At 29.5% G+C, this 561,047-nt stretch overlaps 79 protein-coding genes, 1 long non-coding RNA gene, 2 other non-coding genes and 1 pseudogene across 144 annotated transcripts; 41 read left to right on the forward strand and 42 right to left on the reverse strand.

Moving 5' to 3' along the window:
• Positions 1-1,598: 1,598 nt before the first annotated feature.
• LOC103576840 (ATP-dependent helicase brm) lies at positions 1,599-18,433 on the reverse strand. Of its 3 annotated transcripts, none has more exons than XM_014440230.2 (6): positions 18,282-18,433; positions 17,775-18,102; positions 7,287-7,458; positions 2,766-7,219; positions 2,098-2,263; positions 1,599-1,968 (listed from the first exon to the last, which is right to left on the reverse strand). In XM_014440230.2, the coding sequence occupies exons 2-6, from the start codon at positions 18,060-18,062 to the stop codon at positions 1,817-1,819; spliced, it is 5,232 nt and encodes a 1,743-aa protein (XP_014295716.2). In that variant the 5' UTR covers positions 18,063-18,102; positions 18,282-18,433; the 3' UTR covers positions 1,599-1,816. The 3 variants fall into 3 exon arrangements, with proteins under 3 accessions (XP_014295716.2, XP_053596399.1, XP_014295715.1); XM_053740424.1 differs by having other exon boundaries at positions 1,599-1,986; XM_014440229.2 differs by lacking the exons at positions 17,775-18,102; positions 18,282-18,433 and adding an exon at positions 8,021-8,397 and having other exon boundaries at positions 1,599-1,986.
• LOC103576839 (inositol monophosphatase 1) lies at positions 9,776-12,516 on the forward strand. Its single transcript, XM_008557233.2, has 4 exons — positions 9,776-9,974; positions 10,287-10,420; positions 11,340-11,602; positions 11,679-12,516. The coding sequence occupies exons 1-4, from the start codon at positions 9,906-9,908 to the stop codon at positions 12,092-12,094; spliced, it is 882 nt and encodes a 293-aa protein (XP_008555455.1). The 5' UTR covers positions 9,776-9,905; the 3' UTR covers positions 12,095-12,516.
• On the forward strand, positions 13,277-15,434 carry LOC103576838 (inositol monophosphatase 2). Its single transcript, XM_008557232.3, has 5 exons — positions 13,277-13,880; positions 13,966-14,099; positions 14,522-14,887; positions 14,965-15,116; positions 15,180-15,434. Exons 1-5 carry the CDS (start codon positions 13,812-13,814, stop codon positions 15,305-15,307), a joined length of 849 nt encoding a protein of 282 aa, XP_008555454.1. The 5' UTR covers positions 13,277-13,811; the 3' UTR covers positions 15,308-15,434.
• LOC103576837 (uncharacterized) lies at positions 15,635-17,655 on the forward strand. Its single transcript, XM_008557231.2, has 6 exons — positions 15,635-15,778; positions 16,359-16,492; positions 16,598-16,854; positions 16,931-17,036; positions 17,104-17,264; positions 17,515-17,655. Exons 1-6 carry the CDS (start codon positions 15,713-15,715, stop codon positions 17,628-17,630), a joined length of 840 nt encoding a protein of 279 aa, XP_008555453.1. The 5' UTR covers positions 15,635-15,712; the 3' UTR covers positions 17,631-17,655.
• Positions 18,434-20,327: 1,894 nt separating the features above from the next.
• On the forward strand, positions 20,328-21,385 carry LOC103576841 (uncharacterized). Its single transcript, XM_008557237.1, has 3 exons — positions 20,328-20,748; positions 20,829-21,060; positions 21,149-21,385. The coding sequence occupies exons 1-3, from the start codon at positions 20,489-20,491 to the stop codon at positions 21,263-21,265; spliced, it is 609 nt and encodes a 202-aa protein (XP_008555459.1). The 5' UTR covers positions 20,328-20,488; the 3' UTR covers positions 21,266-21,385.
• A 104-nt stretch (positions 21,386-21,489) lies between these two features.
• Positions 21,490-26,218, reverse strand: LOC103576919 (intraflagellar transport protein 81 homolog). Its single transcript, XM_053740450.1, has 10 exons — positions 26,114-26,218; positions 25,893-26,035; positions 25,722-25,833; positions 25,521-25,637; positions 24,927-25,139; positions 24,106-24,856; positions 22,081-22,229; positions 21,920-21,994; positions 21,666-21,829; positions 21,490-21,586 (listed from the first exon to the last, which is right to left on the reverse strand). The coding sequence occupies exons 1-10, from the start codon at positions 26,216-26,218 to the stop codon at positions 21,490-21,492; spliced, it is 1,926 nt and encodes a 641-aa protein (XP_053596425.1).
• A 746-nt stretch (positions 26,219-26,964) lies between these two features.
• On the reverse strand, positions 26,965-29,627 carry LOC103576843 (solute carrier family 66 member 2). Of its 4 annotated transcripts, none has more exons than XM_008557240.3 (5): positions 29,564-29,627; positions 28,796-28,979; positions 28,340-28,476; positions 27,498-27,714; positions 26,965-27,232 (listed from the first exon to the last, which is right to left on the reverse strand). In XM_008557240.3, exons 2-5 carry the CDS (start codon positions 28,960-28,962, stop codon positions 27,046-27,048), a joined length of 708 nt encoding a protein of 235 aa, XP_008555462.1. In that variant the 5' UTR covers positions 28,963-28,979; positions 29,564-29,627; the 3' UTR covers positions 26,965-27,045. The 4 variants fall into 4 exon arrangements, with proteins under 4 accessions (XP_008555462.1, XP_008555461.1, XP_008555465.1 ...); XM_008557239.2 differs by lacking the exon at positions 29,564-29,627 and adding an exon at positions 29,116-29,170; XM_008557243.2 differs by lacking the exon at positions 29,564-29,627 and having other exon boundaries at positions 27,498-27,681; positions 28,796-29,164.
• Positions 29,628-30,315: 688 nt separating this feature from the next.
• Positions 30,316-85,241, forward strand: LOC103576844 (nuclear receptor coactivator 2). 7 transcript variants are annotated; one of them, XM_008557244.2, is made up of 23 exons: positions 37,256-37,353; positions 38,003-38,331; positions 39,478-39,929; positions 40,100-40,477; positions 56,649-56,756; positions 56,847-56,985; positions 62,794-62,910; positions 63,584-63,761; positions 64,627-64,997; positions 65,762-65,994; positions 66,657-67,959; positions 68,280-68,402; positions 68,501-68,830; positions 70,492-70,686; positions 72,794-73,171; positions 73,247-73,627; positions 73,708-73,820; positions 73,902-74,025; positions 74,693-74,990; positions 75,539-75,895; positions 79,347-79,568; positions 80,647-80,723; positions 82,405-85,241. In XM_008557244.2, exons 5-23 carry the CDS (start codon positions 56,689-56,691, stop codon positions 82,468-82,470), a joined length of 5,073 nt encoding a protein of 1,690 aa, XP_008555466.1. In that variant the 5' UTR covers positions 37,256-37,353; positions 38,003-38,331; positions 39,478-39,929; positions 40,100-40,477; positions 56,649-56,688; the 3' UTR covers positions 82,471-85,241. The 7 variants fall into 7 exon arrangements, with proteins under 7 accessions (XP_008555469.1, XP_008555466.1, XP_008555472.1 ...); XM_008557250.3 differs by having other exon boundaries at positions 67,236-67,959; XM_008557245.3 differs by having other exon boundaries at positions 37,257-37,571.
• Positions 85,242-85,878: 637 nt separating this feature from the next.
• Positions 85,879-87,125, reverse strand: LOC103576846 (protein C19orf12 homolog). Its single transcript, XM_008557253.3, has 3 exons — positions 87,021-87,125; positions 86,630-86,865; positions 85,879-86,247 (listed from the first exon to the last, which is right to left on the reverse strand). Exons 2-3 carry the CDS (start codon positions 86,790-86,792, stop codon positions 86,003-86,005), a joined length of 408 nt encoding a protein of 135 aa, XP_008555475.1. The 5' UTR covers positions 86,793-86,865; positions 87,021-87,125; the 3' UTR covers positions 85,879-86,002.
• Positions 87,126-89,548: 2,423 nt separating this feature from the next.
• On the reverse strand, positions 89,549-91,052 carry LOC103576847 (protein C19orf12 homolog). The gene is made up of 3 exons (XM_008557254.2): positions 90,736-91,052; positions 90,337-90,569; positions 89,549-90,051 (listed from the first exon to the last, which is right to left on the reverse strand). Exons 2-3 carry the CDS (start codon positions 90,497-90,499, stop codon positions 89,807-89,809), a joined length of 408 nt encoding a protein of 135 aa, XP_008555476.1. The 5' UTR covers positions 90,500-90,569; positions 90,736-91,052; the 3' UTR covers positions 89,549-89,806.
• A 919-nt stretch (positions 91,053-91,971) lies between these two features.
• Positions 91,972-94,307, forward strand: LOC103576848 (ATP synthase mitochondrial F1 complex assembly factor 2). Its single transcript, XM_008557255.3, has 6 exons — positions 91,972-92,282; positions 92,611-92,804; positions 92,900-93,010; positions 93,081-93,261; positions 93,348-93,463; positions 94,074-94,307. Exons 1-6 carry the CDS (start codon positions 92,225-92,227, stop codon positions 94,209-94,211), a joined length of 798 nt encoding a protein of 265 aa, XP_008555477.1. The 5' UTR covers positions 91,972-92,224; the 3' UTR covers positions 94,212-94,307.
• Positions 94,308-94,400: 93 nt separating this feature from the next.
• LOC103576849 (protein eyes shut) lies at positions 94,401-100,991 on the reverse strand. The gene is made up of 14 exons (XM_014440253.2): positions 100,851-100,991; positions 99,779-99,913; positions 99,520-99,668; positions 99,341-99,451; positions 98,917-99,138; positions 97,629-98,818; positions 97,096-97,418; positions 96,361-96,571; positions 96,143-96,294; positions 95,797-95,933; positions 95,468-95,713; positions 94,902-95,078; positions 94,587-94,815; positions 94,401-94,518 (listed from the first exon to the last, which is right to left on the reverse strand). The coding sequence occupies exons 1-14, from the start codon at positions 100,859-100,861 to the stop codon at positions 94,419-94,421; spliced, it is 3,393 nt and encodes a 1,130-aa protein (XP_014295739.1). The 5' UTR covers positions 100,862-100,991; the 3' UTR covers positions 94,401-94,418.
• Positions 100,992-102,722: 1,731 nt separating this feature from the next.
• Positions 102,723-104,429, reverse strand: LOC103576850 (uncharacterized). Its single transcript, XM_008557257.2, has 5 exons — positions 104,063-104,429; positions 103,922-103,994; positions 103,508-103,827; positions 103,293-103,432; positions 102,723-103,194 (listed from the first exon to the last, which is right to left on the reverse strand). The coding sequence occupies exons 1-5, from the start codon at positions 104,250-104,252 to the stop codon at positions 102,988-102,990; spliced, it is 930 nt and encodes a 309-aa protein (XP_008555479.1). The 5' UTR covers positions 104,253-104,429; the 3' UTR covers positions 102,723-102,987.
• Positions 104,430-109,588: 5,159 nt separating this feature from the next.
• On the reverse strand, positions 109,589-112,496 carry LOC103576853 (uncharacterized). 2 transcript variants are annotated; one of them, XM_053740867.1, is made up of 5 exons: positions 112,438-112,496; positions 110,836-111,240; positions 110,348-110,481; positions 109,904-110,271; positions 109,589-109,841 (listed from the first exon to the last, which is right to left on the reverse strand). In XM_053740867.1, the coding sequence occupies exons 2-5, from the start codon at positions 111,117-111,119 to the stop codon at positions 109,662-109,664; spliced, it is 966 nt and encodes a 321-aa protein (XP_053596842.1). In that variant the 5' UTR covers positions 111,120-111,240; positions 112,438-112,496; the 3' UTR covers positions 109,589-109,661. The 2 variants fall into 2 exon arrangements, with proteins under 2 accessions (XP_053596842.1, XP_008555481.1); XM_008557259.2 differs by lacking the exon at positions 112,438-112,496 and adding an exon at positions 111,373-111,845.
• Positions 112,497-113,312: 816 nt separating this feature from the next.
• On the forward strand, positions 113,313-120,133 carry LOC103576854 (cyclic AMP-dependent transcription factor ATF-6 alpha). Of its 2 annotated transcripts, XM_008557262.2 has the most exons (4): positions 114,305-114,880; positions 114,970-115,341; positions 116,252-116,464; positions 117,003-120,133. In XM_008557262.2, exons 2-4 carry the CDS (start codon positions 115,272-115,274, stop codon positions 119,270-119,272), a joined length of 2,553 nt encoding a protein of 850 aa, XP_008555484.2. In that variant the 5' UTR covers positions 114,305-114,880; positions 114,970-115,271; the 3' UTR covers positions 119,273-120,133. The 2 variants fall into 2 exon arrangements, with proteins under 2 accessions (XP_008555482.1, XP_008555484.2); XM_008557260.2 differs by lacking the exons at positions 114,305-114,880; positions 114,970-115,341 and adding an exon at positions 113,313-113,491.
• A 176-nt stretch (positions 120,134-120,309) lies between these two features.
• On the reverse strand, positions 120,310-121,500 carry LOC103576855 (putative sulfiredoxin). 3 transcript variants are annotated; one of them, XM_053740868.1, is made up of 3 exons: positions 121,219-121,500; positions 120,942-121,143; positions 120,310-120,641 (listed from the first exon to the last, which is right to left on the reverse strand). In XM_053740868.1, the coding sequence occupies exons 1-3, from the start codon at positions 121,297-121,299 to the stop codon at positions 120,493-120,495; spliced, it is 432 nt and encodes a 143-aa protein (XP_053596843.1). In that variant the 5' UTR covers positions 121,300-121,500; the 3' UTR covers positions 120,310-120,492. The 3 variants fall into 3 exon arrangements, with proteins under 3 accessions (XP_053596843.1, XP_008555485.1, XP_008555486.1); XM_008557263.3 differs by having other exon boundaries at positions 121,240-121,476; XM_008557264.3 differs by having other exon boundaries at positions 121,236-121,339.
• Positions 121,501-121,613: 113 nt separating this feature from the next.
• LOC103576856 (tubulin gamma-2 chain) lies at positions 121,614-123,821 on the forward strand. The gene is made up of 5 exons (XM_008557265.3): positions 121,614-121,893; positions 122,170-122,372; positions 122,445-122,591; positions 122,652-122,788; positions 122,990-123,821. The coding sequence occupies exons 1-5, from the start codon at positions 121,845-121,847 to the stop codon at positions 123,810-123,812; spliced, it is 1,359 nt and encodes a 452-aa protein (XP_008555487.1). The 5' UTR covers positions 121,614-121,844; the 3' UTR covers positions 123,813-123,821.
• A 242-nt stretch (positions 123,822-124,063) lies between these two features.
• LOC103576857 (tRNA (adenine(58)-N(1))-methyltransferase catalytic subunit TRMT61A) lies at positions 124,064-125,383 on the reverse strand. The gene is made up of 3 exons (XM_008557266.2): positions 124,865-125,383; positions 124,306-124,748; positions 124,064-124,228 (listed from the first exon to the last, which is right to left on the reverse strand). The coding sequence occupies exons 1-3, from the start codon at positions 125,217-125,219 to the stop codon at positions 124,076-124,078; spliced, it is 951 nt and encodes a 316-aa protein (XP_008555488.1). The 5' UTR covers positions 125,220-125,383; the 3' UTR covers positions 124,064-124,075.
• A 3,473-nt stretch (positions 125,384-128,856) lies between these two features.
• LOC103576858 (mRNA (2'-O-methyladenosine-N(6)-)-methyltransferase) lies at positions 128,857-133,954 on the forward strand. The gene is made up of 4 exons (XM_008557267.2): positions 128,857-128,996; positions 129,381-129,682; positions 130,143-131,815; positions 131,918-133,954. The coding sequence occupies exons 2-4, from the start codon at positions 129,389-129,391 to the stop codon at positions 132,300-132,302; spliced, it is 2,352 nt and encodes a 783-aa protein (XP_008555489.1). The 5' UTR covers positions 128,857-128,996; positions 129,381-129,388; the 3' UTR covers positions 132,303-133,954.
• Positions 133,955-134,956: 1,002 nt separating this feature from the next.
• Positions 134,957-137,734, reverse strand: LOC103576920 (2-oxoglutarate and iron-dependent oxygenase JMJD4). 2 transcript variants are annotated; one of them, XM_053740506.1, is made up of 5 exons: positions 137,686-137,733; positions 137,295-137,588; positions 136,446-136,743; positions 135,977-136,229; positions 134,957-135,518 (listed from the first exon to the last, which is right to left on the reverse strand). In XM_053740506.1, exons 2-5 carry the CDS (start codon positions 137,533-137,535, stop codon positions 135,093-135,095), a joined length of 1,218 nt encoding a protein of 405 aa, XP_053596481.1. In that variant the 5' UTR covers positions 137,536-137,588; positions 137,686-137,733; the 3' UTR covers positions 134,957-135,092. The 2 variants fall into 2 exon arrangements, with proteins under 2 accessions (XP_053596481.1, XP_008555595.1); XM_008557373.2 differs by having other exon boundaries at positions 137,295-137,734.
• A 144-nt stretch (positions 137,735-137,878) lies between these two features.
• On the forward strand, positions 137,879-141,703 carry LOC103576859 (DNA helicase MCM8). The gene is made up of 5 exons (XM_008557268.2): positions 137,879-138,072; positions 138,611-138,745; positions 139,205-141,069; positions 141,211-141,360; positions 141,433-141,703. The coding sequence occupies exons 1-5, from the start codon at positions 137,994-137,996 to the stop codon at positions 141,625-141,627; spliced, it is 2,424 nt and encodes an 807-aa protein (XP_008555490.1). The 5' UTR covers positions 137,879-137,993; the 3' UTR covers positions 141,628-141,703.
• Positions 141,704-141,788: 85 nt separating this feature from the next.
• Positions 141,789-143,016, reverse strand: LOC106693283 (uncharacterized). Its single transcript, XM_014440176.1, has 3 exons — positions 142,928-143,016; positions 142,764-142,845; positions 141,789-142,598 (listed from the first exon to the last, which is right to left on the reverse strand). Exons 1-3 carry the CDS (start codon positions 143,014-143,016, stop codon positions 141,789-141,791), a joined length of 981 nt encoding a protein of 326 aa, XP_014295662.1.
• Positions 143,017-143,285: 269 nt separating this feature from the next.
• Positions 143,286-144,609, reverse strand: LOC103576921 (uncharacterized). Its single transcript, XM_053740452.1, has 3 exons — positions 143,742-144,609; positions 143,445-143,670; positions 143,286-143,378 (listed from the first exon to the last, which is right to left on the reverse strand). The coding sequence occupies exons 1-3, from the start codon at positions 143,897-143,899 to the stop codon at positions 143,286-143,288; spliced, it is 477 nt and encodes a 158-aa protein (XP_053596427.1). The 5' UTR covers positions 143,900-144,609.
• Positions 144,610-144,673: 64 nt separating this feature from the next.
• LOC103576861 (Golgi apparatus protein 1) lies at positions 144,674-151,014 on the reverse strand. Its single transcript, XM_008557269.2, has 6 exons — positions 150,769-151,014; positions 150,190-150,681; positions 147,219-149,339; positions 145,974-146,483; positions 145,663-145,891; positions 144,674-145,579 (listed from the first exon to the last, which is right to left on the reverse strand). The coding sequence occupies exons 2-6, from the start codon at positions 150,526-150,528 to the stop codon at positions 145,305-145,307; spliced, it is 3,474 nt and encodes a 1,157-aa protein (XP_008555491.1). The 5' UTR covers positions 150,529-150,681; positions 150,769-151,014; the 3' UTR covers positions 144,674-145,304.
• Positions 151,015-153,972: 2,958 nt separating this feature from the next.
• LOC103576862 (uncharacterized) lies at positions 153,973-154,740 on the forward strand. Its single transcript, XR_549386.1, has 3 exons — positions 153,973-154,034; positions 154,135-154,449; positions 154,533-154,740. It is a non-coding gene; the product is annotated as an uncharacterized LOC103576862 (long non-coding RNA).
• A 10,631-nt stretch (positions 154,741-165,371) lies between these two features.
• On the forward strand, positions 165,372-198,255 carry LOC103576863 (protein tramtrack, beta isoform). Of its 6 annotated transcripts, none has more exons than XM_008557273.1 (4): positions 165,372-165,686; positions 181,109-181,525; positions 181,609-182,341; positions 196,809-198,255. In XM_008557273.1, exons 2-4 carry the CDS (start codon positions 181,307-181,309, stop codon positions 197,573-197,575), a joined length of 1,719 nt encoding a protein of 572 aa, XP_008555495.1. In that variant the 5' UTR covers positions 165,372-165,686; positions 181,109-181,306; the 3' UTR covers positions 197,576-198,255. The 6 variants fall into 6 exon arrangements, with proteins under 6 accessions (XP_008555495.1, XP_008555498.1, XP_008555492.1 ...); XM_008557276.3 differs by lacking the exons at positions 165,372-165,686; positions 196,809-198,255 and adding exons at positions 167,620-167,857; positions 186,241-190,169; XM_008557270.3 differs by lacking the exon at positions 165,372-165,686 and adding an exon at positions 167,641-167,857.
• A 1,152-nt stretch (positions 198,256-199,407) lies between these two features.
• On the forward strand, positions 199,408-203,945 carry LOC103576864 (uncharacterized). The gene is made up of 4 exons (XM_014440178.2): positions 199,408-199,456; positions 201,113-201,534; positions 201,846-202,130; positions 202,374-203,945. Exons 1-4 carry the CDS (start codon positions 199,408-199,410, stop codon positions 202,524-202,526), a joined length of 909 nt encoding a protein of 302 aa, XP_014295664.1. The 3' UTR covers positions 202,527-203,945.
• Positions 203,946-205,235: 1,290 nt separating this feature from the next.
• On the forward strand, positions 205,236-206,537 carry LOC106693290 (frizzled-7-A). Its single transcript, XM_014440202.2, has 2 exons — positions 205,236-205,804; positions 205,907-206,537. The coding sequence occupies exons 1-2, from the start codon at positions 205,345-205,347 to the stop codon at positions 206,020-206,022; spliced, it is 576 nt and encodes a 191-aa protein (XP_014295688.1). The 5' UTR covers positions 205,236-205,344; the 3' UTR covers positions 206,023-206,537.
• Trnae-uuc (transfer RNA glutamic acid (anticodon UUC)) lies at positions 206,321-206,392 on the reverse strand. Its single transcript has one exon. It is a non-coding gene; the product is annotated as a tRNA-Glu (tRNA).
• A 1,048-nt stretch (positions 206,538-207,585) lies between the features above and the next one.
• Positions 207,586-210,910, forward strand: LOC103576922 (frizzled-2). Of its 2 annotated transcripts, none has more exons than XM_014440201.2 (3): positions 207,586-208,783; positions 208,916-209,298; positions 209,641-210,910. In XM_014440201.2, the coding sequence occupies exons 1-3, from the start codon at positions 207,948-207,950 to the stop codon at positions 210,174-210,176; spliced, it is 1,755 nt and encodes a 584-aa protein (XP_014295687.1). In that variant the 5' UTR covers positions 207,586-207,947; the 3' UTR covers positions 210,177-210,910. The 2 variants fall into 2 exon arrangements, with proteins under 2 accessions (XP_014295687.1, XP_014295686.1); XM_014440200.2 differs by having other exon boundaries at positions 208,913-209,298; positions 209,641-210,909.
• A 1,022-nt stretch (positions 210,911-211,932) lies between these two features.
• LOC103576866 (uncharacterized) lies at positions 211,933-214,558 on the reverse strand. 2 transcript variants are annotated; one of them, XM_008557279.3, is made up of 5 exons: positions 214,407-214,558; positions 214,182-214,336; positions 213,208-213,693; positions 212,741-213,032; positions 211,933-212,249 (listed from the first exon to the last, which is right to left on the reverse strand). In XM_008557279.3, the coding sequence occupies exons 2-5, from the start codon at positions 214,246-214,248 to the stop codon at positions 212,033-212,035; spliced, it is 1,062 nt and encodes a 353-aa protein (XP_008555501.1). In that variant the 5' UTR covers positions 214,249-214,336; positions 214,407-214,558; the 3' UTR covers positions 211,933-212,032. The 2 variants fall into 2 exon arrangements, with proteins under 2 accessions (XP_008555501.1, XP_008555503.1); XM_008557281.3 differs by having other exon boundaries at positions 212,741-212,990; positions 214,407-214,554.
• Positions 213,956-214,027, forward strand: Trnae-cuc (transfer RNA glutamic acid (anticodon CUC)). The gene has a single exon. It is a non-coding gene; the product is annotated as a tRNA-Glu (tRNA).
• Positions 214,559-214,721: 163 nt separating the features above from the next.
• LOC103576865 (aspartate aminotransferase, mitochondrial) lies at positions 214,722-218,221 on the forward strand. Its single transcript, XM_008557278.3, has 9 exons — positions 214,722-214,809; positions 214,911-215,134; positions 215,239-215,360; positions 215,523-215,679; positions 215,752-215,880; positions 216,351-216,572; positions 216,662-216,818; positions 216,918-217,333; positions 217,633-218,221. Exons 3-9 carry the CDS (start codon positions 215,260-215,262, stop codon positions 217,753-217,755), a joined length of 1,305 nt encoding a protein of 434 aa, XP_008555500.1. The 5' UTR covers positions 214,722-214,809; positions 214,911-215,134; positions 215,239-215,259; the 3' UTR covers positions 217,756-218,221.
• Positions 218,222-218,456: 235 nt separating this feature from the next.
• Positions 218,457-226,177, forward strand: LOC103576867 (carboxy-terminal domain RNA polymerase II polypeptide A small phosphatase 1). Its single transcript, XM_008557282.3, has 5 exons — positions 218,457-218,846; positions 218,968-220,200; positions 221,014-221,453; positions 222,519-222,704; positions 223,139-226,177. Exons 2-5 carry the CDS (start codon positions 220,131-220,133, stop codon positions 223,334-223,336), a joined length of 894 nt encoding a protein of 297 aa, XP_008555504.1. The 5' UTR covers positions 218,457-218,846; positions 218,968-220,130; the 3' UTR covers positions 223,337-226,177.
• Positions 226,178-228,784: 2,607 nt separating this feature from the next.
• On the forward strand, positions 228,785-231,421 carry LOC103576868 (ribonuclease H2 subunit B). The gene is made up of 4 exons (XM_008557283.3): positions 228,785-229,329; positions 229,493-230,017; positions 230,290-230,513; positions 230,780-231,421. Exons 1-4 carry the CDS (start codon positions 229,239-229,241, stop codon positions 230,867-230,869), a joined length of 930 nt encoding a protein of 309 aa, XP_008555505.1. The 5' UTR covers positions 228,785-229,238; the 3' UTR covers positions 230,870-231,421.
• Positions 231,422-231,535: 114 nt separating this feature from the next.
• Positions 231,536-234,101, reverse strand: LOC103576869 (bystin). Its single transcript, XM_008557284.3, has 3 exons — positions 233,852-234,101; positions 232,673-233,604; positions 231,536-231,828 (listed from the first exon to the last, which is right to left on the reverse strand). The coding sequence occupies exons 1-3, from the start codon at positions 233,990-233,992 to the stop codon at positions 231,612-231,614; spliced, it is 1,290 nt and encodes a 429-aa protein (XP_008555506.1). The 5' UTR covers positions 233,993-234,101; the 3' UTR covers positions 231,536-231,611.
• A 104-nt stretch (positions 234,102-234,205) lies between these two features.
• On the forward strand, positions 234,206-238,073 carry LOC103576870 (DNA replication licensing factor Mcm7). Its single transcript, XM_008557285.3, has 4 exons — positions 234,206-234,435; positions 234,502-234,710; positions 235,928-236,091; positions 236,183-238,073. Exons 1-4 carry the CDS (start codon positions 234,396-234,398, stop codon positions 237,945-237,947), a joined length of 2,178 nt encoding a protein of 725 aa, XP_008555507.1. The 5' UTR covers positions 234,206-234,395; the 3' UTR covers positions 237,948-238,073.
• Positions 238,074-238,313: 240 nt separating this feature from the next.
• Positions 238,314-282,529, forward strand: LOC103576871 (division abnormally delayed protein). Its single transcript, XM_008557286.2, has 8 exons — positions 238,314-239,127; positions 244,732-244,872; positions 253,985-254,549; positions 254,725-254,926; positions 266,876-267,204; positions 275,726-275,876; positions 276,358-276,550; positions 276,654-282,529. Exons 1-8 carry the CDS (start codon positions 238,932-238,934, stop codon positions 276,770-276,772), a joined length of 1,896 nt encoding a protein of 631 aa, XP_008555508.1. The 5' UTR covers positions 238,314-238,931; the 3' UTR covers positions 276,773-282,529.
• A 1,558-nt stretch (positions 282,530-284,087) lies between these two features.
• On the reverse strand, positions 284,088-286,636 carry LOC103576872 (inositol polyphosphate multikinase). Its single transcript, XM_008557287.3, has 5 exons — positions 286,153-286,636; positions 285,820-286,044; positions 285,320-285,493; positions 284,984-285,244; positions 284,088-284,901 (listed from the first exon to the last, which is right to left on the reverse strand). Exons 2-5 carry the CDS (start codon positions 285,992-285,994, stop codon positions 284,207-284,209), a joined length of 1,305 nt encoding a protein of 434 aa, XP_008555509.1. The 5' UTR covers positions 285,995-286,044; positions 286,153-286,636; the 3' UTR covers positions 284,088-284,206.
• A 184-nt stretch (positions 286,637-286,820) lies between these two features.
• On the forward strand, positions 286,821-289,254 carry LOC103576876 (meiotic nuclear division protein 1 homolog). Of its 3 annotated transcripts, none has more exons than XM_008557291.1 (5): positions 286,821-286,966; positions 288,121-288,460; positions 288,540-288,645; positions 288,706-288,852; positions 289,088-289,254. In XM_008557291.1, the coding sequence occupies exons 2-5, from the start codon at positions 288,237-288,239 to the stop codon at positions 289,223-289,225; spliced, it is 615 nt and encodes a 204-aa protein (XP_008555513.1). In that variant the 5' UTR covers positions 286,821-286,966; positions 288,121-288,236; the 3' UTR covers positions 289,226-289,254. The 3 variants fall into 3 exon arrangements, with proteins under 3 accessions (XP_008555513.1, XP_008555512.1, XP_008555515.1); XM_008557290.1 differs by having other exon boundaries at positions 286,821-286,940; XM_008557293.1 differs by having other exon boundaries at positions 286,961-287,024.
• On the reverse strand, positions 287,266-287,890 carry LOC103576875 (zinc finger HIT domain-containing protein 1). Its single transcript, XM_008557289.3, has 2 exons — positions 287,743-287,890; positions 287,266-287,674 (listed from the first exon to the last, which is right to left on the reverse strand). The coding sequence occupies exons 1-2, from the start codon at positions 287,888-287,890 to the stop codon at positions 287,349-287,351; spliced, it is 474 nt and encodes a 157-aa protein (XP_008555511.1). The 3' UTR covers positions 287,266-287,348.
• Positions 287,978-289,403, reverse strand: LOC103576874 (general transcription factor IIH subunit 5). Its single transcript, XM_008557288.3, has 2 exons — positions 289,266-289,403; positions 287,978-288,169 (listed from the first exon to the last, which is right to left on the reverse strand). The coding sequence occupies exons 1-2, from the start codon at positions 289,298-289,300 to the stop codon at positions 287,983-287,985; spliced, it is 222 nt and encodes a 73-aa protein (XP_008555510.1). The 5' UTR covers positions 289,301-289,403; the 3' UTR covers positions 287,978-287,982.
• Positions 289,404-292,007: 2,604 nt separating this feature from the next.
• On the forward strand, positions 292,008-293,303 carry LOC103576924 (uncharacterized). Its single transcript, XM_008557377.1, has one exon. The coding sequence runs from the start codon at positions 292,128-292,130 to the stop codon at positions 293,301-293,303; it is 1,176 nt and encodes a 391-aa protein (XP_008555599.1). The 5' UTR covers positions 292,008-292,127.
• On the reverse strand, positions 293,216-296,346 carry LOC103576878 (potassium/sodium hyperpolarization-activated cyclic nucleotide-gated channel 2). The gene is made up of 8 exons (XM_053740453.1): positions 296,262-296,346; positions 295,738-296,189; positions 295,620-295,668; positions 295,485-295,535; positions 294,457-294,781; positions 294,186-294,391; positions 293,364-293,900; positions 293,216-293,289 (listed from the first exon to the last, which is right to left on the reverse strand). The coding sequence occupies exons 1-7, from the start codon at positions 296,304-296,306 to the stop codon at positions 293,403-293,405; spliced, it is 1,626 nt and encodes a 541-aa protein (XP_053596428.1). The 5' UTR covers positions 296,307-296,346; the 3' UTR covers positions 293,216-293,289; positions 293,364-293,402.
• Positions 296,111-300,775, forward strand: LOC103576880 (F-box/LRR-repeat protein 20). Its single transcript, XM_008557297.3, has 6 exons — positions 296,111-296,318; positions 296,945-297,399; positions 297,484-297,756; positions 298,699-300,138; positions 300,232-300,375; positions 300,444-300,775. The coding sequence occupies exons 2-6, from the start codon at positions 297,334-297,336 to the stop codon at positions 300,645-300,647; spliced, it is 2,127 nt and encodes a 708-aa protein (XP_008555519.1). The 5' UTR covers positions 296,111-296,318; positions 296,945-297,333; the 3' UTR covers positions 300,648-300,775.
• A 242-nt stretch (positions 300,776-301,017) lies between these two features.
• Positions 301,018-312,121, reverse strand: LOC103576881 (heat shock factor protein). Of its 7 annotated transcripts, none has more exons than XM_014440221.2 (13): positions 311,770-312,121; positions 311,592-311,692; positions 311,240-311,354; positions 310,047-310,155; positions 309,837-309,961; positions 309,424-309,756; positions 309,246-309,343; positions 309,003-309,173; positions 307,685-307,747; positions 306,566-307,156; positions 306,063-306,168; positions 305,737-305,830; positions 303,797-305,160 (listed from the first exon to the last, which is right to left on the reverse strand). In XM_014440221.2, exons 3-13 carry the CDS (start codon positions 311,342-311,344, stop codon positions 304,934-304,936), a joined length of 2,022 nt encoding a protein of 673 aa, XP_014295707.1. In that variant the 5' UTR covers positions 311,345-311,354; positions 311,592-311,692; positions 311,770-312,121; the 3' UTR covers positions 303,797-304,933. The 7 variants fall into 7 exon arrangements, with proteins under 7 accessions (XP_053596853.1, XP_014295707.1, XP_014295706.1 ...); XM_014440220.2 differs by having other exon boundaries at positions 311,472-311,692; XM_053740878.1 differs by lacking the exons at positions 311,592-311,692; positions 311,770-312,121 and adding an exon at positions 301,018-303,789 and having other exon boundaries at positions 304,913-305,160; positions 311,240-311,356.
• A 284-nt stretch (positions 312,122-312,405) lies between these two features.
• Positions 312,406-316,927, forward strand: LOC103576883 (protein pigeon). Of its 2 annotated transcripts, XM_053740877.1 has the most exons (5): positions 312,406-312,450; positions 312,839-312,998; positions 313,491-313,627; positions 313,703-315,998; positions 316,199-316,927. In XM_053740877.1, exons 2-5 carry the CDS (start codon positions 312,941-312,943, stop codon positions 316,543-316,545), a joined length of 2,838 nt encoding a protein of 945 aa, XP_053596852.1. In that variant the 5' UTR covers positions 312,406-312,450; positions 312,839-312,940; the 3' UTR covers positions 316,546-316,927. The 2 variants fall into 2 exon arrangements, with proteins under 2 accessions (XP_053596852.1, XP_008555528.1); XM_008557306.3 differs by lacking the exon at positions 312,406-312,450 and having other exon boundaries at positions 312,713-312,998.
• Positions 316,928-317,441: 514 nt separating this feature from the next.
• LOC103576884 (interaptin) lies at positions 317,442-328,169 on the forward strand. Its single transcript, XM_008557307.2, has 17 exons — positions 317,442-318,169; positions 318,447-318,643; positions 319,111-319,126; positions 319,420-319,499; positions 319,572-319,722; positions 319,796-319,993; positions 320,269-320,442; positions 320,945-320,995; positions 321,069-321,125; positions 321,192-321,314; positions 321,383-321,430; positions 321,493-321,621; positions 322,213-322,839; positions 323,616-323,909; positions 323,988-324,083; positions 324,245-324,307; positions 324,391-328,169. Exons 1-17 carry the CDS (start codon positions 317,804-317,806, stop codon positions 324,562-324,564), a joined length of 2,844 nt encoding a protein of 947 aa, XP_008555529.1. The 5' UTR covers positions 317,442-317,803; the 3' UTR covers positions 324,565-328,169.
• Positions 328,170-328,263: 94 nt separating this feature from the next.
• On the reverse strand, positions 328,264-332,801 carry LOC103576885 (ras-related protein Rab-5B). Of its 5 annotated transcripts, XM_053740883.1 has the most exons (7): positions 332,019-332,200; positions 331,729-331,866; positions 329,742-329,910; positions 329,494-329,645; positions 329,176-329,392; positions 328,724-328,875; positions 328,264-328,522 (listed from the first exon to the last, which is right to left on the reverse strand). In XM_053740883.1, the coding sequence occupies exons 3-6, from the start codon at positions 329,902-329,904 to the stop codon at positions 328,763-328,765; spliced, it is 645 nt and encodes a 214-aa protein (XP_053596858.1). In that variant the 5' UTR covers positions 329,905-329,910; positions 331,729-331,866; positions 332,019-332,200; the 3' UTR covers positions 328,264-328,522; positions 328,724-328,762. The 5 variants fall into 5 exon arrangements, with proteins under 5 accessions (XP_053596858.1, XP_014295693.1, XP_014295694.1 ...); XM_014440207.2 differs by lacking the exons at positions 331,729-331,866; positions 332,019-332,200 and adding an exon at positions 332,511-332,801; XM_014440208.2 differs by lacking the exons at positions 331,729-331,866; positions 332,019-332,200 and adding an exon at positions 332,207-332,801.
• On the forward strand, positions 332,801-338,903 carry LOC103576887 (cyclin-Y-like protein 1). Of its 4 annotated transcripts, none has more exons than XM_053740881.1 (5): positions 332,801-332,892; positions 334,460-335,380; positions 335,483-335,703; positions 336,251-336,537; positions 336,797-338,048. In XM_053740881.1, exons 2-5 carry the CDS (start codon positions 335,149-335,151, stop codon positions 337,083-337,085), a joined length of 1,029 nt encoding a protein of 342 aa, XP_053596856.1. In that variant the 5' UTR covers positions 332,801-332,892; positions 334,460-335,148; the 3' UTR covers positions 337,086-338,048. The 4 variants fall into 4 exon arrangements, with proteins under 4 accessions (XP_053596856.1, XP_008555539.1, XP_053596857.1 ...); XM_008557317.3 differs by lacking the exon at positions 332,801-332,892 and adding an exon at positions 338,814-338,903 and having other exon boundaries at positions 334,115-335,380; positions 336,797-337,103; XM_053740882.1 differs by lacking the exon at positions 332,801-332,892 and adding an exon at positions 338,817-338,888 and having other exon boundaries at positions 334,115-335,380; positions 336,797-337,103.
• On the reverse strand, positions 338,724-342,438 carry LOC103576886 (conserved oligomeric Golgi complex subunit 4). The gene is made up of 4 exons (XM_008557313.2): positions 342,271-342,438; positions 342,008-342,205; positions 339,839-341,542; positions 338,724-339,000 (listed from the first exon to the last, which is right to left on the reverse strand). The coding sequence occupies exons 1-4, from the start codon at positions 342,358-342,360 to the stop codon at positions 338,743-338,745; spliced, it is 2,250 nt and encodes a 749-aa protein (XP_008555535.1). The 5' UTR covers positions 342,361-342,438; the 3' UTR covers positions 338,724-338,742.
• A 1,340-nt stretch (positions 342,439-343,778) lies between these two features.
• On the reverse strand, positions 343,779-348,240 carry LOC103576928 (zinc finger protein 415). Its single transcript, XM_008557380.1, has 4 exons — positions 347,903-348,240; positions 346,134-346,655; positions 344,663-345,199; positions 343,779-344,549 (listed from the first exon to the last, which is right to left on the reverse strand). Exons 1-4 carry the CDS (start codon positions 348,065-348,067, stop codon positions 343,779-343,781), a joined length of 1,995 nt encoding a protein of 664 aa, XP_008555602.1. The 5' UTR covers positions 348,068-348,240.
• Positions 348,241-351,387: 3,147 nt separating this feature from the next.
• Positions 351,388-370,490, reverse strand: LOC103576888 (protein crossbronx homolog). 4 transcript variants are annotated; one of them, XM_008557319.3, is made up of 10 exons: positions 370,474-370,490; positions 370,344-370,392; positions 353,772-353,935; positions 353,454-353,692; positions 353,202-353,383; positions 353,045-353,109; positions 352,234-352,334; positions 351,962-352,149; positions 351,717-351,885; positions 351,389-351,635 (listed from the first exon to the last, which is right to left on the reverse strand). In XM_008557319.3, exons 4-10 carry the CDS (start codon positions 353,484-353,486, stop codon positions 351,534-351,536), a joined length of 840 nt encoding a protein of 279 aa, XP_008555541.1. In that variant the 5' UTR covers positions 353,487-353,692; positions 353,772-353,935; positions 370,344-370,392; positions 370,474-370,490; the 3' UTR covers positions 351,389-351,533. The 4 variants fall into 4 exon arrangements, with proteins under 4 accessions (XP_008555543.1, XP_008555541.1, XP_008555542.1 ...); XM_008557320.3 differs by lacking the exons at positions 370,344-370,392; positions 370,474-370,490 and having other exon boundaries at positions 353,454-353,673; positions 353,772-353,858; XM_008557321.2 differs by lacking the exons at positions 353,772-353,935; positions 370,344-370,392; positions 370,474-370,490 and having other exon boundaries at positions 351,388-351,629; positions 353,454-353,765.
• LOC103576889 (WD repeat and FYVE domain-containing protein 2) lies at positions 353,890-357,083 on the forward strand. Of its 3 annotated transcripts, none has more exons than XM_008557323.3 (7): positions 353,890-353,980; positions 354,134-354,411; positions 354,602-354,743; positions 354,839-355,068; positions 355,332-355,710; positions 355,770-355,969; positions 356,045-357,083. In XM_008557323.3, the coding sequence occupies exons 2-7, from the start codon at positions 354,251-354,253 to the stop codon at positions 356,181-356,183; spliced, it is 1,251 nt and encodes a 416-aa protein (XP_008555545.1). In that variant the 5' UTR covers positions 353,890-353,980; positions 354,134-354,250; the 3' UTR covers positions 356,184-357,083. The 3 variants fall into 3 exon arrangements, with proteins under 3 accessions (XP_008555545.1, XP_008555544.1, XP_053596960.1); XM_008557322.3 differs by having other exon boundaries at positions 353,947-354,052; XM_053740985.1 differs by having other exon boundaries at positions 353,956-354,056.
• On the forward strand, positions 357,473-371,409 carry LOC103576890 (myosin-VIIa). 2 transcript variants are annotated; one of them, XM_053740984.1, is made up of 10 exons: positions 357,473-358,075; positions 358,192-358,267; positions 361,685-361,740; positions 362,515-362,628; positions 363,026-368,699; positions 368,775-368,903; positions 368,976-369,072; positions 369,629-369,726; positions 369,798-369,967; positions 370,956-371,409. In XM_053740984.1, exons 3-10 carry the CDS (start codon positions 361,723-361,725, stop codon positions 371,166-371,168), a joined length of 6,513 nt encoding a protein of 2,170 aa, XP_053596959.1. In that variant the 5' UTR covers positions 357,473-358,075; positions 358,192-358,267; positions 361,685-361,722; the 3' UTR covers positions 371,169-371,409. The 2 variants fall into 2 exon arrangements, with proteins under 2 accessions (XP_053596959.1, XP_008555547.1); XM_008557325.3 differs by having other exon boundaries at positions 357,473-358,267.
• A 2,086-nt stretch (positions 371,410-373,495) lies between these two features.
• LOC103576891 (suppressor of hairless protein) lies at positions 373,496-378,543 on the reverse strand. The gene is made up of 2 exons (XM_008557327.3): positions 377,363-378,543; positions 373,496-375,653 (listed from the first exon to the last, which is right to left on the reverse strand). Exon 2 carries the CDS (start codon positions 375,502-375,504, stop codon positions 373,975-373,977), a length of 1,530 nt encoding a protein of 509 aa, XP_008555549.1. The 5' UTR covers positions 375,505-375,653; positions 377,363-378,543; the 3' UTR covers positions 373,496-373,974.
• A 455-nt stretch (positions 378,544-378,998) lies between these two features.
• On the forward strand, positions 378,999-383,543 carry LOC103576892 (DNA excision repair protein ERCC-5). The gene is made up of 3 exons (XM_008557328.3): positions 378,999-379,613; positions 380,127-380,302; positions 380,388-383,543. Exons 1-3 carry the CDS (start codon positions 379,526-379,528, stop codon positions 383,538-383,540), a joined length of 3,417 nt encoding a protein of 1,138 aa, XP_008555550.1. The 5' UTR covers positions 378,999-379,525; the 3' UTR covers positions 383,541-383,543.
• A 132-nt stretch (positions 383,544-383,675) lies between these two features.
• On the reverse strand, positions 383,676-388,692 carry LOC103576893 (scoloptoxin SSD14). The gene is made up of 11 exons (XM_008557329.3): positions 388,536-388,692; positions 386,566-386,734; positions 386,134-386,258; positions 385,664-385,803; positions 385,349-385,581; positions 385,104-385,264; positions 384,808-385,031; positions 384,502-384,697; positions 384,267-384,432; positions 384,062-384,208; positions 383,676-383,986 (listed from the first exon to the last, which is right to left on the reverse strand). The coding sequence occupies exons 1-11, from the start codon at positions 388,541-388,543 to the stop codon at positions 383,795-383,797; spliced, it is 1,761 nt and encodes a 586-aa protein (XP_008555551.1). The 5' UTR covers positions 388,544-388,692; the 3' UTR covers positions 383,676-383,794.
• Positions 388,693-389,313: 621 nt separating this feature from the next.
• LOC103576894 (glutathione hydrolase 1 proenzyme) lies at positions 389,314-393,626 on the reverse strand. The gene is made up of 11 exons (XM_008557331.3): positions 393,542-393,626; positions 392,046-392,196; positions 391,726-391,850; positions 391,412-391,551; positions 391,109-391,341; positions 390,864-391,024; positions 390,568-390,791; positions 390,263-390,458; positions 390,018-390,183; positions 389,776-389,922; positions 389,314-389,634 (listed from the first exon to the last, which is right to left on the reverse strand). The coding sequence occupies exons 1-11, from the start codon at positions 393,547-393,549 to the stop codon at positions 389,446-389,448; spliced, it is 1,740 nt and encodes a 579-aa protein (XP_008555553.3). The 5' UTR covers positions 393,550-393,626; the 3' UTR covers positions 389,314-389,445.
• Positions 393,627-394,293: 667 nt separating this feature from the next.
• On the forward strand, positions 394,294-396,652 carry LOC103576895 (replication factor C subunit 4). The gene is made up of 5 exons (XM_008557333.2): positions 394,294-394,551; positions 394,636-394,911; positions 395,743-396,136; positions 396,225-396,422; positions 396,490-396,652. Exons 1-5 carry the CDS (start codon positions 394,439-394,441, stop codon positions 396,580-396,582), a joined length of 1,074 nt encoding a protein of 357 aa, XP_008555555.1. The 5' UTR covers positions 394,294-394,438; the 3' UTR covers positions 396,583-396,652.
• A 461-nt stretch (positions 396,653-397,113) lies between these two features.
• LOC103576896 (mediator of RNA polymerase II transcription subunit 12) lies at positions 397,114-405,056 on the reverse strand. 2 transcript variants are annotated; one of them, XM_008557334.3, is made up of 4 exons: positions 404,889-405,056; positions 403,970-404,589; positions 397,876-403,892; positions 397,114-397,622 (listed from the first exon to the last, which is right to left on the reverse strand). In XM_008557334.3, exons 2-4 carry the CDS (start codon positions 404,511-404,513, stop codon positions 397,422-397,424), a joined length of 6,762 nt encoding a protein of 2,253 aa, XP_008555556.1. In that variant the 5' UTR covers positions 404,514-404,589; positions 404,889-405,056; the 3' UTR covers positions 397,114-397,421. The 2 variants fall into 2 exon arrangements, with proteins under 2 accessions (XP_008555556.1, XP_053596848.1); XM_053740873.1 differs by having other exon boundaries at positions 403,970-404,781.
• Positions 405,057-405,159: 103 nt separating this feature from the next.
• Positions 405,160-407,364, forward strand: LOC103576897 (presenilins-associated rhomboid-like protein, mitochondrial). Its single transcript, XM_008557336.3, has 8 exons — positions 405,160-405,381; positions 405,470-405,638; positions 405,720-405,821; positions 405,932-406,097; positions 406,223-406,443; positions 406,530-406,631; positions 406,706-406,803; positions 407,107-407,364. The coding sequence occupies exons 1-8, from the start codon at positions 405,335-405,337 to the stop codon at positions 407,201-407,203; spliced, it is 1,002 nt and encodes a 333-aa protein (XP_008555558.1). The 5' UTR covers positions 405,160-405,334; the 3' UTR covers positions 407,204-407,364.
• A 160-nt stretch (positions 407,365-407,524) lies between these two features.
• Positions 407,525-410,504, reverse strand: LOC103576898 (S-formylglutathione hydrolase). Of its 3 annotated transcripts, none has more exons than XM_053740583.1 (5): positions 410,415-410,504; positions 409,402-409,522; positions 409,258-409,328; positions 408,120-408,494; positions 407,525-408,049 (listed from the first exon to the last, which is right to left on the reverse strand). In XM_053740583.1, the coding sequence occupies exons 2-5, from the start codon at positions 409,402-409,404 to the stop codon at positions 407,644-407,646; spliced, it is 855 nt and encodes a 284-aa protein (XP_053596558.1). In that variant the 5' UTR covers positions 409,405-409,522; positions 410,415-410,504; the 3' UTR covers positions 407,525-407,643. The 3 variants fall into 3 exon arrangements, with proteins under 3 accessions (XP_053596558.1, XP_053596557.1, XP_008555560.1); XM_053740582.1 differs by having other exon boundaries at positions 410,354-410,445; XM_008557338.3 differs by lacking the exon at positions 410,415-410,504 and adding an exon at positions 409,703-409,787.
• Positions 410,435-413,152, forward strand: LOC103576899 (eukaryotic translation initiation factor 4E-binding protein). The gene is made up of 4 exons (XM_008557339.2): positions 410,435-410,615; positions 410,861-411,057; positions 412,634-412,792; positions 412,864-413,152. Exons 2-4 carry the CDS (start codon positions 410,916-410,918, stop codon positions 412,911-412,913), a joined length of 351 nt encoding a protein of 116 aa, XP_008555561.1. The 5' UTR covers positions 410,435-410,615; positions 410,861-410,915; the 3' UTR covers positions 412,914-413,152.
• A 1,002-nt stretch (positions 413,153-414,154) lies between these two features.
• Positions 414,155-424,838, forward strand: LOC103576900 (macoilin-1). 3 transcript variants are annotated; one of them, XM_008557343.3, is made up of 12 exons: positions 414,155-414,384; positions 414,484-414,939; positions 415,067-415,185; positions 415,967-416,108; positions 416,372-416,498; positions 416,580-416,709; positions 416,773-416,839; positions 417,108-417,312; positions 417,404-417,787; positions 417,857-418,448; positions 418,540-418,733; positions 419,326-424,838. In XM_008557343.3, the coding sequence occupies exons 3-12, from the start codon at positions 415,106-415,108 to the stop codon at positions 419,586-419,588; spliced, it is 2,184 nt and encodes a 727-aa protein (XP_008555565.1). In that variant the 5' UTR covers positions 414,155-414,384; positions 414,484-414,939; positions 415,067-415,105; the 3' UTR covers positions 419,589-424,838. The 3 variants fall into 3 exon arrangements, with proteins under 3 accessions (XP_008555565.1, XP_008555563.1, XP_008555564.1); XM_008557341.3 differs by having other exon boundaries at positions 414,484-414,586; positions 414,665-414,939; positions 417,404-418,448; XM_008557342.3 differs by having other exon boundaries at positions 417,108-417,309; positions 417,404-418,448.
• Positions 424,839-424,929: 91 nt separating this feature from the next.
• Positions 424,930-428,691, reverse strand: LOC103576902 (stimulator of interferon genes protein homolog). Of its 2 annotated transcripts, XM_014440232.2 has the most exons (10): positions 428,495-428,691; positions 427,904-427,988; positions 427,081-427,267; positions 426,767-426,957; positions 426,524-426,634; positions 426,316-426,448; positions 426,098-426,255; positions 425,555-425,735; positions 425,336-425,449; positions 424,930-425,261 (listed from the first exon to the last, which is right to left on the reverse strand). In XM_014440232.2, exons 3-10 carry the CDS (start codon positions 427,184-427,186, stop codon positions 425,179-425,181), a joined length of 1,077 nt encoding a protein of 358 aa, XP_014295718.1. In that variant the 5' UTR covers positions 427,187-427,267; positions 427,904-427,988; positions 428,495-428,691; the 3' UTR covers positions 424,930-425,178. The 2 variants fall into 2 exon arrangements, with proteins under 2 accessions (XP_014295718.1, XP_014295717.1); XM_014440231.2 differs by lacking the exons at positions 427,904-427,988; positions 428,495-428,691 and adding an exon at positions 427,378-427,571.
• A 252-nt stretch (positions 428,692-428,943) lies between these two features.
• On the forward strand, positions 428,944-430,860 carry LOC103576903 (calcyclin-binding protein). Its single transcript, XM_008557347.2, has 2 exons — positions 428,944-429,136; positions 429,403-430,860. The coding sequence occupies exons 1-2, from the start codon at positions 429,116-429,118 to the stop codon at positions 430,066-430,068; spliced, it is 687 nt and encodes a 228-aa protein (XP_008555569.1). The 5' UTR covers positions 428,944-429,115; the 3' UTR covers positions 430,069-430,860.
• A 97-nt stretch (positions 430,861-430,957) lies between these two features.
• Positions 430,958-433,995, reverse strand: LOC103576904 (1-acyl-sn-glycerol-3-phosphate acyltransferase alpha). Its single transcript, XM_008557348.2, has 5 exons — positions 433,746-433,995; positions 433,450-433,671; positions 433,015-433,330; positions 432,453-432,618; positions 430,958-432,379 (listed from the first exon to the last, which is right to left on the reverse strand). Exons 2-5 carry the CDS (start codon positions 433,632-433,634, stop codon positions 432,213-432,215), a joined length of 834 nt encoding a protein of 277 aa, XP_008555570.1. The 5' UTR covers positions 433,635-433,671; positions 433,746-433,995; the 3' UTR covers positions 430,958-432,212.
• Positions 433,996-435,557: 1,562 nt separating this feature from the next.
• Positions 435,558-444,476, forward strand: LOC103576905 (uncharacterized). 2 transcript variants are annotated; one of them, XM_008557350.3, is made up of 6 exons: positions 435,558-435,735; positions 435,881-437,778; positions 437,861-438,002; positions 438,180-438,428; positions 438,537-438,638; positions 441,828-444,476. In XM_008557350.3, exons 2-6 carry the CDS (start codon positions 435,953-435,955, stop codon positions 443,595-443,597), a joined length of 4,089 nt encoding a protein of 1,362 aa, XP_008555572.1. In that variant the 5' UTR covers positions 435,558-435,735; positions 435,881-435,952; the 3' UTR covers positions 443,598-444,476. The 2 variants fall into 2 exon arrangements, with proteins under 2 accessions (XP_008555572.1, XP_008555571.1); XM_008557349.3 differs by lacking the exon at positions 441,828-444,476 and having other exon boundaries at positions 435,567-435,735; positions 438,537-441,676.
• A 506-nt stretch (positions 444,477-444,982) lies between these two features.
• On the forward strand, positions 444,983-445,517 carry LOC103576906 (ATP synthase membrane subunit K, mitochondrial). Its single transcript, XM_008557351.2, has 2 exons — positions 444,983-445,163; positions 445,261-445,517. Exons 1-2 carry the CDS (start codon positions 445,089-445,091, stop codon positions 445,348-445,350), a joined length of 165 nt encoding a protein of 54 aa, XP_008555573.1. The 5' UTR covers positions 444,983-445,088; the 3' UTR covers positions 445,351-445,517.
• Positions 445,518-449,130: 3,613 nt separating this feature from the next.
• LOC103576907 (FMRFamide receptor) lies at positions 449,131-464,412 on the reverse strand. The gene is made up of 5 exons (XM_008557352.1): positions 463,357-464,412; positions 455,987-456,761; positions 453,534-453,802; positions 452,807-452,996; positions 449,131-450,512 (listed from the first exon to the last, which is right to left on the reverse strand). Exons 2-5 carry the CDS (start codon positions 456,320-456,322, stop codon positions 449,904-449,906), a joined length of 1,404 nt encoding a protein of 467 aa, XP_008555574.1. The 5' UTR covers positions 456,323-456,761; positions 463,357-464,412; the 3' UTR covers positions 449,131-449,903.
• A 17,140-nt stretch (positions 464,413-481,552) lies between these two features.
• Positions 481,553-486,055, forward strand: LOC103576908 (uncharacterized). Its single transcript, XM_008557353.3, has 3 exons — positions 481,553-482,011; positions 482,559-483,326; positions 483,437-486,055. The coding sequence occupies exons 1-3, from the start codon at positions 481,949-481,951 to the stop codon at positions 485,270-485,272; spliced, it is 2,667 nt and encodes an 888-aa protein (XP_008555575.1). The 5' UTR covers positions 481,553-481,948; the 3' UTR covers positions 485,273-486,055.
• A 2,366-nt stretch (positions 486,056-488,421) lies between these two features.
• On the reverse strand, positions 488,422-496,547 carry LOC103576929 (uncharacterized; annotated as a pseudogene).
• Positions 495,742-500,735, forward strand: LOC106693285 (uncharacterized). Of its 4 annotated transcripts, none has more exons than XM_053740749.1 (3): positions 495,742-496,276; positions 497,551-497,700; positions 498,467-500,735. In XM_053740749.1, exons 2-3 carry the CDS (start codon positions 497,586-497,588, stop codon positions 500,596-500,598), a joined length of 2,247 nt encoding a protein of 748 aa, XP_053596724.1. In that variant the 5' UTR covers positions 495,742-496,276; positions 497,551-497,585; the 3' UTR covers positions 500,599-500,735. The 4 variants fall into 4 exon arrangements, with proteins under 4 accessions (XP_053596724.1, XP_053596725.1, XP_053596726.1 ...); XM_053740750.1 differs by lacking the exon at positions 495,742-496,276 and adding an exon at positions 496,333-496,357; XM_053740751.1 differs by lacking the exon at positions 495,742-496,276 and having other exon boundaries at positions 497,384-497,700; positions 498,467-499,636; positions 499,709-500,735.
• Positions 500,736-500,827: 92 nt separating this feature from the next.
• On the reverse strand, positions 500,828-502,196 carry LOC103576909 (thymidylate kinase). Its single transcript, XM_008557355.3, has 3 exons — positions 501,972-502,196; positions 501,724-501,883; positions 500,828-501,651 (listed from the first exon to the last, which is right to left on the reverse strand). The coding sequence occupies exons 1-3, from the start codon at positions 502,093-502,095 to the stop codon at positions 501,303-501,305; spliced, it is 633 nt and encodes a 210-aa protein (XP_008555577.1). The 5' UTR covers positions 502,096-502,196; the 3' UTR covers positions 500,828-501,302.
• A 1,184-nt stretch (positions 502,197-503,380) lies between these two features.
• LOC103576910 (uncharacterized) lies at positions 503,381-518,107 on the reverse strand. Of its 7 annotated transcripts, none has more exons than XM_008557357.3 (13): positions 518,012-518,107; positions 517,601-517,925; positions 517,180-517,224; positions 513,027-517,102; positions 512,130-512,233; positions 511,751-511,901; positions 511,535-511,673; positions 509,997-511,457; positions 507,615-507,860; positions 506,544-506,943; positions 506,384-506,463; positions 504,801-504,887; positions 503,381-504,558 (listed from the first exon to the last, which is right to left on the reverse strand). In XM_008557357.3, the coding sequence occupies exons 3-13, from the start codon at positions 517,183-517,185 to the stop codon at positions 504,478-504,480; spliced, it is 6,831 nt and encodes a 2,276-aa protein (XP_008555579.1). In that variant the 5' UTR covers positions 517,186-517,224; positions 517,601-517,925; positions 518,012-518,107; the 3' UTR covers positions 503,381-504,477. The 7 variants fall into 7 exon arrangements, with proteins under 7 accessions (XP_008555579.1, XP_008555580.1, XP_008555581.1 ...); XM_008557359.2 differs by lacking the exon at positions 504,801-504,887 and adding an exon at positions 505,843-505,887 and having other exon boundaries at positions 504,468-504,558; XM_008557360.2 differs by lacking the exon at positions 503,381-504,558 and adding an exon at positions 505,843-505,887 and having other exon boundaries at positions 504,800-504,887.
• Positions 518,108-519,402: 1,295 nt separating this feature from the next.
• LOC103576914 (vesicle-trafficking protein SEC22b-B) lies at positions 519,403-521,442 on the forward strand. Its single transcript, XM_008557366.3, has 4 exons — positions 519,403-519,731; positions 519,808-519,917; positions 520,004-520,311; positions 520,870-521,442. Exons 1-4 carry the CDS (start codon positions 519,657-519,659, stop codon positions 521,016-521,018), a joined length of 642 nt encoding a protein of 213 aa, XP_008555588.1. The 5' UTR covers positions 519,403-519,656; the 3' UTR covers positions 521,019-521,442.
• Positions 521,071-523,344, reverse strand: LOC106693055 (box C/D snoRNA protein 1). The gene is made up of 6 exons (XM_008557365.3): positions 523,244-523,344; positions 522,964-523,145; positions 522,789-522,880; positions 522,535-522,713; positions 521,751-522,073; positions 521,071-521,670 (listed from the first exon to the last, which is right to left on the reverse strand). Exons 1-6 carry the CDS (start codon positions 523,258-523,260, stop codon positions 521,456-521,458), a joined length of 1,008 nt encoding a protein of 335 aa, XP_008555587.1. The 5' UTR covers positions 523,261-523,344; the 3' UTR covers positions 521,071-521,455.
• Positions 523,345-523,388: 44 nt separating this feature from the next.
• LOC103576913 (zinc finger CCCH-type with G patch domain-containing protein) lies at positions 523,389-527,076 on the reverse strand. The gene is made up of 7 exons (XM_014440204.1): positions 526,924-527,076; positions 526,561-526,779; positions 526,413-526,493; positions 526,194-526,334; positions 525,375-525,517; positions 524,604-525,253; positions 523,389-523,793 (listed from the first exon to the last, which is right to left on the reverse strand). Exons 1-7 carry the CDS (start codon positions 526,972-526,974, stop codon positions 523,501-523,503), a joined length of 1,578 nt encoding a protein of 525 aa, XP_014295690.1. The 5' UTR covers positions 526,975-527,076; the 3' UTR covers positions 523,389-523,500.
• A 2,976-nt stretch (positions 527,077-530,052) lies between these two features.
• On the reverse strand, positions 530,053-533,606 carry LOC103576911 (homeobox protein slou). Of its 2 annotated transcripts, XR_549387.2 has the most exons (4): positions 533,521-533,606; positions 532,589-532,928; positions 531,481-531,810; positions 530,053-530,171 (listed from the first exon to the last, which is right to left on the reverse strand). XR_549387.2 is itself a non-coding variant. In XM_008557362.2 (3 exons), exons 1-3 carry the CDS (start codon positions 533,588-533,590, stop codon positions 531,543-531,545), a joined length of 678 nt encoding a protein of 225 aa, XP_008555584.1. In that variant the 5' UTR covers positions 533,591-533,606; the 3' UTR covers positions 531,289-531,542. The 2 variants fall into 2 exon arrangements, 1 of the variants encoding a protein (XP_008555584.1); XM_008557362.2 differs by lacking the exon at positions 530,053-530,171 and having other exon boundaries at positions 531,289-531,810.
• Positions 533,607-543,809: 10,203 nt separating this feature from the next.
• LOC103576915 (mitochondrial-processing peptidase subunit alpha) lies at positions 543,810-546,699 on the reverse strand. The gene is made up of 10 exons (XM_008557367.2): positions 546,550-546,699; positions 546,159-546,418; positions 546,002-546,081; positions 545,650-545,928; positions 545,400-545,572; positions 545,227-545,338; positions 544,935-545,143; positions 544,692-544,857; positions 544,470-544,602; positions 543,810-544,227 (listed from the first exon to the last, which is right to left on the reverse strand). Exons 1-10 carry the CDS (start codon positions 546,597-546,599, stop codon positions 544,049-544,051), a joined length of 1,641 nt encoding a protein of 546 aa, XP_008555589.1. The 5' UTR covers positions 546,600-546,699; the 3' UTR covers positions 543,810-544,048.
• A 168-nt stretch (positions 546,700-546,867) lies between these two features.
• On the forward strand, positions 546,868-550,666 carry LOC103576916 (integrator complex subunit 4). The gene is made up of 3 exons (XM_008557368.2): positions 546,868-547,111; positions 547,380-549,343; positions 549,841-550,666. The coding sequence occupies exons 1-3, from the start codon at positions 547,061-547,063 to the stop codon at positions 550,577-550,579; spliced, it is 2,754 nt and encodes a 917-aa protein (XP_008555590.1). The 5' UTR covers positions 546,868-547,060; the 3' UTR covers positions 550,580-550,666.
• A 5-nt stretch (positions 550,667-550,671) lies between these two features.
• LOC103576917 (nuclear pore complex protein Nup214) lies at positions 550,672-556,215 on the reverse strand. The gene is made up of 2 exons (XM_008557369.3): positions 556,070-556,215; positions 550,672-555,751 (listed from the first exon to the last, which is right to left on the reverse strand). The coding sequence occupies exons 1-2, from the start codon at positions 556,100-556,102 to the stop codon at positions 550,802-550,804; spliced, it is 4,983 nt and encodes a 1,660-aa protein (XP_008555591.3). The 5' UTR covers positions 556,103-556,215; the 3' UTR covers positions 550,672-550,801.
• Between the last annotated feature and the right edge of the window lie 4,832 nt (positions 556,216-561,047).

Raw genomic sequence — 561,047 nt, forward strand, 5'->3', positions numbered from 1 at the left:
ATTTATAAAAAAAAATTGTAATAAATTCGTCAGGAATTCTAATTAAATATTTTTAATTGTTTTCTTTTTAATCCGCATATTAACTCATTGAGCTAAAAATGAATTAAAAAAAAAAAAACCATCAAGTTGAGTCGGTAAAATGCTGTCATAAAATAATCGATAATCAATTCCATCTTTTTATTTAAATTTTAATTATTGAATTAAGGAAAAAAAAAATTTCTAAAAGATTTAATTTAAATTCAAAAATATAAAAAAAACGTGATTAATCAATAGATAAAAATTTATCGAACCCTACTCAATTAAATTGTACGAAACGGAAGAAAAAAAAGGATACGCGCACGGAACAATTGTTTAAAAATTCATTGATAGATTTCTAACCAGTACGTTCGTTAACGTGACATCGATGAATAAATTTCATCGTTAGGATTTTACTTTAGTTTCTTTTTCTTCTCAACACTCGAAAAATATGAATAACAAAAAAGGGTGTGAAAAAAAAATAAAAATTCAAATTTATGACGTCTGCCGTTTGACAAAAGAAATTAAAAGGAAAAAAAATTTCGCCATTAATTCGCATGCATAAAAACAAAGAGCAATTGATGTGTAAATTACATTAGTGGAGCTTTGAGTTTAATTTTATGAGCCGGATTAATCTTATGATTTATTGATGGTAGATTAAAAATTTACATCTAAACACAACACACACAATTTATTTATCACCATTGTCTGAATATTCATTACTATATTCTATTATTTATTTTATTATCCTTTGTCTTCATTTTTATTTTTTTTTTCAACATCATTTCATACATATATATATATATATAAACTACAATACAATACAGTATTTATAAATATATATTTATCATTACAATAATAGTATACGTTATCAATTAATTAAAGATCCATTAAAAATACTAATTAATGATATCTCAGGCTTTTAATTAACGCAGATCATTTAAATATTTGCCATCGTTTAATTTATTTTAAAAGTGTGCGAATAATTTTATAATCGAGTGTTAATATTCGATTCAAATTTTTAATCGTCGAATAATTTAAAAATTTATATTTATTTTCCAGTTTTTAAATTATTTTATTCAAATTCAAATTTTCAGTTCAAACTAGTATCAGAAGTTTAAACTTTATTTTACTACTAAATTTAAAACTCATATGTGATAAACTATAAGTAATTTTTTACAATAATTTAGTAATAATTCAGAGGCTTACGAATAATTTGAATAATTTTAAAATTATAATTTTGAATCAAAATTTAATATTCGATCTAATACGAATAGTTTGTAAGTACGAATTATTCTCACACTCCTAAAATATATATAAATATATATATGTAAACAGTAGTCAAAAAAAAAGTTATAAATATATATGATCATATATATATAATACAAATTAATATATGACATAAATTTTTGAAAAAGCCTTAAATGCAATTTTATGTATATATATTATAAATAAATTTATAATATCATTTATAGTCATACATTATTATTTTTTATAAGTATATATGATCATTTGTTATTTAATTACAGTGAAAGTTATATATATATATATATATATATATATATATATATATATATATATATCTGATATATTTCGATGTCGATGGGAAAAATAAAAATTTTTCAATATGAAAATTGAACTGCGTTATTTGCTTAGTTGATAATTAAGTTGAATAGTTTGGTACGTAAATTAAAAATAATAATGATAATTTAAATTAAATTTCTTAACAATAATTATGATAGTTTGTAATAATAATAATTAATTAATTAATTAATTAATTAAATAAAAAATGAAAAATTACTTAATTGTCATCAGCGTCATCGTCATCATCAGAAATATATTTTTTCGTTATTCTTTTACGCCTACTACCCGTTCTACTCTCACTTTTACGTCCTTTTAATTTAATCTTCATCCTTACACTCGAGTCGCCGTCCGATCCATCATCACGATCGTCTGGAGATGAATTATTTTCTGCATTATTATTGAAGCATCATATAAATTTATGTTGTCATTATCATCATAAATTATTTTATTATTTTATCATAGTAAAATATAATATAGTAGTCATAAATTTATACTAACCGTCATCAGACATTGAACCTTCGGCTTCGAGTCTTTGTCGTGCGTTTGTAAATACCGATTCTAGAACAATCGAATCCTCGTGAATTGGTGAGGCTTCTTCGTTATAAATTTGGGCATTTTTACACAACTGCATAAAATCTTTTTCCAATTCATCTACACTCGAATACTGAAAATATATATATATATATTTTTTAATATTTGAACATCAGGACATTCTCAGACAATACGATCATTAAAATTGAAAGTCACTGAATTTTTTCTAAAAAGTGGGAGTCACTGTATAAAAATCCCCTTAAAGAGACCGCTCCCTCATAATTTATTAATTTACTCATCAAAAATAAAATTAAATAAAACGTTAATTATAAAACATGGTAAGAATTCAATAACATTAAAAATAGAAAATATTGATCCAATGAAAATTCATTAAAAAAGTAAACAACTTGTTACTTTAATTTTAAAACTTTAGAAAGAAATAATTTATAGCAAAAATTAAAGTTTGTATCTATGGCGCAATGTCATGACTTGAGACAGTCTCTAGTTAACTTTAATTTACGGGGAAAGTTTACCGAAGCTAAGAAGCGCAGCCATCGAGTCAAGTCAATTAATTTGAATACTAATCTTTAAATTGCTATCTCAGCGGTCTCATTAATAAATAAATAAATACTTACTTTGCCTTCATCGACTTTCTTCAACAATTTATTAATAGTCAGAGGTTTTTTTATAACATCATAATAATCAGGTAATTCTCGTCTGGACGGCAGTCTCATGAATGGTTCGCTCAGTAACCTGCCGTCAGTACTGTCCGTATAATTAACAACAACCATAAGTAATTTTTTCATGGACTTGCGTAGTTTTATGTCAACAGACGGTCCAGCACCACTGCTCCCCGCGCCGCGACGTTTCTTCGGTATCGGCTCTTCATCTTCCTCTCCCTTCTTGCGCCGCTTTCGCGGTTTCTTCTTCTTCTTATCGTCTTCCTCCTCGTCATCAAACTCAACCCCGTCATCGTCAATAGCTTTGAGCCATTCCTTTTCCGTCAAACTATCAGTGTAATCAACTTCCTTCCGCTGGCGAGATCCGCGACCCAGATATCGCTCCTCGTCCTCTTCGTACGTCCACCGCTCGACCTCCTCGTCATCCTTGACCAACCAGTCTGGTAATTCATTCTCCTCCAGCAAACGCGACTTACGATTGGGACCTAGTTTAGCTTCTTCTCGTCGTCGCTCGAGATCTAGTTTCTGGAAAGTTTCAAACTCACCCTCCGACCTAGCAATCATCTGATTGACCGTTTCATCATCCGGTACTTCGTTTTCTTCCTCATCATCCGCGTCGTCTTGATGTAAAATACTCTGCAAAAATTGCTGTCTCTCACTTCCTGTTGACTTTTGATCAAACATTCCAGCCTGGATGACTTTCTCATCCATGTTCAACTTATATCGCGCAGCAGCCAGTATTCTTTCTTCGACAGAATTAACGGTCATCAATCGCAGCACTCGTACTTCATTCTTCTGTCCAATACGATGGGCACGATCCTGTGCCTGCAAGTCTTGATGCGGATTCCAGTCGGAATCAAAAATAACGACAGTATCAGCGGCTTGTAAATTGAGACCCAGACCACCAGCACGAGTTGACAGTAAGAATAAGAAATATTGTGACCCGGGGTCATTGAACTTCTTCAGTAAATCACCACGATCTTCGGCTTTGGTTGTACCATCCAACCGCAAGTACTTGAACCCTCGCCAGCTCAAGTAATCCTCCATTATCGTCATCAGTTGCGTCATCTGACAGAACAGTAACACGCGATGATTGGTCGCCTTTAGCTTAGGCAGTATGCGATCCAACAGCTCAAATTTACCTGACGCACGATATAAATCTGGTCCTGACACTGTGTGCGAACCCTGGACCCCAATGTGCTCGCAATATTTTTCCTCAATCGCTTGGAACATAAACGGATGATTACACAGTTTACGAAGCTGGACAATTGTATTCATCAGCGCTTTCGCGCCACCTTTTCCTTGCTTTCCTTTCTCAGAACCGTCAGTCAACAGCACACCCTTGCTCTGCATGTGTTTGTACAAAACTTTTTGTAACCCAGACATATCGCACTTGATAATATACTCAACTTTGTCAGGTAACTGAGACTCGACTTCTTTTTTCAGACGTCGCAGCAAAAACGGTCTCAGTACTTTGTGCAGACGGCGAATAATAAGAATCGTTTCTTCCTCATTCAGCTCGACCTTTTCCCCGGTGGTGGCAAAAGGCGCATTGAACCACTGCTCGAATGTACTGCAGGATTTGAAGATCGAGGGCAATAAGAAGTTCAACAGTGCCCACAACTCGGGTAATTTATTTTGTAGTGGAGTACCAGTTAAAAGTAAACGATGTGGCGCTAAGTAGTGAGTGTTCAACACCTGGGTTAATTTGCAGTGATGATTTTTCATCCTGTGACCCTCATCGATGATCATGTACTTCCATGGTAATTTAGCCAGGACACTTTTGTCTTTGATGACATACTCGTACGTAGTCAGCAGAACATTGAATTTAGTAGCACGCATTTGCGACTGTATCGCTCGTCGCCCGGCGGGTGAACCCTTGTAAGATACGACAACGACACTCGGCGCCCACTTTTCAAACTCTAGTACCCAATTAGATAGAGTTGACAATGGAACGATGATTAAGAATGGCCCATTGACCTTCTTTTTCTCCATAAGATGAGTAACGAGCGCGATCGTTTGAATTGTCTTACCGAGACCCATTTCGTCAGCTAAAATACCATTGAGGTTGTTGTTAAACAATGACACCAACCACTCGAGACCCTTTATCTGATACTCCTTGAGTATGCCATTAACCATAATAGAGGCTTGTTCAGTAACACACTCGTGCACTGTATGCGCGATGCTGTAATAAGTCTGCTCTTCAGTTTTGTACTCGTCGTCCTCAACTTTGGCTTTATTTAATTTCTTTTTAGTCTCACTGATAGACTCATTGTTGCTCTCAGCAGAAGCAGCTGAGGAATCTCCAGTCTTAGCTTTTTGTTCCGAGACATTTTCTTCTTCGTCTTCGTCGTCGTCCTCATCGCTGTCAGACTCGACGACTTCCCAACCGGGATGCGACTCCATGAAAGCATTCAGTTGGCTCATCAGCGGCGCATCCTCGCCAGTCAATGTCCGGCCAGTGCTCACTTCATAAACATGAACCCGCGCATCCTCAGCCGGTGTTCCGTCTTCATTGACGGGCATCCCGTCTTGCAGTTTCTTCTTCTTCTTCTTACGTTTCTGCTCTTCGACTTGTTTCCGTTTCTGTTCCATCTTGTGCTGCTTGACCATCTCAGTAAGATTGCAGATGTACTCGTCGGTTTGTGATAACAAAAATGCCAGACGTTTGTCTTTCTTCTGATCAATGAGTTTACGGTAACCTTCCTCGTCTTCAGCCATCAAACGACGCATTCGTTCCTTTTCAATTCGCTCTTGTTCCTTCTTCTGTTCGCGCTCAGCGTTTGCATGGTAGTTCAGTACAGCTTTGTTTAGACGCGACAACTTAGCAACATTATTACGATGGAATTCTTTCCAATCTTTGCCATGCTGTAGAACGGAGGTCAAAAATTCTTGATGTTTCTGTCGACGTTTCCGTTCCGCTTCAAGTTTCTGTTGTTTTTCCAGTTTTTCAGTAGCACGGGCTTCCCGCAATCCTTGACGTTTTGTACGTTTGTAGGCTTTGACATTGACCGCAGTCTCGAGCGTTGTGTCTTTACGTGTACAGGCGATTATTTCAGAACGTAATTGACGTTGGAAATTAAGTACACGGAGCATACGTAACTCTATTTGGGCTTGAATGCGAAGATCCTCGGGCATATTTGTAGGTAAGTTGCTTAATTGCTCCATGCGAAGAGCAATACGCGTGGCTACGCGATTTTCTCGCTCTTGGAGAATGACTAGAGGATCTAAACCGGAAGGTTTAACGACGCTTGTAACGCGATTTGTTTTGTTAGCAGCTTGTTGTTGCTGTTGCTGTAACTGTTGGGATGATTGAGAGCCAGGTCGTAGAGCTCCAACGGAACTCGGGACAACGGCGCCTGTGGTCGCGGAGAGAAGTTGAGAGCCAGCTGGTGTACTTGGAGTCTGTGATGGGTCGACTGGTCGCTGAGGCATACCTGGGGCTGAGACACTGCCTTGAACAGCTAGAGCTAATTGCTGAGAGAGTGGTTGGTTTCGGGCTAGCAGACGGTACGCCATTATTTGGACTCGGAGTTGTTGGAGTTGTTGGGAACTGAAATTCTGTTTGTCTCCCATTCCGGCATTTTGACTGCGAGCACGAAGAGCGAGTAATTGGGAGTAACGGGGATCCTCTTGAAGACCTTTTTCTTCCATGGAGTCGATGGCTTTCTGGAGAGCGTTGAGATTCTCTTGTCCAGACCCGGGAGGACCGGGTGGACCGCTGGGAATTGGAGTCATTTGATTGCCAGGTCCTCCGGGTGCTATTGGTCCCATGGGTTGATTTGCTCCTGGTGGCATCGGCCCTATACCTGGAGGTCCTGATGGACCACCAGGACCTACTGGGCTTCCGGAATTGTTAACGACTATTGCTGAAGGCCCTCCAGGTCCCATTTGACTTGCAGGTCCAACTGGGGGCATCTGATTAGATCCTGATACGGGCATCATTGGTCCACCAGGTCCCATTTGATTCCCTGGGCCGGCGTTGGGACCAATGGGAGCTGGAACTGGTCCGGGAGCATTAGGTCCGCCCATATTAATAGGAACACCCGGACCCCCGGGTCCGATGTTCATTTGATTTCCTGGGCCGCCGACAATCATCTGAGAATGTCCATTGGCACCATGTCCGTGACCAGGCATTTGTCCACCTGGACCTATAGGTGCTCCAGACATCGGAACCGGTGGACCAGCCATCGATGGATTCATGTGTCCTGGACCTGGCATCGACCCAGGCCCCGGTCCTATGTGACCTGGTCCTGCATTCATAAGTCCCGATGGTGGAGGCCCTTGCATATGTCCTGGTCCACTTGGCATTTGGTTTCCCGGGCCTTGCATATGTGGTGGTGCTGGAGGTCCACCTGGTCCCATATGACCTGGACCCATTTGTCCTCCAGGTCCCATTTGATTCGGGCCTAAAAAGTATTCACAATTAAACAATTGCATTTTTGATCACCTCATTAACTAAACACCAGTATTTACCTCCAGGTCCCATCTGATTAGGTCCACTAGGCCCCATTTGACCAGGTCCACCCGGTCCCATACTCGGTGGTCCACCAGAAAACATCTGAGGTCCCATAGGTGGCCCACTCATCTGCCCCGGTATCATCGGTCCTCCAGGTCCTTGTGATCCAGTCGGACCTCCCGTCTGACCCTTAAAAATTTTAATTTTACGTTACAACTTTCACCATTTAATTGTATACTTTTCCCTACAATTATCTCCATAAATTTAATATCCTTTGACGTTTCATATCTACGTTCTAATTAGCAAATGTCTAACTCCATTTTAGAAAATCCTTCATTTAGAATAGAAATCTAATGATAAAAATCAATTCCTCGTAGGGTAAGAGCTCCAGTACTCAGCTTCAAACCAATAACCAGCCACTTGATGTCAAATATCTATATATATTTTGATCCAGTACTAAAATATATAACCAGCTGGCTACTGGTTAGGAACTGGGTACTAGTGCTCTCACCCTATGTCTAATATTTATGTCTAGCTTACTAAAATAATATTTTTTCTATTACCCTGAAAATTCCACAGAATCACCAATTAAAAAATATTAAGACAATTTGCTAATTAGAACCTCGATTTATAAATTTTTCATATCACGATGGACATTTGGAAAATTTAATCAGTATTTATTTGAATGTAAATATGCAGAAATATATTTATTAATAATAATGAGCACGTGTAAATTAAATGAAAATAATACTTTCCACTGGAGTATGGTATACCGCAATCTAGTTCTACTCGGCAATAATATTTACTGCAATTTTGATGATATCAAATAAAACGATATATATTAATGATGACTGTCCGCATGATAATTTACGGTATCTATTTGACATTGAAACTAAGAACTGTTTACTAATATGTAATTATTATTATTATTTTATAACCAGTCGTACTATCTGTTGACTTTGTTTTCATAAATTTAATATATACTATATTAATCTATCCATCTATATATTTATTATGTCTAATACAATAATCATTAGTATACATGAGAGATAAGAACTGAATGCAATTTTTACAAGTTTTAATTTCCATGATTACGTCAAAATTTAATGAAATTTTCCGCTATTTCAAACAACTGTTATGTCATTTATATTTTATTTAAACTTGAACTTAAACTTTAAATTAAACAAATGATAAAATTAGCATTCTAATGTCACATAATTTATGCATTCATTAATGAACATTGCAAATTAGACAAAGACTATAAACAAATAGAATTGTCGGTAATTAACTTGATTAATTATTTTTTTTTTTTTATTTTCTATTATGCGTTTTCCTTTTAATTATTTTTCTGACGACAAAAATGAGGAAATAAATCATAGGAAGTTGATGATAGATACTAGCTTAAAACAAAGATTAGAAGCATGCTATTGGAACGTGATTACGGGTCGCTGGGAGCGTGAACGACGCATGAGTATGGAAGAATAAAGAGAGAGAGAGAGAGAGAGATAGATTAAAATATACTAGACGTAAAAAAGGAGTTTAGCCAACTACTACGCTTTAATATAAGTGACACATTGTTAACACGTGCTTGACTACACCTGTAACTTAAATTACATTCAACTTGCTGACTTGTATTGCTGACTTATCTGATACAGCCATAAGCGATTGTATGATCACTATAAAAAAATTTATTTGACTTTTTTTTTTACGTTAAAAAATTTTGAAATACAAATCAATGGAATTTTTTTTTTATTAAACAGGTGGACAAAAAATTTTTGAATGACTAGAAAATTTTAATTTCATTTTATAATTTTTCTTTACAAAAATTATTAACATTAGATCATTTTTTTTTATTCTTTACTGTGAAAAAATTACGAAATACAAATGAAAAATTTTTATTTCTTCTAACTGATGACTAAAAAAAATTAAAATGAATAGAAAATTTCAATTTATAATTTTTTTTTAAAAAAACTATTAACTTTTTAGTTTATTATTTTTTTAAAATCATTTACCGTGAAGAAATTTAAATTGCAAATCAATTAAAAATTTTTTCTAGATTTAATGACATTGAATTTATTTTTTTTTCTTATTTTACATTAAAAAATTTTTACATAAAAATTTTTAATTATTTTAAATTGTTTACTAAAAAAATTTTCCTCATTTTATTATTTTTCTAAAAGAAGTATTTAATTTTGTTTTTCATTTTTTTTTTAAATATTTATTTTGAAGAAATTTAAATTGCAATAAAAAAAATTTGTTTCCAAATTTAAAGACTGAATTTTTTGTTTTTTTTATATTCAAAATTATATTTATATATTTTGGTAAAATAGTTGGCTAGAAGTGTTAAGAAAATTATAAATATATAAGATAGATAAATATAAATATAAAAATAACGAATTGTATACATGTTGCAATGTAATATTAGAACGAATATTATCAATGCATGCATCGGAAAAATAACGTAGTGGGGTTGTGGAGCTTTTGCATAAGTACTGCGCTTCCGCAAATGTAACGTCACTTGAAAGTTAGAGCTAGTGGTTAACATTTTATTAACATAAAATTTATTTTTTATTTACTTATCATTTAATTTATTTAATTAAATTTTGACAACAGCCATTAAATTTTTTTAAATTACAATGGCTACACAAAAAGAATTAGATCATTGTTATGACTTTGTTATGAAACTAACGATCGAGTCAGCAAAGGTATTATTTTTTTTTTATTATTATTAAATTTAATTAAAAAATAATGAAAGAATTTGACTTTTTCTAAAAATCAAATGAGATTGAAAAAATATTTGATTGGTAGATAAATGAGGTGTTGCTTTGAATGGAAATTTGAATATTTAAATTACCGCGCTTATAAATATATCAGAATAATTTGATACTTGATATAGTAATGATAGAGCAATTTAATGGGGAGTTTAATAGGGGGAAAAAAGAGAAAGAGAGTGAGATGTTCAAGTGGTGAATTACATATATTTATACTAAAGAATCTTTATTAATGTGACATTACAGATAATCAGAGATGCGATACAAGGTGGAAAAAATATCGAAACGAAAGATGGTGACTGGGATTTAGTTACTGAGTATGATAAAAAAATCGAAGAAATTTTAATTGATGGACTTGTTAAAGAATTTCCTACTCACAAGTATGTCAAAAATTATTTTTTTTATTTTTATTATTAATTATAATTATAATTTTAATCAAATTTAATAAAGCCGTTTTTCAATTTGGCTTATGAACTAAAAAAAAAAAAAAAAAAAAATTACTTCTATTAAAAAAATTTTAATTCAAGTATTTAATTACTTAAATAAAACTGACGAATTATTTTTTTTTAATTGCAATAAAAATTGCCTGTAGAAATTAACGATTAGGTTAAAGTTTTTAAAAAAGGTATAAATTTTACAGTAGGACCTCGTTATAAGACTATTAGTTTCTCTCAAACTATCGCGATATCTGGTTTATAAAAAAGACAGAATGATAGTCTTATAACGAGGTCCGACTGTATTTAAATTTATTAAAATTTTTGTATATAAAAAATTTATCGAATTTAATTTTTCTTTTTCTGACAAATGGAAATTTTTAGCGAGTAATAAATATAAGAAATATTTAGAACAAATTTTCGCGTAATTTATAAAAATAGATGTTTGTTATTACGGAAGTAATGAAAATTTTACTAGGTATTGTGATGAAATAAAATAATGTAAATATATAAATATATATTTGAAAAACATTAAACTCAAGTAATGAATTTTACGATTTGGCTATTGAAAAGTAGTTTTTCGAAAATAGTTATAAATAGATTTTAAATGCCATTAGCATAAATTTTAAATATCATTATTTTATTATTTTTAAATCAATCGGTTATGGATTGGATGACTGGCTAATGAACTTGTATGATAACCGATTAATTATTTTTTATCTGAATTTATTTTGTTAATAATTGGCATTTATTTTAACTCCATTTTATTTAATTGTAAAATTGTTTTTTTGTTTACTAAAACCATTTTTAGAAAAAATTTATCATTTATATATCGAAAATTATTAATAAATAATTATAAATTTAGATTTATAGGAGAAGAAACAGTTTCAAAAACCCACGTCCTTCCAAAATTAACAGACGCGCCAACATGGATAATTGATCCAATTGACGGAACGACGAATTTCGTTCACTCATTTCCCCACGCGTGCATATCAATAGCACTTGCAGTTAATCGTGAGCTAGAAATTGGTATCGTTTACAACCCAGTTCTCGAGCAAATGTTTACAGCGCGTCGAGGACGAGGCGCTTATCTAAACGGGAAACCGATCAAAACTTCTGACGTCAAAGGTAATAAAATTATTTTATCTCAATGAAGGATCAATAGTTTATCTAAATAATAAATAATTATATTTATCTATTACAGAATTGCGACATTCTTTGATCTGTCTTGAAGCGTCATACGCTACCATAGAAGAAACCAGGGACATAATCCTTGGAAGATTAGAAGCATTTGTAACATTGGCGCATGGAATAAGAACACTTGGCTCAGCAGCTTTGACACTTTGTTATGTCGCGATGGGTGCCGCAGAAGTTTATCATACCGACAATTTATATCCTTGGGATGTTGCTGCGGGTGTCTTGTTAATTCGTGAAGCCGGCGGGCATGTTGTCGATACCTCTGGTGATGATTTTGATTTAATGAAACCCAGAGTTCTGGCAATGGGTAACAAGAAACTGGCACCCGAACTTGTAAAACTTATAAAATTAGCAGACATTAAAACACACCGTCGACGCGGCAGTGATAAGAATACTTTTAATAACTACAACGGAAGCACGTAGAGATAATTACTCAGCATAGATGTGATGTATTTATACGCAAATTTAAATATATCAGACTTATGTATCGTAATGAGATAACATTTAATTAATAGTGTCAATTAATGGCTGAATCACTCGACTAAACGTGCGGGATTTTTTTAGTTTCTTAGTTTGTTTTTATAGAGCTATCATACCAATATTGTTTACTATTAATTTTTTTTTTTTAAAGTTTAATTTGTTATATGTTGGGATTTTGTGTACAGAAAAATTTACTTTTTAATTATTAACTATTTTTTAAATGAAATATTGTTACACTGACGAGATTTTACATATCAAAGTTATTTGCAGTTTGTGATTTGAATGTTATATAAATATATATACGAAATTATTTTTTAAGATATTTTTAATATTATGAAACCATGTTGTATAAATGATAATAAACTGTTGATTTATTTTTAAAGTTATTGTTGCTTAATTTTATTAATTTATTTATTTATGGAATATTAATTATTTTAAAAATTTTTTCATGTTTTGTTTTTTAAAAATACAAATTTTCTAAAAATGCTTTGATTCTGGTATTTTTTTTTAAATTGTGGATTTTAATCTTTATACTAATATATATGTTATTTAATATTTCTTTTTACTAAATATTCTGTTCGACATCTTATTTCAAACAACGTTACATGTTAAGTCATAGTATATATTATTTACTTAAATAATATATACTATAGCTTAACATGTAACGTTGGGTTCAAAATATATGTTTACTTGAGAAAAAGAAAGTTAATACGGGTCAAATTTTATGACCTCAAATACTTGGGACGAAACGAGATTAAGGCCCATGTTCCAAGCAAATGGGCCTCAATCTTAAACATATTTGTTATCGACAAAGAGGAGAGGTGGTTAGACTTCAGTGTTAAATAATATTAACAGAATAAGTTAGTCTAAGCTAAATCTCTTAAGAGTGAAGACTACTCTAGAGTGCGTATTCTAATTAAAAGAAATAATTTTCATTTATTTAATAAATTAATTTGTTTTAATTCACAAAACCTAACAGTCCTAATAAATTTTTTGCATTATAAAATGAAAATTAAAATTTTTCTAGTTCTAAGAAAATTTTTGTCTTCAATGCATAATGCAAAATATTTCTTGCACTAAGAAATTCTCTTTTTTTTTTTTTTGCAAAATACTTGAATTACAATTTGAATTAATAGTTTAATAAAAGACTAAAAAAAATTTATCATCTTTTATAATTAAGAAAAATATTTAATACAATTTCTATTTACCCAAAAAAATTATTATTATTATAAAGATAAATTTAAATTAAGTGAAATGACGAACTTTGTTGTGGATAAAAAATGACTAAAAAAAAAGTTATCAAGTTTGAAATTAAAAATTTAATGTTTACCTTCATAAATTTATGCCATGTGACATAAGAGTGAAAAGATTGGTGTGAACAGAAGTAAAATTAGAATTACATAAGCCAGAAAACAAACAATTAAAGAAAAAAAAAAGATAAATTAAAACTTAATAAGATTTGATATCAGTGACACTCGAGAGAAGACAAGAGATTATTATCTTGAAATAGTGATAAACGTCAAGGTAATAATATTTATTTAGAATAAAATCTGACAGAAACTGCATTAATGTAAAACCAGTCAACGGTGACACACATCATTAAGTATATTAAAATATATACATTTATATATTTATAATAATTATTGTAACAATAATTAAAATGGGAACGAATCAAGATATTGAAGAATATTTTGTGTTTGCTAAACAACTTGCACTGCAAGCAGGCGAGGTATGATACTAGTCTTTCATTCAACGAAATAAATTTATCTTTTATTCAAATATTTGAAAAAAAATATAATTAATTTTTTTTTTAGATTTTGAAAAATTCTCTCGATCGTGAAAAAACTGTTCACATCAAAGGAAATTATCGAGATCTGGTTACCGAACAAGACAAAGCTATTGAAAATTTATTGATATCAAACTTATCGAAGAAATTTCCAGATCACAAGTAAGAAATTTTTATTTTCTATATAAATAATTTAATATTTTTATCGCGGCGCATAAGTACTAGTGTATTCAGCGTAAACTTTAAATGTTAATTCCTAAAAGTACTTTTATTTCAAATTTATTGTTATTATTATTTTTTTTTTTTTTTTAAAGAAAAAAGTGTGTTCAATAAATTCGGAATGATTACGGATTTAAATTCCCTCCGTTATTTTGAGTTCTGGAGTTTTGGAAAAAATCTCTCTGCATACGCAGTAAATAGGGTTTTTTTTTTCAGCGAAGTAATTTCGGAGTAATCTAGATTTTATTTAAATTCACATTCACTGATTCGGAGCTTTAATATTAAAATAAACTCTCTTTAGGAGTAAATTTCACTGTATCTTTTAAATAAAATTTGTAATAAAATTTGTAATTTTGGTTTTAAAGATTTATAGCTGAAGAATCACACAACAAAAATGAGCCATTAGAATTAACCGACGCACCTACATGGATTATCGATCCAATTGATGGCACAGTTAATTTTGTCCATGGATTTTCACAATGTTGTATATCAATTGGTCTAGCAATAAACAAAGAAATAGAACTTGGAATAATTAACAACCCACACCATAACGAATTATTCACAGCTAAAAAAGGTCAAGGCGCATTTTTGAATGATAAAAAAATCAGAGTATCTAATATTCAAAAATTAGAACTGGCTTTAATAAATATTGAACCCAGTCTACTTAAATGGGGGCCTAAACGTGACATAACACTAGGTCGAATTGAAGCGCTGTCACAAGTCGCTGATGGGTAAATAAATAATTTTAATTATTTTCAATTAATAATTAACTAACTACTTATATAATTAAATATTTTATTTTAAACAGAGTTAGAAATGTTGGGTCAGCAGTAATGGGACTATCATATGTAGCAAGAGGTATTATTGATGCATTTCACATGGATCATATACATCCATGGGATGTTGCAGCTGGATACCTATTAGTTAAAGAAGCTGGTGGTACTGTGATTGATAGTAAAGGTAATTAATTAATAATAATAATATTATTTAATGGTTTAATAAATAATTATTAATATTTAATAGGAGGAAATTTTAATATTATGAAGCCAATGACGTTAGCAACTGGAACAGAAGCACTCGCAATAGAAATATCCAAACTGATAAATGAAACTGATCTTCAAACACAACGCAGACGACTCAAGAGAACTTGAATGTATTTTAATTAATTAGTTATGTAGAAAATAATTTTAGTTTTTAGAAAAAATATAAAATTTCTGACTGATAAAAAAAAGTGTCAGTTGAATTAAATATAAATAAAAATTTGTAAATATTAAAAAATTTAATTATTTATTTTAATTGAGTTTGATAGTAAATTTAAATAAATAAATTGACAGTGAAGTTGAATAATAATTAAAATTGACATAACTTTCATAGTCCCTACTACGATTGATACTCTCGCGGTCAACAATGAAGACAAGATCTTGAAGGAGATTATTAAATCTTAGTCAGCTTCTACGAGTTGTTGGATAAACATCAATTCTAATAATAGTTCCTAGTGTTTTTAATAAAATAGATAAAAGGAAAAGAGTAATTGCAGTAACAAGTAGTTATTTAAAATGGCTAAACACGATGAAGATTTTTACTACGATATTGCTATGAAGCTGACTCTGGAAGCTGGACACGTAACTTATTTTTTTTTACTTTATTCTATGCTAATAAAAGTATCATTTACTTGTTTATTAATTAAGAGTATATTGAAGTATTTAATGAGATACTTTAGTTCTAATTTATTGATGAATAAATATTATTATTAAAAATTAATGCATAAAATTATTAAACTGCAAAAAATTTTCGGAGTGAACGCGGGTTAAATGAGTCATCCGCTCTGTATTTACTCCAGATTTAATTCGGGTCCACTTTATAAATTTTTTAATCATCTCGGAGTAAAATTCACTCCGAAGGAGAGTTTATTTTAATATTAAAATTCCAAATCAAAGTGAATGTGAATTTAAATAAAATTCAGATACTTCCGAAATCATTCCGCTGAAAAAATAAATTTCCTATTTACTCCTTATACGGAGTAATTTTCGTAAAAACTCCCAAACTCCGAGTAAATTTTGATTAAAATAAATAAATTAATAAAATATTCTATTACGTATTGATTTTTTTTTTGTATAAATAAAAAAATATAAAAATTGTTATGTGCATAATTAATAACTTAAGAATTTAAGTGAATGTAAATATGTAATGATTATTTTCAAGGTACTAAAAGGCGTGACATTTGCTAGAAAAACAGTGACAGAAAAACTAGGTGACTGGGATCTTGTAACTGAATATGATCGTAAAATCGAAGATATTATTGTAGGAAAATTGAAACAGCAATTTCCTGATCACAAGTAATTTATTAAGTTGTTTTTTATTTATCTTATTTGTTCAAGATTCAAATATTTGCAACACCGAGATGAACTACTGTTTACTTTTTTTGTTTTTTTTTTTTTAAGATTTATTGGCGAAGAATCAACAGGTAAAAATTTACCAGAGTTAACGGACGATCCTACATGGATAATTGATCCGATAGACGGAACAATGAATTTCATTCATAATTTCCCACAAATTTGTGTCGTCATTGGACTGTCGATTAATAAAGAAATGAGAATTGGTATTGTTTATAACCCGATTCTCGATCAATTATTTGCTGCGAGAAAAGGAAGAGGTTCCTTTCTCAATGGGCGTCCACTAAAAACGTCGACTGTTGATGGTTTGTATAACAAATAAATTTAATCTCCAATAATTCATTTTTTTAATCCCTGGTAATAATCAAAATAATATTTAAGATATTTCAAAATCACTTATTGCTATCGAACCAGCATTTATAAAAGTTGATGACTTGAGAGAGAAAATGATCGAGAGGATAAAATTACTTGGAAGTAAAACTCACGGGTAATTAATTAATGAAGAAATTTTTCTTGATGAACAAGGGTTAATTAAATAGAGAATTACATTTTAGAATAAGAACAATTGGTAGCGCAGCAATTACATTATGTCATATAGCACTAGGAGCTATCGAGGGTTATCAGATAGAAGGTCCGGGAATTTCAGCTTGGGATATTGCAGCAGCTTCTTTAATTATCACCGAAGCTGGGGGTGTTGTTATTGATCGCGTGACCGGTAATTGATTTTATATCACTCAATAAAATTATTATTCAGCTAGAGTAAAAGACCTAGTACTTGATCACTCTTGATCATGTAAAAACATGGAGTGATCGGGTACTGGGTCTCTTACTTTATAAAAACAAGTAAAGTATTAATTAAAAAAAAAGAGAAAAAATAATCAGTAATTATCTTGAGTTGCGTAATAACAAAGCCAACAGACATTGACATCAATTTATTGTTATTGTTCATTTTTTTTTTTTTAAAGGAAATGATGTCAATATAATGAACCCACGTGCTATTGGTGCTTGTAATATCAAAATAGCTAAAGATCTTAAGAAAATGATCAACGATGCTGACCGTCAAGTTGAACAACGAAATTAGTTATACTTGTAAATAATACTCTAATTAAAAAATATAAGTACTGTTTTAAATAACTAGACTATTAATTAATTAGTAAAATTTATGGGAAATTAAATTTATGGAATCAATGCAAGAGAATTTTAAAAAATAAAATTAATAAATTACCTGAGGTCCTAAATTAGGTGGTATTTGTTGTGGATGTGGTGGATAATTTTGTTGAGGTGGCGGTTGTTGCGGTGGTTGTGACATCGGAGGGCCTCCAGGTCCCGGACCTGGGCCAGGTAGTGGATGACCACCAGGATATGCCTGGGTCGGACTGTGTGGATGATGTTGAGGTGGACCCATTGGACTTCCTTGAGGATTCGAGGGCGAGGACGATTGTTGTGGCGGACCCATTGGACTCGGGGCTTGTGGTGGTGGCATTGGTGACGACTGAGGCGACGGACTCGCCATATTATTACGATCAGGCTCCAGTTTATTCAGCAGTCAACTCCTATTATTAATCATTTGCTATTAATTTATCATCCAAACAATATTTACTTGATATAAATATACATTTATAGTTTATATTTCGTACTGGATTTTTTTTGCGAAATAAATTTTCAGTATGATGACGACATGATAGCGATATTTATATGTTAGTTTATCTGATAATAATGTAAGTGTACTTACCGGTTTAATTGGTATGCTTATGTCAAAAATTATAAATGTAATTTTATTTTATCCATACGATTATCAATTTTCACACTTTTATTTTTGGTTGATAAATTAAATAACACTTTTCACAAACTACATCACTTACAACAAGCCATCGGCCATTTTGATTTCGGCGTTAGAACTTTGGGTGTTTCTACTTGAGGGCGTTACTAACTAGGCCTCCCATTAAAGCGGGAAATTTGAAAATCTGATATTTTTAAGAATGATGAGTGTAAATTTGACTGACAAATGAGAGTTTTTAAAACTTTTGAATTAATAAATAAGTGTAAATAGAGTAAAAATTCAAAAATGCGTATTTAGACAGATGGAAAATCATCAATGAATTATCAAAAATTTGAGACAAATTAGAATTTGTATGTTAAAATAAAATGGTGGCAGAATATGATAGAAAAGTATTTTAAATATTTTAAAAAAACACACAGGTGTTTGAACAAACCTTGACGGAGAAATAATATGCAGAAGGGTGTCCTAATACACTTGGAGATTTGAATTAAATTGCTTCAAGTGTATTGCAGCTAAAAAACGTCACTTAACTGCTATTTCCCCACCAAACGATGCCAGATGAGTTTGCTCAGGAACTTGGAAGATATCAGCATCAGCCATCAGCCCATCAGCAACACTTTGCACTAGCACTGGACACTTAACACTTTAGACTAGCACTGAACACTTCACTATACCACAAATACTTTGCACAATTTAAATTAATAAATGAATTTTACAATCACTGCACAATTTTACATGACGCCACGGCAATATCGTGTTACAATTTAAACGAAAAGAAGGATCTGGACTACTACTGCCATTGTCGATGATACTGACTGTCGCTATTAGACCGCCAGTTGATACACAGCAATCGACTTAGCTATTTATTCACCCTCCCCCTACTTTAGCAAAAATGGGAACGTTGATTACAGCGCCGCGCAACAGGGACGCGCAGAAACGCCAACTTGACGCCAAATTTCAAAATTTAAATTTAATAATTTTATTAAAATTCACTTGTGTGAATAATTATATTAATTTGACTAAAAAAAAAGCCCTAAGTTTTGTATTTTTCATTAACAATTTGTTAATTATTTATATTATTCGAGAGGTAAATTTATAGATATTCGAAAAATAAGTTATTAGAAATTTGAGAAAAATTAAAAATCATAAGTCAAAATAAAATGGTGGCAAAATATGTTAAAAAAAATTTTCAATATATAAAAAAAAACACTTGAGTGTTTGAACAAACCTTGGCGGAGAAATAATATGCAGAAGGGTTTCCTAATACACTTGGAGATTTGAATTAAATTGCTCCAAGTGTATTGCAGCTAAAAAAAACGTCACTTGACTGCTATTTCCCCACCAGACGATGCCAGATGAGTTTGATCAGGAACTTGAAAGATATCAGCATCAGCCATCAGCAACACTTTTCACTAACACCGAACACTCAACACTCAACTACACCATAGACACTTTGCACAGTTTAAATTTTACAAATACTGCACAATTTAATTAAACAATAACTGAGCAACAAATTTTATGGATAATTACACGACGCCACTGCGATACTGTTTCAATTCAAACTTAGAGAAGGATCTGGACTACAAGTGAAGTTGTCGATGATACTGACTGTCGCTATCGAACCGTCAGTTGATTACAAAGTAATCGATTTTGCGATTCATTCGATTGTGTCCCCCCACTTTAGCAAAAATTTGAACGTTGAACACAGCGCTGCGCAGTGACACTAATTTAGCGCGAAATTTCAAAATTGAAATTTAATAATTTTATTAAAATTTGTTTGTGGGTGCATTCTCATGAATTAATTTTTAATTTCTTTCCTGCTCAGAGTTGAGTTGAAATTATTTAAAATAATTTTTGATTATTCAAATAACTAATTAATTACTTATCTTATTCAGATCAGTATAAAAAAATAAAATGTTCAAAATAGTAGATTTAAATTTACCGCCGAATTGTGTTTATTTAAACCAGCTGATTTCTCCTTCCAACCTATACCACGTGCATATATTCCTGCATCATCATGAGCTCCTGATATATTTTCTTGTGTTTCATCAAATGTTTTGTGAATAATTATATTTTAAAAAACAGCAACATTAACTAAACAAATAAAAAGTTACAGAAGTAAAATAAAACTTCAAATAAAAGCAGTAAGAAAAAAAAAAATGAATTTACCAAGCGACGATGTTTTTGGCTTTACTCAGCAAACGGCGATGATACTTGAGGGTTTTAATGCCGGTCACTTGATACCAGAGTTCAAAAAACGTAATATATCAACATCCGTATTGTCTGAATTAACAAAAGATGATTTTATCACTCTGGGAGCTAGTGAAGAACTTGCTGATAATATTGTTGAAGAAATAGGTCCTAAATTACGTAAATCTAAGGCTCCACTTACTGATTTGTTTGACGATCCATCAAACCAGTAAGTAAAATAATTAACAACACCAACAATTAATTCTGTTATGAATAATAATAATTTATTTAAATTTAAAAAATTTACAGATTAGAAAAAATAACTGAAATAATTAAAAATTCCCATCAACAACTAGGATTTTTACAAGCATTCATGAATTACAACCGCGTCAAATTGTCTAAAGAATCTGATGATTTTGTTATTGACCTGAACAAAAACACACGAGCTAGCCAGGCACTTTGTTTGGTAACTAAATGTGCTATTGACCAAATTAATAATCTTCAATTAGATCTACATCAATTATTAACATCAATGAAAGGAGTAATTATTTTTTATTTACTTATTTAATGCAAATATAAATTATATGTTCATGGTAATAATTAATCAATGTATTAATTTCGTTTTATAGGCCGATACAACTAAAACCCAATCACGTAAATACAAATTTATCAGTGGAATTGGTTTATCCATCTGTTTAATTGGGTCTTCAATATTTGTGATTAATATTCTTAAGAAATCTACGTAAATATTTAATAATGTCTTATTTATCTTATATATATTTATATTTATAGCCACAAATGTTATTTGTCAAGTATTTTCCAAAGTTTGTATTTTTATAAAGAGACAAATTAATAAATAAAATAGTTTATTTACGAGTCATAATTATTCGATACTTTTATAATAATTTTCTGTCTACCCTTGGCAGTAGTTTTTAATTAAATTTTATTTTTTATCAATATTATTAGTTATTTATTCCAAAATTAATGTTTCAGTTCCATCTTTACGCAGGACAATGCCGTCACGTCGTTTATTTTCAGCATAATTATCAATTTTAGATTTAAAAATTCTAAAAGAAAAATTTATTTTATTTTTTTTGTAGTAAAAAAAAAAAAAAAAAACATTTGTCAAAAAAAAAAGTTACTTACGCAATAAGATTTGTCCATTGATGAGTTTGACTTACGCTCTGCTTAACTAACTCTTTTAAAGTATTTTCTTTCTCTTTTAACAATTTATATTTTTTTTCTTCGGCAATTATCGACTCGCTCAGTTTCTCTTGAAGTGATTTTTCATTGCCAGGGTTTGAATAAAACTACAATAAAAATAATAAAATATAATCAAACCTAAAATATTCGTAAATTTTTTTTTCATCTAAGAAGTAATAATTAAAATTTACTCGAACTTCATTTTGAATATTTTTTTGTATTTTTTTCATTTTCAATATTTTTCCTTCCAGCTCCTTAATTTCTTGAGTATTCTATAAAATAAATAACAATTACAATAAATATTTAAACAAATTACAGCAAAATATTTTTTTACTACAATATAAAAGAGCATACGAACATTTTCAATAAGTTTTCTTGTAATTTCAACGTCGTTCATCAAATTAGATATCGCATTCTGTGTACTCGATGCAATTGAATCATAGCTGCGTTTCGCGCGTTCATATTTATCCTCAACGTCATAATTTTTTTGTCGCAATGGCTTTAAATCTTCAAACAAAATTATTAATGTCAATTAGCTAATATTTTTTTCATACATTAACTATGTAATTAAATTTCTTTACGATCACTTTACAATAAAATTTTTAATGCGCAGTATTAAAAATTTTAATTGAAATTAAAAATTAATTACTTGAAGTCATTAACAAGTTCAAGTCAGTAAAAATATATAATTTTTGCACCCTAATGAATATAAATATTGACACAAATTATTTTAATAAAATTATTAAATTTCAATTTTGAAATTTCGCGCTAAATTAGTGCCACTGCGCAGCGCTGTGTTCAACGTTCAAATTTTTGCTAAAGTGGGGGGAGACAGTCGAATGAATCGCAAAATCGATTACTTTGTAATCAACTGACGGATCGATAGCGACAGTCAGTATCATCGACAACTTCACTTGTAGTTCAGATCCTTCTCTAAGTTTGAATTGAAACAGTATCGCAGTGGCGTCGTGTAATTATCCATAAAATTTGTTGCTCAGTTATTGTTTAATTAAATTGTGCAGTATTTGTAAAATTTAAACTGTGCAAAGTGTCTATGGTGTAGTTGAGTGTTGAGTGTTCGGTGTTAGTGAAAAGTGTTGCTGATGGCTGATGCTGATATCTTTCAAGTTCCTGATCAAACTCATCTGGCATCGTCTGGTGGGGAAATAGCAGTTAAGTGACGTTTTTTTTAGCTGAAATACATTTGGAGCAATTTAATTCAAATCTCAAAGTGTATTAGGAAACCCTTCTGCACATTATTTCTCCGCCAAGGTTTGTTCAAACACTTAAGTGTTTTTTTTTAATATTGAAAATTTTTTTTAACATATTTTGCCACCATTTTATTTTGACTTATGATTTTCTAAATTTACCGCACGAGCAATAAAAATAATTAACGAATCGTTAACGAAAAATACAAAATTTAGGGCATATTTTTTAGTCAAATTAATATAATTATTCACACGAATGAATTTTAATAAAATTATCAAATTTCAATTTTGAAATTTCGCGCCGTTGGCGTTACCGCGCGTCCCTGTTGCGCGGCGCTGTAGTCAACGTTTCCATTTTTGCTAAAGTAGGGGGAGAGAGAATGAATCGCAAAGTCGATTGTTGTGTATCAACTGGCGGTCTTATAGCGACAGTCAGTATCATCAACAATGGCAGTAATAGTCTAGACCTCTTTCTACGTTTAAATTAATATAAGATTGTAGTGGCGTCGTGTAATTATCCATAAAATTTTTTGTTCAGTTATTGTTTAATTAAATTGCGCAGTGTTTTTACAATTTTAATTGTGCAAAGTGTCTGTGATTCAGTTGAGTGTTCAGTGCTTGTGTAAAGTGTTGCTGCTGGGCTGATAGCTGATGCTGTTAAGTTCCATGTTCCTGAGCAAACTCATCTGGCATCGTCTGGTGGGGAAATAGCAGTTAAGTGACGTTTTTTTAGCTGAAATACACTTGGAGCAATTTAATTCAAATCTCCAAGTGTATTAGGAAACCCTTCTGCATATTATTTCTCCGCCAAGGTTTGTTTAAACACTCAAGTGTTTTTTTTTAATATTTAAAATTTTATTCTCACATATTCTGCCACCATTTTATTTTCACTTACAATTTAAAATTTTTCTCCAGATTCTAATAATTTAATTTTCAAATATTTGAATAATTAATTAAAATAAAAAATTTCAAGTATATTTTTTAGTCCGGGTGCATTCGGAAGTGCTTTAGCCCTAGCTTTAGCCAGGTGTTGCCATATAGCGAGAGCTAGAACTAGAGCATTTCCGTATGCTCACTGTGGGAACTTTTTGAAGGTCATTAAAAAAATTAAAAATTTGAAATCCAATTAATGGTGATCGAAAATTTAACTTCAGTCATTGCATAAGAATACTTACCATTTAATAGCGATGACAATTTAGATTTCAATGTTAATAAATTACGAGTCAATTGCAAATTAATATCTCTAGCATTACTTTCATTAAAATTATCTGGTATATTGTACTCATAGTTCATCATATTAATTGTATCAATTGTTTTACTGTCAGTTAATTTTGATTCTAGGATAATATTTGTCCTGCTCAAAATACCACCTTCTGCTCTTAATTCAGCCAGTTCAGCTCTACATCGTTTATAAATTCCGCTTTTAGTTTTCAAACGCGCGACATAACGTTTCAAATCTTCACCTTTTGGTATCGAATCTTCAGTTAAATGTTTCGTTTTTGCGCGTTTATTTTCTAATTTAATACTTAATTCAGCCAAATCATTTTCATTTTTTTCCAATTTATCAAGAGTATTTCGCTTAATACCAGCAATTGCTGCCGCTTGTTGTCTGAACGGAGTTATTTTGTCACTTCCATTTTCAGTTACTTTATTTTCCGCAAGTGTTTTAATTTCCCGTATCAATACATCAAGCTGTTGACGTAATTTTATTATGTCATCCGGTCCAATGTATGGTGTCTTTGTTACATTATTCAATGCATTGACATGCAACTTCAATGCTGACAATTCTTTAGCCATTTTCTCATTATAAATCGCCGTTAGTATCATGACTTCTTCTTGTAATCTCTGTTGTAGTGATTGTGGAGTTAATTCCACATCGATTTTTTTTAAAGTTTCTAGCTTTTGTTCAGCTTTTTGTAATGATAACTAAAGGTAATGATAATTAATAATTAATAAATGATAAAATAAAGAGGAAGTTTATATCTAATTTGAATACCTGCAGTGATTCGATAGCTTTATTTTCTTGCATTCGTTGCAGTATTAATTCATGATCTCTGTCTTTTTCAATCCGTAATTCTTGAGCGATTTTTAATAAATGAGCTTGTGATGTTGTTTTAGATTTTATTTTTTCAATTCTATCGACGAGTACTTGACGTTCTTTTTCCATGGCGCGTAAATCTGATTTGAGTTCAGCTGCAGCTTCATTGCCCTTTTATTGTAATTTTTTTTTTTTTAAATAAATTTATTATTTTGTTTAATAAAAATGACAAGGAATTACTACTAGATAATTTTAATTGATTACTAATTAATTATGAACAATAATGAACTAGATTATTATAGAGATTGCAGTAAATTTTTTAATTATTTCGGGAATAAATAATTTGAATAATTCATTTTCAAAAATTTAATTATAATGAATTTTTGGAAAAATTGAAATTTCGACGATTTTTTTTACTTTCAATATAAAAAAAAGATACTAAATTTTTTTTTTATTTTTAAAATAATAATTCCAGTAAAAGAATTTGCTAAATAATTAAAAAAAATGGAATGCGTTAATAAAATTTATAATAAATTATTTAAAAATAAAAACCTTTATTCCGGCTTCGCGTTCTTTATGTACTATTTTAAATTCTTCAACAAGTTCTAAATATCTTTCATATAACGCAGATGTTTCGGATTCTTGTAAATATTCTGCTGGTACTTCAATCTATTAATTAAAAAAAAAAATAAATATAAATATACATATTTGCTAATTACTGTGTTATAAATAATAATAATAATTAAATTTTACTTTTATCAAAAATCGTGATAAATATGCGCGTTTACATGCGATATCGATATTGGTAATAAGCCATTGCAAAATAGAGTAAATTGTATCTTGATCTCCTTTCATTAATCTTTGTCTAAATAAATCATTCACATGATTAATAAATTCATTTTTACTAAAAATAAAATTGAATACCTAAATAATGAAAAGTCTTTATTTGTTTGATACTTGAGTATTTTAAGTATCGACAGAATACGGATCGTTGACTGCTCGACATTTTCTTCGATTATATTTATTTTCGGTGTCTCTGTTATTTTTGACAACAAATCACTCAGTAACTGTAGCCAATAAATCAATTAATTAATTAATCAAATAATTAAACACAAGACGTAGTAAAAATAAAAAATATTATTTACCTGCAATAAATCTACAGAACTAAGCGCCTTGAAAGATATCAAAGAGAAATTTTTATTCAATAATTTATTTAATTCAGTGATGATTTGTTTTAAATCTTCCCCCATTCTTACGATTTAATTTAAATTAAATTAAATTTTTTTTTTTTAATGTATTTTTTCAAGTGGTAATTATTAGTAATTACAAAACAATGTGATTATAAAAATAAACTGATACTTGCTATACAAATGTTGATACAAACGTTGCCATGGCAACTTACTACTCATAAATATAAAGTATACAGACGTACATATATTTCATATATGTAGAAAATTGATTTGAATTTAATTAAATACTGAATGTACTTAAATTTAATTTTTTGATTTCATTACTCAATATAAAATTATACATATCATATACTTTCCCTTGGGAAGTCAAATATATGCAATATATATTATTTAAAAATATATGTAATTTTTATAATTAAATTTATATGATTTATTCAAAAACATTTTCTACGGAAGTAAAAAAAAATGAAATTTTATTCAAATCAACACAATAATAAAATTTTTTATATATATTTATTAATATTAAATTTTCATACATTAAAAGTTAAAAGATAAATTTAATTTACAGTGTAAATTAATTTAAAAAATTTGTATAATTTTTATTTTTTAAATATCAACATCAAAATACATGGAAAAGTTTTTAGTTTTTGATATTATGTCGGAAGAATTGGAAATACAATATAATAAAAAGATGATAAAGTTTTCAAACTTACAATTAGAAAGATTGACATAAATTATATATATATATATATATATATATATATATATATATATATATATATATATATATATATATTTTTTTTTGGTTTTGTTTTTTAGTGAAAAAATTATTAATTAGTATTCAGTTAATTATTTAATTAATCAATTAAATAAAATCAGACTTATCGTCAGTCTGTTCGTAGCACTGGTCTTATAGGTGGGTTATTTCTGTAGATGTATACTTGTAAAAGTATTCCTAGATCAACAATTACTTGAAGTGCTCCGCATATACTAAATTGTACTGGAGCTTCGCGATGAAGGAAGTAACATGTTTTGAATGTATCACCCACAGTCCACATGGTCACCATTACTATGCTGCAATTTAAATTATATATTAATAGATATTAACATTATTGAACAGTTAGGATTAATTCAATTATTATTATACAGAATAAAGGATTTTTAGGCGCAATAAAATTTTCGTTTTCAATTCATAATGAAAAAAATTTTATATGCAAAGAAATTATTTTTTTTGTGTGTAGTTAAAGTAGTTGGTAAATTAAAAGATAGTAAGATAAAAGGAAATTATAATAATTATTGAATGTAAAGAATAAGATAATTAATTGAAGAAAGATTTTACCTCATTCCCTCGGTTGATTTGTTATCAAGATTGCGTAAAAACTGCGGCACCCCAAGCATTGCTTCAGTTAAAACTGCTAATAGGCCGACTGTCTCAACGAATATCGGGTAATCGACAAATATATACATTATAACTCCTCCGACAGCGGCGAATAGCAATACAAAGTCCAAATAAGACTGGAAGTCTGTCCATTTCCAAAAGTATTTAATGTCCAAATCTATTTGAATTAGTTTTAAATGGAAACTACATGAATACAAACAAGGATGTTATGGCAATACACAATGCAACTAAAAGGTCTAGTTAAATAATACATAATAGAGTGATAGTTTCTAGTGTAATGATTATGCAGAAATGTTAGTAACAAATTTTTATTTATTTATTCACTGAGATCCGAGATTTTTTTAACTTTTCAAGCACCACTTTGGTGGTAGATTTATTTATTCTTGAGGTTGACTAGTCTCTGATTAAAAAGTCCGATTGAAAACTTTTTAATCGGATCCGGTTAAAAGTAAAAAGTTTTCTAATTGCCTCGATAGAAAAATTTAAATTTAATTCAATCGAAAAATAATTTTTAGAAATATATACTATTTATTTCCAGTAGGATCTGATATAAATATTTCTACGACTGATATTTTTTCCAATTGGAATCCTATCGGTTTATAAGAGCGCTTCTTTGAGCTCCAATAGACTAATTGATAATTCAAATTTAAATAAAGTGTACAGTAAATTTGAATTATATATAATTTATTTGAAAAATTTTTTGTATCAGAATAATGAAGTATGTGGTACTTGTTCGTTTAAAAAATATCAGACCTCAATTAATAAATTTTTATTTAACATACCTGTGAATACTCGATCTTTTAATTTTATTATTTGATTTTTGGTATTAATGCTGACGCATAATTTAATCATAAATAACATTGTTATGTTCATTAGAATACTTTGAAACAAAAGAGGTAACTCAAAGTGTTTTCCAAACCTTGAAAAAAAAAAAATATATATATATATATGTATAATATGACATACTTTTACTAATTACTTAATTAATGTTTGATAAATATTATAAATTCAACGAAGCCTTGTATTATAATTATCTACTATTTTTTTTTAATTGTTATTTAAAAATATTCAATTTTTTTTGCACAAAATAAAAGATAAAAAATTTAAATTTAAAAGAAAAATTAGTTTTAAATTCCCAGAATTGAAAATTTTTTTTCATTTAAAATTTCAAATAGTTGATAAAATTTAGCCTACGTAGTGTTGTAAATAAATAAATACAAATAATAAAATAAATTTACCAAAATAATATCCTCAATGTATTAGCAATTAAAAGAGCTAGACAAACGTACAATGAAAATCCTTCAGCATCTTCATTTTTTTTAATTTCCCTGTATTGTGGAATGTAAGGAATTATTCCGCCAAATATTATAGCACCAGATGCAATCCAACTCGCAATGTCACTCATTCCAATATCTACTGAATCTGACATATTTACAATATTATTTAAATATAAATAAATTAATCAGTCGATAAAATAATATATTTTTTAATTATTATTTATAAACATAAATATATATTTATATTAAATGTAAAATCATTTTTTATCTCTGCAATTAACCTCTTTTTTTGACATTACTAATTACTGACTAGTTGACAATTGACACTAATTTTTTGTGGTTATGTTTACATTTGCATCTAACTATATGTTTTATACATTCAAAATATATATGTGAATCATTCTTTCTAAATTATTTAAAATAATTATTTGAACTTTATAATTATTTAAATTCCATAAAATGATATTTTTTATGTGTAATTAGAGTAGAATTTTTAAAATTTTTCATCATTAATTTAAATCGATATTTTGGGAATTTGAAATTTCGCGCGGTTTTTAAATGTTGAAATGACAGCAACCACGTGACTGACATTTATCGGTCGGTATTTTTTATTGAAAAGAAGATAATAATTAATTATTTTTTATAAATAAGTTATATAAGTAGAGATAATTATTAATACTAAGTGGATTTTATATAAAAAATTGTTTTTTATTTATACTGTGGTTATACCGTATTTACGCTTTCGCTATACCGTATTTGTACGATGATTATACTCCATTCATGATTCAGAATCGTGATTTCAGGCACTTAATATCTCATGAAATGTTCAATTATTGATCTATTGAACTAAAAATTGATTGGCGATTAGCGATCGATCCCCCAAGTCGAAATACAAACCCGCAGGAAATTTAACTTCACGAAACAGCCATTATATGGCCACTGAAGTGTTCTGAAAATGGGTCGATTTCGGGATTCCGGCCACTTATTTTCTTATGAAATGTTCAATTACTGATCTATTGGGCTAAAAATTGGTTTGCAAGTAGCAATTGATCCTAAAAGTCGAAATAAAATCGAAAAACCAGCAGGGGATTCAAAAAATTTTTCGTATGGTACCACAAAAAATAAAATACTGATTTATTTGACACAGTCTAATATATAGGGGCGGGAGGGGCATATTAACAAAGTATAAATTTCGAAAAACTTTCAATAGCATTAATCATTAATTAACTAATCTTTATTACGTTTATTTAAAAAATAAAATGAGATATTTATTAAACTTGTAGTAACCAAATGGTATCGAGTGTATTTTTGACTGATCGATTAAATTTATTAAAAAATTAATTTTGTATTGAATTGCTGGTTATTACACCAATTGCTGAAAAAAATTTTTATGACAGCAAATCACGTGCTAGTGATTTGATGTCATTAACGTTAGTAATTATCGAAGCTATTAAGTATTTCATTGATAATAGTCTGCCTGAGCAAGTCTTCGTACAAAATGGCTTCGTTTGAGTTTTTTAAATTTTGAGTATATATGCACTTTAATTTCTATATAAAACGTCTAAGGACGTAGTTTTCTTGCCTGAGTCTTTATCATTAGTTTATATGAATTCTTAATTTATAATCCTGTAACAGTGAAATCGGGTAAAAAGTATTCCATTTTACAATCCAACATGTTTATATTACCCCTGATTGCGCACTCTAAACCCAAGTGCGTATTACAAGTGTATCATTTTAGCGCACATTAAATACGTTCCGTGTTTAAGATCATTAGCAAAACTACAATTTTCTGTAGGAACATAAAATACGTTTTACAGTGTGTTGAATATATATGAAGTGCTTACCGGATTTTAATGTTATTTGAAAAGTGTGTTAATTTTCCCTATCCAAAAGTTTCTTCACCCATTTTTTAGTGAATTATATGAAAAATTTTGAATTGGGTTGACTACAAATTTGGTTTTATGGTGTGATATATTATGTTAGAATAGACAATAATTTAAAATTTGAGCTTGGTCTGAATGCCTGTAAAAATGCAACCCACTTTTCATATCTTTATACCTATATCAAAAAATCTGTGTGAGTATAATTTTGAAAAATAAAATTTAATTTACATATGACCAAAAGTTGTGAGTAGAGATGAACACTTTTTTTATTTCAAAGTGTGATTATCTAGTCTGAGCTTTTTATGATGAAATTTTATTTATATTTTAAATTTTCTCTTAAATTTTTTAAAAACTTATTTAAATGGTACGAAAAGAGTAAAATAAAATATTAAAAAAAATTTTTTTTTTAAATGTGTATGTACTAAAAATTGAATTTTACTTACAAGCAAGTTTATAAAATTTAAAAAATTGTCTAATGCTTGCTACATTCAATATCATTATAAATTTTCTTATTTTGAAAAACTAAATGTTATTAATATTCAAAAATCAAATACTAGTTTAATCAAAGCATTAAAATAATATTTAATGTTTTACATTTTTTTGTTCCTGAACAATAAGTAAGACTTCATTTTTTGTTTAAAAAAAAAAAAATACCAACACGAAATAATCATTTTCGGTCAGATCTTGATGTAGCGGGAAATATTTTCAAAATCTACACGAAAAAAAAACAAATAATAATAATTATAAATACTACCAATCATATTTTATTAAGAAAATAATTAATGTTACTGTAAATAATAATTATTTATTCTCAAATTTTTTATCGAAAAAATAATAAACATATTAGCGGTAGTTTTCAATTAACATCCATTGTTGATTCTGCCGGTATAACCTAACAGCTGATTCGTCACTCAGAAATTTAATTCCCAAACGTGTAAAACGTCAGTGATTTAATAATTTATATGTTTTGGTTATTTTATTCGTAAAATATTATTTCAAATAAAATTTGAATTTCGCGCAGGTAAGCAAAATTTTTATTCCATTTTCAAAATCCAATATTTTTTCTTTTAAAGCATCTAACTGCAATTATATCATAATTGCGTCTTATTTTAATCTTTGTGTAAATATTATTGAACATATATATATATATATATATTGATATTTGATAAGTATAAAAAATATAATATTATATTTATGATCAACATAAAAGTTTTACACAATTACTTTTTGAATTTAATTGGAAATTGAATATAAATTCAGCCAAATATTATTATTTTATATCACAGATTGCAACGAACTGCAGTATTATTATTCGAATAAGATACAAAATATCTTAAAATGAAACCAAAGTATCGATTCGTTACGATAACGGGCTTAGTCGATCAAAATAGCTGTTCTGTCAAAGGATTAACTGACGAAGAACGTTATCATGAGCTATCGCACTTGGATTTTTCTTCCTTTGACGATCACTACCATCGTAACTATCAAATTTTTATAGTTTTCCAATTCTTTATTTGAATATTTTGATAATAAGATGTAATTAGTAATAAAGTTATGGAGGATTTATTTTGATTTTGATTTTCTAGATAATATGATCGAGGTTATGAACCATCTAGGAAGCCTCGGGTATAAAATAGTTTCTCAAAATTCAAATAAAGATTATACACAAACTATTTGGTTACAGAAAGAATTTTAAAGTTCCAATAGACCTGAAGACTTGAACACTAAATGACAAAAATTATTTTATAAGATAATATTCATATCTTTTTTAAAATGACGAAAAGTATTTTTTAACATTTTGAATTGATTTTTATAAAACGGTTGTATATAATGTTCCAAATAATTTTTTATAATATTTTTCATGATACTAGCATCAAAACTCTTAAGTTAAGTGCCTCTAGAGTCGAAAGAAGCGAATTTCAGTCTAATGTCACGAATGAATATTAGCAGGCGCGTAAATTGTAAATGTCTTCAATCAGCGGCAGAAACAAACTTGTTTCGATTCTCGGGGAAAAAAAACGAATAATTTTTCTGCCCACTGACCGAAGGTTTTCGCAATTTAAACTTTGATACTTGTCATTTGTTTAATACACAGAAAAAAAGAATTTCTTGGCGTAAGATATATTTGGCATTATAAATTCAAGACTCAAACTTTCTTAGGGCTAAGTTTTATAAAAATTAGTGTCAATAATAAATACTATTTATAGTTTCTGCTTAATTATAAATTGCAAATGACAGTTTACACTTTCGCTAATAGTTGGTTTTAAATTAACTTGTTTCTGACTGGCTGCGACACTGAAACTAAGTTCCAATGCAGGTAATCATGAAAAATCTAGTGTGTAACTCAGAATGAAACACAATGTCAGACTGCGGATGATGTCAGACAATTTCCTCCTGGTCTGAAATAGTTTTGTTTCATTTCTTGTCACACAATATACTATTGCATCAAAAATCGTGGTTATCATTATACTAATTACGAAAAATTATTCTAATATACCTTGGCTGTCTAAATATTATAAAAAATATTTATTTTTTTAAAAAAAGAACGGTTGAGTAATTTCGGAGTTCAGTATGAAAAACGTTTTTGAAATATTGTTTTCTTTTCTACACAAAGTAGAAAAATGCTTACATATATATAAAAAAAAATATATATGCCGATTAAAATTTACTTTTACAAAATTTTAAAATTGAGCAATCTACCAATCAAAATCACTGTTTATTTTAATTTTCGTAACAATAATTTATAGAAATACTTAGAGAGATGAATCTTGTAATAAATAGGCAATAGCAATAATACATCTACAAGTATTTTAATTTGATAAATAAATGTAACTATTGTTTTTTAATATGTTATGAATAATTTTTTGCGTTATGTAGATTTACTTAAATCCATAATAAATGTAGATTAAATATTAATTATAAAAAATTTATTCAAATTAGAAGATGTATAGTTATTTTATTTTTCCTGTTAATTCAACTACAAATTTTAATCAGTTTAAGTTATCGTCTTAATTTATTACACGAGGAATAATATTTAAATTCCGGATTATTGAAGCCTCAGATTGAAGAACTGGCCTTTAAATACACTTTTTATAATCAGCAGATTATTTGAATTTTTCTATAACAAGGCAAGTATACAAGATGCGCATTTCATAAAAATAAACTTCACATTAAAAGCATCTAAAGCCTTTTCAAAAATACTATAGGCATACTAGTATTCGTTACTATTTCACATTTCCACTTTTATTTCGTTTATCGATCCATTTTTACGATTCACTCCCTGACAATACTTACGTCAAACTTTCTATTTATAAAAAATTTTCTAGTCATCGGGCGTTGACGTTCTTCAGCCTCTGAAACCTAATAGTTCATATACTTATTCAAATATTTTATAGAATTACTTTATTGATGAAAACTTGATTTTCAAAAGATTTAAAAAACTGACAGTAAAAGAAAATAAATTTTGAACTACGATGCCCATTAAATATCTTATTCTCCATGGGAGCCGTAGCTATGATGAGTGCTCTGTCTATGGACATGATGATAATCTCAGTGCGCTTTTGAAAAAACAATACAAAACGACTACAGCATTCTTTGGTCAAAACGAGCATCGTTTAGGTCTCAAAGGTATAGTGTCACTATTATTATTTTACTTTATGTAAATATACTTAATTTATGCATTATTAATTATTTATTATACTTCAGCGCATTCTTCAGTAGTTTTGAATTTTTTGGGCAGTCTCAACTATAAAGTTGTAAGCCAGTCTGGCTATCATAAGGGGAACACTACCGAATACATAACTTGGACTCTAGAAAAAATTAATTAGTATAATTATTGTACACATTAATCATTTAACTTATGTGTGGATTACAATTTACAAAAGTACAAAAAAAGATTTCTATAATATATCAAAAAAGAATTTAATATACAAATCAATTTATATCACGTAATGACAATTAAAAGACAAAAATAATGTTATCAGTTTGAAAAAAAAATGTATCTTTCTTAAAATTTGAGTTTTCCTTTTCCTAAAGTTTTCAAATCAATTAATCGTAGGTTGAAATCTCTGATTCAGAAAAGCGATTTGGAAAATTTGAAAAAAAATATTTTTTAATTCTTCCATAGGCTTTGAATCTTCCGAATTTACAAAAGTACTCAATTTTTTTGAATACTTTCAAAGAGTTTTAAATCACTAAAAGTTTTTCAATGTCTTCGTATACTTTGTTATTTTTATTGAGAATTCATCAGAAAGATTACAAAACATTAAAATTTTTTCTACTCACTTTTTTTAATCAGAGATATAAAAATTTATCTAATGAATGCATTTTAAATTTTATCTATGACAAGGCAAGTATACAACATGCGTCCTACATACGTAGACGTCACATTGAAAGTATCTAAAGTCCAATGAAAAATTCTCTTTACTCGCGTTAACAATTATTTCATATTTTCATTATTACTATGTTAATCGATTTACTCTAGAATTAACTTCCATGGAAATACTAGCGCTACTTTTTACTATTGTCAAAACAATATTCTAGTTACCGTCAGGTATTGTTGTTATTCAGCCGCTAAAACGTAATTATAAAATATATCTTTTTCAAAAATTATTCAATAGCTTTATGATTTTACTCTTATCATCTAAAATTTTCATTTCAGAAGTTTCAACCTACCAGTAAAAAAAAAAATAACTTTTTAGCACGATGTCTGATAAAAGGCAATACATTGTTCTCCATGGAAGCCTTTGCTTTAATGACAGCTACTTATATGGATATGATGACAATCTCAGTGCGATTTTGCAGCAGAATTATAGAAAAACTTCGTCAATTTTTAAAAACAAACATTGTTTAGGTCTCAAAGGTAATTTCTCTATATAATTATTAAAATTTTCACACAAATAAATAAATTATTTAAATTATTATTATTATTATATTTAATTCAGAGCATCCAGCATTGGTTTTAAATTTCCTGGCTACTCTCAATTATACAATCGTAAGCCAGTCTAGCCCGGGAGCCGAACAAGTAATTTGGACGCTAACAAAAATCTAATTAGCGCAATTGTTGTAGAAAATAATTACTTTACTCACTGACGAATGATGGCTTTACAATTTACGCACACAAAAGAACTTGATAATTTACGGTACTGAAGTTACCCGACGTCTAATATTTTTTTGATTCTTTTAAAATGACAAATTATGAAAAAAACAAATTTCAAAAATTTCACCTATAGCTTTTTCAATTTTCTACATGTGCATATTTTTAGTTTTTTTTTTTTTTTTTTAATTGATATTAAAAAAAAACAATTTAAAAGTTGGTAATAATTTATAATCTTGAAGTGAACAGTCAATCAAAAATTTTCGGATTTAAAAAAAAAACCAATTACAAAAAAATAAAAACTTAAAATATGCACATGTAGAAAAATAAAAAAACTATCGGCGCAATTTTTTTAAATATTTTTTTTTTTTTATAATTCATCGTTTAAAAAAAGTCAAAAAATTATTAGACGTCAGTTAACTTCAGTAACATGATAATTTATGAAAAAAAAAAAAATTTTAATATATATTTTTATATTTATGTTAATTTACATAAAATTAATTAATGTTAAAAATAAAGTTTATATTTTATAAAAAAATAATTATTTATATATCATCACGATTGTGAATGTAGCAAATATGAGACAATTTATAAATTTAAAAAAAGCGCGTACTGATTTCTCATTTAATCAAATACGCATTTATAAATTTGTACTTTACTCACATTTTAGATATGTATTCTAAAATTAAAAAATTGACAATTGTCATCTATATTGACATCCAATTATCCAGAAGTTAACACACATTAGAAAATTTATGAGTGTGAATGTAACAGATATGAGACAAATTTTAAATTACAAATAAACGGATTAAACAATTCAAAATACAAAAATAAAAAAATGCACATATTAATTTTCAAATTCTACAAATGCGCATTTTTATAATTTTGTTCGATTTACATTTAATTCGCTTATTTCGAAATTTTTTAAATTGACAATCGTCAGCTACATTCACACTCATGAAAATTTCCGTTTTCTTTTTCGTGCCAAATAAATTAAAAAAAAAAAAAAAAAAAATGCACATGTAGAAAATTGACAAAACTATATGCGCAATTATTTAAAATATTTATTTTTTATAATTTAAATTTAAAAAACTATCAGACCTCGGCTAACTTGAGTATCATCACCCATTAAATAATTTGAATTACCCGGTCATGCCAGTATACAACATCCCAATCTTTATTAAAAAAAATATCGCCAATAACCGTCGGATTTCGTTGAAATTCGACATCAGTCGTTAATATTCGTCGAGTTACGTAAAATTTCGACAGTAATCGGTTTTATCCTAAAAGGATACAGCGACGAGTTCGTAAATTGGAAGAGCTCTCATCCATCTCTGTTTTGTGTCCATGATAAACCATTTGCGCCACCTTTCGGGTTATTACATTTACCGTACACGTAATGGTTAAACCCTCGCGGACTCGCGGTTGGTTGCGTTAGTCAGTTTGTTTCGTGTATGCTCACGAGAGTTGTTGGCACTTGTTTAATGTCGCCGGGCCTATCGCCACTACAAAGTTCATCATAATTGTCCATAGTCCCCACCGTAAATATCCTTAAGAATTTATTTATTACTAAATAATATACAAATAAAGTGGTTTTAATAATAATACTATACAACAGCATTATTTAAATAATAAAACCAATCGTTATTCCATGGCCATCTCTTCCACATACAAGTGACAATCCAAGAAATGTAACCGTGTCGTGACGTCACACAGCTAATCAAGTGCACACACGTACACCAATACATTTTAAATCAAAGTGAGAGACAGTGTGCGCGCGCGCGCATACGCATGTATATTTTATGTACATATATGTATATATACATATTTAATTTTTAAAATACGAAATAACTAATAAAATAATAAATTGGCTGTGAAATAGGCTGTTGTACACGTGTAATTATTAAAGTACTTGTTTTATTTTATTTCACGGGCATTCAAACGATATTGACGTTTTTTTTTTTTTTTTTTTATCATTTTTTTTTTTTTTTACTTATTACTCTTTTTTTTATTTTCTACGTCTTAAATATATTAAAAGTAATAATAAAAGTACACAATAGAACGTTTATTATTGCTGACGTTTAAATAATAAATTAAAAAAAAAAATAAATAATAAATTTGTTTTTTTTTGCTGATGAAAAAAAAATTGAATTAAATTCATGGCCATAATGAGTTATTTTTTATTTTTAGCGGACATATTGTGTAAACGAAAAAATAATAAGTGTTAACTTGATACTTGTGTTAAGGGTAACTACTCTTACTACGTCTTTTATTGCTACCGTTTCTGTTGCTGGTTGCTGCTGATGCTGATATTAAAGAGTGAGTGAACATCTCGTGGCGCCCCGCGGTGTTTTTCGATGAGAAACTGTCCATAACCTACGCGAACCGGCAAAAAGGAGAGACTTCTGTTTAGTTGATCGCGAAATGCCATTGCAAATTTTAATCATCGAGTGACTAATTGTTTATCTGATGACAATAACTACACTCACTTTATGCGGTTTCCTGTACAAATAACAAAGGTATAATAACATGGATGTTTGTTGTGTTACATTTTTTTAAAATTTATTTATTTTATTTGCGCGTACATTTGTTTGTTTTTTCGGGGTATATATAAATGAAGGATTAATGGAGATGTAAATGGACGCATTGAAATAAATTTTCTTTTGTGCGATCGGTTTTATTCTTTGTGTCGATGGGACAATTAATTTTTTATTTAAAATAACGTCAGTTTAAATCTTTTGTATTTTCCCGCTACAACAATTTTATGATCCTAGTTAACAGACAATTTTCGAATTTTTTACGGCAGATCTGCTACAAAAAAAAAAAAAAAAAAAAAAATTGCACATGTAGAAAATTTAAAAAACTATAAGTGCAATTTCTTAAAATATTTTTTTTTCTATAATTTATCGTTTTAAAAAAAATTAAAAAATTAGGCGGCTAATAAATTTTTGGAGTATGAATGTAGCAGACATTAGACAAATTTAAAATTATTAACAACTGGAGTAAATGTTAAAAAAATAAAATTAAAAAAAAATGGGCATTTGAAATTTTTGAAATTAATAAGTGCATTTTTTATAAATACTATTTTTTAAATTATTTACTCAATTTATTTGAAATTTTGAATCTAGATAAATTGATAAAAACACAAATTTTAGTTTCAATCATTGAAACTATCGACGTATAGGTAATAAAATCTAATGTCTATATGTATGCATGTGAATGTATAAAACAGTGAAGTGTAAAAGTATAAACTGTAGTATTATATATTATACATATTGATTATTTAACTGTAAATAATTAATGCGGTCATTAAAAGTTGCATGGCCATGTAAATTATCGTATAGTTTAATATCAATAAAAAAAAAATTATAAGTAAATTAGAGGACAGGGGACATTTATTATTATTTGATAAATGATACTCATATTTTTTTGCTGGCAAAAAAACTTGTGTTTGTATCAGCGAAATTTAAAATTTACAGTTATTTCATTTTTGCACAATTGGATTATCAAAGATTAGATAAAATTACGTATATATTTATTTCATTAATTTAATCATAATTTTTGATTAGATATTAAATGATATTTAATTAAATCTTTTATTTTTGCATAATTTTTTTTATTCTTTTTTTCTTCATTATTAATATTTATAAAAAAATTTATTTCAGATAATCTTGGAAGACGGATTACTTATGAAGAATTAAAATTAATAAATAATTTATTGGAAGTGTAAAAAAAAAACGTAAATAAAATAATTAAAGATATTTTACACAAATGGATCAACGAGATACAATTCCAAACGGATGGAAATATAAACCAAGTTGTCATTGGCACCCTGATGTTGGTCTTAATAAATAAATAAATCACAATTAATAAATTTGTTGATTAATAATAATTTTAACAAACAAATTATAAAAGATAAAGGACATAAATTTAAAAAGATAAAGATAAGAGACATAGAAAAAGAGAATACGAATTTCTGTGCTAGCTAGTCGTTGAAAGTGACAGGTCTTTTTAATAATTTGTACCTGTCCATCGACGTCAATGCCACCGCCACTGCTGTCTTTGTTCCCGCATATTTGAAGATTTATAGATTTGCTTTGCGAATTTAGTCAATAAAGTAGTAAATTTTTTTAATTTTTTTTTTTTTTTTTTACTCACTGGTAATCAGTACTACCAGATATTTTTTATTATTTTAAATTTGAAGAGGTAGCAGTGCTGGTTTACATTGATGTAAAATCCGCACGCAGTCTTCATATTTTTTTTTTTTATTTTTGTAAACAAAAGTAGTCTTCCACTGTGTGGACTAACTTCCAGGAATTAACGTGATTGTTAATGATCTCTTACTTCCTCCGTACTTGTGATAGTGGTAATAATTTATATGGATTATTACATTAAAGACATTTATTGGATAACTGTGAAAATTCGTGTAAGTGTTTAAACAAAGTGACTCGTGAGTGTTTAAAAAATTTTATCGTTTAAAAAAAAATTGAGTGAAATTTAAAGCTAAAAAAGTATAATTGTCAAAGTTTTTAAATTATTGAACGATAATTGTTTTTAAAACTTGTTCAAAACGGAGGGAAATTCAAGAAAAGGATCTCATGTAGCGCTCATTCCTACTCATGAAAGGAAGAGACATACATCTGTTTTTACTACTGAAAATGCTGGGTAAATATTATTTATTTTTTTTACTACTTATTATTATTATTATTTAATTATTTACTTATGGTAATGTACGAAATTTAAAAACTTGTGGATGTCTGGCTTCTGAAAATAATTTAGACCCTCAATAATTTTTAAGTATTAAAGCTTAGCAAGCGAAAAGTAATAGATATCAGGATAAAAAAAATTACTTGATTTTGGTGTAATTCAAAGTTTAAAATAAAACAAGTTTAGAAAGACGGAACCAAATCAAGTTTAAGTTCTTTTTTTAATAAATGAAAATATTTTAAGATATGAAAACACAGTTGACTTGTTTTTGACTAAGTTGTCCTACTTAGTACCCATTTGCACCAAATAAGTCAAATTCAAGTCAACGTGACTTTTATTTGACTTAAATTTTTAAGTCCAATTTTTAAGTCCGTATTGAAGTTAAAAAAAGTAAGTGTAGTCAAAATCAAGTTAACTAAGGAAGTCCAAAAAAATCTCTGTCAAAATCAAGTTATTTTTTTGACCTGAGTAGTAACTGTCTACAGTGTTCCCTCTATAAAATTTTAAACTCGGGGCTAAAATTCTTAGAATTATATATTGTAGAGGGAGAAACTCAGTCATCTAAAAACCGGCTGATTTTCTTATTCCTAAACCATTATGATTACACCATCGCCAGGTAAATGCGGTACGGGGTGTAGTAAATTGGTCTCAGCTGCAAGGTCTAGGTGGCAAAGGTAGGACCGGAATAACAGGAATGAGTTTGATAAAATACTGATGGCTATACCTGGGGGAAACAGTTTTATAATAAGCAATTTAACTATTAAAATAAAATATTTATCAGTATGATTATCGGATTTTTTTTTATTGATTTTTATATCGAAATATCATAATTATGTTTATGGACAATTATAATTAATTTTAGATTAAAAAAAACCATAAAAAATTTTTATTAGCATTATTAGTTAATATACAATCGTAATATCACATTAAAATTGTCGCACATTAATGATTCAGTTTAATTAGTAATTAAAATCAATAAGCAATTAATAAGATAAGTATATAATGAATAAAATTTTTCATTGTTTAAGGAAGTAAAAAAATTTAATTGCTATAATATTCAAGTTTCCTAATTAAGTAAAATTATGTTTTTTATTTTACCTAATTATAATTATATTGAGTAATTAAATTAAATTACGAAATCCTTTATTTTCTATATTAAATGAATTTACAATAACGTTATTATGTAAATTTGAAAAAAATTTAAAAAGTTTTTCAATAATATTTTTATTAATAAAATTTTATTTTTAAAAATTATCACAACCAGAATGAAAATAAAAATTACATGAATTTATATATAGAGCGCAAGTTATCTTTATCATTTAATTTTAAATTCAACAAGAAAAAAAGAAAATGTAAATATTATCATCATTAGATTAGTTTATTTTCTGACAATCTTATTTGTTTTAAATTACGCGAATTAACAATAGCAAGCTTTAGGTAAAGAACGTAATAATTATGAAACAAAAAAAAATTTACCAGCTGATTTCTACCCATGTAAATCTCAATGCCCTAGAGATCACAAGGTGTGCTGGAGGTAAAGAGAACCTTGGCCTGGATCTGGATTTTTCAATTTATACGTTACAGTGTCATTGCTAATCACTAGTTTATTTTATGAAATATTTTCTACACAGAAAAAAAGATTTCTTGGTGCAAGAAAATTTTAGTTTCAATTTATGATGAAAAAAATTATGATACTGAAGTTAACCGATGTCTAATAATTTTTGGATTTTTTTAAGAGCGGCAAATTTAAAAAAAAAAAAATATTTGAAAAAATTGCACCTATAGTTTTTTTAATTTTCTACATGTGCATATTTTCAGTTCTTTTTTTTTTTTTTTTATTGATTTGTTGAAAAAAAAAATCCGAAAATTTTTAATTGTCTGTTGAGTTCAGGATTGTTTTCAAAAATTTTTGTGTTCGAAATTTTACTCAAGAAATTCTTTTTTTCAGTATAGTGTTTTATAAAATATGAAATTTGTATCAAAAAGTTACAAATTATATTTACATACTTATTAAAAATATTAAACTGCATCCAATAACATTTGCCAGAAAAATATTTTTGAACAATGACAAGTTAAACTTGTTGCGAAAAAAAAAATATATAAAAATTTTGATCGTCGTCATTTTTCGTTTAAGCTCATTATGTATATTCCTGGCTGATGATTTGTTTGTTTTCATCTTTGTAAAGCTACATATATGTTTTTTCCTTTATTTTAGAGTTTTGTTTTTCTCAAAAAGTGCATATACAAATATACCAAAGCAATAATAATATAAAATAAAACACAGATATGTTGATGAACGTATAGTGAAAGAAAGTTGAATAAGTAATGGCCAATGACTGACGGATGACCGACCGACTAACAGCCAAATCGGTAAAGATATGTGCGTATATTTTTGTGCATGCATATATATATAGATATATACATAAATATATAGATGTACACATAATACAAGAGATATTCGTCAGTAAAAGGCGACGTTGCCGTTTTATGCATTTGGTATCCTCGTAGTTTGCGAATGATGTGTAGTATAACGTAGCATGGGTAGAGTGATGTGACGACGAGTTGAGTTGTTGCGATCGAACGAGTTGCGAGTTGTGAGTTAAGTGTGAAAGAGAGAATCCACAAGAACAAACTCTTAACTTCCATTCGTCGATCTCTGCCGGCGGAAAAATAGCATAGCCATAGTATATATTATATATATATATATATATATATATATATATATATAGCATATAGTAACTCACTCTTTGCCTTGGCTTTCTTTCCATTCGGTTCTGTTCGCTTTACCGCGAGTGTTTGACCGCGTTCCATCCCCAATACATATATACATTTACACAGACACATTCTTTCAATGAAAAACTCAATGTTCACGGAGGAAAAATTTTATTGTCAATTTATTTTATTGTAAGAAAATTTTATTTACTACAAAAAATATGTATTTTTTAAATTATTTATTAGAGGTGCAAAAATTCAAATTTAGATTTACTTCTATTTTTTATATACAGAAAAAAATTTTTTCTTGCCTGAAGATACAGGCAGATAATTTTTGAGTAAAGATTACCCATAAAATTTGTTACTGTAGACATCTTGGCTGCCCAATTTCAAAACACAGTAAGTGACAAATTTTTAAAAATCAATTTATTAGAATTTTTAGTTCCAGTCTTGAGAACATGATTCAATTCATATATCAAAAATTTTATTTTTATCAGTTAGTGTATTTTGAAATTGAGCAGACGATCTAACCAGTAACTAAATTTTTACGGTTAGTAGAAATTGCGGTTTATTTACATGCTATCGAGTAGTATACTTTACAATGTGCATGAAAAAAATTTAAATACTACATGTCTTCAGTATCAAAACTTTTGGATAATTTTTACTAAAAATTTATCTGCGTGTACTGTTTTTCGCTCCAATAAAATTTCTGTTTTCAATTCATAATAGAAAAAATTCTCTTGGCGCGAGTCAAAATTTTTTGCCTTAAATTTTTTTTTTTTCTGTATATTTTTTGTCATTGAAAAATTTATTCCAAAAAAATGAACTATTTATAAAAAAAATGTTACTGCAACAAGTAAAGATTTTTATTGTAATTCTAATATATATATATATATATATATATAAATATATAATTCCAAGTTAGTCAACTGAGTAAATAGTTTCAAAGTAATGCGATAAACTATAACTATAAGAAACTATCAAAAGCTCTTCGAAGTATATATATATATATATATATATATATATATATAAAGTTAGTAAGGTTAAAAAGTTATAATTTTTTTTTAAAGTTAATTTATATCAATAGTTAAAATCATCAAGTACATTACAGGATTAATTGTAAAAATTATATACAAGTATAGTAATGTAATAGCTATTGCTACGTAACCTTATTACACATGCTCATTATTATACGCACCTGTATCTCAATGGTAAAAGACGTAACCATGATAATGTTACATCGGTTTATAGACAACCTGTTACATACAATTTGTTTCTTCTATATTAAATAGTTTTTTTTTTTACTTTTTTCTGTGATTAAAATTTAACTTCATAATTTCGTTATCTAAAAAATTAACTCGATGGTTTAATTGTTCCATTAAATGCGCAGTTAAAAAATGCTTGTGTTGTGGATTTAAAAATAATATAAATATATGTTGGTTGATAATTTTATTGAATTAGTAAATATGTTGAAGAATTTAAAATTAAAATGTTAATAATGAAAAAAATTCGTCGGTATGTGAATGAAAATATTCATACTGACGTTATATTATGAAATAATTGTTGATTTATCATTTTATATATTAAAGAATAAGTAAATAAGAAAAACTGGGTTAAATAAAAAATAATTATAATATTTTTTAAAAAATGTTATCTTTTTTATTATCGCTTATCAATTTTGATTTTAATTATTTTACGTTTATATTAATTTATTCGTATTTTTTATAATTATAAATTTAAAAACAAAAACAAAAAACTCATATTTTCAAACAATTCAAAAAATATCAAACCAATTTGTATAAATATAATTTTTTAAATAATTTGTTTAGAAAAAAAATAAATTTTTTAATTTTAAATTTAAATGAAATAAAATATTGTAATGACAAAAAATAAAAAACTCGTTATTAAATTAATAATTTGTTAAGCTATTGGAAAATAGTCGACGAAATTTCTAAAAAAAAATATTTCGTTGCGTTAGAAAAAAAAAATGAAAATGATTACAAAATAAAATTTGTCTTTAAACCGCGGTATCAGTTACCAATATCTCAATTCATTTGAAATATGTTAAGACAGTAACCTCGTTATGACGCAATTGATAATCACGTATATTGGAATTTAAAAAAAAAAAAAAATAAATTAACTACCGCATACTCATTAAAGAGTAAAAAAAAAATTAAATAAACGTGAATTGGTATACACGTCAAAAAAAAGTGCTGAAGTAAGAGTTCCAGTAGCAGATGTTCCGCTTGGTCAATTGTGAATCATGATTGTGGAATACAGATATGACTAAAGGACCACAACGTCAACTATTGTGTTATATTACATTATATGGAAGTTTAAAAGAAAATAATGGGGAAAAAAACAATAAATGAATAAATAAAAAAAGTTTAAGAGAGGGAGAGACTGATGGTGTCAGATGAAAAGTAAAGGCTGAGCGTAAGCAGGCGTGGTACCTTTGTCGACCTTGACCTCCGTCCTCGGCTGACGCTTGTTCTTCGCAGACTGGTCGATAATGTGCTGCTTTACTCTCTTCATCCCTTGCACCCCTGATAAGCCACCCCCGATACAACCCCCGTTGATCAGTGCGCCGCCGTCGCGACCCCCTTACCCTTTCCCTAGAATCCGCTGGCTGACGCGTGTGTTGTATCGATTTCGCAGCGAGTTACTCTCGTCATCCATCTAGCATCCAATCTCTTGCCTACCGCACCACCACCAGCCAACCTCACCTTTGCTCGTATCAGCTACTACTCTTCCATTTTTTTACTTACTTTTAATTTGCGTTTTAAATAAAAATATATTTTTTTACCTTATCGCTGAGTAAACAAAAATTTTAAAAAATATATAAAATTAAATTAAAGGTATTTGTGAAAATTGAATTGATATATTTTATAAATTATTTTCGTTTTTTTTTTCTGGGATGTAATTCACTACAGCTGACAATCAATTAGTATCACTTGATTAAATATATATAATATCAATTGATATTAATTAATATTGGTATACTGTTGGTATATTATTGGATAATAAAGTAAACACAAAAATATAAAATATACATATGATAAAAACGGGAAACGCCATTGTAATAAAATCGATATCTTATTTAGTGACGTTAGTTTGGACTAGTATTTGATACTTAAATTACATTTTATTGTTTAAGCTATCTGAATTAAATGTTATGTGATATTGTAACAGGTGAATTTTATTTTTACCATACCCAACATTATTTCTATATGTCTATTATTTATTTTTTAAAATAATAATGTTATCATAACAGTAGTTACCGTGTTTATTTTTTTATTATTTAATGATAGGAATTATGGGTTTCTAAGTCCGTATTGTTTTGTGTATAATTTTCTTATCAAATAATACCAAAACATATTTTTTTTCTCTAAAAATAAATGCCTGATACAAATATGTATATATTTGGATTTATAAAATATTCATTTTCATTTTTTTATTTTTTATCACAAAAGTTTACGGTAAAATAAATTTATTTTTTATGAAAACCGAGTACTTTATTGATTGATTATTTTAAAATTTCGAGCAGAAATGTAATAAGTTTTTCCAAACTCTGTGGGAATCCCAACTTATAGAGGAAAATTTTATTTTTATTTTTTACTAAAATTAGATATGGAAGTTTGTATCCAATAGATTCTTGAAATATATTTTTAATTACAAGTTATAAAACTTTTTTAAAATTCCAGATTTTTCTATATTTTTAGTAAAAATTTTTTAATTCATTTTAGTTTTTTTTTTTTTAAATAATTTGTCAGCTCAATACAGAACGAACATTTAAATTTTTATGATATTGAAATTAGCCGACGTCTAATAATTTTTGGATTTTTTTAAAAACCATGAAGTATAAAAAAAAAATATTTGAAAAAATTGCACCTATAGTTTTTTTAATTTTCTACAAGTGCATATTTTTACTTTTTTTTTTTTTTTTAAATTAAGTGATAGAAAAAAAATCCTAAAATTGCTAATTGTCTGCTAGCTTAATTACCGTAAAATTTTTGAATTTTTAATTAGAAGATAAAATACTTGATGACTCTTATTAATGATTAACTCAACGATAATTAATACAGGCGCATTTGAAAATTGACTTTTTTTTTTTATAAACAATTAATTATAAACAAAAAAAATTCTCCCAAATTTCGGAAAGTAACAAAAAACAATTTCAATAATTAAAAGTTTAATATGTGGATAAAATTATAAATGTACCGTAGCCGTTGTTATACAAGCGATAAATAAAATAAATATCAGTATAAAAAAAAATAACAAGTGTAACTAAAAAAGGACCAACAGCCACGATATTTATCCCGGCTGAGAAAATATACCGACGACCATACCCACGTAACTTTATTTTTTCCACGTCGATACTTTGGTTGTTCCTAATGGTTTGTTGGGGCAATGGAGGGTCCGAGGGTGTGGAGTCTGGGAATAAAAAAACGTCTTTTGTATATAACTAAGCAGCAGTCATATTTTCACATCTATCGTCTTCCACATTCTTTAATTTCCAGTATAACAATATAAATATAAATATATATAAGTGCTGGCCGTGGGTTGGTTTTCGTTAGCTCTACCATATACTCAACCAACAGCCCAAGTTCCGAACAAATTTGTTGGCATGGGCGGTGGTGGATCGTTGCTACGTTGGTGCGTCACGAACGCGCTTCACGCGACGGATGCCCGGCGAAGCGGGAACACAAAACTACACTTTGGTGGGGAGAATTGTAAGGACGCGTCGTGTTCGACGTGTATACTTTATTCGTTCTCATGCTTTTTTTACTTTTATTTAAAAACCGAACCTAAATTTCGTATTTCTCCACAATTTCGTGCTCTTCTCACCCAATATCACATCCCGCGGCTCTACTTTTTAAATTTTACTCAAATTGTTAAATTCGCGCGTGTGCTCCATTCGACTATTTTGCGCATATCTATATATATATATATATATATATATATATATGTATATTACATATGACATCAGTCAGTTCCCGTTCTATTTTTCTCCACAACTCTCGACTTTGCCCTTTCAAAAGTTATTTCATGGCATGCGAGCACACTAGCCGATATGGAGATACGTATACACGATTTTAGGGCAGGTCGGCTCTATACTTTGAGTCTCTCCTCGTATCTTTGGGTCAACCATTGCCTGCATTAAATTCCAACCATTTTTTTTATTCTATTCCTTAATTTATCTTACGTAATAAATAAGCGTTCATGTAAACATATATATGTATATATTTTTTTTTAACGAAAGTAAATTTTTAGGCGGCTATATTTTGGGTCATATATTTCTACCTTTGTCCTTGAAAATAACACCGATTTTTTTATTTAAAATTACTTGTTTTTTTTTTTTTATCTATATGGACTAATGTGAATTTTATCTGATTGGATTTTTTTTTTTTTTGAGGTAATAATTATTGGAAAGAGTTGCTTAGATGTAAGTGTGTGTAGGAAAAAATAATTGAGTTACTAAATAAACTAATCTTGGTAGAAAATTCTCGTTTTAGTTAATCGATAGTCTCTTCTCTTCGCGGCACATTGCAGCTATTCGAAAGCAACGTCGGGCTAAACATCTGTTCGAACACATCCGGTGCGCATGGGTACGCATGCGGCTCGTCTTTTTGGACGACTTGTGTAACCCATACATTGTTATGTGTGTTGTGTGGTACAGGTGCGCGCAGGAGCTAGTACAGGACCTTGAAATATATATTTTACAGTAAAGATAAGATAAACTCAAATTTAATAGCCGATGAAATTTTAAAAATTTTTTTAGTTTTTAAAAATACTCTTAAGGTATAAAAAAAAAAAAAAAACGATTTTATAGATGTCAATTATTTGATCAATTAATAGTATTTTTATGATACTAAAGCTTATCAAGGTCTAATAATTTTTGAATTTTTTTTACAAATCACAAATTTGAAAAAAAAAAATATTTTTAAAAATTGCACTTATAGTTTTTTAAATTTTCTATATGTGCATATTTTTATTTTTTATTGTTTAGTAATTGATATGCTAAAAAAAAATCCGAAAATTTTTACTTGTCTGCTAACTTCAGAATCACAAGTCTGCCGACGTCTAATAACTTTTGGATTTTTTTAAAAACGATAAATTAAAAAAAACAAAATATTCAAAAAATTGCACCTATAGCTTTTGTAATTTTCTACATGCGCATATTTTTAGTTTATATTTATTTGCAATTAATTTGTTGTAAAAAAATGTGAAAATTGTCAATTGTCTGCTAACTTGGGGATCACATATTTTTAAAAATATAAATTGATAAAATTTTCATTGCGCTTTTGTTGAATAGTATGCAAATTATTCTGATGTTAACACTTGGCTGCAGAGGTAATAACTTTGCATATATTGATACAATTGGAGTAAAACAGTTGCACGAATGGTTACTTAGTACCACATATAAATGTACTGTATATATTTACGCACAATGTTCAATTACACTCAAAACTTTCCTTTACTTGTTTTTCGTTATCTTGATTGAATTATGTCGACAAAATTGCCGTCAAATAATTCTTTATATTCATTTCGCCATTAATATATTACACTAATATACATTATATAGATACATATATCCTTTCAAATATATCATCAATCTAGACAAGGTGTTTTCTTGTATTAAAAAGTCATTTTTTTACTTAATTTAAATTCAATTGACGTTTTCATTACGAAATTTTTAAAACCTTAAATATTATTTTATTATATTCTTAAAACAATAGACAAGTATAGAGAAACAACGATACGATTAGATGAGAACCGTTTGCGTGCCTAGATTTTCAAGGTCATTACTGTCCCTTTTACCTCTTACTACACTCGATGAGCAAAGAAATGGAGGCAATCACTAAGGCCTCTCTCTTTCGTAAATTATTATGTCTTCAGAAATATAGGAAACATTGAATAAAACCCAGAAATCACACTTTCAAATTTAAATTTGAAATTTCCCGCTCTTTTAATTTAAAATTTTTTTTCTATTTCATTCTCCAATTTTCATCAAAAAAATTATATATATCCATTCTTATACACATATACTTTTGTTTTTACTATTATTATTATAAATAATACCTGGATTTGAAATGTTACAAAAGGTATTTAAGTAACAGGCATTAAAATACGTCATAATTATAAATTATTTTAAATTAATCATTGTCATAAAGTACAAAGGGTAAATAATCCCTTTTAATTCGATCTGTCTCGCGCATGTGACATAGCTATTGGCTCAGTGGCACGTTGTCACACTTGTGCTGACGCAAAGAGACGTGTGTTACGTCACCATGCAGCCGTACCAAGAGAACGTGTTATGCGTTAGACATAACATACACTCTAGTTTTATTAAATAATTCTTTAATAAATGCAGATAAATAAATAAATAATAATAATTATTATTATTTTTATGTGAAATAAAAATTTATTTTACTTAAATAAAATAAGTAACAATCGTCACTGCGGTTATATTGTTTGATTGTAATACGAGCTTTATTTTATATTACGTAAAAAAAAAAAAAAAAAAGAAAAAAAAAAACCACCAGGTATATAATGAAGAGGTAAAACGGAGGTATACAGAAGAGATTGAGAGTCGACATGGCAACGTTGGTTTATTCCCACTTATTCTTCTCTCATTTTTTTTTTTATTCCACTCCACTCTCGCGTTCGACGCGTATTACGTCTGGCCCTTGTTTGCCGTCATCGTTCCGCGTTGTAGTTGGCATCCTCCTCATCTCATTCGTCGTCTTCTGTACACGTTTATGTTACTTCACTTGTCATTCAAATTGACGCAATACAACAATATTATTTTTAATTTAAATAATTACTATTGTAGTGGAGTAATAGTAATAAAAAAAATCTATTTATCAATGTATAGATTTTTATATATAAAATGAAAGTAAAACAAGCATCGACAATCGTGAGACACCTTCCGGTCAGCTGTCGAACATCATTCTTTCATAATAGTAGGCATACAATCTTGCTTGACAACGAAAAATTACTACGGTTGTTTAAAAGTTCTAAATACACACCAGAGGGCCCAATACCTAGACATATATAAATATATACTGTCAAAAATTTTTCGAGTGAACGTGGAGTAAATCCGGCGAGGATGTCTTTATTTATTTAACCCCCTTGAAGTGGAGTTCATTTTAATATTAAAACTCCGAATCGGAGTAAATGCGGATTGAAATTAATTCCTGATCACTCCAAAATCAATTTACTGAAAAAAAACTCCTTATTTATTCCGTATGCAATGACTTTTTAAAACTCCGGAACTTCAAATTCACTGTAAAAAATCAGGGGTGAATTCGAAATGATTACGGATATTATTTAAATCCGACTTCACTCCCTCACTTTTTTAAAAAGTCCGGAGTCTTAATATCAAAATTAACTCCCCTTCGGAGTAAATTTCACTCCAAGGGATTAAATAAATAAAGTCATCCACTCTGAATTTAATCACATTCACGCTGCAAATTTTTACAGTGTAAGGAAGTAAAAAATCCGCAATCACTCTAAATTGACTTCCGATTGTTGACAGTACAATTGTTGATATTCATACATCCCACAAAAAGATGGTCTATAAAAAATTGACTATTTTTAATAACTTTCCACTTGACCACAAAATGATGTTACAAGAAAAAGGATTATTTCGTAATTAACGTTAATTGGCTGGAAGATACGTGCGGTTAATTTGCAAGTATACAACAAACGGGGGTGACTCCCTCAAACGCTCGTATATCTTTGCATAATAATAGATCCCGCATCGATCGACCTATTACGCCAGATAGTCTATAAAAAAAAAATCTTATCCTGTATTTTTTAACCATTTTCAACTCACTAATTATACAGAGAAAAAAATACTTATAGCTTTTTAAAAACAATTTATCAATTTATTTTTCTAAGCTAACGCACGTGTTATTTACTGCTAAAATGTTTGGATAGTAACGAGCACGAGATCACTCTGATTGAGGTCTAGGTTAAGCGAGACATCGCGTATGATTACAGCAGCACTTAATAATTGTTTGATACAAAGTAACAATGCAACAACTCGTTGCTGGAGAATTTTTAAAAAATCGAAAGAAAAGATAAAAAATAATAAATAAATAGCAACGATTAAATTCAAATGATTATATTACATGTATGTTGTAAGAGTATTACATATGTACATATATATATATATATATATATATATATATATATATATATACATACATATATATAAATATATGTAGTTACAGATTTAGAGATTGAAATCGCCATAATCGGTTTTTTTCAAAAGTGAGAATAAAACGATTGATGATTTTTATATTTATATATATATATACATATGATATGAAGAGAACGCGGGCGTTGGACGTCGTTGGCTCGCGCGCAAGTCCGCGTTGCCACGATCGCCCTGGCCCACTGACCTATATTGCAACGGCGGGTACAGGTCCCGCATACGAGTCGTTCTGCTGCTCGACCAATACTCGCGGGTAACATAAGCGAGTTAAGTCATATTATCAAAGCTACTTTACTATACATTGATAAACTAGTGTGTGAGTAAGTGAGTAAGTGAATGTACGAGTGTATTATAGACTTGCAGCCATGCTTAACAGATATATGTCTACATACACTGTATATATTATGCACATCTATACTTATATATTTGTATATATGTTGTTATTACGCGCGAAGACATCTAATCACATTATGTTTCCAAGTTCCTCGTTTACTATACTACTGTAGTATTGTAGTGCGCTATGTGTATTTGAATTTATTCAGTCTCCGTTTTTTTTTTTTTTAAATTTTTTTTTTACTACTATTTAATTATACGAGGAACAATAGAATTTTGTGATAAAAATTAATGTGATAATATCAATATACTCGACGTAGAGCACGAGGTATTTAGAATAATTAAAATGATGTTTCAATGGATGTCAAATTATTTTTACTACTGGCAGTGGTGTAAAATATAAGTAAAAAATATATGATATTTATATTTATTGTTGTGCGGGTGGATGATAAAATAAAATGATAATGAAGAAACATCGATACGACTATCAACATATATGTACTTATTATGCTGCGCGGAAAAAAATGAAATATATAAATTGAGAATTGACAAGTAATATAATGATAAAGTGATCAGTAATTACTGTAATTAAAACGTAAATAATTGTTAGATATATTAAAATATATTGTATGTAGGAAAAAATATATGAAGAAATTATTGTTTGAAATTCTACGGTGTCATTTTTTTTTTTTAAGGTGTATATACATATACATTATTAGGCCTCGAATAATCCCATACCTGGCCGAGACGAATTCAAATCCAAATCGAATTCCCGGGACGAAATGGGAAGAATTTCAAAGCCGACTATGGTGGCCGTTTGACAGACATTGAAATAAATATGAAAAAATTATTATGGCCATAGTAATTTTTCTATGTGTTTATTTAATTCTCTCAGATGGCCAGGGTTCGGCTTTACTATGACACCATAGTAATTCAAACGAGAATAATTTCGTGTAAAATTTGAATTTAAAAATTAACGACACGTATTATAAAATTTATAGTTTGAAATTTAAAAATTTTCCGTATTGACACCCAGGTTTCGAGTTAAAATTTCAAACCCTAATTTAAATTTATTTTTTTCTGTGTACTTTTGTCGCTCGTTTGCTTCCTCACATCTAAATACGTCAAGATGCAGATGCTTTATTTCTTTTAAAAATCACAAGTAGGCGGTGAAAAAAAAAAAAATTATTAAAAATAGCTCATTTCAAAAGTGAGCTACAGTATCTGTGGCTTTTTTTTATTGTCATTATTATTATTATTTTAAAGAAGATCGACTTTCTTGTTTAAAGTTTCTAATGCTGTTGCAACTCGGGTGTTGATATTCAAAAAAATATTTTAGTCAGTCGAAAAGAAAGTGTTTAATGTTTATTTAAAAAGAAATGACGAGGAAAAAATTTTTTAAGCTGAATAATGCAATTGATTATCAGAATTAGTGAATGTATTCAGTCGTGAAGAAAAGAATGAATAAAAAAAATTTTATTATAAAAAGAAATAGAAGAAGAAAGTTGAGAAAGCACCAGTAAAAGTGATGAAGCGTAGGGAATGCGTGCTTGCTTGCCTGCCTACTTTACTTGATCCAAATGACGTATGACGTATAATCTCATTGCGTCGAGTTGAGCTGGTCCCAGTGTTTCTCATCCATTTATTATTATATTCCTTGCTATATACTACTAGTAGTTTTGGCTTTACTTATATTTCATCTATCCCCTTCCTCTTCCTCTTTATTTCTCAACTCCCTTCACTTCTTCACTCTTCTTTACTCCACACTACTTTTATTCTATTCTTGTCTACTGTATTTCATAACGTTTCTTTAAACCATACCATACCATAAAGCAAAGTACTAACTCTTCCTCTTGATTTAACTTCCATTATCTTCACTTTATACTCAACTTTACTTGTTGTCTCTTTAATTCTCTTTTACTCTGTACTATATAACGAATAGTTTTCACTAACAAGCACGAGGCGGGCTTCGGCATCGATTAAAGTTCCTTGAAACGTCATAAGTCACATTACACGTTGTACCTAAAAAAAATATATATATTTTAAAACTCAATACTTAAAATTTTAAATGACGTTTTTGTAATGGAGTAAAAATTTTGATAATGATTTTCTGATTTTTTTTTTAAATCAATTACAAGAAAAAAAAAAAAAAAAAAAAATGGACATGTAGAAAATTAAAAAATCTATAGGTGCAATTTTTAAAAATATTTTTTTTTTAATAATTTATTGTTTTGACAAAAATCCAAAAATTATGAGACGGTATAATAAAAATTTTCAGACAATTTTAACATAAATATTTTTTTTTTTAGTGAGTATGAAAATTTTTATTTATGGTCATGATTAAAATACATTTTTTTTGACGGTCGATTTTATTTTTATCCGTTTATTTATTCGTAATAGATAATAATAAATATTATGCATGAAAAGAGTATTTTTTTTTGAATGTGTAATAATGTATGGAAGTAAACGCGTGACAAGTCAGTATACATCAGTTCGTTAGGTCTGAATTATCTAGGACAATTCGGTTTTCGTTGCTAAGGGGTGAAGGATATGTGTGTAAGATTACACTCGAATTGGTGTGTGATAGTGTGTGAGATATAAATAAATCAATAGTCCCTTTAATTTTGATTCATTTTAATATTTATAAATATTCATAGTTTCAAAATATATATTCATAGAAATGAAGTTTTTTAAATTCTGAAAGTTTACACTTCAAACACTCACGTCAAACAAAAATAATAAATTTAAATTTACTAACTATCAAATTGAGAATTTTCATTTTTAACTTTCATATTTTTTTTTTATATAAATGACACGTGACATTTAGACAATGACTTATTAGGAGTTCTTACTTCATGAACAGAAAAGTTTAATTTTAAATAATATTTTCAAGTCTTACTTAATCAGAAAGTTTTTTAATATTCAATTTCAATAGATTTATAAAATTAATTACTGATTGACTTGAATTTGAAATTTCACTAAGAAAATTTTTGTTTTCAATTCATAATTCAAAATTTTTCTCGCGCCAAAAAATTATTTTTCTCTGTGTATTAAAATGATTCCGAAGTTAGCAATTAACAATTTTTTGATTTTTTTTTCAAGACAACCACAAAAAAACTAAAAATATGCGCATGTAGAAAATTTATAAAACTATATGTGTAATTTTTTGAAAATTTTTTTTTTTTATAATTTATCATTTTTAAAAAAATTCAAAAGTTAGTAGACGTCGGCTAACTTCAAGAACATGTATTAAATTGATTTAAATCAACCGCCTTTTTGTATGAAGCCGCCATTTTTTATTTTACCATTACCTCATTGTCGCAAAAAAAAAAATATTTTGATTTAAATTTTAATAAAACTTCTCGGGTTTAGATTAAATATGAATACTAATTTAATAATAAGAATTACAGTAGTGTTTTTGAAAAGGTTTTTTTTTTCCCAAAAAAATCTTAAGCTCGGTAAAAAAAAAACAGATAAATTCATTAAGTCTTTTAGAAGACATCGCGTCTAGTCACACGAATCGATTTTCCGAAACCCATAAAAGTAAAAATAAAATTTGATTCGACTCAAAATTATCTCAGGCTTGTTCATGGCAACGCTTATTTGAAAAAGTGTCTTTTTTATGTTCAATTAGTGCAGTACATAAATCATAAATGAGATTTATTGTGAGTGAATCAGAGAAAAATTTTAAAATGACAATAAAGCGCGATTCAAATCGCGGTTTTTAAAATATATTTTCTGTTAATTCTGAAGAGTAAGGGGAAATTTTTAAAAATAAATATAATTTGTTATTTTTTTTTTTTAAATTTAATGGATGATTTTGTTAGATAAATTTATGAATTATGTATTTGTGTTTAGACCGAATATTGGAGAATTACAAAACCCATCGGGGTTTAAAATGAATGCAACTACCGGCGGCATCACGAAAAAAAGAAAGAAATCAGATGCCAAGCCTCAGTCACAAATGTAAGTTTAAGTAAACTTTTATTTATAATTATATCATTAATATATATTTTATTTATTCAAATTACGGCTCTTACTTCTTCTCTACTTTAGTAATAAGTGCCTTAATGAAAAGCGACGACGCTTTCAAGAGAACGAGTTCATCGAGGAGCTTGCCGTACTGATTTCCTCTACGGACATGAGCTCTGGCAAGACGGATAAGTGTCAAATTCTACAAAGAACAGTTGATCAGGTACATTAATATCTTATATTAATTTAAATAAATTATTTATTTAATAATTGTTCAATATGTCGGATAAGTCTAGGAAAAAAAAAATTTGTCTTTAATATTTTTATAGAGAATTTAATTAAGTGAGGATGTATATTTGTGTGCTTGTAAATCTACAATTGTGTACTTGATTTAATTTAATAACTTGAATTTAAAGTGTTTGGATGATACGGGCGAGTGAAGGTTGTCCGTAAATTCTTATTAAACTGTTTAGAGCAGGAAGAAAAAATATTTATGAATTAATCACCATATTATTTTTTTTCGTGCCCATAATAGAACACTTACAAGATCACTTTGGTATCCGTTTTTTTTATTTCTAAGGAAGTTTAATATTTTTGGAAGCATTTAACTTGTCATTAAATGCATTTTGATTTCTTAAAGAATTCTGAAGGTATGTTCCCGCTCATTTTTGAATATAAAATTCAAAAAATTCAACATGTTGCGTTATTGCCTATATTATTTTGAAGAAACTTGTTTTTTTAAACTTGAATTTGAGTGAAAATTAAGCCAACTAAATTGAAACGAAGAAAATTTGACTTTTTTGACTTAAAGGGATGCTAACTTGACATCCTCAGTATCCTTTTAAGTCAAAAAAATTAAATTTTTCTTGGTTTCGTTTCAGCTGACTTAAATTTAAATCAGAAAAGTCTTATTTAGTGGTACTGAAGTTAGCCGACGTCTTATAATTTTTTGATTTTTTTTTTAACAAATTAATTAGAAAAAAAAAAAAATTGAAAAAATGCATGTATAGAAAATTAAAAAAACTATAACTGCAATTTTTTAGAATATTTTTTTTTTATAATTCATCGTTTGAAAGAATTCCAAAAATTATTAGACGTTGGCTAACTTCAGTATCTTCATATTTAAGAAATTTTTAACCTGAAATACATTTTTTATTTTCTTAAAAAAATTATTAATAAAATATATACTTAAATTTGCAATAAAAAATATAACGAGAATAATAAATTTTATTGATTGCAATAAATTTTTCTATTTGATAGTGATGTTAAAATTTAAGCTTGGATTCATCAAGTTGATCTACTGAATACTTGGACCGTGAGCTCTTCACTTTTACGACTTTTTCATTAAATTAATTATTCAACTAAATTTAAATTTATATCGTGACAAAATTAAATTTATATATAAATATCTTATTATTAATTTTTAAAAAATTTTCTAATAACAGAAATCTATTGCCGCCGACACTTGATTATAAAAAAAATACCTATGATAAAATAGTTTTTTTGATTTATATCAAAGGGCATTACATTAAGAACTTAATTGATTTTACAACTTATAATTACTTATAGTTGTATTCTACAAAAAAAATTTTTAAATTTTTACTCAGATTGAAAGATTAGTCATACTTATATTTCATTTTAATTTGACTTGTTTTTTTGTAGTTATGATAGAATATATAAAAATATATTTATTATTATCAGCTCGACCATTTTGTTTTGAGTTATAGCCAATAATATATTGACAAGTTGAATTTTTTGTTTTTCATAGAACTTGGAATTTACTTAACGACTTTTATTTTTTTGCCCCAAAGTAACAACAGTCTTTAAATTAATAGAACTATCGGTTTTCGACTAATGAATTTTTAAAAATCAAAATTATTGGCTTCCCCTTTTCGTAAGAACTCTTAAGTTTTTTTATCTATGAAACAAAATGTAATACATATGATTGGTGATCAAACATAACAATTAAGATAACAACTGTTTAATTAACGACAATTTTTTTTATTCGCTCATGTAATTGGACGATTTATTAAATTTAAAAATACAAGTGTACCAATTAGAAGTCATAGATATAAGCAGAAATAAATAAAAGTCTTATTTAATTGAAACTTTATTAATTTTTCATACATTTCAGAGTATATATTTTACTGTGATTATGAAATCAATCAGTAAAAAAAATTTTTTTTTAATTAAACCAAAGTAATTTTGAAATTTTGAATGCATGAGTGGCTGACAAGTTTTCAAAACTGACGTACGTATCTTTTTTTTTTTTTTTATTTTTAGAACAAATATTTCATAATAAAAAAAATTGTGCTAAAAAACAATAACGGACTTTATTAAGAATATTTTGAAGTTTACGAAATTGTCAATAATTTTTTTTAAAACTAAGATGTGATTTTTTTGAATACTTAATAGCGCAATAAAAAATCATAGCAAAAAACTTATAAACAAACAGAATCGTTGATGAATATTGAACTCATCTGACACAAAAATTTATAAAAAAAAAAAAATGTTTAATGCGTATACTAGTTTTTGAAATTGTTTGAATTTTGAAAAATTTTTTTTCTTTTATTTTTATTATTACTGAGCCAATAATTAGGAACAAAAAAATTTGATTCGAAAATGGATGCTAGACTTCAAACTTTTTTTATTAATTTTTATACACAAATTCAGAATTTGATATTCAAGTCAATCAGTAATAAAGTTTAGATTTCTTGTATCAGCTAATTATACTTTTCAATTAAGTAACAGCATTATATTGTTTTGAATAAATTTATAATGTGAATAAAATAAGAATCCCTAATAAGGAATTATGTCAGAGTTGTCATGTATTAATTAAGTGACTAAAAAAATAGAGATAAAAAGTAAATAAATAAAAATTCTGATTATGATAATTTTTAAATTTCAATCGTTTGTTTTTATTATATAAGCGTTTGAGATGTGAACTTTTAGGTCTTTTTAATTAGTTCGTTTGAGTTTTTGAATTACCCGCACAATTTTAAAATAAAGAAAAAAAGGAATTCTAGTTTTTGAACAGATTGGACTATCGTATGTCAAAAAATTAATTTGAATTGGTGACAGTTCGAGCATAGCATTGGTAAAGAATAAAAATTTTTATAAATTCCTTCAAATAATTGACGATATATTGGCAGATCCATAGTCAACTATTTTTCCAATTTTTATTTTCCATTTTAGTTGCAAAATTTATTGATTTTGACTTTTCTGCAAGTCTAGTTGTTGCCTTACACTACAAATTAAGACTTTAATTTGAATTAAATGAATATCTGGAAAAATTAACGAGTAATAAAATGTGAGGCCATTATAGAGAGTTGAGAAGCCAAACAAAATACGCCCGTAATTTGGTCGATGATGTCGGAAGGTATTAAACTACAAGACATTAAGAGTTCGAGAGAAATGATTAAGCACTTTTCAAACTCCATTTGTGCCATTTTTTTTTCATCTTTCTCAGATTTACTTTCAATTTACGATCCTTGTCATAACATAAATACACAAGATTCGTAATGTATGTAAGTAAAATTGAGTATGATGTAAGTAAAATTGTACATAATAAATTATTAGTCATCAAGTTAGATACTGAATTGATGATAAAATTAGGATATGAATTAGCGGTAAATTTGATGTTGTGGCCATCAGGTAATTCATGATTAAATTGATGCAGAGTTTCAGTTTGTAAATTTATATTTTGTGTGCTAGTGTGCTATGCGTGTTACGTGTGCTTGTGTGCATTGCTCTGCACTATGTTTTAAAAGCGGCAACGTCGCCAGGCCCGTTTGTCGGACTCTGTGGGAGTCACCGACTTCTCGAGGCCACGCGTTAATTCACATTGAGATTACGACGCGATCTATCGGCGCCGGGAAATATAAACTCAAGGACGTTTTTCTCAGCGACCGTGAACTCAGCCGATAATAGAAAACTTCCATTTTAATATATATCATACTCATTTTATTTCATGTACACTTTACTCAGTACTTACTGCATTCCGCTAGTTTTCGTCTCATTCGATACAATAATTAACGATACTGTAATTAACTGATGTCTAATTTTTTAATTTTTCTAAAACCGATAAATTACAAAAAAAAAAAAATAAATTTCAAAAAAATGCACTTATAGTTTTCATAATTTTCTACATACGCATTTTTTTTTTTTTTAATGCTAAAAAGAAATTCAAAAATTCTCAATTGTCTACTAACTTCAGAATCATATTTTATCGTCTGATAATTTTTGGACTTTTTTTCAGTGATAAATTTCAAAAAAAATTATTTTTAAAAATTGCACCTGCAGGTTTTTCAATTTTCTACGTGTGCATATTTTTAATTTTTTTTTTTTTGGACAGTTGAATTATTGAAAAAAAAATCTTAAAGTAGTTAATTGTCTATTGTCAGGATTATAATAATAATTTTTTTTTATTTCATTAGATACGAAAAGTTATTTAGAGACATTTTTTTATTGGCCAATGATTAAGATTAATTAGAACTCAATAAACGTGTAACCTAACACGAGATCTTGATAAAGATGCTGAGAGGCTCGTCCTGTTTACCCACGGAAAATATTTATTTATGGCTTGCTATAATTATTTTTTGAAATTAATACTTAGACAGCAGGTTTATGAAGACAGAAAAGTAACAGAATCTTAATTTTTGAATCTCAGGGATTTCAAATTTGAAAAACGTTAGGGTCCGTGTGCTAAGCTGACTGTTACTTTCAGTGGGATTGCGGCTAGTTTTTTTTTCAATTTTTTTTTCTTCGCAAACCCTAATAACTTACTCGAAAATTTAGGTTTCGCTATAAATATATATTTTTTTTCACCAACCCGCCAACAAATCTATAAATAAATAAAAAGTCAACCCTCTAAAGCCAGCAAAAATATTTCCTAAAAAAGGGTAAATCCATTGATACCAATATTGGAATTTATTTCGTACAATTTCTAATTATTTAACTCTAAAACTTATTGATAGACATATATATTTATTACACTGTAAAAAATTCGGAGTAATTGCGGATTTTATTTAAATTCGAACTTACCGCCAGAGTTCCGGAGTTTCAAAAAAAATCATTCAGCATACGAAGTAAACAAGGAGTTTGTTTTTCTAGCAGAGTGATTTCGAATTTAATTCACGTTTACTCCGAAAATTTTTTACACTGTACGTAATATTAAATAATGATTTTGAAGTTAACAGATGATTATCAACTTCCGGATTTTTTTTTCAACAAACTAATAAAAAAAAAATAAATAAATAAAAATATGCACCTGCAGAAAATTGGATGAACTTTCGGTGCAATTTTTTCAAATATTTTTTTTTCATATTTTATCGTTTTAAAAAAAATCCAAAAGTTAGTAGACGTCGGCTAACTTCAGTATCATTATTAAATAATGAAAAATTTACTTAAATTTTTTTTTTTACTAGTTATTTTTTTAAAATAAATTTTTGACACTTCAACAATTACCCTATTGATATTTTAAAATAAATTATTATAATAAATCATTTATAGTACAAAGTAAAAAAAAAAGTATGTTATAAATCCGACTGATTACAGTCTTTATCAGATACTCTTTATATTTGTCATTAATTATATATAATTTAGGTGAAAAGAAAACAATAAAAAAAAGAGAGATCAGCTGAATAATTAATGAAATATTTATTACAAACTAATATGATAAAAATCTTAAATAAGTTGAACTTTGTGTTTAAACTGTTTTAAATAACCAACGAACAAAGATATATAGATAATAAATGCAAGTATTGAGTACATTGTCATCAAAAGCTATCCCGATAACTCACTGCTCACATTATACGCTTTTATCACGAGTATATTGTTGAATAGATAACTAAACGGTGTCGTCATTAATTAGTTGTATTGTATGAGTAAATAAATTAATAAGTAAATACAAAAATAAAATAAAAAAATGACTTTCTCAGAAAAATATAAAATATGTTAAAACTTTTACTTTTACTTAATTTATTTTTATCTATTACTCACTGCCATTAAATCTGATAAATATTTTTTTTAGATTCAGCATTTACAGAGACAAGAAGGCAATAATAGTCATGCAGTTCAACAGGGCGAAGTCTCCTCCTCGAATCCTAATATATTATCTAATGATCAAGTTGGACCCATTTTACTCGAGGTAAGTTGCTAAGAAACGCATCCAGGTAATAAATAAATGATTCTGCAGTTAACAGACAATTTAAAATTTTCGGATTTCATTTTCAACGAACCAATAAAAAAATAAAAAAAAAATTAAAATATGCACATGTAGAAAATTAAAAAAAACTATGGGTGCAATTTTTTCAAATATTTTTTTTTTTTATAATTTATGGTTTTTAAAAAAATCAAAAAATTATTAGATGTCAGCTGACTCCAGTATCATATAAATAAAAATTTATTTTTTTTTAATTCCTACTGATAGTCGACATGGGACAAAAATTAAGACAGTTTAAGAGTTAAGTTATTTTTGAATTATTAATTAATTTTAAAAGAAATAAATATATAAATATAGACCCAGTTTTTATTTTGTATGTCCATTTGGTTTCAAAATCGATTAACTTATCATATCACGATTTCTATTAGCCCCACATTAGTGACACTAATGATGAAACGATATCTCATAGTCAAAGTATTTAATTTGACGTTACATACTTTTATTATTATTATAATAATATCTTAAAAAATATTTTTTTTTTGATATTGTTATAATTACTTTAGATAAACAGAAAAAAAAAATACGTGGAACGACTTAGTAGACATTTAGTATACTTTCGTTCGTTGCAGCCAATGCAACATATTTTAATGTTTCACAGGCTTTGGACGGTTTTCTATTCGTCGTGAACACGGAGGGTCGCGTGGAATTTGTAACAGACAATATACAACAGTATATAAATTACACCAAGGAAGATGTGCTCGGGAAGGATATTTATAATATTATTCATCACGGTGATCATCAAGCCTTTATGCCCAGCTTAATGCCCATGTCAATAGGTCAGAACTATTTCTTACTTCTTACTTTCTTTAATTACTCTTACACAGTAACAAAATATTCTGGTAAAATCAACGTAATCTGTGTTAGAAAATCTCCACACTTGAGTTATTTTTTAACACAGACTAGTTGTGGTGAATTCAAACACAAAATTTTTGTTTACATTTAAACACAGTCGAGTAATACAGGAAGTAAATTCAAAATTTTATAAATGTCCGTGGCGATACAAAAAAAAATGTTAACTTTTATAATTTATTTTTTGTACCGTAAGAAAAATTGTCATGTTGAAATAAAGATAAAAATTTTCTTATCACTAAATAGTATATTTTACACCTCGGGCAGGAAAGTAAGAAATGTCTCAGATCTCATGTAATGAGTTGGCCGAGGCGAAGCCGAGGTCAACAAACATGTGATCTGAGGCTTTCTTATTTACTGCCCAAGGTGTCAATACTATTTTTCTCCTCGACGGAAGCGGAAAGCGTCAACTCCGTTTCACACAGCGGGAAAAAAGTTGACGCTTTTCGCCCGGAGGGAAGAAAAATATTTTTTACTGTGTAGATATTCTCTATTTTTTTTCTTTTTCAAAATTATAAAATAATTATCTAGGGTAGAGGTACCATTTATGGCCACTGCTCCATTTTTGGACATTCAATCTTTTATTTTAATTAATGAAAAAGTGTAAAATAAAATTTCCATTTTAATAGTGAGATAAAAAGACTTTTTAAACATATTTTAAAAATGACTTATGTTATCGCGCCTTTTACAAAGATGTATTTAAATTTTTCAATGTCTAAAACTGGGCAAAAAAGGTACTGCTACCCTAGCTTTTATATTTTTTAATTAACAAATTTATTTTGTTAATTATAGGATGGACGAGCGAGCCTCAAGTACAGTCAAGAAACCGAACATTTAACTGTCGTTTTTTAGTTAAGCCACCAGATGATCAAGAAGAATCTATTGAAGAAAAACAGCAGCGTATATCTAAATATGAATCGATGCAAATATGCTCTGCTATACTTCCAAACACAAATGATCATTTAGATAATAATGATGTTACATCAGAATCATCTGATATTGGTCCATGCGTAATGTGCGTTGCACGTAGAATTTCATACGTCGAAAAACCCTCAAACGCTGCTTCAATACAGCAGTTTACACTTAAATTGGATACTACTGGACGTATTATTAATGTTGATACCAGTTGGCTTTCATCCTCTTATACTCAGTACATAAAAAAGGTATTTTTATTTGAACTCCTATTTTTAAAATATATATTCTACCCTTTAGTGGTTCGTAGGTCATGATTTTAATGTCGCGAAAAATACTTGGTGACATTTAGAAATAAATTACTGACAGTAAAAACTTCTATTACTAATTTAATACAACCATTGACAATAAATATTTTTACTTTCTGATTACGTGATTAATTTTTACTTTAGTTGTTTACGTCCATAGTATAACTCTAATCAATTAACAGGAAGTAAGGACACTTATATACATGTAATTATTTTTTTATTTTTTGCCAACGTTTTTTTAAAAAAAAATTCTCACTAAAAATACATACTTAATTTGTTGACAAATGTTTAAATTTTAATACTTGGTAACTAGACAAGTTTTATAAATTTTTATGTTTAAAATAATTTTTTAAAAAATTTGTGTCTTATTGTCAAGCGTGAGGAAGTCACAAAGTGACGAAACGTTGGCAAAAAAATAATATATTACACACCTAGGGTGGAAAGTAAGACATTCCAAGTTGCGTCTAAAATGGCCCGAGTCAGCGGAAATTTTTCACTAGATCTGTACCTGAAAGTTTAAATTTCTGCCTCTTTTGAGGGAAGAATTTCTCTCAAGTAAAAAAAACGACTTTTCTCCCTTTAAATAGGGCAGGAATTTAAACTTTCGGTGCAGATATCGGTGTCGTTATTCTCGTTAATTAATTAGAGTGATTAGTTATCATTAACCTCCGTAAAAAATAGTCGTTATTTAAATAATAAAATTGCAGGAGGAGCTCATTGGAACTAATGTACAAGATTTGTGTCACCCGAACGATCTTAGCAAATTTACTGTACATTTAAAGAACACACTTCAACGTGGTGAAGGTGAAACTTCTATGTACCAGCTGCGTGTCGGCCCGGAAACGTTCGTCAACGTTCAAACAAAATCGAAAATATTTGGAGCAAACCCTTCGAATATAAACGAAACTGATTTCATTATGTCTACTTATTCTATTATTGGGTAAGTTATATTACAATAATTATTTCTATAATCTAAACTCTTTCCCGATAATCCTGACCCTGATTTTCAAAAACCATCCAATCATTTTATTATTTAAATTAACATCACAACTAACCATTATCCTAATACTCAAAAAATGGGACAAATATTAAATACGTTATTAATACTGCTTACATTCATTTAAAATCGTACGCAAACTCCTCATTTTGAATCCCCGTAGTAATTATATATGCACTGTCTTGTTTATTTATATTTTTTTTCGGTGTTGGAGATCTGGCCACTCTTAAGTAATATAATTAAATAATAAACAATTTCACTCAGGGATTATTTATTTATTTGTTACTTTTTTTTTTAATTATACATATAAACAATAACACATTCACGTTTTAAAAAATTTAATTAATCATTAATCGTTCCTATGTTCAATTAATCCCATTCATAATCATGCTTGAACTTTGAGTTTTATCGGCAATCACAAATAATAATGAGATCCTCACAATTAACCCAGATTTAATTAATAAATTAATCTAAGTCACTATTAAGTTGTGAATATTTAAAAATAGAATTTAAAAGTTTGAGATTTTACCGTAGCAATAGTTAGTGTTGTTTTATTTAAAAAAGTGAAATCTCATGTTTATATATGTTTATGTTGTCCACGATAGAGACAATGACTTAACGCCTAACGAGGGTGGTCAGCTTTCCAATAGCAAAGTGTGCTCAGGACACTCTAGTAATCATTGTGCAAATAATAGTAGTAATAATAACGGTAATAATAACAATAATGTGGGTGGTCCATTAATGTCCGTGGCTCATGTGAACGGTCAAGTGAGTGGTATGAGCGCTCGTACGACAAATAATCAAAGTGTTCCCTTTGGTACAACGACGACAACAACAGCAACAACAACTACGACAACAACAAGTGATTCTTGTAATCCACTCGGGCCTGCAACAGCAAGTAATCCATTTAATCATTTTTCAAATGTGGATTTGGAACTTGAATTTTTTCCAAATTCCTCATGGGAATTGGATAGCAGCAGTGGTTGTGCTGATAATATTAGGCCCGAGTCAAGAAATACTGGCCCGTCAAACTCACGACCACCTTCCCAGCCAGCCCCATCATCAAGTCCTCAAGCAGCGTTCACCTCAAACTCCACGGTGACGTCGCACTGCAGTCCTTTAAGAGCTTACAGCCCAACAACAATGATTGGCGTACACTCCTTCAGTAATTCCTTTCCCTTCAGTCCTCTTCAGGATTCTCCAACGTCTTTGCTCAGCGTACCAGGTGTCACTGCCAACGGCGGCAATGCCAGTACCAGCGCCAGTACTAGCGCAGGTCCTGTTTCCGGAGCATCTATCGGCAAAGATGTCAGAGGATGTTCAACGCCAAGTAGTCATGGTATTGAATCTATCGGATCAACAGCAACTACATCATCGTCTATTGGCGGTGCGTCAACGTCCTCAACACTCTCACCAACAGGATCAACGACAATTACCTCAATGACGTCTGTAACTGGTACCTCACCTGGTTCATCAGCGTCGACGACTATCATGTCGTCTCTTACGGGTACGATGAGTGTTACTCAATCAATCCCATCAACTACGACAGCCAGTAGTTCAAATGCTGCTACACCTATATCAATGTCTGCTTCAAATATTTCCGTCAATACACCCACTAATTTAATGGCATCTGCCGAGTCTCAAAGTAGTTTAAGTTCATCTGGTGACTCCGGTAGACTTAGGAATTTATTAACGAGAAATCATGTCAGCAATGATGATACTCAGGACAGTAGTAACAATGACTCGGAAAACCAAAATGAACATAGGATATTGAAAATATTATTAAATCAACAAGACGAGGATGATTATCATTCGGAGCACAGTGCTAAGGTCAGATCAAACACTGGCATTGCACCGAAACCCGCTGCTGAGCATTCTAAATCACTTGGAAACAATATGCTGCTCCAGGTAATTTTTATTCTTATTTTTATATTTTAATTTTACTTTTATTTTATACTACAATTCATATGAGTAACGATATAGATCCATAGTGTCGTGTTTTATGACTCAAGTTATTTGCTGACGTTTATTTTATAATGCGCGGTAAAAACGCTTCCGTCAGTTACACATACACGTGCAACTCGACGTTAATTAAATCTATTGTCATATTACGCGGTCGCACAATTAAATTTAAACCAACAGTTTAACTACGAAATATTTTATTTAAATATTGCGACGAATTTTATTAATATTTTTTTTCTTTTTTTTTTATTTCCATTTACTTGAAGCTGCTGAATGAAAAAAATGATGAAGATGATGAAACACGAGCAGGTTCAAAGAAACAAAATGAACTTCTTCAACAACTACTAAAGGAATCAGATGACGAAAGAAAAATGCAGCAAGAGCAGAAGGTAATAAATATATTTATTATTGATGACTAATATAAAATATTTATTTATTTATTAATTAATTAATTAATTAATTATTAATAATTGCGTTTATTTAATAGAGTCGTGATGATGATTCATTGCTGAGAAGTCTTGGGTTTAAATCATCCGCTCCATCATCATCTCAATCAAATGACCACGGCCACGGCAGTACATCGCAAGCTGGTGGCCAAAAGAGACCTTGTGAAGACGGGGATTTAAATATGTCTGTTAAAAGATCAATGGATAATTCCCATCAAGTATCTTCATCGGGTAGCAGTCGCTCTACGAATCACGCGACAAGTAAGCTATGGGAGAAAAACAAAATGTTGGCGTCTCTCCTGGCAAAAGAGCCTTCTCAGCCAACTACTATCCCACCAATCCCTGCATCTGTGATATCGGCAACTCCACAGGTATGACACTAATTTATAAGTATATGTACATATATATAAATATTACTGAGCCAAATAAAATGAGATTTCCCATTTAAAAAATATGGGAAACATTTTTTTTTAATTTAAATTTTATAACTCGTTAACTGATCAATAAATTGAAATGACCATATCAGATTGTAGAGAATTAAATACTCAACAAAAAAGGTCTCTTATAATTTTTTGATAAATTCAACGGCTCAAAAGTTATTTAAGTGTATACTCAAACTTATTATAAATTTCTTGTTTTTTTTTTTACTTTTCCAGCAAAACTTATCGCAAAATGTCATGGACTTTCTTGTAGATTATTTTTTTGGCAATCAAAATATGTAATTTTAAATTTTTTAATCTCACTATTCAAAAGTTAGAGGTTTTACAAATTAATCATGTAGGAAAAAACTGAAATTTTTGTAAAAAAGTAATTTTTGAATGGTTAGATTTATCAAAAAAAGTATAAGAGACTTTTTTGTAGTGCGTTCAATTCTCTACAATATGTTATGGTCGTTTCAATTTATTGATCCACTGACGAGCTATAAAATTTCAGTTAAAAAAAAAAAACTTTCCCATGCTTCTTAAATATCAAATTTCATTTATGCGAGCGCGCGTTTTGTAATTGAGTTGGAGCCCAACTTGGTACCTAATTTTTTTATATTACATTCAGTAATTTTCCTATGAGACCAAAAATGAATATTGATTTTATTTGACACAGTCTAATATATATATATATATATATATATATATATATATATATATATATATATATATATATATATACATAAGACCATAACAATGAGTTCTTTGTGTTACATAAATCTTTATAAATGCGCATGAGTATTGTTTATTATTTTTTGTGACAGACACTTGAAATGTACGACATTTAGCGCGTATAACCGGCAGCTCAAAAACCCTGATAGCACGAGCTGCTTGTCCAAAAGTTGATATTCATTAGTTTCCGACCAACTTGACGACAAGTTGTCGACAACTCTAACTTTCTCAACTTTTGGCTACAAGTTACTGCCAACTTTCTGAGAAAGTTGACGCCAGGGAAGAGCCGCAACTGGAATGCAGGTTTCTGAGAAAATTGAAGGCAACTTTCCGTCAACTTATGAATGCTAACTTTTGCCACCAACTTTCTAAGAAAGTGACCGTCAACTTATTGGATTTCCAACTTTTGCAGGCAACTTGGTGTCTAGTTGCGGCTGTTGGTTGGACGCCAGTTTCTCGCCAACTTGGCTATCAGGGTATATTAGATAAGATACAACTGGTAAAAACGATACCTAATCATTCTAATAGTGACGTCATTAACGGATCAAAAAATATTTTTTGGTTACATGTGCAATAGCAAACGACCAAAAAATATCGAAGTAACTTAACGAGCCATCTTGTGACCAAATTTATCATCATTTTAAATCCTAGACTTACCGACCTCTCTCATTTTCTGACTTAAAACCTGCCATTTATAGGCACTAACTGTAGTAAATTTCAAATATCTGTCACAAAAACTAATACTAGATATATTTATCTAGTACAATCGAGTCTAAGACGTTCGTATGTTGGTAGCCTCGCCTTCGGCTTGGGCACCAATCTCCACACCTCGTCTTAAACACGATCACGCTCGATAGATAATCTATTTTATTGCGTAGGATAAATTGCCACGCGTCGCCGACCGACTAAAGCAACAACAGCAGCAACAACCATGGACGGGAAGTGGAATGCAATCTGTTGGAAGTACTGCAACCACTACTGTTGCTACCTCGGCTCGTACACCCCTTCAAAATCAATCGAGACAACTACCTCGCCAAGCAGCCAATATCTACCTCAATCACATGCTAAGTCACGTTAGTAATTTATTTTCTTTAATTACCGCTTATATTTATTATTACTATTATTATTTATTTTTCTTACTTGTATCATGCTCATAGAATACTAGACCGAGTGTATACTAGTTTACTGATGTTCAAAAATAACTCGGAACTAGTGACGTGTAATTCTACATTACAATTTATTTTTTCCAATATTTATCATTTACTGTATTGCTTTTATTATCATTGAAATCTCTTTGTAAATAAAAGTAATTTAGTGTTACTATCCGATTACCATCACAGGCATTTTATTTAAAATGTACAAAGCGAAATAATTGCTCAGTCAATGAGTCATAATAATTTTATACTTTAATTTGTTCACTGTTCATAAATTTTTCAACTGTCATTTCGTATTCGAAATTCCAAGTCATCACACCCTTTGCAGGAAATCGGTTAAATTATTTCCATTTCACAGTGTTAGCACGTTGTTAATTTAGTTTTTTTTTCAAATAAGGTAAGAATTCAATACTCGATTACTCATATATTTTTGTATATTTATTATTACTTAATTTCAATAAATATATATTTACAAATAAATGAAGTGATGGGGTACTAGTTCCATAAGTGAGTACTTATCTTTAACATTAGTACTGTTTATTTTAAACTAAGTTAATTTAAATTTATAAATTGTATAGGTTTTACTTTTTTACTAAATTTTATGAAAAGCTAGACTTGATATCAAATAAAAAAAATATAATAACTATCCTGATAAGTTTCTCTTCCAAAACTTGCTGTTCAGTATTTTCAGCCAAGTTTTATTCCAAGTTCTGATTGTAGTATGAATACAACATGAACTACAGGTTGACGTAAATTTACAGCCGCCATATTAATGGATAGACTCAGAAAGTTGCCTTCGTTGCGGAAAAAAAAACTTGAGAATCAAAAATTCATCTAAATCTAACAGAAAATTGTGAGAGAAAATTTGAATGAACAAAATTGACTCCGTTACCGGAAATAACTATTTGTACGATCAAGTTCTTTCAGTCTTGATATATTATTTCGGTTGTAGATTTCCGTCATCGCAATAAAAATGGCTGTCAGGTGGTCAGTAGAAGAATATGTCAATCAACATAAAATCATTTTACCGACAGAACAGACGGTCGAGGAAAAAAGTTAAATTATTTCGAGACATAATATCAGTTGTATTATTTTAAAAGCAATCTTTGATAAACTTTTTTGTCGTTATATTTTTAATTTAAGATTAAATGTGAATTAACTTGTTGACTTATGCTAATATCATTCAGTAGTTCTTTCAGTTATATATATATATGTATATATAATATTTATCAAGAAATTTTGAGTGAGAATAATTACTCGTAGTACTTCGTATTATATATATTTCAATGGAAATTTATAATGTAAGGTTTGAAACTTGTGTATATTTTTTTATGTGCGAATCAAATAATAAGGATTTGATCATGTTCTTGAACTTGGATTTATTTTGTTTAAAACTTAACTTGATTACTAAAAAGTTTTAATTGCATAATGACATTATCAGTAATGGCTTTATTAAATTTTTATTGTTAATAAAAAAATAAATATATAGTGATATATATGTATATAATTTAATGTAGTATTATTATTGAGATTAATTTCAATTAAATACGTGGGTCAATGATTTGTTTTTATGAAATTAACAAAATATTAATTAATTAAAAATATAATGAGTGTAAATGTAACTGGCAATTAGTAATTTTTCAAATTTTTGAATAAATAAATACAATTCGAGTAGAAACAAAATGAAAAAATGCGTAGTTAGATAATTGAAAAATTACCGCGCGCTTTTTTTTCAATTTCATTATTTTAATTAATTTATTTATTTCAAATTAATAAATTGCCTCATGTCTGCTACATTCACATAAAAATATATGATCCTGTTAGCAGACGCATAAAAATTTTCGGGTATTTTTTCAATAATTTAATTTAAAAAAAAAAAAAAAAAAAATATATATATATATATATGGACATGTAGGAAATAAAAAAAACCATAGGCGTAATTTTCTAAAATATATTTTTTTAAATTTTATCGGTAAAAAAAAAATTATTAGACGTCGGTATCATAAAAAAATATTTTTTTTTTTAGGAGAGACCTCAAATGAGTCCAATGGATACAGAATTTACTGGCGGAGGAGGAGGTGGTGGTAGTGGTGGAGGTGGTGGAAATGGGGGAGATTTTCGTACACCAATTTCCGAATCAAATCCGTGGGATAATCAATCATCAGATCCAGCTCTATCAGAGATATTAGATCAAGTGATGGAATTTGTACCAGACGAAGTAATGGTAGACCCATCGACAATGGCTAATTTATTATTGGATAGTGTTGAGCCACCAAATGATCCAATGAAAGAAAAAATGGCTATCAATGCTATACAAAAATCATTGATGCTCTGCGAATCTGCTGTTAATCCCACGTCTTCCACAATAACAATGCCTTCAACTCCACCAGCTTATTCTTCCGCAGTAAGTTATTTTATTTTGTACAATCAACTAAATAAAATTTATTTAATTATAAATTACTATAAATATTTATTGCAGTTGGGTAGTGGAACATCCGTTACAACAGCTCACAATTATCAACCCCCGCCTATGTATCAGCAGCAACAGCAAACAAGAGCGAGGTTTACTGGCCAGGCTGGAATACGACAACCAGCAACACAATTTACTCCCCAACAACAGCAACAGCAGCAATTGCAGTTACAACACCGGCAGAAGTTGATACAGCAACATCAGCATCAGCATCAACAACGTCAAGAGCAACAACGACACGAACAGCAATTGAAAAATCGTTTGTTGCAACAGCAACAGCAGCAACAAGTTGTTATACCCTCAAATGCTACGGCACCTGATCAAATACCAGGCATTCAGAACATTGATAATCTCTTGAATAATGCTGTTGCTCCAAATGTTTCGCTACAGGTATGTATATATATGATAATATGATAAATATCAGTCAGTTACATAATTTTTATTTAATTATAATTATTTTCTATTTATAGCGAACTGGTGTATCCGATTCACAAATGTCGCCAGGCTATGGAGGCTCCGTCCAATTATCTAATACACATAGAATTTCACATTCTTATTCCCATCCATCAACAATAAATCAACAGTAACTATTTGTTTATTTTTTTCAAAATATTTTATCTTTATTTTTTTTAAATATTTAAATAATTTTTTAAACTTTTTCTAGTGCGGTAAATAATAATTTCAACAGTGGTCAACCGATTTCAGCAGCATCTAGGCTATCTCCACATTCTCCGGCTACAATGATGACGTTTGCTCATCATCAGTCTTTATCCCCGCGGGTATCGCAGGTAATTTATAGTATATTGTGTGACAAGGGATGAAACAACGATTTCAGACAGGGTGAAGTTGGTTGACATTGTGTTTCATCCTGAGTTACACACTAGAGTTTTCATGATTACCTGCATTGAAACTTAAAGTTTCAGTGTCAGCAGCTAGTCAAAATGAAGTTAATTTAAGACCAACTATTATCGTAAGCGTCTGCTGATATTAATCTGCAGCATTAGACCGAAATTATCTTCTTTTGATTGACTAGAGACACTGAAACTTCAAGTTTTGATGCTGGTATATTTTAGCAATATTTTTAATTAAAAATTATGTTTTCATTATTTACTACAATAGAGTAATAAAAATTACTTATTAGTCTTTAATATTTAAAAATTATTTGTAAATTACCACTGACAGTTTTTTTTTTAATCAGTAGTTGCATATGTTTTTATCACAATATAATTTAATATCTTTATTATAAAAAAAATTCTTATTAATTTCTAAGTATAATTAAATTTAAAAATTTTATAAATTAATTAATAATATTAATGACACAATTAGTACCGGACAATGATATTTAATTAAAAATAAGATGATTTAAAGTCTTATAAACATTTATACGAACTAAGTAAAACAATGAATTATATTTTTTCTAATTAATAATAACAAGAATGATTTATTGCGATACAGGGAAATTACGGTAATAATCAAAGAATGTTCAATGTAAATTCCGTAAGACCACAACAACAGCAGCAACAACAGCAACCGAATGCAACACAACAGCTTCAGCAGCAACGATCCATGCCATCGCCTGGCACCGCAGTTCCGGCACGGCAATCTCCATTTCCTGCCGAAGTATTTCCTCCTCCCGCATCTCCAACCGCTAGCCAATTCCCGCCAGCTCAAAATCCTGGTAATACAAATCCTACCACCCAATACCGACTACAGCGTGCATCATCAACACCTACCACTACAACACAATTACCAGGTGATTTATAAACTCCTTCTATTGCTTTTTCAATAAATATTTCATCTAAAATTAAATAAAATAACTTTTTTTTTAATCATCAAAAGTAGTCTAACATTTTTTTTTTCCATAAACAATTAACTTCTGTGCGCGTATTTTTTTAAAAATTGTAAATTTGTCTCGTGATTTTTTTATTTTTAAATTTAATTCAAAAATAGTGATAGATTACCCGCGTATTATTAGACTTCGAATAACTATAAAAATGTGTTAAAAAAAAATTAATAATAATAATAATAATTGTAGGTAAGTACATTTACTAATTATTTAATAAAACGTTTAATTAAAAAATGTTTCTTGATGAAAAAAAAAATAATAATTTGTAATTTAAATTATTAATAAAAATATAATTAAACAAAAGTACAATTTTATTACAAAAATAATAATTACTTGCATTGAATAAATTAAAAAAATAAAAATAAATTTATGTGAGTACCCAGAGAATGTATGTGCTTCCAAAACCCTAGATAATAAAAAAAAAAGTATCGAGGTAGATAACGTAACTGTTGCAGGTGGAGTAGTATCACCTCGGCACTACGGTAGTGTAAATAAAGATCAGCAGAGTTTAATGTCACCTGGTCATCAACGTGCTGGTTGTCCTCCACCGCCAACGCCGACGCATAATCACCAGCACAGTATGACGAATAACCAACAGCAGCATTATACAAACCAACAACAACAACAGCAGCAACAACAACAGCAACACAATGCCATGTTATATCGCAATACCGGCAATAGTATTGTTAATAACCCGGATGTACAGAATAATCAATTCTGTTACGATCAGGGTACAGTACCTGGGTATCCAACGAGACCTGAGGACACCAGGTCAATGTCTTCTAGTAATCCAGGCGGTCATCAAATGGGTGGTAAGTCATGTGACCTGTTAATGTCATGTGACAATCACGACGACTAGTCCATCTGTACAGAAAATAATTAATATTAATAATTATTAAATACACCCACCCTGTTATTTTGAGTATGGGTTCACACTGGTTCCAGTGCACGGGATCCAGTACATCGAGCATAAGCACACACAGCCAATTATATTATTTACTTTTTTTTTTATTTATTTATCCAACTATCAATATCAATTTCACTTATACTTTTACTGTCAATAATATAATTAAAAAAAAAAAAAAACAATTTCTTATCGTTTAATTATTGCTTTTATTGTCAATTAAAATTTTTATGTCATTTAATTATTATTTTATGAGCGCAATGAATTTTCGTTTAAATTGATAAATCGATTATTAATTATTTTTGTTATTAAGGTCATAGAACTGGAGAAAAATATATATTACGTTTTTTTTTTGATTAATTTACTGGTACTGTGAAATGATAATTCAAATTAATTAACGTGGTTAGAATAAAAGAATGAAGTAGTGAAATAATATTGATAAACGGATTGTGTAAATAACTTTAATATATAATTGCATATTCCATTAATTATTAAAGATCATTTACATTGTTTTTTATTTCACGGTAAATGCATGGTGCTTTGAATTGTATATTTTTGTTAACTTATTTACTTGTTTATTCATTCATTCATTTATTTATTTATATATATATATATAATATATATAATTATTTGTTTTCGTTGTTTTCATTCCATACCACACATATATATTTTAGGGGTTTGCGAATCTATTTGATGGGAATTTATTTAAAAGAGAGCTTAGTTTTTTTAAAGTAACCAAAAATAATTTGTAGATTCATGTCTAAGCTCTACCTGAGTAACACAGAGACAACTTTAAGATGTCTCTTAAAAGAACAAGACAAATTTTTTTGTTGTCTCTAAGTCAAGTTTTTTTTTATTTAAACAAGACATAAAAATGTTGGTCGTAGTCATAGGAAATTTGTGTTCTTGTTTCCATCCTAAAAAAGTCATTTCAATTTAAAAATCTTTTAGATGATAACAATTAACTTTTTGCCGTCACTTATGTCTTTTAAAAATAAATTTTTTTGATGACAAATTTCGGATTCTTTTGTCAATATTTTGGTGCCTTATCAATAGGTCAAAACTTCTATCTTATAGCTGTCATAAAGTCAAGTTTGTTACCTGGGTATTTACATCTGACAAAAATTTTAATTATTGCAAAAAATATAATTCCAATTCGTTCAAAAAAAATTTTGAATTACTTTTAAACTTTCAAATTATTCAAAGCTCTACAAATCAATCATAGTTTCGAATAATTCAAAAATTTAAACTTAAAAAAATTTGAATTATTCGAATCCAATTCGTAAGTTCAAACTATTCGCACACCTCTAATATGTATATATAAATATATTACTTGTATCACACACCTTGTGCTCAATGAATGCTCATCCTTGTCATCTACTAATCTGCTATTATCACCGAATACATTGATCCTTATGTGAATAACGATGTACATCATCTGTCTGCTGCACACTTAAAATTATAAATTTAATCAACGATTATTAAATTCAATTTCAAGTGATATTTAATACATTTGTTGTAAAGATTTTGAATGATAATTTAATCATTTGTACAGAAATTAAAAATATTATTTTTCTACAGTCACATGCAAATAGTGACTTTTGCTGTTATCTTATTTTAAATATATACTTAATAACTACTTTTATTCGTTAATTATTAGAGTAATGGACATAAGTATTTAATCCTTACTCTTCACAATAAAGTCAATAAATTTTTGTCAAGTAAATATTTAAATTTTACAATCATTTAGATTTTCTTAATTACTGGAAAAATTTTAATTTAAATAATCGAGTGATTTGTAAGGATTAATTGATAATAATAATAATAATAAATATTATTATAATTATGATAAATTTCTTCAAAGCTTTACTCTGTGCACTGATATCTCGCAATCTTTTTAATCTTCACTTATTGCTTATGTTCATGCCTCTAAATAATTATAATTGTTCAATATAAGAGGAGATTATCACTTGATATTTGTTGTTGTTTACATTGTAATCCTACTAAATTAATTAATTAATTAATTACAATAATTGCACTTTAGATAAATTGCATACCATCTAGTGCCCCGCACATGCACAAAAAAAAAAGACATATCCTTTTTTTTAAAATTTATTATTTAGTCTGCAAAAAAAAATTTACTTCCTTCAAGTAAATTTTCTCCTCTTATCCCTTGTAAAAATAAATAAATACTGTAATTATTTTTGATATAAAATACTAGTTTAGGCTAAATCACATTAAATGTAATTATTTATTTTAAATATACATTTATTAATTGTGCTATTTGTCGTCATCATCACCTCTGTGTATCACCAACACGAAAAAAAAAAAAAAAAAAAATTAATAACAATAATATTAATAACATTAATCACTTTATGTATGTAAAAAATATAAAAATGTCAAGTGGTGGTTTTACATTCAAGTGATTTGCAACTATCAGATTTAAAAGAAAAAAAAAAAAAAAAAAAAAAAAAAAAACTACAAATTGTTATTTGTGGCATGGGGAATTGCTTCTCTCATCTAATGACGTCAATGAAATGGCATTAAAAAAAATATATAAATATAAAAAAAAAAAAGAAAAATCTATATGATTTATTAAAAGAAAAAAAAATCAGCCTTAGCTTTGTACGTCACCAACGCAAACTAACTTTTTTTTCTACAGGGTAAAAGTACCATTTGTCGCCAGTGCTCCATTTTTGGACAGTTAATACTTAATGTTAATTAGTGAAAAAGTAGGATAAAAGTATCTTTGAACACAATTTAAAAATAAATTATGTCATTGCGTTTTTTACAAATTATTTTATTTAAATTTTTCAAGTGTGCAAAATTGACCCTAAACTGGCTAAAAGTGGTACCTCTACTCTAAATCTTTTTTTTTTTTTTTTTTTTTTTTTTTTTTGTATGGAAAATTCGGAGGATTCTACAGTTTCCGTGCTGCCGCTAGAAGACCGCGAATTTTTGAAAAACTCAACGAAATAATTTTTTTAAAGAATAAAATTTTTTGATATCTCGAATAGTTTTCGAAAAAAATGAAAAATTTCATGGATTTGGATATCTTATATTTTTGAAGTCATTTGAAAAAAAGTCATTTTTTTGAATTCTACAAGAATTCGCGGACATTTGGCAGCCCCACGAAAACCGTAGACCCTAAAATTCGTTTAGTCATAAAAAAATACCATTACCTCATTTCCCGTTGTATTTTATTCCCTTTTCAAATGTTCAATTTTTTTTTTTTTTTTTTTTTTTTTTTAACAATTTTTTTGTATTTAATAATTATCTTTCATTGAATATAATATCGAAAAACAAAAAATATATTATTAATTGTTATTAAATAAATGATGTTTTTGTTTATTAATTAGGTAACACCGCAGGTCTCGGTAGCACAAGGTCAGAGTTTGTGAGACAAGAATTGAGAGCGGTAGTGGGCGCCAGAACACAACAGAGAGTACCAAACAACATTCAAAGTAATGTTATTGAACACAGTAATGTAATGGAACATGCTCATAATAATGTAATAGGACAAGTATCGCAGGATGATCTTGACGTACTAGGATTATCTGCTTATGAAACATCAACATGTGGTGAGTTTTATTTGTTTATTAATTCAAAATAACATTTATTATTTATTATATATAACTCCTTTTTTTATTTCATTTTATTTATCATAAAATACGACAGATATTATTAATTATAAGTTAATAAATTAGCTTTAATAAGCACTAAAATGCTAATTTTATAATAAACTAAAATAGTATTTATATAAATTTCGCACAATTGACATCTTATTAATTTATATTTTTATACAGATGCACACTCACTGCAATTAAATTATTATTATTTTTTTTTTTTTTAAATTAAAGACACGTTATAAAAACACTTTTTTTCGTTTTTAATTTAAATAACACATCATCGTTGAATATTATGCTGTGAAAAAGTATTACACATTAATTACTAAAAAAAAATTAATAAATCACGTATTTTTTATTAACAACTGACATAAAATTATAGTGATAAATTAATATAACTCCGTTTACACAGACATTAAACACACGAATTCAAATTTATTTAATTTATTTATAATAGGGGTGTGCGAATCGGGTTGAAACCGATTTAAATTTATAATCCCAAAAATTCGAAACTTTTTTAATTATTTGTAACTACAAATTACTCGATTCGAAAAAAAAAATTTTACTCAACTTTCAAATATTCAATTTTTATTTAATGAAAAGCTTAATTTTTAAAGTAATTCAAAATTATCTTTTTGTAAATTCGTGTCTAAGCTCTACTTACCTCTGACAAAAATTTGAATTATTTGAAGAATCATTAATTCAAAAATTTACGAGTAATTTTAAAAATTACAAATAATCCGGAAACTTACAAATAATTTGAAAAATACGAATTATTTTAAATTTCAAATTATTCGATTCAAAGTTCGAATCAAATAGTTCGTAAGTTAGAATTATTCGCACACCCCTACTTCATAACATTTTATTAATTAGTAATGTGTACAAGTAATAGTTACATATGTATATATATAGATATATGTCAATGAAAAAAATATTTAAAAAAAAAAATTAAGTGAAATTAAATTGAATTGAAAATTATAAATAAATCATGTTAAGATTGTGGTAACATGTATTGTTACAATGTCCTGAATAGGTGAGGCTGTGGTTAACGATGGCCCTGCTAAGAACTGGGCCACTGGAAATACCGGAAATACGCCCTTCTCCTCCAGGGTAAGATCCCTCCGACAATTATTTTACGTACATCATTTTTAAAAAAATAATTTAACCTTTTTTTTTTTTTATTTTTTTTTTTTTTATTTGATTTTGTATGCTCTGTCTTCCCTCTACGCTTCGCTTAATACAAATCTTATCGTGCACATTTAATTATTTTAACTAGTTTCTTATTTTAAATAATAATAGTACATAATAATTAAACAATCATATTTATAATTATATATTTTTATTATTAGAAATAAATATTAAATAATTTATTTAATTATTGACCTATTGCTTATGCATGAAAATTTTTAAAAATATAATTGAATGAATCGTAGAATAGATATAATAAAATATAGTACCTCTGACAGGAATTTCTTCTAATAATTTTAATTATAAAGAATTTTTATTTTATTATTAATTAATAGTAATAATAACAATTATTTAGTATATTTATATTAAAAAGTCTCACGGTTGTGGGTTAGTTTTATATTATTGAATATTTATCATAAGTATGTTAAGTTCTGGCATTCTGAGCGATGTGTTAGTTAAAATTTTTTATTAGTAATGCTTTTTCACAGTGCAATTTTAATTAAATATATATATATATATATTTTTTTTATTTAAGCATATTTATTAGGGGTGTACGAATTGTGTTCAAATCGAATTTTCAAATAATTCGTTCTTTTTGAATTAGTCGTCGATTTTCAAGTTATTTGAAAGTTTTAAAATCCCGAGTAGCACGGAGACAACTTTGATGTCTTTTAAAAGGACAAAAAAATTTTTTTTATCTCAAAGCTAATTTTTTTTTTTAAAAACAAGAGATGCAGATGTCGGTCCTTTGAGTAATGAGAAATTTTTGTTTTTTCCGTTTTTAAAACGTCATTTAAATTTAAAAACCATTTAGATAATTAGTTGTAATTTACTTTTTGTCATCACTTGTGTCAAGTCTTTTAACCAGTCTAAAAACTACTATTTTATAAATGTAACAATGAAAATTGTGCTACTCGGGACTATATGTAACAAATTAGTAGATTCGAATAGAGAAAATTCTGATCAGCTTTAAAATATTAATTTTTATCTAATAAAGAGCTTAGATTTTTAAGTAACCATAAAATAATTTTTGTATAAATTCATGTCTTAGCTCTATTTACCTCCGACAACAATTCGAATTATTCGAACATTCGATCCAAAAAATTCGTAAGTTCAAACTATTCGCATACCCCTAATATTTATCTTTCATTTCGTTATTTTATAAATTACAATTTAAATAATAAGGCGTGCTATGGTTGAGTTTCAAAAAATTATGATTAATTTATTAAATAATTTTTAAAATTAAAAAAAAAAATTATTTTTAAATTGTATGAATTGCATTGAATATTGGCTTTAGAAAAAATTTCATTATACTTTATTATTTTCGCATTAATTATTTACAGTTGCTCTGTTTAAAAAAAATTCAAATTTAATAAAATTTACTTGAAAACTTTTTAAAATTAAAATTTCCGTTTTTCAAAATTACGTTTTATATTTCCATACTAGAACGTGATTTAAAATTCTAAAAAATTGATTAGAACTTTTTTAAAATTTAATCTAAAAAAATTTGATTCAATTAATACAATAAATATGTAATTAAAAGTTGTATATATATATACACATATATAAAAATGATATATGTATTTATTTATTGTGATTACAGACTACTATTGAAGAAGTCCGAGTTGATCCAAAGTCGTCACTACTGCAGAAATTATTATCTGAGTGACTGCCACGTAACAAAATATATGTAATATATATTAAAATAAGAGTAATATAATATACGCCAATCACTCCTGCGCCTGTACACATTCTTTATGTAAAGATATATTATTATTATTATTATTATGATATTGTATTATATGTAAAACATTGTAACTCTTGAAAACAAAAAAAAACAACAGTATGAAAACGCGTTTTTACCAAATGCACTATCAATCGGTACTTTGTCTCGAGTTTTATCATAACTATAATTCAGTCATCGCTCATAAATATATACATACATATATATATATATTTTCTCTTGACTAACTGGCGACAATTAATAATTATTTATAATTAAATGTTACTTGTTTTGTTTAAATATATTTTTATAAATATCGTTTTTGTCTTCGTAATTTAAAAATAAAATATTTGTTTTAAACAAAAAAATAAATAATTAAATTTTTGTTTACTCTTAATATTTTGACTACAATAATTTAAAAAATTATTTATTATTTTAAAAATTACTGTTAATAATTAATTATAATAACAATACTAATAATTAATAGTAATTAAAAAATAGCTCAATGATAAATAAATACCGATTGATATGGCGTTTAGTTTATTTATAAATGAAAATAAAACTACGTAGGTACCTCACCGGTATAAACTATACCACTGGCTGTTAAAAAAAATAATAAATAATAATAAAATAAAATTATTTATAAGTTTTATTAATTATTATTAATTATATTAGTGAGACCATTTTATTATTGTATACAACTACAAACAAACTAAGAAAATTTAATTTTAAAATTTATTGTATACAAGAATAAAAAAAAATCGCGTTTTTTTTTTTCTTAATTTAACATCTACTTATTCTATTATTATTATTAATATATTTGTGATTATAAGAATCTGCAACCAAAATGTGACAAAGAATTCTTGTTGTTGTTAATAATGATTATTATTATTATTATTATTATTATTATTATTATAACTATTTTATTATTTTATTACTATTGACATCATTATTATCAATATTTCTTGTTGCAATTATTATATAATTAATCTAATTACTATCAGTTTATTATTAATTATTAATTAATTATAATTACATTTATTATTAATTATTATTATTATTATGATTGAGTATATTATATTATTACCATTATATAGATATTAATAGTATTGAGTACAGTGTCTACGCGTATTTTAAATCCAATTTTAAGGGTACCTTCAAATTAAATATTTAAAAAAAAAAAAAAAAAACAAAAAAAAACAAATAATTGCATTAAAATAAACGTACGTATGTTATCACATATGTATTAATGTGTGCACTCAATGTAATATATATATAAAAATATATATGTGTATATGCATGTGTGCGTGTGCGCGCGTGTGTGGGTACGAAAGAACACAATTATAATATAACATAATATAATATATTAAATAAATAAACGATCATCTATTTTGCATAGTCTCAAAAAATTTCTCTTTAAAATCTCTTATGGCACTCAATTATTGCTAATTAAGGGGTCACTTGTTAATATTAATTAATTAAATAATAAAACAAAACAAAATTAAGTAAATTTATTTAATTAAAATACATAAGAAGAACAAATATAAATTTCATCGTACATACGATATATATTTATGTAATTTATATAAATATATATGTATCTAAAATCTAAATTTAAATAAAAATATATATATATATATATTATTATATAAAAAATAAAAATGAAAAATAAAGTCTGTATGCGCGTACAAATATGCATGCATATTTAAAAAAAAAAAATAATTTAATAAAGAAATCTCACGCAAGTGTCCTATTTTTCCATAGAGTCGACATTTGTCATAAAAAAATAAAACTACGTCGCGAGATTAAACATTTACAGTAAAAAAACAAAAATAATAATAATAATAAATTACTAGGAGAGATTAATAAGAAAAAAATGAATGAATGAATGAACAATAATTGAAATTATATTGTATTTTATTTATCATTAATTATTGTGGCAATTTTATAATCATATATTATATACATTATGTACAATAATTACTATTGTAGACAACCTATTGATTCTTGTTATCGTTATCTTTTTTTAATTATAACAATATGAGGTTTTATTAAATGATATTAATTATACGGTTGTCTTTTAAAAAAAAGTTTTATAAAAATAAAAACTAAATTTCATTGTTCTATTTTGAAATTTCAAAATTATAAAAATTGCAATGTATTTTAAATATTTAAAAATAAATAAGGAAAAAAAATCTTTGAAATTTAAATATTGTTCTGTTGTAAAAAATACATTGATTGGAATTTAAAAAGATAAATAAAAAAAAATATCATTATTGTCTACAAAATCAAATTTGGAACAAAAAAATAAAATATGATGAGGTAGAGAGTAATAGGAAAATTAAAGAGTAAGAATGTAAGGGAGAGAAAGATAAAGAGAAGTAACTCATAATTACTCTTTGGAAATACACATAAGTGAGATACTCTAACTATATTTATATATATATATAAATATATATGCGCGGACATACATGTACATTTTTATTTGTTTCAATAGTTGTATGTTTGTAAAAGAAAAATATAAAATATACGAAGGACTACATACATGTGTGTCCCCGTGTATCGTGGATACGTACGTGCGTGTGATCTGTGTGTATAAAGTGAATTTAAAATACGTCATATAGATAAATCATATGTGCTTTCTAATGATGAATAATTATTTCTAACTGCGGCAGTCGAGCCGTATGAATAATTTTATAAATATAAACGTAATACTTATATAATGTTGACTTAATTATTATTAATTTACCTTTTTATCCTTTAATTTAATTTACGCTTAATTGATGAAACAATGTTTTTAATTTCAGATAAAAAACCAATTTAATAATTTAGTAATTCATTATTTTATCACTCACTTATTTGATATTTTTGATAAAATTTATTATCAAATAATAATAATGAAGTGTCGTAGTAATTTAATGTTCTTTTACTATCCTTAATTATATACTTCAAAAATTCAAGTAATTAAATCATGCAGTGATATCATGAGTTAATTAATAAAAAAAATCTTTATTGCTTTTTTACGATTCCTAATTGAGATCCATTGATTGATTTTTGAAAATAAAATACGTAATAAATTTAATTGTTACCAAGTTATCGTAATTAAATATGAGTAGATTCCACTGTAATTAATGAAATAACAAAATTACACTTGACCTAATTTTACACTAATTTCTTTTGTAATTATTACGAAAGGTAAGTGTTGGATTCTCTATACAAAATTTAATCGTTGTTCTAATATGTCATTATATCAAATATTACTTTTAGTAAATGTGTTCAAAATATTATTTTAAACATCAGGAATCACAAATAACAGAGAGAACTTAAAGTTAATACAAAAAAATTTAATTATTATTGAGATTCAAATTGACTTTATTAAAAAATTACATATGTGAAAAAAAATGAGTTATAATTTGTATGAATACAAAAAAATCCATCAATTAATCAAATGAATGCTTTTATATAAAAAATAAATATCTCAGATTTCATAATTGAATATTTTTTTTAAAAATGTACGAATCAGCATCAAGATGCAATCTTGAAGACCTTTGTCTGTCATCAACATAGCCAATGTTATAACGTTTTTCATTGTTAATAAGTTTCGTAATGACGATACCAAATCTGTTCTCTGTGCTTGAGTGAGATCATTTTTTAAAATATCAGAAACAGATCTAAAATTTCCATGCTGCGCATAAGAAGTTCCCAAACCACCTAACAAACTTCCTGGTTGACAAAATTTTTATTTGTTATCAAATCAAGTAAAATTAACATCGTAATCAGTTTAGCAAATGAACATGACCAGTAAATGAACATCATTTTGATTTCAATCATGATACGGTAGTCGACATCTAATAATTTTTGAATTTTTTTAAAAACAAATTGCAAAAAAAAATACATTTCCAAAAATTGCACTTATAGTTTTTTAAATTTTCTACATGTGCATATTTTTAGTTTTTTTAGAAAATACTTCATTGCTGTTTGATTGACAACTTTCAGAACTTCAATTATAATTTTACTGCATTTTTCTAGTTCATTGACAGTTCATTCACTGATTCAACGATTAATTACTGACTCAGTTACTCTACTTATTGTTCATCGTATTTACCAATAGCAATACCACGAGGACCAAGAAGAAGGCCTCCAATAGTAGCACCGACTCCAACAAGTAGTCCAGATTTCATAGATGAATTAATAGCAACATTCAATGATTTTATTTTATTTATATTACATACTGCATCTAGTAATTCTGAATCATTGCACGCAAGCATGATGTTTTTTTTTATTTCAATTTTATTATTAAATTACTCTAACCTTAATTATTTAAAAATCAAATAATTTAATCTGAAATCAATAAAAAATATTAAAATGTATACACGTACATCAAACAACTGCGATAAGTAATATTGCAGTACACTTATTTTATATTATAATTTAAAATAAAAAAAAAAAAATAATAATAAAATGTAAATATTTATAAAAGTGTTATTGATTATTACTTTGTTTGAATAATTTTTTAAGACAGCAATTGAAATTACTCTGTAAATAGTAACATGTATGACGTTATTACAGATATAAAGTGCTGATAAGAAATGTATAAATTTTTATGAGTGTGAATGTAGCAGACATGTAACAATTTATAAACTTTAAGTAAATAAATAAATTAATTAAAATAATAAAATTTAAAAAAACGCGTTTACTGATTTTTTAAATATTTGAACACGCATTGTTGTTTTTAGTAAACTTAAATTTTTTTTTGATTATTTAAAAATTTAAAAATTGCCGATTGTCAGCTATGTTCACACTTATGAATTTTTATTTGAAATTTGTTCTGTACTTCCCATGTCTTTGTGATAGTGGATGAAGTGGGAGTCAGAAATATATCAGCGGAAGAGTTTGCTTTAATTAGACATCTGGGGGTAAGGGAATTGTTTGATAAATGCGGATATTGCAATGTGTAGCAGTACGATTTTCGTGCAAAATGCGTGTTTTTTTTTTTTTTTTTAATGTTTTAAATATCTCTATCATATTTTGCCACCATTTTGTTTGATTTACGATTTTGAATTTTCCTCTCATATCTAATAAGTTATTTTTCGAATATTTAAATTTACTGCACAAGTAATAAGCGTAATTATAGAATTATTGATGAGAATAAACGATTTCGAGTAAACTTTTTAGTCTAATTGAAATAATTATTCATATAAATGAATTTTAATAAAATTATTAAACTTCAATTTCGAAATTCCGCGCCGAGAGTGTTACTGCGCGTCGCTGTTGCGCGGCGCTGTACTCAACGCTTACATTTCTTGCTAAAGTGGGGGGAGAGTCGAATGAATCGCAAAATCGATGGCTTTGATCAACTGACGGTTCGATAGCGGCAGTCAGTATCATCAATAATGGCAGTAGTAGTCCAGATCTTTCTTTTCGTTTAAATTGTAACAAAGTATTACCGTGGCGTCATGTAAAATTGTGCAGTGATTGTAAAATTTATTTATTAATTTAAATTGTATAGAGTATTTGTGGTGTAGTGAAGTGTCCAGTGCTAGTGCAAAGTGTTGCTGATGAGCTGATGGCTGATGCTTATATCTTCCAAGTTCCTGATCAAACTCATCTGGCATCGTTTGGTGGGGAAATAGCAGTCAAGTGACGTTTTTTTAGCTGAAATACACTTGGAGCAATTTAATTCAAATCTCCAAGTGTATTAGGAAACCCTTCTGCACATTATTTCTCCGCCAAGGTTTGTTTAAACACTTAAGTGTTTTTTTTCAATATTGAAAATTTTTTTTTAACATATTTTGCCACCATTTTATTTTGACTTATGATTTTTAATTTTTCTCAAATTTCTAATAACTTATTTTTCGAATATCTATAAATTTACCTCTCGAATAATATAAATAATTACCAAATTGTTAATGAAAAATACAAAACTTAGGGCATATTTTTTAGTCAAATGAATATAGTTATTCACACGAATGAATTTTAATAAAATTATCAAATTTCAATTTTGAAATTTGGCGCCAAGTTGGCGTTACTGCGCGTCCCTGTTGCGCGGCGCTGTAATCAACGTTCCCATTTTTGCTAAAGTAGGGGGAGGGAAAATAAATCGCTAAGTCGATTGCTGTGTATCAACTGGCGGTTCGATAGCAGCAGTCAGTATCATCGACAATGGCGGTAGTAGTCCAGATCCTTCTTTTCGTTTAAATTGTAACACGATATTGCCGTGGCGTCGTGTAAAATTGTGCAGTGATTGTAAAATTCATTTATTAATTTAAATTGTGCAAAAGAATTTGTGGTGTAGTGAAGTGTTCAGTGCTAGTTTAAAGTGTTAAGTGTCCAGTGCTAGTGCAAAGTGTTGCTGATGGGCTGATGGCTGATGCTGATATCTTCCAAGTTCCTGAGCAAACTCATCTGGCACCGTCTGGTGGGCAAATAGCAGTTAAGTGACATTTTTCAGCTGCAATACACTTGGAGCAATTTAATTCAAATCTCCAAGTGTATTAGGACACCCTTCTGCATATTATTTCTCTGCCAAGGTTTGTTCAAACACTTGTGTTTTTTTTTTTAATATTTAAAATTTTTTTCTAACATATTTTGCCACCATTTTATTTTGACGTACAAATATTAATTTGACTCCAATTTTTAATGATTTATTTTTCAAATATCTAAATTTACTGCGCAAATAATAAGAACAAGTAATAAGGGTTCATTCCCAAATGCGTTACACTACAGCTGCTTTTTTGTATGAACGAATTCGAATGTTATCAACTCTTGCGCAGATCTAAAGATATCCGAATTACTTTATCACACTAGTTGGCGGTTTTGCAAATTTTTTTTACATATTCCTTTTTTTTTGTACTCAAGTTGTTGAGAAAAAAAATCCAAAGCTTCAATTGTCTATCAACTTCAGGATCATAAAAAAAATATAATAATTTTCCATCATTTAGTAAATCAAAAGAAGCTGATAGTGATAAAACTTTTAAAAAACCATATTTTTATTGAAAAATATAATGATGTATACAATCACATACATTTTAGAATTTAGTAACACGCATACGTATATTTTAAATACCAGTATATATTTTAAATTTCAATTATAAATTACAGATTGATGAAAATGTTTGGACATTTATAAATCATTTAAAATCATCAATCGATTTTCAAATTTTCAATAAAAAAATAATTATAATTACAAACTTAAATATTTAAATCAATTATTTTTTAATTGATTTGTCGAAAAAAAAATCCGAAAATTATTAATCGTCTACTAACTTAAAAATGATAAATTTTAGATAGCGGAATACGATAAGCTTTTTAAGAAATTATGTATGAGTGATACTAGAGCATCTTGAAGACCTTTATCAGTCATCAACATGGCTAATGACATGACATTTTTTGCACTTAATAGATTCCGTACAGCATTAGCCAAATTCTCTTGTTGTTCTCGAGTCAGATCATTTTTTAAAATATCAGGCACAGATCTAAATTCTCCATCCATCGCGTAGGAAGTTCCCAAGCCAGCAATCAAACTCGCTAAAATTAAAAATACAATAAATAAATAAATGAATCGTCAAGATTGTTATCAATTATTCTATTGATAAATAATTATTTAACTTCATTAATTATGATAGTAAAGGTAGCAGACATTTGAAATTTAAAAAAATTTTTTTAACAGATAAATAATGAAAAAAAAAATATTTTTAAAAAAATGCACATGTCCAAAATTTCATCAACTATTTGTGCAATTTTTAAAAATATTTTTTTTTGTTAAAAAAAGTCAAAACATTTTTAAATGTCTGCTGTCATTCATTAATTTACCTATCGCAATACCACGAGGACCAAGAAGAAGGCCGCCAACTGTCGCAGCAGCACCAACAAGAAGTCCTGATTTGACAGATGAACTGACAGCAACTTTCATTGATTTTATTTCACTTAGATCACATATTACATTTATCAATTCTGAATCACTGTAGTCCTTCATTGTGCTTTTAATTATTTTAATTAATCAATTAAATTAACCTCAATAAATATCCAATATCCTACAGTGGAATCTGGAATCAATAAGAAATTAGACATAAATAATTTTAAATAATTGCAATTAAGCAGAACTACAGTCTTATTATTAAATAACATTAAAATTTTTAAATATTTTGATATAAATTACAAACAATGTGAGATATTTAGCTGGATGTTAATTAAATTATGATCAGAACTTACCCTGACGTAAGCAAATCAATTAATTTGATAAGAGAGCAGAAAATTTAGAGACGATATCACGAATATACAGAATGTTTGTGATAAAATATATTCATCTTAGTTTTGTACTTCCCATTTATTTATGATCAAAGTGGAATACGAAGGACAGACAGGGTTATTGTGGTTACCAACTACCAGATGATAGAAAATTTTCTAGGTTCACTTTGTTTTTGTTATCTTTTGGTCATGATAAAAACAGAGATGAAATTTTATCTTGTTTTTGTTGAATAGAATTTAAACTCAGTGTCGATAGGTAGCGGTCAAATCGTCAGTCATCAGCTGGTTTTGTATAAATATAAATATAAATATGCAAGTTCATACAAACAAACTTATGATCCAGAAGTTAGTAAACAATTAGATATTTTCAGATTTTTTTTTTTTTTTCAAAAAATCAAATACAAAAAAGAAAAAAAAGAAAAATATGCACGTGTAGGAAATTTAAAAAACTACAGGCGCAATTATTCAAATAGTTTTTTTTTTTTATAATTTATTGTTTTAAAAAAATTAAAAAATAATTAGACGGATGCTAACTTTATTAGTTTCAAATGATGGTAATTTATTTGCTTTGTTACATTCATTACGTCACAGAAAAGTAATGATGATTACTAAATTAAAATTTATACTTTTATGGGAAATTTCTACCCCTTACTAGAAAAAAAAGAAGCGCAGCCTGGATTCGAACCAGGGATCTTCAGGTTAACTATTAAAATTACATTATATCATGAAAGTCCTTTACTCCACCGTCCATCTTACGGTTTTTGATAAAATTTATTATTATTATTAATTATTATTATCATTATTATTATTTTACTAATAATTACAATTTTCTAATGATAAACATAATTTTTAGTATAACAGAGTCCTGACGCGTTACCAACTTCGCCACCGCGCTCTTCGTTGAGACAGAGTTTTAATTTCTGTGATATAGTACACGTGAACGAAATATACAATTGTCTTAACAAATGTCTATCCCACTACCAGTACTTACTATTACTATTAATTTTAAGGGGGGAAATTCTTTCGTTAGCGCGATTTACGGCAGAGATTTAAAAAAAATTTCTGCCATAGTCACAAAATTTATAGTACCTACATGAAACATAAATGTGTACGGAAAAATCTCTCCTGCTACGACTCGACGGCTACGTTTAGTTGCTGTTATCATTCTTGTTGTGTAGAGGGTCGTATTTGACGCACCTGTTTACTTGTCACTCTATCAATTAAAAACTTCAATTGATAATACCAGCTGTAAATGAAAATTTTGAAATTTTTATTGCTAAAATCAATCATTTGAATTTTCCCGCTATTTAAATTCAAAGTACGCATGCGCGAATGTTTACCTTCCATCTTGTTTTTCAAATAAAATCCGCGCGAAAAACATACTGGGAGACAAACGTAACTTGTTGATAATAAAAATATTATTTATAAATTAAAAATACATCATTATATAAATATGTTTTGTTTGAAATATTGTCAGTTGTTACCAAGAACAATTATCGTTCGTAAAATGGGTAAGTATGTATTAATATATATAATAATTGATAATTATTGGAATTTAACCTATAATTCAATAATTTGGAATAACAAAAAAATTTAGTCTTTATAATACTGAAGTTTGCCGACTAATTTTTGATTTTTTTTAAAACCGATAAACTATAAAAATAAAAATATTCGAAAAAATTGCACCTGCAGCTTTTTTTATTTTCTACATACGTATTTTTTTATTTTTGAAATTTATTTGTTGGAAAAAAAATCCGAAAATTTTTGTCTGCTGACTTCAGGATCAGAATTATTTTTATTTAAAAATAAATAGAGTAAAACTACTTTCATTTTTTTTAGCTACTGTAAAAAGGTTTTATCGCAAGACAAATATATTACAAAGTGGTGATAAGTATGAAATAACACTAGATCAACGAAAACTTAAGACACCTAAAGGACGAGTATTTGAAGTTTCAAGTAAACCATTAGCTTTAGCTGTCGCATTAGAATGGGATAGTCAAGAGGAAACTATTCATAGGAGTAATATGCATTTGGTAATTAAATATCTAGTCATTTTATGACTAAAACATTCCAGTGTTAATAACTATCATTAATTAAAATTCATGTATAATTTTCTTTAATGTTTCAGACAGCTCTATGTAGTACATTTTTAGATAATCCACAACATTTAAGTTCCATTGACATTGTTAATTATATTGCTAATTATCTAGAGACTGACACTATTTTATTTCAATCTGACGTAAGTATTAATAAGTAATTTTTTATTTAATTAAAAAAAGATTCTATAATTTTTTTGTTGCCGTCAATAGGAAACGGAAGAATTATTTAAACTCCAGAAAGATAAATGGGATCCAATGATTCAGTGGTTCTGTGATAAGTATCAAGTTGATATAGAAAAAACTACAAGTATAAGTGCGCCAATTATTCCGAGTAATACTAAAGAAACAATAGTAAGACATATGGCTTCTTATGATGCTGCAGCACTTCATGGTAATAAATATTTTAAAACTCTGAGTTGCTTTATGATATTTATTAATTTTAAGTAAAATTAATTAAAAGAATTTATGTTATTTTAGGGTTTATGTACGGTGTAGATGTATTAAAATCAGTTATTTTAATGTTAGCTTTGTCCGAAAGAGTTATAAATGTTGAAGAAGCTGTTAGCTTATCAAGATTAGAAGAAGAATTTCAGGTAAATGAAAATTTTACTGTAAATAAATATATGTATACATATATTAGGGTGATGTGTTTCGTATGAACATTTTTTTTCACTCCTACAGCAAAATATTGATGTATATAATAAGAAAAAAATTCCATAAAATTTTTAGCCATTAATCTTAGTACTGAGCTTTTTATTCTGATTTTGAAGTCTCTCCAGTAAAAGTTTGCGGCATTTTACAGGCAATTTAATACTTTACAATAGTTTTCATATTAATTTTACTTTGACTTTAATGTTTTTTTCTGTATTATTCTGAAAATCATTTTTTTTTGATAATTTGGTTTTTTAGTTGATATTGACTAAACAAGAAATTTATATTAAAAATGCGAATAACAATTTTTTAAGAAATTATATTCTCTACAAAAAAAGTCCTTTGAGTTAGGTGGCTCAAGTTCTTCATTCGAGTGTTAGAGGAATTTTATTAATTTCATAAATTAAATATAGAAATATTATTCTGTGAATAAAAAAAACTTCAAAATCAAAATGAAAGTATTTAGAAGTAATATTAAAGGCTACAAATTTTAAGGAATTATTTCTTTATAATTATTATGTTTATAACTAAAAAAAAATGTTTATATTTTAGATATCACACTGGGGTAATGTAGAATGGTCTCACGAATTAAGCAAACAAGATTTACAGGCACGATTGGCAGCGGCAGTATTATTTATTCATTTAAATTCATCATCCACTACTACAAAACCCAAACTTGACAGTACATAAATAAATCACATTTAGTTTCTAATCATACTATCAACGATAATAATAATAATAATAATAATAATGATAATAATAATAGTAATAATATTTTCCGTAAGTAAAAAACATACAGAATTTATTAATTTACAATAATATTCAATTTTATTATAATTTTAAATAATTGCACTACCCGTAATTATTTAAAGTATAAAACGTTTAAAAAAAACTCCTTCATATACTCGTCATAGACTGGCACGATAGATTTGAAGACGAACAAGTTACTGCTGGTACAGTACAGTCCGGTCCTTGCCATTCTTTCATACAAATGCAGCTAAAAAAAATCATTTTTAATTTTTCACCATAAAATATTTATTTTTAATTAATGATAATTTAATTTACCTATAAGTTGGTCCATGATTCAAACAAACAGCGCCATTCTTACATGTATTATAAGTACACTCATTACGATGACATTCACCAACACCACGGCCTGATGCTGGACTAGATTTAGTTACAGGAATTACAGTATTTTCCGTACGTAACTCAATTTCATAAATACATCCAGAAAATCCGGTATGAAGTGGCAAATCATGTGGTAGTGTTTCAAAATTTTTAGATTTATGCCCACCTATATTTATTAAAAAATAAATAATTTGTTAATTTATTAATAAATTACAATAGAGATTATTTTATGATAAGAAAAATTTAATTCACCGATATAAAGTAATGGTGATACATTTAATTTATTCATTGTACCAGCGGCTTGTCCTGTTACATTACCGATACCATCAACAAATAACCAAGCATCTCGACCACGACGACCGACATGTAGAGTATAGGGTCCTCGTGATCGTGATGACAATGGACGTTTGGTAAAAATTCTTCTTACACCTGAAATCGTTAATAATTTGTTGATTTATTAAGGAAATTCTCAGACAATACCCCGAATTTTTTAAAATATTTAATGAACTAGAACTGTCATAACGGTATTGAAATTTTACTGATGAATTAAAGAAAAATTGTTCTTTTTTAAATTTTTTAAAACAAAGCTTATTTACACGCGTTTGGGTTGGGGACCTAACACAGAAAAAGTGAAACGTCATGAATTCTAGCAGGAAAAACTCATATAAAGTCTGGAATAAAATTAAAATACGGTTATAACAACTGAATATTTTTAAAAACTGGGAGCAGTGTCTAAGAACATCTTTAATTTTTAAAAATTCTTCATAGATTTAGAAAGAGTATATTGATTAATTAATAAATGATGGTTGTAATGATACCTGATCCTAAATCCCATGTTAACATAATATAGCCTTTGACATATGTAACAGAAAAATGATCAGTAGTGTCTCTTGAAACAGCACCTTGACCTATATAAGCTATCAATGATATCTGGTCAACAGAATGTGGCATGATACGCATTTTTATTTCCATATAATTCTGTATCAGACCATTGATGCCGTATGCGATATATGATGAAAATCCAGGAATGAAAACTGAGAATGACGGATCCACTATTATGGATTCTAAAAAAACAAATCCATGCTTTATAATGATAATAATAATTATTATTATTATTAATAATAGTCGAAGTAATGTTATATTTGACCTTCTTCACAACGACGGCCGTGCATATTCAAAGGACAAACACAAATAAATCCCGTTCCTGGTGAACTGATACATGTTGACCCAAGATAACATGGATTATCATCGCAAGCTGTTTTTTCGCATAGTTCACCAGCATATCTAGTGATTTAATTAAAAATATATTATTGTTTAAAATGTGTATTTATTTATATATTTAAATAATAAATAAATTATTTAATTTAAATAAGGGTACATTCCAAAACGCGCATCGAGTAGTTGCAGCAGATGTTAGCAGCATAGGCTACAACTAATCGAGGCGCATTTGTGAATTTACCCTAAAGTATTTTAAATATGAATAGATAGTTTACCCAGGTATACATTTGCAATAAACTTTGCCATCGATATCATGGCAAGATCCGAAATTTTTACATGGGTTGAGTAGACATAAAAATGACGTACACTCTTCTATTTGATAAGTTTCAACAGAATCCAAAATAAAATGTCTTTCAACGTCATTTACCTTGATGAAAAATATGTTAAGAGTTCTTTACTTTGATATGTTAATTTTATTTTAGTCGAAAGTTACCTTTAATAAACTCATGCATCCAATAAATCCTAACGCGATCCGCGGGAAATAATGTGAAAATGCTTGTGGTATACCACCGAAATGTACGCGTACTATTTGTGGAATATCAGTACGTGCAGATAACATTTGTTCACCACTCATTGCCATTGTATTATTAACAAACAATCTTGCTGAACATTTTCCTATTTCATTTTCTACTAAATATTTAAATCTGCGAAATTTAATTAAAAATAATTTATTGATTGATATAGATTAGGAGTGTGCGAATCATTTTCGAAAATAATTCAATTTATAACTAGTCGATTTGAAATTTGAATTTTCAAATAATTCGATCAAAGAAAATAATTTAAAAACTTATGAATTTTTTGTAAGTTTTTTAATTACTCGGTTTGAATCAAGAAAATTATGATCAGTTTTTAAATTTTCAATTTTTATTAATGGAGCGCTAAGTTTTTAAAATAACCAAAAATATATTTGGTGGATTCGTAACTCAGCTCTATTTACTTCTGACAAAAATTTGAATTATTGGAAAAAATATTAAAATTTTTAGTCACTGCAAAGAAAATTTCGAAATTGTTCGTAAATTTTCGAATTATTCGATACGAAATTTGAATCAAATAGTTTGATTCGATTCGATATGAAGAATTCGTAAGTTCGAACTATTTGCACACTCGTAGTAGATTTTAATTTCATTAATTTAACTTTTATTTTTTATAATAGTAATTAATGAACTACCTCATTTCTATGTCAACATCAACTCCATTATTAATTGGCGTATCTATTTCACCAAGTAACATCGTCTGTAGTCCACATGAAAATTGAAATTTCAATTGTCCTAATTCCATATACAATAAAACATATCTTTCTTCGTCAAAAAACGCATGCATAATAATTCCACTTTTAGATTTTGTTTTTAGTCTTAAATAAATTTTCAATAATCCACTGTCATCTATCGTAAGTTGTTGGCGAACGTAAGATTTACCATTAAATGCTGCGTTCGTGATAGTTGATGACGATCGAGTTACAGCTGGTGTACAGTCAGTTGAATCGCAATCACACTGAATAAATAAATTAACAATTATCTCTACTTCATTAAACTTCAATGAAATTAAAAATATCTAATAGTAAATCGATAAGACTTCAATAAACAATTAAATTCAAATCATATTTGAAAAATTTGGTAGTGATACCCATGCATTCACGTATTGAACTGCAGGTTGCTTGTAATTAATTACTTAATTAATATTTACAGTTAATTAAATACTAACTTGACTAGTATTGCTAGATGTACATGGTGTAATAGCATGAATACAATCATCAGCAGTACAATTATAAGGCTTAGATCGCCCTTGTCCTTCAGTTCCAATAGAATACGCAATCGTTGCAGGAGTAATTAGTGATTTATCTGTTGTAAAATCACTCAGTGTCGGTATAGTTAATGGCAAATCAATTGTCGAAGTTGTAGTTGGCATTGAAAAAGTTATCAAACTTTCATTAATTATTTTATTGCTTGTCAAAATTATTGGTAATGACGTAGTAGTAAATAAAGGCAGACTTTTATTTTCTTCCATCGACAATTGAGTTGTAAAATTTTTTTCCACTGGCCAAGTTGTTAATTTAATTGCCGTCATTGTACTTGATGGCAATGATGAGGATAATGGTGTCGTTGATGTCAAATCTATTGATACAGTCTCATTTGATTGGACAATTGGTACTTTAGTAGAAGAGTCTAAGGAAGCTTCGGTAGAAAAAGTTTTGTTTGATTTTGTGTCATTTATTTGGAAGACATTTGTTGAAGTCTCAGGGACAGTCGTTTTATCTTTACTATAATCTGCTGTACTTGATAAAGTGTCTATAGTGATTATTGATTGAGAGGTAGTAAATTTATCAGTACTTGTCTCATAAGTAACTGGACTTTCTGTCCATGTGTCGTTTATTTCTCTGGTGCTGCTGGTTAATGATTTTGTTGTATTGTCAGTAATTAGTGTTGATATTGTTGTTGTTGTTATTGATGATGATGATAATATTGTCGATTCAATGCAATTTTCAGTCGTTAAATGCTCAGTATGTTCATGTTCAGTTACTTGTGGTTGTGGTTGTGGTTGAGGGCTTGTTGATAATGTAGAGGTATAGGTTGAGGTATCAGTGTGTTGAGTTGCATTTATTGTATGAGATTCGGTGATCAAATTTGGGCTATAGAAGGTACACATTTCTCCACTGTAAAGTGGCGGGCAGGAACACGTGAAATTATTGATACCGTCAATACAAGTTCCGCCGTTTTCACAATGCGCGTACTTTGATTCGCAATCATTGTAACGCATTTCGCATAGTTGGCCATGATAATCTGGGACACAGTAGCAAACTGGTTGATTGTCTTCTAAAAGACACATGGCATCATTTTTACATGGATTATTTTCGCAGGCTACTATGACTTTGTCACAATCTTTTCCCGTGAAACCTTGAAAAATACATTTTTTTTTTTACATATTAATTAATTTTGGTTTTATGAAAATAAGAGAATAGGGAAAATTTTAGTAAATTTAATTATTGTTTTACCAAATAAACAGGCACATGTGTATGTTGCTGGAATATTTAAACAAAGTCCACCGTTCTGACACGGCGAACTGAGACATTCATCGATGTCTTCTTCGCATAAGTCACCGGTCCATCCGTCGCGACAATGACAATTGTATGAATACCCTGGGCCATCAATACATTCACCACCATTTTTACAAATCGTACTGTTGCACACTGATACGTCTATCTCACAATAATCTCCTAAATATTTTTAAAAAAGTTTACTATTTTATTTATTAAAAATTTAAAAATTTTATTTCATTTTCGAATTCACTCCAAATACGGAGTTAATACGGTGTTTGTTTCTTTAACAGAGTGATCTGGATTTTTTAAACATCCGAGTTCACTCTGCAAACTAATTAGAGTGTGTGCGTTAATTTAAATAGACTGTGTAAATATTTACCTGAGTATCCTTCTTGACATTGGCACGTGAATCCATTGTAATCAATACATGTCCCATTATTAAGACACGGCTGGTTCATACATTCGCTATATTTTGTTTCACAATTTATCCCTAAAAAAAAAGTACATTTATAAATTATTATAATTAAAATTATCAATATGAATGACCAGTATTATTACCTATAAAACCATCTAGACACGTGCAATTATACGAGGCAACTCCATCATTACACGTACCGCCATTGTAACAAGGATTTGACCAACAGTCATCCCAATTTATTTCACAATTAATTCCAGTGTAGCCATCGATACAATAGCATGAGTATGAACTAATTGCCAATCAATTAGTAGTTTTTTAAAATAATTTAGTATTTCAATTCAAATAAATACAATTTTTTAGCAAAGAAAATTGGTTTAATTAATTTAAATAATAACTTACTTATTATCATTATCTAAGCAGATTCCATACATACATGGATCACTCGTACAATTTAATCCATATGATTTAGGTATTAGACAAATAATACCGGCAATTATTAATTGTCGCCTCAAAATATTTAATGATTTATAAAATCTGAGAATTAAAATAAAATTAAAAAATTAGTTAATTAATAACACATTGATTAATTAATTCAATTCTTTTATTTACTCATTAATTATTAGTATACAAAAAATTAATTTAAATAATTAAGTGCAATTAAAAACAGTATGAAAGCAATTAATTAATAATAATATAAAAATGCTGAAAAAATACTGAGGATTAGTATGCATTAGAAAAAAAGGATTTTCTCGCTATGAAAAATTTTTACTTGTTCTAAGAAATTTTTTGAATTATAAATTGAAAACAAAAATTTCTTAAGACGAAAAAAAAATTCTTGTCAGTAAATTTTTTATTTAGTCTTAAAAAAATTATCGTTTTCTATTCATAGGGCAAATATATTTTTTGCGCCAAGAAATTTTTTGATTCTGTACATAAAATTTCATAATTCGCATTTTGAAAACGATTTAAAAATAATAAATTTCAAAATTTTGAGACAGTAGTAAAAAATTCATTAAAATATATTACTTTCAAGAAAATTTTCTGAAATTTCAGTCTTTGCTCGAGATATTAAGAAACTTATTATGAAATTTCAGAACGCTGTAAAAAATTTCAAAAGTGCTCGACTGCACGTTTTCAAATTTTAAAAGAAGAATTGAAAATTAATAGATAGTATTAAATATCAGAAAAATATATATTGCCAAAAAAGTATTCTGAATTTTCGTAACACGTTAATATTTGTATATATACATATATATATATATATATATATATATAGTATATACATAGTAGCCATGATTATTATGACTTCAGCCACTTGTCATTATGGGGTCAAAGACATTTAAATTAAAAAAAAATAGTAATAGGAATTTATTTAAATTCTTAATTATTTATTTCGTAAAAAATAATTTAAATGTAAAACTACTCAGAAAACTAAAACACACGTATAACATGCATGCGAACGTCAATTTACCTTATCTTCATACTTTGAGCTGATTTAAATAGTAAAGTTGTTAAGTAAAATACAGTACTTGGTATATTACTTGACCATATATATTTAACTGTGTAAATTCCGTATCCATGGCAACTTGTAAGCAACAATAAAATTTCATGTGTACATTACACGCCTGCGTAAAAAAATAATTTTCAAAAAATCGATTGAAATAATTATTTTACTAATTCAAATTTTATTTAATAATTATAAATTTAAAAAAATTTCGCGGTTTTAATTAATTAAAAAAATTACTTTTTTTTTTTCAATGAAAATTTAATATTATTTTTTTTATCAAAAAAATATAGTTTGGATTTATTTAATAATATAAATTTGAGATTTAGGTGATAGAGTAAAAAAAAATATATATAGAACAAAAAAATTTACGTGATCTTTTGGTTGTTGAGGATCAGGAGATTCGAATAGAAAATAAGAAAGTGAAAAAGATTTTTTCTTGAGATTTAAGTTATAGCCGCATCCCTGGGGTTCGGGTCAAATGGTCTACGATCTGTGAATATAAAGTCAGTAGTAATATAAGTGGTTGTGACCATTCACTGAAATGACAACGAGGAACAAATTCTTTTCAGGTATAAAATGCTTGAAGAATTATTTTTTTTTTTATTTTCTAAAATATACTTCTTATATTGGTATAGTCTCCTAGTCCTAAAGTCAACATTTGGTCACATTTATTTGAAATTAACAAAGAAATTCAATTACTGATTTTTTATCATTTGACACTATCGATAGTTGCAAGTTTCTTGGAGTCTTATATTCTCTTGATACGATGCTCGACTTATAAGGTTAAAAAATAGTTATTTGCCCTAAATAATAATTTTAAAATGCTATTGGGAACGAGTTAAACTGAGAATTGGATTAGGAGAATAGAATGGGAAGAGAAGTTGTAGACCGGACTCAAAACTTTGTAGTACTTGTCCGTAGTCTTGTAACCTGTAGTGTATTAAGTAAAGACACCGATTGAATAATCGTTTGAAGCCCTTGTATCAGGGATAAATGAAAACTTAGAAGCTGTTTCAAATTTTTCAAAGATATAGAGTACTCACAGCTAACAATTATCATTAGAAAAAAATAGATTAATATTTTTAATTAACCATAGATTAATTGCAATATAGTTCGGTTAATAAAAAAAATGTAGAAAAGATCGGAGAATAAAGAAAATGATCGATAAGCTAAAAAAAATTTTTTTCCACAAAATTTTTGATGTGCCCATTCTGCCCGGTCATTTTAAACATTTTTTTATATAACACGTTTATGTATTTTACAAATATTTTTTTTAATAAAGATAATATTTTTTATTATGTTCAAGATCATTAAGTGTACTTTTAATTATAGGTCAAAAAAAATTCCATTAGAAACTTAAAGTCATTAAAATTGTCTTATGATAAGATATCTATTAATTGGAATTAAAACTAAAGTAGTTATTATGATTATGTTTAAAAAAATACACTAGTTCAGTAAAATAAAAAATAACATTTTTAATTTGCGTTAAATTAATGGAAAAAAAAATTATTGAAGTCTTATTGCATAAGCATTGATGGACTTTTAAATAATTAGAAGTTATGTGTGTAGCGCATATATTCGTACAATTTATATATATATTTTTTTTTCCCCCAAAAAAATAAATTATAATTATTTCTGAACATATAATATACTCTAAATAATAAATTAAACATAAAATTTATATGAGTTAAATTCGTACAGGATAGGAATCATTAAATAAATAGGAAATATTGTAAAAGTGCAACCGTCTATATTAAATTTATTTTTCGATAAAAATAATTAAAAAGTAAAAGTATTATCAATACTTGTTATATTAAGAGTTAATCTGTTAAAATGTATGATAATAATAAAATTTATTAATATTTATTTATCAATATGTTTCATGCATAAATCGGTGTTTAAACTTTAAACACCTAAGTGCCATTGAAATACATTGTAGTCACTTTATACACACTTACAAACGTTTAGAAAGTGACTACAATGTATTTAAATGGCAATTAAGCAAATGTTTTAAATTAAAATACTTCGGTTTACAGTGTGTCCGAGAAATTTCTGTATACCTCCGATGCATAATCATTCTTATGTGACAAAGCATCTTTTCTTACATATCATCTGGATGAAAATAACTGTTTAGCTTCCTTTGTATTTCATTTTGAACCGGAATAATGTCCAAAAATGTTGCATACTTTATCATTGGTCGAGTCATAGATGATTTCATTTTATTTACCTGTACCCCTAAGTACCCTATCTGCAGATATTTTCCAGTATCAAAGCGATCTTGGCATACTACTGGGCTTCCAATAATTTTCTAAATTCCCATATAAATAAATATAAAAAATAATATACATTAATCATATAATTAAAATATTTATATAATATATTGTCTAATTAATTATAAATAATTACAAGTAATTTCCGGCCTGGGAGTACATACATGAGCTGTTCTTCTCGATTTCTATTATCTACAAGCTTTTTATTTTCTGAAATATGTAGACTCATTGATCCGTTCATTAATTTATCGACCTTATATGATCCAATGAGGGTTACTGTATGTAGTTATCAATTATATTTTTATAATAATTAGTAATTATAAAATTTTTGAAAAAATATAATGTTTTTACCATCTTTAGAGTTTGTAAAACTTCTTAAATTTTTTAAAGAAGAAATAAAACAATTATTTATGTCTATCATATCATAGCTCCCTGCTAATCCAATTGGCTTAATTCTATCATTCAATTCAAATGGCTGATTCAAAATTACAATATTTACATATTTAAATTTTTTATTGCTGTCTGAAATCCCATTGTTATTATTGTTATGATATTTTCCTACAATAACATCACCAACTTTTCTAGTTTGGCATTCCTCTGATTCAATGGAATAATTTATAAGATCGGATTTAAAAGATTTACAGCCGCCAATAACTGAATAATCACCATTTCTGAAATTAAAAAAAAATAATAGTATTTATGCTCATACGATATGTGCGACAAAAATTTTAGAAATTGATAGTATTGTTATTGAAGTGTAAATACTCTAATTGTAGTTGAGTAGTTGTTCCAATAAAAACAGCTTGTGGGTGAATAAGTGATCCATGATAGAATTCATCTAGGAAAAAATGATCGCTTAAAAAATGTTGATTGAAATTTTTTATATTAAATAGATAAATTATTTACGTTTACTATTTTTGGCATGATCCTTATCTTCTAGATGTTTTCCTAATAACACTGTCCAAGGAAAATAATCGATTTCATTTTCATCAATGTCGTAATTTACATGTGACCCAGGTACAAAATAGAAGCAACTTTGAATCCTTTCAATCGAAATAAAAATTATTATGGTCGTTATTAAATGCTTTATTGCCATGGTCTACTTATAAGATCGAAAAACAATTTTAAACTATTTTTTTTTTTTGTAAAAATTTATAAAATTTTTTAATTACACGTATATACTTTGATTATTTTTAATTGTTTGGACAATAAGTTCTATAGTCATACTACTTTTTTTTTTGTATAATCAAAAGTATAATGGAATTTATTTAATTAGTATACTAAGTAGTTTACGCGTGAATGTGATCAATGGTCATTAGATTCGAATTAAATTTCATATCAGTGTACATAGCTTTTAGACTAGAGTTATTATTATTTTATTGTTCTTCATATAATACTGATGACCTACTTTTTTTTTATAACACCGTCAAATAGTACATTTGTATCATAATTTTGAAAATACGAAATTATACACGGTGAAAAAAAAATGATAACTATTACTATCTTGAAATACGGAATGATTGCATGTGATCATCATTATCATGATTTTATGTTAACTATTCATTTCTCGTATAGTAATATTTACTAATCTAAATAGTATATATTGTTTCTTATATCTGAAAAATTTTGAAATTTTTTCTTCTGAGTTAGTAATGATCTAATGATTATCATTTCAGATAAAAATGGTTACTATCCCCGATCGGAAATTTTATATTATATAACATAAAAGAATGAGAATCTTTTAAATGTAAAGACCGTATTCAGCAAATTCTACTCTTTAAAAATTAATTGGTGAAATTCTCATGAATCAGTGGACAGTCACTATTTCTACAGCTATAAGTATACCACTAATTCAACCAGTGGTATACTTATAGCTGGTTCCCAGTGAATATTCACTAATTTCAAAAAATTTCACTAATTCATTTTTAGAGAATAATTATTATTTTCAGTAAAAGAAAATGAAAAACGGTTTTATTTTACTGCAGATCTCAATTTTTAAAGGAGTTGGAGAATAATAGAACAAAAAATATCAACAGATGTTACTTTTTGTTGTGGAAGGTTTTATTTCTGAAAAAGAAAAAGAAAATTCAAGTGTAAATTTAAAGTTATCCTTCCCTCTTTTTGTGCCATATACCTGGATGGCATGCAGGTCAAAGACATTTCCAAATACCACCAGGACCTGTACCTTCTGCTATTTTCATAATTTCTTGTTAAAATGCCCGAGTTTTAGGGATCAAAATAAAGTATTTCAGCTTAATAACAACTTTTTAACCCTTGAAACTATTTAAATTTACTTTAGATCAAGTAAGTATGATAGTGAAGGAAGTCAATTTTGAAATTTCAAGTTCTAACATGATTAGAATGCATCTTTGTATTAGGGAAATATGATCAATAAGAAGATAGTACTTTAAACTATCAGGAAAGTATCACTATTAGTATGGTACATAGTAGTCTACATTAAAAAATTTAAAAAAAAAATTACTAAATATGAATACTGAATTAGATATTATTCAGAGTATTAAATTCCATTTTAGTTACTCAGTATCAATACGTATAAAATATTACAGAAAATAAAATTTAAACAAATTCAGCCCTTAGTCAACTATAACATAAAAAGTTGAGTTATTTGATAGTAAGTAATAATTTAGTTCAAAGTATACCAGTGGATTCATCGGTAAAACATTCTGACTCATCCTGCTTTATTGTGTACACAATTGATCCTACATACATGTGTGATCCATATTACAATGTCTTCTGATCCTTTAGAACATCAAAGAATGAGGATCTTGCAGTGGAATTTTTTCAGGGACTTTTCGAAATACTTCTTACATTATCATACTTCCTTAGTTGAAAAGGTCACGCTAATAGAAATAAAAATAATGAGGGGCGTTATCTGTAATAAATAATCTCTGTTACCTTGACAAAGATAAATCTTTTGGATGTTTAGAAAATGAACTTCTTCATTTATTATATTCCCCTGTTAAAATGCCTTGCATTTGAGGATTAAAAACTGACCTCAGTAATGATCATTATGTTCTTCAAAAAGTAGATAAACTATGTTGTTTCAAAATAATTTATGATAATGATAGAAATGACAATATATATGAAAATTTAAGTCAGGAGTCATTATTTTGGACTTTTGTATTAGGAGAAAATAATATATAAGGAGATATAGTATAGTACATAAAATTTTCAGAAAGGTCGAGAAAAAGGGCGGATCTTTTGAAATATTACAAATAACATCTTTGTATTGAAGGTAAAGACCAAAAATTGACAATTCAACTCATAACAAATCCGCAATTTCTTCTCAGCAAATATTTAGATACAGTTTTTACAATTATGGAATCGATGGGTTATTTGGAAATTTTTGTATCAATCTTGACGCAATTTTTTGAAGTTGGACTTGCTGGAAGATTGCTTTGAACACGATGACATAAGTATCTTCCATCATAACGTTCAACTACAAAGAGGAAAGGTAATATTCTGTCAAAATCTGATCTTTCAAATGAACCACTAGATTTATCAATAATCGATTTCGACGCTTTTGTTCCTTGTTCATTGATTGTAGTGCCGACACTGTTACCAGTACTGGTATCCCCAGAAGGTAGCATATGAATATTATCGATATCGATATCCGTGCGATTAGTATCAGGTAGGAGAATTGTAGTGTTTGATACATTTAGTCTCTTTTCGTTTTCTGTAGTTAGGATTTCTGAAGTATCATTAATAGTCTTGGTGTGATTATAAATATTTCGTATGTTTTTCATATTTGTATTTTGATTAAAATCACATTTTACTCCCGAATATGGCGTCGATGTGTTCGTAGACGTCGTCATTGATGCATCATTTAATCTATAACAATTATGTAATTTTTATTTATAAGATTAAATCGATTAATCGATAAAAATTACAACCTTTCCATATCTAGACGACTTTGAATAAAATTTTTTTTTACGTTTTATTATTAAAATAAACTAAATATATATGTACTTACTTTTGCTGAAGTAAGGATATCCAAGCACCCATAAAAAGTGAATAAGTAAGAACTACTGAAAGGAGCACGATCAGCAAAATTTTAAAAACAGTTGACACGGCCATTATTTATTAACTTTTATTCTACCAATATATATATTTTTATAACTTTAAATTTACAGTGTACACAAATTTTTTAAATATTTCTCTTATTTTCTTTTCATTACGCTTTGTTGTACATTATGATGTAGAATATTTTGTACTGTGCTTATTTGAAATTCTCCAATTGTCTATTTTTCATAGTAATTAATATCGATTTTGATTATCTCATCTAATACGTAAGTTATCTTCATTACAAAATAAGTAAATTAGAATTCCAGTTCATTCTATTTTTAGTTAGAATTTATGAGATAAATATATGTACAACTTATTATTCAAAGAATTATAAATGAGAATGAAACCTTGTATTAGTAGTTAATATCATTTTAATGACACATACGTCATGAACCCAATTTGATAATAAAACCATAACAAATTAATTTTTTCATACTAAATAATATACATATGTAGTATCGAATGTTATTGATACCAGCGTTATTAAAACCACTAGATAGTCATTGGCTTAGTAGTCATGTGGGGTAAGTGTGCGCAAACCCATGTATTTTAGTCAGAAGAATAGATTTACGCATACTTACCTACAACGCACACTTGCTAATTATTATAGACCCATATTACTTACATAGAGAAATTAGTCTTGTTTGAAATGCTATGGTGTCATAGTAAAGCCGGAGCATGTTAGCCACCTAACGGAAATTTAAATGAACACATGCGAAAATCACTATGGCCATAGTACACTGTGTAAAATTTCCAACAAATTTTACTATGAGCGTATTGTAACACCGGACCATAAGAAAACTGGTACAAAATTTACAATGATCACAGTAACTTATGATACAGTCATTGTCAATTTTACTATGGTCATAGTAATTTTTGCATGTGTTCATTTCAATTTCCGTTAGATAGCCATCAAACTCCGGCTTTGCTATGACACCATATTTCAAACAAAAGTAATTTCGGCGTGTGATGTTAATATACCTTATTTTAAACTTCTTTTTGAAAAAACAAACTGTGATACGAGAAAAAAAAATGTTTTAAGTGAAAAGATTCAAACGAACAATATGAACTGTACCCCTGATAGCCAAGGGTTCATTCAGGTAAAACTGACACCATACCCAAGAAATCGTACCCGTAGTATTATGGAATAGACTCCTCGTTGTAACTTTACAAAATACTTCTTATATTATCATGTTTTCTTAATCCAAAATTGATCATTTGATGACGATTTTTTGACAATCACAATGACATATTGTGATCAATAAATTCCTTTTAACACCATATTCTTCTTGTAAATGTGAATTTTGCGTATTTTGAGTCTAAAAAAATGATTCGAGCTGAATAGTCATAACTACACCCACTCGAGAATCAGTTAAACTGAAAATTTCATTAGGAGAATATAGCTAAGGATGGAGTATGTTTCGGTCCTGGGAAAATTTTCTGTCCACAGGCAATATTTAAGATTTTTTTATGAAGAAAATATAAGAATTGAGAAGATGGCACGTTGAATTTTAAGAAAAAATATTAACGCTTCCGTAAGCCCTTGTAGTAAAGGCCTGAATTAGAGTCCTATCCAAGATGATTATTTTCTCTGAAATAATCTTAAATTTTTCTTTCAATATGTTCTTATAATTATAAAAATAATTTTAATCTTATTTTCAACATAACAACCTTGTCAATTATTAATCTAACGATTGATGGAAAATATTTTTTTTGAAAATTAATTAGAGCTCTATTACGTCTAAATAATAAATTATCATGATTAGTAAATAACATAATTATTAAACTATTGATGAATTCTTATTCTGATAATATTTCATTCCATGTTGAACGACAGAATTTTTTACTCAATATACTAGTCATGGAAATATAGTCTTTATACCTGAAGGAACACAAAATATACCCGGGGTTCGGGGTTCAAAATTTCTCGATGCTTCAAATAACGTGACTTTGAAATGCTTCCAATGGTGTTCTGTTTTCCTAATTCAAAAGTCAACTTTAGTCACACTTAATTTAAAATAACAAAAGGTTTTAACAATAGATGACATCAATCTGTTTGCCCCGTTTTTTTTTTTTTTTTTTTTTTTCAAATTTAACCTCCCTTAGATCTTATGTTCTCTTGTTGAAATACTTTACAACTTCAAGGGCTTTACCGCAATTTAAAAATAAGTGACACTTAAAAAACTTTTCATGTATACACAGAATCTTAAAATTTGTGTGCAAGATTTATAACAAAATCATGCCTGACAAAAGTTATTTTCCAAATTATTCTAGAAAACCACTTAAATATAATTGTAAAAAATAAAATCATTATATTTTTATGTATTTCATTTAATAAATATATATACAACAGTGAATAAATACAATAATAACATTAAACTTATAATACTCGTGAAATTACGATAACAAAAAAAAATTTTCATGACGAAATTTCGTCGAGTTTTTTTTGTATCCACTTTATTTCATGATGGATATTCGTATACTCGTAAATTCCAGAGTACATTGAATTCGCTAATATTCCCGCCAGTGAAAAGTTTCCAGATTCTTTACCGGAAACTCTACATACTATTGGGCTTCCCAATAAAAAGTATTTGTCATCCTGCAAAAAAATGTAAAATTTTATCAAATATATACTCAAAGATAATAATAAAATAAACTCACCGTTGAATTTAATTTTAGACTATCGATTGTACCGAAAAAACTGTTATTTGGATCGAACTCGAACGACCCATTAACCACGGGTTTATTAAGGCTCTCTAGAGTCGCACTGTATTTTTTAAACAACGTCGGGCGATCTATAGTTTTTTCTGGAATGTTCTGTTGAGCAAAAAATGCAGCGTTGGGATATGCTGTGAATGTTATGTGAATACATTCTTTTTCAATAGTCTCATCATATAAATCGTGTAATGTCATCAATGATGTCGGAGAAATATCTACAGGTTTGACAGAATTAATTGCTCTATCAATTACCATGACAACTAGACCATATTCACGTTTAGCACATTTATTTTTGTCATGACCTGAATAACCTACAGAATTTAAAATAAAATTATTATTTAAATTAACAGGAAGTTAGAAGGAAAGAATAAAAAATTTTTAACTTACAGAATTTTAGTATGTTGTACGTTAGATAATCAGTTATATTGGAAACACTATAAAGTTGATCGTAGTTTACGTATATTTCATTGCTATTAATTTTGCGACTGAAAGTTCCAATAGCATATGCCACCTGATTTAAACTATAAATAACATTTTTTGAATTATTAACATAATTTTAAATGTCCTTTCAAAATTAATCAGTGAATTTTCACTGCGAATCAGTCTTAAATATATCACTTATTAAATTAGTGATATATTTGGGATTATTGGTGCAGTAGAGTAACATGATACAAGTGTGCGCAGATAAATGTGCACAAACCCATTCATTTCAAATTGAAAAGAATGAATTTACGCACACTTACCGTCGGCACACGCTTGTCCTGAGTGACTAAAAATTAACTGATTCATTTTGAAAAAGTGTCTTATTGTTAAAAAAATTTTTAATCAATAAATAAAAATTTGGTTATTAATTTAATTTTTATTTAAATGCTTACGGTTGTGCACAATATCCGACAGTGAGAATTGCTTTTGGATTAATTAATATTCCTTGGCAGTCATATTTCCAGTTTATGTCAGGCTCTGATGTATTTCGGAAAAAAATTGGTAGAATCCAATCAGGACTTTTAACATCAAATACGTCAATTGTTTTTTCCGTTGTTGAGGTTGAATTGTCAATTAATTTAGACTTTGTCTCTATACTACCATTTTTATTAGTATTATTTTTTTTGTATGCATCATTATAACTTGACATCATTTTCGGAGTGACAGTAGTAGTCATAATATTTTTACTGGCATTTTCACCATAAATATTCGACGTAGGATCATTATAATTTTTATCCGTATTATTTATTAACGATGATGGTGTTGAGTTGAATGAAAATATTTTTATCGGTTGTTTCCTAAAAATAATTAAAAGATATCAATATAGGTCAAGATAGATAATAAGAGTGTGTTAAATTAACACTCGCTTTTTTTTACACTGACGAATCCTTTTTTGAAGGGTAACATTTTTCAAATTTTCAAGTACTTACCTTATTTCAGTTAAAAACATACACACACTTATAGAAATTAAAGAAATGAATATCATTGCAAGAAAAACTACAATTAAAAAATAAAAAACGTGTCTCCATCTCATTTTTAAATTATTAATAATTGATATGACTTTATAGTTCGATACTCTTTTAAATTTTTCGTAAATTATTTTCAAACGCTGGATTTAAAATTTTGTACTATATTCGTAAATATTGAGATCAAGTGCGTTTTATAATAAACTGATGCTATGTATTCTTAATGACTTACGTTAGTGTACTAATTAATTAATTATAAAATTAGAATTTCAATGACAGTTATGTCAGTATCATAAGAAATAATCTCATGCTTATTAAATTAATTATACAGTCAATCAAAAATTGGAATAATGCGATCATGTATATAAATATGATTTTACTTTCTGTCAATCAATCAATCAATATTACTAGAAAAAAAATTATCAAATTTCATATTTCTTATATATTTTTTACGAAATCATTTTTTATCAACTATAATTAATACAAATTTATAATGTACAGAATAGTAAAAATTTTCTCGAGAAATTTAACATTGACCCTTTTTTCTTAATCGACAAAAATTACATTGTAAAAAATTTTAGGACTCGGTGTAGTGTAAATGACATGATACTGAAGTTAGCCAACGTCCAATAATTTTTAAATTTATTTTTAAACAATAAATTATTAAAAAAAAAAAATATTTGAAAAAATTGCACCTTTAGTTTATTAAATTTCCTACATGTGCATATTTTTATTTTTATTTTTTTTTTAAATTAAGTCGTTGAAACAAAAATTTCTAACTGTCTGCTAACTTCAGGATCATTAAATGACTCGGTGTAAAAATTTTCGTGTGAAAATTACACCAAATATCGTTTTAAATTTTGGCGGTGTGAATTAAAAATTTTGAATATCATTTGTTGCTCAATCATTGAAATTACAATGAGGAATGGAATGGTGTTAAAAAAGTAAATTACACCGTTTTATTTACCACTATACAGCCGTATAGTTCTCGGTGGCCATTTTTAGACCGAAATTTTTTAGAGTGTATACCTGGAGCTTGGAATGCTAACATATGGTCCCGAAAAAACAGATCTGTAGACTTTTATGTATAGAATTAAATTCCGGTTCGGGTACTTTGGATTACTGCTTGCAAGATTATGCTTTCCTACTTAAAAAATCATCACTTTTTTAACCATTATTAATGATACTAGAAAAATTAAAATATTACACTATTAATATCATTGTCATTCAAAAATTTAGTAAAGTACAACTTCACTAGAGGGTTTGAAAAAGTTATTGATATAATTAATCATTTGGATAAAATCACTTAATAATCGGACAGATTAAGGATTAGGAAAACATCATGAGCAAAGAGATAGCATAGCTGTATTTTGAAAAAGCAAAGCATAAGTTTGAATTCTTGAAAAAATAAAACAACAGATTATCATTAAGTCAGAGCCATGATGCCGAGACTAATTTTGTAAAATTGACATTCGCCAATTCGTTTGCCAAAAAATCGACTTCTCCATACATCGAACGTCAATTTAGATCATTTTTGGCATGTCTAAGATCATTTTATCAAAATAATTATTAAGATCAGGCAACACCTGTCATGTTTAGTCCAATTTTTGAACTTTTCCACTATTTTCTATTGATGATAAAAGTTTTGTTCAGAGATTTTTCGTCAAAAAAATACCATCAGTCGGTTTCACACCAGGAAAAAACTATTGTACATATAATAGATGACTCTGCAGTATGACATATTTATGATTTACAAATATATACAATACAATAAAGCTATATTCTAGTCAGCTAGTAATTCTGTCCGTTTAGCACATTCTTAACGCTGATTAATTTTTTATAAAAATATCAATAAAAAATTTGTGTACGTGTTACATTTAAACTTTTGTACTGAAAATAAATTTTTTAATATTGTTTATATATAAAATATATAAAAAAAAATAGTAAATTTACAGATATTACTATTAAAAAAAAGTTGAATGTCATAAGTTTGACAACAATAATAAAATGCTGGTAAAGGAAGAGCCGCAGTGGAATTACTCAGACACGAATTTTCCGATGTTTCCAGAACTTGAAGCTCTAGGTATGACTAAACATCAATTATTTTCAAATTTATTATCGAAATCTTTTACTGTCCTTATCATTATTGCTCACATACATACGAATTTCGATAAATATTATCTTTTACCCAATGCCACATGTTAAATATTTTATTTGCTTTACCATGTTCACGTTTTTATTATTTACTACATCTACTAAATATTTCAAACAAATTATTTTTCTAGTTACTGCTGACATGACAACAATACATTGAATAATTACTTGCAACTGTACGTTTTGAAATCGCTACAAAAATTATCAAATTATTTTTATCTGTTGCTAAACAAAAAAAAATCCTAAAAATATAAATGGAGTTTAGTAATGACGATAGTAATTATCGACTATTATCTTTATCAGCAATACTTTTATCTATAACATTAAGTGATTTTTTAATTTTTAATTCAATTTATATACGTATTGTAGTTTATTTTTTTGTTTTTTTTGTTTCATAACAATTTATTTCCGTAGGTGATTTAACAATATCTGTAACAATAAATTTTTTTTTTATTGTTCGTTTAAACCAACCATCCGTTGCGTGCTTACGTTTTATAAAATAAAAACATTAAATATTATTTTTAAATATAGTGATTAAAATCTTAAGAAATCTCTAGTACACATTTAAAAAGTTTTTTTTTTTAATATTGAATTTGTTTATTTAAAAAATTATTTATTTAAACAATTACCAGAACTGTTTTCACTTGATATTTTTTAGTGATAATAAAATTAGCAAACTTCAGATAAATTTTAATTTTTTATAAACAAATTAAATCTTATTTGAATAAATAATTTTAAATTATACGCGCGAATTTTTTAAAAGTTTCAAATTTTTTTTTTTACATTAATATGAAGTTCGTTTATTTAAAAAATTAAAGAATTACCAGAACTCTATTTTCACTTAATGTTTTTTAGTGATACTGAAATTAGTCAACCTGATATGTTTTAACTTTTTAAAAACAAATTAAGGGCACGTTTTTCAAACCGGGTTTGAATTAATATTGCTGGTATATAATAATATATAAATATATCAGAAATAGTAATTTAAAGCAGGACTAAAAATAAACTTAGTTTTAAAAACCGGCTCTAGATATTATTTGAATAAATAATTTTAAATTATACGCGCGAATTTTTTAAAAGTCAAACTTTTTTTAACATTAATATGAAGTTAGTTTATTTAAAAAATTGAAAAATTACCAGAACTCTGATACTAATACTCACTACAAAAAAATTTTTTCCTATTAATATTAAATTTGTTTATTTAAAAATAAAAAAAACTATCGGACATCCGTTTTTTTTCTATTTAAATTGAAAATTGAACACCTTGTAGATAACAACTTTACGGGACTGTATTTTTCTCTTTCTTACTTAAAAATGTGTAGGTATACATCCGTTTATATATATGCATATATATGTGTGTGTATACATGTCTAGTGACGTTCCTATACATCCAAACATTCTTCGTAGTTAGTTAAATTCACCGGTATATGGGTATATTGTAAAGAGAAGTGGAAGTATGTTCTGTTGCTGCTGGTGATATTCCACATGCACACGATACTCCAAAGTTGATGGTGGTTTCAACGACAACAAAAAATAATAATGCCGGTTGGTCATGCCTGACGTTTAACAAACGTGTTTTTAAATGTTTTACAAAAAAATATAATTATCTAATATTATCCATTTAAATTTATTGTGTTAATTTATTAATAAAAAAAAACTAAAGTGATTAAAAACTAATAAATGATAAAATTAAAATAGTGGTTTTAATAATGAAACAAAATACTAAAGGTCATTGTATTTTAAATATGATGGATTTTGATGAAAATTCATTATTTATAGGTAAAATTTTATTTATATTTATATAAAAATATGTATAATTTTTTAAATTATTACTTAGATTTTGTTTTTAATATAAATAATTTATTTATTTTATTAATTAAAAAATGATATTTATTAGTAGTTGATAATTTTGAATAAAATAAAAATGATTGAACTTATAATCGAAAGTGTTACGAAATTGATATACACAGGTGATATCGTTCAAACTATGAATTATGCACTTATCATAATTCAATACAGTGAACTATATATTTTTCATATCAATATTAATTTCTAAAAGTACATTGTATTGAATACTTGCATCAATTTCTCTAAAATAACACCCATTATTGTAAATGTATATTGCGTTACACAATTTAAGTCAAACAACATCCATCAAAATTTGTTTGTTTAATTCCAATAAATTATTTAATAAGGTCAAGTATTGTAACTATTGTACTTACTTAATTAATATTTTATTTATTTTGAATTTAGTAATTTATTTTATTAATTTATTTGATAAGCGGCTTGTGTTTTAAATTAAATTTGATAATTTTAGATACGAGAGATTTTGATTTAGTTTTATCGGCATTGAAGCGATTGATTCTTATAGTGGATTTTATTTTATTTCATAATATAAGAGTACAGTAGGAAGAGCAAAAGAGAGAAGAATACAAAGTTCATTGACTCAAAAATCCCCTGTTACGACGCCGGTTGCTTCTGTCCCTTCTCTTCTAAACATACAAACGTGACCGTCAAAAGTTGTTCAAAAACTCGTTAATTTTAAATATTAACATAACTTGCCAATATTATAAATAAATATTCATAAATATTTTCACTGAATATATAAATATATATTTTTAAAAATTATTTCAAATTTGTTTATTTCAAAAAATCATTTTTTAATAATTATTTATTATTTTTTTTATAGATAACGAGTATCCATTACCAGCCGATGATTTTCTACAAGCATTGAGTTCTGACCTTGAGATTCCATTGCTGTTAAATGGCGAAGGATCACCTGGTCGTGATGAAAGTCCTGATGAAATAATAAAAGGCGCAGCATTGAATTCATTATCTAATTTCGATAGATTCGATACCGGTTATGAATTCGATGATGTATTTTCAAATATTAATAATACAGGTAATTTTTTTTTTTTTTAATTAATACTCACTACATGACTACCTGAGTATTACTGCCAAATTTATTAATATGATTTAGATTTAATTGTTTATTAAAATATTTACTCTAAAACTTACTCTAGAATCTTGTTTATTTTTATTATCATAGAAGACATGGACTAAATTTTTTTTCTCTTAATTATATATATAGTAGTTATATATATTTAGTCACATTCAGTGACAGAATAATTAAAATATTATTTTATTTGAATAAAAAAAATACCGTGGTCTTTTTTTCCCGCGTAATTTTAATGTAATTTAAATGATATCGATAAATTGATTTATCTCAATACGTGGCAATAAAATAGAATTGAAACCATGAAAAGGTACAAATTCAAAAGACCTTTTCAATGATACCATATTTAATAACATTAACTAATTCTATCATAAAGTTATAGCTGGAACGAAATTTTCTTTGTTTTTTTAATAATATAGATAATAAAATAATTTTTAAATTACGTATTTATTTAATTAATAAATTTCATTATTTATTTTTTCAGAATTAAGTGTCAATAATTTATCAAACATCATAAAACATGAATCAGAAAATTCACATTTCCCACCGTCACCAAGTCCCAGTCATTCGGAATCAAGTAGCGGAGGTTCTGAATGGCAAAATGACAGTCCATATAATAAAACATCATCATCACCAGAAAAATTTAGTTTAGACACACCACCGATTTCACCACCAGATACAGAATCACCGCCAGTATCACCACAGCCTGAACCGCAACCAGTGACATCTAAAATTCCAGTACTTCATCCTCTTAAATTAATCCCACTTAGCGCTCAAGATGTCAATCTTTCACAAAACAAAGCTAAATTTGTCCTGGCAAAAGGTAATACAGCAAAGCGTGTGTGTATTCAAACACTGAAGCAATCATCATCATCATCATCATCGTCATCAACGTCGTCGTTATCATCATCATCTTCAGTATTATCAAACAGTAATAATGGTGAGCAACCGCGTAAAATGATAGTTTTGAGTGCTCAAGATTTTGCAGCATTGACTAAAAATGTATCACAAAATCCATCAATACGGCCGCCATTAAAAATTCAAACTCTAAAACGTAAACAAGATAACAATATGAACAGTTTTAATCTACAATCCGGTGATTTTAAACAAGCAATTGAGTTACCCAAAACAAACCAGGTTAAAATACTTAATCCAATAGCAAACATACCGGTTGTTAAACCAGAACTTGTAATTAGTACTCCACTCGACCCTGAAGATGTTAAAGCAACAGCACCACCACCTTTATCAGCATTACCAGCAACTCAGGCATGTACACCGATAGTAATAAGTCATACAAATAACACCAGCAGTCCAACAATAGCTCCGATTTTAATAAAAACCGAGCTGTCAGATATTAATAATTTGACAGCGCGCCAAGAGTCTGAACTTAAAGCATTCAAACGACAGCAGAGGATGATTAAGAATCGTGAGTCCGCTTGTTTATCTCGCAAGAAAAAAAAAGAGTATGTGACGTCTCTGGAAAGACAAATATCAGACTTGCGAGAAGAAAATAAACAACTGAGAATGGAAAATTCATATTTAAAACAACAACTAAATCTAACTGATGACAATCAATTTTGTTTAGATAAAAAATTAGGAAATTTAAAACATGCAGTCAGTAAAAAAAATACTGCAATACTTTTAGCAGTATTTCTTATGTTTTCAATAAACTTTCCAGTATTCAATGGAATATTTTCACCAGATAAAAATCAATTAGACGTTTTATCAAAATCTAATGCGCCAGCTGTGGTACCAAATCTCAGACACGGCCGGTCTTTGCTGTGGTCTTCTGATATTGATAATGATAATGATGGGGGTATTGAAGATGTCAACACAACGTCGCTGCATCAGCCGATGTGTCCGATGTTCATCAATCAAACAGAGTCAATACGTCTAGATTACGAGTTGCGTCGGTGGATTGGCGAAGACAGCGGTCATGAAAACTGGACCGAATTAAATAATAAAAAAAAAAATATAAAAGCTAAATCTGTTGGTGAACTTTTGCTACCAAAAATAAAAGATTTGAATGGAGATAAAACAAAATCATTGTTACCGAAGGACGAAAAATTGAATGCAGCAATAAATGACAAAGAATTGACACCAGCAAATAATAACGCGCTAAAAATATTCTCACTGTTTGACGCACTAGAAAATCGTGATACTTTTTACGTTATTTGGTTCAGTGGCGAGCATCTTTTGCTATCAGCGTTGAGCCAAAATAATACTACGAGGCCACGTATGTCACTGATATTTCCAACTGATACCGTCAATAATTCTCTCGCACCACCGCCTCCTAATCATGTGACAATGAGGCGCATTGACTGCGAAGTCACTGATACACAACTGGTCCACTTGCCTGAGTCTATTGTCGTTCAGTATTTGAAAGACAATCGCAAGTCTCAGCCCAAAACTCGCAGTAATCCGAGACCAGCAGCCGCTAATTTTAATTTGACGAAAAATTACAAACGTTTTAATTACGTCAAAAATAATGAAACTGCGAACGAGTATGAAAGTAAAAGCAGCAATCAGTCGTATCCAATTAAAAAAGAGGCGGAATTTGTAAATGATATTTCGTATTTAGTTAAAGATAACAAATTTACTTCAGGATTTTCGGTAGACAGTCCAAAAAATTACGATTACGTACCAAAAAATGTCAACTACGCAACAAATGTTGCTTCGTATGTTAAGAATTTAAACAGAGACTATGTCAAGAGTGATAAACAATTACGAAAAAGACGAGGCTTGAATCTTTAATATATTATTTAGTTAATTAAATAAATTAATACAAATAAATTCTTATATTTATAGGGATATATTGTCTAATTTTTTTTAGACAGGCTGTGTATTGAGGGCTAAAAAAAGTTATGATGAATTTTTTCTATTGAGCAGGATTAATAAGCAAATTTAAAATGAATTTAAATTTATAAGTAACGACTGATAGCAGTTTGTAAATTGTAACTTAATTAATTAATTATCAAGGTGTGTAATATTTACATAATTAATTACTGTAACCAAGTGCAAATTTTAAGTAATTTTGTGTGCGTATAAATTTTTAAGTTTATAACAAATGGATTTACAATCGCACAGTGTTAGTTAATGATTTGCGTGTGTGATTAAATCACGTTAGTAATTTCAAAAGGACAGATTTTATGTGAATTTTTGTAATTTTTATAGTAAAATAAAAAGTTTTTAGTTATCGAGGGCTTTATATGAGCGAATTTTGAGTAAGAAAAGCAAGTTTTTAAATCATATTTTTACTACATTTTACCTTTGTCCCGAAAAGGTTCAAAAAATTCTCATTTGAAACTTTTTTTTGATTCTTATGGGACTACAGGTTTCTAATGGGAACTTCTCAGAACGAGAGTAAAATATAGTAAAAATATGTTTTACAAATTTGATTTTTTTACTTCAAATTCGCTGATTTAAACCCTAAATAATTTCGAGTTCCCTAGACCCAAAATGGCATGTAAAAATTTCATTCTTTTTGGAATAAGTAACGCGAAATATTAGTTATTATTAATTAGATATTTACTGATAGCAAAGAGGTTTATTATTAAATTAAAATTTATGTAAGATAATTATTATTATTAATATTAAGATAAGTTTTAGTCAATGTGTGCATTATTAAAATTTAATAATAAATTTATTTAACATTTTATATTATTATTGTTTTATATATTAAATAATCAATAGCACAATACTAAGTAAATGTATACTTAGAGATTTAATAGAGATTTAAGTTTTTAAATACTTTTTAAAAATACTTGGTAATTTTTGTCGTACACAAAAATGCAGTTTATTAAACTTCCAGATTTACCACTGAAAATTTTTTACTTATACTTTAATTATATTTTTATAATAGTTAATATTATTATTTGTTTTCTGTAAAACTTGATTTATAAAATTGTATATAAAAATATGAGTAATATAATTTGAATAAAATTTAAAAAAAAAAAACATTTAGTTGTGGCGTATTATTTCAAATCCGGAGTTGAATTACCAAGATAAGTTTTTAAATCAGTCAGCGTTGATTTTACAAGTTTCGCTTTGATTGTCGGTCTATTTAAACGCTTGTGAGCAGTATATCGATGACACCCACCAAATGAATAATAGTAATCACCTCCTGTTGATAATTAAATTTATCAAAGTTAATCAAACATTTATAATTTAATAATAAATTTAAAAGTCGAGATTAAATTTGCTGATTTTTATCACTTAAAAAATCAACTGATAACTAATCAGATTACTCTTACACTATAAATAAGTCAATGATTTATCTCTGATTAAAAAAAGCGATTTGAAAAAATTAAAAAATAATTTTTTCAAGCTTTAAATTCATTTTTATTTTTATTGCGAATTCAAAAAATTTAAAAATGATTTAAATTTTTTAAAAATATAATTAATTTTCTTAATCAGGTATTACCTTCGGTACCAGTGATCCATAAGATATCAATAGGTGGTACCAATGATTCAGTTTCTGGATCACTCAGAGTCTCCATCAAACTTTTAACTTTCTCCTCATCAACCTCCGGTGGGAATGGTCTTAGTAATACATTCATTGGTACATCATGAATTTCAGCATCTTTATTTGAATGAATACTTGTTGAATCACCGTTCATTTTCGACTAAAAATAATAATTGCTTTTATTTCAAGACTCAGCAATCAGATAAATTCAAATTTTAAATTTATTATTAATTACAAATAAAAAGTAAATACTTGCGTAGTTATTTTTAAACTTTGAGCCGCAGACTTTTACTAAATTTCTGACGTTAGTCATCATCGCTGATCGAGCTGTCGTAATTAAATTTTACATTAAAAAAAAAAAGTACAGGTACGTACTGTAGTAAAACAGCCGAATTCCATTAAGTCAGAAAGTCAGTCTACGGAGAAGCGAAAATTTCTTGGAAATTCGAGTTATCGAAAGCCACTTCTCCTTCAAAAAGTAAACACACACATGCGCTTTTACATTATATGTCACATGGTGACATATATATAAATATATACACACATGCAAATGTATAGTATCAGGGAGAGACAGCAAAGTCGTAGTAGTGGTCAAGGAGGGGAAATTTCTCGTTATTGGAACTCGACTTATTGGACTTGCTGTATTAGATGGCAGCAGCAGTCAAGTCATATATTTGTATCAGATGTTTATGCGTTGGTACAGATATTAAAAATTAAAATTAATAATTTATTCGTTGAGTTTTTGTTACTGTGTCAATCAGTCCGAGTTAATTTTAATTAAACTCGAATAAATAATTTAAATAATTATTCAAACTACGAAGTTATTATTTATTGGCGTATGAAGTGACGTTAATATTTAAAATGCCGTGTGAAATGATAACTCTCCAGCTTGGTCAATGCGGCAATCAAAGTAATTGTTTTTATTTATTATTTATCGTAATTATTTATATGAGTGTAAATGTAGCAGACATATGACAATTTTTATTTTTATATAAAAAAATTAATAATTAAAATAATAAAATTTGAAAAAATGCATGTACTTAATTTTGAATTTTCTAAACATGCATTTTTTTTATTTTTATTTTAGAAACATTTCAATTTATTATTTAAAAAGTTTAAAAAATTGTCAGACGTCCGCTAACTTTACTGTCATTTATTTATTTAACTAAAAAAAAATTATTTTTAGTTGGCTTTGAATTTTGGAAGCGACTTTGCGCTGAACATGGAATAAGTCCAGAGGGGATACTTGAAGAATTTGCAACTGAAGGTACTGATAGAAAAGATGTTTTTTTCTATCAGTCTGATGATGAACATTATATACCTAGAGCTGTATTACTTGATCTTGAACCTAGAGTTATTCATACGATCATGAATTCCCCATATTCTAAAGTAAGATTCGCTAAATGTTTCATTTAAAATGATTAGTGTCATAATAATTTAAATTCTTATTTATAATTTTAGCTGTACAATCCAGAGAATATTTATTTATCAAAGCACGGTGGTGGTGCTGGTAATAATTGGGCATCTGGATATCATCAGGGAGAGAAACTTCAAGAAGAAATTTTTGACATACTGGATCGCGAAGCTGATGGTAGTGATAGTCTGGAGGTAAAATTCGTAAATTTTAAAGAAATAAAAACATTATTTATTTGTTACTTTATTTAATAGGGATTTGTATTGTGCCATTCAATTGCTGGAGGAACTGGTTCTGGTATGGGTTCGTTTATGTTAGAGTCTTTAGCTGATAGATTTCCAAAGAAATTGATTGAAACTTACAGTGTATTTCCAAACCAAGATGAAATAAGGTATTTTATTTATTTAACACTAGTATTACTTACCCACTTCACTGCACGACGATTTAATTTTTATTTTATTTTAAATTTTGGGTTTAAATTTAGTGACTAAAATCAAAAGGGCCTATAAAAGTGTCTTTTAGTAATTAGTATTAATATCAATATTAATAAATAAATAAATAAATAACACAATAATAAAATATTATTTTTCAGTGATGTCGTAGTACAGCCATACAATTCTCTGCTGACACTAAAAAGATTAACCCAATGTGCTGACTGTGTCGTAGTATTAGACAACACAGCACTAAACAGAATAGCATCAGACCGACTGCACATTCAAAATCCCAGTTTTACTCAAATCAACAAGCTAGTATCAACAATAATGTCCGTCAGCACAACAACTCTAAGATACCCATCTTACATGAACAACGACCTGGTTGGTTTGATCGCACCATTGATTCCAACCCCACGTCTTCATTTCCTCATGACCGGATACACGCCGCTGACGACAGACCAAGAAGGTCAGTCTGTTCGGAAAACGTCAGTGCTCGATGTGATGCGTCGACTTTTGCAGCCAAAGAACATGATGGTGTCCACAGCACTGGACAGAAATGCCTCGCACTGTTACATATCAATTTTAAATATCATTCAAGGAGAAGTTGATCCTACCCAAGTTCATAAATCTCTCCAGAGAATAAGAGAACGTAAACTGGCGCAGTTCATACCTTGGGGACCGGCTAGTATCCAAGTCGCGCTTTCAAGGAAATCTCCATACATTCAAAGTGCTCACCGTGTTTCCGGTCTTATGCTTGCCAACCACACCAACATATCATCACTGTTTGATCGCGCTCTTCAGCAGTATGACAAATTACGGAAACGCGAAGCTTTTCTTGAGCAATTCAAAAAAGAAAAAATGTTTGAAGATAATTTAGATGAACTTGATAATTCACGCGAAGTTGTTGAGTGTCTGGTTAAAGAATATCAAGCTGCCACGAGACCTGACTATCTTACATGGAGTCCTAACAAAGCTGAATAAAATAATTTATTATTTTAAAAGTTCATTTGCCATAAATCAGTTATTAATTTTGAATCTCAGCGTCTAGGTTATTAACGACATGATAATTATAGTGCCATGTTGATTATTGTTAATGACATTCCTGCTTAAAGTAACAGTATTTTTTCTAAATCAATCATCTTTAAAAACTAATTAATAAAATTAACCTGTTAAATTTCATTGTTTAATTATGAATAAAAAAACCCTTTTTATATAAATTTGTCAGTTATTTGTTGCTTTTATTTTTAATTATCATCATCAATAATGCGAGCAAAAAGCGGCGGTAATGTCGCTATCGTAATATATCCTGTGTGTCCTGGTAATGAATGAGCGTGCGATACCGTCAATATTTTGTCTTGTTCACCAGATTTTTTTTCCACAACTTCTTCCACCGAGTGCTGGAAATTAAATGAATATTTTTAATCAGTTCCTTATTAATATCGATAGTAAAATAATAATTTAGTGATTGGCGAACCTTTTTTTTCAAACAATCAAGATTCAATTTAGGAACATTTTTATAAACAACAGTCAGTTCTTTTTGCAAACACTCGTGAGTGCGAATGTCAACGAATCCAGTGGCCTCCAACTGAATACAAGTCTGCTGCACTTGTTCAATACACGGCGAAAACGAACACAATTTACCACCTGACTCCTTCAGAGCATCGACCGCGTGATTTATTGTTAGCCAAGGATGAGGTAGATCTAAAAATACTGCGTCGACTTTGTGCTTCAATGCGTCTCCAAAACCTTCTAGACAAACGTCACGGTGAGTTACTGTCACAAATTCGCCAATTCCATGTTTTTTGAACTCAGCAGTCGCTAATTCGACCCGCTGTTTGTGGAAATCAAATGTATGTAAATGACCATGGGGTCGTATTGTTCGGATTAATGAATGTGACAATGACCCACTGCCAGTTCCTGGAATATCATATCATAAATAATTGTGTGACAAGAAATGAAACAAAACGATTTAAGACCAGGATGAAGTTGGCTGACATGCCGATGCTGGTATCATGAAAAAAATAATAAATTACCTGTCTCAATAACAATACTTCCAGGAACGAGATCCAGTAGATGAATTATCAGACTGATATCAGGCGTATAAATAATTTGAGTTCGATGAGGAAGAGTCACTGTCCACAATTCTGGAGTCGGTTGCAAAACATACGCCCATCCACGTGTCAATTCTACCTTAGTACCATACTTTTTACCAATCAATGATGGGATTTTTAGAGCACCGTGAGTTGTTTGGAAGACATTATCAACTAGTTCGCCTTTTTTGTTAACTATTTTGTGTGTAACCTCGAAACAATGCATTTTTTGAGGTCCAAAATACAAAACCACAACATCTCCTTCTTCAATAATTGATTTTGTTTTATAAAAACTCATTTTTATTTACAATTTTATTATTTATTTTCAACATATATCAATATATATATACATATATACAGTGATTGTTATAAAAAAATTTATAAAATATGATAATTGTTTGAATTAGAAAACAGCACGTGCTAAGTCACGTGAAAACTCCAAAATATTAGACAGACCTTAGACCTAATTGTATATACATATATATATACCTATATATATACAAATATGTAAAACTGTCCTTGCAAAAAAGTGTGCCTCGGATGTTTTCGGTTTTTACTCCCACCCTAGTATGTTATGTACTAAATATTCTCCCGCGTTTCTTTGCGCATGCGCACTTAAGAAATTTTGGGTAGGAGCGATTTCCGGGCTTGCACGCAAGGTTCACATTTACCCGGAATTACTATAGCTAAAATGGCTATGAGCGATAGTGACACCTAGCCAGAATGACAAAAAGCAAATGGAAAGCCAAAATTTTAAATTTTCGCGCATGCGCATTTGTCCCACGCTAAATTTTTCTAGATAGCATTTAATTATTACAAAATAAAAGAAAATTAATTGATTAAAAGAAATATCGAATTTATTACGTCGGCAAAATTTACAAACATTAAAATTATAATGAAAAAGTTTATAAATAAAAATGATATTTATTATCTACAATTAAAACTTGTTTAGCACACTGTAAAAAAGGATTCGTCAAAATTGACACTTGCGTATAAAACGATCGATTGACACTTTTTCATATATTATTTTAACATATGTCGTTTGTGTAGAAAAAGTTACACTGGTCTATATTAAAAGTAACGCATATGTGTCAAAATTCTTGAGGTTATCATCTTTTTTTGCAGTGCAAAGACCGTTTAGTTTTCTAAGCAAGAAAAGAACCATGCTCTTATGTGTGGAGTAGCATTGAACACTGGATTGATCTCCGAAATGAAATCTGAAATACAATTAAACGAATATATTATATTAAATTAAATTTTTATTTATATTTGTATGTAAGGTAAGAGACCCAGTACCCGATCACTGATATATTTGTGTATCTATATCTAGTAAATTTTGCGAAATACATACATACAAATATACGGAGTGATCAGGTACTAGTTCCCTGATTGAGTACTAGGTCTTTTACCTTACCACGATTGGATAAATTAAAGAAAAAAAAAGTTCAATAATTACTTTCTAATCTATCCAATATGAATATTTGTCTGAGAAGCATTTCATCTTTCTGTCTACTCAACCGCAAACACTGAAATTTAATTTCATTTGAAAAAATTTCAGATAGAATCCTGTTAATACTCTTCGGTAAATCTCGCGCAGTGGTATTCATTTCTATAAAATTATCCTGTTGAATAGAAAATAAATTTTAAACAAACTTTTAGAGTAATGAATGAACTAATCTGTTAAAAAGTTGATGAAAGTAAATAATAGTGATAATTTTTATGTAAATTTGTAATTAATTTAAAAAACTTACCAAGCAATGAGGCAGTGTGAAATCCTCTTTAAGCAGTTTTTCAAAATGTTCAAGTTCTTCTATGGTTTTAATCGGAAAAATATAACGTTGCATATCTAATATTTTTCCTAAACGATCATCAGTTTCTCGTTGCTCTCTCTCGGCATATTTTTTTTCTATTTGCTTCATCCATTTATACCGTTGACGAAAAGTCTCTCTTTCTTTTTCAAATTGACCTGCGTTAATAAATTAGTAATCAATCTCCACTAATTACTTTACATAATTTGTATCATAGAAATACTTACTTTCCATGAAAATATGATAATTCAATTCCAATGTTCTAGCTTCTGCTTGCTCATAAAAATCTAAAAAAAAAAGTGAATTAAATTATTTTAATTGTTTAAATTAACAGTTTAATACCTGATAGATTTTTTAATACACAGAAAAAAAAGTATTTCTTGCCCCAAGAAATCATTTTTTTCTGTGTACACAATTCAAAGGATATTTACTTACCATGACAAAAAATATCGCATTCAATAATATCAGTATTAACCCATCGGGCACCTTCTGCATGTAGTAATCTTCTACGTGCATAGTATTCAATATTTTTATCAGGCATCCAACATTTATCAAATTTTCCATATTTACTTTTTCCCAGCCATTTATAATAAACTACTTTCCAAATATCATTACCCTGCAATTTGCGTATTCTCACTGCGACAAAGCCTCTCATTTTTTTTTTTTAATTTTATAAATGATTACCAAACCAACTTTTCAAATTCGATATACTGGATTATTTTCAAATCTCGTTCACAGGCCGGTTTAAAATAAACGATTGCCTCGACAGCCCGCGAATTCTATAAATCCACGTGCTCAAATATTAAAGAAGAATTTAAATTTACTTTATTGCCACAAACTTTTTTTATTAAAATTAAACCTTACTTCAAAAATATTCTGTGAGAAATATTATTTCTTGTTATTGCTTCTTAGTACCACGTGCATCCACTAAGGACAGTAGTTCTCGTAGGACTGAAATTAAAAATTTACAGTTTCTATAATTTTCCGGAAGTGTAATATATGTATGCCAATCAGTAGACACCACAAATCTTGTGCTTAAGACAAATTTAAATGACCAATGTACTTAAACATTTCCAGTTGATTTATCTTTGTTTGGGACAAAAGATGCGAGAAATATTATTACCTTTCGTAGGATCCGGGCCGCAGGTAGTTGGTTTACTTGTAATATTATGAAGGACTCAACATTCCATTAGGTCATTCGAGAAGTAATTTGTAGGTTTTACTAAATTATAATTATTTTCTTAGCCGTAGTTTTTTTTCAAGAATTTCAGACTCATTTAAATATCGACAGTACACGGAAAAAATAATGGAAAAATTACAGTATCAAATATCAGCAGAGTTCCTCTATTTTGAAACTGGAAAAATTACAAGTTGTAATTATTACGGCTTTCCCTGATTAAGAAAAATGATTCGCTCTATGTTGAGTGTATATCTTTATAAACTCATGCCATAAATTAAAGGAACAGAAAAATTTTCAAAATTTTTTATTGATGTTTGTAAGACTGAACTTCGTGAAAAATAATCGAATCGGGAATTGAAATCTACTGCCGTCATCTGAATGTTTGACAGAAAAACGTTCCGTCAATTTGAAGTGAAACTTTCAATCAATTTAATGTCAGTCTGACAGTAACACTTGTGGTCACATTGAATTCAAGTTTACAAACAATTTACTGTCAACTTCAAGGTATTTAACTCGAGCTGCGACAAACTTGACGACAAGTTGTTGACAACTTCTAATTGTGTAACCGTTGACCACAAGTTGCTCGGAAACGGCGACAATCTACTGCCGCAACCTGTCACCAAGTTTCTGAGCAAATTGTCATCAACTTGTTGGCAACAGTTACACGAGCTGAAAGTTGTCGTCAACTTATGGAAATGTCAACTTTTGCTGCTAACTTGGCGACAGGTTTTGACAGTAGGTTGTCAACAACTTGCGGCTAATTTGGCCATCAAGGCAATAAACATCCACTCCAGTCGGTAACACAGAATTTTTTCAAATTTCGAATAAAATAAATCCCTATCTTTCCGATGATAATTTCAGCAAGTTATTATAGAGTGCGCTGACAAAAAAAATAAATTTCCTCAGATATATGGAGGGTAGAGGTACCTCTACCCTCCATACTCAGAACTTTGTCCGCACTTCTGATCAGTCTCCAAGCAAATGGCGTCTTACAGGTGGAGTCCGTCGCGTCAATTTATCACAAATGATGAATGAATCGTGATATTTGTTATAAATAACAATTAAATTTACACATAAATAATACATAGTAAGTACAATAAATCCATAAAGTAAATAACAATCATTAAATTTATTCATTATTGTCATTATTTTTAATTATATTTAACGCGGGCTATTAGTATGTAAACAAAAACAGAGCCACAATAATCTTTTGTGCGTCGACTTAGATTTCAAATTACGAATCAATTACCCGCCTCTCAAGTCCTAGTCCAACTTTAAATACTTTTCACTTTTTCGTTAAAATTTTATCAGTACATTACTTTTAACAAACTCCTTATTAATTTCTATATGTATTTTTATTTTACTTTATAGTTCCACGTTGATCCTCATGATTAAATCAATCAATTAAGTTAATTGCCACAACGTATTTACTAGGCCAGCTAACAAAAGTAATAAATTGTTTATCATTTAGATGAAAATATGAATGAGGCGAGTGGTGGAAAACAAGATTTACCAAATACTACAAACACAACAGTCTGGGATGTTATGTCGAGTCAGTCGATGTCTCCGGTAGCAGGCACAATGCACCACCACCACAATCTGCACCATCATCACCATCCTTCAATGATGCAACAGGATCCTGGCTCAAATGTCAGCCAAGTTATTGTACCAACTCCAGTCAAACTTCAACCCCAGCAAATTCCCCAGACTCAAAATATTGTCGATCATTGCTCTCCGCTGTCACACTTACAGCAGCCAATGCCGATAAATCAAGTAATTTTTAGCTGCTAAATTATTTAACGATTTTTATCACTTTTACGTGTGATTGGTCATTCAAAATTCGGAAAATCACTTGACCTTGCGGACCAGCTTTAAAACTTCCCGCTATTTTTGAGCTCTTCAAGCTCCAAAATAGTAATGTCGCATCTTTCATTGCGAGAATTCAAATAGTATACCTGAAGATCGGAACATTTTTCGCGGAATGAAATGCCAAAAATTGCAGGTTACTTCCAAGTACTCCTTGAATCACCTTTAAGCTGTCAAATTACACAAATTTTTTTCATTTTCGTTTCGATCAGGTTCATAAAAAGTAATGAAGTAAATCGGAGCTCATGTCAAAATCTGTTGAAATCTCGGTTTCCAATAACTTTCTTTTTTTTTTTTTTAATTTAAAATTTTTTTAGCGGGAAGTTAAAGAATAAATAAAATTATTTATAGTCTTTTTTATTAATAGGGTGCACCAGGTTATCCAGAAGCTGAATTGTCAATAGAACTCCAGCAGCAGGGATGGAAAAAATTTTGGAGTAAACGAGAAAATCGGCCGTACTTTTGGAATAAATTAACTGGAGAGTCACTATGGGTAATGCCGGGTACCAAACCTCAGTTTGATCCCATAACTGATCCTTTGGGAATATGCGGAGGCGGTGCGCCAGTGCCACCAGGAAATGGGCCACTGACTCCTGGTACTCCGGGAGGTCCTCTAAAACGACGTGCCTCTGAAGACGGTAATCCGACAGTCGCTATAAAAAAATTCGTACTCGCTGGTCCATGGGATCTCGATGTACCGACAAATGTTATAATTTATGAACGGGCGCCGTCAAATTTACTGCACGTTCACCCGGACGCGGAAGCTCTTCGTTGCAGCTTGCTGTCAAAATTGCGTCAGTGTTACCAAGAGCTTTGTCACACGCGCGAATCTATTGACGCGCCAAAAGATTCGTTCAATCGATGGCTTATGGAGCGCAAGGTGATTGATTGCGGCTCAGATCCGCTATTACCAAGTCAGTGTTTTCCTGAGATATCAATGTCGATGTACCGGGAAATAATGAATGACATCCCGATTAAAATAGTACGGCCTAAATTCACTGGAGATGCGAGAAAACAGCTATCGCGGTATGCAGAGGCTGCTAAAAAAATGATTGAGTCGCGATCAGCTTCTTCGGAGAGCAGAAAAGTCGTAAAGTGGAATGCGGAAGACACTTTTCAGTGGCTAAGACGGACAGTTGGCGCAACTTTTGACGATTTTCAAGACCGACTTGGACACTTGAAGCGTCAGTGCCAACCTCATCTTACAGAGTCTGTTAAAACGAGCGTGGAAGGAATCTGTTTAAAAATATACAATTTATCAACAGATTACGCTAAAAAGGTCAAGGACAAAAACCATCAAATATTAAAGGAAAATGGGCTTGGAGATGTGATACCTCTAGGTGGACCAGCCAGTACTCAACGTAAAGTCTGGTGTTATCCAGTGCAATTTTCATTACCGGCGCCGCGATTACCGCAAATCGAATATCTTCCTGAACGTGAACAAACAATGTTACGCTATCACGGCGACACTATGTGCATTAACAATTCCCATCTAACGAAACTCGAACACTTATACAGGTACAACTGTTTTGATGATAAAAAATTTGAAATGTTTTTACCACGTGTTTGGTGCGCACTTAAACGCTACCAGACTTATCTAGGAATAAATGAGGGCCATGCCACGCAAATGGCATTGCCTGTAACTGTCTTCGAGTGCCTGCAGAGATCATTTGGCGTCACATTTGAATGCTTTGCCTCTCCATTTAACTGTTATTTCCGACAATACTGCTCGGCGTTCGCCGATACCGACTCGTACTTTGGGTCACGCGGGCCTTTTCTGGACTTCAGGCCTGTAAGTGGATCTTTCGAAGCCAACCCGCCGTACTGCGAGGAACTAATGGAAGCCATGGTAAATCATTTCGAGAGACTGCTGTCTGATTCAACGGAGCCGCTGTCTTTTATTGTTTTTCTACCGGAATGGCGCGATCCCGCACCGAACGCACTAATCAAACTGGAAAGCAGTCATTTTAAACGGAAACAAGTGGTCGTCCCTGCTATGGAACATGAATACAGGCATGGCTTCCAGCATATATTACCCAAGTAAGTTCTTTACTTGAAACAATTTCGCTCCACTCTAATTTATAACATACATTTTTTATCCAATAGAATTTATAAAAATATTTCTTTTTAAATAATTAACAGAGGGGAAGTTAATATCAGAGCAGCGCATGGTACTCTGGTAGTCTGGCTTCAAAACGCAGCTGGGACAGCGCGTTGGGGTCCAACTGAAGAGCGAGTCGAGTCGCTTCTAGAAGCTTGGAGACCAGGGAGAGAGCGAGAACGTGATCGGCAAGAACTCCTGTCGCCTCCAAGACAACCGACTCACCAACCAATACCATCTACTCCGCTGCCTTTACCGTCAACATGTCCAGCAGCTTCACCGACCAGTCCCTCAATCGCGACCACTATTCCACCTCAATCACTTACAATCCCCGCGGGAATTCCTAGTGCATCCGTACCTACGACTACTAATTCACCCACATCGACGCTACCTTTGTCTTCATCTGTTCCAGCTCATCCCATTTAATCATGATAATTATAATGATCTCATTGGTAAGCAAAATTTACTATTTCACTATCACAGGTCATTTATTTCTTTTTGAAATTCGCTCTTACTGTCGATTTATTATTTAATTATTGATATTGTAAATAAGAATTTAATGCACATGCACTCTAAACAAAAAAACAAAGCAAAAAAAAAAAATGGTTGTTACTGAGTTTTAATGAGATATATAAATTTATTTGCCGTAGAACTCATGCTTATTTTTATTCTTTTTTTAGATTTAAATTTAACAGTTTGCTTTTCGCGTTTACTATTATTGTCTTTTTATATTTTTTCAATTAAAAAAAAAAATATATATATATATATTATATTATATCAGTTGAGTGTACATTAATATACTAGATAAAATATATAGAGTAATTAAAAGAGTTAATATTAGAAGAGAAAACTATTAAATCAGATATATATCATTGTAAAATTTATTATCATAAATATTGTTAAAAAAATAATAATAATAATAATAATAAATTGGCGTAACAATTATTTTAAAAAATATATTAATAAATATATGTATTGTATAGGGGAAGAAATAAAAATTATTAAAAATAAAACCTACATGTTTTAAATAATTTATCAATTTTTTGTTAATTGTTATGACGACTAATTGATATATTCATAAAACATGTAGATTATTTAAGGGGGAAAGGGGTTTGAGATACAAAAACAAGAGAATATTTTTATGATTTTTTTTCAGAGTGCCTTCTTTTTTACAATTCTTAAAATTTGTGACATTATTAAGCATCATTTCAAGAATATTCTGATAAATTTTCGTAAAAAAATATTGAAAAATAAGCCAGTGGTAGTGGGGAGAGACGAGTCACCTGAAAAATAAAATCTCCAGTAAGCAGGATAACTCTTTTTTGATTTCAGATGAGGCAGTCATGAGTTATCCTGCCTACTGGAGACTTTATTTTTGTGACTCGTCTCTCCCCACTGTCACTGCCTTATTTTTCAATATTTTTTTACGAAAATTTATCAGAATATTCTAGAAATGATGCTGAATAGTGTCACAAATTTTGAGAATTTTAATGAAGAAGCTATTGTGAAAAAAAAATTACAAAAATATCTTCTGTGTTATGTATCTCAGACCCCTTTCCTCCTTAGATAAAATATTACTAGATACTTGCCGTGCAAGATTAAAAGGGACTTAATAATAAAAATATAAAAAAAATAAATATATATTGAATTGAAGTATAAAATAAATTAAGAAAAAAAATCATTACAAAGATAATTAAAGTTAATCAATAGTTATGGCGCCTAAAGTAATTGAGTATATATATATATATACGTAAATTGTTTTTAAATTATAGTAAAATAAATTTAAAAGTTTTAATTCGTCAAATCATTTATTTCTGACTTCAAAGCATCGTCTAATAAAATATTCGTTGATTTACGCTTCGATATAATTAAACTTTTGTGTTAGAGTTAATTATTAGTAGTTATCAATTGACGTCGTACAATGAATTATTTAAAGAAGTGTGCATGTACATAATAAATTTTAAAAGACCGAGCACTGAAAATATCACTTACATTGTTTATTTTAAAAATATGAATGTTTATTATTCATAATCATCTTCATTAATAATCACAATAAATTTTTTATACTGTATACATAAAAAAAAAAAAAAAAAAAAAAAAAAGAAAAAAAAAACGCACATTTATTTACGATGTACTAATTCTATTTGATCACTTATTATGTCTAAGTGCTCATAATTATTTAAATAAAAATAATTATTATAAAGTAAATAAGTTCTGATACATATAAAATAGTTAATAAATTTAAATAAATATATGTATATATATATTAGACTGTGCCAAATAAAATCGATTTTTTTTTCGGTCTCATATAAAAATTACTTTGAATGTAATGTAAAAAAATGGGTGTTGGGTCCTCTTTCAATTAAAAAATGCGCGCGCGTTTAAATAAAATTTCTCATTTAAATAATGGGAAAAAATTTTTTTAATTGAAATTTTATAACTCAACGGATCAATAAATTGAAAAGACCATAAAATATTTTTGTAGAAAATTTAATGCACTACAAAAAAGGTCTCTTATATTTTTTCAATAAATCTATCTGTTCAAAAGTTATTTTTTTTCCAAATTAATTTGAAAAACTTGCAATTTTTGAATTGTGAGATTAAAAAATTATTAAATAACATTTTGATTGCAAAAAAAATGATCTACAAAAAAGTTTCTATGAAATTTTGCGATACAACTGATAATTTTGCTGGAAAAGTAAAAAAAACGTGACATTTACCATAAATTTGAATCTAAGCTCAAATAACTCCAACGGTTAAATTTATCAAAAAATTATAAGAGACCTTTTTTGTAGAGCATTTGATTCTCCACAAAAATATGTTGTGTTCATTTCTATTTATTAATCCATGAACGAGTTATAAAATTTCAAAGTTATAACAAATTTTTCCCATGTTATTTAAGCGGGAAATTTTATATATGGGACCAAAAAAACATCCATTTTATTTGGCACAGTCTAATATATATCTATATATATTTATATATATTATTATATTACATATAGATTAAAAATTTTAATACGACATAAATTGTATGATGAAAAAATGTTGTAAGTAGAAATAAAATGAGTTGGCAATATTAATAAACGTTATTTAATTATTTATTAGACCATGTTACTTTATGTTACTGTTAAGGCCAATCGTTGCACATAATTTTATTTATAAATCTATATTTTTTTTATTATTATTATTATAAACTATTTTTATTAAAATATATATTTATATTAAAATTGCGTCGATACGTTGGATCAAATTTTCAGGCCTGTTATCACGAAAAACAATATCATAGATATTGTTATCTCTCGAATCAATTATTAGATAATTTAATACACATTTGGCTTGTTTGAGATCAAATAGTACATGATTTAGGCCAAATTCCCATGTGTCAAAATTAGTGCACGGCTTGTTGTTGTTGATTGAGTTTAGGCGTTTTTTTATAATAAATGACAAAAATTCATAAAATTGTAAATAATCCATGCCGTGAGATGCTTTTAAAATAGTTTGACATTGAGACATCCAATTGTCCATGTTGTAGCAATCGGATATTTCTTTCATCACAGCTAATAGTGCTTTCTTTAATTCCTTCCATACATTTAATATATTACATCCATTAATCCAGTTGTGATTTATTGATATCGTGTCTTCCTAAAATAATATTTCATTACATAAATTTAACTCTGCGTGCACGGGGAAAATAGATATGAATAGTAACTGCTACACAAGAATTGTAAAATGTAGAAACTGACAGCATATTACTAGTCCTCGTTATAATACGAGTAGTTCCTATGCTGGGCAGTAAGACATGTGACAAAACACTTCCTGCCCAGCACAAAAATATTCCCAGGAAACCAGAGTTTCAGCTCAGAAACTGAAATGAAACTTTTGACATCTCGATGACGTATAGTACACAAAAAATTTAAATTCTACAGGGAAGTCAAGTTTTCAAAGTTTTTAGGCTTTCAAAAAATCTGAATTACTTTTGAAAGTGTCTAATACCTGGCCCAGAAGTTGCCAAAGTCAAAAATTTAAAATTGTTGTTAAAAAAAATTGGAGAGTAATCGAAAAATCTGTTTTTTAAAAAATTGACTGTTTAATAAAATTACCAAATTCCAAACTTGATGATGCCATCCAGAAGGTACAAAAACAATTTCACCAGGACCTTGAATTATTTCAAACCATTTTTTGTGATTAATAAATGAATTATTGGTCTCAAGTGAATCAATATCGTAGAGTAAATGACCATGAGCGTCACAAAGATTATTTTCTTCACCTGGAGGGAATAATAACCATCGTTTTTTTCCTACAATATTTGCTGACCAACTGAACGAAGTAAAAACGTCAACATGAAGAGGTGTCCTGTATTAAATATACCAGCATTAACTACAATAATATAACTTATAAAATACAATTAAGATGAAAGACCCAACTACTGACAGCTGGTATAAAATTATCTATTTTTTCAAAATTTTGTTTATCAATTCTAGGTAATTTGCTTTGGATGTTAAGTAAAATTACTTCTTAGTCTCAATGATTGGAACTTTTATCTGATAATTAATGAGTTAATTAAATTACCATGATCCTTTTGGTCCCATATAAACAAACATGTAATCATCAGACAGCTCTGGATGTGCTAAATAATATTCATTGAGCCAATCAGATGAAAAATACTTTGGTACCTTATAAATAAAATCATTTGGATTGTCTCTTAAACAATGCCAATCTTTTAAATATAAAACAGGCATTTCATTTGAATAATTTTTATTTTTATATTCTTCCCAGTAATTCATAAATTTTTCAATTGTCATTTCATTTTTCTGTTGTGCATTGTAGTACTTTATTTTACAGTTTGCTACAGGTACTTTACAATTACCTGTAAATAATGATAATTTTTATTAATGATATTCAAAGTATCAGACATCAATTTTTTAATTTTTATAAATAAGTTACTTGTAAGTAAAACAAAATTTTTAAAATCTGTTTTCTTTGTATTAAAATCTTGGGTTTGAGACAAAAAAATTTGTGTCTTTTTAAAAGATCTGATATTTTAAAATTAAATCCGTGCTACTTGAGGATCACTTATTTATTTAAAAGAAATAAATTTATTCAATGTCGCGACTTTTATCATTATTGATGATACTGAAAATAACCGTCTACTAATTTTTAAATTTTTTAAAAAATGATCCATTCAAATAAGAAATATTTTGAAAAGCAGACACTAGACAAATTAAAAATTATTAATAAATTGAGTAAATAATAAATAAAATAAAATTTTTAAAAAAATAGGCATTTAAAAAATTTTCAAATTAATAAGTGCATTTTTTAAAAATATTATTTTTTAAATTATTTATAATTTTAAATTTGACTGATGTCTGCTACATTCATACTTATTATGATAAAAGTTAATTAAATAAAAAATTTTACCATAAAGTTGTTTTAAATGTTTAAAATTTGGCTGATTATTAAATATCCATTTATTAACACATGGCCATTGATTGGTAATGCCACTTTTGAAGACACACGGTTCATTTTTAATTAAATATTCGGTAAAAAAATCATTGTAAGTTATTGCATTATTAAGTCGTGTATTGCTAATTACTTTTAAATCATTATCATCATTTAATTTATTATTTATATTATTATTATTTATTTCTACTAGCTCCATTGATCAAAAATATAATTATTAAATAATAAAATATTAATAAATTAATAATTTATCTAAATAAATAATTTTTAATTAATTTAATTCTTTTAGTCATTTTGTTTAAATTAAATTTACAATTTTATTGTAAATTAAATTAATAACTAATCTTACAATCTCCATTCTGTCAAAACAAAAACACCATCACCATCACCAACACCAACACCATTCTCTGTATATTTTCTTACTATTACGTAAAAAAAAACTATGAGCCGGTAAAAAAAATTTCTTGTCGTTTTTTTGACTCATGGTCGGTATGTCAGTAAATAACTAATTTTAAATTTAAATCGTTGGGTCTAACCAATAAAATTGCATGTAAACATTTAGTTGTTTTTTGTTTTTAGTTCTTATATTTTGTTGTTTATTAAAAGTACTGGTATTTTTAATTATTATTTATATTTATTTATTTATTGAAGTTAAATATGAGCAGACCATACAAACGTTATCGCAAAAATTACAACAAATCAAATAATAATGAACGTCCAGCAAAAAAAAAAAAAAGTTTGTATATTTAATTATTTATAAAAATTATTATGGTGCTGAAAGTAGCAGACATTCAAAATTTAATTTATTTTCAATAAATAAAATACATATTGATAAGTAAAAATTCAAAAAAATAATGATCCTGACATAAATGAACATGAATTTGCCTGACAATTGACAGTTTTTTAAATTTTCGGATAAATAATGTGAGAAGAATGAAAATTAAAAATTGCTTAGATAATCTAAAAATTAGTGCGCGCATTTTTTTTAAAATTTCATTATTTTAATTTATTTAAAATTTATAACATTCATACTCATAAGCTACAACTAACAATTTTTGAATTATTTAACAATAATTAATTACAAAAAAAAAGATAAAAAAAATATGCACATGTAGAAAATTGAAGAAGCTAGAGGTGCAATTATTTAAAATATTTTTTTTTATAATTTATTATCTTGAAAAAAATCCAAAAATTATTAGACGTCAGAACTTCAATATCGTAAAATTATTTGTAGTTTTAAAAATACTTTTTTTATAAATTTATTTATTTTTTAGACAATGAAGACGACGACTCTAATAATTCTGATGATGAAGATATTGACAGCGATGATGAATCATTAAATGTATATGCTTTTAATGATAAATCAAAGTCACGGTACTATGGCTGTAAATTATATTTTGGTTCTGAAGGTAAATTAATTATTAATTATCATAAATTAAAAAATTACCCTATTGGAATTTACAAGATCATGATAAATATTCTAGGATTAATAACTTTTAATAAAATTTATTTATTTTCAAAACGTCACTGACACTTCAGTTACTGATTAAATTTTTTTTTTAAGTTTTAAATTTTAAATCTTTTGTATATTTAATTTCTTTAATGTTGAAGTTAGAAGACAAAAATCTTTTTTATCATTTAAATAAAAATTTCCAATAGTCTTCAAGTCAGCTGAGTAACTTTTAACCTGACAGTCTCTCCTCGCCCTAAAAAGTATTTATCTAAGACTTGAATAATTTTTTCCATAGTTCCCTATGCCAGGGGTCCAATTTACTCTGATTAAGTCAAAGTTAGATTTTATTCTTTACTCATTCAGTTAATAAAATTTACTAGTATAATTTATATTAATTACGTAAAAAATCATGTAGATATTGATAAAGATGAAGAATTGGTCAAAAGAATAGAAGCTGGAATAAAATTTATGGTAAAAAATCCAAACATATATGCAACGTATTTATCCACAACGCAAACAGGACCAGCCTTTAATATAAACGTTGATCGTTTTTACAATGACGAGGAATTTATGAGTGAATGGGAAACATTTAGAACTGATTTGGAAGAATCTCCAAGTCAGACATTGAACTGTTTGGGTCTAGCACTTTATCATGTTTTGATGGACCCAGAGACTGATAATGAGATGGTGGAGTCATTAAAAATAAATAACTTGCCGATGCTGCGAGTGAAAATATTTAATCAGAAGCCGGTGGTACCGTCAAGTGATTTGAAAGCCAGTTCACGAGGGAGGCTGGTCGCGACACGTGGCTGTGTGATTCGTGTCGGCCGACCTTCATATTTAGCCGAGTGGATTTTATTCTCTTGTATAAGCTGCAATACATTAAAACTAGTGAAGCAGAATGACTGGATCTACACGCTGCCGAAAAAATGCAAAAAATGTAGCAAGTGTAAATTCAGTCCGAAATTAGGGTCACGTCACACTAAAACGGTTCCCTATCAAGTGATTAAACTGCAAGAAAATTTGGATAACATGCAAGATGACAGTGGTAAGATGCCTAGAATATTAGAAGTTGAATTGTTCGATGACCTGGTCAATACTTGCGTACCTGGAGACGATGTTACAGTAGTCGGAATAATAAAAGCACGTGGTATTGATGACGGAATACAAAAAGGAAAAAGTAAAGGCAAAGATTTGGCGGTTCCAAATGCTTTTTATATCGAAGCGGTCTCAATTGTCAATAACAAAAATAAATCACAGACTAAAAGTGCTGCGGGAATAGAACTTGATGATAAAGATTACGAATCAATTCAACGAATTGAATCAGACCCAGATGTATTTCCTCTGCTAATAAGATCACTTTGTCCAGCGATCTATGGCCATGATATGATAAAAGCTGGTTTGTTGTTAAGTTTATTCGGCGGTAGTAGCAAAGACTCATCAAGAGACGACATCCATGTGCTGATGGTCGGTGATCCTGGTCTCGGCAAGTCGCAGATGCTTCAAGCGTGTGCAAGAATCGCTTCGAAAGGGGTCTATGTATGTGGGAACTCAAGCACGTCTTCTGGTCTTACCGTGACGTTGACCAAAGAAGGTGGAACGAATGACTTTGCACTTGAACCAGGTGCTCTTGTTCTTGCCGACCGGGGCTGCTGTTTAATTGACGAATTTGACAAAATGCCAACTCAGCATCAAGCTTTGCTTGAAGCGATGGAGCAGCAGACTGTCAGTGTCGCTAAATCAGGTGTCATTTGTTCACTGCCTGCCAGAACATCAATTCTAGCTGCCGCAAATCCTATCGGGGGTCGTTACAATGTTAATAAATCGGTTATTGATAATTTAAATCTCAGTCAACCTCTTTTGTCAAGATGTGACTTAATTTTTTTACTACTAGACAGACCAGATCGTAAACTAGATAAACTCCTGTGCGCTCATGTTATGAATGCTCGGAAAGGGTTCCAGACTGCTGGTAACCCACAAGATACTCAGAGATTAAATTTCGCTTCAGTTAATTCTACTGAGGTACAGCAGGTGCCTGTTGATGAAAGGCTCACTCTTCAAGAAAGACTGACTGATCCAAATGGACGCAAAGATTTTATACCGCAGATTTTATTGAGGAAGTACGTCGCCTATGCGAGGCAATATGTTAAGCCCAAGTTGACTAGACCAGCTGCTGAAATTTTGCAAAAATTTTATCTACAACTTAGAGAGCAGACAAATATTTTTGGTACATTGCCAGTTTTTCACAGACAATTGGAAGCTTTGATACGTCTTACTGAGGTAAATATTTTTATTTATCTGCTGAGGAGATAAATTCTTATTAATTTTTTTAATAAAATTATTGGGAGTCATACACAAGTTACTCTATTAATACTTATGTGATTCTTTTAATATTTAATAAAAATCCCATAATTATTTTAGGCAAGAGCTAAATTAGCATTAAGAGTTGAAACAACTAAAACTGACGCCGTTGAAGTTATTGAAATATATAAATATGCATTATCTTGCGTGCCAAAAATAACTTTACACTCAACATTAAAGACTGATGGTGGGAAAATAACTGCCAATAAAGTAAGTTTAAATTTTACATAAAAATTTATAAAAATTGTTTTTTAAAATAATTAATGCATAATATTTTGACAGGTAAAAGCATTTGTAAATATACTAAAAGATGAAGCTAAGAGCGGAGTCAATCGTTTTTCAAAAATTGATTTAAATGGACTTGCTATCGACAATGGGATTTTGGTCGATGAGTTCAATAGGTTTATACAGAAATTGAATGATCAAGGGATTCTTTTAAAAATAGGAAGTGATTTGTACAAATTTGCCAGTGATTAATTAATCAATTAATTAATTAATTGTTCTATTGTTATTTGTCGTCTCCAAATAGAATTACTTATAGTAATTAACTAATCATCAGTATTGTCTATTTTTATAATTTGTGTAATAAAAAAAAATATATTTATAGAAAACAAAATTTAATATTTATTGTGACGTAATTAGCAATGTACATAGTTCGGAATCATACAAGGAGCGCGTGGAGATGGACCTGATTGATACCGTTGGTATTGGGGAGATTGAGATGACTGATAAGGGCAGTGCGGTTGGTTTCTTTGGTTTGATTGATAGTAATCTCCAGCCTGATGACATGACTGATAACGCGGTGACTGTTTTTGTACTGGTTGATTGTAAGGCTGGTGTTGATTGGAACTTTGATAGCACGGTTGACAATGTTGATTAGAGAATTGATCTCCAGGAGCTTGATAACATGGATAAGATTTTACTCTATAAGATTGATTGGGACTTTGATAACATGGCTGACAATGCTGACTAGGTAATTGATTTCCAGGGCCTTGATTAGACGGATGTTGTTGTATTCTGTAAGATTGGTCGGGACTTTGGTGACATGGTTGACAATGTGGTTGATTACACTGCTGCTGCTGGTGCTGGTATTGATAGCCATCTTGCAGTGATTGTGGTGGAGTTATCAATAGAGGCGGAGCACATTGAGAACCATCAGTATTCGTTTCAGGACAAACAAGTCGACAGTAGGCTGCTAGTGCTGACTCGCGGGCTTTATCAGCAGCATAAAATTTGTCTAATGCGGTTTGAGTGTCTCCAAGATCTGTTAGTTTCAGCAAAGCCGCTCTACCAGGATAGCAAATTGGATATAATTTAGTCATACATTCTGGACGACCCATGCAGTCCAACATCATACAGCGATCTTGAAGCCCGTTTCTTTTTATACATTCGCATCTATACATAACGCTGCCACGAAAGTTAACACTTTTTACGGCTTTAATCGGCATCTAAATATTTTATAATTAGTTACAATCTTTTAATACAGAGTAATTTTAAACTTTCCGCTGTTAAAATTGAAAATTTTAAAGTTTTCTGAGCTCGAAAACGGCAAGTTCTAGGGTTGATCCACAGGGTCAACAGTTTTTCAAATTTTTATTTTGCTAATTACTTACACAGCGCGTTGATGGATCAGCTGAACCATCGGGCATGCAAGCTGGAGGTGGACATGGTGGTTCATCCCATTCACATGGTTTTCTTTTTTCAAATACAAATATTAAAAAAAAAAAATAAGATATTTAAATTTTACATCCGAGTTTAGTTTGTTATCAAAACTTACTTGCGATCCATTGAACTGACAAGGCATTTTAATTGCGACAAAAGCTCTCGTCGACGATCGCAATTTTGATTTTTCCCATCACAAGGCATTTTAATAATTTAATTTAAATAATTTACTTAATTTATTATTGACAAAACTACTTTTTTTTTTTAATTTTATTAATTTTTTTAAAATTCTATGTCATTGTCATCGTTAATTTACTTTGCACTGACGTACAAATAATTTTAACACATTCACGATTATGCTGTCAAAAATAATAATATTTTTTTGTAAAACATTTGAATTATGACATTTCAATTTTTTTTTTATTTATTAATTATTAATTAATAATTTATAATTTTCATGAATTAAAAAAAAATTAATAAGGTCGAGTACAAGAGTGTTGAGGTGCGCAGCATCTTGGCTGGTAACAAGAACCCATGGGTTCAACTTTGAACCATTTGGAAGATCCCTGCAATAAAATGATTAATAAAAAATGAACTTTAATTAATAATTAATAATTATTAATAATAAATACTTGAGCGCGGTATTCCCGTCCAGGAGCGGGATTTGCAAGTTCATTTTTAACTGATGCCATACTGGACACATAGATTATATCAACAGATGAATTAAAAGTAATTAGCGGTCGCTTTTCCGGAAAATTCCAAGACGGTTTGCATTCAGCAGGACTTGGAGGGTACAGCCAAGCCTCTGGATCATTTCTTCTACTGTAGACTACCTGCATGTTTGCTTTATTTGTTTTCCTAATGAAGAATCAGTGCCACAAATATTTCAATTAGAATTTATATAATGTTTTTGTAATTTAATTAATTACAATTTATCCATTTCATTGAATATTTTTTTCAAACGACTAATTCCGCCTTCAATAGTTCTGCCATTTGAAAATCCCCAATTACCAATCGCTTCAGCTACCGCTGTTCCATTTCCGGTTGAGTACTCGGGGTAACATGGTTTTTTTGAATTTTTATACATTTTATTTAAATAACTGAGAATTTAAATAACAAAAATTTTAAAATACTAATTATTTATTTATCAGAAAATATAAACAATAGCCAATCGCTGCGAAAATTAAGTAAAAATTTAATTAAGGATTAATTCAATTATATATAACGCGTCAGTAATTCCAAAAGGACATATTTTTATACGCCCTTTTGGTTGTAGAAAACAATCTATAGCCAAAAAGGTAATTTTTTTTTATTGTCAATCGCTTTGTAACTAAAAATTAAAAAAAAATTGGCCGCCTTTATGGTTTTGAATTTAGTGACTAAATTTAAGTACTTTTCGAATAAGGAACACGATATATTTAATTAATAAGTTAATTGCTTGTAATTTATTTGATGCCGTAAGATGGGCGGTGACGTAATATTGAGATAAAGATCAAGATCACAAAATTTTAGTTTTCCCTCTTGTGTTCTTTTCTCTCCTCATACCAGAATATTATTCTGCCATAGGAAAACTCGGAAAAATTCAGGTTTATTCAATGATATATATAGAATTCTCAAGTAAATTAGTTTTAATTTATATGATGCCGTAAGATGGACGGTAACGTAATATTGAGATTAAGATCAAGGTCACAAGAGTTTGATTTTCCCTCTCATGTTCTTTCCTTCCCACTTTTTTAATCGAATTTTTACTTAAAATTTTTTTAAATTAATTTTCTGTCACAATTTTTTATGATTACAAATTATTTTTATTTTATTTTTTTTTTTTTTTTACAAATATATTTTCTTTAAAAAGATTCAATACTCGTTTTAGAACATGATCACATTACCAATTTATATACTTTCATCTCACATTAATATATTTTTTTCCGATGCAATATTTTCTTCATATTAATAAACTAAACTAATTGTTTATTTATTTGTTTAATAAAAAGTTTATTTTTCTAAGATAAATATATCCGTATTTACAACTTTATTTATTGATAACCCGAATAAATGCACTCTATCTCTTATTAATAATTAAATTTACATACAAATAGTTATTAATATTGTCGGTGCAAGAGGAGTGAAATTTCATTATCCGGATTTTAATTTCATATATTTGTTCTTTGTTTTAGATTATTATTTACTTCAAATAATTTAAATGCGTTACTTAAAAATAGAAACTATTATGTGCTTTTGGTGCGATAATTTGTGAGTAAATTAAAAAAAAAATTAAATTTTGTTCGATGGTACTGGAAGACAAAAAAATATGATTTTTTGTGTTTTATAAAAATTACGTATTAATTTATAAAAAGGATTTAAAAAATTTTGTTCGTATAAAAATTAATTTTAAAAATATTTTGTTCAACGCGTGATAATTTTTGTTTGTTTTTGAAAAAATTACTTTGATATTAAAAAAATTATTTCTAATCACAATGAGCGAGTGATAAATTTTACTTATTTTTCATCATTCTCATAGTTCGCCGGGTAACACGGCCACAAAATAAACCAGCGATAAAAATAATACCAGTCATCGTTAATGCGACAATTATAAAATATTTTCTAGACGGTGATTGATTGACTGTTGAATAAAGTTCTTGAATTGAATTTGGCAGATGTAATTTGGCGGCATTTTTAAACATTTCTATTCTTGTCGATAACATTTTATGACAATCTGGTTGTAATGATTTTTTAGTATCACCCATTACTGTTTGCAGACAGCCAATATCTAAATAAAATAATAATAGATAACGCTTTTATATCAGGGTGCCCAAGAACTGGGAAAAACAAAAATAAATACAAAAGACTTACGTCTGCCATTTCCTTGAGGAATATCACTACAATATTTAACAATATCAACACTACAAGCTTTCTGTAGCAAAGGGTCAATATGAATATCTGCTTTGGCTTCTTCAATAAGATTAGCAATCTCTACACGGCATTCTTCCTTCATCTCTGGATTATTATTATTAAATTCTAACTTCAAACACTCCTCGACTTTTCCCGGGTCATCATCATCAGCATGACAAATTGTTTCGATCTGAAAAAATAAAATGAAAAATAAATTCCCAAACAGACATAGGTGGTAAATTACCAGGGAGTAAATTTGAAAAAAGAAATACCTCCTGAGCACAGAGTGTAGCAAGCAAAGGATTCAGATGATAATTAAGAGCTGCCTGACGAAGTATAACAGTCATTTGCTTCATACACTTGTTATTCAATTTACCCTCTCTAAATTTAATTTTCAAACAATTGATAACTTTTCCCTCCAGCTCTTTGTCTATCGGCTGGTTATTCAATACCTCCTGGCAGTGACTGACAATATCACGTGAGCAAGATGACTGCAGAGCAACATTGAATCTATAATCAGTATTCTGTTCGATCATACGCTTCAATACAACATTCTTGCATTTTTCATCAAAAGCCGGCTCGTCTTTCCACCTCTTAAGACACTCAAGCGCTTTAGATTTATCATTATCATCGAGACAGTATTGTTTCATCATTGATCGACATGTGTTGAGCAGTAAAAAGTCACTCGAGCTGTCCTGAAAGTCTTGTTGTCTCACTTTAAAAAGTTGCTTGTGACACGATTCTGATAATTTATTTTTTTTCGATGCCAAGCATTCCAATACCTATTGAAAAAAATATTATTAAAAATAGGGTAGAGAAGGGAGGGCAAAATGGGGTACTCCAAAAATTTTATAAACTTTGTTTTTTACACATTCTTAAAATACTTGTAAATAAAATTTAGTGTCAGTCGAAAAATATGACTTTTGTTTTGAGTAAATTACTTGTAAAAAAATTTAATTTAATTAAATTTATTTAATATCCAGAAATTTATTTTCACCTTTTTTAGGGAGTGCCCTATTTTTGCCCGCGAAAATTAAAATTTTTTTTTTAACGGCAGCTGAAAATTTTTTCTATTTAATGTAAAAGACTCAGTACTCGATCACACATATTTGTATATCTATATTTATTAAATTTTACTAAATATATATACATAAATACATGAAGTGATCGAGTACTAGTTCCCTGATCAGGTACCGGATCTTTTACCTTACTTCGAACATCATTAAAAAAAATATGTAACGTATTTGAGTTCTTAAAAATTGACTATGTCTTCAAATATCGCATTTTTCCCCTTCCATCCCCATGCATTTTTTTTTTTGATGCCGTTGGTCAAAAGCAATATGTATTAAATTCAACAAGTAGTCTCGATAAAATACATATATGTAATTCTATTCGTATACTGCTTTTGACCAACTTGGCATTAAAAAAAAAAATTTATAAATCAACATAATTTCGTTTAAAATTCATACACCTCTAACTAAATATTTTAATAACATTTAACCGGGACAATAAATTACCTGAGCATTGCCAGGTTCAACTTGATTACACAACTGCTGAATATCACCAGCACATGCTTTCTGTAAAGTAACATCCAGACGTATATTTTCTCTTTGTTGATATAGCTGGGCTCTCAGCTGTTGTCTGCAATCCTTCAATATTCTATGCTGGCTCTCTTTGACAATATCATCATGTACAATAGTACTCAAACACTCGATAACTTTTGATTTAGTGGTGGCTTTTTGGCACCAGCGATCAACATGTGGCTTGCACGCCTTCATAAATTTATAAGTAAAGTGATAATTTTGCAATGATATCAATTGAAAATGTTCGATAGCTGCCTTGCACTTGTACTCGAAGTGATCCAAGTCATTTTTATGATCAATTAAACATTCCATCATGTCTCCTTCATCTTTTCCATACTTGTATACATCCTCGCAGTATTTTTCCATAACTCGTTGACACGATGACATTATAACGGGATTTAATTCAACTCGTTCCGCTTGATCTTGCGTTAAATTACCGATAACTTGTTTGCATTTGTCACTCAACCTCTCAAAATTATCTTGAAGACACAAAACTTCTTCTCCACGTCCTGTTTTGTCGTAACAATAAGTCGCTAATTCATTGAAACAAGCCTGCTCTATTTCGGGCTGCAAGTCAACGCTGATGGCACGTTGTCTCATTACACGCCTGATTTCCTCTAGACATTCTGGTCTTAAACTTAAACTAGACATATCATTTTTTTTCTGTACACTATTTGTGTTAATGTTAAAGTTATTGTTGTAATTATAAGTATGAGCGTATCTGTAAAGACAGGGAAGTATCAGAGGACCTCGTTCAGGATCCATTTGGCTGCCGTCATCAGACCAAGCTGTCTTAGCGCTACACAACTGGACGGCATCTGCTTTGCATGCTTTGTAGAGCTGGGGATCAAGCTTATAATCTCTCGCAACAAAGTACTGAATCTGTATGAGCGCCGCTTCACAACCGGCCAACATTCTGTCGGTACCAAGTTTGTCCATAAGACAATAAATAACACGGGCATTACCACCGGTAACATCACGGCAAGAAGAATCAACAACCGGTTGACAGGCTTCACGCAAAACCGGATCAACTCGCCAATCTTCACCAGCATCTGTTTCTTTAATCAGCGACTCAACGGCACGTTGACATTCAACTGATACTTGGGAACCTTTTTTACGTGTCTTGATATGTTTCATTAAACAATGAATGGTAACACCACCGTCTTTAAGACCATTGCAATGATCTGATATATCTTTAGCACAGCTGTCAACTATTTCAGGTGATAAACTGTAATCCTCCATCAACATTTTACGATGATCGAACATTTCTCGTTGACAATCTGGGTCTATTTTACTCCCGTTTTTAAACGCCGATTCAAGACAAAGTAATATTTGGGCCAGACGGATTTCTTTGTCATCGGATACGTACTTACGACAATGATTATTTTTGATATCTTCTTTGCAAGCTTTAGCGAGACCTTTACTTATTTTATAGTCCGATGATATCAATCTTTCACGCCTTGTTAATTGGTCATGACACTGTTTAGTCATAGCGCGATCGAACTTGTACTGCATCAAACATTTGTAGACTTGACCACTACCTGGACGTATGTTTGAACAAAATCTAATGTGGTCTTGTCTACATGCCATGTACAGTTGTCTATCTAATTTAATATTGTCAGCTTGGATTTCGGATACTTTTAGAATACGTTTTTTACATTTTGAATTGAGCTCTTCGATGTGGACCTGCAGGCAAGCGAGGATCTGCCCCTGTGATATTTCTCGATAAGGCTGGATCCTCCCACATTTAAATTTATCGATATCACGCTGACAGTCGTTGACCATCGGCGTGACGATACGAAAATCACTGAATGCGATCCACTCTAATCGCTGTATGTACTCGGAACACTGTTGGTCTTTTACGTTTTCACGTTTTTCTATCAGACATGCGAGATAACTTCCTGGCTCTTTATCCGCAGAACACTGCAGTTCATCAATCCCGTCACCACATGCTTTTCTAAGTAATCTCTGTATGTTTTCATTCTTTGTTAAATTAACGATGTGCTTCCAAATATCATGCTGACATTTTTCATCAATTGCTGCTACTTCATTTGGCTTAAAAGAAATTTTAAAAAGTATAATTCGAATTATTTTATGTACAATAGTATATTGTGTGACAAGGGATGAAACAGCGATTTCAGACAGAGTGGTTGGCTGACATCACCTGGAGTGAAATCGTCTTTCATCCTGAGACACACTAGATTTTTCATGATTTGCTGCATTGGAACTTAGTTTCAGTGTCGCAGCCAGTCAGAAACAAGTTAATTTAAAACCAACTATTAGCTTAAGCGTAAATTGTCAGTTGCAATTTATAATTAAGCAGAAACTGTAAATACTATTTATTATTGACACTAATTTTTATAAAACTTAATCACAGTCAGAACTGTCATTTATTTAAATAAAATTAATGCTCTGACATTACTTCACAGAAAAAAGTATTTTTTGGCGAGAAAATTTTTACTCGCTTCAAGAAATTTTCACTTGTCTCGATAAATTTTTTGCATTATAAATTGAAAACAAAAATTTTTCTGGAGCAAGAAAAAATTTTTTGAGACGATAAAAAAATTATTGCGCGAATAAATTTTTTTCAAGACCTAAGAAAATTTTAGTCTTGAATTTATAATGCAAAATATTTCTTACGCCAAGAAATCCTTTTCTTCTGTGTATTAAAAAAATGACAAGTATCAGAGTTTAAATTGCGAAAGTCTTCAGTCAGCGGGGCAGAGACATTTGTTTTTTCCCTCGGGACAAAACAAGTTTGTTTCTGCCCGCTGACTGGACATTCAAAATTTACGTCTGCTAATATTCCTCGCGGCATTGAACTAAAATTCGCTTCTTTTGACTAAATGTAGAGACACTGAAACCAAGTTTCGATGCTGGTATCACGAAAAAATAATAAACTTACCTTAAATGTTTGTACACATTCCAACATGAACAAATCATCATTATTATTATCCATAGCACCGCATAATCGTTTAACATCTTCACGACACTTGGGATCTTCAATAAAATTATGAGGTTCTAGTTGTGCATTAACCGGTGATCGTTTTATTCTATTTGAACCGGCTGTTAAATTTTTATCATAAAAAATCCATTGTACTTGCGGGAAATTATCGTTTGAATTTATTTTTTCAATTGTCACATCATTGTAACCAAGAACACAACAATGCGTTGAAAATAACACACTGATAAATAAATATATAAATCTTATTCTAACTCGTGATATTATTGTTGAATATTCCATATCACGTTATTTTTATATATCTATCGTATACTTTATCAGAAATTTATTATTTTACTTATTAAATTCATCACCGCAAATTTAAAACATTTATTTTATATTACACGTCACTTATTTTATTTTTTTTTTTGCTTGGTAACAAGTGGGAAAAAAAATCTAGATTAAATAAATAATAATTATCGATTACTTATTTTTATTTCAAATTCAAATTTAAATTATCTAAAAATATCTTCGACAACTTACCTAAAAAATAAGTATCAATTTTAAATTAATAATTAATAATTTTATTGGTAATTTGTAAAATTGGCAACGTAGACAATTGACACCTATGACTTTATTATTATTATTAAAAATTCAAATGTAAAAATTTAATGACCAATTATTTTATTTACTCAGTTTTATTTAATGAAGTGTTTTAAATTATTTAAATATAGATAATTTATTTAATACTCTTTAATAAAAGTGCAGTATACTTTTTTTTATAAATAAATCTAATGCACATGCATTAAAATCTAAGAGATTTGAATTCGCTCCGCGAGATGGCGCCAAATATTTGAATTGGGATTTAAAATGGCGGCGGCCGATCGCGAGATGGCGCAATTTTTAGCAACGGCGATTACTGATCACAAAATTAAATCTACTTATGGGCTTCATAAGCTCATTAGGATGATGTTTGTTATATTTATGGAGTATTTAAAATGTAATTAAAAATTTTCAAGGTATATGACTTCATACATATATATATATATATTTTATTTTTTTTAAGTATTCAAACAAACTTGAAATAAAATTAATTTATCTAGCTAATTGGTAATTATGCTGGAGTATTCAAAGTTGAGGGTAACAGTAAAAAAGAGATAAAAATAAATATTAAAAGAAATAAATTATCAATGGTAATTATCTTAAGCTGTTGAAAATATTTATTGATAAGTGAGTATGTATGTATGCATGTATATTTATTAAATATTCAAATTAGTAATTAATTTTAGATAACGTAATGAAGAAATGAGGTCGAGGGGTATAAATAAGTACTGTAGGGATTTGTAAGAATTTGTTAAAGACTCGTTTCATACAACACAAGATTCCATACACTTAAACATACTTGAAAGACCCGCTGGAAGGGTCGTAAAACCTTACGAATAAGGAATGTAAAGAGAAAGCCCGACGTGATCCCGCTTAAAGTTAAGGTGCACCACCGCATTTTATTTTTATATTTATAAATTTTTAAATAACCAGAGGATCGTTAAATTCTGCTCTACCACAGCTTATATAAATTTGTTTAGCTAAATAACGCAATACATATTTTTATAAAACTGATCCGCATGCGTGTAAATTAATGGATAAGTGGATAAAGTTGTGACATCACAAGTGCATTTATGATTTAAAAAGTTCTAAGGGCATAAAGAGTAACAAATGATTGGGCAATATAACGAGGATATACCGTTATACCCTGTCGTAAAGTATTATATATATACACACATATAAATATATATATAGATATACTAAATTTACATATTAGACTTTCACCGCTCGTGGAAATGAGTACGCGGGTTCATGTCGACATTCGGTTCCAGGGTGTGTTTATTCATATATGCGCTTCATGATTCCCCACACATGTTATATACCTGTATATATACATACATATAATATATATGTCGTGATAATAATACAAAATACTTAAGTAAACATTTAATATTTTATTTATCAAGATAATCAAGTACAGGTACAAGGAAAAAAAAGAAAATTAAAGCAGTAATTAAACTAAAAGAGAAGAAGAGAAAATTGAAATAAATTTTACGGATTTTATTTTGAAAATAAAAATAAAAATCCACCCGGTTAATGGGGTTCGCTGTAAAAATCCTTTGGTTGTTAGACGTGCTCTCGAGAACGTCAGGAGCGTGATATATATTTATATATATATATATATATATATACATATCTGTGTATTACATATATATATGTGTGTGTGATTTGTTGGACTTGGACTTGGACGACGGCAAGGGGTGTACCGGGGGGGTATGAAGTGCGGATGGTAAAAAGGCAATGCACTGTAAGGAGCTCACAACAACTCGACTCCCTTCCAAGGCCTCTCCCTATATATCGCCCCTCCTTTTATTCCATAGCGACGACTTTTTCCCCTCATTCTCTTAAGGTTATATTCCACTACGACCCATACAGACTAAACGCCGTCGTGCTCGACCTCTGTCTCAGACGTCATTGCGTTTCATATATTTTTATGTTTAGCTGTACATATTTTTTTTATGTCTTATTTTGTCCTAGTGTCCATACTGGTCATCATCAAGTCCTGACTGAGTAAAAAAACGACAAGAAGACCTGGAAGAAGTAAACGAGTAGACTATCATCATGGCTGTTATATTACGATAGCAGTCAGGTCACTCCAATAGGGCGTTCGCGCCAGCTAGTCAATGAGCATCACATTTTTTATCCGCGAGCAGACCAGCGACTTACTGCAGCAAGCGGTAAATTGAGAACGCCGTTGAAAGATTTCTCTTTTTTTTTTTTTATTAAAATTTTTTTTACTTATTTCCTACATACATTTTATCCTAATCTTTGACTTATTTAAATTAATTTATATCTATTATAGTTAAATTACTTTTTTTTCCAACGCTTTATTTTATCGTGGATATATTTCTTTATACAGACAAAGTATCCCTCGCTGTATGCTTATCACGTGCGTATGCACGGGGTCGTTGAACGAGTAGGGGGTATATACAACTCTGGATGTACAAGGAATATCATACATTCATATATACATATACATATACACATACACCAACATAAACATATACATGTGTGTATGTAGAGAAGTAAGACGCGATTATATAGTTTCTTATCGCGATACCAAGTTTAAACTACCTTACACCATATTCATATTTATATATTATATTATTCTTTAGTACACTTTTATTTTATGTTTATTTCCAGGGTGTTTTGCTTTGCTATATCTTCGGTGTAATCTATATCTATAAAGTATCATATATATATTAGGGTGAGCCAAAAAAATTAATTTTTTTTCTTTACTTACCATGGAAAGTTTGAGCTCTTAATATTAATATAGAGGCGACTTTGCGGTTTTTGATTTCCCATTTAAATAACAGGAAATGCTACAAAAAAATTATGCTCTACAAAAAAAGTCTCTTATCATTTTTTGATAAATCCATCAGTTCGAAAGTTATTGGAGCTCGAAGTCAAATTTATAGAAAATTTCGAGATCTTTTTACTTTTGCAACGAAACTATCAGACTTATCACAAAGTGTCATGAAATCTTTTTTGTAGACAATTTTATTTCCTACAAATTATCTCAGATAAAGTTTTTTCGTATTCTGCATAATTTTCTAGTTATCTTGATTTTAAGATCAGGCTCTTGAAATTGATTAGATGACGACTTTTTTCATATATTATATATTATTCTTTAGTACTCTTATATTTTATGTTTCTTCCAGGGTGATTTGCTCTGGTATATCTTCGATGTAATCTATATGTATAATGTAAGTATCATATGTATTATTAAAATAATTTCATAATATTGTTATTGATGTCATTAATAAAAATATATATTTATGAATATGTATATTTATATTACAAAAGGATTTATGGATAACTGACGGCTCAGTACATTGAGAATAAAATTCCCCGAGTAAATTTACTCTTTGCAAAGAGGGAAAAATTAGTTATCATGTCCGTATGCTCTCATCGCCGTGGTAGTGCATTACATGTGGCGTTGCTGAAGATGTTTGAGGATGAAAGTAGGTAGGTAAGTAGGTATAAGCGGAAGTCGGCTTAACGGTTACGAGACAAGCCTCGCACTTGTTCAATAAGAGATGATACGACACAACCCGAGGCTTAAAACTTGCTCAAATAATATATTTGAAGAGTAAAAGCTACAGACTTTTATATTACACGGTAACATATCTTTTATATTGTGTTGTTATTATTATTTTTTTTTTTAAACGAGCTTGTATATAAAATAAATTTTGGGATTATAGTTTTTATGACAGGGCCAGATAAGTCAATCAAGGAAAATCCTGTGGGAAAATGAAACAAACAAATTTAGTTGTTACTAGCTGGGGTGAGAATTTATTTAAGTCTGGCGATGGTGAGCGAGGTAGAGCTTTGCGAGTTCTGACGGACACTACAGGGTTGGAGAACAATAGTGACGTTGTGAAGGCCGATGACCCTCTAGGAGTTGCCACTCCCACACCACCATTACGTCAGATACTTTATATATATATACATATATATATATATATTTTTACAAAAGACTGTATACGGTTGATGCACAGTGATGAGTAAAAGCCTACTTCGTTTAACTAGCACATCTTTAAATCCTAGCTCAAAAAATATTTTATCTCGTGCATCAGGTATTTAGATTTTAATCTTAAAACTCAGCCTACTATTAATTATGTCTTGTATATTTTTTTTAATGATCTCAAACTTTTAACTTTAGCTTTAAAAATAAAGCTTAGAAAAAATTTAACTAAAAAATAATTGAGGCTTATAACAAATAACATATGCGGGATTATCGATCGTACCCCTATATAGACATGGTTCATCGCCCCTGTATCTAATATATAGGGGTGATAAAATTCACAAAAAAAAAGAAGCATGTTAACTACCCTTGTTCTTTTATCAATAAATTTTACAATATGCTATGCATTATATACACATCATGTCTCAAGATAATATAGACATAATATAGGGGAAACTGGGGCACGACGGACCGCCTCAAAAATTTTTTTTATGTCATATTTTTACAGGCTTATTTTAAATACACTGTAAAAAATCAGGAGAAAAATTAAAACAACTTTTACCCTGTGCTCAAAAGCCACCAAAGAAAATTAGCTTAAGTGGGCCGTCATGCCCCAGTCTCCCCTATGTGTATAAATATTGTATATTTCCCATAGTATAAAAGTATAAGGGCTGAGGAAATGAATAACAAGGGTATGTATTGTAGTATACATATGAATGAACAATCGGCTCATTGATTTAATAATATTAATTTAATGTATTGTCATCAGATTTATATTTGTGTAGACAGTTTTTAAAATGTACTTATGACGAATTGACGTACAAATATAAAAATAAGGGGACTAAAAAGCGGTCACACCATGACCGTATATGAACGCGGTTATGGGAATGGAATCATAAAAGCATCAGTGTACGGAGGCAGTAAGCAGTAAAGGGCAATCGTGTCCCCGTGATCCGGCCTCCAGGGCGACGATCGTTATAATTTGGGGGGCCATCAATATATATGTGTACATAACATGCGTATATAGCTATAACAAGCATCGAAGCAATGCAGCAGCAACCTGTTGCAACCCCCCCGGCTGCCGTGGGTTGTTCGTTGCTGAGTTACACAGCGGGAGGTAATTCTCTTTAGTAGTATGAGAAGAGAAGAAGCCGCCGAGAAAGAATCAACCTCACGCAACGTCAAATATTCCGATGTATAATAAAAAATGTATATGGAAAAAAAAGAGAAAAGAGGAAAGAGGAAAAAAAGAAAATAAAAATAAAACGTGACACCCTCTTTAATGGGCAGAGCTGTCTCCGTTAGTCTGTACACATGTGTATGAGTGTGTTATTGCATCAGAGTACGTATATTGAAATTTAAAATAAAATATATATATATATATGTATATATAGAAATATAATGGGATTATAAAATATAATACTATAAAATTTATTTAGGGAAAAAACTTGGCTTCGTCTCAGGTGCTTTTGAACCTGTTAAACTGTCTCTACTAGTATCCAGTCTCCAGTCTCCAGGGACCCTTGAAAATCCAGTCGAAATCGAAATGGCCTCTCATACCTGTATTACAACCTTTTGTATACCTGAGTGTACGCCTACGGTACTCATAGATTCATTTTTAGTATGGGGTAAGCTTAAAACACTATAAAAGAACATATACATTTATAGTAGACATATATGTATGTATACTTATACTACACATTTATAAAAACCTATACAGCGGAATGAAAAGTGAGAGATTTAGACTGGAATCACGAACAAAGGGTGTATTCATACGCGTAAAAAGTCACCACACCGTGACGACGGCGCTCCACGTACTCTTTACACACATGCACTTGTAATTCAAATGAAATATACATTTACATTTACATTTACATTTATACTTTTACTCGCACAAGTGTATTTATACGTAACTAAAAAAAACAGGGGTTAAAAAAAATTAATGTGAATATCCTGCAGCTCATACTTGGATAATAAGTTTTTATTATTATTAATTACTTGGGCTGATAATTAATATATCACTGAAAATTATACGTTATATATGAGAGCTTTAATAATAACTAAGTAAATTAACAAGCAGCAAAGGTTGCCGTACTAGTATAAATGAAAGACGAGTAGAACGCACGGAGCAACTAAGAGGGAATTCATTTAGTAGGTCAACGTAATTTCTTCCCTTGAAAAATGCGATTGCGTCATTCATGTTGTACATTTACACACACACACATACTTATATTTATTCATAGATATGTGTATGCATGTAGGATGTCAAGTATGATGTAGACGATAACAAACTTTTGTTTGAATGTATGTGGATGGATATAATAGACGATTCACTAGTGCGTGCCTTGTGTTTTCGTGGGTGTGCGACCATACATCGTATCTACATACATCACTACTTATATATATATTTCATCTAGGAATGCGCGTAACTTTGAATACTTTATTCAAACGCGATGTAGTTTTTCTTTAATAATTATATATGTTTATATGTATTAAGGTGTGTCGAAAAGCAACATTTTTTGGGCATCACCAGAAATCGACAGCATATGATAAAATAAAACTTCTGTCAGATCAGCTCTGAAATTCAAGTTTTAAAGGCAGCTCATCGCAATTTTTAATTTCATTTAAATAACATGGAAAAAAAATTTTTTGGAATTTTTTACCTTGGCAATAGCTCATATACAGATAAGCCTAGAATATGTTTTTATAGGAAATTTAACGCTCTAAAAAAAAGTCTCTTATTTTTTGATAAATCCATCTGTTCAAAAGTTATTGGAATTTGAAGTCCAGTTATAGTAAATTTCGAGATTTCCTTCTTTTTCCGGCGAAACTATTAGACTTATCACAAAATGTCATAAGATATTTTTTGTAGACAATTTTATTCTCTACAAATAATCTCCGATAAAATTTTTTCGAATTCCGCATAATTTTCTAGTTATTTACATTTTAATATCAAGCTCTTGAAATCGATCAAAAAACTATTTTCTTAAGAGCTTGATATTAAAATGGAAATAACTGGAAAATTATGCGAAATTTCAAAAAAATTTATCAGAAATAATTTGTAGAGAATAAAATTGTCTACAAAAAAGATTCTATGACATTTTGTGATAAGTCTAGTAGTTTCATTGGAAAAGTAAAAAGATCTCGAAATTTACTATAAATTTGACTTCGAGCTCTAATAACTTTTGAACAGATAGGTTTATCAAAAAATGATAATAGACTTTTTTTGTAGAGCGTTAAATTTCCTACAAATTAATATCCTGAGCTTATCTGTAATGAGCTATTGCCGAGGTATAAAATTCCAAGCTAAAAAATTTTTTTTTCCATGTTATTTAAATGGGAAATTAAAAATCGCGATGAGCTGCCTCTAAAACTCGAATTTCATAGCTGATTTAATAGAATTTTTATTTTGACAAACCCTAATGTATATGTATGAATTTTATTAATATTATTATTAAGGTACATATCCACGTGGGTTAAATTCTAGTATAATAGCCTTGATGCACTGTGTACTCTATTATGAAACCAGAAACATATATGTGCCATGCATATATTAAATTTACATACCCTCCAAAATACACGTGTCTATATATGTCTTGAGTTATGATTATTATTATATATATTTAAATAGGTTTATATGGTTAGTATATTTTTTTTAAATTAAAAAAAGAGAAAGCAAACATAAATTATTTATTTTTATGATATATATATATATTTATGTATATATATTTATTTTTATTTGAAGGTATGAACATGATATAAAAATTTATATTTTATTTGGTTGAGAATAAAAATTAAAAATGTATGTAATGCAATGTATAGTATACTTTAGTGGGTGGATTTTGAGATTTAATGACTTTTGGCTTTTGTCGAGGGTAAAAAATGACAGGATGTCAAAAAGTGAGTAACACTTAAAACAGGTGCAATGCACAATGGAAAGATGAATCGGTCGCAGGTTCTCTAGTCGTGTATAATCCCTTGTATATAAATGTATACAAGTATAGAAAGCGAAGTAAAAAAAAAACGTCTTACGGGTAAAAAAAGACGAGTATATATTTAAATGGTGATGAAAGGAAACAGAGTATCTTTCTCTCAATAGGACTATAGGATAGGGAAAAGTGTCCCCGTTAGAAGTAAAGGTATAAGTAGTAGAAGATAAAATAATCAATAGTGTACCACAATGTAGGAATACATTGATAGTTTTTACTTTACATACTTAAAATAATTTATATAAAACACACTGGGATATTACAGCTCTACAAATAAGTACTCAACATTTATTCAAACTAAAAAATTTCAACAATTGTTTCTTTATGATATTTTTTTTTTTTAATTTCAGTGAGAGATAAAACAACTCGTCAGACTGAAAATAAAAAATAGTCAGTGAGGCGGTGAGATAGTTTCAAGTTGTTTAGAATCATTAAAAAAAAAATAAAAAAAAAAAACAATAAAATAAAATAATAATAAAAAAAAAAGAAAGCAGCGGTAAGAAGTGCGAGAAAGGGAAAGATAGAGGTGCCAGAGGAAAAGAGAAGGCAATTGGTAATGGTGGAATCCGGGAACCCAGAACCGTTCGAACGGTTGGCTGTGCCGCAGACGCAAGGTCATTGTCCTTGGGGGATCAACGACCCCTCACGAGGAGAGGGATGCGTCGACGCGGTGGTGCGCTATGTCGCGGTAATGGAAAACGTCGCGTACGCACACACAACAAACACCCGACGAGGATCTCTATATAAATTCATACATGTATATGGATAAATATATCCAAGTGTAAGTGATTACGTACACTTTGATCCAAACTACTGTATGTATTCTATAGAGTGAGCAAAGTATAAGAGAAAAGTCTATCGCTAAGCCGACAGCCCTTTCTAGGGGTCTTCTACTTATACTTTACCAGAGGGATGTGTTCAAGTGTTGTCTGTGTATGAGGGTTGGTATATGTATATATATATATATATATATATATATATATATATATATATATATATATATGTCTGTCCAATAGAGGTTAGGTTAGGATTTTAAAGTAGACTATATACCCATAGGCTTTTCTGTTGACGACAAGAGGTACGGAGGTAGAGGGATGTAAATAGCTCGCGTGACGCGAGGAGATGAAGAGACGGATGAAAAGGAACGACGAGAAAGAGAAGATGTCGTCCAAGCACAACTCATTCGCTGCTTCTGTGCCCCGCCGACCACTCTGCAGAAAAAAAATAATATCCAAGTCAACAACAAAAAACAAGTCGAGGAAAATGAGGGAGAGACTTGAAATACAGTCGGAAAATTTAAAAAAAAATCCCCGATTTCGGGGATGGATTTATTTATTTATTTATTTATTTTTTTTTTTAATAAGCGTGTAAAAGCCACCTGTTGAAATGTCTCTATTTTAGTGGGTCATCTGGAAAATTGTGCGGCGATTTATTAAGCTGTTGGGAATGATATGTTGTCTTAATGGATGAAAAATAATGTTTTTCTTTCTTTTTTTTCTTTTTCGTTTGTCTTTATACAGAGTTATTGTTCTATTGCTATTGTATTATTATTATACACATTTGAGGTGGATATATAGCTCAAGAAAATTGCATGCCGGAAAATATGTTCCGGAGTACGTGGCACGTCGACACGGCGCTTTGCCCCACGATGAACGCGAGAGAGCCAGGGAGCAATGTCCCTCACAAGAGAGCCAACCCCCTTCCTAACGTTCAAGTATGGTATGCACGCCGTTATACGCGGCACTACAGCCGCCGGTCATATACGACCATGGGCTCTTTTTATCCTACCACCAAATCTCTCTTCTTTGTATGTACCAACTCTTTTTTAACCATTTTTATTTTTCTTTATATCTATATGCGTTCTTATTTATTTTTAAATATTTATTTTATAACTTTTACTCACATATCGTTTATTTGTTATTTATACATATATATAAACACATATATATATATAAGCCACATTACAGTATAAATACATTTTCTCGCTTATCGATATACATCTCGAGATATCAAATTACACCACTCGACCCTTATTCACAAATCATTATGAAGAGTGGCTTCATTATATATATAATATATAGTAGATGTATATATGTGTAATACTAACACGAGATAAGTCGGTGACAAAATCTTTTCACGCTTACTTACATCTCTTAACATATTTATATTTAAATAATTTTATTATCATAAATCATAAAATTATTTAAAAACACGTGGTTCATTTTTTTTTTCACACATTGTGCGTTGACATCAATGACATTATTCGAGGAACAGCATGCCTGCAAATGTATATATATGCAAATTACACGCGTGGCAGTCGCACGAGTCCATTGCCATTTGCCATGTAATTTTTCAATTGTTCTCCATATGAAAAAAAAAAATAATAATAATAAGCGATAATGAATGATAGATACTGTGAAAAAATTTCGGAGTGAACGCGAAGTAAATCCGGAGGGGATGACTTTAGATTTTATTTAATCCCCTTGGAGTAAATTCAAATTTAAATAAAATCTAGATCACTCCGCTAAAAAAAAAATCAAAATTTACTCCGTATGCGGAATGATTTTTTCCGAAACTCAAACGGAGTAAATTCGAATTCAATTAAAATCCGTAATCACTCCGAATTTACTTCCGTTTTTTTACAGTGTAATAAAACAAAATCTAAAGCTTTCAATATTGAAGAAGTAGGTAAATATGAAAGTTAAATTTAAAAATTGCCCATAAAATCCTTATTACCTCTCGGTTCTTTACGATTTTTAGCGCTGACAACCTGTTTCTCATCCCCTCAAGCGACAGTTTACAGCTGATTAACGTTTAATTTATTGGAAAATTAATTTTCATGCAATCGTTAATAACAGTTCTAAAATTAACAGACCTGTTATCATCATTATATTATCAAATTAATTATATAAATACAATACACAATATAAATTTATATTGTGATGATAATAATTAAAATTAAAAGGTCACAATTAATAATACAATTGAGATTTTGTCAAGTGTCCTGGTTTTAAATAATAATATTTTATATAAAGGATTTTTTTTGACATTTTTTTTTTTTACAGGCTCACTGTATATCTATACAAGTTTCAATGAAATGATTCATCAAGTTAGCCAGAGCATTCGTGCGAGACAGGGTCCATCAGGAATGAAAAGAAAACAACAGTGAGTAAAAAAAAAATAAGTTGATAAAAAAAAAAATAATAACAACAAAAGAGTATTAAATAAAATAATAAAAAAGATTAAGTGAGAGAGCGAGAGGGAGGTAAAGAATGAGTTTGTTCTTTTTTAATCCTATATTTTCTCTACACTATTTTTATTTGTCTGTTGTATTGCTTCACTGAGTAGGCTAACCGTTACTCGATGGAAGAACTTGTACGCCACCTACGAAAAAGTTAAGACAACAGAAACGCGAGACGCGAGATACGAGATACCAGATACGAGATACGAGTAGAATAGTAGAGTTATATAGAGGCACAAGATGACGATGATGTGAGGAGTAGAACCGAAGAAGAACTCTGATGCTCCAAGTACTGAGTAGTAGATCCCTATTACTACACCACGTGTGTACACACATTCACTACAAATACGTACACATATGTACATAACAATGAATATGAACGGGGGATCGTCAACTTGTGTACACATTTATATGTATGTATACTAAACTTACATATATTTGTACTCAATATAATAACACATGTATAGAATTACTGTGTATTGTATGTCTATATACAGATATAATACGTAAGCTTACAAGAGTGTATCGGCATGGTCGCGCAAGTGGGTTTCGAGTCGAATGAAAGGATCGTTGTGCTGTGCACTGGTACATAACGGGTAGCCTCATCCCGACGATCCCGACGCGGGCATAAATACTAACACCGAGTAGAGATTCTAAAGGAGTGTCGTATCTGAGAACAGAGCAAACCAGAGTTGAGATGAAATGAACTGAGCTGAGCTGAGTCAAGTTAAGTGTAAGAGTATGTATTATATGGTAGATGTCAGAGAGCGAGAAAAAAATTAGTGAGTGAGTTAAGTTAAGGAAGAGAACGTCGCGAGGACTGAGGAGACAAACAGAAAAAAAAAAAAGAGGACAGGCACACACGATGATGAAAGATACTATACAAGTCAAGAAGGCAACAAGGGCTCCGACATAAGGCTTTATGTACGTTCTCATTGGCCTGCGTTCTTTCTCAACCCTTTACGTGAGGAGACGGGTTACGTCACGTTGAAAAAGCTATTTGAGGTCAACACCCCGCTGAAACGCGACACGTGTAGTACTTCTTGACGGTCCCTTGCCCTGTCTCCAGCTTTCCCCACCTTCCCTGCCAGCACCACCTCCACCTACTCCCCTCGTCATCGTCATCCTACTTCTCAGACTAAAACTTATGTACTACGTCCTTTTCGTTTCTCTCACCCACCCTACATACTACATACTACTAACTACAGACTATACCGTCTACGTGTTCTTTTTTATTCGATAGTAAGCAACGACAACCCTGGTTACAAGCTTACAGCGGCCATTGCTTCTCACATTCCCTCTACTCTATTTATTATTTAATCTACTGGTACTATATCTATCACTCGTTAGGATATTTTCATTTGTCCAGTAATTCCGTTACCCTTTTTTGCTCCGTCACAATGCATAGCAATGGACAAGTCTATATATATATATTTATATATAATCATAAAAAAAGCTGACACAGATTCAGTCATTTTATGTAATGCGAGAGCTGACCACTTGCATAAAAATTACAAAATAACTTTAATACAATTACATGACCAGTAGTAAAAACGTTTTTTTTTTTTATAGATCCTTGCAACAGATAAAATTTATCAGTTAAAAAAAAAACTAAAGGATTTCAGTAGTTATACGATACGAATTTTCAGACTATTTTGTGGTCAAATGTGAGAAATCGCTTGCCAGAGTACTTCTTGCTCTTTACTACTTAAACGATTCCGCGACGTCTACTACTACTTCAAATATAATAACACAGTGGACTGGCGTAAAGTAGTTGCCTGGATGTGATGTGACCCAAGTAAAGATTAAATAAAATAACAAGCTAGGATATGTAACTTTATTAAGCGTTAAGATGACTTAACGTAAGCTAGCGTGGGTAAATGGGTGGATTTAAAGTGAGGAGCCAGAGGAAGGGATGGGCTGAGGAATCTAGCTCACGGTTCTGCATGAGTGTGATACAGCACTGGAGATCCGTGGGCGCGTGCACGCGATACGAGCTGAAACTCAGCATTTATACATATATATTTTATACATCTCAGCATCAGCATCAGCAGCCTGATCAGAGTTTACAGCCGTACCTCTGGCACTGGTGTGTAGTGTGTAGCGTATCAGCATCAGCATATATAACTTTATAATATATAATACTGGAACTAACGCTTAGCTCTGGTTGTTGGTTGGTCTTGTATTGCTAGAGCCAAGCCCCAAGGACACTGGCATAGGATAGAGAACACACAACACTGAATATCAGAGAACATAAAGTTCTAAAGCGGCGCGTAGCTAAGCCGGAGGAGTCAAATCATCGGCTCGACGTGGTCTCTCCCCTTTACCCCGACCCACATCCACCCGACCCACGTCTCTCCCTCCCACCCTCTCTCTCTCTCGCTCAACACACACACATAATTCTGCCACCGATACCACAGCACTTCCCACTTGGCCCCCCCACGTACGACCTCCCTTGTACTCTCGCTATTCTCCACTCTCAGTCTATATACATTATACACATACATATATATTTATAAGAGTATCTGTATTTGTAAAAGTATGAGCGTGACGTGAGCCATACACCAGATCTCGACTCCGTTCCGTCAGCCTGTTCCGTTTACTCCCCTCGAGGGGTCGCGCAATTCTTCGCCCCGTACCGTCGTCCTCGCCCTGCTCTCTATATACTATCCTATGTACCTCCTCACCTCCTCTTTGCTTATACTGCTGCTGTTACTCCCGTTTTTTTCCTCTCGCACTCAACCCGTTGTCTCTCTTTCATTATATTTATTCTCATTCGCTCGCTCAGCTTCCCCTTCCTTAAAAAACATCATTTTTTTTGTCTCCAGCTTGTTCGTCTATCCGTCGTCATGTAGCCAGTTTCATCCACGCCATACAACTTTTTATCAATTGACTAAAAAAAATAAAAAGTTATTGTCATTAAATCCCTTCTTTATTCTCCGTACTCTTCCTTCAAATAACAATCAACCTCATCATAATCATAATCTCATTTTGATTAAAATTATTGGCGGGCTTTTTCAAATTTTTATACGCGCCATAATTTTTAAAACTCGGCTCAGTTTAAAATTTTTTTTTCTTTATTCTCCATATCTATTTATGGAGTTTGAGAATGACAATTTGCTCAATTATTGGGTCTGATATAATTAAAAATGACATTACAATAGATTATATAATTATTTACAGATATATATATTTTTTATTTAACATAAAGTTATAGATAGTTTGCGGCGCAAAAGACGAAAGTGGCTGAGTAATAATGGACTGTCACAGCGGGACCGAAGCGCCGCGACTCGCATGTCGGGGTAAACGTGTCAAGGTGGCGGCGGCGACGGCAACATCAGCAACAGCAACCGCGGCAGTCTAGTCTTATTTGCAACGCGCGCAAATATATCGCGGACAAGAATCGGGGAGTGTACTCTTGTTTGTCACGTGTACAACAGGGAGGAAAAACACGTCAAGAAATATCTAATAACAAGTTAGACACTTGATCATGTTGATAACGCAGGTTTAATTATTTTAATACTGAGGATTGTGTCAACGAGGATAAAAAAACATCTCATCTAAAGTGTTGGTGTGAAATGTTATGTGTCATGTATTCATTATTTCACAGTAATTAAAATTTTTATAACAATTGCTGAGGACAGGATCAAGGATTACTGTGGTGAGTTTTTAATTTATGAATATATATGTATATATATTATATATATAAGCAAGTTAACTAGTGGAGTGATAAAAATTCACGTCTGCGCAAAACACGTCTGTAATTCACGTTAGCAACCACGCGGTCTTATACATATGTAGCCGCACTTCCCGCCACACTATAATTCTTATCTTTTCTACATTTTTTTTTTCCTTATTCTCTAGAAGTTTTTTTTTTAATTATCAAAACCAAGGGATGCGATAAATTTATTTCTTTATCAATCAGAAAAAAAAATCAGTAAATGAAGCCGACATGCGACAATTTTTGAATTTCGGAGTAAATAAATAATTTGAAAAATCAGTACGCGCATTTTTTTAAATTTCAATATTTTAATTTATTTGAAATTTAAAAATTGTCGCATGTCAGCTACATTCACACTCATAAAAAAAATACTTTTTCCCTTATATAATTTATCGTTGAGTTATTTACTCATATTTATATTTAAATGTCTAATTACATTTATGATACTCCATTTAGCTGAGGTCTAATAATTTTTGGATTTTTTTTTAAAAAATAAATTATGAAAAAAAAAAATATTTAAAAAATTGTACCTATACTTTTTTAAATTTTCTACATGTGCATATTTTTAGTTTATTTTTATTTTTTTAATTAATTTGTTAAAAAATAAAATCTGAAAATTGTTGATTGCTAACAGCAGGATTATATTTATATTTACTGTGAGTGAAAAAAATATTTACCCTGTAAAAATTCTAAGCTGTAGGGGACGAGTATAGAAATATATTATAGGGGAGTAAAAAAAGACTGAGAAAAAAAAATATGTCACGTGTACCAGCAGTAGAGTAAGAAATTAAAAAGTTAACTTATTATAGATAGGATGTGTTGTGTAGGGAGAGAAAGCCATGTCGCGAGAAAGAATATATATATATATATATATATATATATATATATATATATATATATATATATATATATATATATATATATATATATAAGAAATACGATAATTGTTACCTAGTACCCACATGTACAATGAAAAACTAAATTTTTTAAAAATAAATTTTCCCTACGGTTTGGAGAAGAGGTTTTTGAATCCCATCTCAGGAGGGTGAAAAAATATATCGTATCAGCATCAGTAATATTGAGTTTTAAATAACTAGATAGATATATTTGTAGATATATTTATATTTATGTACTAGGATAGAATAGAAAATGTATATTCCTCTGGTAAGATGATTCGTGATTGCGACAGAGTCCAAGGAGAAAAAAAGACCCAAGGCTTGGTTGCACGTCCCTGTAGAGAGTAGACTATCACGCATCAGGGGCAACTAAAACGAGTCGAGCCTCGAGACAGTACAGAGTTAAATGCGAGTGAAACTCATACACGTATCTTATAAGCAGCAACGATACTCTTTGGTACTCTTTGTACAAGTGAAAGAGTGAGAGGTGGCTTCAAAACGGGGTGTGAATGTATCTGTATGTGAGGGGCTGCTCCTCTCTCCTCTTTATATATATACATATATACATATATATACTCGTAAAGTAAAAAATATACAGACACACTAGAGCTGAGCTGATCTGAGCATAGCCAGAGCAGAACAGTACAGCCAGCAAGTGAGGGAGTGAGGAAGTGAGGAAGGGAGAGACCGAGGGAGAGACTGATAAAGAGAGTTGGAAAATAAATGATAAAGAGTGAACGAGGGAGCAAGAAGAAACTAAAGAGTTCAGGGGGCGGTATTTTAAATCCTCATCTCTCTCTTTGCCTCACTCACCCGCATACATATATCTCTTATATATATTTATCTCTGTTTAACTCACGTGTTCGCGAAGCGGCACCGCGGCACGGTGGTTTGGTTGAACGAGGGCGCGCGAACGGGCGGGTGTAGTCTCACCGTGTAAGCGGTGAACGTGCCGCTGAACGGAACGGCAACTCTGTTGAGCAGCACGGGCGTAGGCGAGATTCCGTCTATGCCGAGTGGTGGCGCACCACGAATTCCTCACAGCCGAGGTAGCCCGAGTCTGCCCCGAAGTCTGCCTCGACTTGCTGACATGGCGTCCTAGCGCTCTGTACACTGGCCAACAAAGTACGTCCTCGTTGGGTGTAAGGCTTTGTGGGCACCAACCCCACTGCACTGTGTGGGTTCATCAACGCGCCCTGGATATAACATGCCAAGGTAAGTGTCATCAGTGATAACAAAAAAAAATTAAATTATGTGATTTAATTACGTGATCAAATTTGTTTGTTGTTGTATTTGTTGTTGTTCCTCCTGTTATTATTCATTATTTATTATTATTTTTTTTTTATATTGTTGATATTAATATTACTGTCGTTATTGATGACCGTCAGGTATTGGGGTATTTCGGGATTAAATGAATAAATAAAAACGGTGATATGTTGAGATATATGTAGAAGGATATAATGGGGTGGAGCACAAGCAGTTCGCCGCGACGTTAAACCAGCAGCAACAGTACGACGTCGACCAAGAGGAAGTCGCGGTAGAGGAGAGAGACGAGGAGGAGGATGATGATGATGATGATGTTGATGATGAGGAGAAGGGAAGGTGGTAGTGCGTTTTGGTGGTAGTGCTGATGTGTGCTAGTGATGAATTTTCGTGTGTAAGTGCATATGTGTACACCCCATATCGTCAATATACTTTACAACCCAATGAAAAAATTTTTTTTAAGGGTATAAATAATTACTAACGTGATATTTATTTCAAGATAATTTTTTTAGAATTTTTCGGCTGGAAAGTTGGGTAAATCCTGGCAGATGTAAAAAGTACACCCCGTAAGTTTCATTTAAAAAATTAAAGGCTTGTTTATTAATTCAAAATTTTGAATTAAATTATCCGTAAACTTAAACAAGAGGATAAAAAATATGAGTTATTATTTTTATCAATTGATTTGACTATTAATTATATTTTTATTTATCACTAGACGGGTTGGATTGGAGTATAGCTGGTAGGATTTCTCGTGCGCTCGTTCTCCGGACATCGGTGTCACGGTGCGGGCCGTATAGGGTCGTTGCCATCGGGCTCGGTTACCCCGCTCTGCACTACGCGGAATCGATATTACCCGTCGACGACGACGATGACTACGACAACAGCGGACAGAGTGCTTCACAATGGGCGAATAATATTAAAAAGAGACGGACAAATCGGCGAAACATTGAGTTGAAAAGAGATAAACGTTTGACTGATAATATAGAAAAGGGGCGCAAGGAACGAGGGCGTGAAGGAATAGGAAAGCGCGATACGGACGCGCGGGTACGAGAGAATAAGAGAGAAAAAATGTCCGTGGGTGTTGAGCGCACGCATGTGCCTACGTATCACACATGTGAGTTTTATATACATATATTTATAGACATGTACACACATATGGACATACGTATACGCATACACACCCATTGGCAGTAGCAGCAGCGTTTGGTTGAAAATAATCACGCGGGTGCCTCCTAGCCTGACTCTTCATGTGTGTTTCCGCGTTTTGTTCCTCTCTAGCGGGCGGTTTCCCTACATTTTCTATTCTACACTATACTTTATATTTATTTTAACTTTGTACACATAGTGCCCCACATGGAATTTTTCTCCGCTCGTCTATCTATATCTCGTATATCTCCACATACATACATACATATATTATATATATATTTCTACACGTGTTATGTAGACGAAACCCTCTAAATACACCTCCTAGAAAGGGTTATAAATAATAATCTCTTATCAGTTTGAAAAAAGAACATAATGGAGTAGATAAAATTTAAACTAAAGAATTAAAGTTTAAATTTAAAATGTACGAGTTATCGTCTGCTGTCGGTCCTTGTACGTGGGGATTTTTAGCCGAGAGGGTTGCGTAAATATCTCTCCTCTTTCTTCTCCCTCCACGTCTGCCCTCACTTACACACGTGCATGTAGTACGTATGTGATATGTTCATATATATGTATATGTATGATATAAGTAGTGTTGGTGTTGTAGCCATAGGCGCCGATACTACGCCCCAAGACCCGGGGTGTGCTGAGCCATGCCGAGGCGCTGAGCTAAGCACTACTCGACAAGTCAGTCCGTTCGCCGTCCATCCTCCCTCCAGACGTCTCTCCCTCCCTTGGATCCCTCGCAACGCAACCCCTCCTTTTCCCCCAAGTATCCATTCACCGCAGCGACTAACTCCTTGCTCCCCTTCAGTTTGACTTTTTCCCCCGTAGCACGCGGGTGCGTGCTTGCTGTGTGCAAAGACACCATTTTTCATAAATTATTTCTTCGTCCGTTTGTTCTTATTTTTAAATTAATACAATCACTTATTACTTTTTTTTTTTGTGTACATCGGGCGTGTATATATCGTATATATATGTCCACCTGTATGTGTATATATTTCTACATACTATTTGTGCCAGTGTATGTTTATACATACGTTGCCGAGTAGTGTAACTGTGCGTCTTATATTTTTTATTGAGTTTGTGATACACAACAGGTGAGTTGGTTATCACCGCAATCTTATTATTTATTATTATTATTTATATATTTATTTTAAACATTATATTATTTTTTTAACCCTCGTGAATTTTAAATTATTTTTAATGAATTATTTGAAATACGCGGCAGTATCAGCAGTAATTGGTCTGTTATATTGACTATTGATTATTTTTAATTTCCTTATCGCGGGAACAGGATTTTATTATCGTCGACAATGACGTATTTTAGTATGTACATATATATACAAAATATTATAAAAGTGTAGAGTGAAAACCGTTGGTTGTCGCTTAACTTGGAGGGCGCGCGTGCAACTCTGGATTGGAGTGAATCAACCTACTTTCCGAGAGACAAGACAAGAATCATAACGGTTTATAAAAATTTTCCAAGCCAATCTTACCAAGTACACGTGTGTGACGTTACCGTAACAGACGACAGTACTAAAAGTAATAAATTTTTTTTTTACATTCTTCAATGTCACAAACGACAATTACCGATACTGGGTGATAATTCGACAGCAATATTTTATTTTTTGTTACAACTCACTTACAAAGTCCACGCCACCACCACCAGCATTATCATCGCCGTGGTCTATGATACGATTCCCCTTCTACTGGGTGTCCTTTACAATTTAACTCGTCTCTAGATATGATAATACTCGATGTTGTCTATCGCTCGCCACTCAAGCGTATCCTAATCTCACTTTACCCACGCACCCACTCCCACAATTACGAAATATAAATTCGCTTCCACGCCCCCCAGAGCATTAAGAATTAATGCGTGTGACATAAAGAGGGATAGTAAAGAATAAAATAAAAAAAAACCAGGCGACAAGTGCGTACGGAGCATCCGAGCGAATCCACGTCCCCACGTTTTTATTCTGTACTTGATACTTATTTTTTTCTGTGTACTTTTTATTACTCATATTACTGTACTACTGTATTACTAAATCATCGTCAGTAGTTGAATTATATATTATATTCTATTGGAATATATGTATGTAATTTAAAAAGTAGATGGTGAGCTTTAAACAACATTTACATGCGCTTCCTGCGGGCGGATTTAAATAACCGTGACGATTTTATCAGAGTGCCCTTAAGGGGTTGATTGTACTCAGTAGGAAAGACCGCGTGTGAAATATAAATTAAATGAAGGGAAAGGGATTGTTCGAGTCGTGTACATTCACTAAACTCGTGGTCATAAACTTTATGATGGTATGGGAACTTATGGGCATGGTTGGATAGATTAGAAGGGCGTTGGGGTAAAATAAGTAAGAGAGGGGGCTGAAAAATTTTCTTTGACTCGAGTCTGGTTACTAAAATACCCACGTACTGATCACACGCAGTCGTTTTGTGTTTGTCGGGGGCGGTGGTTCATTCAAAAATTAAAATTATTTAGTTTTTCTATCCTGTGCTATTTGTTGCTCGTTTTGATTGCCATTAAATATTTTAAGTAGTGTTGGTAATATAATTTTGATAGTTTAAATCAAGTGGTTCAAAATCATTGTTAAGGATTTACTTCTACTACAGGTTAATTTTATTTTTTTTATATATAACTTATTACCCTGAAGTTAGCAGACTATTAATAATTTTCGAATTTTTTTTTTTTTGATGGTTTAATTTTAAAAAATTGAAAAACTGAAAAAATGCACGTGCAGAAAATTTAAAAAACTACAGGTGCAATTTTTAATTTTTATCGATTTTAAAAAAATTAAAATATTAGATGTCGGATTTCAGTATCATATTTATTATATTATTTCTTTATACACTTGTCTTTTTTACCTCGTCATCTACCTGCGCCCTTCGCGACAAGTTAAATTCTCTACCCGATAAATTCAAAAAAGGTTTCCGGGAATACACCTGCCTACTACTCACTTTTAATTCTTATTCTTAATAATAATAATAATATACTGGCGCTTGTACATTTCCCGTCTTTTTACTCAATCTTACCGGGTTTTTCCCCATCACCTGGTTCGTTCGCCTTCACGCCATGCTGGACACGAGGAAATTAGTCTTTTAGGGAGGAAATAATCTGAAAATTAACTTTTTTTTTCTTATAGCGTCAGGTATTTTTTTAATTTGAAATTTTTTTTTAAATTTAAATTTAATTAGTAATGAAAATTGTTGAGGAATGCTTCGGAGTGCAAGAAAGTATCGAGTAACGGTTTAGTTGTACGAAGGAAACGAGTCGAGTCCTCTTTCCTTCCCCTCCTCTGTACTGACTTTACTTCTTACTGTTAAGTACAGTTTTTTTTTTTTTTTTTTTTTGTAATTCTGTACAAATACAAAGGACTCTAGTTTCTTAAGTTGACGGTTTTTCAAATTTCTTCTTAGAAGTTGACGACAAACTGAGTCGGTTTTTTTTTTTTTTTTTTTTTTTTTCATATAAATATATCACTTGTAATTTATATAAATTAAGCATATAATTGATAAGTTATCAATTGTATATTAATACATTCAGGAAATATTTAACATTACACAGATTTTTACAGCGGTATTTATTTGAATGTAATAATTTATCGCTTTGTTACCCATAGTAAATTCACGGAAAATTTTCAAATAAATATATATGTACATATATTTATATTATATGTCGTTTGTTAAAAGAGTTGACTTCTGATTCATCGGAATCCTAAACGAAATGTGAGCTGGTAGCCTCTTCAGGTCAACTTTTTTTCCTTTTTTTCTTCTTTCCATCCTTCCCTTTATATTTAAAATTTTTTTTCCTTTTCTACTGAGAAGAGAAGTAAGGAATGAACGAAAGGGTCGAGTTCGTCGAATTGAACAACGTGACTACAAAGTGCGCAATAATGTCCTCGACAAGCGGAAGGGGTTAGAGGGGAATAGAAGGCGTTGTGAATTTCACAAGAGTGGATGCTATCATAACCCCTTGACTAACATTATGAATCATTCTGTACTCTTTTAATACCGCCGTGTTACTTATATTATTATTTAAATAAACTCTGTTGTTTTTGATTTTTACTGCAACAACAAAACAAAAAAAATATATTTATACATATACAGAAAAAAAAAATTTCTTGGTGCAAAAAATTTTTACTTGTCCTAAGAATTTATTTTTCATTATAAATTGAAAAAATATTTTCTTGAATCAAGATAATTTTTCTTCTGCAGAAAAATATGTAGAAAAAATATTTTCTTGACGCAAAAAATTTCTTTATGTTCTGAGAAAATTTTCACTTTTAATTTCTAATGAAAAAATTTATTTGGAGTAAGTAAAATTTTTTCGCGCCAAGAAATCCGTTTTTTACTGTATATATAAATATATTAAAATGTTGATAAATATATATAACTTTTATAAATTAGCCGCAAGTCCTTTTTAGTAATTCTTTAATTTATTTTAAAATTACTCTGGTATAAATTTAATGGGGTTGTAAATTACTCGGTATAAATTTACTAGTACAGTTTAACATAAATATTAAATAAAAAAAAGTACATAGAGAAATGAAGGAATGCGTGTAATGGATAATCCGTTCTTGTATAATAGTGTGCCAGGCTTCGCGCCCCAGTTACACTTACCACGGCTATTCTTTTCGAGGAAACCGCATAAACGTTGTGTTTAAATACGATGAACAGGAAACTAGGATTAGAACAGGAGTTTAAATTATTTTAAATTTCATTATTTTTTTTTAACAAACTTTTTTCCCAAGACACCGAGCCTTAATATAATGTCTTCTTGATAGTGTTGACAGTTAGTGGAATTTTTTTCCCCTTGTAATACCATAGTCAGGTAATTACACTAGAGTTTTACATATTTGTATTTAGTATTTGTATGTATGAGTAAGTAGTAAAAATGAAAGTTGTATAGAGATAATAACGACAATGATAATTCTCATTAGGGAGTAGTTTTATCATCACGATAATAATTTAAAAAAAAAAAAAAAATTAAAACATTTTTTCCTCATTAGTATCAATTTATAGTAATAAGTTTTTAAGTAAATCGGTATCGGTATTGGTTTATACAAGAGGGAAAAAATAAGATGTTACGCCACTGTGACGGGGTCGAGGTCGAGGGCAATAATCGAGGGACGCGTATATATATGTATATGTTGATATATATGGTATTGTATATGGGGAAGTAGAGGTTGTGTGAGTATGAGTGCGGGAGAAGAGGGTGAACTGAATTTTGCATGAGGATCGCGTTGGCGATTGCGTGTTTCATGCATAACAAGAGGAACAGAGGGAAAAATACTGAATTAAAAAAAAAATTTAAAGCAAAAAACCAACTGGAAAAAAATAATGGAATTTTTTTTATTTTCCAGTACAATATAAATAGGTATGACGGCCATACATTGGGTACTTTTTGTGAATAAATTAAAATGATTAGGAGTAGATGTATTTTAATATTTATTTATAGACATATACATATGTATATATGTACATACAATAGCTTGGAAGTGAGTATCGAGAGGGCGAGACGTTTAAAAAAGTCTAAAGTCCAGTTAAAAAATGCGGGTGGACGCCAATGGACGGTAGAGATGGCGAGGTTGGGTCCTATCCGTGACGACGACGGCCACGACGACGACGTCGTATGAGGGGAGGCAAAAATGGCTTGAGTAAGGAGGAAGGGTGGTAGCTGAGCCGGCTTGAGAACTTGACGGAGGGTAAGGGGAGAAAGGCATAACTGTGATGGGGAGAGCTCGAGAAGCAGAGGGGTTGCCGGCCAATGGGCGTACAAGTTCCGTGCGTGAGTTGTTCCTCTGGCCTCTCTTTTACTCACTTTCGACATCTCTCTTTTCTCATCTCCCTCTATACTATTTTTATTTTTTTTATCCTTTTATTATTCGTTAAGAGGTAACAAAGTCGCGAAACCCAAGGACAGGGATGGGATAGGGATAGAACAAGGGGCTGAGATACAACCCGTTTAAATATTTTTTTATTTCATATATATTTAAATAAATATTTCTCTTGATCAATTATCAACATTATTGAGCAACGTTTCAAGTGTAAAGTGACACTTGAAATGTTTTTTTTTTTTTTTATATAGTCATTAAATATACCCTAAAGAAATAGATGACGACGTGACAATGGATATGGACAAAAGTCGCTGACACACATATTTGTGTCTTCATAAAAGGCGATAAAAATAATAGTGGTGTCGGCGGTGTTGGTGGTGATGATGATGATGATGATGGTGGTGGCGGGTCGTTGTATGTTTGTTGCGGGAATGCACGCATTCTAAACGAAGGTTCTAAAATGTAGGACACACGCAGCGTGCACACACTCAGATACCGCGACTACTACTCATTCCCCTCTTACCGCACTTGGTCAACACGTCGCGTTATCCCCGCCATGCATACCACTCTTCAACATTAATCCTCCGTTAAGTTTACTTGCTATATGTATGTTATGCTATATGTTCTTCAGCATTGATGTACATATCACACTAACGGATAACAAAAAGTTAGAAAAAAATTATGTACCCATGGATGGGTGGGTGTACATGTGGATAATTATCAATGATACTCCATTTAACCGAGGTCTAATAATTTTTTTTAATTTTTAAAAATTGTACTTATAGTTTTTTTAATTGTCTACATGTCCATTTTTTTGTTTTTTTTTAATTAATGGGTAGAAAGAAAAATTCAAAAATTTTTAGTTGTCTCCTAACTTCAGAATCTTTAATTATGTAACAATTTTCGGGTTTTTTTTTTCACCAAATCAATTACAAAAAAAAAATAAACTAAAAATATGCACATGTAGAAAATTTAAAAAACTACAGGTGCAATTTTTCAAAATATTTTTTTTTTTATAATTTATCATTTTTTAAAAATTAAAAAATTATAAGACCTCGACTTTAGTATCAGATAATTCTGTAAATATATTTAATAGATCCTGTGTAATCAGACTTAACACGAATATATATATTATATATCTATATATGAATGTACATTAACAACAGATTGTACGAGATGTATTCACTGTTTATCGTTGCGAGAAATATTAATACGTAGGAGAGAAACGATGTGTATATATATATAAATATATGTATATATAAGTTCTGACGTGTGTGACACGAAGCTGATCGTTCCAAGCACATCCTGGCACTCCCCCAGTTTGTCGTTGAGGGAGTGGTGTTAAGAGGGGCGCATAGATATCCGAGGCCGCTCTCGAGTGCCAGGAGTAAGTTGCTGTTGCTGTTGCTGATGGTATGCCTCTATCACACTAGTTCGCTTGTATTCCCCCTCTGTCGTTTTTATTATTCTCTCGAGTCAAAGATCCCTTTTATATTTAACCATCTAGACCCTTTACTCCGACTATCCGTAAACCTTTCACTGAATCACTTTGTAACACAACCACGTAGATGGAAAATCGACTTTGACTTTTATATCGTACCTTTTTTTTCCTCATTTTTTTTTTTTAAAACCTCGACCGCGATTGCTGACGAATAGAAATTTAGTCATACTCGATGAAGCAACCCTCATTTACAACCTTCGTACGTACGGTTTAAAACTAAAAAGAAAAAAATAAATATATTTAAATGTACTGTTAATTACTGTTAAATTTCCCTCATTATATATATTTTAGTAGACAGTAATAATTTTCAATATGAGTAATTTTAAACGTCACTCAATACAGTAATTGTTATCTTAAATTATCGAAAAATAGTAAGTGATTTTTTACGAGGGTATTGATTAATTAATAATTAAAAAATAATGAAAAATTAATTAAAGTATAGCGGAGTAAATAGTAATTTAAAATGTTAAAATATATATTTTTTTAGTGTATTCTTCCAGTATCTTATATTTCCTCCACTCGAGCTCTTTCACAATGTCCTGAACTGGTCTATTACGTAATATTTATTTGTTCGCTTGGCAAACGAGTAGTATCATCATGGCGCGTTGTATATACGCGTAAAATAAGAAAAAGGTTTATTATAATAGTATTAGTCGTGGTGGTGGTTCTGCTGGTTCTTGTGCTGTCTACATATTTATGTATGCATATATGTATGCAGAGTTTTAAGCATAAAGGTGATGATGTAGTAAGAATTTAAAGAGTTTTTCTAAAAAATACATTATATTTTTTGCCCTCGTGTCGGTATTATATATGGCGCGAAGCGCAGGAGCTACTAAGTATAAGGTATCACAACTATCTTAAATAATATGAGTATGAAAACGTGATATTAAAGGAAGCAACGGTGCTCGCGCCACCAGATCTTTAAAAAGAGAGGGAATTTTAAATAGCCTTTTTTATTTTATATCTTTATCTTTATCTTTCTTATTAATTTAATCCTATATTTTTTTTATATACACACACACACACACATATATATATATATATATATATATATATATATATATATATATATATATATATATATATATATATATATATATATATATATATATATATATATATATATATATATATATATATATATATATATATATATATATATATATATATATATATATATATATATATATATATATATATATATATATATATATATATATATATATATATATATATAAATGTTAGCGGTGTTATTCACTGCGCTTTGTCGTATTCATTTTATATCCCGACATGACTTGGTCGCGGCAATGCCGATTACGCAATGCGTGGCCGTGAGATTGTCCGAGTCTCGTGTCGCGTCGCCACTTTACACTCTTATTTCTATCTTTATCTCATTATTTTTTCTCTTTTTCAAATATATATATATATATATATATATATATACATATATATACATATATATCTATATATAATTCTTTTACTAGTAGATAGGATCGGAGTTTTATGTGACGACGCCTGCGAGACTATGGTATATATATGTATATATACATATTATATATATGTATATATATATATATAATATGAGTCTTCTTTTTTTACAGTGTCGTATAATAGTAAGTATATTATATCACAGTCAACACAGATCTCGCCTTACATTACATTACTTGTACTTATACTTTGCTCTCTTGCTTGTAGTCACTTTACTCAAGTGTCTTTATATATAGACAGAAATTTTATAAGACTATGTATATATATAAATATGTGTGTTAAGGAGCACCCATGCTCATACAAGAGGGTTCATACAAAATATATATATTCAGTACAGTCGCAACAAGTTTCTGTATTGAATGTATGTATTGTATGGAAGTATATATATATATATATATAGAGAAAAATAAAAAAAACGCGTTGGGGAGGCCATGAGTAATGACGTTATCGATGATGAAGTCATCATAGATTAAAAATTGTTATTTACTTTTTTAAATAAAATAAAATATTAAAATAGTTTTTGTCGTTATTAAAATATATATATATATATATTGGCTGTAATTAAAAAGAAATTATAACGCGTTATAAATCATGAATGTCAGTATAATTTAAATGGCCAGTGACATTTATTTTAATATTCATTTAAAAAATTTTTTAATCCATTTAATTTAATAAAATAATTTATTTTTATCCACGATAAAATAAAACTCGTTGTAAAAGTAAATATAGAATTTATATACTTGTGTAGTTTAAATTTTATAAGACAATTGTAATGTAATTTTTTCTTTTTTTTTTTTTAAACATAATTGCCGGCACTAATCCTTTGAGTTAAAAATAAAAAAGTATATAACTCGGAATAAATGATTTTAGTTATCAGTTTATGACGTGACAAAAACCCGAGTGAATTCCCCTTCAAACAAACACTGATATTCTTTTTTCTTTTATTAAATTACATATATATATATATTTTTTTTTTTTTAAAAACTCTTCACACTTCGCCTCCTTGTAATTTCTTGATTCTTGATGGCGCGACAACGACAACGCAGTTGTGTACACCAACTAAACGACCTCAACTTGTCCTATTTATTATTTATTTTAAAATTTCATAATTCGACATTATTGTAATAACGTGCGTGTGTTAATTCACTTTTTTATTAGTAACCACTAGCGATCCATCGATTATTTATAAAATAAAATCTATATATTTTAGGAAATTAAATAAATTATTATCACAAGTTTGTTATGGTTAGCTTTTTTTATTACAAAAACGATAACTTGCGCAATATATCACCGTAGTCTGGCAATAGGCAGCAGGTAGACAATTTAGTAGTGGGAATAACTTGGATTATGATGTGGTCGCGGTAACAAGAAGGGATATAGTATAACATAACATAACATAACATGAAAGAATGGAGAATTAACTATACGGGAGTAAATGTGAAAGAGAAAAGGAGAGAAATAGGAAAAAGATATATGGTAATAATTATAATAATAATAATAATATATTGGAAAGTGTGTGTAAGCCAAAGCCAAAGCCAAGACAGTAAACTAAGGGCCTTGGAATAACAGCATGCGTGAAACCAATCGTGCTTCCTCTTGCAGGTTAACGAGGTCGCTCAAGGTCGAACCTTGCCGCGCTTCTTGGGAGTCCAGATGTAATATCCACGTGCATAACTTTATATATATTTATATATTAGACTGTGACAAAAAAAATTATTTTACAAAAGTTTCCTTGAATTTTTCCTCAAATGTTTGTCAACTTTGGACTTTTTCGTTTTTGATGACAATTTCTATACGATTTGATGTAAATTTACTAAAAGAATTATAATGCAAATTCATTTTAAAAGTTGAGTAGAAAAAAGTTGTCAATTTTCAGGCAAATTTTTACTCCAATTTATGGTTAATTTGATTTAAAAAATTGTAAAGTTTGCTGTCAAATTCGAGCAGCAAATTTCAGATAATTTCAACATCAAATTACTGTCAATTTCAAGCTAAAGTGGCTATTAGAAAATATAGTCTATCATAGAAATTTTTTATTTTTCTTTATTGAGCGGGTTTTTGTCCCATAACTCCGAAACCACTGAGATAAATGAAATTGACTTCAATAAATTTTTTTAAGGAAATTGAATGCTCTACAAAAAAGGTCTGATTTAAATTTTATCTCAGATAAACCGTTTCCTTGCAATCATGCTTTGAACATCGGTATGATTTTACAATTTTATTTTAAAATTTTTGAATTTCGTAATTAATGTACAAAATCAGTATCAAAAAAAAAAAGGCAATGATAATTTTTAAAGGAAATTAAATGCTCTACAAAAAAAGCCTCTTAACAATTTTTGCTAAATTCACTCCTTTAAAAGTTATTCAAGTAAATTGCGGTCATCTTGACTTAAACTTTACCTTTGCGTAACTTTTGGATTTAATTTAAAAAAAAATATTCTTAGGGAGAGAAAAAAATTTTTTTGAGCCAAGAAGTTATTTTTATCTGTATACATTTACCTAAAATAATCCACAGTAACAGAACTCCATATTGGAGTAAAAAAAAATCCATAAATTTATAATGGATTGATGTAAATAATGAAACGTGTATCATTAAAATTAAAATTAATATATACAAATAAATTTAAATTGTGTGAAACTCTTGATATAATATTACGGACAAGTGACTAAGCAAATTAACAACATATTTATGAGGGATATTGCATAGTAGGCTAGGCGACTTGTCTATTTTATTTACTATGTATTTGTGCACGCAAGGTTTGATACCATTTAGTGTGTGTGAGTGTTGATGAGGAGAATAGAGCCAGTTGGTTATTTTTTTCTCACATACAATATATATATATATATATGAGGGCGAGATACGTAAAAGGAAAAGAATGAAGTCGTCTATTCAGCCTACACATTTTAACATCAGGGTCGTATAGTTTACGTCCTCCTCCGCCACCTCTTGCATTTATTTTTTTATTCACGTCTCTGTCTTGCTCACATGCTGGTATATGACTTTTCATATTAATATATATGTATATATCAAGTATTTATATATGAAACTACGTTTTATTGTTGTTTATGCTGTGCCTAAATGCGCCCACGTGTTTTTTTTTTTATTTAAAAAGAACATAATGAATCTATTTTTTTTTTTTTTTTGAAATTTATTTATAAATATATATTTATTTTTTATTGGACACTTGTAAATAATGATTTATTGTTTATTTTCAGGTCACAAGTGAAAAAAACGTGATATTTGTGGCCGATGAAGATTACAGAAGGCAAATTACTTTGGAGTAACAGCCGCAGTAGCAGAAGAAGCAGCAGCAGCAGTAGCAGTAAACGAGGAAGCAATAACGATTGTTTGAGGCCGTGGTTAGCGCGGAAGAGCGTCAGCAACGCGCAAATAAGAACTACATCTAAGATCTGATGTTAGCGGATATTAACGGTAACCTGACGGATCTGAGAAGCGAAGCGATGACGTCGCAGAGGTTTTGTCTGCGATGGAATAACCATCAGAGCAATTTACTTTCGGTGTTTGATCAATTGCTGCACGATGAAGCTTTCGTGGATGTGACGCTGGCCGTCGAGGGCCAGTTGCTCAGGGCACATAAAATGGTCTTGTCAGCATGCAGTCCCTACTTTCAGGTATATATTCAAATTTATAAACGATAAATATATTTTTATCTACTGATGGATAAATAAAAATATGTATATTTTATTTTTTTCAGGCTCTGTTTACAGGTCACCCTGATAAACATCCAATAGTAATTCTCAAGGATGTTCCTTATGTGGATATGCGCAGTCTCCTAGACTTTATGTACCGTGGTGAGGTGAGCGTTGATCAAGATCGGCTTACAGCCTTTCTCAGAGTTGCCGAGTCACTAAGGATAAAGGGTTTAACGGAAGTTAATGAGGATAAATGTGATTTACCAAACATAACGTCTTCATTACTTGGAAATCAAAACACAGTACCTCCACCCCCACCAAATTTACATAGAATAAACCAAATTGGGTCACATCATCATCATGTTACACAAAAAAGGTTCCATCATATGTCAAGTCATCCGCTATTAGGATCGGCACTAACTGCGCCAAAGAGAAAACGCGGAAGACCAAGGAAACTCAGTGGTTCATCAGATACACCGATCGAAGGATTGGGACAAGATTTACAATCATGCTCGGCAACGGATCTTGTACAGGGTTCACCAGAGATGATGGAAATGAAGATGGGCATTGATCTTCAGAGTGAAGCTAATACCGGTGGTAACGGCAATGCTAATAATAATAACAATAATAATAATAATAACAGTGGTAGCAATCACTCGGCCTCATCCGGTACACCGGGACCCACTACCGGAAGAAAAGACGAGCCTACGGAAAATGGTGAACGGGATACACCAGAGCCAGTGACGCCTAGGATCAAACAAGAACCAGAACCAACGCCGAGTACTTCCGCGCAGGGTAAGTTTTTATTTCACTTTAATTACTTTTTTCATTTTTTTTTTTTTATTTAAACTGCCCAATACTCTCATTACTCTCATTACTTTTCTATCTTATTTCTTTTCTATACTGGCCGTGACATAAACAAGATAACACGTGTTAATGAACTTTGTTTAATCGTTTGGATATATATATAAATATATATATTTTTTTTAAGTTTAATTATAGACATAATTATTAAATGGATCATAAAAATTTTTATTACCACGTGTCACATCTTTTAATGTCCACCAACGTTATCTAGATTTTTTTAAAATTTTGTTATCTATACTACTTATTAATGATAAATATATATATACATATTTTATTATTTTTTGACATTTGAAAACTGTAATTGCTTGTAATTCGCATTACGCGACGAGGGACCGTCACATGGACCCGTGATACTTTTGGAAGTTCTCATTTTCTTCTTTTCCTTCTCTCTGTTTATCATTGATCATATATAATATATATATATATATACATTCATATAAATATATATATGATATATATACATATATATTGCTGAGATTTGCTTACAGGAATTAATATTAATATCATTATAAATAATATCTACTTGAAATAATTATTTATTTAATTTCATCGTAGATATTTAATCATTTTTTTATCCTTAAATCAGTTAATGATATAAGGCAACACCAGTCGGGCAGATTATATTATTATAACTTTTTTTTTTTTAATTGTATTATTGCGAAGGTGATAATCGCAGTAAAGATGATTAAATATAAGGTTGAGATAAAAAGAAAACTAAGGCACAATGACGTAGATTATCATTGCGATGTTTTTCACAGATTTAAAGTTATTTATTATTTTTATTCTTTCAAATACTCTGCATGACGTATCAAGTCTATTAGTCCTAAAAAAAAAAATCTAATTTTGAGAGACGGTTTAGTTAAAAGCGAGCTTGCACTGAATAAAATGAGCTCTTGCTTATTATTTTCATTTATAATCCCCTGTATCCGTTTTTAAAATTAATAATAAATCAATTATTACAAAAATAACTATTAAAAATATATATAAATAACTGATAACTTCCGGATAATTTTAATAGTCCCTTAAATAATTTATTGGTTTTTATTTTAAATTTTAATCAAGAGGTAGAATTTTATTTAAAATTTATAGATGAAAATATGTAAAGAAGATAATAATTTATTAAATCCAACCAAGAGTATCACAATCCCGTACCATATCTGGTCCATAAGACAAATCACAAACCCATGTAACACTCGGCTAATCACGCTCGGCCAATGAGCAGCGTAATTAATATTAATAATTATTTATAACAACAATAACAATTATAAATATAATATATTTTTTTAATTTCAACTACAATCGCTTTATTAATTTATATTTTTATTATTTAAAATTCTAATTATAAATTGAGTTGTTTTTTTATTTATTTCTTTGCATCATAATTATTAAAATAAAATTAACTTTGTTTTGTTTGTGTTCTTACTTTTTTTTTTTCTAATGTTAATATGAGTTAAAAATTTATAAAAAAATATTTTTATGGTATTATTTTTACCCTGCATAATTAGATGATGATGATGATAATAATAAATAGCTTCGCTGCCATTGGCCAATGCGATGAAAAGAGGGGGTGGAGCCAGCTAGCGGTGCTTACATTTTAAACGCTGGTTAAAAATATTTCAACGTTAATAATTAATTATTGTTATTATTATAATAATAATGATAATGAGTTGAATAATAATTATGATAGAGGGAAATGAAGACAATTTTATTAAGTGTATTACAGACCTTTTTTTTTAAATGAAAATTATATTGAGAAAATACAAAAAATTAATTTTTTAAAAAATCGTTGAAAAACTTCGCAAGACTGCACACGGGTATAAAATAATAACGGATATTAAAAATATGAAAAAAAAAAAAGAGACAGTGTGAATGTCTTTTTTTAAAATTAATATATGCAATAGAGGACACACATGAAACGCGATACACATGCAATGGGGGTGGACGCGTCTTGCCTCTGTTCACTGTTTCGTCGCTTCCGCCTTCTCTCTCTCCCTTTCTCTCTCTCTTTCTTGTACATGTGTGTAAGAGTGTATGTATATATGAGAGTATGTTTGTACGTTGATAACGTCCACCACCAACGACGATAAATTAAATTAACAATTAGTCAAAAAAAAAATTTATGTATTATATATTTTATTATTCATTTATTTATTTAAAACATATACTGCAATAACACGCGAAAGAGAGAGCGAAAGAGAGAGAGATAAGGGTTTAAATAGCCGAAAAAAAAATAAATATATGTATAAATAATAATAAATAATAATACATTTATATATTTTTATTTTAAAAAAGTGGTAAATATGAATTTTTTTTCTTGACTTTTTAAAAAAAGAATAAAATTATTTTTTATATATGTACATACATATATATAAATATGGATTAAAAATTCAATGACAATAATAATAATTATAACAATTGATAATAAGCAGAGTGCTCAAAGATTGTGAAGATTCTTTGAAAAATAGTGACACGTGATTATTTTTGTTTTTTGCACACAGGTGAGTTGAGAATTGAATCACCTTTGAAATCTGTCGTTTATTTAATATTGCGCGGGGAAGCGAGGGACTAGGGAAGGCCAGCCGTAAATAATTTAAAAAAAAAAAAAAGAAAAGTACCATAAATATTTAAAAAATTTTAAATTAAAAAATAAATTTTAAAGAATTAATTTACATAACACCACAATAATTACTTTTTTTTTAATTTTTTTTTTTACAACAATTAATAACCGCGGAGAGAAGGAGAAGCAAGGACGATGAGAATATAACGTTCTTTTATTTATTTATTTATTTTTTTTTTTTTAAATTTCAAATATACGTCCTCGTGATTAAATTCGCAGATCTTTCGCACAATAATTGCGATGATGACTGCATCATATTACTTGTCTTGTATACTTTTACTTGATGATTATGATGACGTGCAGCAGCAGGTTGTGCAAAGCACAATAAGATTTGTACAATAATAAAGTATATAAGCAACTAAATAAATTAGTATGCACACAATTTATTATTTAATAAATATATCAAGTTTGTGTGCACGCATGTGAGTCTCGATGTTTATTTAATTGCGACAAAATTTATTTCGTTGATGATTTTAAATATGTTATATTTATGGATGGACATTGTTCTTAAATATTATAAATACGGTCACTAAATAACAGACCATTATTGTGCGCTGGTGTGTGTGATATGTCTGTTTGTGTGCGTAAGTGTAATAAAAGAGAAAGAGAGAAAGAGAGTAATTGAAATTAATAAGAGGAAAAATGGGAACAATGTGAGGGTGGGTGACGAGACACACGCGCGTGCGCACACTTGGGCGATTTAGAAAATATTATTAATTATTTAATTAAATAATTAAAAGAACGAGTTAAATTTTTTGAAAAAAAAAGACAATTAAGTAAACAAATTATTTACTATTAATATTTTTAAATTAAAACGGTTGAATTTTTATTTACAGTGACGAATTTAGTTATTTTGCTGGCTCTACCCTTCCTCTTGCTTCCCCCCACAATTAATATATATATATAAATAATTAAATAAATAAATAAATTAATTAGAAAATAATTGAACAAGTTTGTGCGGCAAGGGCATAATTTTCCCAAAGTACTTTTAACGTACGTGAATTTACAGTTGAATTGTAAGTAATGATTGTATTTAAATGCTCTTGCGTACTTATTTATTTAATTAATTAAACCGGTATTAGTATACCGCTAGATTTATTTATTATTTATGATTTTTAAAAAAAAAAGAGTAAATAATAAAATAAATAAGAGTATTAGTAATAAAAGGAGGATGTATATCCGTGATACGAGAAGTGTTTGTCGTTTTCAGACGCGGAGGAGTCGTCGAACGGAAGTCATGGTGTTGGTGGTGGTGGCGGTGGTGGCGGCGGCGGCGGCAATAATAGTGGTAACGGTGGTGCTCAATCACCAGCACACATACGTATCAACTTTGAGCGATGCTTTCGCAATGAATACAGCGCAAGTTTGCAAGGAAAATCATCTCTGGGGGGTAATAATGACAGCGTTACAAATCAAGTTGCCACAAATGAAGAACCGCCAAATTCAGACACCGAGTCTGAGCATAAGGTCTCAAATAAAGAGCACCATTTAATGAGCAGTGCCATATTCAATCTTGTCAGCGGCGGTGAGTCTGAAATCAGCCAAAGTGACTTCGAGGGATCATTTAAAGTTGAAAGTGAAAGAACCGAAGGTTCTGTTCGTGATTTTTGCGTTAAAGAGGGTGATGTTTATCGGTGTACTGTTTGCCATCGCACTTACACACATATAAGTAATTTTTGCCGTCACTATGTAACATCGCACAAACCTAATGTCAAATACTATCCATGTCCGGTTTGTTTCAAAGAATTTACGCGTAAGGATAATATGGTGGCTCATGTTAAAATAATCCATAGTTTAAAGCCACATATGAGTTTAGGCAGCTCTAGTATGGGCCAGCAACGGTAGGCCATCGCTCACATTTTTTTTTTTTTACACTAAAGCCAAATAAGTGAAAATAATTAAATTCTTTTGAGGGAAAATAATAATAATAATAAATAAATAAAAAAAGATAAAGATGGAGATGGAGATTATGCGGGTGTTGTATCAGTCGCATTAGGTTGTTGTTGTTGTTATTGTTTTCGTCATTCATCACCGTCATTTATCATCATTATCATCGTGTTATTATATTATTATTATTATTATTATTATTATTATTATTATTATTACTATTATTATTATTATACATAATAGATTACCTTATGCAGCTGCCAATCAGAAATAAAAATACAAAACACCAACAATATACCAACGAAATCTCCCAGTGGCTTTGCAGTCAGGCACCACCGCAAATAATAAATATAAAATGTCAAATAAAAATTTTTAACTATAAATATTAATGAAAAAAAGAAAAAAAAAAAGGTTTAAATAAATAGTTAGTTATTAGAAAACCCAATAGGTAGATAGAGAATGCGATTGTGGTTTATATATTATGAGTATATAAGCAGGGAGATTGCACGTGTTATTTAATATAAATTTAAAAAATAATAATAAATAAAAATTAAATTGTTGATTATTTTAAAAATATAATTCTTTATCGTTATCGTTAATTTTATTAAAATTTTTAATAATCAAAAAAAATTATATTCTCTGCATGGAGACATTTATTGATGCCAATAACTATTAATAATCTATACTTTTTATTATTTTTCTTGTAGCAATTAATCGATTATTGATAAGATTGTTGATTAAAAAAAAATTTTTTTTTTTTAAAGCAAAAAAAAAAATGAAAGTAGAAACGTTAACGTGCCAATCTCCCTGTGCATGAGGATGATAATAGAGGAATAAAGATTTTTAAAAAAAATAATAAGAAAATATATAAAGATGTGATTGTTATTTTGATGATAAAAATAAAAAAAAAAATAATAAAAAAAACAAGCCAACGCGGGCATTAATTTACAAAATAAACGAGCTTTACCGCTTTAATCTCCCACGCAATAAACATGGGAGTTGCGGATAATATATACAAAAGAATACGTTATTACTTGCAAAGAATTTATATGAAAAATAAAAAAATTAAATTAAATTAAAAAATAAAAAACCCAACCACAAATTTTTGTGTTGCGGTGTAGATAAGTCGATTGTAAAATAAAATTAATGTGAGTGAGTGAGTCAAAAAATTTAGAGCGATCATAAAGCACCTCAGCGCTTTCGCGCTTTAGGTGTGCAAAAGTCGTAATGGATATTGACAAAGTAAAAAAAATTGGAATTTAAATAAAAATGGGACAATTAATAATTATATTATTATTTAATAAAGTTCAAATGGCTAATTTTTACTTTACAATACCACGCGAATGGACTGTTAACATAAAATCAAATATTGCATACGATTAAGTACCTAAGTACATTAATTGCACATTATTTGTGCTATCGAACATGCATCCCATTACATTAAATATTAACACACATATCCAAACAAAATAAGTAAATAATTTAATAAACTTGAGTACGAAACACTAACACGTAAAGTTTATAAATATTTAAAAGAAAAAAAATATAATCATTAAATATTAAAGATTAACATATTGACAAGTACACATAAAAAATAAGGAAACCACGTAGACTGAGTAAATGCAATATATGTACGAGAGACACATATTCGACCGTTCGCCTTAAATTGTTGAGCCGTTTTATCGTCGCGAGCTGTCGAGTCTGATTTTATTATCACTTGATTGTTATATCGTAGGTTTATTTAGTCTTGAGTGGGACAGGAGGATAATGTTTTTTTTGCGTAATCAAAATATTAATAAAGTATATGATAAATATATATATATATATATAAATATATAATGAAATGATGGATCAATTCGTCGAGTATAATAATAAATAGTAAATGAAAATGATACTGAAGTCGGCCGACGTCGAATAGTTTTTGAATTTTTTTTACAAATGATAAATTTAAAAAAAAAATATTCCAAAAAATGGCACTTTTAGTTTTTTTAATTTTCTACATGTGCATATTTTTGATTTTTTTTTTTTTTAATAAATTGTTAAAGAAAATTCGAAATTTTTTGTCTGCTAACTTTAGGATCATATGAGGATACTAAAGTCAGTCGATGTCGAATTACTTTTGAATTTTTTTTAAAATGATAAATTATTAAAAAAAAAATATTTCTGAAAATTGCACCTTTAGTTTTTTTAATTTTCTACATGTGCATATTTTTATTTTATTTTTTTTTTGTTTTATTTAAGTGTGGAATAAATTCGAAAATTGTTAGTTGTCTGGTAACTTCAGAATCATAAATGAAAATGTTAAATATAATAAATAAAATGACTAATAACGGGATATGCAATTTTTGAAAGACTGCTGCAGTGGGACGGTTTTAAACGACACCAAATACAAGATAGTACTGACATTGGATAGACTGAAGGCACCTTTTATAGTAGTAAAACTTAATATTCCGTGTGCCGAACCGGAGCCCGAAAGCCGAAAGCCAATTATTCAAGTACAATATATCTTATTTTTGTTTGTTAAATTTTTATTTTGATCTCGTTAATGGTATAGAGTTGCCATTATTACACATTTTTAAAATATATATATAAATTTTTGTATAAATATTTTAAAGTGTGATAACAACTACCGAGTTGAGAAATTTAAAAATAAAAATAATTGTATATAAAGTAATTAATTAAAAAAAAAATAGTGATGTAGTTAAATATATCCAATTGTCCGAGAAACTTAAATGAGGACGTGGCCAAAGTAGGTAATAATTAAATTTCAATTAATATTGCGATAATAATAAATAAAATAAAAAAGGATGAATGCCTTAGAATGTGCAATTATTCAAACTGTTTTGTTGTCTTAAATAAAAAAAAAAAAAAAAAAAAACTAACCATTTAAATTTGTTAAAAAATAATAGAAATATCATTAGTAGGGACAAAATTTTTGCCTTAATTTTGAAATGTTTGATATGATGGCGAAAATATTGGTTTCATCAAAAAAATTTTGAAACAAAAGTTGTAGGAAATTTAATTTTCTAAAAAAAATCTCTCTTATGATTTTTTTAAACGACCAATAATTTCATCGTAATTCCAAAATTACGATTCATAATAAATGATTCAAATTTTTTATAATTACCAAAATCTTAATTTTGAAATTACGGCTTTTTTATTAGTCCTATGACAAAATTATAAGAGACAATTTTTTTAGAAAATTAAATTTCCTACAACTTTTATTTGAAAATTTTTTTGATATGACTAATATTTTCACCGGAATTCCAAAATTAAGATTCACAATGATTGATTCAAATTTTGGATAATAACAAAAATCTTAATTTTGAAATTACGGCTTTCTTATCAGTCCTATGAAAAAATTATAAGAGACATTTTTTTTATAAAATTAAATTTTGAACAACTTTTATTACAAAAATTTTTTTATACGATCAATATTTTTGCCATAATATCAAAAATTCAACCCAATTAATTATTAATTATCATTTTTAAATTAAAGCAAAAATCCTGGCTCTAATCATTAGTTAAATTTAAAAAACAAAATTTTTTATACATATAAAGAAAAAAAAAATAGATAATGAATAGTTGGTAAAAATGATAACGAGAAAAATTATTATCAAACACTTACTACTATGCAGCGAAAAAAAAAGTAAAATTTAAATAAGTGAGACAAAATAATCAAAGTTTATAACAAAAAATTTTACGACCGCAATTTTTTTTTTTTTTTTTCATATTCGCGTTTACAAGGCTACGGCTATCGGCGAAGGTTTAATAGGCTTACAGTTGCGAAAATAAAAAAAAAATATATAAAAAAACAGCACTATCGTAGATTACTATATTTTGCACCTTACACTTTATATCTCTCACCTCTCATTCGTGTGATAATCGTTGTGACAAAAAAGCAAAGCTTGAATGCTTGTTAAAAAATAAAAAAAAAAAAAAGAAAGAAAAAAAAAAGTAACTACTAAACGATACGACTAGAGGTGGCGATCAAGTTTGTTTAAAAAAATTTTTTTGACTAGTTGGGCATAGATATAAAACGACTAGAGGCTATACTATTATTTTTATTATTAAAAACAAATAAATAATAATAATAATAATAGTAATTAATATTATTATTATTAATATCAATGACAGTTTATGATTATGTACTGCTATTATATGATAATATATTGTTAACGATATATATATATATAATATATATATTTGTAGAAGGGAGAGGGTCGCGATTTATAATACTGTTAAAATAACGACCAAATGCCTAGATTATCGATACAATTAATAATTAAATATCATGCAATTTATAAATTAATAATTCAATCAATCGATCATGTGATTAAAATTTTAATTGCGGCCAGTATTTTTTATTTTTTTTTTTTCACTATCATTGAACGTTGGAAACACAAATATATGAGCAAAATTATAACGTAAAGTACAATTGTTAAGAAAAGAAAAAAAAACTATTTATGATACATTTTGAAATGTTTTATTAATGGACCAAGTAAAAAATATAAATAAAAAAATAATGAATTTAAAAATATTTAAAAAATTAAATTGAGATACAATGGGTGTTCGAACGCTTGTAGAATATAAACTGGCAAATTTATAAAATGAATTATTAATAATTGCTGATTATTTAAAAAATATATATATAATTATTTTACAAAGTGGGTTAAAATAATTAGTCTTAAGGAGGCTACGCGGTCCGTTCTCCCATAATATATAGCGGCAACTGTTTATTTTTTTGTTTTATTTCATTATTAATTAATTAATTAATTAATTGATTTTATTTTATATTAATTTTATTTTTTAGTGTCTGTAATTAAGCTTACGGATAAAAAGTAAGCGATAAATATATAGACGCTATATATATTATATATTACTATTGTAATAATATATATTGTTATATATATAAAATTTGAATTAAAAGTATAACATTAAAGATAATAAATAATTAATAATAATTAATTAAAAAAAAAATAATATTGATGTGACAGCGGCGGCTAGACAGCTTATTGTCTCTAATGACAAATCACGCATGACAAGTTTTTAAACTTGTTTAAAGAAACTAAAGCTAATGAATAAATAATTATAATTAAAGAGCTAAATAATTATAGACAAAAAATCTAAACTAAACGGAAATAAATAAAAAAAAAATACATACATATGTACACACATTTCATATGATAATCACTGAGAGACTAAGACTAACTCAATTTTTAGACAGAGAAAAGAAATGAAATGATGAATAGAATGGATGAATAATAAACAGTAATAAATAAAATAAAAATAGAAGCATTTTTTAAAATTATATATAAAAATAAGTAGACTGTCAAATAAATAATTGAGTGGTTTTTTAAAAATTTAATTTGAATTTTCGGTTTCGTTTTTTTTTTAAATTTAAAAATTTGAATAAAATATCTGTAGGATTGTCCGATTTTAAAAGTAGAACGTAAGGAAAGGAAAAATTTATAAATATATATATACATATATATCTATATATATTTAGACGTGACTCTTTAAAAGTGTTGTGTCGGTTGTCAAACAATTAAATGATTAATGAATAATTAATAATAATTATAAAGAAGATTTGTTTTTAAATGGAGGAAACAGTCAATAATTATGATGATTTATATATTTAAAAAGCTCATTAGCATACGAGTTGACTAATGCTAAGCAGTGTCAATCGTATATGTGAGAAAATATAATATGAGTGGAAAAGTAAATTTTAAAATTGAGAGAAAGTAAGAGAGAAAATAAATAAATTACGAGGCTTAAAAAGCAGACTGTACTATCAGATAGATTTTAATATATATTATTATATGAAATATATATATATATATATACACGTATATATTAAACAGAATGAAAAATAATAATAATAATTAAAGAAACCATAGTTTATCATCGCATCCAAAATATTATTGATATATAATTATTAATTACAGAAGACATAATTATTATTATTATTATTATTATTATTATTATATCTTAAAGAACACATTACTCACACGGGTTACATTTAATTAAATGCGTATACTAAAGTACACACGTAATTAATATCGTTTAATATTAATTATTATTATTATTATTATTATTATTATTATTATTATTATTATTATTATTATATATTATATGTAAAACAAAAGTTATGTCGATTATATTTTAGCGCTAGTTAATAATTATTAATTATAAATTAATATACATATTAAAATATCGTTGCAATGAATGAGAAAATGAAAGAAAGAAAGAAAAAAAAATCATGCGTCAGAAAAACGAATAATTTTTACGATCAAGATTTTGACTTTTTATTTTATATATGTAAAAAAAAAAATTGCGGATAAATATTATTAATTATGACGAGTTTAAAAAAAATGTTCAAAAAAAAAAAAAAAAATAAAAAAATAAAAAAAAAATTGTATTTCAGTGGGATCTAAAATAGTTTAGATAAAATTATAAATCCCCAGTTCGGTGCCTTTTTAATGAAAGAAAATTTTAAAAAATTTAATTAATTGTTATTGAAAAAAAAAAAAAAAATAAATAAAAATTTTCGCACATGCGGAAATGGGGTCCCGGAATGTGTCGGGCCCCGCTAGTGCCAAATAAGTGAGACCTTGTGACATTTAATGGAGAATAAAGGAAAAATAATAAAATTATTAATCAAGTTATACATAAAATTTTATAGAAAACTTTTTTAGATCTTAACGTCTTTTCTGACGCTGCAGGTAGAATTAGTATATTTTATATGCACTAATTGTTTGACTATGACTATCGATAATAATAATAAAAAAAAGAACGGTGTTCAATAGATTATAATGATTAAAAAAAAAAAAAAAACAAAAAAAAAAAAACAAAAACAAAAAAAAAAAACAAAAAAAATTAATTAAATATTAATAAATAAATCAAACAAATGTTGTTATTTGTAGGCAATCACTCTAACCGTTAAAAGCACGACTAACCTGAATCAAAGATTTGTTTTTTTTATTTTTATTTATTCTACAAAATCCAAATTTAATTTTTTCATCAATTGTATCTGTAGCACAATACCAATTTCCTTTATTATTTATTATTAATCTGCTGATAATTTTATTTAACTGATTACTGTTGTACTGTAAGAAAAAAACAAAATAATAATTATCGTGTGCCAATTAATAAATTAATCAGCAGTACATTATTAACACTAAATATTTAATTCACCTTTTTTTAAATAATACTTTGTTACTCACATGGTTATTGTACTTTATGTTTTTCTTTTTCTTCAATTCATTATCAACCTGATAATAGAGTTAAAGAAATTATCTAAATACGTGCAGCAATAAAAAGTGTGAAAGAGAATTCGAATGAAAAATAAAATATTTAAATTTAAACAGAAAAATAAGTAATAATTTATCATTTATACATTCTTTAGTTTAAACAAAATAGTTTTTTTTACATATTACCTTTTATGCTATGAGTTATAAATATACTTTTGAAACAGTAGAAAAAAAACTACTAATTCAACAATAATTTTTTTTAACCAACAACAAACCAAGATAACGTGATGACTCTACTAATCCCACTGAAATAAATGGCTAAGGTAATTACAATTATGTATCACCAGCAAAATGTCATCATTTCTGTATGAATTATTTTTTATTTATTTATTTTTTTTTTCTTAATTTATTTTATGTTTGCCGCGTAGAATGTTTGTAATTTTTTTCTATTTTTTAAATTTAAGTTTTATGTTTGCGATTGTTTTTTGTAGCGGTTGTAATATACGTCGGACAAAATTTTAATTATTGAATTAAGAAGATTCTGAAGTTAGACAATTAAAAATTTTTGGATTTTTTTCAACAAATCAATTTAAAATAATAAAAATCAGGATGATACTGAAATTGACAATTAAAAATTTTTGGATTTTTTTTTCAATAAATCAACTTAAAAAAAAAAAAAAAAAAATATGCACATGTAGAAAATTAAAAAAACTACACGTGCAATTTTTTCAAATATTTTTTTTTCATAATTTATTGTTTTTAAAAAGAATTCAAAAATTACTACGTCGGGTACTTTAATATTTTAAACTCAGCGCTTATAGAAAATTTTAAAAAACTTTTTTTTTTTAATAATTTGTCGTTTTTAAAAGAATCCAAAAATTATTAGACGTCAGCTGACTTCACTATCATTATTAAGTAACAACAATAATATTAATAATTAATTTTTTTTTAATGAAATTATATTTTCATAATAAATTTTGTCCGAAGTATACTCGCGGGTTTTACCGCAGACATTTTTTATTATATGTAAAAAAAAATAATTCTATAAATTTTTTTGTTCTATTCACTCTTCACACTCCGACTGATTCCTCAACTGGAGTTGTATTATTTTATTTTATTTATTAATTAAAATTAATCATGTTAATAAAATAAAAATAAAAAAAAGTAATACAACTCTATGATCGTAATTAGAAAGCACGCGGTTGCTTTTAGCCAAAAATTATATTTTAATTTATCATTTAGTTATTAATTTTGTTTTTTTTTTTCTAAAAAAAACGTCTTGTTAATTTTCACACGTTTTCTTAACTAGAAATTACAAGAGTGACAATTAAGACTTTTAATTCACAAGACGTTTTTTAAGAATTAAAAAATAATTTAAGTTTTTTTTTTATTGTATTATTTAAATATCCACAAAATTATGTAGTTCGTAATTATGATTTAAATAATTATTACAATTATGTTTTATTGAATTTTGTTTTGCATGTTGCGTAATGGTTGTTAATTTATCACTTGTTTAAGTCAAATATATATACATTTTTTTTTAATTATTATATTAAGTAATTATTATTATTATTGAATACTTGGGGACAATTAAAGCTCGGCGAAAAAAAAAATAACTCAAGACGTTAGCTAAATAAATTCTAAGTCATCAGAAGTCTCACCTGAGTTTAAAAAAAAATAAAAAAAAATTTATATTAAAAAAAAAAAAAAAAAAAAAAATTAAGTGTAAGTTAATATGTAAATTAATTATAAATATATTAATTAATTGAACCTGTGGCCATGAAATAATACAGTACAAATATAAAGACGTTTATTATTTACTAAATTAATATGAGAAAGTAAAAATAAAAGGGGGCCAGTACAAATTGATATAGAAATTAATAAATTATCGTCTCTGCTAGTCCTCAAGAATTCTTAACAATTTTATTTATGTTTTTTTTTCAGCTATTTTAAAATATAAATAAACACAAGTAAGGGCATCGATTAATTAATCTCTTGATTTAAATTTTTAAACAAAACAAAGTAATATTTTTTATTTTATATTAAATACACGTACCTATTATTTAAATTCAATAGATTAATTTTTCGTTGTAAAGACTTTTAAATTTAATTATTTAAATATTTTATTGATTTTAAGTTTGACGAGAGATTCTTTCGAATCAAAATACTCGTTATTATTTTCAAAGTATGCTATATTTCTATGATTTATTATTATTATTATTTTTGTTTGTAGATAGATTATATATTGTGCTATGATTTTATTATTATTATTATTATTATTATTATGCGGCAATTTATACGTTTTGTTAAATATATATATTATAAAATATCCCGAAAATATTCATAAATGCATGAATTTAAAATATAATTATATATACATTTATATATATTTATATTTATATTATTATAATTATATAAACGTTGTCGCGCAATTATTAAAAAAAAAATGGTATAATTTTATTTGTCTTTTCTTTTTATTTATTATTTATAATTTATAACCTCGCACTTCCTTGATTCCTACACTAGTTTAAATTATTATTTTGTTAAAAATATTTTCTCGCACGATTTAGTGTCAGTAGTATTATAAAATGTATAAAATTTTTTAGAATGACTATTAAATAATAAAATATATTTTCAGAGTACACATCAATGTCGGAGTCAAATATTGAAAAATCAGGAACTCGTGATTTATTGAACAGTAGAACAAGTTCTCCATTATCTACATCAACATTAGAGTCGTCGCGATCAACACCGACGACACCCTCGACATCAAACACTACAACGACAACGTCAAGTAATACAGGAATGACATCATCTAATTCAAATACTGTTACAACAATAACAACAGCTACAACAACAACGACAACACCGACGACAACATCAGCCCGCAGTGCCTCAGCATCACCAGCAAACAGAGGCACAGGATCGCAACAGTCAGCGGCTAATCAGAGTCCATATGACAGTGGCAACAACAACAACAATAATAACAATAACAATAATAACAACAATGCACCAGGTGCAATGTCAGCTCCAACAGGTCGGCAAGTACCCAAACGTCGCATGCGACGAAGAGCAACTTCACAGTCACAAGATCCAGCAGAACAACTCACTGAAATGTCCGTACGTGGTTTGAATTTATTCCGCTACGCCTCGATATCCGAGGGAGTTTATCAGTGTACTGAATGCGCTAAACTAGACATACAGAAGACATTTAAAAACAAGTACAGCTTCCAGCGACATGCATTCCTTTATCACGAGGGACATCAGCGGAAAGTTTTCCCCTGTCCGGTTTGTGGTAAAGAATTTTCACGGCCTGATAAAATGAAAAATCATATGAAAACAGTACATGATTGCTTCATGCCCAAGGATTGCGTTATGCCCTTTGGGTTTTTCCTACCGCCTTAGTGTGTCCATTCGTTAATTACTGATTATTTTTTTTCTTCTTAATTTTATTTTAAATTTTAATTATCTAAAAATTAAACAACCGCTTAATTTAAAAATATTTAAACAAGGAAAGATACGAGTATTGGTAGTAATTAAACAAAAAAATTAATTAATTATTTGCTTACTTATATTTAATTTCACGGCTAGATTACGTGTATTAATTATTAATAATTAAAAAAAAACAAAGCAATATAGCCAAGTGTAATTAGTTGTTTAGTAGAGATTTATTTTTTAATAAATTATAGTTCATTTTCAAAATTAATGTCTATATATATACATGTATACATATCGTGAAATTTGACCAAGTGATTACGCGATACGATTTATCGTTCGTTTATTTTATTTTATTTTTTTTTCTAATTATAAATCGGTTTTATTACTTTAGTTTTTTTTATTAACCATTTTCACACATGTTTATTATTTTACTAAATTTATTAATCGGCAATAAGTTGACACAAGTACACAGTAATATATATTTATAATCTAATTAATTAACGTTTTTTTTTTAAATCACTATTTTTTTTCTTCGAGTCTTTCCCGTTAAATTGACAATACGAATTCCAATGGTGCGAAACGTTTTGAATTTTAAATACGTTAGTTAATTCGTTAAAAAAAAAATTAAAAATATAAAAAAAAAAAAATAGAGCAAAATATTACAGTTATAATTAAAATATTTATGTTTATAAAAAATAAATATAAACAAATAATTATTAGTAACAAAAGTTTAATTATTTTTGAAACCGTTTCGTGCTGTCCAGCAGTATTCGTGGTATTCTGTATAGTTTTCTTTCAGTACACTGTATTATAGATAAAAGTGCTTGTACGCACATTTAAATATTAATTATTAATTATTATTACTATTAATTATTTTTTTCTTTAGTTAATGATTTACTTATCGCGTTGATGAGCATCAATAATTACTAGTTATTAATATTTTTTATTGTTACTGTTTCTATATTAGTTACTTTCCTCATTTTTATTATTATTAATTATTAATATTGTAGTGATTAATAAGTAACCCTAGCAATGCATAAAAGCAAATTGTTATAAACTATTGATACTTAAGGCAATATTACAAGACGCGCGCATGCGACAATCGAATTCGGCAAATTTTGTTTTTTTATAGAAAACAATTTTTAAAAATAAAATGATTAATCATTAGATTTAATGGGCTGTTAAAAAAAAATTGTTACAATTAAAAAATTTTTAAGTGATACATTTTTTAATCTTGAAATTTTTCTATAGATATGTTATCTTTTAAATGTAAGAATGTATTCTTGATAATAAAAAAAAAATTTTTACTAGATTTTAGACCTTAACAGTCTTCCAAAATATATATTAGACATACAGGAAGAATATAAATAAATAAAAATAAAAATACAAAAAAAATAATTTTTTTTTGGCGCGAAAATTTTTCTTGCACCAAGAAATCATTTTTTTTTTCTGTGTAAAAAAAAACCACCTGATTATGTCTTCCCCTTAATAATACGGTGCCCAAAAAGTATGTAATTATAAAATATATAAGTATATATAATAAATATAAACATCAAATAAATATCTATATATAATGAATAATAAATAATGATTTTTTATATAAATATATACAGGTATATATTATTTATAAGAGTAATCGTCCATGCGAGCGTCTTATAGACAAATAGCTTTCAAAACTTCCTAATTGTCAATTATTAATATTACGATATAATTAAAAAAAAATATATATGTTAATAAATTTGAAATATTAAAATAAATAAAAATTACAAATTGTGATTGTAATTGTAATTATAACTATAATGGTAAATATGGAAATCCAATATATCACACAATTAATTATTTTAGTGAGTAAATAATTAAATGTGTTTATTTTTTCCTTATTATTTTATTCAATTTCACATATGTTGCACTTTATTATCTTTTATTCCTTATGGATTTCGTCTATTGCGTTTCTATTTTATGTTTATATTCTATAAATATTATATATATATATATATATAAATAAATAAATAAATGAATATTATACCATTACTACGAATATATATTATATGTGCGATTATTGATCGTATAAAAAAAAATATTTTACTTATTACTATTTTAAATAAAAATTATAAATAACATCGGGTTAGTAAGTCGGGTACAAGCGTCTAAAGCTTTGTTATAAATAAATATTAAAAAAAAAAAAATATAAAAATGAAAAAAAAAAATAAATAATAAATGAATAAATAAATATACGCACTTACACACATTAAGAGAATTCAAAAATAATAATTATAATAATAGCACATGAAAAACACAAATTATAATTAATTAAAATTTTATTATATATACGATGAATATATTTTATTAAACGTTGATATAAAAATATATGTATAGTGATTGTAAGAGTGTAATTGTAATTTTTTTTTTAATATTACACTCGGTCTTTAATTTAAAAACGCACAGAATAAAAAAAAAGAATTTTTTACATTATGAATTCAAAATAAAAATTTTCTTAAGTCAAGAAAAAAGTTTTCGTCGCGTGAAGAAAAATTTCTTCTGCTAAAAAATTTTTATTTCTAAAAAAATGCAAAATATTTCTTGTGTCAAAAAATTCTTTTTTTCTGTCGATGTAATCATATATATTTATATATATATATATATATATATATATATATATATATATATATATATATATATATAAATTGAAAAATTTAATAAAATTTCAAAACTGATCTATTTCTTCCATTGTTAAAAAAAAAGTTAAAAATTAAATTAATTACGTTATGTACGTTTATAAATTATTATTATTATTATTATTATTATATAAAAATATAATTAATCAGCACAATTTTAGTTAACAATCACCTTCGCCGCAATAATTTATAATTAATAAAATTATTAATTAAAAATGACCGTCAGTCCATGGTGGTAGAAGTGCATGTATAGAAAAAGTATAACGCAACAATAAATAAATATACAAATAATATTACCAATATTTGTATATATAATAAAATATATATTATATTTTGTTATTTTATGTCGTATATTTACCATTGGTAGTGAATGGACTCGTAAAGTTTAATAAATAAAAAAAAGTTATTATTTTTGGTTTATTGTCATTGATAATGTAAAATACTACTCTGTACTCTAGTGCCTTTCAATGCCTGGTGCCTGCGGTGGGGGAGATGTTTTTTTTAAATAATAAAACAAAAAAGTTTATTAATTAATTAATTAATTAATTAATTAATTAATGTAATATTAATTATTTCTTTATTGTTTTTATTTATAATTGTAATCTTTGTGATACATTGCAATAGTCTACCCGACCGCGAGCATTTTAATGTACGAGCACATTTTGATTTCAATTAACAAAGTAATAAATAAATATTTTAAAAAAATATATATAAATATACAAAACTGACTAATTAATTTTATACTAATTATTTTGTTCTGCCTTTAATTAATAACAGTAATTATTATAGTTATAATAAAAACTAATTATCAGTGTCTTGTAAATTTCAGATTACCTGCTACCAAATTTGCCATCAGACTTAACTTTTGAAATTTTTACATTACCATCATCTCAGACAAGTCGACGTAATTCTTCATCAAGTCCCGGAGTAATAAATGACACTGTAATAACAACAACAACTGCTACTGTTATTACTGGTGATGATAGTGGTAACGCTGCTGATAATATCCTCAGTGGCGGTAATTGTGATAACGATGATATTGATGATGACGATAATGAATGCGGTGATAATCACGGAGTCGAATCATCAGTTCCAACAAATGGTAGTTATATTAAAAGTGAACGGGTGGTGGAAAGGGTCAGTGGTATTCATTTTCTCACAAGAGATCATGAAGACGAGGATCGTAATCCAGATCTACTGGTACCCAAGTCTGAAACAACAAGTGATACTGAGCCGGAAGTTAGAAAACAGGTTGGTTGTATCACTTCTACCAGCTGGAAACGTATTAAATTAAAGTATTGGCGTATTTAGTATTATTATTATTTTATATTTAATTTTTAATATTTATTCAGTAATCGGTTTTTATATATTTATATACATACATGTGTAATAAGTAATTAAATAAATTATTTAAATGAATATTATTAAAGAGTAACACAAAATACACCCCTTACACTTGCTATTATTTATTTATTTATTTTCTATTATTATTATTATTGTTTATATTTTTTGGTCTGATGACTAGTCATCAGATTATAAAAAATTGCGCGTTATTTTACAAGCTGCTGGAATACCTGATCCAAAATGATGGATCGGTGATCTGCAAGTGGTGCGGAGAAGTTTTGCCTTCACGGACGAGGTGGTATCGGCATAAGTACAAACTTCATGTGTCTACGCAGGTAACACAGCCCGCACCGTTATTTAAATGTCACAGCTGCAATGCATACTTCAAGTCACGCAAGGGCTACATTGGACATCTTAGCTCCAGGCACTCTGATAATGACAACAACGAGAATGACGAAAATCGCGAGGAGCAAATAAATAAAAAATCTCGAAGGACTTCGGATGTTAGTATTCTATTTTTATGGAAATTTTTATAGTTTTTAATTTAGCAGACAATTTACAATTTTTTTTTTTTTAATTAAAAATATGCACACGTAGACAATTAAATAAACTACAAGTGCAATTTTTAAAAATATTTTTATTTTTAAATTTACCGCTTTTAAAAAAATCCAAAAATTATTAGACGTCAGCTGATTTCAGTATCATAAATTCTGATATAAATAAAAATAAAAATTTTTGAATTGTAGATTGGAAAAGGTCCAGACTGGGAACAGCAGCGAGAAAAAGAAGAAAAACTTGTTGCTGATATTATTGATAGAGTTAAGAGAGAATGTGAAGCTCAGGGTGAAACTGTTACAAGACGCGGCTACTCCAGGAGGACAACGGTTATGAACAGCTAGAACCAACAAAAATAATTGTTACGATGTGCCAAAAATATGTCTTCTTACTTAAAAATTTAGATAAGAATAAAAAAAAAATAAAATCGGGTATAAAAATTAACGTGTCTATCAATCAGCTGATAGAGCTGATGTCTAAAAGTCTTTATAATCAGAAAAGTATTATATATATTTGAATGCATGCTATGTAAATAATTTTATTTAAATTAGTTTATAATAATTGTAATAATGATAATATTTTAAAAAATCAACTCGCATTAATTGCGAATTCAAAAAATTTATTCAGTGCCAAAAGGAAATTTAAATTATATAGATTTGAAACGAGTACCTTTGCATATATTTTAATTGCTTGGTAGTTTATGAGACGAGCGATTTATTGCTCAAATGTGCGTTAATTAAAAACAAGTCTTCTTACGCACGTCTTCATAATTATTATTTTCTCTTATTTCATTTCAAATTGAATACTAGATAGAGAAACATGATCAAACACCAATATTTTCGAGTAATAGACTAGATTAATGATTCAAATCAACATAATATTAATAATAATGATAATTAAATTAACAGCAGGAAATGTTAATGATATAAATATATAAATATATGATCCAGTAATTAGCAATCTTGCTAATTAATTCAAAGTCTGTCCATTTTTTCCGTATTTTGAAAGTATTTTTTTTAATAAAGGGGAGGAAAATTAAGAGCTGAGATAATTCATTCAAAATTATGTTAATAATTATTGATTAATTAATTAAATAGTATATTGTGTGACAAGGGATGAAATAACGATTTCAGACCAAGGTGAAGTCGGCTGACATCACTCGGAGTGAAATCGTCTTACATCCTGAGACACTAGATTACGCCAAGAAATCCTTTTTTTCTGTGTATTAAAAAAATGACAAGTATCAGAATTCAAATTCCGAAAGCCTTCAGTCAGCGGGACAGAGACATTTGTTTGTTCTCTCCGGACGAAACAAGTTTGTTTCTGCCCGCTAACTGGACATTCACAATTTACGTCTGCTAATATTCTTCGCGGCATTGGACTAAAATTCGCTTCTTTTGACTAAATATAGACACTGAGTCTTCAAGTTTCGATGCTGGTAACTTAAAAAAAAATTCAGTGATAAAGACCCAGTCTTAAATTCAAAATTTTTTTTTTCTACAGAGCGGGTATATAATAAATTTATAAAATAAAATTATCAGCTCATCGCACCACCTCCCCATTGTAAATAATATGTAATAATGTAGATAGTCGAAAATCTTTGCTCATCGTCTTTTAATCTCTACTCCAACAAAATTAATTAATTAATTAATTAAATAAATTAATTAATTTTTTTCTTCCCTTGAGAGACTATACATAAAATGTATTTGTACTTACATTTAAATATCAATTGCCAAAGGATGTGATCTTCCAAATAAAATCATAAAAATTTATGGTCTAATTTATATATATTTTATATATATTCTGTGATTTATTTTTTGTACACTTGGATATCGGCTCAATGCAATTATATAAGTACTTCCAGGTATTAAATTTATATATAATTACTTTTATTAATTAACATTTGGGTTAATTATTTTTATTAAGACCAATATTTTGTTGTGTATATATTTATAAATATATATATATTTATTTTTAAACAATGTATGGCTCTCATTAAAATTTTATTATAAATTTATATAAATATTTAAATGCAGAAGGTAATTGAAGGTAAATTTTGAAAAGAAAATTTTAAAAATGGCTGTTTGAAATATTTAAAAGTTCAATGTTCGAAGTCAAAAAAAAATATATATAAATTTAAAATATTTATTTGTCTACATAAATTATAAATTAATATTTCGGAAATTAATGAGATCGCGAGGCATTAAAAAAATATAAATAATAATTAATGAAAACTGTACAGTAATTTAATTATTTAAATATAATTAATAGATAAGACATAAATAAAAAAAAAAAACGACAAACTCAAATATAATAATTATAGTGTTGATACTAAATCAATAACGAACAAAGATACAAAATTGTAGTACCTCTATATACAATAAAAAAATAATAATTATAATTATTTAAACAAAAAAGCCAATTGTCCAGATGATTTCAAATAACGTCAAAGTTAATTAGATCTAAAAGAAAAAAAAAAGCAATTTATAATAGTGAAGACTTTGACTGAATTTGTAAATTGTCATCCCACTAGGCAATCTTTGAAAATAATGTTAAATAATACTGTGTATTATATGGGACAAAGAAATAAAATCAAAACAACTGATCAATCAACTTTTCATTTATTAATTAACCTTTTTAAATTAATAATTTAATAATTTATTACTACAGGACTTTGATGTCTACTTAATGAATTTTTATTCACATACTTTCAAAATATATCTTACGAATAGAGGGTAGAGGTATAGAATCAAAGGCTCATCTGTAATCAACTAATAGCGGGACTCAAAAAAATTATCATTTTTTTTTAAATATTTTTTTTCCTTAGAGAAATTTTTCTAGGAACAGATCTAGAACACGATAGACAGAATCATTAATTAAAATAAATAATTTAAATTATTGTCCCTGCGGTGTCAACATCAACTTTTATCAAAAGGTCACAATTATTGAGCCACATGAACTATTTTGGAATTGCTACGTCATTATCTCAATTTTTTATAGATTAATTGTTTTCAATAGATATTTCAAGCAGTCGTGGTTCTTTTTATCTATTGAATAGGTGGCAAGTGGCAGCTGGAGATTAGTGCGTAATAAAATACTTTATAATAGTCGTGCTACAGTAGTAGAAGACAAAACATTTCGATTAATAAATTTAAAAGAAAGATGATGAAAAACTGGAGCCTGGACTTAATCATCGGGATCAGTGTAATTTTTGTCTGTCTTATAACTGAAGGAAGAACGGTAGCAGTACTACAAGAAAATTTGGAAATCCCTGGCAGATGTGAGCCAATAAAAATTAATTTATGCTCAGGTTTGCCGTACAATGAAACAGCAATTCCAAATTTATTCAATCATCAAAATCAAGATGATGCTAGTCTGGAAATAAATCAGTTCGCACCTTTGGTAAAAATCAATTGCAGTCCTTATTTCCGTGCTTTCTTGTGTGCGATGTACGTACCAGTTTGTACGGTTTTAAAAAAACCATTGCCACCTTGTCGGTCAATTTGCGAACGTGCTAAAGCTGGATGTGAACCGATAATGATACGCTTTGGGTTCCAATGGCCATCGAATTTGGAGTGCTCAAAACTTCCAGTGTATGGTGATCCTAATAATTTGTGTGTTGGTAATAAATCAGATTGTTATTAACATAATTAAACTTAATCAGTACTTTAAATTTTTGAAATGATTAATTCTTTAATTGATTGAGTAAAAAATATTTTTTTAGAATTTGTAGCAAATTCAGAATCCAGTACAAATAAATCACCAAGTCATGATTTGACCAATGGGACACAGGAAGTGAGCTCAATATTAGAATCATCAACGTCAGCAACTACTTTTTAATTAAAACACTAATTAATTTTTATGATCTTGAAGTTAATGGACAATTAACAATCTTTGGATTTTTTTTATACAAATCAATTACAAAAAAAAATACTGAAAATATGCAATAGTAGAAAATTTTAAAAATTAAGGGTGCAATTTTTTAAAATATTGTTTTTTATGATCTATCTTTTATAAAAAAATCCAAAAATTGATAGAAGCCGAATAACTTCAGTATCATAATTATTTAATACTATTATTGTTTCTGTAAAAAAAAGAAAAAATAAATTTTGACCACCGAAAAAAATCAAAAATATTATTCCGGTACCGGGAATCGAACCCGGGTCGCCTGGGTGAAAACCAGGAATGATAACCCCTACACTATACCGGAGATGACAACTTTAGAGTGTTATGTCTTATTTATTGACTCAAATTTTCATATTTTGGAGATTTTATTTTTTTTTTGAATGATAGTCTGCTTGTTAATGCGCGTAATTATCACAGCAAAATAAAATTTAAAAAATTATGATACTGAAGTTAGCCGACGTCTAATAATTTTCATTTTTTTTTTTTTTTTTTTCAAACGATAAATTTAAAAAAAAAATTATATCCATAGTTTTTTTGATTTTCTACAGTGCATATTTTCAGATTTTTTTTTTGTAATTGATTTGTTGAGAGAATTTCTAAAATTGTCTTTTAATTTAAGAATTATAAAAAAAATTACAATTTAAATAAGTATTAATTACAAATTACCCCAAAATGTGACAAGTAGCTCAACCTGGCGTCCTGTTTACGTACAGGAATTCAATCCTTGGACTCTGCTGACCTCTACTTGACAATTCAAAATCCTGCAATTAATATCGCTGTCAATGATAAATTTAATTTAAACAAGCAGTAGAAATTTTTTGATTTTTTTAAAAACGACAAATTATAAAAAAAATTAAATTTCAAAAATTGCACCGATAGCTTTTTTAATTTTCCACATGTGCATATTTTTAGTTTAGTTTTTTAAAAATTACTTTATTAAAAAAAAAAAAAACCAAAAATTGTTTATCATGAGTGTCATAACTGACAAGTGTCAATTTTGAAAATATTTAAATAAATAAATAAAATGTAAGTAGAATAAAAATATAAAAATTCATATTTAGATCAATAAAAAATCTACGCGCGCATTTTTAAAAAAAATCATCAGTTTATTTAATTTATTCATTTATTTAAAATTTATTAATTATTTCGTCTGCATCAATGTGAATGTAGCAGATGAAAGACAAATTTTAAATTACAAATAAACTAATTAAACAATTAAAAATATATAAGTTTTTTTTTTTACAAATGATTATTAAAAAAATCACAAAATAATTAGACGTTGGTTAACTTTAGAATCATAATAATTGTCTACTAACTTCAGGATCATGACAGCAGAGGGCTAGACTACCCCTCAGCGAGGTCGCTGAGGACTGGAACCTGGAGCGAAATTTACTCGGCCTACTTCAGAGTCCAGATTTTCCAGAGCCAACTTCACAGTCTGAACTTAAGCAGATTTACTAACTATAGCCAGTGTCGGCGCCGAAGAAGGGGAATATAAAGTGAGTGCAACACTCGGGTGCTTTTAAAAAATTTAGCAGCGTTCTTCCATCTCTATACTCCATACTCATATATTAATGTTGATCCGTGTTATGCGCGTCCATAGTTTGTTCGCCGTCTATTGTATCTGTAGTGACACAGGGTCCACAGGGGGTATCAGTGCGTAAAAAAACGCCATATAAAATAAAACTAATGAATAAATAGTGCATGAAAAAAAAAAAAACTAAAGCTAAAAATGAATTTTATCATTAAGGATTTACAAGTGTGGTGACCGTACGCGACACAAGTCTTGCTGGTGTGGTGATAAGTAATAAGGAGCAGAGAAAAGGTCGAATAATAGATACATAAAAAAAAGGAGGAGAATGAGGAAGAGGACGATGGGGAATTGGCCGCTGGATCTCGTTATCGGGATTAGTGTAGTCCTCGGGTGTATTGGAATAACGGGCGGAACGACAGCAGCACTTGAAGTACAGGAAGAGCTTAAACATCATGGTAGATGTGAAGCAATAACAATTAATTTATGCCTTCATTTGCCTTACAATGAAACGATAATGCCAAATTTACTGAAGCATCAAAAGCAGGAAGATGCTGGTCAGGATATACATCAGTATGCACCTCTGGTAAAAGTACACTGCAGTCCTGACTTACGTTTTTTCTTGTGCTTGATGTATGCACCAGTTTGCACTATTCTAGAAAAACCATTGCCACCTTGTCGGTCTATTTGCGAACGTGCTAGAGCCGGATGCGAACGGATAATGAGAAACTTTGGGTTCCAATGGCCACCGAGTCTCGAGTGCTCAAAACTTCCTGAGTACGGGGACCCTAATGAATTGTGCGTTGGTAATAATGAGACATCATCATCATCCAGGTTGTCTACGACTGTCCAGCCGCCTCATAAACTGAGACCTGCTTGGAATGATGGGCAAATTTCGTATGCTGGGAACCCCATCGCCGTGTCAGAGTATGAAAATCGTAAATTTGTTTGTCCTGTTCAATTTCACGTACCTGACAGCTATGGGTACTCGTTGAACTTCAAAACAAAACCAATTCCAAATTGCGCGGCTCCATGCAATGAAATGTTTTTTACCGAACAAGAAAAACAATTTGCGCGAGTCTGGATCGGTACTTGGGCATCAATCTGCGCAGCATCATGTTTTTTTACATTCCTCACATTTCTTATTGACACCGACAGATTTAGGTAAGTATTTGATAATTAATTTATCAATCAAATTATAATTACCAGAGTTATTTTTATACTGTCTGGATATTTGAACTTTTAATTAAATGACAAAAAAGTAAATGTAAATTATTTTTTAATTTACATAAGTAGATATCCCGAGAGGCCGATAATATTTTTATCAGTGTGCTATCTGATGGTTGCACTGGTATACGTTGTGGGTTGGGCAGCAAAAAATAACATCGCCTGCAGACAACCTCTCCCACCCCCAGATAATATGCAACAAGTGCAAATGGTATCAACGATAACGCAAGGAACTAAACACGAGCTATGTACTCTACTATTTATGGTACTTTATTTCTTCGGGATGGCATCAAGTATATGGTGGGTTATTCTTACACTCACGTGGTTCTTAGCTGCTGGATTAAAATGGGGGCACGAAGCTATTGAAGCTAATTCACAGTATTTTCATCTTGCTGCTTGGGCAGCTCCGGCTATCAAAACAGTCACTATTTTAGCTATGGGCAAAGTTGACGGTAATTTTTTTTTACTTTTCATCACCCTCAACAACCAATACCACACGGGGAAATTATTCTTTTAAATGCTATGGTGTCATAGTAATACCGGCCCATGCTCGCCACTTGACGAAAATTTAAATAAACATGCAAAAATTATTCCAAAAATGCTCACAGTAATTTGTGATTTAATCGATGTCAATTTTACTGTGACCATGGTAATTTATGCAAGTGTTTGTTTAAATTTCTACAGGTGGCCACCATGGCCCGACTTTAGTATGACACCATAGCATTAAAAACAAAAATTTCTCCGTTCATAAATATAAAATCAACAATACTAATAACTTTATTTAAATAATACAGGTGATGTACTTTCCGGAGTATGCTACGTGGGAATATGGAATGTTGATGCCCTTCGAGGTTTCGTTTTAGCTCCCCTATGTGTCTACCTCGTCCTAGGAACGGCTTTCCTTTTAGCAGGATTCGTCTCACTCTTCCGTATTCGCACGGTGATGAAACACGACGGTACCAAAACAGACAAACTTGAAAAACTAATGATAAGAATCGGTATTTTTTCCGTTTTGTACACCGTTCCAGCGTTGATTGTCATCGCCTGTTTATTTTACGAGCAAGCTTACTTCGATGACTGGATGCTAACTTGGCATGACGATATGTGCAGAGGACAATTGACTAAATCTTACTACTCAATACCGTGTCCATTCAGTAAAGGACCACCCGAACCAGTACGCCCTGAATTTCCGGTATTTATGATTAAGTATTTGATGGCAATGATTGTAGGTATCACTAGCAGCTTTTGGGTCTGGTCTAGCAAAACTCTCACCAGCTGGAGACAGTTTATAAATCACATACGTGGTCGTCGCGTCGAGGCCTACGTTTAATTAACAAAAAGACTTGCAATTTTTCATTTATGACAATATTGATATATTTTCAATTAACTTTTTTTTTAATATCCACGGCTATACTTTCGTGATTAATTTACTTTATATTTAAATCATAACTATTCAATTATTAATCATCAATTACTCATTAGTTTTATTTATTTTTATTGATTATCTTTATTATCAATCATTATTTTAATCAAAATCATTTAACGCACGTGCTGTGATCGGGTTTCTGTTAATCTAAATTATTATTAATCTCCAACAAAAGTCAATCACTAAATTATCTTTAGCATCGTGCCAATTTATTTAAGCTCGTATTCATTAATTATTTAACTATAACTACTGTTATTATTATTATTATTATTAATAATTACAATTACATTTAAGTAAAATTAATTCTCAAGAGACAATTATCGAAATGATGATTGAAACAGATCTGTTACAATGCTCAAAATTTCAATATATATACTCATTTTATATTAATACTCAATACGTCCATTAAAGGCATTTTGATTTGTGTCTCCACTTTTCAAAAATTTTCAATAACTCAACTGCCATAAATGTATTTTATTGTAAAAAATTTTTCTAGGATGTACATTAATAATATATAGATATACCAGCAATAATAATTTAAACTCGGATTAAAAATAAACCTGGTTTGAAAAACTGGCCCTTATATTTAAGAATTAAAAAAAAATTACAGTTGTTATCAATTAGGAGTCAAAAAAAATTTTGTAAATAAATTTCAGACTACAAAATTTAGAAATTCGAATTACAGAATTGACATCAAAATTTTACTGAAATTCATTTTCTAAATTTCATTTAACTCCCAATTGATGTCAACTGTGTTATTTTTTAAATTCTATATCTCGAAATTGTTCTCTTTTCATTCAAGAAATTAATTTTTTTTTAAATTAATTAATAAAATTTAAATACAATTATGGAAGTTATCATTCAAAATTTTTAAAAAGTGGGAGCACTGTGAGAGTGCCCTTAAAAATTTTTCGAAAATATTTTTTTTCGGAAATATATTTTTTATCAAAAGTAATCTCGTTCCTTCTTAAATAATTTTTTTTTTAACGAAAAAAAAACTAAAGACTTGATACTATGAATCTTTTTTTTATACTAATCCAAAATTACAATTAAGACTTTGAATTTTTTTTATAGACTTTTTTTTTTTTAAATAATTAAATATAAAAAATGAAAATACGTGCTGCTGTATTATTCAGGTAACAATTGTATATAATTGCAGCTTTTGCTATGTATTATAATATTTTTTTAAATAACATATGTAAATATATGAAAAACAAATTGTTCAATTTAGGTAAGATGTTAAACTGAACAAAAGTAATAATTAATTAATTAAATAAATTAATTATCCTGAACAAAAGTAATAATTATTGTAATAAAGAGTAAAGAAATTAAAAACGCAGTTATGTTTGTGAATGTGAATTTTAAAAAAATCGTCCAAGGGAAAAAAATTGTCGAGCTTTTATATATATATATATTTGTGTGTGTGTATTTTGAATGCAAGTATGTGCTTTTTTAAATGGTTTCAAATGTTTAAACAATCAAAAGAAATTTATAAATATGGTTTGACAAAAAAGAGAATTAAATAAACTAGAGTACGCTGTGTATTTATGTTGTCATACATTATACACGAGATGTCATATTATATACGTAACATTGTGTAAAATTATAAGCATTATATTCTTTATATTATAATGAAAATAAAATGAAACAATTATACATTACTGCTTGGCATTATTTTATTAAATTAAAAAACAAACCCCTTCACCTATTTATTATTTTCCATACAAAAAGATGTATAATCTATATTTATATTATTAAGGTCACGTTTTATTGACCTTTTTAGAAAGAATACCAATTTTTCGTAGATAGTTTACGATGAATGGCGTTGCTCCTAGAGTTATTGATATTCTTACCGGAGCAAATAACTTGTGTATTGCGTACGCTATTAGAAATGTTGATGAGTTTGCCATAACATTCTCCAGTCGTTCACTTGAATTACTGGGGAGCATTTTAACGAATGCTTGAATGTCTAGTCCACTAAAAATAGAATTTTTAAATTATGATTTTTATGATTATCAGAGAAAAGGGATCTGATAAATTCATGTGTATAGCGACACATTTTTATTAAGCGACGTTTCGTGACTGGTAGCACAGGTTTGGCTGTCAAATATTAAACATAAACTATATATATAAAATAGATAAGATTAAGATATATAAAATATATTTGTAAGCAAGATATTGATAAGTTTGATTGTGTGACGGGTTTTGAGAACCTGATGATGTGGCAATTAGTCACAAAACTTTACTTAATAACATTATTAAAAACTAATTCCAAAAAAACATTTTATATGCCCTTTTGACTTTAGAGAACTTCTTAAAGCCAAAAGGGCGTATAAAATAATGAGTACTTTTGTAAATAGTAATGTGATATATAAATAACTAGAATGAGGTATGAAACTTATTATATATTTTGTACGACTTTATAGTTATGATTATGAGCAATAGAAAGCTTGTTAATATCAGCATACCTATAAACAATAACGTAAAAAATACCAAGTGACATCAATGAAATTGTTATATGGAATACAATTACAGTACTTCCGTAATCCTTAACAGCTTTTTTAAGTTTCTGACCGTTTGTTAATTTTTCATCTTTGTCGTTTGATGACGAAGGCGGCAAAGAAGAAGGAGTTGATGAATCTTTTGAATCCATTTGTTTATTAGTATCCGTTGAATACTGAGCGACTTGTACTTGATAAACCGTCGATGATAAAGTACCTAAGCGTAAAAATTGACTGGGAATTGATTGCGATAGTAGACCTCCACCACCGATATATTTCCCGAGTGTTAAATTATTCAGATGCTACTGAAGCAGAGGTGAAAATTACATAAGCTTCTAATTTGTTTTTATTTTTTAAATCCTTCTAAATATTTTACTACGAAATAATATAATCAAGTCTATTTTATTTAGAAAAAAATAATTATTAAAACTTACGTTTAGAAAAACTTGACTTTTTATTTTTCAGAACAGCGTAATGGGACTTTTGCATATCTTGGGCGATATATTTTCCATCTCTGGCCCACTGACCACCGGGCATGTTTAGGTAAGTTGACTTTCCTACTGAGCAGAAAGGCTTTGGAACCATTGTCTGCATGCTGCTGTTCAGACTCACAGCCCCAAAACAATCGTAAGAAGCAACATGAGAGTCAACACATCTAAATGCTCCCCAAGTTCTTGATGAATTCAAACGATTGGACGCTCCATTGGGTCCACTCATCAGCGATAAAACTGGTGCTGTTATGTCTCTAGCACGTTCTGGAGTAAATCGACCAGTTTCGTTGCCGAATATTTCAGACACATTCAGTGGCAAAGGTATTTTTGGTGCTTCTGGATAATTACGTACACGTGATAGATGGAGATTAACAGTCTTCGGAATATTTGGGTATTTTAATTCAATTAATTTTTTTGAATGTGCATCAACTGTAAATACAACACATTTACAATATTTCATACAGTTAAAAATGTATACTATAATTTTACAAAAAAAAAATTAACAAACGCAGAACGTTTGGTAAAAATAAGTTTAGTAACAAAAGTTGGATATCGAAATTTTTCAAACGTAAGAGGTTTGTCAGATGAATAATTTTGTAAAAAAAAAACTGCAGCTTAACAAAATGTATACAATTAGACTTCTACTAATTTGCGAATTCAAATTGCTTCTCTACAGGGTTTGCTATCACCCTCCGGTATGGTCTAATGGCTATGATTTCTGGCTCTCACCCAGGCGATCCGGGTTCGATTCCCGGTACCGGAAATAATTTTTTGAATTTTTTATCATTTTACCAAACATACATTATTTTTAAACTAATTTGATACAATATTTTAGTTTAACAAGAAATTGACAATTATTCTAGTTTATAAATTAAAATTATTATAAATACAATAAAAATATATTTTTAAAAAATTACCTGTATGATTAAACTTATTTAAAACAGATGGAAATTCTTTCGAACATCTAACTCTTGACAAAGCCATTTTAATTAACCAGCAAATAAATTAATGTATCAGCAAACCAGATGTTTACAACAATTTGTTGATTCCTATTATTTTTATTTGATGTAAACTGCGTCAGAAAAAAAAAATAATAAATTAGAAATCTGTTTGCATAATTTAAAATTTTTATAAATACTTACATGTCTAACGAAAGTGACATTTGATACAATATGAAATAAGAGAATGCATCAGAATAAATTTAATGAATGTAATTAATATGAATATCTATATATACATATATATATATATATTTCAATACTATATTGTCTTGTCCACAGCTACAGTTGCTAACCCTGCCACTGCGAAAAAAAACTTGACCTCGAAAAGTCCCCACCACTAACTTGTAATATTTATATATTTATGATTATTATTTTTTCAAATATATGACGTAAAAACACGTTTTTCAATACTATGTTAATAATCAGATTAATTTGCAACTTATTATTCAAAACAATTCTTTTGATAAATAATTCTACGATTTATTAAATTACGTCTCTTAATACTTTAAAATTCCCGCGGTATTTTTAAAAAATTCAAAACCCGGTAAATATTTGCTGACAAGTGTTTATTCAATTGATAACCTGATTAATTTTTTTTAACCAAAGTTACGAAATAAAAATGATTAGACATTGATATATTTATAGGTATACATAAATATATGAGAAACGCGCGCATGTTTTGTATGTATGGTAGCAGTAAATCTGTAGACCCTGTAACATCATCAACAAAAAGCGACACCAGCTGTATCAGTGGCATCACCAGTAGTTCTCATAACTTTTTTTTTATTCAATTTAGTCACGTCTCTCCCTTAACTTGTTCATTTTAATTCTATACCTGGTGACATTAAATACTTACTTGTTATAAAAAGGTACATTTAGTGTTTAAATATATATATTAATTGACATTAATTAAATCGCAAGTGTATTTTATAAATAAAATAATATCTTTACTCAGATAAAATATTTTTTTCAGTGAATAATTAAATAATTTATCATGGCACAAAGCACCAGATTAATGTCATTATCATCATTACCAGGTGGGTTACTGAGAAAACGTACGAATGGAGTTATTTCAACTTCTTCTAGACTTGCAAGGTATATATAGATTTTTATTACTCTATTTAATCTTTAATTATTACTATTTTCTGTCAATTAAAAGCCCCCATGTCGGTTTTATTTATTTGATCTTGAGCGAACTTGGACTAACAACCCAACAAATAATCGTTTTTTTAAATCCCATTTATTCATTATTGACAGCTCGTGGTGGTCGCATGTGGAAATGGGCCCACCGGATGTTATTTTGGGAGTTACGGAAGCCTACAAAAGAGATAATCATCCTCAGAAAATAAATCTTGGTGTCGGAGCTTACAGAGACGACAATGGAAAACCTTTTTTATTACCCAGTGTTTTAAAAGTTTGTATTCATTAATTAAATAATATTTTTTTTTAATCGTATGTTAATTATTTGCAATTGATGTTTATGCAGGCGGAAGAGAGAATCAAGTCGAAGAAATTGGATAAAGAATACTTGCCTATTTCTGGTGACCCTAATTTCTGTACTAATAGCATTACATTAGCACTTGGAGATGGTAATGATGTGGTAGCTAATAAATTAGTAAGTTTATATTCCTTGCAGTAGCAACCGGTGTAAAAAAATTTGAATTTCATCTCAAAACTCAGATCATAAATTTGCTCAAACTTTTCGTCTAGTGAATCTATTAATTCTAAAATTAATCCATTACGTCTTTGAATTGGACTTGAGATGACTTCGATATAAATTTAACTGAATTTTTACTGTTTAGAAATGATCAATAAAATTATTTTATCAAGCACTTTGTTAACACTCAGTTTAGATTTTAAAATTAATTTATTGATTGAACTTCTGATCACTTGGATAAAAATTTGACTGAGTCATAATTTTGTCATGATAAAAGTTGTTTACAAATTTATGACGCAAGTTAAATCTGAGTTTCATGATGAAATTTAGATGTAAATCTATTATGAATAAAAATTTTTTTACACGGATAAATAATTTACTTTTGATGATCTACATAATTTAAATGATTTACTTTATATTTTAAATAGAATACAACAGTGCAAGGTATTTCCGGTACGGGATCATTGTGTATTGGTGCATTTTTTTTGAGTAAATTTTTCCCTGGTAACAAAGAAGTCTACATGCCAACACCAACATGGGGAAATCATATTCCCTTGTTTAAATTAGCTGGACTTACTCCTAAATCTTATCGTTACTATGACCCTAAGACATGTGGGTTAGACTTTCAGGGAGCTCTAGAAGACATTTCTGTAAGTTCTTTTATTTATAAATGTTGATTAGTATGCAAAGTTACTAACTTATTGTTTTTGATTCCCTTGTCATGTAAATGCATGTAAAGAAAATTCCAGAGAAGTCAATAATTCTTTTACATGCCTGTGCTCATAATCCTACGGGTGTTGATCCTAAACCTGAACAATGGAAAGAATTATCAGCGTTAATTAAGAAAAAAAATTTATTCCCATTCTTTGATATGGCGTACCAAGGTTTTGCATCAGGTAAAATTATAACTGATACTAATCCATTTAAATTAACACCCACGTAATTATTTATGAGTAATAATTATAATTAATTGATTATTTAATTAATTAATTTAGGTGACACAGCGAGGGATGCAATGGCAGTAAGATTGTTTGTGAAAGAAGGTCATCAGATAGCTTTAGCTCAATCTTATGCCAAAAACATGGGTCTTTATGGCGAACGTATTGGAGCATTTTCACTGGTGACATCAAGTGCTGAGGAAGCGGCGCGTACGATGTCGCAAGTAAAAATAATCATCCGTCCCATGTTCTCCAATCCACCTCTCAGTGGTGCTCGCATTGTAAATGAAATCCTCAGTGAGCCGCTACTGAAGCAAGAGTGGCTTGGAGATGTCAAATCAATGGCTGATCGTATTATTGGAGTACGTAATAAATTACGTGAAGGCTTGAAGAAAAATGGAAGCACTCGCGACTGGTCACATATCACTGATCAAATTGGAATGTTCTGTTTCACTGGACTTAAACCTGCTGAGGTATTTTTTTATTATATTTTAATTAAAGGCAGTCTCAGACAATCCTCCCACTTTTCAAAAATATTCGATGACTCAACTGTCGTAATTGTATTAAAATTTTATTAATTAATTAATTTAAAAAAAAAATTGCACGTATAGTTTTTTAAATTTTCCACATGTGCTTTATTATTTAAATTTGAATATCGTCATGGCAGTTTAAAGTAATTTTAAATTTTTAAAAAGGGAGCATTGTCCAAAAATGTCTTTAAGAAAGAATTAATGATGCTAATTAATGTTATTAATGTTATTAATTACTACAGGTGGAAAAATTAACATCCGAACATCATATTTATTTAACAAAAGACGGTAGAATATCAATGGCAGGAGTCACATCGAAGAATGTTGAGTATTTAGCTCACGCAATGCATCAAGTTACCAAATAAATTCAAAAAACCATAGACTTATCACATTAAAGTTCAAAATATAATTAAGTACGAATTTTAGTCTTAGTCTCAGTCATGCTACAGACAAAACTCCACCGATTAAAAACTCTGATTCAAATTCAAATTATAACTGCAATTACGTCAATCAGAATTTTTAATTACAACTAATAAAAATTTAAATAATTAAAAAAAAAAACAATTCATATCGAAATGCATTTCCGTAACTAGCACATTAAATTCCATCACTGCAGGCAGTGTAATGTCTAAAATTGATAATTAATATCTACTTTGAACTTTTAAATTAAAAATAATTACAGTGACATTTAAAAAAATAAAATTAAATAATTAATTTCACGAAATACATTTTTTTACCAATTACACATTTAAATTTTCTAATCAAATTACATAATTGATACCAGTGTAAAAATAAATAATAAAAATAATTAAATAAAGTAATTGAAGTTAAGTAATTTATTTGCTTCATTATTAATATATTTTTTATATTATCAGATATGTAGTAATCGGAGTAATAGTACTATATATACATATATATATATATATATATATATATATATATATATATATATATATATATATATATATATATATATATATTAACCGATGATAACATCACTTCCTTGATTACCTAATAATGTACGTACGTGCATTGAAACGTAAACTTGTTGGTTTTCTCGGTCTCGCACTGCCTTCACCCGGACTTTCCGCGGTATGGCCTTAGCCGTACTGACAACTTAAAATTCCGCGGTCGTGATTTAATTTTTTTTTTCTTTTACCATTATTTCTTTACACTCGATCTCTCTATCAAATGAGGACACTTATTTGTCGTAACAATATATAATAATAAAATAAAAATAAATATACCCATAGCCAGTACTGAGTTATGGCCGCGTAGTTGCAGTGAAACCCAAATAAAATGTCTCAGTCTAACACGCGGACAAAATGTTTGAAAAAAAAATTCAAATAACAAGTACACACATATATATATGTTTACACATAGTACAGTTGTGTCATCAGTAATAATATAAATAAATATAAAATATCACTGGACAATGGCCGTGCGATAATCATAGGTGTGGTTTTATTTAAATAATTATTTAAATTTTAAAATACTACAGATTTGACAGCTAAATTTTTAATGTCACCCCCTGAAATTTAAATATCAATAATTAATTTAAAAACTTAACATTTCAGTATCCAGTGTATGAACCCAACAAAAAGTCCTCGAGACTCTCCTGGTCTAGGTCCATTTTCCCAAGAATATCATAACAGCTGGCAAGAGTCAGAGGAGTAGAGGAAGCTCGGATAAGAAAATATCACAGTATCCTGTGGTGCTGTGCATCAATCATATGTGTATGCCAAAGGGCAGCAAGTCATAGTATTTTCAGTGACTGGTACAGAGATAATCTGGTTCTGGTTGTTGCTCTCACTCTGGAATCTGTAACTTTCTTCTCTGTCTAGCATCCAGCGAGTGTACGAGTGCGAGTAGTGTCCCCTCTCTAACCCCGTGGGTGCGCCGAAAGGGAGCAAAAACGCAACAACGCTGCCATTTTGGGCTGTTGGAAGCGGAACAACTCTAGACTCTCTACGTCTCTCCGGTCTCTCCTCTAGTTTGTGTGGCCTCTGTGGCCCCTTCTTCGACACCGGGTCGTTCAACAGTTGCACACTCATCTATCCAACATATATGTGCACATATATACATATATATTTTTATCTAGTGTAAAATCTAGGCACAGTAGTGTGGAGTTGCGTGTGTATGGGCATCATAGTCGGCCGTTATTTGCGCGCTCATCAGTTGACTGTACGTAATATATAACTAAGTCTTGGTATATATATATATATATATATATATATGTATAAATATATATAGTTTATAGTCGGTGATTGGTCATTGGAGGTTCGTGTGGCTGTGGTGGTTTAAAGATTGAGCTCAGTGAGGCTACGCCGCTGTCTGCCGCCGTCCGTCAGTGTGTTCGCGGCGCTTCGCGCGACAGCAGCAGGAAATAACAAGGAGCTGGAGTGAGAAAATAGTGAGCGAGTGAAGCGAGAAGAAAGTAAAGCCTCGAACGGCGTGTTTGGCGGCGACCGCGAGCGCGACGTCCGCGACGAGGCGCGAGTGAGGGTGCGTGCATGCATGCGTTAACGATTACACGTGTGTGTACTTGTCGTGAATCTCGTGGCGGTTGTCGTGGTAGTGGTGAGTTGGGTGACGGCGGCAACGGTCCTAGTGGTGGTGATCGTGCTGTTGGTGTTGATACTGGTGGAGGTGATTGTGACGATTGTGCCAGTGGTAGTACTCTGCGCATCCACAGAATTCACAATCGGGCTCAACAAGGGACGTACAACAAATGTTTTAAATGGACGCATCGTCCATTATCACCCAAGTGTCACGGGATGACGAGCTTGGCCACTTCAATAATGAGAAAGGTACGTTGTGACAGTGGGTGTGACATATGAGGACCATCCCAGCCATACCTAACATCTATTATATTACATTACATTCCATACTTACTCACTTACTCACTTACTTACAGCAACACCATTTTATTCGCGGGAGGTGTAAGCCAGATGCTCGTGTGTGCAAGGAGTCTGCACCTGTTACCGCGGAGAAGAGAGATACAATTACTTTGCCTCGCCTATACTTTACACACTTAGCTGTTTGCTATTTACTATTTTATAATTTAATATCCGTGTCCATCTTCACCGCCAGTACATTTTTTTTATTACAGTTGCTTTGGTTACCTACACTGAGAGTTACACACATGCCCACTGCTCCAATCTGTCCTTCATATTTTCTCTTTTAAATTTATCTGGTGTTCTCTGGAAGCCACTCTGACTCGAATTTTTTAAATTTAAACTGGAGATTTAGCAATTTGTTTTTATTAACAATTAATTTTTTGTATTACTCGAAAATTATGGTACAAAATATTAATTTTATTATAGAAAAAAAAATACTTTAGGTTATATTGTGTGTTAATTTTAAACGTAACTTTAGTAGTTGGATGTGTAATTTATGTAAAATGTAAATTTGTGTCCGCGTTTTTTTATTATTTTTATTTCTATTTAACTTGAGGAATGGAAATAACAGCATTAGCTATAATAACAATAACAACAACACAGCTACAACAACAATGACACTAATAACGATTCGAAACGTCTCCATTGAAGCGTATCAAGAAGAATGATTAAAATTTTCTCTTTGTTTATTTTATTTATTTATTTTTTTTACTGACATTGCAGCACAATTACCGAGAGAAAATGAGGCGAATAGCAACAACAGACCACCGGGTGGTAAAAAACCTCGAGGAAGAGGTTTGCTGCGATCTCTCCTGTGCTGTCTTGGCAGGGGACGAGGCAGTGGCAGCTCTAAAAGCTCCAAGGCAAGTTCGCTGCAGGGCGAGGGCAGAGGGACTCCGCCTCCTGGCACCCGATCACCGAGATACCTTTTGCCACCCGTTAGACATCAGGATATGCACAAAAAGTGTATGGTAATTGACCTGGATGAAACTCTGGTGCACAGTTCGTTCAAACCAATAAACAATGCAGACTTCGTTGTGCCTGTCGAGATTGACGGAACAGTCCACCAGGTGTACGTACTGAAGAGGCCTTACGTCGATGAGTTTTTACAGAGAATGGGTGAACTTTATGAATGTGTTCTATTTACCGCGAGTCTTGCTAAAGTAAGTTTATTTAGTCTTGTTGTTATTACTGTTGATGAACCTGAAGATCGGAACGTTTTTCGCGCGAGAAAATTTGAAAAATTTATGTAATTTGACTGCTTAAAGGTGACGAGGGTGATTCGGGTGGCTGCAATTTCCGGCTGGTATACTAGTCTGCAAAAATTTAAGAAATCTAGATCCAGTAGATGTTTTATCAGGGAATTTAATGCAACTGGAAATATCATGGGAATGTGAGGGAGTTTCGAAAAGTCTGGGAATTTAATTGAGACAGTAGAAAATTTTTTAATTTTTCAATAATACACTAGTCCAAAAAATTTCAAATTTGTAAGTGATTTTTCCCAGGTTGTAACTCGAAGGAAAATGGTCGTACAACAAAAAGAAAAAAACATATTGTAGCTTCAAGTGTCTAGTTTTCAGATCTGGTCTTTAAATTTATTTATTACGCAGAGTTACGGAGTAATCCTAAGAAAAGTCTACGGGCTTCAATAAATTTTTTTTGATAATTATGATTGACTTTTGATTACTCCGGAACTGTGGGTGATAAAAAAATTAAAAGACCAGGTCAGAAAAAACTAGACACTTGAAGCTACGATTTGCCTTTTTTGTTTTTGCTGTGCGACCATTTTCCTTCGAGTTACAACCTGGGGAAAATCACTTGAAAATTTTGAATTTTTTTAATATCCCTCTATTTTTGTAACTAGTGTATTTTTAATTTCTTTCAATCATAAAATTTCTTATTGAATATTCAACTTACATATTTTTGACATCAAATAATCGAAAGTAGGCTACATTAATTTATTTTATTGACTTTTTTTTGGTTTCTCGCATGATTTAATCATCAGATTTAATTGTTGACAATAAAAATATAATAAAAACTTGAATATCAATGATACGAATAAAATTTCTGCGTCAGGGAAAAATGTGGAAAACCGGGAAATATCAGGGAGTTTTGAAATAATTTCTTTGTGGCTACCCTGTTTTAATTGGTTGCTCGACAAACGTTTCAATCTTCAGGTACATTATTGTTGTTACTTTAAATACATAATATATTTAAATTGATTTTAGTACGCGGATCCAGTTGCTGATTTGCTTGATAGATGGGGAGTCTTTAGAGCAAGGTTGTTTAGAGAATCGTGTGTTTTTCATCGTGGTAATTATGTCAAGGATTTAAATAAGCTTGGTAGAGACCTTCAGCAGATTATAATCGTTGATAATAGTCCAGCGAGTTATATATTTCACCCGGATAATGCAGTAAGAAATTTTTCATTAATAATTTTCATTCTTACTTTATAAACAACTTCATAGACTTCATACTACGGTACAATTTTTTTTTTTTTTTAACCTCATAATAATAACTCTCTCTCCCTCTCCCCCTCTCCTCCCTCTCTCTGCTTTCCCTCTGACATTATGGGGTCGTATATAATTTCATGGTCAAGAGAGAGAATCAATATTCATACGACACTCTGATGCGATTTAAACTTTAAACTATATAATGTACGTAGGCTTTGAGTAAAATAAGACCTCCAGTCATTTGTAATTTACAAAAAAAAAAAAAAAAAAAAAAAAAAACTAATCAAGCCTGCGTCATTGTTAGATAATTATAGATATAAAAATTATAATTATACAAATGACGTTTATTATAATTAATGAATAAACTCAATAGTTGTCGGTGTTATCTTTTGTAGGTACCGGTGGCATCATGGTTTGATGACATGACAGATTCGGAGCTGCTTGACCTGATTCCTTTTTTTGAAAAGCTGAGTAATGTGGAAAATATTTACACTGTACTGTGTAATAGCAAACATCCGTACAATCAAGTACCCGGTGGCGGTACTTTACAAAATAATTCGAGCCCTGGACAAGGATCAATGGGGGCCTCCTAGCCCCGCCGTGAGCCTGGCCTAGCGGTCAGTCTCGTTGCCTCACGTTGCACCCTCAGGAGAGCACTTGATGAGCTTCTCCGTGTTGCTGGACTGTCTTGTCGTGCTGATGATGTTCAACGTTCATCACCAGAGACATCTTCAAAATAGGCTATGCCATCTCCTATCTGGAGATCACCGGTGACATAATAAAAAAAATAATAATATTAATAATAATAATAATAATAATAATAATAATAATAATAATAATATTAATAAATATTTTAAATTAAATAATTATAAATTTACGCTTCGTCTGGAGAGACGGGAAAGATTTAGTGGATCAAAAACGTGGTTATTATTTATCAGATTGGTACTTTATAATTTTGCTTCGTCGCCTTACTATGTATAATTAACACTGATAAGACTAAGGCTTATCGCGGTGAAAAATATATAAAAGAAAAATAATTAAAGACTTTTTGTTGGCTTCCAAAATAATAATTTTTTTATATCTATACATTTACAAATAACTCCGCGGTATAAATACTAATGCATTACTAATGTTTTTTTTATTTAAACTCCTGACAAGTATTTACACCAGCTGAAATTAGACAAAAGGTGATTGAGCACGCATTTGTTACGCACGGGTCACTTGTATGCGTGATCTCGTCGTCGATCGCATGGGGGATACCTCGAGGTCATTTGGCAAAGTCAAAAGAATAATAAAAATAAATAAAAATAATTCAAGTATAAATAATAATAAGGTTTAATAAAAAAAAAAAAGAAAAAAAAATGATTAATAAGATTATTATATTACCGATTAACAAGAATTGCACGTGAACTTGAAAAGCATACAAAAGAAATGATGCATATCATATTCTTTCTCTCTCCAGACAACAGCGCAAAGACGTGCGGCGATAATCCTTTGCGTGTTAAATTAATATAACTTTAAGACGATATCATCATTAACGAATTAGGATTATTTATATACATATATATATATTTTTTTTGTTTTATATTTTATATAGATTTTTTTTTGGGGCTAAAGGAGAAAAACAGCAGCGCGATTAAATATCCACGTTCACTTAAATCATTTTTTTTTTTTTTTTTAAATTTTTTTAGAAGAAAAATGAAATTAAAAATTAAAATAACAGCAAGCTTGCCACGTACAGGATCACAATATGCCTCGCAATAATGTCGTAGTAAAAAAATAATAATTTAAAAATTATGAAGATGAAAGCCAATTAAGCGGTTAATGAATATTCAATCTCATAAAATAAACGAATCGTTAAATTCGTATTACTCTTGCACCATTACCAACTCCATTTACAATATTATACGGGCGGTAACGTTAATTGTCAAGGATTAAATATATAAATCACTTGTTTAATAATCCTCATACTTACTTTTTATAATTTATAACTTGATAAGTATTTTAATTTTTATTATTTTATTTTATCGCCAATTATTTTCACTTGTCAGCTTTTCAAGTCTCGTTTAAATTCAAATTAAGGGTAAAAAAAAAAGATTGTAATTAAAAAGACTTTAACTGCCGCTCCACTAGATTTTCTTTCCGGAAGTACAAGACTTATTTGATGATTGTATTAAAAAAAAAAAAAAAAAATGAAAAAAAAAAAAAAAACAACTCATACTGATGTAATATAAAACGTATCTTGATTTTTTTAATCATAAATAATTGAATAAAAAATATCAGTGATTATTGTAAAGAGCACTTGTACTTAGCGACAGCGCTTGTTATTATTATTACTATAATTATTATACAATTGCGTATACGTATACATATATATAATATATATTTCCAGTGATTTTTTTTTTTGACTACTGAATATATTTTTGAATGATCAATTTCGCGCCAAAAAAAAATAATTTACACATATAATACTGTAGTTAATGTTATTATTATTTGTACTTGAGTATAATAACTCTTCGTGATCAACATAATAATATTATTGTTATTATTATTATTATTTTTAAAACAAACAATCGGTCCGTCCTGTTATACTTTACTAATTAGTGCCGTAATTTCTATATATAAAAACAATTGTTTTGTTTACTTCCTATTTACAAAATAACTATTTCTTTAATAGTTTTTTTTTTCTTTTTTTTAATTACAATGTTTACTCTTTCAGTGGAATGATAAGAGTGTTTATTAATCTTGTTAAGAATTTAAAAAATAATTTACCTGTATAATCGATGACGTAATTTCGTAATTTTTTACACCGCGAGTCACGTACGTTAGTCGTGATCGTGTAATTAAATAAATAAAAATAAATAATTAATTAAATGAAAATGGTATTGATTAAAATATATATTAAATGGAGAATGGTGTGCAATTATAAAAAAAAAAAAAGTAAATTATCGTACAAGATTTATTGCAGTGTGGCATTGCTGGGACTATAAGTGGAATGTTTATAAGGGAATAATGATAATTTAAATAATTGAACAAACAAAAATCAATCAGTCGTATATATTTTATTGATATTACGCAACTGATGCTCAATCGAAATACGCCGCACGCAACGTCGGTATTTTATAAGTTGACGAAAAAAATAGTAATCAATTGGTGCTTCCGTAATTAGAAGAAAAAATATTAATTAATTAATTGATTAATTAATTAATTCAAATCATGAATTTATAAAATGTGACAAAAATTTATATTTTCATTGTAAATTTATTGAATTTTTCGTCATATTTTTTTTTTTCTTTTTTTTTGTAATTACTATACATATGTATATATAAATATATAAATATATATTTATATATACACAAGATTAATAATTTTAAAAAAGAGGTACGTAAAAATTGCGAAATTTTCATGTAAAAAAATTAAAGAATAATTGAAATAACCCAATTGAACAATATATATATATATATATATATATATATATATATATATTGGAATGTATGTAAGTATGAATGAGAGATAGCTAAAAAAATTTTAAATTTATATTGTAAATTGAAGTAAAAAATTGTAAATTAAAATTAGCAGCCAATGGAAGATTCGCTTATTCGAAAATAAAAATTATATTGGCTCTCGTTACAAGCATTATAAATAATAATAATTATTATTATTAATATTATTATTATAAAATAATTAATTAACGTATTTATATTTACGTTGAATGATTTATTATATAATAAGCTATTGAATTTAAAAAATAAAATAAAAAGTGCGCGATAATTATTTTCAAGTACAAAGTTGTTACATTTAAAAAAGAACAATTGTCATAATGACAAAACTTATAAGTCACATTGTATAACAAATATAACTTTTTAGAAATGAAAAAAAAATAAAAGTATAGATTGCGAACAAGAGAGAAATAAAAACTGGTTTATTAAGAAAATATTGCGTAGTGATTTTAAATTACTATTGTATTGATTTAATAGAAGAACAAAAAAAAATTGTAAATTACGAAAATAAATTAACAAAATTATACATTTAATATTAATGATGCGGATAATTAATTTCAAAGTAATTTAAATAAATAAAAAATTTTTTATAATATATATAAAATAAAATGAAATTCAGTGGATTTTTATTATTAAAATTTAAAAAAAAAAATAACAATAAAGCTACAGAGATGCATAATAAAATTATTAATTAACATAATGAATAAGTATGCAAACACTCATATTATTATTATTATTAATTATTATATATTGTACAAAATTTGTCACAAAAAATATATATGTATAGAAAAAAGAAAAAAATTGATATAAAACAGAGAGAAAAATTTTCAAGCGGGATATTCGAGTGTTGAATATATATATAAATATATAAATATATCAGTATGCATGTAGACATAATTATAATTATTAATGATATTGCCTTGATTTGTAAATAAAACTTGAAACTTCCAACTAACGATCCTTTTAAAAAGTAAATAAAATAAAATGAAAAATAATAATTATTATTGCGTTGCTCGCAGTCATTACACGAAGCTCACATCATAACATTGTAAATTTATACGTAAAACTGTCTTCTTGTTAATACGCACATGTTTTATAAATTTCATCCGATTTACTGCTATATTGTTTTATTATAATTTTATTTTATTAAATAAAGTTTAATATTAATTATATTGATCGTGTTGATTATTTTTATACTTCGTGTTTTGATCTGCGGCAGGACAATAGTTTATGGAAAAAAATGAGAAAAAAAATGTAATATTCCCTATCCCCTCCGATCATGTCCAGTTTGCTCTGTGATTCTGTGTTTAATAAACAAAAAAATATATACATGTATCTTTGATAATTTTGATGTTCTGAATTTTATTTTTTATACCTATAAATATTACTATTATTGTTGTTGTTGATGGTATTGTTAGTGTTAGTAAGTAATATCAGACGTAAATATTATTCTTTATGGTTCAAATTAAATTTCGATAAAGCCAATAATGCTTCGCTTGCAATATTTTCTCTTTGTATTGGCTTTGTAGCTGGTTAAGTGGGTCGACGATGCATTCAATTGAACCGTCATCGTCATGCTTCTAACTCAAGTACTGAAGCATGACCCTGATATTGACTTACTTTAAATTCCAATATCTTCATTCTATTACGACGCTATTATTATTAATCATCAATAGAATTATGTGTATTTACATATATATATGTATGTACTTAGAAGTTTATTAATTATGATGAAAATTGTCGACCGATAAAAGGCTAAAAATCAATATAAAAGCTGAACTAATGATTTGACAAAAAAAACTTTAGAACAAAGTTTGTGGGAAATTTAATTGTCTATAAAAAAGGTATGATTGAAAATTTTCAGAAAATCATTATTTAGAAAGTTATTGACGTTTTAAGTTTAGTTTTTTATTATATGAATTTGTTTTCGCGATTTTTGGAATTTCAAATGTTCATAACTTTTGAAATACTAATTTTAACAAAATTTTGTATCAGTAAGTTTTTATAGAGCGTACAATTTTCTACAAAAAACGTTTAAATGTTATTTTCTTAACTTCAATAGTTTAGTATTTACAGAATAAGGTTCAAAATTTATGAATTTGACATCCGGAATTTTTAAGAATTTCAGTAAATTTAAAATTTAATTGTTGGAATTTTTTCAAAAATCGGTTTGTGTACTCATGTAGCAAACTTGGCTTTGACATCTATAAGATAGAAGTTTTAAAGCTGTTATTTGACATCAATAGGTGACCAAAATGTTGATAAAGCATCAGAAATTTACATCACTGAAAAAGTGGCTGCTCAAAAAAAATGACACAAGTGGCGGCAAAACGTAAATTAAAAATATTTGTAAAATAAATCATCGAAAGGATTTTTTAGTTGAAATGACTTCCTTAGGACAAAAAAAAGAAGACAATTTTACTATGGCTTCTAGGACCCTATTTTTATTTGAATTTAATATTTCCCGCGTTTTTTATTATGAATCCATACTTGTATATAATATTTAATACATTCGCTGGTATCGGCTGAGAAAGTCTCGACGAAGGTTGAATTCTTCTCCCTCAGAGTTCGGTGAAGTTCAGAGACAGTAGTCGAGGGTTGAAAATTTTTCGCATGTGCAGTATAACAATTTTAGTTAAATCGTGTTGAAGAAAAACAAAAAAAATAACAAAGATCCAACATAACTGCGTTATTAATATTAATATTTATTTAAGTTTGACTCTTGGTGATATTTATAAATAAAAAACCTGTGAGATTGTATGTGTACTTGTGAAAATGTGGTTTAAATTTAACCACTACAATATATCTGATAATTTGAAGCTTGAAAATATTATAAATTTATATTTACAAGTATCGGTCACTATAGAACCACTTGTGAAAAATGGCTGACCTGTGAATTTTTTCTGTCATATTTCGATTTATTAAATATAAGTATTGAAAAAAAAATAAAGTATTATATTTTTTTTTAAATAACAAGATAAACTGACAGGTTATCATGCCTCGAGTTAAAGGATCACCTAAAAAATGCGTAAAAACTTCATCAAATTCTAATCCTGCTACCAATGCGTGGGTTTTTCTCATGAAAGGTAAATAAAAAAAAAATTTATATATATAACATAAAAGAATAATAAAAGTTGCGATCAATCTTTTGTGACTGTTTCTATTGGCTGAATAAAAGTCGATATCTTATAGATTTTTATTTAAATTATATATAAATAATATTTATCTTTATTGATTATTATTTTCTAGGCGAAGGATTAGAAGGCAATGATGGAAATATACCGGATGTTGTCAAATTACGGCACCCTGCGTCAAGTCAACCCGCGATGTTTTTATTTAGTCCTGGTGATTTGACAGTACAGGAAGTACTGACGATTGACGAAAATAAAAGATCTTGGTTTGTTGATGATAATGTTAAATCGGATGGTAAAATGCATCTGTCGACTCCAATTGATCCAATATTTCTTGTGTTACCGTACTTGAGAAAATCACAGTATGCTGTACCACTTGATCAGCTTCTCAGAGACGAGGATTATCCGGAAACAGAAAGACTAGCGCGCTGTCAAAATTTGAAATTGTCTCTGGTGGCTGATCGTCGTGGTGATGAATCTCTGCAAGCTTACAAGTATAATGAAGAAAAAACTTTAATTTGGTTGCAAAAAAAAGTCGAAAGAGTCGCTGAGATACTCAGACAAAAGGGTATTTATGTTTCTCCGGGTGCTGTCAGTGCAAATTATGTTAAAAGTAGTAAATATGAACCTGCTAGTGATACTGGTAATTATTTTTCCCGCTTAAAATTATTATACTCAAGTTAGTTGACGTCATATAATTTTTGAATTTTTTTTAAAATGATAAATTATAAAAAAAAAATATTTAAAAAATTGCACTTGCAGTTTTCTAATTTTTTACGCGTACATTTTAGTTTTTTTTTTTTTTTGTAATGAATATGTGGAAAAAAAAATCTGAAATTTTTAATTGTCTTCTACTTCGGGATCATTAAAAATTTTTGATGACTTGGATCAATAAAATTAATTTTTGAATTTCAGAATACTTAAGATACGCTCATGGTATTGTTTCGGAGTATTTGACTGAAGATTTGTCAAAAAAATTAGCCCAGTTTCTTAATTTACCAGAAGAAATAGAGAATAATCCCAAGCGAAAATTATCAAGCCCTAAAGATGTTTCAGATAATAAACGACCGAAAAGTGAACCTGCTGAAACGGAAAATCCACCGAAAATGCGGGCTCTAGATTTAACTAAACCCGAAAAGGTTTGTACATTAAAGGGCATTCTGACAGTGTCCCCACTTTTCAAAAATATTTAATAACTCAACTGTCATAAAACTTTATTAAGTATTAAAAAAATAATTTAAGAACTTTTTAATTTAATTAGTGAAATTTTAGTACAACTGATAGTTCAAAGACATTGAATATTTTAACAAAAGTGGCGGGGAATTGTCTGAGAATGTCCTTAGGAATAAAAATAAAAAAAAAAAAACAATTTAATACTCATACTAATAAAATAAAAATAATTTAGGTGACAAAACAACCGACAAAAAAAGAACTTGCCCGTCAAAAAGCAGCTGCTGGGTCGAAAAATATCTCATCATTCTTCAAGAAAAAATAAATATATTCATTAGATAAGACTGTCTCTGTAGGTTGGATTCGTAACGTTTTTAATGAATCCAACGATTTTTATCGGTGTTACTTAAATTAAATTTAGATTAATTTTAAATAATAAACTTATAAATAAACGAAACAGCGAAGCTAAATAAACAACAATAACAATACCAACACATCAACATCTTGCTATAAATTATTTGCTCAAGAGAATAGTATTGAAATAATAAATAACTGCAGTGGTACTCTTGACTCTTGATTCAAGACATGCGCTATTATAACTCTGAAAATCAACCAGATTTTAAAAATATAGGTTTTCATGTAAATAGTCGTGTGAATTATTATTTTATCATACAAAGTATACTTTGTACAGACTTTTGTTGTTGTATTACTATTTTTATTTTATTTTATTATTATTGTTTTAATTATGCATTACACATAACTCGTGTCAATCTCCTGCCAAATTAACCATTTGATACTTTTTATCGATTATTATTTAAGTCTGATTAATACATCATAAAATACATATTTGTGATTAATGATTGTGCTTCATCAAAATTAAAAGCATTTTAGTATTATCAATAATAATCTTCGATGTTTAAAAAGATAAAAAAAAAAAAAAAACAAACAAACCAAGACTTAATAAAGCATTGAAAAAGTAAATACACTAATGTCTTATTCATTAATCATTTTTTTTATTAACAATGAGATATTGATACATTTAAAGATACAAAATAAAGTTTAATAATTTACGCCTCCATGGGTTCTATGCCTTCGACGTCGCGGCATTTCGCGTGCTGTAACTCACGTCGTATTTCAGCTGTCAATGTATGATGGTATTGTTTTTTAAGCAACTCCAGTAACGCTTCTTTCTGTTCTGAACTTATGTCACTTTTGTAACGCTGGACAAATGTCAGAAGTGATTGATGCCACAAGACTGGTAATTCTCGTGTTTCTCTTTCCATTCTGTAATATTTAGGTAATTTTTATCTTAATTATAATTATACTTTAAAAAGTCTTTTATTAATTAGTATATTGCACATTAAGGGAGACAAATAGGACATTTTACCCGCGTGTATAATTATCTACTCGAGCCGAAGGAAAGAAGAGAAGAAATTCATACTGTTTTTTTATGAGTACACAAATGATAAAAAATAACGCATGCGTCATTCTTCTCTTAAATAGAGACTAAAATTTAAACTCTTAGGCACAGATCTGGCGAAAAATTTATAAGGAAAAGACCTAGTACCCGATCACTTTATATATTTATATATCTATATTTAGTAAATATAAATATACAAGTATATGAGTGATTGGGTACTGTGACATGTCTACTCCCAACATCTCTATTCAAGGAAAATGATTATAATTGAACTCATTTACTTTTTTACTCAGCCTCAACTCAACTAAAATATTTTTTAACTCAGTTATACTTTTACTTAGCTTCAAATGGACTCAGCACAAATTTTACTCAGCTACAACTCTACTCACAAAGAATTGTTATTTTATCGATAGACTAAAATACGTGAGTAGAGTTGTAGCTGAGTCTAGTTGAAGATGAGTAAAAAAGTAAATAAATAGAGTTATAACCATTTCCCTCAAGTAGAGATGTTGTGAGTAGACATGTAACACTGCCACTAGGTCTTTTACCTTACATACCACAAAGGAAGGTATGAAATCCTTAGACGCGACTTGGAATGCCCTACTTTCCTCCCTAGGTGTAATATTCTAATATAATTTAAAATTAATCAGCTGGATAATTAGAATATTTTCGGACATTTTCTTGGTAAATGACAATAATAATAATTACCTGAGGAAATGGAAAACGACACCATCAACAACACGATAAGGTAGTGCGTATTTTTTATCCAAAAATATCCTAATAAAAATACTGTTGGCTCCGGTGTAACCCATTTCAGCAATTTTCAACAAAGCTGCTGATGATTCGTACATGGGGATCGAATTTTTACCAATTATTGAACCAATGATAATGGCTTCTCTCAGAGTACAGTCACCTGACTCGAGTAAAGGGAGAAGGAAACCTTTCATAAACCCTCTGGGTTTATACAAAGCTTTCCTTACCGCTTGATACAAGTGGAAGTTCAATCGTTTGTATTCTGCTAAATCATCACGTATACGTGGAAGCAGAACTAGATTGTAAAATCTCTGGGCCATGTTTTCTTTGAGATTAGAAGCAAAAATACGCGTTGCTTGGTACATAGCAGCAGCTGTCCAGCCAGGCGGGTCGGTTATGTAAAGAATTTGCTCCCAGTTTTTTAAAGACGGTATGAATTTAAATATTTTTGGAAGCGGACCGCTTCTGTACTTGGACAAAATATCTTTTACTCCTTCAAAAGCTGACTTTACCACCGGATTTATTTCTTCCATCTGCACAGAACCAACGTCAGATAACTGGGTCTGGATTTCTGTTTTCTTCTCGTCTAATTTTTCCATTATAATGTCAGCGAGTGTTCTTGTTGGTGCTCGGCCACGGTCCATAAACATTTCCAAGGCTCTTTCGTCCGCTTCGTTAATTTCAATATTTTCATAGAACTCATTTCCCGTAACTTGTTCATCATCACTTGGCATTTCATCTTCTTCATCTTCATTAATTCCAAGACTCAGCTTAGGAGTAAACTTTCTGTGTGATGAACTTTCTCCATCTTCACCTTCTTCTTCTTCCTTACGTTGTTTATTTGTCAGATTAATGACTTTACTCGATACTTTTGAATCAACAAATTCCTATAAATAAATTGGAAATTAATAATTTAATAAAAGTATAAATAAATTACAATCCCAAAGTTAGCAGACAAAAAAAAATAAAAATAAAAATATGCACATGTAGGAAATTTAAAAAACTACAGGTGTAATTTTCTAAAATATTTTTTCTTAAATTTATGGTTTAAAAAAAAAATCAAAAAATTTTTAGACGTCAGCTAATTTCAGTATCATAATAAATTACAATTAAAAATAAAAAATAAAACTTAACCTCATCATCACTAGCACGATAACGTAATTTATTACGTTGTTTAGATTTAACAATACCATCTCCTTCTATTTGATCTGCTAGAGGTACTTTTTTAGGAATGTTATCACCTTTAGATACTCGAACTTTTTTCGCTTTTCCCATAATTTTAAATAATAAATTTACTGAAAATAAAAACACGTGTTCCTATAACTCCATTACCAAATAAAAATCAACTGAAACCTGGAATGGGTCTTTAATTTTTATTTTTAAAAATAAAAATGCACAGAATCCTCACTAGGTGTCTCTTCATCACCAGCTGGTATTGTCATCTGTCAACAAAATTTAGTACTTTCTACTCATTATTTTAATAAAACCCAGTAAACCCAGTACTGAGTACTCCATTAAAATACGCGGGAAAATAGTCAATCTAGAAGACGCGCACACCTGCATCTGCTAGCTTGGTCACCATTAATTTATACAAAATAGTGTAAATTACTTGCCAATTCAATACTCCTAATTATTTATAAATAAAAAATTTTAATTATAAAATTTAAAAAAATATAAAATGGCTACGAAACGTCTTCGTGATTATACTAAAGATAGAGGTTAGTAAACAATTATTTCTAACCATGAAATATTTATAACTATTTATAATTATTTAATTATTACAGATCAATTGAAAACATTCTTTGAGGAATTTGTAACAATCGATGATAAATCTGGTGATAAATGTTTCAAATATCGAGAGCAATTAACAAAATTGGCTCATCGTGAGCAAGTTGCTCTTACCATTGATCTAGATGACATTCATGAATTTGACGATGAGCTTGCAGAGGCTATTGCCCAAAATACTCGTAGATATGTTAATTTAATAAATGAAGTGAGTCAAGTTAAATAATAAAATATATGAGTGTAAATGTAGCTGACAATTGTCAATTTTTTACGAGTGTGAATGTACCAGACAGACAAATTTAAAATTATAAACAAATAGAGCAAATAATTAATAAAATGCACTTGTTAATTTTTAAATTTGATATTATTAATTATTTACTTTATTTATTTATAATTTTAAATTTGTCTGATGCCTGCTACATTCGCGCTCATAATTTTTTATATTTTTATATAAATAAATAAAATATAAAGGCGATTTCAAACCGGGTTTACTTTTTAATCCGGGTTTAAATTAGTATTGATAGTATATCTATATATACACTAATAATATATAGATATACAAATAATAATAATTAAAGCCTGGTTTGAAACACTGGCCCTAAGTAGAGTAAAAATTTTAAAATGCGTATTTTTTTAAATAAAAAATTAATACACGCATTTTTTAAATTTCATTTTAATTAATTCACTTATTTAAAATATATCAACTGTCCTATATTTGCTATATTCACACTTATTAAAATTAAATTTTAATTTTTTTATATGAAACTGAAGTTAGCTGACGTCTAATAATTTTTGGATTTTTTTCAAAATGATAAATTACACAAAATAAATATTTTGAAAAACTACGCCTAGTTTTTTAAATTTTCTACATGTGTATATTTTTGATTTTTCAACTTCCCGCTATGAAAATTGAAAGTTTCATCCAAACGTTTCAAAATCCTAGGATATTATTCTATTTTTAAACTGAGGTTCGCGCGCGCGCTTAGCGGCAATCAAAACTGCTCATCAAGACTTGAGTCTGATTAGATTTTTAAATTGATCAGTCGAGTAGTTTACGAGTTATACGAAAAGTGAAAATTGAAATTTTCTTTCTTGAGGTTTTTTTCGTATAACTCATAAATTACTTGCCCGATTTGCTTCAACGTGTAATCAGTTCTAAGCCTTGATAAGCCATTTCGATTATCGTTAAATATTTTCAAATCAGTTGGTTTTATTCCAAAGATATACGGAGAGCTCAAAAATTTAAAAATAATTCACCTTTCTGAGCTCGAAAACATCGAGGTTTTGGAGTTTGCCTACAGAGTCAACAGTTTTTTCGATTTTTTATTTTTATATTTGATTCGTTACAAAAAAATCTTTAAATTGTTAACTGTCCGCTAACTTCAGGATCATTTATTTTATTATAATTAAAAAAAATTTCCTTAGCTTGTTCAAGAAATCTTGCCTGACTACAAAGAACATCCGGTACCTCCAAAAGACGCTCTAGATATTTACATCGAGCATCGTTTGCTTATGGAAGCAAGAAATAGACATCCAGGTGATCAAAGAGATCCCAGGAACAGATATGCGCCTGAATTAATGCGTAGATTGTAAATATTTATTTTATTTATTTAGTATCAATGTCATAAATAATCAAATTCATTTATTTGTTTTTACCGATTGTGAATTTTAAATTTCTAGTGAGGTTTATTTCAAGAACTTTGACAACGCCAAGCAGCTTTCCGTGCGTGATATAAAGGCCAGCAGTATCGGAAAATTAGTAACTGTCCGCGGTATAGTAACAAGATGTACTGAAGTGAAGCCGATGATGGTATGCGCTACTTATACATGCGACCAATGTGGTGCCGAGACTTATCAGACAATCCAATCACTCAGTTTTCGACCTCTTGACATGTGCGAGAGTGACGACTGCAAGATAAATAAATCCGGTGGCCGATTATATATACAAACAAAAGGCTCGAAATTTGTTAAATTCCAAGAGATTAAAATTCAAGAGCACAGTGATCAAGTTCCCGTTGGTCATATTCCAAGATCATTGACTGTTTATTGTCGTGGTGAGACAACACGACACTGTTTACCTGGTGAGCATGTTATTTTCACGGGTATATTTTTACCAATTGCCAAAACAGGTTTTAATCCAAGCGCCGGTGGTGCTCTGCTGAGTGAAACATTTTTAGAAGCCCATCAGGTCACAACGTTGACTAATTTACAGACTGCTGATGACAGTAGCAAACAATTGACCCAAGAAGAGCTGGAAAGTTTTACCGGTGATGATTTTTACACAAAACTTGCATGCTCTATTGCTCCGGAAATTTACGGACTGGAGGACGTAAAGAAGGCGCTGCTGCTGTTACTCGTTGGTGGAACGGATAAAAATAAAGGCGACATTAAGATTCGTGGTAACATAAATATTTGTTTGATGGGTGATCCTGGAGTTGCTAAATCTCAATTATTGGGTTTCATAACTCGTCTTGCACCAAGATCGCAGTATACGACTGGTCGTGGATCATCGGGAGTTGGTTTGACAGCAGCTGTGCTCAAAGATCCGCTTACGGGGCAGATGATGTTGGAAGGAGGTGCGCTGGTACTTGCTGATCAAGGAGTATGTTGTATTGATGAGTTTGACAAAATGGCTGATGCAGACAGAACTGCAATACATGAAGTCATGGAACAACAGACAATATCAATTGCCAAAGCCGGTATAATGACACGTTTGAATGCGCGTGTATCAATATTAGCCGCCGCAAATCCAGCGTATGGTAGATATAATCCTAAGCGGAGTATTGAACAGAACATCCAACTTCCCGCGGCTTTGCTGTCACGTTTTGACCTTCTCTGGTTGATTCAGGATCGTGCGGACCGGGATAATGACCTTCGTTTAGCTCAGCACATCACTCATGTTCACCGTACAGGCTCTCAGCCTGTCACCGAGACCGAGGCACTGGACATGAATTTAATGAGAAGATACATCGCTCTCTGTAAAACAATTGACCCTGTTATCAACCCCGATATCACTGATTATATCGTCGATTCTTACGTTGAGATGCGCAAAGAAGCCAGAAACAGTCACGATAAAACTTTTACATCCGCAAGAAATCTTCTTGCTGTTCTTCGTCTGTCAACGGCGCTAGCCCGTCTGCGTCTGTCCACCGAGGTACAGAAAGAAGACGTCGCCGAAGCAAATCGTCTTGTTGAGATGTCCAAGTACTCTATCAATCATTCCGAAGTACAGAACGTCAATAAGGGTGTCAGTACTGCTAATAAAATATTCCAGCTGATCAGAGAAATCGCTGGCGACTCAAAGACTGTCAAAGTATCAGAGATTCTTGAGAGATGTACCAACAAAGGGTTTAATCAGCATCAAGTTGATGACTGCATCGAAGAGTACGAAGAGTTGAATGTCTGGCAAGTAAATCAAGCGAGAACACAAATAACTTTCCTATAAATATCATCCACTTTATTATAATTATTATTAATATTAAGAAAAAAAAATATTTTTGCATTTGAATTTTTTTGTCTCATTCTTTTTTATACATTTAGTATTGATAATAAAGTGATTTTTTACATAATACATTTTATTTAATGTCTTTAGTTATAAATTTAATAATGTATAAGGTATATTATACGGAGATGATAATGACTCTCTTGAATATTATTATTATTATTGTCATTTTTTCAACGTGAGCGGGAAGCTTAAATAGCTTGTTAGCGAGTGCGCATGCGTTTGATTTCCCCTTCCATTGGCGCCAGTACAAGCGCACGCATAAAATTTATCTTGTCTTATTGCAGAATCCAATCAGTTGCGCGCCGACAGTCTTACCGGCACTTGCAATTTAAATTATTGCAAGTATTTTGAAATAATAAATAATATACATTAATATGTATATATATTACATAGTTATAAACAAAATAACATAAATGAGAGACGATAATTAAGACAGTCGGTAAATAAAATCGCGTGTGTGTGTGTGTGATAATAAATATTTAAAAATACATGTCACTACCTCTCAAGTGCTAAAATTTGAAATTTTAAAAATACAAAACAAGTATTTAAATAATTTATCTTTACTTTAGTATTTATGCTGGTACCCGCGTAATTTAAATGTTTAATAACGAGTCTGTAATTTATATTAATTGTGAAGAAGAAATAATATTTTTACCGGAGATTAAACGATTAAATGAAACCGGTAATGTCGTTTAAAGGAGAGATTATCCGTACGATTATTCGCGAGTGGAAATCATTTTGACAGAATAATATATTTATTTATTATATATTTATTTTAAATTATAAATTTAAGTGCCGGTGATATATTTAAATAATTTCTTTAATTATAAATTTTAAATATTTAAATAATTAAAACAAAGGGTCGATTGTTTTTAGTCATTAACTGATAAAAGAAAACGAAGAAAAAAAGTAAATATTTTAAAAATGAAAGTGTTATTTATTACAATTGTGTGTCTGTACGCGGTCGGCGGTGTCGTATCACGTTCTACGAGATCCACGAGACGACATGGTGGTGGAGGTGCTGAAATTCCAGAAAATTGTCAAGCTGTTAAGCCTTTCTTCGAGAGTAAAAATATCTCTGTTGATTTTACAGCAATAACTAAAACGGACATTGCTGAGAGTAAGTTTACTTTTAAATTTTAATTTATTTATTTATTTTTATTTAATTAATTATTTTTAAATTTTTTTATCTGTACTCTCGGTAAATTAATTAATAATTCAATTACTATTTACATTTACATTTAGTAGGATAATAATATAGGGGATAGGATTGTTGGGATGCTGATTATCATGCTTCGTCAAGTGTAGTACACAAACTATACGTCAAAGCCCGAGGAATGTCAATATTGCAATTTGTATTGGGTTCAGAATGTAATTAGTTAATTTTTTAATTATTATTCAAACTCACCGGCTAAATTAAAGTCGTTATTTTTGTGTTTAACCGTGAATTACTTAATTAGTCATACTATTTTAAATTCATTTACAAGAAAGACATATATATGATATGTAAATATACAGATATTTATGGTATTATTGTTAAAAAAAAAAAAAAAAACAGTATTATGAACTACAAAATTTCGAACTTTTGTTAATTATTAAAGGTTTGATATCAATGTTCGAAATACAGTAGACCTCGTTATAAGACTATTAGTTTCTCTCTCAAACTATCGCGATATCTGATTTATAAAAAAGACAGAATAGTCTTATAACGAGGTCCGACTGTAATACAAAAATTTTGAAATTTTTTTATTGAAAGAGCAAAAAAAGATCACTGTTAAAATTTCAAATTTATTTACTTCACGGTTTTCAAGAAATAAATTTTAAAAATTTGTTCTTGACGAGGACGTAAATGGAAGTCAGAAAAAATTATTTTTAAATTAAAATATGCATTAATTTTTAAAAGTGAGTCAATTCATAACATAGTCTATTAATGAAATTTTTGTGTGCAGGAGTTGTAATCTTGAAAAAATACAATAGAAAATCCGGGAGATCCCCTGGAGAGATAATTGGTATCAAACTTCTGTAAGGACATTGGACAGTGCCCACTTTTTAAAAATTTTCAATGACTCGTCATAATTTGATGAATTGATGACAAAAAGGACAGCGTATTTTCAACGAGATTTGAAAAAAAGTTAGTTATCAATTAGGAGTTAAATGAAACTTCAGTTAAATCTTGCTGTCAATATTATAATTTGAATGTCAAATTTTTTGTTCTAAAATCTATACCGAATTTCGTTTAACTCCCAATTGATAACTGTAATTTTTAAAAAATCTGTGTCGGAGATAACTGCGTTATCTTTTTTTTAAATGCTTAAATATTTTTGTTAAGTAATTGATAAAATTGTACTACGGTTATTACAGTTATAGTTTATTGAATATTTAAAAAAGTCCGCCCACCCCCACTTTATAAAAATATTCAATTATTTTCAATTAACTGTCCTATCGATATTCCAACTTTATTAATTACTTAAAAAAATCGAGCATTAATTAGATAAAAAAGACGACGTAGCATGGATTCAAAAAAAACTATACTTATTATCAATTAAAATTAATTGAAATTTCTTAAGTAAATTTCAGTAAAATCATGTCAATTTTTCAAATTTTGTAGGCTAAAATTTAGTAATCAAATTTCGTTTAACTCCTAATTGATAACTTTATTCAATTAATGCAGTTATGACACTTGAGAGTCACAGTATACTTTTAAAAAGTGAAAACTGTCTAAGACTTCCCTTAATTTCAAAAACGCAGTTAATAAACTTAAAATCCAATTTTGTATAAATTTTAAAATTTAAAAAAATTTAAATTCGAGAATTTAAAATTACAAAACTGCATTAAATTAAAAAGTTCAGTGATAAATATTTAAATAAAATTCATACACGGAGTTTTATGTACACAAAGAAATGATAATATTTTGAGGATTAACCTCTCGACAATATTTTTTTGAAGTTTAACCTCCCGGCGTGCTTCCGGCGCGTGCCAAATAATAATCTAACGGATCTTGATGGACGTGTTGAGAGACCTTGCAACCGGATCTAATCGTGATTAAATTTTTTAATCCTATCTTACATACTCTTCTTTAAATCTATAGTATACTATACTACACCCTCATTCACCTTTCATTTCTTATCCTGTCCTATTAAATTCTCACCCGGTCACAAACATACATTCATATACATATACATTCTACACTTAACTTGTGATATATGACGATGCATTTATTAAACATATGGTGTCTTTTAATTTATCAGTACTTATTGCACTTGGTATTACAAGGCAAAAAGTAATAAAGAACCTCAATGATTGCTATCATTCAAAAGACATCTTTTGTATGCTACGCACATTTCGCGACAGACTTTTGAAGACTGGCAAAGCATACAAAGGAAGATATTAAGGCTTACATTATTGCATAGATATTTATATTTATATATATGTATATAAGCTCCTTTACATACATATATATACATATATATCTGAGGGGCTGTATTTTTTTAAATACTTTTTTTAAACGCGTTATTTGTGGTGACAAAAAAAAATAGACACAATATGTAGCGTGTGTTATTTGTTACTGTAAATCTGCTACAAAATACCAGTTAATATACGCCAACGCGTCGCGTATTTTAAACGAGTTATTTTTATCATTTAAAAAACCGTTTAAAAAATGTATTTTTAAATTTATCCATTTAATATTTTATCAAATAACACAATAATTTAAACGAAAAAATTAAATTTGTAAATAAATTTGCTTAAGATTTTAATTGGAGGTTCAAAAAACATTAGACTCTTGGGGTTTAAATGATTGACCGCATCAATTGCACCTTGTCATTGCAGTAAATATATATGTATATATATACATATAAATATATAACTAAGAACAAGTATTAATGTACAGCAGTTGGTTAATCGAGACAACAAGCAGTTTTGCGGCTGTCTGCGGGTGATTTGCTCATTTAGGTTAATTAACGCGTCCTCACAATCTTATAACTCTCTCACCCTCTCTCTTTCACTTCCCCTTTTCATCATTTCCTTCCTTCTATACTCAATCGACACACTAGTATACAATCTATACACATGTATATATGCAATATTATTCATACTTATTATATATACATGTAATACTTTGTGTAGTTGAAGTCCATGGCATAATTTCGAGGGCCTCGCAGCGACAATTTGCATGATTGACAATATTACACTGCAGGCGTTGGTTACTATTGATGATAAAGCGCGAAGGTGACCGGATAAGCCAATAACTATAATCCTCCTTCTCTTTATCGCTATATCCATTACTTCCTTTTCTTCCTTTTTAAATTATTGTATATATATTACGAGTATTACGTCTATATATAGATTTTTTATCCAATAAAAAATTATTTATTGCACAACTCAATTGCGAAGCAATGAGATGACTTCTTCTAACACTTACTCGGTCTCACTCATGTAAAAATCATATTTACATTTATTAGAATATACTTTTCTAGAACAAAATTCACTTTTTCCAAAAATAATGATCAAAAAAACTTTTGATGTACGTCAGTATGTACAAATGTTAGCAAACTTCAAAAATATACAACCGATTGAGCTATTATTTTTTTTTAGTTTGAATTCTTAAATAGATTTCTTTTGAAAATCAATTTTCAAATCCTTTTGACTTAATCATATTTAATAAAAACTTAAAAATGGCAATTCATACACTGTAAAAAATTTACAGAGTGAACGCAGATTAAATTCGGAGTGAATGTGAACCAGAAGATTGTGAATTTATTTTAATATTGAAATTCTGGTTTGTAGTGAATGCGGATTTCAATAAAACCCAGTTCACTCCAAAATTATCGCTGGAAAAATAAATTCCCACTACTCACTATGCGGAGTGATTTTTTCTCAAACTCTGGACCTCCGAGTGAATTTGAATTTAAATAAAATCCGTAATAACTCCGAATTTTGTACAGTGTGACAAATTTTTTGTCATTTTTTGGATCATTATTATTTATCATTTTTTTTTTTTAAGGAATATATCCGGCCAACTTTTTAAATTCAATTTAAAATTTCAAATTTTTAAACCAAATTAAATTCACTTTAAATCAAATTCAATTTTTTTTTGCACATCAGAGTGCACATCTATTGATCACTTTTTGAATGAGTAATCAAAGCTTCCACATTTAAATTTTCCAAATTTTTTTTTGCAATAAAAATTTACTAATTTTATTTAAAATTGTATAAATAACAAAGTAGTGACAATGAATTTAAAATATTTATACACACAATGTATTTATATTTTAATTTTTATTTATACACATACATATACATATATATGTATATGTAAAAACAGTGTACAGTGTACATGAAGAGTACACGTTTACGTGTAGAGACCAATGCGGCTTCCGGGTATGTCGAGTCTGAGGATAGATATACGAGCATGCAGCTCCGAAGCTCGAGTCATGCCGGATTCGAGACCGTGGCGTGTATCATTATGCTTCTCTACTATCCCAGTATATAATACGATCACCCAAGCGTAGTGTACACCAAGTTGAGACAAGAGTATGAGTAGAACCAGAGAGCAGAGACCAGAGACCAGAAACAGAGGATCTGTACTTTCTGTGCTTCCCGCAACGAGCATTGCATTGTTGAATAATCGAGGGGTCGAAAGGTGTCCGATGCCGGACGGTATCACGCCAAATAAGACGTAGACATCTATACACGGGTTACACGAAATTATGTTGCACGACAACATTCGTTATATTTATTCACTCATATATTTTTGTAACCAAGACAAGAAATTCATGAATTATTGCCTTTTTTTCTTCAACTCGGAAGTGGATTAATGATGATGATTAATGATGAACACTATAAATATATGTATACTATAAAGAAGTAAAGGAAAAAAACAAGCAAGATAATTTAACTATGCGCAAAGGGAGACCCGACAAACCTTTTAACATACTTTCGGTGAGTCAGCCGTGACCCCGATGCAATTTTCCGTTGGCTCATATACAAGATCTTACCCCATATACGATATGTACAAGAATTATTTCCCCTCTTGGCCAACAAAAACTTTTTTAATACCCTCTATATATATATATATCCATATTAATGCTCTTACACATACATCAGAAAGTATATAGATCCACATAATTTGTGTACAAAGTAAATTTTAAAAGAAGAAATATGTAGTTTTAATACACTCATCGTGTGTAGTTTAAATTAAATTTATTTAACGTTTTTTTTTTTCAGACGAACAAGCACGCTTTAAAGTGCTTCCAAAGATGCTTTTTATATAACAACAACAAAAACATAAAAATAAATAAAATAAAATGGAAAAAAAAATGTATAAGAGTTTTAAAATATAAATATAAATAGAGAGCGGAGAATCGCAAAGGGAGTAAAGAAGAAATAATAAAACCCACAAGCGTGAAAGCACTCTATATGTACTCTATATACAAGAACTATAAAAGAAATATAAAAATTTTCCGTGCATTTTCTCCATGATTTTTGATGCGCTAAGATTGTTCTCACTTACATTTACAATTTCTTTTGTCATTATACACACTTATATTTATATTTATATTTTATTTTACTTTTACCATTGTTTCGTGTCTATGAGAGGTTTTTCATTTGTATAACTTATAATAGACCGTTTGACTTTATCCTCTTTTTTATAAAAGCGGACTAACAATTGTAAGACTTTTTTTTATTTTATTTTTTAATTATTATCATTATTTTTGTTTTCCAGCAACATGCGGCGGATCATGCTGCAATCGTAAAGCAGAGGAACAATTACGACAACAAGCACGAGCTGATTTTCACAGTCTTATACACCATCACAGTAGAAGTTTGCAAGGGTTGCTCGCAACAACTGCAGATGCACTAAGAGGTAATTTAAATTTGTTTAAATAAACTTGTGTGCATGTGTAACTTTACTTAATAAAGTTATTAAAGTTTAATTTTACGTTAAATATATATATTATTATTTAATTTTTATTTGAGTATTGCGCAACTCGGTTGCGAAGCAACTAAATGTGTTCTACTAACGCTTACTTGGTCTCAGTTGATTCACTCACGTAAAACGATATTTACACTTGTTACAATATGCTCAAATATAACAGGAGTCGTATCATTTTAAAGACAATTTATTTGTTAATAAAACGAACACGATTTTAAGTCTATTTTTTTTATAATAATTATTAAAAATTAAAAATTTGAAAAAAAACCGGTGATGTCCGTCAGTATGTAAGGATGTTGATAAACACAATAATTTTTAAAATATACAGCTGACTGTTTTTTTTTTGCTTGAATTCTTAAATAGAAGCTTTTTTGAAAATTAATACTCAAATTTTTTTTTACTTGTTATTTTTATAAAATTAAAATTGACAGCTTTTTTGAAAATTACTACCCAAATATTTATTTACTAGTAATTCATAAAAAATTAAAATTGACAGCATTTTGGAAAACTACTACTCAAATTTTTTTTTACTTATAATTCATAAAATCTTAAAATTGACAGCTTTTTTGAAAATTACTACCCAAATATTGATTTACTAGTAATTCATAAAAACTTAAAATTGACAGCATTTTGAAAAACTACTACTCAAATTTTTTTTTACTTATAATTCATAAAAACTTAAAATTGACAGCTTTTTTGAAAATTACTACCCAAATATTTATTTACTAGTAATTCATAAAAACTTAAAATTGACAGCATTTTGGAAAACTACTGCTCAAATTTTTTTTACTTATAATTCATAAAAACTTAAAATTGACAGCTTTTTTGAAAATTTGCGGAGTGAACACGGATTAAATTCGGAGTGAATGCGGAGCGAAAGACTGCCTACCCGGAGATAATTTTTTGATAAAATTTACCCTACAATTTAGAGTAAGCCTGGGCCAAAAACAAAATAAATTCAAAAAAATTGAAAACTGATGACTTTTTAAAATTTTTTACTCTTTTTTATTAAAAAATTACTTGAAATTGGGTTGTTTTACCTCATAATTGAACACTATCTTCAAACGGAAGAGTAATTATTCATCCAGGCCCAGTTTTACTCACAATTAACGAGTAAAAATTATTAGATAATTCTCCCCGTGTATTTATTTTATCCCCTCGAAGTAAAATTTACTCTGACGGGGAATTTAGTTTTATATTGAAGCCCCGATTCGGAGTAAAATTAACTCCTGAAGGTTTATTTCAATATTAAAATACCGAACTGGAATGAATGCGGATTTTAAAAAAATCCAGATTACTCCGAAATCGAGTGATTTTTTCTAAAACTCCGGAAACTCCGGACGGAGTAAATCCGGATTTAAATAAAATTCATAATCACTCGGAATTTAAACAGTTTAATGCTCTGTTTAAAAATATATGAGATTACATAAATTATAAAAATAATTAAATAGACACGGGGTAGTTCGCGTTATGTCTCTATGTAATGGAAGTGAAGCTTCCCTTGAATCGACCGCGTGAGAGACGAAAGACCGAGGGAAAGGAAAGGAAGAAAAATGCGGTTCGGCAACCGTTGGAACTTAACCAAAACGAGTGAGAAGGAGTATGCGAAAGTTGTGTTGGTTTTTAAAGAGTAAAGATTTAGTGGTGTAAGTATGTAATGTTGATCTGAGCTGGATGTGGTGTAGAGTCGAGCTACATAAGAAGAGAAAAGGGCGGGCAGTTTAGGTGTAGTGTCGTGTGTTGTATGCATGTGTGTCCACGGTTCGGATCGGAGTTTAGTTTTGCCAATACTCAGCAAAAGAGTTTGAGAAGTGAAGCTGGAAGAAGAGAGTCGGAGTATAGAACTTGAGAGGAGTAAGAGAAAGAAGAAGGAGATTAAGAAGAATCAAAATAAATAAATTTTTGTGGAGGTGATCAGGAGAAGAAGGAGAGAAAGACCAAGACGGTTGGCTTTCTCGCGCTCCAACGAACGGTCTCTCAGCTACTCGCCGTATAAGGCCACGTCGCACAATCCTCGCACGCCCGGGCGAGAGTAGTCTACTGAAGAACTCTCTTTCTCTCTTTTACTTATTTGTACCTTCTCTCCATTCCTTACTCTCATCTGTGAGCACTTGGCTTGCTCGTGAATTCGTATCGAGTATCGCAATTAAACCGATTGCTTGATTCGATATATTATATACATATACATATACATATATATAACTCCCGCTACTTTTAATTCATGAGCATATTTTTTATACATGTAATGTCATATATTATTATTATTTAAATATTTTAATTCATGACATTAATTTTGAAATTTTAATTTTTCATAGTGTGAGGATGAATATTAATTAATAATTAAATTTATAAAATATATAATACATATATTTATGTAATATAAATTTAACAGGCACTTGGCGTGCTCCTGATGCATACTTGCATAAACGGATTTCAAATACGTGATCGGTGAAACCGATTAAATATCGCAATATCATCATCTTTTAAAAGTACTTTACGTCATCAATATCAATAGACTTACATCTTGATTATTAATTTAAAAATATATATATATATAGATATGAGAGCAATTTATTTAATTTATTTATTTGTTGATAATTGATAATGATAACATTTAAAATTTATAAAAATTCAATTAAAAGAAGCAATTGTAATAAAGTAAGTAACAGGCGTGGCCATAAAAGTATCAGGAAAAATGTGTGTGTGTGTGTGTGTGTGTGTGTATATGTATATTATGAAGATGAGGATAGTGTGGAGTGTAGACGATAGAGGTAAACGAGTATAGAGACGAATGTGAAGAGAATAAAAGGAAATTTGGAGAAAGGGTAAGGGTGGAATCCGGAACGAAACGCCTACGCAGAGACTATCGTGTGTGGAATCTCGATCGGACTATCTCTGCAACCCGTTTGCAAGCACTAAAGCACTAGATAGAAAATCCTTGACGCTATATATATATATATATATATATATATATATATAAATATTTTGCTCTTCTGGCACGGATTTACGTGTGCAATCTCAGTCCTAGTTTGGAAACGATTGCACCCGTTTACTAAACCCGCGCTCAAAATTACCGGACAAACGTCACTTGAATCGTGATTTATATATTTTAAATAAAATTGTCTCTAGTTTTTTATTTATATGATAAAGATATTATTAATTTTTTATTTTAAAGTCGAATATTACTAAAAAATTTTCGGAGTAAACGCGGAGTAAATTTGGAGCGGATTACTGAGTATCTATTTAATCATCTCTAGATGAAATTTACCCGAGGGGAAGTTTATATGTACACTGTAAAAAAACGGGAGTGAATTTGGAATGAGTATGAATTTTATTTAACTCCGAATTCACTCCGTCACTCGTCAAAAAAAAATTACCCCGCATACGGAGTAAATAAAGAATTTTTTTTAGCGGAGATATTTGAATTCCATTGAAATCCGAATTCCATTTGGAGTTTTAATATTTAAATAAATTCCCTTTTGAAGGGAATTTTACTCCGACCTGGAGTTTCAATTGAAGACAAACTTCTCTTCGGTGTAAATTTTACTCCAAGGGAATTAAATAAATTCACAGTCATCCGCTCCAGATTTAATCTGCACCTCGAAAATTTTTTACAATGCAATAATAATTTTAAATAATGAATAAAATTAAATAAAATTAATTATTATCTTTTAATTTAATTGTTTTGTTTATTCAACGGTTTATTATCTCCATTGTTAAATTTCATTCTATTTAAAATATCCATTGTAATAATATTCCTTTGATATTTTAATTATCCTAAATAAAATGGAGCAGTCAAGCCGTCATATTCATGATCTTTCAACTGTGTGATTTAATTAAATATTATTTAAAAAATTTTTTTTTACCTCCTAATAAATCAGATAAAAATCAAGTTATTTTTTTCCACCGTTGTAACTTTTTTCATAAAAAAAAAAAAAATTACCATATCAATGAATAAATTAATTGAATTATTCCTTAATACATTTATTATTATTAATCGTATTGCATTCCATTACCGCTATCAGTTTTGTAACATCTTAAATCTTCAATTAATAATTGTCAGTACGACTTTAAAAAAAATAAAATACAAATGTTAAATAATTTCTTAACACCGTTTATATTATAAAGTGCACAAATGGAGTATTTAAAATCAAATAAAATTATGACAGTTACGAATATGTATTATTTGTTTATAATTTACTCATATGTTTGCATAACTCTGAGCAAAGGGAGAGACGTAGAGAGAGGGAGAGACAGGGAGAGCTGCGATGTGAGTGATTTTCCTACACCTCGCGCTCGAGCAGATATAACTGATGGGTCTATGTATATGTATATATTATATATGAAATAATAGAATAGAAGAGAAGAGATGTTGGAGAACGTATAGAAAAATTTATCCACACAGTAAAGCCTTGATTCAACATCGTGTATTGAAACTTGCAATAAAACCGCTACACTACATCACGCAGTCGTACATATTCGTTTGACCAGCAGAACCCTCTTTCTTCCTCTACTCTTCCATTTTCTGCTTGCCCTGCGGCTATCGATGATGAATATACACATGTATATGTATTTGTATATGTATATGTAGTACATAAGAGTATATACGAGTAGTGGCTTTGAAAACATTCGCCAACTGCATGAAATAGTCCTGTCCAAGTCGATTCAACATTTGATCTATCCACTATGTCAACTTCACTGTTAGGTGTCAGTTTATTTGCGTACCAGACAAGTTCATTGACCTTTTTTTTTACTTGTCAGATTCTGATAATTTCATTTATATATTTATTATTATTAATGATAATAATAATAAATAATAAATCATTTATATTTATAAATTGCCTTTTTTTTATGTAATAATAAAAATAAACTTTTTTTTGATACATGATACTTTCACCATTTGATGCAACATCTCTTGGAAAAAATTTTATGATACTTATTAAACTCATATGTATTTCAATGTTTTATTTTTCTATTTAATCTTATAAATATTATATATCATTAGTTTGTTTATTTTTATTTACTGTACGTCAGTATGAAAAAAACTTAAAATACAGGCAGCAAAATTTAAAAATGAAATTTCCAATGGAACTGTTGATTTTAGAGATAAATTTTTCAAACAAAAGTTGTAGGAAATTTAATTTGCTACAAAAAAGGTCATGAGACTTATTGACGTATTTACCATAGTTATAAAGTTATAGTAAAAATAAGTGAGGGGTATCTGAGAATTAGCATCTTAAAATTTATTCTATTATTTCAAGTTATAATTACGTTGGAATAATTAGATTTACGTAAAAATGCAATAAGACCTTTTTTGTAGATAATTTAATTAGCGACTGAATTGCTCATATACATTTTTGTGATATCTATGATAGTTTAGCCGGAATTTTGATTTTTTTGCAACAACTTTCGAATGTTAATTTTAAAAACTTAAATCGACCCCCGGCAATTTTCAGTAAATAAATAAATGATTTAAATTTAAAAAAAAAATATATATATTTTGTGTTAATTAAAATGAAGCTAACAAGTCAATGTTAAAAGTTGGTCTTATTAATATTATTGATATTAAGTTTTAACTGAGAAAATAATATATAAGACAGTTCTGTCGATTGTGAAATGTGATTTAATTTAAATGGAAAATAACGTGGATGAATGGGTGTGCCTCTGCTCAAACTCGTCGGCTCGTTTAAAGTTTTGTCCTGTTGAGTGTATATATTATGTATACATACGTACATATATGTATATATATTTATGTATTGAGAGTTGAGTACAGAGTGTATGGATGGAGTCAAACACCGCAGCAAAGTTTTAGTTTAAGACTTGTCTGTATATTATACGACGGTATATAATATAACAGTAAGAGAGGATATTTTAAAGCATATAAAGATAAATGATAAAGAAAGAGAAAGAATATATGATGATGATGAAGTAAAGAAATAAGAAAGTGGGTCGTGCTATTTTCGTTACATTCAGGTGGTACTGTTGCTTAAAAATACTTTACCACAATTATTTTTTTCAGTTTGTACTTACGTACATTAAATATATATACATTTATACATTATATATTGCAAATGGCTTTTGTTATATTAACCAAGAAATACGAGCATAAAAGATAGAGTTCAACCAGAATAATAACTAAGATCCAGGTTAAATGTTTCTTTTCCTATTTTAACTTAAACTTTTACAATAACAACAACAACTTTTTTAAGAATAATGACAATACATTATATGACAATATAGATTACGATAATAGTATATTGTTATTTTTATTATTTATAAATTTTTATTTTACGATTAGCTAGTTTGGAGACAGATGACAATTTTTGGATTTTTTTTTCAACAAATGAATTTAAAAAAAAAATGGACCTGTAGAAAATTTAAAAAACTACACAGAAAAAATTGATTTCTTGAGGTAAAAACTTTTTACTTGCCCAAATAAATTTTTTCAAGTCTTAAGAAAACTTTTTTTATTTCAGAATGGAAAATATTTCTCCCGCCAGAAAATCATATTTACTGTAAAAAATAATGTACTTGAAGATAGAAATGTTTTCCGCGCAATGAAAATGAAAAAAATTCATGTAATTTGACTGCTTGAGTAGTTTCGGTGTGGCCTGAAATTTTCGGCTGGCATACCAGCACCTAAATGCGAAACATTTCAGAAATTTACTCATTCACTAAATTTCTTACTTTACAATTTTTTTTTTTCGTTGTACAAAAAACGTTTCGATCATCAGGTACATGAAAATCAATCAGAGTAATTCTGGAATGAAATTCACTTCCAAAAGATGTTTATTTAAATATCAAAATTCCGAATCAGTGAATGCAGATTTAAATAAAATCTAGATCACTCCAAATTTTTTAGTGTCCGTAAAATTTTTTATAATTTATTATTTTAAAAAAATTCAAAAATTATCAGTCGTCGGCTAATTTCAGAATTATATTTAACATCTAATTTATTCATCTATTATTATACCGCCGTTTTATTTAAATATATTACAAAAAAAAAAAAAAAAAAAAAAAACTTTTGACAGAACATGACATTTAGTATAATTTATAACATATACATATTTATGTGAGATATGCTAAAATAACCATGTCAAAGTCGGTCAACAATCAGCTGATTGTCCTATGACATATTTGAAACTAATTGGCCAATAATCAACGCTCGATTAATTATACGATTATAAGTTTTAGCTGGTTAAATAAACCGTATAAATGTATGCGCCGTGATATTGTATTTAAATCGTATACATATTCATACATGTATGTATATGTGTGTGTGTGTCTCATATGTATGTAGTATATGAGGTTACGTATTATATATACGGTATTAAAAGGCGAAACCAAATCTACACTTAACTACACTAGCTGATGTAGCTCGGCGCGTGTCGTTTCCGCGGCAACCTGCAGACTTGTCTCCCTTTCTCTCTCCTTTCATCTCGTTCTTATTATTATGATACACACTGTTCAAGCATCGTTGGCTTATACGTCAAACTATTTTCACTCCTGTGTAAAACTTGTTAACGAAAAACTTTTTTATTATACTTATCAGTTTATACTTTTAATGATGTATTTATTTACTTTTTTTTTTTTTTTTACTTTATTTAAAAAATAAAAGTTATACTTTTAATTGTTTTATAAATGAAAAAACTTGTCAAGTCCTCATAATTTTTTTTTATCACTTTACTTTTATACCATATATGCAATTGTATGTAAGCGCTAACCACTTACTGAGTTATAAGTGGTTGCCACTTGTGTCTAATCGAATGTAATCGATATACGTTATTAAGTGAGTGATGAAGATTATTAAGAGCAATGACCATTAAATGCTAATTTATTATTATTAAGCTTTTTTATTTTTATTTTAAATGCCAGTGGTTAATCTAATTGACAATTGTGCTGTAAAATATAACTCTTTAGTTTAAAAAAAAAAAAAAAAAAGAACTTGTGTAATTATTTACTCACGTAATAGCTGCGAAAGTTTTATTATAATAGACATCTACGGACGTGATGTTCATTACAATGCTTTTTGTATGCATAGAAAAAAGGGGGAAGAAATTAGTAGTTGACACTCATCAGAGATATAACGAAAAAACAAAATTATAACAATTTACTGTAACAATTCCCACGTGTCTATTTACCCCGCGTTTGTTGAGCTAATGAAATAAAAACTGTCTTTAAAAATTTATTTAGTATTTAAAGCCATTCTTAGACAATGCTCCTAATTTTTTAAAAATATTTAATGACCGTAATGAAATTTTGATAATTAATTAAAATGATAGGAAAGCTAGTTGACGTCTAATAATTTTTGGATTTTCTTTTAGATAGTAAATTATAAAAAAAAAAAATCGAAAAAATGCACCTGTAGCTTTTTAAATTTTGTTCATGTGCATATTTTTAGTTTTTATTTTTTTGTAATTGATTTGTTAAAAAAAAATCGGAAAATTTTTAATTGTCTGCTAGCCAGAATTATTAATTAAATTGGATTAAAGTAGCAATTTAAAAAAAACGCAGTTACAACTTCGCCGAGACAGATTTTTAAAAAAATTATTTACTCCCGGGTCAAAAATAAACCTTTGTTTAGACTGGATTTACCAATTTGAAATTTGGAAAAATATTCTAAAAGTTAACAAAAATTTAATTTAACTCGGAAAAATCGAGATCTTTTCGGAAAGTTGTCAGCAAATTGATAACTGAAAGAAAATAAGGCGAAGTGAGCCTGAATCAAATTTTATTTTTGACCCGGGTTGATATTAATTAGAATTTAAACGAAATTTTGAAAATAAATTTCAGTTAATTTTGAATGTCAAACTTCAGGCTAAAATTTGTTTTCCAAATTTCATCTCCTGATTGCTAACAACTGAGTAATTTTTAAAAAAATCTATCTCACCGAAATTTTACTTTTTTCAATGAATGCTTGAATTTTAAATTAATAAATAAAATTTCATGACAATTGAAAGCAATTGCATGTTTCAAAAAATGGAGGAAATTGTCTGAGAATTCCTTCAAATAAATAAAAAAAATTGTATTTTTAAAATTTTAGATGCAGTAACAACTCTTGCACGTCAGTCTGAAAATAAAACGCTGATCCTGTTCGAACAAGTCTACAGATCAATGTCACTGCTCAGCAGACCATCTATTAAAGGATTGTATCAGGCAATGGTGGACTACGTGTCACCCAGTAACACACCCGACACTCTGCAGCAACCGTTGAGTCGTGATATGCTTCAAGAACGATTTACTGACTTTTTCACCCGGTTATTTCCAATAGCCTATCATCACGCAGTTAATCCTCACCAGCAGGACTTTACAGATAAATTCAAACAGTGTTTATACGAGGCTATGGATGAAATACAGCCGTTCGGTGATATACCTAAACAAATATCACGATCTGTCAGTAAAAGTCTTGAAGCAACTCGTGTACTAGTGCAGGCATTAACTCTCGGCAAAACAGTATTGGATCGTACTGACAGTGTCTTATTTTATACAACTAGTCCACAACAATCTTCATGCTACGAAGCACTTTTGAGAATGACTTATTGTCCAAAGTGCTCTGGCTACGGGTCTTCTATTCGTCCTTGTGGTGGTCTTTGCACCAATGTCATGAGGTAATTTATTGTTTTTTTATTAATAATGACACGTTATTATTTTTCAATCATTTCATTATATTGTCATTATGACATTTATGAGAGTAATAAATGTTAAGGAAATGATAAATGAATTACTAGAATATATGTACACATGTACATGTAGTAATACTCTGGTCGATGATTAATTTTTCAGAGGCTGTTTGACTGAACCGGCTTCAGAATTAGATCTGGCATGGTCTGGTTACGTCGAGACTGTTGAACGTCTCGTTATAGCCGTTGACGGGCGAACTGATCCCCTTGGATTGAATGCTGAGAGGGCGATCAGGCAGTTGGATACCCGAATTTCAGATGCTATTATGTACGCCATGGAAAACGGTCCTGCACTCGAAGAGAAGGTACTGTCACTTTTTACCAGATTTATTACGAAAAAAAGTATATTTTTTTGAAAATTTTGCGGCAATGCGTGGGACGGAATAGGCGACGTTAAATGTCGCTACGTAGGCGGTGAGAGAGATGAATTCACGCTGGCTTCTTCTCACTTTTTTTTATTTCGCTGGTTTTTTTTTAAAAATATCTTTACTGCGGGACCGGATGCCGCTCCTTCATTGACCATCGAGGGTCGAGAGAGCAAACTAAAGAAACTAAATAACGTATATGTAAGAGAATTAATTCATGCACGCGATGAAATGACACTTGACGTGTCATGTTTGCTCTTGTTGTTACATACCCTCAGTAAATTGTTTGAAATTAAAATAGTAAATTGATAAATTTATAAAATACTCCAGTGGTCAATTAACTGTTTATAAATTTTTAAAAAAATTTTATTAACATTAATGAGGAAAGTTAATGAGAAAAAATATGTAAAATCAATGAGAAAGTACTTGGACGTCAATTGAAATATTTTTGGTCCCCTCTGCTCCTTGTATTCTTCGGTCGTTTTTTTATTTCTCCGTGTTCTTATAGTCCCTACCCGGTCTCCAAGTCCTTGTCGAACTTGTTCGCAGAAGTAGGCGCCGGATCTTGGCTCTTAATTAAAAGTTTCACACGGTTTCTACACTATATATGTGAGAGTGTGTGCGTAGTGTACGTACACCAGCGACACCAAATGATTCCATCAGCGCACAGCTTTGCTCACTATGAATTACATTAAATTTAACGATCGATTAATCGATTCTAATATCATTCATTCTTTTACTTTGGACTTTTGTCCTTCTCTTAGGTTCAGAATTAATATGTAAAGTATGCGGAATAAATAAAAAAAGGAAATAGTTCAGAAATATCTCATCAGTGAGCTGTTTTATTATAATCTTTTTGTGAGGTATTACCTGATGGTATGGAATGATGGCAATGGGGGGTCGCACCTTGTGGTCCCACGATCTTTCGTGCCGATTCCACTAATAATTCCTCTCTTTAGACCTGCCCGTCCAAGTAAGACTGGCCCACCACCAGTCATCTCTGTATTCTTGTATTTGTATACATATGCATATATATATATATATAAAAGTGTAGAGGTCTCTTTTAAGTTTAGAGCAGAGCTAACGTTAAAGCAGCCGAGAATCGAAAAACTAAAATAAAAGTAAAGAATAAAAAAAATAATGAAAGAGACTCTGAAAAGGAGGCTCTTACATTCTGCGTGCGTTACGTGTCTGCATTCCGCGTGGCCTTTGGCCTTGTTCGCCTGCAGGCTGCCGGTACACCTAAAAGCTAAGGATCTCTACTCTAGACTCAACTCTAAAAACAGACAAGTCTTGTTGGATTTAGTATGAGAGAGAATCGTTAGGCAGGTTGTAGGTAGAGGTGTGCCCCAGTGAATTGGCCAAGACGAGACGCCTATTTCTTTATCCTCATCTTCACCACTCTGTTATGTATCAGTTGTTACCAGTACATACTTATAATACATATATATGTATATATGTATAGAGGCACAAAATGCTCAACACATAGACAGCAAGTGGACTCTCTCTTAACCAAAGTTGGCTCTTTTCTTATTCATTCCTTGGTCTTGTCCTTCTTTGTCTCTCCACCGGTCATATAACGTTCATTATTATTCGTCGCGGCGGGTTTTATATATACCCAACCTCGTACCTCTTGGTCGCACGCGGTGTTCCTTCCACCGGGACTCTTGAAGAATATGTATATGTCTATCTCACTTTTAAATGGTATTTCTCCCTCATCCAGTCTCACTCATTATTATTCTCAACAGTCGTTTCTTCTCCAAGGTATATAGCTCTTGCTCGCGCGAGCACGCGGCGCCTTTTCGTGGCTCCTCGAGCAGAGAGCAGTAGGCTTATTCCTTACCCCCTTGGTTGGCCTCTGTCGCTTAGCTGCTGCTGCTGCTTCTGTTGCTGCTATTCTTTTACTCCGAATTCTTTGACTCTTGGTTATTTATTTATATATTTTATTTTATTTTTATTTTTTACGGCCCGTGTGTACAACTACACTGTAGCAACAGCCACACTACGCTGGGAGAATTGATTTCCCCTGTATTATATATACATATACATATACATATATAGAATACTCGTATGGACCCTCGTTAGGTCCAGAGTTTGCATGAAATTCCGGTTGACAGGGTCCGCTGGAATTCCTATACATCGATTCCTGATTGTTCTCTTTGCTGCTTCACAACTCGATGAGCAACGCACGCAGGTCTCTACATGTTACTTCCTATTCTTTTTATCCTTATTTTCATCTTTTCTAGTGTCTTTTAATATTTTTTTACACATTTATTTATGAATACAAGAAATATCCTGCATATTTTATTCCATTGTTTGACTCTCAAACAAAATTACTGTAGTTTATACCCAAGAAAATTATTTTTAAATATTTGTGTATGTTAATACGAACAATGTCTACATGTTCACGTTTACGAGTTTGAAATATTTGTCTCTCCTTAACTAGCTTTCGTTGATGAGATGGGCTAGTGCCAGGAGCCGGAAACTAACTCACTTCGGCCTTCATTTATCTCAATTACATTTTACTTTTATTTATCCTTATTTCCGATGCTCCTAATATATAATTATATGTGAGCGTAAAAAAGGTTAAGGTCACTAGTTGAATTTAAAATAAACAGTTATTGTTTTTTGTAAATTTAAACGTTGTGATACAGTAATCGCAACGTATGATAAATAAAGAGTAATTCGGCGCGATTACGGATTTTATTTTAATTTTAATTTATTGCGCAACTCGGAGTTCAGAGTTTAAAAAAAACTTACTCTATATAAGGAGTCAATGGGGAGTTTGGTTTTTCCAGCAGTTTTTAAATCTGCTTTCTGGTTCGGAGTTTTAATATTAAAATAAACTCCTTCTTAGAGTAAATTTAACTCCGAACTGGAGTTTCAATAGTAAATTAAACTCCCCTTCGGAGTAAATTTTACTCCAAGGGGATTTGATCCGGAGTTTTAGAAAAAATTACTCCATGTACGGAATATATTTTCCAGCGGAGTAATTCCGGAGTGATCTGGATTTTTTTAAACCCGCGTTTATTCCAGTTCAAAGTTTCAATATTCAAATAAATCCCTTTCGGGATTAATTTGTTTCTTCACTCAGATTCCCGGAGTTTAAAAAAAAATTACTTCACATATGGAGTAAATAGAGAATTTACTGTTTCAGCAAAGAGATTTCGGAGTAATTTAGATTTTATTTAAATCCGCATTCACTCAGATTCGGAGTTCCAATGCAAAATAAACTTCTCGGAGTAAATTTTACTCCGAGATTTAATAAATAAACAATTATCCACTCCGCACTCAATCCGAATTTAATCCGCTTTTACTCTGAAAATATTTTACCGTTCATATATATATATATATGTATATATAAATTGAAAAATGTTATTAAAAAGTAATTTATGATTGAAAAACGTTTTCAGAGACTCAATGAGAAGAGGATCCCATTATCTGTAGTTTAACTTCCATACCCTCAACAATTATAATCGCTTGCTCATACATATACATATATATGTGCACATCCATATATATACGTCGCTCTATTTGCCTCGCTCTCATTTCATCATTTACTTTTTTTTTCTCATTTATTCTCTTTGCTTTACAATTCGCGCCTGCTGCACAATGCTCCCTATTTTACTTTCATTTTTATTATTCTCTTTTATTTAACATCATCCACTTCTCATCGTCTCCTTAAACTTTACTTCATATTATTATTATCATATACGCACACATATATTTATTTGAATTCTCCTTCACTAAGTTCCTCTTTACTTCTAACTCATACATACATACAAAAAAAACGTATATCAACATTTCTTATACATACTTATATCTTACTCTATATACATTTCATTATAATTGTCTTAATGACTCGTTCATATTCATTCACACTTTAATGTTCTGAAGTTTAAGATGAAAAATAAAACTCAAGACATTAAAATTTAATTTTGGAATTTAAACATGTTTATATTCCTTTTTATATACATATGTGATGACGTATTCACACTAATATATAAAAGAAAAAAATATATATATGTATGTATATAAAGCAGAACATAAATATATAGATAAAGGTAAAAATATACAGCAAATAATATAGGCAAGTGAAGAGAGATAATTTAAAGGCACACAATATACAAAAAATCAAGGTATCAAAGTCCACATACACATACTCACACACTCGCGCACATATTTACATACTTATAAATGTATTACACACTACACTTACATCAAAAGCTTGTAATTTTTTTTATTTCATAAATTTATGGTGCAACGCACAAATTAACTACTCTGATAATTAAGCCATTTAATATTCACAGTAATTTCATTCTAAAAAAAAAAAAAAAAATCTATAATTCAATTCTTATTTTTCTTTTGAGTAAAAAAAATCTCATTCTTCATAACTGACTTTAAATGGCAGCAAGTAAATGAGTACTTAAAATATTAAATGTCATTATCCGATGGTACAAAAGCTCGGTCTAGTTACAACTTTTTTTGACTTGTATTGTAGTCATTGTTTGTATCAGGATTTATATTTTTTAAAATATATAATACAATTCTTCTCTTAAGTTCCACAAGACCGATTTTCTTTATAATCTCAGAGAGCATTATCAGTTAAGAGAAGAGTATTTACTGGCTCAGTACTAGAAATCGTATAACCTGGCGCAGCTCCAGCCAACACTCCACCCACATACCCGATATAATCATCTAGGTATCTCCAGTAAACTCCTCAGGGCGTCAGAGTACCGCAACATATACATAACACTCATTACACACTACAGTATACTAGCAGCTTGTTAGTTTGTGTACATACATCCATTTGTATACATATATATATATATATATATATATATATATATATATATATATATACATATATAGATCCCGTCCTCTGAAACGTACATGCAATCCTTAATGTGTGTGAGAAAGTCCAGTGAGCCCAGTATATATATTACTCTACACTACTCTTCTACCTGTGATTCACCACTGCGTGAAATTGTTTTAGAGTTCAAATTACGTTTGAACAATACGATAAAAAAAAAAATGTTTTTAAAATAAACGGATGTAATGTCTAATTTAAAGTCCAATTCACATCATTATCTTGTAACGAAAAAAAAAGTTGGTGTAATTGTAAGAAATAAAATAATTTTATAAATTGTTGGCCATTAAATAAATAAAGACAAGGGAAGTTGATTGCAGATATGATAAATATATATGTATATATATATGAGTATACTGTAGAAAAATAAAAGAGCCGATGGAATATTGGCAAAATGCCTTTTATTTGCGAATCAATGACCTGACCGGTTAAGTATTTCGGTGCTTCGAATCTTGCTCACACTTTTGAATCAGACATTACACACACCGAGAAATAAATTTTAAACTCGCGGCTCGACTGACGACAGCAATTGCTTTTAGATCTATGTCTGGATTCTATTCTGTGTACTCTAATATAAGAAAGTCATCGTCTTTAAATTGTTACTCACTTCTAATAATAGATTTTTGAAACAAAAAATATATTTACCCAATAAAAATACATATCATTAGTGTGTCATCAATTATAAATATTATTATTATTATTTAGCTGATGTATTTAATATAAAAAAAGTAATAAATAATAGAAGGAAGTAACTTAATATATAATTGATGTAGAAAAGTTGCGATGAGTTGTGATGTAGATCCTAATGACGGTGGTACAAGAATGTGAGGGCGGCAAGTTTAAACCTGAGTGGGAGTAATAAAAGCTGTATGCTATTCTATATAAGATGCTGTGTACATCCATGTACAAGTACTGAATTTATATACATATATACTTACATATATATATGAAGATTATATAAGTATGAGAGACTAAAGTGAGTAGAGAAGAAGCAAACGACGAATAGAGTGAGATGAGCGATGTATCGAAGTGAAAAGAGAGGGAGAGACAGAGAACAAGCAGAGAATCCTTCGTAAAAGGGAGGCCAGAGGCGAACCTGTTATACCTGAACGAACTCGCACGCATCGAGTTGGAGGCTGTAGCTCTTGTGCTCTTTGCAGTTTTCTCGGTCTTTGTTCTTTGGGCTCTGATGTTCTGGCATGCCATGGAATAGCATATATAACATGCCATGGTACGGCATGGCCGATGGGTTCTGCTAGCGAGTAAAATGAACGACAGTTGGCTCTATCTCTATACTACAACTCTACGCTACTCTGAATGTTCACTTGTATCTATCATGTGTGTAGCTCTGCTCTATCTATCTAGTCTATTCAGCAGGTCGAACACGCGGGCAGGTTCGGCTCGTGACAGACGCTATATGCGTTCGAAAACAACGTACCTGCGGCGAGATATAATCGCGATGTGTGAGTTCGGACGGGCTGGTATAGTATGGGACCGCGGACCCAGAACTGATGAAGAAGAGAGAGAGAGAGAGAGAGAGGCAGTATAGGGGCTAACTTGGGTCTTGTCTTGGAATATAGAATAGTTGAATGGAAGACACGAGATGAGGGTGGGGAGCTTTAAAGAATAAAGAAAGAAAGAAATAAAAAATCTATATGTTTAAGAATAAAAAAATGAGGATATAAGAGGAAGGAGATTGCTGTTGCCATGTGACTCTTGTTGCCGCTTGTGTTATATTATGTGGCTGCAGCTTTCAACCAGCTATCTTTTCTTCTTTCTCTTCTTGTCTTGTCTTGTCTTGACTCGTCCATCTCTTTCTACAGCACTTACAACAGCTTTACTCTCCTTCTTGTTGTACCTACTACCATACGTTGAATTTTTACCTTGTGACGCACAAATTGTCCAACCAGCTAATCTTTCATGTTCAAAAGCTTGTTTTTGGTCATCCTGTTGTGTTGTCGGCATGTGTTAAACGTACAAGCACTTACAAACTTTATTATGTGTTATTTATTCTTCAGCTATTTATTTTAAATTTTAAACTTCCCGCCATGAAAATTTAAATTTTTAAAAAAGGCAAGTTATTGGTTTCGGTCTAATTTTCGAAAATTGAGTTCGAAATTTGAGTATAATTAGTACGAGTACATATATATATATATATATATATATATATATATATATATATATATATATATATATTGGTACAGTATATTCGGAGATGTTCCAAAAATAAAATTTCAAAAATTTTTTTTTCGGGTAACTTGCAATGTACTCGATGGATTCCAAATTCTGTTAAGCTCTTAAACTTTATAAGCCACATTGAATGCCACCTCAACCATCAAAATCAGTTAATTTAAAAAAAAAAAACTCGTTGTCGAAAACTTTCAAAAAAGTGTTTTTTTTTTCGAATAAAATCAAAAAGCTTCAATTTATTATTTCCAAAAATATTAGAGACTAAAAAACTGCATTGATTGTGACCTCAAAGGTCAAAATCGGTCAATTCAAAATATTTAAAAAATAACAATTGTCTTCATTTTTCCTGGATCGCTGACTATGCATCAAATGTACGTAAAATTGAACTGAGTCTACCATTTGATAGTCTCTTTCGATTACTACAGATTTATGGCAATCATTTCGTTAGTTTAAGTAATATTGTCGAAAAAATATATGAAAAATCAAAAAATTTCAATTTAAATTGCATTTATTGTTTTTTGACGGAATTCATTTATTTGATTAAGCAAAATCGTGAAAAATTAAAAAACCGCTTGTTGGAGCTCGAAGAATTCAAAAATACTAAATTTCCGGGCTCTTTGAGCTCAAAAACAGCGGGAAGTTTTGGGTTTTCAAATTATTTTTATCAGCTTGTATAAAGTTATTTTGTACTCCTGTGTACTGCAAAGAGTCTTTATCCTGATAAAATATATATCCATTTTACTAGGAACAAACATCATAAGAAATCAATAGTGTACGTAATAAAAATATAGGTCACTGTATAGACAAACTTTACATAATGTAATTGTATGTATGGGCTAAAAGTTTTCATCTGTAGGAAATAAATCTATATGACGATTTTTTCCTTATAAATTTTATGTATTCTGCAGAGTATAAATTTATATAAAAAGGGATGTAGGCTTTTTGGTTAGCAATAGATGAATAAATCGAAGTTTTAAATCCAAAAGCTTATGTAGTCCGCAAACTGATGTTACTGCTCCATAGTAGAAAAATTTTCAGAGGGGTCTTGGCTTCTCCTATATTCAGGATATCTGTTCGCTGAGGGCACAATATTATGTATGTGAAAGGCATAAAAGAGGAAAGACAGGAGGAGGAAGATGTGTGGATGAAAAGAATAAAGAAAGACGATTCCCGTTTACGGTGGAACGGAAGAGAAAAGTAAAAGACGAGTCCGTTATAGAGATTCCACCGGACGAATTCCAAACTCCGGGGATATAAAGGATACCGCGACTTTGCCGCCGGCAAAGTTCCTCCAGGATTTCTCTTACTCATTTATACACTCACTCACTCACTCTTTGCCCCTACTTCTTACCTCTTACCTCTTTTTACTCATTCTCAATTCGCAAGTAGCAGGAATAATCGAGTTTCAACCATCAACTATTCAACGACTTTTATAACCTCAGGTTTATTTTTTTACTTTTCTTCTTCCTATGGCTCATATCTTTTTTTTTTTTACATTATTATACTCCGTAATAATCTGTAATATCATATATTATTTATGCAAATTAAAAAAAAATTAATACCAATGATTATTAGCTTATTAGAACCCGGTGGAATGTATCGTTCTTTTTTACCTGTATTGGAAATTTAAAAAAATGTAAATTATGGAATTTTCGGAGTAAAAAAAAAGTGAATGAGAAAAAAAGTATCTAAAGTTCATTGTGAAAAATAAAATAAGTAAGAGTAGATGAGGGTTGTAGAAAAAAAAAATATAAAAAAGGACGAATAAGGAGGCGAGGAGGAGGGGGAGAGACATAAAGAGGGAGAACTGAAGAGGCGCACCCACCGCATTCCTCGCATCCTTTAGCCGTCATTGGGTGCTCTGATGCTTGCAGCTTGTGTAGACTACTTTGACTCAGAACTCCAGACCGCACTTGACAACCAAACGGGCTTCTATATCGATTCATCTCTTCACCCTTTGCACACTCCATTATCTATACCTTTTACTTCCGCTCACCTTTATACACCGTCATATATTTAATTTTATTGGAGTTCAGTGTCATAAAATTAAAAAAAAAAAAATGTATATATATATATATATAGTAATGGATAATAAATAGATAATTTATAAATAAATTACGCGGTATTTTTAAAAGCCATTAAAAATAATTTAAAATAAATTCTTATCTTTAACTTGTGCTTTAGCTACAATTTAATATTTAATTAATTAAAATTCATTGAGGTAATATGTCTCATTGACAATAATGTCTGGGCAGCTGACAATCGTGTCTGATTTGTCTTCAATGAGCAGGAAGACGATAGTTTAAATTTATCAATGACTTTAAATAGTATTTGTATTTGTGTTTATATTTATTTATTTATTTAAAAATTTATTATTGTTATGAATCGCTTTCATTATATTTGTTTGAATAGTATATATACTTAATACTAGTAGATTCGTGTTTTACAAAAATATTTTTTCGTAGAAAAAAAAATACATGAATTGACGGTAAAAGAGAAAAGAATCCTTAAGAAATTTAGCATAGAGCTAAAAGGATGAATCAGCTTTCAATATCCGTCGGTGAGTCACCTGTAGATGGTAAAAGAATAGAAGGAAATATATTATTGTATATAACAAGTGTGGGTAGAACCAAAAAATAATAATAAAACAAAATATATAATGTTCAGAAAAAAGAAAGAAAGATAAATACATGTAATATATCTATATATATAAGGTTTTGAACCCACGAGCATATAAACTAACAGACAAAGGTGTCGAATTACATGTGAAAATGATAACGTACTAGTTTGTTTAATCATTTAAGTAAACATGTTTATTTGTTTACTTTTTTTTATATTTTTTTAAATAATTAACTTTTGATATATATTTATTTTATATATTCTGCGTATCAATTTATGCGGACTGCATACAACAAATAACATCGTTTTAAATATTAAAAATATATGACAGTATAAAGTTGCGTAAAAAGGGGATAAAAAAAATGAGAGATAAAATTTATAAATAAAAAAAATTATAAATGGACAGAAAAAGAGTAGCATGACACACGCCTACACAAGTCGTCTTAATCAGTTGGTAAATTTAAATATACCTGTCTAAAATTCTAAACCACTGGTTACTTTTTTTTGTCAAGTATAAAAAATATAATAGATTAATAATAAAATGTCCTTGGGAATAAAAAAAAAAAAAACGTAACAGTTTTTGACAAATATCTGTGAGGAATTTATAAAACTTTAAATATAAATGTATTTTATATTTTACTACTCTTATTATTTTTTGTTTTCTGTTTTCTCGATCGTAAATTATAAAAGTGTAGAACTGTGCAATTTTTTATAGTTTTATTTTTTTTACAAAGTATTAATAAAAAATAAATTTAAATGCCAGAGTTTGTTGAGACGAAAAAAAAAAATAAAGTTTTTAAATTTATAAAAAAAAAAAAAAATTAAATAAAATATTTATAATCTGAGGATAAGAAAACGATGACGTGGTTTCTATTAAACGAATTATGTACCAAGCATAATTTAAATATACATTTTAATTCATCATTTAATTTTTAGACGATGTTGTAATACCAGATAATCGAAAGTCCGACTTAACTACATGTATATCGCGGAGAGAAAAATAATTTTTAGGAATATTAAATTTTCTGCTTACTAGAAATTTTAAATTTAATGCAAAAATTTAAAGATTTCATTTAAAATCATTTTTCTTAATCGAAAAAATTGGAGTTTTACTTGAGATTTGCTGATTTTTTTTTGTTCGCCAAGAAATTATTTTTTTTCTGTGTACATATATATATAATAAATACTTAAATAAGTATAAATATAAATTGATAAAATTTTTAGATTTTTTTTTAAACGATAAATTATAAAAAAAAAAATATTTGAAAAAATTGCACCTGTAGTTTTTACAATTTTCTAAATGTGCATATTTTTATTTTTAATATTTTTGCAATTAATTTCTCAAAAAAACAAATCAAAAAATTATTAATTGTCTGCTAATCAGGATCATAAATAAAAAAAAAAATTATAAAAAGAAAAAAATTGCAGCTGCATAAAAAAATTAAACTTAACCGCAATTTAAGATTACATTTAAATTAAAACTTGTTAAAAACTTTTCTTCATATTTATTTTTAAAAAAAGTTATTTTTTTCCAATGAAAAATTAATTAAGTCTAAAAATGCCAGTCCATGGAACCAGTGAAATATTACATAAATTAATTTTTCTTTATGAATCTGTGCCTTGAACTAAACCCAAATTACAAACACATAAATCTGATATATGTAGAGACAAAATTTTTGTAAAACATGATGTACATAATTATTTAAAACAGATTTGATATCTATTGTGTACACGCGTACAATAAGAATCAGTATAATAAAACCGTGTTTAAATTTTTATGAGTGTCATATCATAAGAATGTACACAAAGAAGTAATGTATAATATTTATAAACATAAAAATAAATATAAGCGAGAAAAAGAATAGAATGAAAGATTAAGTGTTGGAATACATAATGTGTGGTTGCGTGTAAACACGCATCTTTTAGCACGATAACGTTGTCTATTTGATCATGTCAACGTTCATCTTGTCACTGCTACTCGACGTTATTCTATCTGCTCCATCTCTACATTCTCTGCATACATTATTTTTATAATACATAATTTATAATAACAATAATAATATACAACCACATACGTGTATCATAATAACTATTAACATAATAGAGATCATTAATCACAAATTACAAATAAATAAAATATGTATTTATTCATATCGAATGGATAATTACAATAAAAATATATAACATGATAATTAATTATATATTTTCAGGTGCGGAATGTGTGTGGTCGTTCAGAATTGCAATTGGGTAAATCATCTTCAGAATCCTCTTATGGCTCTGGTTCGTTTTCCGGTCGATCAGAATCCTCGTCTCCGTCGTCATCGTCATCTTCACCGCCTAGTCTTGAAGAAAGACTTGCGGCAGTAGTTCATCCTGGGAATACGCAAGCGCATCGGCCAGTGCCCACGCAACTACACGTGCAACTTGGCAACTTTTTGGCAAGCGTTGTGAGGTCGCGTACTTTCTACGGTACACTTGCTGACAATATATGTGAGGAATATCCGGACAGGCATTGCTGGAATGGCGAAAGAGTTGGAGAGTAAGTTTCAATAGAAAATTATGTTTTTTTTTTTATCCTCCTACTTTTGAACTTTTAAATTTATGTATTTGAATTCAAATTTTAGTGAAATGGAGTACGAAATTTAACAAGTTTTAAATTACGTATAGTAGTGTGGTAATAATAATAATAATTACAATTATTATTAATCATTTAGGATGATCTTATTATAGCGGCTTGTTAGTCTCATCTCTTGTGATATCGTCCGCTTTATTTCTTCTCGGGTCGACTCGACTCGCGTCTTTAGTCACAGTCAATTTACGTCCGAGAGCACCAGTCGAGTTAAGTTGACTTTCTGGTTTAGCAGCGCGAGCAATACGATTCCTTAACGTTTTACCACGCCCAGATGGCTGCCCAACATCGTCGTGCGACTCTCATCTTCTCAGTTTCTCGTATCGTCCAAAATACATATCTATATGTATGACAGGGGCATGCCCAAAATTTTATAAAAATAAAATTATTTTTATAAATATTTTTTCAACATTCGAAAATCACTTTTGTTAATATAGTCCAGCATTAATTTTAATTTTTTTCGTTAAACTTTTTCAAAAATCGATTCTGAGTTTCGTGCATCGGCCGAAAATTGCAGGCTATCCCTAATTACCTCTTGTCATCTTTAGACTCTAAAATTAAAATTACATAACATTTTAATATCCAGAAAATTGTTTTTTCACTTTTTTAGCGGGTACTCTTTTGTCCGCAAAAATTTTCCTTTTTTTAAGGCAACAAAATTTTGCGTATTCGAGTCCTCGAAAATTTGGTATTTTCTTCCCCCCCTATATAACACGAGTAGTGCTTATATACCAGCAAAATTTAGGGTAAAAGCATTGCAAGCTGCTCAGATATCTGTTCTGTGTATGTTCCCACGTGGTTTCTCTTATTCGCAAGCATACTCTGTACTTTGTACTGGTTTCTGACTCCTGACTCCTGGCTCCTGGACCAACTACTACTACTACTACTACTACTACTCGCTAATTAACTTGTTCTCGGCAAGGGTCTCAAGAGTGTAGTTTTACTCAGTACAATGTTCATCTCTCAATTCCTCTTTCAACAAAACACCAAATCCACTTTGCGATACTTTTATTTTGTATTTTAATAACCCATCGTTAAAATTCATTAGCCATTCTATTATTATTTCATTATTTTATTGTCTAACTTTTTATTATTTTTATAAAACTTTTTTTTATCAAGTATGCAAGCCGTATTATTTTTATCGCATAAAAAAGTTATAGGAAAAATGAGATAAAAGATTATAGGTACTTGGTATCCGCAAAACTGTCGAGTGTAGAAGAAAAAAAAAAAGGTGAAAAAGAAAGAGATGAAGCAAAAGAATTCAGGAGTCTCTTGCGAGTTCCCATGGCCGTACACCAATTCTCCCTGAGCCTCACCTCAAGATCTCTCGTGATAAAAAATAAAGTAAAAAAAAGCTGAAAAAGAGAGAAAAAAATAAAATAAAAAATGTATATATAAAACAGAGTTGAGAAGGAAAAAGAGTAAAAAATAGGCAAGGGAGAATAAGAAATTTGTAGACTCATCCAGCTCCTGCCTCTTATATATACATTTATAATACGCCTATATATATTTATTGTATGTATAAATCCATAGCTATATTTAGAGGAAAACAACAGTTGAAACAGAATACATTTAACACAATAGATTCACATCATCAATTTTGTTTTTATTCTAGTTCTTATTCTTGTTCTTTTCTTTTAGTTTTAGCTATTTGGTAGTTTTTTGAATCAATATACACGCGACATGAAGGGATGTAAAAAAAGGAGGACGAGTATTGATTGAATTGAGCGTAAGCACAACAAGATAAATTCAGGGTGCCAAGAAAAGACACCAAGGACAAGGGATCAAGAGTGTGGGTGTCATAGCAAAATAGTTGGCGAGTGTAATTTAACAGTTTGGCTGGCCGAGAATGTTCCCGATGAGAGATGACTGCCCGTAGAATCGTATGCGTGGATATCTTTATGTCCGCGTAAAAAATAAATAAAAAATCCGAGCATCCGAGCGGAGTGAAGGACAAACGGACAACCCGAGGACAAGAAAGAGGAAAAGAGCATAAAGAATATGTGTAGCTAAGTTGCTTATATGCTCGTAGCCGTCGTCGTCGGATAGAGTGTAGTTGGGCCGACTCTCCGGCGCCGGTTTGCTCTCGTTGCCAGACTCATTGGCGGCTTGGCGTCCCACCGACTGCGCCAGTCGTTTCTCCCTGCGCTCTTATCACCCCGTGTCCTCTTGATGCTCTTGTATTCTCTCTCCCTCACTCTCAATCTCGCGATTCCTCTCCTCGTTTGCTATACTCAATTTTCCTCTCTCTTACTCTTTTTACTTTGCATTAACAGTTCCACTGTATAATACGAGTTTTGAATTTTCGCGTGAGCGGATTACTTTGCCAATATCCAATCCAACATCCTAATTATAATATCTATCTTATTAATTAATTTTAATACCCATTTTTGCTTTAACTTAATCTCATAAAATATTTTTATTAATTTAAAATATTAATCCGCTTCAATACTTTTTTTATTTATTATTTTTACGTACACTGTTTACTGGATTAAAAAAAAATATAAATAATTAATCCGCGGTAAATTTTATTTTTCATTTAAATTTAAATATTACATACATTAAATAATATCATAATGGATATTTATTATTAAATTTGACATTAAATATGTACGCTGGTCCTAATGAATAATGTAATTAAATGAAACATACCACGATGGAGTAAAAAATGTAATACGTTATGTATTTTTAAAGATAATAAATTTTATATATATACATATATGTCGCAAAGTACATATATGTAATGCAGGTGCACGCGGTAGAGAGTAGAGAGTGGATGTGGAATTGGCCGGGATGAGATTTGGAGGCTATCGATTTACACAGGGGACAGAGAGAAGAGGAGGAGAATGAGTATCGCGTGGTGGTAGTGGTGGTTGACCATCATGAAACGTAACCGCGAGCCAACAAGACGCCGTCACACTGCGTTCAACTCCCTTGTATATATGCTTAATTTTCTCTCCTCTTTCCATACATGTATATATGTATATATGTATATACATTCATATGGGTTTTATATGTGTAATGTGAAATGCAAATGTTATATATATACAATGTATGCTGATGAGTGTTACATGTGCACTCTATTCGGCAAGTCCCGAAATAGTATCGACGCAGTATCAGATTTACCTCGGCGGAAGTCGTTGACCAAAGTGTTGGCGACATTTCCGTTTTACCCCGTTATAGCTCTTATTCTGAAAATAGAATCGGAAAATTTTCACCAGATAATAAAATTTAAACACACACATATATATATATTTTGATCAATAAATATAGATATATAAATTCAATACGTACTTGATGAATAAAACGCAGAGAGGAAAAACCCGTATATTGGTTATTGGAGTATCGTTTTTATATTTTTTTCCGTTGTTTACTTTATTTTATTTCATTATAAGTTTTTCGTTTTCTGCGGATGGAATCATGTAATGAAGGAAAAGCACATCAACCCATTATATTGATCTTTTTTATTTTCAATGAAAGAAAAGTTTGTTAGCATTTTTTTATTTCCTCTATATCATCCTTTTTTCCGTCTGTGAATTTTTTCATTTTATTTTTATTTTACTAACTATAAATATTTATCGTTTTTACTCATGTGTGTAAGAGCAGAAAATATACTCTTCAATTTGGTCTTCACATGGCAAGTTTAAAGAATTATTGGTTTGGGTCAAAGATCGTGCCGGCGTTGAATTCCACCGGCGATTAAATCGTTTCTCGGACGCTAATAATTACCGACGGCGCCGACTCTCAATCGCAGATCAATCGATCTCCCATCTCATTATAAATATATACTATTTTTTTTTAATTCATTATTCACACCTAATATTTATAGTTATGGTGTATAGACACATATATGTCTACAACCGTGACTTGCGCATTATTTAATAAGAAAAGTACTTTGTGTCTAGTCATCTATGTTTCTAAACATCTATAAACATGCAACTAGTCTTAACTATTGCTATTAAATTATATACAAAATAAATCACGTGCTTTGCAAAACTTAAACCGACCATTTTAAAAATTCTGTTAAACTGTTGACCCTACGGGACGACCCCAAAACTTTTTTGTTTTAAAAAACCGCTTTAACAAAAAAAAAGTAATTTTTGACTGACAATATCTTTGGAAAAATCAATCACTTTGAAAGTATTTTGCGGTGATCAAAAATTCATTTTTCGAGAATTATTTTTTATTGAATTTTGAAACAAATTGGATGAAAGATTTACGAGTCTTAGAAAAAAAGCCTTAAAAAAAATTTTTAATTTTTATTTGTCATATAACTCATAAACTTCAACCGATCGACATCAAAATCTAATCAGATCAAAGTCCTTCCGGTTGCCGCCACGTACACAGAGTGATTAAATTAAATTTTTTTGAAAACTTCAATTTTTTCGGATAAAATAGAAGTTTTCTCTGACCGACGAATTTTTTTTTTTAACAGAGGCAAGTAAAAATTTTCTTGAGACGAATAAAAATTTTTGGCGCCAAAATCATTTTTTTCTGTATTTTAAAATTATTGTACGACAAAAATTAATTTACACACCCACATATACGGATGTCAATCCGGAAATAGAAAAAATAACTTCCTAGGACTTCAAAACGTCAAGATCTGATGAAACCACTAGCCTTCGTTTTATAATTTTAAATTTTCATAGCGGGAAGTGAACAAGTTCAAATGATATTTAGTAAAGTTTAATATTAACCGTCAATTAGTTTATTTTGAATGACAGATTAAATAAAATATATATCAAAGATACATTTAATGAAGATATAATTGAATTAATTGAGTAGCACTTAGCCAGTAGTGCTGAGGCAAAGTATACTTGAGCTAACAGTGTTTAAAATGAAACAAGATGGCTCACGGACCACCACTATCAAATCAAGTTACCTGCTCAAGTACTTTACGAGCTCTTGAGTTGACTCAATTTAGTTACGGTCCACCGAGAGAGATAGCCTACGAATTTTAAAGAACATCCGCTATACCTATATATATATATATATATATGCTACTTTACCATCAGTCTCTTCTTGTCTTCTGCCGCACGAGCGTAAAAGTTTTTTACTTACAGCAAAAGCGATTGCTCTATAAAAATATGAGTATAGATTTAAAAAAAAAAACATTATAAATCTAAATCTTATATATTTAAATAAATTTCACTCTGCTATTTTATTTATTCTGCAGAAAATAAATTTAAGCCCAAGATTGTAGCAAAAAGTTGGCGGTCATTTTTAAACTCCTACATGTGTTACTCAGCACAGATAATAAATATATGGAGCAGAGTTAAGTATGGATATTAACATACATACAACTTGCGCTTATCTTGTGGTGTTTACCGCCAAAGTTTAAATTTAAAAACTGTAAAAAAATTTTCCAAGTATTATAAGAAGACTATAATTAAAAATAATAAAAAAAAGTATTTTAATAATAAGAGAAAGAAGATGAAAAGAATGAGATAAGTTGTCAGATAAGTCGACAAAGTTCTTGGTAATCGAGACGCAAGGCGAAACGAATTACTTCTTGGGCAATAAAGCGTCTGTAAAACTTGCCAGGGAGACGTTACACTCTTTTTTTTTTTTATTCTTTTCCTTTAATCTCTTTCCATTCTTCCATCGGTAACGACACAGTATGTGTGTTATATATACATATACATATGCATTACGTATAAAAGTATGTGTAAAATAAGAAATAAAAGACATAAAAAATGAGGAATGTGAGATGAGAAATAGAAGAAGAAGAAGAGTAAGCAACAGAAGGGGTGGAGTAGGAGGAAGAACACCTTTGCCACCCGTGGGATATGATTAGGCGAAAAAAAAAATAAAAAAAAGCTATAAGGAAAATAATAATAAAAATAAATGCAAGAAGATCCTGCGCGGCTCCTTTTTTGATTAATAATCTGCTGTCGGTGCCTCTTGGTATAGCGACCGATATATGCTGGTGTGTATTCCTTAAGGGAATAAAAAGAGATAAAAGATGAACTTTACGTATCTCACCTTCCATGTAACCTCTTATGCATAAACTATATTTATTTTACTTTTTTATCTTTCAATCCTTGATATATATTTTTTTTAAATACAATACGAACACATCATTAACATCGTTAGCGACTTCACCCAATTTATAATATTCTATATTAATTATAAAATTAGCACGTATATAGAAAGGGGGGAAGTAAACGGGGTACTTAGGGAAACACTGGTTTTTGAGGACACAAATACGCTAAATATTTTTTTTGTGATACTCAAAGTAACGAAAAAATTTTAATTTTTGCGGGAAAAATAAAGCATCCCCTAAAAAAGGTAAAAAAAAAATTTCTGGAAAAAAATGACATTTTACACAATTATTGGACACGGGAAGAAAAAAAATTTTTAACAATTTTTATCATAAAACAAAAGTCATCAACATCTTTGGATTGACACTCGATTTTTGAATATTTAAAAAATATTTTTTTTTTATAAAAATTCAGGGGTACCCCGTGCCCCCTCCTTGTCCCCTGTATTTAATTGTTACTCATATATTATGTATTTTAATTATCTATATCTACAAAGTGTGTCATAATTATTATTATTATTATTATTATTATGATAACATATGTTATTAAAGTGGATGCTGATCAAACAGCTTGTATGAGTATGACATCAAACAATAAGAAGATTCTTTATTATATACCACATATGTATTTATCATCGGGTCCAATAACTTTAAAATGCGGCTGATAATAAAATGCCATCTGTTGATTCCGAACGCATATAATCCGAGAGAAAATGGAGTAGAACAAGTTGATCCTCGGTGAGAAGCAAGAAGATGTCATGTTGAAATAAAAGTTAAAAGTTAAACTTACCGGTTTCTCGCCTTTTATTTGCTTGTACGCTAAAACCCTACATCATACAAATATATAGTCACATATATATATATATATATATATGTATATGTATAACAAGCAATTGAATGTATATTGTAGACAGTGATGCGATGGACAGGGTGTATAACATACAGTACAATCTTTTGCGAAAGATTAAAAAGAGATGGACTAATAAGAGTCCGAGCCCAAGTAGTTGATCGTGTCACGTCGAACCACCTCATCGTCCTGCTCGTCCTCCCCCTTCTTCTCTTACCAGTTTTTATTCCAGTCACTCTCCCTGTCCGTCAGTTGTATCACGACTTGACCTGGCAAATTACTCGTTAACGAGCAACGGAAGGCCGCAATACGTGTTTTGTATGAATGCTTGTCTTTGCGAATAAACCACTTGTTAAAATAATATAATAAAATATATATATATATATATATATATATATATATATATATATATATATATATATATTAAGGGGTGTGTGAATCGGGTTATAATCAATTTGAATTTAAAAACTTTTCGAATTATTCGTAAATTTTAGATTCTTCGAAAATTTTTGAATTTTTTTGTACACTAGAAAAAAAAAATATTTTCAAACCATTGTATATTTTTACCACAAGAAATTGTGATATTAAAAATTTTGAATCTAATATATTTTTGGTGCACAAATTTGAAAATTTCATTCAAAACAATTTTCTTAATCGAAGAAACCCAAATTTATTTCGAGATATTTTTGCAGGTGTAAATAAATTTTGATTTTCTTCTGTCAAAAAATTGATTTTTCCCGCTAAATATGAAAATAATGCAATAACTTATATCGATTTATTGCTCGAAAAAATATTGTTTGTTACAAAAGTTATTTATTTTTCAGTGTAACTTAAAAATTACTCAATGAAAATCCAAAAAACTTTGATCAGTTTTCAAATATTGAATTTTTATTTAATGCAAAGCAAGTTTTTCAAAGTAACCAAAAATAATTTTTTCGCCGATTCGTGACTGATCTCTATTTACCTCAGAAAAAAATTTGAATTAATATAAAAACTGTCAGAATTTTGAGTAGTTCAAAAGAAAATTTTGGATTTCGTTGTAAATTTACGAATAAAAAAAAAATTCTATATGAATAATTCGTAAGTTTTAAATTCGCACACCCCTAAAATATATATCTATAGGTATTATGTTTATACACATGTGCTGTGTAAATATCGCAAAAGAAAGCGAAGAAAGAAACAACTTAATAACTAAACGTTCTTTAGGCACTCGATCTATTCAAACTCAGTGTTGCTCATCTAATCATTAAGCTAGAGAACTCGCTGCAAGATTCCACTTCCAATTATTCATTGAAATGTCTGTTGAGTCTATTTTATTGCTCAGGGTGAATAACCTACTATTGTAATACTATATCGATCAATTATTATCAGCTTTCGCGGAATATAATCAACTATTTACCTATTCTGGTTTATCATTTAAAGCTATTTATACGTTTACTGATTTATTTTTGTGCTGTAATATATATTTTAAAATCATATTCCTATACTGGTAATATTAACCATTGATAATTAATAACTTTATTTATTTTTAATTATTTCAGATATACTAAAACAGTTGTAGACTCGAGTTTAACAGCCCAAAGATATAATCCAGAATTTACGGTAATAAGTGCCAGCACAACGGGACTTGTGTCAGCTTATGGTAATTCAAATACCAGTGTCCTGATTGATCAATTGAGACATATTAATCAGGTGAGTGTTTTATATATGTATATCAGAATATAAATTTATATATATATATAAACCCGGGTAGATAACTTAACTGCGAGTTTATGGAAATCTACGGCTGAAATTGGATGTCAAGTTGACTGGAAAAATTAGATGGCACAAATTGACGCTCATTTAAAATCAATTTCAAAGCAAATTTTTTCCCGCAACAAATTTATGCCAACTTATGGTTTATTTTGTAGTCATATTGTTGTCAAAACTCTGGGCAGTAGAAATTTAACGTCAACTTGGCGTTAATCTGATCGGAAACTCTGGATAACAAATTTTTTAATAGAAAGTGTTGTATATATCAGGATATATATTTAGAAAAAAAGGATTTCTTGACGCAAGAAATTTTTTCTCATCCCAAGAAAAAGGAATCCTTTTTTTCTGTATATTTATAACAATAAACTTTACAGTGTGAAGAATATTATTAAAATGAATGATAAATTTTGATGCTTAACAGGTGGTCCAATCGCAGTTAGCATCGGCGCCTGACAGTGGAGTTTTGCTTGCTGATGAAGCGCTCGACGGTTCGGGAAGTGGCGCTCGGCCTGAATGGAAAACGAAACCCGATGACGGAGGTATCGATGACGAGGATGAAGGCGAGAACGATGACGAAGAAGCCTCTGGCTCGGGAATGGGACCCACTACAACATGTAACTACACATTTACTGCTTCTCACTTAATTAAATATATATATCACCACAAACTCCTAGACGCAATACTAATTCAATTTCTTTTTTCTCAATAATGTTCCAGACCCACCAGGTACGAATAATGGGAAGAAATCGGACGATGTACAGTCCAGCAGTTTGCCAGTAATCAGGGTCGATTTTATAGTGCTGCTTCTCAGCAGTCTCGCTGTCTGCGGTGCCTAGAGGGTTATTGACAATCCTCCCAGTACGGTAGCGTAAAAAAAACGTTAAAAAACTGGAATGATGGATGAATATAAATGTGTGCGAATGAATAGAGTGAGAGTGTCAGAGAAAAAAAGGCTTGAGAAGTAAATGGAGGAATTGGAAATGTTTTTTTTTTCTTGCATTACAACTGAGTGAATAAAAAATAAGGTTTTAAAGAGAGAAAACGAGCTCAAGTTGAGAAATAAACGATGAAAGTAATCGTTTACTGCCCATCACATTATGCGCATATAAGATTCTTTGGTTCAAGTCTCTCATTTTCCACCTTACTCACCTTATATTATTATATACCACATCCATATACATATATAATGATACTAATAATAATAATAATAATAATAATAATAAAAATACTACATAATACTTATATATAAATATACATATACGTACACGCAAAGTATAATTCAGCGTAACTCTCAGACTACTATAACCCAGCATTCGTCGGGTGATATAACGTATGCCATATCTCAAATTTAACTGCCCAAATGCCAATCGCGTGTCCAACAGTTTTCTTTTAGTTTTAATATTTTAAAATAAATTTTTTTTTATTAAACATGACCTTGCTGTGTTCGTCATATTAGTCTCGCTGCGGGACGCGTGAAAGCATTAGCAGCTGCAAGACGAAAAAGGCCGGCGTCGTTACGTTCAATCCTTTTTTTTACTCTCGTTTTTATCCTTTACCGCAAGTAATATAAACTAGTAATTAATAAGTTTATAAAAAGTCACATCGTATGTCATTATACACGTATTTTATCATTACTTTCAATCATTATGAATGAAAATATAAGACACAAGTGTTGCGCTCACAGTTATTTTTGTACACTTATTATTATTACATCAATTATTACTAATTTTATAATTTGCCACTAATGTACACAATCTGAGCGGGTAAATTTGAATGTATTACGGAAAAATTTAAATTAAATTAATGCTTGTAGGGGAAATTGTTTGCGGCGCGTCGGCCTGCGGCGTTTGCCTTTTCCGTTGTTTTTATTGTTAAATTAAATTATTTAAATAATTAATAATTATTTTAAAATGAAAACTGTGCCTTTTAAAAATTATACCGGTGTGCCGCGCGTCATAAGCTTCTTTAGGATCACTTATATAAAATATATAGTTGTACAGAAAATTCTTTGCTGAATATATATGCAATATATATGTGTATATTGAATATAAAAGTGGGTGTAAATTGTATGTATGTATATGAAATTAAACAAATACGTCAACGAACTCTGTAAAGTCTGTCAAGTTTTATTTTTATTAAAATAAATAGTTAATGCAGATTTATTTAAACTCCTCGGAGTGAAATTTACTCCAAAGAGGAGTTTAATTTAATATTTAAACTCTGAATTAGAGTAAAAGCGGATTTAAATAAAGCCCGGGTAATTCCGATATCTCTCCGCTGGAAAAATAAACTCCCAGTGATTTTTTTCTACTCCGAATGACGAATGACGAAGTGAATTTTAATTAAAATAAAATCCGTAATCACTAGAGGTGTACAAATTCGGTCCGAATCGAAACTTTTTGAATTATTCGTAACTTTTTAAATTACTCGAAAAAATTATTATCAACTTTGAAATATTCAATTTTAATTTAATAGAGAGCTTACTTTTTAAAGTAAACAAAAATAATTTTTTTGTAAATTCGTGTCTGTGCTCTATGTACCTCAGACAAAAATTTGAATAATTAGAAAAACAATTTTAATTTCATTAAAAATAAAATTTTGTAATTATTTATGAATGTTGATGTAACTGACAAGTGGGAATTTTAAAAATTTTTGAATAAATAATTAAAATGCAAGTAGAATAAAAATTTAAAAATGCGTATTGAGATCAATGAAAAATCCATAGGCGCATTTTTTTAAAATTCATAAAATTCCTCACGCCTGCTACATTCACTCTCACAATCATTTGTAAATTTTCGTATAATTCCTAAAGTTTTAAATTATTCGATTCGATTCGATATAAATAATGTGTAAGTTCAAACTATTTGCACACCCCTATCAATTCTTCAAATTAACTCTCGATTTTTAAAAATGTACGTAGACATTTACCAGCCGTTATAAATTTACTTTACAAAACATAAAAGTTAAAAGAAATAAAACAGAAGTGAAACGTATATTTAAACTAAAATTACTATTAGTTATAAATAATTTTTTTTAGCCGGTTCAAATTAAAAAACTAAATAACAGGAATATTTATTAGTAGCAATAATAATAATACAATACCGTAGATTTAAATAGTTAAATTGTAATTGTTAAAATTAATATTGAATGAAAAAAATAAAGAGTGACAGAGTGGACATTTAGTTAAGAGAATAAGTGTGTAAGTATATGTGTGTTAGGATGATGCGTGATCACTCAACGGATGCTGGCCGCGGTGCGAACACGATGATAATGATGAAGAAGACGGATAACAAAATAAAAAAATTTTTTAAAGATGAACAAGTATAAGAAGACGAAGAAAGAGTCAGCATAACGTGGGACGACATGATAAACTTGCTTTGGCTTTTGTCGTCTGCCGAAATTTAAGGTCCTCGACCTTTCCACTCTCTTCTCTTGTCCTTCTCTGAGCTCAATTCTCATCTCGTTCTCACGAGAGCAAGAGTCTTGACGTGATTGTAATGAGAATAATTCTCAATTGAATGACTGACTGTATGTTGTGATGTGGTTATTAAAGAAATAGTTGAAAGAGCTTGTAAATAGAGAGGATGTGTGCCGTATTTATATATAAATATTTTATTGTATTAAATACTATCGATTTATTAATTAATTATTCATTGATTTATTCAATATATATATTATTATTATTATTATAAATATATATACAAATATATTAGTTATTGTAAAAGATTTCTAACGAACAATTTGATAACAAAATCAACAGCTAGCTCGCGTAATTGATTTCGATCATCCAGTTTAAGAAAGTGAAATAATAATAATAATAAAAAAGAGCAATATCGTTTATTATTGTGGTGGCTCGTCCACAAGCGGCCTCGTTAAAGTCTCCCAGTGTTTCTCTCGTCGACATCAACAACAACTGTCTTTTTAAATTTAACTAAATACGCACATTTATTACTGATGACTGAATATTATACATGATTTCATTTTTCACTATTTAATATTTTATACTTGCATTTATTTTATTTTTTTTTTAAATTTAAATTTAAATACTAAGACAGCTGTGCTGATTGTCATGCTGAAAATAACAGTAATTAAAAGCATTTATTTTTATTTAAATAAACAAAATAAATACTGACAGAAAAAATTTTAAAAAATGCGCGGGAAAAATTTTCAAAAATTTAAATGAATTTTTTTTAAAAATTCATGTCAATTTACTTGGTAATTAAAAAGAATAGAACTGTCAGATGTCAGTTACTTTCAGCATCATTGATAATTTTGACATGTGTATAGATTTAAAAAAAAACAACGGCCATTTATTGATAGTCAACGGCAATAAAATTGTCTCGCATCGAAATTATACTCAATCTTTTTTTTTAAAAATATATATAGTGATCTCTGTATCTGAGCATCAAGTAATTTAAATAAACAAAAAAAAACGTACTAACAAAATGCGCTTGACATTCTATAATAAAGTATAGACTAATATTGTAATACGCTCATGATTTTATTTCGTTTATTAATAATAATTATACTTAAAATAATAAAATTAATTAATTATTGGTTCATTAATCAAACAATCAATTATTTTAATTCAATTTTTATTGTCTTTATTAACTATTATTATCTTCCTGTAGATATTAATTAGGCCACGTAGCGTTTGCGTAGATAGAATTTCGAGGCCTACTACTACGTTTGGCGGACGTCTGTGATTATTAACGAAAAGTAATAAAAAAAAATAAAAATAATAATAATATTAATAAATAGCTAGTTAACGATTTTAAAAATAAACTGACGCAAGTGTCATAATATTATTATTTTTTAAAAAATGTAATAATAATTGCGTAATGTCTTTGTTTTGTGATTGCTGTTTTAAGGACATTCTTAGAAACTACCCCCACCCCTGCTTTTTATTCAATATTCAATGACTTTTAAATAATCGTTCTATCGACATTGAAATTTTATTAATTAATTAAACAATTGAAACATTAATTGAAAAAAGGACGATTTCGCCAAGGTATAGATTTTTAAAAAAATGACACAATTGTCATCAATTAGGAGTTAAACGAAATTTCATTTAAATCTTCCTGTGAAATTACAATTTGAATTTCCAAATTTTGTAGGCTAAAATTTATTAACTAAATTTCCTTTGGCTCCTAATTGATGACAACTGTAAGTAATTTTCTTTTAAATCTATATCTGGTTATTTTCAATCAATGCTTCAATTATTTTTTAATAAATGAATTGAATTTAAACATCGTTATGACAGATCTAGTTCATTGAATATTTTTAAAAAGTAAAGGATATTGTCTGAGAATGTCCTTAAGGATATTCTTACTGTGCTCCCACTTTATAAAAATATTCAATGACTTTTTAACTGTCATAGCCGTATTTAAATTTTATTGATTTAATAAATAAAAGTTTATGCATTAATTTAAAAAAGGACAATGTTACAATTTCGTCGAGATATAAATTAAAAAAAAAAGAAATTACTTACAATTGATGTCAATTGAGAGTTAAACGAAATTCCTCAAATAAATTCCTGAAAATCTTCATGCTCATTTTATAATTTGAATTTTAAAATTTATTTTCCAAATTTCATTTGACTCTTAATTGATGACAACTGTGTTATTTTTTAAAAATATATGCCCGGTTGACGTATCAACGCTTAATTTTTTAATTAATTTATAAAATTTGAATACGGTTCTGTCATAGTCATTAAATATTTTTAAAAAGTGAGGGGAGAGAAGATTGTCTAAGAATACCTTAAGTAAAACTGGTGTAATAATAAAATATAATTTGTCGAAATGAAAATATGTGGAAAGAAATTTAAAAAAAAAAAGTATAAATACTATTTTTGTTTGTAAACAGCAAGTGGTTTATTTTAAGTCAATTTCTTGTCATAAGAATCGTGTAAGCTTTATCCAATTTAGTTTAGTATCAAGAAACGTTCACAAGCAATTGCTTCTATCACGAAACTCAATTGATTGAGTCACGAATGAATCGGGCAATTTCATTTGTAAAAGGATATTTTTCACTCTTTTTCACCCTACAAATTGTAACACAATCACCCGACTCTGCCTTATAACTCTCTTGTCTTCTCTATACATATATTGATATTTATTTTAACTTTTTATTTTTAACTCTACTTCAACTATTTTTCTTTATTTTTTTTTTAATTCCACTTTATTTCCTTCTTTCTCTATTTTCACCTCGACAAATTATCAGCAAAAGGGCGACATAAAAGTTTACCGCTTGCTTTTTACACCAGGCGCCAATGCCTTTTTTTTTATTACTTGTCGCGACGACATTCGTGTAAAATCTATTAGACAAACCTAAAAAAAGATGGCATATATGAATATAAAAATGTTATAAATTGTGCGCAAATTTAAATGTAAAACTAAACGAAATAACGTAATTGATTAGTTATTATTATTATAAATTGTGAAAATAATTGTATAGGCAATTGTAAACATAAAATATAAATATATAAATATATATATATATATAAATATAAATATAAATATTATGCTATAATAAATGTTATGAATTATCAAGAAATGAATTAATTGAAATTATTATAATTCTGTCAGTTGAGATAATTCACACGAATGATGTAAAATATATATTATAGAATTTAATTAAAATGAAAAATTTAAAAATTTTGATGCATTTATTTACTTCTTTTTTTTATTTTAGTAAGATTAAGGGGGAAAGGGTTTGAGATTCAAAAAAACAGAGGATATTTTTGTGATTTTTTTTTTCAGAGTATGCTCTTTTTTTAAATTTTTAAAATTTGTAACATTATTAAGCATCATTCCAAAAATATTATGCTAAATTTTCATAAAAAGATATTGAAAAATAAGCCAATGGTAGTGGGGAGAGACGAGTCGAAAATAAAGACTCAATACCGTAGACAGGATAAATCATGACTGCTTCATCTGAAATCAAAAAACCAAAAAGATTTCTTTGGTACGAAAATTTATCTTAAATTTGAAAGAAGGATTTTTTTTCAATAATTACTCGTTTTTTAAGTAAACAAAAAGAAAAATTTTTGGCAAAAATCAGAGTTTTTTATTGCACTTTTACCAAAAATTCAAAAATTTATATTTTGTTTATTCCTTCATTCAAATCCATCAAACTTATGTACTCAAGAAATCTTTTTGGTTTTTTAATTTCAGGTGAGGCAGTCATGAGTTATCCTGCCTACTGAAGACTTTATTTTTGACTCGTCTCTCCCCACTGTCACTAGCTTATTTTTCAATATTTTTTCATGAAAATTTAGGAGAATATTCTTGGAATGATGCTTAATCATGTCACAAATTTTAAGAATTTGAATAAAGAAGGTATTCTGAAAACTCAGACCCCTTTCTCCTTAATCTTAATTTGCATGACTCCTGATCACAAGGACCCGATTCTTAAAAAATTCATAGCTTTAAGTGGAAACAGTGATTTGTCACTGTTCAATTCCTTTAAAAATTGGATAGTTTTCCAGTTTTTTTTAGACCCGCTGAAACTTTCATAGAATTATATTTAAAAAAATATTTTTAGATATCTTGACAAGTTATTAATCGATTTTCTACGTCAACACAGTTCTCGACTGAAATTTTTAAATTGAAATTTCATATTTCACAAATGAGACCGACCCTAGTAATTAATTTTCACTAATTTAAAAATATAATAATTCATTAGTGTTTCTGTTTCATTTATTTTTTAATGAAAAAACTTTTTCTCCTGCACTTCGTACCAATTGAATTTACTGAAGTTGAGTACTAGTTATATATTAACATGTTCTAGTAGTATTTGAATAAGTACTCGTGTAATTTATACAAATTTCGTTATCACAATTTTTATATAAAGTTACTGATTAAAATAAATTTCTAATTATCTTAAAAGAGAGGAAATTGCAAGCTCTTTCAAATGAGTACCTACAACCCAACTTTTTTTCAAGTTTTTAAACATGCATATATATATTTATATATATAAATTTGTTTTAATTTTAAAAATGAATAAGGCATATGGGTACTCTTTTTAAAGCTCTTCCAGTTTGTAATTCACCCAGCCAAAAAAATTACGAAATTTTCTTTTTAATTTCAATAAAAACAAAAATATTTCTGGACCTCAGGGGAATTAAATAAAAATTTTAAATTTCTCAAGTGATTTCAAAAGATTTATTTTATGACAATACAGCCTGTACTTAAAAATGCAAAATAATTACATTATTATTATCAATATGAACACAGTCTTCAGTAAGTATTTATTTATTTAATTATTTGTTATTTTTTATTGTGACTCATGTCATCATTGGAGCAAATCAAAAAAGATTCAAATATTTTAATAAGATTCTCAAGGCCTTGTAAATAATTAGCATCAACTTCATGAACTTCTGTCGGAAACACATGAGTGAAATCAATAATTTTAACACGCACCCAATCACGATGTAGTTTATTTGTTAATTGATCCAACAAATCAACATAATCATCCTTCATTTCCATGATATCACGCTCAAAATTATTATCAAATGAGTGAGTGCGGCAAAGTTTGACATTATTGCTGTCAATATTAAGATAACGACTGCTCCCATTGATGGAGTGGTCGGAGTTTGATTTTTCCAGAGTATTTTTTCCATTTATTTTTAAAAATTGATTAGATGCAGGACTTGATGACAATGGAGATATACATCTAGGGGAACTAAATCCACTGGAGTACGCGCTGTGAGATGGTGATGTCATCGGTGATCCTACACGCGGATGCAGTTCATAAAACTTTCCATTGCAATCATCTGCTATTTCTTTAGCAATTATCTTTTTCAAACGTTTGGCATCGTAAGCTATCAATATTGAACTTGAATAAAAACGTAAATCTGTTTGCAGACGAAAGAATGAAAGTATTTCCCAAAGTGATGCTAAGATCTGGACAATTAAACTTCTGCACAAGTGTTCCGGTGTAATGTTACAAAACATGCGCAAAACTATAAAAATAAATGAATTAAAATTTTTTTAAAATTATTTTAAATAAATATTTAAGTAATGATTATTAAATAAATTAATTACCGTCAAATATAGCATCGGGTTTTATTTTTTTCCCGTAATTTTTATCAAATTTACGAAAGTTACCAGTTGTTATGTCATAATACTGAAAGCCAGGAATACAAAGTGAGTGAGCCTGTTTAAATTCCTTATATTTAAAATCTTCTTTTAATTTTTTCGCGGGTCCTGCCAAAGGATCCCAAGTACGTTTGCCGATTTTAATATCCATGACACATGGCTCGATCATTCCTTCCGTAATGTCTTGCAAAATTAAAAATTTTACAGCTGCAATTAAATATAAAACAGTTAATAATAATGATAATTAATTATTATTGATAATTAATTATAATAAAAAATTACGTTTCTTCATGACATTGAACTCAACAGAACCAAAATACTCGGGGGTTATTTTAGACAAAGCTTTATATATTTCATCACTTGATGTTTTTATTTTTTCATAAAAATCTTTTTCTCTTTCATACAAATCTTCTTTGATACAAGGTTTATAAATTCTTTCATTTCTCTTGAGCATTCCTGGATAAATAAATAAAATAATATATTAATATTTTGATAAGTATGATACTAAAGTTAACAGACATCTTGTAATTTTTTGATTTTTTTTTCTACAAATCAATTACAAAAAAAAAAAAAAACTAAAAATATGCACTTGTAGAAAATTAAAAAAGCTACAAGTGCAATTTTTCAAAATATTTTTTTTTATAGTTTATCGCTCTAAAAAGAAATCCAAAAATTGCTAAACGTCAGGTAACTTCAGAATCATTTTTTTTTGCTCTGATTTCTTGAAAAAAAAAATCTGAATATAGTTAATTGTCTGTTAATTACTGATCATAAATAATTACCAATAATTCCATTGCTTGAATCATACGAATGACCTGCAACTTGTGACTCCAATAATTTTAAACCTTTAGGTAATTTTATCTCTCCATCTTCTTCAGTAATATTTATTTCTTCCTCCAGATGAAAGACATCATCATCATCATCATCAAACGTGTCACCTAATTGTAACATTTCCATCCTTGTAAAATTTAAGTATCAAATATTTAAACCTCATTCACAATTTAATCCTAAAAACAAAAATTATTAAATAAATAAATTATCGCATCCTACAATAAATAAATAAATAAATAAATAAATAAATAAATAAAATTACAAAACAAAAATATATGACTTACATAAATAAATAAATAATTTGTAATTTAATAAAAATAATTATAGGTTATAGTGAACCATGATCACATTCCACACGCTAACAAAACAAACCATCGACCATAAACTATTTAAAAGTATTTTGTTATCATTTGAAATCAACTGACTCATTGCCAGTGAATCACATTTTCAATGACATTTTTATTATTAAATTCTTAATACTTATTATATAGATATATGTCGTTATTTACACTTAATGTACTAATTTGTTCTTATCTAGTCGAGGTTAATTAACATTTCAAATATTTTTTTAATGACACTCAAATATTTAATTATTTAGTTTTTATTTAATCAACCATTAAAGACAACAAGTGTTTATTTAAATAACAAAAGAAAGTCATAAATATTTTATCACTCTTATAAATAAACAACTTGTTTTCATATTAATAATAAATAATATATAAGCAACTAAATAATTCAATATAAACTCACCCGGAGAGACAACGACCCTCGGAAATCTCTCCCGCTACAAATTACTTTTGAACTGCGCGCGCGCAACTAAAGTGGGGGGAAATTTAAAACACAGAATACAGAGAGTGGGAGTAAAATCCGAAAATACCCGAGGCTGACTCTCTTACTAGTCATAGAGGACGATTTTACTTTTTGTCATCAAAAGATGGCGGTAGTTTTCAAAACAAATTACACGCGCCTTTTTTACTTGACTAAAATAATCTAACCAATTAAAATAAATACCGGGTATTGAATTAAGTATATAAATATTTATTATCTGTCTATGTTGATAAGCGACATCCAGGTATTTTTAAATATATGAGCATGGTAGTGAGTAATAAAATAAAATATAAGTTTTTTTTACTAAATGACATTTTGGTTATTGGGAGTAAGTTAAAATTTTAAAGAGGTTACAGAGGCGGTTAAAAAATATTCTTTTAAGTGTTGGGGTCTTGTTTTATGCATTAACTTGAATACCAACACATTTTTACTATTTTTTTGTTTTCTATGAAAAAGATATCGAGTATTCTTAGGCAGTGTTTGTATTTTTTTTTTATGATGAAATTACAGGAAATTTTTTTGATTTTCATCTTTATCCATGTTTAAAACTAAAAATAATAATACTGCAGTTTGTTATTAATTCAAATTTAATATATTTTATTTAATAAGTAAAAATAAAAAAACGCTTATATCGAATGAAGATAAAAATATTTCATGCCGTCCATTTGAGACAACGCGTGTCTAAATGAGTACCTAAACATTTAACAGAACAATATCTAGCTCCGCATGGAATACAAGTATAATTACTAGGAAAACCACAGACGGCACAGAAATGTCTCTCCGGAAATTTCGAAGGCGGTGCTTGTGCTGAAGAGTAATTTGGTGGATTTGGATTGTTATTTGCATCTTCTTCAACTAATTGAGAAAAAGTCTTACGATAACGCTGCTTGTAATACTCCGCAGACCGGGTTTTTTTTCTTCTCGAACCTCCACGTCCTTCTAGAGATTCTTGAAACTTGGGAGCTTTTTTACTCATGACTAAAAATAATATTTAAATTTTTATGATTGTCAATGTATTATTATTTTTTTTTTTTTTTAATATTTACCAAGATCTGCATGAGGATCATCATGAAAGTTGTCTTGTTCCAAAGCTTCCAAAGCTTTTCTTTGTCTTCTTTTACGCGCAGCTTCATCCAGCATTCGCTTTTGATACGCATCCTTAATCCTACCGGATTCTCTCCCTGCCATTTTCATCTTTACTTTTTTTTTTATTTAAAATATTAATGACGACTTAACTGCTGGTGGTTAAATAAAAATTAATAAAAAAATGAATTATGTTTGAGTATTTATATCCCTTTATCAGCTAAGGGAAATGAAATTTGATCCATAAGGTCATCAACTTTAGCTTGTAGAGTTTCTAAAATATCTGCGGATATAAATAAATGTTTTTCGTCTAAATCTTGAATAATAAATTTTTTTCCTAGGGCGTTTGTGTCATCCAAGTGTAAGAGAAATTGTTTCATAGCAGCGTCACTGGAAAAAAAATAAAGCAAACAAAAGATAAGTAAATATTTACAGTAATTAATTACAAGAGCTCAAGATGTCAACAAAAAGAGTAAGTCTAGATGAAAAACGTTCTCGTATGCTGCAATTATTTTACGAAAAGAGAGAATTTTTTACATTAAAAGAATTAGAAAAAATAGCACCCAAAGAAAAAGGAATTGTCTTGCAATCAGTGAAAGATATTATTCAGGCTTTAGTTGATGACGGATTAGTTCAAACAGATAAGATTGGATCTGCTATTTACTTTTGGGCTTTTCCCGGGTAAATTTCATTTAATTTATTTTATTGAATTTCTTTTTATTTTATTTTATTTTATTAAATATTATAATTATTTTTGTAGAGAAAATATAACGACAATAGAAAAAAGAATTGCGGAAACAGGAAAAAATATTGTAGCCGCGGAATTTAAATTACAAAAACTCGATTCTGAAATACAAAAACTACAGGTACTTTTAGTATTTAAATGAATGAATGAGAATAGTAATTTTTTTTATCATAATTTTTAGGAAGGAAAAGAAAATATTGAGCAGGTTAAACAAATTCTTGAACAACTAGAGCAATTAAAAGCTAAAGAAGTTGAAATTAAATCACAAATAGCTAAATTTAGTGACCATGATCCGGAAGTTATCGAACAATTATCTAACAAATCTGATGTAATTAATTCTTATCATTATTTTTTTGTTTATGATCCTGAAGTTAGCAGACGACAATTTTTTAATTTTTTTTTTAACGAATCAATTACGAAAAAAAAAAAAAAACTAAAAGCAATTTTTTTAAATATCTTTTTTTATAATGTCGTTTTTAAAAAATTTACAAATTATTAGACGTCGGCTAACTTCAGTCTCATTTTTATTTATAAAAATTAATTAAATTAATTGATTATTGTAGAAATATAAAGAAGCAGCAAATACGTGGACGGATAATATTTTTGCGATTCAAAGTTGGTGTAAAAATAAGTTTGATATAAATACAGAAGCTTTGAACAAACAGTTCCGTATTCCAGAAGATTTAGATTACATGGAATAATTAATCAATTAATTAATTAATTAATTAAAAATACACTTACCATTCAACTAAAATTCCTTTCATAACATTCACCATGATGCATTTAAGTAATTTGCTTTTTATCTGACAGCGTTTGTTTACTTTTAGGTTAAATGTCTAAAGCATTCCTCCATTTTATTTCTATTTAAATTTTCAACACCAGGTGGCAACATAATGCCGCGAAATGAAAAAATATAAATTTATATGTAATTTAATAAATTAATTTTTTTACTTTTATAATTATTCGTCTCATTAATTAATTAATTAATTAATAAATCATAAATAATTTTCAAATTAATTTATGATACTGAAGTTAGCCGAATCAATAAATTTATAGAAAAAAAAATATTCAAAAAATGTGCATATTTTTTTTTTTTAAATTGTCTTTGAAAATTTTTAATTGTCTACTAATTTCAGGATCATAAAATGTAGCAGACATAAGACATTTTATGACTTAAATTATTAAATAAATGATTTAAAATAATGAAATTCAAAAAAAATGCGCGTACGGATTTTTCATTGATCTAAACATGATTTTTAAATTTTTACTCCACTTAAATTTTATTTATTAATTCAAAAATTCCTACTAGCCAGTTATTTTACATCCATAAATATTTAATTTAAAAAAATATAAATATATTAATAAATTATATTATTATTGAGCATTGAATTTAGTAATTAAAAAATAAGTACATTACTAATTAACAATTTAACTCTTGGTATCATTAACATTAGTCTTAAAATTACTACTATTTTTATCACGAGGACTAAAGTATACGTCATCTCCTCCTTCTATTTCTTCAGTTACACCAAAGGAAGAAATAAAAACATTTAAAATAGTTACAAGAAATATACCAACAACAGTCCAATTATTTGTTTTATTAGCTTTAGGAATTTGTTCATCTTCTTTGACATCATACCTGCTATTCCAAATCAAACCGATACCAACAATAACTTGTAATAACAAACTGGCAACAATCATAGCCAGCGAAATATAATGAAACGGATGGCTTTTGTACTGCATAACATATCGCAGTTGATTAGCATTAGCCGATATCAGAGCAAGATCCATCATTCCCTGGGCAAGTGTTTTTTTTTGCTGATAAACATTAACATCAAAAATATTACTTCCAAGAGATCCAGAGTTTATTGACGGTCGCCCATACTGTCCACCGATATAATTATCATACATGTCCATGTAATCATCACTGTCATCATCATATCTACTTCCTCTGTTCCTGTTGCTGAACATATGGGTGTCATCTGATCCATAAGTAGGTCTAGGCACCAACCTATTGCCTGCTTCAAGAAAAAATGACGGCCGGCGTTTTATCGGCAAACTTCTACTTCTTGAAGTTCGGATATCAGAGTCTCTAGATCTTCGGTCTTCTTCATTGCCATGGATCTTAGGTATCTCGTCCATCAAAATAGTCGTCTCATTTAATTTACTATCAGATACTTTATTTGAATTCATTAATTTTTATAATACACGTGTTATCATTTAATTAAGACAACTTCACATTACATTCGTTTTTTGTCTTTTTTAAATTTTATTTATTTATTTAGCTGCTTGACTGACTTAATAACAAAGACTTGATACGTCCCGTGTACAAATAAATAGATCACCAATGCCCTGTCACGTTATCAAGGTCAATAGATTACTGTCCTTAATTAGAGACGAACCAGGTTGATGGACGATGCTAAATTACTGATATAATTTTTAGTCTAATTTAAAAACTTGCAGGATTTTAATTTAAATTTAAATATTTTTATTTTATAAATGTTTACTTTACATTCTTACAAGATGACTAATATCATTAATGATAAGTATAATAGTCTCTTTGAATATTATAAAATCAGCAACTACGTCGCTGGATAGTCTGTACATTTTTATAATTTCAGGGACACTGAGTACTTGGCAATTACTTAGTAACTTAAATGACGTAAGAAATATAATTATTTTAAATAAAAAAAATAACAGCTAAGTATATAAACTATAATTTAAGTTATTTATGTATATATATATATATATATATATATATATTAGGCTGATTCAAAAAATCGAATATTTTTTATTTTTTAAGGACAGAAGTTTTAATAGGAAAAAAAAAGCCTGTTAAAATTAGAACTTAATATCAAAGTAAAAAGTTTCTTATCAATTTTTGATAAATTTAATATTTCAAAAGTTATTCGAGGTCAAAGTTTAATTTTCAGAATTTTTACTATTTTCAAACTTTTCTGGTAAAACTATCAAACTTATTGCGAAATATTACAGGAAATTTTTCGTAGAAAGTTTCATTTCCAAAAAAGTCAAAAAATAGTAAAAATTTTGTAAATCCAACTTTGATCTCGAATAACTTGAAATATTAAATTTATCAAAAATTTATAAGAAACTTCTTTTATAGAGCGTTCAATCCTAAAAAGTGACCTTTTCATTAAACATTGATGAGTTATAAAATTCAAAATTTTCCCATGTTATTTGAATGGGAAACAGAAAATTGCAATCAGGAAGTATTCAATTTTGACGCTGAAACTTTTGGAAGTGTGTCTTTGTAAAAAAAAAAAAATAGTCAACGTTTTGAATTGGTCTAATATATATATATATATATATATATATATATATATATATATATATATATATATATATATATATATATATATATATGTGTAATAATAGTAAGATCTTTAAATAAATTCCTTTGTACTAGAGAATTACATAATCATGATTTGAAGTATTGAACTATTCGCGTTGTCAAGTAAACAACCGCCTCTAGACCCAGAAATCCATCGGAATTTCTTCAGTGTCTTGATAAAATGGGTCGCGAGAATAAATCGTTATTTACCCTTTGGCTGTGATATAACTTAATTAATTATTCAAATAAAAATGCAAACAAGAAAGTGTTGTCTCCATTGTCCTGGTACTTGGGTACCGTCAAAAGAACGTGAAGAGCACAATTGTAATCTTCCTACTTACATAAAAGGAAATTTAAAGGTGTCATCTTTAAATAAATATGTCATAGGAGAAGAAGAACGTTCGGAAAGATTACGCGGTAGTCCACAGAAACCTTTACCTACACGACAAAATTCTTGTTACGACAGATTTGCAATAGCTAAGAAATTCCATGCCGAAAATCTTGAGCACCAGCCGTTGCCGGACAGAGTTGACGACTCAGTGTTTAAAAATGTCAAGCCATCATGTAGTAAAGTTGATAAGTTTTTTTCAAACAGTGATAATAAATTAAGTAACAATGAAGAACGCCGACGGTTGCCGAGGTCAAGGAGCTGTCATAAATTACAAGCAGGTCTCCAGTACGCACCAGCACTGGGTTGTAAAACTCCTACGACTAATATGGATCTCGCAATTTGCTGGGAGGCGCCAATTGATCCGTGCTATGAACCTTCGCGTCCTACGCACATTGACGGATCAGAAGGTGGCCCAGCCCCGGCAATTTTCACTCTAGTTCAGCGTGAAAATGGACAAGACGTTGCCTACAAGTCGCCTATGGAGAGATTTGAAGCCAAGTTTAGTAATGTTAAGAATCGCTGTCAGTGTAATCGTGCTGAGAATCATAATTGCTGTCGCGAAGACAATGGAGCTCACTGTGGGTGTCAGCTCAATGATCACCAGCTTGATGATAATGATAAACAACAGAACCAACAGGTTGATAGCAAAGATCTGTGTGATAATTTAGACTCCGTTCATATTTCTCAGGATCACAGACTAGTTAAATCGGGACTTAATCCTAAAAGACGGCAGCCTGTTCATTTGAGAAATTGTTCGCCGTGTCACTGTCGCGGCGACCGTACCAAGAGACCGAGGTCAAGGTCGATCCACTCAGCTCCAGTGTATCAGGGGAATAAAAATTTTAAACGCAATGGCTTGCCGAATAAATTGACGGTACCAAGACCTAGAACTCCTTACGCTAAAAGAAATTTTTGTATCGACACTTTGACGCCGCCTTTTAGTATCGTCGAGGGATGTCGGGATGCTGATTATCCAGAACACTGGAGACTTACTTCTGTCTATCAGCAATCATACAAAAATCCTAGGAAATTATAATAAATTTATTTGTTTATTAATATAATTTATGAATTATAGAAAATTTTAGACTGTGATTACCTTTAATGTATAAAATAAAATAACAATTAAATTTCTTGTTTAAATATCTTGAGAAGTTGAGTCCCCGTAAATATTTATGTTTATCGAAGTAGATCCATCGCACTTGTGTAATGTCTCGTACAATAAAGATTTATCTAATTTTTCTATAGTTAATTTTTGCAATCGGGTTTTTAAATTTTCATAAGGACTTATTATTTTAATAAAATCCTGTCGCTTTAGGATATAAACTTCGCAAGTTTCCAAAGCAATCACTGTAGCCAATCGTTTTTCATTTTCCATCACAAGCGATACTTCTCCAAAGTACGATTTGTCCTCCAAATTACATACTTTTTTTCCAGCAGATGTATAAACTCCAACAGTACCGGTTATTATGTAGTACAATGCGTCACCAATCGTACCAGCTTTTACCAATACGTCATTGGCTAAATATATTTCTGGTTTTAATTGCATGACAACTTGGGATAAAATAGCTGCCGGTATATGTTTTAGAAATTCAACTTTTTCTATTAAACTTTTGCAATTATACATTACTAATTCCTATCAATAATAATAATTATAATTCATTAATTAATTATAAAGTATAACAAAAAATTCTAGGCGTGCGAATAGTTCGAATGTTTCTAATTATTTGTAAATTTTTAAATTATTCAAAAAATTTTTTTTGAACGAATTAAAATTGTAATATTTTTTTTAATAATTCAAATTTTGTCTGAGGTAAAAACAGAGCTCAGACACGAATCTAGAAAAAAATTCAAATAATAGTAAAAAATTCGAATTATTCGATTCGACTCCACTTAAAAAATACTTATTAAAAAAAAGTACTTCTCGTAAATTAGGAGAAACATTTGAAATAATAACTTTATCTTTCTTGACACTTTTGTTCGACCAGAAATTAAAATAATTTAACACCCGGTGCTGAATATGACGAGGAAGTTCTTTGTAGCGCATGTAATCTGTTAATTGTCTAAGTAACTTAAAATTTTTTTTCTTTGTTGAGTGAGACGTCGACATGAGTCCTGAAAATTGAGCTAAAAAAAAAATATGAGTAACAAAAAATAAAAATTATTTATAAAATTTTAAATAAATAAATTACCGAGTATGTAAATAATACCGATCCTGCCAAGTACAGTCAGAAATAAATTAAATAAAATATCATCAATCGTTTTTACACCCAGGTGATGTGAACCACCGATCAATGCTATTGTTGCTCGATTAGCACCAGCTACGTACATCCTCAGAGTCGTATTCCGGGTCTTTAATGACTCTGATGCTATCCATGATTCATTGTTTGATAACCAATTAAATTTATCGACAATTATCGGTATGTACCATTCCATACAAGTTGCCCAGTGGATATTCGTAAATAATATTACTGACATTTCCAGTACTTTGTATCCTTGAAACGATATTTGATGAAACTAATAAAATATTATAAATAAATTATCATCATTATTATTATAATTATTTTTATGGAATATACGGAAAAAAAATCAATAGAAAAATTAAAGTTTTTAGTGCAAAAACAGAACTCTCGTATAAAAAACAAGTATTATAGAGTTTGAAACTGTAATTATTGAGACTACTTCTTGTAATAAAGTAATTCAAATTAATACAGATACAAAATTTTACATGCAGAGATTATTCTTGTTTGAAATGTGGTATCATAGTAAAGCCGGACTATACTAGCGACTTGAAGGAAATTGAAATAAATCCAGAAAAATTACTATGAGCACAGTAAAATTTACAATGGTCATAGTAAGTGCATGTGTTTAATTCAATTCATGTCAGACGGCCAGCATTGTTCGGCTCTATACTATGACACCATATAATTTTAAATGACAATTTGAATAATTTTTCCGTGCAGTTTCTAATGTACATTAAACTAAAGAAATTGTAATACAGTAGGACCTCGTTATAAGACTACTAGTTTATCCGTCAATCTATCACAATACTTGATTTATAAAAAAGACAGAATGATAGTCTTATAACGAGGCCCGACTGTAATTGCTACGTCTTGTAATTTTTACAGTTTCAAAATAGGGACTTTGCTGATATTTAAAACAGTAATTTTTTTTGCTATCATTTTTTCCATGTACTAATTGATAAATAATTATTTCTTACATTACGAAACCGCCGTAAATAAATTACAATATTTTTTATACGAAATATTTTGAATAAATTAAACAAAGTCCAGTATTTTATTAAATTATCATTATTATTATTATTATTATTATATGAATATATAATAATTTCAACTGGAAATGCTGATAGTAAATCCAGTATGAAACATCTTTCTAAATATTTCCTAAAAAAAATAAAATATTAATTTATTTAAATTAATAATCATTAATATTAATTAATTTAAAATTAATACCGAGCAACAATTTTTCTGGACAAAATAATTTCTCTTGTCTTACTTTCAAAGTATCCGGTAAAAAAATTAAGAAAGATATCAAATAAAAATATGATATTTATAACAAAGATAACGTAAATCCACTGATAAAAATATTTATAATAAAAAGTTATAACAAAGGGAATTAATAAAAGAGTAAATAATGTGAAAAATATAATAAACGTTTCCCAAAAATTTCTAAATTCGCTAAACGGATGAATCATAAATGGATAATTATTGATATGATTATTAATTTGTGATTTGACAGCTGCGTTGCTTCTTATCCAAGTCTTAGTTACTGGATGTCTACGTGACAAGATGCATCTTTTTATAATCCACTTTTTCATGTTATTTATTAAATCATCATCAGGATAAAGTGACTTTACATGGTCGGGTTTATATTCAAGTTGACATTTATGGACAACTTTCTCATTCTGTAATAAAATTAATCACATTATATATCCATTAACTCAAAAAGAATTTTTTTACGCATAATTATGCAATACCGGATTTTTTGACATGGGTTCAGGTACAAGTTGCATCAGATCCATAATTACCAGCAGGTAAAAAAATAATTTATAGTTTTGATTTAATGATCCTGAAGTTAGCAGACAATTTTCAATTTTTTTTTTAGCAATTGAATTAAAAGAAAAAAAAAAAAACTAAAAATTTGCACATGTAGAAAATTTTAAAAACTACCGGTGCATTTTTCTGAAATCTTTTTTTTTAATTCAATTTTTAAAAACATCCAAAACTTGACATCAGCTGATTTCAAAATAACAATAAAACAATTTTCAGATTTTTTTTTACAATTGAATAAAAAGAAAAAATAAAAAATAAAAATATGCACGTATAGAAAATTTAAAAAACTACAGGTGCAATTTTCTGAAATTTGTTTTTTTTTTTATTTCAATTCATAGTTTTTAAAAAAATCAAAAAATTGACAGCAGATTTCAATATGACAATAAACACTTTTTGGATTTTTTTTAACAGTTTAATTTTAAAAAAAAAAATATGCACATGTAGAAAATTTTAAAAACTACAGGTGCAATTTCCTGAAATATTTTTTTTTAATTCAGTTTTTAGAAAAATTTAAAAATTGACATCAACTAATTTCAGTATCATCATATTTATTACTTAAAAGTAATATCTGTATTTAAATAATAATGTCAGTTCTTTTTGTTGTCAGTAAACAAAGAATACTATTTTTTTTTCATGACACGGGCCCTGAAAAATATAATTACGTTACTTAAAAGCATGACATACAGCTGCTTAGTGGATTCAGCTGATATATAATTGCAGCGACACGAGTAAAGAAGGAATAATAAAAGTCAGCTGATGACATTACAATGTAAATCATTAAATAAATGTGAAAGAAGATCGTGAACTTGAGAGTCAAGAGCGAGAGAAAGAGAGGGAGAGACAAACAGAGACAACAAAAGTTTTTTTGTTTGGATTTGTATTGGCTGTAGACTGTAGTATACTTTATTAATATTTAATATCAAGTATTCAGCTGAACTTTATCAGAAACTGCAGTCAGTCTTCCGTCAACTCTAGACACGTGTCTTTGGAGACGCGATGGCTCTTGAAGATGCTGAGGATTATCATACTGATGATGCAGTTGTCATACAATTACCAATAGAGGTAACTTTTACTTAAATTTATAAAATTAATTTTATTGGTGACTCGAATTAATTACAGTAATTATTTTCATATTTAAATCAATAGGTTATTATACACATAATGTCATATCTATCAGTATCTGATAGAATGGCTGCTGGTCTAGCATGTCATCAATGGCACGAAGCATCACTCAGCACTAAATTTGTTGATAAACAAGCTGTCATTATCAGTAGAGAAGACGATAACTTGCAACTTGTTATGAATACGTTGTTTAAATCACAGAGACCTTTTCATCATTTTATTTTTAAACAAGTTGAGATTAAAAGAAATTTACCTATTTGGGATAAATTTGGTGGAACTATCCGTAGTTTAATATTGGTATCTACTAATTTATTTATTTATTATTATTATTATTATTTATTTAACACTTTTTCATTATTCATTCGCGTTATCACAGTCCGAATAATAAAAAAAAATAGAATTAGGGTAAGAAGTAGCATTTGTGGCTACTACTCCATTTTTAGACATTTGATACTTTATTTTAATTAATGAAAAAGTGTTTAAAGAAAAATCGGTACTAGTGTGATAAAAAAAATTTTTTAGTTGAAAAATTAATTGTCATTGTGAGTTTTAGAAAATTATTTTATTTAAAAGTTTTAATCCAAAATTCGATCTAAAGTGACTAAAAGCGGTATTTCTACTCTGCTCTAAAAACCAATTAGTGAAAATCATGTAACAATATTTGGCGAATAGTCACTTATTGCCAGTGAAAAGTATATCAGTATTTGAATTACAGACATAATTTTCACTAGTGAACAGTGGATAGTCACTATTTCAAATTTGAAAGAGTAAACATGAACAGGCGTATGAGTGTAAATGTAGCAGACTTAGTTCTCACTCTATTTTCCATTTCCACTTAAATTGACTTCTTGACTGCATTTAGATACCCGCCAAAAAAATTACCAATTTTTAGTAGTCATTTATTAATTTAAAAATTATATTTCTGGACCGTTTTGTGTAAATGATTTATTGAAGTATGGAATTTCTAGATGTCTATTTTCCCTGATTATGAAGTTAACAAACAGTTAACAATTTTCGGAGTTTTTTTTTTAAACTCAATAACAAAAACGAATTTAAAAATATGCACATGAAGAAAATGAAAAAACCTATAAGTGCATTTTTTTCAAATAATTTTTTGTTTTATAATTTATCATTTTAAAAAAAAATCAAAAAATTATTAGACGTCGACTAACCAGTATCATTATTTTCCCTTAGATTATTATTTTATATAAAAATAAATTTGTTTCTTTTGTCTACTAGGTCTGCTGTGATTTAAGTGAAAGAACACTTGTTACAATATTAAAATGTTGTAAAAATTTACGCACATTACATATCAATGCTTGTAGAGAGTGTTTGATGTCAGGAAGATTACTGGATGATGAAAAAGACGTTAAAGAATTATCAGATAACTTTAAATCCTTGATCGAACTGAGTTTGGCGTCAAATAGATATCTCAGCGACGCGCTTTTCAATAGAATTGTTTCGATAAGTCCCAATTTACAGTCACTCAGTTTGACAGACTGTCAGCTGTCATTTCACTCAGGTGTTTACAAACGTTTTTATCCAGACAATAATTCAGTTGAACAGGCATCAGAGTCATTGTTGACGTTTTTCAATGTTTTGTTGTACATTAAGAGACAGGCAAAAATACTTAAGCACTTGAGTTTTGGATCGACGTTGATTGACAGCACGGCTTTAATTAGTTTGGCAGGCGTTGAAGGATTGAAACTGGAGTCGCTTAGACTAAGATCTTGTGATCAGCTGACAAATGCAGGATTACGCAGTTTAAATAATCAAATAAATCTCAAAGTGTTGGATATAAGTTTTTGTACACGAGTTACTGATCAAAGTTTAATTTGTATCTGTCAAAATTTGATAAATCTAGAAAGTCTTAACATAAGACGCTGTCGTGCTATCACTGATTACGGAGTCTCGCAGTTGCGTTTGTTGAAAAAATTAATAGAACTTGATATTTCAGAGTGCGAGCAATTAACGGGTGCGTGTATTACCCAGGGATTATGTTGCTCGGCAATTAATGAGTCGAAATTAACAAGCGGCACGGCGCAGTATCATGATCCAGAGAATTTAAATGATAAATCTGACGCACGTACTGATGAATCAGTAAATGAGACTCGGAATAATTTACTGAACAATTGTTTACAAATATTGTCAGCAAATGCTTTGAATTTAGATGAGAAATCAATTGAGTGCATTGCCAATACGTTACCAAAATTGACATTTCTTGATATTGGATATTGTTTCAGTGCAGTTAATGACAAAACAATTCAAAAAGTATTTAAAGAGCTTACGATGTTGAGGACACTAAGAATAAGTCGCTGTGATAAAGTCAGTGACGCCGGGTTGACTGGAATGGGTGCAGGTAATCGTGTTAATAACGTTGACTCGAAAATTGAAAAAATAATACCGGAACTTACGGGATCGAGATTCAAAATAAGATTAGGGTCGAGAGCTGAAGAAGAAATAGTAAGAGATGCTTACAGGAAAAGAGAAGTTATGGAAATGTGTGAAGATACGACTTCACCGTGTGAACTAGATATTTTCTCGGGGTTTTCGCTGATCCGCTTGAGAGGATTGAGAGAACTTGATCTTACGGGCTGCAATAAAGTAACTGATGTTAGTTTGAAGCATGCGTTTACTTTTCCTGAGTTACGTGTTCTGGATTTGAGCATGTGTCAGCAGGTAGTTATTTATAATTATCATTATTGTTAGTGTTATTAATTATTATGTCATGACGGGGAATCATTTATAACAAATATTACTCATAAATTACAGATTACTCACGTAGGACTTGACTATCTCACAAAAAATAATAAAGCAATCGAAGATTTAAATCTTTCCCAGTGTCACAATGTCACGGATATCGGTATTTTATACGTCGCACAGAGATTGTACAGATTAAAACGCCTTCAAATTAGAGTATGATATTTATTTATATATTTTATAATCAAGTAAATAATTATTTAAATTAATTATCAATTATTTAGGGCTGCTCACAATTAACAGATCACAGTCTTGCTGGGATAAAATTGTACTGCAAAAATCTTCAGTATTTAGATGCCAGTTTTTGTCGTGGAGTAACAACTAGTGGTATTGAAAGTCTTTGTTCTCATTTACATGTTAAATTTTCAGAACAACTTGACAGTCTGAGTACCAGAGATATTCCAGTACCGCCTTTAATACGGAGATAAATTTATATTTTTAAAATATTAAGGAAAGCCGATTCGGAATTAAATTCCGTCCCTGTTGAATGTGCAATTCTAGTGAAAAAAAAGTATATATATAATATATATATATGAAGAATAGTATTTATTAAAAACGGTTGATAAAAAATTATAATTTAATATTAAAAATTTTATTTAATGTTATTTATTAAATTTGTAAATATAAATTTTATATATTTATATTTATTATAATGTGCCTTGTGTTACAAGGAAAAATTAAATAATAAAATAATTATTTATAATGTTATTTATTATTTGACTTTTTACAATTTATCATAATACATTTATTATATTATATTAATAATATATAACTAAACATAATCAAAATTATACACAAAATTTAGATCGCGGCTATATATATACCACCGCAAAAAGTGATATATAATTTATTATTATATTAATATAATTTTAAAATAATTTGAGTTTAATTGATAACTCCATATAATTCGTAGATAGTCATTACAATAATTAAGTTTTAATCTCTTTAACATAATTAATTATTATAAAAGCGTGGAAATATCTGGTATTCTATTTAGTGTAAAAAAAATAATCAAGTAATGTAATAAAAAATTTTTTTCTCAACTAGCAATTGAGTGAAACAAAAATTTTCCCTGATTAAAAACTCCGACTGACTCAATCGGGTTTCAGTCAGATTCAATCGAGAACAAAAACTCAATCAAAAATGCCCGGGAAAGTTTAAAGTTTTCGATTGAATTTAAATTGTAAAAGAATATTGATTAAAATTTTCCAATCAGATTGATTCGGATTTTATCTGGGAATAAAAATTTTTGATAATTTTATTCCGATTTCTGATTAACTTTCAGTAGAATTAGTTCGGAACTTTTCAAACTCAATTAGAAATTTCCAATTACAATTTTTCAGCCGGAGTTTTTAATCAGAAATAGTTTTAGTTTTATTTAAAAGTTATATAATATTTATTCCACTTTTTTTAATGAAAAAAAAATAAATTTATATAATCAGTGATTCATATTTTAATTTAATATGATTATCATTTATTACTCTTTTTACGGCGTACTTTTAGAATTTTATTTTCATAAAACTGATTTCTATAAAATGTAATTGCTACTAAAAATTACGTATTTTATTAATTACTTTTATCATCAGATCGTATAAATATTATTTTATAGTTGATTATTACTCGTTAATTGTACAAATACGGCACTTATTACAAACGTGAAAATAATTATTTACTACCCCTATCCAAACGTTAAATAGTAAGTCAGTGTTATTGTAAAAAATCTAACAGTTAATAATAATAATAATAATAATAATAATAATAATAATAATAATAATAATAATAATAATAATAATAATAATAATAATAATAAGTGAAATCTTATTTTTTTTTACGGTACTATCTACTTAATAGAATAAATATTATTGCCATAGAAATTCTATTATACGTAGACAAAATGAATAGTAATAATAAAAATTAAAATAGTTATTGCAGTTTAAAGTAATTAAGTGTAAACCAAAATTATATTTTGTGTGATTGATTTATTTGTAATAAAATTTTAAAAAAAGTAAATATACATTTTGATTTCAAATTCTGATTATTGTTGATGAAAATCTTGAAATTTATTAAATTATTTTTTTTTTTCTTTATAAATTTATTACATTTAATCATCAATATTTTGTATTTTTAAGTCGATCTTTAAAGATTATTTAATAAATGATTTGATCATAACAATCTTAATAATAATTAATAAATATAATGTCCTTGAGGGTATTCTCAGACAATACCCGCCAATTTTAAAAATAGTCTATTACTTTCAACTGACATAAGTATTAAAATTTTGATAATTAATTAAAATAAAGTTAAAGTATTAATTAAAAAAAGGACAACTTATCTAAAATTTTACTGCAATACAGATTTTTAAAAAAATTACTCAGGACTAATTTTTCAATAATAATTAAAACCCGGTTTGAAAAACTGGCCCTTACAGTTGTTATTAATTATGAGTTATTCATGTCAATTTTCTAATCTAAATTTTAACTACCAAATTTTATTTAACTCCTAATTGATGACAACTGTAAGTAATTTAAAAAAAAACTTTCAATTATTTTTTAATTAGTTAATAAAATTTTGATATTGTTCTGACAGTTCTAGTTTGTTGAATTTTTAAAAAAGTGGGAAGCGCTGTCTAAGAATACCCTTAAGAACATTCTCAGACAATACTCCCCACTTTTTAAAAATATTCAATTACTTTTAACTGCCATGACGGTATGAAAAATTTCAGTAATGAATTGAAAAAGAATTCAAACATTAATTGAAAAAAAAGACAACGTAGTTACGATTTCATTGAAGTACAGATTTTAAATAAATAAATTACTTACAGTTGTAAAATTTATTATAAATATTAATATCAATTTTATAATTCAAATTTTGTGTTTTAAAATTTATTTAGCAAATTACGTTCGACTCCTAATTGATGTCAATAGTAAGTAAATTTTTTGAAAATCTATATCTTAAAATTGTTCTGATCTCAATAAATGCTTCACTTATATTTTAATTAATTAACAAAATTTGAATACGGCTATGACAGTTTGTCATTGAATATTTTTAAAAAAGTGGGGGTAACTGTCTAAAAATACCCTGAAACAATTGCTATGCAAATATATTTATTTTTTTATGTTTATCCACGGCAAATAAAATAAATAATACAACGATTCGCCCGTAACCATTTAAAATTTTAAATTCCGTCAGATAAAACTTTGCCGCTACGTCATCATTAAATAATTTATCATTATTTACTCCATCTACTCGACTATTCTCTAATAAAAATTTATACATTTTATTTCTTACAGAATTATTGTAGTAAAAATGATTTTGTTTTTCTAAAACTTCATTTTGTTATTTGCTGAGTATTTAAATATTTTAAACTGCTTTTATTTTATCATGATATACGTTTTTATAAAAGTGCGTTCCGAGTGCTTATTTATGTTTCATTTATGGACTTAACATATTTATTATAATTAGTCTTATTATTTAATCATTAAGATTTTCATAAAAACATTATTATTTTTTCCCTTTATTTTCAAATGATGTTAAGAGACTCAGCCTTATCCATCAGTTATTCTTCAGAAGCTAGAATGGAGAAAAATTATTATTCCAATCCATTTATCGTTGATATATATGTTTATAATTTAAAGATTCAATCGACGAATGTAAAAAAAAACTGAATTTAAATCTGCATTAATAACAATTCAATAGAAAGCACATATTTTTTTATAAACATTATATACAATAATATAGCAATCAATCATATTTTCTAGTATAATTAAATATGTCGTTATAAAAATATATTCAACATTAATAAATATCGCGAAATTCAAGAATAAACTGGAAGTTTATACCGTACTTAAATTCATTAAGTCAAGAGACAATAATAATTAATTTTTTTTTCTTTAATAGAGATTACGTTAAAATTTTTTATTTATTTTTAACAATTCAAACAAGCATCTCTTATAAATTTAAAGAAACAAAAATGTAGATTAATAATTATTACAATTTTTTTTTCTTCAAAATTACAAATATTTTTTTTTACAGTAATTTTTTGGTAATTGCTGGTGGCTTTACATAAATCCAAATAATTAATAACATTTTTTATATCAATAGAATTGACAGATTTGTTAATTTTTTTTTTTTTTTTTTAATATATATATTTATATAAAATTATTTATTGGTAAAAAAAAAATGTTAGTCAAGTCCATTTATGTTCGCTGACGCTATCAGTTATTACAATTATTTATATAACGTTATATAATTTTTCGAGTGTCTTAATAACGATTATTGTGACGCACTAATTATGAAAAAAAGACAATGAAAAAAGAAAAAAAATAATAATACGTTTTATATGTATATATAATATATGTATTTAATGAAAACAGAGTAAATAATTATGGAAAAAAAGTTATTTCAAATTTAAAAATGATAACTTAAAACCTATTATTACTATGTTTTTTTAATTATTATTATTACTCTAATGATATTTACAACGACGTTAAACGTATTTTAATAAAATGATAAATCGGAAAATAATTATAAAAAATGATAAATAAATAAACACTGTATACTCTGTAATTTATCACATTAAATTTCTCACGATAAAACCACTTTTCGTACGTTTTTATATAACGTTCTTTTTTTTTTGTCTATAACAAAATTTATAGTTTATAGCACGCGATTCATGTAGAATAAATACACTCACCAACAGTAAATGATAATAAATTTATAAGTTAGCGGATGAATTTCCATTCCCTGAGACCAAAGAGTCAAGTAGTAGAGATTTGCTATCTTCTAAATCCAATGGTTCTTGATTGTAAAATTCGTTCGTTGAATTCTGAGTATCTGTACATTCAGTGCCCAAGTTATTGGTGTTAAGGAACATGTCATCGTCGAAGTCTAGAAGATTGGACGGTGTGTAAGCCATTAATTCTCCACCAGTTGCTCCATTTGCTATAAAAAAAAATTATTTATTCATCATCATCATCATTTTTTTCTTTGAATGCTCGGGAGATTAATCAACAAAATGGCAAGCGCAGCAGGTCTAAGTAGACGGAGATTTGACACAATAGCCTGTGTTTAAAACAGATCCTGATATCTGTTGCTTGTGCAGTCTTCTTTAACTGTGACGTTATACTCAGCTGGTGCTGAGAACTCAGCAGTTTTATAGAAGAGCACTATGTCAGGATTGTTGTGATCAATTTCAAGTTGTTGCGAATCCCACGTTCCAATAAATATGACAACGGCCATTCTCAACAACTTGCGGAGTATTTCCTGACAGATAAGGCAGCACTGGTGTCTTATCGATACCATGTGTGTGTGTCAAGGGAGGTAATAAAGTACTCGGAGAGCAGCATTATGACGTATGTATTTCTATCCAGCACAAGGCATGTTGACAAGAGATTACTCATATACCCTACACAATGTGTTGGGCAGCTGCATTTGGTGCACTTTGGCACATGATTATTATCATTATTGTTGTACATAACATTGATTAACATTACATTATATTTTATTATTTAAACTTACCACCAATTGGATCTTCATCATCTTTTTCATGTGTTGGATTTAATTCAGGGTTTACTGGTATACCAAATGACATTGGATCATTATTACCGAATAGCTAATGGACACAAATAACAAATATCAATTAATATATATGTCAAATAATAGCATTTTAATTATAAAATAAAAATTTTTATCAAATGAATCGTTCATTTTTTTAAACTTTATTTGAAAATTTTTTACGTTTTGGCGCTAAAATTTAGTCGCGGAAAAAATTATAAAATATTTTGATACAGCAAAAATTAAAAATAATCTTAAAAAAAGTATTGTTATTTTTTTTTTATACATACTTCCATTAATGTGTTGGCATCAATTGTGTAACCTTCACTGCGTAACATTTCACGAAGATTTTCCAAATCATTGTGCATTGCTTCCAGATGATTATCCATTTCTTCCCTATTTCATAAAAAAAAAATACAAATAAATTATTCAAGTTAAAGTTTTATAAAAAAATAAAATAAATCATCGCTCTTAATATGGAACATTAGTGACAGTGAGAAAAAAATTAATTAAAATTTTATAGGATTCTAAGTGTCAATTATTTTTGTTGAATATAATTTTGACTGATTTTAAAAAAAATATCCAAGATATTTTATAATAAAAGAAATAATTTAAAATATAAATAAAAACAAAACCTGTATGTCTAATAAATAAAAGAAAAACTGTAAAGATAGTTGTCTTAAGTATTACTGGTCACCATATTAATATTTATATTTTACCAACCGTGTAATTAATAAGCGTTAAATTTCTCTTAACTTATCGTGAAAAAACTCATGGTCCAATTTTAACTTACATCGATCCTAACCTGTAAGATGAATTAGACATGCTCGAAGGGCTAACACAACTCAATGACAAATTACTGGTCTTGCTGCTGGAACCTGCGTCACCACCATTATTGTTTGAAGTCGTTGTCTTGGACTGTGGACCCGGTTTCGGAGCTTCCTGTTTCAACTTATCACCAGAATGTCTAGCATTTCCATTACTGGTGTCATCTTGACCTAGTCCACGAGATTTTTGTTTATTTTTTTCTCCAGCATCTTCACTGTTTGCGGGACTTGTAGCAGTAGCGGCAGTATCGGCTAGCATGTCAGGAATAATAAACATATCGTCCAAATTGATGCTGTTTGATTCACTGTCATCAGCAACAGTTGCAGCAGCGACAACTTCCTTAAGATCGTTGTCAATCTCATCGGAATCCTCGTCTGCTTCTGATGAATCGTTTAACTTGTTGATGTTTGCTGCCATCGCTGCAAGTTTTGAGCTTCTTACAGTCTTAATTGGTATCGGTTTTACCTGTTGCTTCACTGATGGCTTTTTCTCCAATAATTGTGTCGGGGGCTGAGTAGATTCGCTCGGGTAAACTTCGAGCATTAAAGTTTCTTCCCTAAAAATTTAGACAGCAATCTCTTTCCGGTCTTTTTTCAATTCTATTCTATTCTATTTTTTTGTCATGAGTTTGTTGACATTCTTGTTATAACTAAGAATTTTCGCTAACGGCTCATAGTACTTGTGATTATGATATTTAATATATGTACATATTTATATGCAATGCAAGTTAGAAAAGACATGCCAATGTTATTGTTTTAATATTTACAAATGTAATGAATGGATGAATAATAAAATTAATTATTTTATGATCATCTCATAAAATATTATAGGAAAAGCCGAAGCTTTTGTTGTTCATCAACTCCTCTTTGATTAAAAATTATAAATTTATAAAATAATTTTGCTATCAGGAGGTATTTTTTTTTTTTTTAATTTTTTCATGCTTCGAATATTCAAAAAATAAATCATTCTGTTCAAATAAAAAATTAGCTACAGTAAATGATAAATTTTATGTGAAAGCAATAAATAAATTAAATATTTATATGTATACAAAAATTTAAAATATATGAATGAGAAAAATGATAACCTGGGTTCTTCTCCGATTTCCGTCGGTGGGATCAGAATTTTGACAGGCACTGTGTTTTTCCTCCTGATAAATACCAAACAGTTATTGCTAAACATTATTTTAATTAAGTTAATTTTTTTTCCGAAATAATAATTCATAATTTGAGTAAAAAAAAATTTTAAATCCAAATTTTAAAATTAATTTTGAAATAAACAGAAATAAAATTTAAGTAACGGAGAAGAAAACCAACTATCAACGCATTTCGTTTTATCAGTTGGTCTCCCAAGTAAATAAATAAAAAATATTTACAAAATGATAAATGTGGGCCAGGAAAATGTTAACGCTTAGTATAAAATGTTAGTAAAAAAATAATTGTTCACATGATTAAGATAAAATTTAAATTTGCATTTAATGCTTCGATGGCAAGCCAAGTTAGTTTCTCGGTTATATGTCTAAATATCACAGTCATAATATCACACAGCAAAATATCAGTCGCAATATCACATAAAAAAATTTTTAATTCCCTCGCATAAATTTAAAACGATATTTGATGTAATTTTCACACAAAAATTTTTACACCGAGTCAATAAATATTTTTAAACTACATATGAAAAAATATTATGCTCATTAATAAACGCTAATTTGGCTTATAATTATCAATTTTTAAATAAATAATTAAAATGTAAGAATAAATATTAAAAATTGCATATTTAAATATTTAAAAAATTAGTGCGCGCATTTTTTTAAAATTTCAGTATTTTAATTACTTGATTTATTTATAAAAAACTTATAAATGATCGCATATCTGATATTATTACGCTGTGATATTCAGGCACATGATATTCTGATAAATGATAATTAGACGTAAAATATTTCCTTATGTGATATTTTGGCATTGATATTTTTTCGTGTGATATTATGACATATTTTGTCGTGACACTAGTTTCTAATTTACTTAATAATGATGTGTACAAATAAATTAATGAATTCCAATAAATATAAACCAAAATCTTTAACTATCTTCTGTTCCACCTGATAAATAATAAACAGACAAAAAATCTGACCTATCCTCAAAAAGCTGAAAATAAACTGTATGAATACTTTGTAATATTTAATTAAAGAGGAAAACACCAATAAAAAAAATAATAATAATTAGAACTCATCCATGCACAAATGATTAGAAATAAAAAATGTTATAAAATTATAGTGGAATATTTTTTATATTTTTACTAGATGGAATTTTATTTTATTTTTAATCTTTGTCTTGGTTATAAAAAGAGCTCTGATACGATTATCGATTAAAAAAATTAAATTAAATTTATTTTTTATATTGACTTACTTCTTTTTTGGTTTCAAGGCAACTTTTATCTTAGAAGACGTTTCTTGGGTTTCTGTTTGATCATTTTTACCGGTTGTATTTTGAGAAAAGTGAACTGTCTCAATATGTTCGTCGTCCAAACCGACTATGGACTCGGGACTTTGGACAGATGGGTGATGATTCTCCAGCATTCTGTAAAACAATACGCAGCAATTAATAATTAATTTTTTTTAAATAAAATAATGAATACGAAAAATTAATTACTCAGCAACGATGTACTCAGAGTCAAGATCATCAACGTGATGCTCATGTTCGGAGGCATCTAGCTCGTGAATTACAGGGCCAGTAGGAGAAGCTTCGGGCTGAAATAAATATGAATAAATAAATAAATATATATACGAAAAAAAATTATAACTTAGAAGTATTTAAGTGCGAAGCTCACTACAAGTTTATCTACTTTCATCTGTTTGCTGCGTTGATGATCATCGATCATCAAAGGATATCGTCTTTTAACAGAGAGACCTCCACTTCTTGATGGCTGCACAAGTGTCACTAAGAAATGTATGAGTTTGTTGACGATTTCTTGTTGTTTAAGATGCTTTCGTCTGAGCATCGCCAGCTCACGCCACAGTGCTTCGTTTTCTCTTTTCATAGCTCCAAGTCTCGAGTCCATGTGTTCCTGTCGTCCACGCATGCTTCTCACTTCACTCAAAACTTTATTCATTACTTCAGCTTTTATCGGAGGATGACCATCCTGAGTTTTACTGGATGCAATCTTAAATCATTTAAAATAAAAAAAATTAATAAGTTAATTAACAATAAAAATATTTCATGTATATTAAAATATACCTGTACCTTTCTCTTGATGTGTTCTAGTAAATAAGGATGATCTTTAATAAAATACTGATGCGCAAATTCCATTTCATCCCTTTCACATTTCAAACCTCCAAGTTCAACGGATACCTTCTTGTGAAATCCATCTAAAATTTTTTTAATTAAATTCATTAATCATTTTGTTAATTAACGTTATACTGATGCTAAAATAATAATCATAGTAATACATACACATATTCAATTGACGTACAAAACTAGCCATATTATTATGTTTATAATAATGTGGTAATAGTTCTCTAGCAAATTGGGCCGGATTTCTAATAAAAAAACTTCTTCCATTCTATAAAAAAAAAAAAAAAATAAATAAATAAATAAATAAAAGATTACAATTAATATTAATTGATAAATTTATAATCAAGTAATGAAAATTTTATCTTTATTTTAAGAAATTTTTGTTTTGAATTTAAAACTTTTGAATTTTACCCGCGGTAATTTTTAAAATTTAAAAATAATGATACTGACATTAGCCAGCGTCTAGTAATTGGATTTTTTTCAAAACAATAAGTTTAAAAAGAAAATACATTTGAAACATTGTACCTAGTTATTTTAATTTCCTACATATGCATATTTAAAAATTTTTTTGTCTGTTAATTTCAAGATCATTAAAAATATACTTTAAAAATAAATTACAAAACTAATCAGCGAATTCTCATAAATAATAATTACTACATTACAATATAAAATCTCATATTTGAATTGATTTGTTTTTTTCTATCTATTTACTAATAGCAGATACTTTTTATTGCAATAATTAATTATTGATTAAATTAATAATTACATAAGTAATCTGAAGTAACAATTTCCTGACGTATTACCGCAAAACAACTTTTGGATTATCTAAGATTTTTATAATTATAATTTAAATATTAATATATTTATAAATCAAAAATTTCCACAAAAAAACATATTTAAAATGAAAACCTGCAGCATATGAAACATATTGAATAATAAAATAGATAAACCGCATTGTAAGCAGATGTCATTGCCCGAGTAGTCTATGTGGCCAACTATTAAATAATTTTAAGTATAAATTTGTCATTGTATGATTGTATTATTAAGTATGATCGGTATTAGTGAGCTGATCGTAAGGGGGAGAGGAATTTTCCACGAACATTGTACGTTGAATAACAAACTTGAACGTTTACATTACGTTTGCTAAATAAAATAAAGAGATTGCGTGAAAGGACAAAATTGAACGTAATTACCAAATGTACGTTTTATTTACGTTTTTTATGTGTCACTCTCCAGCTAAATGATGTAGTTAACTATAATTAATTAAGTATCTACATGATAGTGAGTTTGCCTGGTAACAGTAAAGTTTACAATAACATAAATACATAAATAAAATGAATACGGATACTCACGGGTGCCCAACAAATAAGGTCGTCAGTCTCAGGATCTTCAACTAATTTCCAAAGTTTCCCAAGGAATGCCGGGACACTGGTTTCCACTTCCATAACAGTATGCATTTTATTATCACTGTTAAAAATATTATTTTAATACATAAATTATTGTATGTAATTAAGTTATTATTTTTTTATAAACTTGTATATTTTTTTTTTACGAGAGTATGTCCTCACATTTCAGCACATTTACCAGTAATGGCTCCTATATGACGATGTTGTTCTGAGACCGATACTACCGCCGCGTTTGCAGCGACACAATCAAATGCAATAGGTATGTATATATATAGAAAATATGTACCAAGCACCGTACCCTGTTTACCAGCACCACCAGCTAACCAGCACCTCAATGTCCTCTGCTTTAATTTTTTCTGCTCTTATTTTTCAGGTTGACACGGACTGTACTCAATACAACTACGCATAAATATAAATAAAATAAGTTTATTAATTATTTGAATATTTAATATGTCAATTAATTTGTCACCGCATACTTCAAATCACACAATGTCACGCTATTTATTTTTTTTTTAATTCAATGTGTAATTTATAAAAATAAACTTGTTTTTTTTTTTTTTGCAACTCCAAAAATACGCGGAATTTTCATTGATCAATGGACAGTAGACTGTATATAAATTTGCGAGTTAATTATGTGGATAAAAATAATATCGATATTTATTTTTGTCGTCAATGAAACCGACAGGTAGCGCTTAAAAAACTCCACGTGAGTTTCAAGTTTTTTAAATATTTTAATTTAAACTGATTTCTTTTTTTTTTTTATTTAAATTATAAGAATTGAGTTTAAATTATTGTGGCAAATAAATATAATTTTTTGGATGTTATATTATTTATATTTATAGAAGACTATTTAACTGCAATTACTCATAATTAAATATGAGTATTTCGACAAAATTAATTTTATCTGAGTAAATTAATAAATTATGACTTTTTATTTTTAAAATTCGTTTTGTCTAGGTAATTTTATGACATAAGTGGATGGAAAAGCCTAGAAAATTCTTTATTTTATAGATTATTAATTCGATAAATATATATATTGATTTATTGATTCATTAATTTTACTTTATATTAATTTGTTTGTAAAAAATAAATTTAAAAAAATATGACACTAACACGAGTGTAAATGTAGCAGATATGAGAAAAATTTTAAATTACAAGTAAATGAATTAAACAATTAAAAAAAAAGAAAAATGCACATGTTGATTTTCAAATTCTGTACATATGCATTTTTAAAATTTTATTTAATTTACATTTAATTCACTTATTTGAAAATTTAAAAAATTCACAAATAAGTGTGAATGTAGCAGACAGATAAATTTAAAATTATAAATAAATAATTAAAAAAATGATATTTACAAAAAATGCACTTAATAATTTTTGAATTTTTTAAATGCCCATTTTTTTTAAATTTAATTTTATTAATTACTTACTCTATTTATTAATTATTTAAAATTTGTCTGTCTGTTACATTCACACTCATACACCAACATGTAACGCAAGTAATACCATCTGTCAGTAAAATATTGAACTAAAATTTCTGTTCAGTTGAATATGAAGATTTCTTTTTGAACTTTTATTTGTGTTGAAAAATTCAATGGCGCTCGTTTAATCATTTGACTTAAAGACATTGATAAGAGAAGTTAAAATATGGCTGAGAATCTCGCTGCTAATTTGTTTGCGTTAATAAAAAATGAATCTGTAAAAGGTAAATTTTACTGAATACATTTAGTTACAATTATTTAGTTAAAATATTAATAATAATTATTAAGTCTGTTTACACAAAGTACATTGTCATGTACTTTAAATCTTATCGATTGTTGTGACAGCTCTGTTGACATATTCGTAAAAATAAACAATAAAATATCTGATGACATGAAGCAAAAAAATGATCAATATTTTATTTAAAAAAAAAAAAAGTTAGGAAATAAATAGTAAATTTTTAAAATTATTTATTAATTTTTAGTATCAATAATTATCTCAACTTTCTCCAATTAAAAAAGGCCTGAGAGATAAGAATAATTTATCGATTAAAAGTAAAAAAAATTCTGTTAAATGCTGATAGATTTACTTTGTTATTTTTTCTTTTTAGATAAGTAAATTATTACGCGTATGTACATTAAGTCGGGTATTAATATTGATTGATAACATTTATCGTAAAAATTACAATAATAAATAACAATTGGTCTTTTATTTTTAGCTGAACAGTGGAAACTTTTGGGACAAGAGAAAGACTGTTCGCTTTTGGTCGGATGGATCGAAGAAAACGAAATTCTTGGTGATTCATTATCGCGCTCAGTAATTGGACATTACGATCGTGGTAAAGAAAATCTTGAGGTAATTTTTTACTTATGAAAATATTTTATCTGAGCCATTGATTGATTGAGCAATTAATTGTTATTTATTTATTAGGTATTGTATCATTTTCCGAGTGTACTAAATGTCGTCCAAGCGACGATAAATCAAAGCCACACTTTACTTGGAGTTGTTGTTAAAGAAAAAATAAAAGTACCTAAAGAAGATGATAAAGAAAATCAAGATGAGGATAATGACAATGATAATGAAGAAAAGAAAGAATCAGACACGTGTTTAGATACTGAATTAGAAGTATACAAAGCTTTTATAATTGAATTAGAGTCAGATGATAAAAAAATACACACTGTGATTACTGAAAGACGCAAACAAATTCGTATACAATTTTTATACAAACAAAAACGTCATACAGGTTTAGATAAATTTATAGTTTTAATTCATCACGAGTGTATAATTATGTACACTGCGATATTTAATAGCTCATCGGATGTAGATACAATAAAAGAATTAAAGTCTGAGACAATTGTTAGGACATTTACGTGGGCCCAATGGGATTCAACGAATCAGGTGTTGTATCATATCCATAATCGTCGTGCTCCAACTAGTCTAGTAACTGAAGAAGACAATGAAAGTCGTTCCAAGACAACGAGTTCATGTCCAACGCTCAGTGGTCTTCAGTTCCATGATGAATTACCTCATGAAACGGTGCTCAATATTCCTTTAAATTTACCACGACCTCCTAGTACAGGAAACTGTGGAACTTACGAAGACGATGTGATTCCTTTAAGAGTTCATGACTGTTCTTTAGACCTTATAGTTATTTCAGACCCCAAGGGAATGGTCTGTGTATGCCACCATTATCTCTATCGACCAGTTCAGCCGCCTCAGCATGTCCTAGACGCATCACTCAGTGACTCAAATACAGTTCACTTTGCGTACTCAGTAACTCTGCTCCATCACAGCTGTGTTATTCACTGTGTCGTACCTGGGATACCCTGGTCTCAAGCTAAACTGATGCGCCCAACTTTTGCTATAGCCGGTGACTACATGGTAGTCTTTGTTCAAGGATCGTTTACTCATCTACTGGAAATCGGAGCAACTCATGACCCCAGTTGTCATATTCTCTGCGGACCTTTACCAACAATTTATTCACACGCTTCATATTTAGTACCACTGTTGGATCTCAATAGCAATAAAACAGTCGGGAATAATAAAAAAATGAGCTTTGCTGAAGCACAAGAAGTATCAAATATTATGACGATAGATTTACCGACACTAGATTTAATGCCACTAACAATCACCACAGATTTTCTGATTGATGTCTTTAAAAAAGAGTCGTCTGTACACGTAAGACTCGGAATAATTCATTACTTTATGTGTCATAGACACGATCTAGAAGTCGTTGCTGGACTTGTGTCGATAATTTCTGAAAAACCTCGCGCTCTCGATGTCGTTAAATTTATGCAAGAAATATTAATCGGTAATTCGTATTCTTTAGTACAAAAAAATTTACTTCCTGACGCAATTCCACTGCTTTCATTACTCCCAATTACGACTGTCGAAGAATGTGTCGGTTATGATGCTAAAATTAGCGAACTGAGTATAACACTGAGTCATGAAAAATTATGGAACACATCTGTGATGCTGTTGTCTCCTCAGCAGCGACTGGTGCCCTACAGAAGTGATTTATGGACACGGCTGTGGGATAATCTTGGAAAAAGAAGTGAAAGCAAACCTAGATTTAAATTTAGTCAGATAACTGAAAAATTGTTGGTGTCATTAGCGTGTTATCAACCGGAAGTACTGTCAAGATCTAGCACACCAATGTCCCCAAGTGGAGGATTAGTTTTAGCAACTGGATCTTTTGGTGACTTGATGAGTAATCGCAGTAATAAAATTTTAGACTCTGCATTACCGTTTATAGAAGTGGAAAATTGTACGGCATCACGGCAAGAGCATATCGTTGCTGTTAATTTACGCGAATTGTCAATGTATTTATTGAAACATGCCACTAACGCTCCAGCTACTTCATATGTCTCATGTACGCCTCTGCAAGTCCACGCGATGGCAACCAGACATATAGCAGCCCAACTAGAAAGCTCAAGATCACTTTGTCAAATGTTATGTCGTGCTGCTAATGTTGACCCTCGATTAGAACAAGAGCGCGGTTTTGTTCTTATAGATCAATTAGATGAAACTAGAAGAAATTTACTCTTTACTTTATTAGAACGTTATCGTTACGCTATCGAACTGATTGCATTCCCTGTACCACAAGGGTTTTCATCATTTTTTACATATCTAGGCTACCGTAGTCTTAAGTATCCCATGTTTTTACAGTACGTTGAGCGATCTGTCTTTGAATTACAAGTCGATGTTACTAAAATCATTATCGCAGGTAATTTACATGCAGTCGAACTCCATTATCTTGGAACTTTCCCTGAATCTTGACCTCCACTACGAGCTACCTGTCTCCCACTCGATCCTATACATCCGTTAACTTGGAAACTCTATGAGTTAATGGAGTTCGACTGTAATTACAAATAATTTACTTCTAGATCATTGTTTTTTACAATAAAATAAATTATTTTGTTTTAGATATCAGTGACACTAAAGAAAACGCTACCAAGAAATTGCATTTGCTGTCACTACTACCAAGATCCCGTGCTAAAAGACTATTGAATCAGTGGCTACACCCTGTGAGCTTCATGATACGAGCTCGCGAACACGCTGGTAATATTTTATCAGGTGAAATTTGTCAGAATCGTGTAAGAACTTCGCAACACTGTCATCGGCACAACGAACTCGCTGCTTTCCCTTCAGCTGATCGGCTGTCTCCTCTCGATACTTTCCTTGACTTGTTAACTGCCAAAGCAAGTCTTGCAGAACTAGACTTTGGTCTGCTTATAGAAGCAACTGTCACTTCCACAGAGGACTTCCTTTAAATTATATATGATGTATATTAAAATTTTTATTTTTGCTCAACTATTTGGTTTGTAATAATGGCAAAGTTTACTTAGTAGTTATTTATTTTTTTGATTTATATTGAGACATATTAATTAAATTTTTTTGTTTTATTAAAAGTTAAATGTCTGAGTGCCATGTAAATAGTACAACTAAATCTAATTATTTGATGTATGGTTATTGCCCTTAATTAAGTTAATCGTGCTCTTCTCAGGTGAAAGTAGAGCAGCATCCAGTATTGAATTCCTTTAATTGTTATTTAGTAAATTTATTATATAATTATAGTTATATATTTATAGTGTAAAAAAATAATTTTATGTTATTAATGGGTTGTCTTTAAATGATTATGTTTAATATATAATTTTTTTGTAATTTTAATATTGGTAATTATTTTATCCAAGTGTGATAATTGATATCAATAAAAAGAAACGTGCAATAATATTAAATTTTTTTTACTAATGATCTATCGTATGTGTCTAATAATATCTGTACAAAATCAGGACTTATCATCATCCAAGAAAATCAGGACTTGTCAATTTTGAATAAAATCTATAGAAAATTGAGACTTTTCACCTTCCAAGGAAATTTGTAAGAAAAATCACTATTATTATTATTATTATAAGTAAATTTATATATTACCATAAAGTTAAAAATTTTTTTATAAAGAAGCTGGTATTCAAATATTTTTACTCCAGATTTTAAAAATTTTATACTTACCAGTTATTGATTACTCTAGTTCAAATAATCTTGTAATCTGTTTATTCATTATCATATTTAAAAAAAAAAAAAAACACAAGTTATCACACGCGCGTTTTAATGGTTACCAACTTGACACAAAACTTTTGACACCAGATCCAGAACTAGGGTCTCTACTTTAATTTACATGTATACGAAATTTTTTTTTGTCCAAATGGAAATATTATTATCTTATAAAATTTTATCTATAAAACTTAAATAATTACCGTCCATTATCACGTCATTAAATTAAATAGTCATTTTAAAAAAGTAAATACAGAAAAAAAATTAAAATTCAGCCGTCCGTCATAATATTGAGGGCTTTGAGTAAATTTTATCCTGTCACTTATAAATAACATGTGTGCACAGTGTAAATTAAAATAGTGTCAATAAAAAAAAAAGACATTATTTGAATATTGAAAAATATTAAATTTATTATAACCTCTGATATTTAATAGTTGAATATATATAGTTATTTAAAATAGATAAACAGTTTATAGAAAGATGGAATCCAGCAGTGATTATAATAACGTTAAGTTTAAAAATACAGATGTAAGTGAATCTAAAGATTCTGACACCGGTACTGCTGGAGATGAGACAATGAGTTTGGGTATTCTTAATGAATTCAAAGAACTATATGAAAAGAGAATAGCTGACATTGATCCTAATGATGATAATAAACTGGAGCTTAAGATTAAAATAATGAGAGAGTGGATTGAAAATTTAGAGGAACAAAATAAAACATTGGTACATATTGTTTATGAGCTAGAAGAAGCTAGTTCTTGCAAAGTTAAAATGCTTGAAGAACAGATGAAACATTTATTTGTGTTGTCGGAAAATATGTCTAGTTTTACTAAACCATCACAACAAGTAATTTATTATTAATTATTTTACTCTGATTATTTAAATTTATACTGAAAGTAGCAGACATCAGAAAACTTATCAATTTTTACAAATTAATTAGTAGTAAGTAAAGTAAAATTTTGAAAACGCACGGAAATATTTTTTATGTGCAATTTTCAAGTTTTTTTTACAAGTATTTTAGTTTTTTTATTGAAAGAAATAAATTTTAGTGTCTGCTACTTTCAGTGTCATTTAAATTTAATTGCTTCTATTAATAATGTTTTTTTTTTTTAATTTAATTAAGAGTCTTGATGAACTTTCGGATAGAATAAGTCATCTAGAAAGGGATGAAAAAATATTGCAGCAAAGAATTCAATATTTACAAAGTGATATCAGAGGATTATTGGAACTAATACGACGTGCACAAGTCGAACATTCTTGGAGACTTGATGGGATTAATTTCTTTGAGATAAGACCTTGTGACATTCCACTCTCCAGCGAGTAAGATATTAAATTATTTATTTTATTTAAATATTTCATCCCTCAATGGTCACATGGACCGCAGAAGACTCAAAGAAATTTTAAAAATAATTAAATATTTAAAAAAAATCTGAACCTGCGGTACAATCTCAAAACTTCCCACTGTTTTTGAGTTCAAAAAACTGTTGAACCAAAAGAACACGCGCGTGTATGGACGTCCATTAAAAATGGTCAGAATTTTCTAGGATCTCAAAGTGTCGAGATTTGATGAAAACTTGATTATCGAAAGTCAAACCGGTATCAATTACTAGCCTTTTTTTTTTAAATTTAAATTTGAGTGGCGGGAAATTAAAAAAGCATGACTGAAATTAAATGTAAAAATATTAATTGATTTGATTAATTATGACTTGTCTCATGCTAGAAATGTGACCGTTGATGATTAATTTGCTTTCATGTATAAATAATTAATTATTTATTTATTATTTTAGCTGTATGTATGAACAGGTAAATGGAGGGCAAAATACTGACAAGAAAGTACGATTTATTATTGAATTCGGTGGTCCTGTAGCTAATATGTGTCCATCATCAGTTGCTTTATGTGTCTCCGATAGTGAATCTAATAGTCCGGATCATTCTCACGATAATAAATTTTGTTACTTACCTTTGAATTAGATTTTCTTTTGCTAAACTCATTTTTTTTTGTTATTTAATTTGATACTCGGAATATTAATTACTTTTAATGCATGTAGTTGGAAATAATTTTATTTAAAATTACATTTTATCATTTTTATTGATAGGCGACGAAAGGAGACTTGAAAAGTACTGAGTTATCGAAGCCACGGGTGCAGTTTGATAGAAATAAAATAAAATTACTGGAGTAAGGTTTAATTTTATATTTTTTTATCTATACAATAAAAAAAAAAAGTTAATTATAAATTACATTTCATAGAGACCCACAGGAATTAGAGGGAAAAATCGACTGGTTAAATAAAAAATTAAAAAATCGAGAGATGAAAATTCAAAAATCTGTTTCTAAATTTGAAGCTTTAAAGGAAAGTTTAATAAATAATTCAACAATTAATTCTGCTGATAAAAATAATGTAAGTATTCAAAATAATATTTTGTGTACTTGAGTTTTTGATGATAAAAAAAAATTTAATTCAATTATTACAGATTATTGAAATGCTAGACACTGTAAAAAATGAACTAATAGATGAAAAATATTTAGAAAATGTACAAGATGATAAAACACTTAGTGATAGTACCGTCCAGATTGACAATAATGTCGATACCTTTAAAATAAAAAATAAATTAGATGAAAAAACGAGAGAGATTTTACGACTGACCCATCAATTAAATTCTTTAGAAAAAGTAAGTCTTGCTTGTCTATATATTTTTACTCGTGCTGTCAAACCCACACTCAAGTATAATACTGATTCCACATGATGTATAAGATTCTATTTTTAAAAATCTATATCTTGTGATATTGCAACTGCGTTGTCTTGTTTTCAATTAACGCTTCAACTTTTTTTTCAATTAATTATCAAAATTTTCCCACTGTTATGACAGTTCAAGATCAGAGATATTTTTAAAAGGAGGAAAGGCACGGCCTAAGACTGCTTTTGATAATTAATTTATTTTGCTAGGAATCAATAGAATCTAGGGAAGCTTTAACTGCAGAAGTAGCTGAGAAACATGACGTGATAATTAATCTTAAAGACCAAGTGACTTACTTAGAAGAACAACTTCGACAAGCTAATGTACAGCTGCAATTTAAAAATAATATTATTAAAGAACTGCGTAAAGATTTGGTATTGAAGGTAAAAATTAAATCCATTATTTTTATGAACTATGATGCGAATGATTATTTTTCTATTTATAGCTTCATGAATTAACTCCCTATTTTATCGGAAATGATAATAAAATAATTGATAATTTATCGGAAAATATTTACTCGAATCAGTATTGGAAATTCGCGACGTCGCTCAATCAAGATACATTTAATGATAATAATATTCAAAATATTTCAATTGAAAATTTATTAGACATGAAATTTAAACAAGAGTATATTGAAGATAAACTGAAAAAACGAGCTAAAAATTATGCTGATAAAATAATTATTGAAACAGTTTCTAAATTTTTAAACAGTAAATCTTATAACAATAGTAAAAATAAACGATCTAAAAATACTCTTGTCAATGATGTATAATGATTAATAAACTTATTTATATTCTATACTTTTTTGTCCTTGAGTTGATAAGTCGGTGTCTATAAGTCTATAAAATTGACATCTTAAATTATTATTTATTTTTATTTTTACAGAATACTCTTCCAGGCACACCTAGAAAAGTTAATTCCAATGCTCTTGCAGAGGTACATTAATAAATAATTAAAATATTTTAATTAAGTTAATTATACTATTAATAAAAAAAATGTTTTTCAATAGAAAGTCAGTTGGAGTGATGATATGTCAGATGATGTTTCAAATAAAAATCTAATGAAGGTAACAATAAATTTTAAAGCCTTTTTTTAATTATTAATTATTAATTCTTTTTTTTTTAATTGATAGGACAAATTATTATCAAATTTTATGAGCTTCAAAACGACGTCAAAAAATGAATACCGAATTTTAATGGATACTAAAAAAAAACTCGGAGATATTTTTAATTTTATTAATGCCGTAGAAAAAAAAGTAAATAATGAAAATTAATTTTTTTTTATATTTGAACGACAATAATTTATAATTTTAATTATTTTTAGAATCATGAAGAAACTGCAATGAGTGTGATAACTGATAAGGGTGAATGTGTAAGTAAAATTTATTTATTTATAATTTTAGTTAATTGCAAAAATAAAATTGATATTTACAGAAAAAATCAGAAGAACGTTCAAATGAACTGATGAGTAAGGCGGGTGAATTGACAAATATTATAACGACATTATCTAAATTATGTATAGACAAAAATGAGGGATTTCTTCAACTAGAATTCGCTCTACAGGTTCGTAATTTTTTATTACAGGTATTTTCAGGCAAAGGTATTTAAGACACACAGAAAGGATTTTTTAGCGCAAGAACGATTTCGCATTTTGAAATAAAAAAAAAATTCTTAGGACAAGTAACAATTTTCTGATGCCAAGAAATTGTTTTTTTTTTTTTTGCAGTCCTCCCACTTTTTAAAAATATGGAATGACTTTAAACTTTCATAACTTTATTAAAATTTTATTAATTAATTAAATCGTTAATTTAAAAAAGATGTAGCTGCAATTTTGCCAAGATCTAGATTTAAAAAACAATTACTTACAGTTATCAATTAGATGTCAAGTGAAACTTGGTAAAGAAATTTTAGAATCCAAAATTGGAATTATAAAATTGACATGAAAATTTTACTGAAATTTATTTGAGAAATTTCGTTTAACTCCTAATTGATGTCAACTGTATTTTTATTTTAATTAATTAATAAAATTTCAATACTGTTATTACAATTGAGTCATTAAATATTTTTAAAAAGAAAGAGGATTGTCTGAGAATTCCATTAATTATTATTATTGATATTAATAATAATAATAATAATGAATAAATATTACTCTAGGATATTCGTGAAAAAAATGAGCGTCTCAGAAATTTCGAACTAGACGAAAAAATCCTACACATTCCAGAACTAAATCGTCAGCAATTCAATGCAATGGAAGAATTTAGAATTTGTACAGTAGAAGCCCAAGCTGCGACGGAAGATTTGCGTGAAGAAATGAGTAATGTAATATGTAACTTATATTGTCGGCATCAATTGTTTGTCGATTTAGGTAAATCAATGGCTAAGATAAATGAAGTAATTGGTAAGACGAAAGAAAATTTGTCGACTGTGATGAAATATTTAAAAGTTCAAGTTGAAGAAAAGACTGTTAGTAAAAATACAATAGCCACGAGAGAAGTTAAATTGAAGGATATTAAAAATGAAGTTAATGAAACACGTGCCAAATTAATGAGTTCAGTAACTAATGAACATAAACAGATTTCAATAAATGAAACCGACACGGATGTCGATGTCTGTGATAGATTACTCAACAAAGCGATAGACGAAGTTGACTATATATTGTGCAATTTGGGTATATTTATTTCAAAAGAGGATTACGCTGTTATCCTTTTGACGGGATTAAATGATCAATTGCTTTGTGTTGAAGAAAATCTTGGGGAATTATCTAATCACATTGATCGAGCAGTATGTATTAAAGTTAAGCCCATTTTCTGATAGTGCCACCCCCTCCCCTTTTTTGAAAATTTTCAACGACAATTGTCATAAGCATATCAAAATTTTATTCATTACCTAAGTAGTACAGTGACAACTTTAAGATGTCATAAAGAAGTCCGTTTTTTTTTGTTGTCACATGTTTTTAACCAGATATTTTTTCGGAGACAAATTTCCGATCGTTTCGTCATTTTGCTGCCTTATCAATGTCAAAAAACTGCTATCTTATAGATGTCAAAAAGCCAAGTGTGCTATTTGGGTAATTGTAAAAAAAATTAGAGTATGAATTGAAAAAAAGACATCGTACTCAAGTAACTCACTTGGAATTTTGACATCTTAAAGTTGTCTCTGTGCAACTTAGTTGCAATTTCGTAGAGATTTAGATTTTTAAAAAAATTACTTACAGTTGACTTCAATTAGGAGTTAACTGAAATGTCAGTAAATTTTTCATGTCAATTATAATTTGATTTTTGAAATTTTTTAATCTAAAATTTATTCAAATCAACAAAGTTCGCTTAACTCCTAATTGATAACAATTATAATTAATTATTTTAATTTTGATTCTATATCCCAATGAAGTTGTTCTTTTTTCAATTGAGGTTTAAATTTTAATTAATCAATTAATAAAATTTGAATCTAGTTCAAAGTCATCGCATATTTTTCAAAAGTGGCGGGACTCTGAAAATTCTTTTGAAAAAAAAAAAATGAAACGTTAAATCTATCAATACTATATTTATTTATTCCAACAGCTGCGAGATAATGAAACATCACAAATGACATTCGATGAAAAGGGAAAAAGATTAGATAAATTAGAACGAGAATTAGATTACGCACATACTAAAATGCAGGAGGCTTTAGAGAGCATTGTTTTGATAAGTCAGCAGCATGATACTGAAAACTATTCCGAAACTAGTAACAATTCCATCAACAATGAAAACGATAAAATAACTTCAAATAAAAATAACGATTATTCACAATCTACTAGTGCCGATAATAATGAATTAGATCAACTTAAAAATTCATTATGCTCCAAGGACAAACTCGTAAGTCATGAGCTATGGTAATCAAGTTTATGAATTATTCATGTATGCTAATATTAATAATTAATTTTTTATCAATAGCTCGAACATAAGGACGAGATAATTCGTATTCAGAAAGATTCTATTGAAATGACACAAGACGAGCTGCGAGATTTACGTAAAAGATTACAGTCAAAGGTATGATAATTATTTATAGATTATTGTAATCAACATTTTTATATTTTTACCCAATAATCAAATTTTATTACTGAATATAAATTGCCATAGAATTATTATTACGTTTTTTTTTTTTTTTTTTTCTCGTTTATAAATTCAAGTTTTTTTAACAATATTTTTAGGTCGATGAACAAACTGTTGTTATAAATCAATACTGGCAAGAGCGAAATAATTTATTAGAACAGGTTTGTATGCTTGAAGCAAACTTTAAACTTTTTTTTATGAGCAATAGTAGAAAACAAGTGGAATAAAAATAAAACTTTTTTAGACTAAACTACAGAACCAAACGATAAAACACTTACAGGACGCTATTGTTAGTGCGAAAAAAAATTTAAATCGTCAACAACAGCCGCAAAAATCAACAATCGATTTGACTGTCGGTGACGTATGGAGTCCAATTACACCGACTGTGTTCAATAATGATGACGTTCATGACATTTAAAGCTTCATTGAATCCAATTAAATTATATATACACATATAAGTACATTAATTGTAATCTAAAAAGTATAATTATCAGTACCTGTAATGTTATTTTAAAATAAGATCTCTGTTGACTTCGTTATTCATTGTAATTAATTCAGTATTCATATGTACAATCTAATAAACATTTTAATTGCTTGACAAATTGTTGGTCAATAAAATTCTTATTTAAATTTGCGTATTCATTATAGGAAGGATTCAGTTGCCTTCATTGTTTTTGCTGAATAAATTAAATGCCTACCATTTTTTTCGTACACTTTAAATGATGTTCACTTGATTACTATTTAAATGTGTACCCAAATAAAAAAAATTCCTAATTAATGTTGATAAGCCTCTGATTTATTTGCTGAGAAAATCAAGAACTTGTTGATGAAAAATGGTCAATCACGACCGACTACTGGCAAAGAAAACAGTTGATCTGAAAAATATCAGAACTACGGTAGTCTTGAGATAGGAACTGGAAAACGATAGAGGTTTTGATTAGAAATTAGTGGCCTGGTCAGGTCATTTTTTACACCGACTATGAGATTCAACCCAGTTTATGACAGACCGGGCGAGTTATACTATTGTGAATGTAGTTATGATATTATGATATTTTCCAGATCAACTCTTTTTTCTCAAGTGATCAGTCTTGAACATTTATCATTTCTACTCAGCAAGTATTTCGACGTTCTAATTAGCAAATTGTCTAACTTAATATTTTTTTGTAAGTGACTTTGTGCATTTTTCAGATAGTAATAGTCAGAAACAATATTATTTGAGTAATCTCAACAAAAATATTGTACATAAACTGGATATGAAATTAATTTTTAGATGAAATGAAAATTTTTAAATTACTTTTTTTTCACATAAATGGAGGATTTTCCGAAATGGAGTTTGAAAATTTGCTAATTAAAACGATTTGATTTTCTCAGCAAAATCAGGAGCTTATCTACCCCATGTAAGAAAAATTCTTTACAAAAAAGTTCGACATGCGGAACTTATAAGCTTGAGACAGATTAGAACTTCGAGTAGAACTTTTTTTAAAACTTTTGTAATTTTGACATATTTCTCAAAACGTTCTACTAAATTTTACTCTCCGAAAAAGTTTAAAAAAATCTGATTAGTAATTTTTTATGAACTTTTTTTGATTCTTATGAAACTATTGGTTTCTTATGGGAACTTTTTTCGGAATGAGAAAAAAATGTAAAATGTAGTAATACGTTTTAAGAAATGTCTTACAAACGTTCTTTTTTTATTGAAGATTCGCTCATATAAAATCCTAAATAAAATCATCAAAAAACTTTTTTTTTCATTTAAAATCACAAAAATAAATTAAGAGTCTACTCGAATTGTAATCAGTCCCAAGCTCAGTTCTACATGTCGAACTTTTTGGAACAAACTTCTTTTACAAGGGTAAAAAGTAAGCATTTATAATGTACACATTTGATTTACTTAGCAAAAACAATCAAGACTGATGGCTTCCATTAATTTAAAAATATCAATGACGTGTAAAAAAAAATTTAATTGAAGCGATGCTCATTGTAATATGATGCGTGATTATGAGACTAAACAATTAAGTTTGTAAACATAAACAGTTGATTTATCAAAGAGAGAATTATAAGCAGTGATATTTATCGAATGAAAGAATTTGAAGCTTTTAAAATAATAAGCAGTCTTTGATTCAATCATTCGAATAGATTAATTTAATAAAATGCAATACCAAGCTTTTGAAACATAAAATAATAAGATATTTAATTGGCCTACAATATCAATTTGTTTATAAATTATAATTTTAAAGCTTAAACTTACCATTAAAATTTAAATTAAACTATGATACTTTACAATTTTAAAATATTTCAATAATTATCTGTCGAAAATAATTTTAAAAATTTATAAAATAAAATTATTACTTGCTGGTTGTAAAAATAAAATAATCAGCTGTTTAAATACATGAGTGATTCTTATTTATCTATTGCATTTTAATAAGGGGAGAAGATACTTTCTAATTAAATATTTTGCGGCGTAATAAACTTTTTTTCTTTAATTAATTATTAATTGGAATATTGTAGGGAAATGATAAAATAAAAATATAAAATAGTTTTTTTGCAATTTAAATTTAGATTTTAGGTATTGAGTTGATGACAAGTAAAATATCACTACAATTATTTTGCTAAGTGATGACGTAGATGAGAATGTTTTTTTTTTTTAATGTTACAATGACGTTTGTAATACAAAATGATAAAAAACATGCCGTCACTCTGTATTATAAAAACAAATAATTTTTTATAAATTCAAAGTGTTCATTACATTCAAAGTGACGGAATTCATTCTAGTTAAAGTATAAAAAAAAATTTTCTTATTTATTTAAAATAGGAAATAATTAACAAACGTTAAAAAAATAAAAGCAATAAATATTCGTACTGATAATTTATATATGATTTAATTTTAAACTAAAATTAAAAAAAAAATGATTTACCATTAAAATTCACCAAATTGCCATGTTAATATTTTCGATAAATAAAAATACAAATCGATTTCAGCAATGAAATTTTTAAATAAATTTCTATAATGAGCAAAAAATAATTAAAACTAAAAACAAAAAGAAAAATTTAAACCCGCTTATAATTTTGGCACTAATGACACATCTGATAAAATGTTTTAAATAATGAGTAATTAAAAATTTTTTTCGAATAAATAAAAGTCATCATAGCGCATTAAAAAGTATTTTATCAGGCTCTAATAAAATTTAATCAAGATAGTCAGATAATAAAAGAAAAAGTGTCAATAAAAATAAACAACTTTGTTAGTTAATAATAATGATTAAAAAAAAATAATAAGTAAAGTAATAATAATGATAATTAATTATAAAATGTAATAAGATAAAAATGAAGCAGATTTAAAGCTCCTAAATGTTTTTTTTCTCGTATAATTATTCATAATTTACCATGATTTATCAATAAAATTAATATACAATATAGTTATAGATATTACACGATACAATCTGACGAAGAAAATATATATGATAATAATAATAGCAGCAGGAATGGCCCCTACTATCTTAAAAGTTTTATTTATTTTTTTTGCGTGCCAAAAAGTTCATATTATTTGTTCTGTTTTTAAATTTATATAACTATTTACCATACACATAAAACTGTAGTATTTCCATCATATATCCTCGTTATCATCAATTATTAATCCTTATTACATAAATCATATCATACATATGATTTATCATAATATATATATATAATGTATTTATATATTTATTTATATATATTTATATATTTATAACGAACACCGCCCATTACTACTAAAATAACAAACGGGACTCACCGCCTTTTCTTATTTTTTCTCTCCCTCTTTCTCTTCTCCAACAGACCCGATACTCAAAATAGGTATTATTATCGGATGCATTGTGACATATTGATTATTATTACTTTCACAGATACCCCCGGTCGAGTTTAACCGTGTACTCACACACTCATTAATTAATTTTAATTTTTTTTTTCTTTTTTTTTTTTTCTTTTTTATTATTATTATTAATTCTGTTATTTTGTTTTTTGCACTTAAAAAGTCTCAAGTATTTAATGGATCGGTCATAATTCGTCGCGGTAACTGTCGGCGTCGTCCAGATCTTCAATGTTCTCATCCATATTATTAGTAATTGCAGCAACCATAATTGAATAAAAATTTTTTATCATTATAATTATTATTATTATTAAATATTATTATTTTATTATTATTATTATTATTATTATTAATATTATTATTATTATTGTTGATGGTAGTTAGAATTAACTACCATTATTTCTGCTTAAACAACACACTCCATGTGGTTCATAAATCTTAGATGATCACTTTTTATTATTACAAATTCAATTGGTACCCCTTGATACATTGTACTTGTCACTTTAACAAGTACACAGTACATAAACATCTAGAAGATAAAAATAATATAGTTTACAAGAAGATAATAATATCTCAATTGACAACTTAAATCATCATCATAAAAATAATAGTAATAATAATAATTATTACTATTATTATTATCATTACTTGTACCACTACAGTTACATGCACTTAAAATATCTTATCATTGCGAAATGTATAAATAACTATAATATTTTAAAACTATTACCGATAAATGAAGACGCGCGACACCTACGGATTTGGCCAATCACTTGCAGCAGTTGCTCGTCGTGGCTTTTTGCCCTTCGGATTCAACTAATCGACGACCTTGGCCACTTGTACCAGCACTTCCTGTTTGCTCATTCTTTGGGAGTTTTTTAGCTGGAAAAAAAAGAAAAAAACAAATTAACAATATGAAAAACAATATTAGTAACTTTATTATTTTAGTAACTGATATTTTGTTTCATTTTTTAACAATATTAAAAAATATATGAACTCATATAACTTCATTTGCAGCAGTTACGAAACAAGGATTTAATGGCACGCGCGCATACCGTGTCATCCGTCTATCTGTGTAACGAGATAGCGGCTAAGGTTCCAAACCCAGATGTTTAGTTTTAAAAAAAAATTTCATGCTATCTAATGAGAATAAATATTTGAATATAGTAAGTAAACATTTACCAATAGCTAGGAATATATCATTGACATTCATGGCGGTTTTAGCGGACGTTTCCATGAACAATAAACCGTTTTCATCCGCATAAGCTTGAGCCTCTTCAAAGTCAACCATACGTTTATTCGCTAAGTCAGCTTTATTACCCGCCAAAGCTATCACTATACTCGGACTTGCTTGTCGCTGAAGTTCTTTCACCCAAGTTGTTGCTCGTACGAATGTGTCCTAAAGCAATTAGTATAATTAATTAATTACTGGCTTATCACCTTGACATAAATTGTCACAACGAAAAAAATAAGATCATTAAGTAAAAGTAATATACAAACTTGATTTTGTATGTCATAAACAACAATGGCAGCCTGAGCACCGCGATAATACATCGGAGCAAGGCTGTGATAACGTTCTTGGCCCGCCGTATCCCAAATTTCAAATTTAACAGTCGTATCATCCAGACATACTGTCTGTGTTAAAAATGCAGCTACACAAATAACAATAAACGAAAATTAATAACTGTGTGACGTAAATATGACAGCTCGTTTTAATTTATTATTATGTATTTAAAAAAAAAATTTACCTCCTATCGTACTTTCTTGGTATTCATGGAACTGTCCTTTGACAAACCTCAATACCAAACTTGATTTTCCAACAGCAGATTCTCCAAGCAGCACCAATTTAAACTGACAAATTTTGCCTTGAGTACCATTTGGCCTCTGGGCTACCGTACCCCGGTTAGCCATGACAATCTGATGACAAAAAAAGTTTATTAATATTTTTTATCTATTAGTATGTGATATATTAATTAATACACAATAAAATAAAACCAATTGCTTATTGTCAGCCTTGTTACATATTAAACAGAGTCATGTAATTATTATCACCATTACTATTATTATTATTTTAAAATTACTACGACTCATATCAATTTTTTTTTAGATATTATAGAAATAAATTGACAGTTTCTTGGATACCAGGTGTCATAATTAACGTTTATTTATAATTTTTGTAGAACATATCGTTGGTTTTCCAACTTCAAGTACTCAATTATTAAAAATTGTCCAGATAATGAAAAAAAAATTATTATTGATACTGAAGTTAACCGACGTCTGATCTTTTATTTTTTTTTTAAAACAATAAATTGTAAAAAAAACATGAGACAATTTATAAATTTAAAATAAATAAATAAAATAATTCAAATGATGGAATTTAAAAAAATGCGCGTACTAATTTTTCAAATATTTAAATACGCATTTGTAAATTTTTCTTATTAATTTATTTAAAAATTAGCCGTCAGTAAAATTCACGCTCATATTTATTTAAAATTTATAAATTGTCTCATGCCTGCTAAATTCACTCATTCAATAAAAAATTTTTTAAATAGTTAATAAATATGACATGTAAATATCGACAATGAAACTGATTATTTATTATTATAAATAGCAAGCAATTATCTTTTAATCTAAATTTTAAAAAAATTACAGGCCTTAAAAAAAATTTTTTTGTTTTGATAAATAATGACTCTCATTACACAGAGTAAAACGTGTAATTATAACTCCATATATGTTAAATATAAATTACTGACAAAGCACACGATCGTTATACATCCATGTACATAGTATAACATGGAGCCACGATAAACGTAAAACGTAACAACAAAGCCAGTGTATGCCGCGTGACCAAATTCATTGGAAAATTTTAACGTTGCCACGAGTAACGGACTGTAATTATTATAAAAAAAAACTCCAACTCACACCAGATGATAAATTTCCAAACAATAACAATAGTTACGAATAATCACAATGAAGATTAAATTTAAAACCCAGAACACTGAGTACCAACTAAACTCTCAAGGTATTTCACACGGTTAGTAAAGAATAAAAAAATAAGATGTATGTGTACGTCTTTATGACATTTCATTTACTCGCCCGTTCCCCCTTTGCCGAGTAGACCCGTCACTTAGTCCCTCTCTCTACCAGCTCAGACCGTTGACGACGCCGACGTCGCCGTCGTTATCCGATCGTCGCGCCGCCGCCCCTTCTTCAGGGCGTCCTGTGAAACGCCAGCTCCCCCATACTCATGACCCGATCTAACGCAACATTACACACCGACAAGTACTCTGTACTTCATACAATACAATACATATTTATATTATACATATATTGTATACATATACATGTAAATATTAAATACCTCGAGATGTACATACACAGTTGGATTACAGAAGTTAATTTTTACACAACTCTACTCGACTTAATAACATTATTTGCTGGAGAAATAAATAAATGTCGTCTTATTGCAAAAAAGAGAAACGGAAATTTTTGCAGCCAAGCAGATGGAACAAAAAAATTAAAATTACTTTTTTTTTAAATTGTAATCCAATGATTAATTTAAATAAACTTATAATTTAGTACTTGAGCGGCGACATTTTATAATAATTGCGCTCTACAACAAATTGGAGCGAGAATAAAAAATAAAAAAGAGCGAGCCATCGGACCGCAAGAAAGAGAGAGAGTGACATCAGAAATATGAAGATGGAGAGAAAAATCGACTGTCGTGTGACTCACAAGTTAACGTGACTGACACTTGTACGTTCAGTTGCCAATGCGTATATATATTTTTTTAATATTTATTTATTTTTTACTCTCTTTCAACGGCACTGTTTAAATTAGTTACACACTGATGCGCCACTTTCTTCTTACCGGCTAAAAAAAATAAAACACCAACAATAAAATTAATAAGCGAATTGAAATAACTGACTGATTAATTAATTAATTAATTAATTGATTAATTAATTAGTGAACACATGAATGACAGTAATTAAAAGTTAAATATTTTTTTTATTATTTATACGTACGAGTGATAATAATGCGGAAGCAGAGAAGAGCGAATTAAAAACTGTACTGACTAATAAATAAATATTTTTTACTGTCGCAGTGGTCTTAAAAGTGAACCGATAACCCTTGACGCAGGCTACGATTTCGAATGATTTTAAAAACAAATAAGTAATTAATTATTTAAGAATATCAACACAAAGACACTAACACACGAATCAGTATCAATATAAATCGCTGGTGGTTTTATTTGTCAGTGCACTGGTCTCTGCACTGCTCCTCACACTAGGATATATCCCTGGTTGTTTCAATCAGCGCACCCTCGACACCATCATTCTTATGTACAATACAGACTGGCAGTACTGATATGTTAGATATGTAGTATTACTGTGTACTTCTGGTGCTGGTGCCTACTTGTCTTCTTCCCATCCCTGCTAATGTAACATGGCCGACAACACTACACTACTCTGTACCATTCCCTCTTCCTCTGCCTCTCTTTAGTATTAAACACTCACCAGTCACCAGCAGTCTCTCTCCTACTGACAGATTTTCTTGTTTTTCTTTCTCACTCACTCCACCGTTCCAGGCTAGATCCGTTTCGTACGAGGCTTATTCGAGTGTCCTTTTTATTTAACAAACCGGACTCTTTTTGCTGATGATATCAACTCACTTTAATTCTTCTAAAATTTTCACTTGATAATAACTGATTTTTTTTTAGACAAATGATTTTTCTTTGTTGTTTATTTATTATTTATTTATTTTTTTTTCAAGGTTCAAGTGGTACCAGCACGTTCCATGGACAATGAAAAGAATCGTCACGATCATGATTCGTAACCAATGCCACAACGCAACTTGATTTGAGTCTACCGGAAGTACGTTTTCGTAGTTCCTGTGGCGGTAAATTTTCATTTATCTTTTAATAAATAAGAGTGAATGTAGCAGACAAATTTAAAACTATAAATAAATAGAGTGAATAATTTAAAAAATAATATTTATGAAAAATGCACTTATTGATTTTTAAATTTTTTAAATGCCCATTTTTTCAAAATTTTATTTTATTAATTATTTACATTATTTATTGATAATTTTAAATTTGATGTCTGCTACATTCACATTCATTTTAATAAAATTATGTGATACTGAAGTTAGCTGATAATAATTTTTTAAAAAATCATAAATTATAAAAAAAAATATTTGAAAAATTGCACTGATAGCTTTTTTTAATTTCCTACATGTACATATTTTTAGTTTTAATATTTGTCTTTGTTTTAAATTAATTTGTTGGAAAAAAAACTTGAAAATTGTTAATTGTCTGCTTCAGATAATCTTTTAATCCTAAAATAAAAAATAAAAAGAGTAGTTCATAATAAAACTGGTCACTAAATGTATAAATATATAAAAATAATTACTTGTCATAATTTTATGACAGCTGTCAAAAATTTGTGTGATAAAAAATGATACTGGATGTAGCCGTCTAATAATTTTAAATTTTTTAAAAATGATAAATTATAAACAAAAAAATAATAATAATTGCATTCAGTTCCTTTAATTCTACATGTGCGTATTTTTTTTCACTTATTAAAAAAAAATATGAAAATTGTTAATTGTCTGTTAATTTACGAGTGTGAATGTAGCAGACGAGACAAATTTAAAGTGACGAACGAATTGAATAATTAAAAATATGCACATACTGATTTTCAAATTCTATAAATGTGTAATTTTTTAGTTTAATCGATTTACTTATGTCAACTTCAGGATAATAAAAAATGAGTGTGAATGTAGCAGATTTGAAAAAATTCATAAGTTTTAAATAATTAAAATTTAAAAAAATGTACGTACTGATTTTTCAATTATCTAAATACGCATTTTTTAATTTTTGTTCTACTTACATTTTATTTATTTATTCAAAAATATTCAAAATTGACAACTGTCAGATACATTCATACTCATAATAAAATTTTCCTAAAAATACAAAATATTTTTATAATCTAAATTTTAAATAATTAAAGTCTTAGAAGTTATGTAGACGAAAATAAATGATGTGTAAAAAAATTAATATACAAATTTTGACAAATGGTTTAACCCGCGCTACATACTGACATTTTGAATTAAATGTCATGACATCTGGCGTTGGTGAAAAAAAGCTCGCAAATCACCAGGGGTCTCTTCCTTATGGATGAGAAGAGAAAGATACAGAGCAAGAGAGATGACATGTGTGCCCACACCTTGCGGTTCTCTACATCCACATCCCACACATTCAAACATTGGCATACTCCAACGCCTTGATAGTGTGTCAATCTCTCCTTTTTTCTCTTCTCCTCTATCCTTTCATATATTATATATTTATATATCATATACATATATTTTTTTTTATTATCTTTATACATGAATATTATTTCTACAAGTGTATAGTTCTACATAGTAACGATAAAAAATAAAATAACAAATTTAAATAAACCCGCAGTGAAGACGTGGTACAGAAAATAATGGCGGCCATAAAAACGTTTTGGATGTCTTGTAGTGCGGCTAATTCCCGTAAAAGACTTTACATTGATGGTTAATTAACATCAAAGTACTCGGTGTGTATGTGATACATAACTTTAATAATTAACCGGTGATTTTATTTAAATTGGCACAAAGTCGCAACGAAGAAGCAAAAAAAAAATCGAAGAGAAAGAGTAGACTTGATCTGGAACCTCTGCTGGAACAAGATTGATACCTTGATAAAAGTAAAAAGAAATACCTCTTTATAATTATACATACAGAGTTGAAATATATTTTTTTATGTGTAATTTTATTTTTTATTTTTAAATATTATCCACTTGACAGACAGGATGATGATAGAAACGATATGAAGACTAACGAAAAAATGATGGCCCAGTTGATTTATCATCAGGATAATAGAGACAATATCTCGATCAGCTGATCGAGAATGTGTTTGATGCGGGTCACCGACATGTGAGAATAATTCAGGAACTCGGTATTCCGCTCCTATCGGCGGCAATAAGACGCTGTCGATATTTTTTACGTTACACAACGTTTATTTTATCGCGTGTGTGCGTGTGTGTGTGCGGATGTGTAAAAAAGTACAACATTGAGAGATAATAATTTAGACACCTAGACACATTGTAGGTGTGCTAATTAACACGAGAAATGGGTAATAAAAATAGTTGCTGTGGATACTCTAGTCCTCAAGGGGGTAGAAAGGATCCTATTGGGGAAAGTGGCACGCGAACTCTTGAAGAACATCTACCTGAAGGTGAATTTAGCGTCACTAATTTACAACATATTAGTGAACGTGAACCTGAAGACTGGGATTCTGATCCTTCATTACATCCTTGTGCTGGGACGATTTTTATGGAACGTTCCAAGCAAGCAATCGAAAGTATGTTTATTTAATATTTTTACTTTAAATATTTTGTATTAATTATTTGCATTTATGATAATTATTATAGTGAAATATTTTAAAATGATATTTATTATTTAGACGGTATGGTAAGAAAAAAAAGCCAACATCAAATAGCTGACACGAGGCCTCTGAAAAAGAGCAGCAGTTGCAGCACTATTTACTTGGATGACAGTACGGTGTCTCAGCCAAATTTAAAAAATACTGTTAAATGTGTCGCACTTGCTATATATTATCATATTAAAAATCGAACTTCCCAAAGGCAAATAGATATATTTGATGAAAAAGTCCATCCATTAACTGTAAGTCTAATAAAGTGATATATTGCATCACTAATCCTAAAAGGACATATTTTTATACGCCCTTTTAGCTTTACGGTAATTACAGATTTTATTTAAATTCGAATTCACTCGTTTCGGAGCTTTAGAAAAAATCATTTCGCATATGGAGTAAATAGAGAGTTTGTTTTTTTAGCAGAGAGATTTTGGAGTGATTCACTCCGATTCGAAGTTTTAATATTAAAATAAACATCTTTTAGAAGTGAATTTCACTCCAAGGGGATTAAATAAATACACAGTTCGTAAATTTTTTACAGTAAACGGCGTATAAAAATATGAGTTCTTTTGGAATTAATAACGCGATATATATATTGGGTAGAGGTACCACTTTTGGTCACTTTAGGGCCAGTTTTAGACACTTGAAAAATTAAAATAAAGTATAAAATGTAGCAATGGCCAGATGGTATTTCTACTCTATATACATTTTCTTATAATTTCATTTATGTACATTATTATATTATGTTTATTTATTTAATGTTATGGTAATGAGTAATGATGATTAATAATACAGAGAGACGGAATTGCGGATGACTACGATAAGCACAATCCTGAGCATAAGCAAATATATAAATTTGTAAGAACATTATTTAACGCCGCTCAATTGACTGCTGAATGTGCAATCATAACGCTTGTATACCTTGAACGTTTATTGACGTACGCAGAAATAGATATAACGCCTGCTAATTGGAAGCGTATTGTTCTCGGTGCTATTCTTTTGGCCTCAAAAGTCTGGGATGATCAAGCCGTATGGAATGTCGATTACTGCCAAATACTTAAAGACATTACTGTTGAAGACATGTATGTATTAACTGTAGCAAACTTTTAAGGCCATTCTCAGACAGTGCTCCCACTTTTTTAAAATATCCAATGACTTTCTGTTCTAATGACAGTATTAAAACTTTAATAATTTTTAAAATGCTTTAGTTTTTTTTAAATTAATTGATAAAATTTTTATCACGACAGTTGAGTCATTGAATATTTTTAAAAAGTGGGGGCACTGAGAATGTCCTTAATTACAATCATTGAAATAATTTTATAAAATTATGATGATTTCTAGGAATGAACTTGAGAGACAGTTCCTCGAGATGCTTCAGTTCAATATAAATGTGCCGTCAAGTGTCTACGCAAAATACTATTTCGATCTCCGTACTCTAGCAGAAGCTAATGAACTAACATTCCCCAGTGAACCCTTGAGTAAAGATAAAGCTCAAAAACTCGAAGCAATGTCAAGGATCTATGAAGACAAGGTCACTACTGAAGCACTGCGTAATGGTATTAAAAAATGGTCAAGCTTGGACAATGTTTGTACGGGTGGTCCAAGACGTAGCATAGCCATTCTATCGTAAGATGCCAAACGCTTAAAAGTACGTGTGAAAATACACAAGACTTTTTTTTTATGTTTTTGTTTTTGTATAAGTATGAATCATGTATTTCTGACGATGGGAGTTTCCGGGTAAAAAATTTTAATCATTAGATTTTGACCGTAGTATGTTGACATTCCATCGTAAAAATAGAGAGAAAAAAATTTTGAAACAAGTTATAGAGTGGAGTAAAAAGAGACTTAAAATATGAGTGATGAAAGTGATTTGTTACCAGGTTACTATTACTGAGAGACACAGGTGTGATTTTATAACTGCGATATTGGTGATTTAATTGATAATTGTCGTCCATATGAAAGAGAATAATAATCAAGTTCACGTCAATTGATTGAGATACTGCAAGAGCATTTGATTGTATGTTTTTTTTTTGCGCATTTTATATGAACTCATTTTTATTTCGACACATCAGTTGACGTGGGGTCTGGATTATAGTAGAGACAACTTACAGACTGTAAGTCATAGATAAGGATAGACCCATTCGTCTGAAGGCTTAGATTTAATACTAATGTGTGTATGTGTGTTGTATTTGTGTGAGTATGTGACAAATCAGTTGACAATTTTTCGAATTCGTCGTGTGACGTAATTTTTTTGAAATATCAGGTCATTAGTTATGATTCGTCATCAAGATTTACTTCATTCAGTCAATTAACCGGTGATGAATTTTTTTAGTATCAAAGTATTTAATAAGCTGATGAATAAAAAAAAATAAGAACAAAGTCAAGATGTTAGAAGTATCAATAAATTATAATCTTTTTATTGACTGCTGCGATGACAAATTTAAAAATGGAACTTAGTGCAATCTCGGGATAAACTTTTTTAAAATAATTAATTTTAATGAAATGCTGATTAAAAAAAAAAAAGGTTTCTTGCTTGTTTAAATAATTGTATACGCCAACAGCTTATCAAGCTATTAAAATATTTCTTATACAATTTCTAGGACAATTATTGAAAGTAATTTTTGCCAATTTATATATGTATATATATACAAATATAAATATATTTATATGTTGCTCCATCCTCGGACGAACGGGACTAGATTAAATGCCCCACTCTCTATATTTTTATAAGACACAATTTCTCCATACAAGCGAATTATATAGCGAATGCACATCTCTTTTATTAATAATTTTAATTTGTTTTTATTTTTTATTTTTGAAATATTTCCGTGTGTATATTAAAACTAATAGACGTCCATTAATATCATTGAGATTAGAAAATAAATTTTTTAAAGTAAATAAAAAAAGCAATACACTTTTTAAGTAACGAATTTTTTGCATTTGCCTCAACTCAATGTCTTGATAAATTATCGATTTAAAATAAAAAATAAAAATTAAATTTTAATTACATTTAATAATCGACTATCCGCCGATCACTAATTAAATAATGTATGCATAATTAATTGCGTGTAATTGATAATTGCGCCAATGTTGATACAAGGATTTTTATGTTAGTTAAAATGACACTTAAAAATGTCAATAAAAATATTTGTACTTATGTCTATAGAATAATGTTATATATATACAATATATATATATATATATATATATATATATATATATATATATATATATATATATATATATATATATATATATATATATATATATATATATATATATTACAATTATAATTTAAGCCTTTTAATGTCATCAGGACGTAAATCTGTTCTTAATGCTGCTATTTTTCTAACTTCAGCAGGAGTTAAGCGCCACGCAATAGCATCACTACCGCAATAATCAGCCAACTCTTCAACTTTTTCAATACTTAATATTGTAGCTATTTGTGTAAGCCGAGCAAATTTATCTCGCACTGACCACGAAGTTGCTGCGGCTAAATAACTAGCCAGTGATCTTATTTCCTTATCCAAAATAAGTCCTCCAGCCTGTACAGAATCAAAATAAATTTTTTTATCGCTCAATTATTATTTATATATAACATATATTTATATGTATACGGAGAGAAAAATATTGTCAGAATTACCATCCACATGCTCATTTAATAGCCTGTATTTGGTCTAGGATAAGTATTCATATATTTAATTTAATAATATGACAAATAGTATTTGCAAACATATGTAGTTTCATTGATGGAAGTCATTATTTTGCCCATGAGAATCCGTATGGTTAGAGCAAGACTTTCTGGTCAGAAAGTTGGTGTCAATTAGTTGCGATCAAGTTGAAGACAACTTTTAGCTTTTATAATTGTTGACTGCAAGTTGTTACCAACTTTTCTAGAAAGTTGGTGACAATCTACTGCCGCAATCTGTCGCTAACTTTCTGAGAACATTTAAGGCAACTAATGGATGTCAACTTTCGCCACTAATTTTCTCAGAAAGTTGGTGATAAATTGCTGCAGTAGGTTGTCGCTAGCCTGCCACCAGGGTATTTAGTAAATTATCATCTGTAGGATAGTCATATCAGAGATTCATACGCTTAAAACTAGGATATGATCGTCATCTTGACGATCCACTGTAAGGAAACTCTGTATAGCTGGGGCATGTTTAGAAAAACACTCTGGATTTACCTTCTCCGCAGAGTTTATTAACGCATTATGGTACTCGAATTGTTCCCTGGCTTAACCGGATATTTATGAACGCAGAAGTTGCATCTTTCTTTACCAGAGTAAATTTCTGAACATGCCCCAGAATAGCGATACGTACTTAATCTGACAATATTTTTCTCTCCGTGTATGCAATTAATAATTAATGTCATATAAATTACCCTATTGAATGTTGACTTCAACACAACTTTTTCCAATCTTATTGTTACTTCAGAAGTGAGGATCCCTATCAACGCATCATAATTTGCTGTTGTTAAACTACTTTTGAATGCTTCAAGTAAACCCTCAAGATTCATAACCAGAGTTTGTACAAAGGGTTCGTCTGTTTCATATCTAAGTAATTCATCTTCGTTAACTTGATGGCTAACTGAAAGAAACGAATCAACCCAAGGAGTTATTCTTGGCTTTACGGCACTTGATCTCAATTGTTCCATTCCGTAATCAATTACCGCGCGCAAGGTATTGATGACACCTTTCATGTCCGCTAAACAGCTGTCTATTTTGTCGCGGTCTTTTTGTTGCATGTGTGGAAACGAACTGTCAATATCTGCACTAAGACTCTTGCTTAGTGTCTCGACGTATTCAACACTCACATCTGCGTTATTTAAATAAGCTAAGAACATAAGTCGTGCATACTCAGTGTCTGATGTTTGAAGACGACCTTGTTGTATACTTGTCTGCAGTGCACTGTAAGCTTGTGCTAAATCCAGATAACCAGCTGGATATCCTTGACGCAGCCGTGACTTCAATCTATTTGCGAACTCACCTTCCAAGATCCCACATGCCATGTTGACGACAGCGCAAACCCCATCGACACTCCAGCTAGATATTGCGCGCCTTACACATTTTTTTACAATATAAAATACATCATCGATCATACTCGACGTCTGTTGATCCTGGTCCAGTGTGTCCATTCCCAAAGCCTTGTTGACACTTTCCTCCAAGAAATATCTCTCGAGCGCAAGATAAGCGCCCAGTACTTCCTGCATTGCGTGTGATAACTCTGAATTTTTAATCATCGACTCGAATTCGTCTATCTGGTGCTTACACTGCTCTTCATCTGAAGAACCAACAGTCAAATCATTCACGATTCTTCGACGTAAAAAACGTATGTACAGTTCAGCCCTCGTGTGCATCAGCGTCAACTCCTGTAGCAATAAGTCTAGAGTCTTAGGATCTGTTTTATCAGCAATTTGTTTACGCGTGTACTCGTTGATTGACTGTACTTTCTTAGAAATACTGCGATTTTTCATAAACTCTGCAAAAATTCTTTTTATCTGACGGTCACACTCCTTCTGCAGAATACTTACAGTCTTCAGAAGTTTTCCTGGACCGTAATAAGTTTCGATAATCGGCTGATGAATTTCAATAATGCGCGCAATACCTTCAAATAATAGTGTCATTGTATCCGCATACACAACGGAAGCTCTTTCATCACTTGATTTTATTTCGAGAGCAGAACGCAAATTTTTTTGCGATGTTTCTTGGAGTTTGGCACACAAGTAGAGACAAAATTTACCCAGCCCCTCGTCTTGCATTCCTAAGAGAGGAAATATCTTGAAGAAACGTTCTACTGATGCGAGGTCTTCAGACTTAACGGCATCGTCGAACTTCCGGGTGACAACAGTACGTAGTTGGAGAGCAGCTTGCTGTAGAGTTGCTAGAGATCCAGCAATTGTTACACGATCTTCTGACACGTCGTCTGCTGTTCGTTCCAAGATTTTTTGATCCATTGATAAATATCTCCGTACGTGAGCTGCTCCCTGCTCGTAATCTTCATTTCTCAGCGCAGTCGCTACACCTTCTGAACACAACTGGAGATCCAGAATGTCGTGCACTCGACTTTGACACTCACATACTCGGCTCTAAATATTAAAAACTTTATTTTTTATAATTCATTTTTTTATTGACACTTCTAATGATCCTGAAGTTACTAGACACTTAAAAATTTTCGTATTTTTTTTCAACAAATTTAAAAAAAAATCTAAATCAAAAATATGCACATGTAGAAAATTCAAAAAGCTATAGGTGAATTTTTTTTTAATATTTTTTTTTTATAATTTATCATTTATAAAAAAATCGAAAAATTAAATGTCAGTTAACTTCAGGATCATTACATGAGTGTATGTAGCAGACATCAGACAAATTAAAAATTATAAATAATTAATGAAATAAAATTTGAAAAAAAGCGCATTCAAAAATTTTTAAATTAATAAATGCAGTTTTTTTTAATTATTTAATGTATTTATATATAATTTTAAATTTGTCTGATGTCTGGTACATTGACATATCATTACATCTAACTGATAAATAAGTAAATATTATCTTACCCTCGCTAAATCCAATTTTCTCACTTTAGCACTAACTGTTTCTGCTAACCTATTTGTTTTTTCAATTGTATCACGAAAATTTTCACCTTCTGAACGAATTAAAGCGACATTTGGTAATATTTTGTTTATACTTTGAAGTTTAGCTTCAACATAACAATACTTCTGGAGCATTTGTTCTAATTCCTTATTAATACGGATCTAATTAAACAAAAAAAAAGAAGCAATTAATCACTCATCATTATAAATAATTATTTATTTTATACCTCAGCTTCGTCGAGTTTTCTGCATATTTCTGGTAAATTTTCTTCAGTTATTGGAATTTCTATACCATCAATTATTTCTTTATTAATCATTTTTGTTTTTAAATAATTATTTTAAATAAATTTCAATCAACCTGGATCAGCGGTACATGCCACTTGTCAACGTCATTTTTATTTTTTTTTCCTGTTATCAGTTATCAGTTTTCAGTCTTACCAACTGCTGATAATTTAAAATTCTATTAAAAATTTTATATTTAAAAAAAAACTATTAAAGATTAACTTCAATCGAAACTTTATTGTTCAATGAAATTTTATCAAAAATTTTATTCCAAAGGTAAAATCACGATTGCATAATTTTTAAAGATGGCGGAAGTTGCAAAATAAATGAACAATAGTAAATTTAAATAATTAGTACCGAGTTGATAATTGGGTCTTTTATTTTATGAGCGGTACTGAAAAAATATGACACCTGACATTTTTTTTTTATTTAAAAATTCTGCATTAAAAAAATTTTGAAAATACGCCCGAAGTTTTCAAAAATTCATTGGAATTTTTTTCTATTGATATTAAGTTTATTTATTTAAAAATTAAAAAGTTTTTCAGTTGTCCTGCCCTCGCTATCATTCATGTGAATGGTTTTTTAAAAAATTAATGATTATAATTAAATATGACAAAGCGCAATGTTCAAACTATAAGTTAGATGTCACCTGATATATTTGATACATTATAAATGTTTATTTATTTAATTGTTTAAATAATCAAGTATGTCTTCTGATAGCTTCCATAACTGGACTCCAGCAGTTCCATTTAAAAAACCAGACAATATTATTTCTTCAGAATATGCATCTTTAAAAACATTCACTCCGTCATATGAGAAGTAATCATAAAAACTTATTATTATTGTGTGTATTTATTTATTATTTATTTTATTTTTTGTAAAAGATATCATGTGACAATGGAACTACTGATGGCTAATGAATACCAGCGACTATGGTTACTGGAAAGAGATGAATGGGCTCGTAAGACATTTGCACCTAAAAATCAAAGATTATCACGAAGAAGAGACAGTAAAAACATTCAAAAAGTAAGTCATTACTTTTAGCGCCAGTTTTTCAAACCGAGTTTATTTTTAATCCGGGTTTCAATTCAATATTAATTTAAATTAAGATAAAAGTAAACCTGGTTTCAAAATCTGGCCCTTAAATTTAATTTTATACTAAAGAAAGTTTTAATTTAAAAATTATCCTGAAGTTAGTTGACAATTAAAAATTTTAGGATTTTTTTAAAAACAATAAATTGTAGAAAAAAATAATTATTAAACGTCGGTTAACTTCAGTATCATTTTTAAAACAGTTTTTACTTTTAAGGGAAAAGAAGGTACAAAGAGTGACCCTAAAACGAAAGAGGGCCCAATAAAACAGACAAAGAATGAAAAAAAAAATAAACTAGCTAAGAAATAAGATAAATATTTGATAATAAAATTTATTAAATAATAATAACAACATTTAAAATCAACTAATATCACGGATAATTGTCTGGTACTCTAAATCTGAATGAGGAGGCGTGAGAGCATTAGAAAAATCATCAATGTGTTTATTAAAATTTTTTTTCTTAATAACTGTACTGTTATTTTTTTTTCTAGCACTGATACTACTCGTACTATTATTCAAACATTTTTTATAGTGAGTCCTCATATTGCTGCTCTGTGAAAAAGTTAATTTACAATTAGGACAAGCGTACGGTTTAGTTCCAGTGTGATAATTTAAATGAGTTTTCAAATGATGTTTTTTAGTGAATGCCTTGGAACAAATGTCACACTGATAAGGTTTCAAACCGGAGTGAAGTCGCGTATGGAGAGTCATATTAGATTTATCAGCAAACGCTTTATTGCAGATGTGACACTGATAAGGTCGTTCTCCAGAATGTGTTCTCATGTGTTGTTTCAACAGCATTTTTCTGGAAAAAGCTTTGCCGCACTGATCGCAATTATGTGGTTTAACGCCTGTGTGTATTCTGACATGCATATTATACGCAACTCGCTGATTAAAACTTTTGCCGCAGTCATTACAGGCATATTCCTTTTTATTACGATGGATCTTCATATGTGAGCCCAAGTAACTACGATCATTGAATAATTTACCGCACTCGGGACAAGTTGCCGCAAATTCTCCAGTACCTTCGTGTACACTGCGGTGGTATTTGTAATTTCGTAGTTGAGAAAACTCTTTACCACAATCGACACAGCGAAAGGGTTTTTCTTTGAAGTGGCTTTTGCGATGGATCTGTAACCATAAACAATTTAAGTTTAGCTACACCTGCTAGCAGTGAATCTAATTATTTCTTATGGTAGAAATAAAATTGTATTATTTGTTGCCTTTAATGACATACAGTTTACCTTAAGTGTTGATTCGCAGACAAATATTTTTTCACAATTTTTACATTTAAAATCTCCTGAAGTTATTGTAGAAATAACTTCACTTACCACTGAAGTTGATATTACATTACTGAAATTATTATTACTGTCATTACTTAGTGCAACGGTACCCGACTTGGATTTATCAGTTTCATCAAGATTAATCCGCCTGTTCAATGAATTTAACGATACTTTATCAGATTTATTGTCGTGGTAATTTGATTGATTATTGTCCTCTGTTATGAAAACCGCTGATGATAAATTTATCGTCTCGTCGTGAGTAATTTTTTTGTCAATTATATCATTGACGTGAGATTTATGGTCTTGTATACTGATAGTGTTCTCTAATTTAAAGGGGTTATAAGTTTCAGTGTCTTGCGAGCTAATAACACTGGTAACAAATAATTTTTCAACGCCTACAGTTGTCGTCGTGGTGGTGCTCAAAGAACTTGTTGGCTCGTGGTGAATGTGCGAAGACTCGTATCCATCAGATGAAAAAAAACTCGACGGAATGTCATTCTGAAAAATTACCTGTCATACATACGATTTTTCCTACCGGTTTATAAAAGCTTTAGATTCTTATGTACTAATTTTCTTTATATATATATACCTATAGATATATTTGATAAGAATAGCAGTTTTGGTGTAAAAACAGTTTGAACGTTTATTTTTAAAAAGTTATCAACTTTAAATACCTGTAACTTTTGAACCGTTCGTTTTAGAGCTTTTGAGCTTCTAGGCAATTTTGTAGAGCATAAAATTTCCTACAAAAAATGTTTATAACTCGAAATTTTTCCTCAAATGAAGTTACAGGATTTGAATGAAATGTCAAATGAAGTTACAGGATTTTTTATAAAAAAAAAATAAAATTCCCGTGCTATCAGTATAGGAAAATTCAAATTCCGAGCGCCATTTTTTGAAATTGAAAACCAAACTTTTTTACAACAGACGAGAGAAAAAAATATCGGTTTTTTTAGACCACTAATATATATTTATATATAAACTAATCTAATTTTATTCTCGAGAACATCACGATTTCATTAATTTTATTTAAATCCGAGATTTGTTTCAATTTTCTTTGGTTTATTATTGTAGCGGTACATTCAAAAAGTTTCTACTATAGTAGTAATTATTGTATATAAGAATCGTGCTTGTCGAATTGTTATTTACGTTTAATTGAGTATCATATAAATTTAATTCAAAACATTGCGCGAGATTTTATTTTTTGCAATAAATGTTTTTAGTTTTATACATATATTTATATGCGATTCGTGAAAAATCTTTTATGTTTTAACGATATAATTGCCGTAGTAAATACAAACGATACACCCTACAGTTAAATTTTATGCGTTTCTCAGTTAATATAATAAATTTTTTTTCCTTTCTTCGAAGATCTCAGTATAAAAGTATTGAAAATTATTTGAAAAAATAAATATCATAAATTTTTACTTACACAACTACGAGAAGATGATTCATTATTTTTGAGAATTGGCTGAATCTTTGGTAAATGATAAGGCTGAACAAATTGACACCATGGAGAAGCAATAACTCGATTTGCTACGTACGACTTTAATTTACTATATGTATTATTACTATTTTTTTCTAAAATATTATCTTTATTTGATGACATAAGTAATCGACGTAAACAATTTGTTTTATTTATAATTTTTAAATTTAAACCAACTTGTTCAGTATTTTGTGTTACATCTTCATGAGTTAAAGCTAAAGATTTATAGCGCGAATTATTTACATCAGATGAAGTTTGAGCTTTCAAAGCATGTGGCAGAGGAGGTATTCTAATTTTAAGAGCATCCGCAGTACTCGAGAAAGCTTCTAATCTTGCCTGAGGCACCGCGACACTTCCAGTGTAGAGAAATCCTAAGATTGCTGCTAGATCGTTGCCCTCGACCTCCGCTAATATCATCGTAATAGGTTCACATTGACCTGCTATTTTTCCATGAGCTGAAAGTACTTCCTAAAACATACATGGGAAAAAATAAAGTACATAAAGTGAGAAAAGACAAGTAATGTATACTGTAAAAAAATGGAAGTAAATTTTTAGTAATTATGGAGTTTAATGAAGTCGGAGTTTTTATATTAAAATTTAATCCCCTTTGGAGTGAATTTTACTCCAAGAGGATTAAAAAAATATAGTCATCTGCTCCGCACTCACTCTGGAAATTTTCTACAGTGTAATGATAAAGTGATCAGTAAATATTATATTTAAAATGTAAATAATTATAGAATAATTATTAAAATTTATTGTCTATGCGGGAAAAATTAATACTTGAATTTAAAAACATCGTAACTTAAATTTAAAAAATGACACTTATAGAATTTATTATTTGAAATTTTCAAATTCCCTATATTGACACCCAGGTACCCGGTTATAATTTCAAACACTAATTTTTAAATATTCTTTTTCTCTGGGTAGACGGAGAAAAATGGACTTGGAAATTTACGAATTTTTATTATGCTGTCGACCAAACTTGAAACAGGAAATTCAGCTAAAAAATTATTACGCTACACTACAAAAAAAATTCACTTAAAATTTATTGATAAATTGTCATAAATATCATCCGTCTAAATTAGGAATTGCAGTAGAAAATAAAAAATTTCTAGAGGCTTACAATAATAATTACTGCAGCATAATAATTTTTTGACAACTTCCTGTTTAAAATTTTGTCAACTTAATAAAAAATTCTCCATTTTTCTCTTCTATTCCCTAAATTTTTTTTTCTACGCGTACTTCAGCCGCCATAAAAAAATCCCAATCAGATTGAATTTAATCAGTCGACAAAAAAAATTAATAACATTCTCTATTACAGTTCACTCATCCGTCAAATTAATTTCTAGCTTACCATATATTAATTCGCAAAATATTTCTTTAAATTTTACGTTCACAAAAAAATATAAAAATGACTTATAATCATGCGTCATCGAATTTAACGTCAGTATTAAGTATAAAAAAAAATATCCGATTAAAAAATATACATGTGTTTTATACTTTTAAATAGAGAAAGAATAATGAACACCTGGGGCATTAAATAGTCAGCAAAAGTTTAGCTTTCGATCACCAGGTACGGAAGCAAAGATGGATTACTAGCAATCATAATTACTATTTTATTACTCAACGGTTTCCATACGTCTAATGCCAACAAGTTTCACTAAATGGCATTTTAAATTTCATTAAAATAAATAAACTGGTGGCTAATAACTTACATGAAGATACGGACTAGCAGCAGACAACACTAGCCGATGTGCTAGAAATTTTTTTCCACCAGAACAACACAACGAAACATCAGCAAATGTCTGAGACACCAACGCATCCCTTAATAAGTCCTTCACTCCACCCGACACATTGACGTTAACTTCCCTCATCTCCATTCAAAAATTATATTATTCAAATTTAAATTCCCAGCTCCAATTGTCAGCAATAAAAAATAAATTTAGCAGCCGCGTTTACTCTCACGCCCATTAGAGATCACAAATATTTCAGATGTTTAAAAAAAAACATAAATTTTCTAAAAAAAAGTTTAAGAGTCAAGGTGAGTCTTAGCAGTGATCTGTCAGGGTGACGACTGCCCACCTGTGAAACATCTCAGCTCGTGCAGGCTCTCCCTCTACCATTCACCAGATCGTTTCGGCTTTTATCTGTATTTTCGTTCATGTTTCATCTTTCTCTCTTATTCTTCAATGTCTTCATCATTTCTTCAGTCTTCAGAATCATATCTGTCTCCAGAATACTCTCGACCGTAGACACGATTCGCCAATCTAATAGTAAAACGTCATATATTATAGTACAACATAAATAAACCAGTGGCAATTACTTTATTTATCTTTAAAAAAAAAACTCCATACCATGACTATGTATCAGTGATTAAATATATGCAGGAAGATGCAACGGCAATGTTTACAAACGGCTCGTGCGATGAGTATAAGTATACATCAGATTCCCCTGGTTATGCTGTTGAATCGGTTCCTCGTATACTACACCGTCATCGGCAAATATTCATGAGTATTTACTCGACATAAACCTGTATGGTTACATGCAAAATCTCTAAGCTAAAAGTTTCATAAGTAAAATCTTTGATTTTATTTTAAACTCAACATAATGAGAGTCTCTTCTCATATATATTTTCATATAAAAAATATATATATGTATACTTTCTATGTATTAATATATTTATGAGATGACGTGGTACACACGGCTAATACTTCTGAAGAAACAATATCTGGAGAGTGTGTACAGTTAACGTTTGGTTTTGCTCCATTAGCGCATTCAAAGCACAATGTACTTAACAGGTAACAGGTAAATATTATTGCGAGCCGCGTACCGTTTTTTAAAATACAAACAACTACAGCTATCCCTTGCTAATAAATTACTTCTCCAGTTAATTATTTATTTCAAATAAATAATTGATTTATCAATTAATATTTAGCTACATGTTCATTTCATAGTCATGATTAATAAAGTCTTGGCGATGCGGATTTAATCCTGGACTGCGGTACGGTTTAATTATGTGTGCATGCTGCGGTTAAGATGCGAGAGACTTAGACATTAAACTAATAATTAAATGTACAGCTCAATAAAGGCTGTGGTGTACGTATGCCTTACATTTAAAGTTCCTCATGTTTTTTTTATTTATTTATTGGTCTTTAATTATTCCCTGCGGGTTACAAACTGGACTCCCACTCTGTTACCGCCTTTTAGAAAATACTTATAAAGTACGACTACAAAAAATTTGAAAAACAGTTGAAACTGCGAGACAATCTTAAAACTTCCCGCTGCTTTTAAATTTTTCAACACTTCGAGTTCAAAAAAACTGATAAACCGAAAGAACACATTTTACTGAAAAAATATAGTTTTTGTCCTACGATAGGGCAGAAGTAGTAATTTTGGCCACGTCTATTACAAATTACTTTATTTAAATTTTTGAATTGTCCAAAAACGGCAACTCTACCATCTTTGGAATTAATCAAAAGATTCGAGCGTTTTTGGCGGCAATTGGCAAAGTTCAAAACTTAAAACTGTTTAAATTTTGAGGCAAATTGGGCAAAAAAAAATCTGAAAAAAAAAAAATTGTTTTTTATTAATATTTTTCGTATAATTTGTATCGTTGGACAAAAAAAGTTTACATACACGCACACACACGGCTGGATGTCCGACTAAAAATGATCAGAATAAGTTTATAGGATCTCAAAACATCTAGATCTGAAAACTCAATTTTTCAAAAATGGAACTGAAACCAATAACTTCATTTTCTTTTTAAATTTTAAATTTTCATGGCGGAAGTTAAAATAAAATCCTTCTTCACATCCTACAACTCTTCTTTACAAAATCCTTATTTCCACTCCTCCTCAAGGTCAAGATAAAAAGAACTTTGTCTCATTATTTTTAACTGTCATTTTTTTTCATGAGCAACAAAGAGAATAAAATAATTATCTTCCTTACAAGAGCCAACTACTTCGGATTAAATTTATTAGTATCACAATTACAATAAATTAAATCTCACTTGTGATAATTAGTAGACAATTTTAGAGTTAAGATTTTAAAAATTTAACAATTCTCATCTACGTCATGTATTTAAATGACCCAGAGTTTATTTAAGCGCGAAGCTTAATTGAAGTTACAATTAAAAAAGATCTTACGGTAGATTAATTAAAATTACTTGAGGGCCTGACCTCTGTAGCCATATAATTTATAGTGAAAGCCGTATCATGTTTATATTACATTTCTATTATATCCTGGCCTCAAAGTAAGTAGTGTAGTGTAGATGATATTTTATAACAGCTCTAAGCGTTTTCAAATTTTTTTACAGTAAAGACGAGAGTGTAGTCGTGAGTGAGATGAAAATGATAGATTGTCTTCGATAAACCAGTCATCAACGCCATCGATCTCACTAAGATTTGTTGTTGTAGCACTTGCTCCAGGTGCTGTAAGATCAACACCGTGTTATTGTAGTATCCAACACGCAACACTTCTTACTCTTCAATTATTCTTGTTAACAAACTTCAGTATTTATGTAGATCAAATTAAACTCCTGCATGATTGCTAATTATTATCCAACAACCGGAGATCCTAAAGTCGATTGTGAAAAAGCAGATCAATAATTATCTTCTTTTATATCTATAATATAAATCATATATGACATGAATAAATTTATTGTAATAAATAAAAACGGCAAAAAAAATTTTCAGCTAAAATTTTTGTCACCACATACGAAAAAAAAAAAAAAAAAAAAAAAAAAAAATAAGACAAACTATGAGATGAACGTTGGGATAGTGTTGATAAGATCTGATTTTTTTCTTCAGATGTATATTTAACCTCCGGGTTGATTGCCCGCTTCTGGTGAGTGCACGCCTTACCCTCATTCGCGAGATGAAAGTCGTATTACTATATGGTCCTTATTTCGGACGTTTTTGTATTTCTTCTGTAAAACTCTTGGATGACCGCAAGTTACTATCTCTCCGATGAATTTTAACGCCAACGAGATTAAATGCAGTCCCACGATGAAACACACGATACAACCACGTTTCATTTCTATAATAGCGGTAATTCTTATCGCAATTTATCTTTTGAATTTTTGAATCTGTGGCAATAGAGCTTCGTTTTAGGTGCAATTATTTTATTGCGAGTGTTATTAAAAAAATAAATAGTAATTTAAATAACGATAAATAAAGCAAGGATGCTTATGTATAAAATAAACAATAAGTTTTTATTTATTTATACTATAAATATATATAAAAATAAGTCTACATTTATTACTTCATTTTAAAAGGCAAGTGTCGTGTGACGTAAAGATATCTAACGACATAATTTAATAAATAAAATTCTAATTAATTGTTTAATTTATCTAAGATCCTCTTCTGATTTAGATAGTGGTTTAAGTGATCCAGGTTGCACCCAAGAATAACCTCTAGGTGATTTCTCAGGATCCAACGGCTGCTGTTGCTAATTAATAAAATAATCAATGCTAATAAAACTAAATAATTGTTATTATCATAAAGTATATAAGAAATATAAATATATTACTCTTGATTGATATAGTTTTTGTCTTATTGGCTCATGGATTTCAGGATCCCATGGACTAAATTTAAGATAGTGGGCATCGTCCGTTTCAGGAGGGTCGTAAACGTGATCCAAACTATCTTTCACACATTCTTTTGCTTTTGTACGATATTCTTCTATATTATTTTCAAATCTACAAGTAAAACGATAAGTTTATTGACAACATAAATAAAATATTCTGACTGAATAAAGGAAAAAAAATATCTTACAAATTAGAAGCTTCTTCATTGATTGCTTTTAACTTCGGATCGACTTTATTAAATACTTTGGTTATAAATTGCACTAAATGAAATACTCTGTTGCTTTTTTTCCATTCAGGAAATCCAGCACTTGTACTAAACTCTCCAGTCTCGTCGTGGATCAATGGATGGAAGACTTTTGTTTTAAATATAACTTTCTGTAATATAGAAGTTACAATTTAGATTTAATATATTACCATAAATATGTTGAGTTAATTATTTTTAATTAGATCAAATCTTACTGGACAGTCACCATCGGGAAAAATATCAGGTAACGTTATTGTAAATCTAAAAACACCTCCTTGATAGATACCCTGTCGTACAAATAATACTCCAAACCACACTGTCAATGAAAAAGTATTAATTAAATTTAAATATTAAAATTAATTTAAAAAATTTTATAATTCAAGTCTTCCATAATTATCGCATTAAAAAAGATAGTTTTTTAAATTACAGTACTGAAGCAACTGTCATATTAATTAAGGGCATTGTCACATGCCCCCACTTTTTAAAAATATTCAATTGAACTGTCATAACTAAAGTTTTTTTAATTAATTAAAAAAAAATTAAAGATTAATTTAAAAAAAACAACGCAGCTACAATTGCACTGACATCAATTTAAAAAAATTATTTATAGTTATCAATTGGGATTTGAAAATTTTTTAAATAAATTTCAGTAAATTCTTCATGTCAATTTTATAATTCAAATTTCCAAAATTTATTTACCAAATTTCATTCGACTCCTAATTGATGTCAACTGTTATTTTTTTTTTTAAATTCTATAATCTTACCGAAATTACAATTACATTGTGCTTTTTTTAATTAACTCATGAAATTTTAATACGGTCATGACAGTTCGTTGAATATTTTTAAAATTTAGGAAGGGGATGTCAAATTTAATAACTTGATAATTGCAATATTAAATTACAGGTTTAAAATATCAAATTAAATTTAAAACGAAAGAATATTTGATAAATATTCAAAAGAAAGTTTAAATTTAAAATTAACTACACCTCGAGACTTGGATTACATCAAATTTGTATCTAAACTTACAAAAAGGATTTTGAGCAGAAGGTATTACATAAATTCCTTTCAAATCTTGTGTCTGCATCAATTTACTAAAAAACAAAATCAATAATCCAATAAACACAGTTTACTACTCAAAGTAGTATTAAAGTTATCAATCAATAAATTTATAAATAGACATTACTACTCTGAAAGTATACTGTATTCTCTTAGATAAACAGCATAATCCATATTGTTCTGTGCAACATTTGGACGGTCAATCATTTTAACAGAAGTATTGAGCTGCGAATCTCCACTTGAAGTTCCCGGTAAAATTTTTCTAAAAGATCCAGTTCTTTTGAAACTTTCCTCTCCCTCATTATCCGACTGAAATAAATTACCAGTCAATCACACTAATATTTAAAAAATTTTAAAATAAATAATTTAAACTCAATACCTTAGAGCTCGGTCCTGGAGCTTTGGAGTTCATTATAAATCAGAGCTTCATCTCTTACTCAATCATTTATTCATAGTCTATTTATTTATCACCAGCTTGTGTCATTTGTTTTTGTAAATTATCTTTAACTCATTTTTAGATTTTTTAAAATAACAATCTCTAAATTTCATCTGAAGATTCTGATCAGAATCTGCTGACTCTCACTCACTCTGACTCTGAACTGAATCAACATAAAAAAACTGACAGAGTAAAATGCTGATGTTGATGATGATGATGATGATGAATTAAAAAGAGAAGAAGAATAAAAAAGTGACTCACTGAGTATGACTGAATAAAATAGTAAATGATTGGACGATGGGAAAACATCCGCGCACTCTTAAGGAATTTGTAGAAACTTCAATGACGTTGATTGCTGTGTATTGCACACACATATTGTACTCAGGAAACTTTACATACATGCGTAAATTATTTATACCATATACCTATACCATGTACAACACAAACCAATAATAATATTAAATATATAAGTAAGTAAAAAACATCATAACCAGATACAGAGAGCAAATACACACAAAAAAAAGACATTAAAATCTTAACGTGTATGTACGTTCAGTTATTAAAGAACCAGTGTAATAATTTTAAATTTCATAACTTTGTTTTCATTTATTTTTTTTTTCCAGCTGTCAAATGACAATCATCAATTAACACACCAGCTCCTGTATGTGATCGGCAAACATTAATTATTGGTGTGTGAAAATAATAATAAGAGTTTATTTAAACGAAAAAAAAAATACATAATGGCAGCAGAGATAAAACCTGCGCCCGGCGTCAGTAATGACAAATTTAGTTCAAGTAGAAAACCGATATTACTATCGAAATTAGAAGGTTGTAATGATGATATTCATGCCGCAATTATTATACCCAAAGAAGAAGGGGTTATCAGTGTCTGCGATGACAGGTTTAATTTTTATATTTATTTACTGTAAATAATTAATTACGCATAATTTCTTTGGTTCTAAGAACTTTTTTTAAATTTATCACCAGGCAGGGTGATAAGATTGCTTAAAAAATATAAATAATGAGAATAATGGTGATAATTTATTGATTAGTCATTTAAATTAAAGTCATGTATTGTATGTTTGTTTTAGAACTGTCAGAGTTTGGTTAAAACGTGACTCAGGGCAATACTGGCCAAGTGTTTGTCAATATATGGCCTCTGGTGCAACGGCTATGGACTATCATGTTGAGACGAGGAGATTATTTGTTGGATTGGAAAATGGTTCTATTGATGTATGTATTTATTAGTACTTATATTTATTTGCCACGAGGATTTATTTTTATTGGATGTTACTTTGTCTAAAATCAATAACTGACTTTTGCTTCAGGAATTTTTATTGGAGCAGGATTATAATCGTATGACGGCAATGAGAGAGTATGTCGCTCACAGAGCTCGTATTACAGCCATTGTATTTTCAGCGTTACATGGGTGGGTTATGAGTGTCAGCAGAGACAAAACGTTTCAATTACATTGCTCTGAAACTGGTAAAAGACTGGGTTCTTATGGGTATGGTAGTAAACAAACTGTTGATAACAGTAGTTGGCTCACAACTTTGCAGTATCCTTTTTTCTATTTATATAATAGTTTATTATAGACTGGATGACAAGGGATGAAACAAAACGATTTCAGACCGGGATGAAGGCTGACATCTCCCGCAATGAAATCGTCTTTCATTCTGAGTTACACACTAGATTTTTCATTATTACCCGCATTGGAACTTAGTTTCAGTGTCAGCAGCCAGTCAGAAACAAGTTAATTTAAGACTAATTATTAGCGCAAGTGTAAATTGTAATTTAATTAATGGACCTTGACTGTCAAAGATTTGATGAGCAATCGAAATATGCATTTGTCGGTAATTATGAAGGCTCGGTAACGATGCTAAAGATTGACAATACTTCAATATCATTGGTTGCATTATTTGCCGCACATACTGCGAGTATCAGATCCCTGGCATGGGATCCAGAGAAGCAATTGTTATTTTCCGGAAGCTTTGATCAGACAATAAGAGTTATGGATATCGGTGGAGGCGAGGGAGTTGGCTATGAATTACGCGGGCATCGCAATAAAGTAACAGCACTATGTTACGCGCATGATGAGCATGTGCTATTTTCTGGTGGAGAAGATGGTGTTATTGTTTGTTGGAATATGGCTGAGGCAAGGAGAGAAACTGCACCTTGGAAAGAATCTGATACCTGCGAGGTAAATAATTATATTAATAAACAATTTTATATATTTATTAAATATAATAATTATTCAAGTCTTGCGGGCGACCTTTCTTTTGGAACATGAGAGCAATGATGGATCAAAGACAGTTGGGATTGAGACAACATCATTGTAGAAATTGTGGGCGAGCTCTCTGTGCTCAATGTTCAGCCCAACGTATTCCTATTCCTCCAATGGGTTTTGAATTTGAAGTACGAGTTTGTGATCCGTGTCATACTCAATTAAAAGCTGCTAAGTAAATATTTATAATTATCATAGTAATTTTTTTTTTATAAATTTTATTTATGTATATAAATTTTTTTTTTTTCAGCCAAACGGCAATGGCATCATTTCATGATGCAAAACACAGCATTATGTCCATGAACCTCGATATATCACGGCGTAAATTATTAACAGTTGGTCAGGATCGTATTATTAAAATATGGGACATTTCTGCTCTTCTTCAGTAAAATAAATATTTATTTAAGTCCTGTGATTAATAAATAAATATGTGACATGAACATAACATTTTATTTGATCGTTTAATGAACTACGTCGTCGGCTTCTTACAACTGTGTCCAATAAGTGAACTAAAACTAAAACCAATAATTGCTTTTTTCATTGAAAAAAAATATATAAAGCCCTCAATAAATCAAAGAGTAAAAATATAAATAAATATAGATATTATTTATAGACTATTTTTATCAGTACCAAGATGGGCGATCTATGCAACTACGATCTTTACTTGTGAAATAAATTAAAGTCTTATTGTACTATTTGTATATATATAATACAAAAAACAACTCTGCCGAGGAATTTGTACTTGTATGCAGAAACTATCGAGTCTCAATGGCGTTAAACAGAAAAAACGTTAGCTAGTTTGTTAAATTATTTATATGATTTATAAAACTAATTTTTCAAAAATTTAATCCTACATAAATGGATTTCTTAGCGCAAGAAAAATTTTTCATTATGAAATGAAAATAAAAATTTTTTTCATAATGCGAAAAATTTTCATGAGCCAAGAAACCCGTTTTTTTTTGTGTAACTTATTTTTATCACACTAAAAAAATATTTTTAAAATCTAACCAAGGATAAATGGTGTCTCACTACAGCGATATTGCGCTTCCATAATAAATATTTATGTATTAATATAAATATGAATGTATAGTATTTAGCAGTATGTAAGAGGAAAGATTAAATGAGATTAATTATTAACTATAAAATAAAAAAAAACAGCACTGTCGTATCTACAAAAAATGCTTATGTATCGAAAGTATACTCTTTCAAATTATATCTATGTAAAAAATATATGTAAAATATTGTATGAAATTATTTTTCGTTGCATCTAATCATTCATCACTGGTTAATTAAAACAATTAATAAAAAAATAATCAAAAGTTATTTAAAGAATATGTAGTCTTCATTCAGAATGAAAAAAGTTTATGTATAATTTAAAAAAATATAAATATAATTTACACAACTGTAGTTTGGATTTAACTTTAAGAAATTTTTCATGTGATAAGATATGTAATGAAGTATGTTCAGGCCTATATCTATATATGTCTTTATACGTGTATTATATTAATATTATATGAGTATGAGAGAATAATGAGAAATGAAAGAAGAATCGTTGGTTGGGGCGGCGGCTTGGTCATGGATTCTTGGTTCATGTTTTATTTTATCTCTCTCGGCCAAGCTGACTAGTAAATGGAACTTGGTATCCATGATGGTTACAGTCTTAACCAACTACAACTAAACCCAGTACAAGGTACACAGACAGTCGTCGGTGTTACTCAGGTACAGGTAGCGTAGCGATAAGCGGCCAGAGGTACGGGGAGGTACAGGGGGAACCTCTACCTCTCTACCTCTTCCACCTGGCAAACCGGGGCCCGAGTCTCGTCGAAACTCACCGAGCGGACGTGTTAATGTGCCGGTCACCGTGGCCTGTTGCCGCTGCTGCTGCTGCTGCTGCTCTGTGTCTAACGAAGAATAAACTAATACCTGGTGTACATTTAAGAATAATACTGTTTATTCAACTCAAATCCAACATATATACCAGTGTGCTGTGTAGTTTAACTACAAGTTACTTTGACTCGTGTGTTGTGACCGATCTAATACTTGAACCCTTGGATCCCGTTCTGCCTCACAATAAACGGGTAAAAAATAACAAGAAGACCGTCAACGCAGCCTCCTGTCGCAATCTCGACGTCGCGGTTTCTCTTCTCCTCCTCTACTTTCTGTTACTCGGTACTTCTCTCTTTTCTCATCCTCCACGTCGTCAAAGTCCAAAGAGGAGCTCGGAATGATATTTTGCGGAGTAACATCAAGTAAACATCAACGCGAGTTGTTATTTATTACAGTGAGTTTGTTGTGAATTTTTTTTTTGTTTTTGTTACTTGGTTTTATTAATTATTATTGTTGTTGTTTGTAATTACAAATGGATTTATTTATTGTTTAATATTATTGTGAGTGCAGACAAAACGAATTGCTCCATAAAAAAAACAAGTCTTCTGATTATTTTACCCACATCGTTTCACATCAAGTCCACAAGGTATGTAAAAAAAAAAAAATAAATAAACCGACAAGAGCCCCAGATATTTTATTCGCGAATCACAAGGCCGCGAAACAAAAAACGTGATAACCGCTCGGCTTTCGTAATCAACTTATCGATGATATGTCGTCTCGTAATACTTTTGAATAAAAAGTATTTTGCCAAAGAAATTACCTGGCGTTCATCATCATCATCATCATCAGTACTATCGTTACTGTTATTATTATTATAAATAAATTTAATTTATAATTAAATTCTTCAATCCCCAGTTTGTCTCGACAGTACTTGTAACGTCCCGTGTAATATATACATAAAGGGGCAAGCAGGTTGCAGGCTTCGCTGGAAGCCACCTCGACGTATTCAACGTCTCGTTTCCTCTTTCTACATATATATAATATATATATATTCTTCTCTTTTCTCCACCCATTTCCTCTTTTTCCTCGACACGCTTCTCTCCAACTAAACATTTTTCCAGTAATCCAATTACAGCTCATTACTTGTTACTTTAATTTATCTGTCTCTCTTTGCGCCTTTCTGTCTACATTTATTTTTATCAATCTCATTACACACTTGTACTTTAGTATCATTTTACAATTATCTATTGGCAATGTCATTTAGAGCACACGGGTCGATTGAGCTGCTGGTATCAAATATATTTTTTTTAAATTATACTTTAAAAGTACTTATGTTATATTACTTTTTTTCATACATTTATTATCTCAACTGTCTGCGTTGTTTAAACAGAATTTATGTATCCCGCATATTTTTATTTGACACCTGCCTTTTTTGCTCTCACTTGTATCTTCAAGTCACAACACCTTGGACTTGAGATCTCTGCCACACCTGTTATCGTTCAAATACTATTTTCTATTAAATAAATTACAAGTTAATTTTAATTTGCCGTAAAAATTTTTTAAAATTTTAATTTCTAAATTTATAATTTACTGAAAGATAAAATAACTTAGAAATATTTCATTTTCTTCTTACAATAAATTATACTAGTAAAAATTTTTGTAAAGTAAATTCGGAGTTTGTTTTTTCATCGGTGATTTCGGAGTGATTTGGATTTTATTTAAATTTGCATTTACTCCGATTTCGAGTTTTAATATTTAAATAAACTCCCCTCGAAATATGATGATTTTTTTTTTGAATTGTGCCGCCAAAAAAAAAAGTTATCTTGAGTCAAGAAAATATTTTTGAAGACAATCTTGAGCTAAGAAAATTTATTTTAGGAGATTTGATTTATTTTAAAAATTGAAGTTTTAAAAAAAAAATTTCTTGACTCAATATTTACCTTGAGTCAAAACTTTTTTTTTGTGTAAAGAAACTTTACCAGTTAAGAAACTATTGTTCTTACAAAAGTTATTTTTTAAAAATTGTTAATTACGAAAGTTACAGCTTTGGGAATAGTAAAAAAAAATAAAATACCGAGTTTACGGTAACCCGAACACCTGTTGCTAGTTGAGACTCATCTAATCCTGACAAATAGTAATAATACTAAAGATCTTTCTTGATGCATATCCATGTCAATGCCGACAAGATTTATGCCCATTAACTTGATGTCTATAATCATAAATTATTTTTTACCGGTTGCTAAGATCGAAGTACTCATTGAGTATAAAATTCTTCAATACTCGATAATTAATGAATAAAAATAAAATTGCTATGCGTAATATTTAATAAAATAAAAGTTGCCTTGAGGTTTTGAAAGAAAAAAGTATAGACAATTCCATTTTCTATTGGCAAAAAGCCAGGTGGCTTTTACTGCATTACTGATACATATATCATCCATTACTTTCACTCGTTTAATGATTAAACTCAAGTCTCCTAATTGAATTTCTTTTTACCATCATTATTTACTCGGACAAATTAATTAAATGAAATAAAATGTAAAATAAAAAAATAATCAACGGTTCGATCAACCGTTAAAGTCTGTGCTTAACAAGGATTGACACAGTCTGCTTGCACTCTCTAGTCTAGAGAATTTCTTACTCTGAATTAGTATTGTATAAAACACGCAGACAGGAAAAAGGCGAGGGCTGCGACACTGACCCCGGATGAGGATACAGTTTTACCGTGACATTCGCACGCCTTCTCACATTACGTTTGTTGAAAATCTATTTTATTTTATTTTATTTTATTAGAAAGATCAATAACCCTCAGCTTCAGCTAATCTATAAATATTTTTCATTAAGCTGCATTTAAAATTAAAATAAACTTCCTGATACGTGACTTAGATATTCATCACCTTCATCATCAACACTTTGATCTCCAGACATTATTTAATTATAACAAATTTAAAAGTTTGAGTATTTGTTTTTATACTGAGAAAAAAAATATTTTTGAATTACTGTATATTCTTACCATAAAAAATTACCCCCATAAAAAAATTTTTTAAAAATACATAAATATATATAAAAAATATATTTTTAATGGCTAACTTTTGGCCGATTTTCGTATATTTTTTATACATTCTGATATATATAAATTATATATGAAAATTGGCTAGTTAGTTATTAAAAATATATTTTTTATATTTTAACATATATTTTTTTATAAATTTTTTTTGAAGAGGGGTACGCTACTAAAAATTTTAAATTTAGTAAATTTGTAGCGTAAAAATTTGAAAATTTCATTCAAAAATAGTCTTCTCAATCAAAAAAACCTGAGTTTATATCAAAATAATTTGATATTTTTTTTGCAATAGTGTAAATAAATTTTGATTTTATTCTGTCAAAAAAATGATTATTCTTCTGTCAAAAGTTATTTCTTCTCTCAGTGTAAAAGATGTCATTGATTCAGTCAATTTTTTTTAAATTTTTTTATTTTTGTATGACCATGATGAAGATGATCTGCACAGGCATATAGACTCTGATGTCGCGTAACCCACTTCGTGAACAGGTTTACATGAGAGTTATATCTGTATAATACTTGTAGCACGCTATACGGTTCTATGGTAACGGTCATCGGACCAGATACATCTAACTCGCTACCTGTCCATATTAACTGAAAAAAAATCCTATATTCTCAACATTAGTTTTTATCTATTTAATATTTTTATAAATTCATTAATTTCTCTTTTCAATCTACACCAGCTTCTTCTATCCCTGTTTCAAAAATTACTCGTTAATTAAAACTTTCATCAAAAGTAGAATTTAAAGAATTTAATAGCATTAGTTATTGTCTAATTTGAATTATTTTGAGTCGTATTTCCTAATTATGGATATTATATATCAAGAAGAAATACGGACTTTGTATTTTCAGCGAATTAACCGAATAAAAAATTTAAACAACAATTTTGCGTGACGTTATGTAATAAAGATTGCCTATAATCTTTAAATATATGTATTATATTATTTATTTTTAATATGTAATCCAATATAATGATGTAATTTGTTTTTTTTTTCCATCATTAAGGTGGCGGGCAGGCACGTGCAGCGAACGCGACTCGAGCAATGGTCATCGTTACCCGGGTAAGTAAATAAAAAAAAAAAAATAAATATATAAAAAGTTAGTTAGAATAAATATGATAATAATATAAGTATAAAATGTGCATATGTATATGGAATTTGATGATGATTGGGTAAACACAAGCTCTTACTATTCCCAAACTCGGTCAGTAGGAATCTGTGACAAGTCAATGGGTTCAAAAAATCTACATAGAGATGTTTAATAGTTAAACATGTTCAGAAGAAAGTGGAGTGTCCAAGTATAGAGAAATAAACTGATGATAAACGATATATATTTTATTTTCTATAAATCTATGATAATGATAGCAACAGTGCGATGGGATTTGTCGTGATATTTAACGAGTACCAATTGCTGGAATGAGTGAGCTGGAATGCAGGAAGTGTTTTGAAGACTAAATGTAAAAAAAGAACAAAGAGATTTATTAGATTTAGAATTTGTAGGGGAAGTCATAGCCCTCGAAGCGTGTGTGAGTTAATATTACAGAGGTGCGTGCCCACGAAAGAGCGGAAGAGACCAACGACTAACAAACTATACTCTTGTGTATTCCTGCTCGCTCTCCCGATGTTCCAAGAGACCGAACAATTGGGACGGACGTTAAATATCCACGGTATATATGGCGAGACAAACGAGTGTGCAATGAGAATTACTTGCTCGAATACTCATTATCATCATTTTACAGACATATTTTTTAATTATTCATTAATAATTGTTAATCTAATAAAATAATTTACTTTATTTTATTTTATTATTATTATTATTGTATGTATTTTTTTAAGGGTGATTACATATGGATCGAGCCCATATCAGGAAGGGAATTCGACGTAGCTATTGGTGCAAGAGTTATTTCTGCGGAAGGAAGACGTATCCAAGTGAAAGACGACGACAACAAAGTTAGTAAACAATTAATATTAAAGAGCGACCTGCAGTCACTAGATAGCCAGAGTATAATTACTAAATTCCCTATCAAAAAAATCCATATGGGAATCCGGCCTAGATTCCCATGTAAATTTCCATATGCCGTTTTCATCAACTGATGAAAAATACAAAAAAATAATCGAATTCTATGGGTTTATCAAAGAGGTGTTGTCATTAATTCAAAAATTAAGTTTGTAATTTGAAAATTTTTAGCGCGAAATTAACTATATATTCATAATTATTTATGGAACAATGAGATATTGAACTAATAATTGCATAAAAAAAAATTGAAACCATGAAAACACATGCAGGGTTTATAATATAGATGAAGATAATAATAATGGCATTAATTAAAATAATTTATATTTTTAGGAACAATGGCTAACACCAGAACGCAGAATAAAAGCAATGCATGCTACCTCCGTACAAGGTGTCGAAGACATGATAAGTCTTGGCGACCTCCACGAGGCAGGAATACTCAGGAATCTTCTGATAAGATACAATGAGAATCTCATTTACACTTACACAGGCTCCATTCTAGTCGCTGTTAATCCTTATCAAATACTACCAATTTACACCGCCGAACAAATAAAACTATACAAGGATCGTAAAATTGGTGAATTACCGCCTCATATATTTGCTATTGGTGACAATAGTTATGCTCACATGAATCGTTATGGCCAGGATCAGTGTATTGTTATAAGCGGGGAAAGTGGAGCTGGTAAAACAGAAAGCACTAAATTAATATTGCAATATTTAGCGGCTATTAGTGGTAAGCATTCGTGGATCGAACAACAAATATTAGAAGCAAATCCTATATTAGAGGCATTTGGTAACGCTAAGACTGTAAGAAATGACAATTCATCGCGTTTTGGTAAATATATTGACATCCATTTCAACCATCAAGGTGTAATTGAAGGTGCTAAAATAGAACAGTATTTATTAGAAAAATCACGTATTGTATCACAAAATCGTGATGAAAGAAACTATCATGTATTTTACTGCATGCTGGCGGGCTTATCTTACGAAGAGAAAAAAAAATTAGAACTTGAAGACGCATCGCAGTATCGTTATTTAACCGGTGGTGGAAGTATTACATGCGAAGGCCGTGATGATGCTGCTGAGTTTGCAGACATAAGATCAGCAATGAAGGTTCTGCTGTTTTCAGATCCCGAAATTTGGGAGATATTGAAATTATTGGCAGCTTTATTGCACATGGGCAACATAAAATATCGAGCGACGGTAATTGATAATTTGGATGCTACTGAAATATCTGAACATACTAGTGTACAAAGAGTTGCGCAATTGTTAGGTGTTCCGGTGCAATCACTTGTTGCCGCATTGACTAGACGCACAATATTCGCACACGGCGAGACAGTAATTTCAACATTGTCGCGAGATCAATCTGTTGATATCCGGGATGCTTTTGTCAAAGGTATTTATGGACGACTATTTGTCCATATAGTCAAGCGAATCAATGAGGCTATTTATCGTCCAAAAAACACCTCAAGAAGTGCTATCGGTGTGCTAGATATATTTGGGTTTGAAAATTTTGATCACAACAGTTTCGAACAGTTTTGTATTAATTACGCTAATGAAAATCTTCAGCAATTTTTCGTACAGCATATTTTCAAACTAGAACAAGAAGAATACAATCACGAAGGTATCAATTGGCAGCACATTGAGTTTGTTGACAATCAAGATGCTTTAGATCTGATAGCAATTAAACAGCTCAATATAATGGCTCTTATTGATGAAGAATCAAAATTTCCTAAAGGAACCGATCAAACGATGCTGGCTAAAATTCACAAGACTCATGGCACTCATAGAAATTATTTGAAACCTAAATCTGATATCAATACGTCATTTGGACTGAACCATTTTGCTGGTGTTGTATTTTACGATACTCGAAGTTTTCTTGAAAAAAATCGTGACACTTTTAGTGCTGATTTACTCCAACTGATTCACATATCATCGAATAAATTTCTACAGACATGTTTTGCTGAGGACATCGGCATGGGATCGGAAACGCGAAAACGGGCGCCTAGTTTGTCCACGCAATTTAAAAAATCACTCGACTCACTGATGCGAACACTGTGCAATTGTCAGCCATTTTTTATTCGTTGTATTAAACCGAATGAGTTTAAAAAACCAATGATGTTTGACAGAGGATTGTGCTGTCGTCAATTGAGATATTCTGGCATGATGGAGACCATTAGAATTCGTCGCGCTGGTTATCCAATTCGTCACGCCTTTCCTGAGTTTGTAGAACGTTACCGTTTTTTAATTTCGGGTATTCCTCCGTCACACAAGACTGATTGCCGAGCAGCGACAGCCAGAATTTGTCATCATGTGTTAGGTAGGTCTGATTATCAATTGGGACATACCAAAGTATTTCTCAAGGATGCTCATGATCTCTTCCTTGAGCAAGAACGTGACCGTGTGTTGACGCGTAAAATTTTAATACTGCAACGAAATATTCGCGGATGGGTTTATCGTAGAAGATTTTTGAGAATGCGAGCAGCGGCTGTTGTTGTTCAAAAAATGTGGCGCGGATATGAACAGCGACAGAGATACAAACGAATGCGAAGTGGATACATGAGACTTCAAGCATTAATTAGGTCGAGAGTGTTGTCTCATAGATTTAGACATCTGCGCGGTCACATCGTTGCCCTGCAGGCCCGAGCAAGAGGACATTTGGTGCGGAGAATGTATCGTAAAAAAATGTGGGCTATTGTAAAGATTCAAGCGCACGTTAGACGACTGATTGCTCAACGAAGATACAAAAAAGTTCAGTACGAGTATAGGCTTCATATTGAAGCACTGAGATTGCGTAAAAAAGAAGAGAGAGAATTAAAAGATCAAGGAAACAAACGAGCTAAAGAAATTGCTGAGCAGAATTATCGTGAGCGGATACAAGAGCTGGAGAGAAAGGAAATTGAAATGGAAATAGAGGACAGAAGGAGGATGGAGATTAAGAAAAATTTGATAAATGATGCGGCCAAGAAACAAGACGAGCCAGTAGATGATAGTAAATTAGTTGAGGCGATGTTTGACTTTCTACCTGATTCCAGCAGCGAAGCTCCAACTCCAGCACGTGAAACTTCAGTATTTAATGATCTCCCGTCGCCTAAAGCCGATCAGCAAGAGATTATAAGTCCAGTTCAAACAGCATCTGAAGACGAAGAAGACTTAACAGAATTTAAATTTCAAAAGTTTGCTGCTACTTACTTCCAAGGAAATATCACTCATCATTTTTCAAAGAAGCCATTGAAACATCCTCTACTCCCTCTGCAGACTCAGGGCGACCAGTTGGCTGCTCAGGCGCTGTGGATCACCATTTTAAGATTCACTGGTGATTTACCTGAGCCGCGATACCACACAATGAATCGTGATACCACTTCAGTCATGTCTAAAGTAACCGCAACTCTGGGTAGGAATTTTATTAGAAGCAAAGAATTCCAAGAGGCCCAAATGATGGGCATGGATCCTGACACGTTTAAACAGAAGCCCCGCTCGATTCGTCACAAGCTCGTGTCCTTGACGTTGAAAAGAAAAAATAAATTGGGCGAAGATGTAAGAAGGCGATTGCAAGATGATGAATACACAGCAGACAGTTATCAGTCCTGGTTAGAATCAAGACCGACATCAAATTTAGAAAAACTACATTTTATTATCGGTCATGGAATTCTACGCGCGGAGCTGCGTGATGAAATTTATTGTCAAATATGTAAACTCCTTACTAATAATCCAACAAAATCGTCTCACGCAAGAGGTTGGATACTTTTGTCACTCTGCGTAGGCTGTTTTGCTCCTTCTGAAAAATTTGTTAATTATCTACGAGCTTTCATCAGAGAAGGGCCACCAGGATACGCTCCCTACTGCGAAGATCGTTTGAAACGGACGTTTAATAATGGGACAAGAAACCAACCACCAAGTTGGCTCGAACTTCAAGCGACTAAATCGAAAAAACCTATCATGCTTCCCATAACATTTATGGACGGCAATACCAAGACATTGTTAGCTGATTCAGCGACAACAGCTCGTGAATTATGCAACCAATTGTCTGACAAAATATCTCTGAGAGATCAGTTCGGATTTTCATTATACATTGCGCTGTTCGATAAAGTTTCATCACTCGGTAGTGGTGGTGATCATGTGATGGACGCGATATCTCAGTGTGAGCAATACGCTAAGGAACAAGGCGCCCAGGAAAGAAATGCGCCATGGCGACTATTTTTTCGTAAAGAAATATTCGCGCCTTGGCATGAACCAACAGAAGATCAAGTTGCTACAAATCTCATTTACCAGCAAGTTGTAAGGGGAGTTAAATTTGGAGAATACCGATGTGATAAAGAAGATGATTTAGCTATGATAGCTGCCCAACAATATTACATTGAGTATCACACTGACATGAATGTTGATCGTTTGTTTGCATTACTGACAAATTATATTCCCGATTACTGTCTCACGTCTCTGGAAAAACCAATTGATGTATGGGGCCACTTAGTTTTACAGGCGTACAAAAAAAGTTATTACCTCAAAGAAAAAGTACCGGCTCTAAGAGTAAAAGAAGACATTGTCGGGTATGCTAAATTTAAATGGCCGCTACTTTTTTCACGTTTCTACGAAGCTTACAGAAATTCAGGACCAAATTTACCTAAAAATGATGTTATAATTGCTGTAAATTGGACAGGAGTTTATGTAGTTGATGATCAAGAGCAAGTGTTACTAGAGTTATCATTCCCCGAGATTACTACAGTGTCTAGTCAAAAAACAACTAAAATGTTCACTCAAACATTCAGTTTGTCAACAGTACGTGGGGAAGAATTTACATTCCAAAGTCCAAATGCTGAAGATATTCGTGATTTGGTTGTTTACTTCCTCGAAGGACTGAAAAAACGCAGTAAATATGTCATCGCCTTGCAGGATTATAAACCACCGGGTAATGAGAATAATTGTTCATCTTTTCTTACCTTCCAGAAAGGTGACTTGATTGTTTTGGATGACGAGAGTACCGGAGAGACTGTTTTAAATTCAGGGTGGTGTGTTGGTATTTGTGAAAGAACTGGAGAAAAGGGTGATTTTCCAGCAGAAACTGTTTACGTTCTTCCTTCATTGTCCAAACCACCGAATGATATTCTCGCGCTGTTCAGTATCGAAGCGCCTGAAAATAATCGTCGGCTTTATCCACAGCAAATAAACGGCGTTGAGCCGCGGGACAAACCGCACACGTTGCTTGAGTATTCAATAGATCATTTTAGAACTCCGCCGAAGAGAACGATGTCCAAAGCGCTGACTTTGACCACAGCAAGACGTGGTCATATTGATGAGCTGTGGCGGCACTCACGCGATCCTATAAAAGCACCACTTTTAAAAAAATTGATATCGAAGGAAGAACTTGCTGAAGAAGCTTGTTTTGCTTTCAATGCTATACTCAAATACATGGGAGACTTACCCACCAAGAGACCGAGGATTGGTAACGAGTACACTGACTTAATATTTGAAGGGCCATTGAAGAATGAAATACTGCGTGATGAAATTTACTGTCAGATAATGAAACAATTAACGGACAATAGAAATAGATTGAGCGAAGAACGTGGCTGGGAATTAATGTGGCTTGCCACGGGTTTGTTTGTCTGCAGCCAGAGTTTACTCAAAGAACTGACGTTATTTTTACGTACAAGGCGGCATCCAATATCACAAGACTCTCTGCAGAGATTGCAAAAGACCTTGAGAAATGGACAGCGTAAATATCCACCGCACCAGGTTGAAGTTGAGGCAATTCAACATAAAACAACCCAAATTTTCCACAAAGTTTACTTTCCAGATGACACTGACGAAGCGTTTGAAGTTGACTCGTCAACTAAAGCTAAAGATTTTTGTCAAAATATCGCACAAAGACTTAACTTAAGATCTGCCGAAGGCTTCAGTTTGTTTGTTAAAATTGCTGATAAAGTTATTTCTGTTCCCGAGGGAGATTTCTTCTTTGATTTCGTCAGACATCTGACGGATTGGATCAGAAAAACGCGACCATCGCGAGATGGTAATTTTTAATTTATTATTTATTAACTTTAATTTACTTTGTTACTAAATTTTATTATTTTTTTTTATTTCCAAGGTGTCTCTCCTCAATTTACGTACCAAGTTTTCTTTATGAAAAAATTGTGGACCAATACTGTGCCGGGTAAAGATCGAAATGCTGATTTAATCTTCCATTTTCATCAAGAGTTACCTAAATTACTACGAGGTAAATTATTTATAAAATATTCAAATGTTTAATTCAATGTCTTATCTGTTGTAAAAATTCTTTTTTTTTTAGGATATCACAAGTGTACTAAAGAAGAAGCTTCTAGATTAGCTGCTCTTGTTTATCGAGTACGGTTTGGTGAAAGTAAACAGGAACTTCAAGCAATTCCGTAAGTATTTTAATAATAATTAATTAAACCAGTACTTGTGGTCGAGTGGATAACACTGTTGTCTCCGAACGCAAGTACTGGCCAGGCTCAGGTTCGAATCCCACAGAGAGCAAATAAATTATTTTTCACAAGTTGATATAATGCATTGATCTGTGGGATTCGTTCCATATAGCCGCTAAACTGCCACCTGTCTGCAATCTCTTCCCCACTAAAAAGCACTCCGTGATTTGCAAAGAAGTATGGAAAAAGAAATGAAAATAGACAGCTAATAATGAGATATATGAAATAGAAAAAGGAAAAAGATGGCCAAGAATTTAGTCCGATAAAGTTTAGAGTAGTTTGTTAGAAATATATGAAAAATATTTACCCAAAAAAAAATAGGGACTTAAAAATTGCTTGCAACGTAACTTAAAGACTATGTAATGTAAATATGTAAAGAATAAAAACTGTAGAAAACGGAAGTTATACAGTTAAGATTGCAACAATTAAAATGTTTTAAAAAAATAATAATTAATTATTTTGTAATTTTAATTACTGATTATAATAATGATTTCAGTCAAATGTTACGAGAATTAATTCCTGGTGATTTAGTTAAAATTCAAAGTGCAAATGACTGGAAGCGATCGATTGTGGCTGCTTACAATCAAGATGCGGGTAATTATAATTTTTTATAAATATTAATTATATTTAATTTTTAATTTAAATAAAATTATGTTCAAATGTAGGAATGAACCCTGAAGACGCAAAGATAACGTTTTTAAAAATAGTATACCGTTGGCCGACATTTGGATCAGCTTTCTTTGAAGTAAAACAGGGAACTGATCCAAATTATCCAGAACTGCTGCTAATTGCCATCAATAAACACGGTGTGAGTCTTATTCATCCTCAAACGAAGGTAATATTTATGACAATTATTGTAATTATGTTCAAGGACATTCTTAGACAGTATCCTCCCCCCCATTTTTAAAAATATGCAATGACCTTGAACTGTCATAACACCATTAGAATTCTATTAATTAATTTTAAAAAAAAGTAAAATGATACTGAAGTTAGCCGGTGTCTAATAATTTTGAGATCTTTTTAAAAAAGACAAATTTAAAAATCAAAATATTTCAGAAAATTGCACCTGTAATTTTTTTAATTTTCTAAGTGTGCATATTTTTAGTTTTTTTTTAATTAAACAGTTAAAAAAAATTCAAAAATTTTTAATTGTTGCTAAGTTCAGGATCATAAAATTAAAACAAAAAATGAATCATAAAAAAAATACTTACAGTTGTTACCAATTATGAGTCAAATGAAATTTTTTTAATAAATCTTAACCTACAAAATTTGAAAATTTTAATTATAAAATTGACATGAAGATTTTACTAAAATTTATTTAAATAACAAATTTTGTTTAACCTTTCGTTCGACTTGCCGCAGTGTTCCGCCATTTTTTTAACATTGCAGTGTTGCCAAGTATCATAACTATGATTTTTGAAAATTCAAACCACACAAATTTATAGAACTAGACAATTGTCATTTTTTTAATAATACTTCTACTAAAATAAAAATATTGTATTAAATAAAAATATTAAAGAAAGAAGAATTAAATGAGTTGGAAATGAGTCGCTGGTGGTAACTGGCAACACTGCGTAAAAAATCCAATCAAATTCAATGTCCAAGTTTATCCGCGTCAGCGGCAATTAATATCAACTGCAAGTAATGTTTTTTTAAATTTCCATCTCAGCAAAACTGCATAAACGTTTTCTTCTTTTAAATTAAAAAAAATTTAATGCACATGACAGTTTAAATCCACTGAAAATTTTGAAAAGTGGGGGCTGTCTGCGAACGGCCTTAATAACAAATATATATTATATTAATATAATTAAAATATTTCACAGGATCTATTAGTAACTCATCCATTTACAAGAATCTCCAACTGGTCATCGGGTAATACGTATTTCCACATGACAATTGGAAATCTGGTTAAAGGCTCAAAGTTACTTTGCGAAACATCACTAGGGTATAAAATGGATGATTTATTGACTTCATATATTTCCTTGATGCTTACAAATATGAACAAACAACGAACTATAAGAGGACCCAAATCATAATCAAATAGAAAATCAAACCTTTGTTAGAAAAAAAAAGTAAATATTTTTTATTCTTTACAATTAAGTTTGTACAGATTCGTGCATTTATTTAAAATATTTTTCTAATGTAAATGAATGTTATTTTTTTCATAATAGATTGGATTTAAATTTGTAAAATATTTAACATTTAAAGTAATTAAAAGTCAATGATTATTATGGAATAAAAGTAAGATGAGATATACGTGTACATACAAATAATCATATATAAATATATATATATATATATATATATATTTGTATTAATATAAATAGAATTTAATTATTATCGAGAGAAGGTATGAAATATATTTTTTATTATTCTATTCATACTTCTCTTCTCAAGATCGTAATTTCCGTCCGTATTATAAGAACTTTAAAAAAATAAATGAAAAATAAAATTTTTATTAGTGGCAATGTATTTTTTTATCTGCTGTGAATTGTTAGAATTCATAACTATGATCACTATTTTTCTTTACAATAAGAATTATTTAATTGTGGGTAAATTCCCACAGTATTCTAACAATATTATTGTCGTAGTAACAATATAAACTACAATATCTTTGGGAAGGGATGTACCAAGTAATTCGAATGCACAAACTTGATACTATCTCGTTTCCTTATGTGCTATACATTAATGCATGTTTATATTATATACTTTATTATTATTATTTTTTATTCATTTTCTTATTTTCCACAAAAACGAAACCCGTAAGGAAATATATAGAACTTATGATGACGCACAGACACAACTTCAAGATGTCTTTTAAAAGGACAAGACAAAATTTTTTTGTCTCAAAGACGAGTTTATTTATATATATGACATGCAGATGTTGGTCCTAAGAGTCATAGGAAATTTGTCTTCTTTTTCATCTTAAAAAAATCATTTCTGTTGAACAATTGTTTAGATGATTATTTCTAATTCAATTTTAGTCGTCACTTGTGTTGACTTTTAAACAGAAATTTTTTCGGAGACATAAATTTCTGACCCTGTCAAAAAAATCAAGAGAATCCAGTCTAGATTCTTATGTATCCATATGGCATTTTCGGGTGGATTTCCATATGGTTTTCTATAGGAATATTGATATTCGTTTATTCATATCTGCATAAAAAAGTCCATGTGAAATTATCTGGGAATCCATAGGAATTAATATAGGAGTGTATGGATTCATTTGATCCATATAGAAAACCATAGGTATCTAGATTTCTATGTGGGAAATCCACATAGGAAATTGTGAGAAATTCATATAGGAATCTAGGCTGGATTTCCATATGGATTTTTTTGATAGGAGATCGTTTTGTCAACATTTTGACATCTTATTGATAGGTCTAATAATTGCTATCTTATAGATGTCACAAAGCTAAGTGTAGTCTTACTTTTAGTCGTCACTTGTGTCGTCTTTTAACCAGATCATTTTTTGGTGACAAATTTTTCATCATTTTGTCAACATTTTACTGCTTGATCGATAGGTAAAAAAAAGCCTAAAAACTCGTATCTTATAGATGTCACAAAGCCCATGATACTTGGGTAATATTGTCATAAATTTTAAATCAATTTTGTCATTAGCATTAAATTAAAATTATGCAATTAATTATTTAGTAAAAGAATGATAAAAAACTTTTTTTTTCTTACAAAAAAAGAAAAATTTTATACTTCAATTTATTTTGTTCATTTATAATATATATCATTATAATTACATATATATTTGAAATTTGTTCTCTGTTTTTTGTTTTTGTGCAAATTAATAATTATAATTGACGATAATTAATTGATCAATTAATTATTATGATAATTTATTTGTATATGTTTAATATCACAAATAAATTTTGGATATTAATATGCACGTGTTTGTAGTGTTTTAATAATAATATTAAGTGAGTATATATATGTATAAATAGTTATTATACATATATTTATCTTTGATAATCATAAGAAAATTACATTGTGCCAGGGTATTTACAATAATCAGAACTTTGTTTACGGCTTATGCAGATATTCTTCTTTTAAATCTAAATCTTAGTTTTTTTTTTTTATTTATTTTTTTTTTTTTTATAATAATAATTATATAACTTATGCTCTGAGTATCTAATAAATTTTTCAGATAAGAAAAAAAATATAAAGTCATATTGAGTCAATAGTTTATAGAATTATAAAATAAATTCCATAACTATTTTAGTTATACATTAATCTTATATATTATTTACATTATTAATATTTTAATTGAACAAAACTGAGATATTTAAATACTATTTTGTTCTCTTCTTTTTTTTTTTTTAATTATGAATGTAATTAAAAATAAATTTATATCAATCGCAGAATTTCGTTTCTGTACTAAAAAAAAAATCCTTTTTTTTCTGTGTACATAAAAGTGATGTTTTTATAAAAAAAAAAAAATTCACTGTTATTTTACACATTTAAAATTATATAAAAGAATCCACAAGTTCTTTATACACACAATCAATAATATCTTTTAATATTTTTGTTCGACTATAGTATTTTTTACTCATACTATCATAAATTATTACACACATATTTATTAAATTTATATTATAATAGTTCACATTTATCACTACATTAAATAAATTATGAATTTTAAGCTCAACGCGATCGCTCGCGATAATTACACTGTTGTTGATCCTCAAATGTCGAATCAGCAGTTCGTTGTTGATCAAGGCAAGAATTATTATGATTATGATTATGATTGTTCACTTCTCTGTTGTACTCCTCGACGGATAAGTTTGATATGGATTCGAATTGATTGTCCCCATAATTATAATTAGGATCGGAGTATCAAAGACCTGGTTGAGTTGGTGGGTGGTGGGAATTCCAGGGTACGTCAGCAATAGCTGGTGGCATACTCGCTTGATTATGATGGGGCATGGCTCTAGGTGCTCTCATTATTTCATCAGCCGGTGGACAGTGCGGCCTTGGTCCAGGTTCTGGCGTGTACGTGAAGGTCAAACCAGTGGCATAAATAATACCGTCATTGCGGACAAGAGAAACGGGTACTTGTGTGGGCTGCCGTACCCACAGCCACTCGCCACGAAATAGAGAAATGTCAGGTACAACGCACAGCATTATTTCCTGGCACCTGTACATTGTCTCAGCCTCAACGTCGCCAAACCAAACCTGTAAATTTGGCGTAAAGTTATCACCTTTTAGCTCAAGCATTGCAACATCCCCGCCGCCATTTAAATGAAGACTGTGGACAAGTGGGACTGGAGTTACTGGTGACCGTACAGGACCCATTCCTTCAAAAAATTGATACTCAGCTTTATCAGTGCTGATAATTGTCCAACACGCGCCGTCATTTATCATTTCTTTATTAGCTTCTTTAGGGCAAGGCGTAGCTTGGAACTGAATTATACGTTCCTGAGATAGACATAAATACATATGATCAGTATCTTTCATGTAAAACGCGCATTTGTGGAGTTGTGATACCGGATCATCAGCCTCGAGACTCGCCATTTGTTTATCTACCTTCCTAATAACTAGACGTGGTAATGCCATACCCGTAACCGAGCAGACGAGCTTAACAGTACTGCCATAATGGACGTATCCATCTCGAACTTGAAACTCCTCCGACTCGCTCTCATTGTCATCCAACAGATGGATCGTAAACGCACCCCACTGAGTTGAGCTTGCGTGAAAATTACCATTTTCCACGTGTAGATAACGGGTGCTGACTGTTTGCGAGCGTAGTCGATTAAACAGCGCAACCTTGGTACCACTTGCGATACACAGATCAGCATTTTTTAATGACTGTTTTTTCTTCGACGGTTTCGAAATAACTTTTATTCTTTTGCTGTGGAAAACACCAATGTCGTGTCCACTGCCGTAAAACATTTTAACCGACAGCATAAAGTGCTTCCTCTTATCCGAGTCTGATATGTAAAGTGTTTTAGCAGCGCAATACTGCTTACCATTATTGAGATCCAGTTGTTGCATATCCTGATCAGAATTACCAATTCCAATGAAAGCGCAAAGTTGAGCCGACTGTTCACTCTCACCCTCTCTGAGCATTTGTTCCTGGCGCATTCTCCAGCCATCTCCAAAGAGATATATACAAGGTGGCGGACAGAAAAAACGTTTCTCGTTACCGTAAGATTTTTGAGCAACTTTGGCATGAAGAATAACGATGACCATGTCACTGCGATCGCGGAGATAACGTTCCATGGCCTCGCGTGTTAGCCGCTGATCTTGATGATCTGCACGGTAAACTGTTGAGCTGTAACGTGGGTACGCCGACATAACAGCTGTCGGCGAGGGTGGCGATTGCATACCATGTGCCATTGCTGGTAGACCGAATTGATGAGGCATTTTTTAAATTAATCACTATATAGATTTTATTTCCCAACGTCCTTGACAATGACGATGACCAGGGCTTTATTACCACCTCTTCTTTCTCTTCCTTCTTGTCCTCATAACACGACCTTACTGCTTTCACTTCCCCGCCGGTTCATCACGAACTGCAATAATAGAATTTTAAATATTAATATTTTATTATATTATTGCGGTTCATTGCAATTAAAAATAATAATAGGAAAAAAATTAACAAGACAGATAACAGTACTTGTGTCTGTGTGAATTAGCTAGTGTTGATGTTTTGTTTTTAATAGTTGTTTGTTTCAAGTGTAATGTGAGTAGATTTAAAAATTTTTTTTTGCGTGGGAAGATTCGTCGTTTTGTTCTTCAGGCAGGTCATAATTAATTCAAGAAATCTCGCTTTGACTACGTTGACTACTGTACTGGGAATTACTGAGTTCCATCACAGGAAAGAGGAAATGCGTTCAAACTCGTGAGAACATCGCCGAGGCCATTTTTCTTCACTTCAATCAAGTACATTCCCCTTGTACATGCTGTTGTCTCGTTATTATAATAAGCATTGTTTAATTTTATTTTTATTTTTATTTAACGCGATAAACTTTAAGTTAATTATGTCAAAAATAATACACAGAAAAAAAAAATTTCTTGGCGCAAGAAATTTCCCCTCCCTCAAGAAAATTTTTGCATTATCAATTGAAAACGAAAATTTTCTTGGGCGGGAAAAAATTATGATCCTGATGTGAGCAGACAATTTCAAATTTTCGGATTTTTTCAACAGACCAATTACAAAAAACTAAAAATACGCACATGTAGAAAATTTAAAAAACTACAAGTGTAATTTTTAAAAAAATTTTCTTTTTATAATTTCAAGTTTCGAATAAATTCCAAAAATTATTAGACGTCCATTTACTTCAATATTATAAAAAATTTCCTTGATGCAGGAAATTTTTAGTTCCAAGAAAATTTTTATGATGAAAAATTTATCTTGCGCTAAGAAATCATTTTTTAATTTAATTTTATAAAGATTTTAAGTTAAGATTTTAATTTTAACTCAGTAATGATAAAAAAAATTGTGTTAAAAATGGAAATCATCCCCTCGAATGGTTAATAAAAATACTTATGACCTCGGTGAAGTGGAATTCGAGCTAACCCGAGAGCTCTGGACTTCCGAAAGCCAACAACTTGCATACATATTGATGTACATAAATTAATTGTGCAGTCTAGATGATGATAGGCGCTCGTTGCATTATTCTCTGACACAATTTAACTCTACACAGTAGGAATACTGTTCCGTCAGTTACATAATAAATTTTTTTAATCGTTAATATTCATTTATAACTATATATTACAATACTAATTAACTAATCAACTGACTGAATACTTAATAAACAAATTTAATTTAATTATATTTAACAATTAGCCATTAAATTCAAATTAAAAATACTTAAATAAATCCAAGTAAACAAATAATATTTTTCATGTGTCAAAATCATTATGGAACCAATCAGTAGAGGTTATAAGTCATTAAAATCATTGTAATTTAAATATTTTACCAGAAAAAAATTATTTTTCACTAAAATAAAAAAATTCTCAGAAAAAAAAATTTTTTTAACTAACGAATGATAAAAAAAATATAAAAATTTATTAAAACTAATAAACAAATAAATTTATCTCCAAGTGTCAAACTCGGTTATGATTTAAAATAAATTTACTCTGAGTAATAAGTAAATTAATAAAACACCTAATTAAAAAATAAAATAATAAAATTAGTGAAGTAAACAATTTAAAAATTAAAAAAAAACTAAAATAACAATTGGGTCGAGAGATTCGGCATTCTCTGGCATGTACTTACTCTGTTATTGTAAACTATTTATTCAGTTAACTGACAATAACTCCATAATTATTGCTCTCATCATGCGGGTACTTTTTAAATAAAGCTTGAGTCTTTGCTGGTTATAAATAATAAAACTAAACAATTTAAACCAACTCGTATTTTTTTTTCTCAACACTCACTACCCTCACTACTCAGCTCGGTGTCTTTGTCAGTATTTGTGTTTAAGCTGATGCATATAGACGATTCGAGTATTGGATTTTAGTAAATGTATTAGTGTTATTATCCGTGTGTAAATCCATTCAAAAAACACCTGTTCACTTTCCGAATTTTCCGACAGTCTTGCCAACACGCAGTTACCATTTACGCGGGCTATTTAAATAAAATAAATTCAAATTTTAATAACACAATTATTACAATTACAAATAATACCACGTGCTATTTATACAACCTTGCTGTCACACTAAACGTCAAAACATAAATATATAAACATATAAATATATAAATATATCAATACATTTATTATTTACTTATATTTAAAAATAATAAATTATTTTTTAAAAAACTTCTTTGGTTTTTTGACGTAGACCAAAAACTTATTTGAAAAATCACCATCCTCCTTCTTCGAGGTTCATCGCTAAACTAAAACGACTTCTTCACACACCGTAGACTTATTACCATCAAGTGGCCCGTAGTTTTCTATTGTTTTACCGTTGCATGCAATGACGGGACCTGGTGACGACCCTAGCGCCTCCACCCTTCTCTTACGACGCGTGTTCTCCCACCAATATCGTGATATACAACAGACACACTGGCAATATCATCAACAATCATTTACATCTACATCAACGTTTACATTCAGAGCTACATCTATACCCACTAAATTCCCCCCATAATCTTTTTCGTCCAGGCTTTTACGTCTATACATCTATCTACTACATCAGTATACACTTTTGTATATTTATTGATACTCATACATTTACAGATAAGTACATTTGCTAACACATATATAAATATATATATACCTAACATATACATAGACAATACAGATTTAGTTGAAGCTTATAGCGCTTATAGCTACTCCGGCACCGCTCTCTTTTCTTCCCCGCACGGCGTGGAATTGCTGCCGCAAAAGGATGTTGGGGTTACTCTGGAGGGCGTGGGAAAAACCTGCTGTGGGAAAGAGTGGGTGGCCTCTACCTCACTCCACTTCCAAACCATCATCATGATATACATTTGTATTTATACATATATATCTATGCATGTATATACATATTTCTTTACCTACTTTTATATTAATTTTTTAAAAATATTGCATGTGCAATAAAAGTTATTATTAAGAATTAAATTTTTTTTTTTCTATATTTATATTTTACTCGGTTAAAAAAACTTTCTATATTATTTTTTATTATTTTAAGTATCAGTATTTATGTAAGAAATGATTACTTTACTTTTTTAAAATTAATTGAGAAGAGATTTGCACGAATTCTATGGCAATATCCGTGGGAAATTTTAAAAAGACTTTTTAAAAATAATCTTAATTTAAATTTCGCGGAATAATTTATTGTATTTATGAAAAGTAAATGTTTTCTTTTTTTTTTTTTTTAGATAAATAATTGTGGATGTAATTAAATGTTTTGTTAATATTATTTTTTGATGGACACGTAATTCTGCTGAGCGTTGCGATGATAAAAAATAAATGTGGTGATATTATAAAATATGTATGTCTGGTGATGTTTGAATTATTAACAAGTAGTCATAGTCTAGGTAGAGTATACTGTGAATATAATAGATTATCGTTACTGTGCAAGTAACGTGTTGTCTAACAAGACATCCGCTGATGAGAAATGAAACTTCATGACCGCAACAAATCGAATTTTACACGTGTGTATATGAATGAGATTATAAAATATGTGTGTGTCGTGTTATAGCGCGCGTGAGAATTTTATTGAGGGATAAAATTATTACTTTCTGTGACATCTTGCGTTGGAAATTTTAAAATTACTTTAACACTTTGTTACCGACATGACAGTAGTTACCATAGACATATGATCAGTAATCATTCACAAAACGTTTTTAAATGTTTATGTTAGAGGAATGTTTATTATTGGGCTTGTTATTTGAATTTTAAAATGATTTATTTAATTTTTATTGATAAGATTGACGGATAATAATTAATTAATCATGGGAGTAACTGGATTGTGGAGATTAATTGAAAAGTCTGGTAAACCGGTACCGCTGGAGACGTTGGAAGGAAAAATTCTTGCTATTGGTATGTAGTATGAGTTATAATTTAATATATATGAAATGAATAAATAAATAAATTTAAATAATGAAATTGAAAAAATGCGCACACTGATTTATCATTTTTCTAAGTGCGCATTTTTTTATTTTTATTCTAGTACCCGAGGCACAGAAACAACTTTAAGATGTCTTTTGAAAGGACAAGATTTATTTTTTTATATAAATAAGACGTACGGATGCTGTCTTAGTCATAAGAAATTTGTCTTCTTTTTTCCGTCCTTAAAAAGTCATTTCAATTGAAAAAATCTTTTGGATGATAAATTGTAATTAACTTTTTGTCGTCACTTGTGTCAAGTTTTTTAAGCAGATATTTTTTCGGTGATAATTTCTGATCTTCGTCAATATTTTGATGCCTTATCGATGTCAAAAAACAGCTGATTCTTCTTATATTTCTTTCATTTTATTTATTTATTTTAAAATTTAAAAATGTTGACAATTGTCTTCTACATTAACACTCATATAATTAAATATATTTTTCCAGATATATCTATCTGGATTCATCAAGCACTGCAGGGTTATCAAGATCGCCGTGGACATGCCGTACCAAATGCACATTTATTACTTTTGTATCGACGTATCTGCAAGCTTTTGCATTACAAAATAAAACCAGTATTTGTTTTTGATGGTGGCGTTCCATTATTGAAGAAAAACACAATTGTATGTCTTATTGACTCTCTAATTACTTAAATAGTTAATTGAATATATACATAAATATACTTATATGTGATTTATTTTATTCCAGGCTGCGAGAAAAAAACAAAAATCACTACTAGCTGGCAAAGCAGATAAAGCTAAGAATGATTTGTTGCATAATCTGATGAAAGTGTCGCTAGTAAAAGCTGTAACGTCAAAGGATAATGGTGATGAGGATAAATCACTGTCACAAGGTTCGTCAAAACAAAGTAAAAATATAAATGATATGTTTATGTTACCCGATTTACCGGATAATCCAGTGGAAAACGAATCCAGTGATTCGGATTCTGGTAACCAGTTGAGTCCGCGTAAACACTCGAGATGGAAAGGAAATATTCATACTGTCGATATTTCTAATGATGATTTCAAAGCTTTACCAGCCGATGTTCGTTATGATATTCTGAGTGATTTGAAGGAAACTCGTAAACAAAATTCTTGGGCACGTTTTAAAGAGATACCGAAAGAATCGCAGCAGTTCTCCAGTTACCAGATGATGAGATTGCTGAAACGGAGAAAGGTACAGGAGTCGTTGGAAATTGCTGAGAAGGAAATGGGTGGTAAGACACTTACTTTAGATGAGTTGGAAAAATTATTAACTGATCAGGGAGTTGATACTAAAAGTAGAGATACTGCTTTTCGTATTGCGTCTAATAGTACAACGCGTTTGATTTATGTAAATGATCTTAAGTCTTTAAAATCAAGTCAGGAGACTACGGTTACTGATACTCAAGTCAGTAGTCAGTCTAGTTCATTGGCAACTGATGATGATTCGAAATTATCTGCTGTGAGTCAGGCTGGATCTTCCCAGACAACTGATGATGATTCAAAATTACTTATAAATGAACCCGGTTGCTCGCAGACAGCTAATGATGATTTAAAATTATCTGTGATAGATGAAGATCCGAAAATTTTAAATGATATTGATGAGTATGATCTTGATGACGATTGGGATTCAGAGGTTGCAATAATTGACAAACCTGTTGAATCTCCAGGTGTCAAAAAATATTTTGGTAAACCTGGTAACCCTGTACTTGCTTACATGCAAGCACAGTGGGGTCTCTCGCAGGAAAAAATTTTACAGTTTTTGGAAGAACGTAAAGATAAAAGTAATTCACCGGACTTGAATAACAGCAACGGTTCAGTTAAAAGAAAAAAATCTAGTTGTAATAAAAAATTGTTTGAAGTGAGGAAAAAATCGAGGACTGATTCTGAGTCGAGTTTCGAATCAGTTGATTCGATTAAAATTAAAGAAGTTTCCAAGCCAGAGACAATTGATGAAGAAATTGTGGCTGGTTCGTCCGTCGATAAAATTGAAACGATCAGTAGTTCTTCAGATTCTGATGATTTTGTAGAAGTACAAGACGTTCCTATTCCTCAAACTAATAAAGAAAGTAAAATTCAAGTTACTGTTAAGCCTATCGAGCATCTGGATGAAGAAGAAGATTTGTTTGCTGATGTATTTAAAGCTGAAGTTGACAATAAACCATCAGATTTATTTATCTCTAAGCCAGATCACGTAGATCTTGATCTGTCTACAGATAATTCTTTTAGTAATAAGTCATTAGATAATTCATCAGCTAGTAGTTTAGCAGCAGAGCAAGTGAGTCCGTTGATAAAAAAATCAGAAGCTGAATCCATAAAAGTCGACGTTCCAGTAAAAGAAAAACTGAAAGCTGTTGACTTGGAAGTAAATCCAGATATAGAAAAAATTTCTGATAAAAGTCCTGAGAAATTTGTAAGTCAGGTACCAGAAGAAAAAGTTGCTAATGAAGAAATAGAATCAATTGAAAATTTACCTGAACCAGTGGCAATAAATGAGCCAACGATTCCATCAGATGATGAAGTTCTAGCTGAAGATCTTCCGGAAGAAATTGTACCAGTAGTACAAAATAAAAAACCAAATAAATTTAAAAAAATGTTGTCTGAACTCGAGAGTACCAAAGAGGAATTGATAAATAAATTGAATAAAAAAGAAAATTTGTCGGACATGAAGTCACAGCTGGATAACGAAAATCAGGAATTGAAAAATGAAATTGGCAAGTTGGAGAGACAGTCACTGGAAGTTACTGAGCAGATGCGCTGTGATGCTCAAGATCTTTTACGGTTATTCGGTATTCCATATTTGGTAGCACCTCAAGAAGCTGAAGCTCAATGCGCGTACCTAGAACTTCTCAATTTAACAGACGGCACCATCACTGATGACTCGGATATTTGGTTATTTGGTGGTCGCTGTGTCTACAAAGACTTTTTTAATAATCAGAAAGAAGTTTATGAGTATCAATCAAAAGACATTGAACATCATTTTAAACTTACAAGGAAGCAAATGATCCAATTGGCTTTTTTAGTTGGAAGTGATTATACCATTGGACTGACAGGAGTTGGTACAGTAACAGCAATGGAGATCCTTGCTAACTTTCCAGCTGAAGGTGATGATATTCTCCGGGGGTTAATTAATTTTAGTGCGTGGCTTCGTGGGGGAAAATTGAGAACAGAACCAGGGAGAGCTGTGCTGAGAAATAAACTGAAGAATGTTGTTGTTGATCAGGGATTTCCTAGCCAAGCTGTCGCTCAGGCTTATTTATTTCCTACAGTTGACGAGAGTAAAGTTCCCTTCAGTTGGGGAAAGCCTAATTTAGTCCTGCTGGCAGATTACACGAGAGAAAAATTTGGTTGGTCCAAATTCAAGTTCGATGAGACTATGGGTCCTGTCATGAAGAGATTGTTGGAGAACAAATCACAGAAAAATATCATGGCTTACTTTAAAGTCAGCACCGTACCAAAGTCGATTGAAGAAAAATTAAGTAAAAGGGTACAGAAAGCCGTGAGGAAAATGGGAACTCATGATAATGCTGATGATCCAGATGATAATCAAGAGGTCGATCAACCGGCTGATGAAGTAGTTAAGAAACGAAGAGTTTCGAAGAAAAAAACTAAAATTCCTGGTATTGTTGATGCGAATGCTGAGGGAGAGACTAGAGAAGACAAATTGAAAAAAATAAAAGAACTTGAAAAGTTACAGGAAGTTATTCCGCAGAGAGAGAAAGACAAAGCGGAGGCGTTGGAAAAAAAATTGAAAGCCATTGAAGTATTCAGAAAATCCAGAGTCGGCCCTGGAAATTCTAGCAAACAAAATTCGCGCCGTAAAAAGAATATGATCAAAAAAGATGCGGGACTTTCAGAGTCCAGCAGTGATAGTAATTGAATTAAAGCAACTATTCTCCTGTTATTTTATAATTGTTAATTTATTTGTAAATTGTAAAATAAACGTTTGATTTTATACAGTATAAAATATTTAGTAGAAATAAATAAAAGTTGAATGATAATTAAAATAAATCTTAGCTTTTAAATGGTATAATAAATGAATGAATGACTGAATGGAGTGACTAAAATATGTACAGTATCTAACAAAAGGATAATAATACGTTATCATGACTGATAAAATTAGCTTGAGGTTAATTAGAAGCCAGCTATTGATCCAATTCGACGATAATCGGAGTTTGCAGTCACACCTGGATGGTTTATTTTAGATATCGCCGTCACTGCGCTTCCTAAACCTCCGTAATAAGAGACGTTATGCTTTAGACCCGTCAAAAATTCCAGTATTTTTTTGGGAAAATTTGGCTCAGCTTCAAGCCTCATTGGTAGCAACTGCAGCAGATGATAATTATTAACAATTACTCATTTAATTTTATACTAATTTAACTTTCTAAAAACATTACGCACTTGATGATGGAGCCGTCTCGCATCTACGGCCTCTTTGATGTTATACCCGCGCCAGAGGTTCAAAATCATTGTCGATGCTATTCCAGTTGTTATTTTTGTACCTCCTGCTGCTCCCAACACTAGTTGGACCTCTCCCGTTTTATCGACCTACCAAATTAAGGTAATTAAAAAATTAAGTCAATATTGGGCGAACCCTAATGCTTACAACGATCGTGGGAGTCATTGAACTGAGAGGTCTCTTGCCGGGCACTATGAAATTAGCTGGTGAAGGAGGTAAATCAAATCCATTAGTTATGTTTGGCGAACTAAAGTCATCCATTTGATCGTTGAATATTATTCCTGAAGACTTGGATCGTATCATTGCTCCTAATCTATAATTAAATGAAAAAAATGGAATAAATTATAAATACTTAATAATTGTCATCGTGATTGAACCTTACACTTGATTGATTGTTGATGTTACAGATACCGCTGAACCATCAGGAGCCAATACGGATACTTGTGCAGTTCCAGAGTCTATCGGAGTATCCGTGACTGCTCCGTAGAACTTGGGATCATTACTTGTCCAGTAGTCTTTTATTTTTTCACGGATTCCTTCGGCATAACTCTTGGACGTTAGATTGGTAATTAAGTCATCTAAAAAGTTTTAAGTATATCCTTAGTAAGTCTCCTTCAATGCATCCTTGATGTATGACTATAAGAGTTTCTCCTCATACTTAGTATATATTATTATTTTATTTACGTACCTAATTCAACAAAATTATCGTCGCCTAGTTCTGTACGGTGAGCGTATGCCCATTTGAATGTTTCTACGATACGCTGCCAGAATATTTCTTCGCTAATGCCCATAGGAAGAAACTTTTCGAGTACGTTAAGTATAAATGTTAATATTACTCCTGAACCGGGTAATGCTGCCGAATGAATTGTTAAATTACCGAGCTTTGACGTTATCGGCTTCTTCCATTCAACCCTGTTATCACCAACATTAAATATTATCATACAATAAATTTAATTGTTATCAGTTAGTAACTTGATACTGTACCTGTAATTCCGTAAGTCATTCATTTCAATAATTCCACCAAAGCCTTGAATCTCTTTTACGATTTCTTCACCTATACTCCCATTGTAAAAGACACTGACATTGTATTTAGCTATCACCTTCAAAGTTTCTGCTAGTCTCGGTCTCTTTATTCTGTCTCCGACCTGCAACAAATATATTATTTTATTTTCTTCAAAGACTTTGATAAATATTTTATAAAAAGATCCAAGTAGAATATATGTCATTACCGCCCATGTTGAATTAGTTCGCGGATCGATAAGAATTTCAGCTAAAGTCGGCTCAGCTTTGATATAAGATATTTTACGTAATAATACTTGAGCAAGATAACCATTCACTGGAACTCCTCGCTCACAAAGTTCAATTGTAGGTGTGAATAAATCTGCCCAATCAAGTCTTCCATATTTTCTATGAGCTTCCCAGTACCCTAATAATTCTCCCGGAACTGCTACAGCTTTTCCACCTAAATTAATTCATTATCTAAATAATAATTCATTTTATATATAAATTATTTTAAAATTATAATTTTACGTTTTGATAATTACCGTACATAGAAGAAGTAGCATTGCCACCATACATATTCTTTGTAGCTTTAGCTGGCGCAGTTTCTCTAGCATTAAGGAATTCCGCTTGTCCAGTTTTAGCGTCCCATATTGTCATCAAAAATCCACCTCCCAATCCCATACTACACATAAGAAAAATAACAATCAATTCTTAAGACCATACAAAAAAAATATATATCCAGATACATACAGACTAAACTGCGTATACTGAAAAATTTTTCGGACTGAACGCGGATTAAATCCGGAGTGATTGCGGATTGGATGACTGTGGATTTATTTAATTCCCCTGGAGTAAAATTCATTTTGAAGGGGAGTTTATTTTAATATTGAAAATCTGAATCGTAATACCCCCCTCCCCCCATAAGTTCGAACGTATTTTATGAACGACCCTATAATATCCTGATTTAGTTGTAAATAAAATAGATAATAAATTATTAAATATTAATAAATACCTATGAAGTGATGCGACTCCTTCGCACAACAATGCCGCTATTGCAGCATCGACAGCAGAACCATTTTTCAGTAGCATATTATTTCCTATTTCCGCGCATTCTACTCCATTAGTTGATACCGCGGCCTAATAATATTATAATTATTATTTCTTCATCTAGTTAGCATTCTTTAAATCTTTTACATTCATATGAATAAATAAAAGGTTTATCGTAAAGAAATGAGAACGCATTCATGCTTCAATGGATTTTATAAACTAAAAATTAATTTCAATGATAAAATTATTACTTAAGCCACGGTATTAATGAAAGTCATTGAATAAATAGCGTTAAGATATTAAAGTATTGTTTTAATCCTTTTACACTGATAATTTATCTTCTATTAAAATTGATATAATATATTTTTACGCTTAATTACTTTTAAAATTAACAAACCTTTTGATATTTTCCCAGGTACGACGAACTGACAAATCTTGAATTTTTTTCCGAATTATCTTCTTTTCTTATTTCTTCGAAGTTTTTCAAAAAAATAACACATGCCGTAATGATAATAATAATAACAGCAAGTCCAGCGACTCCGATTACTATTGTTTTCTTGGACAAGCTAAAAGTAAATTATCAATTATTATTAATAGCTTATCATTTAAAATTAGCGGTAATTTATTTAAAACTATTCAATGATAAATAAATTATATAAGCATTATGCAAGTAGAAGTTATTTAACTGCAACTATTGTGAGATATAGATATTCCTTTTTTTATTTTATATATATTAATTTTTACAGATATTTCAAGGTTTATGTTAGTAACTCAGTAATTATTATTTATTTACTTAAATGGGAAAGTAAATATTTTGTTGGGAATTTATGAGAATAAAATTGTTTACAGGATATCTAGTGATATAATAGATAGTACTTTTAATAAATTATCACAAGATTTAAATATCAATTACAATATCACAAAGTTTTTTTAATTAAGACATGAATGGGTTATTAATTATGTTTTTTCCGGTAGTAGATCACGAAAAGTTGTCGATGAAAAAGTCTGACTATTTTATTTTATACTTGGTAAGTTTTCTTTATTACTTTCTAGTAACAATTTTTATCCTTTTTTTTTTAAGTAATAATAATAAGTATATGATAACTAATTGATTATAATGACACAGTATTCCTATAAGAATATATCAATTTGTGTTTTTAGTTAACATTTAATTCAAAAGAAAATTATCTCCATTTTTGTAAGATTTATTTTTCTGTAAATAATTGAATTATTTTTGGCAATAATTCAAAATGGATTTTATTTAAAATTAACTTCAAATCGCTGCAGTGATAGAAAGACCACGGAAACAGTTTTCGGTGCACTGAAAAAATTTTGAGTCCGCGGTGTGATGTTAAATCTTGGACTATGAATTAGAACGTTCATATCACCAATGGTGTAAATGTATGAGTTCTTAATTAAAGTCTCGATTACTTCGACCTGTAAGTATTCAATTTTTATTTTAAAATGATCTACAATAATGATAATGATATATCAGTACTGCAGCCTAATTATTTGATAACTTGTCATGATAAATTTTATTATTGGACAATATTTGAGGTAATCACCAAACGGTGTAAAAAAAAACACTCATACTGTTCCGTATAAAAAAAATTTGTTACAAAAATATTCCAAAAAAGTTCCGTTTGTGGAACTTCTAAACATGAGACAGATTAGAACTTCGAATGAAACTTTTTTGAAACGTTAGTAATTTATATGGTAAAAACAAAAGTTTTTATGAGAAAATTTAAAGTCAAAAAAGGACGTTCTTGGAATTTTTTATGGATATTCAAAAAAAGTTCCAGAATCAATACCTTTTTTATAGACTAAAAAATATTTCAAAATCACTACTTTTGCATCTTTTGTAAAATAAGGACGTTTTAAAAAGATGCCAAAATAAATTAAAAAAAACGACCATAAAAAATTCCAAAAAATTTCCAAGAACGTCCTTTTTTGACTTTAAATTTGCTCATCAAAACTTTTTTTTTACCATAAAAATTACTAACGTTCCAAAAAAGTTCCATGTGAAATTCTAATCTGTCTCATGTTCATAAGTTCTACATGCAGAACTTTTTTGGAATATTTTTGTAACGGATTTTTTCAGGCATATTACCATTTAAAATTTTTTCAAGTTCAATTTCGAATTTAATTATTTACCAAGAAAAAAATTTGTACAAAGTACATGAAGTAAAAATACAGAAAAGTATAAAAAGTAAAAATACAAAAAAAAATTTTTACGAGGTACAAAATTATTGACATTAAATAAATTATTAAAATCATTATTCACATATATGCTGTTTATTGCATTATAATCATTAAAAAAAATAATAATAATAATAATTGACACTTTATAAAAAAATAATCATTTACCCAAACATGGTGGAGAGAAGAAAAGATGTTGATGGACAGAAATTTGAAATTTAACTAACTCGCTTAGACACTATGACAGTTCTATTATATACCTCGAACTATACCAGTCAGACTGTAAGAATCAGCACTTAATCTATACCGACTCCCACTTAATACACTCTTTAACGAAAGCTCACGCCGTTTATTTATCAAATAACGTCCACTTCTAAAGATATATGAGCATTAATAATTCCTAATAATATTCCGATTTGAGAAATTCTTATCTTCATGATAAGAAATAAAGTTAGCTTCAAGTTTTAATTTAATCAAAAATTAATATTGTCCAGAGATAATTTTCTTTCCTTTTGAACCCCGTGCAGGCCGCGTGTTAATTAAGTTCATTGTACTTTTTATCGATACCACCACAGACCCACACCTTTTGTTGTTATTAAGCTTTGTTTTTTTCATACTGTCTATCCTGTAATAATCTTTTTCAATCTTTTGCTGACGATAATAATATTTTGGCGTTATCATAATGCGCTTATAAAAAAAATTCAAGATCACAGCGAGATAAAATTATTATTTTAATAGTTAACTTCTGATTTTACTGCAAAAAATAATTTTAATCAGTTTAAATAGTTATTGTTTTTTATAATTAATCACTAAGTGATGTCACTTACAACAAATCGATAATGTACGATCCTTTACATTAATTTATCTTTATAAGTAAAGATAATATTTTTAAATGAAGAAAAATAATAATTTATTTAGCTCTATGTACAGTAATTAATTTGAATAAATAAATAAATGAACAATAAATCTTAAAAAATAAATTAATTAATTAACACAAGATATAATCATAAAAAATAACAATAAATATTTTTAAAAGATTGTAAATAATAATTGAGCAAGATAAAAAAACTTTTGTTTTTCAAAAACCAGCGACTGATCCCAGACGGCGATAATCAGAGTTTGCTGTCACTCCGGGATGATTTAATTTAGATATCGCTGATACGCCACATCCCCACCCATCGAAAGCTACCGTGTGATTAAAACTTTTTAAATACTGTAGTATATTTGAAGAAAAATTTGATTCAGGAGATATCGTCATTGGTATCAACTAGAAGAATAAAAGATGACTTTATTTATTTAATCCCCTCCGAGTCAAGTTCACCCTAAACGGGAGTTCATTTTGATAATAAAACTCCGGTTTGAGGTGAAATTCACTTCTAAAAGAAGTATATAAACGAAAACTACATACTTGATGATGAAGTCGTCGGATGTCGATAGCTTCTTTGATGTTATGTTCACGCCAGAGGTTCATTATGATGGTCAATGCAACTCCCGTTATTATCTTTGTCCCTCCAGCGGCTCCTACAACGAGCTGGACTTCTCTTTTTTCATCGACCTACGAAATAAAATAAATTATCTAAATATTAAAATTATCACTTTGCGCGCAAGAAAAAACTCCCCACTATACTGGAAACCGGCTGTGATACTTACGATAATTGTTGGAGACATGGAACTGAGTGGTCTCTTGCCTGGTACTATAAAATTAGTTGGAGAAGGCGGTAAGCCAAATGCATTAGCAACATTTGGAGTACTAAAATCATCCATTTGGTCATTAAATATTATCCCGGTAGACTTCGACCGTATCAATGCTCCTAGTCTATAATTTAACAATCAACAATTAGAGGATTATTTTTTATAAAAAATAGTAAACAATGTTGACTGTCTTTGAAACTTACACTTGATTTATTGATGATGTTACAGATACTGCTGAACCATCAGGAGCCAATACGGATACGTGTGCAGTTCCAGAATCCATCGGATTATCCGTGACTACTCCGTAAAACTTGGGATCATTACTTGTCCAGTTGTCTTTTATTTTTTCACGGATTCCTTCGGCGTAACTTTTGGACTTTAGATTGGAGATTAAGTCATCTAAAAAGTGTTAATTATATCCTTGGTAAGTCTCCTTCAATGTATCCTTGATGCATGACTATGAGTTTCTCCTCATACTTAGTATATATTATTATTTTTTTTTACGTACCTAATTCAACAAAATTATCGTCACCTAGCTCTGTACGGTGAGCGTACGCCCATTTGAATGTTTCTACGATACGCTGCCAGAATATTTCTTCTCTAATGCCCATAGGAAGAAACTTTTCGAGTACGTTAAGTATAAATGTTAATATTACTCCTGAACCGGGTAATGCTGCCGAATGAATTGTTAAATTACCGAGCTTTGACGTTATCGGCTTCTTCCATTCAACCCTGTTATCACCAACATTAAATATTATCATACAATAAATTTAATTGTTATCAGTTAGTAACTTGATACTGTACCTGTAATTCCGTAAGTCATTCATTTCAATAATTCCACCAAAGCCTTGAATCTCTTTTACGATTTCTTCACCTATACTCCCATTGTAAAAGACACTGACATTGTATTTAGCTATCGCCTTCAAAGTTTCTGCTAGTCTCGGTCTCTTTATTCTGTCTCCGACCTGCAATAAATATATTATTTTATTTTCTTCAAAGACTTTGATAAATATTTTATAAAAAGATCCAAGTAGAAGATATGTTATTACCGCCCATGTTGAATTAGTTCGCGGATCGATAAGAATTTCAGCTAAAGTCGGCTCAGCTCTTATATCAGACAGTTTAGATTTTATTCTGCTTGCTAGATAAGAATTCACCAAACCTCCTCGCTCACAAAGTTCAATCGTAGGTGAGAATAAATCTGCCCAATCAAGTCTTCCGTATTTTCTATGGGCTTCCCAGTACCCTAGTAGTTCTCCCGGAACTGCTACAGCTTTCCCGCCTAAATTCATTTATAATCATTCTTATTTATACAATCTTTTAAATTTATGTTTCAGTTTTTCAATCTTTACCTCGCTTAGATGCAGTGGCATCATCCACATACATATCTTTCGTAGCTTTAGCTGGCGCAGTTTCTCTAGCATTAAGGAATTCCGCTTGTCCAGTTTTAGCATCCCATATTGTCATCAAAAATCCACCTCCCAATCCCATACTACACATAAAAAAATTTTTTGTCATTACAAACTTTTTTGTCATTACACGATGATTAATCTAAATCAATTATATGACGTCATGAAACGGAAGGATTTTCCTCTTATGAAAAGTCGATTAAGTAAGTTATTTATATATTTAGTATAGTTTATAAATTATTGATATTGTATAATACCTATGAAGTGATGAGACTCCTTCGCACAATAATGTTGCTATTGCAGCATCCACTGCAGAGCCATTTTTTAGCAGCATATTATTTCCTATATCCGCGCATTCTTCTCCAGTTGACGACACTGCTGCCTATTATACAATAATAATTAGATATTAATTTATACTTAATTTATTTATTTAAATTTTTTTTTCCCGCGTTTTTACTAATGATTTACAAATTTAAATTAGATTATATAAAAACAACAAAATTTATACTTCAACGAATCTAATCAATTATACCATCTATTGTTTTTAATTATTGAATTATTATTAAAATTAACAAACCTTCTTATATATTCCTAGATGTGATGAGCTAACAAATGTAAATTCTTGACCTTTTGAATAAAAAGTCATTAGAAATACGACAGCCGCCGTGATAATAAGTATTAAAATTGCAAACCCCGCTAATGTGATGATCACAATTTTTTTTGAAAAACTGAAAATAAAAAATAAATTGTCAGTAAGGAAATTCTATGACTCAATACTTTATTTATCTTCATAAACTTTTAAATTAATAATTTTTATCTTTTGAACGAAACTAATCCGCATTTAATTTTCATTAAAATCGATAAGTAAAAAAACTTCATTTTCTACTCTACATTAAATTAATCCTCAATATCCTCAATTAAAATATTTTACCTCAAAATTAATAATAATTATTAATTCAAAACCTTTTGTAATATTTTAAGTTTAGTATAATTTTTTAAATATTTGAAATGTATATTTAAAAAATAAATAGTAAAGTGATAAATTTCCAAGTCTATTTTAATCATTCTGCCAAATCAGTTTTTTCATAATGCGTTTCATGGCAATCAAAATCAGTTTATCAATAACATCTTCTATATAAATAAGATAAATATCTAATTAATTTCATTAACATTAAATATATAAATCAGTATCATATATCAATTTATAATTTAATTTTCTCTATCTTTTGATAGTGATAAAGATGAAAATTTCGATATAATTTTAATCTTTTTTAAATAAATAGTAATATGATAATATATATCTATATAAATTGATACCAATACCTGATTAATAAATTATTTTTTAATTATATAAAAATTTTTTTTTAATCGCTTTTAGATTAATAATTTTAATTGCGATTCGATATGATAATTACTGATCTTTATTATTACCCTATCAAAAAAATCATATGGGAATTCAGCCTAGATTCCCATGTAAATTTCGTATGGCGTTTTCGGATGGATTCCCATATGGTTTCCTATAGGAATTCACACCATGCCAAAATCATACGGGAACCTAGTATAGATTTTCATGTGGATTTTTAACTTGATTTCCCATAGAAATCCGCACCATGTTAAAATCCATGAATTTCCCACAAAGAAATTCATATATCCAAGTTCTTATATGGGAATCCAGGTACGACAATTTCCTATAAGGATTTCCTATATGGAAATCCAGATACCCATGGATTCTTATATAAATCCATACACTCCTATATTAATTTCTATGAATTCCCTTGCAATCCCACATGGATTTTTTTGATAGAGTATTAATGTCAGTAAAATTTCGGTCTTTAAAATATTCCCATTAAAACAAAAAATAAAAATATCAAGTAAAATTATTTTTCTATGGTTTTTCATAAGTTTAGATTTTAATTAACTATGAAATTAATAAATAACTAGACTATTAAATTAATTTACTAAAATATTTAACACAAAAGACCGACTAAATTTATATTAACAAAAATTCACTTGTTGATTGAAAAAATTTTTACCGGAGGGCAATTAGTGTTAAATAATAAAATAGTTATTTACTCAAACATGATGAATTCTTGAACACAATGGATGGTGGATGTTACGTAGTATAAAACTTAAAATTAACTGCATGTTGAATATTGAAGAGACTTCTTTTATAGACCTTACAATAAATATTAATATTACGACTACCAGTTTTTAATCTGTTTACACCCCCCCACTTTTTTTTCTTTCTACGAGAGCTCACCGCAAACTGTACGTTCATGGATGACGTACGATTATTGATAATTATTTCAAATTTATCTTATTAAGGAATTTTCATTCTTAAAATATTATAAAAAATACTACTCAGTAAATTGTTTTTGGTATTTGTGTAAAGAAAAAAGTTTGCGCTAAAAATTCTATGTTGAATAATTAACATTTGGGTGTGTTAATTAAACATACTGCTTTTGTGTTATTTTAATTAGAAAAATAAGTTTTGTTACACTGTAAAAATAATTGGCAAATTAATTAATAATTAAATAAAATATAAGTAAGAAAGAAAATGAACAAATGCATTTTTTAAATAATTCAAAAATGAGCGCGAGCTGTAAATTAAATTTTTATTTTGAATTGTCATACATGATAATTATTCTTGGAGTTCCATTAATTAATTTCAAATTTTCTATTCATTAAAATGTTTTTTTAATTAATATATTTATTATATTTATTTAGTAAAATACCCAATGAAGTTTGAAATTTAAATTTCGCGCGTTATTCGATCGGTAAGGAAATTAAAAAAAAAGTAAATAAAAATTCGGTAGTTGGCGGGAAAGACTTTCGCTGTATTCTGTAGTTTGTCGTCGCTTGGAGTTCATAACCTAGTTATCAAATTTATAACAGAAATTGCGAATTAATTTGATAGAATTAATGAACTTAAATTATTTAATAATTTTAGTAAATAAATAGAGAGTAAAAATGCATGCATTTTTAAAAACCGGTAAATTGGGACCTGGTGATGTCAAAAAACCATCAACTTCAAAGTCTAAGGAAGGAAAAGCCGGCCCAGCACCTCCATGGGTTGAAAAATAGTATGTAAATAATTATAACATAAGTAATTTTAATTGAATACATAAATAATTCACTGATTCAATAACTTTTTTTTTTTAATCAAGTCGACCCAGAACTGTCGAGGATGTCGTAGAGCAAAATGAAGTAGTGGAAGTACTAAGACAGAGCATGTCAGGTGGTGATTTTCCAAATTTGTTGTTCTATGGACCACCTGGTACTGGTAAAACTAGTACGATACTGGCAGCTGCTCGTCAATTATTTGGAAATGTTTACAAAAATCGCATACTGGAGCTCAACGCTTCGGATGAAAGAGGAATCCAAGTTATCAGAGACAAGGTCAAATCATTTTCACAATTGACAGCATCTGCTACCAGACCTGAGTATGTATTGATACATTATGATACTAAAATATGATTTGAATATAAATGTAGCTGACAGTCGTAATTTATAAAATTTTTGAATGAATAAATAAAATGTCAGTATGAGAAAAATTTTAAAATGCGTACTTAAATATTTGAAAAATTGTGCGCGCATTTTTTTAAATTTCATTGTTTTAATTAATTTATTAATTTATTCAAAATTTATAAATCGTCTGATGTCTGGCTACATTCATACTCATAAATATGATACTGAAATTTTTTGACGTTTAATAATTTTTGTATTTTTTTACCATACCATAAATTAAAGAAAAAATATGTTTAAAAAAATTGCACACATGATTTGTTTAATTTTCTATATGTGCATGTTCTTAATTTTTTTTTTTTTTTTCAAAAATTGTTAATTGTCTAACTTCAAGATCATGATATATTTCTAATTAAAATAATTATCCAATGATGATTTAGTAAAAGGTTTGAGTTCTACGATGATGCAGGTTTTAAATTATGTTGGATAATAGCCTCGTTGTTACTCAGAGATATTTATCTAGTTATTGATATTTCTTATTATCAACGAGACAGTAAAATTGCTTTTAATTTCTCTGATCAAGGCTTGAAGAGTCAGTCTTTGGTTTTAAATAAGCAAACATTTAAAACCCTAGTGGTTTTAGTACCCGTAGATTTTATCTCCTCGCTATTCCTGCAAAATTTGAACCTGCTATCGCTGTAGTTCACATGAAAACAGCTAAATTCTGAGGTTTCATGATTAAAAAAAAATAGATTAGATTTATTAATAGATTTTGTAACGTCCAATGATTGATAAATAATAAATTGCAGCGGAACACCATGTCCACCTTTCAAAATCATCATACTCGACGAGGCAGACAGTATGACTCACGCAGCACAATCAGCACTACGTCGTACAATGGAGAAGGAATCCCATAGTACTCGTTTCTGTTTAATTTGTAATTACGTATCGCGTATTATCGAGCCATTGACTTCCCGTTGTACCAAGTTCCGGTTCAAACCTCTCGGTCAGGAAAAAATAATAGAGCGATTGGAGTACATCTGCAAGGAAGAAAATCTTACTGCTGATAAATATGTGCTAACTAAGCTGGTTGATGCATCAGGAGGGGATTTGCGTAAAGCAATCACTTCCCTTCAGTCCGTAACGCGATTGAAAGGAAAAGACATCGAGATTACTGTCGATGACGTCGTTGAAGTTACCGGAGTAAGTTTTTTTTATTGATAGTTTTGTAATCATCTGTTATTCATCAGAGATCTTTTTATAATGTGATACTTTTCTTGTGACTTAATAGGTAGTACCGGACATGTGGTTGAATAGACTTTTGGAAGTTTGTCAGGGTAAAGACTTTAGTAAAGTCGAGGAGTTTGTTGATGAGTTTCTGCTGGAGGCTTTTGCTACTTCTCAACTTATCGAGCAGCTCAGTGATAGAATAATCATGTCTGATGATTTTAACGATAAACAGAAAGCTTTCATTGGAGAAAAACTTGCGGTAAAAAATCATTTTTATTGTTCTTTAAATTTAAATTTTTTAATTTTACAATTGATTTATTTTTCAGGAGTGTGCGTATAGATTACTCGAAGGTGGAAGTGAATATATTCAGCTGATAAATTTATGCTGCGTTATTATGCAAGCTAATCAGCGATATTAATTTATCAGTTCATTTGTACTCATAATAATACTACTATTAATAATAATAATAATAATAATTTATATCTTAATACTCAATCGTTGTAAAAATATTGAATAAAATTTCCCGCCTAATTTTTAAAAATCACAATTTATATTTTTTCATAAACATCTCGTCTTAATTATTATAAATTTTGATTAAAATAAAAGTTAATTTGAATTATTAATAAAACACTTTTCAATTATATATAAATTATTTATTCAATAAATTTTAATTTTACAATTAATCGAGCGAAGTTTAAAAATTAATTAATTCATTTAATTAAACGGTAATTAATTTGTTTACTACACAATAACTTAAAATAAATTCAAATAATTAATTATATTTTTTATAATCCCGTCTACAAATCACTCGAAGGTGGCAGTGAATATATACAGTTGATAAGTTAATTCTGCATTATACAGACTAATCGACTACCGTGATTCAATTCATTTTTTTTAATAATAATAATATTAATAATAATAATAATAATAATTTATATCTTAAACATGATCGTTGTAAAAATATTAAATAAGGCAAACTGCCAAATTTTATTTTCAAATCTTAATTGTTTTTGTCATAGTTAAAATGATACTGAAAAAAAAGCTGTTGTCTCTCCCCTTTAAAAAGAAATAATTCTAAAAATACGTAAAACCTCACGAGCACTAGTTACCTATGTATATTGCAGACAAATTATACATAATCTCCATAAGTTATAAATTTTTACATTAACTGTCTGGAAGTAACAAAATGAAAATTTGTTTTTCAAATAATTTAATAATGTAAATGCCGTATATATATTTTCTAGTTACATTGTGATATCAATACGGCGGCGGTTGATGCTGATAAGGATGCTGAGGTTGTTGATGTTGTCTTTGTAGATGAGCAACTAACTGAGGCGTTTGTTGCTGACCTCCATTACCCGTTTGTTGTTGTACTTGTTGTTGCTGCTGGGCTTGCTGCTGAGCCTGTTGTTGCTGTTGTTGTATTACTAGCATTTGTTGACGAAGACGTTGTTGCGCCTAAATAACAAAAAAATCAGTAAATTAGTCATTCAAAAATATTAATTAAGATCAGTCTCAGTCAGTGTCTCCCACTTTTTAAATTATGTATGTATTTTTTTTTACCACGTAAAGTAAGAGACCCAGTACCCGATATTTATTAATTTTAGTACGATTATGGCAGTTAAAAGTCATCGAATATCTTGAAAAAGTAGGGGCACTGTTTGAAAATGTCTTTGAGTAAATTATAATGAGTGATAAATTAATAATTAACCTGAAATTGTGGATTAGACTGCATGGCTATACTGGAAGCTCCAACGCCGACAGCGGTAGGTTTACCACCAGCTTGTCTGTAAGGAGGAGCAGGCTGATTTTGAACTCCTCCGCCCATCGGTCCCATTGTATTCATCGTGACATTCGGAGCTTGAAGATACGGCGGTCGAGGCCCAACACCAGCTTGCATTCTCTGCTGCTGCATGTAGTCCTGGTTTCTCTGTGCTCCCATCATTTGCTGTTGGTTCTGGAACATCATGCTCTGCTGTGTCATCATACCTTGCTGCTGAACTTGTTGCTGCGCCTGCTGCTGGAGCATCTGCTGCTGCTGCTGTTGTTGCTGTTGCTGCTGCGCCTGTTGTTGAGCTTGCTGTTGACTCTGCTGTTGCTGTTGAGCGGCTTGCTGTTGCTGCTGAGAAATCATCTGTTGTCCGCCGTAACCTGCGTAGTTTTGATTCATTCCCTGCTGCATGGCGTACATATTCTGCTGCTGCTGGGGAGTAAACATACTCTGCTGAGGGTTCATTCCAGGACCGCCTTGTTGAGCTCTTAGCTGTTGCCTAACAAATTGGTTACTCTGCATTCCTCGGAATGCCGCTGGTCCGGGTACAGGTACACTAGGTTGCTGTTGATTGCCCATAAATTGATTTGAGGGTAAACGTAAGCGTAACATATTTGAAAGCGCTTGTTTTGATGTATTCATACTTGGACGTTCATAACGAGGACCACCGACTTGGGTAGGAGGTAACTGTTGACCATAGCCGTACTGTTGAGGAGGCGCAGGGCCCTGTTGATTTGGGTACCACTGCTGCTGTGGCTGCGGTGCTTGGCCAGGAAACATCCCAGGTTGCTGGGGTACTTGCGGCTGCTGATTTGCGTAAGTCATCTGCTGCATCGGCGGTGGTCCAGGTTGCATTTGCTGAGTTACAGGTGCAGTAGGAGTCACTGCTCCCTTATTTCTACGATGTCTACGCGGTACTTTCATGGCTTTACCTTTACCCGCACCAATAGCAAGTCCCGGTCCAACACTTCCAGGTCCTAGTCTACTAGGCGAGTCAACACTCATTGGAGTATCCGCTTTACCAGTTTCTATTTCCTTTTTGTCTGGCTCCAAATCCTCTGGAGGCAACGGAGGCGCTTCCAAGTAATGACTCGCTGGTCTCAGTTGACTGTGAGTATGATAACGCAGCAATTTATGGGCATTCTGATAAGTCAGAGGTTTTCTCTCCATCTTGACAGCACGAAACCAAGCCCAAGATAGTGGCGCGGGGTTTTTATGACCTTCCAATAATTCCCATGCTGATACACGCTGAGAATCACACACCTGAAGACCTTGTTTCTTATCAATGCTATCAAAGCCAGCTATTTTGTTACCTTTGGTGTCCGTCAGACAACCAATTGGCTCACAAGTTATCACCTCCATTGTCAATTTAGGCAATGGTAATAATTGTCTTACATACTGGATACTCGGTGAGTTTCTATCACCAAGTTCTTTCTTCAATTTTTTCATCAAGTTCTGATAGTGTTTTTTGTTTTCATCCTTCTCTGACTGAGAATCAGATACCAGAGTGGAATGTATGAGCGTCGCAAGCATATCAATGACAGTAGTAAATAATTCAGAGTTATTATTCAAATCAATTACACCGTAGCTGACTAATTGTACCAACAAAATAGCCCAGTCTGTAGTGACGGTCGTATTTCTCTGTATCGTATCAAAAACTCCTCCTACAAGACTAAATCTTAGCTGCAAAGCATCTTGGAGTACCTCACGTGTCTTAGGATCTTCAGAAGCGACATTTTTTTCTTCTTTGCTGGTATTTAAAAATTGCGAAAGCTGAGAATGGAGTGACGTCAGCAAACCTTCTCTCTGATCATCCTGGCCCTTGAGACAAGTGAGAACTAATGACAAAAACGGCTGGTGATTAAACAGTGAAGGTGATTTAAGTCTTCCTCTCTCGCGTCCAGCTGTCTTTGACCAGTTACCCGATTCCAGAACCTGCCCAGCAACTTTTAAAACTCTTCCCTGAACGGCACTTGATAGTTTGGACACCAGTGGTGCTACCAACCAAATGGAGCCAGATCTTTTTTCAGTTTTGTTGGTAAGTGTGTTCAGTTGAAAGACATCTATTGCCGCCTTGGCCACGATATCAAGCCACTGAGTGAGGTCAGTAGACCCAGGAGTAAATTGTTTGTACATCAATTGCAGATCGAGCCAAGACATTCTCAAGCTCCATTGCTCTAAATTTTCCAGTATGTTTGTGATGTGGGTCCGCTGATCGTGAAAAGCATCAAGAGGAGTATCAGGATAGCAAATCATATGAAGCAATCGCTGAGCTTGTCTAGCAGACAGCATACTATCCAGCAACATATCTGGGTAACAAAGTTCTTCTGGACTTTGCAAGCATCTCTCTAGAACCCATTCCTGACTGCAAATTTGACGCAAAACATGTTGGGCAAAATCTGAAAGCCCTTTGACATTTTCTGATAAAAGTCCAGCGCTGCTGCTCGATGATGACATGGCCAGATCTAGACCTAAGTCATCTCCGGCTCCAAGAATGTCACTGGTACCAAGAATATGACTTATAGACAACTCTCCGGCACCACCACCGACGCTCGCTGGTCCACTGCCTTTGCCTGAATGTACTGTAGGTACATCCGGTTTTTTGGGCGGCTGTTTACCAGCAGTAGCATCTCCAACAACAAGTATCGCTTTCAGAACCGCTAATACTGGACCGACTGGTATATTATTGTGAGCTGCTGCCAGCAAATGACGATCACAACTGAGTTTAATACTGTAGCCTCGTTGATTTCCAGTGGGAAGTGGGTGTGGGCTTGTACTGACTGAGTACAGAGCCGGCTGAGGACATTCGACGGTTTTGAATAGACGGAGTAGTAAATGAGACGTTAATCTTCCTCGTGATTCAGCTTCAGCGTCGCTGTCGCCTCTGTTTGCATTGCAGACGTTTCCCAAAGACGGCAAGGCGATGAGTCGAACAAAGTCTTCAAGGGAAAAACAATGACGCGCTATCATGATGGAAGTAAAGACAGCAAGTGAGTTGTGAATACTCAAGTCTTGAATATTTACCTGATTGAGCAGGTCAATGTAAAACTGAGGACCGTCAGTTAGCAAGCAGAGTCCTGCGAGAGCCCCCAGCCATTCGACGGTAAGTGAATTACAGCAGGCAGTGAGTTCTGCGCAAGTAATAGCAATATCATTGAGTTTATCATTGTCAGTTTCATTGCAAACAGCGACAATGGCATTGCAAACAAAGCTGTATCTGTTTGCTGGTGATTCATTCAAAGATCTAGCCCACTGGGGTTCTATTTTACCGCCTCTTCTTGGATTATTTAGGATTTCAACCATGTACTGAGAATTGTAAGGATGACTTGATGGTACGAGAGCTGGGTTGGTGTTGAACATTGCGGCTTTTATTTTTGGATAGGCGTTGCTGAATGCCTCGACACCGTGCGGCTTTACTTTCAAGAAGAAACACGACGAGTAGAGGTCATAAAGATGAGCTAAAATACAGCGTTCTGCTGAACTGCAGTCACTGGGATTGGAGACGTGTTTTACGACCTTGCAGAGTAGATCAAATACCAAAATTGTTTGCTCAGGTGAAAGTAAAAGACAATAGTGATATCTTCTGAGTACTCCGACGACATAGAGACTTAAACTAGTCGTGTAGCTTCTTACCAATTGACTATTTCTCGCTGCCAATTGAGTCTCTACCTCGGGTAATTCTTTTAAAATTTGAATACAAACGTCAATGAGTCCGTAAATATTTAGCGCAAGTTCCATAAGATCGAAAAGAAAAGCGACGTGCTCCTGTACCGGAAGATAAGACGAACCGGACATGGAAAAACCATTCAACATTTCTATTACTTGAGTCGCGCACTGCCAAGTCACTACGTGCTGATCAAAGTAACTGAGGTTCTGAAATTTCTGTGTCACGGCTTCAAAATTAAATTCACTTCTCGAGTGTTTCTTTACTTTACCTCCCTCTGCTACGTCGATGCTAAACTTTTTACCAAACAGTTTACAAACTTCTTTAGTCATCTTTTTGACAACATGTCGCGCTTCGTCGCGTACACGGCCTACTCCATACAGCAGCACATGTCGCTGGTTGCAGTCATGTTGGCTAGAAGATTCGTCTTGCGGCAGAGGAAAGTGGGTGGTGTACAAGAGGTGTCGACTGGGACTTGTCGGTGGTCTGGAGTCTAATCCCTCGTGTCCGTGGCCACCCAGCGCGTCATCTTTAGGGCTGTCTGGCGCATCCATACTATTCTGCTGATCCTCTTTTATGTGCTGAAGCAGTTTGTCCAAATCATCATCAATTTTACTGTCGTCATAGTCCATAGCTCTCCCGTGATCTGGATCCAGTTTAGTTGGCTTCAAATCAATGCCAGGAAATAAACTATCCTCGTCCATGGGTTCTCTGTTGCTCGGCGTTCCAGGTTTACTAGCAGCTGGACCTTGAATCAAATCACCCCGTGATATCAACGTACACATATAAGCGTCATGCGAAAAAACGTCGTGTCTAATGAGCTCAGAAAATAAATGCACGAGGTTCGTAAACTGGGCCTTGGTTTGAGGAGTTGAATTGTCCTGAATAGGCGCATCTGTGTCAAGAAATTTCATCAGCAACGGCTGGAATATCGGAAGACTCGGCGGATTACCATTGCTACAAACACTATCTTTGTCATCATTATCATTATTTTCACCCGTAACTTCAATTTGTCTTTTTTCTAACAGTTTAGCGACAGCCATCGCTCTGTGCTCGCCCCAACGCTCAGCGCTTACGGCCCACTGACACAAAATATCGACAACTGCGGAATCCTGTTGAGGTGTGTATTCAGTCTTGGATGTTTCTCTCTCATTAGTGGTTTCTTTATTCGGTGGGGTAAATATTTTAGCATAGAGAGTATCCAACGAATTAGTAACATCCATCTTGTCAAATTTGTGACGATCTAGAGCATCTAGAGCTGATAAAACTTTTGTCGTAGTCATACCAGCACTACTTTGCTGCCACTTGTCACAAGACCAACGTCCCTCGGCAGCCTGTGATCGGGCGCGAATGTTTTCCTGAGCAGATTTCAATTTAGCCATTGTTGGATTCGCTGCGCTTGCTGGTGGACATGGTAGTGCTGCTGATGGACAAGGAAGATAATCCAAAGGAGATCCATTTAATACAGAAGGTGACTTACCTTCTCCAACGCTATTCCAAACTAAAGCTGTCGGGCACTCTAGTGTTATCACTTGGACTATTGCTGATAAGCAAAGTATCACGTCTTTGTGATGCGGACAATTCAAGTAATCATTGAATGCTGATGTCAGAGCATTAGATATCGGCTGAGTCGTTTGCGGAGCTGCTGTTGACGCTCCTGCTCCACTTGTTGATGACGGTGCTGGTGTTGCTGAGGCTGTCGATGCTACGGCTTCCTTTCCGTTAGTAATTTCTGATTTGATGACTGGTAAAACTGTCGGACTTGTTGGTGTATTGATGTCAACATTACTCAGCATCTGTGATAATTTTCTACAACATAAATACGCTAATCTCCTTGCTAATAACTCGGATTGAACAAATTCTTCAAGATACTGAAGCGCTAATGGAAGGAGAAGCTTCAATACTCCATCGTCAGACGGACTTGATCGCATTTTGTCAAGTAATTCTAAAATCCATTGTAGTAATTCCTGTCTATCTAGCAAACCTTCTTCAAACATATATTTCGCCAATTGAATACTGTAATGCCACTGCTTTAAAGCTAATTTATGTTCTTCAGTCATCAAAATATTTGCATTTGTATTGGGTGTTAAAGGTTGCAAAGAATTTATTCCATTACTTGTACTATTGTTGTTCATAATACCCGAGTTATTACTGACGGTAGATGACGATGAGTTACACGATCCGTTCATACCTGGAGTGCTATGTCCACTGGCACTTTGATTTCCTATGTGATAGTAGTCCTGGATTTTGGACAACTGATCTCGCAAAAATTTAATCAAAGTTCCAGTCCACTCTACCAAGTAATAAATTAAATGTTAATAAAAAAAAATAAATAACATGATGAAAAAATTATGTAATAAAATGACGTACCAGTGGTAGGATCAGGAAGCTGACGTTTCTTTATTTTAGCCTCAGATACGGCAACAGTGTAAGCAGAACTCAATTTAATAAACCAAGCGGCTCTAAGCATCGGCACTTGATACTCACAGAGCATCATAAATATTTCTTCTTTTTTATTAAAATTAGGAGCGCGCTTAGCCAGGGTGACAAGAGGTTTGCATCCAGACAAATCTTTGAACCAGGCCTCGATGCCGCTCTTTGTTCTGGCAGTTACAGGCCAGAAATTATCTTTAGGATTTATCTGCTGTCTTTTGCGACCAGTGTCCGGCATCGTCGCCAGCTCCTCTTTCTTGGCTAATATGGCGTTAAAATAAGCTCCAACTTTAGCAGATGTCACATTGCAATTTCTCGCAGTGCCGAACTCATCCGAGAGCTGGGGCATAGTCGAAAACCCATGCTTTACGTTCACCAACGTCAGCTCATCCTCTTTTTGCTTGGGTTCCTGGGGATAGACGTCCGGTGGCCCGAGTCTGGGCCTTTTCAAGGGCCTCTTCTCATACAATATACCCATCATCGTAGAGATGCTGTATGATTATCACCAGGAAACCTCTTCAGAGGCTGTGTCAAATTATTTCAAACTTTTTTGCTATCTAGAACATTTTGATTAACATTTAAATCAATCAATAAATCATCAACTCCGATTTTTTTTTACCCACTTTCTTAGCAAGTGAAAAAATGTTCATTGAAAAAAAAATTTTGACGTTATATAAATAACTTATGTTTAATATTTTCATGGATTAAATATTTATAAAAATATATTTGACGTCTACGAAAAATCTAACCTGTGAACAATCGTTACGTTGATGATAATAAAATTTAAAACCCAAACTTAATAAACTAATTTACAGTCTAATTATTATGGATATTTATAACAATTAAGTCTTCTTACCATATGCATGTTAATTACAGCATTTATTAATGCTTGTTAATATTATTTTTAACAATAACGGTATTTTAAAATGATGTTACAGCTTCGAAAATCACTATCACCATCACCAATGCCATAGTTGATAAATCACAGGCCCACACATCTGTCGTATTCTGGCCTGGCTGATGATATGATGCCTGCTACCTTGTGGTGATTTTAAAAGTACGTTCATTCGTGTTTGGTGTCGCTCCAAACGCTTCAGTTTGAACTAAATCCCTCATTCCTGATTGGTCACTTTTGTCTGATACAAATAAGAGCCGGGTTAAGTCACAAATTTCATCAAAACTAATCGTTTGTTGTAGAAAAATAGTTTACATGCTGTGCCAGTTTTTAAATTATTTTAAAATCTAATTAATTATGATTATTTATTTGAATTTTTAATAAATTCATTAGTCTTTTAATCAGAAATGGCATTCAGAACGCTGCTGTATTTAAATGACGCATCTGCTAGATGGTAAATTTAATGACGTTTTAAATAATAATAAATTTATTTAAAAAAAAGGTTATGATTGCATCAGATTAATTGTTATTTATTTTTTTAGCTTATTAAAAAATGTTTCGTGCAAGAAAATTATTCTGCAAGTTCCTAATTCATTAAAATGTCATCGCGGTTTTAAAAGATTAAGGGACATGACAAATAACGATGCGTTTGTAAATACGTCTTCGTTGTCACTGAAAAATATATGGAAACCTTTAGGTTTTACGATACTGGTAATTAATTACGCTTTCACTTATTAATTATGTTGGTTTTTTTGATGAGATGAGCGATAGTTAAATTTAATTCAATTGTAGTTTGGCAGTGCGACACATCTTGGAGCCGCTGTTTGGGAGTATGAGAAAATTCGGAGTCATACTTATAAAATGATGAATCGTTATCATCAATGGCGTGCTACTGTGCGTAAATAAGTATATATATTTTAAATTTAAACACTAACCCAATAATTATTTTAAATAATAGTGATAATAATTATTATTTGTATATTTATATATAATGTATTTTTTAGCGAACAGGATGGAGAGGAGAATTAGAATCGTGGTGGCGAAGTTTGTCCGATGGTCAACGGATATTTATCCCAATTTGCTACCTTAATATAATGGTATTCCTTGGCTGGAGGATACCTGCACTGAGTGGGACAATGACGAAATATTTTTGCGCCAATCCAGCTTCTCGTGAGTGAAGAAAATTTAAAAATAATTATTGTACTTTTAAATGGAGGAGATAATGAATTTTACAAGAATGCTAAATAATTTTTTAAGTGGAGTATTACTAGCTTGGAATTTTGTTTAAACTCAAGGTGCAATCTGTTGGCCGATGGTTTTGTCAACGTTCTCACACCATTCTTTAGTACACTTAGCTGTCAACATGTATGTACTACACAGCTTCAGTACAGCCGCTGTTGCAACACTCGGACGGGAGCAATTTGTTGCTCTTTATTTAACCAGCGGGGTATTGTCCAGCTTTGCAAGTCATCTTTATAAAATTGCTTTTCAACGACCGGGATTGTCCCTCGGCGCGGTATGTTTAACATTTTATTATTATTATTATTATTATTATTATTATTATTATTATTGGGATTTATTTTTTTTTGTCGTAAATTTTAGTCTGGAGCTATTATGGGAATCGTTAGTTTTATATGTGCACAGTATCCTGACACACGTTTAAGTATTGCGTTCCTTCCAATGATAACATTTACTGCAGGAAATGTAAGTAATAATTGATTATATCTTAATCACTTAAATTATGAAATAATTAAATATAAAAACTTTTTCAATTACAGGCAATTAAAGGATTACTAGCGATGGATTCCATCGGGTGTATAATGGGCTGGCGATTTTTTGATCATGCTGCTCATTTAGGCGGAGCGTTATGGGGAATGTAAGTTATATATTTAATGCCAAGTTGGTCAAAAGCAATATTTATTTAATTTAACAATATTAGTCGAGTTACATACATTTTATCAAGAATATTTTGTCTTTACAAATAATATACATTTACTCATTGAATGACTTACTGAAGGTGTTAGTAACCGTTCAAGTATTTCATTTTGAATATGGAAGTTTTTATCTCAATGTACATATGCGTGTGACCAACGACATTAAAATTTTTTTTTTTTTTATACTTATGATCGTTAAAATTATTAAATTATTTAATAATGTATATTAATAAATTGTTTTTTAGATATTGGCAGATGTGGGGAAATTCACATATTTGGCAAAAACGTGAACCTGTTTTAAGTCTATGGCACAATTTCCGTGACCCTCCAAGATCACATTAATTAACATATATATTTTTAATGCCTCATCACACGGTAACTAAACTGCATTAAATTTAAAAAGTGATCAATATAATTATTATATTAAATATAAAGAATTTATCTTTTTATCAATTATACAACAAATATATTAAAATTAAAATAAAAAGTATCTAAAAAATAAGGATTTATGATCATGTCGATTATTTGTGTATGGAAATAAATCTCATATAATTTTCATGTCAAGTTATCTGTGATTTAAAAATTGAAGTGTGTAAATACACAATATACTTTTATCGTTTAGTCTGAAATTTGAGAATTAAAATTGCCATAAAAAAAAAAACATTAACTTGGAAATATTCATTTATTTAAAAATGGATAAAACAAAAATAAAGTATTGATTTTATAATTATTTTTTTAATTAAGAATAAAAAGTATAAAAATGAGTATTTTTAAGTGTTACTCTAATTCTTAAGATATTTTACGTGATGCTTAATGTGATCTTCAATAAATGTTGAGATAAAAAAATAACTGTGGTCATATCCTTCTTGGTGTCTTAGAGTGAGCATCAAATTATCATTTGCAGCAGCTGCGACTAAATTTTCCGGCATTAATTGCTTAAGAAAATTATCTTCCTTTCCCTGATCAACTAAAATATCTAAAGGCGGTCCGGAATATTTTTTTGACAAGTGCGTAGCATCGTACTCTTTCCAGAGCTCAATGTTTTCATCTTTGTTTCCTAGATATCCAGAGAATGCTTTTATTCCCCAGTCGCACTCGATGGGGTTGCTGATGGGAGCAAATGCTGATACTGTTTTATATACTCCAGGATTTTTTAAAGCACAAATCAAAGCTCCATGTCCTCCCATACTAAAAATAAATTAGTTATTTTAATTAATAAAAAATTTAATTAGCTAATTAATAATGAAAAAATAAGTACCTGTGACCCATAATTGATTGCTGACCAGGAATTACCGGGAATTTCTTATTAATAAGAGTGGGTAATTCTTTAGTAATGTAACTATACATTCTGAAGTGATTTTTCCATGGGTCTTGAGTTGCGTCGACGTAAAATCCAGCTCCCATACCAAAATCATACTCCGGATCATCGGGAATACACTCGCCCCGCGGACTTGTATCAGGAATAATGAGAATCACACCGTGTTCTGATGCATATCGTTGCGCTCCAGCTTTCTGAATGAAATTAGCTTCAGTACAAGTTAATCCTGACAACCAATAAATTACTGGCACTGGTTCTGTCTCAGCTTGTGGCGGTAAGTAAACTCCGAAATTCATTTTACATCTTAACTCGACACTGCAACAAAAAATTAATTAGTACTTCATTGAAATAATTAATAGTATATTGTGTGACAAGGGATGAAGCAAAAGGATTTCAGACCAGGGTGAAGGCTGACATCACCTGCGATGAAATCGTCTTTCATCCTGAGTTACACACTAGATTTTTCTTGATTACCTGTATTGGAACTTAGTTTCAGTGTCAACAGCCAGTCAGAAACAAGTTAATTTAAGACCAACTATAAGCGTAAGCGTAAATTGTCATTTGCAATGTGCAATTAAGCAGAAACTATGAATACTATTTATTATTGGCACTAATTTTTATAAAACTTAACCACAGTCAGAACTGTCATTTACGTAAATAAAATTAGTGGTCTGAAATTACTACCCAGAAAAAAGTATTTCTTGGCGCAAAACATTTTTACTCGCCCAGTAAAATTTTGACTTGTCTTAATAAATTTTTTGCATTATAAATTGCAATTTTTCACCCCAAGAAATTCTTTTTTTCTGTGTATTAAAAAAATGACAAATATCAGAGTTTAAATTGCGAAAGCTTTCAGTCAGCGGGCAGATAGATTATTTGCTTGTTCCCTCGGGACAAAACAAGTTTGTTTCTGCTACTCATTGACGGCATTTACAATTTATACGTCTGCTAATATTAATTCACGACATTGGACTGAAATTCGCTACTTTCGACTAACTCTAGAGACATGGAAACTTAAAGTTTCAATGCTGGTATCATGAAAAATATTTCTAATCATCACAATGAATTGTAAAAATACCTCTGATGTGAAAAAACCTTCTGCCATCCTCCAAAACATTTATTATTCGACACTTCAACAATATCCGGCATCTGTGCAGGTTATAAAAATTACATTCAAATTTAAAAAATAAAAACAGTACCACCAATTATCAATTGTCCTTACCATGATTGATGAATTAACTCTTCGCTCGTTTCTCAAAGTGATATTCAAATACTTGGAATAATTTTTTATGAAAGACTTGGAAGATAAATTTATCCACTTCAACACAAACGACTTGACTGTACTGCAAAAAAACATTCCACTATAAAATTAAATTCACTAAGAACTGTCACGTGGTCATTCACTGTATCAGTTACATAAAATGATAAATAACAAAAAAACGGTAATAAATATACACGATAATAAATATTTTTATACTCAAATAAAATCTTTAGTTAAAAATAAAATGAATAAATGTATTTACTTGTTGATTACAGTGCAATTTTAAATTGTGCAACAGATATTTTTGTACGTCAGAGTTAATGATATGTAGTTTTTTTTTTTTTTTTAATTAAATAACAAAAAATATACTATATATATACATAAATAAATATCAGAGTAGTAAACAAATTGACCACGTGGTTTTTCTTACTATGTCTCGGCATTTCATACGATCCAAACATTTATATATATATAAATATATATGAATTTGTGTCAATTACACACCTATATGAATATACATATATATATTATATTATGATAAACAATACTTGCATACATTTTTCTGCGAATGCATCATATATGATAAAAATGAACGATATATTTTATAAATATTAGTTTTGAATGTAATATTTATAAGCGTTAAAATGGATTTTTTTTTTTTTGCATATTTGCATATCTGCTGAAATATAAATGAATTATTTATTATATCAATTTTTTTAAAATTACAAATGATTAATTTAATAAATATTATTACAAATGGATAATGACCAGATTGATTTTTTTTCCCAGTATAAAAATAAAAAAATGAGACGTAGTCATTTAAAGATATGTAGAGTTACACGAGTAATGAAAATGTATTGAAAAGATAAAAAAAATAATTATAAAATGAGACCGCGAGTTATTCTCTGCTCACTTTATTTTTACCCCTCTCTTAGTCTAGTCAGCTTCTATATAAATGCTTGTATTCTTATCACCTAGCTCACAGCTTTAAGTGTCCACGTTCAGCATAAACTTGTTTAACTGTTGACAATTTTTAAATTTAAGCTCGCTTTTACTCACTAGTTTGCAATTAACATGAATAATAATTAGTCAGTAAAAAAGTCTGGTGTCTGTGAACTGAAGTCAGTTTGTGATCTGAAATATTAAAATTTAAATTTGAATATTTAAATATTTTGGTAAGAAATTTAAACTTAAGAATAAATTACGTAGTTATACATACACACACATTTTTTTTACAGAACACACAGTATCTAGTTTTAGTTATTCTCTAGCACACACTCATTTTAAACAAACTACTCTTGTGTTTGGTATTTTTTTTTTTTTTAGTAATTAGTACAGTTGTTAAATTACTTGGACAAATTAATTTATCGGAGCAATTAAATTTTTTAAGTGAATTTTAATCATAACATAAATTCCTCAGGTGTTAATTTCAAGGTTTTTGTGATAAATCAGTCGAAAATTAAAAAATAATAACGATGTCAGCATCACCAATAGCACGTCAAGTTACCCAGAATCAAAATATACCATGTAAAAGAATTGTTATTTCTGATCCAAATCAATTACCTGTGGATTATTCGTCAACACCTGGAGGTACTTTGTACTCAACAACACCAGGAGGTCAGTATAAACTATTATATTTATTTTAAGTACAATAAGAATTGTAAATAGGACAGAAAAAATATTAGAATCTTGATATTGATAAATATTTAACGTTTCGTAACTTTTATTGCGACTTGATCAGCAGCTAAAAATATTTATTAATTTAGTAACGATGATGAAAGCCGACAAAATTTTACTGCTTTTAATTACCATTATGAAAATTTAAAAAAAAATCCATGATAAATTTTTTTTCAAGTTCTTAACATCCATTTTTTGAAATTTTTACGCGTCAATATTTTTTGATTTTTTTAAAAATGATAAATTACAAAAAAAATAATATTTTTAAAAATTGCACTTATAGTTTTTTGAATTTCCTACATGTGCATATTTGTAGTTTTTTAAATTAGTGTTGAAAAAACAATCTGAAAATTGTTAATTGTCTACTAACTGTAGGATCATATTCAATTGCTGATTAAGTCACAAAAAAGGTGACAAAACATTAAACATTTATTAATATTTAGATTCTGTTTTTTTTTCTCCTTGCGTTTTTAATTATCTTCAAAATTATCGATCGGACACGATCGGATTTCCATTTATAATAATTATTATTAATGAAAATAATTTTTTGATTGTATGTAATTAAATTAATTACAAAAACTTTTAATTACTCAATTTATAATAATCTTATGAGTCTAACGACCTCTGCATGATCTTTAAGTCACTGATGCTCGAATACATGATGTAAATTTACTTTAATATTAATTCATTTTTTTATAAAATGACCTCTAATTAATGTTTATTCTCGCGTTGATCAAAACATCAGCTGACAATTTTAACTCACGTGTTCGTAAACACTCCTACTTATTTCTAGCTTTCTGCATACAAAGTTATATCAACTATTAATCAACAATACGCTTTAAGCTTAAGTAAAAACAATAAACTACAAATTTTATATACAATATATAACTTTTTTATTATTTTACCATTGTTATTATTTTTCCGATTGTTTATTCTTTCATTGCCTTGTAGTTAAAACGATGAGTCAACTTTTATCAGCAAGTAGTTATGATACTAATATTTAATGACAGAAAATCTACGTTTTATATTTTTTTCCAGTTTGCTGGTATTAATGAGAAATATAAAATAATATTTATTTATTTATTTATAAATATTTTTTTAGCTCACAAAAGAAAACGTTTTATCTTTTATAATTATCAAGCGCTCTTTGTATTACTTGCTTTTGTTCTTTACAACTTTCTTTACTCTGATATAGTTTATAAATAGAATGATAAATTTATAAATTATATAAATATAAAACTTCATTATTTATATAGGGCAACAGTACCAAATATTGACCGAGCTCCAATTAATAATCAGCTACTGAAAGACTTAATAATTTTTAAATTCTGTAATTTAATTCATAAAAAAATTTACAACAGAACTGAAAATTTTTCATGAATTAAATTTCACAATTTAAAAATTTTTAAAAGTCTTCAAGTAGAAGGTTATTAATTGGAGCTCAATCAATATGTGAAAGTTACCCTGTCATAAAATTTTAATGAAAATTATTAAATTATTTTATTTTTTTTTACAGGAACACGAATCGTTTATGAAAGGGCTTTCCTTATGAACTTAAGAAACTCTCCAATTTCAAAAACTCCACCAAACATAACGACAATTCCTGCGGAATTACTCAAAGGATCTCCAACAATAACATCAACTCATGTACCCACGTGCAATAAACCGACCAAAGGTTACATTAACTTATTTTTCAAAATAAATTTAAACTTAAAATTGAATTATAACTTATCATTTTTTTTATAGATATCACAGTAATTGAAGAAGTTCCTGAGCAATTCCAAATGGATATGTAGGGATTTCAAAAATATATGAAAGCTGTGATTAAGAAGTGTTCATTGCAGTGTATTTTTGTTATCATTTTACCAATCATTGAAGCAATTAATTTTTTTAAGTCTAAGTTTATACATAAATTTTTATTAGTTTTTAAAACTGGTAATAAATTAAATTATAATGTTTTGTAAAGTGATTGTGAATATGATAATATTTCTGTGTTCGTATGTAATTAAAAAATAAAAAAACATTTTAATGATAATACGAATTTCAAAGTAAAATAAATTTAATGTACATATAAATTGTCTTCAAATAGACCATCGCGTGACTTTTAAAGTTCATCAACCTATGAAATTAAATTTACCTTATAAATGACAATCTACACTTTATTTTTTTTTAAAAAACAATAATTACAATAAAAAATAATTTTATTTTTCCCTCTAAAATAAGCCTGAGAATTTAAATATAAAAATTTTCAAATTTTAATTGTCTGGTAAGTACAGAGATATTTATATGTAATTAAATAATAAGTATGTAAAATGTATGAGATATATGACAATTTATAAATTTTAAGATAAATTCAAAAAATTAAAGAGTAAATTAAAAAAAGGCGCGTACTGATTTTTTAAATATTTAAATACGAATTTTAAAATTTATCTCCTTTACATTTTATTTATAAATTCAAAAATTTAAGAAATTGCCAATTGGCAGCTATATTCAGATTCATAATAAAATAAACTTAAATATATATGAGTGTGAATGTATCAAATATAAGCCAATTTATAAATTTTAAATAAATAAATTTAAAAAATCCGGTTCCTCAATAATCTAAATAAACATTTTAAAATTTTTATCTACTAACTTCAAAATTTGAAAAATTTATAATTGTCAGGTACATTCACACTCATAGCATATGTAAGAGTGTGACAACTGACATGTGCTACTATATTTGAACACAAATATAAACAAACACAGCTGTGACGGAGCCACACGAGTCCTCTCCTCTCCGTCCCGGAGTTAATAATTTAGCGCGGGAACTTGAAATTTAAAATTACTATTTATTATCTTATCAAAACAATAGCGTAATTTTTATCTTTCAAAGTTAATCTGTCATGATTGATAAAGAAATTACAATTAAATGAATAAAAAAATGTATATATTATGAATGAGTAATTAAAAAGTAGTAAAATTGTATAGTACGTGCAAAAAAAAAGTATCTCTGCTCGGGGATTAACTGGAGTATAGTTTAATTAAAAAGAAGGGTGCGCACATGCAGCAAGTGCGGGTTTCAAGTTTACTTGTGGGTATTGGATATTACATACATCCATAGTCGAACACAGCTGGCAGGGCTAGAGAAAAGAGGGACTGCGAAAACAACAAGGCTGACGCCATCAGAGCACATATCCACGATCGATAAAACCCGGAGACGCGATACGAGTACGGATCAACGTTAAAATATAGAGCTAGAGAATATTATTTAGTGAGGAGTTTAAAGTAAAGTATATTATATTAATTTATTAAATGTCATGTAGGAGGAGATCCTCCTGCGAGAGTTGCGGTTAAAAAAATAATAATTTAATCCCGAAATTACAGATCACACATGAGATAAAAAGTAGACTTGAACACGTGTTGTACATCAAGTAGTCCAGAGACGGTTCTGTAATAAATAATAGTGAGAAGAGTGGGGGAAATAATTGTGAGTTGAGTGTAATAACACAGTGTACATTTGAATTATATTATCTGAGGTATATTTAAATATGGATGGCAATTAAAGGTAGAAATAGCGGGAGGATCATTAGAGGTTGATTAGCGCCATGTCTCGTGATGGACCAATCAGCTGCTTGGTGAACCAGCGTGAAATAACGAATCTGTCCATAGACGAATGACAACAAAAGAGATTGATAGTGCTGTGAGATCAAGTGAGTGAGAAGGACACATTGGTAACAGACATTAATTATTTATATATCGGAAAAGTGTTAAAGAAAGAGGACTGTTGAGGATATTGTATAATAAGAAGACCAACATCCAACGCACTGTATTTTATTGGTGGTAAAGTTTTATATACATAAATTACATATATTTTTTTTTCACTGGTATTATTATTATTATTAATTGTTTTTCCCCACTCTACTGTATCATCATCTGAACGTTGTGTTGACCGCCGCCGTTGTGATAGAACGTCGTGCTGGTAGTTTGTTAAAGTGTGTTGAGGAATATGAAGAGAAGAAATGCCGAGTGCGGCAAGCTCCGGAGGCCCTTGAAACGCAACAAGATCACCGAAGGAATTTACGGAAGGTACATATCACTTTTTTCGGTTGCCATATGTGTACATCACAATGGCCGCCGCTTAAAATAACCAAAAAATAAACGAGACTTGGATATCCACCACGCGGAATTTAATGTTTATTTAATGTATGTGGTAGTTCATGTATGAGAATTTGTTTTGTTCACTGATGCGATGTCACAAATTGCTGGCTGATCATTCGGGATTTAGATATAACGGAGTAACATGATCACCTAGCCAATCATCTCGCTGTGTTGATGCTTGCATCACTTGTGCTTTTGACGTTTCCGCGTTAAACGTTTTTTTACTGTGTAATAAAATGTTATTACATTAATTATGATAATTACTGCTGCTATGATTATTATCATCACTATTATTACTGTCAATAAGCCGTTTAATAGATATTTTATTTAGTTGATAACAATTGATAGTCGCATTGTCTTACCATGGGATTATTGCGTTTATTTATTAAATAAATTAATTTTATGATTGACAATTAACAACCTGTTAATTATTTTTATTAAATTTTAATGCAATTACTGTTTTACAGATGATACTGAATCTAGCTGACGTCTAATAATTTGATTTTTTTTAAAAGATATTATAAGAAAAAAGTATTTTACAAAATTGCACCTGTAATTTTTTTAATTTTCTACTTGTGCATATTTTTAGTTTTTTATTTTTTTGTAATATATTTGTTTAAAAAATATTTTTAATTATCTGTTAACTTCAAAATGATGTTTTACAAGTGTAGTGTTATCGTATAATAATAAATATATTTATTTTCCACAGCACACTGCTGTACCTAAAATTTCTGTTACTATGGGCCATGGTGATTTTTGCGGACTTCATATTAGAGTTTCGATTTGAATTTTTGTGGCCATTCTGGCTCCTACTCAGAAGTGTTTACGATTCTTTTAAATACCAAGGCTTGGTAAGTTGATCTTTTAATAGATATTTATTCTAAAGTCATTGGCTGACCCAACTATTCAGTTTGTCTATTCGCAGCCTACATCGAGTAGCATAACGTTCTTTTAACGTTTAAGATCGTAGATAAATATAACAACAAAATAACTGTGCAAATTTTTATTATTGGGTCAGTGCAATGCCCTGGTTAATTTATTTTAAACAATAATTAGTAAATTATTTACTACAGTTAATTGCTAATTAACAGATAAATGTAAATTTTCTTCACAGGCATTCTCAGTTTTTTTTATTTGCATCGCTCTGACATCAGATATGATTTGTTTTTTCTTCATACCTGTTCACTGGCTGTTTTTTGCTGCCAGTACATACGTTTGGGTGCAATACGTGTGGCACACAGGTTAATTATTTACTATTTAACTGGGTATATCACGTTAATGGATGGATATATTATTAATTGTGTAAATAAATAAAATTACAGATAAAGGAGTGTGTCTACCAACTGTGATGTTGTGGCTGTTGTTTCTCTACATAGAAGCTGCAGTGCGGTTGCGTGATCTACGCCACATGCCCTTTCATCTTGATCTTTGTAGGCCTTTTGCAGCACACTGGTAATTATTTATTTATTGGATTTTCATTAATGATATATTCATATTTTATATTCTTTTTTACAGCATTGGCTATCCTGTTGTTACACTGGGTTTTGGTTTCAAAAGCTACGTCGGTTATAGAATGAGACAGGTGAATAATTTTAAAATAATTATTAATAAGTAATTCAGCAAAGGCATCAGTTGCCTGCATTATTTTTATTGAATCTATTAAATGCGTAGGAAATAAATTTTAGTATGTAATTGAGCAGTGAAAAATTGTACGGTGAGCATTTATAATGTGCGAAAAAATATCGTAGGCATTTGATTTATCCAGCAGAAATAATTTAGCCAACTGATGCTTTATTAATAATTTATTATTTAACTTAAAAAATCTAATTATTTATTTTATTTTTATTCAGAGAAAGCAAAAAGATGTGGCGAAAGAAAATGAATTTTATATACAGTTATTACAGCAAGCATTGCCTGCAGAGCAACAAGCCGTGTCAACACAACAACTACAATCACAATTACAATCACAAATCATAACGACAGAAACAAATTCAAAATCACAGCCACACAGGCCAAACACGCAATATAATCCCAGTCCAGAAAAAAGTAGAGGTAGTTTGTATTTATTTACAATTTTAAAAATCTATAATTTATATATTTTATTTTAATAATTAATTTATTTAATTATTTTAATTGATAATTTTAGGGAATGGTGCGTCTACAGACACAAGTGTACATAATGGTAGTGTATCAAATGACGCACACGCATCTCAAGCACAAAATATATCAACTAAAAATAATCACAGAAAATCATTTGATAAAAGTGATAAAATAGATGATCATAAACATAATTCAAGTAATTCCTCACAATCAGATAAAAACGACAAAAGGTTTGCCCACAGTAATGGTACAACGGTATCACATAACAATGATATACATTTTATTGAACGGATAAATTCCGTTAATGATTTTGACGCAAATGAAGTGGAAAAAGATAAAACCGTTAAAGGTAGTGGTAATACATCACACAATAATAATTCGATGAAAACACAATCGAACGGTTCAACAGCGGGCAAATGGAACAATAATAGTAATAATAATAACAATAATAATAGTAATAATAATAGTAGTAATAATAATAATAACAATAATGTTAAAGAAAATCGTGACTCGACGACAACGACGACAGCAGTGCAACACAATCAGCGGGAACGTAAAGGTCGTCAGAGTAAAAATATTATTTCTGATACAACAATAAGTGATCATCAAAAACAACAAGACGAATATTGCCAGAGGTTAATTATTTGTCGCAAACTAGAGTCTGATGTAAAACGTTTAAAGTCGGATTTACAGTCAAGTCGACAGAGTGAACAAGATTTACGTTCGCAAATAAATATTCTGCTCACTGGAGAGCGACAAGCCAAAGGTGATATGCAGCAGCTGCAACATGATAATGATCAATTGCAGAATAAACTTCAGGGGCTGGTTACGGCTCGTCAATTAGATAAACAAACGATGTCGTCGTTGGAAAGACGGATTGCTGAAGAACGTCGACAACGTACAGCGTGTGAAGCATCGTTGGTGTCTGAAAGACGAGCTCGTCGTGTAGCTGAAGAGGCTAGATCTGCGATTCCACCGCCTCCGCCGCCGCTTGTACGCCAGGAGTGTACAGATGCGTGTAAAACTCGCCGGGCACAAATGGAGCAGGATCTCAAAAATTTAAGACGTGAATTAAAGACGAAGGAAGAGAGGTATTTTTCTTTTTTTTTATTAATGTGTTTAATTCATTAATTTTATTAAACGTAAAATGTTAATTAGTCTGATGAATTTTTTTATTGATAGATTCTTGTCATTGGAAAAAGAAGTAACGCATTGTAAAGATAATCATGGGGAAACCGAAATTCTTCTCAGTGCGCTAAATGCTCTACAAGAAAAGAACACTCACCTGGAAAATAGTTTGAGCGCAGAAACACGAATAAAACTTGATCTATTTTCAGCGCTCGGTGAAGCTAAACGTCAGCTTGAAATTAGAGAAAGTAAGATGATGATTTTATTTTTTTTTATTTAACGGTATGTGCACTTGGTCATTTAGGGAACAGTCAAGTTTTCAAAAATTAAGTCTTGAAGTGTCTAATACATGGCCCAGAAGTTGCCAAAGTCAAAAGTTTAAAATTGTTGTTGACAAACAATAGAAAATAATCGAAAAAACGAAATTTTTTTTGAAAATTGACTGGTTCTCCAAAGACTTAACATAAACGCAGGGTTAATGGAATATTTATTAATTTTGAACTTCCTGCTATGAAAATTGACAATTTCCAAAAAAGAAAATGAGAAGTTATGGGTTTTGCTCCGAGTTTCCATCAGATCTTGATGTTTTAAAGCGTGTATGTGGGTGTAAACTTTTTTTGTCCAACGATATCTTTGGAAAAATGATTTTTTTTTTTCAGCGAAATTTATATTTTTTTAGTCGAACCGTTTTTTGGAACTCGTAAAGCTCGAAAGTTTACTAATAATAACATTTTCGAGCTGTCTGAGCTTGAAAACAGCAGGAAGCTTTGGGGTTGGTCCCTAGAGTCAATCGTTTTTTATATTTTTTTAATTAAATTGAATATTATTCTGTTAATTAAGGTATGATGAGGTCACATGAAAAAGAAATGGAAATTTTAAAAGCAAAAATTGCCCAAGATCTTGCAGTGATGCCGCAAGACACATTCAATCCAGCACCCAGCAATACAACGTCAAAGTTACGACTTAACAATGATGTACGCGTTGGTGGTTCGAAAATACGTAGCACCGAAAGTCCATGTCCAGGATGTACTGTGTCTAATCTTGATCCTAATGCAACGGCTTACACACCTAAAGGTTCTCTTGTTGCCTCCACCGAGGCTTAAATTACTTTACTTATTTTTTTTCGCAATTGTGACACCGGGCGCAACAAAAATGTAAGCATATTTCGTTTTTTGTTTGTTAATTATTGCTATTATTTTTTTTTTATTTTTAGTTCTTATCCGAGATAAGACTTGTAATGAAATATCATATACTTTATTTAATTAATTTTTTATAAAATTGTAAAAAAGAAAAAAAATTATTTTGGAATTATCACATCATTTTCGGCGAGGAAATTTATGTTAATTGGACACTTTTATTTTTATTTTAAATACTAAGTTGTTTATTAGAAAAATTTAATTACATTGACGTTATTATTTTTTATTTTATAATTTTGTTTTTTTTCAAATATTTAAAATAATGTGATTATTTTTCTAAAATTTATTACTTTTGTTTATTAAAAACAATAATTAATAAAAAAAAATTATAAAATAGTGTTACAAAATGTCCAATTAATATAATGGGTTAACACAAGCGTTTGAAAAAAAGAAATAATAAATTATCGGCATAAAAATAATTAATAAAAGTCGTATTTCGTATTCCGAAGCTAGTCCATCATACAAAGTGTACTGAATGTCATAACAAATACAAGCTGTTCGCACTTCCAGCAATAAATTACCCACAAATTGACAAGATAAAGATTTTTAAAAATTATCATCATTATCGTGACAATTTACATCTGTAGTAATTTTATTTTAGTTATCATTCACATCACGACTTTATTCTTAAACGCATTTATTAATAAAACATTTTTTTCTCAGTTCATTATCATTTATCAGTCTAAGGTTGTATTGTCATTTAAAGATGAGTTGATATAATTTACATATTTGAATTTTTAATTCATCAATTAGTTATTAATTGAAAATAGAAAAAATAAATAAATAATTGCCAAGTCAGTGATAATTAGAACCATACATGCGTTCCATATCTGTATATATAAAGCATTGTCATGACAATTAGTCAATCATACATTTTTTTTCTTTAAGGGCAGTATCAGACAGTTCCCCCCTTTTTTTAAATTTTTAATGATTTATCATAGCCCTATTGAAATTTATGATACTGAAATTAGCTGAGGTCTAATAATTTTTGAATTTTTTTCAAAATGATGAATTATAAGAAAAAGAAAATATTTCAAAAATTACACATGTAGTTTTTTTAATTTTCTAGATGTGCATTTTTTTTTTTAATGTTTGGAAAAATTTGAAAATTATTAATCGCTAACTTCAGGATCATGAAATTATATCAATTAATAAAAAAAACAAAAAAATTAAAACCTTAATTGAAAAAAAAAAAAAAAATCGCTGAGATGTAGATTTGAAAAAAATATTGACAGTTATTTTGCTGAAATTTATTTTCCAAATTTCGATTAACTCCCAATTGATGTCAACTGTCAGTAATTTTTTTTTTTTAATCTGTATCTCAATTAATAATGTTTCGATTTTCTTTAACGATGAAAATAAAAAAATAAAAATATGCACATATAGAAAATTAAAAAAACTATAGGTGCAATTTTTGAAATATTTTCTTTTTTTATAATTTACCATTTGGAAAATATTCAAAACTTAGTAGACCAGTTAATTTCAGTATCATAAATTTTGATACGCTTATGAAAGTTGTCATTGAAAATTTAAAAAAAGTAGAGGCACTGTCTGAAAATGCACTTAAAAAATCCTGCATTGTGGCCGACTAGTCGAAAATCTCGAAACAATCCTATGAGCACAAATAATAATGATAATTACTATCATAAAAGCAGTAAATTAAGTAAAAATAATTTAGATTGATACTTTTAAACTAATTATTCAATTTATTTCTTCCTGTAATATGTATATGCTTCCTTTTTTAAAGCTGCGGGTTTTTATCCGGCCTTCGATATTCTGATGTGGAAATTTAATTTAATAATTTGTGACTAAATATTATTTTATTATTAATTACTATAATTATTTAAATTTAGAGTAATTGGTATTTACATATAATTTGAAGGACGAAAATAATAATAATCATAACACTTAAAAATTTAATTTAAAAATTGATGATAAATTTAAAAATTTAATAAGCGATCATAAACGATGTACCTGATCGGGGATGTGCTAGTAATGGCTGTTTCAATAAATTATTGTTACTTTATTTTATTTTTCGGCTTTGTTTAAAACTTGAATGAATCTGAAAGTTTAAAATTATAAATTTTATGTTTAAATTTAAAATTATGTATATCTTTTGGTTGTGCGAATATACGAAAATATGTACGTATATTATTTAAAAAAATTGTTTAAATAGCAAGGAAAAAAAAAGGAATATACACAATTGTATATGATGTGTGATATTGTTATAATAATAGTAAATCATAATATCTTTATCATCTTGTATAATTAATTTAATTATAAAGAAAAATAATAATAATACTGTTACTTACTAAATTTCGTGCGTGATAAATACTTAATATATTTTCATTTATTTAAATTAATTGGTTTAAGTGCCAAGCGCAATAAATTGCTAATTTAACGATAAAAAATTTCTAGTAAAATTCGTGATTATGTTAATTAATTAAAATTTTATGTTTTTAATTACTTATGTCAAAGACAAAATTTAATTTATATTTTTTCGTTAACTTGTCATTAAAGATTTATAGTTTATGCCCTTCTAATCCCTGATTAAGAAATATTTAGTCATAAACTTTGAATTCTAATTTTGAATAATTTTTTTGAGAAGTTCAAAGTCACAAGTTGATGATCAATTTAGGGAAAGTCGAAGTTAGTCAATTTTTGAAAACACAATAGTTTTTAATCAGTAAATAAAAGTAGAATTTTCAAATGATTGAAAGATGAGACGATTTGAAAATATGAAATTTTTTTCAAGTACTTTTAGATACTTTTCAATCACTTAAATTATTAAGTTCGAGTTTCATTTTAGAGAGATTCAGAAGAATTAAAATATAATAAAATTTTTAAATACGTGGAAATTTTTTTATTCGTAATGATACTGAAATTTTGATTCATGGAGAGACAGAATTATTTAAAAGTAATCAATTTTACTGAATACCAAAGTAGCACATTTGGCTTTGTGACATCTATAAGATGTCAATTTTTTCGACCTATCGATAAGACACCAAAATGTTGACAAAACAATCAGAAATTTGACACCAAAAAATGTCTGCTTCAAAAACTTGACACAAAAAGCGACAGAAATTAAATTACAAATTCTTGGCAAATATGTCATCTAAATGATTTGTAAATTGAAATGACTCCTTTGAGATGGAAAAAAAGTCTTATTTATATAAAAAAAATTTATCTTGTCTTTTTAAAAGACATCTTAAAGTTGTCTCTGTGCTACTTGGGTACTTCCATAAAGTTTCCAATCACTAAAAAATTTTTTAATCGCTTCAAAAACTTTATAATTTTTATTGAGAACCCAAAGATTTAAAAATATTCACATTTTTTTTTCAAATTTAATCACTTTTCTTAATCAGGGATATTTGTCATTGAACAAACAGTTCGGCATGTCAGTACAAGTTTTACTTCACTTTACCCCGTGATCATCACTGGAGTTGTTATTCTCTAATAAAAAAATATTATTACAGTTCGTATAAATAAATTCAACGCATTGCAATCATTTGCTGTTAATAATTAACACAATTAATGATTTAAACCCTCTCGGCTGTACTCCAATTGATAAATCAAATGGTCCATAAAATAAACAGATTGAAAAAAAGAAATTAATTAATGAAACTCAAGTAATTTTTCTTTTTTTAATAAATAATTATTAAAAATTTAATCTATTATAATATTTATTAATTAATTACAAGTAAAATATGTCTCATTGCGTACTTAATAATAAAAACTAAAAATTAGATTTTAAAATAAGTACACGTGTGTACATGACGTTGCATGACAAAACGGTTAATTAATTATTTAATTAATCAATTTGTCCCAGTATTGATCTCAAACTCGGTGGCTGGACACGCAATTGGTCTTAAATTAACCATCGTAATAATTTTATTGTACAACCTGTATTTGATAATGTTTAATGATAAAACTGAGAACATCAAAAAAATTAATCATACATAATAATAATTATTGTGACTACAGATCTGTCTACAGTTAAGAGAGAAAATGTAAGCGAGAATGAGAGTGAAAGAAAGTAAGAGAGAAAAATAACGCATCAGCATAATTTATATTATTTAAATTTATCACCTCTGTATTCTCATTTATTTATTTTCATTTATTAAAAAAAATTTTTTAAATTATTCAGTACACATAACAATTTATTGTCCTGAAAAAAAAATTATTTTTTCATCCACTATTATTTTTTTTTTAATTTTAATGTTTGTTTTTTACGAGTGTGAATGTACCAGACATCAAACAAATTTAAAATTATCAATAAGTAGAGTAAATAATTAAAAAGAAATATTTATAAAAAATGCACTTATTAATTTTTGAATTTTTTAAATGCCCATTTTTTCAAATTTAATTTTATCAATTACTCTATTTATTTATAATTTTAAATTTGATATCTGCTACATTCATACTTATAATTTATTTTATTTTTTTTTATTTCTAAAATAAGTGAGTCCATATGCAACAAATTAAGAAGAAAAGTCGACTGTGTAAATATTGTATTAAAAAAAAATTTTCCTAAACATTTTAGTATGCAAATACTTATGATTCTGAAGTTATTCGACATCTAATAATTTTATGACTTTTTCAAAAATGATTCAAAAAAAATATTGTAAAAAATTGCACCTATAGTTGTTTTAATTTTCTACATGTGCATAGTTTTATTTTTTTTTTTTTTTTGTAATTGATGTGAAAATTTTTAATTGTCAAGTAACTTCAGGACCATAAATACTTACAAAAAATAACAAAGCGCTCGGCAAAATAAATATTTAAAAAAAGGCGAGTTTAAATTATTGGTGATTGAAAGGCTGGAAAAAAATTTGAATAAAAAGTGTAAGGTCCCTGATTAGTTTGTACCAATCTTAAATTATTGTGTATCTCTTATCACTTATGCAATATACATATTTATTAAAAATAACTAAACAGGTTCTAATATTATCTGCTGTAGCAAATTGTAATTAAATGTCATTTTTTTTCGAAAATTTTAATGTATTGTAAGTCAACCGATTATTTATCCTGCCATTTTCATACATAATTAGTTGCACATATCAATTTTTAGTGATTTATATTATTGAAATGTCGAAAATTATTACTATTAATAATTTTAAAAAATAATTGTCAGACATTTTTGATGAAAATAAAAATTTAATTATATATGAGCAATAAATATAGCGAGAAATTTTCAATTAAATCTGTTGAATATTCTGTAGTGTGATAAATAATTATTTTTCAAATGTTTCGCTCACTCTTGTGTCAATTTATTTTACTCTAATGATAAGTAAAAAAAAAATAACAACGATAAAATAATTGTAGTGATATATAAAAATAGTAATACTCAATCAAATGTTTTTTTTGTACTCATTAAACCTTAAAAAAATATTCAGACTCTTCTTTGGACCACTGAGTACCTAAAAAAATATTTCTTTTACTTTATATCACACTTACAATTTAAAATTACCCTGATTTAATACTTAATTGTATTTATTTAACAACAATGTGGAGCATCTTTTCGAATTCTATCGAGTAAAATTTCTCCAATATTAACTCTCGTGCCATTTTTATCATAATCTAATATTATCAATTAAAATTAATTAATTATCAACGATAAATAAATAATAATAATAAGAGAATAAATACAGTACCTTTATAATAAACTAACTCACAGGTATCACGACATTCCGCATTGTCATTTAAAATATTTTGAAGGGTTTTATAAAAGGCGGCAATTATTTGAACCCGATTTTTTTTATACGTATCTGAATTATAGAAAATAATAATTTATTTACTATATTAATTGTGGTATTTCCTACGAATTAATTATTATTAATTATAAAGTATATATGCGACTAATGAAAAGTTACCAGAATGTTTATGAGAGTGTTGCAGTATCTCATAAAACGTCAACATTGGTGTCGCACCTTCAACAACAATATAAACAGGTCTACGTTTTTGTCCTTCACCTCCAGGGTGAATTTTATATACAGTATTGCGATATGTACGTCTTTTAGTTCCGGCCCGATCCCGGATTTCATTTTCAAGATTCTAAAAAAGTTCATAAAACTTTCATCATAATTATTAATTACCCAGAGAAATTATTGTTTGCAATGCTATGGTGTCATCGTAAAGCCAGACCATGTCGGCTACCAAACGGAAATTTAAATAAACTGTCAATTTTACTATGGCCGGAGTTCAAAAGAGTCTTTTTATAGATATGGTAAATTATTTATATATTTGCGATTTTGTATAAATGACTTATTGGAATATGGAATTTCTGAAAGTCTATTTTTCTTTAGATTTTTCTTCGGGACATCGAGCTTACTATGACACCCTAGTATTTTATTTAAAACAAGAATACTTTCTCCATGTATTGGATTATAAATAATTTTTTAAATATAAGTACTAACAGTCGTGCTCTCCAACCAATTATTAGACGCGTCTCTAAGATCTGGAGGAATGTGTCCTGACTCAGGTATTAAAATAAAAAGTTTTTTTACAGGTATCGTTATCTTAACTTCCGATGTACTTTGATTATGTTCATAATCTTCCATCTTAGCACGAAGTCCTACAGTAAGTATTCGTTTAATATTTTATAATATTGATTCTGGTAAATAATTTATTTTACCTGGATTATTTACACCATCTGAAGGGAGAATTATTTTTAAATAGCCATAGTAATAACTGTATGCCATTCCTGTTCCATAATCGACACCATCCAGAGTATTGAATGTGTAAGTAGAGTTAGATTTATAACGAAACTATTCAAATAAACAAATTCATTTTATTGTTAGAATAATTTTCATTCTTTTAAACAAAAAAATATTCATTCTTACCAGGCCAATACTTTGGCTAGCAATAATTGATAGTAAAAAAATTAAAATATTTGATGTAGAATCAAAGGCACGGGTGTAACTCAATATATCACCTTTTCTTAGAGCAAACATCTAAAATTTTTAATTATTATTTACTTATATTTAAATAAATTTAATGAAATCTCTATTAAAAAAGTCATAAATATAAGAATTTATGCTGAATTTTCAGACTTTTTTTTAAAGACGTCAGCAAAATATACTTACAATCATATAAATGCTGCAAATTACAATAAATACTATTGATATTACATTAAATTCAAATGTAGAAGTAAAAATTTTGTGTACTTGATTGTCATAATGATTTTTTAAGTACTCTAATTCTGCAAAGAAACTTATCGTCCTAAGTATTATTGATCCTAATGTCAGTATGAGAAAACAAACAACAAAAGTTGTTACTGTAAGCAAAAGAAATATATTTTTTATATAATAAATAAAAAAAAGTATAATTAAAATCACAGGGACAAATATAAGATAAGATTTCTATATATATATAAATAAAAAAATAATGATAAACATACGGTTATCAATAAAAGCTTTCAAATAACTGTCTTTGTAAACCAGTCGTATAGAAACCGCTACCACGATAGCCGATACGATGGTTATCAACAAAATATAAATTGTCATAGAGGGTTGGTGCGGATAAATAAAAACGTCATTCTCCCCTGTCTTTTCATTGAGCTCGTTATTTTTTTTCTCTTGAATTATCTGAAACATGAGATTTTATCAGTGGCCTTGATATTATTATTACTTTTTATGACTAGAAAAATTTATTTTTTTATGATAATTATTTTATAAATGAATAAATAGTTATTTACCTCCATAATTAATTTTTAATTCTATAAATGTTAAACAATTAATTTATAAAAATGAATAATAATAAAAAGTCATTGTTACTATTTTTATCAATACCTATACGATAATTTTGAATTATTTGTTGGCTAGCCGGCAAATAATAAATGACATATTGAATTACACTATATATTTTCTAAGAAAAATTCATGTTATGAAGTTCATGACTCAGTACTTGAATGACATAAACATACATATATATTTTTAGTACATATTATATAAATATAGTTCGAACAGATGGAGCTCATGTGTTTCTTAAGTTTAAAATGTAATCAACTGTAGACAGTTTTCATTTTTTTTATGATTGCTAACAAAATGTTTATCTTGATTAAATAATCAATGAAATGATAATAATGATCAGTCATTAAACAAGGCATGATAAATTTAAAATTTTTAAGTTACAAAAATGGAAATTAAATTGTTTACATATTTCAGGTCGTCAAAATAAGACGCAATTGAAAAAATAGTATTAAGGTAAGTACTAGTGCTTACTTTTTTTGTTTTGAAGCTGTTTTTTGACGTATCAAGGCATCAACATGTTGACAAAACGATCAGAAATTTATATCATAGAAAATATCTGGTTAAAAAAGTTGACATAAGTGACGACAAAAATTAAATTACAAATAAGTCATAAAAATTAGTGTGAATGTAGCAGACATCAGACAAATTTAAAATAATAAATAATTAATAAAATTAAATTTTTAAATAATTTTTAATTTTAAATTTGTCTGATGTTTGCTACATTCACACTCATGTCATCAAAACATTTTTTTAATTGAAATTAATTTTTTAGGACGGAAGAAAGAAGAAAAATTTACTATGACTCCTAGGCCAACATCAGTATGTCTTATTTATAAAAAAAAAACTTGGCATTGAGAATCAAAAAATTTGTCTTGTCCCTTTAGAAGACATTTGTATATGACAACTTAAAGTTGTCTCCGTACTATTTGGGAGGTAAAAGATCTAGTACCCGATCACTCCCTGTATTTATATATCTATATTCAATAAAATTTAGTAAATATAAATATATAAGTTGATGAGTGATCAGGTACTAGTTCCCTGATAGGATATTGGGTCTCTTACCACAGTGACCATTTATTTGATAACTTATTCATGTCTTGGTTCTTTAAATTGTCCACAGGCTTTTTCAAAGTTCATCGTATTTCAATATTTTCCATAGACTTATCTACTGGCCAATTTTCCCCACAATGACAAGAAAAATTAAATACTTGTGATTGTAATTAAAGTAAAAAATCCAAAACTTTAATAAATTTTCACTAAATTAGTATTCATTTTGTACTACATCTTCTATTTAAATTATACCGCCATTTTATTACGCCACCTGTTCCCTTAAAATTATTTCTTAATTAAAAAACAATAATTAATTAATGTAATAAACATAAAAATAAAAATTTTAAAATAATTTTATTCAATAATTTCTAAAATAATTATTTAAATACTACTTGAATTAATTTTCGTAAAGAAGGTTCGAGAAGTTTCTGGAATATTGTCGTGGGTAGACAAAGAAAAGCGCGCACGAGGTATTTACCCATTTTAACCTGACCAAGTCTACCCTACAGTATTGACGTAGAGGCTATTGCGTGTATGCTTTTATTGTTTACAATAAAAATAAATTTTTTGTGATTTGGAACTTGTGATCAGCGATAAATTATTTTTCTGCATTTTAAATTAAAGTAAAAAAACATGGCTTCTAAAATTGATGAAGTAAGTGAACAAAATTTTTCTTTAAAAAGCTGAAAGTAGCCGACATTTGAAAAATTTAATGTTTTTAATTACCGAGTAAATTGTCATCAGAAAATTTTTGAAAATTCTTCGCATTTTTAAAAATTATTTCCTGCCAGTATTTACTTTATTAATTTAAATAAATAAATTTTTTAATGACTGCTACTTTTAATCACTTTTTTTCTTTAGTAATATATGAAATTTTTTTATTAAATATCTAATGTTTGTTATGATTTTTTATTAATTAGTTGAAACTGGACATCGATGAACTGAACAGTCTGCTATTGCAAGCAAAAAGACAAAAAGTAAAAGATGTGCTTACAATTGAGGTTAGAAGACTTCAAACAGAGATGACAAAATTGATGGAAGTTTCTAGAAACGATGACAACAAAACTTCAAAACCGCCAGTTACCAATAGTTCAAAATGTTATGAAGTTAAGTTGACAAATTACGCATGGGATCAGTCAGATAAATTCATAAAACTATATGTCACTTTGAAAAATGTTCAGTCATTACCTAAAGAGGCCGTATACTGTGATTTCAAGGAGAGATCAATGGACTTAAGAGTTATGGGATTGGATAATCGAAACTATCAGCTGCCTATTTCCAACCTCTGTGAAGACATCGAGCCATCAAAAAGTTACGTGAAAGTTAAAACTGATATGATTGCTGTGTTCTTATCTAAAAAAGCACCGAAAAATTGGTCCCATGTGACTGGAATTGAGAAGAGAATAAAGGAGTCGAAAAATGCTACTACGAACACTGATAATTCCGACCCGGAAGCTGGGCTCATGAATATTATGAAAAAAATGTATCTAGAAGGTGATGATGACATGAAGAGAACTATTGCCAAAGCATGGACTGAAAGCCAAGAGAAAAAAAATGCCGGTTTTGAGGACTTCCCATCAGTATAAATTTTTTCAAATTTTATATTACTTTGTTATTAAAATAATTCAAATTATTAATTATCGATTCTTATTTACAATAATAATTAAAATTACGAATGCATGTTAAGGACATTTTCAGACAGTGTCCTCGATTTTTTAAAAATATGAAATGACTCAACTCTCATCGTATAGAAACTTAATTAATGAATTAAAACAAAATTAAAACCTTAATTGAAAAAAAGAACAGTTGAAATTTTAAAAAAATTAATTGAAGTTGTCATCAATTAGGAGTTTAAAAAATTTTGAAAATTATACAATTGACATGTAGATTTTACTAAAATTTATTTTCCAAATTTCGTTTAACTCCCGATTGATGTCAATTGTAAGTTTTTTTAAATTCTATATCAGTAAAATTGTCCTTTTTTCAAATAAGATCTTAATTTTTTTTTTTTTTAATTGATAAAATTTTTATACGATTGACAATAGTTATTGAAAACTTTTAAAAAGCGCGGGCACTGTTTGAAAATGGTCTCAATTATTAATTTAAATTTAGTTTTTTTACTTTCATAAAATAATGCAGCTCAGAATCGGAGATCAAATCTTTTAGTTTTTTTTTTTTTTTTTTCTTTAAAAATATTAAACGTATCATTTGAAATTTTATTATACTTTTAAAGGTCAGAGGTTGATCTGTACTATATAATAATAATAACCTTCGTGTAACTGAACTATTATTACATCTGGAGCGCGCATGAAAACGTCATATTTAAAAATATATGTTTATCTTTATATGTTGGAAATAAATAAATTTTTAGATAATTATTTAAAGTGATATTTTTTATATGACTGCCAAAAATTTGAACCCCGTAACTTTCTCGAAGTGAACTTACTGATGAAATTTATTTGGTTAAAAAATAATAATTTAATTGCATGGTAATTTTTTATGTGCAATTTTAATTTATAATTTTTTTTAACTTTTCTTACAATTCGCATCAATACAAAGAATTATTAAAAATAACAATTACAATCATATACAATGCTGATATTTTCTTTATTCCGGAGTCATTACATTCGCTTGCTTACAAAATTAAAATTGATTAATTATTAATAATTAAGACTAGTTGTGATTTTTATTATTTTTTTTTTATATGTATCGCCCTGAGCAGAAAGTTATCAATTATTTATCGACGATGAAAATATAAATGAGCGTATGTGACATTTAAAATGTACTTGTAAATTAATTTTATTTACATAAACTTCTTGCAGGCAATTTTAAAAAATTTAGCAAAAAGAATTTATAATAATTATTTTATTTAATAATTAATAAAGCTATAGTTCATTAGCAATACTTGATAATTTTGTGCTTTCAATTGATGATTTTGGTTCCTTAGACTTATTGTTTTTAAAACATTCAAATTAATTTAATGTATAAATAAATATGACACAATTTTTTTACAAAACTATTAAATAAAAATTGAAAAAAAAAGTATAATAACAATCGGCGGTAAATAAGATTTGACTAGTATACGTTTTTTGAATAAATAAGAACTTATTTTTTTTGAAATATTTAAAATATAAATAAACCGCGAAATACATACTGAATAATTATGACCCTGTAATTAACAGACAACTAACAATTTTTCGATTTTCTCATCAAGAATTTAATTAAAAAAAAAAAACTAAAAATATGCACATGTAGAAAATTAAAAAGACTGAAGGTGCAATTTTCTGAAATATTTTTTTTTTTTAATTTATCATTTTAAAAAAAATTGAAAAATTATTAGACGTCAGCTAATTTCAGTATCATGAATAATTACTAATACTTAAAAGTTATCTATAGGAATATCAATTAATTGGAATGATCTTAATAATAATATGAAATTAAGTTGGATGACACAGACCAGCCTTAGTATTTTTCTAATACCATTAAAATTGTAATAATTTAATTAAAATAAATTAAATTTAATATCTAAATAAATTCAAAATTATTAAAATTGTATACTGGACAAATAATGTCATCGAAAAAAATTTTAAACAAATCGATACGTAATTACTCAATTTAAATCTTATAAGTCTTTGGTTTCTTAGCTAACTAATTTTATGTACGTTCTGTTTCCTTGGCTCGATTTTTAAAATAATTTTGTTCAGTATTTTTATAATTAATTTAAGTATACTTATTGCATGCGATGCTTGCAAGAATTGAGCGACTGTTGCACTTCACGATTGCTTGAATAAAATACTTGAGTCATTGAATTACGGGTCTTATCCATCAGCGCCTCAATGTCTTCTGGTCCCAATCCCTTAGTAGGGATCGGTGGCAATGTTGTAATAATAATACGTCCTAAAAGTTATTTAATTTTTTAATTCAAATTTCATACAGTAAAAAAAATTTTAATTAAAAATATAATTATTACCTGGGTCAAATCGTTTATCTTTTTTAGATAAAAAATAATAAGAAGAAAATACAACTGGTAAGATAGGCAATTGTGAGTTAACAGCAACATGAAAAGCACCTTTTTTAAACGGATGTATTTCTCCAGTGTTGTGTCGGGTACCTTCGGGGAATATCCACATCTTAATCTAAGAAAAATTTCAAAATTAATTATCGCGGTAAATTAGTTAAATAATTGAATTTAGCTGACAATTGTCAATTTAAAAAATTTTGAAATTTCAGAATAAATAAATAAATGAAATGTAAGTAAAATAAAAATTAAAAAATGCGTACTTAGATAATTAAAAACCCAGTACGCGCATCTTTTTAAATTTCATTATTTATTAGTCTATTAATTTTTGGATTTTTTTAAAAATAATACATAAAAAAAAAAAAAAAAAAAATTGCACCTGTAATTTTTTTAATTTTTTACATATGCATATTTTAAGTATTTTTTTTTTTAATTTAATTGTTGAAATAATTTGAAAATCGGCTGCTAACTTCAGGATCATAAAAAACGCGGCAATAAAAACAAAAGTAATTACCTTTTTTTCTTTGATTTTATCAGTCGCTGTATTTAAAGCAGTGCGTGCTTTTTCTGAATTCATTCTATCAATAAAGATAAGACCACAAAGCCAAGCAGCGAGCCCAAAAGGCCAAGCGTAAAATAATTCTTTTTTAGCGACAACTGTACATTTGTCCATAACCGGCCACATTTCAAACATGCCCAGTATGTCTAGCGAACTTTGATGATTAGCAACAACAATACACGCTTGTTCTTTTTCCAAGTTAGCACGATTTCTAAGTTCCCATTTCAATCCAAGTAAACTGCTTACGTGATGACAGATTGATGAAGCCAATCTAGAATTTATGTAATCCCATTAAATTGTTATGTCAACATTAACTCAATAAATAAAAAGAAAAATTATTAGATCACCGCGATGATGTAATGAAAAATGAATAAATTTGTCAGTACTTACAAAAGATTTTTAACATTTCCTGGACGGAATACCATGATAGGTATCAAGAGTAACGAGTTGGCCATAACAATTCCATAGTATAATAAAAATTTAAAATAATATCTGAATGTGCCGCTCGTTTCATAGAGAAATGGCAGGATGAGTATAAATCCCACCAATATTATTTCTAAATAAGACGGTGTCATTTTTTAGTTTTCATCCACACGATAAAAAAATAATTCACTGAAAAGGGTAGACATTTTATATAAAAATAAAAAAAAATTTTTATTTTAGTTTTTATTTCAATACTCGCTTACCTCTCGCGGTTCTTTGCGTTTTACCTCGGGATTTAAATTCTCAAACGTACTGTTGACGTCCAGTAAATCCTCCACTACTGCAACGGAAACCTCTTGTTATATAGTTATGTAAAAAAAATTACTATTGTACTTGAGACATTGTTTTTTTTATTATCAGTCATGTATGTATAACAACCCAGGCAAAACGTCAAGAGGGCTGACGTTTATCAGCGCCGCCGGGACCAATGAACGTGCATCTCAAATGGGATATATAATACCTATATGCATATATATATATACATTTTAGAACTACAGTATAGTTTAATGATAATTATTATACTATAGCAAATAAAGACATCCCCTGTTTCTCTTTTTTCCCTCTGCTCTTTTTCCCGCAATTTTTACTTTCAAATAAAAAACTTCTGAGAATAATAAAAATTTATGAGTGTGAATGTAACTTACAAGTGGGAATTTAAAAAATTTTTGAATAGTTAAATAAAATAGAAGCAGAATCAAAACAAAAAATATGTATTTAGATCAAATAAAAATTAGTGCGCGCATTTTTAAAAAATTTTATTATTTTAATTTATTAATTTATTTATTTATTCAAAATTTATAAATTGTCTAATGTCTGCTACATTTACACTCAATAAAATCGTCATATTTTTATGACCCGAAGTAAGCCGACGTCTAATTATTTCTGAATTGTTTTTAAAACGATAAATAGTTAAAAAAAATAAAATGTATATATATATATATATATATTTAATTTGAAAAATTGCATCTATAGATTTTTTTATTTTATATATGTGTATATTTTTATGAGTGTAATGTAGTAAACATCAGAAAAATTTTAAATTATTAATAAATAGACTAAATAATTAATATAATTAAATTTTTAAAAAATGCGCATTTGAAAAATTTGCAAATTAATAAGTGCATTTTTTTATAATACTATTTTTTAAATTATTTACTCTACTTATTTGTAATTTTAAATTTGTCTGATGTCTGCTACATTCACACTCATTAAATAATTAATAAAATAAAATTTTTAAAAATGTGCATCTAAAAAATTTTGAATTTAATAAGTGCATTTTTTATAAATATTATTTTTTAAATTATTTACTGTATTTACTTATAGTTTTAAATTTCTCTAATATCTGCTACATTCACACTCATATTTTTATGAGTGTGAAGTAGCTGACAATTGTCAACTTTAAAAATTTTGAAATAAGCGAATTTAATAAAAATTTTAAAAAATTTTAAAAATGCGTATTTATAGAATTTTAAAATGAATATGTGTATTTTTTTATTTTTAAATTTTCAATTATTTAATTCATTTATTCGTAATTTTAAATTTGTCTCATGTCTGCTACATTCACACTTATAAATTTTTTTTTTACACTCGGACCTCGTTATAAGACTATCATTCTGTCTTTTTTATAAACCAGATATCGCAATAGTTTAAGAGAGAAACTTAAAGTCTTATAACGAGGTCCTACTGTACTGAATTTGCTGAAAAAAAAAAATCAAAAAATTTTTAATTGTCTGCTAACTTCAGGATGACATTTTTATTGTTTGTAAATTTATTGGTTTTATTTAACGCAGTATTAAATTATTTCCGAATATTAAATTTAAATTTAAATAAAATAATAAATTTAAACTTGAATAAATATATAAATATAAAAACCATGTGGTTGAAATTTAAAAGTTAAAACTACGTGTTGAGAAGAGGGATACATGATGTTGTTGTAGATAAGAAAAAACCAAACTTAAACAAAACCTAGGTTTCTGATTGGTCGGAAACGTCAGCAAACTTAAATCTTTCATCACACAATTACTCTTCATATATATACACATGTACGTATAGGAGACGCTTTTCCATAGTCCTTTGTTCGCTGTAGCTGTAAGTAAGAGTGTTGGTGGCTGCAGCACTAATGACTTGAAAGAAACTTGCAGAGACCCAGAGACCAGAGACCGCCAGATCTTCATTTGAGTGCGACTTCTAATGGTAACAGCCACGTTTTTTTTTTTTATTGGATTTTTGTTTTAAATAAATAATGATATGTTGATATTAATTCTTGAAAAATTAGATAGTTATTTAATTAAACGTTAAATATTTACATATAAAAATATTTAAAGTGAATATTTTGTAGGTGACGTAATAAGTTTTACTTGGAAGACAAGTGTTTAATATTTGAAAATTTAATTTAATTATTATTGACACAATGAGTCATCAGCAAGAAATTAAAGACGTGAGTACAGTGATAACATCAATTTTGGCATCGAAAAAACCTCCTTATGGAATTCCTCTGGTCAAACTTGATCAGGATTACTACGAGTTTGAAAACCAACGCATTCCGTATCGTCAGTTAGGTTTTTCTTCACTAGTGGACTTTATCAAAACCATACCAGAGGTGGAAATTTACCCACGTGGTACCAGCCATTTTATAGACTTCAATGGCAAGAATTCAACTCGACACATAACTGATCTGGTTGCTAAACAAAAGAAGCCTTCGTTCAAAAACCGAAGTCGGTCAGTGTGTACACGAAAAACCGCGCCAGCGATGTACCGTCCACGTGAATCTTCATCCTCATCATCATCAATTGATCCAAAAGTAACCAGTCATATTTCTTCTATTATTTATGATCATCCTAGTGGAATAATGCAGTCAGAATTAATTGAAAAATTGTTATACAAGCGGCCATATTTAAATTTAAATACGTTTCAGTGTAATGAGCATCTAAGAATTCTTGATCGTGAAGTTGTGATTAAAGATAATTTGATTTATCCAAAAAATTCGTCATCCATTCCACGTGATTCGTCATCATTTGCTGAAAGATCCAGCAGATCTAAATCAGTACCACCTAAGAGACATTTTAATAACAATAATAATAATAATAATAATAATAGTAATAATAATAATAATGGGCAGTGTTATGATAAAAAATATGAAGATACCAACGGCAAGTACTGTGACAAAAGTTACGATAATAATTATCAGTATGTAGAAAATAATTACAGTAATACTAATGGCAATTACATGCATAATAATTACCAAGATAATTACGGCAATGCTGGTAATGATAAGAATCAAAATAGTTATCAAAGTAGTGTGTTAGCAAATAATTTTAAAGTCGGTGGTATTGATTCCGATGATAATTACGAGGTTGATGATATTGATTTGGATGAAGGTGACTACGTGACTCCTAGTGCGCCGAGTGCGAATGGAATACAAAAATCTGGTGACTCTGTATATAATGATAAATATGAAGTGAAAGACATGAAAAATAGAGACACTTATCAGAATGGTAGAAGTGTTGAGCAGGTACAAAGTTACGGTAACCTGACAAAGCACGAAAATAAGAAGAAAGTTAATTTTGAAGCAGATCGTCAGCTGGAATTCATCAATGCTACTGATGTTCCTGGCGTTGGTGATGAGGTGGACAAAAAAGAAGCTCTTTTTAATAGGAATAAAGAATATATTGCAGAGTCACTGTCCAAGCGCACAATGCTGCGGTTGGAGAAACTTTTGGAGAACAACCCGAATGGTATTTGGTGTTTTGATTTGCCGAAGTTGTACAGAGAAGATTATCAACTGACGCTGGAATGGGAAGACTTTGGTTTCCAACGTCTCTCTGACTTTGTATCGCACTTGCCGAAGATATTTCATATGGTGGGGCCATATCGCAACGGAGATTACCGTCTGTTTGATGCTAAAAAACCGCTACCTGATGACAATTTTCAGAGCCATCAGAAACCAACGATGGCTTCGCTTTATGACATCTACGGCGATAATGATAATGATGACTCGTTGCCGCAGTACATTTCGCCTGATATCAAACAGACGCTCTGTCCTGATGATGTCCTGGCCGTCAATGAAACTGTCGGCTATATATCTGTCACGAGATTTGAACCAGAAATAGACGCTAATGGAGAGAAAATAATGAAAAGTATTGGTGTTTATGTCGTTGAGGCTTTTAATCCTTCGTTTTTCTGGGTACAAATTAGTAAATACAAGCGTAAATTTGACGAAATGATGGAAGATTTGGAGTAAATATTTTTTTTTTATTTTTATTTATTGTCTTAAATAATAATAGCTTGTAATTTTATTAATTGATGAATTATTTTACAGGAAATTTTATGATGCAAACAGCGCGAAATACAAAATTCCTTTGATTATTCTTGAAAAAGGACTAAATATTGCGTGCAAATTTTTTGGGAAATGGCATCGTGGGATGATTAAAAGTATTACGCCATCAAATTCACGAGTTAGTGTAAGTAATGAATAACTTTTTCTATGATCCCTATATAATTGTTCACCAGATCTGCACCTAGAAGTTTGAATTTTTGCCTCTGTTTAAGAAAAGAATGGCAGGAATTTTAATTTTCAGTGCAGGTATGGTGAAAAATGATGAAGTTAAATGATTATAATGATGAAAATCGTTAAACAGGTGATGTTTTATGACTACGGAACTTTGAAATCATATCGTCCTGAAGAAGTTTTTTTTTTACACCGGCGCTTTGGAGTCCTGGATGCCCAAGCCATTCCATGTGGTTTGTGTTTCATAAAACCAAGAAAACGTGAATCTGATTCTCATGACGAGCCAAGTAATGAATGGTCTAAGGAAGCACGTACTCAATTTCTTCACATGGCATTTAAATGTGAAATGTGGGCGACTATATTCAAAGTTGATGTTGATGTAAGTATTTATTTATTTATTTATCAACTATCCATAAGTACTTTGCAGTAGCAAACTTCTTATTCATTGATTTAAATAATTAATAATTAAAATTTTATTTTTATTTAGAATAATTCCATGCTAATTGGTTTGACTGACACATCAGGAGACGAAGATCTTCACATCGCAGATTACTTATTACATCAAAAATTCGCCGAGAGATCTAAAACGGTTCGTATTACTACCAGAAACTTTCATTACACCCATTCTAAAATATCTTCTATAGAATGGAAGCAAAAGTCTATGAACAGCTTACTAGGTAATGCTCGCTTAACTAAAATGAATCATTCTAAATCTAGTAATAAATTTTTGCCCGCTATTCAGAAAGCCAATCAAACTTCTTTGCAAAATTCAAATAATAAAAACAATAATTACCCGCAGCGTCAAGGCGAAACTCTATCGCCCTCAATGTTACGTGAAATTGCTAAATCTAAAGTCAAAAATTCAAAGCCAGTGGAATTGCCACCACCTCCAATAGTTTTAAATTACGCGCCAACACCCACTATTAATTTACTACCTCTAGGTTCATCTCATGATAAAGTTAATTTGTGGTTTGAGTTGAATAATGAATTGAATGAAAATTCAAATGCTGGAGATTATGATAGACAGGGCGACCAAAGTTTCGAAGCATCCAAACTTAAAAAAGTCCCAAAGTCTGATAATTTTAAGGAATCAAAACTTCAGCGTGTGCCGGAGGCATTCAAACTCGAAGATATTTTTAAGATGTCAGAACATCGAATTACTTCTAAGACACTTGAGTCACACCATGATCCTGAGACTTCTAAAGCTCAGTGTATTTCTGGTTCATCTAAAAATCTTTCTTTGCCTAAAGTGTCATCAAGTGAAGATCATAAATCAGTTGGTTCTAGGAGATTATCAAACTTAATTAACGTTCTTGATAAAAATGAAAAAGCTCCAGGGTCTGGAACTTTCAGCAGTCCATTGAGAGGGCGAAGAAAGGAAGAGCCTGTTGATAAAAAAAATGTTAGACACTTTAATAAAAATGATAATGATTATTCAGCATCATCTAAATGTCTGACAAGTTCTGATGAAAGTTCAAATAAAAATCGTACATCGACTCTTTCTAATCATGGAGTATCTAAATTATTAACCGCTTTTGGTGATGATGATGATGATGATGATAAAGATCAAGTTCCAGAATCTGGTACCTTTGGCAGCCCATTGGGAGGCCATGGACGTGAAGAACCCATTGACTGGAACGCGGTCAGGCAAATGGTGAATAAAGATGAGGTTAAAGTTCAAGCAAAGTCTGAGCCGGTAAAAGAAGAAATTTTACCCGCAGGTGCGAACCGTAAAAGTCAACCTGTAATAAATAAATCGTATTTAAATGACAAAGCGCACAAATATTTTGATAACTTCTATGAGTCTTGTGTTGCTTCTAAATTTACAAATGGAAATCCAACATTGTCATGGGAAAGTGAAGACGAGATAAAATATACTGGGGTAATTACTCCGATGGTGCGACAAACTCTGAATACAATTAACAAGAATTCTGATTCTGTTAAAGTAACTGTGCCAGTTAATTTGCGGCGATTAATTGAAAAGTCATCTAACAGCAGCTCTGAGGAAACGTCTTCCGATAACAAAAACAGCGGGTGGAATTCACCTTCTGATAGACGAATTTCTCAGCCATTTAAAATTAATGACATTGATAATAAAAGCGACAGTGACTCTCGGTCATCTGATTTTACAAATCAAGTTCAGACAATTCATAAAGTATTAAAGGCGCGTCATTTGAACAAAGTTAATAAAATTAGTGAAGATGATAAATTAAAAGATGATGATAACGATAATAATAAAGAAATAAATGACGTGTCTGTTGAATGTCAACCAGAGGAAAAGAAGAAAGTATTAATTGAAGAGCTGCCGACTCCAAAATCTTCTCCAAAATCTCACATTGATCAGAAGAAAAATGTAAACTCTATTTATTATGCATCTGCGAGAATTAGTTTGTGTAAAAAAATAAATCGTCTGCAAGATGGGGAATCTTCTGATTTGGATGACGTCGATCTTGATTCTGATGATTCTTCATTTTATGAAGAAGCTAATGAAGAAAGAAAAACTTCGGTTAGTGACAATGATGACTATGAAGAAATAGATGACAAAATTGATAGAGATGAAGAAAAATTGAATGGGAAATTAGACTCGGATGAAAATAGTGCGCATGATAAGAACAATAACTTGGATAAAAATGATACTGATAATGATAACCAGGATGTAGATGAAGGTACAGGCCCATCAGCTGAAAGTGAACTAAAAATTTGTCCAAGTCCTCCAGTTCCACGATTTAATGACGCCGATGTGGATTCAAATGATAGCGAATTGGGTTATCACCTGCCGTTAGATTTTCTTGCGCATTTTTTCGGTGTCAAATTACCTCCCCAAGCAGGTATCGCAAATTCGTCAGCATGCACTGATACTGACACTGATGGTAGATCTGAAGATGAGGGTGTTCAAATCGATGAAATAAATTGTGATGATGAGAAACCACATTTGAGTGAAAGTAGTTTAGATATTTCTAGTGCTCGTGCTAATCAATCAGCTTCCTCTCAAGTTGAAACAGATTCTGAATCTCCACAAATTGACCTAAGAGCTGGTAATAAAAAACAATTTGCCAAAGTTTCAAATCAATTGGAACCAAAGAAGAAATTTGAATTTAAAAAAGATGATGAAGAAACAACAGTACAATCTATTCCAGCTGAAAGTGACTTTCGTGATACTGATGAGGAAAAAATAAAAAAAACTCAAGGATACAAATTGAAATGCTCATTAGTAAATGAAGTTAAAAAATCCGGTCTTCTTGAGTCTCCAAAATTTGTCAAAAATCGCGCATTGAATTTTAACGCTGATGAATTTTTGGATGTCAATTAATTATCAATTTGACGTTTCAATAAATTAACATTCTTTTTTTATTTTTCATTTAAATAACAAAGATTTTTTTTTTATACACAAGTTCAAGTGACGTAATTGCAATTAAAATATTTTTTGTTTCTTTTTCTTTTCTTTAATTTGATGACTAATTAATTTTTTTGATTTTCATGCTTTGATTCATTAAAGTTGAGCGAGTATAGAAATAACTTTTGTTTATTATTTTAAGAAGATAACACTAATTTGTGAAGCTAAAAAATAACTGAGGCTGTTTAAAAAAAATTAATTAATTAATTAATAAGTAAATGAACTTCCATTCTTTTCCAATTCTTCATTAATGTAAAATTATAATTCAATTATTATTATTTATGGTTTATAATTATATAGAAAAATCTGCATTTATAAGAAATAAATGTCAAGAAAATTTAAATTTATTGTGTTTATATTTTGTTAACTTCCCTACTTTTTCAGGATATCGTGATTAATCCAAATGATTTGACTTTGTATGTGGAAGATTACGGAGAATATTATACTTCAGATGACTCAAAAGTACAGCCGGCCGTTAATTTGAATTCGTCGACTATTTATAATATGTCTTCTATTCCACCATCACTCGAAAAGTCAAATGCTATTTTTAATTCTACGCTAATATCTAGTATTAGTACTCAAACGGTGTCCAACAGGGATTTATTTAGCGAGAAAATTACCCAAGTTCTTGATAATTACGACCAATCAGTAAAGGGAGTCTATATGTCTCTAGCCACCAGTGACTGGGAATCCATGGCGGTAAAACTTATCAAGAATAGTTTGCATAAAGTCTACGTGAAATTATTGTACGACGCAATTCATTCAGAAGCCAGCAGCACGACACCATCAGCTATGTATTCTAGTTCGTCAGTTTATGCGACACCGCCGCTGAGTAACGGGCAGCCGCAGACAGATTACTCTGCATCAGCGACTCATTCTGTGTATTATGCTGAAAGTGATGTTACGTTAACAAACGGCAATCAAGCTGATAATACTGATGTATTTACTAAGCCTGTCTCTGTATCAGATCTTGTACCAGATACCAAGACTTCGCCAGATGTTATTAGTGAGGATACTCAAACACCTCGTGTTCAATTGGAAGATTCAATACGCCGAGCTACTGAAAAATTTTTCTCTAACTTGTCAATTAACGAATCAAAAGTCAAAGAATCTGAGCCTTTTGGTGATGACTTCAATGACACAAATCCATTCAAAAGTGATTTAGTTTCGAACAAACCCCAAGATGTCAGAATTCCACCACCTTTACCACCGAGGCCCAAAAAGATTGAACTTGACAGCGGATATACAGCTACAGAAGTCTACAGTGCGCCTCCGGTAATGTATAATATTCCAGAGGATGATATAGTACAGACTACAAGTGCTGTTGAGTACCTGGACGATGAATATTTTGAAAATGAAATGGCATCGTTCTACTCTAAGATTGAAAGAGATAATCCTGCTGGTGATTCAAACGCTCCGATACCGGTTTATAATAATGTTTTTGTCAATCCATTAGCTGTGGACAATAACAAGTATCCTGATAACTGGGGTGACGATTCATGTCAGCTGTCAAATGATAGAGTAGACCAGGGAAATACTAGTCAGATCAATCCCGCCTATAGCCTTGATAGTAAAGACCTATCACAGTCATCAAATCACGGAGAGTCTAGAATTGATGAATTGATTATTGATAATGATAACAAAGACAAAATAATTGATATATTGGATTCTTCAGCTGTTGTTAATAATTTGCACAGGGATAAAATTATTTTTAATACAGTTAAATTATCTTCGAGTACTATTGATATTTATTACTTTGATAAGAGCGGGTGGATATTAATAGATCAGTACAGATCAGCATTTACTGTTTATGATGACAGCAAATTGATATTGACTATTATTAAAATGAAATCTACAAACATACCGATCAAAGAAATAACTAAAATAAATTACCCTGAGATATTTGAACAGTTTAGAAAGTCAAAGGAAAAATTATATGATAATAGTAGTTATGATTTTGAAGTTCTGTATCTCATACCCGTCAATTACGTTATTAAGTTATCGCATAAACTTCAGGTTGTATCTAAAGAAGAAATTGAAAAGGTTAAGAATCATGAGTACGACTATCAATTATCAGTCGCGATGTCTGATATCCACAGATTGATATCAAATAATGAACTTTTTATTAATGGTTTGACACGAAATTATTGTTGAACAATTGAGTACTCGGTAGTATATTAAGAGCCTGCCTCCCACTTTTTTGAATATTCAATTATCTAGACCTGTCATGAGCTTATCAAAATTTTATCAATTAAAAATAGTCTCAGAGATTAACCCCCATTTTTTTTTAATATTCAATGATTTTCAGTTGTAATGATCGATTAAAATTTTTATAATTGATTTAAAAAAAAGGAGAGCACTAATTGAGAAAAGGACGAGTTCATTGAGGTATAGATTTTAAAAAAAATTACTCACAGTTGTTATTAATTTGGAGTTACACGAAGTGGTAAATAAATTTTAGTCTGAAAAATTTGATATTCAAAATTGTAATGATTAAGATTCTACTGAAATTTATTTTCTAAATTTCGTTTAACTCCTAATTGATACAAACTGTAAATAATTTTTTTTTAAATCTATACCTCTGCGAAATAGTAACTGCGTTTTTTTTTTTTTAATTAATTATCAAAATTTTAATCGGTCATTACAGTTGAAAGTCATTGAATATTTTAAAAAAGTAGGGGTCAATATTTGAAACTAATTGATAAAATTTTTATAAGTTTTTGATGGTTGAGTGATGGAATATTTTTAAAAAGTGGCGGGCTCCGTTTGAAAATGCCTTAATACCAAGATCTTTGTATTCTAGCATTAATTTCTCACATTAAATAATTATTGTTTTTTTTCTATTTTATTTTTTAAAAGACAATCACAATACTCAACTATACAGTGTATTTAAGATATTACTAATTATTATAGTTCTTTTTTTAGTTTAGTAACTAATTACTAATTATTAAGGAGTTAAATGTCTTGATGACAAACTTCGTAATAAAATAAATAATTATTTGTTGAGCAAATAATTATTTAAAAAATGTTATGCTGGTATTTCGATACTTATATATATATATATATATATATATATATATATATATATATATATATATATATATATATATATATATATATATATATATATATATATATATATATATATATATATATATATATATATATATATTACTTTATATATATTACTTATATATTTATATATATATATATTTCAATATTATGACAAGTTTCACTACTAATTATTCATGACTTTTTATATTATAGTTAAAAGTATCATAAATTTTTGACTCATCACATTCCTATATATTTAAATAGTTAATAAGAACAATATATATGTAATATTTTTTCTATTTAATAAAAATATAAGTTCATTTGATAATTTCAATTGTTTTATTTATTTAACACGCGCCATTTTTTAAAAAATTTATTTCATCTAAATTTTAAAATTCAAAATTGTAAATTTAAATTTACGCGCTCAATAAATGTGCCCAGTAGCTAGCGACCTCTTTTCAAAGTAAAATCGATTGGAAAATAATTTTACATTCGGGTAATTGACTATTGTGGGAGCTCACATAGTCAACTTCGTAAATTTAAACGAAATTAATACGTAAATTAAATTTTTGAGATAAATAATAGCAAAAAATGGCTCACGAAGGCGCAAAATTTACTGGTATTCAAAAATACTTCAACAGTACTACAGATTTTGGCAGAGCAAACGTAAGTAAACCCTAAATAGCGCTTATAACCTCACATTTTATCATGTAATAATTAAAAGTAAAAGAAAAAGTAATTATTTAAATTTATTTATCTGTAGACTTCCAAATTGACGCTCAGTGTTCTGGGATTAATAATTGCTTACAATCTCCTGAAACCAAAGAAACAGAAAACTCAACCGAGCGCTTAGATGGAGATCTGTCATGCAAAATGTAGCACACAAGAATATAACTTATGTAACAACAGTATATTCTTTTCTGGTCTACTATAATTTTTTTGTTAAAAAAAAAAAATTACGCCTCTAAAAATGTTAAATAAAAAAAATAGATAAGATAAATTACTTATCTACAATTATAATTACCTGGTTCCTTGACAATCCTGCACACAAATCCTATTTATTTGAAATTATCAGCATCGGTGAGTAATTCAATAAATTTTTTTTTTAATTTTTAAAAAAATTTAGTCAATTAAATTTATAATTATTTATAAAAAAAAAAGTGACAGTTGGCCATACCGGAGTCGAAGAGTAGATTTTTTATTTAAATCAATTTAAAATCAAGTTATAAACTCATTAATTAGAAATTATTTCATATGCATTCTAAAGATTAGAAGAATTGATTAGGCTTAAGTTCAATCACGTTATTGATTCTGATACCTTTGAAATGCGACAGAAAATGAACGAAAAGATTACAAATAAATTTATTATAGTGTAAACTATCGAATATTTTATGAGCTACACTATAAAATTTACAAATTTTAGTTGTCTTATCATTCAAAAGTTATGAGGAGATGAAGCTGCGAAAGTAAATTATTTAAATTTTTTTCAAATATTCGAGATCATCAAGTACCCAGAGAAAAAGGATTTCTTGGAGCAAATAATTTTTACTTGCCTGAGAAAATTTTTGCATTAAGGTAAGAGACCCGATACCTGATCAGGGAACTAGTACTCGATCACTCATGTATTTGTACATCTGTATTTACTAAATTTGACTAAATATAGATATAAAAATACATGGAGTGATCGAGTACTAGTTTCCTGGTTGGGTATTAGGTCTTTTACCTTATAAATTGAATACATAAGTTTTCTTGGGGCGGGAAAAAAATTTCTTGCGTCAAGAAATTTTTTCTAGTCCTAAGAAAATTTTTGTTTTCATTTCATACTTCAAAATTTTAATTGCGCTAAAAAATAACTTTTTTCTGTGTACAAGAAATTGTTTTGAAACACAAGTTATGTAGGTAGTGAAAATTGAAGTCAATTTCTCGAACTTCAAGATGCATTTTAGGAAATTAAATATTTATATATTTAAAAGTATGGAACGAATGTCTTTAAAAAACCGAGCGAAAAATTTGAAAAATTTTTTAATGCCCTGCGAATATTACATTTCCTTAGACCCCTGACCCCCTATTCATAGTAAGCGACATCTCCCCCATAAGAGCGAAAGTATTTTATGGTCTTTTTTTAAAAATAAATATATCTAATAAATAGTAATGCAATATACTTAAAAGGATAAATAAATACTCTTGTAATCATAAAGAGTCATTTATTTTTGGTTATAATTTATGTACAATTTTTTTGTTTTATTCTGGAGCAAGGATAAATTACATTATTAAAAAAAATAAATAAATTGCAATGTACAAATGAAAGAAATGTTTAAAGATTTAAAAATGAACTATGTTGAGCCTCGGCATGACTGCAATTTAAATTCATAGGCAAGCTATTGTTTTATATTAAAAGCACTCAATATTTAATGCATTGTATACTTTGAATATATGTTTATATATTATTTATTATTTAGTAGATCGAATAGTCTACTATATGAGGTGATAAAAATTTTCATGACTAGAATACGGTCTTATTTTTTTTGTCGTACAGCCATGAGAGCGTCTTTTTTTCCCTTTTAATTTATTAAATATAATTATTATTTTATTATTAAATGCTTATAATTATTAACGAAAGAGGTTTCATTATTTCTTCAAGTCAACTTAAATTTTAAAGATTTTGATAAATTTTTTTTTATTCCATTCATATGACTGAGCAGTTTTATAAACAAACATACGTTGTTATTAATTATGTCATTTTTTAATCCACACAAATAAGGATTTCTTGGTGCAAGAAATTTTTCATCTTATGACATTATGAAACGTCACTGCAAAACCTCTGTACAGACAATCCTTAACATTTTTCTGCCCAAAACATGTCTATCGTAGAATAAAACTATCCTAGAACTGATTACTTCAAAATATCTCATTTTTGGCGGGTTTCTTAACATATTCAAAAATAAGAGTGAAAACTGAGTTCAATAATTAAGAATAAACTGCATCACTATTTGTTTATTTTTTTGTGGTTTATTCCTTAAAATCATTTTTTATTTCTTTGTAGTTTCTTTTTTTTAGTAGTATTCACACTTTGATAACGCCAATGTACTCTCTAAAAATGAATCAGTGAAATTCACTTCAAATTAGTGAATATTCACTGGGAACCAGCTATAAGTATACCACTGGTTAAATTAGTGATATACTTATAGTTGCAGAAATAGTGACTATCCACTGATTCGCGAGAATTTCACTAATTCATTTTTAGAGAGTAAATTTAAAAAACTTCTAAAGTGCTTCTGCAGAAATAAGTAAATAAATCTCAATTCAGAAAAATTCTTAAGCTCAAGCTTTACTCCGAAACTTCTATTTCAGACAAGACTATTCGAAATAACATTGTTCATTATCGATTTAACTATAAAATCATCGGTAACTAAGAAAACATCTTAGTTAACATGAAAATTCATGTGTTTTTTCAGTTATTGACAATTTTTTAGCTGCGGTAATAATGAATAATATTATTTCGGATGGTCTTGGCATTGAATAGAAAAGTTTCGCCGTTAAGTTTACGCTTGAGAAGAGTTGTTCTAGAGATGCTTTCGAGTAATCAGTTCAAGGATAGTTTTATTTTATGGTAGACATGTTTCAAGTAGAGAATGCTAAGAGTTGCCTGTGCATAGAGAAGTTTTGAAGCGACTTGTCATAATGCATTCAAAAATAAAAAATTTCATGGAGCGAGAATAAATTTTCTTACACGCAGATAAAAATTACCCATTGAATTTGGTACTGTGAGGACATCTAGTCAGTAACTAAATTTTGACTATGTTGTTAGCAGAAATTGCACTTAATTTTCATGCTATCAAGTAATACTTCTACAATGTGCATGGAAAGAATTTTGATATCTACATGTCCTCACAATATCAAATTTCTACTAAAAATTTCACTGCGTGTCGAGCAAGAATAATGTTTTTGAACCAAGAAATTTTTTTTTGTGCATGTTTATACATATAATACTTATATATTTTTATTATCATTTATTACTGATCTTATAATTAATAATTATTATTATTATTGAGTAATTATTATTTTTTATTTATTATATTATGATTTATAATTTATTAGACATCGTTAAATATTTTACATATTTTTGAATAACCCATTTATAGATAATTGAGTATTTGGTAGCTTATTTGAGTATTTATTTTAATTACCATATTTATTTATACTTTTTTTTAATCATTCAACTCTTTATCACATCAAAACTTTGAGGTACTTCGTTAGCATCGAATTTAAAACGATGTGACTCAATCATTACATAATTTTTTTTATACACTTCTGATAGTATTAGCAAGTAATTATTATCATTATTAATTTGCTTAACAATTTTAATTTAAAATATCATTATCATTGAGTTAGATTTTCAAAAGTTCACTTACTCGATTACTTTCCCATTAGTATGCTAATTCATTATCTTCAGTAGCAAAGAAAACAGAAGAAAATATATATATATATATATATATATATATATATATATATATATATATATATATAAATCAACTTAACATATTTACAATCTTATATAATACAATAATAATAATATTTATTTAGATTATTAATTAATTCACTCATAAAATTTTATCAGTCGTATATTGAGAAAGTAATTGGTCAAAATTTATTTTCTTTCTCAAAAATATAATCAAATTTTATGTACCTGAAGACTGGAACGTTTTTCACGCGACGAAAAAAAATTGGATAGTAAAAAATCTACTGGACGCTGGTATGTCAGCCGAAAATCTTAGGCCACCCTAACTTCCGGATCTACCCCATAGTCAAATTACATAAAATTTTTCATTTTCATTGCGAGAAAAACGTTCGTTCTTCAGGTACATAAATTTTCTTTTTTAGTAACAATTTCATATTGAAATTAAAATAATATTTAAATTCTATCTATATTTCTTCTCATATATATACAATTTAATTTTCTCTGACATGTACATGAATATCATTTCAAAATGGTAGATTAAAAATTTAAAAAAAAAATGTGCTGCGGAAGTAGAAGAGATTTTTCAGAGCATATTTCTTCACTTCCGCGTCATATGAAATCGGATTCGCTTGCGAGTAGGAAACTTGCAAGTACGTGACATCTGTAGATGATTCGACTTTTCTTCTTTCTTATAACGTTAGCTTTTATATATATAACTTTCAAGTTCTTATATTTTTTTTCAACATTTAAAAAACCCCGAGGCGGACATCGAGAAAAGTTTCTTAAATGTTTTTTCTTCATTCAAGTGTCTTGTAGCGCTACAGTAAATTGGTCTTTGTCTCGGAAATTAATTCCAACCAACCACAACAATAATTCAATAATACAAACCCTGCAGACTTTAATTCAATTCGATTCAATTACTATATTTTAATTATATCAACATATTTTTAATTGATCACGGTCTCAATATTATTTTTTTGACTCCATCCATTCTGTACATAATTTATTGATACTTGATTTTGATTCGCACTTGGACTCGTATTCGCAGGATAATAAACACAAGGACCGGGATTAGAAGCTCGCGTCGTAAGAATTTTAACACTTTGTCTTCTACCACTGCCATTAACGTGTAAATTATTAGCTCTTACGACGGTCGTATTGGATCTGTGAAGATGATTTCTTCTTATTGAATTTTTCAATTCGATATTTGTCATATTAGTAACAACTGATTCGTCGTTAGTTTGAAATTCTGGGCTATCTCGGCCAGCTCTAAAGAATCTTGAGCTACAGAACAGTCTAATAAAAAGTCTTTTGAAATTTCTACCGAATATAACATAAACGATAAAGTTTATGCTGCTGTTTATCGTTACAAGAAGATTACCGGTTTGAACCAACCAAGCTGGTGGAATACGAAACATCTCAAAGACATTCGACACCAAAGGAAGCACATTACAAACGATAAATACGATAACAACGCACAGCAGCATTGTTGCGAGATTTATCTCTCGTCTCTGGTGTCTCGAGAGCTGTTGGAGATCTCGATTTGCTTTTCTTACCTAGAAAAAAAAATTACAAATAAATGTGATATAAAAAGTTTGAAAATTAAAGCGCGCCTCGCTCATTCAAAAAGTGATCAATAGATAAATTTTTAAAAAATATAAAATAATAATGATGAAAAAAATTGACAGATTAATTTTTGAATGAATTGTCAGTTTTACAAAAAATGATATTTATCTGTTTTGTAAAATTTTAAGTCCATTTACGGATTTGTCTGTGGGAAGTAAAATAACAAGTGTCGGAAGATAACTGGCGCCAAAGGAGTAAAAAGCAAGGAAAATATATTATCTAAGTGGACCTGTGTGGGATGACATTACTGAACAATATTATATAGCATCTCAGCGGCAGTAAAGTTGTATAGAGTATTGCAGTATTAATAACAGTTACACTGACATATTTTCATCTAGTAAGTAAATGAAAAGATTTTCTCTTAAATATTTAATACTGACGACTAATGATGATGCTCATTTTAGATAAGTTTTTTGCTCATCAACGAAACAAAAATTTCATTGAAAATTTAAAGATACATCACGGAGAATTTATACAACAATAAAAATATATGAAACAACTATGTAATAATTAATTTTAATGAACTACAAAAGTTAAGGTATTATATACTAAGAGGGATTGGTTCTTTTTTCTCTATCAGACTCAAGTCAATGAATGATACTATTATTGTTGCACTTGCGTAGTAAGTGGAAACTTTGTCGGCGTATTTCTCTTAAACAAAAGAAAATTTTAAACAATGCAAACGTATATTGCTAGATTATAGAGCAATGCATTGAGCCTTGTTCTTAGTTTTGCGTTTCGAGGTTTTTTTTGAGAGAAAAGTCTGGAAAAAAAATTCTACATAGAAAAAAAAAATTTCTTCATTATGACATGAAGACAAAAATTTTCTTAGGACGAGAAAAATTTCTTATACTAAAAAATCCTTTGTTTTTGTGTATAGATTTTCCTTAATGAAATATTTTGCTGTACAAAAGGTATAAGATGCAGTAAAAAGCCATCGAGAGGCAGCTATCAAGTTTCGTTGGTATGCGATGACTAACGTTACTAAATCATCTCAAAGTCTTTTTCATGTTTTTTTTAAATTTTCAAACTAATAATTCAAGTCGACAAAGAGTTAAAATTAATAATGGCTTGATATTATTATTATAGTATCGTTACATGGAAAACATTCTTTGAAGAATTTAACGTTAATAATTTAAGATACTTATAGTAAGTATCCAATTGTCTATATTTGACGTTACCTTTGATGACAAAAGAATCGAATTAATTGTAAATCTCTATAAAGTACAGGTTTAGTTAAATGAATAAAGTACTCAGACATAAATTGTAATTTACGCTCAATAGTTTTTAAATGACTTAGTATCAGAGGATAATATACACGAGACATATACAAGTAGTGTGTATCACGTACTGTTGAAGTCTGGGAAAACAGCTCGGTTGTTCGCTTGACAGGCGTAAATAAATCGACGTGAGGTCGAGGTAGTAAAAGGAATTGGAAATGGCAAGGATGTCGAGGTGATTCACCTGTACGTTTACACACATGTGTGGGATAGACGGAAAGAAAACCACACTTGCGAAATTGGAAATGTTTGTGAAGCACACACTATTTCCCGAAACGATGTCTTATCAAGAAAAATATCGTCTTTTCTACTAGGCATCATTCTAACAAAAATAAGACCAAGTGTATAAGATGAACAAATCCTTTTCTTTAGTTTATATATCTATATTTCTCTTACTAACCCGTAGATATTCTTTTTAGCTATTAAGCGAACGTTTTTTCTCTATCTCCATCAACTAGTTAGAATAATTTACCGCTTTTTTTTTTATTTTTTTTATCACTTAGTAATGTGACAGAACGAAACCAACAAATAAAATTTGAAATAATAGTTTTAAAAAATAAGAACAAAAGTATGTTGTCACCGGCAGCAGGATATGCGTCATATATATAATTTTTTTATGACAATAAGTAGCAGAGGTCAAAAGTGGGTTAGAGTGTGAAAGAACACTTTATTTTTTTTTCTTTATTTTTAACTTTTCAATATAACTTTTTTTTCTTGTTACTTTTTATATTATTTTATTTCAATATTTACAGGCAATTCGATGCATATTTGGGTCGGGTGAGAAAAGCTATCTGGATTTCAAGCCAAAAAACTTGGCACCGCCTGGGTTTTATTTTTTCATCAGTTAAATTTTTTAATAGATTTGAATAAAAGAATGCAAAATGAAATGGGTGGTAAAAATAATTGAATTGTGACTTGAATTATAATTATGTGAAATCACTTACTCGTCGATAAATAGCGACGTTGAATACCACCAACATGACGAAAGGAAAAGCGTAGTAAACAAAGAAGTACATCCAGTTAACGTATATCTTGATGTATAAATCACTGGATCGCAAAATAGCTGGTACCACGCAGTATACTGTAACATTATATCTCCAGTGAATTTCTTCCTCTAGATTAACTTCCCAAAATCTAAAATAAAATTTATACAGTCGGTTTAATATTTTTAAAGATAATAAAAAATATTTTTAAAAAATAGTAGACGAATTTACAGGAAAAAAGAGTTTCGTCGTCATAACAAAAGACGGGAGTACAAAAATTTTTGTTAGCGACAAACATAATTAGCTTACGAGATTACACAAACTATAGAGTAATGTAATAATTACTATGCAGCATAGGCATATTTACTTGACATTTCTCTTCATGTGTGTTTGTGTCTTTCACTTATGGAATAGTAATTTTGGACTTATGCCAAAAGTAAAAGTTATTAAATCCATTAATGGTTTCGGATTTCTTTCTACGCTGTAAAAAGTCAGGAGTGATTAAGGATTTCATCAAAATACTGCGGATTTAATTAGCTTTCACTCCGCAAATTTTTTACGGCGTACAAAGTAATTATATCTAAAGTCTGATATCCGTTTTTTCCATGCATATATTGAGGCATAAATTTACTGCCATAAGTTATCTTATCTCGTGGTTACGAAAAAATTTTTTCCATAACCCACTTACTTGGGTAAATTATAAAGAATGGAGACAATGACTATGCAAAGTACTGCGAGTCTAGCACGTCCGTAGGTACAAAAAGATCGTGCTTTAAGTGGATGACAGACTGCTACGTAACGTTCCATTGTGACTGTCAGCGTTAAATAAACGGTGACCATCTGAGCCATACATGATAGCGGGTACAGATATCTAACGATGCGTGGATAAGTCTTGAATTTGTAGTTAAAAAGTAAACCCGTGTATGAATAAATTGCCGGCAATCCATGGATCAATACCTGTCGCAAAAAAATTTACATTTAAATAATTTATTTAAAGATAAATTTATAATACTCTGGATAATTTATAAAAACCGAGAAGGTTATAAATATTTAAATAAAATATTCATTAGTGTGTTTAAGATTTTATGGACTGAAATGTACGTTTATACTGATTAGCATAAAAGAATATTTCCATTGACTACACATTTAATAATTCATACGTGCAGGACAATACAAGTAGATTTTTGTGAGGAAGCTATTCAGAATATGGACTAACCAGACTGGATATTCTCAAAGGAACAAAGAGTATGATGAAAAATTTATATGTATATATATACACATATGTATGTGTATTTTATATCGGCAAAAAAAATATTTAAGGATTATTGAACGCTCTTGTGTTCACTGATCATCTGATGAGAGACACAATTTCTTCAATAAAATATAAATCTTTTGATCTGTATATATATTTTTTTCAGAAGAAATACAGACATGCCAGAAAAAAAAATTTATAAAAAGAAATAAAGCAAAATATCTCTGTTGTGAGAATTTAGAATTTTGTCATATTTCAACCACAAAGTTTGTACTTGGACATTTTCATCTTTTTATAAATACAGAAATGTTATTAAGAATTTTGTTACCATACACTCGGCAATGGAATTTTTATATTTCGAGTTCTTTCTCGAGTTAAAAACTAAAATATAACTTTTTGATACAAAAGACATGGATTGGCTTCGTTATCATCCTATTTGTGGTAAGGTAAAGTACCTACTTTAGGAATAGTTTTGCTGGTGCGGTTACAGTTCAGGGAATCTAAAGTATCTTTGAGGATCATTAAAGCTTCCGATAACTCATCTTTATCTCGATAATTATATTTTAATTGATATTATTATTAAGCCATTAATAATATATGTAATTACATAATTATTTATGTGAGAAATTTTTTTCATCCGTAAACTCGTAAATTATACGCAGAAAAAAAGGATTTCTTGGCGCAAAAAACTTTTACTCGCACCAAGAAATTATTTGTATTATGAATCGAAAACAAAAATTTTTTTGAGACGAGAAAAAATTTTTATTGCGTCAAGAAATTATTGTTTTCTGTGTACTGATAAACATCTTGTTCATGATTTTAATTATATCACGAGATTAAAGGAGATCTGGCGGCAATGAATTGGATCGTAAGCATTTACGACTATTCGTCTATTTGCATAAGATTGTTAACAGACGTAATATATAAGGGTATACGAGATTGTATCCGATTAATGTGATTTAAACAATCCTCAAAATACTATACAAACGTTGCATGCAAATACAAGCATGCAGACTGCAACAACAATATGTGCAAATTTAACTGTACATCCGGTGACCTACAATACTAAAATAATTATCTAATTAATAGACAGTTTAATTAATTAAAATAACACTTTTTCATTATTTAATTTTTTTTTTTTAATTTTAATTGTTTTCTAGTGTATGGAGGTGATAACACGAGTTGATCGTGAAAAAGTTGGTCATTCATTAGTTTCCAACCAACTTGATGACAAGTTATCGACAACTTCAGCTTTTGCAACTTTTGGCTCCAAGTTACCGCCAACTTTCTCAGAAAGTTAGCGCCAGTATGGAGCCGCAACTGGAATGCAAGTTTCTGAGGAAATTGAAAAGAAACTTACCGTCAACTTATAATTGCCAACTTTTGCAAGTAACTTTTGTCACCAACTTTCTCAGAAAGTGACCGTCAACTTTTTGGATTTACAACTTTTGTCACCAACTTTCTCAGAAAATGTCTATCAACTATTGGAGGTACCAACTGTTGGCGGTCAACTTGGTGTCCAGTTGCGGCTGCAAGTTTCTCGTCAGTTTCTCGCCAACTTGGCTATCAAGGCAGTTGGTTTAGGTGAAGCTCAAGTGATCGATAAAATTCCCATTTTACCGATCACTAGATCTTCATCCCGCGCCTAGCGATCAGAGACTTTGTTCGAACCCGACGAGTGGCTAAACGGTCACCCAGCCAAGTAGTGATCATGCTCGATGCTACTTAACTTCGGTGATCGCCCGAGCCACGCGCTTTTCTTTTTCATTAATTATTTAATGTGAATAAATTTTGTAATTAATATGAGTATAATCAAAGGCACATCCGGGCCTTGTCAATAATTAATTTATTGGTAAAATTATCAATAATAAAATAGAAATGAATCTTACTGAAGTAATAATGAGTATAGTATCACATCTCGCAAGTCCAATAAGCAGATAATTTATCGACGATTTCATTTGCGGTCTGGATAATATTATCATGGATATAATATTCCCAAACAGACCAAACACTCCGACGACGTTCAACAGAATGCCCAGGGTGATAAACTCGTAAAGTGCGCCGTCGTTCAGCTGAGCTTTACACTCCAGGGTAACGTTAGCAATTGTCTCACCGGAAATTCTACTCGTACTGTCCGATTCAGTGAAGTAGTTGACCGTTGGCGATACCGCTGGCGAGGGTGGTGAGTTGGTGGTGACATTCACCAGCACCGAGCTCAAGTCCATTGTTTACCAACTAAATCTTGTCTTTTCTACAGTACCTACTACTCGTTCTTCAGCCACTAGAACTTGCATACCAGCACTTACGTCACCATTTTCTTCGGTCCCGCCGCTTCTGCAGCAACTACTAGTGATCTCCCCGAGGTATCGTGTGTCCAGGTTCTTTAATTTTTTTTTTCGTCTTTCGTTTCCACAGAGCGTCTCTCATGAGAATAGCGAAGCCTTCATGTCCTCAATGGTCCTTCTATTCTAACTCAGTCCTGATCCAAAAGAAAATAAATGAGTCTCGGTCTTTAAATTTTCTTTCACGTATTTTCAAGATTAAATTGCACTGTTTTTCTAGCCGGATTTTTTTTTCTGTTTAATTTTATTTTGTTTTCATCCCATGAACTATTGCTTTCATTTCATTCCACTGAGTCCATTGTCCAAAATTATAATTCAATTACTGCGAACAAAAAATAATAACAATAGTTATTATTATCATTGTTATTATGATAAAATATACGTACAAATTTATTTGTAATTTACAATGTTAATCATTAGTGAAAAAGAGTTTGTTTAATAAATATACAAATATATATTGTATCTGTGTATCGTGTGTCACTAGACAAAGTAATTACATGTTTGCTGATGCAATAACATGATTGCCGATTTCCACACTGACAATATACGAGATCAAAACAATTCCCGCGGGTCATTATTCCCTGTGTCAAACTACATGATTCGTGTCATGAGCCAGCTAAATTCTCTGGTGACATATTTGGTCAACCATTAAGGTCAATATGACTTGCTCAGATGTGTTTTGCACCTCGTTTAATAATTTATGTGGTTGTCTATTCAAGTGAACTGATATCGTCTGGGTATTCTGTTTACATACATGTGCTATCTACTGTCTGCTACCGTGTATGTGGAAAAAAACGTCATAAAAATTTAAACCCTTTGAGGAAACCCGTGACATTGACTTGAATGTCGGTGATATTACGTCTGCAAAAATAAAAAATGTAAATAAAATAAAAATAAAAAAAGGCAAGACTCGGAAGTGCAGAGGTAGTTATTCATAAATTCCCAACTGGCAAGTTCTCTACTCGAGCTGACGTCATGTGCAGAGCAGTAAATCAGCCAACAGACATAATGTGTAACACCCGGTGCATCGAAGCATGCCTGACCAATACCTTATTTTTCTACTTCTCATCATACATTTTAATTGAACGATTATTTTTATTTTTTACAAGCTATTATTTCTTAACTATTTTTTTTTTTTGCAGATCGATAAACTTTTTAATTAACGTTTTTAATTAAATAAAATATTTTTAATGCAAATGGAGAATTCTGTTATGAAAATTTACTTTTATTCAATGGATGAAAAATTGAGTTTTTTTAAATTAATAATAATAAAAATAATTATATTATTAATGTTGAATATAAATATATACTGAAGTAGGTGCAAACACACTATAAGTATCACGACAACGTGCCAAAATCTATGAGATGTACATGAGAAGATTATTTTTGATCTTGTGCTTTATTCTGTTTGTACTCTGATACTGACCCATTTTGGAAATTTATTATCTTAAAATTTTTAAAAATTAAATTCAAATTACAACTAATTAATTTATCAATTCAAAATTTAAAATCAGCTGATTGAATTTTATAGATTTATAAAAAAAATTAACAAATTCACGGATTTGAATTTTAAAAATGAGATTAAGCTTCAGCAATTTAAGCTGAGTAACTCGCAATTTATCTTTTAATACAGACATTAAACGGAGCATTGTAGTCTGGAGTTTGTTAAAGGATTTGATGATCATCTCAGAGACAACTCATTAAAAAAAAATAAATTGACGAATAGTTTGAACGATAAAATCAGTAATTCAATATTTAAAATATTTTTACCCAATAAAAAATAATAATGATAGTTACTTTTTATCTCGGCATTACTGTACTCCCGGCTCGTCGTATTTGTGCGGATAATTATAGAAATATCCGATCTAATTATATAAAATTTGTGGTAGGGGAATATGAGTAAAGAGTCAAGTCCTCCTCTAGAGTACGGTGACCTTGGTAGTTGGCTTGCACAATTTCGCAAAGCTCAAGAGGGCTAATGAGACTGAAAATGTATCAACAGACCTCTACATAAACTTCAATAAGCCTTATTTACTATATTTATTTGTTTTCTCACGTGCCATTAAATCAACATAAAATATTAAACATTTAAGAAATGTCTCTGTCACAAAAAAATTAATCTTGAGAGCTACTAGATGGCTTTTTTTTTGTCATTGTTACAATTTAATATAAAACTGTGATAGTTGACAAAGAGGTGACAGCTCATTATTTAGATGACAGCTCATATTTGTCAGCTTTTCTATTCGGTATTAAAAAAATTTAACGGCACATCCTGACATTAATCAGCCAATGACAAAGGGAGTTTATTAATAAAATGGATATTTAAAAAAAATGGAGTTGGCTTTGCAGAAAATAAATTTATTCATAAATCTTATTTATGAAAACATGCGTAAATTAATAACCAGAATAAAAACCAATTTTTTTTATAAATAAATAGGGATTTTATATTTATATTTTATCACCACTTATTATTTTTTTTATTTTACTTCATAGGATTACCATCTATATATTAAGTATGTAGATGGAGTAAAATTAAATCCATCGAGAATGTAATTAAAGACTTTAAGTCACGCGAAATTATGTAATAGTATATTTTATTATTGGATTAAACCTCAATTATATGACTTGAGATTTTAAGTTATTCAGTTATTTTAAATATTTTAAGTGAAATTTATCACTTTATTAAAATATTTTGAGTTAATCAATTAACATTTGTTCTTTGTAAACAACTTGATGAATTTTCGTAATTATTTGGTTGATATACTGGCGAAGTCATTAATCACGTGGACGGATGAAGAGGATTTAAAAAAATCCGGGAAAAATAATGAAATGCATGAATAATAATTCTCTATGGGATATAAAATAATCAAAAGGCTGAAAAAACATATAAAAAAATAATACATATATTTTTTTTTCTTTTTTTTATCACATAAATGTATGTATTTATATATATTATATATAAGGGTGATAAACTTTACCTCATTTTGCGATAGTCGCGTGAAAAAAAAAAAATTCGGCGTCTAGAGGACGATGAAAAGTCTTTGAAAAATTCTCAAGAGGTCAAGGATATGAATTTTGATATATATTTTTTTGGAAAATATACTGTAAGAAATTTTTGTGTGAAAAATCGTCACGCACAGTAAAAAAGTATCCGTCAAAATTTATACATATGTGTAAAAAAAAAGTTTTACACTTAACTGTATGTTATTTTGACATATTGTATGTTAATTTGAGAGTAACAATTAAAAAGTGTTATTTTCAAATAAATTAACATTTTTGTGTTAAAAAATTTATCGATTAAAATTAGTAAAGCACGATAACAGTGTGTGAATTAACACTCAAAAGTATTAAAGTTTAACATTTGAATTTTTAACCGCGTAAAATTTTCAAATATTTTGTAATATGGTGTTACAGTAAGACAGGGCTCATGAATATTTTTAAACCGAACCAAAAACAAACCTCATAAAGAATGAAAAAAAATATGTATATGTATATAATAATTTATAAAAAAACTATATTTCTGATGCCATACTGAACAATATCACTCTAACAAGTATCATATATCTAGTATTTCTATGGCGAGAAGAAAAAAAAAACAATAAAATAAATAAAGGAATAACAATTGAAGTAATTTATATTCGTGGCCATCGGGTCGTTTATGAGACTGGCGCCACGAAAATTGGAGTTTACCGGGACATAAATGAGCTCAACGTTTTATTCGGCTCCAGGCAAAGCATCCTAACACTTTTTTCTTCAACTTCATTGGTACTACGTGAATGTAAGCAACAGAGGAGAGAAAAAAAAACACTACGAATAAAAAGTTTTATTGCCGTGTATTACCTTTTATTGTCTAGCGAATTTTGTCTCTGGTTTTGCCATCAATGAAATTTTTTTTTTTACTTTACTCCTTTAATTTAATTTGCCAGTTCAAGTAATATAATATTTTTATAACAATAATAATTATTTTTACTTTTATTCTCTTTTATTCGCTCGGAGTGAATGCAGATTGAAAAAAATTCAAATCACTCCGAAATCACTCTGTTGAAAAGACAAACCCTAATATTTACTCCGTATACGAAGTGATTTTTAAAAAAAAAACTCCGAGTGACGGAGTGAATTTGAATTTAAATAAACTCCATAATCACTCCGAATTCACTCCCTATTTTGCACGACTCATGATACGAAACATCAGAGAGTGCTTTACGATCGAAAAATTTTTTTCGCCTCACTTCGGCAACTATTTGAATTATTATACCTTTGTTGATTTACGGAATTAAGACAAGTTGCACAGCATTTTGAAGATAATTTAATGGAGATTAATTCCATACTTTTAAAAAATTTATTTAGTTCAATAAAAATCGAAAAAACATCAAAATAGTTTAAAAAAATTTCCTGTCCGTCAAGTATGAAACCCGTAGACACGATAACTTGCGAAAAAATCCAGTAATTGAAACAAATTTTTTTTTTTTAAATTCTTTGAAAGAATTGTAGATCCCCTATTGAAAATGGCTGGGTAATTCAGTGTCATTTAATTACAATTAATAAAAGAATAAAAAGGCTGTATAACTATACATATATATATTTATGTAAAATTAACATGGATGGTGATATATCTATACATTATACGTACATTTATTCCACCAGAGACGCTTGCACATTACCGTCCTAGTACAGCTGTTTTTTTTGTGTTATTGCTAAATGGTAAGCCTGAATTTTTTCAATTCAATTCTTTTTTTTTATTTGTTTTTATTTATAAATATATATATTTTTTTTTTGTTATTAACCGAGATATTTTAATAAAATTTTTTTATAATTATAAAAAATTACTAATATAATGAAAAAAAAAAGAAAAAAAAACAACAAATTTTAAATATTTTAAATTTATTCGTGTTTCCCGCCATTTTTTGTTATTTTATTATTTCATAATAAATGAGCATTATGAGTCGTGCACTTTTGGATTTTCCAAATTTTTTACAGTCTATTATTATCATTATATTAATAATAATGGTAAAAATAAAAATAAAAATATTAATAATTTTTTTATGGATAAGATAAAAAGGGAGTTGACAATTTAATAATAAAATAACATGAGCTGAGATGAAAGAAGGTTATTATAATACACAGAGTAGCGGCAGCATTGTCCCATCTATGGGCATCATTACCAGCAACGTATCCTTCAATTACCTTGTCCCACATAATTGTCCAGTATATTCATATATATATACATTCATACTTATACTCATATATATGTATAATGTATATATGTAATCTATAGCTCTATTTGAGTAAATTACACACCAACAATCTTCTCTACACTCCGTACTGATTTATATTTCTGACAAAACCATTCGATGGCATTTGATATATTCAAATAGATCATTCCTTTGATTCACGCATACACTAGTCATTATTGTTATTCGTCTAACTTGCAGTGTAAATTATACGATATACTGCTATTTGAAATTGAATAAATAAATAAAAATAAAATTTTTCCAAAAAGTTTATGGCATTAAAAATAAAGAATGTTAAATTGATGAGATATAAAAAACGAAAGTAAACTAATTTGTTAGTAAACTTTCACGCGAATCGTCGTCGACGTCGTATTTTATTATATTTTTTTTCTTTAGTTTTGTTTTATCGTGAAAGAAGTAGAAAAAAAAATGTCTTGAGGTTTTTTGTTAGCTTGGCAAGATAATAGATGGGAATTAAGAGCCCAACAAACTAAGAGAAGGTACGATAGTAAGAGTCAGGATAAAAAGTAGCAGCAAGCTGACTATATACAGATTTGCTCTTGAAATAAAATCCGTGTAATTTATATTACTTAAGTATTAGGGATAACGTTTTATTTCAAATTAAATAATTATTTATGATAATTATCTATTCATTGATTATATTATTTATAAATTTGTTGGCTCGATAAATTTTTATTTTCCTCTCTAAGTGAAGATTTACAAATTGGTGATAATAAATTGGTGGGGAAAATAAAGTAATTGAGATGCTCAAGGATTGCAATTTCGTCATGATAAAGATGAGGCACTGGTGAAATATTCCACGGGATTTTCGACAAAGTAGTCGAATAAATCTTATACTGTACAACTATATAACGATATATAGTTGATGTGGATTTTCCTTGACACACTACACTGTCGCGCTTTCATTGCTTTTAAACTTTTGGCATCCAGAAAAAAAAAATAAATAATAATTGTTAATAATGAAATTTAAAAATTTTTTAATCACTTAATTGGGAGATTGATTGTGATTAGATAACTTGGTAATTAAATTAGTTCGATGAGTCCATTAATAAATTTATTTAATCGGATTACTTAAAAGTTGATGATGCGGATTTAAATTAATCTCCGTAGCTTTTAGTATTACCCGAAGATTTTTTTTTAAATTATCAATTAAAAGTTCACTTATCAAATATCAAAAAAAATTTTACATTTTCATTATGAAATAAAAAAAAATTTTTCTTAAGACTAGAAAAAATTTTTTGGCTCAAGAAAATTTAACTTTTTAATTAATGATGCAAAAAATTTCTCAGGGCAAGTAAAAATTTTCAAGGGGCGATTTAAAAATTTTTTTCCGTCAATAAATATTTTTTTTCTGTCTCGAAAATAATAAATTGCGATAAGAAAATATTTATAAAAATTATATTAAAGTTACAATAATAAAGTAAATAGATTTGTTTGAAAAATAAATATTTATTCACAACATATTTCCGGTCTGTAGGTTTCTGTGTGTTAGTTTTCATGTGTCAGTTGCAGTCGTTATAATTTTCTGACATCTTAACACAGAGACTTGAACAAACATAATTATTTTAATACTAATATAATTATTATGTTTTCTTTGTATACAATTTTACTTATACACAAAACAGTTTTGTTAAGAGAATAATTAAATACATGAATACTACTTACACAAAGTATTAAGTACATATCAGAGTGTGATAATGATAATAAAATAAAATCAAGCACAAATTAGCACTTAAATTTTTCCACACATAGTTTATTAAAAAAAATATTTTTTTTTTCAGACTGAAAAAATTCACAAGACACTGAATAAAAGACTTAAAATTGATGTCACTGTCTCAAAGTGCTGAGATATATACTGAAGACGCGTGATATATAAATAACACCGCGGGTTACCGTTAAATTAGACGTCGTAGCTTGCATTAAACGAGGTAAGTTTTACTCTCTTATTTCTCTCTTATCCACGATAGTATAAATACATACATGCATATATATGTATGCATCTATATAAATTTATTTTATTCTATTACATTTATTTCCGTCAACTTGGAAAGTAACAAAACTTTTGTGTAAACCCTTCCGACCTTCCCACCCTTAAATCCAATTCAGGGTTACATCTGTCTTTTAATCCCGACAAATTTCCAACTTGAATTAAATGGCAGAATTTAAATGATGATAATTACTTCACTTTAATTACAAACATTTTATTACTCTTATAATCACTTATACTTATACAAAGTATCATATTAATTAAAACAATTCATTTTCACCATTCATTTTTCAAAATTTTTTATTATCAAAATCAACACTGGTTCACATGATTTTTAAAAAAATTTTTTAAGTCCAGCACAATATGTAATTGTCAATTGACAGCGATAAGAGATGAAAGAAATATAAGATAAGTGATGATTGAAGTATATTTATGATTAATACTCATGGTGTCATCGTTGGGTCAAGTAAATTGTTGTAAAGTGACGGTGATGACTTTTATCACCGTCTGACGTTTAATGACACTTGATAAAGCGAGGAGCAGTTTGACATTTAACGAGAGATGATTAGATGGAGCGGAGGATTTCCTGAGGTACACACGAATCAAGTGGAAGATACTTTGAGTCTCATACATCAGGGACTCTCAGCATCACTGGTACTTACTACGTAAAACTAAACCGCGTTATGTTGAATCGCGATATACCGCGTTTTATAGTTGCCGAATTGTCACGAGCAGACCCGACGGTCAGCGTGTCAGGAATGCTTCTGGTTCTGGCTCTGGTTCTGGCAGTAATCGTCGCCTGCGCGCTCAGGTTTCGATTCGCCAAACTATTCATTTTTTTAGAAATAGATACTCTTTAGATTTTTTTATCCCTTTTTAAATATTAACGCTTCATTGTTTTTAATCTATGACGTTAACTTTTGTGTATTCATACAAAAAAATTATTATAGATGAATAAATTTTACATCCATTCATTTATCATGAGATTGGAGGACAAAAACAAACATATTGCGGTCCTTTATATCCATATATGCGTGAGAATTTTTTTAAAATCGAATAGACGTAATACAGCAAACATAAAAAAATATTGCTATCCAATTTTACAATCTTTCCCAAGGGTTTTTTTTTTTTTTAAATGTATAAATGTGAATTTAAATCGATAGTTCATTTTTTTTTTTTAAATAATTACCAATTTTTTATGATCCTGAAGTTAGCAAACAATTAACAATTTTCGAATTTTTTTTTTTTTTTCATTAATTTAATTCATAAAAAAAAAACTAAAAATATGCACACGTAGAAAATTTAAAAGACTACAAGTGCATTGATTTAAATATTTTTTTTTTTTTTTTAATTTATCGTTTTTCGGAATATCAAAAAATTATTAGACGTCAGCTAATTTATGATAATGAAATCAGCCTGCTAATAATTTTTGGATTTTTCAAAAAACGATAAATTATGAAAAAAAAAAATATTTTAAAAAATTACACTTGTAGTCTTTTAAATTTTCTACGTGTGCATATTTTTAGTTTTTTTTTTTCTTCAATTTTAATTGTTGAAAAAAAATCCGAAAATTTTAGTATCATATTTTTTTTGTTATTTAAATTTTTCCAAGAGTGTTTAGACATTTATTTAGTTTCGGATTGACATTTGACATCGAATTGAATATCGAAAAACCGAAAGTAAATTTTTTTATTGAATTCTTTCTCTTATTAAAAATAAAAGAAAATAATATCAAGGAAAAACATCGAGACAAAAGAACATTCCTGGTTCGATAACACGAATATCTTCAGGTTATCGACAAATATTTTGCATGAATAAACATAAAAATTAGATGTGAAAACGAAATATTAAAACATTAGAGGAAAGTTATGCACAGTACGTGGAAAAGAGAGCTTTTAAATTATTTAAAATTATTATATTAATGTATATCGATAAATTTTGGTGTTGTTTTCGATTTGTTGAATTCGTACATGAGTAATATACAATTACCCCTTCGGTGGTTTGGGTGTGAATAAATGAATGAGAGCAAGTGAGAGAGAAAGAGAAAGTGCAGAGCCATGAAAATTTACGATGTGCACACGTGGACATATGAACGGACGTTTGAACGACGCTTCCAATATATACTAAATCGACAGCACTATTCGTACCGAACAAACACTTGTATCATCTATACCAATATATATAATATATAATATATGACATATAATATACCACTATTTTAATTATTCAATATTACTAAAATTGATGAAAAAAAACCGGCAAATATTTTCTTTATTAACACAATTTATAAATTGGTTATATATAATATATTAATATATTACAAATATTTATTTTTATATTTACAAAATTATTAGAGTCAATTTACTCACTAAAAATGAATTAGTGAATATTCACTAATTCAGAGTATGCAGAAAAAAAGGGCTTGTTGGCGGAAGAAAAATTTTGTCGCCCCACAAAATTATTGTTTCCAATTCATAGTGATGATATTTTTTTGAGCCAAGAAATATTTTTTTTTCGGTTTAATAACCGTATCAATTATTTCAAAAAGTTGTATGGCTGCCTAAATTAGTAAATATTTAATATTTGCCGGTAAATTTCGCTAATTCACTCTTAGAGAGTCAAGGAAACTAAGACACAACGAACCATCACAAAATATTTCTTTTTCTGATTTTTATGACCGCACATGCTTTCATTAACTTAAGAATCAAAATTTTAAACTTTCTCTTCACAAAAAAAATTTCGACTGAAAGTAAAGATTCTTGATTGAATAAAATTTTTTTTTAAATCCTCAATTTTTTCAGATAAAGTACAAAATTCCTCTGACCAAAACAATTTCCTCGGCTCAAAAAAATCATGACTTGATTCTCAAAAACTTTTGTTTCAAAATATTGTCTTGACTCAAGATAACTTCATTTTGTTTTCAAAATTTTTCAAGTGTCCTATTCTACCCCCGCCATTTTATTTTTCTCCAAAATCCTTAAAAAAATTTATACCAAATTTTGATATATATTTCATACTATTCTTATCAAATATAATTTTGTACTTATCAGTAAATCATGACTTCTTGTTGCAGATAATCAGTAACTCTTATCGACACGTCAGTTTGATCTCAAGGTTTCGATTTACAACTAGCTAGTGCCCGACATTGATCGCTCATCCTTCTAATGCACCACAAATCTATTCAGACACCTACTACACAGTATTTGACGTTTCAATTAGGATTATAACTCCCGATCTAATTAATTAACCCGATAAATCAACTCTCCCATAAAAGGTATTATGACAACATTAAAAAAATATTCAAAGAAACCCATTGCGTAAATCTTAAAAATTTATGATTTATTTTATGTAAATATATTGTTTTTTTTTTCGTCATTTTTCAACTATCCTACAAATCCCAAGTTGGCTTTTTATTTTACAAAATAAGGGATAACGGATACATAAGAGAAACGGCTATGATTGGCTTGATGTATCGAATTCGATATAATAATGGATTTGATATACATCATCGTACTTTCAATTTACATATTTATATATGTAAGGATAATCTAATCACTTTCGATCGCGATGCTATACCTTCTTATTTTATTTTTCCTCTTCGGTTAATGTAATGTAAAACGTCAAATTATTTATATATGCATCCATAAAAATACTCTCTAAATAAATAAAAAATAAAATTCACTATAAAATAACAATAACAATAAATATCAACAGTTTTTTATACAAAAATAAAAAGACAATCTAAACAACAATTGAATAATTGCTTCAATATTTTTTACATGACGTAATATTTTAACCGTGTCGTCTATAATTTTTTTATCACGTATGCATTATATATATATACATATATATATATGATCGTAAATCTCAATTGTCTGTATACTGACGACATTCGCCATTACAATTCATTGTCTAGAATATCTGTCACCGGCATTTATAACTAAATAATAAAATTAACGCGACAATTAATTTAATATTTAAGTGCATACGTGCGCTCATTATTCAAGGAATTGAATAATTCAAAATATTTTATCTAAGGACTCGTTTGAGTGTAAAAGTTATCATTGTACAGCAGTAATCGTATCGTCTAAAGTATACCCTTGACGAGAAATAATCCACGCGACATCTCGATCTAAAATTTTCATTGTATAGTGAATGGAAAAAATATTAGTAGAGCTTGAGAAGAGGAAACAGAGCAGAATATCTTCTGCAGTAATTGAGCTGTTGAAATATTGATCCTTGGTTTTGAAATTTTAAATGATAAGTCCCATGTGATCCTATAATCGCATTCAAATAACTACATTGAATTAGGGTATTAAACATATAGACAGTTAAAGAGAATTACATTAAATTTGTCTGTTACTGTCTGCTACTTATCAAGGCATCAGTCTCGTTTCAAGTACGTCTGCCACTGTTATGATCTACATCATGATACTGAGTTTAGCCGACGTCTAATAACTTTTTGTTTTTCTTTTTTTTTCCAACCAATAAATTATGAAAAGAAAAATATTTCAAATAATTGCACTTAGAGTCTTTTTAGTTTTCTACATGTGCATATTTTTAGATTTTTTTTTTTTTTAATTAATTAGTTGAGAAAAAATTCGAAAATTGTTAAATGTCTGATACTTTAGGATCATTCCATGTTTCATGTATATAAATATATATATATAGAAATATATATATGAATGTATGATATGGATATCTTTTTGCAGAGATTTCACATTAAATATATTATTTATCAAACAAATGGTAAATATATCGCGATATTAATTCCAAAAAGTCATATTTTTATCCGCCCTTTTCGCTTTAAGGACTTTCCAAAAGCCAAAAGGGCGTGAAAAATTGACAAATAAAAATTTTGAAAGCCTAAAGGCGTGTGACTTAAATTATCTGTCCTTTTGGCTTGATAAAATTTTTCAAAATTTTGAATTTTTAAATAAGTCTCCAAGACGATTGAAGTAAAAAAAAATTATATGTGCTTTTGGAATTAGTAACGCGACATATGTAGATGTATGTATAAGGGAGAGTGGGGGAAAATGGGCCCCCTAAGAAAAAAGTGCTTATACGTCATATAAATGTAAGCCCATTTTGACCACGTCTCTCCCCTATCACACGTGTGTATATATATGTATATTATAGATATCTTTGAATAAAATTAATATTGAATATATTATTCATCAAACAAACGGTAAATATATTTTGTTGATATTTATTTTCAATCGCGTATATGAATATTTATATTTTTTTCTATAGAATTTATTTTAAAAATAATATCAGAGAGATGAAATGAGTTTATTTCCATTTTATTTTAATATTTTAATGATATGCATTAAAATATATGGTGATATTATGTATTAAAATCTAACAAAATATAAAACTTAATATTTAGTGGGGTATTATAAAGTGTTAACGTTTTATTAACAGCGATTGCTATTACGTAAAATTACTAGGTGTTCATAAATGCACAGCATGATGTACGCTTTCAAAAATACTCGCGTTTTCATATTATATAGAAAATATTAACAGAGTTTATATTTAATGACATCGTAAACTACATTACACTTTTTTTAATTTACCATTAGCAAGTATTATTATTTTTTTTTTTTTAATTATAATACTTATAGTAATAAAATGATTTTTAATTTATAAAATGAAAAAAATTTTATCTTTTGTATTATATTTTTTTTTTTTTAATGAATTTTGGCCTATCCAAAAGATAAGAAGAAAAAAAGTTTATGAATAATAGACTTGTTAAACTTGGCGTTGAAAAATTTAAAGCGGGAAAAAAAATCCTATAAAGAAAAAAGTTTGGATAAATGAAAAAGTTTTCTTATTTTTTTAATAACTTATAGTTTTTATTATAGAAGAAGCATTCAAATTACTGAGTCTTTATTTTCTTGTACTAAAACCAATTATTATTTTTTTTTTCTTATAATTTCAAATTTTTAATTATTTATTTTCTTTCTCAAAAAAAAAAAAAAATGTAAAAACATTTAAGTAAAAATATTAGCTGCCATTTTTTTTACATGGAAAAAACTAAATATTTTCTTTACATTTTTTTGATTAAAAAATTCTTAAATTTTTTACAACAATGTCTAATTAAAAAAATTGACTAAAACTTAACATACGAGTCCATTTATAAATGACCGCTTATCCTGATAGCTGCCCAGTATGTCAACAAACAATAAAAAAATATGAACGAATAGAGGATATAAAAATACGAGTTAATATTACATACGTCAGCAGTATTAGCTTTTTTTTATCCATGAAAAGTTGGATTATCGTTATAAAAAAAAATTATTATCATTTATCATTATTCTAACAAGGGTAGTAAATTTTTATCATACCCATTTTCCCCAGCCAAGTGACTGAATGACTTGTCATAGAACAAAGTTCCTGTCAAAAAATAGTCACGCATTATATGACACCTTATCTATCCACTTATTTTTTAAAAAAAAACTTTCTTCTGCATTTTATTCCACATTAATTATCTGAAACTATCAATATCCGTCATATCACATAAGGCTACTATATATATGTACATTTGAATAACTCAAAAAAAAAGAAAGCTCACAAATAGTCATTAAGCCGTCGGTGAATAAATTTACAAAATAAAAAAAATAATTTCTGATGAAAGATAATAGAGAAGCGCCTCTGTAACACACTATTATTCATTCTATATACATAAAACAAGAAGGAAATATCGACTTGGTTTTCATGCTGAATACGAATGTGTGGATTTAATAAGATTTATCGTCGTTCAGGGCATATATACTCCACTTTGGACCTTAATGTTTTAGGACGAGCTTATTCAGCTTTATTTGCTCTATAAAGTTTAACATTAACAGATATTTGTTATAAAACACAATTGTTCCTTTGATATAATTTGCATTCTTAATTAATTATGCTCATTGTTTAATTTGTCCTTTAATGAATAATTCAATTAATATATGCTACAAAATTATAATTACTTACTGTTTTGAATTTATATTTTAATTAATGTGACAGTAACAAGCTAAAATTCCAATCAATTAATTAACTCATTAATTAATGACTTATAGAAATAAATTCATATACAATTAATAATATAATTAACGAGGACAATTACTATTTGCATTCGTGCAGTCATACAAGTTTTTGTAATATCAATGAGAAAGTTCCGTATGCGGGTAAAATTTCTCAATTTTCTCTTTGATCGAACTGTGAATCCGTAATAATATACTATGGAAATACGAGATATTTGATGTTTAATCAAAGCTATTTTTAATTAAGACTCTGGATACTTTTAAAATTAAATTTATATTTTTTAACCCTATGGAAATTTGAATTTTTAAATAAAACTTTTTTCGAAATTCCGGGTTTACTTTTTTTTTTAATAAAGTTACACGTAATTAGCTATTTTTGCAGAGAATTGAATGTTGTACAAATAAGTCTCTTATAATTTTTTTATAAATTTAATATTTGAAAAGTTGCTTGAGGTCAAAGTTTAATTTATAGAATTTTTAATATTTTTCCACTTTTCTGGTGAAACTATCAGACATAACAAAATACTTTTTCGTAAACCGTTTCGTTTCCAACAAATAATCCATTGTTTTTTTCAAAATACTTGAATGCTTTTCAGTTTCTTGCATTATAATTGAAATGAGCCATAGTACAACTTTTGGAAACTGATGGTCGATTTTGAATGCAAATAATTAAAGGGCATTCAAGAATTTTGAAAAGCTCGTAGAAAAAAAATGTACATTGATATTTTTGGTATACTTACCCGTTAATGAGTTATAAAATTTCAAAATTATAAAAAAATTTTCCCATTGTTCAAATGGAAAATGGAAAATTGCAATCAGGAAGTACTCAAAGTTGATATTGAAGGCTCAAATTTGAACCAGTGTTTTTTTACAGTTGAAACTTTTGGGTGTGGCTTAAAAAATAAAAAATAGTTGATTTTTGAATCAGTCTAATATATTGTTGAAGTTGTACTTAACTCTTTAAAAAAATATGAAATTTTGATATTCAAATTACTCAAAGATTTGAACATCAATATACTAGTTTGTGTGCACATAATTTAGTTGTATAAACACAAGAGACGGGTTTAGTCATATTTGTTCAGAGTGTATGTATATGCATGATAAACTCTCTTCAAATGCACTCACACGTTTCATCTTCATAACAAAAATCGACGTGGGTAATTCAAACATAAATTACAATTGAAATGTCAAATATTTATTCCCTTAAAAACTTCATTCTGCACTTACGCGTTACATGGGTCTTTGATGAAAATTTCCAATTCTCACATAATGCAAAAACATTGCATGTATACATCTATTGATGTACATATATAACGCAATGAGGATCGATACTCTCATGACCTCCGGAGATTTTAAATAAGAGAAAGAAGATATAGGTCATAGTTTTCATCGCTTTCTTGTTAAGACTCTATACTACTTCAGACTAGACATCAAGCCCTTTTTACTATTATTCCACGTTTAACTCTATAAAATTTATCAAATTTATCGCTCGCACTTTGCTTTGACAGGTTAATAAGAAAAAGAAGTATTTTAAATTGACTTTCTCATCTAAATTGTCACTCTAAGATTATTTAATAAATATAATCGTCAATTTTATCTTTCAAAAAACATTAAATAGTAATAATTATTATTATCATACTGTAAAAAAAAAACGGGGTAAGTCTGAGCGGTGTAACTGTTGAAATTTTTGGTGTTAAAACCGTCACCACAGTGTTTTTACTAATTAATTAAATTATTAGTACTTGAAATATGCGCGTAAAATTCTTTACTTTTTAAATAAATTATAACAAAATCAAAATTTCTTCCAGATAATATTCATTAATATTTTTTTTAATATCTGTATGTGGAATTTTTTTTACACCAATTTAACACCCCTACGTGGTGTTAAACTGAGTACACTTTTAATACTGCTCTTTCTACACTATATTATTATTATTTTTATCACAGAGAAGTTGACCCGATATCAAAAGACCTGGGTTCGATTCCTGGACTAAACCACCATTATTTTTCCCCGGTTTCTTTCTATTATAACATTGAATGTATTCACAAAAATAATAATAACAATAATTATTATTATTATTTTCTTTAAAACTTTATAATCACTGTTTAGTTCAAGAATAATATTTACAAAAATAAAATCTTCAAGTATGATTGCATATAAAAAAAAATAAAAAACATAATTAAGCCGTTGTAAAATGTGTATCTGGGTGAAAATGTCAAGAAGGAAGGACAGAGGAAAAAAAAAATAGAATAGACTTAACTTGAAATGACTTGCTATTACGTACTTTCAACTTCACCCCCGGATACTTCTATATCGAGGTACTTTAAAGTTGATGGTTGCTGCTTAAAACTCTCATTGCCGCCTAACTCATTTCAAACATTATTAATGATAATACATACATATATATTTATTAAATAAAAACATTAAGGTTTTTAATCATCTATATAATTTGTCCTTAATAATTCAATTATCTTGATGACATAAAATATAATTAAACACAGGAATTACAATTATGTATTAGTGAATTTATTATTTATAGTAATTGATTATTTGATAATATTTAGACCATTAATAACTGTCGTGAAAATAGATATAGATAATAATATTCCTTAAAGGAATAGAGGGATAAATGTGTGGTTATAATATTACAGGGTAGTATTAGAGGATACTCAAAGTGAAGGAAGGACTATAGGAAGCTTAAACGGAGCTTTTGATATCTAACACACACTCAGTGATATATAAATCGCTTCGTAAGAGCCTGGAGGAATAATTTATAGCGTATGTCAGGCCAGTGAATGGTGAGTATCGAGATTATGATCGATGAGACAGCTCGCCTGATCTTCACTTTTTCTTCTTACATCATATACATATTGTATAGATTTTTTGCTTCGAAGAATACACGTATGTGCATATAAATATCTACATTAAAAAAATATATACATTAGCAAGTCGGTGGAAAAAGTAAATGAGTTTAGATTTTTTTTTCTACTCGATGAGTTTTTTTTTTTTCTCATTAACGTTTAATTACCAATGAAAAAAAAGTGTTGGAAGAATGTCGCGTTGATTACTGGAGAAAAAAAGCACTGATTTTTTTTATGTTTTTGTTTGAAATTTCTTTTGATAAAAAAAGTGTTATGAAAAATTTAGCGGAATGTCAGAAAGAACTTTGTTTTCAGATTTGTGACCCGGATTTTCATTGTACAAAAGTCACTTATTGTCGAGTACAAAGACAATGTGGCGTTGGTTTATATATATATTTTTTTCTTGTTAAACTTGGTTCACAGCAACATCTTTTCATAAATATATATATTATATATAATTAAAAGTGCGATAACAGAAAAAGTTTAAAAAATAATAAACAAAAATGACAAGAAAAAAAATAATATATATATATATATATATATATATATATATATATATATATATGTAATTATATTATTAATAAAAAAAAAAAAAGTTCTTTTTGTGTCGGTATTTTATTTCTCACGGATTATAAATTTTAAAAAATTAAAACTTAGTTCTTCACTTTAGTTGCGATCATTCGCTTTATTCCCTTATCTCTCGAGCTATTAAAGTTCTGCGTGACATCGTGTACTCTCTTTACTCTAGGCAAGGAGGATCTACGCTCAATATCACCAGAATCTCGCATTTTTAATTAATAAAAAAAAAATTTCATTAAGAAATAAATTCCAAATGTTTTTTACTGAATAAACTCTCAAGTATTCAAATATTATTATTTAATAAAAATATAAAGAATTCAAAATAGGCAGGGGGACAAAATGAGGCAGAGTGACCCCCATCCAAAAAATGATATTTTTTTTTTTTAAATGAATTGTTATCAATTAAAAAATAAAATATTGTTTTTGAATATTTTTAGTGGTCAAATTTGCCCCAACTACAGGAAATCAGCCGAAAAATGAATTGACACTTAAATTTTTTTTTAATTTCACGATAAAAATTTAATAGAATAATTTTTTCAATTTTTGGGCTGGTCCATTTTGTCCCAGGTGTCATGCGTAGGGCTTAAAATGTTCAAAAAAAATTTTTTTTCACTAAATTTTGGGGGTATCCCGTTTTGCCTACCCTACCTCCTTTTGCCCCCTCCTCCCCTATAAATTTCTGAGTAAATATTTTTTCTAAATTATTACTATCGTACAAATCTTTTGCTTTCGTTATCAATAAACTAATACGTAATCGATTTAAGCTGGTGTTTTTTCGTTACACAAAAGATTTACGAAAATCGAAATAAGTATTGAATGTAACAATTAAATCTGTTGACACTGAAAAATTACTGACTTATTTTTGTAACAGACTTTATTTACAATTGTGATTGTAACTCAAATTTAAATTTGCATACTTATAGAAAAAAAATTAATCAGCGATAAATTTTGATAAAGAATTTAGGTACTGATAAAAATTCAAATAAGATTGTTGTGTGTAAAGTATTTATTTATTTATTATTATTATTTTTTTTTTTTTGTGAAAAAATTTCATTAAACGCAAAGACATGTTGGCAAGCGTACAACGAGGCCATCAATCGGGGAGAGATAAAAAGATGGATAAAGGGGAAAAGGGGAATAAAATTCGTCGTGAAAGAAAATAAAAGTAGACTTATTCTTATTATATATGTTATATTTCGTAACATAAAACTCACTACTGTCACTTTTCAAACGTGTTTGCTCGCGTCATTACCACCGATATCTTTGTAGTGCGCACAAATCTTTCGTTTCGCGTGAAATTGACAATTTATTTATATTTTTTATATCTTAAATATAAATATGTTATGTAAATTTTATTTTATACGTTTTTTATAAAATTTTAAAAGGTTTATTTTTCAAAGTGGAAATCTGGTAAAGAAAAAAAATAAGTTGCGATAAAATTCTCAAGAAAGTTAATGATTAAGATTGGAAATAATGAATGAGGAAGTGAAGCCTTGGAAAAGAAGAAAGAAAAAAAAAAAGAATGTCCTGGTCCATTTGTGAAAGTCATTATCCTCGACTATTTTTCAACAATCACGTGTTACTACTACTAAAATACAAGTTGCCACTCAACACTTGAAAAGAATAGAAGCTACATACAGCTTTTTCTCACGCAAGACTAAAAAATAAAAAAGCAAAAAGTTAACGAAGAAAAATCTTGCAATCAATCTACATGACGGAAGCTGTTGTCATTTTAAATACTTGCTTTGAATAATAATTACTCATGTTTAATTGTTTATTCATTGCTTTATTTATAGAAATAAAAAAAAAAATTCTTTTACATACAAAGATACATATTTTTATTAACTTATTACAAAATTATATAATAATGGGTTTACATATAAATAAATTCAATAAATTATACAATAAAATATTTATAATTAAAATTTTAAGAGTAAAAAAATATTTACACAGTTTATCTCTTGATTTATAGGTGATTAAATATAATAACAATTTTTTTTTTATAATATGATTTGTATTGCAATAATAAAATAACTGAAAAAAAATATTAATATGACTTTAGTTTTTTTTTCTTTCAATGGTACACAGAAGAAAAGGCGCAAGAAAAATTTAGCATCATGAAAAATGAAAAAAAATTTTCTTAAAACTAGAAAAAATTTTTTATTTTCTTAAGAATATTTTCGTTTTTAATTTTTAATGCAAGAAATTTCAAAAGTAAAAATTTTTCGCGCCAAGAAATTTTTTTTTCTGTGTACAACCTGAAATTTTTCATTAATCAAATTTTTTAATACAATCATAGTAAATATAATAATAAGAATAAGAATAATATTAATAATAAAAATATTTTTATAAATTCATTAAAATATTATATAATAGTTTTAAATTTAAATAAATAGAAAAAAATATTTATAACTACAATTAAAAAAAATAACATTTTAAAATTATTTGTACTATTTACGTCATGACTAAGGCCAGAATTTTTTCCTTAATTCAAAAATATAACAATTAATAATTAATGGTCAAATTTTTGATATTACGGCGAAAATACTAGTCGTATAGAAAAGTTTTTCAAGTAAAAGTTGTTCAAAAATCAATTTTATAAAAAAAATCTCTCTTATAATTTTTTCTTAGGACTAATAAGGAAGCCGTAATTTCAAAATTAAGATTTTCATAATTATCAAAAATTTGAATCATTCATTATGAATCTTAATTTTGGAATTACGGTGAAAATATTGGTTGTATATGAAAATCATAAGAGACATTTTTTTTAGAAAATTACATTTCCTACAACTTTTGTTTGAAAACTTTTTTTATAAGACCAATATTTTCTCCGAAATATCAAATATTCGAAGCATTCATTTCAAAATTAAGGAAAAAATTTTGTCGCTAGTCATGACTTATAAGTAATTAAATATAATAATATGTAACAATTGTTATACTAATAATATTTTGTACTACGATAAAATCACCAGTAATAAAAAAACTAAATGTTGATATAACTCTAATATTTTTCTGAACAAAATTATTACAAAGGTACTCCTTCGGAAATTTTTAATAAGTCAAATTTTTTATTACACTTATAATTTTCTGGTGACGGTAAACTAATATTTATATTATCATTACTTAAATTATAGCTGCGATTATTTGAATCGTAATTACTTTTATTCTGAACACTTCTTTTTGGCGGGCTCAATTTATTGTCATTGAAAAATGACTTACGTCTCGATATTTCCAGTAGAGTATCACGCATCGGCTTCCGGTCGCAGTCAAAATCATCCTCAGGTATGACAATCATTTGGTCGAAGCTTTTGAATAAATTTTGATCAATAAAAATGGATGTGTCGTCACTAGATTTAGTATTTTCGTCAAAATCCTTAGCAAACATTTGCCCAACAATGCACTTTAGTAATTTATTACAGGATTCTCTGCGCGTCGAGTTGCATGTAACAGGAAAGCTCTGGGATAAAATGTTATTACAATTACTGCTAAATTCTTCATTTGAATCATGATTGCTGTCCTTCACATCCACACCCAGCGGCATAACTTCAGAGTCAGAATTGGCGCGAATCAAATTCATTTCAAAATTCAGCGTTGAGTTTTTTTCCACGAAATTCAAATTAATTCCAGTCTCATCGATGCCAATAGTCGAATAACTCAAATTGCTTTTGTTTAATAACTCAAGCGGTTTAATATGTTCGATATTTGGTATATCGTTTAATTCCATTCCTATTGAGTTGTCAAAACAAAAGTCGTCAAAGCCTTTTCTATTAAATACCGGTGAAGATGTTGTGAAATTTCCACGGGCAATTATCAGCGAAGATTGCGATAAACTTCTTGTCATTTCAACCCATCCAGAGTCTTGTGAATATTTATAATTTGTGTTAACGCTTTCTTGATTATTTATTTTCACATTATTTTTATTCTTTTTGTCACTTCTAGGCGATAAAAATTTTAATATTTTTTTAAAATTATTATTGCCATTATTTTTGTCTCGATAAGAGACTTTTATTTTTTTACTTGAACACTGGAATTTATTTTTACACTTTATCGGCTTTATAATCAAAGAAAGAGAATTATTTTTGCTGCTGCGCGCTCGAAATTTTTTAAATAACTTGTTGAGCATTGTCACTTTATATTTATAATAACTATCACATAAAATAAATGGATACTTTTAAATATTTATTTTTTTGCGGTAAAGTATAGAGAGCACAGCTGTATTTACTAGCACTGAGAGTACCGTATACCTCTCTGTCAATGCGGAAAAGTTTACTTGGTCAAATTTTATGCTTGAAATGCCTGAAATCTCATTTATTTTAAAGAGTGGGGGTGTACTAAACCTCAAGTGAGCACTCGAAGTAAAGTAGGGGTTTCAATTCTCCATTTACGTATTGTACTTGTTCGCATTCAAACTATACTAGATTTAATTTGCTCCGCACGTCATGACAGCCAGGCTGTAAAATGCATAGGGGTAAGAGAGGACAGGGGTAAAAACATCCGGCTTATATTACTAAATTTTACCCAGTTATTTTGAATTTATTACAAGCCTTCAGCGCAAAAAAAAAAGTTGCTAAAAAATTTTAATAACTTTTTTACGAATTTTTTTTTGGTTGAATAAAAAATAAATTTAATAAATATATGATTATAAATATGACAGAATATTTATAAGTAAAAATATTTTATCTAAAGCTGGGGATTAAAAAAAATCAAAAGTTTTTTTAATCAATTCTCTTCTTTTGCTTTAAATCTAAAAAAATATGGATGATAATAATAATTTATCTTCACATGGGCATATATGTATACAGGAATAATATTTTTTGTCATGCGGTCACCCCAACTTCTTTTGTTTCTTCTTTCTTTTGATACTTTTATCTCACGGCGTGATAAGCTTCGAATAATCGAGATCTTTTTACCTGAGACTTGAGAATAAAATTCCCAAGTTGGAGTATCACATAAATTCACGGTTAGATACTTCAACTTCACTTATATATCCACCTACGTAAAAGAGATGAAGATAAAAAGATACTTTAAAAATGTGTTTTTCTCTAATGAGTTTGGTCGTTAGTCTCTTCTCATCGTTGCATTATATATTTGCTATTATGATAATTACTAACGTCACTACGTTATTGTTATTATCCTAAGTATCGAGAAAAACTTCAAGATCCTGTGATTAAAAAATTTTTTATTAAAATTTAAGCTCCATTATTACATTCATATTAAAATTTCAAAGGAGAGTTTCAAACTTTTTTTTTAGTAGACATTTATTTTCATTGTTATTAAATGGAATGAAATTGTCAAGCATTAGATATAAAATTGTCTCGTAATTGAGTCCTTGAAATTGGAGTAAAGTATGTGTACACAGGGTAAATCGATGTTTCGCGGCGCCACAATGACTGGCTTTCTTCCTCCTTGATTCTCTGCTATGCAGCATCTCTGGTTTTTTGTTTTCTGACGTCACACTTTCATCCTTCTTTTCGTGTCCTCACTATTCGGTTCAATTGTTATCTCGAAATAAGTCATTTGATATATATAATTACTAATTTTAACATATTGCTTCCAATTTTGGTAAATTTATCAAAATATCGGTCTATTTTAATCATAAAAAATTAAGCAATTAGTAATTTTTAAAAAAAAATTTTTTTATGAACTTGGAAGTGAAGAAAAATTTTTTTAAAATTAAAAAGAATTCTCAATTGTTTAAAAATGTAAAGTATTTTGAATATTTTTTTTTTTTTTTAATAATTTATTGCGAATGAGAATAATTAAAAAATGAAAACATCAATTTTTAAATTTTTAATGTCAAAAAATAAATCAAGTCAATATATATTTATCAAAATTTATTTATAATCCAAAATTGCAATTTTTTATGAAAGAAGAAAAATTTTTTTTTTAAATTATGGTATTTTTTTTTTTTTTTTTTTTTTTTTTTTTTTATTAAAGATAATTTGCATTTATTTAAAAATATGTTTTTTTTTTAATTTGTTACGAATCAGAATAATTAAAAATATGAAAACGTATTAATTTTAAAATTTCAACTGACAAAAAATAAATAAAGTCCTTATATATATTTATCAAAATGTTATATAAATCCAAAACCACTATGGTTTATTTATAAACACTGAGTAGTAATGAAATTTAATCCGTCATAAAATCCACATTAGCTTCATTTATAATAGAATAGAATAGAACAGATAGTCCGTATATATTCATACGAACGTGTGGGTATTATTGTATACGGGAGGTTCATTATTTACCGGAGGAAACACGAAGCAAAGGTATTTTAGTTTGTAACTATAGCCACACAAACTCGCAGAGTATTTAATGTATGGCAACAAAACGAAAGTTACCGATGCTTGAAATAAATTTATAATATAATTATAATAAAAAGCACGATTATTACAATAGCTCATGTGCGAGCAAGCAAATCGAGCTAAAAGTTCGGCTAAATATATTACCCGCGGTAACAAGATAGGACTTAATAGATCCGAGGTATGGTTCGTTTGGTTACGGATTAACAGAGAATACGAATATTCAGGTACACAGAATATTGTCATCCTGTACGTAAAGCTGGACAATATTATCGCCGTGTAACTCTTGGCTCCTGTAAAATAAACGAAAATTTTCAGTCGCTGTTCTACATATTGGATTTTCATCAATCTAATTTGTTACATGCAAATATACATACAATACATAGACTTTTATTTAAATTTCCAATACATAAAAATTTATTTAAATATATATGTGACTGTATATATTTATTTATATCGATTAAAGCAAAAAAATAAAAATCTATCAGTATATTTAAGCTGAAATTGATAAAAAAAAATTTATTGAAATAAAATGTATACTGTACGTCTGCACAAAGCGACGATATGGATCACTTGGAAATATTTATGACTCAATAAAAAATAAAATTTTATTTATGAGAAGAAAAAAAATATAACAATTTTTTTTTTCCCATAACATTTGTAATAAAATATTTAAAATAAAATATTATGTTATGTATGTAAGTACAGTATGGAGTTCATTAAAAATTCATAAATGTTAAAATTTTTACCTGAACTTTTAAAAACTTACTGTATGTATTAACGATTTATGATTAGTATTGTAATTTTAAGAGACAGACAACCATTTACTAAAAATTATTTTATTACGGTCGATCCAGCGTCAGCCGGGGATTAGTTTGTCGCCTAAATCTCAGCTTGACGTCATTGTCTAGCCCTCATGTATTCGGCAAAGTACAACAGCGTCAGGTATGTTCGCTTTAAGTTTCATTAGGGCTTAAGACCTTTTCGTCTGACTACTTATACAAATATACGCACTGTACATCGTACTTTGCGTACAATACTCATTGAACTTACAACTTACCTGAGTAAAGTAATATTTTACTGGGAAAATCTTAAAGACAAAAGTATACTTTGGTAAAGATGTCGAGGTGCAGATAGCAGAGGCCAGTTGTCCTTTGGTTTAGCATTCAGTTTTCAAATGGTATCACTCGTTCGTACAACATCGGTGTATGAGTTTTAAATTACAATTGGTCAAAAGTACCCCCCACCAATTATTCAAAGCGTTTCGAACCACGTTAAGGACAGGGTGCATTTAGTTACTACGTGTCTTCATATATTGTTTGGTGTCGGCAGAGTCGGTTTGAATATTAAGTGCTAACAGTTTTAAGTGAATAATCAAATCGCATAAATTATTGTGTGCTGTTGCGTAACGAGTTCAGTTTAACTAATTAAATTTTTCAACTTTAATTTTAACGTTACTAGTGTTGTGACTTAATTAAATTTATTTCATTGGATTTAAAATGATGTCGTCTTCACGGATAAATGGTTATATTCATCATCCGGTTATGCATAAAAATCAAGAGGTATTTATTGATTTAATTATTTATTTATTTAAATAACATTGATTATTTATCACTTTTTATTTTTAATTATTTGTAAATTTCTTTTGTACAAATAATTATTTATTTTATATTTTAATTACGATTTACGCAAGTAGAAAACTAACACGTGTTTATTTTTAATTTTTTTTTTTTAATTAATTTAAATTATCAAAATATTTTTTTTTTTTTTAACGGAAAATTCGAATGGACCGTTTTACACCGTAAATTTATCTTCTTTTTTTTATTTTTCGATTTTTAGAGTATGTGCCGTTCTTGGCCACGTTGGTCCAAGTTTTAGCGACACTCAAAAATTTTAAAAATAATTTCTAAAATACGCAATGACAATTAATTTTTTAAATTCCTAAAAACAATTATGTTATTATGATAGAATGGATTTTTTCTAAATACCTGTTCATGAATTAAAATATTGTGTCTAAAAATGAAGCAGTGACCACAAATGCTACTATCCTATAATGTAAATTTATTTATTTAAATTATTTTATCATTTACTTATTAATGTTTTTTTAAGATGTCCTGCGAAGAAAAACAATTTTTTACTCCCACAAAATCGGGTAAACCTGAATGGATGAGGAATGTGTATTTAACGCCACCTTTGCCTGCTACACCACCGCCAAGTCCAGCTTATTGGCAGCCTCCAAAATATATCGCCCAGTACCAAAGTTCTCCAGTACCATCACCGAGTTCAAGTTATTGGCATACACATTGCAGCTTACAGCGGCAAAATACCCCAGTATCACCGGAAATGCAAGCTTATCAACATGTTTCGCCGTGTACATTCCAGCCTAACATCACCCAAACGCTGCCAACCAGCCTAAGTTATCAGCAAGCTCACTATCTTCAGCAGCAAAGTACTCCAGCATCTCCAGCAATCCCATCTTACCAGCAGGCTTTACAATATACTCAGTGCCAAAGAACTCAAATGCCGGCACTGAGTTCGAGTTATTGGAGCGCTCCAAAATACTATTATCATTATGAAGACACACCTGTGCTTCCAACGAGTCCGGGTTACAGATATGGCTACGCTCCACCGCACCCTCTTCAATGCCAAAGTACTCCAGTAATACCGGCTGATTTACCTGTTGAGCCTGCACCTGAAGTTAATACATTAATCACACCTGTAAGCTCTGTTCAAGATCTAGATAAGATAATCCGAGATTTTGAAACGGGTTATTCATCTCCACGTAAGAAAGACAATGACTCACCTGGTGGTACTGGAAAATTTGTTAAGAAAATGGTTGCGGCCATTGAACAAAAGTTTACTCCATCTGCATCTAAGGTTTGTTTATTTTTATTTCTTATAAAGTCAATTTTTTAAATTAATAATAATAATTATTATTATTATTAATTAATCGATTGTAATATTAATAATTTTTTTTTATTTTTCAGAGTTTCCCTGAAACGAAAGTGCGACACAATAATTCAAAATCAGATTCGAAAAATTCTTCAGGTCAAAAATCATTGAACGGTACACTTTTTCACGATTCATCAGTAAAGAGCGCAGAAAAATCTAACCTTAATAATCAGGAGTCAATGCAAAGTAATTTTGGTTATAATAGTTCACCCAAGAGAGCTGGAACTTTACCTCCTGTTTATAAACACCAGGAGTCAATGCAAACTGATTTTGGTTACAATAGTTCACCTAAGAGAGCTGGAACTTTACCTCCTGTTCATAAATATCAGGAGTCAATGCAAACTAATTATAGTTACAATAATTCACCCAAGAGGACTGGAACTTTATCCCCTGTTCGCAAACATCAAGAGTCAATGCAAACTGATTTTGGTTTGAACAATACAGTCAAAAGCGCTGAAAAATTATCTCCTATTAGCAAATATCAGGAGTCGATGCAAGTTGATTTTGGTCACAACGACACTCTTATTATTGATAATGATTCTAATTTTGATATGGAAGAAGAAGCAGACTGCAAATATAAAACGCAACCGGTACAAAAAACTGTATCGGCAGTGGTACATATTGAGCCTGAAGTTGTTTTGAGAAAGAAAAGAGAAGTAGCACCAAAACCACCAGTAAGATCAGAGTCATTCAACAAAATAAAAGTTGCTCCAAAAATAGTTGCGGCTAAATTGAAGAAACCAATTGAAGTTGATCATGATACGGAAATAGAATGGATACCAGTAAAAAATCAAAAGTTACCGCGCAAAAATTCATTCAAAAAACTTTTGTCTCTTTTGACTGGTAAAAAGAAGCAACCAAACGGAAGTAAATTTTTCTGTAACCTCAACAAGAGTAATGAAGAAAAAAAATCATATCGCGATTCAGGATACGTTGAGAAATCATCATCATCATCATCAATTTCCTCTCATGGATCATCTAAAAATTATTCATCATCTCAGCAGACCCAAGAAAATATTAAATTCCCACGAAGAAACTCTGGTCTATCAACATTCCAACAGCCAACTGAAGATAATTTTGAAAAGTGGATCGGTCATCCTTTGGAAGACAATACCAGCGAAAAAAGCGTCATCATTACTGACGATATGATCAATAAAAAGGACAGAATGATATTAAATGAAATCGATAGATCCGAAGTAAGAACTTCTCTGGGTCCTTTCTATCCATTGCCTTCTAAAAATATTTTCACAGACATCAAGAAAAAGTTACGAGAAAATTCAGCGAAAACGAGCTCATCGAAAATATCAAAAGAATTTATCAATAGTTCACTGCTGTCTTCATTTTCCAACAAATCTCCAGTCGGTTCTCCGCAGCAGAAACGGTCAAGTCTATGCTTAGACCGCGAACTAGAATCAGGTAACTCATACAAGTCACTCGATATATTTAATCCAGCTCTGCAATTGCCTTCATGGAAATTTCCATCCGACGAAATTGTCTACGATCATCCTAAAAATAATTGGTCACAATCCGAGCCATATATTTTCGAGGCATCACTAAATTACAATCAACAATTCAAAGTGCCGGTTAACGATGAATCTGAATATCATGTACCAAAAATCCACATGCAGACAAGACCCAAGTCTAGCATTTATGAAGACGCGCTGTCAGTTAAAAGGCGCACCGAAAGTTTTGGAACAAGACCAGAGACGCCGAACTTTTTTGTACCTCAGGACACCGAAGAGATACACTTTGCAACGATAAAACCAAGACCGAGGGTACTATCGAGCCAACAAATACTGAAGTTGATGGCTGACGATGAGAGTAATCAGCTCCGCTCACCCTATCTCGTCAAAAATCTCGTCTTTAATTAACTGATTTTCAACAAATTAATTTTAGCAGAAATTTGAGTCAGCTCCAGTATTTTTGTAAAATATTTATCATTCATTTAATTTATTTTTTTATATATTTTAATGATACATTTTTTAAAAGACAGTAAATAATTGAGGCTCAGTCAATAGTATCGTAAAATAAACTCTTAGAGCAATCAATAAAATGATTGAACTTTCTCTCAAGAGACAATTATTGCAATGATTAACTTATAAATATAAATGTATATATAAATGTCATTGAGTCCATTGTATTTGGATAATTATAGCAAATATCTCAATGTGATCTCATATTTTATCAACAGCATTTAAAAATAAACTCTTGGAGCTATCAGTTAAATGATAGAGTTCTCTTAAGAGACAATTATTCTATAATTATATTCTACAGTAACACAAAAATCGAGTCCATTATATTTGAGCATCGAATATCTAAATGTGATCTTTTATAACATTATAAATAAACTGGAGCCTCAATTATTATTTAAGTAATTATTAGAATTAATAATTAACCAAATAATAAAATTAAGATAAATATTTTTTACATCAATGGTTTATTAAAAATCATTTAATAATATATTACATAACTAGGGCAGTAAAATAAGAAAAGTCTCAGAGCAAACATGTGGTCTGAGGCTTTCCTTTTTACTGGCCAAGGTGCGTATACTATTTTTCTGCTCGACGAAGCCGGAAAGTTGCAACTTCGTTCAGGGCAGCGGCCCGAAAGTTTCCACTTTCCGGCCGGAGGGCAGAAATATAAATTATTGTGTTTAATTATTTCAGAGAAATAATTTATTTTATAATTTAATATTAAAAAATGTAAAAAAATATATAAATAAATTTTTATAGTTTATTGAATAAATGATTTATCACTTTTATTTTTTAATTAAATTTATAGCAAATAGTTCCTGCATGTAAACCCGTTTATTATGTTTTTTAAATTTATTTACTCCATAGCCTAGAATGCGATATATTTTATGCATATATATTTCAATATTAAATATTGAGCTATACATAGTGTTTATATATTTATATAAAATAAGTAAATTTCCTTACACTAAAAATAAATACACCGAAAAAAATCCAGAGTAAATTTAGCGGTAAGAAAAATTATTTCCAAAAAGATTATAAAAAATTAAATATGTGGAATTTTTAAATTTCAGACAAAGTAGATCTTTAAGTGGAATTCAAAAATAAATTTTTGTAATTTTGACGGTAAAAAAAAGTTTATCTAGGATTTTATATAAGCGAAATTTGAGTAAAAAAATAACATTTTTAAAAAATATTTATATTACATTTTACCCTTGGTCCGAAAAAGTTAAAAAACCTCAAATTTGTAATTTTTTTATTTTTATGGTCTTATTTGTTTCTAATGGAAATTTTTTTGGAATGAGGGTAACATGTAGTACAAATACGTTTTGAAAAATGTCTTTTATAAAAGTCCTTTTTTTTAAAAAATGTGCTCATATAAAATCATAGACAAATTTTTTTTTTACTATCAAAATTACAAAAATTCAAAAAAAGTTACACTGAAAGTTCTACGAACTTTTTTGGAATTTTTCTTGCATAAGTTTTGGAGTGATTCCAGATTTTATTTAAATCTAAATTCATTCCGTCACTCGAAGTTCCGGTATTTGATTCCAGATTCGGCATTTTATTCAAATTCACTCACTCCGATTCGGAGTTTTCGTATTAAAATAAACTCCATAATTTTTTTCAGTGTATCATACTATTTAATATAAAAAATATAAATAAATTTATATATTTTTTTAAGCGAAATAATTATTAGACATTAGGCGAAATGTTTTTTTTATTTTTTTGTGGGAATAAAGATAAAAAAGGTAAAGGTAAGGAGACAAATAAAATAAATTAAGATGATTTAAGAAACCCAGGGGAAAAAATAATGAGAGGGCTATAAAGACTAATCACATCGATGAAGTAGCAGTGTCTTAAAAGTAAACCTGCTAATAATTAATTAAATAAAACCTAATATAATTCTCAGATTACAATTAGTAAAGCCTATCGCTGTCGCACTTTAATTCACTCTCTTTTATTTTATTCTTCCATCTTCTTTTATAAAATAAAATAAAAATTATCTTCATTCCATTATTGGTTTAGATCGTCGTTAAATTTAATAACGTACGTTTTTTAAGGAAAATAAATTTTAATAGGAGAAAATGGATGTTGTGAATTCATGATACATAAGAAACAAAGTACCTCGTTGATTTGTATGCAGTTCAGAGTCACGTATTAGCAGACTCGATATAAAATATACGAGGTATGTTTTTTATATGTACGAGGACGAGAGAGAAGAAAGACAATTTTCCGGGGTGATGGTGTGGAAAATAGACGCACCATTGCTCGATCATGTTGCCCTGCTACATTCACCTTTCACCGTACACACTTTTATATTTTTTATTCCTCTTTTATTTTATTTTCTAGATAACGAAAAACAAGCATCTCATCTCTTCTGACGCTACAGGTGCTAGTTCTCACAATTGTACTGACAGACCTCTTATTGTATAAAAGCTTTTGTATTCTTATTTTATGCTTTGTGCTTTTGTATATTATTTATGAATTTACATCTTTAGAAAAATATCACACTTTGATTTACATCCTGAATTAATGAGTGTGAATGTAGCAGACATCAGACAAATCTAAAACTATTACTAAATAGAGTAAGTAATTGATAAAATAAATATTATTTTTTAAAATTATTTATAATTTTAAATTTGTCTGATGACTACATTCACACTCATCCTGAATTATACAGTAAAAAATATTGTGTTAAAATCAACACAAAAATTCAACACTTTTTAAATTTCTGTGACGACACAATAATGATGTTTACTTTTACATTATAGTTTTGTACCATCGTTATTCCATAAATATAATTTATCTATTATTTTAAACTTATCAATAGCGACAATAATTACACGGAGAAAAATGTTGGCTCAAAATCTACAAATTTTTATTTTGCAACATATTGATGCCTTATCGATATATCAAAAAGTAGCTTAAAAACTCATATCTTATAGATGTCATAAAGGCAAGTGTGCTACTCGGGGTGTTAACACAAAACAATCAACATAAATCGTTTTTAACAATATTTCCTACTGTATATTATTTTTAAAATTTTAATTTAAATATTTTTATCATTATAAATTAAAAATTATTTATGAGTAAATCGATTTAATAATAACATTTTAATCTATTTGAAGAAGAATTACCATATAAGTTGTTAATATAGCCGCTGTCTGAAATTATAAATAAAATTTTAGTATTAAGTATTTTAATTAAGAAATTGTGTTTACATTTCTTTAATTATATTTAAAAAAAACCTCTTCTCGACTCTTAAGTACTTTAATCCACGTACCGAAATTCGAACAAAATAAAAAGTATAAATAAAATAAAAATAAAAAAAAAAAGTTTAAAGTATTAAAATTTTTTTGTAAAACTATCAAGCTCTCACTTAATTTTAGAACCAAAACTTTTTATCTGTCGCACTTTATACTCCAGAGATGTAAATCTTGTAGATAATTGAATATTTTATTTACCCAGTAATTTATTGTAAGCGTATTAAAATTATTAAATTTAATTTTACTGTTAAATTACATCTGTGGAATAACTTACCGAATGTAATAGAGGTAGATTAACATAAAAGCATCCACCCGCAGAGAAATGTAGCTGACGATTCACCAGGTGAATTGAAGTTTCAACATCCTGTGCATTTTCAGCAAAAATAGACGATAGAGTAAAATGAAAAGAAAAAAATAAATTAAATTGAGCTAAAGAATTTGAATTAATTAAAATAAGTAATAGTTATGTATTTATCAAGAGACTATCGATACTTGCCATCTTGCTATCGTGGGTATAAAGCCAACGTTTCCATCCTAGCATGATGTAACTCATGCAGTTTGCCTGGGTAAGAAAATTGCATAGTTAAATATCCCGCTGGGAACTTTCCTTGGCCAGATTAATCCGCATACTATTTTCTTAGGAAGTAATAAAAGCTAATGCGCATAAAAAAATCTTCTCACCATTTTTAATATTATTATTATTATTATTATTTTATGTAATAAATACATTTATACTGAAAAAAATTTTCAGAGTGAACGCGGATTAAAAATTAAAACCGGAGTGAATGCGAAACGGGTAATAATCTGGTTAGCAGACGTCTAATAATATTCGGATCTTTTTTTAGACGATAAACCATAAAAAAAATATATTTGAAAAAATTGCGCCTGTAGTTTTTTAAATTTTCTACATGTGCATATTTTTATTTTATTTTTTTTTACAACTGATTTGTTGAAAAAAAAATTCAAAAATTTTTAAATGTCTGCTAACTTCAGGATCATGAACGGGTGATTGCTTATTTATTTATTTATTTAATTTAAATTATCGATCAGGAAGCTGTTGCTCCATATGATCATAAGTCTATTTGAATTTTGCCGCGATGCAATATTAGGTCTTAATTTTAAATCGTAGCCAAAGAAAATAGGTCTCATAAGACATCAAATTTTATAAAACTCGCATCTAATTGCGTCCTGCGACTTTCTGGTCTGAATCTATTTTAAATAAAATCAAAATCGCTCCACTGAAAAAACAAACTCTATTACCGAGTAAATTTGAATTTAAATAAAATCAATAATTACTAGTTCACTACTGATTTTTTACAGTGTATACTTTTTTAAGCTTTAGGATAAAAGTATAGATAAATATGTATATATATATATATATATATTTTTTTATGGTTCACAGATCTATTATACGCGACACTGAGCAAGGACAGCAATCAAAGACGATTACTTTTTATTTATCCTTCGACCCTTGATGATGAGAAAATTCAAGTTTATCGTTTGAGTAAAATAAAATTACATAAGAAAAAAAAAAATTTTATTCCAAGCTTCTATCGTAAAAAAATACCGGAAAATGAAGCAATAAATAAAATTTCATAGCTCAATTTTTTATTAACAAGAAATTTACTCAGTAAACTTTTTTTATATGCCTTTAACTTTTATTATTTTTAAAATAAAAATATTTATTACGAACCTCTGAAGATGTGTAATGACACGAGTAATGGAGTAAAAAAAGTTGACAAACCGAAGAGATGAACCAAGCACCCAGGCAGCTTATGTATCTCCAGTAAAAATTTCCATCAAGAAGCCAATCGAGTACAAAGTAACCGCAGCAAACACTGTGGAAGCTCAAATTTGCCAGCCAGAGCAGTAGAGAAAATTTGTACACGTTATTTATATGATTTCCAATTACTGTCAGCTCACTGTGAAAACAGTCAATTAATTTGTCATCAATAATCGGATAAGAGTGAATCCATCTTGATCTCTGGACACTGCTTCTGGCAATTTCATTTAGTTGTTTGAAACGATCCCCCAGTATCATCACAAGTCCTGAAAATTTAGTCATCGCAGCAGCAGCTCCGACATAGACAATCAGAAATGACACGTTGTGCAACCAGGGCTCATTAAATGCAGCCATTCCTAAATAACTAATCGCTACCCAAATAATTAGATTTCCTCCAATGATGGTCCATACCCACATACGCGCGCTTTTTTCATTTTTCGCGTAGCCTAGATCTCGCATCGCTTGATCATAGTCTTGAATTTTATTCCATATCCAGGTTATTTTCTTCCGTGTTATCATACACAGCAAAAGGTCTGTTACTACCACCGCAAAATTAAGTACAGTCTATAAAAAAAATAATAATTTTAATTTTTAAAAAATATTTGCTGCATGCTAATTGGGATTACAATAATTTTATACTCTAGCTTGTTCCGCGTAAAGAAGAACTTTTTTTCTTTTTTTTTCAGAGTCAATAAACTCGATAATAAAACCCGAAACAATGTAGGTGTACATGAAAATCCAGAAGAGTGAAATAATCATGTATGTGTCACAAGGTACTAGTTGATTATCTTCGAATTCATATGGAGCTAATCCAAATGCACGGATTGCGTAGACAAGTGGACATACGCTGGTGTAAAGAGGTGAATTTGGACCAAGAAATTGTTTTTTTTTCATCCGGTGGATGTGCGATAGTATACGTTGAGTTAATGGTCTTTCATTTTGTCTATTAAAAATATATTTATTGATAAAATTGTAGTGCATAGATAGTATATTACACGCCTTGGGAGGAAAGTCTCTACCACCCACTTGTGTATACCTGCGCTGAAACTTTGAATTCTTGTCCTATTTATAAGGAAGAAAGTCGTTCTTGTCTTTTATGAAAAATGGAAATAATAAAAATTAACGCATGGTCATTCTTCCCTCAGAGATAAAAATTTTAAGTTTCGCTACAGATCTATGTATTAATTATGCACACGGGTTGAAATGTCTTATTTTTTCCTTAGGTGTGTAATATACTGCTTCTAATTCTGGGAAGAATTACGCATGCGCTTTTTTTTTATCAATTGGTTTCTCATAAGAGAATAGAACGACTATCCTTATAAACTATGGAAGCTGGATCAGATCACCTTTAACTTGTAGAAAAATGACTCAATCTCTCCACTTTAAATATGTGCACTTTGAATTTGTGGGAAAGTGAGATCTTCACGTCCACTTTCAACTTAAGCGTGAGGATGCCACTTTTTTTACAAATTGAAAATGGACGCGAGTCCCACTTTTCCACAAGTTCAAAGTGGACGTGAGGGTTCCACTTTTCCACAAGTTGAAGGTGAGCTGACCCAGATTCCATACTAAGGGCAGGAATTTAAACTTTCGGTGCAGGTATGGTAAAAAAACAGAATTTCTTGGCGCGAAAAATTTTAGTTTTAAATTTTTAATACAAAAAATTTCTTGACGCAAATAAAAATTTTTTTGGGATTAAAAATTTTTCGCGCCAAAAAATCCTATTTATCTGTATACACAATATATTAAAAAATACTTTACCTGTGAGCTTGACTCAACATTGTGTTTCTTTTATTTACTTTTTTAGTAATAGTCATATTAATAAATCAATAATTTATATAAATATCATTACATAATATTTTATTGTAAATAAATAATTACTTAAACCTCTTGTCTAATAAAAAATGAAATTTTATTACATAACAAGTAAATAATTTTTAGATATTTATATGAATGCAAGTAAATAAATTAATTAAAATTTACCTAAAAGTAAAGGAGTATTCAATAGCTGAGTTCTCGTTGAGTCATTAGTAATCTCCAGCCATAACATTTGCCGCCGACGCTCGATATCGATTTTAAAAAATAAAACCCTTGGTAAATAACTACAAACAAACAAATCAACATGATTACGACAAGTAGTTCAAGTATAATCACAAATTATCATGTTACACTTTTTATATATACAATTATTCATTGGTTTTTACTTCAACTGATGATTCTATTCAACATCACCAACACACGAAAAATCATACTTCAATAAATTGCATAAATAAATATGTATATGGAATTTCACATGATATATTAAATAAAATAAAAATAAAAAAATAAACTATAGATTCAATAGGATATAAATTTTCTAACATATTTTTTTATATGCTTGCGGCCATAAATATCCCATCAAAAGATTGAAGAAACTATAAAATATATATCCAATGCTCACTAAAAAGGTAAATAACAAAAAATTCAATTATTATATTTTTTTTTTTTTAATATTAAGTTAATATTAAATTTAAAAATTCAATTCTTTACAGCAAAAAATAAACAAAGAAATACTAGATAAATTGGCTCATATATATATATATTATTTACCCTCTTTTTTTCAAATTCTTATACTTTTTTTTTTACTGTACGATATCAGGATGTCTTCTGATGAGATAAAACTGGTATGTAGTGAGCACAAAAGGGTTCGCGTGTCGTTCGCGGTTGCACGCGCGCACACGTGCTATTAAATATTACTTCACGTCACATACTGATGAATTATTGAACAAGAGTAGACGGTGATGATAGTCCACACGTGAATAGAAAAGGTAAACTGAGCAAATACTTTGGCACGTTGCTTTTAGCTATACAATTATATCATATAGAAACAAAAAAAAAATATAAAATACTTTATTCGAATTTATGTAATTATAAAGAATAAATAAACGCAATGAAATATTAAATGTGCGATAAATAGATATAACGATGGACTTTTTACAAGCTGAGATTAAATTATTAAATCAATAATAATATAAAAAAAAATGTTATAACAACAACTCGGTTAATATTTAGCCTCGAGTTTATATGTAATATTTAAATACTTTGTTTATTCAAACTCAGTTATTAAATTTTGTTTATGCAAAATAAATATCTACGATAATTATAATTATAAATGTTGTCGAAAAGTTTAATTATTTGAATATGACATCAAAAAGCTCGAGCCTTTGTTTAATAAGTAATTAATATATTTATTATAAATGTATGTATAATATAATTATACATATTTATTATTATAGAATGACGGCATTACTGATCGGTTTAATTGACTGATTACTCATTTAAAAAAATTTTGTTACAAAAATGTTCATAATAGTGAACTTTAAATTTTATAAGATTGTGAACTTGAGTTGATCATTTTTGTAACTTTAAAAAAATTCAAAAAAATTAAGAAAAATTGATCCAAGTACACAGAAAAAAGATTTACTGATGCTAAAAATTTTTACTTATCCCAAAAAATTTTTTAAATTTCGAAGTGAAGACAAAAATTTTCTCGAGGCAGGAAAAATTTTTTACAACAAGAAATTTTCTCAGAACTGTATAGTCTGTAATTTCTGTATGTAAACTGTAAAAAAACTTGCGGAGTAAACGTGGATCAAATCCGGAGTGAGTGTGAACCGAATAACTATTTATTTGCTTAATCCCTTTGGACTGAAATTCATTTCTGAAAGGAGATTATTTTAATATTAAACTGAATGGGAATGAATGCGGATTTAAATAAAATCTCGATCACTCCAAAATCCACTCAAAAAACTCCGAATTTACTCTCTATACTGAGTGAATTTTTTTGAAATTCCAGAACTTTTAGATAATTCAGATTTAAATAAAATCTGTAATTTTTTAGCGTATTCTACTATGATCATTCAAAAAATTACAGTCAATTCTTATTTATGATGTTAAAGAAAGTTTTCCAAGTTTCCTGTCGTACTTAAAAAAAATTCTGTTATATTTATATAGCTTCATATAATTGTATATTTTTTAAAAAATTAATTATGATCATTGACATTCACGTATAATCACACATACAAAATTGAGAAAATATAACGTCAACTAAGTAGATCAGTAAAGCCGTAATTATATGATCCCTATAATAATAAATAAAAATAACTCTGATATTTAAAATTTAAAAAATTCAAAATATTAATTAATATGTTATACTGCTGATGGAATTTAAAATTTATTTTAAAAATACGTATAAAAGTTATTGAATCTTTTGAAAATGTAGATGAGAAAATATATATATTGAGTCTAGGTTGGTAAATTTAATGCATGCAAATGTCTTTTATCCCGGCACTTTGCTCTTTTCATCTTGGTCTGCTCTACACTGATGTAGTCGAAGTAAAAATAAGAAGGTATAAGGATAAAAAATAGCTGGCTTGTTCACCAAAACCTTAAAAAAATGAAAAAGTCTCGCTGACTTATAAATAAGAATACAAATAAATAACTACTATATAAAAAAAATTATTTTTTTTTTATTAGCAACTGCGCTGTCAATAAAACATCAACTTATTGCTTCTTCATAAAAAAAAACGAAATACTTTTTAGAAACCATAGGATTGATAAAGAATATTTATATATATATATATATATATATATATATATATATATATATATATATATATATATAAACAAAACTTGTTATTTAAAATAAAAAAGTAATTCGAGTTTTTAATCGAAAAAATTTTTCAAATCATAAACTACATTTTTCTATTTAATCGAATGAAACTAACTGACAACTGACGTTTCATGCACGTAGGATTCGTACATGTAAGCAAGAAATGAGATTTTGATTGCACATTTAGCTTTTGCAAAAAAAAAATGTTTATAAATAAATATAATAAAATTTATATTTAATTTACAAATAAAATTTCATATACAAGAATTTTAAAAATTGACAGTTTGTTTCTATTTATTTATTTTTGCACGTAAATATTTTCACGTCAGTTTATTCCATATGCCAAATTCATAAATGCAATTCCATCAAGCTTGCAAGTTATGGTCAATATTCATGTGCCGCAATTTTCAGGCTCATTTATCCTCGTCAAGAGACTTGTATTGCAACTGCAACATTTATATGCTTACAAGTTATAACAAAAATAAATAAGAATATAAAAATAAAAAATATATACCACTCAACTGAGTATTTTGTCTCTGTTGGCCTCATTTTTTACAAATATACTTTTTTATCTTACACACAAACTCGGTCAATTTTCCTGAGCGAAAGCGAAACTATTACAATTTTTTTTTTAAGCAAAATACAAATGTCTGCTGTAAAATATACCCATTTTTCCATCAACTTTTTTCCTTGAGAAAAAAAAAATACATTATATAAACTTAAGGGTTTTTTTCTCGTCTATTTTTTGAGCAGTAAATAGACAGCTTTAGGTGAGATTTTGATAGCCTGCGGAGTTGCCAGTTCCGGGACCATTAAGTTTAGGTGATTTTTCACTGTACCCTTCTCTCTTTTGACCTCTGAATGTATGTGAACTGTATAATACATATATGTATACTTTATATACATGGAGTCATGAACCCAAAGGGACTTGTCGCTTGGCTGAATGGTAGTGTAACCTACTGGCTGACAACAAATAAACTTTTATCACGTTTACTTCGTAAATCTACAATTGAAGAGAATCTCATCAAAATCCTGATGTCAACTAGAAATAAAAAGTGTAATAGATGACAATACAACTGCTAATTACGTCAATTAAAAATTTTCAAGGCCTGATCAGAAAACTAGACACTTGAAGCTACAATTTTCCTTTTTTGTTTCTGTTGTGTCTTCGAGTTACTCCATCCTTTAATTTTTATGACGTGGGTTCTTAATTTACTTTAATCATAAATTTTCTTATTAAATATTTAAACTTAGATATTTTTAGCATCGAATAGTCAACAGTAGGTCATATTAATTTATTATACTTACTTATTTATTTATTGTTTTAAAAAAAATCGAAATATGAGACGGTGGTTAACTTCAGTATCATGATTTTTTATTCTGAAGTTAACATAAGATGATCATCAAGTTAACAGACAGTTGACAATTTTCGGAGTTTTTTTTTAACAAATCAAGAACAAAAAAAAAATTCAAAAATATACACATGCAGAAAATTAAACAAACTATAAAAAAAATTGTTAGACGTCGGCTAACTTCAGTATCATTACCATGAATGTGAATGTAGCAGACATCAGACAAATTTTAAATTATAAATAGAGTAAATAATTAATAAAATTAAATTTTTAAAAATGCGTATTTATAAAATTTTAAATTTAATAAGTGCATAATATGCACGTGTAGAAAATTTTAAAAACTACGCGTGTAATTTTCGTTTTATAATTTATCATTTTGAAAGAATTCCAAAAATTATTGGACATCGGCTAACTTCAGTACGAAAAACTTTACTAATAAACCGGGAAATTTTGAATCATTTTTTTGGGCCGCTCTGATTAATGAAAATTTTTTTTAAAATCTAATTTGCCGAAGTCTAATAATTTCTTGATTTTTTTCAAAACTATAACTTAAAAAAAAAAAAATTTTTTTAATCGTACCCAGTTTTTAAAATTTTCCATATCTGCATATTTTTATTATTTTTTTTAAAAAATTAAAAATTCAAAAATCGTTAATTATCTTAATTTCAGGATCATAATTAAATTATCATAAAATAAGTCTTGTTATTTTCATTTATAAAATAAAAACTAAATTACAAAAATTTTATCTATTTTCTGAAACAAAAAATAAAATCAATACTTAGTAAATTAAAATTGGTTATAAATTATAAAAAGTGCCTCAATTAATTTACCACATGAGCATGTTGCGCTGATATCGACACTTTGATGGTGTGTAATATGCTCTCGTTCTCTTTCTTCTTTGTTCTCTGTCTTTTTTTTTTTTTTTATTTTATTTTACTATACATACAACAACAAACGAACGTGCAACGACCGACAAGATTGCCATTTATTATATATAATAAAGTTTAGCTGTTTGGCTATTGTTCACTTGTCTAATGTCGCTTAGTGTTGATTAATATTATTATTAATTATTACTGATAATTACAAATATAATAATAATAATAAATGTAAAAAAATGTCAGGACCAATAATAACCAAAACCAAAGCCATTCAATTAATGAAAGAAGAGTTGCTAAAATGGCTATGTATCAATCATGCGACAGATGGACTTATAACCAGACCTTTGCTTAAAAGTAAAGCGCTTGAATTTGTAAATTACTACGGGGTAAAAGGTTTGTTAATAATTCATTAATTAACTTATTATTTTTTTAAATTATGGTAATAATCTATTATAATTATTCTTAGCGCCAGGTAAAAAGAGATATATAATTATATGTAAAAAATATCCCAATATAATCATGTGTTGTCACCTATAATTATATATAATTACTTATATTTATATTTTGACAGTTTTCAGGGATTGAAAAGAAATGAAAAACGTTGCTTGTTAAAATGTATACATTTCATAGCAAATTTTTAAATTTGAATTTTCAAACTTAAAATATTTCTTATAATCAAATATATAATTACTTTAGTTAGTAACTCTGCTTTTTAGAATGCATATATTTTATAATTTATTTCTGTAAAATTACATGTTTATATATAATTGTATGTAATTATACGTAACTATATACAAATATATATAATTATATGTAATTACATACAATGACATATAATTTTATATACTTGCACTGAGCCATTTTCTATACATATTGAAAACCAGTACATATATTTATATATAATTTCATATACTGAGACTGGGGTATTTTCTATATATATTAAAAATCATTACATATATTTATATAATTTTATATACTTACACTGAGCTATTTTCCATACATAATAAAAATCATGACATATATTTACATAATTTCATATACTGACACTGGGCCATTTTCTATGTATAATTATATATAATTAGATGTGAATGGCATATAATTATACATAATTTTTTCCGAAGTTTTAATCTATAATTAAATAATATAACAATTTATTTAGGATACAAGTGTTCAACCTCATGGTTAACGCAATTTTTAAAACGCTATGGGTTCGCGCCAGCTTTAGATGAATGCCGTGGGCCAGTATTTGATGACTGGACAACTTGGATTGATATACTGCGACCCATATTTGCTAGTTATCCTTACGATAATCAATTTCACTTGGATGAGTTACCGATGTACAGTGATTTCTTCTCGCAAGCAGAACAAGAATCATTGCGCGGTATTAATCCGACTGCTGGTTCATCAGTTGACGGTGACGATGATGATGATAGTTTAATTAAACAGGAACTACGTCCACCTCTGATGCACCGGGTTTCAATATTACTGGTTACAAATGTATCAGGAACTGAAAAATTGCCGCCCATAATATCTGGGCCGTATCCAGTTGACCGACCACATCAAAATTACCTGTATCACAAAAACGACAGCTGTCGTGTGAGTGATCAAGTACTCAGTGAATGGCTAAGAACTTTAAATCACACAATGTCTATGAGTAATCGTAGAATAGTATTGATTTTAAGTAGAAGTTACGTGAATGCTGTTAAATATGCAAACTTGACTCACATCCAACCAATATATCTGCCAAATAATTTTCCAAATGAATTACGTCCATTAAGACGTGACGTTTATCATTTCATAAAAATGTCTTATCGTTCCAAGTACGTCGAAGGATTATGCCAGTCTACTCCCAAAGATGTTTGGCTACCGGAAGAAATAATCGAATGTCTTGCTGATGCCTGGAGAAAAGTATCAAGAGAATTGTTGGTTGCTAATTTTCAACGAACTAAATTTCGCGAGGACGATTTGTTTTTAAATATCGAGTGTCCGCTGTGGGAGAGTCTGAAAATTGGAGTGAGCTTTGAAAAATTTGTTAAATTTGATGACGGTCTGTTCGAAGCTTTAGATCCTGGTAATAAATCAAATGATTTTAAATTCTGGAGAACTGTCAGTGAAGTTGATAGTCTGCGCAACTCATTTAGTCAAGACTGCAGTAATTTTGACAGTACGGAGAATTCTCCAATGGCTCATGACGACAGATTTGATGACAATTTGCTGAGACCAAGAGATGATCTCATGGATGGAAATTCCTGCGAGCCTATGGATTGTTCCAGTGCCTGTAGAAATAAATTAGAACTGAGTAAAAGTCAATCTATGACTGATGATAATGGTAATGATAAAGTTTTCTCTACACCTGACACTAAGTCGGCTAATGATGAAAATAAAATTTTAAAAATTACAGTAGATGATACTGATAATGTAGAAGATACTGATCCAATTGAGGACTGGAAATCAGCAGGTACTGATAAAACAGTAGTTGATTTAGCAGACAGTGACAGAACTAGCAGAACCGTAAGCTCAGCTGGTACTGATAAAATTTCTGAAATAAATTCACCAGATTTAAGTGGAAAAAATTCGCCGATCAGAAACGCATCGACTCCTAGTGAAAAAAACTGTACTAATAAAGATTTTAGTAATCGCATTAATCCATCACCTGAACGTACTTCCGTTTGCTCACATGGTTTCATTGCTGACAATTGTTTTGAACAATTCTTCCTCAATAAATTAACAGATTTAGATAAAAAATACGATCGCTTTGACAGCGATTCGAATAAATTAAGAAAAATTATTTATCCAAACGACTCGCCTATTCCCAGCACCAGCAAAGAAGGTCTTGAAGAATCTTATGCATTACAACGATTTTATTCTGAGAGTTTTTATAATAATAAAATTCATCAGTTAGAACCTACGGTAATTAAAAGTCCCCGAGTTGAGATGCTAATTGATGGTAAAAGTAACGAAGAAGGCGCTGGAGATGGAGGTGATGATATTAATTCTAAAAGAACACGTTCTGATAATGAAAATAGTACTGTTACCAGTACTACTGGTACTGCTAATGTTTGCGTCAATGTCGAAGAACCGCCGAGTAAAAAAATAAAAACAGAATTTAATTGGGCAGAACGTTATCAAAACCAATATGTCTTTGGTCCCAACTCTGTGGATTATCCAGTAGATGCGCAGACTGCTACTGATATTAAACCGACGATCGATGGCACAGAAAATACGCAAGTTGAAAAAAAGTCGATCTTCACATTAACTGATCAACAATTTTTTGATATTAATAAGAAGTAAATTTATTTATGTTTTTTATTTTATTTATTTAAAAATTTAATTGGAATATTTAATTTTCATGCAAAAAAATATTTAATTTAATATTTTTTTTTTTCTTAAATTTGAAATTATTTATTTTGATTATAAAATATCTGGCAATATTTGTTCCTATTTACTGGAGAATAATAAATTCAAATTTAAGTATTATGAGTTTAAAAACGAGTAAATTAATTATTTGTTCAATAATAAATACATTTCAAAAATAGTAATTTATTATGTATTGTAAGAATTGAATAAACAATATTGTTTTGTATTAAATACGTATTAGATGATAATTAATTAATTTCTTATGATACCGGGATCGAAACTTGAAGTTTCAGTGTCTAGAGCCAGTTTAAATAAGCGAATTTCAGTCCACTGCCGCGAATTAATATTAGCAGACGTATAAATTGTAAATGTCTTTAATCAGTGGTAAAAACAAACTTGTTTCGTCCCGAGGGAACAAACAAATAATGTATCTGCTCATTGACTGAAGGCTTTCGCAATTTAAACCTTAAATTATTTCTGACTGGCTGCTGACACTGAAACTTCAAGTCCCAATGCAGGTAATCATGAAAAATCTAGTGTGTAACTCAGAATGAAACCCGATGTCACTGCAGGTAATGTCAGCCAACCTCCCTGGTTTAAAGTCGTGTTGTTTCACTCCTTGTCACACAATGTACTAATTAAGATTGAGAATCATACAGCTGATTGATAGGACTATTTTGAACTTGTTTAATTATTTTTAAAGCTTCTTCTAGTAATACTTGATGAATGTCATCGATACTTTGATCCCCTGATATAATTTTCCACGTGTCATCTTTCAGTTTCAAAAAATTATCCGCGACTTTTCTTTGAAAATCTCTACGCTCAAAGCGTTCATTGGCCCATCCTTCACGTGACATGATAGTTTTCTCATCAGTTGTAATGAGAGCCACGAGATCTGGTGCCGGTAGACCACGATCTGGTTCTTTGCACCAAGAAAGACTTTTTTTAGTCGATGTTGCCGAGTAAGCTGCTCCAGATGCTGCATATCTGATAAATTATTTATGTCATATTAATTAATTTACACAATAATAATAATTATTATTATTATTCTATTAATACCTGTCTACTACAAGCGTTACTCCAGAATTGAGTGTCTTAATTAGATCATTACTACATTCCCATCTATTTGCTGAAAATAATAAATGAACTGCTTCAGGTGCTAGATCTTTTTTTGATGATAAAAACTGATCAATTATATTTCCTATTGTTGTTTTACGATCTGTAAATAATAAATAAGATTTACTATCAATTTTTATATATTTTTTTTTGGTACGAAAATGATAAATATAAAAAAAAAAAAAACAAACCAGGAAATCCACGAGATTCGGCTTTTATTCCTCTGTCATTGAGTGCTTTGACAAGTCGTTTTACCTGTGTTGATTTACCAACACGATCACAGCCTTCGAGTACTAAAAATGCACCTCGTTCCATTATTTTAATACTTTATTATATAATTACGTATAAAAAATATAAATTATGACTAAAGAAGCGGCTATTATTTAAATATAACCTTATTTTTATAAAAACAGGTGGTAAAAAATTTATCAACTGTTGATAAATTTTTAAATTATTAAAATATTATTTTCAAAAAACAAACAAAATACTTATAGAAAAAAAGCATATAAAATTTTTATTTTACTAACAAATAACGTGTTTATAGAAATTACAAAATTATCTGATGTCTGGTACTTTCATTATTATTTTTCTCAACAAGTCAACTACAAAAAAAAAAAAATAAAAATATGCATATGTAGAAAATTTAAAAAACTATATGTGCAATTTTTTGAATACTTATTTTTTCATAGTTTGTCATTTTTTTAAAAATCTATACATTATTAAACGTCGGCTAACTTCAGTATCATAATTTTTATAAATATGAGCGTGAATGTAACTGACAGTTGGAAATTTTTTAAATTTTAAAATAAAAAAATAAAATTAAAGTTGAGTAAAAGAAAAATACAAGACTTGTACGCGCATTTTTGAAAAATTCAATTATTTTATTTAATTAATTTATTTATTTAAAATTTATAAATTGTCTCATGTCTGCTACATTCACACTCATGTGAATGTAGTCGATACTGAAATTAGCCGAGCTCTTATAATTTTAAAATGTTTTTCAAAACCATAAATTATAAAAAAAAAAAGATATTTAAAAAATTATACCTATACTTTTTTAAATTTTCTACTTGTGCATGTTTTTAGTTTTTTTTTTTTTTTTTGTAATCGATTCATTAAAAAAAAAAATCCGAAAATTTTTAATTGTCTGTTAACTTCAGGATGACAAATGTAGCAGGTACGCACAATTAATAAATTTCAAATAAATAAATCAATTAATTAAATTACTCAAATTTTTAAAAATGCGTGTACTCACTTCTAAACTATCTAACTTTGGGTTTTTTATTTTTATCCTTCGTATATTTTAAATACTTATTAACAAATTCAAGAAACTACTAATTGTCTGCAAAATACATACTTATAAATTTGTAATTAAGATACCAGTACTTAGTTTCCTTAATTTTTCACTAAAATAATAATAATTTAATAAATTTGAAATAACATCTATCAATAAATCAATCGGATAATTACCCGAGTTATCAATTATTATTTATAAATTATTTAAAAACTACTGAACCCAACAATATTAACTTTTTATTCATACTTTATTATAATAATTATACAGGAAAATAATCGCAATTATAATAATATACAATAGACATAAGTTTATATATATATATATTCATTCCCTTTAAATATATGTTGAATTCATATGTTACAATAATATTTATTTATTTTTATATTAAGAAATATATAACATAAATTTTCATTACAATATTTCTTTTTAAATCTTCAATAGCATAATTAACATGGCCATTAATTGCACAATTATCTTTTACTACTGCGGCATTTACTGTTTTATTATAAGTAACAACAGATAAGTGTTCAAAACAATGACATTGTTATTGAAAAAATAAATATTTAGAACAGAACAAAATTCAATTATAAGATAATTTAAACACAAATTTATATACAAATAATTTACTGTCAAATTTTAGGTCAAGTGTTAAAAATGCAAGACAAAAAAAAAGAGAACAATCCCAGTATTTACATAAACTATCCGTAAGAAGTAATGGAATGCAATTAATTACTTATTATTAATGAAAAACAAAAAATTTTAAATCTAGTTGATGTCCCGCTAATTAATTCAATTTCAAAAATCTTAAAACTTTTTTGTTTTGTTTTAATGAAGAAACATTGAGTGTCTTCTGATAACGAACAAAAAATGCACACTTTGTTTTACTCAATAAATTCGATGACAGTGACAATTATTAAAATTTATATCATTAAATATTACAATGAGTTGCGCAAAAAGACGAATAATTATTTAAAAAAACTAATCAATATTTTCTACGACAGACATAATTGCAATTCTGCGCAAGATTATAAAATCAGACTTTGAATTATTTATCAATTCTCAGTTACTCTGAATATTTACTACAATATATAAATTCTTTGCGTTATTACAAAAAAAAAAAAAATACTTATCAAGTATACGCAGTACAAAAAATTATAAATATTTTCCATAGATATTTAATATCAATAATTTTTTGCATGCTTTATATCAAACATTAAACGCCATTATGAAGAAATTACTTTAAAAAATAATCAACGTCCCTAAATTACATATTTTTCCCCTTCATCGTAATTATATTTTATTTAAATTACTTAGTAATTAATATCATTAATAATTTTTCTATTATTATTAATGATTAATCATTAATAAAAATCGTGTATTACAATTTATTTCCTATTGTTTCATCGCCTCGGGTATCTATTCTTTGAAACATTAACTGCTGAATTATCTGTTACGTCGGCTGGATTATACATCATTGGTCCCTGTAATTAAAAAAATAAATTAATTCTTTTATAATTAATGTCAATGAACATGTATACAAAAATTATTATTCCGATTAAACTAGAAACATATAAATTAATAAAAAGCATAAAATAATAATTAAAAGCTTTCGGCGAGGCTTTTAAATTAATAATATGTGTATATGTTAGTGATTATGATAGTGGGGTTGAAGATTAATTGTTGTTTCACTTGGTTGAAAGATCTAAAAATAAATGAATTTTACCTTGATCCGTTGGTGAAGGTGCGGATCCCTCATGGTGTAACTCTGTACCTCGCGAGATAGTGAACTAGTCGAGCTCCACCGAGAGAGCTAAATCCCATGTACAAAAATATAATAAAGCGATCTGACTATTTTAAAAGACCATATTCTCAAGCTTGTGTTAGATAATTACTGTGCGTATGTTCAACAATGAATTTTATAATTTTATTTATCTAATGATTGGTTTTTAAATTCTTTTCGTGATACCAGCATCGGAACTTTAAGTATCAGTGTCTCGAGAGCCAGTCGAAAGAAGTTAATTTCAGTCCACTGTCGCGAGGAATATTAACAGGCACGTAAATTGTAAATGCCAGTTAGCGGGCACGAACAAACAAATTTTCTTTGGGCGAGTAAAAATTTTTTGCGCCAAGAAATACTTTTTTTCTGTGCAGTAATTTAAGACCACTAATTTTATTTACGTAAATGACAGTTCTGACTGTGATTAAGTTTTATAAAAATTAGTGTCAATAATAAATAGTATTTATAGTTTCTGCTTAATTATAAATTTCAAATGACAATTTACGTTTACGCTAATAGTTGGTCTTAAATTAACTTGTTTCTGACTGGCTGCTGACACTGAAACTAAGTTCCAATGCAGGTAATCATGAAAAATCTAATGTGTAACTCAGGATGAAAGACGATTTCATTGCGGGTGATGTCAGGCTTCACCCTGGTCTGAAATTCTTTTGTTTCATCCCTCGTCACTCAATATACTATTAAAAAAAAATTTATCAATCAGTTTATTTTAGAAAATTATAAAAAAATTGTTTATAGTTAATTGTGTTTTTAAAAGCATGATATAATTTATAAAATATAAGCAGACTAGAAGATGCGAAAGGAGATTCAGGAGTCGAGAGCAAAGTAATAAAATTTGAATGCCAATTTCTAATAGCGCTAATTTCTAATTGCATAAAAGAAATGAAATATCAACTGTGCATATTCTATTGCAAAAAAATAATAAAAAAATATTATTCAAGTCCACAATAATTTATGTAAAAGATCTTACTATTAATAACGATTGTTATTTGGCTACGTCATTCTGGTTCCCCGACTGCTTGCAAATGAAAACACAAATAAATTTAATTTATTAAGTTCCACTTTAATTTTCTTTAAAAACAAACAAAATCATTCAAACGAACTTTTATGAAACTGATAAGATTCAATAAGAGTGTGAAGTCTACTTAAATTAATAAAAGCTGATTTAAAACAGAACTAATTTGCAAACAATAAGTAATTAAGTAAGTGAGATTAAGATTCAGTAAAAGGACCGAGGAGTGATGCTATTAATAAAATTCAATTCGTAAATTATTTATTTTAACAGTAATTGTATCATACATTAGACTTAAACAATCATACACATACATAACAATACTCTAATAAAAATAAAAAATTTAAAAGTAAAAAAATAAAAAATTAAAAGCATACTGCAGCCAGAGTACAGAGCTTAGAATCTACTTCAGAGTGCGTGTTATGTAAAATGTATTTAAATTACTTATGATTGTTTTCGTCTTGTGTAATGTATGATAAAATTATTCTTCAACACTTACACCCTGATTCGCTTGTTCATTTTGAGGAGCTGCCGCTGGAACTGGTGTTAAAAAATCTACTGGAGCATTTGGATCATTAACTGAATAAAAAAAAAATTCATATGATTTATTTAATTAATTAATTAGAAATTATTATGCTACAAAGAATTTGATAGAATACCTGGAGCTGGGACAAAAAGTTGAGGTGACGAAGCGGCCATGGGCATCATAGGCGAGCTAGCTGGTGTCGGAAGATTAGAAGGCGGTCCGTTAGTTTTAACTCCTCCGGGATTCATAACATCGATATAATTGGCGCGCATACTTCTTGATTTTTGTAACTTAAACATATTATTACTTCCGGCGATCATTTTAGATGAATTGGGGGTCGATGAATCGAGACTGTGTTGGTTTTGATTAGCAGGAATTGGTTGTTCAGGAATAGATGGAGGTTTTTGAATTTGTTCAGGAATTTTGGGTAAGTTCATTTCTGTTATTTTTGGCGGTGGCGCTAAACGCGAGGATCCACTGTCTCCATTCTCATCTTTGTTAGTCCACTTTTTGGCAACTGGATCCCATACAATCTGTGACATAAAGCATAAATTTAAATTCAATTATTTGATTATATTTGAGGACATTCTCAAGCAGTGCCCGCGAATTTTTAAAAATATTCAATGGCCTTTAAATGTCATAACAGTCAGAAAATTTAATTAATTAATTTTGAAAAAAATTAAAGCGTTAATGGAAAAAAGGACGAGATTTTCATTTTGCCCAGACATAAATTCATCCATCGGAAGCCTTAATTTTTATCAGAATTGTCGTCTAAGAAATTCTACAAAAATCCTGAGTTCAAAAACAGCGGGAAGTTTTGGAGTTTTCCTGCCGGATCAACCGCTCTTCAATTTTTTTAAAATTAATTATAAAAATTTGAATAGATAATTACAATTGACACTCATTAAATATTTTAAAAAAAGTGGGGGTACTGCCTAAGAATGACCTTAACACTCAATGCAACGATTATTATGATTGATGTATTAGTCTTTATGTTACTTAAAAAAAGTGATATTAATAATGCTAATAAATATCACACTATACTGGCCTGTGATCGTCTTCATCTTAAGAAGTTGATCATAATATTTTACCACAAGTACCCACGGCGAGCCTTAAGTAACATAAAAAAAATCTATCCATCCTGACATCATTTTCATAAAGAAAAAAAATGTATCCTAGGATTATTTAAAAAATCCAAACTTACCGTCGGGTTGCTGTCATCCGGCAAGATCATTTGGTTCTTGGGTTTCGGAGTGAGTTTACTGAACAATCCACCGAACCAGGACCCACCAGAATTCGCGGTCTTCTTTTCCGGCTGTTTGTCATGCTGCTTTTTATTTTCACTCGACAATTTCCCATGTTCATTTGGAGATTCCAGGGTATCAAGATCTTCTAGCGGATCGTATTGTTTAGTAGACGGGGCCATGGATATCTGGGGCTGCGACTGCGGCTGTAATAAAAAATACGAATCATCATCGCAAATTGGTCTCAGCAAAGTTTGTCTATGCATACTGTCAAGGCTTCATTTTTTAAATACTTTCATTTAATTATTTAATTATTAACTCATCAATTATTCAAATTAATTGTTACTTAATATTTAACGCCGTAACAGCGAGCAATGACAAACTTTGCACACAACCGATATTTTTCTTAACGATAATTAAATAATAAAAAGTTATTTATAATTTTATAATTTAAAGACATCATTAAACACAACAAATTCATTTATTTAAACACTTCTTATACACGTTAATTTATCACCCATGTTAAATAAAATAAGTTATACAAATAAAACAATTATAAATAGATAATTAACTAAACTACGATAATTAATGTTCACACATATATTTATATATATTAATTAATAAAAGCTATTTATGTAAATACCCATTTCGATCAATAAGATCTACTAAGAATTAAATAAAACAAGAACATGTTTTATATATTAGGGTCGAGTTACCGTTTCTGGCCACTTTAGACCCAGTTTTGGACACTTGGAAAATTTAAATAAAATAGTTTGTAAAATACCCAATGACTTGATTAATTTTTTGAAATTTGTCCAGACATTTTTATTACACTAGTACAATAGAAATTTTTTTTATACTTTTTCATTATCGCCTACAAAATTTAAAAATTTGAATTGCAAAATTGACATCTCCCAATTAATATCAACTGTAAGTAATTTTTTAAGAATTTATATCTCAGCAAAATTTTCCTTTTTTCAATTAATTCAAATTTTGATACACTTTGACACTCGTTCATTTAAATTTTTTGAAAAGTGGCGGCACTGCCTGAGCATTAAATGACAAAAAATAAAGCAGTGGCCATAAATGGTACTTCCACCCTATTTACTTAAAAACAAAATATTTCACATCTATATTTATTTTATATATAATATACTTGTTGATATATTTATTAATTTATAACAGCACTGGGGCATCTATATCAAAGGTTTTGGATATACGTTTACCAGGAAGCACACGTGTTTTATCTACTTGATTATGTCTATTGTCGATATAATTAGCAGCTGGAACGTCTATGTTAAATGTACCGCCAAAAATAATAGGCCGGTATCCAGAATTTCTAGAGTTTAACTGCTTCGACTCATCAAACGACCAAGCATCAACGGTGTCGCAAATAACGTCTTTCCTTCTAATATGCGGTGCTACTCTAACAACTTTTTTTTCTTCAAAATTACAATACTGTTTCAAAGTTTGCCCGCTGTTACCAAAACGTACAGAGCTTTTGTCAACCTCAAACGAAGATGAGCTGGATGTCGTATTTGTCAGAGACTCGAGTTTCATTTTACTGAATTGAATATCTAAATCCGTTGGATTATAATTATTTATAACATCTTCCGTAACATTTTCTTCCTCTTCCTCTTCCTCATCATCATCTTCACCTTCTCCATCATCTTCTTTGGGTTCTTCATCAGTCTCTTCACTGGACATTGACTTAATTGGAGGCTTGCATTTGAGAAAAACCGGTGGCTGCCCCAATGGCGGTTTCAAATACTTGGGGTCGATTTTTTTCGATTTACAAGCAGCCGGTGGTTTTTTAGTATCCATTATCTTAGGAAATGGTGTCGTCACTCTAGGATACTTAATTAATCTTCGTGGTTTTTCAGTATTAAAAATAGTTGTGTCATTAGGTCGAGTGTCATCTTCAGTACTCGATCGAAAATCGCTATTCGTTAATTGATTTTTAGCCCGAATTTTCCGACGGCGTATTGTATTCGTATAAGATTGCGAGGAACCATCCATCAATAATAATTTATTATCATCATTGTTGTTATTATTATTATTATTATTATTTTCATAATTATTAATATTATTATTACAGTTTGATGATGCAGAGATGAAAGTACTTACTTCAGGTGTTGGTGGCTTTTCCTCTTTATCCGACTGATGAAAGCATGAATGTAATAAAAATTTATAAATATTCATCATATATTTATCTATCGTCATCCGATTCATGATAGATCACACAATCAACATGCATTAATCTACGCCTAGTTATTAAAAATTTACACTACTTGCAAACTTTTCTTAACGTAAAATAAAAATAAAAAAAATTATTTGCTCACCTCGTAGTTCCATCCAGGAGCTGGAGCAGAATCAACATCAGTTTGCTCAGAATTATACTGCATGTGACTCGACTGCTGTTGCCAGTCAGCAGTATTGTAATCTCTGGTGTACTCTTGATTGTAAGTCTGCTGATTCCAATACTCCTGTTGGGATTGTTGCTGCTGCGGCTGTTGCTGCTGCTGGTACTGGTTGGTGTCAACATTCTGACCGTACTGTACATTTTGATCAGCACTGTAAGACTCTTGTATATTAGGGAGAGACATAGGTTGCCATGCGTCTTGATTAGTGTCAACGGTAGGAACTTCCATCATAGAGACGGGAGCATTTGAATAATCCTGCTGATTTCCGGAATAATTCCACTGCTGAGGAATGTCACGTTCGTGATCATGTGTGACACTTGGTGCGTCTGAACGTCCATTATTGAGCTCTTGCACTATTTCACCTGTCTGACAACGACCGACGATGTCGCTTAAATTATTGAGCCAAGTTAACGTCCCGACATCTTCGATGCAATCTTTGAACACCGGGTCATGAAACTTTATTCTCTCACTCAGTGTATAAACGTTATTGATAAACGATACTTTATACTTTGATGGTTCTTGGACAATATTGACGGCAATTTGTTCAAGATAAAGTAACGCTTTTTCAATCAAGCCGTAATCAACCATTTTTTGAGCGATTTCAAATTTAAATGTCTGCAACCCGACTATTGTAAAACCTGGCTCACTTAAATTTCTTGCATACTCATAAATTTCGGTAAGTACGACTGCTTCGAGTGTAGCAAATTCAGCATAAGGTTTGTGATGATTTGATCCAATGAGCACGAGCTTAACACCGGGTGTACCGTGAATTCCAAAATCAATTTGAGCGAGAATGTAACAGAAGTGAGCTGCATGAATATCACCACGTGCTGTCAGTGTGTCACCGAGAGTTGATATTGCGCGACGATTTATTTCTGGATTTGCTGAAGTGTTTGATATAATCATGGCTAAGTGCGGACGCCAGTCGTCCCACTTACTGTCAGCTACACAAGTTACGCTCGCTGGTACGCGACCCGAGTGAAGTTGGTACAAAGTCTGAAGAGGATCTTGGGCCGGTAGACTGTTGGCAAAACGTGTCATGACGGAGGCATGTGTACGTTTGTCTAGTTTACTTGCGAGGAAAAGTGCATGACCCCAGAGGCCTTCAGTCATCGCATACTCCAGAGCTTCTTGAACTAAACCACTGAGCAACGTGTTTCTAAATTCGTTTGTTATTTGCTCGACTGTTTTCACAGGTTTTATTTCTTCTATTTCTTGTACCGCGTCTTCGTGGACTGACCCTTCTCTCCCAGCTCCACCAGATCGTTGGGAAATTGTTGACTCACGACGTATCGGTTTGTCATTTGATTTTTGAGCCTCGTAAGGATACACTTCTTTGTTACGTAGCAATAATGTAGCGATGTCTACACCAACGACGTTCTGATAAACAAATAAAAATATTTAAAATCTATAGTTCGTAAAAAATAATAATAATATTTAAATAAAATGTAACTTACGCCGTTCTGTTGAATGAGCATAATCATAAGTTGATACAATAAAATATAAGACGGATGATCAACAAGTTCATCATTTACTGCCGCTTTTTTTATTTTGGCTTCGCAATACTCAATAATTGTCTTTTTATGTGTAACGCCCCTGTAATTTAACGCACAATTATTAATATTTATTTTGTTGTAAATTACTACGAGCACATTTTAATTTTTGATATTTACTTTACTAATGGCCCTGGATAAGAACGAATTTCACGGGCTACTGAATCGTGCATCAACAAACTTTCTAGTTGAAGAATGTCAACTCGAGCGCGCTCTCCATCGGCAGGATAACTCGCATGGACTTGAACTAATGAACCAATCGAAAAAGATCCTACAAAAAAAACATATTTAAATAAATTTATAATTCAAATTATTAAAATAATAATATTTTAGAGATGTGAGAATTGGGTTCGAATCGAACCATTCGTAGCTTTTCGAACTATTGGTAACTTTTTGAATTATTTTTTATTTTTCAAATTACTCGATTCAAATCAAGAAAATTCTGATCAGCTTTATAGTTCGAACTATTCGCACATCCTTATAATATTTATAATTTTACCTTGAACATGTGATGTTGAGAATTTAGTCGGAGTGAGTCTCGAAGCAATTCTTGAATCTTCTAATAAAGAAATATCTCCAATTGTATGTTTTCCACTGTTTGCCCTGTCAATAAATAAATATGTCATTAATAAACTATAAAAGTATGAAAAAAAAAATTAATGAAGCACAAGAGTTAATAAAAAAAAAATAATTTATTTTTAGCAGTTTTGAGCGCGAAATTTTTGCAAAAGTTCTAGCGTTTTACATCTGGCCTACAATAAATATTTTTACCAGGGATTTGTCCCGCTTCAAACCGTCTCACCTAATCAATTTACGACAACAATTAGCGCGTTTCCGGTGTACAGGACTGCTAGTCCAAATGGGGTATCCAAAATAGGGCACATATAATGACTTGTTTGGTGTATGGAAGTAAACACTCGACATTCTGAATCTATGACGTTTATCGAAGTATTTTATCATGGAGGGATTAGTTATACGGTAAAATTAGTTGATTAATGTTTTAAAAAAAATAAATTAGCTATTAGTTGGCCGTGGCTCAATTGCTGATCCTGTCAATAATTTCCATCAACTTTTCAAAACAGGGTGGCCACAAATAAATGATTTTAAAATTCCCTGATATTTCCCAGTTAAGTTTTTCAAATTTTTCCTGAATCAAAAATTTTATTCGTATCAGTATATTCAAAGTTTTTATTATATTTTAATTGTCAATAATAAAAAATTAATTGATAATCATCGAAAAAAATTTATTGAAGCCCGTAATTTGCTTGGGATTACTCTGGAAAAATTTTAAAATTTGAATTGTTTGAAATTCTCTTATAATTCCCGAGATTTCCAGTTTGTGGCCGCCCTGTAAAAGATCAAAAACTGGACCACGTGATCGTTAAAAATAAATTACCTGTCATCACAAGAACTTCTTCCAGAATGAACACTAGCTCGGTCCTCTGGATAATTTTGAACCCCACGAGCAACATTATTAATACCATGCTGCTGATTTCCGTAATATTTATTGTACCACTCCATGTATGCTGTAGGATTAGTCCTGCGTAGATTTTCTAAATACGCGTAATAATTATTGTTATAATTACTTCCATAATCATAAGCACCGTAGCCATTGTATGCGTAGTAAGGATCCCTTGGACGTCCGTAGTAGTCGCGATCTCGGTCGTTGTAAGAAGATCTGCTGGAAGGCCTCGAGCTGCGCGCATACGGATCATCGTAATAATCACGTCGAGGATCTCTTGGATCTCTAGGATCTCTTGGATCTCTAGGATCTCTAGGGTCTCGTGGATCATAATCATCATAACGTCTACGTCTTTCATCCCTGCGATCGTAATCTCGGGCCCTCGGATCACGCGGATATCTAGATGGTTCATAATCCCTGGCATCGCGACGTCTCGGATCAACGTCACTGCGATGCCCTCTTCTGTCATCATCCTTAAGCTTTCTGCGGTCATCTAGATCATCGCGACTCAAATGACGGCGATCTCCTTCTCTGAATGACGCGTCACGTCTATCTAAATCCTCACGTGAATTGTAAGCGCGTTCGTAATCATGCCCACGCCTTCTTTCATAATAATAATCATCATCATACTCACGATCACGGTCGTAATAACTTCTGTCACCTTTATGATCATAATCGTAACGACGTCTATCAGTAGGACTTTGATCACGACGTCTCTCACGGTTTTCATCCCGACTATTTCCAGACTCCTCGTCATCGCCGTCTTGATAAGAATCCCGACGTTTAGGAGACGCAGTTACAGCAAGAGGATTTTCTATTGAAGCACCAACAGCTTCTTCGCGTTTGTTTCTGGTTTCATTTGGCTGCGGCAAATCCTGCATGCCGGTAGCTGATGGTGGAACTTGTTGGGATCCAGTTACAACTCTTGCGTTACTGTCATCTGTAATAACTTGTTCATTGCGAGAAACACCTCCAGTTATTTGACGCATCACTTCAGCAGAGGGAGTCGGCTCGACGGAATCTATTCCACTACCAGGTACTTGACGTATTTCAGCTGGTTCCAAGTTTATTTGACTTTGAGATTTAATTCTCTCCTCGCCCGAAGGATCGTTTCGTGATTGCGAAGGTGGAAGTGATCTCTCCCTTCCTGATGGGTCATTTCTACGTTCAGGTGTGTCAGTATCACGTGACGGTAGTCTACTTTCTCGTCTCTCTTGACCCGGAGGAACATCACGACGTTCTGTGCGATCAGCTGCTGAAGTTATAGCTATAGATCGACCCTGTGGATTGAGAGTTTGCTCTGCAGGATTTCTTCTAGAATCCATAATACGAGGACTGGACTGCACATATTGCTCTTGACCAGTTGGATCATTACGTCGTGGATCTCCATAACTTGATTGTCCTGGTACTTCTCGTAAAAATGGAATATCACTTGGCACTTCATCATTCTCTTCATCGTGATTTGACGACGTAATACCTTGCTCGTGATGTAAATCCGTCAACTCACCAGTTTCGAGGAATGTATTTCTATCATTAGACGCAAATTCATAATTTTCAGATGTTTGGTCATGCTGAGGTTGAATTTGTTGGTTAACCGGATGAACTTCTACAGGATTTATCTGTTGACTAACAGTTTGCTCCACTGAAGTTCTGACAACTGGATTATAAGCACTCGCTTTGCCTTTTTCAGCGCCCAATTTTTCAACGACATTCAGTAGCTCTTGAGCCTTGGACTCGTACTCTAATGTCTTAGCATCAGCGCTAGTAAATTCACCAGCAGGTTTACTTGGTTCATAATTGTCTGCTGGTTCTACTGATGGCCAGGGTTTTTGCTGTTGCATCGGATGACTTTTTTCAGTGTTTTGATACTGAGGATTTTGCGGTGGACTTGTTACCACTGTCTTCTGGTTGTACCACTGATCATACCCAGTTTGAGTAACTGGTATACCTCTGATTTCACCAGGAATTATTTGCTTGGGAGCTTCAGTAGGCATTTGTAAATTCTCAGGAGCATTTACAGGATAAGGCTTCATAGTAATTGAATCTAGAGACGGATTATGTGGAATAGTTTTTTGAACAGTTGGGTGCATTGTGAGACCTGGTGATCCAGCAGCATCAGGTGCATTCATCACAGGTGTTGCTTGATGGCTGGTAAATATGCCAGGATGTTCTTGATGATAATAAGGCGATGGAATAGTCGTTTGAGGCGGGCCAGTGTACTCGTGTGATTGAATTATTGGCTCTGGCGGTACAGCGTGTTCATGAGATTGAATGGCCGGCTGTGTAGATTCAGTATGATCGAAGAGTCCACGTGGTCTAGTTTCAGACGATGCTAATGGAGGTGGTGCAAAGTGTTCTTGTGGTGAAGCTAGTGGTTGAGCAAGATGCTGACTAGACAAGACTGCTGGTTCTGAAGGTTTATTAATAACCGATTGAGCTGATTGCAAAGACTGGTTAGGCCATTGATCCACTGATTGAGGCATCGAGTGAACCGGAAATAGTGCTGGGTGATTTTCATACTGATGAGAATTAGCAGAATCTTTATCATCGATATTTAATTGTTTGACACTTGATGTAATGTCATTCATAGTATCATTTTTGATTGAACTATCAACACTAAAGCTGGATTCTAAATTTTCGTGACCGCGATCAGTAGCTTGAGATTCAATTCCTGAATTCTGTGGTAGAAATAAACTGCTGGTGGTATCAGGAATAGGAGCTGCTTGAGTTGTTTGTGGAGTGAATACAGAAATATTTTGCTCATCATGCCGAGAATTATCTGCTTTAGTAATTGGATTAGTTGGTTCTGGTAAGCTAGCTACTGATGTCGGATAACTCATTGAAGGTTCAGCATGCCAATCATGCAAAGGTTTATTCTCTACTACAGAACTATCTAAATTGACATCTGTTAATTTATTAGCATCTACCTCAGGCTGGTTTGCCCCAATATTTTGTTGGAGATTAACCGGCTGCCAGGATTGATTGGCATTAAAATTATCTGGTTGATGAGGGTGGTTTTGTATAAACTGATTTTGTGGTTCTACTAATCTGTTATCATGATTATCATCATGCCATTGATTAGGTGGAACAGTATCCTGGCTGTGTAACTTAATTTTATTTGTTTCATGATGATTATCATGCTGCCACTGTCCGGGCATTTCTTTAGCTAAATTTTTTGGCAACGGTTGAAGCAGTGGTTTATTAAACTGATCATGTGTCACCCACGGTCCACTGTTATCATCAGCATGATACTCTTCCTTCTTATTAGAATTTTTCTCCTGCCAAAATGGTTCCGCAGCTTGATTCTGCCAATTATGACCTCCAGTATTCGTCTGATCTCCATTCCAACTGTAAGCATTTGAAGTAAACTGCGGAGTCTGAGCTGGTTGATCAAACGGTGATGCTCTTGGTGGAGGATAAGGATTGAAATGATCGTGCTGCTGATTGGCTTGCCACTGAGCTTGGACATTTTGATTATCAATAACTCCCGGGTTTGTTGAATTTGTTCTCGGGGGCATTTGCTGCTTCGGATTTACTGAAAAATTTTTATACTGAGAATATGAATCCGATTGACTAGGAGTTGGTTCTCTGCTCGGACCAGTTGGCACCACGTTTCCACCAGTTTCTTGCGGCAGTTGATGTTGACCAGCCATTTGTCTATTTCCATTTATATTTGAATAATAATTATCTTGCACTAAATTTTGATGTCTCATATTCCCATAATTTGACACGTGCGCCGGTGGTTGCTGCTGAGGATGTAATTGACCTGATTGCTCCGCGGATTGATCAATATTCCAGTTCCACGAATCGTTACCATTGTCAGCAGTTTCTGTTCCCCACTCCCAAGAATCTTCAGCGCTATTTGTTTGATTAACTCCCCCTAGAACTTGCTGGGTCTGATTACTGGGCATCGTAGGCCATGAATTTTGATTTCGTGCTCCATAACTCGGTACTGCTGCAGTCCCAGTGTGATCTACGCGCTGTCTGCCCAGTCTTGCACGATATGGATTCTAAATACAAGTGATAAATTTAATTTTAATTATTAATTATATCAATAATGATAAAAATAAACAGTGATATCACTTACGTTCATACTGACAGCCGGATGGACAATTAATTTTTAATTTTTAACCTGTAAAATTTCAAAATAATTAAATTAAATGTAAAAATAAAAATATTGTCAAACTCACTTTCATAAAATAAATTCATTGTATTGCATAAAAAAAAATTATAATAATGAATAAATAAAAACAAGAAAGTTGAGTTTACTTGAATTATATAACAAAAATAATGAGAAAGCAGAATAAGAAAAAGTCAAATTCATTGTTTTTACAATAAACTATACAGTAAAAATGATTATTAAAAATTTGTTAAAAACAAATAAATGCTAGCAGCTGGTTACTATTTAGCAGCCTGGCATTTAAAATAAAAAAAAAGTTGACCTTTCATATGCGTGCATTCACTCACTACATTTGTATGCATTTGTATATGTGCACTTATTCACTTACTAATAATTGTCTCCGGTAGGTACGTTCGCATAACTTTGAATGGTTAAAAAAAATATTTTTGAATAATTTATTTGTTTATCGATGATAACACACTGCCTTGATAGTATAAATCAATTTAAATTATCGTAAGAACAATAATAGGCGATTCAATGACGTGTGGATCAGACAATCTGGGCGGAATTAAATACCAGAGTAAAGTTTATAAGAAAGTAGACATATTTCCATTTACTTGGGGTGAGGGAACTGAAGGGTATCAGCGATGTCAAGAGCTGGTCAGGAGATATGTGGGTTAAGATGCACGTCACACTATTTTCCGCTACTCTCACTAAAATTCATATGGTTATTTTTTTTTTTAATAAATTATTTTACGGATCACGATCGCGATCACGATCCTGAAAGAAACAGACTTACATGTAATTATTTTCTACACATATCTACATAGACTTAACTATCATGTCCACGCGGACATTTGACGTGTCCTTCTTTCTCCTTTTTCTTCGAGGTGGCGTCTCTCTGATCGTCATTTTGAAAATTGCCGGTAATTTATCATTTAATCTTGACAGCAAAATATAAAAAATTTTGAACTACTGACATCTGTCATTTGAAAATATAGCCGATAATTAATCAATAATTAATTTTAATATTTTATTAATAACAAAATAATTTATTTAAAAAGTATTTATGAATTTAGTCAACAATACATTTAACGTAAAGTTTTTTTGTTTATTAATAATTAAAAATATAAGTGTAAATGTAGCAGACTTAAGACGTTTTAAAAATTTAAAATAAATAAATTTTTGACGACCTAGGGACCCTTTGAATGGCTTATTTATAGGATCTTAATTCATACTTTGTTTGTTTTCGGTTCGGGGGATCGAAATCTACTTCCAAACCAATTTTTAGCTTGATAGAGCCATAATTAGATTTTCTAGGTCGATTTTAGTGGCCAGGAACACGATTTTTAGCCATTTGACCCCCTGGGAAGCCTCTGGATGGCTTTCTTATGGAATCTTAGTTCATACTTTGCTTTTTTCCGGTTCAGAGGATCAAAATCTACTTCCAAACCAATTTTTAGCCTTCTAGAGTAATTCTATAAATGTGTTTTTTTTTTTTTTTTTATTTTTATTCAATGTATATTTTTTTGAATTTATTTCAAAACTATAATATCTGTCGGATGTCTGGTACATTTACATTCATTTTAAAATATTTCATGATACAGAAGTTAGCTGACAAAATTTTTCACTTTTTTTTAAAACCATAAATTATAAATAAAAAAAATAGTTTCAAAAATTGCACTTGTAGTTTTTTAAATTTTTGACTAGTCTATATTTTTAATTTTTTTTTTTTCTTTTATAATTCTTCGATTTAAAAAAAGTCGAAAAATTTTTAGGTGTCAGCTAACTTTAGTATCACAAAATTTTTTCAAAAAAATTTTATTTTATGATATTTATAACCTCAAAATAAAAATAAGCAATTAATTTAATTATCCCGATTGTCAGTGACAGGTCGCAATTTTTAAATAAATAAATAAAATGTTACTAAAATAAAGAAATAAAAAAATTCATATTCAAATCAATGAAAAATCAGCGCGCGCTTTTTTTAAATTTCATTGTTTTAATTTATTTAAAATTTATTTGTCTCAGTCTGCTTTATTTATTTATATAATTTATTGAACTTTTATAATTACTCGATGACTACACAATTATTCGACAAAAAATAAAAATAATTAACTCAAGTGGGGAATGGAAATATATATATGTATTCAGGCAATACAATATGAGTAAGCGAGCTATGACATGATGAGTTGGAAGTTGGAAGGAATAACATAAATGGTGGACTTGAATCGACTGACGTGGTTGGCAGTGAGTGGTATAGCGCGAATCAGTTGATGGTACCCTTAACTCTACACTCTACTTCAGCAAAATTAAATGAGTGTTTATATTTTTACAAATAAGCATTAAACATAAGACAGCTATTAGCTGGTAATTTATTTAAAACTAGTGCTGATAGATATTTCAAATAAATAGAAAGTAAATTAAAATAACAATTATTTACAATGGTGTTACTTACGATGATTGCGAGGATAGCAGATGGGCTACCTCTGGCAGCAACAATGCAAGAGGACGAACAGGTTATTATTTACTTTACAAATTAACGTTAATTATTATCTGACGTAATTAAATAAATTGTGATATTTATTCATACAGAGCGGGAAAAGTATTCTGGAGTATCAGAATCAAGCTAAAATGCTGTTTAAAAAATTAGGACCACAATCTCCAGCTAGATGTACCATTGAAACTGGCCCCTATCTGTTCCAGTAGGTTTCAAAAATATTTTTAGATTTAAAATTGACGTATCAAGTCCCTGTGACGCTTAATTATTTTATGGATTTATTATTTCTAGTTATTTAATTGAAAATGACGTATGTTATTTGGTACTCTGTGAAAGAAATTGGAGCAAACGTTTGGCTTACAGTTATTTAGAAGACATTGCACAGGAATTTTATGCACAGTATGGAAAACGGGTTAATACTGTCACTAGACCTTATACGTTTATTGAATTTGACACGTACATACAGAAAGCTAAGAAATCATTCTCTGATGGAAGATCGAGGAGAAATATGAACACACTTAATAGTCAGCTTCAAGATGTACAGAGGATTATGGTACAAAATATTGATGATGTTTTGCAAAGAGGAACTGTTTTATCAGGTTTGAACTTTATACTTTAAACTGTCTATCTATGATGACACTCATGAGTGAAAATGTGTCAGACAATTTGAATTTTTTTTATTTTTGAATAAATAAATAAAATGTAAATAAAACAGATATTTTAAAATACGTATTTAAATATTTGCAAAATAAGAGCGCGCATTTTTTAAATTTATTTATTTAAAATTTATAAATTGTCAGACATCTGCTACATTCACACTCACTGATACTCAAGTTAACAAACGTCTAATAATTTTTGGACTTTTTTTAGAAACGATCAATTACAAAAATTAAAATACTTCAAAAAATGGCTGCCCAATTTCCAAACACAGTAACTGGCAAATATGAAATTTTTGAAATATGTATTGAATCATATTTACAAAACACTGAACCTAAAAATACTAAAAGTTTGATTTTAAAAAATTTGTTCCTTACTGTGTATTGGAAATGTGCTGCCGTTTAAACTTGATGATAATATATTTATGTTATTATTGATCGTTATCAAATAATCATTAAAGTAATCACTAAAACTGATGTATTATATTTATTTGTTTACAGAATTGGATTCTAAAACTCAAAACCTCTCAATGTTGTCACAAAAGTACAAAAAAAATGCGACACATTTGAATAGCAAATCAATGTATGTCAAAGCTGTCGCTGGTTTAGTTGCATTCCTCGTATTTTTATTATACTTTTTCATTTTGTAATTTAACACTAGAAATATTAACACCAAAAACTACAATAATGATAACTAAATATTTATTATTTTTTCTTTTTTAAATTGATGCTAACATGCATTTTCTTTAACGTCAATTGTTAAATTATTAATCTATACTTTTTAGTGTGAATAATATATTTGTATGTGGGTAAAAGTATTTAATTGTTAAGATTAAAAATTATTTATATATAATTAGGGGTTGGATTGTTTAACTAGAAAATTTTTTTTCACACTGAACCAGTCGATCGATTTTAATGACTGATAACTAATAAAGTTTGTTTTAAATAAAGTTTCCACGTGTTAGATAAAAAATGTATATTTTCTTGGTCATATAAATTTGTATTGAAGTTTTAAACGTCATAATGACATAATATTTAATAAATATAAATTATAATTATTATAAAAAAAAATTATTTACAGTTTTAATTACATTTTTACAAATTCATCATAATTAGGAATATTTGATAAACCAAAATGTCCCTCATCATTTTTATTACCATTTTCTGCTTCCGAATCTGACGAGTCGTGATAGAATAAATAATTTTTAGGACGTTTATTGTTTTTGTTGTCTTGTTGACGTTTTTTGTGTTTATTACCGCGACTTTGTGGCTTTTCTGTCAATTCTTTCTCGTTTTCATCATCTACAAAATAAGTAATAATTCAAAAAATTAATTAATTGTTAATTAACAAGAAGTAAAGTCCGAAAATTTATACTACAAACCTGAGTCAATTATTTCGAGCATATCAATGTGGTCTTTAAAAATAACATACAGAGTTGGGAACTCAATGATTGTTTTATTTGACAAATTATCTTTAAGACTAGATGTCAAATCTAATTTATAAAACCGCGAGTTTGATTTTTTTATTTTCTCAGCTTTTAATAAAATTTCTATACCAGACAATCCTGCTGCTCGATAAAATTGCAGTTTATCACTAAGTATTTGTTTAGTTGCACTTTCATCACAATCGTCGGTGTCTGTATGCCCGTTTAAGGGATCTAGCACATTTTCAATGAGTTCTGAAAGTCTTGTGGTATCTAATGCTCTAAAAAAAATGTTAGCATTTAAATAATCAATCACTAAATAATTAAACAAAAATTATGATACTAAAATTAGTAGACAGTTAAAAACTTTCTGTTTTTTTTTTTTTTAAAGTCAAGTACAAAAAAAAAACTAAAAATATGCACAAGTAGAAAATGAAAAAAACTACAGGTGCAATTTTTTCAAATATTTTTTTTTATAATTCATCAGTTCGAAAAAAATTTCAAAAATTATTAGACGTCTGCTAACTATGATACTGAAGTTAGCAAACGTCAAATAATTTTTTAAATTGAAAAAAAATAATAAATTATAAAAAAAAAAAATATTTCGAAAAATTGCACTTGTAGTTTTTTTTATTTTCTACTTGTGCATTTTTTTAGTTTTTTATTTTTGTAATTGATTTGATGAAAAAAAAATCCAAAAATTGTTGATTGTCTGCTAACTTCAGTTTCATTAAAAATTTACTTTTTTGTACTCCATTTAATATTTTCAGCTTGAGGAAAAATCCAGTCTATTTTCCAAAACAATTCTTTTGTTTTCCAGTTATAATACGAAGTATTTTCTTTATGTCTACTAAAATTATGTGGCAAAAATTCAAATTTTACTCCACTTTGAGTGGCCGCTTGTTTCAGTTTAAAAAGCCGCTAAAAATTACAAACAATTTAAATTATTAACTAACACATAAAATTGTCATAAATATTAATTCCAAAATTAATTACCACAGGTAAATTATTTGCAGAACTAAATTTCTTGGACTCATCTCTCTGCAACTGATCAACAGACCTACCAAGTTCCTCAAGTAGTCTGTAGTCTACAATAATAGAGTCCAGTAATTAATTTAAAAAAAGAAAAACAATTATTAATACTAAAAAAAATATATATTCAAATAATTACCGCTTTGTAAATCGAGGTCAGTAAATTTATTTAAAGGAATAAATTTAGTTTTATCACGAATGCCATCACAATTTAATTCTTTTTTGTGTATGTCTACACATGTGATACAACAGGTTCTAACCTCACACTTTGGACACGTGTATTTTGCTTTATTATTATTGCAAACTTCACATTTTTCTAATCTAAAATTAAAAAAAATATATTTATTAATTAATTTAAAACAATTATCAACATTAACTTGCGTTAATTATTTAAAAAATACCAAGAAAAATAATCTTACTTTATGACCGTCTCCATTGCGAGTTTTCAAATTTAAACTTACCATCTATGACTGATGACACATGAGCACAACACATAGGATTACTTTTATAGGAGGGATTGGAGGTAAATATATACGAAATTACGGTTATAAAAGTTGCAATATATATATTTAATTAGTATTTATTATTAATAAGTGCACGTAAGCAATATATATACAGGGTGAATGCATTATCAAGGTTGACAATCAGTAAATACAATTACAATAACTTTTACACATCAAAATATAATTAGTTTATCCTTTCTATCTTTCTGTTCGGCTGTTATATTTTTAAGTTTAAAACGTAAATGCGTAAGTTTATTCTGTTTATCGTTATACTGTATAACAAGATTATTATACGGAATGCTTCCTTTGGGACATTTTCCCAGGGAATTCATAAGTTTTGATGATTCATTCTCGAGTTTCTTTATATCTTCGTCGATACGGAAACTTGCGAGGTTGAGATCACGAGTTGTTTCTGTCTTTAAACTTTTTCTGCTATTTGAACTGCTAGGTTTACTATTATCTTTTGCTGTTGAAGAAAAAAACGTTAATGTTTTTAAGAAATAGTATATTGCATGACAAAGAATAAAACGAAAGGATTTCAGAACAGGGTGAAGCCTGACATCACCCGCAATGAAATCGTCTTTCATCCTGAGTTACACATTAGATTTTTCATGATTACCTGCATTGGAACTTAGTTTCAGTGTCAGCAGCCAGTCAGAAACAAGTTAATTTAAGACCAACTATTAGCGCAAAAGTAAATTGTCATTTGAAATTTATAATAGCAGAAACTATAAATACTATTTATTATTGACACTAATTTTTATAAAACTTAATCACAGTCAGAACTGTCATTTACGTAAATAAAATTAGTGGTCTGAAATTACTACCCAGAAAAAAGTATTTCTTGACGCTAAAAATTTTTACTGACCCCAAGAAAATGTTTACTTGTCTCAATAAATTTTTTGTATTATAAATTGAAAACAAAAATTTTCTTGGAGCAAGAAAAAAATTTTTTAGGCGATAAAAAAATGATTGCGCCAATGAATTTTTTCTAGTCCTAGTAAAATTGTTGTCTTAAATTTATAATACAAAATATTTCTTACGCCAAGAAGTCCTTTTTTTCTGTGTATTAAACAAATTACAAGTATCAGAGTTTAAATTGCGAAAGCCTTCAGTCAGCACGCAGAAACAATACAGTTTCGCTCCTAGAGAAGAAGCTGATCAATTTCTATTCTCTAAATCGCATTGGTCTGAAATTGGTTTGCTCCCATTGGCTAAACAGGCACTGGAACTTGTAGTTTTAACGCAGGTGAAAACAAAAAACAATAATACTTACGTATATCACCAAGGGTATTGTTAATAAAATCAAAAACATTTCTATCACGGGTTTTTTCTCTCTGATACTGCTTTTCCTGCCGTTTTTCCAGCTTACGTGTCTGCTTTTTCATTCTCTTTTGAACGCTAAATAAATTCTTGTCGCCCCCAGCATTTTCGCGGAGTTCCATACAGTGATCTAGAGATTTTCCAGCAGGCAAAACGGTTGCTTCAACCGGTACTATTCTGCCATCAGACTTTTTACCCAGTCCAGTGCCTAGTACATAGCCCATTTGCGCCATTAATTTGCTTCCCATTCCACGTGTATGTTGCTCCCACTTGCCCAGCGGCTCCATAGAATTCAATTGAAACAGTGATTTATTTATTAATTCCTCTTTATTTATATTTTTTTCAATATTTTGATAGTTATTATAATCTACGTCAGAATCATTGCTGTCTGATGTGTCAGACATTACTAATATTTGGTCGTCATGGAGTGGTAAAAGGTCATGGATATCTAACTCTATAATGTTACCACTAGATTCAAATTTAACTCGATAATAATCGCCTTCTTTTTCGGGTGCTTTTATTACAACAGATCTGTGCCATATTCCATTTTTTTCTTTAGCTAATACACGGCTACCCATTTTTATTGTTGAGTAATCAGGTTCTCTAAAAAAATAACAACAATATTTATCACTTCGTACAAATACAATTATTATCACAAATATATGTATATATATATATATATATATATATATATATATATCTAAAATTTACATAGTACTGGTACCTGTATTCCTGTAAACTAGAAAACGGGACTATTTCTCCATGCGAGTAATGACATTTATCATCAGAAAATTTACATGATCCATTGAGGAAATATGAACACGGTAACATTTCTTTATGGATTGGGTTAATGAATAATACTTTTACCTAAAAATATCAATATGTACTTATTAATTATAATTATCTCAAAATTTATCAGTTAATTAATTGCTTGAATTTTTTATAAAATAATAATAAGCCAACCTGATTAATTTTTAAAAAACCAAATATCAAAAATTCACTTTACCGTCAAATCATTACCAAAAATTTACAAAAAATTTTAATACAAATCTTTTGTAAAATAAAAATAAATAATTTAATAAACATCAAAATAAAAATTTTTAGTACAGGGTGCATTTGGAAATGCTCTAGCTCTCGCTATATGGCAACACTTGGCTAGAGCTAGAGCATTTCCGAATGCATTCGATATTTAAAATTTGTTTTTTTGACGTTTATTAAATCATTAAAATTTCTTCAAATCAGCTATTTATTATTTTCCAACAAAATCTATACTAAATTAATTAACCTGTTATAAAATATATATATCCTCCTCAGTCCCAAGGCATCATTTTGTTTGCTATTTAAATAATTTTTTGTAAATATACTTATAGATCTTTTAAGAAACAAAAATTGATATTTTATAGTTTTTAAAGCTGTATCAATAATTATTTTTATGGTTCAGCAAACAGCGGCTAGTTGCCAATGCTGGAAAAATTGTCCCCTATACAGAGCGTCAGTATCGAGGAGGATAAAAAAAAAAAGTTAATTGAGTAGGTGATTTTACCATAATATCATTAATACTGGTAATATTATCTTGATTATGTCTAAGGATAGAAGAAACCATGGCATTGTGATAACCAGTGCCACCCCAGCTGCTACCATGTGGAGCCCGACATTTCATACCTTCTAATGTCTTAAGCTCATCCTACAATATTAACTTGCATCGTATAAATAATAGTTATCTTCTCTCTTTTTAAGCATTACCAGATATTTTTTTACTGACTTCTATTGAATTGCTATTTGATGATGACTCCTCTTGCTCATTCTCGTCTTTAGTTTTCGTCTCTTCTTCCTCTAATTCAGCCTGTCAAAAAAATAAATAAATTAAATGTCAATTCCAACTGATTAATTAACTAATTTAAAATAATTACCTTAAACATAGCATATTCTTTGCCCATAGGATCATCTTCTTCATCTTGACTGTCAGACAAACCGTCATCTTCATTATCACTAGTGTCCTTTCCTTCAGCACTTCGCAAACTTTCTTTAGTCAATGCAATAAGCTCTTGGATATCCGATTGAAGACTAAGTAAATTATCCTTGTCGTGTCCTTCACTTGCTGTAGTCAGTGCTAGTTGAACTTGAGACAGCTATCCACCGATTCATTGATTGAGTGCATCAGAAATAAAAGTTGAAAAAAAGGATAATATTAACCAAAAAAAAAATCTTCGATACATTGTATTTATTGATTGGTATTGGAGTTCGGTTATTGTTATTTACTTATAAACACGTACCTGAGTCTCGTATTGTTCGATAGCTTCTCGTAAACTATCTACATCGGTCATTATTATATCAGTAAACAAAAAATTAGCTAATGATAATATAAAATAAACGAATTTTGACAAACACTCCAGAAATAAGTATCAGAAAATTTCGCCACCTAGATGATGTCGCTTCAACTACTCTAATATTTTCTTTTTTAGAGATTGTGCTGACATCTACCCTGCCAATCAATAAAATTTAATTAATCTGCTACTGCTAAATCAAATATTTTCGTTACTGTTAATACTTTTTGTTATATTTAAATAGTCTAAAAATATATATGGAAATATTTAATTGTAAATACGTTTATAAAAATATTGCAAGTAATATTTGAAATATTTTAAGGGATTTTAAATATTTGAGAAGTAGTTCAAAAATATGATACTGGAGACAGCCGAGGTCTAATAATTTTTTATTTTTTTCAAAATGGTAAATTGTAAAAAAAAACATTTGAAAAAATTGCGCTTAGAGTTTTTTAAATTTTCGGCATGCGTATGTTTTTAGTTAATTTTTTCTTGTAATTGATTTGTTGAAAAAAAATCGGAAAATTGATAATTGTCTGCTACTTTCAACATCACGTTCTAATACTATGAGTGTAAATGTAGCGGACAATTGTAAATTTTAAAAAATTTGAAATAAGTAAATTAAATGTAAATCGATTAAATTTTAAAAAAGGCGCATTTATAGAATTTAAAAATCAGTAAGTGCATTTTTTTTATTTTTATATTATATATCATCTGATACATTCACACTCATCTGATACTCTGTTTGTAAAAAATGATTTATTTATAAAGAACATATGAGTGTGAATGTAACTGACGGCAATTTTAAAAATTTTTGAATAATTAAATAAAATATGTACCCAAGTAGCACAGAGGCAACTTTAAGATATCATTGGGTGTCTTTTAAAAGGGCACCAAATTTTTTTGTTCCCTCAAAGACGTTTTTTTTTTATAAATAAGACATAGATGTGCGTCTTAGGAGTCATAGGAGATTTGTCTTCTTTTTTCCGCCTAAAAAAATTTATTTCAATTGAAGAATCATTTAGATGTCATATTTGACAATTATTTGTAACTCACTTTTTGTTGTCACTCGTGTCAAGTCTTTTAAACAGAAATTCTTTCGGTGACATAAATTTCTAATTGTTTTGTCAACATTTTGGTACCTTATCGATGTCAAAAAACCTTATGGATGTCAACATTCACACTCATAGATAATTTAGAAATAAATATTTATTGCAGCTTTTTTATCAATAAAAAAAAGTTTCATTTGAAATACTGTTGAACTTGATTTTCCAATCGATACTTGAATTCATTAATAGTTAATAATAATATATATGTATGAAAATTTATTAACTACAAATAAAATTTTATCAATATAAATATTTACATGATAAAGTCTTAAAATATATTGTATGTATACTGTTACATAAATTAAAAAATAAAATGACAATTAAAAATAATTATATGACGTAAGTCTTGAGTTCTGAATAAAAGTTTATGTCTATTATTTAAAAACTAATTAATTATAATTTCAAATTACTTTGGCAGTCATTTTTTTTAAGAGCTTACGTCAAGCAATTTTAAAATAATTAACATATTAATATCTAAGTAAAGTTATTTTATGTAAATTTTTTTATTGACCTAAAAATACTTTACCCGGTTCAAAAAAAAATATATATAATATATTCTATGTACGTAAGTTATTATTTTATTTTTTTCAAATTAATGACTATAAAATCTATCTGTAATAATTTAAACAAAGAGATTATTTTACATTTTTTTAAATTACAGGTCTTTTATTTCATGCATTTAAATGTGAAACCAACTATTATATATTATAATAAGTATTACATTATGTATATACAGTATGTATAATATGAGAGAGTATAAAGAATCGGTGAAGAAGAAGAAGAAAAAAAGACTCGTATAAAGAAGTAGTGGTATCAGTAATAGTCAGACTCTGGTTAAATTTAAAAAAACCGTGATATACAGATATTATATAAGAGTGGAGGGATGGTACGGATATTCAGGCAGCATTCACAGCATCAAGTCTCCGATGAAAAGGCGTTCCGGTATCTGAATATATTCCAATTAAAAAGTCGGAGCTTCGTTACACTCGACCCTTTGCTTCGGTTTCTACCTTTCCTTTATTTTTCCCCCGTTTTCAAAACGATGTGCATACGTCTCTGGTACATTGATGATATATATCTATATAGATATGAAATATAAATATAAAATATAGTAAGTTCTGAGTTTCCTGTAGCTTCCCCTTAACTTCTGGCTCTTTACATTTTTTCTCTCCTTTCTTTAGCCTCCGGCGAGATGGTATGACTTAACAGCTACCGCAATCGTCATCGTCATGTCGTCAACTTACTACTGTTTTTCTCCAGCAATTAGTCACAGTTTTTTTTTTTACAAAAAATTTAACAAAATACTTTTTACCTCAATAAATTATATTACTCATTCGTTTAAAACCATTCTCTGAACTCAATAGACGAAAATAATTTATTTTAAATAAATTTATTAAATGAGTAATTAATTAAAGGCATTATATTACACTGTAAAAAATTTGCGGAGTGAACGTGGAGTAAAACCAGACCAAATTCGGACAACTCACTCTGATGGGGAGTTTATTTTAATATTAAAACTCCGGAACTCCGAGTGATTTTTTCCAGAGTATTATTTCGTTAATTAAAAATAATAAAAATAAATTTATCAAGTAAGAAACGCACAGCCAAAAATTTTTAGGTAAGGCAAAAAGATAGTAGCGCGTGCCCAAGTACAAGCTCTTATCTCATACAATATATATAGAGCCTTAAAACCCTGCAACAGTGCACAATACACGTACACATATACAGACACGTGACACACGTCTCTTGACACTCGTCTTACCATATAAGACCCCCCTGGGTGCAAATATCGTCGCGTATATTTATTTAAACTTGTTTTATATGCATATCCTGATGGGACACTACAATTATTATTATTGTTATTATTATTATTATTATTATTATTATTATTATTATTATTATTATTATTATTATTATTATTATTATTATTATTATTATTATTATTATACTTACACAAGCATATATACTAACCGTAAGACAAGTAAAGGGAATGTTAAATTTAAGAGAGTGAAGAAAAATAATGAAAATCAGCGTGAGATCGTGCACGTACGTAAATTATCAAAGGCAGACAAATTAGCAAGTGAAGTACTGAAAAAAAAAGAAAATATTAAAATTCAAATTCAAATTGTAAAGAATTAATTAACGCTTTTGTTTTTAATTTAACATAAGAATTAATTAACGATATGGAATACGGCGAGTCAACAAGACCCCAGTACATGTATCATTAGATCAAGTGGTGTAATTTTCATATTACTTTGTGTTTTAAGTTCCATATGAGTATGAGATGAGGAATAATTAAAAGAATTTACGGTATCAGCATATCGATATGACCATCATTCAATTAATACTCTATTTTAAATTATACTGTTGTTAGCCGCGTGCCATTCAAGTGGACACTTATCTTGTATCGGTTTCGCCCAATTACCTTCTGCTTCAATTAGCCCAATGGCGCGTGTCATGTTCTATTTTTATACAATTACATTTAAGGGTATTCTCAGACAGTACCCCCCCCCCCCCGCCACTTTTTTGAAATATTCAATCTCGACTGTCATAATCGTATAAAAATTATATTAATTTCATCAAGATGTAGATTTAAAAACAAAATTACATAGTTGTCATCAATTAGGAGTCAAACGAAATTTGGTAAATAAATTTAATTAAAGCCACTAGACCGTGCCCCCACTTTTTTTTAAATATTCGATGACTCAATAGTAATTACTGTATTAAAATTTTGATAGTTAATTTTAAAAAAAGGTAAAGCATTAATTGAAAAAAGGGCAACGCAGTTTAACTTCTAATTGATGTCAACTGAGTAATTTTTTTAAAAATCTATACCTTAGTGGAATTTTCCTTTTTTTCATTTAATGCTTTAATTTTTTTTTATATTTATTAATAAAATTTAATACTACCGTTATGACAGCCGGAAGTCATTGAATATTTTTAAAAAGTGCGGGGTATTGAATGCCCTTAGGTACCCACTATTTCTACACCTTATAAATGAATTTAAATAAATTACACAATAATTTTTTTAATTGTTTGTTTTTAATAATAGTCCAATAATTTAAATTATTTATTTTATCTACAATTATATTTATTTTAAGCTATAAATAAAAGAAGCTTTGATAGTTGTCTTTAACACTAGTAGAGATTGTTATTTTTTTTTTATATTAAATTGCACAATTAAAATTACTTAGTGCATCACAATACTAATAATAATTAAATTTTTTTATTATTTCAAGTCTTAGATATTTTTTTGGATTTTAAAAATAAAGTTTTTAAATAAAATTGCACAAACACACCACATGGTATGTATTTAAATAATAATAATAATTATGATGATGATAAATAATATTATATTAATAGATCTAATAATTGTATTAATTAATATGATAATTACATATTTACAGAAAGTTGTGATTGTTAATTCCATGATTGATAGTCAATGGAAGTCGATGGATGTTAAAGTGGACATCCGTGTACGTATGTGACGTTGCGAAAAAGTGCGGCGGCGGTGGACAAAAAGGCTGCGGTTGACGCTGAAGAAGGTGCTGGTGGTGGAGGAGGTGGCTGTGGATGTGGTGAATTTCCGGTTTGTGAGTACGGCGGACAATAAGCGTCAATGCTACCATGATGGAGTCCAACTCCGCGTACGAGAAGTTCTTTTTCTACCGTCGCTTGGTGCCGTAATTGCTCAAGTCTTAGTTGATTTTGGCGCTTCCACTTTGTTCTGTAATTACACAGTTAATTTATTATTTAATTAATTTAATCAAAGGGAAAATAGTCAAACTAGAATAGGAAAAGAAGGCAGTACGAAGTAGGATAAAAATAAATTGTAGTAACCGCAAGGTGAATCAATAGAAAGGTAACTAAATAATTATTTATTTAAAATTTAGTATACTGTAAAAAGTTGATAATGAATTCGAAGATATTGTGAATTTTAGTTCACTACATCACTTGGAGTTTAGAAGTTTTTTAAAAAAAGTTACTCTGCATACGGTGTAAATAGCGAGTTTCTTTTTTCAGCCGGATTATTTTGGAGTGATCTGCATTTCATTTGAATCCGTATTCACTCTGATTCGGAGTTTTAATAATTAAATAAACTCCTTTTAGAAGTGAATTTTACTCCAAGGGGATTAAATAAATACACAGGCAATCGGTTCGCATTCACTCCGAATTCGTTCTGGATTTAATCCGCCTTTACTCCGAAAATATTTTACAGTATATTTTTACGTACGAATTTTTTTTTACTCAATCATTGTTTTTTTCAATTAACTAAAATAATATTTTATCAAAAGAAAATTGATACTTATTTTCCCAGCTTCAAATAAACCAACAAATACTTTAACTTGAGTTGAGCAAATTTTTTTGTTTAAAAAAAATTTTTCATACAAAAATGTTTATTCTTAATAACTATTTCAAAAAAATTAATTTCTTTAAGTAGAATATGTTTTTCAGTAAAAATATTATTTTCCCTCGGTGTTAAATATAAAAAATTAAAAACAAACCTTCTATTTTGATACCATGTTTTAACTTGAGTTTCAGACAACGACAAAGCATCAGCTACATCACTACGATCAGCAACACTCAGATACTTCTGACAGCGAAATTTACGTTCAAGATAAGCCAATTGTGCGTGAGTGAATGCCGTACGTCTTCTACGAGGTTTTCGTCCTGATTGAGTGCCACCCGACGTAGGTCCGCCGCAAGATTTTATTGAGTTAACTGGCGGATCCGGCGACGGTGATAGCAATGGATTCGGACTGCTCAGTCTTGTGCAGGGGCTGCTTCCAGGATCTATCGTATCTTCGGAGTCTGAGTGAAGCGCCGAGTCGTCTTCTGAATCATCTAATTTTTTAATTGTATTTATCGTCTCTTTAAATCAACTACTCCACTAAATTATATAAAATAATTTATATAAAAAAAAAGAAGTGATTTTACTCGTTAAGTTAAAGATTATGATAACGAGATTTAAAATAAGAATCGATCACAGCGGGAGATAAATTGTCGTATATATAAATTAGAGAAATCGAGTGGCTAACGAGTCCTAACGAATCTGTCCTTACCTCAGGCCATCTGTATATACAATTCATCCTAAATTATTCTTACTATTATACTATTATTATAGCATTCGATGGGTCTTATAACCCCCGTAAATTTGTAAATCCCCTATCCTATTCACAATACAAATCCTCGATTCTTTTTACGGCAATTAAATAATGCCACTGCGCTCCAGGGGCCCCGTCATAACGAGCTTCCCTGTGCAGAGACACGCGGCATTTATTATTTTTTTATTTACCTCGATGTCTATGAATAATAACAAATACTTGATTTATTGACTTGTCATCGTGTATTCCCTGACTTTTACCGCTTATTTATAAAACAAGATGGCGATTATTTTTTAAAATAATTGAAGTCCATTTAAAATTAAAAAACTCACCTTGGACACGTTCTGCAAGTACGTCACCCAAAAGATCTCTTATAAGAAATGATTTATGTTCTTGCATCATTTTTTAAAATTTAAAACCACTCACCAACAATAGAACGTTTTTTTTTTTTTTTAAATAAATAATTAATTAACTGCTAATTGTTGATAGAAATAAAAATAATCACAACTTTTTTGAAGATTTAAATTTTATGAAAATTAAGTGAATGCACATTTGATACTATCGTCAGCTCGTAAAATAAATTAATGAGACTTAAAACATGTTTAACTGTAAACGCGCGACGTACGTGTGCGGCTGATGTCTGCAACCCCTTATGACCATCAGACTATTCTCCAACGTTCTGATATGTACCTTGAATTGAACTAGACCCCAAGGTGAGGGAGTATAGTAAAACTGTGGTCGTAGAAGTGGTAGAAGTAAACTTATATATTTTTTCACTTTATTTTTCCTCAAAGTTACCCCTCAAATTAATCCGCCCGTTTATTTTGAACGGCGTTCCTAATGCCCGCGCGATTTCGCAGCCATTTTGGGGGTGGAAGATCGCTACACCCTGCTGCAGAAACCGCGATTTGCGATTCGCGCGTTTTGCCACCGCGGTGGGGTTAAAATAGGGGATGAGAATGTTGTGGATTGGTCGAGTGTTTGGTAGGTGGCTGGTGATTGGTCTTCTGACTATCTCGAGGTCATGTACACATATACAGAACGAGTGCATGAACAAGTTGCCGAGTTACCCAGAGCCAAGTTTGTGTTAAATTTGTGGTAGGGTAAAAAAAAATGCTGTGTTATTGAGGTGTGCTATGAGATTTATATCTCCGCGATTAATCACGAGTTAGAAAAGATTTTTTTTTACTTTTATTCTTTGACTTTTATAATCTCTCGGCTTTTTATTTAAAGCAATTCATGCAAAATTTTTTTTTTTTTTTTTTAATGAAAAATTTTATTTATATTTTTATCATAATTTCTAACAAAGCTTAAAGCTTAAAAATAAATTTGATAATTATTTGTTAATAAAATATATTTAGCAATTTTACAATAAAATTTAAAATTATGAAATAAATAAATTGTTTATATATTTATATAGTTAAACATTTATAACAGGGTTGGTGTGAAAACACTTGTTAGTAGTTTGCAAGCTCTCGGTCAACGAGGGTTGGTTTGTAATCGTAAATATGCATGATACCCTGCTCTCTTTCACCCTTCCATCATCTTTAATCCCCTCATTCACCTCGTCTATTTTCTGTTCATCCTCATTCCTTTACACATACATACTTATATAAATATACATGTATACAATACACCTGCATAAATATATGTGTGGGTTACCCTGTTAGTCTATTCACCGCGTACTTATCTTTTATGCGCAAGTCTCCACAGGTATTCTGACTCGGTCTGGTATCAGCCCAAGCGCACATTCAACTTTATAGAATATACTCATAAAATATAAAATATATTTATATAAATATATGTATATATATATTTGTACACTCATCTAAAAAATATTTCGAATGAATACAGAAAATCTACATCGTCATTTTTTAACGATTCAAAATAAATTTACTTGCCTTTTAAAATATAACTTTTAATTAATTGAAGCATTAATTCTCAGTAACTATTAATTTTAATTATAATTATAATTATATTGTTAACATATATATCTCCACAGTAAAAAAATTTTTTGTTTTATGAATTGAAGACAAAAATTTTCATAGGACTGGAAAAAATTTCTCGAAGAAATTTTTTTTTCGTCTTAAAAATTTTTAATTTTTAATTCAAAATGTAAAAAATTTATTGCGACAAATAAAAATTTTTTGCGCCGAGAAATCTTTTTTTTCTATACATACATATATATATATATATATTTGATAAAATTAATTTAGTATATGAAACGTGTTGTGGCATTAAATAGAAAAAACAAGCGGGTGTGTGAGTGGCTACGTAATGTCATCACGTCATTACAGTTCACATCACAGCTCGGTTTTATCCTCTTGTCATATTTATACACATATATATGTATATTACACATGACAAACATTTATGCCGTAGGTAATATAATCAAGAGAGAAAGTAACACGGCATACAGTAGTGAAGATCAACTTGGGCATCAGACGTGCCTTTATGAATTCATTAAAAATTAACGTATACAGCAAATTAATTCAAGTGTACAGCAAAGCGGCCTTAGCTGTCTTTCTTTTAAAAACAAAACAGAACAAAAACCCCACTGAGAATGAGTAGCTGCTATAACTATAAAAAAAATTCAAATAAATATTTAAATATTCACGAATCTTGAATCCCCATGGTTTTAATTTACAGTTTCTCCGTTACGTCTGAACAAGTCGATGTCTTTTTTTTACTTTCACTGAATTTATGAATTTTAGTGATCAAAAGTGGGTATTTTTTGAAGCACTTGTAGAGCTTATAAAAAATATATATTTTTATTTATACAGCAATAAAATTATTGACCTGTGAATAAATAAAATATTTATAAATTTAAATGTAAATGTAAAAAAATATGTAATTACCTTAAGGGTATTTTATTTATCATAACAAGTGTTTAGTTTGTGTGTATAAATTTGTTAAAGTAAAGCAAAGACAAAATAATGCCAATAAGCGATATATAATAGAGAACAAGTGTGTATATGTGCAGTAACAATCGAGGGGAAAGAGATTTTATGTGACATCGCAATATGGCTCTCTATTCAACGAAAGATATATCGCAAATTGCCGATAATGATCTCCCAGGCAATTCCAACGAGTTCTCTCACTACACCACTCACTCTACTCCTTGTCACCCTACACATCAGCCTTATTTCCATTGATTTACCTTTACTTTAACTTGGGGGATTTACTCCGAGCAATTGATATATCTGTACAGACACACGATGATAAATTATGATATTTTGATTACAAGGTTTACTAATTTCTTATTCAATATTTTCCTCAGATCATAATTGCGCTATTTGTCTTGTTAAATTGTACATAAATTATCTTCTGCACATCCTTCATTCTTTCTGTAATTAAATGTGGGAATAAAATAATAAAAGACGTTAATTTATTATTTTATACTTATGTTGATAAAAGTAATTGAAGATTAAAACAACGCACTAAATACTACATAGAAAAAAAAGATTTCTTTACGCAAGAAAAATTTTTCATTTTGAAATTAAAGAAAAAAATTAATTAGGAGTAGAAAAATTTTTTCCCGCCCTAAGAAAATTTAAATAAAACCCAGGCTACTTCAAAATCACTCTGCTGGAAAAACAAACTCCCAATTTACTCCGTATGCGGAGTGATTTTTTTAAAAAACTCGGAGTGAATTTGACTTCAAATAAAATCTGTAATTTCTCCGAATCCACTGCCGATTTTTTCCAGTGCAGTGGTTTTGTAACAGAGAAATATTAAATAAAAAATAGTGCAATCTATAAAAAGTATTGTGTAGCACTGAAGTGTAAGGTGTGTGCATGTATGTATTATTAAAGTTCTTGGGTTTACTTGTTCAGAGACACCCTCGAAGAAAGATGATGATAGTTATGTGAAAAGAGTGCTTGAACACGGACGTTGGTCAGGCTCCCGCGGTTCCAATTACGGGCAAAAGTCATTCGCTTGTTTGTCCGATTCTTTTTTTTCCATAACTCCTCTTGAAAAAAAAAAAAATGATAAATAAAAATAAAATTTAAAAAAGGATATCACGTATTTTTTTTTTGTCGTGATCCGTTCATTTAAATTTCATACAAATCTGTCGATAATAGACTGACATGAGACGTAACAGTCAATCAACAAGTCATTGATTTGCTTGTAATTTATAATAAAACGACGGAGATAATAAAGTTAATCTATATCAGTGTACTTTAAATTACCTTACACTTCAATTAAATACGTAATTAATTTTTTAATTATTTTATTGTTTATAAAAATAAATTTACTTAACAATTTTATTTATGATCCTAGTTAGCAGACAATTTAAAATTTTTTTATTTTTTTTTCAACACATAAAATCAAAAAAAAAAAAAGTCCAAAAAAATGCACATGTAGAAAATTTAAAAGTCTACAAGTGCAATTTTTTAAAATATTTTTTTTTTCATAATTTATTGTTTTTTTAAAAATCCAAATATTAATAAACGTCGGCTAATTTCAGTATCATATTTTATTTCGCTATTGAATTTAATGTCCAGGACATTTATTTTTGTTTAGGTAACGGTATTTGGTCAGCGTATTCATAGAGAAAATATATGTGTATATATACATATATATGTATATATATAATAATTGAATAATCTATAGACTATAGAGAATAGATATACAGAATAAAACAGTGTTATAGTTGTTTACCACAAGCGACAGTTGATTTGACAAAGCCGCGAGTCCATTTATGCGAGTGAATATTACAGAGTAAAGTCGAGGGGTAGCTTGTTATCTGCTCATTGAAGTTAACCACGGGGCTAAGTGCGCTCTGCTCCGATGATAGGCGATGTGGGTAAGGATGGAGGATAGTAAAGGATGGTTAATGTTCAAGGAAGTCTGGGAGTGCTAGGATATGAAGGAGAGAGAGTGTTGAAGAGAGCTGTGGGAGGAAGATGAAAGAGGGTTGCGGGTTGAGGGTTGAGGGTAGAGGGTAGAGGGTTATTATAGAGCTCGAAGGCGGTCTACGGAGCCAGCCAATGACGGGCTGGATCGTTGCCGGGGTAACCGCGGGGCTTTCCGACGATCATTCGACCGAGATTGAAAAGTTAGCGCGTCGAGTGGCGGGTCGAGCTTTTCCCCTCGGTCTCTTTCTCTCTTTGCCTCTGTACTTCTGGCTTACTCGCTTACTCTCATTATAAGTTATCATATATATTATATGGCAAGTTGTGCGGTGAATGTGGTGAGTTGTTTGCCTTCAGGGCAGAAGGAGGACAGGTTTAATTTACAATTTCGTTCCCGATATGCTCCAGAAACATCACTGTTATTTTAACGATTATTTGTCCTCTATAAATTTTCTCTCGAACTTTTATTCCCATTATCTCCATTTGATTCCTGAAATACTTAATGATATTTTTATTATTTATAGAAATAAATTTTTAACTTTACAAGTTAAATTATTATTTATAAAAAAAATTTTATCAAGAGTTCTGGAGCAAATTAATATGAAAATAAACGTCACAAAAAAAGTTTGTTAGATAGAAATTAAAATCAGAGGCTGGTTGTGTAGTTATACGATGAGTATTGCCACTCTGATGTTTTTTGACACGTATCTAATTAATTTGCTGAATTGTTGCAGAGAACACGAGTTGAAATCCGCGCGAATTTACTTCACACACATAAATACATATATATGTAACTAACTAACTAACGAACAATATTTATAGATATGGATGCAAACTTTATCACGTTTTATGTATTTATATTTGTTGATGTAAGAAAAAATTAAATAAATTTAAAAAAACGACCGTAAATATGCTGAAATAATTTACATCCACCAGACGCTAGACAAATATGTTTTTTTTTTAATTTAATTTAATTTTTTTCTTTCTTATGTGACTTAATTACACGATAATTGGAGTGTTTATGGACATGAGGCTTGATGTTTGGAATAATTTATCTATGCTTCGTAATTACATTCACAAGTACTTTAATTATTTATTATAAAGTAAAAATTATTATTATTTTTATTATTGTTTACTTTGAACTATTTGTTGTCAATATAAATTTTAGTGTAGATGGTTTTTATTTTCGCAATGTAATTAAAAAGATAACACGAGCGACTGGATTCTTAATTTAAATTTTGTAATAAAAAGGGAGAATGAAAAAAGTAAAACAATGAGGAACACTGTTGGTTTGTTTTATTCCTTTGTTTCGGTTACTGATGTGATATACGATTGTTAGTCGATTGTTTCGTCTATTGTTTGTGGTAACTCTTTCGCAGATAACAAGACTTGGCCTCAATTAAGACGAGCTTAAGGGTTTAAAAGCCTGAAGCTGCAAAAGTTTAAAGTACATATTTTTATTTTATTGTTTGCTTTAACAAAACATTTTTACATACTTTGACATTTTATTTATTTCATCTGCGTCAAAAAATTTTAAAAGTCATAAGGAAAAATAAAGCTTAATTGATATATATATATATATATGTGTATGTGTGTGTGTGTGTGTGTACACGGAGAGAAAATTATGGTAACAGTTACAACATATTATGGGAATGGTTCCCATACTGCATGGTAACCGGTTTTTTTCAAATGTTGGTTATAGGAACGGCACCCATATATATTATGGTAATCGTTACCATAATATTATGCGAATGGTTACCATAATATTATGGTAACCAGTACTAGATACGCTTAGGAACCGTCACAATGTGGTTATAGGATTGGTTCCTATTTGCTTATGGGAACTATTCCTATGAGTATGGTAATCATTACCATGATTCTTTCACATGCGATGTGGGAACTGTTACCATAATAATAGGAATTGTTTCCATACTTATGGAAACTTTCCCAGAAAGTATGGGTCTATATCCCATAATTCCAAGTAATCATTACCATAACGGTATGGGATGATATTTCATAAGCGTACTAGGAACAGTTACTATAATTTTTTCTCCGTGTATTTCATTGTGAGTTAATTAAAGTTTATGAAGACCGTACTTGGTCTGAAAGATAACATTTTGTGCCATTTTATGATTATATTCAATTGAGAGATTTATCTTAATAAAATCAGCGTAAATTTCTTTTTTATATAAATATAAATATATACATACACTATCCGGATGCTAATTTCTTTCTGCAAATAAGAGTAATTTCAGTAGACTAACCTGATTAAACAACTGGATTCGATTGAATTAAACAGAATTAAATTTTTATATCTATTTAATTCAGATAAATTCTGTTAATTCTACGAATTGGAAACTTCGTAAATCATTTCTTAAATAAATGTCATATTAAACGCAGGCAAAAATAAAAAAAAAAAATTGGAGTTAATTTAAATTTCATACTAAAAAAATTTTTTTTTCGTGAAAACGATAAATCTATTCCAAACTTGTTACTCCATCTATTCACCCGGAAATTGCAGTTATAATTTACTTTTGACAGAAAATTTTTTTATCGACTATAGACATTATTTTCAAAAACATCCCCTAATAAAATATAACAAAATTTTACAAATTGCGCAATCAGATTGATATCTGGCAATTGAATAGAAATAAAAAATATCAAGCATTTCATTGTTGAATTTTATGAATTAAATTTCATATACTTATGCAATAATTAATAAATTATTATATTAATTTAGTAAAAATAATTTCATATCAATAAATATCATAATTAATGACAAAAATAAAATCCAAAATAGTGAAATAAAAAATTTGATTTTCAGATCTATCACTTCAAAAAGTGGTAAATTTAAAACTTCCATGGAACTCATTCGTTCTCATGAAATTAATATGAAAATTCATAAGAATCTCTTGGATTTTTCCTGACTGTTATTAATTAACATATTTTTGTTTTTTCTCCAGTAATTATATAATATAAATAAATATATAAAAACGTTAAATTGAACAAACAAATCCTGCGCAAGCGTAAGCTTTATGCTGCCTATTCTCCTGTTTTCCATGTGGGGTAGAAATTATGAAGGAAATCGAACGGAGCCTGCGTCCTTCGTCCTGTTACAATTCAACGATTTATACATACATACATACACATATAAATATATAGATTGTTTTGAAATACCTGCTGGACATTCATAGTATCCTATTAAGAAAATAAGTTCGTGCTTTGAAGCTCGAATTGAAATTAATTCAACTTTTTTTTCACTCCATTACGACTGAGCGAATAATTTAGTTTCCAAATGCTATTAAATCCATATATATAAATATATATGTATATATCCTTAAAAAAAAAATACATATATTATATAGTAGCTCGTATTCATGTATAAAAATATATACCTACTCATGTACAATAATTAAGTTGTTATTGTTTAGTTTTTCTTCAAACGAAATCGATTTGATAGAATCTAAAGCAAGCTCTTGTTTAAAATATGAGCTTTTATTATTGAAATAGATTTAATCTCTATCTAAGCACATATATATGTACATATATTTGTATTTGGCATTCCTGTAGAGCGAGCTTTTTAGATTTATGGCATCCTGGTGGAAGGAATACTTCTGGCGCCACGCGTTTGATGAGTGACATGACATTGACGAGTCTGTACTCGAAACTAAACTTTTATATTTTATTATACTCAATTTTTATTTTCATCAGTCGTTTTTTTTTTTACTATTATATTTTTTTAACAATTATCAATTGAAACATCTTCATCATCGTCCATGTAATCCTGATTCCGAGAATACTTTTCTAGAGACTTGATGATAAAAATGAAAGAAAGAAATACTGAGAAAAAAAACTTTACAAAACATCCCCTGGTCCTGGAATCCTGATGCAAGGAATATTATTAAAAGTAAATATTATCTAAGATTCTCTTCTTTGTCCAGCTAAAAAAAATCTAAGACACGTTTTTCTTATTCAATAGGTCGACTTTTTTTTCAAGACTCAACTCATTGATGAAATTTTAAAAGAAGAAAAATTTAACGTTCTTACGTAAGCTCGCGGCAGTTCAACGGCCAATGAAATCAGCTAGACGAATCCTGATGGACCAATAGAGACTAGGACATTGAGACAGGTCAGTTTTTTTTCCGAAGAATGCCGAGATAAAGTGGTTCTCCTCAAAACGCATACTTATCGCCCTCGAGTGGAACAGGCGGTTAGACAATCCAACAGTTAGAGAATCTTCTCATCCTCAGGATCATGTATACACATGATGACGTGACTTGCGCACATTATTAAGGACACGCTCAATATTATTCCTTACTTCCTGATACGATAACGTAACCGATGGTTTCAAGTCTCAATGAATTCCATTTATAACTTTATCTCAATTCATTCTATTCCATGCTGGAAAAAAGCTCAAAGAACTTTAGCGGAGCACTGAAAAGTAAATAGAGTAAGGATATGTTTGTCGGACATTGAAAATTACCAAATATCATGTTACTTTAGAGTATTTGAATGATGTTATACCCTTGGTGATCAGGTAAGTATGACATTGATAAGGTTTCGAGTCTTCTATGGGTCTCTGATGTCCTGGGAACGCTCAAAGATTTTCCACGTGTTGGTCCATCTATTTCATTGTCTAATAATCACGGAAAGTAATTCAATTCCTTTTTCCATTTGCTTCTTCATAATTCATTTCTCAGGATATTTTCATTCTGAAACATATTTATTGTGATTTACAACCGGCAGAATCTAGAGATTTCCAGTAGGAAATATCACAAAAGATATTTTAAAAAATATGTTATTTTTTATTATATTATTAATTAAATAAAGTAAGATATTTTTATCAACAAATAGATACTTATTATTTCCTGTTTACAAAGACGAGGAAGTTGTTGAAATAAATTTAAACCTAGATTCCTGTTCTCCGGAGGGAAAATGTGACAACTTTTTAAAAGGTAAAAACTGCCCTCATATGATACCTGCGCAAGAATACTAGGAAGTTATGGACAAGGTGACGTTTAAGTCAATTAACAGCTTTAACCGACTGATAATTTTTTAATTTATAAAAAATTATTTTTAAAAAATTACACTTATAGTTTTTTTAATTTTCTACATGTGCATATTTTTATTTTTATTTTTTTTTTTAATTGATTTGTTGAAAAAAAAATCTAAAAACTGCCCTCATGTGATACCTGCCCAAGAATACTAGGGAGTTATAGACAACCAGGTGACGCTTGAGTTAATTAATTGCATTGACCATAGGATTTTTTTTTTTAATTAATTAATTAATTAATTACTCGTTCTACTTTTTTGTAAATTTAACGAACGATTGTTGCTTCCTATCGCTGAATAAAAATAAATTTGTCGTTTCGAAAAAATGCATGTAAATTAATTATAGTGTTAATTAATTTCTGTAGTTAATTAACATTTAATATAACTTCTAATCAATCTGATAAAAATATTAATTTACATTTAAAAAATTTAAATATAAAATATATGTGAATAATATGACTTTTAGTTATGAATGAAAATTTCTGGACGTCACATGATACAGACATATGTATATAATTAGTAATGTAACGTGACGTCGAGGCATTGAGATGCTTCGTGTGATAGGAAAACAGGAGCTATCAGGAGTAGGCGCTAGTATTTACCATCAAAAATTCATTTCTATACTCCGGTGAATAACTTATGAACTAGTATTTTATTGATCGGCAATTAAAAAGACGTTAATTAATAACTAAATAAATAATAGATTTAGATAAATAGAATTAACGATTTATTTGAACATATACACGCACTAACTTTGTGCGATTAAAAAAATCCTAGTTGAATATTATCCATTTTTTAAAATAAAAGTGCTGTCATATCAGTAATTTGGCTTAAATTAAATGAATGTTACAATTATTTTTTTACAGTCGATTAAATGAAATGATACCGAAACATAAATTTATTTGTTTGGCTAAAAATGGAACAGATGGTCGAACATCTTGTTGACCCATCAGCGGAAGATTGAAAGTCTATTCCGCGATCCTGGCATTCGACCTTGAGTATCCAACAGACCAGCTTGGATATCTGGCAACGACAAATGATTTTTAACTTCTCCACGAGCTGCAACACTCGGGGGAGATTTAAGTAAACGACGTGCTACTTTGTAAATGTCATCTTTTGATACTTTATCTGTTAACAGTAAAAATAAAATTTCAAATTGTAAATTTATTTTATTGAGAGCGTTCTCAGTCAGTGCCTCCTTTATAAAAAATATGTGATGACTTTCTAGTGTCAACAAATTTCGTTTAAATCCTAATTGATGTCAACTGTAAGTAATTTTTTTTTTAATTTATAGCTTATGACACTTGAAAATCATGTAATATTTTAAAAAAGTGTGAGCATGGCTTTAATTTAAAGATAATTAAATGAACCTATTTCTTGAATGAAATATTCTGGACGTTTTCTTGATCCCGTAGCAAGGACTTGACGACCAATGTCTTCAAAAACAACTGGCCTTTGTTCCAAATTCATTAGTAACATTGACTGTAATTGTTTCTTGGCTCTCTAGAATTTAAAATTAATTTTTAAACTCAGTAAATCCATTGATTAATCAAAATTCTTTAATTATTTAATTAAATATATACGTAACGTACCGCTAATTCGCTTTCGGTCATATTTCCAGACATGGCAACTAATTCTTTAACAATAACTTGTACCATTTCTTTAACATGCGCGGGTGTCGATGATGCATGAATACAAAAAAGACCTGTGTCTATGTATGCATGATTGTATGCAGTCGCGCTGTATAGCCAATGATACCTATAGTAATATATTTTTATTTAATTAACTGAGCAAATATTTATAGACTGATGAATATTATTAGTTAAATTTTTTACCTGTTGAGTACGTTAGTGTAAAGACGAGTGTACATTCCTTTACCAGGACCACCAGCACTAAAACTACCGCCTCCTCCCATCATCATATTAAGAACACACATTGAAATAAAGTCAGGATCTTGATGCGAGCATCCTTCAAGTCCTATCACGACGTGAGACAACTCAGGAAGACCACTGGGTCCTGCATAAACTGGTACATTACAATCTTCCTGAAATAAAATTAAAATAATTTAATAATTATTCAAAAACAGACTTTCAATTTATATTCAAAAGATAAAAACATATTAATTACCACTATTAATCCTCCAGTATATTGAGCTATTGAATTATCTACTGCATAAGATCCTTTGTCCGAAGCTAGAGTGTTATCTTCAACCCAAATCGGTCTTTCATCAACAAAATACCTAAAATAAATAACAAAAATGTTATCTAGGAGCCACAAAATTAAAGCTATGAATTAATTACTTTTGAACTGCATTGACTAGATCATTATGATCAATACCAACTCCAGCTACAACCATTCGTTTAGGTGTGTAATGATTTTTTAAATACGTAAATAAAATATTGCGATTTATTTTATCGATGTTATCTGATGGACATATTTTTGGAAGACCGAGTGTATTATCTCGATATGCAGCCTGTAATAAAATGTATATTATTATTATTAGTAGCAAATAAATATTATTCAGTATGTTAATAGAAATGAAGAACGTACGGCATGGATCATATCTATGAGTAAAGGCTCTTGTTCAGGTCGAGTATGCAATGACTCCAATTCAAATTGAACAGTTTGCCGGGCGAAACTCAATTCGTCATCAGTGATCACTGGCCTTAGAACTATATCTCCGAGAATTTTAGTTACTGTATCTAAGCCTTGACTTTCAGCAGACGCTGCGTATATAAATGTATCTCGTGATGCTTGACAGTCACAAATACCGCCGTGCTTTTCTAACGTCAGCATTATGTCATCTCTGCTTTTGTAATTTTTCGTTGACTAAAATAAAAAAAAATCTTGCTAATCAATTGATTAATTATTAATTACTTTTTTTTGTCTATAATTCACTTACGTTAAAAGCTAATTTTTCAAGAAAATGTGAAATACCACTGGGATATGCGACTTCAAATCTAGGTCCTGAGTCAATTAGAACTACAAATAAGACATTAATTAATATAATTATTTTTTAAACAGTCATGAATAATTGGCTTGCTAATTAATAAGCGTACCTCCTACAGTACAAAATTTTCCGAATCTATTTTCTGATGCAACTCTCAATCCATTTGACAAGACACTTATCTGTGTCGTCTGGTCTTCTTCTTTGGCTGTTGAATAAATAGGTTTAGGTAAATTCAAAACTGGCTCTGACAGCGGTGGAAATCCAGTGACACTCTGTGATATTTTTTGTAAATGTCCTGGTGCTCCTTGAGATGAAAACCGACATTTTTGCAATAAATTTAAATATCTTACATGGGCAGAGCTGTAACAACTTTTTAAAAAATCATGATAATAAACAGCCTAGAAGAATAATAATTTAATACTAGATATTGACAATTTTATTTTAAAAAATATTTACAGAGGTTAAGTTTTGTTCACTTGATGAAGTTTTTAAATAATTACCTATTTTTAAAAGCAGTCGTCAATGATGTCTGAGGTATTCTTACCAACATTTTTCAATTATTTATAATTAAACTTATAATAAATAACATAAGTATTAATAATCGATTTTTTATTTATGTATAAAGTCTAGGTTCAAATTTTAATTTTTATGATGAAAATATTTAGTATTTTTTATCAAGTTGCAGAATTTATTTTCTGTTTTAACACCAATCAGTAACAAATAAAAAATATGACATCATATGCACGTGGTTCTGCAGTGCTTCCAACGGATTTTAAAAGTAATTATATATAGTTTTGTCAAAGAGGTTATGTCAATTTAATGATTTATGTTGACAATCACATAAGAAAATTTTACATTTCAAAATCTCAATATAAAATTACATGGAATTTAAAAATAATATTTTTTCAAATAATTATTGCTGATAATTATAAAATTTCAAATCAATATCCTTCTATATGATGTAAAAAATATATATACATATATATTTTTCAATAAAAACAACCTGGTGAAATGGCAGCTCTTATCAAGAAACGAGTCCTCGCAGAATTTAATCAAAGCCAAGTAAATAGAAAAAATTTTTTTTTCAATGATATTAAAAATGTAGCAGACATCAGACAAATTAAAAATCATTAATAAATAGAGTAAATAATTAGTAAAATAAAATTTTTTAAAAATGGACATTTAAAAAATTTTGAAATTAACAAGTGCATTTTTTATAAATATTATTTTATTAATTATTTATTTATGATTTTAAATTTGTCTGCTACATTGACACTCATTAATGACCTGCATAAATTTATCACTAATTTAATAAAATAATTAAATTCAGGTCGTAACTGGAGAACCGCCGATAAAACGTCTTCGAACACTGCGTTTGCAGTCGAGCAGCAGCACAAAAAATGGATCAGACGTTTGTTCAGCTCTGGCTTACGTTGAATGTCTGGAGAAATGCAAAGGCGGGAACGATGCACTGCAATTACTGGTACGAATATCCGACACCCTGTCACGAATGTCCTCTGAAGATGTCCCATTGACAGTTACCAAGTTGATTGAACGGTTCGGAATAGAAACTGAAGCTGCAGTGAGAGCTAAAATTCTCTGGGTCCTAGCAGAGCTGGGAGAAGTGACCAGTCACTCGTCGGAAAAAGTGAGAATAATTGACGAAACGTCTCGTTTGTTAAAAAATGAAGAGTCACATCGAGTAATAAGTCAAGGGTTATCAACGTTATTGAAACTTGGAGACTATCATCGCTTGGGAGTTTTGAAAATAGCCCGGGAACATTTATCAGATACTTGGCACGGTGTCCAGACACGTTGTCTCTCAATAATAGGACGTTATTTGTCATTGAACTCAAGTGATGACACTCTGGTACTTGTAAGTCATTATGCTAGATCACAGGATCCTCGAGTTCGTGCAGCAGCGTTTGAAACAATGGCAGAACTTCATTCGGAACGCGGTTGCAGGTTGACTCCTAATTTCTTTTCCGAAGCTTGCAGTGCTCTTCGCGATGACTATGAAATAGTAAGACGGGCTGTACTGAAGCTAATTTGGATGCTGGGTATCGAGTATCCAGAAAATATAATCGTCGGTACTGATGGCGAAGACACTCGAATGATAGACAGCGCGTTTTCAAAACTATGTGGACTGATGGGTGATTTGTCACCACGAGTTCGCGCCACAGCAATGAGTTTGATGGGGGCTATGAAGAAGGTCTCGAGTAGATACATAGAGCAAGCTTTGGATAAAAAGCAAATGCGCGTTGAAGACGAGGGCTCTGAAATAGAAGAACGCAGTGCATCGTGCGGAGCTTTTATCCACGGACTTGAGGATGAGTTTCTAGAAGTCCGTACAGCTGCTGTCGAGTCACTCTGCACTTTGTCTCTGGAACGGCCGGCGATAGCCCGAATCGCTTTGGACTTTATGGTTGATATGTTCAATGATGAGATCCAGGATGTCAGGATAAAAGCCATTGAGTCGTTGAGAAAAATGTCTGCGAGTGTTACTCTTCAAGAAGACCAACTAGAGACAATTTTATGTGCATTAGAAGACTTTTCAGATGAAGTTAGAGAAGGGTTGCATGCAACTCTCGCTGCCAGTCGTCTCGCTACCAGAAATTGTCTCCACATGTGTGTCAATAGACTTATTGATAATTTGACGAGGTATCCGCAGGACAAAGACAGCATCAGAAGCTGTCTAGCAGCTCTCGGTGCTTCTCATCCGTACCTAACATTGCCACTGGTACCACAATTGCTTGGACGGCATCCATTCTTTGACACTCCCGAGCCAGATGTTGATGATCCCTCTTACGCGAGTGTCCTGGTATTGATATTCAATGCGGCTCTACACTGTCCTAGTATGCACGCACTTTTTTCCGAACACGCGGCTAAACATTACCACTATCTGCGAGACACGATGCCGCACTTGGTGCCACGTTTGCGACCAGCTTTGGTTCGAGCACCCGGAGTCGATGTGGATGAGAAGGACGAAAAGACTTGCGATCAACGAGGCCAAGAGTTCTTGGAGAGGATGGTCGCTGGTGTCGAGAATGCAAGACCTGGTGGTAAAGTCTACGTACAATTACTAGAAGCTGCTGCTGTTGATCTTGACAGGTTGGCTGAAATGGACAAAAAAATGGAAGGCGCCTCCCATTTTACTGCGCTCTATGTACGATGTCTTTTACTACTGCGGTCTGTTATCAAAGAAATAACTCAGTCGCAAACAGATTCGATGCCAATGAATACTTTGCCTTCGTCAAATAGCAACATTTTGTTGCTATTAAAAAATGTCCAGCAGTAAGTATCTAAAATATTTTATTAAATTTATTTATTCATCAAGGAGGGAGAAGCTGGTCTGAGATACAAAAAAAAGAGGATATTGTGATTTTTTTTTCAGAGTACCTCCGTTATTAAAATTTTCAAAATTTGTGACATTATTAAGCATCATTTCAAGAATATTCTCTTAAATTTTTATAAAAAAATATTGAAAAATGTGGCAGTGGTAGTGGGGAGAGACGAGTCACCTCAAAAAAAATCATCATGCGGTGGGCAGGATAACTCATGACTGCTTCTCTCGTGACTCGTCTCTCCCCACTACCACTGGCTTGTTTTTAAATATTTTTTCTTGAAAATTTAGCAGAATATTCTTGAAATGATGCTTCATAATGTCACTGATTTTAAGAATTTTAATAAAAGAGGTCCTCTGAAAAAAAAATCACAAAAATATCCTCTTTTTTTCATATCTCAGACCCCTCTCCCCTTAATTAATTAATTAATTAATTTTTTTTTTCAAGATTACAGCATCTGTTTGTTGGATTAGAAGAGAATGAAATAATTCTTGCCACAGACGTTTGGTTGAAAGCACTAGCCGTTGAGTTGATAAGAATAACAAAAAGTGCAACTGGCAGCGCACTGCCACTGGCAAGACAATTTTTGTCCGAAGCTGATTCGCTACCCGAAGATACATCAAAATTGCCACCATTTTCCCGGGCACTAGTGATGGAAATTCCTACCATGGCGGACGCTAAACCTGGATCTCTATCACGGTTACTGTTACCTCTTCTGACAACTCCACCAGCACATGGAGAAGAACGACTGCCGCGTCCCTCAGTTACTACTAAATTATGCCGCGCAATTATTGAGGAACCTCGCGGAGACGCTGATGCGGCTCTCAAATTCACGGGCGGTCTTATTCTCGGAATACCTCTCACTGCTAAAATCCTAAACCTCCGTGACCCGAGTACTATCAGAATTAAATTACGACATCCTGATCAACAGGTGCAACTACTGCTGCCTAAAAAAGCGGATTTGAGGCCGCAAAATCCCGAAGGAACTGATTACAGATTAAAGACAACTGTCTTGTTGTCTCATCAAGTCTGGATGGAGGCTTGCAACGTTGAAGTGTCGATTGCTCTCCTGGTGTCTTCATCTAATGCTTGTACTTATTCACCAAATGATGATCCATATATTCTAGAGCTTTGTAAACCGACTAAAGTCTCCATCGCACCTAAACCCGTCAAACGAGCGATATAAATTTAGCTATATCTTTTTCTCTTATATTAATTAAGACTTATGATATGATATAATTAATTGTAATTAATATTTTTTATAATAACAACAATAAATAAAAAAGAAATACAAATAACTTTATTTTATTTACATGAGCACAATCTTATTAAAAAAAAAACTCACAAATTTAAACATTAAGATTTTTAAATTGACAGAAAAAAATTAAAAAAAAAATAATTGTTGAAATTATCGCCAGCTAGTAAAAGAACTTCCGCCGGAAAATGCTGGCTTGTCTTGGGTAGGACTTTTTTGAGCTAAACTATTAAACGAAAGTCCTCCATTTTGGGTCGCTAATGTTTCAAAAGTAGTATTGCCCATTGACATATTACCATCCTGGGGATTAACAGGCATTGATGAGCCAAAAGGACTAGCACCGAATGCCGGTGCAGCTCCGAAAGGACTCGACGCACCGAATACTGATGACTGAGCACCAAAAACAGGCTTTGAGCCGAAAGTTGCGGTCCCGCCAAAAGCAGGAGCTGTTGGTGATCCGAATGTTGGTGCGCCTCCAAACGCTGGGGCCGCGGGTTTCGCAGCGGCTCCGCCGAATATCGAGGGACTTGTGGGCGAAGCTGCTCCAAAGAGTGGCGTTGATGTATTGGACGTTCCTCCTCCAAACATAGAACTTCCTGATCCTATTCCTGTACCTGGTGGCGCTGGTTCAGAATTTACAGTCGTGGCCCCAAACATTGAAGACAAAGATGAAGTACCAGAGCCACTGAATGGTGAACTGATTGATTGGTTTTGGGGGGCTCCGAAAAAACTGGATGCTGTCGTTGTTGGCGGTATTTTTACAGGATTTGCTGGAGTTGATAGTCCAGATTGACCAAATATCGGTGACGTTATACCAGTTGTAGCTCCAGACTGGCCAAATAATGGTGATGTGGTTCCACTTGCTGCTACTGACTGAGCAAATGATGGCGGTGCTGCTCCAGTTGCTGCTGCTGACTGAGCAAATGATGGCGGAGCTGCTCCAGTTGCTGCTGCTGACTGAGCAAATGATGGTGATGTTGCTCCAGTTGCTGCTGCTGACTGAGCAAATGATGGTGATGTTGCTCCAGTTGCTGCTGCTGACTGAGCAAATGATGGTGATGTTGCTCCAGTTGCTGCTGCTGGTGATTGAGCAAATGGGGATGCTGCTCCAGTTGCTGCCGCTGACTGAGCAAATGATGGCAATGTTGTTCCAGTTGCTGCTGTTGGCTGAGCAAATGGCGATGCTGTTCCAGTTGCTGCTGCTGATTGGGCAAATGATGGCGATGTTGCTGCTGCTGGTTGAGAAAATGATGGTGATGTCGTTGAAGTTGTAGCTTGTGCTAATGGTTTACCAAATAATTTAGATACAGCATTAGAAAAATTAGTTGATGTTGATTGACTTTCTCCAAATGATAACTGTGACAATTGTGCAGTGGAAGTTTTTTCAGCTGTTGTCGAAGTAACTTTATTATTATCTTGTAATACTGATTGCGATGTTGTTACAGCAGCCGCATTGCCACCAAAAATTGAGGTTGAAGTTTGCCCGGCTGTTGTTCCACCAAACATACTGGATGATAATAACGGTGAGGTATTGAATAGTGAAGAGGTTTGAGTCGACGGTGGACTAGTAGAGCTAAGTGGTTGTTTTTTAATAGTAGTTCCAGCTGGCAAACTGACGTTGATACCAGCTGACTGAAGAGCAGCTGAAGTTGGTGTTGCAGCAGAAGCTTTTCCAAAATTAAGCGGCGTAGAAGGTATCGATAGCTGGCCAAATGAGAAAGTCGAACTGGGCACTGAACTCGCGGGTTTCTCGGCCACCACATTTGGCAACGAAAGGCCGCTAGATAATTTTGATAGGTCCAATGATTGAGTAGTAGGCGGTGTGGAAAATTGTTCACTCATTGATGGCAAAGTCGGTGCATCCATTGGTTTCGAAGCAAACGAGAACGTCTGGATGGATTCAGAAAGTGCTGCCGCAGTGACAGGTTTTGAAGTCGACGTAGTCAATGGCTGAGTGGCAAAACTGAAGAGCGATTGTTGGCTGGTAGTCACAGGACTTGGAAGAGAACTTTTCAATGACAATGTCATACTGGTTCCAAGATTTGTCGGCTGATTTTGTCCTGCTGTTGCAGGCTGATTGACTTTGGGCGTTCCCAACCCAGCCACCGAAGTTTCAAGAATATTTGACGTGAATAAAGACAGCGGTTGGCCAGGAGTTGTTGGTGTTTCCTTGGCTTTGAAAGTTATCACTGGCTTACTTGTATTTTCTTTCGGAGTTGAATTATCTGCTTTTGGTTCTGGTGTACCAAAAGAAATTGGTATTGGTTTTGAAAACCCTGTCGTTGCTGCTACTGGTGCCGACTGCACAGGTGTTGTGTTCTGTTGGGTGGTTACTTTTTTAACAACAAACGTTTGTCCACCAGCTAAATTTAATTTGTCATTAACTCTAGGTATCGTAAGATTGCTTCCAAATACTGATGAAAATGTGCTGGCGGGGAAGTTCAATGGCTGAGAAGTTTTAGTTTGATTTACAGAAGTGTCCAATGAAGAGGATCCAAGGTTGGCTACGATACTATTAAGTGATGCAAGAGGACTCTGGGGTTTAGTTGCGGGTTTTAATGACTTTGTCTCAGTGGAAGCTCCTGTTGATGTAAATATTATTTTTGTTAGTGCAGTAGTACCAGCTGCAGTAGTAACAAATGGAGGAGTGACAACTCCAGGATTAACAGCTGAAGGAGTGACAACTGCAGAAGTTATAGCTGAAGGAGTGACAGCTGAAGATGTGGCAACTGCAGGAGTGGCTTTATCTTTTTTCTTAGTTGTAATTGGAGTAGTACTTTGTAGTGCAAGAGCTGAAAGTGTTGCTTCTAATCTTCCATGAACATTTGAGGGATTAATATTCTTGATGACACGAGGCTCAGTTTGCATCAAAATATCACGTAATTTATTCTGCTTTTGTAAAGTAAAATTTTTTGTATTATCAGCGACGGCTTTGCAACGCATTTCAATCATATCATCTTCAGTATTACCCCCGTAAGAAGTAGAACTGATGTTAAGTTTGGAAAGAGATTTATTCAAACTTGAAATTTTATTTCCACGTGACAGAGACTTCCATTTCTTTGTCTGTTCATCGATACGTTTCTTGTTTATCTGAATAAGTTGATTGTATCTCGTCAAACATTGATAGATATATTCCAGACCGGGAATTTTAAACTTCGCCATTTCTTGCTGCTCATTTTCAGCCCAGCGTGAGTCTAAAACTTTCATCGCTTGGATTAGTTGAGACTGTAGATGTGAAAAACGTCGTTGTAATTCATTTATTTTACTTTTATCATGATGATCTCGGATTAAATTACCACTAGATTGTTTCGATTTAGTTTCTTCTAGCCAACCAAATGATTGTAGTAACAGTGAATTCAAATAAGAAATTTCATTACTCAAACTGTTTGTTGTTTCATTTAATTCTTGTATAAAATTATCAACTTGTTCAGATTGTAAAATTAATTTTTCTCGTTCTTCTTTAGTACCAATGTCAAATACTTGAGGTTCTAAAATTGTTTGTAATTCTTTTTCAAAATGAATCTGCTCTTCACGAAATGCGCGCCAGCATAAACTGTCATCGTAAGTTATTTTTTCAACTGCTGATGGAGTAGGAGCTGGAGCAGAAACTGGAGCAGGAGCAGCTGAAGCTGGAGATGGAGCTGGTGCTGGCACTTGTTTAGATAAAAGTTTACTTTCGATTTGTTGCGTAGCTGCAGGTTTATCAACTGGTTTTGGCTTTGGAATTTTTAATTCCACTGGTGGTGCAGACATCTGTGGATTAACTGGTGCCGCGATTGGAGCTGCGACAGACTTTGCAGGTTCACTAAAAAAATTCGGAGGAGGTATGGCTACTTTAGGTCTCTCTATAAGCGACTCAGTTTGCTTGGGTCTTGGAGTGCTTGTTGCTACTGAATGGGGAACAAAAGTCATCTCTGATGTTATTGTCGTATTAATTTGGTCAGTTTTTACCGGTTCCGAGGGCGGTGTACACAGAGCTGGACAGTTTGGCAGTAAATTGACCATATGAAAGCTGACTATTTGTCCCGAAGTACCGAATAAATGTAAGACTGGAACTGGATGTGGTAAAGTACTCTCTGGACCCCATGGTAAAATTACTGTCGACGATCTGTCAATTGTCATACCAACTGGGTATGATTCAGACGTACGCACAAATGGAAGTTGCGCTCTTCCGCTGTCAATTAGTTGCCACTGCTCCCAGGTGGTGCCATTATTAAGTGATCCTAGAATAGCTACTTCACTGCTGCTACTGCTAGCTGCTATTATTAGATTCCATTCAGGTACATAATCAAAATAATATCTCGGAAAGTATTCGGCATCGTTATCTGGCATTCCGAATGTTATGTCTTCATAACAAGTAAACGTGGGTTTAGCGTCAGCACCTTTTGGTGCATCAACAATCAGTACATTAACCCGACGTTCGTTTCCATCATAATAAGCAGCGCAAAACTGATAATTACTTATCCAAAGAATTGTTATAATTTCTCCTATGCTTGGAGAAGGTCCAGAAATAGTTCTCATAACTTTCAACTCTGGTTTCAACTGAATTATGTTACCATTTTTACATCCTACGACTAATTGCTTACCTTTTGGACTCCAAGCAACACACATAGCTTCGACATTTTGAATTTTTTCTAGCGCTATAACACCAACTGTTGTCTTCTGCTCTATTTTAACTTGGAAACTACCGATTGAATGATCGCTGGCCACTGTACAGAACATTCCCGGTATCGCTGGGTTCCATTTCAAGTCATAAGCGAATACGTTCTGACTTGAATGAGACAACTGGATCTCATGAAGGAGTTCCAGAGAATTTTTAGCCAGCGAACTGGCGCTATAAATGTGGGCCGTCGATCTGTTAAACGTCACTGCCAAATAAGAATAATCGCAGCTCATTGACAGACGTGACACCGGGTATGGAAGCTTATGATCAAGTCTCCAATCATTGCTGTTTGAATCGGATTTTCGTATTGTCAATTTATCATCAGTTGCGGTGTACAGCAACCCGCGCTTAGCATCAGCGACAATTAAATTGCACGCACTTGGTATATTTTTTATACTCTCACATACTGGAAGTACTGCTGATTGTTTGAATTGAAAGTCCTGTCAATAATTTATTTTATTATTTATAAAAATCATAGCAATTTTTCAATGTGTGTGAATGTAGCAGACATCAGACAATTCATAGATTTTAAATAAATAAATAAATTAAAATAATGAAATTTTAAAAAATGCGCGCGCTAATTTTTCAGTGATCTAAATACGCATTTTTTTATTTTTATTCTAATTAGATTTTATTTATTTACTACAATATTTAAAAAATTTCCATTTGTCAGTTACATTCACACTCATTCTAATTAAGTAACCGGTAATACAAAATAATTATTTATTTATTAATTAAAAAAAAAAGAGAAAATTTACCTGAGTGTCTTTAGGTATCGGAACAGAATTCATTATTTTTGTTATTATTTATTAAATATCATCAGTAAATTATATAATTTATAAAATTCAAACTTAACCTCCCAATAATTCAAAGCTTTAGATAAAGACGATTTTTATTTTCGAGATCGAGATATTTCGATACTTTTTATATATTTTGTGTCATAAATTTAAGTATATTTAGTTTGCAAGTACACATTTATTTCAAGTAGTTATTGTGATTATTATTTAGCAAGTTTATATATCTATATATATAATTATATTTGAATTACAATTGAATAAACTCTATAGTATGATACATTTAATAACAATAATAATAATAATAGTAAATTCATATTTACAAATGAGTGTGAATGTAACTGACAATTAGAAATTTCAAAATTTTGAATAAATAAATAAAATGTGGGTGGAAAAAAAAATAAAAAACTCCGTATTTAAATAATTAAATGAAATCGCGCGCTTTTTTTAAAAATTACATTTCTTTAATTTAGTTAATTATTTATTTAAAATTTATCTGTCTGATGTCTGCTACATTCACGCTCATATATTTATATAGTGTGGCATTATTTGTGACTTGTAACAGAGCTCCCTTAAGTTGGCGGGGGGAATTCGATTTTTGGCAAATTTTTTTTAGCAATTCGTTTGTTCGTCGATTGTTCGTCAATGTTCGCTATAAATAATTATTTGTTCGTTCTTTATTTTTTTTTAAATAAATTTTTAAAAATTTATTTGAAGTTAGCGGTGACTATACTCATTTTCTATCTTTTTTAATTTTTTTTCCATTTATCTTGATTTGTTTGTTAATACCCCACCAAAAATAGCGTTTGTTTGTTTGTTTTTATATTTATAATTAATTATTAAAATTTTAATTATGCCCGTTGATCTAATAGTAGTTGTGCGCATGCGCAAGTGTCTGCTCTAGGTTTAAAATTTTTTATTGTTTTCATTATTATTTATGTTTTAATTAAATTAGTAATCTTATCAAGTAATTATCAAATCCTGTTGATCATCTAGCACATCGTAAGAGTATCCAGGTATTTATCGGAGAGAAATGTCAATAAGCCACAATAAAATATGAAACGAAAGAGTCCTCAAAGAATCTTAGAAAACCACTTTTAATATTATTATTATTATCTTTATTTATTTAATATTTAATACACTCGACTAATTATTTTGTTTTATCAATATTAATTATGTATTAAAAATACTGAAAACATTTTAATGTTATTTTCATTTACTCTTTTATAATTTACCGCTCTGTTTTGTAACTTACGTGGTGTGTCACCTATTATCAAGTATTTTAACTTGCCGTTCAACTAGTATTTTTGTGTTACACAGTTGGTCTCATAAATAGTTGGTAAACCAATTACTAAATTACAAGTATCATCGAAGTCAATAATAAATAAATATAATATTGGAGCAGGTTTGTAAAATTAAACTAATAATTAATTATTTATTTAATATTAGAGTAGACTTATACAATTGAAGTTATTAATTATTCATTTGCGCAATTTTTATAAATTTATATTTTGCGTCTACATTGAGACTCAAAATAACTTAGCCTAAGAAATTTGATGAAAATTTTAATTAATATTTATTATTAAACATCATTTTATAATTAAAGATGTTTTTCTAATTTTTTTTTTTTTTTTTTTTTTTTTTTTTTTCCAAATATTAAAATTTTTTTTATTTTTCAGTTTTGAAAACAATATTTTTATACCACTTATCAAAATGGAGCTCAACTCTATAATGTTTCACCAATCGGATGTGATTCTTTCATCTAATCTCCAACATTATTTGTCCTTCATTTATATGTAAGTATATTACCATTAATTATTAGTACTGCTATTAATAATTTTTACATCATTTTATTTTTTAATTATAAATGTGTAAGTATTTATGATCTTGGCGATTCTTGGAGTAGTTCAAATGTTATTATAGAAGTCACAGTTTATTGAATTGTTAATTATTTCAAGCTGAAATTTATATTTATAATTTTACTAGCCGACCTGATAATAACAGATACAACAAAAAAAGAATTAGCGAAATCGGCCCAGCCGTTTACGCCCGATGCTGTAAACGAGGGAAATCAGGATTTATTTGCATATATAAAGATATGCATTAAGAATATTCAAACTTATGTTTGCGTATTGTTTGATTGCGATTTTTATGTATGGAAAGCGCCCAATTTTAAGTAATAAATAAAAATTTCTCTTTAAAATTACATCGTTTTTAATTTTATGATCGGAACGTTTTAATTCCGTTTTAGGCATCGTGGGAACTGATTAATTATTTTATTGTTATTAATTTCAGATTTTTTTATTTATTCGAACACCTTTTTAAGATGAATTTTCCCAGTGACAACAAGGAAAAGTTCAGCAAAATTATTAATTGGAGTTTATTGGTAAGTAGCTAGTTTTGCAAACAGTAAAAAAATTATCATTAATAATTTTTTTTTTTTTTTTGCACATAGTAAAATTAAATATTTAAATCAAATTCTATTAGAAATAATTAATTCCCAAGTAACATACACCCAACTTTAAGATGTCTTTAAAAGGATAAAGCAAATTTTCTTTTGTCTCAAAGTCACCTTTTTCGGTGTAAATACAACATGCAAATGTTAGTCCCGGAGCGAAAATTTGTGTTGTTTTTCCTGTCTTATGTCAATTAAAAAGTCGTTTAGATGACTTATTAGCTACTATTTGTAATTTTTCACTTTTTGTCGTCATTTGTGTCAAGTCTTTTAAGTAGATATTTTTTCGGTGACATAAATTTCTGATCGTTTTGTCAACATGTTGGTGCCTTATCGATGTAGCACAAAATTGCCTAAAAACTGATTCCTGATAGCCAGAGTTACTGACGAGAAAGTTGGTGTAAATGAGTTGCGAACAACTTGACGACGAGTTGTCGACAACTTTCAGCTTTTGTAACTGTATTGACTACAAGTTGTCGACAAGTCTCTTGGAAAGTTGCGATCAATTTATGGAAAGGCCAACTTGGCGGCAGGTCGCCACCCTGGCTATCAGGGATATCTTATAGATGTCACAAAGGCAAGTGTGACACTTGGGTTATTATCAGTCGATAAATTAGGTGATACAACCTATTATTTCTAAAATCTAATCCAAGGAAATATTTATTTATTAAAATATTTATTAGATGCATAGTAATCAGGCTGACGAAAACATTTTAATTCCTTTCTTTTATAAATAATTATTATATAATAATTATTTATAACAATTATTTTTACATAATAATTATTTATAATAAAATAAATATTATTTTCTACGTTGATCACTTAACTTAAATTGTGGTAAACGGATTATTTGCTTAAATATATTAACTTAAATTATTATTTTAAGTAAAAAATAAATTGATGCTGTATGGACGTCAATTAATTTTTTTTTTCTTTTCATTTCAGGTTTTATCAATCATTAACTCAATAATGCCGAGACCACTGCTTGTATCAGATGAGGACTCAATAGCTGTTATAAAAAGATATATGAGCTACTTCTGTTCAGATACCTTGCCAGCATACTCTGCTGAGGTATGGTCGAAAATGTCCAAGGAACCAGAATTTGTGGGTAAATGGAATACTGCAGCAGTTAGGACCAACATAAAAGACAATCGTAGGGGGATTTTGACTAGAGCAAGAAAAGAATGTGGATATTTTTCCCAAATAATTAAGAAAAAATTCACTTATAGTAATAATGATGATGATGACAATGACAGCAATGATAATAATGATAATGATGACAGTGATGATAATAGCGATAAGGATTATTTTAATAAACTATATGCTAAAGAGCGGGATGATGTTCCATGTTTTCATGTTGAAATTGCTAGAGGTGTTTGGGAATGTATGTATAAAAAAGACAATAGTTGTAAAAATCCTAGGTTACAGCCGAAAGTGTGGACTGACACTATTGCCTTTGAATTATGGCATCAGTTTGAACTACCGTGTGCCTTTGTATTTAAAAAAGGCACAATTCATGAAAATGGAAATTATTATGCGACATTTATTGGCAAGTGCAAAAGTAAAGTGTGCAATAATCCTATTTTTGGTTACATCGAAAACAATCCTGGGGACAAAGGTTCTGTTTTTATTAATTTTCGATGCCGGGATACTCGTTTTGAAGTTCATGATGAAGTTACAAGGCCACTGCAAGCCGAGCGAAGAAAAATGTTTAAAACTATGATCGATGCAAATGGAGTTAAGGGAACTATTTTGGAGCAAGCTAAAGATCTGTTAAAACCAGGTAGTACTCAATGTCCTGTTCTATTCAATTCTAATGTTTTATATCAAGTAAAGAAAGAATCTAAGGAAGAAAAGTTGAATGTCAAGCCAGAAGATCGGAGAGATTTGATTAAAGCTATTTATCGTATCAACGAGGACGATAATCCTGCTCATCAAAATTTTATAAAAGTTGTAATTGATACGCCTTTTTCAGTATTTTATGTTTCACCGCAACAAATCCATTGTTATAACGAATACAGGCGTCTTCACAGACACTATTCTTCTGTTTGTATTGATGCTACAGGAGGTCTTGCAAAAAAATTTCTAGACAGCAAAAATAAAACTACGAGTAGTATTTTTTTATACCAAATCGTAATTAATTTTAGTAATACTTCACAATCTGTTTATCAAATTTTATCGGAAATTCATGACACTAAGACCATCAAATTTGGACTAGAAAACTGGCTTAGTAAAGTTTCGCCTCCGACAGAAGTAGTCTGTGATGGATCTCGTGTCCTTTTAAATGCCTCCTGTTTAGCTTGCAATAATTTTTCTTTATTTGATTACGTTAATAGGTGTTTTCAACATGTCAAAAACGGTGCTTCACTTGACTCTGTAAAAACTTTTATCAGATTGGATACGGCTCATTTTATTCATGCTATAAGTGGCTGGAAATGTTGGAAATCGGTTATTCATCCAAGAATTAAATCATTTTACTTATACAGT

This window comes from Microplitis demolitor, chromosome 7 (genome assembly GCF_026212275.2).
Source record: "Microplitis demolitor isolate Queensland-Clemson2020A chromosome 7, iyMicDemo2.1a, whole genome shotgun sequence".
Classification (NCBI taxonomy): domain Eukaryota; kingdom Metazoa; phylum Arthropoda; class Insecta; order Hymenoptera; family Braconidae; genus Microplitis; species Microplitis demolitor.

Excerpts from the sequence above, each read along its gene's own strand:
- LOC103576839 (XM_008557233.2), top strand. The coding sequence starts at position 9,906 with ATGGCTACACAAAAAGAATTAGATCATTGTTATGACTTTGTTATGAAA. Across the intron at positions 9,975-10,286 it reads TAACGATCGAGTCAGCAAAG|ATAATCAGAGATGCGATACA; the intron begins GTATTATTTTTT and ends GTGACATTACAG. Across the intron at positions 10,421-11,339 it reads AAAGAATTTCCTACTCACAA|ATTTATAGGAGAAGAAACAG; the intron begins GTATGTCAAAAA and ends TTATAAATTTAG.
- LOC103576838 (XM_008557232.3), top strand. The coding sequence starts at position 13,812 with ATGGGAACGAATCAAGATATTGAAGAATATTTTGTGTTTGCTAAACAA. Across the intron at positions 14,100-14,521 it reads AAGAAATTTCCAGATCACAA|ATTTATAGCTGAAGAATCAC; the intron begins GTAAGAAATTTT and ends TTGGTTTTAAAG. Across the intron at positions 15,117-15,179 it reads TACTGTGATTGATAGTAAAG|GAGGAAATTTTAATATTATG; the intron begins GTAATTAATTAA and ends AATATTTAATAG.
- LOC103576837 (XM_008557231.2), top strand. The coding sequence starts at position 15,713 with ATGGCTAAACACGATGAAGATTTTTACTACGATATTGCTATGAAGCTG. Across the intron at positions 16,855-16,930 it reads AAAAACGTCGACTGTTGATG|ATATTTCAAAATCACTTATT; the intron begins GTTTGTATAACA and ends ATAATATTTAAG. Across the intron at positions 17,265-17,514 it reads TGTTATTGATCGCGTGACCG|GAAATGATGTCAATATAATG; the intron begins GTAATTGATTTT and ends TTTTTTTTAAAG.
- LOC103576840 (XM_053740424.1), bottom strand. The coding sequence starts at position 18,062 with ATGGCGAGTCCGTCGCCTCAGTCGTCACCAATGCCACCACCACAAGCC. Across the intron at positions 7,459-17,774 it reads CACCTAATTTAGGACCTCAG|GGTCAGACGGGAGGTCCGAC; the intron begins GTAATTTATTAA and ends AAAATTTTTAAG. Across the intron at positions 2,264-2,765 it reads AGAAAGTCGATGAAGGCAAA|TATTCGAGTGTAGATGAATT; the intron begins GTAAGTATTTAT and ends ATATATTTTCAG.
- LOC103576841 (XM_008557237.1), top strand. The coding sequence starts at position 20,489 with ATGAATTTACCAAGCGACGATGTTTTTGGCTTTACTCAGCAAACGGCG. Across the intron at positions 20,749-20,828 it reads TTTGACGATCCATCAAACCA|ATTAGAAAAAATAACTGAAA; the intron begins GTAAGTAAAATA and ends AAAAATTTACAG. Across the intron at positions 21,061-21,148 it reads TATTAACATCAATGAAAGGA|GCCGATACAACTAAAACCCA; the intron begins GTAATTATTTTT and ends TTCGTTTTATAG.
- LOC103576919 (XM_053740450.1), bottom strand. The coding sequence starts at position 26,218 with ATGGGGGAAGATTTAAAACAAATCATCACTGAATTAAATAAATTATTG. Across the intron at positions 26,036-26,113 it reads GTTCTGTAGATTTATTGCAG|TTACTGAGTGATTTGTTGTC; the intron begins GTAAATAATATT and ends TATTGGCTACAG. Across the intron at positions 25,140-25,520 it reads AACGCGAAGCCGGAATAAAG|GGCAATGAAGCTGCAGCTGA; the intron begins GTTTTTATTTTT and ends TTACAATAAAAG.
- LOC103576843 (XM_008557238.2), bottom strand. The coding sequence starts at position 28,986 with ATGTCAGATTCAGTAGATATTGGAATGAGTGACATTGCGAGTTGGATT. Across the intron at positions 28,477-28,795 it reads ACATTGAGGATATTATTTTG|GTTTGGAAAACACTTTGAGT; the intron begins GTAAATTTATTT and ends TTTTTTTTCAAG. Across the intron at positions 27,715-28,339 it reads AAAAGATCGAGTATTCACAG|ATTTGGACATTAAATACTTT; the intron begins GTATGTTAAATA and ends TAATTCAAATAG.
- LOC103576844 (XM_008557247.3), top strand. The coding sequence starts at position 56,689 with ATGAATGCAACTACCGGCGGCATCACGAAAAAAAGAAAGAAATCAGAT. Across the intron at positions 70,687-72,793 it reads TCAATCACATGCTAAGTCAC|GAGAGACCTCAAATGAGTCC; the intron begins GTTAGTAATTTA and ends TTTTTTTTTTAG. Across the intron at positions 73,821-73,901 it reads CCATCAACAATAAATCAACA|TGCGGTAAATAATAATTTCA; the intron begins GTAACTATTTGT and ends AACTTTTTCTAG.
- LOC103576846 (XM_008557253.3), bottom strand. The coding sequence starts at position 86,792 with ATGCTTGCGTGCAATGATTCAGAATTACTAGATGCAGTATGTAATATA. Across the intron at positions 86,248-86,629 it reads TCCTCGTGGTATTGCTATTG|GAAGTTTGTTAGGTGGTTTG; the intron begins GTAAATACGATG and ends TTTGTCAACCAG.
- LOC103576847 (XM_008557254.2), bottom strand. The coding sequence starts at position 90,499 with ATGAAGGACTACAGTGATTCAGAATTGATAAATGTAATATGTGATCTA. Across the intron at positions 90,052-90,336 it reads TCCTCGTGGTATTGCGATAG|CGAGTTTGATTGCTGGCTTG; the intron begins GTAAATTAATGA and ends TTTTAATTTTAG.
- LOC103576848 (XM_008557255.3), top strand. The coding sequence starts at position 92,225 with ATGTTTTGTTTGAAATATTGTCAGTTGTTACCAAGAACAATTATCGTT. Across the intron at positions 92,283-92,610 it reads AATTATCGTTCGTAAAATGG|CTACTGTAAAAAGGTTTTAT; the intron begins GTAAGTATGTAT and ends CATTTTTTTTAG. Across the intron at positions 92,805-92,899 it reads ATAGGAGTAATATGCATTTG|ACAGCTCTATGTAGTACATT; the intron begins GTAATTAAATAT and ends TTAATGTTTCAG.
- LOC103576849 (XM_014440253.2), bottom strand. Across the intron at positions 97,419-97,628 it reads CATCTAGCAATACTAGTCAA|TGTGATTGCGATTCAACTGA; the intron begins GTTAGTATTTAA and ends TTATTTATTCAG. Across the intron at positions 95,079-95,467 it reads AACATGGGATTTAGGATCAG|GTGTAAGAAGAATTTTTACC; the intron begins GTATCATTACAA and ends TAACGATTTCAG.
- LOC103576850 (XM_008557257.2), bottom strand. The coding sequence starts at position 104,252 with ATGGCAATAAAGCATTTAATAACGACCATAATAATTTTTATTTCGATT. Across the intron at positions 103,828-103,921 it reads ACTACTCAACTACAATTAGA|AAATGGTGATTATTCAGTTA; the intron begins GTATTTACACTT and ends TTTTAATTTCAG. Across the intron at positions 103,433-103,507 it reads TTTTACAAACTCTAAAGATG|TAACCCTCATTGGATCATAT; the intron begins GTAAAAACATTA and ends AACTACATACAG.
- LOC103576853 (XM_008557259.2), bottom strand. The coding sequence starts at position 111,476 with ATGAGATGGAGACACGTTTTTTATTTTTTAATTGTAGTTTTTCTTGCA. Across the intron at positions 110,272-110,347 it reads GTACAACATACTAAAATTCT|GTTATTCAGGTCATGACAAA; the intron begins GTAAGTTAAAAA and ends TAAATTCTGTAG. Across the intron at positions 109,842-109,903 it reads GTCTAAAATTAAATTCAACG|GATGACAAATACTTTTTATT; the intron begins GTGAGTTTATTT and ends ATTTTTTTGCAG.
- LOC103576854 (XM_008557260.2), top strand. The coding sequence starts at position 113,416 with ATGCTGGTAAAGGAAGAGCCGCAGTGGAATTACTCAGACACGAATTTT. Across the intron at positions 113,492-116,251 it reads TCCAGAACTTGAAGCTCTAG|ATAACGAGTATCCATTACCA; the intron begins GTATGACTAAAC and ends TTTTTTTTATAG. Across the intron at positions 116,465-117,002 it reads TTCAAATATTAATAATACAG|AATTAAGTGTCAATAATTTA; the intron begins GTAATTTTTTTT and ends TTATTTTTTCAG.
- LOC103576855 (XM_053740868.1), bottom strand. The coding sequence starts at position 121,299 with ATGATGACTAACGTCAGAAATTTAGTAAAAGTCTGCGGCTCAAAGTTT. Across the intron at positions 121,144-121,218 it reads CAAGTATTTACTTTTTATTT|TCGAAAATGAACGGTGATTC; the intron begins GTAATTAATAAT and ends TATTATTTTTAG. Across the intron at positions 120,642-120,941 it reads ATGGATCACTGGTACCGAAG|GAGGTGATTACTATTATTCA; the intron begins GTAATACCTGAT and ends AATTATCAACAG.
- LOC103576856 (XM_008557265.3), top strand. The coding sequence starts at position 121,845 with ATGCCGTGTGAAATGATAACTCTCCAGCTTGGTCAATGCGGCAATCAA. Across the intron at positions 122,373-122,444 it reads TGAATTCCCCATATTCTAAA|CTGTACAATCCAGAGAATAT; the intron begins GTAAGATTCGCT and ends TTATAATTTTAG. Across the intron at positions 122,789-122,989 it reads CCAAACCAAGATGAAATAAG|TGATGTCGTAGTACAGCCAT; the intron begins GTATTTTATTTA and ends ATTATTTTTCAG.
- LOC103576857 (XM_008557266.2), bottom strand. The coding sequence starts at position 125,219 with ATGAGTTTTTATAAAACAAAATCAATTATTGAAGAAGGAGATGTTGTG. Across the intron at positions 124,749-124,864 it reads AAGTATTGTTATTGAGACAG|GAACTGGCAGTGGGTCATTG; the intron begins GTAATTTATTAT and ends ATGATATTCCAG. Across the intron at positions 124,229-124,305 it reads TTGATTGTTTGAAAAAAAAG|CACTCGGTGGAAGAAGTTGT; the intron begins GTTCGCCAATCA and ends TTTAATTTCCAG.
- LOC103576858 (XM_008557267.2), top strand. The coding sequence starts at position 129,389 with ATGAATGAGGCGAGTGGTGGAAAACAAGATTTACCAAATACTACAAAC. Across the intron at positions 129,683-130,142 it reads AGCCAATGCCGATAAATCAA|GGTGCACCAGGTTATCCAGA; the intron begins GTAATTTTTAGC and ends TTTTATTAATAG. Across the intron at positions 131,816-131,917 it reads TTCCAGCATATATTACCCAA|AGGGGAAGTTAATATCAGAG; the intron begins GTAAGTTCTTTA and ends AATAATTAACAG.
- LOC103576920 (XM_008557373.2), bottom strand. The coding sequence starts at position 137,535 with ATGGAGCTAGTAGAAATAAATAATAATAATATAAATAATAAATTAAAT. Across the intron at positions 136,744-137,294 it reads ACATTTAAAACAACTTTATG|GTAATTGTAAAGTACCTGTA; the intron begins GTAAAATTTTTT and ends CATTATTTACAG. Across the intron at positions 135,519-135,976 it reads ATCATCAAGTTTGGAATTTG|GAAGACACGATATCAATAAA; the intron begins GTAATTTTATTA and ends ATATTATTTTAG.
- LOC103576859 (XM_008557268.2), top strand. The coding sequence starts at position 137,994 with ATGAGCAGACCATACAAACGTTATCGCAAAAATTACAACAAATCAAAT. Across the intron at positions 138,746-139,204 it reads ATTATATTTTGGTTCTGAAG|ATATTGATAAAGATGAAGAA; the intron begins GTAAATTAATTA and ends AAAATCATGTAG. Across the intron at positions 141,070-141,210 it reads CTTTGATACGTCTTACTGAG|GCAAGAGCTAAATTAGCATT; the intron begins GTAAATATTTTT and ends TAATTATTTTAG.
- LOC106693283 (XM_014440176.1), bottom strand. The coding sequence starts at position 143,016 with ATGCCTTGTGATGGGAAAAATCAAAATTGCGATCGTCGACGAGAGCTT. Across the intron at positions 142,846-142,927 it reads GTCAGTTCAATGGATCGCAA|AAAACCATGTGAATGGGATG; the intron begins GTAAGTTTTGAT and ends ATTTGAAAAAAG. Across the intron at positions 142,599-142,763 it reads CTGATCCATCAACGCGCTGT|ATGCCGATTAAAGCCGTAAA; the intron begins GTAAGTAATTAG and ends TAAAATATTTAG.
- LOC103576921 (XM_053740452.1), bottom strand. The coding sequence starts at position 143,899 with ATGTATAAAAATTCAAAAAAACCATGTTACCCCGAGTACTCAACCGGA. Across the intron at positions 143,671-143,741 it reads TTCAATGAAATGGATAAATT|GAAAACAAATAAAGCAAACA; the intron begins GTAATTAATTAA and ends ATTCTTCATTAG. Across the intron at positions 143,379-143,444 it reads GACGGGAATACCGCGCTCAA|GGATCTTCCAAATGGTTCAA; the intron begins GTATTTATTATT and ends ATTTTATTGCAG.
- LOC103576861 (XM_008557269.2), bottom strand. The coding sequence starts at position 150,528 with ATGGAATATTCAACAATAATATCACGAGTTAGAATAAGATTTATATAT. Across the intron at positions 146,484-147,218 it reads TTGAACCTGGCAATGCTCAG|GTATTGGAATGCTTGGCATC; the intron begins GTAATTTATTGT and ends TTTTTTCAATAG. Across the intron at positions 145,580-145,662 it reads TCCTCAAGGAAATGGCAGAC|ATATTGGCTGTCTGCAAACA; the intron begins GTAAGTCTTTTG and ends TATTTTATTTAG.
- LOC103576863 (XM_008557273.1), top strand. The coding sequence starts at position 181,307 with ATGTTAGCGGATATTAACGGTAACCTGACGGATCTGAGAAGCGAAGCG. Across the intron at positions 181,526-181,608 it reads CATGCAGTCCCTACTTTCAG|GCTCTGTTTACAGGTCACCC; the intron begins GTATATATTCAA and ends TATTTTTTTCAG. Across the intron at positions 182,342-196,808 it reads GCCGAGTACTTCCGCGCAGG|AGTACACATCAATGTCGGAG; the intron begins GTAAGTTTTTAT and ends ATATATTTTCAG.
- LOC103576864 (XM_014440178.2), top strand. The coding sequence starts at position 199,408 with ATGGTAAATATGGAAATCCAATATATCACACAATTAATTATTTTAGTG. Across the intron at positions 199,457-201,112 it reads ACAATTAATTATTTTAGTGA|ATTACCTGCTACCAAATTTG; the intron begins GTAAATAATTAA and ends TGTAAATTTCAG. Across the intron at positions 202,131-202,373 it reads AATCTCGAAGGACTTCGGAT|ATTGGAAAAGGTCCAGACTG; the intron begins GTTAGTATTCTA and ends TTTGAATTGTAG.
- LOC106693290 (XM_014440202.2), top strand. The coding sequence starts at position 205,345 with ATGATGAAAAACTGGAGCCTGGACTTAATCATCGGGATCAGTGTAATT. Across the intron at positions 205,805-205,906 it reads TCCTAATAATTTGTGTGTTG|AATTTGTAGCAAATTCAGAA; the intron begins GTAATAAATCAG and ends ATATTTTTTTAG.
- LOC103576922 (XM_014440200.2), top strand. The coding sequence starts at position 207,948 with ATGAGGAAGAGGACGATGGGGAATTGGCCGCTGGATCTCGTTATCGGG. Across the intron at positions 208,784-208,912 it reads ATTGACACCGACAGATTTAG|TAGATATCCCGAGAGGCCGA; the intron begins GTAAGTATTTGA and ends AATTTACATAAG. Across the intron at positions 209,299-209,640 it reads AGCTATGGGCAAAGTTGACG|GTGATGTACTTTCCGGAGTA; the intron begins GTAATTTTTTTT and ends TAAATAATACAG.
- LOC103576866 (XM_008557279.3), bottom strand. The coding sequence starts at position 214,248 with ATGGCTTTGTCAAGAGTTAGATGTTCGAAAGAATTTCCATCTGTTTTA. Across the intron at positions 213,694-214,181 it reads AAATAAGTTTAATCATACAG|TTGATGCACATTCAAAAAAA; the intron begins GTAATTTTTTAA and ends TTGTATTTACAG. Across the intron at positions 213,033-213,207 it reads AAAGTCAAGTTTTTCTAAAC|GTCTACTATCGCAATCAATT; the intron begins GTAAGTTTTAAT and ends TCGGTGGTGGAG.
- LOC103576865 (XM_008557278.3), top strand. The coding sequence starts at position 215,260 with ATGGCACAAAGCACCAGATTAATGTCATTATCATCATTACCAGGTGGG. Across the intron at positions 216,573-216,661 it reads GAGCTCTAGAAGACATTTCT|AAAATTCCAGAGAAGTCAAT; the intron begins GTAAGTTCTTTT and ends ATGCATGTAAAG. Across the intron at positions 216,819-216,917 it reads GTACCAAGGTTTTGCATCAG|GTGACACAGCGAGGGATGCA; the intron begins GTAAAATTATAA and ends TAATTAATTTAG.
- LOC103576867 (XM_008557282.3), top strand. The coding sequence starts at position 220,131 with ATGGACGCATCGTCCATTATCACCCAAGTGTCACGGGATGACGAGCTT. Across the intron at positions 221,454-222,518 it reads TTACCGCGAGTCTTGCTAAA|TACGCGGATCCAGTTGCTGA; the intron begins GTAAGTTTATTT and ends AATTGATTTTAG. Across the intron at positions 222,705-223,138 it reads TATTTCACCCGGATAATGCA|GTACCGGTGGCATCATGGTT; the intron begins GTAAGAAATTTT and ends TATCTTTTGTAG.
- LOC103576868 (XM_008557283.3), top strand. The coding sequence starts at position 229,239 with ATGCCTCGAGTTAAAGGATCACCTAAAAAATGCGTAAAAACTTCATCA. Across the intron at positions 230,018-230,289 it reads TGAACCTGCTAGTGATACTG|AATACTTAAGATACGCTCAT; the intron begins GTAATTATTTTT and ends TTTGAATTTCAG. Across the intron at positions 230,514-230,779 it reads ATTTAACTAAACCCGAAAAG|GTGACAAAACAACCGACAAA; the intron begins GTTTGTACATTA and ends AAAATAATTTAG.
- LOC103576869 (XM_008557284.3), bottom strand. The coding sequence starts at position 233,992 with ATGGGAAAAGCGAAAAAAGTTCGAGTATCTAAAGGTGATAACATTCCT. Across the intron at positions 233,605-233,851 it reads ATCGTGCTAGTGATGATGAG|GAATTTGTTGATTCAAAAGT; the intron begins GTTAAGTTTTAT and ends ATTTATTTATAG. Across the intron at positions 231,829-232,672 it reads GTCGTTTTCCATTTCCTCAG|AATGGAAAGAGAAACACGAG; the intron begins GTAATTATTATT and ends TAAATATTACAG.
- LOC103576870 (XM_008557285.3), top strand. The coding sequence starts at position 234,396 with ATGGCTACGAAACGTCTTCGTGATTATACTAAAGATAGAG. Across the intron at positions 234,436-234,501 it reads TGATTATACTAAAGATAGAG|ATCAATTGAAAACATTCTTT; the intron begins GTTAGTAAACAA and ends TAATTATTACAG. Across the intron at positions 234,711-235,927 it reads ATGTTAATTTAATAAATGAA|CTTGTTCAAGAAATCTTGCC; the intron begins GTGAGTCAAGTT and ends AAATTTCCTTAG.
- LOC103576871 (XM_008557286.2), top strand. The coding sequence starts at position 238,932 with ATGAAAGTGTTATTTATTACAATTGTGTGTCTGTACGCGGTCGGCGGT. Across the intron at positions 239,128-244,731 it reads TAAAACGGACATTGCTGAGA|CAACATGCGGCGGATCATGC; the intron begins GTAAGTTTACTT and ends TTTGTTTTCCAG. Across the intron at positions 275,877-276,357 it reads AATTGAGACATATTAATCAG|GTGGTCCAATCGCAGTTAGC; the intron begins GTGAGTGTTTTA and ends GATGCTTAACAG.
- LOC103576872 (XM_008557287.3), bottom strand. The coding sequence starts at position 285,994 with ATGGAAATGTTACAATTAGGTGACACGTTTGATGATGATGATGATGAT. Across the intron at positions 285,245-285,319 it reads GTTCAATGTCATGAAGAAAC|CTGTAAAATTTTTAATTTTG; the intron begins GTAATTTTTTAT and ends ATTTAATTGCAG. Across the intron at positions 284,902-284,983 it reads ACCCGATGCTATATTTGACG|TTTTGCGCATGTTTTGTAAC; the intron begins GTAATTAATTTA and ends TTATTTTTATAG.
- LOC103576875 (XM_008557289.3), bottom strand. The coding sequence starts at position 287,890 with ATGAAAATGGCAGGGAGAGAATCCGGTAGGATTAAGGATGCGTATCAA. Across the intron at positions 287,675-287,742 it reads TGATCCTCATGCAGATCTTG|TCATGAGTAAAAAAGCTCCC; the intron begins GTAAATATTAAA and ends TATTATTTTTAG.
- LOC103576876 (XM_008557291.1), top strand. The coding sequence starts at position 288,237 with ATGTCAACAAAAAGAGTAAGTCTAGATGAAAAACGTTCTCGTATGCTG. Across the intron at positions 288,461-288,539 it reads TACTTTTGGGCTTTTCCCGG|AGAAAATATAACGACAATAG; the intron begins GTAAATTTCATT and ends TTATTTTTGTAG. Across the intron at positions 288,853-289,087 it reads AATTATCTAACAAATCTGAT|AAATATAAAGAAGCAGCAAA; the intron begins GTAATTAATTCT and ends TGATTATTGTAG.
- LOC103576874 (XM_008557288.3), bottom strand. The coding sequence starts at position 289,300 with ATGGTGAATGTTATGAAAGGAATTTTAGTTGAATG. Across the intron at positions 288,170-289,265 it reads AAAGGAATTTTAGTTGAATG|TGACGCTGCTATGAAACAAT; the intron begins GTAAGTGTATTT and ends TTTTTTTTCCAG.
- LOC103576924 (XM_008557377.1), top strand. The coding sequence starts at position 292,128 with ATGCAAACAAGAAAGTGTTGTCTCCATTGTCCTGGTACTTGGGTACCG.
- LOC103576878 (XM_053740453.1), bottom strand. The coding sequence starts at position 296,306 with ATGGATCTGATGCAACTTGTACCTGAACCCATGTCAAAAAATCCG. Across the intron at positions 296,190-296,261 it reads AACCCATGTCAAAAAATCCG|AATGAGAAAGTTGTCCATAA; the intron begins GTATTGCATAAT and ends ATTTTATTACAG. Across the intron at positions 295,669-295,737 it reads TCCAGAAAAATTGTTGCTCG|GAAATATTTAGAAAGATGTT; the intron begins GTATTAATTTTA and ends TATTTTTTTTAG.
- LOC103576880 (XM_008557297.3), top strand. The coding sequence starts at position 297,334 with ATGGCTCTTGAAGATGCTGAGGATTATCATACTGATGATGCAGTTGTC. Across the intron at positions 297,400-297,483 it reads TCATACAATTACCAATAGAG|GTTATTATACACATAATGTC; the intron begins GTAACTTTTACT and ends TTAAATCAATAG. Across the intron at positions 300,376-300,443 it reads TAAAACGCCTTCAAATTAGA|GGCTGCTCACAATTAACAGA; the intron begins GTATGATATTTA and ends TCAATTATTTAG.
- LOC103576881 (XM_053740878.1), bottom strand. The coding sequence starts at position 311,344 with ATGCATACTGTTATGGAAGTGGAAACCAGTGTCCCGGCATTCCTTGGG. Across the intron at positions 309,962-310,046 it reads TGTACGTCAATTGAATATGT|ATGGATTTCACAAGAAGGTA; the intron begins GTATGTATTACT and ends AAAAAATTTTAG. Across the intron at positions 309,344-309,423 it reads TGAAAGTAGATAAACTTGTA|CCCGAAGCTTCTCCTACTGG; the intron begins GTGAGCTTCGCA and ends TATTTATTTCAG.
- LOC103576883 (XM_053740877.1), top strand. The coding sequence starts at position 312,941 with ATGGCTGAGAATCTCGCTGCTAATTTGTTTGCGTTAATAAAAAATGAA. Across the intron at positions 313,628-313,702 it reads GTGGTAAAGAAAATCTTGAG|GTATTGTATCATTTTCCGAG; the intron begins GTAATTTTTTAC and ends TTTATTTATTAG. Across the intron at positions 315,999-316,198 it reads TACTAAAATCATTATCGCAG|ATATCAGTGACACTAAAGAA; the intron begins GTAATTTACATG and ends ATTTTGTTTTAG.
- LOC103576884 (XM_008557307.2), top strand. The coding sequence starts at position 317,804 with ATGGAATCCAGCAGTGATTATAATAACGTTAAGTTTAAAAATACAGAT. Across the intron at positions 319,723-319,795 it reads ATTCTGCTGATAAAAATAAT|ATTATTGAAATGCTAGACAC; the intron begins GTAAGTATTCAA and ends CAATTATTACAG. Across the intron at positions 321,126-321,191 it reads CAAATAAAAATCTAATGAAG|GACAAATTATTATCAAATTT; the intron begins GTAACAATAAAT and ends TTTAATTGATAG.
- LOC103576885 (XM_014440207.2), bottom strand. The coding sequence starts at position 329,904 with ATGGCTAACCGGGGTACGGTAGCCCAGAGGCCAAATGGTACTCAAGGC. Across the intron at positions 329,646-329,741 it reads CCAAGAAAGTACGATAGGAG|CTGCATTTTTAACACAGACA; the intron begins GTAAATTTTTTT and ends TTATTTGTGTAG. Across the intron at positions 328,876-329,175 it reads TGATATATTCCTAGCTATTG|CTAAAAAACTCCCAAAGAAT; the intron begins GTAAATGTTTAC and ends TTTTTTTTCCAG.
- LOC103576887 (XM_053740881.1), top strand. The coding sequence starts at position 335,149 with ATGGGTAATAAAAATAGTTGCTGTGGATACTCTAGTCCTCAAGGGGGT. Across the intron at positions 335,381-335,482 it reads TTCCAAGCAAGCAATCGAAA|ACGGTATGGTAAGAAAAAAA; the intron begins GTATGTTTATTT and ends TTTATTATTTAG. Across the intron at positions 335,704-336,250 it reads AAAAAGTCCATCCATTAACT|AGAGACGGAATTGCGGATGA; the intron begins GTAAGTCTAATA and ends TTAATAATACAG.
- LOC103576886 (XM_008557313.2), bottom strand. The coding sequence starts at position 342,360 with ATGATTAATAAAGAAATAATTGATGGTATAGAAATTCCAATAACTGAA. Across the intron at positions 342,206-342,270 it reads GAAAACTCGACGAAGCTGAG|ATCCGTATTAATAAGGAATT; the intron begins GTATAAAATAAA and ends TTGTTTAATTAG. Across the intron at positions 341,543-342,007 it reads GAAAATTGGATTTAGCGAGG|AGCCGAGTATGTGAGTGTCA; the intron begins GTAAGATAATAT and ends TTTAATATTTAG.
- LOC103576928 (XM_008557380.1), bottom strand. The coding sequence starts at position 348,067 with ATGGAGATGAGGGAAGTTAACGTCAATGTGTCGGGTGGAGTGAAGGAC. Across the intron at positions 346,656-347,902 it reads CTGCTAGTCCGTATCTTCAT|GAAGTACTTTCAGCTCATGG; the intron begins GTAAGTTATTAG and ends TGTATGTTTTAG. Across the intron at positions 344,550-344,662 it reads TCTGCGAATCAACACTTAAG|ATCCATCGCAAAAGCCACTT; the intron begins GTAAACTGTATG and ends TTATGGTTACAG.
- LOC103576888 (XM_008557319.3), bottom strand. The coding sequence starts at position 353,486 with ATGAACTCCAAAGCTCCAGGACCGAGCTCTAAG. Across the intron at positions 353,384-353,453 it reads CTCCAGGACCGAGCTCTAAG|TCGGATAATGAGGGAGAGGA; the intron begins GTATTGAGTTTA and ends AATTTATTTCAG. Across the intron at positions 353,110-353,201 it reads TACAGTATACTTTCAGAGTA|TAAATTGATGCAGACACAAG; the intron begins GTAATGTCTATT and ends TTTGTTTTTTAG.
- LOC103576889 (XM_008557323.3), top strand. The coding sequence starts at position 354,251 with ATGGCAGCAGAGATAAAACCTGCGCCCGGCGTCAGTAATGACAAATTT. Across the intron at positions 354,744-354,838 it reads TGGAAAATGGTTCTATTGAT|GAATTTTTATTGGAGCAGGA; the intron begins GTATGTATTTAT and ends CTTTTGCTTCAG. Across the intron at positions 355,711-355,769 it reads AAGAATCTGATACCTGCGAG|TCTTGCGGGCGACCTTTCTT; the intron begins GTAAATAATTAT and ends TAATTATTCAAG.
- LOC103576890 (XM_008557325.3), top strand. Across the intron at positions 369,727-369,797 it reads TGCTTACAATCAAGATGCGG|GAATGAACCCTGAAGACGCA; the intron begins GTAATTATAATT and ends GTTCAAATGTAG. Across the intron at positions 369,968-370,955 it reads TTATTCATCCTCAAACGAAG|GATCTATTAGTAACTCATCC; the intron begins GTAATATTTATG and ends AATATTTCACAG.
- LOC103576891 (XM_008557327.3), bottom strand. The coding sequence starts at position 375,504 with ATGCCTCATCAATTCGGTCTACCAGCAATGGCACATGGTATGCAATCG.
- LOC103576892 (XM_008557328.3), top strand. The coding sequence starts at position 379,526 with ATGGGAGTAACTGGATTGTGGAGATTAATTGAAAAGTCTGGTAAACCG. Across the intron at positions 379,614-380,126 it reads AGGAAAAATTCTTGCTATTG|ATATATCTATCTGGATTCAT; the intron begins GTATGTAGTATG and ends ATATTTTTCCAG. Across the intron at positions 380,303-380,387 it reads TATTGAAGAAAAACACAATT|GCTGCGAGAAAAAAACAAAA; the intron begins GTATGTCTTATT and ends ATTTTATTCCAG.
- LOC103576893 (XM_008557329.3), bottom strand. Across the intron at positions 385,032-385,103 it reads AATGACTTACGGAATTACAG|GGTTGAATGGAAGAAGCCGA; the intron begins GTACAGTATCAA and ends TGGTGATAACAG. Across the intron at positions 384,433-384,501 it reads ACATCAACAATCAATCAAGT|ATTAGGAGCAATGATACGAT; the intron begins GTAAGGTTCAAT and ends ATTTAATTATAG.
- LOC103576894 (XM_008557331.3), bottom strand. Across the intron at positions 391,851-392,045 it reads ATCTAGGAATATATAAGAAG|GCAGCAGTGTCGTCAACTGG; the intron begins GTTTGTTAATTT and ends ATTGTATAATAG. Across the intron at positions 389,923-390,017 it reads CCATGTCTCCAACAATTATC|GTCGATGAAAAAAGAGAAGT; the intron begins GTAAGTATCACA and ends TTTATTTCGTAG.
- LOC103576895 (XM_008557333.2), top strand. The coding sequence starts at position 394,439 with ATGCATGCATTTTTAAAAACCGGTAAATTGGGACCTGGTGATGTCAAA. Across the intron at positions 394,912-395,742 it reads GCATCTGCTACCAGACCTGA|CGGAACACCATGTCCACCTT; the intron begins GTATGTATTGAT and ends AATAAATTGCAG. Across the intron at positions 396,137-396,224 it reads ACGTCGTTGAAGTTACCGGA|GTAGTACCGGACATGTGGTT; the intron begins GTAAGTTTTTTT and ends GTGACTTAATAG.
- LOC103576896 (XM_008557334.3), bottom strand. The coding sequence starts at position 404,513 with ATGATGGGTATATTGTATGAGAAGAGGCCCTTGAAAAGGCCCAGACTC. Across the intron at positions 403,893-403,969 it reads GCTTCCTGATCCTACCACTG|AGTGGACTGGAACTTTGATT; the intron begins GTACGTCATTTT and ends ATTACTTGGTAG. Across the intron at positions 397,623-397,875 it reads AGTCTAATCCACAATTTCAG|GCGCAACAACGTCTTCGTCA; the intron begins GTTAATTATTAA and ends TTTGTTATTTAG.
- LOC103576897 (XM_008557336.3), top strand. The coding sequence starts at position 405,335 with ATGGCATTCAGAACGCTGCTGTATTTAAATGACGCATCTGCTAGATG. Across the intron at positions 405,382-405,469 it reads AATGACGCATCTGCTAGATG|CTTATTAAAAAATGTTTCGT; the intron begins GTAAATTTAATG and ends TTATTTTTTTAG. Across the intron at positions 406,804-407,106 it reads GGCGGAGCGTTATGGGGAAT|ATATTGGCAGATGTGGGGAA; the intron begins GTAAGTTATATA and ends ATTGTTTTTTAG.
- LOC103576898 (XM_053740583.1), bottom strand. Across the intron at positions 408,495-409,257 it reads AAGGTTTTTTCACATCAGAG|TGTCGAGTTAAGATGTAAAA; the intron begins GTATTTTTACAA and ends TTTTTGTTGCAG. Across the intron at positions 408,050-408,119 it reads CAATCAATTATGGGTCACAG|TATGGGAGGACATGGAGCTT; the intron begins GTACTTATTTTT and ends ATTTATTTTTAG.
- LOC103576899 (XM_008557339.2), top strand. The coding sequence starts at position 410,916 with ATGTCAGCATCACCAATAGCACGTCAAGTTACCCAGAATCAAAATATA. Across the intron at positions 411,058-412,633 it reads GTACTCAACAACACCAGGAG|GAACACGAATCGTTTATGAA; the intron begins GTCAGTATAAAC and ends TTTTTTTTACAG. Across the intron at positions 412,793-412,863 it reads GTGCAATAAACCGACCAAAG|ATATCACAGTAATTGAAGAA; the intron begins GTTACATTAACT and ends TTTTTTTTATAG.
- LOC103576900 (XM_008557341.3), top strand. The coding sequence starts at position 415,106 with ATGAAGAGAAGAAATGCCGAGTGCGGCAAGCTCCGGAGGCCCTTGAAA. Across the intron at positions 416,109-416,371 it reads CTTTTAAATACCAAGGCTTG|GCATTCTCAGTTTTTTTTAT; the intron begins GTAAGTTGATCT and ends TTTTCTTCACAG. Across the intron at positions 418,734-419,325 it reads TCAGCTTGAAATTAGAGAAA|GTATGATGAGGTCACATGAA; the intron begins GTAAGATGATGA and ends CTGTTAATTAAG.
- LOC103576902 (XM_014440231.2), bottom strand. Across the intron at positions 426,958-427,080 it reads GAAAGCTTTTATTGATAACC|TAACAACTTTTGTTGTTTGT; the intron begins GTATGTTTATCA and ends TTTTGCTTACAG. Across the intron at positions 426,449-426,523 it reads CTAGCCAAAGTATTGGCCTG|TTTCGTTATAAATCTAACTC; the intron begins GTAAGAATGAAT and ends TTATTTGAATAG.
- LOC103576903 (XM_008557347.2), top strand. The coding sequence starts at position 429,116 with ATGGCTTCTAAAATTGATGAA. Across the intron at positions 429,137-429,402 it reads TGGCTTCTAAAATTGATGAA|TTGAAACTGGACATCGATGA; the intron begins GTAAGTGAACAA and ends TTTATTAATTAG.
- LOC103576904 (XM_008557348.2), bottom strand. The coding sequence starts at position 433,634 with ATGACACCGTCTTATTTAGAAATAATATTGGTGGGATTTATACTCATC. Across the intron at positions 433,331-433,449 it reads GGAAATGTTAAAAATCTTTT|ATTGGCTTCATCAATCTGTC; the intron begins GTAAGTACTGAC and ends CATAAATTCTAG. Across the intron at positions 432,380-432,452 it reads AGATAAACGATTTGACCCAG|GACGTATTATTATTACAACA; the intron begins GTAATAATTATA and ends AATAACTTTTAG.
- LOC103576905 (XM_008557349.3), top strand. The coding sequence starts at position 435,953 with ATGAGTCATCAGCAAGAAATTAAAGACGTGAGTACAGTGATAACATCA. Across the intron at positions 437,779-437,860 it reads GAAATGATGGAAGATTTGGA|GAAATTTTATGATGCAAACA; the intron begins GTAAATATTTTT and ends ATTATTTTACAG. Across the intron at positions 438,429-438,536 it reads TATTCAAAGTTGATGTTGAT|AATAATTCCATGCTAATTGG; the intron begins GTAAGTATTTAT and ends ATTTTTATTTAG.
- LOC103576906 (XM_008557351.2), top strand. The coding sequence starts at position 445,089 with ATGGCTCACGAAGGCGCAAAATTTACTGGTATTCAAAAATACTTCAAC. Across the intron at positions 445,164-445,260 it reads CAGATTTTGGCAGAGCAAAC|ACTTCCAAATTGACGCTCAG; the intron begins GTAAGTAAACCC and ends ATTTATCTGTAG.
- LOC103576907 (XM_008557352.1), bottom strand. The coding sequence starts at position 456,322 with ATGGACTTGAGCTCGGTGCTGGTGAATGTCACCACCAACTCACCACCC. Across the intron at positions 453,803-455,986 it reads CTATACTCATTATTACTTCA|GTATTGATCCATGGATTGCC; the intron begins GTAAGATTCATT and ends TTTTTGCGACAG. Across the intron at positions 452,997-453,533 it reads ATTCTTTATAATTTACCCAA|ATTTTGGGAAGTTAATCTAG; the intron begins GTAAGTGGGTTA and ends ATTTTATTTTAG.
- LOC103576908 (XM_008557353.3), top strand. The coding sequence starts at position 481,949 with ATGATGTCGTCTTCACGGATAAATGGTTATATTCATCATCCGGTTATG. Across the intron at positions 482,012-482,558 it reads TTATGCATAAAAATCAAGAG|ATGTCCTGCGAAGAAAAACA; the intron begins GTATTTATTGAT and ends TGTTTTTTTAAG. Across the intron at positions 483,327-483,436 it reads TTACTCCATCTGCATCTAAG|AGTTTCCCTGAAACGAAAGT; the intron begins GTTTGTTTATTT and ends TTTATTTTTCAG.
- LOC106693285 (XM_053740748.1), top strand. The coding sequence starts at position 497,544 with ATGTCAGGACCAATAATAACCAAAACCAAAGCCATTCAATTAATGAAA. Across the intron at positions 497,701-498,466 it reads AAATTACTACGGGGTAAAAG|GATACAAGTGTTCAACCTCA; the intron begins GTTTGTTAATAA and ends CAATTTATTTAG.
- LOC103576909 (XM_008557355.3), bottom strand. The coding sequence starts at position 502,095 with ATGGAACGAGGTGCATTTTTAGTACTCGAAGGCTGTGATCGTGTTGGT. Across the intron at positions 501,884-501,971 it reads CGAATCTCGTGGATTTCCTG|ATCGTAAAACAACAATAGGA; the intron begins GTTTGTTTTTTT and ends TATTATTTACAG. Across the intron at positions 501,652-501,723 it reads GTAACGCTTGTAGTAGACAG|ATATGCAGCATCTGGAGCAG; the intron begins GTATTAATAGAA and ends ATAATTTATCAG.
- LOC103576910 (XM_053740816.1), bottom strand. Across the intron at positions 511,902-512,129 it reads CTCAACATCACATGTTCAAG|GATCTTTTTCGATTGGTTCA; the intron begins GTAAAATTATAA and ends TTTTTTTTGTAG. Across the intron at positions 511,674-511,750 it reads TATCCAGGGCCATTAGTAAA|GGGCGTTACACATAAAAAGA; the intron begins GTAAATATCAAA and ends GTTAAATTACAG.
- LOC103576914 (XM_008557366.3), top strand. The coding sequence starts at position 519,657 with ATGGTGTTACTTACGATGATTGCGAGGATAGCAGATGGGCTACCTCTG. Across the intron at positions 519,732-519,807 it reads CAATGCAAGAGGACGAACAG|AGCGGGAAAAGTATTCTGGA; the intron begins GTTATTATTTAC and ends TTATTCATACAG. Across the intron at positions 520,312-520,869 it reads AAGAGGAACTGTTTTATCAG|AATTGGATTCTAAAACTCAA; the intron begins GTTTGAACTTTA and ends ATTTGTTTACAG.
- LOC106693055 (XM_008557365.3), bottom strand. Across the intron at positions 522,074-522,534 it reads ATTAAATGGAGTACAAAAAA|AGCATTAGATACCACAAGAC; the intron begins GTAAATTTTTAA and ends CATTTTTTTTAG. Across the intron at positions 521,671-521,750 it reads GCTCGAAATAATTGACTCAG|ATGATGAAAACGAGAAAGAA; the intron begins GTTTGTAGTATA and ends CTTATTTTGTAG.
- LOC103576913 (XM_014440204.1), bottom strand. The coding sequence starts at position 526,974 with ATGACCGATGTAGATAGTTTACGAGAAGCTATCGAACAATACGAGACT. Across the intron at positions 526,780-526,923 it reads TCGAACAATACGAGACTCAG|CTGTCTCAAGTTCAACTAGC; the intron begins GTACGTGTTTAT and ends ATCGGTGGATAG. Across the intron at positions 525,518-526,193 it reads CCAGTATTAATGATATTATG|GTAAAAGTATTATTCATTAA; the intron begins GTAAAATCACCT and ends TGATATTTTTAG.
- LOC103576911 (XM_008557362.2), bottom strand. The coding sequence starts at position 533,590 with ATGATGCAAGAACATAAATCATTTCTTATAAGAGATCTTTTGGGTGAC. Across the intron at positions 532,929-533,520 it reads ACTTGCAGAACGTGTCCAAG|ATGATTCAGAAGACGACTCG; the intron begins GTGAGTTTTTTA and ends TTAAAAAATTAG. Across the intron at positions 531,811-532,588 it reads ACATGGTATCAAAATAGAAG|AACAAAGTGGAAGCGCCAAA; the intron begins GTTTGTTTTTAA and ends GTGTAATTACAG.
- LOC103576915 (XM_008557367.2), bottom strand. The coding sequence starts at position 546,599 with ATGTTGGTAAGAATACCTCAGACATCATTGACGACTGCTTTTAAAAAT. Across the intron at positions 546,082-546,158 it reads AAAATTTTGTACTGTAGGAG|TTCTAATTGACTCAGGACCT; the intron begins GTACGCTTATTA and ends TCTTATTTGTAG. Across the intron at positions 545,144-545,226 it reads ATACTGGAGGATTAATAGTG|GAAGATTGTAATGTACCAGT; the intron begins GTAATTAATATG and ends ATTTTATTTCAG.
- LOC103576916 (XM_008557368.2), top strand. The coding sequence starts at position 547,061 with ATGGCAGCTCTTATCAAGAAACGAGTCCTCGCAGAATTTAATCAAAGC. Across the intron at positions 547,112-547,379 it reads CAGAATTTAATCAAAGCCAA|GTCGTAACTGGAGAACCGCC; the intron begins GTAAATAGAAAA and ends AATTAAATTCAG. Across the intron at positions 549,344-549,840 it reads CTATTAAAAAATGTCCAGCA|ATTACAGCATCTGTTTGTTG; the intron begins GTAAGTATCTAA and ends TTTTTTTTCAAG.
- LOC103576917 (XM_008557369.3), bottom strand. The coding sequence starts at position 556,102 with ATGAATTCTGTTCCGATACCTAAAGACACTCAG. Across the intron at positions 555,752-556,069 it reads CGATACCTAAAGACACTCAG|GACTTTCAATTCAAACAATC; the intron begins GTAAATTTTCTC and ends AATTATTGACAG.